Here is a 576,716-nt window from a genome sequence, read left to right on the forward strand (position 1 = left end):
GCTAAGATAGTCAGGGAGGTGAATTGAGAGGAGATACATTTACACCCTGGGCTTCAAAAGAGAAAATTTTGATATAATCCATGGGAAGATAGATCAGATCCAGTGGCATGAAATGCTGAAGGAGAAAATGACCCAGGAAGGATGGGGAATCCTGTAAAATAACAGAATAACAGAGTTGGAAGGGCCCTTGGAGGTCTTCTAATCCAACTCCTGCTTAGGCAGGAAACCCTATACCATTTCAAGCAAAAGGTTGTCCAGTCTCTTCTTTAAAACCTCCAGTGTTGGAGAATTCACAACTTTTTTGAAGCTGTTCTACAGATTATTTGTTTTTTTCTGTCAGGAAATTCCTCCTTCGTTCTTCAGTTGCTCCTTCCTTGATTAGTTTTCATCCATTGCTTCTTGTCCTGCCTTCAGGTATATTGGAAAATAGCTTGACCCCTTCCTCTCTGTGGCAGACCCTCAAATATTGGAACACTGCTATCATGACACCCCCAGTCCTTCTTTTCATTAAACTAGACATACCCAATTCCTGCAACGGTTCTTTATATGTTTTATCCTCCAGTCCCCTAATCATCTTTGTTGCTCTTCTCTGCACTGTTCATCCCAAGAAGCAAACTTTTTTTTAAAAAAAATTCATGGCTGCATTGTCGTCATTAGTGATATCGGAGCCCAAGAAAATAAAATCTGTCACGGCTTCCATTTCTTCTCCATTTGCCAGGAAGTGATGGGACTGGATGCCATGATTGTAACTCTTTTAATGTTGAGTCTCTATCATAGCACCTGCCTATAGAATAACATCCTTATTCCCACAGTATTCACTTGGTCTTAACCTTGCTGATCTTTAAAAAGGTTCTGAAGATCTGGCAACTTCAAGACCTGTGGACTTCAACTCCCAGAATTCCCTAGTCAGCCATATTGGAGAATTCTGGGAGTTGAAGTCCACAGGTATTAAAGATGCCAAGGTTGGATACCCCTGTTTTAAAACATCACTAAGAAAGAGCAGGTCGAGGTTTCAGCGGGAGACTTTTTTTGGAAAAGTGCAGTTCATCCTTCAATTTTTCAGTCTCGAAAAACAAGGTTTAACACACACCCTCACATTAATGAATTCACTCATAAATTGGGGTGAGAGTTTTATTCTGCCAGTTTCCAAGGTTCTGTACCCTAATTCCTTATTTACTCTCATTTAATGCGATTAAACTTTGTGTGACTCTTGTTGTCTTGATCAGGCTTAGCTGTTAGAGGTTTTAGGATAGGTTGATTCTATAATGCATTTTACATTGATATGTTTTTTTATGTTGGGTGTATACAGTCTATAGGGATCTAAAATCACATTCTCTTCAAAATTTCCATGGCCAAAACATTAATTTGGAAAGGTTTCTGAACAATTGTTTTATGTTTTGGGGTCTATTGCAAAATTTGGGGAAGTGCAAAATAAACAAACATGCATATACGCCTCCATCTGCACTTGAGTGATTGATTGATTTCAGCCCTCAAGTTGGTGTTGATTCTTTGCTTTGAAGCTTTGCTTTGGTGGTGCTTTGTAGAAGGGGTCCACCTGTTCTCCAAAGCACCTGAAGGCAGGACCAGAAGCAATGGATGGAAACTAATCAAGGAGAGAAGCAACCTAGAACTAAGGAGGAATTTTCTGACAGTTAGAAAAATTAACCAGTGGAACAACTTGCCTCCAAAAGTTGTGGGTGCTCCAACACTGGAGGCTTTTAAGAAGACGTTGGGTAACCATTTGTCTAAAGTGGTGTAACATTTCCTGCTTAAGTAGGAAGATTGATTGATTGATTGATTATTTGATTTATATTTCCGCCTATTCGCCTATGGTGACTCAGGTTGATCTAGAAGACCTCCAAGGTACCTTCCAACTCTATTATTCTGTGTTCTGATTTTTTGCAATCACACAGATAGATTTAATAACCTAGTTTTCATGTCCTCTAATGGTGCTCCGATCACCACTTTAACTGCTGGCCATTCTCTTGGTCATTCATTCCACCCTTTCCGACATGGGAGCCTTTTCCAGAGTTGTGTCTTTGCATAATGTATCCAGAGTAGGATAATTTGAGCCTGGTCATTTGTGCCTCGAGTGAGAACTTTGAGCTCATTTGTTCGATGATACACTTGCTTTGAGGGGGGGATTGTTTGTTCGTTTGTTTTGGCTGTCCACAATATTCTCAGGAATCTCTCTGATCAGTACTCTTCCTATTCTAGAAAATGTTTGTATGAAATATTGGCAGTCTACTGCGTTTTCACAGCGGATGGAAAGTTTAACGTTTTTATATTTTGACTCTTAGGAAAGCAGTTTTTTTAATCGTGGAGGAGTGGTTTGTGAAGATGGCAGAGCATGCAGAAATGGCTAGATGGACTTGTTTGATTAAGGAGAGAACAACAATTAATTTTATAAAAGACAGAATAACAGAGTTGTTATTATTATTATTACTATTTTAATTATTTTAATTTTTAAATACTCTGTAGCATGATTGTGATGTGGTGTTTGGGGCACTGTGCTGGAGTAGCTTTCAAATTTCATTGTATTCCACGGATATAATAAAGGTATTCTATTCTATTCTAGAGTTAGAAGGGACCCTGGAGGTCTTCTATACTATTTCAGACAAAAATGCCTGTCCAATCTCTTCTTGAAAACCTTCAGCGATCAAGCATCCAAAATGAATGAATGAATGAATGAATGAATGAATGAATGAATGAATGAATGAATGAATGAATTCTTTATTAGCCAAGTGTGATTAGGCACACAAGGAATTTGTCTTGGTGCTCTCAATGTACATAAAAAGCAAAGATACATTCGTCAAGAATCATAAGTGACTATCATCACTTAATGATAGTCATAGGGTACAAATTAGCAATCAGATCATACTAGGAAACAGTCAATATAAATCGTAAGGATACAAATGGCAAAGTTACAGTCATACAGTCACAAGTGGGAGAGGAGGGGCAATAAGGAGTGATGTGAAGATTAATAGTAATAGTAGTGCAGACTTAGTAAATAGTTGGACAGTGTTGAGGGAATTATTTGTTTAACAGAGTGATGGCGTTCGGGGAAAAATTCCTTGTGTGCAGTGCTCTATGGTGTCATTTTGAGGGAAGGAGTTGAAACAATTTATGTCCGGGATGTAAGGGATCTGTAAATATTTTCACAGCCCTCTTTGTGATTCGTGCAATATACAGGTCCTTGATTGAAGGCAGGTTGGTAGTATTTGTTTTCTCTGCAGTCCTAATTACTCTCTGAAGTCTGTGTCTGTCCTGTTGGGTTATATATAACCAGAGAGCTATAGAGGTGCAGATGACAGATCTTTTGGAGGAAAGCCATTCCACCAGTTAATTATTCTCACTGTTAGGAAGTTTATCCTTGCTTCTAAGTTGGATCTCTCTTTAATGATCTTACATCCATTCCTTCTTTGGAGAATAGATTGACCCCCTCTTCATGGACTTTTTTGCTGAAAATTGATAAAATGACCTGGTGATTGATTCAAACAGCATGTATATTCCAACAGAATGGAATTAGTTTATGTAATTTGAAAGCATGCAAACAGGGTTTATTTATGTTTATAACAGGTACAAAGCTGATATGTCTTCCTTTTTTCTTCTTCCATGTTCACCTTTTCTATTCTATTGTTTTCTATTTTTCTCCATACCTTCTTTCACCTTTACTGTGTTTGTTTTTTTATTTTTCTGTAGCTTCCAACTTTGTAAAACCTCATTCGTCAATAAAAATTACACACACACACACACACACACACACACACCAGTGTATTTTTAAAAAGGGACGAAGAATACTGGAAATAATATCATTTATGTTAGTGGCAGCCCCAGTGGGTTCCCCCCCCCTCCCCCGGACATATTATATAGTAGAAAGTTCCTAAATCCTCGTTAATGCCAAGAAGACTCTAACTACAGTAATTTTGATCATACAAATTTTATTTATGATACATCTTTCATTTTTAATCTCCTTTGTTGAGGGGGCAGGATGGAAAATGAAGGATTTATTCTGCTTTCAATTCTGTGGCTGGTTATTACTTTCTCTTCCTTTTTTTTTAAAGGATCATAGCATAAAAATATCCCAGGAATATATAATCAAATATGAATTTGGCCAATATAATCCCATATATGTAGTCTTGGCTCAGTATTGGCACATGCAGGCAAAACAATAATCACTCCCATTATTATTTTTTACTCTGAATGCAAGATAAGGGTGGTCGAAAAAAATCAAGATTGCAGCGGTGGCTATATAGTACCGCGCCTTTTTACACGCAGGGGTGGAGCTTCAGTTACATAGTTATGGCTGCTATCTTCTTTTTTTTAATTTTTTCCACAGATATTCTTGGGTGTAAATACTGTATCCAGATAATATTTGGAAGGGAAAGCTTTTTTAAATTCTCATCTGCCACCATTTCTATGCTTAAGTAGAATTAGCTTTCGTAATTTTCATGTCCCCAAAGCATCAATAAATAAACTCATGTCCAGAACAGCTATTTTCATTTCCATCCACAATGGGTAAAATTCTTAGACAGAATGATTGTGAATAAGTTCTGGGTTGTTGTTTTTTCCTCTTAGGTACAGGTAGACTTCATCTTAAAACAGTTTGTTTAATGACCATTCAAATTTACAGTAGCACTGAACTTAGGATGTAAGGCAAGAATCTGACCGACAGGTGAATGTAGATTTGTGATGAATTCTTCCACTATTTTGTCAATACTTGAACTGTACAGGTAGTCCTCAATTTACAACCGTTCACTTAGTGACCCATTCAAATTTACAATGGCACTGAAAAAAATGACAGATGTCCGTTTTTCACACTTATGACCATTGCAGCATCCCCATGGTCGCGTGGTCAAAATCCAGACGCTTGGCAACTGACATGTTTACGACTGTTGCTGTGACCCAAGGTCACGTGATTCCTTTTTGTGATCTTCTGACAAGCAAAGTCAATGGGGAAGCCAGATTCACTTAGCAACAGTGTTAGTAACTTATCAACTGCAGTGAATCACTTAACAACCGTGGCAAGAAATGTCATAAAGTTGTCATGCCCCTGTTGGAATTTGATTCCGAGGGAGAGGTGGAACAGCTGACAGAGTGTGGTTCCAGTGGCTGTGGAGGAAACTGGGGAAGAGCACAGTCAGGCTGGGTATTCAGAGGAAGACCCAAGCCCACCCCTTCTTCATCCTACAGCACAGAGGGAGGAACGGATAAGGGAGCAACGTGGGTTACGGGGGAGAAAAAGGCCCTGATTCCCTTCATTAGCTACAGCTGGGAAAACAGGATTTAAAAGGGGTGTTTGCACACAGCACCTTGCTGGAAGCAAAGCGTGCATTATCTTTCTTTGTCAAGTCTTATCCCGGTTCTGGCATTCTCCCAACTGTGTGTGTTTCATTAATGTTTGAAGTCTGCAATTCCTTATCCTGCCGTATCTCGTCAATTGCTGCAGCATGGTTTGTGTTGGTTTTTCTTTATAATTTATATGTACTTTGAGTTTGGACAGAATTTCTTCCCTTTAAAAACTGTTCTTGGGAGAGTTTTTTCTCCAGCCGATGATAACTGAACATTGGGGGCCAAGTTGGAGGTCTTAAAGGGACTTTACCTATTTTTGTGATTTTGTTACTTTTGTGCCATGCCCTGGGTCATCACAAAAGTGGGCCAAAACTCACCTAGCAAGCATCTCACTTAGCAACATAAATTTTGGGCTCAATTGTGGTCGTAAGTCGATTCAGTGGTATGTTTTAGTACATTTAAAATCTCATCCATTCACCTTCTATTTTTTGGCTACTTTTGGGTGGCTTGCTAATATTTTATTAAGACACAACTTTAAAAAAAACATGCAAATACAAGTAAAATCAGTCATTAAGTGCCCACAATTCTCTAACATTCTTATTATTCTCTTCTTAAATCCCTGTAGAGGTTTTCCTCTGTTTACATGATATTTCCAATACTCTTCTACATTTTGTTCTAGAAATTCTTATCACCCTGGCAAATTGACTCCGGAGAACAAATTTAAGAATTTTAAAACACCCCCTTCCCCCCAAAAAAAAGGGATGTAAGCAGTTGGGAAATCCTATAGTTGCTGAGTTGTACCAAAAGTGATTCTTTGGGAAATAAATAAGGCTGGTTCTCTGGGGACTTGTGATGCCGACAATCCTTTTCGCCCGAAGTACATGAAAGAAAATGTGGCTGGGAGGAACTGCATCATCTGTGTGTGTGTGTGTGTGTGTGTGTGTGTGTGTTTTATCCTCCAAGCCCACTTTTGTCTAAAATAATGAGGCCATAGTCAATTGCTTCCCCCAGAGCGTCATGATTTAGTGTGACGTACAGCCAGGCTCCGCAGCTTTGTTCGTCCTGTCCGCATTATTTTAATGAGATACTGGTAAATCAGGGTTTTTCCTTCGCTGCAAACTGTTAACATGCAAAGCAGAATGCGAAAGGTTTGCTGATGGCCACAAGGCAGCTGACAGGTTCGATTTTGATCGCCACCATTATCTGGCATAACCACATTTGCCACATCCAGAGAGAATGCTCCTTTCCCTTCCCCAGATTTTTTTTTTTTTTTTTTGTGACAACAAAATTGTGTAAATCCGAAAAAGCATATTTTAAACTTCCAGGGTGGCGTGGGTGAGGAGGGGGTTACAATTTCCATGCTGTTAATGTATTCACAAAGGAGGAAGGAAGGACGGAAGGGGGAGTAACGCTTAACCCGGATCCCGGCACCAAAAAAGGTCATACTTGGGCAATATTACTGGGGGTGGTGGTGGTGTTGGAGATGGCCTGGCCTCCTTTTGACATGGTATCAAAAATGACAGTGAGGCAGACATATCCCCAAAGAGAAGCTAATCATGATAATAGGGTTCTGGAAGTCTCGAGACGTGAACTTTTGCAAAGCATACGGAATAGCATCTCACTTGTTAAGAATAACCAGCTAAGAGAAAAAAGAGGTTTGTGCATTTTCCTTCCAGCAATTGATTCCATGGTGTTCTGACCTAGGCTTCACAAAATCCCTTTTTATTAGGCTAATGTGAATTCCTATCATTCACATCCAGCAAAGTCCCAGCAAACAGTCTTTCAAGGTGAATTACAACCACAGACCTTATCAGGCTTGGAGAGTTGCCGGGCTGGTAGCTTCCAAGCGCAACACTGTACCAGAAAATACTTGGCAAGGAGTCTCTGAGAGTCACGAGCAAATCTTCACACTAATTAAACGAACTAATTGTCTCCTGCAAACACCACTCCTCTTTCATTCCTCTTTATTCCTATGGGAGGGGCCATTCACCGTCCACCTGTGCCCTTACTCCAGAGTTGACCCTTGTTCCTTAACTGTTCCCTTCTCCTGGCAGCTCTGTGCACGTGCACATTGGAAACAGGCTCCAGCTGTTCTTCTGCCCCACTGATCTCCAACTTTGAAGTTATCAGCTGATAACTGTTGCCCTCGCTCCATCTCTGCCTCCGACACAGAGCACTCGTCACAGTCTTCCCCAGACTCCAGGACTGGCCCATGTTCCTCCCCAACCTCCTCACTGTCCGAGTCTGCCGCCAGCTCTGATGGCCATTGGCAGGCTACAACAAATAGTGAGCACAGAAATGTAAATGATTGTGGGAAGTTTTATATGAAAATATATTTTATTCGTTCTGTTGTCTCTCCTTAAACATTAACAGAATCCACAATGGATTGAGAATTAGCATCTCCGCTAGTTAATTGACTGTCCAGCTAGTTAATGAAGTAAAAAATAGCAAACCGAGGGGGGGGATGTTTCAGTCACAATTCCTTAAACACCCAAATAAGTTACCCAGGATTAATCCACACAGCAAAGAAGAAGGTCTGTAAACATAAATAGAATTAATTCTCTCTTACAGGTAGTCCTTGATTTACTACCACAATTGAGCCCAAAATTTCTGTTGCTAAATGAAACATTTGTTAAGTGAATTTTGTCCCATTTTATGACCTTTCAAGCCACCGTTGTTAAGTGAATCACTGCAGTCATTAAATAAGTATCCCGGTTGTGAAGTGAAGCTGGCTTCTCCATTGACATTGCCTGTCAGAGGATCGAGACATAGCAATGGTCCTAAATATGAACTCGTTGCCCAAAGTCTGAATTTTGGTCACATGACTGTAGGGATGTTGCAAAGGTGGTGACTGTGAAAATTGGTCATGTCACTTTTTTCACTGCCATTGCAATTGAGTGGTCACTAAATGAACTATTGTAAGTCGAAGACTACCTGTATTCCATTAGGTAACACCATCAGTGACATTGTCTTTCCACTAGTATTTTCTTCTATTGGTGCAACAATGCGCCGGGCTAAAACACCTCATGCCATCCATCCCCTTAGCTTAGAGCAGGGGTCCCCAACCACCGGTCCGCGGACCAGTACCGGTCCGCGGAACAACTCCTACCGGGCCGCGGCTTGCTGGGCGCCGCCATCTTTTTTTTCATGAAAAAGTGCTTCCGGTGAGCTTTTCAGGGTAGAACTCACCGGAAGCACGCTTCATCAAAAAGATGGCGGCGTAGCGCTCGATGAGCTTTTCCGGTAGAAAGCCATTTCTACCGGAAAAGCTCATCGAGCGCTGGCGCCGCCATCTTTTGATGAAACGTGCTTCCGGTGAGGTCACCGGAAGCACTTTTTCATCAAAAAGATGGCGGCGCCCAGCTGATGCTGGTACCGGGCCGCGGCGTCAAAAAGGTTGGGGATCACTGGCTTAGAGAACAGAAAACTAACAGAGTAGACCAGTAGACCCTCAACTTACAATCATAACACAGCCTGCTCATCAGGGTCATAAGTCATGCCAGTTTTCAAAATGGTCTGGTCACATGACTGGCCTGATTTTACAACCTTTTTTTTGTAATGATTGATAAGCAAATGCCATGGTCATAAAAGCAGCCCCTGACGTTGTTAAACAAATGCTGCAGTCATTGAGTGAACACATGGTTCACCAGCAGTAAAGAAGGGCATGCTAGAAAGAGAGGGGAGGGAAATATAAGGAGGAGAAGGTACAAAAATCTTGCAGACACTGTAGAGATTCTCAGTCATCCAGGTCATGGTGGTCCCAAAGGTGCTTTTTTTTTCAAGAGGCAATTGGACTTTCCGGTTTTTCTTTGAAGATGTTTCACTTCTCATCCAAGAAGCTTCTTCAGCTCTGACTGGGTGGTAAGGAATTTATAAATCCTTCCATTCCCCATCAATCCAGTCAATGCACAGAAGAATGCACTTTTTCTCTGGTAATATCACACTACTAACCAGAGCATACAAAACATTTGCTAGACCAATACTCGAATACAGTTCATCAGTCTGGAACCCACATTACATATCTGATATTAGCACAATTGAGAAAGTCCAGAAATATTTCACAAGAAGAGTTCTCCACTCCTCTACTCGCTGTAGAATACCTTATGCCACCAGACTTGAAATTCTAGAACTAGAAAACCTTGAATTACGCCGTCTTCGGTCTGACTTAAGCATGGTATACAAAATCATACATTGCAATGTCCTACCTGTCAATGAATACTTCAGCTTCAACCATAACAACACAAGAGCACACAATAGATACAAACTCAAAGTAAACCGCACCAAACTTGATTGCAGGAAATACGACTTCAGCAATAGAGTGGTCAATGTCTGGAATACTCTACCCGACTCTGTAGTTTCTTCCCCAAACCCCAAAAACTTTAACCTTAGACTGTCTACTATTGACCTCACCCCTTTCCTAAGAGGTCTGTAGGGGGCGTGCATAAAGCGCACCAACGTGCCTACCGTCCCTGTCCTATTGTTTCTCTTATTCTTTTATTTTTCTTATATGTAACCATTTCATGTATTCACAACTATGTATACATTTATACTTATTATCTTGTAAACAATTGGCAAATCAAATAAATAAATAAAATAAATAAGCTTCTTGGATGATGTGATGACCCAGGGCATGGCACAAAAGCAACAAAGTCACAAAAATAGGTAAAAGACCCTTTAATTCCTCCAACTTGGCCTCCAATGTCCAGTTATCATCGGCTGGAGAAAAAACTCTCCCAAGAACAGTTTTTAAAGGGAAGAAATCCCGTCCAAACTCAAAGTACATATAAATTATAAATAAAAACCAACACAAACCACACTGTAGCAATTAACGAGATAAGGCAGGATAAGGGTTGAAGACGTCAAAAGATAATGAAATACACACACTTGGGAGGATGCCAGAACTCAAATAAGACTTGACAAACCAGAATAATTTCATGCTTTGCTTCCAGCAACTTTGCCATGCACAGTTTGCCCTTTTAAACAGTCTTCCCAGCTGCAGGCTATGAAGGGGATCAGGGCCCTTTCCTCCCCCGTAAACACACAACTCATGTTGCTCTCTTATCCGTTCCTCCCTGCGTGCCCTAGGATGAAGAGGGTGTGGGCCTAGATCTTCCTCTGAATGCCCAGCCGGCCTGTGCCCTTCCCCAGTTTCCTCCACAGCCACCAGAGCCATACTCCCACTCCCTGTCAGCTGTTCCACCTCTCCCTTGGATTCAGATTCCAACAGGGACATGACAGATGAGAAGCAAAACATCTTCAAAGAAAAACCAGAAAGTCCAGTTGCCTATTGAAAAAAGCACCTTTGGGACATCTTGCAAGAGACTGTTAATTACAAAATCTGCAGCTCACATCTTGCATTTCCAGGGTCTAAAATGTGCAGAGAAAATAATACAAATATTATTTTTAGAAATTCTATTACAATTCTTGCCATCTTCGCCTCAATCCCTTTCTCAAAGATTCGAGAAAAGAAAACCAGAGGAGGGTGTTTTTTGTACCAGAAGCTCTGTTTCTCTTAAAATGCTCTTTTGTGATTCAGTGTGGCAGCACGACAAATAACACAGTGCCAAAAGAATAGTTTGAGCCAGCCAGGAGAGCAGAAATCTGCAACACTGAACATCAAGAGGCAGGCCAAAGAGATCCAGCATTGCTCGCAGCATTAACTGGTACATTATGTTAATATTTTTGCTGCTTCTTTTCGTTTCCTGGAGGAGCATCTTGGCTGAAAATAGACTTCCACCTCGCATGGCCCAAAAGAGAATGAAATTGCGATTCAGGGCAAATCATGCTTGTTCTGTGAACAGGAAGATAGTCAAGAAGAGGCAGTTTTGTATTGGTGTGTAGTTGTCTTTTCACGGTGTTGTCTACACCTGGGCTTTGAGCCAAATCAAAGACAATAAAGGAGAATATTTGTAGTTCAGGATTGAACTGTGGGGTCCTGAGCTACAAATATCCTCCTTTATTGTCTGGTAACTCTCGGAACTTGGTTGTTTTCTTGCAGATGTTTCATTGCAAACTAGGTAACATCACTGATTATGTTACCTAGCTTAGATAGTGAAATATCTGCAAGAAAGCAACCAAACTCAGAGAACACTAAGAACCCCAACAGCCTTCTTCCCCCTCCTCCTCCTCTTCCTCCTCCCCCTCGGAGACCTAACTCCCTCCTAGCACTGATGATGCTACTTAGTTGGGTAATGAGATGTCTGCAAGAAATCAACCAAGCTCGGACAGCACCAAGGACCCCTAATAATAGCTTTCCAATTTCCAGACCATGATACAAGTGAAGGTAGCTTTTTAACCACGAAGTCAGCCATTGGTTAGAGCTCCAATGAAGCCACCTTTGGAAGACATGAAAGACCAGGTTAAGGGCCAGTTCATTGGGGAGAAAAACATCTGTGTGGTAATTAGGAGTTGACAGGTATTAATGGTATTTCTAATTTACTAAGAATATTTATATGGCTGCCCAACTCACTCCTGATAAGTCTTGATGGCTTACAGAAATAAAATCCCAACACAAACCCCAATGAACTCCCCCCGCTCCTGGCGACAACAATCAAACCAAGCTCTTGAGGGACTCCATATCACGGTGGGGTTCCCAGGCCCACTGGACAAACCATGTTTTCAAGGCCTTTTGAAAGCGACGGCCAAATTTATTTCCACAGAGATAATATTCCATAGGGAGGGAGCCAGTGGTGGTGGTATTCTACCAATTCGGCTCAGTTAGGCCGAATCGGTAGCTCTGACGATCAGCTTCATACTTCATATTTCCTGGTTTTGAAGCTCAACTGCTTAGTGTGGCACAGCGGATTGACGTGTGTCAGCTGTTGAACGCACAGGGAGAGTGCAGGATTGGAGGAGGAGGTCAGTACTCAAACTCTCCGCCTGCACCCACCAAGCTGCACCCACCGAACCGGTGGTCAAAAGATTTGAACCCCACCATTGGGGGGAGCCCCCATGGAGAAGTCCCTTCGTCTTGGTCCCGCCAGAAAGACCTCCTTAAGAAAAGGTTCCTGTACAATGTCTCCCTGCTCTGGCTGGGTAGATGTCATCGGGAGAGGATGGTCCTTCGAATAACCGGATTCCAGGTCGTGTGTAGAGCTTCAACGGTAACATCCAGCATCTTGAACTGGAACCAGAAACAAATCGGAAGCTAATGCAGCTGCCCCAGGAGAGGGGATGTGTGCTGCTAATCTTGGTACATAATTAAGTCAAGCCAACCACACTCACTTCCTTAAAATCTCCCGACACGGAGTCTACCTTTGTTTGCACATCACACTGACCCACGAAAACAAACCTCCGGCGTTTTAATCCAGCACACCGTCCTAACTCTGCAGGATCCAATCTGGGTCGGTCACCGGGACCAGAGGTTTAGCCTTCTGAGCTTTCGGAGTCGCGTTCGAGCCAGGGGTGGGATTCACATTTTGTAACAACCGGTTCTGTGGGCGTGGCTAGGTGGGCGTAACCATGTGACTGGGTGGGTGTGGCTTTTTTTTGCAGCCAAACCACCACCCCCAGCCCCATTTTTTGGGGCCTCAGGGAAGCCTCTTGGGGGGGCATTTTTGCTCCCAGAATGCTTCTTTGGGGCTCAGGAAGGGGAAAAAAACTGAGCGGGGGGTGGGTCACACAGCAACCCCCTGTGCTCCATTTTGGAGCTTCCTGGGCCTTGGGAGCCTCTGGAGCTTCCCTGGGGCCCAGAAAGGCAAAACATGGAGGGGGGAGGGGGGGCTGTGACCCCCCCCTCCATTTTTTTGCTTTCTTGGGCCTCAAGGAAGCCTCCTGAGCAAAGCAATAAGTGAGGGGAATCCCAGCACAGCTGATCAAAGGAACAGCTGATCGTTGGCAGCGGGAAAAACAGAAATACCTTAAGGAATGACTGGGCGAGGAAGGACACAGTCAGTGATGTCGGGCATGCGCACGATGTTGCTTATGCGCTATAAGGGCTGACTGGGCGGGGAGGGGAGGGAATGGGATTTCTCAGTAGCCTTCCCCCAGGAGTGGGGACAGAATGGAGATTTTACAGTATCCTCCTGCCACACCCACCAAGCCATACCCATAGAATCAACAGTAAAAAAAAAATTCAATCCCACCACTGGTACAGAAGTGGTATCCAGCAGGTTCTGACCAATTCTGGAGAACCAGTAGTAGACATTTTGAGGAGAACCGGCAAATACCATCTCTGACTAGCCCCGCCCCATCTATTCTCCTCCCATTGAGTCCCAGTTGATCGGCTGGGTCTTCTTTGGTTGCTCTGCGCAGGAGAACGGAGCTGGAAAGGAGGTTAGTGGGGTGGGGAGGGAATGGGGATTTTGCAGTATTCTTCTCCTGCCACGGCCACCAAGCCACGCCCACAGAACCAGTAGTAAAAATAATTTAATCCCACCACTGGGAGAGAGGGAGAGAGAGGGAGGGAGGGAGAGAGAGGGAGGGAGAGAGGGGGAGGGAGGGAGAGAGGGAGAGAGAGGGAGGGAGAGAGAGAGGGAGGGAGAGAGAGGGAGGGAGGGAGAGGGGAAGGGGGAGAGGGAGGGAGAGAGAGGGAGGGAGGGAGAGAGGAGGGAGGGAGGGGAGGGAGGGAGGGAGAGGGAGGGAGGGAGGGAGGGAGGGAGAGAGGGGGGGAGGGAGGAGAGAGAGAGAGAGAGAGAGGATAAGATGAATGGCATTTATCATGTCACAGAGACTCTCAGTTTGCTAATTAAAGATGTTAGAACACGGAAGCGGCCAAGGATCAATGGCTTTTAATGAGCGTGGTGTAGATGATTTAGCTCTAATTTTCTGCTTAATAAGGCTGGTTTAAAAAGTAATTTTGTTGGGATGTGATTCTCCTAAACCTGTTCATTACCAACGTTGGGGTTTCACTTCGGCACTTCGGGAAATGTTGTGTTTAATTAATATTGCGTCGCGGAGTAGGCCCGCTGACAGATGAGGGGCAAAATTGATGAAGAACTTTCAAGGACATCGGCTTCATTAAGCGGCTTCATTACAGCCCTGAATAAGTAGCTAAATACGTCTTTGGGAGGGATAATGTGTCCCTTTTCAAGTCGAAGAGGGTTGTATTGTTGTTGATAAAGAAAATTGAGAGCCAGTTTGGTCTAGTGCTTAAGGCTCCAGGCTAGAAAGCAGGAGGCAGTGAGTTCAAGTCCCACCTTAACCATGAAAGCCGGCTGGGTGAGTTTGGGCCAATCAGCAGGAGACTGTGAGTTCTAGTCCCGCCTTAGGCATGAAAGGGGGCTGGGTGACTTTGGGCCAATCACCAAAAGACATTGAGTTCTAGTCCCACCTTAGGCATTAAAGCCACAGTCCAACCCACCTCACAAGGTTGTTGTGCAAAAAATAGGAGGAGGAAGGTGTATTGGATATGTTCACACTGAGAAATGTATAAAAATAATAAAGGTGGGGTGTAAATAAATAAAATCATTTACTAAGCTAATTATTAATGCAAATAAAACAGATATATGGGTCTTTCAGGTGTCTCCCCCCCACCCATTTTTCAGGATTACATAACCCACGTTGAGGGTTGTCCCGCTCAACTTTGGAGGAGTTGGGCAAAGATCATAAATGGTTCAAAAGAAGAGGCACCATCAACAGGGTTAAGAATGGGCAATGTGTGCATGGGTGTGCACGCATACTCTTATTTCTTGAATTTTGGAAAGAACCTGAACTTCTCTTCTTAATCAAACAAAAACAACTTTAATTAGGATTGTTTTGTTTATGTCCAGAATTTGGGAAAGAGTTTTAAGGTAGTTTTGGTTTATTTCCTGAATTTGGGGGAGAGTTTAGATCTTTGGCTTTTTTTTAAACTATTTTTCTTATGTTTCCTGAATTTGGGAAAGGTTTGGAGTCTTTCTCTTAAACTAGTTTTATTTTTAATTTCCTGGATTTTGGAGAGAGCTAGGAACTCCTTTTTTCAAACTAGTTTAAATCATTATTAGGAACTTCCATCACGTGTTGATGTTCTATCTATCTATCTATCTATCTATCTATCTATCTATCTATCTATCTATCTATCTATCCATCCATCCATCCATCCATCCATCCATCCATCCATCCATCCATCCATCCTGTCTGTCTATCTATCTATCATCTATATCTTTCTATCATTATCTATCTATCTGTCTGTCTGTCTGTCTGTCTGTCTGTCCATCCATCCATCCATCCATCCATCCATCCATCCATCCATCCATCCATCCATCCATCCATCCATCCATCCATCCATCTATCTATCTATCTATCTATCTATCTATCTATCTATCTATCTATCTATCTGCCTATCTGCTATCTATCTGCCTATCTGCCTACATACATACACTTATTAAAACTGTTCTAACCAGAATGTCAATGCAAGTGATCAAATACCAGAATCGGTCTAAAAGACTTTAAACTAAATTATTAAACCAATAGAATAATAGGCTTGGACCTTGGATGTCTTCTAGTCAAGCAGGAGACCTTATACCATTCTGGACAAATTCTTGCCCAATCTCTTGTTAAACACCTCCAGGGGTGGAGCCCTCACAACCTCCAGAGGCAAGCTATTCCCTTGATTAATTGTTCTTACTGTCAGGGAATTTCTCCTAAGTTCTAGGTTGGATTTCTGTTTAATGTTCTTCCATCTGCTTGTCCTGCCCTTAAATGCTTTGGAGAATAGGTCAATTCCCTCTTCTCTGTGACAGCCACTCAAGTAATGGAAGACTCTTATTGGGTCGCTCCAATCCTTTTCTTTCATTAGTTAGCTACTAAAACTGCACAGTATTATAATATTGGAGGGGTTAAATATTTCCATTTGCTCTTCTGCCTCTGATGTTTTAGAGGTCCTTGGAACCATATTTTTACCATCAACTGTTCTTTTCCATTCCTCCCACCAAGCAGGGATAGAATAAATTCTCGCCAGAGGTGTAAACTGTCTGCAGACACATTTAAAATTAAGCCAATGGAAGGATTAGCAAGCAGTTGTGAATCAGCCACACATTATGGCTGTGCCATATATTTTGCAATTAAATCTTCTTATCTGAAGCCTTTGAGCCATTTCATTACTTTTGTTTATTTAAAGACTCTGTATGGACACTGTGTCTCCAAGGTGCATATAATGGACCAGCCCAAAAAATAAAACAACACAGGATAAACAATCTCAGTTAAAATCCAAACAGACATTAATATGGGATCAGAAATTAATAGCGTACCGTCAGTAGGGGAGTTTAAAGATAAGAAGTACTCTAGTTATATGTATAATTATAAAATTATAACTAAAAACAGTATTTTAGCCTCAGCGGCTTAGAAATTGAAATTCTACAGGTAGTCCTCAATTGCATCTCAATTTCCTTTGCTAAGCAAGGCAATAGGTAAATGAGTCACACCCAATTTTGCAACCTTTTTTTGCCACTGTTGTTAAGTGAAAAAGTAGAACGACTTGCCTTCAGAAATTGGGGGTGCTCCATCATTGGAGGTTTTTGAAAAGAGATTGGACAACAATTTGTCAGGAATGGTATAGGGTCTCCTGCTTGAGCAGGGGGTGGACTAGAAGACCTCCAAGGTCCCTTCCAGCTCTGTTATTCTGTTACTCTGAATCATCGCAAGTAAATCACATAGTCTTTAATTGAATCCAGCTTCCTCCTTTGACGCTGCTTGTTGGAAGCTGGCCGGGAAGGACACATATGGTGATCAAGTGACCTGGGACAGTGCAACACTCATAAATATATATCAGCTACCAAGGGCTCTAATTCTGATTACGTGACTGTGAGGATACTACCAGAGGTGGTATTTAGCAGGTTCTGACCAGTTCTGGAGAACCGGTAGCGGAAATTTTGAGTAGTTCGGAGAACCGGCAAATCCCACCTCTGACTGGCACCGCCCCTATCTATTCTCCGCCTCTCATTGAGTCCCAGCTGATCAGCTGGGTCTCCTTTGGTTGCCCTGCACAGGAGAACGGAACTGGAAAGCAGGTTAGTGGGATGGGGAGGGAATGGGGATTTTGCAGTATCCTTCCCCTGCCATGCCCACAGAACTGATAGTAAAACATTTTGAATCCCACCACTGGATGCTATCATGGTTGTACATGTGAGGACCAGTCATAAGTAGCTGTTTTCAGTGCTGTTGTAACTTTGAACAATCAGTAAAGGAATGGTTGTAATTCAAGACCAACTGTTCACTTAGCAATCCATCAATTAAGTAATTCTGTTTAGGTATTTTAGAGTTACTCTCACATTTGAGCATCTGCAGTTACATTCTGGTTTAGTTTGAGCTACCTCAGGGGTGTCAAACTCGCATCGTCACGGCATCATCACGTGACGTATTGGGACTTTTTCCCCCTTCGCTAAACTGGGTGTGGGCATGGCCAGCACATGATGCATCTGGCCCACGGGCCGTGCGTTTGACAGCCCTGAGCTACATTAAGATGTATAGCTGAATAAGAATATTTCCTCTCAACTTTTTATGGACTTGGCAATCTTACTGTGTAGAAAAAGAAAGAAAAAGAAGAGAAAAGAAAGAATGAAAGAAAGAGGGAGGGAGGGAGAGAAAGAGGGAGGGAGAGAGAAAGAAGAAAGGGAGGGAGGGAGAGAAAGAAAGAAAGTAAAGAAAAGAAAGAAAGAAAGAAAGAAAGAAAGAAAGAAAGAAAGAAAGAAAGAAAGAAAGAAAGAAAGAAAGAAAGAAAGAAAAGAAAGAAAGGAAGAAAAAGAAAGAAAGGAAGAAAGAAAGAAAGAAAGAAAGAAAGAAAGAAAGAAAGAAAGAAAGAAAGAAAGAAAGAAAGAAAGAAAGAAAGAAAGAAAGAAAGAAAGAAAAGAAAGAAAGAAAGAAAGAAAGAGAAAGAAAGAGAGAGAGAAAGGAAAAGGAGGGGCAGAGAGAAAGGAGGGAGGGAGGGAGGAAAGAAAGAAAAAGAAAGAAAGAAAGAATTGAATCAGGCAGGGTCAAGGAGGGAGGGAGGGAGGAGAGAGGGAGGAAGAAAGGGCAGACCACAGTCTGATCACTTCTCTTTTAGAAAATTCATTCCACAGTATTATTTTGGTAGTTCTCAATATTAAGAACAGTTCCTTTGAAGGAATTCAACTCAAAACAACCACCAAGGGTCTAAACCTTATTCCCCAATCTGTTGTCCTATAATTCTCCACGTTTAGCTGGAAAAATCTCAACCATTCACCAATACACCTGGAAGGCCCCAGGCTGAGAACGGTTCATTCATTTTATTTATTTATTTAATCGAATTCCTATACCGCCAATCATATTTGCGGGACTCTGGGCGGTTTAACAAAGAATTTAAATCTAAAAGGAAATAGCTGAATGTCTTTATTTAGACTGAATAGAAAAGGCCATTATTTTCTTTTGTGGTGGGTTCTACTTTTTTCTCATTTTGGGGTATTCCCGAGCAGACAAATATCATGCATGTATACAAATCCCATTACTATCAAGGAAAAAGCTACTGGATATTCCCCTCTACCGCCCTTCCCTGCAGAAGTTCCCATATGGAGTTTCTCAGAAGCAAATACTGTATATTATTAAAAATCATATTTTATGTTACCCACTGGACATAAAGATAATCAGAAAGCTATATCCATAAACAGAGGGTTATTCATAATCCCTTACATGGCATTTCAATTATCAGTTGATGATGATGGGACATTATGGATGGAGTTGTGATTAAATTTTCTTGTGTAATGACCCTAAGTAAATCTTTTGCTATTTTCATTTTGTAGAGATTTAATATAGATCACTGGCCTGTTATTTGCAGTGGAGGAGGCCCTGTTTAATCCAAAACCACTCATTAAATTAGGCCCAGCAGAAAAGGAGGAAAAAAACAACCCAACTCTGATTGCACAGCCTGGCCTTGAGCGATGAACTTAACATAATAAATCTGTATTCCAGATGGATGTAAACATCTGTTTTCATTATGGTTATTGGTGTTAATCTCAAAACCTGACCTGCTTCTATTAAACATTATGCATATTAAATTTGGTACCCAAAGAAGGGGGCTAGGATGAGTGGAAAGATAGAATAACATCAGGATATTACGACTCTATATTAGAGTTTAACCTGTTCTTGGGACCTTCCAAAATTTCATGGAAAGCATTCCACATATCAGCACAGCCATTATTATTTCTTTTATTCTTATGGAACTAAAAAAAGACAGAGGAGATGTAAAAAAAATACACCAGGGAAGCAAGTTCAATTTCCAATTAGATTAGGGATCCTGGTATTACAGGTATTCGTCAACTTACAACCATTAGTTTAGTGACCGTTTGAAGTTACAATGACCCTGTAAAAAGTGACTTAGGGCTGGGGGTTTTTTTCACACAACAACCATTGCAGCATCTCTATGGTCACATGATCAAAATTCAGAGGCTTGCCAACTGGCTCATATTTATGACAGAATAGAATGGAATGGAATGGAATAGAATAGAATAGAATAGAATAGAATAGAATAGAATAGAATAGAATAGAATAGAATGGAATGGAATGGAATGGAATGGAATGGAATGGAATGGAATGGAATGGAATGGAATGGAATGGAATGGAATGGAATGGAAATTCTTTATTGGCCAAGTGTGGTTGGACACACAAGGAATTTGTCTTGGTGCAAATGCTCTCAGTGTACATAAAAGAAAAGATACATTCATCAAGACCCGTAAGGTCCAACACTTAATAATCGTCATAGGGTACAATAAGCAATCAAATCATACTAGGAAACAGTCAATATAAATCGAGTACAAGCGACAAAGTTACAGTCGTACAGTCACAGGTGGAAGGGGATGGGTGATGAGTGATGAGAAGATTAATAGTAATAGTAGTGCAGACTTTGTAAAGAGTTGGACAGTGTTGAGGGAATTGATCAGTTGCCATGATGTCCAGGGGTCATTGGATCCTTTTTTGCAACCTTCTGACAAGCAAAGCCAATGGGGAAGCCAGATTCACTTAACAACTGAGTTATTAACTTCACAACTGCAGTGAGTCACTTAAGAGCTGTGGCAATAAAGGTTGTAAAATGAGGGGAAAACTCACTGAACAGACGTCTCGTTTAACAATGGAAATTTTGGGCTCAGTTGTAGCCGTAAGTCGAGGACTACCTGTATAGCCGCCTCCTCGCTCACAGCGACTCCAGTCAGCTTACAAGCAATAAAACCACAATATAGAAAATAATAAATAAACAAATAAACAATAAAAATAATAAAAAACAAAAAACAATAACCCCACTTCACCCCGGCGACAGCACACAATCAAAGGAGCCATTTGATGGGCTCCATCCAGGGGTGGGCTTCAAAATTTTTAGCAACGGGTTCTCTGCCTGGTTGCTGGGTGGGCGTGGCCATGGTGGGCGTGGCCTAGTCGGCCTCCTGCACCATGGCGGGGGGAGCGTTTTTGCCCACCCTGGGCTCCGGAGGCTCTCTGGAAGCTGGAAATGGGGCCATTTCCAACCTTCCCGAACTTCCGGGAGTCCCGTGTTTGGCCCTCCCCGAGCCTCCATGTGGGCCCTGCACTTGCCTGCATCCAAAACGGGCCGCGTGGGGACTCCTGTGGGGGGAGGGGCACTGTGGGCGGGGTCAGCCAGGAGTGGGATTTGGGGGTTCTCCGAACTGCACAGAATCTTAGCTTAGGGGCTCTCCTGAACTGCTTCATATTTATGACGGTTGCAGTATCCCCAGATTATGGCAACCTTCTGACCAGCAAAGTCAATGGGGAATCCAGATTCACTGAACAATCGTGTTGCTAAGTTGTCAACTGCAGTGATTCACTTAACAACGGTGGCAAGAAAGGTCATAAAATGGGGCAAAACCCACTTAACATATGTCTCGCTTAGCAAGAGAAATGTTATGTTCAATTGTGGTTGTAAATCGAGGACTACCTGTATACCTTTCAATACCAACGGAGTTGAGGGTCTTTCTTTTCCTAAAGAACCAAGTCGGGGTCAGGTGTGCCACCACCTCTCACAAGCTGATGCTGGGACAGTGCCCATTTTACAGACAGGAATGTGACCAACTGACCAACAGCCATTGTGCCCAGAGGTACTTCCCAGTTACACAGAGCTTGTAAGCAGTGGTGGGATTCAATTTTTTTTACTTCCGGTTCTGTGGGTGTGGCTTGGTGGGTGTGGCATGGCTTGGTGGGCGTGGCTTGGTGGCATAGCAGGGGAGGAAAAATGCAAAATCCCCATTCCCTCCCCACCCCACTAACCTGCTTTCCAGCTCCGTTCTCCTGTGCAGGGCAACCAAAGAAGACCCAGCCAATCAGCTGGGACTTGAGAGGCAGAGAATAGATGGGGGCGGGGCCAGTCAGAGGTGTTATTTGCCAGTTCTCCAAACTACTCAAAAATTCCGCTACTGGTTCTCCAGAACTGGTCAGAACCTGCTGAATACCACCTCTGCTTAAAAGGGCTTTTAAAAGAGAAACGGGAGAGAAATACTCGGGTGAGTAATTAAGATGGCAGTCCCTGCAAGAGAGGCAGCTCCCTGCAATTATAGAGGGAAGCTAATTAACATCTGAGTGCCATCAGGTTGTTTAAAAACTTTTCAATGCCCAGATCAGCACAACGGTTCCACCGCACACCTGGGCCTGCATCTGCTTAGGTGAGAACAGTGTGACAGCACACTCTGATTTGCAGGAGGCCGTTGCAGCCGTCAGCATCATCCACCGTTTCTGATGCACAAACAAGTTGAGAGAGTTGGAAAAACAAAGGGGGAAGATTGGTGACAGCCACTACATAAGAGCTGGTCCCATCGTTTCTGTGGATTGACGGTCCCTGTAGTAGTCCAGTTGGAAAGCCAATGAAATTTTAACCACGCATAAAACAAACTCACTCTGTTGCGATTACATTCGATTCCCCCAGCAAGGAGCAAAGAATTGTTAATAGGTCAGTGATGGCTAACCTTTTTGTTGTCATGCATGCATGCCTGCACCCATAATGCAATGCGCGTGTGATTCCCCCGCACTCCCCTGGCCCCCTGCGCATGCGTGCGGGAACCCCCCCGTGCTCCCTTGCCCCCTGTGTATGCGCGCAGAACCTCCTGTACTTCCCCCACCCCGATGTATGCACACACGTCTCCCGCATGCAACCCGCCCCCAATGCATGCACAGCAGATACCTATCTGGCGGGAGATGCGCGCACATGTGCAGTGGAACTGAGCTGGGGCAACAGCTCGTGTGCCCGCAGAGATGGCTCTGCACGCCACTTCCGGCATGCGTGCCATAGGTTCGCCATCACGGTTACAGGTAATCCTCGGTTGGCGAACACAGTTGAGCCCAAAATTTCCGCCGCTGAGCAAGGTGGCTCTTAAGTGACTTTGCAACCAATCTTGCCACAGTTTTCTTTCTTGCCACCGTTGTTAAGTGAATCACTGCTGTTGTTAAGGTAGTAACAGGGCAGTTAAGGGAATCCGGATTCTCTGCGGACGTTGCTTGTCAGAAGGTCGCCAAAAGGGGATCACATGACCTCGGGCTGCAACCGACAGAAGTACATGTCAGTTGCCGATCGTCTGGATTTTGATCACGTGACCGTGGGGATGCTGCAATGGTTGTAAGTGTGGAAAACCAACATAAATCCCAGGTTTTTTTTTTCAGTACTGTATGATTGTAAGTCAAGGACTATGTGTCCAGCCTTGAATCAGCAAGAGATTTGCAGAGTGAGAAAAACATAAATTATGCTTTGGGGGCCAATCCAGGAGAGAAGGTCATCTAGCAGGACCCAGGAGGAGAGCCTTTTCTGTTATGGTGCTCACCCTGTTGAACATCATCCTCTTTGAGATCAGATTGGGCCCATCACTACTGGTTTTCCATAATGCTTTAAAGGTGTGGTTGAACCGCCAGACACGAGGACCTGGAAGTATATGGGTAGTCCTCAACATACAACCATAATTGATTTTATGGCCTGTTTTGTCCCGGTTGCTAAGCTAATCACTGCAGTTGTTAAGTGAATCATGTGGTCATTAAGAAAATCCAACTTCCCATAACATTTTTATTCCACCTGGTTTAACTCTGTGCCACCCAGACATTACCCAGCTTCCTAGATAATTTTATTAAATAAGATTCTATCAATTTTGCTTGTACAGTACATCCTCTTCCCCGTATGGGGACAAACTGCTGCCAAATTGATTTTTAAACATTTTTTTTAAAAAAAATCAGCTGGCAGAAAGGGAGCTATGGACAACTGGATACTAGGAGCCTTACGAATGTTTCTTTCACCTCCACCAACATTCAGATTCGTGCATGAATTTTCATGAGCTTCTACAGGGACCTCTTAGCACATACAAAGCATACACAAAGAGCCAGTTTGGACTAGTGATTGAGAAACCAAGCTAGAAAGCGGGAGACTGTGGATTCTAATTGTGTCTTAACCATGAAAAATGGCTGGGTGACCGTGGACCAATCACCAAGCCTCCTTAGGCATGAAAACCGGTGGGATGACTTTGGGCCAACCAAGAGGGGACAGTGGGTTCTAATTCCACCTTAGGCAGGGAAGTTGGCTGGGTGACTTTGGGCCAACCCACCTCATAGGGCTGTTGTGATGGGGAAAATAGGAGGAAGAAGGAGCATTAGTTATGTACACACACCTCCGAGTTACTTATAAAGGTGGGATTTTTAAAAAATGAATAAGGAAGTAGGTGTCCCATTTTCAACTTCAAGCCGTCAAAGCACAGTAGTTAGAATGCAGTGTTGCAGGCTAACTCTGCCCACAGTCAAGAGTTCGATCCTGATTGTCTCAGCATTCCATCCCACTGAGGTTGATAAAATAAGGACCCAGATTGTTGGGGGCAATGCACAAATAGCGCATCTACATTGTAAAACTGCTCAGAGACTTCTTTAAAGCACCGTGGAGTAATATATATAGAAGTCTAAGTCAGGGCTGGGCTGCTGGGGGTTCGCAGGGGTTCGGGAGAGCCCCTAGCTAAGATTCTGCACAGCTTGGAGAACCCCCAAATCCCACTCCTGGCTGGTCCCGCCCACCCTGCCCCGCCTCTCCCAGGAGTCCCCACGCAGCCCATTTTGGATGCAGGTAAGTGCACAGAGGCTCAGGGAGGGTGAAAACGGGCCTCCTGGACGTTCAGGAAGACCGGAAATGGGCCTGTTTCCGGCTTCCAGAGAGCCTCCGGAGCCTGGGAGACCGTTTTCGCCCTCCCAGAGGCGCGAGGATAGCCTCTGGAGCCCGGGGAGAACAAAAACGCCCCTCACCCCACCATGGTGCAGGAGACCAACTAGGCCACGGCCACCATGACCACACCTACCCAGTAACCAGGCAGAGAACCCATTGCTAAAATTTTTGAAGCCCTGGTCTAAGTGCTATTCCTGTTGGATTCAGATAATCTCATTAGCCAAACTCTAAACATTGCCTTCTTAACAGTCAATATATTAACCAGTAACAAGTGCTGATCAAATTGCTGGCTGCTCTTCAGTATTGATGGCCCGAGAGACTCTTTGCGCACAGAATGTTTTTGACCGGTGGGAAGCCATGTTTGTTGTGCCTGAAAAAGTGCAAGGATTGAATTGATCTTTGTCTGGAAAAGCGACAGAGAGGAAGCTGTCACTCCTAAGTGTCTGTCTAAAGATGCCATTGTTACTACCCTGCCGGCAAAAAAAATGGATTGGAAAAGGTTTTAATTGGATGTTAACCACTTGTGTGGTTCCAGAGTTTGCAAACTTGAAGTTGTCAGGTGTAAATCAAATGCCTCTGGCTGATGTATCATCCCTGGCTGTGACATTTGGAGAGTTAGCATCCCGAGCCAGTGGATGAGATGGCACCATCAAGCCGATGCCACGTCCATCCTTCCAGCAAAGGCACTTGGTATTCTACTAATGTCTTTCATTATTGTGATGGATAGAGTCTCCCGTATCATGCTTTGCAGTAGCTGATGTTCGTGGAAACTGCAGTAAATTACCTTGCCTTTCCAGATCCCAAAGGTGATTTTTTTACTGGCGGCAACTGGACTTTCTTGTTTTTTTTATTTTGTTTATTTGATTTGATTTGTCAATTGCTTACAAGATAATAGGTATAAGTATAAACATAGTTATGAATACATGGATGCATATAAGAAAAATAAAAGAAACAATAGGACAGGGATGGTAGGCATGTTGGTGCGCTTATGCACGCCCCCTACAGACCTCTTAGGAAAGGGGTGAGGTCAATAGTAGACAGTCTTCTGAAGCTTCTTGGATGAGAAGCAAAACATCTTCAAAGAAATAAAAAAACAAGGACGTCCAGCTACCTCCTTCAAAAAAAGCCCCTTTGGGACAACCATGACTTGGATGACTGAGAAAACTCTACAGACTTTTAGCTATACAATTTGGGATGAACCCCCTTTGAATGGTGTGGGAGTGGGAATGGATTTCCAGAGGGAAATTGCAGACTACAAGAACCAGGAGCACCACTCAGGTGACTCTGAGGACACAGATAAACCTCCAAGTGCTTCAACGACCCTCTAAAAGGATGCAGATTATCAGCGGTCTGCAAGGAATATAAATCCTTCCATTCCCCCACCATCCAGTCCAGTGGTGGTATTCTACCAGTTCAGCCTGGTTTGGGCGAACCGGTACTAAAAAGCTTTACCATTTGGCCGAATCGATAGTAAAAAAGCAGCTAACAGTTCAGCCAAAGCAGCATTTATTTCTTTCTTTTTTTTCCTCCCAACGATCAGCTGTTCCAACGATCAGCTGAGCTGGGATCCCCCTCACTGTCTTACTGCTTCGCCCAGGAGGCTTCCCTGAGGCCCAGGAAGCAAAAATACGGGGCGTGGGGGGGGCTGGAAAAAGAAGAAGCCCCGCCCACTTAGTCACATAGCCACGCCCATCTAGCCATGCCCACAGAACCAGTAGTAAAAATATTTGCATCCCACCCCTGATCCAGTCAGAGCTGAAGTAGCTTCTTGGATGAGAAGTGAAACGTCTTCAAAGAAGAAAAAACCAGAAAGTCCAGTGGACTCTTGGAAAAAGTACCTTTGGGACAACCATGAACAGGATGACTGAGAATCTCTGCAGGCTGCCTTCCAGATGTTGTCTACAATCACAGGCGCAAAACAGCCGAGAATCCACAGCTGGGGGACCCTCAGCTGGGCCCCCATTTTATGACCTTGCTTGCCTCAGTTGTTAAGTGAATCATCACAGTTGGTAAGTTAGTAACCCGGTTGTTCAGTGAATCTGGCTTCCCCCATTGACTTTGCCTGTCAGAAGGTCACAAAAGGGGATCCCGTGACCTTGGGACATAGCAACGGTCGTAAACATGAACCAGTTGTTGCCAAGCATCTGAATTTTGATCCCATGATCATAGGGATGTTGGAAAGGTCGTAACGGTGAAAAACGGTCATAAGTCACTTTTTTCAGTGCCATTGTAACATTGAACGGTCACTAAATGAACTAAGTAAGTCGAGGACTTCCTGTATTCTCTTCCTAGCAATAAACTTGCTGTTCAAACCTTGTGTCAGGATTCTGGCAGTAACTCCCATTTAAATCATGAGTCTCGAGCCAAACTTCCAAAACTTAAAAAGGATTTATTGGGAGTTAACATGCCGGCACTGCCTGGGTGTAGCCGACACATAATTCATTGTCACCCTTGACCCTGGTTTTCCCCCACCACCTGGGTGTATCGTAATTCATATTCTCCAATGGGACACATCCATAGTCAAGAGTCATCAAACATAATCTCCAGTTAGAATTTTGCGCGGCAGGAACTTCGGTCACCGAGTTACTATCTTTGAAAACATTTATGGAATGCAGTTTCGGTTTTGCAAGCTGTTGCACTGCTCCCCCCTTCCTTTCTGTTGGCAACTCTAAAAAGACTATAGAAATATTTTATGAGTTGACACCTTTCTTCCTTCTTAGTACCTCCTAAAAGAAATGATGTCTGAGATCACATGGTTTTGGCCGCCATCTTGACGTCTTTGACTTGGGCAGAAATTCCTGATTCTGGCTCTGGACACAATGCTTTTCAACCAGCCCCTTCTAAGTAATTCTTCTCTCTTTTTTTTTCTCCCAGGGGCTTGTAAGAGTGTGCCAAACTATACAGATATACCGATTTTATAAATCCTCCATTATTATCTTTTACTGGTGATAATAAATGTCCGTATTAATTAACTTAACGGTTTTAACTGCAGTAATGACTTCGTATTAAACAAGTCCACGTTCCAGGCTCCTCATAAAACCTCTAACAATAAAAAATTGGGCTGCGGTATTCTTTTCTTTTCTTTTTTTTTAAACTTCCATCCCACAGAAGCAAAGCAAAGTGTCAGCTTCACATTTCCACAGGCTTTGATCAAACAATTAATTGGACGCCAACAAGAATGTGTGTCATTCCAAAAACTGTAAAAGCAAGTGTCTGTTTCCAGAAACTTCCATCGGTTTTGCCAAAGAGCAGCGCCATCTCTCTCTCTCTCGCTGCTCCAAGTTGTTTAAGCCAAAAATATTTCCACCCCAGGCTGAATTTCTTTTTCTCCTTGCAAAACATCGTGAAGAACAATGACGAAGTATGTGTTTAAATGGATTGGCTGAAATTAAAGCTGAGGAAAGCTAATTATACGGGATGCTTCTACAAAACAGTTACTTTTATGGTGGATGTATCTATTAAATGGTGCGATAATGTAACAGCTTTCTGGTTGATTTTGGTTTTTTCTAAAATTTGAGGTGTGATAGGAACATTCACAAAGGATGTCAAAAAGGCAAGATGGTGGCCATGACCACACAATAGAAGCCCCGCCCCCTTTTAACATGCATCATGCTGTATGTAAAAAAGATGCAGGGCATCAATTTCCCAGTGGCAGCTGCCATCTTGAATTTTTTGGGGGAGACTCGCTCCCTTCCTGCAGGCATTCCTAGTTCTTCACCTATGTGACTGAAATCTTTCTTTGGGAACTTGCCAAAAATCTGTTCTGATTTTTTTCTCAGAGATTGATATTCTGTTAAATGACAGCTGGAAAACATGGAATTCTCTTGTTATCTAGCATGGGTGGAAAAAAAGGGGGGGGTAAATAATGCCTATATCCTTTTTTTTTTTTTTTTGTCAGAACAGAATTCACTTAGCGGAGATTACGGTGGTTTTCCTATTAGAGTAGGTCTATCTTCTCCTCACTATGAAAGCTCCCATGGTCACAAGATGGTTGGGAGGATAAGATGAACCAATAGTCTCGGAAACCCAGATGGAGAAATGGTAGGATAGAGCCTGGGTCATTTGGGGCCAATCACCAGGAGATTGTGGGTTCTAGTTTCGCCATAGGAATAGCAATAGCACTTAGACTTATATACCACTTCACAGTGCTTTACAGCCCTCTCTAAGCAGTTTACAGAGTCAGCCTATTGCCCCCAACAATCTGGGTCCTCATTTTACCCACCTCAGAAGGATGCAAGTCTGAGTCGACCTTGAGCCTAGTGAGATTTGAACTGTAAAATTGCAGTCAGCCAGCAGTCAGCAGAAGTAGCCTGCAGTACTGCACTCTAACCACTGCATCACCGTGGCTCACCGTGGAATGAAAGTCAATGGAAATTGTCAGTCATCCAGGTCATGGTTGTCCCAAAGGTGTTTTTTCAAGGGGCAACTGGACTTTCCGGTTTTTCCTTAAAGATGTTTCACTTCTCATCTAAGAAGCTTCTTCATCTCTCAGCTCAGGGGTGTGCTTCAAAAAATTTAGCAACCGATTCTCTGCACGGCTGCTGGGTGAGCGTGGCCATGGTGGGCGTGGCCTAGTCGGCCTCCTGCACCATGGCTTGGGGGGGGCATTTTCATATTCCCCAGGCTCCGGAGGCTTTCCGATTTCAGACTTCTGGGAGGCCTGTTTTTCATGTTCCCGAGGCTCCGGAGGCTTTCCTCGAGCCTCTGGGAGGGTGAAAATGGCCTCCCTCAGGCTCCAGAGGTCCTCCGGAGGCCAGAAACAGGCCTGTTTTGGGACTTCTGGGAGGCCTGTTTTTCATGTTCTCCAGGCTCCGGAGGCTTTCCTCGAGCCTCCGGGAGGCGAAAATGGCCTCCCTCAGGCTCCAGAGGCCCTCCGGAGGCCAGAAACAGGCCTGTTTTCGGACTTCTGGGAGGCCTGTTTTCATGTTCTCCAGGCTCCGGAGGCTTTCCTCGAGCCTCCGGGAGGGCGAAAATGGCCTCCCTCAGGCTCCAGAGGCCCTCCGGAGGCCAGAAACAGGCCTGTTTTCGGACTTCTGGGAGGCCTGTTTTTCATGTTCTCCAGGCTCCGGAGGCTTTCCTCGAGCCTCCGGGAGGGCGAAAATGGCCTCCCTCAGGCTCCAGAGGCCCTCCGGAGGCCAGAAACAGGCCTGTTTTCGGACTTCTGGGAGGCCTGTTTTTCATGTTCTCCAGGCTCCGGAGGCTTTCCTCGAGCCTCCGGGAGGGCGAAAATGGCCTCCCTCAGGCTCCGGAGGCTGGAAATGGGCCTATTTTTGGACTTCCAGAACTTTTGGGGGAGCCTTTTTTCACCCTCGCCAAGCCTCCACAACTGGCTATGCACTTACCTTGTATCCAAAATAGGCTGCATGGAGACTGTTGGGAGGGGAAGGACGGGGTGGGAAGGTTGGGGGGGGGCAGGGTGGGAGGGGCCAGCCAGGGGTGAGATTTGGCAGTTCGCCGAACAGGCCATAACATTAGCTACGGGTTCACCCGAATTCGGGCGAACCCATAACAGCCCACCCCCTGTCTGAGCTGAAGAAGCTTCTTGGATGAGAAGCAAAACATCTTCAAAGGAAAACCAGAAATTCCAGTTGCCTCCTGAAAAAGCACCTTTGGGACATAGGCATGAAAGATGGCTGGGTGACTTTGGGCCAATCACCAGGAGACTGTGAGTTCTAGTCCCACCTTAGGCATGAAAGCCCGTTGAATTACTTTAGGCCAGTCACTCACTTTCAGCTCAACCCACCTCTCAGGTTGGCTTTTGTGGGGAAAATAGAAGAAGCAAGGAGTATTAGGTATATATATTTGGCAACTTTGAGTTATTTATAAAAATAATAAAGACGGGAAATATATAAGCTGTTTGTTTAGATCACATGTATATCTTTCTCAAAACTCCCCAGTGACTCTTTGATCATGTAATTTACTTTTTTTTTTTACTCCATCTTTCCTGTACTGATTCTATTTCATGCTCTGCTACATTAAAGAGACACGGTAATCTGTAGGGCTCTAATAGGATCAGATCCTGTCAAACGGAAAGGATCCAGCGATGTTGCACCAAACAAAGGATGTTGCACATTTGGAAAGGAAGACTATAATGAACATTATTGCGTGAAGAGAATATTGTTATTATACCTAAAATCCAGAAGGGATACTTAGAGCAGGAGGAGAGATTCCCCCGCCTTAGACTGAGATGTCTAGCAAGAACCTGATTAATTTTTCAGCTCCTTTTGAAACAGAGCTGAAAAGCAAGTGTATTTTGCTAGGCAGTCTGACTCTTCCAAGGATGTTTTATTTTCTGATAGCTGCAAGCCAGGTATTTTGTCTGGCAAGTTTTTAATGTAAATATTTTTTAAGAGGCGCATCTGCCTGAGTTATTACCAAGCACTTTTGGATTGCTAATTGTTTAATCTGGGGGTAGCGCTCAGCTTGTGTAAATCAAGGAGCTGCAACCCAGCAAGCTTGCAAGTCTTGAGGTAAACCAACACTTTGGCAAAAGAGACAAGAGACCGGGACCCCGGGTTTTTTTTCATTGTCCTTTTCTTGATCTCTTCTAGATTTTCCACATTCCTGATGCCCTGCAGATACTGCAGAATTTTCTTCCCTGAAAATCTTCATTAGGTTTTCTAGCATTTCCCCCCCCATCCCAGAATTACTAAACCCTCAGATTTTCCAGGCACTCCAGAAAATCTTCCCTGGATTTTCTAGACCCTGGATGCCCTGCAGACACCCCAGAATTGTTGTCTTTGATAATCCTTGCTAGATTTTCTAGACACCCCAACATTTCTGGACCCTCAGGTTTCTTCCCAGAAAAGTATCCTTGGATTTTCCCTGCAGGCACCTTAAAATTTTATTCCCCTCCCCCCAAAAAAAATTCTTTAGATCTTCTAGAACCCCAGAATTTTTAAACCCTCAGCTGTCTAGACACCCCCAGAAAATGTTATTTAGAATTTCTAGATGCCTGATGCCCAGGAGACAGTCTAGAAGCTTCTTCCCTGAAAACCTCATCCAACCTCATCAATATTTAACTTTCTAGACCCCAGAATTTCTAGGCCTTCAATTCTCTAGATAAGCCCCAGAAAAGCTTCTACAAATTATCTGGACACCTCAGAATTTCTAGATCCTTCATTTTCCTAAATACCTTCCCCCCTGGAAATGTTCTACTTTTCTGATACTGCAAACACCATAATGCTTTTTCCCCTGGAGAAAATCTTTAGATTTTTCTATATCCCCCGAATCTCTAAACCCTGGGCACCAGGAGTCTAGAAAACTGACAGAAGGTTTTCTAGATAAACCCCCCTCCTAGATTTTCTAGACTCTTTGTGTCCAGCAGACAACCCAGAATTTACATCCCTGGTTGCCCCACAACCTCCCCCCATGCTCTTCTGGAGGTCACTTTTGCCAGACAGCTGGTGGTTAAGCCACGTTTCCTAGGGGTGCGTTGTCCTTCCCGAATTTTAGCATGCCCTCCAACCTCATCAATATTTAACAGCCCTTCCCAAGAAGATCAGAGCTTTCCTTTCAAGGCTCAAAAGTGCAGATTTCCCAACTGAAACAATATTATATTCCAGGGCTCCTGCTGCCCACTGAAATCGGGGTCCATGGCAGACAGCATTGATCAACGCTGGGGTAGAATTGAAGAATGCACAGTGACAGATGGGCATTGCCTTGAAAACTTCGGCGTAATGCAAATCTCCATACAAAAGAGCCCGGGATGTTTTTAATTTTGCACTCTTGCCTCGGGATATGTTTTGAAAATCCCCGTTTACCCAAAGTCCTTGGCTTTTTATCAGTCAAACGCCTTGAGCGCTATGCCAGCGTGGACATCTGGCCTCATACGGAGGTGGGAGGAGAGAAAAATCTTCATTTGCTAAAATATTTAGTGATGTGGCGTAGGTGTTTGCTGGGGGAAGGATATTGCCAGTGGAATATGTTGCAGCCTCAGCAACGGCGACATCCATCTCTAAATACTGGCCACAGTTTAGGATCAGAAACACAGGGAGTCCTCGACTTACAACAGTTCATTCAGTGATGGTTCGAAGATGCCACGGCACTGAAAAAAGTGACTTATGGCCATTTTTCGCATTTACAACCGTTGCAGCATCCCCATGATTATCTGATCAAAATTAAGACACTTGGCAACTGACTCACACTTATGACGGTTGCAGGGTCCCCTTTTGTGACCTTCCAACAAGCAAAGTCACTGGGGTGAATCCAGATTCACTTAACAACCGTGATGCTAACTCAACAACTACAGTGATTCACTTAACAACTGTGACAAGAAAGGTTGTAACATGGGGCAAAATTCACTTAATAACTGTCTCACTTAGCAACAGAAATTTTGGGCTTGATTGTGGTCATAAGTTGAGGACTACCTGTATCATAAGTTCACTAATGGGCAAAGGTGATCTATCTTCATTTTCTTTTAAAACAGATCTCTAAACTTTTCTTTTTTAAAAAAATTGGATAACAGATAATCAGAGTTGGAAGGGACCTTGTAGGTCATCTAGTCCAACCCCCCATACAAGCAGGAGACCCTACACCATTTCTGACAAATGGCAGTCCAATCTCTTCTTGAAAGTCTCAAGTGATGGCGCTCCCACAACTTCCGAGGGCAACTTCTGTTCCATTGGTTGATTGTTCTCACTGTCAGAAAGTTTCTCCTTATTTCCAGGTTAAATCTCTCCTTCTTCAGTTTTCATCAATTATTCCTTGTCTGGCCTTCAGGTGCTTTGGAAAATAGCTTGACCTCCTTCCTCCCTGTGGCAGCCCCTCAAATATTGGAAGTCTGCTATCATGTCTCCCCTGGTCCTTCTCTTCACTAGACTAGCCAAGCCCAGTTCCTGCAACCGTTCTTCATGTTTTAGCCTCCAGTCCCCTAATCATCCTGGTTGTTCTTCTCTGTACTTTTTCTAGAGTCTCAACATCTTTTTTATAATGTGACCAAAACTGGATGCAGTACTCTAGCTGTGTGGTCTTACTAAAGCTTTATAGAGTGGTATTAGTACTTCCCTTGATCTTGATTGTATCCCTCTGTTAATACAACTTAGGATTGCATTAGCTTTTTGGCTGCTGCTGCACACGCTGGCTCCTATTTAGCTGGTTGTCCACTAAGACTCCAAGATCCGTCCCACAGTTACCAGCCATTGAGCCTGGATTCTGCATCATCCAGGTCATGGTTGTCCCAAAGTTTGTCCTTAGTGTGAATCTTGAGAGGTGCGGATACTCATTTTAATGTGACATGAGGGGCATGAGCGTATGAACATAACAGATTAACAGAGTTAGAAGGGACCTTGTAGGTCATCTAGTCCAACCCCTGCCCAAGCAGGAGACCCTACACCATTTCTGACAAATGGCAGTCCAATCTTCTTGAAAGTCTCAAGTGATGGCGCTCCCACAACTTCCGAGGGCAACTTCTGTTCCATGGGTTGATTGTTCTCCCTGTCAGAAAGTTTGGATGGATTGGACTAAAGCCAGAATGAAATTTGCTTGTTATGATTGGAGACCCAACTGGGGTGGTTAATAAAACCACGATTTGTCTTAGTGTGACGTTGTGGCTGAGATTTCTTCAACTAATTGTGACAAAGGATAAAATAATCTTCCTGTTTCTTCAAAGTCCAACTTTGGCTTCCAAGAGTGTCACGGAGAAGACCATGGCTTGCCAATTCTGATCTTTGTAGGCACAGAGACATCACACAAACTGAATGTTTTTTCAAAGGCCTCCACGGCTGATCTACCCAGTGCTACTCTATGGCATCTTTTTGACAGCTGTTTCCTTTAGTGTTGATAATTGATCCTAAGAGGCTGAAGCGATCCATATAAGGACAAACAAACTTTAATTTAGTTTTCTGTACATGGCCCTTTCCCTTGAAAGTGCAGGTAGTCCTTGACTTATGAACGGTCACTTAACAACCTTCAAAGTTACGATGGATTCTCCAAAAGATACAGGTACTTACAACCATTCATTTAATGACCATTCAAAGTTGGAATGCCACTGAACAAGAAGCAACAGGTGGAAACTAATCAAGGAGAGAAGCAATCTAGGAAATAAGGAAATTTCCTGACATTCAGAACCATTAATCAGTGGAACAACTTGCCACCAGAAGTTGTGGGTGCTTCATCACTGGAGGTTGTGAAGAAGAGACTGGACAGACATTCATCTGAAATGATATAGGGCCGTGATGGTGAACCAGAAGTGGCACGCAGAGCCATCTCTCCAGGCACGCCAGCCATCGTCTGTTGCTTTTCGGGTTCCAGCTGGTCTTAGTGCATGTGGGAGCGCCAGAAACTGGAAGAGCATCTCCCCAGAGCACATGCGCACGCTGGCCAGCTGGTCTTCACGCGCACATGCGCGTTAGAAACCAGAAGACCACATGCGTACGCCAGGAAGCTAAGTCTCTGGTTTCTGGCGCTCCCGCATGCACACGTTGGGGAGCTGCTCTTCTAGTTTCCGGTACGCACACGCACAGATGCATGCTCCTGTTTCGGCACTCGGTGCCAAAGAGGTTAGCCACCACTATATAGGGTTTCCTCAGTGGTGGGATTAAAATTTTTTTACTACTGGTTCTGTTTACTACTGGCGTGGCTTAGTAGGCATGGCATGACTCGGTGGGCGTGGCTTGGTGGGCGTGGCAGGGGAAGGGTACTGCAAAATCCCCATTCTCTCCCCACCCCACTAACCTGCTTTCCAGCTCCGTTCTCCTGTGCAGGGCAACCAAAGAAGACCCAGCCAATCAGCTGGGACTCAGGAGGCAGAGAATAGATGGGGGCGGGGCCAGTCAGAGGTGGGATTTGCCGGTTCTCCAAACTACTCAAAATTTCCGCTACCGGTTCTCCAGAACTGATCAGAACCAGCTGAATACCACCTCTGGGCAGGGAGTTGGACTAGATGACCTACAAGGTCCCTTCTAAATCTGTTCTTCCGTTATCCTGAGAAAGGTGACTCACGACTATTTTTCACACTTATAACCGTTGCATCGTCCCCACGGTTCACATGATCAAAATTTGGACACTTGCCAATTGATGGCTGCAGAAAATTATTTGCTTGAATTATTGAGTTGTCATATTTCATTTATTTTATTTTATTTATTTATTTGTATCCTGCCTTTATCATTTTTGCAAGTAACATAAAGGTAGCAAATACATCCAACATCCTCCTCTTATTTTTTTCCCACAACAACCACCCTCGTGAGGGGGCATGGGCTGAGAGAAAGGGACTGGCTCAAAATCACCCAACCCAACTTCCATGCTTAAGGCAGGACTAGAACTCACCCTCTCCTGGTGATTGGCCCAAAGTAACCCATCCAGCTTTCATGGCTAAGGCAGGACTAGAACGCATGCCCTCTTTCCTAATGCTTTAATTCTTTCTGGATCTGAACTTGTTGGTATATATTATATACTCCCCTGGCATGATCAGAATCTGAAATGGCAGAATCGAAAGCAGAATAATAAAGGTCTATAACAGACGTAAATTGCAGTTATGTCACCACGAGATGCTGCAAATGGCCATAAATGCAGGCCACTTGGTGAGCATCGTGTGACCAGGAGAGGAAGGGTCTGGTGGTCAGAACTTCAGAATCAGGTTGAAAGTATAGGAAGTCCTCAACGTACAACCACAACTGAGCCTAAAAATTTATGTTGCTAAGCGAGACATCTGTCCAGTGAGTTTTGCCTGGATGATTCTTAAGTCACTACCTAGGAGCAGTAGGTGCAGCGGTGATATTCGGCTGGTGGTCTAGAGGTGGAGCTCTTGCCTCATAATCAGGAGGCTGTGAGTTTGATCCTAGGTAGCGGCAGATATTTCTCTGAGAGCAAAGAGAAAATGTCTGTTGCAAACCCTGCATAGATGTCAGGAAGGGCATCCGGCCAGTAAACACTGAGCTCCATTCAGTTGCTATCAGGTAACATGATAGCAGTGTTCCAATATTTGAGGGGTTCCTACGAAGGTGAGTAGTTCAAACTGTTTTCCAAAGCACCAAAAGCCAAGACAAGAAACAATGGATGGAAATTAACCAAGAAGAGAAACAAGATAGAACGAAGGAGAAATTTCCTAATGGTGAGAGCAATCAACCAGTCTCCAGGCTTGCCTCCAAAAGTTTTGGTTGCTTCATCACTGGAGGCTTTCAAAAAGAGACAGTCATTTACCTGAAATGGAATAGGGTCTCCTGCTTGAGCAGGGGGTTGGACTAGAAGACCTCCAAAGGTCCCTTCCAACTCTATTATTCTGTGTTCTCTGGATACCTTATTATTATTTATTAAATACACAGGCCCATCTCACGGTCCCCAGGTATTCCACCGATAGCAACAATTTTAGCGATACCAGGAAGACAAGATTTCTAATCTATTTACATGTTTGCATGATTAATATGTTAGTATTTGTTATGTTTTGTTCATAACAACAGATCCTTCCAGCGTCTGACCTTGCTCATTCCGTCTGTTATGAAATTCAAGGAAGGGATGGGCCGTTCTCCACTTGGCACTTTGTTATGGGCTACGATGTGCCATCAAAACGTTTTCGCTTTATGCTTCCAAAAGTTTGGGAAAAAAATGTGGTAGGTCGCTTTGTTTTGAAGCTCAAGATTAAAAGTTGTTTGAAGACAAATGTTTTCCTAAGTTTTTGCTGACATTCAATTTTAATGGCTTTTTGAAAACAAAGTAAGTATTAACTGTGCGTTGTTTTATAGTTTCCTGATGTCTGACAGGTGTTTTTGCCCATGTGGGAAACAGATGCTAATAACATTTCCCCTAATAGCTCATAAATAATAATTATTTAGCATTTTCCTTTTATATTGCTCTGTCAATAGCCAATTTACTTTTCAGAAGCTGCTACATTTTGCTGTCAATCATTTCATGCCTCCGGCTCTTTTTGGTGATTATAAGCCCCTTGGAGAGGAAAACTCCAAATTAGTTTTAAATAAAAAATAAGAGTATTCATGCTGTTGAACATCTAAAGGTAAAAATAAAAAAAAACCAATCTGGATACATAAATATCACTGGTAGCGTATTAATACTTTATAAAAAATATAGTGACCAGCTGTCTTCTGGAGAAACAGAATACACAAACAAAAATGACATGAAAAGGATGGGGGAAAGTGAAAAAAAATAAACAAGTTTAGAAAAAGGAAAGAGAATGGAAGGGAAGGGAAAGGAAGGGCAGGACAGGACAGGAGAAAGGAAAGGAAAGGAAAGGAAAGGAAAGGACAGGAAAGGACAGGAAAGGAAAGGACAGGAAAGGAAAGGAAAGAAAGGAAAGGACAGGACAGGAGAGGAAAGGAAAGGAAAGGAAAGGAAAGGAAAGGAAAGGAAAGGAAAGGAAAGGAAAGGAAAGGAAAGGAAAGAAGGAAAGGAAAGGAAAGGAAAGGAAAGGAAAGGACAGGAGAGGAGAAAGGAAAGGAAAGGAAAGGAAAGGAAAGGAAAGGAAAGGAAAGGAAAGGAAAGGAAAGGAAAAGTATGATTATGTTGGGTGATTTATTTTCAACTGCTTAGTTCCCCTTGAAATACGTAGATCTAAAACAGTTCTACATGTAAGGGGAACTGGAGACAGTATCTCTGTGAGCCATTCTTTGAAGAGTCATATCCATCTGCCAGCTAGTTCATCTTTCCAACGCAGTGACCATGCAGCCCGACTGCACACCCACCCAACCACCTAGGTATCAGTCACTTGGCCACTTGCAATTGTGTACCTGGCCAAGTAGGGGTCCCTCAGATGGTCTGTCAACTTGAGGTACCATATAAGGCAAAGAATATACAATGAGATTTTTTAACCAGGCTATTTCCTTATTATTTTTTTCAAGGAGAGAAGCAACCTAGAACTAAATTTCCTGACAGTTAGAACAACTAATGACTGGAACAACTTGCTTCGAGAAGTTGTGAATGCTCCAACACTGGCAGTTTTTTTTTTAATATATTGGATAACCATTTGTCTGAAGTGGTGTAGGGTTTCCTGCCTAAGTAGGGGGTTGGACTAGAAGACCTCCAAGGTCCCTTCCAACTCTTGTTACTCTGTTCTATTCTGTTCTGTTCTATTCCATTCCATTCTGTTCTATTCTGTTCTTGCTTTGAACTGTAAAAGATAAAGGTAAAGGTCCCCATCGCACATACATGCTAGTCATTTCCGGATCTAGGGGGCAGTGCTCATCTCTGTTACAAAGCCAAAGAGCCAGCACTCTCCGAAGACGTCTCCGTGGTCATGTGGCTGGCATGACTAAACACCGAAGGCGCACAGAACGCTGCTACCTTCACACCAAAGGGGTCCCTATTTTTCTACTTGCATTATTACATGCTTTCAAACTGCTAGGTTGGCAGAAGCTGGGACAAGTAACGGGAGCTCACTCAGTTACAAGGCACTAGGGATTCGAACCGTTGAACTTCCGAACTTCCTGATCGACAAACTCAGCGACTTAGCCACTGAGCCACCGCGTCTCTTTTGAACTGTATGAAAGTATCTAAATATCATTGCTTAGGGGGTCTCTTGGCTCCTTTGAAGCCGGGACCCGCGAGGTGGTGTTCAGCAGGTTCTGACCAGTTCTGAAGAACCAGTAGCTGAAATTCTGAGTAGTTCAGAGAACCAGCAAATGCCACCTCTGACTGGCCCCGCCCCCTCTATTCTCTGCCTCCTGAGTCCCAGCTGATCGACTGGGTCTTCTTTTGTTGCCCTGCACAGGAGAACGGAGCTGGAAAGCAGGTTAGTGGGGTGGGGAGGGAATGGGGATTTTGCACTTTCCTTCCCCTGCCATGCCCACCAAGCCACACCCACAGAACCAGTAGTAAAAAAAAATTGAATCCCACCACTGCAGGACCCCTTTTCTCTAATAAGAGATGCTAAAAAGCCATTCCTCACGCCTGGGGAACTTATTGGCTTCAGCCCCAGGCTAAGAGTCAGGAACAACAATACCAGCACAGGAAATTCTTATCTCGTCCAAGCCGAATTGTGCTACTCCAACTTTTTTTCTTCTTCTTTTCTTTTCTTTCCTTTTCTTCTTTTCTTTTTTTGCAATAAATATCACTCCTTGCATCTGAACGACTCTTTTATAGGAGGAAACACCTACCGCTGCCCGGTTAAAAATGCCAAGGAAATATAATGTAAAATACTGCCTGTCGGCTTAAATTACTTAATATTATTAGCATGAATTGCGGGGCCCTGATTCATTTTCCTCCCTCCCACAGCTTCGGCAGGCAAAGTTGAACTTTAAATGAAATGCTGTTCCCTTCCCTTTCCCTGGAAAAGGAAAATGCAGGTGGGTACAACCTCTTTTTTTATTTTTTTAAACCCAGGCTCTCAGGTGAATGATAAAGCGAATGCCATGGGCCACACCACCAAAGGTTAGTAGGAACGAGATCTATTTTAACGTGAGGTATGTTTCGTTTACGGTAAAGTTTTATACTCTGGCCCATTCATCCAGCGTTTCATTGCAGTTTGCTTAAAATCCTTCCATAGTTTGCCACTGAGGCCAGACATTCCTCTTGTAGTGGAGGGAGAGAAGCATTTGGAGATTAAGGAAGTTCTTGATACCCTGATTCGTGGTACAATATTTGGTATTATGGAAGGGAGGGGGTATCATCAGAATAGGAACCAGAATAGAGCTGGAAGGGACCTTGGAGGTCTTCTAGTCCAACCCCCTGCTCAAGCAGGAGATCCTACACCATTTCAGACAAGTGACTGTCCGGCCTCTTCTTAAAAACCTCCAGTGATGAAGCACCTACAACATCTGAAGGCAATCCTGTTCCACTGGTTGATTGTCCTCACTGTTAGAAAATTTCTCCTCAATTCCAGGTTGCTTCTCTCCTTGATTAGTTTCCATCCATTGTTTCTTGTCCTGCCCTTCTGGTGCTTTGCAAAATAAATCAACCCTCTCTTCTTTGTGGCAGCCCCTCAAATATTGGAAGACTGCTATCACGTCCCCCCCCACCACAGTCCTTCTTTTCTCTAGACTAGCCAAACCCAAATCCTCCAACCGTTCTTCATATGTTTTAGTCTCCAGGCCTTTAATCATTTTAGTTGCTTTTCTTTGTGCTTTTTCCAGAGTCTCGACATCTTTTTTTGTAATGTGATGACCAAAACTCGATGCAGTATCCCAGGTGGGCTCTTACCAAGGCTTTATAAAGTGGTAGTAATACTTCATGTGGTTTTGATTCTATTTGGTTTATACAACCAAGGATTGTATTAGCTTTTTTGGCTGCTGCCGCACACTGCTGGCTCATGTTAAAGTGATCGTCCACTAGGACACCAAGGTCCCTCTCGCAGTTACTGTTTTTCAGCCAAGTTTCGCCTAATCTATATTTGTACCTTTGGATTTTCTTGCCTAGGTGTAAAACTTTGCTTTTCTCCACATTAGAGAATGTTAGGCTGGGCAGATTTGGTACAGATGGCCCAGGGGAGAAAAGGGGGATTTTATCTATGCTATTTTTTGCGTGAACACATCAGAACTTGCTTTTCTTCTGGAATTATCAGTAAAGTTATACTTTTGGTAAAGTAATGTCCCAGGAGTTTCTGTTGCTGTATATGCCAATGGGGGCAGTTAGCAGGAACACAATCTGATTTAATCTGAGATATGATTCATTTACAGAATGCAGACTAAACAGAGCTGAAAATGACTTTGGAGGTCTACTATCCAAAACCCTGCTCAAGCAGGAGGTCTTACACCATTTCAGAAGAGTTACTTATAAAGGAATAGATAAAGGTAAAGGTTCCCCTCGCACATACATGCTAGTCGTTTCCAGCTCTAGGGGGCAGTGCTCATCTCCGTTACAAAGCCGAAAAGCCAGCGCTGTCCAAATCTCTGTGGTCATTTGGCCGGCATGACTAAACACAGAAGCAGAGGTGGTATTCAGCAGGTTCTGACTAGTTCTGGAGAACCGGTAGCAGAAATCTTGAGTGGTTCGGAGAACCGGCAAATACCGCCTCCGACTGGAGGTTTTACAGTATCCTTCCCCTGCCAGGCCCACCAAGCCACGCTCACAGAACCGATAGTTAAAAAAAAATTGAATCCCACCACTGCACCGAAGGCACACCGAATGCTGTTACCTTCCCACCAAAGGGGTCCCTATTTTTCTACTTGCATTTTTACATGCTTTCGAACTGCTAGGTTGGCAGAAGGTGGGACAAGTAAAGGGAGCTCACTCCATTACGCGGCGCTAGGGATTCGAACCGTCAAACTGCTGGACCTTTCTGATCGACAAGCTCAGCGTCTTAGCCACGGAGCCACCTTATAAAGTAATAAAGGTGGGATAAAAATCTAATCCTAAATAAACAAGAAGAGGCATGGCAGAATAAATGAACTTATCCCAAAGGTGCTTTTTCAAACGGCAACTAGACTTTGTTTTTCCTTGAAGGTATTTTGCTTTTTCCTCATCCAAGAAGCTTCTTCAGAACTGATGAGAAGCAAAACCTCTTTCAACAAAAGTCTGGTTCCCTTTTGAAAAACCACCTTTGGGACAACCATGACCTGGATGACCGAGAATCTCCACAGACATTTGTAAACCATAATTTATGGCTTGGCATTACACCTGAACCCAGCGTCTGCTGGTCAACAAACTCTGATTAAAATAAACCCTACTCTGGTACAAAACTAAACAAACATTCTTGCCACCTCCTGTCTCTGTGTTTGCGTAATCATAGCTGGTGGCATTTCAGCAGCAACTGCTTTCGTTCTTCTTTTATAATCCTCCTCAACCTTTCCTTTTTGGCTTTTGTTCCAGAAAGTTAGATCCCTCTTTTGTAGTCTAAAAGGCCAAAGGGCCAAAGTTTGCCTTTTAATTAAAATGCATATTCTGTAATTAAACGCCCCATAACACATGAAGGGCATTCATTGAAATATGATGGGTGACATAGTCATTACCCCACTGTTAATTACTAATTAATGAAGCTATTTCAATTAATAGCCTCCCCACTGTCACTCTCGCTTTGACAGGGCTGCGTGCTGCTACAAAATCAGAGACCCTCATAATTCTGGCACATCACCAAAAGGCCTCCACTAAATATTCATGTCGGAGGACTTTAACACTTTTCAATTAAACATAATAAAGGAAAATCTCTGTCAAAAGTGTATATCAAACATGTGTCAGGGGCTTTGTTCCCCCCTCTCACAAACTGCGTCCAGCTTTCTCTCTTGTACTTTCTCCAGACTTTTCAAAAATTACTAGATTTTGGGGGTAAGAAGAAGGAGTTTGTTGCATCTCTCTTCTCCATTTTGGGCATTGATGGTGAAATCAAATCTGTGGTTTAAAAGATTTAACAGATTAACAGAGTTGGAAGGGACCTTGTAGGTCATAGTCCAACCACCCACCCAAGCAGGAGATCCTACACCATTTCTGACACATGGCAGTCCAGTCTCTTCTTGAAAATCTCAAGTGATGAAGCTCCCACAATTTCTGAAGGCAACTTCTGTTCCATTGGTTGATTGTTCTCCCTGTCAGAAAATTTCTCCTTATTTCTAGGTTGAATCTCTCCTTGATCAGTTTCCATCCATTGTTCCTTGTCTGGCCTTCAGGTGCCTTGGAAAATAGCTTGACTCCTTCCATTCTTTGGTAGCCCCTGAAGTATTGGAATCCTGCTATCATGTCTCTCCTGGTCCTTCTCTTCCCTAGACTAGCCAAGCCCAGTTCTTGTAACTGTTCTTCATATGTTTTAGTCTCCAGTCCCCTCATCATCCTGGTTGCTCTTCTCTGCACTTTTTCTAGAGTCTCAACATCATGGTTTAGCCATGTTATGCCAGAATTGGGGGGAGAAGGGAGATAACACTTTGTAAAGTAGGGTTCATAGGCTTATCTTCTTTGATGTACTATGTTGGACCACATCTCCCATCCTCCACAGCACACTTGGAAGCCAAATTGGAGAACAGCAGGTTCTAGTTTGACTGTATCACTTGAGATTCTTTTAGCAAAATAGATTATTAACAGCCCTGCTTTCTTTCTCACCTATCTGATTTCACATATGCAGATCCACAAACACACACACACACACACACACACTCTTCTGTCACACACACACACACACACACACACACACACGTACGTTTCCTTCCTAATCCCTCCCCTTTCCTTTTCCGAAGCCAATCCATCTGGAATTGATTCCTTTTCAAGACACACACTTTCCCCAAATCCTCTGATTGAATGACAAGAAGAAGAAGAAAAAGAATCCCATGGAAATGTTGAAGTTGACAAATGTGATCAACAACACCGTTAACACAGCACCTTAACAAAGATGTGCACCTTCTGATGTCTGGAAGCAGGTTGAGAGACTCTTAGAAGGAAACTGCTAGTGTGTTTGACTTTTTTTCCTGTTTTTCAGTCTCGCCAGATTTGTTTCACTACTTAGGCAGATAAAGAGCAATCTTAACAAGATTTCTCTGACTGATAAGGAGAAAGGAAGGGACATTTTTATTCAGGTATTTGTTCCTTCAAGGGATGACACACACACAGGGCTGCCTACTTCTTAGAGGTGCCTGCAGGGCAACTGCAGGGTATGGTCAAAAAAATCAAGATGGCAGCCTCAATGGTGTGTTTGATGCTCTAAACCAGGGGTGTCCACCCTTGGCAACTTTAAGACTTGTGGACTTCAACTCCCAGAATTCCTCAGCCAGCTTTTAGGAATTCTGGGAGTTGAAGTCCACAAGTCTTAAAGTTGCCAAGGTTGGACACCCCTGCTCTAAACAGTTTACCTGTGCAGCCAATTATCAGCTTTCTTAGTTTTTATTTTGGGCATCTCCCCCAACACACAAGTCTTACATGACATGATGAAAACTCCTTAATTGCACAATATATGCACAAAGAATCGTGGTGGCGCAGTGTTTCGAATGCAGTATCACAGGCAAACTCTGCCCACAGCCAGGAGTTCAATCCTGACTGGCTCAAGGTCGGCTCAGCCTTTCACCCTTCTGGGTCAGTAAAATGAGAACCCAGATTGTTGGAGGCAAAAGGCTGACTCTGTAAACTGCTCAGAGAGGGCTATAAAGCACTACGAAGTGATATACTTTATAAGTCTAAGTGCCATTGCTATATATAGCCAGACTTCTCCATAGTTTCAACTAGGAAACTGTTAGCATCCTAGACTGATTAAGTCCAAAAATGCTAGAGAATTCCTGACAGCCTGGCAGTCAGACATGTCAACCATCAACAGGCACACACAGATAAACAATATCTACATACCATTCAAAAGAGACAATCAAAAAGCTAAAAAGGAAATAAAAAGAGCAAAACATCTCCTGACCAGCAATCAAGCAGAGCAAAAATTAACACCAAGGCTAATACTTGTAGGAGCGGAGAGGCACAAAGAGGAATCAACCTAGAATTGTTACATAGCCACAGATGAATTAAGTCCAACTTTCCTTCATTGCCATTATCCTTATCTAACTATAAACCAGATACTGAGCATTAGTTGAGAAGATTCCTGTGCATAGGCTTTTAGCAATAAATTAGTTAAATATAACCTTCATGTGTGGACCTGGTCTTTCTTGCTGACCATAATTTTACAAACACAATGTGGTTTGGAGTCTTACAAACACAACAGTGTTATGAGATCCTTGGTGCTCTCTGAGCTTGATGGTTTTCTTCTAGACAGGGTCCCCCCCCCGGGCCAACCCCAAGAAATCCTGTGGCCCCCACCGCGAAAAAAAAAAAATGGAAAAAAGAGAGGGCCAGCCTCACCCAGCGCCCCGGCCCCATATGTTTGAGACCCTTTTCATTACCAAACTAGGTAACATCATCAAGGCTAGAAGGGGGTGGGGTTTTCTCTTATATGTATATACTAATAGCTTCCTGTCAGTGGTGGGAATGTCCTTGCAGTTCCTTGATTTGGTTGTTGTTTACAATTTGATTGTCTGCACTGATAGTTCCTTGATTAAGATTGTTTGCTTCTTGAGATCGTTTGCTTCTTGATTGTTAATCTAGAGTTAATCTTGGTATTAATCTCTTCTCATATGGGTGTTGATTGATTGCTAGTGAGAAGATGTTCTGGGCTTTTTATTCCCTTTGGGCTTTTTAATTGTCTCTTTTGAATAGTGTGTAGATTTATCTGCATGTGCCAGTTGATGGCCGATTTGTCTGAATGCCAGCCTTCTAGGAATTCTCTTTTAAATATACTCCCTTGAGAGAATCACAAGGTAATGCCAAGTTATAGCTTTAAGGTGACCAACAGGGGAACATTAGTAAAATATCAAAAGTAACCGCAATTCGGTAAGTGTATCTGATTAATTTAATTGAATGTTCATTCACTTGATTTAAATTAAATTAATTCATATTTCATTTTGTCTGGAGACCGACTCCCTTCCGAGAGAAAACTCCATCTGCCATTCAGATACCCATACAGCCCTTAATCTCAGAAGTGGTTGTACACGCCTGATTTAAATGATACTAATTATTTTAAATTTGCACCAATTGCTTTGCAATAGCGCGTGCAAAGGCTGTGTAACCCTGAGATTTTTATTCTTCATCTTGTTTTTAGCAGTAGTGCCTGCCTGTCTCTTTTTCATTCACACAGAACTTAAAGAGAATGCGCATGTAAATTATAAGGAGTTCCACAGAAAGAAAGCCATAACCATTAACCTAACCTTGTCCTGTCTTCATTATTCTAAAATTACTCCTTGGTTGGAATGAGGGCAAGGTCTGGGTTGAACTGAGCTCTCAGTTCCTATTGAGTGTGGGGTGGTGTTTTCTAGGTGTAAACCCAAACGTGATTTGGAGAAACAACAGGAGTAGAGTGGAATGGAGTGGAGTGGAGTGGAGTGGCGTGGAGTGGAGTGGAATGGAATGGAATGGAATGGAATGGAATGGAATAGAAAGGAAAGGAAAGGAAAGGAATGGAATAGATAGAATAGAATAGAATAGAATAGAATAGAATAGAATAGAATAGAATAGAATAGAATAGAATAGATAAGGAAAGGAAAGGAATGGAATGGAATGGAATGGAATGGAATAGAATAGAATAGAATAGAATAGAATGGAATAGAATAGAATAGAATAGAATAGAATGTTTCAATTTCTTACTCTTCTAACCATTCATAAAATATATTTTTGAAAGGTAATAATTAATGATAATATAATAATTGACCAATGCAAGATAAAATATTGATTAGAATGGTTTTATATATATAAACAAGTAATATTATTATGTTAATATTATGATGTGCACAGGATATATGTATGCAACAGGCATACTGTTGAACTAAAAGATGGTTTTATATGTTTGTTTTGTTGTAAAAATAAAAAAACTTTAAAAAAAAAAAAAAAAAAAAAAGAGGGCAGGACAAGAAGGAATGGGTGGGAGCTTCTCAAAGAGCAAGCCAACCTAGGAGAAATTTTGTGACAGTGAGAAACAACTAATCAATCAAATAGCTTGTCTCCAGGAATAGAGGGTGGAGATTTTCCAAAATAGACATGGCAACCATTTGTCTGGGTCTCTGCCTTAAACAGGGAGCTGGACTAGAAGACCTCCAAGGTCCCTTCCAATGCTATGATTCCATGTTCTTCTTCTATCTCACAGAACGCAAAAATAACTGAATTTCAGTGCTCCCAACCGGCTAGATCAAACTCATGGTGTCATGTTGTCGTCACGTAACATATTGTGACTTTTTTCCCCTTCACTAAAATGGGGGTGGGCGTGGCCAGCGTGTGACACATCCAGCCCACGGGACTACCCCTTGGCTAGATACTTTAGAAAGAGTGCAGAGAAGAGCAGCCAAGATGATTAGGGGGCTGAAGGCTAAAACATATGAAGAACGGTTACAGGAACTGGGCCTGGCTAGTCTAGTGAAGAGAAGGACCAGGGGAGACAGGATAGCAGTCTTCCAATATTGGAGGGGCTGTCAGAGAGAGGAGGGGGTCATGCTCTTTTCCAAAGCCCCTGAAGGCCAGACAAGGAATAATGGATGGAAAATGAACAAGGAGAGATTTAACCTGGAAATAAGGAGAAACTTTCTGACAGGGAGAACAATCAATCCATGGAACAGAAGTTGCCTTCAGAAGTTGTGGGAGCTTCATCACTGAAGGCTTTCAAGAAGAGACTGGACTGCCATGTGTCAGAAATGGTGTAGGGTCTCCTGCTTGAGCAGGGGGGTTCGACTAGATGACCTACAAGGTCCCTTCCAACTCTGTTATTCTAAACTCCTTCTACTTGGAGAAGTTAATGTAAAAGCTATTTCACCTTAAAGTTTGCTGACAATCGCTTCAATATTTCTGCATGAATACATTTTCAGGGGAAACATTTAACTCCAAACAATGAAAGCACATTATTTGTTTTGAAAGCCCTCGTAGACTCTTTCCATGACAGAGTTCTTGTCCACCTACCTTCTGATACAAGCTATACACTGGAGAGTTGATAAATTAACATTTTGAAAGGGAGGTAGGATGTCAGAGAAGAGTGGAAATGAAAGGAAGTTAACAGCTGCGATGAGCCTAAAAGGTAACCATGAAAAATCCCCCATCAATTCTTTCTTGTTTTCTGTTAATTAATGCAAGACAGGCTCTTAGTAGCTTTATAAATATCTAGTATATAAAAAGCCATAACATGGTTAATTGTTACACATGTATTTTGCCACCGTTTTGAGTGGGTTTTTTTTTAAAATATTCTTCTCCACTGGCTTTCTATCAGACTTCAGAGCTGTGGATGACAAAAGGTGAGCAACACCTTAAATTGACCATGCAATTCCTGTTAAAAACATTCTCATTAGTGCGTCATGGACATTTATATGTATCCTGCCTTTATTATTTTAAAAAATAACTCAAGGCGGCAAACAAATTCAACACATTTTCTTCCTCCTGTTTTCCTCACAACAACCCTGTGAGGTGGGCTGTGTGAGAGAGTGACAGGCCCAAAGTCACCCAATCAGCTTTCATGCCTAAGGCGGGACTAGAACTCACAGTCTCCTGATGATTGGCCCAAGTGACTCAGCCAACTTTTATGCTTAAGGTGGAACTCAGTGGAGGGATTCAAATTTTTTTACTACCGGCTCTGTGGGTGTGGCTTGGTGGGCGTGGCAGCAGGATACTGTAAAATTGACCTCACCCCTTTCCTAAGAGGTCTGTAGCGCACCAACATGCCTACTGTCCCTGTCCTATTGTTTCTTTTTATTTTTCTTATATGTATCCATGTATTCATAACTATGTTTTTACTTATACCTATTATCTTGTAAGCAATTGACAAACCAAATAAAATAAATAAATAAAATAAATAAAATCTCCAGTCAGAGGTGGGATTTGCCGGTTCTCCGAACTACTCAAAATTTCCGCTACCGGTTCTCCAGAACTGATCAGAACCTGCTGAATACCACCACTGGCGGAACTAGAATTCACTGTCTCCCACTTTCTAGCTTGGTGCTTTGACTATTAGACCAAACTGACTCTCAGTTATGACTTCTTCAGCTTTAATCACAATAATACATGGGCAAACAACCAATACAAACTCAAGGTAAACTGCTCCAAACTCAATTGCAGAAAATATGACTTCAGCAAAAGTGGTCAACGCCTGGAATGCCCTACCAGACTCCGCTGTTACAGCCTCAACCCCTCACAGCTTCAACCTCAAACTGTCTACCGTGGACCTCACTCCATTCCTAAGAGGTCCTTAAAGGGGGCGTGCATAAGTCCCTAGTCTTACTGTCCCCGCTTATCTGGATTTACTTCCTTTGTTTTTGTTTATGTTCATACTTCTACTTGTTTGTCTTGTACATGTTTGACAAACAAACAAACAAATAAAAAATAAAATAACATTATTATGTATTATTATGTTAATACGAAGAATGTCTCTTATGTCTTCTTGGTGTCTTAACACTGTGGGAGAGGAGTGTTCAAATTTTCCAGACCGCAAAACCTTTCAGTTAAAAGAAATTCTTGGAAAGGCCTACTGATAGAAGAGCCGTGCTCAAGTGAAGCATCCTGTCTTAATGGTCTTGGACAGGTATCTCTGAAGGCAACCCTTGTTAACTCATCTGAGCATCCTTAAAATAGCATAAGGTGTGTCTGCGTAGAAATGTGTATACTTGTGTGTATTTAGGGTAAGAAACTGAACACAATTTGTCCGTGAAATAATCGAAGTAAGGAACCATGATCTCAGTTCTGAAATGATCCAAATTATGCATGTTTAGAGCACCTATGAATTGATATATTAAAGCTTTTAATGTACTGGTAATGCTAATGCTAAATAAATAAATGATATCATTTTCCTTCCTTCTTTCCTTTTTCTTTCTTCTTTCTCTTTATTATCCTTCCTTAATATGATCACAGAGGTCATTTATGTAGACTATGAAGAGGGTTGGTCCTAGAATACTGCCTTGGAGGACACCTCTGTTGACAGGTACAGAATTTGATAGGACGCTCCCAATGTTGACCATTTGTTGTCTGTTTGACAGGAATGCTTCTATCCAGTTATGCAGGTAGATTTTAGTTTTAGGAGTAGTTTGTCGTGTACCACTGAATCAAAGGCTTTACAGAAGTCTATGTAGATTGCGTCTATTGCTTTGCCCTGACCGAGTTGTGTAGTCCATATGTTTTTGCAGTGTAAGAGTTGCAGATTGCAGGATAGTTTTTTTCTGAAACCAAATTGTTTATTTGAGAGTAGGTTGTTTGTTTCCAAGTGGAGGATGATGGATTGGTTAATAATTGATTCCATGACTTTACAGGTGACGCAACATAAAGAGATTGGTCTGTAATTTTCAAATAGGCTGGGCTCTCCCTTTTTGAAGATGGGGATGACCGTGGCTTGTGACCATAGTTTTGGCAAGAAGCTGGTCCTGAAAGATTTTTCAAAGATTATGCTTAAAGGTTCAGCTATGGCAGTGGATAGCTTTTTTAAGAAGTAGGCACATATTCCGTCCGGTCCAATAGATAGAGATGGTTTTAGATTGCGTAGTGCTTTTTCAACATTGTCTTCTGTAAAATCGATATGTATTAGATCATTGTAGTTGTCTGTGGTTCGACTAGGAAATACTGGGCATGATCCATTGCTGTGTACAAATACTGAGCCAAAGAATGTGTTAAAGAGGTTGCCATTAATAGTGGTAAATTATATCTCATATAATGGTATGTTATATCTCATCTGCAGGTAGTCCTTGATTTATAATCATCATTGAGCTTGGAATTTTGCTATGGTTGATAAGCCATGGTTGCCTAGCAAATACAGGGCCATTTGTCGTCATTAAGTGAACCTATTTTAGCCAATAACCAGTTTTACCAGAAATTGAAAGTAAATGCCAGTATCTGGCAAAATAAAAGTTGTCAATTGTGGTCATGTAGCCACATGACATGGCAAATGGCATAAATGCAGGCTGGTTGCCAAGTACCCAAAATGCAATCACATGACAACAGGAAGAGGTGGTCCTTTGAGCTTGAAAGCCAATAGGGGAAGAAGTCATGGAACTTGGGGGTGAAGTTAAAAGAAAGATCAATCTAGAATTCCTACGGACTGACGCTTGTGGCTACATAGGGATTCTAGGCTGCTCCCTCTTTTAACTCCACCCCTAGGTTTTGCCATTTCTTCTCCTTAATGTCAGGCTTCCAAGTGATGAAATCCATTTAAAAAGAAAAGAACCAAATCCATCTTCCAAGGCAATTTCTTTTATTTAGGAAAGCATCACATTGGCAAAGTCCATGGTAATTCCGAATCTTGACACAACCCGGAATTACCCCACAATATTAGAAGTTAGAAACAACCCCCAAAAGTCACATACTCCAATAGAAGTAAGATGTAAGAAGAAGACAGCTCGTTTTCCCACGGGAAGAAGAATCACCTCGCCTAAACAACTCTCTCTATCTCCACTCCTCCCCCCCTTAGAAAAGTGGCAAGCCCGAAACCCTTCTCCCATAACTGCCAAAGAGAAAGTAAGAAAAAGAATATAAACTAAGCCTAACTAAAATGGCTACACATAGGTCAATGTCAGGCTTGATACTTAGGTTGTAAATACCATTTTTTTTGGAGGGGGGGGGGAGTCTGTGTAACTTTGAACTACAGGGTCCAAAAACGAACAAGCATATTGCTACCATCATCACTGTCCCTAACCAAAACAGATGGGCAGTGATGGGATTCTACCAGTTCGGGCTGGTTCGGGTGAACTGGTAGTAAAAAATGTTACTGTTCAGCCAAACCGGTAGTAAAAAAAAAATAGCTGATATTTCTTTTTGTTCTTTTTCTCACCCGACAATCAGCTGTTCCAATGATCAGCTGTGCTGAGATCCCCCTCGCTGTCTTACTGCTTCGCCCAGAAAGCTTCCCTGAGGCCCAGGAGGCAAAAAGAGACACGTGGGTGTGTGTGTGCTGTATGGCCACCCTCCGCCCTCCGTTTTTTGCCTTCCTGGGCCTCAGGGAAGCCTCCTGGGAGCAAAAACGCCCCCAAGGAGGTTTCCCTGAGGCCCAGGAGGCAAAAAAAACACCACAATGGAGAGGGAGAGGGCGGTGTTGCACAAAAAAGAAGAAGCCACGCCCACCCAGTCACATGGCCATGCCCACCTGGCCACTCCCGCCTAGCCACGCCCACAGAACCAGTAGTAAAAATATTTGCATCCCACTCCTGCAGATGGGTAATAAGTGTGGCCATCTGTTCATTGATTACTGTGATCCCAGATCAGAACAAGAATGAAAAATAATAAGAAAAAGGAGAAAGAAAGAAATAACAACAAAGGAAAGGCACACAAAGGAGCTAAGACGCAACCCATACTCAAAATAAGAGCTTATTTTTCTTTTCCGAGTTTAAAAAGAAAGCCTGGCCAAAGCCCATTGGACTGCTAACAGTTGGACTCAAAATCTGCGAAAAGATAGTTCAACTGATCCACAGAAGCCTGTGAATTTTTACGTTTGTACTTGGCAACTGATGAATGTTTGCAAATCTTCGCTTTTAACAAAATGCGCAACAACCCAACCCATCCGAGACAATTAAAAGAACATCAGTTAACCCAAGCAGCTCTAACTCGCAGCAGCGTTATTAGAGCCCACCTAAAATATTATAAAGGAAGGACCTTTGCAATTCTGAGTAGGATTTAAAATTGAAGAAGTGTAAATGACCCTGAATGTTGTCAGTGGCTGCTTTTTTTAAACAGCCTTTTCACCATAAAGACAGGCATCTTCAGACAATTCAGATCTTACAGCTCCCTCTGCTGGCATTTGCAAACAGATTTGCTTTTACTCATTTCCACTTAAACGCATCATAACTGACCCACTGACACCCAGATATAATTCTGTTTGAAATCTACAAATGATCGTTGTTTTGCATTCAAAGCAAAATTAATTTATGATAATGGGAGGAGTTATTTTAGAAAGAAACCACAATTTAACGGATCCCTATTTAGCAGACTTCCAAAGCAAGCTAAACATCTGTCTTGACATTACCTCAAAGTAACAAACAAATCTGTTGCATTTGAAGTAATATAGAATACTACAAGACCTCCAAGGTCCCTTCCAACCAGAGGTGGGATTCAGCAGGATTCTGACCAGTTCTGGAGAACCGGTAGGGGAAACTGTGAGTAGTTCGGAGAACCGGCAAATCCCACCTCTGACTGGCCCCGCCCCCACCTATTCTCTGCCTCCTGAGTCCCAGCTGATCGGCTGGGTCTTCTTTGGTTGCCCTGCACAGAAGAACGGAGCTGGAAAGCAGGTTAGTGGGGTTGGGAAAGGAATGGGGATTTTGCAGTATCCTTCCCCCCAGACTGGGGTGGGAATGGACATTTTTCAATATCCTTCACCTGCTATGCCCACCAAGCCACGCTCACCTAGCCACACCAGACCACGCCCACCAAGCCACGCCCACAGAACTGGTAGTAAAAAAGCTTGAGTTCCGCCACTGCTTCCAACTCTGTTATTCTGTGATTCTGTTAACTTTAAGGCAGATTGAGTGATCATATCAAGTCAGAATCAACTCTTAGTGACTACATAGATTTTCTCTAGGATGCTCTGTTCCCAACCTGTTATTCAGATCTTCCCATGGGACACCTAAACATCAATCAATCGATCAATCACCAATCAATCTGAAGCTGCCTTCCTGAACCACATTTTTCCACCCAGATTCTTCCATTCTTTGAGCAAAAGAGAAGCCAGAAAGATTTGTTGCGTTTAGCTGTTTAGCAGCTTATTAATAAAAAGATTCTTAATAATTAATTTATTATTTATTAATAATTTATTAATAATGTGACAACAAATCAAGACATTAATATTAATTTATTAATAAATAAATTAATTGTAATAATAATCCATTAATAATATTAATAAGAGACTGGACAACAATTTGTCTGAAATAGTAAGGGGGGTCTCCAACCTTGGCAGCTTTAAGACTTGTGGACTTCAACTCCCAGAATTCCTCAGCCAGCTTTGCTGGCTGAGAATTCTGGGAGTTGAATCCACAAGTCTTAAAGCTGCCAAGGTTGGAAGACCCCTGGTATAGGATCGCGTGCTCAAGCAGGGGGTTGGACTAGAAGACCTCCAAGATCCCTTTCAGCTCTATTACTCTGTGTTCTATGTTCTCTGAAAAGATTCCAGCAACATAAATAGTAATTACAACCCACAATATTTCACGTATGATGGCGGGGTGGGCGGGGGAGGAAACATCTCAACTTTTTATTTAAATAATACTGGGCTGGCTTTGCTTGGATTTGCCTCCATTCTTTCGGCAGAGGAAATTCAGCAAGAACCGAAAAGAGGCTCCATTTTCCTGGCATTCCAACCTACCATTTTCATAAGCCACAACCTCGGTGAAATCCATGCGGTCCACAGGGGACATTAAATGAGGTCATGATTCAATAGCTGCAAATGGCACAACTGAGGCAGAAGTGGGAAACCTGTGTTCTTAAAACAGCATGGATGAGGGATGCTGGGAAACGTAGTCTGGTGATATCTACAGGCCCATCGGCTGCCCAGCCCTGCTGGAATGGATCGTGAGAACAGTTCAATTATGAAAAGACTGTTCAGGATTAAAAAGACACTGGATGCAATATATCTTTCCTCTTTATAGCAATACAACATAACTCTCGTCAAGTCACATTTTTCCCCCCCACTGACTGCAGCATCACTGACCACTGCTGTTAAGAGTCAGCTGGAGAAATACAGAATGGTGTTGAAATCAGGAACCACAGATAGAACAAGATGTTTTGGAACCAAATATGATAGAGCTTGCTTTCAAGTACAGAGAGATCGGAAGACGCAATATTCTTTTGACCTGGGACCATCATTACGGTAGAATCTCTCACTGTTTAGCAATCTGAGAAACTCAAACTCATCCCCACTCATTGAACCTAGGCTCCATATCTGTCAGCTTGGTTTCTCTTATTCCAACAATTGATAAAAACACAAGAGGGTGAATTTTTAACACCCTGCTAATTTTTCATCCTGAATGAAAAAGCCGTCGTTGTGACTGTCCTAGGCTTTAAAATGTTTTATCATTTTAAGAAACCGAAGTCCCGTGAGAATGAACATCTTAAGCTAAAGGAGCTTTGTAGATGTATCGGATAACACCTGCCCATACTTCAAATCCAATAGACCAACAGTTGCAGAAGGTTGACCCTGGAGATGCAACTCACAAAACCAAGGTTCTCATCTCTTGATGTCTTCCAACCTTCTCTTTCATATGAACTTTGAATCTCGATGAAATTGTTCTTCCAGCAATCAGAAAGACAATTCTGGTGGGCACAGTCTGGACTTTTTATGCTGTCCAGATCGATCTAGACCTCCCAGAAAGCTCAAGATAGCTGCTTCTGTCTCACTCATGGTGTCAGAGGAAGATGAGAACATGGAACTGCCTTATCGGATATGATATGGATTACAGTCCTATAACCGTAGGACTTTGTATAATCGGCTCACTCACTCTCCAGTAGGTCGTATTTTTTTCTGAGTCAAGGTCTTTTAGACCTGCTGGTCTAGGGTCGCCATTGTGGACAATGGGTTTGGCCCTTGGGGTGACAAGGCCTCAAGGGAAGGAGGAGATTTTGCTGATCTCAATGGAAATCTGATGAGTTCCATGCCATTCTTTGGTTCATTGTGGGAGGATTCTACAACCAGAACTTTGCCAAACTTTGATGTATATACATCACCTGAGAAGCACAGCTAAATAATTATGTGATCTACCTATACATCCAAAGAAAACAAAAGCAAGAAAAGCCAACATCAAGGTGTTTTAAAATGATAAAACATTTTAAAGCCTAGGACAGTCACAATGACGGCTTTCAAAACTCCTCAAAAGAGGATCAAAACATACATTAGAATTCTATATGTTTTTGCTGTAGTCCAGGTGATCATCATGAATGTTGGAAAAAATAATTTTTATATGAGTGGCGGGGGAGAGTATGGGAAAATCGTTGCATTTCCTATCATACAGGAAGGTAATCAGGAGCAAGCTCTACCACCTGGTTGCATATTTTGGGAGTGTGCCTGTGATGTAATGACATTGTTGCATTACATTACTTGTTGCAAAGGACATTGGAGTCAAAGTTAGCATATTTAAACTTCTCCTCAGGTCATCTCACACAATTGATCCTGGTCTCTCCAGATCTACTGGATTTCTATAATTCCCAACTAGGACAGCCAACATGGGTCTAACGTTGGCTAGAATACCAAAACATGGGGCGAACCCTCTTTGGGATAATGGAGGAATAGCACCTGATCAAAGAGGTGAAACACACGCCAAACATCTGGGAGGAAAAGATTAGCAGATGGCTAGTAAAACTGGAGCTAACCGGTTAACACTTGGACTTTCATCATTTCATGGCTAGTATGTATTTTCCTGGAATTCTGTTTTACATTCTCCATCCCAAAATCTTGACACTTCCCTCTAAGTCTGCGGGTGGGTTTATAAATCGGTGTAGGCTGGATCCAGGTCCATCCTGTGAGCTTTTCCAAAGATGAGGAATGTGGAAAGTCCAACGGCATTCACGATGGCCACGAGATTGAAAACGGAGACCCAGGAGCCAGTGTTTTCGATGAGGTGTCCAGCTAGGTACACACAAATGACACCTGTGTGCAGGGAGAAAACACAAAAGTGATTCTCTCTCTCTCTCTCTCTCCCTCCCTCTCTCTCTTTTAACAATCTTGTTTCAACACAGAGATTCTTACTTTGAGCTATTCCATTGACAACAAACAAGTTTAGATTGCTACAACTCACTCCAACTGGGGCTGTCCTTGGAGACTACCCAGAAACTGCAATCTGGGCAGAATATAGTTGCTCACCCATCAATGGGAGCAGTCTAACATTGTCTCATTGTCACAGCAGTACCACAAGAGTTGCAGGAATTGGTGGTTTGTTTCTGGGTATAATTGAGGGTGCTGGCTCAAGAACAGTTACTCCACCTAGAACAGGGTTTCCCAACTGTGGCCATTTTAAGACCTGTGGACTTCATCTCCCAGAATCCCCCAGCCTGCATATTAATAATGTGCACAGCTAATAAAAGGGGAGGGATTAAAGAGAGTTAATAATAATATTGCAGCTATACCCTATGGGTTAATATACATACACATTTAGAGGGGGAAATTCCCTTAGTAGTCCAATTGTTATTTCCTAGCAGTGGACTGGAAGCGAATTAATAGTCCATCCAGTTGGTCCTATGGATACAAGTAGAGCTGAGAAACAATTAGGAGAATGATTAATTGTTTGAAACACCATAACATACCTAGTAAAGCTCCACCTGTATTTGCCACACCTAAGGAAAGATAAAGAAAGAAGGTAAGGTATAAATTCAAAAAGTATTTTATATCCTTCCAGTCTGATCTCTGTTCTGTCATCTCTGCCTCCATCTCTTTGAATAGTTTCTTCCTGTCAAATCAGTCAAAAGGAAAATTTATCATTCTACTTGTTCTTACTTCTTTTCCTCTTCTTTATGAGGGTGTTACCATAATTCCTCTCCTTTTGACCCTACAAATAATCCTGAATCCTTTTGCAACTCTCAAGCCATTATTGATAATCTATGTACTGTTAAAGTGAAGACTGAAGAGAATGTGATTAGAAAAATATTAGACTGGGCAGAAATGAATAGGTTAACACTAGCAATCCAAGAGAAGGAAGAAATTGAATATTATATGATATGGGGTTTATTTTATCAATGGTTGGAAAATAAATATGGAAGTTAGAAATTAAAGAAGAGTAGCACAAAATAGTAAACATGTGGTAAGAATTAAAAATGTTAAGATGGGGAATGTTTGTTAGGTTTAGATGTATTATTAGATTATCATCATCATCATCATCACTATTATTATTATATGTATAATGCAGATTAGTATTCAGTAAGAACAGAGTATTAAAGTGAAACAATGAATATGTATAAATTATAATGGTTATTGCACAAGATATTTATACCCAGGTGACACACTGTTCAAATGAAAGATGGAATGTTTGTATAAATAAAATAAAAAAATTATATTAAAAAGAGATAATCTGTATACTGTTAAAACTCTCTTATTGTGGTAACCTTCAATTGAGAAATAAGGTGTATCACAGGGGCAACAATTTTTGAATCCATTGTTTGGCCAAGACAAAGAGAATTGAGGCTTGTCCTTTTCCCCAGCTATCTTCCCTCAAATCCCTCTGATTAAAATCATCAGAAGGAGAAAGGATGTTTCTCTACAATTTCATTGTTTCTATCCATCCATTCATTCGTTCAGTGACGTTCATTCACACCCTGTGAAATGTGTGTCATTCAGATCTTAAGGCATGATACAAGGAAAGCAGGTGGGTATGACTTTGGTGGCTTAACAAAGATTAGTTAACTTATTCATGCTCTCTAATTATTCTTGACCCATGATAATTACCGGCCAGGATGTCTAAAAGATTGTTTTAATGGTTCCAATAATCTGTGTTAATCCAGATTTTTACAGAAAGCCAGAATCTTTGTAATTACAAAAAAAAAAAAAAAAATGGGTATAAGGCTACATGTTGATCCCTTTCTGGCAACTTTGCCTTGATATTTTGTGGTGATATAATTAGGGTGATTTTTCCTGACTGACTACAAAACAAGGATCTCAGAAGTAGCTCATTGAATATGACGATCTCAAAAGCTAAGAAGGATTAAGCCAGGTTAGCATTTGGATGGGAGCCTAATCAGGGATCCCAGGGCATAATCTTTACTGGCAAAATGGAAAAGCATCCCGGAAATGGAAAGTGTGTGTGTGTGTGTGTGTGTGTATTAGAAAAAAGTAATTTTTGCTCACCGAACAATAAACCAGCACATGAAGGAGCCAGATCCTGGATATTGACTGAGATGCCACTGTAGAAAAAAAAAATAAAGATGACTTACAACCAAAGCTCAATTAGCAGTTAAATTGGCAGCATTTGAAATGAGTTTAAAATTTGATTGTTTCCTTTATTAGAAGCGCCAGCAACACTAGCAAAAAGTTTCTCTCTCAACGCAGGCTAACGAGTCCGTCTGTCCGGAAGATGAATAGGGCTCTGCCATTCATCTCCGCCTCCTGCCTTTTATCCCCAGAGCCAGGGTGGGGCTTCGCTAGCAGTGGTGGCTCTTCCGTCTCAAGGACCGGCCCATAGATTTCCACTGCTCTCCTCTCCTCTGCCTTCTGTGCATCTGTGTGCCAGGCACTGGACCCAGCTGTTCCTCTTCTTCCTCAACAGCCACCTCCAGACCTGGGGCCTGTTGACTCTCCATCTGAGGGCTGACGGACAGCCCAGGCTCCACCTCTGTCTCTCTGCCAGCAACATTCCTGCTTCTCCCTCGGAGCTCTGTTTGACTTGATGCTGTCCCTGATTCCCACGCCACCTCCTCATCTGATTTGGCTGCTGGATGGGCCAGCGGACGATAGGCCACAACGATATACCTGTGTTTTTCATGCCTAATAACTTTAACATGCATGGACTTCAACTCCCAGAATTCCTCAGCTAGCATGCTTTACATTAAGAAGTTGTGTTGTTTACCTGTGGTTGAAAGTTTGAAGTCCGATACTGGCTGAGGCGAAGGCTACTGCTTGGCAAAAGCTGGTGGAGTAACCTATCCCTAAGGCAAAAAGACTGGATACCCCAGAGCCAATGACCTCAAAGGAAATCAAAAGGCAGAATTTTGGTTAATGTATTGGTTATTATTTACAGTATGTATTTCCTCTAAGCTTATCTACGCCGTTTCACTGATGTCCGATTATAAACAAGCCTCTGGAACTGGAATAAGCTTAAAGACCGAACATAAGACAAATCTAACAATCCAATACTGGTAAATAACTCCCCAAGCACCTAAGCATCCAGCACAGTATAATAATGCAGCAGAGATTACAATATAGGTAGCGATAGTTGAGCCCAAAATTTCTGTTGTAAAGTGGGACAGTTGTTAAGTAAATTTTACCCCATTTTACCGACCTTTCTTGGCACAAGAGTTACATAAGTAAGGATACCAAAATCTCACAAGGGGTCCCTATCATTGGCGCCCATGGAGATATAGCCTTTTGTTCTTTCTCTGTAACAATGTTAGAATATTACCTGCATAAACTTACGAGCAGTGATTGGTTTGCACCCTGAAAACAGAAAGACAAACAATCAGCTAATTTCATTACTGGAAGGGAGAGGGGTGGGTTGCCAGCTATTTTGGTTAAAAATCCACCACACAATATTGCAACAGGCATTTTATTTTTTATAAAAAGAATAAAGCACATACTTTTAAAGTTGGGTTAAAAACTTTAATCAGGAGTATTTGTATTCCGTTTTTTTTTGGGGTGGGGGAGAAATAATGGATTGATCATGTGCCATTAAATAAGTGTCGATTCTTAGCTACCACATCAATAGATTTTCTCTGACCTGATTTAAAAACAAAAAGGAATATAATTCTGGCAGGTGCACAAACCAAGGATGTGTATCCTTTTCGGAGATGTGGTTGCTTTAAAGAACCCTTGAGGTTTGCCAGATTTATACCACCTGCACATTTTGATGTACTAATGTGGAACTGCATCGGAAATGTTGCAAAACTTTATTGAAAACCATTAGTTCTCCTTTGCCTTTGCTATTCGTCGCATCCTATCTTTAATTTCCCCCCCTTCCTCACCCCAGTTAGAAGCAACACTTTTCACCTTTGAATTTCCCAAGAAGTAAATACCGTATTTCCCCGAAAATAAGTGTCTTATAATTTTTCTGCCACCAAAAAAGGCACCAGGTCTTATTTTGGGGGGATGTCATCCACTGACCAACCTCACTTGTGCGCATCGCCTCCTTTTCACTGTCAGAGGCCTTCAGGGACATTTTTTTGTGGCCAGCAAGGCTTTCCTGAAGGCCTCTGACAGTGAAGTATCGACAGGATCGATCCGGAGCTTTGTTATCAGCTACAGAGGCTTTCAGGAAAGCCTTGCCAGCCTCGTAGAAGAAATGGGCCGGCAAGGGAGGTGTCAGGATATGTGAGGTCTGGGGTACAATTGTCCAAAGGTAAGTAGTAGGGAAGCTCCACCACCCTCTATCACCACCATAGCTTAATTTTTACCCGTCCACTCTGGAGTGGGTGGGATCTTAATTAGGGCTTATTTTGGGATAGGGCTTATATTGGGCACACGTGTAAAAATCAAGCGAGGACTACCTGTCAGGATAGGTCGTATTTTCGGGGAAACGGTATTAAGGAGAGAAACTTTAAATCACTGCAAATCAACCATACTGTTTTCCCAACCCTGAACAGTAGCAGCAGCATGTCACTGTTGGGTTCTGAATGGACAACTCAGAAATTAAAGGAACAAAGAACAAAATACCTTGACTGACACATTGATCGGAGAGGAATCCAGCAAACAAACTGAATGGAATTGCCACCAGCCAAGGAATTACATTAAAAATCCAGCCCTGGAAAAAAAAAAAAAAAGGATACTGCAGAAATAAGTATCTGTAGAGCTTCCATGCTAAGAAATTCCAAGAAAAGAATCACTAAGTGGCAGCTATAAAGGTTTAAAGCAGGGATGCCCAGTCTTGCCAAATTTTAAGACTTGTGGGTTTCAATTCCCCAATTCTGGGAGTTGAAGTCCACAAATCTTAAAGTTGCCAAGGTTGGACACTCCTCCTTGAAAGGATTAACTAAGTTGACTAAGTACCATCAAATCATTTCCATTTCCTACTGATCATGGTTTCTCTTCCTGGCCACCTATCCCTAACCTGGTTAAGGTCTTCTAATGGTGCACTCATCACACACACACCCAGTGGAATCTTTGCTGTTGGTTGTCCTCTTCTCTTTTCTTCTACCTTTCTCAGTATCAAAACCTTCTCCAGAGAGTTGGGTCTTCACATAATGCATCCAAAGCAGTGGTGGGATTCTAGCAGTTCAGACCGGTTCTGGTGAACTGGTAGTTCTGGTGAGGATTTGGCCCTGCCCACCTGCCCCTGCTCTTTCCTGTGCTTTATTTCCTGTTTTTTTTTTAGCACAGCTGATTCACGCGGATTGCTCTGCCGTGCCTCCGCTGTTTTAGTCCCAGGGTTTGCAGTAGAAGGTAAGTAATTGAGTTGAAAATGGGCTGTTCCCTGATACCACTAGATGACCTCGCTAGGGCTCGCTGCCTTAGAAGAGTGAGGAAAATTCTCAGGGACAGCTCACACCCTGGTCAGCACTTCTTCACTCTCCTACCATCGGGTAGGACATATAAAGGCATAGCCAGCTGTGCTGTCCAGCCAGTTATAGTCAGTGGGAATTGGATAGTTTGTTAGGAATTGGGAGCTGTCTCCTTAAGGAAATGCATCATGGTAAATGTAGTTAAGGTATCCTGGAAAATGTAGTTCATGTCATGTGGCCATATCTGTAATCCTGATTGGTCACTGAATTGACCCTTGGTGGGTTGGGGGAGGTTTCTTCACTCTTGCTTGAACACATGGTAGCATCTCTACCCCCCTGCTTCTACAATATGGGATGAAAGGGATAAGAGATAACCAAATGATTGGACATTAAGAAGAATCTCATCATAACTGTGAGTTATTGAGGATGCCTGATGAACCAATAAAAAAGTATGGATGCTTTGTGGAGTTTACCTATCTGCCTTTGTACAGGACACAATAGCAGCCACACCAACAGGCTGAAGAACAGTTTCAACCCGTGGGCTGTCAGACTCCTGAACGGAAAATAACTTCATGTCAACATAGTATGATAGACTTGTGGGGCCGGCGCAATGTGTAACAAGGTCACGTAGTGTAATAAGATTGGGACTGAGTTAGGGACTTCTGTCTTCACTGTGAATTGTGTTGGGGGGTGCACGAAGGGAGGCTCAGCCAATCTCATTGTACACATGTTGTACTCCGACAATAAAGGTTGATTGATTGATGTAGTGCATGTGTGTGAAGCACGTGCTCACCAAACCGGTTGTTGGTGGGATTCAAATTTTTTTACTACCTGTTCTGTGGGCGTGGCTTGGTGGTAATGGCAGGGGAAGGATACTGTCAAATCTCCAGTCAGAGGTGGCATTTGCCAGTTCTCCGAACTACTCAAAATTTCCACTACCGGTTCTCCAGAACCGGTTGGAACCTGCTGAATACCACCTCTGGGTTGTTATACCAGTTGAATTGCGCCATTGGTCCAAAGTAGGACAGTTTGATGTTGGTCATTTGTGCCTTGAATGTGAACCCTGGGTTGATTTATTCGATGATCAATTTGTTTAAGTGAATCTGGCTTCCTTCTTGATTTTGCTTGTCAGAAATTCAAAACGGGAATCACATGACCCAGGGACATTACAACCGTCATAAATAGGAGTCAGTTGCCAAGTGCCTGAATTTTCATCCCACGACCATGCGGGGTGCTGCAATGGTCGTAAATGTGAAAAATGGTCATAAGTCACTTTTTTCAATGCCGTTGTAACTTTGAATGGTCACTAAATGAACTGTTAGTAAGTCAAGGACTTGTGAATGAAATAATTAAAATACATGCACAAATCAGTGACACAGGGGAAAATGGGATAGCTTTTTTGACCAGGAGCACTAAAAATCATTATTCTAATCTAGAAGAACCTGAGAGGCAAAAAAGTGACATTCTTCACACTGTATGACAAACAGGGATTATTTTGTCATTTGCAGGTCTGACCACTAGGGGGTGCTACTCAACCACAACAAGGCTTGCTATCCAAATTTCAATTTGCAGCCACTGTGGTCACCCTTTACTAACCTTAAGTAAATGCAAAGTGGAGGCAAACTCCTGACAATTATTTGTTTACTTTTCACCACTGGCATTTATGCCTGATTTCCTCGGAGCACCTCGGGTGCCATAAAAAGGAAGACAACTGAGAACACAAGATGCTTTTCCAAAAGGCATCGAGATTTTCTTGATTATTATTTTTTTAGCAGAATAACAGAATTGGAAGGGACCTTGTAGGTCATCTAGTCCAACCCCCTGCCGAAGCAGGAAACCCTACACCATTTCTGACCAGAGGGCAGTCCAGTCTCTTCTTGAAAGCCTCCAGGGATGAAGTTCACACAACTTCTGAAGGCAAGTGGTTTGATTGGTTGATTGTTTTCACTGAAAATGCTTCACTTCTCGTCCAAGACACTTCTTCATATCTGACTGAATAGTGGGGAATGGAAAGATTCGCAGTCATCTCGTTTTTAGTGGGAAAAACGGTCATAAGTCCATTTTTTAATAACTTCGAACAGTCACTAAATAAATGGCTGTTAATCTATGACGACTGTTGGAAGAAAAATCCACTTCCAGTTCCAAGCCAGGAATAAAATGGAGGCTGACTGGAAAGAAAGCTGGTTTATTGATGAAGCAGAACCACCAGCAGCATGTAGTTCTGGGACAGCTGACAAAATGGAGTTGAGAATGAGGGTTTTTATACCTTCTGGATTCCTATGAGGTCATTTAGGGGTCATGGCTGGCTCTATAGGTAAAAGGGGAAATGCAAATCTTAAGTGTTTGTCTGAGCTAATCTTGTCAACCTTTAGCTTGTTGCTTATCTGGAGTTTCTGTCTGACCCAGTCTTTCTGAATGGATTATCAAATCTGCATTTCTAAAAGCTGGCCTCCTCAGTTTCTGCTTGGGGCAGGGAAACTGGGGGCTGGTTTCTGCCTCCCTTAACATCTCCCCCCATTTCTCCTTCAGGGGAAATATTCTGTCCTGCCTTTTTAATATCCCCAAAAATATTTCATTCTCTAGGAGGGTGGGTGGGTGCTGACTTTCTACACTACCTATATTAAAATCCCATCAAACAATCATGAGAAGCAATAGCGGAGGTGAATGAGTCCATTTTAATTTTTAATACAGTCAACATTGATAAGCGTAAGCCATACAAAGAAAAGCTCCGTCATTTTTAAAAGTGGGAAAGAGACAAAAATGGAAGAAAAGTTGTAGGTGCTTCATCATTGGAGGTTTTTAAGAAGAGACTGGACAGTCACTTGTCTGAAATAATATAGGGTCTCCTGCTTGAGCTGGACTAGAAGATCTCCAAGGTCCCTTCCAGCTCTATTCTGATTCTAAAAAAAGATATTGAGGCTCTAGAAAGAGTACAAGAAGAACAACAAAGATGGAGGCTAAAACATACAAAGAACGGTTATAGGAATTGGCACAGTGGTTATAATGTAGTACTGCAGGCTACTTCTGCTGACTTCTGGCTGCCTGCAATTTGGCAGTTCAAATCCCACCCAGCTCAAGACTGACTCCGCCTTCCATCCTTCCGAGGTGGGTAAAATGAGGATCCAGATTGTTGGGGGCAATAGGCTGACTCTGTAAACCGCTTAGGGCTGTAAAAGCACTATGAAGCAGTATATAAGTCTAAGTGCTATTGCTATCCTGATTGATAGATTGACTCTCTTGAAGAATGCAAAGTTTACTCCAGGGTCGAACAAAACCTCTGTTCTGACCAAGGCTTCCTGAGATCACACACTGTTCCCAAAAAACCCCTTTTTTAACAAATTTCAACGGCTGTGAATTATATGCATTCACAGCCCGTAACGAGTCCCAAACAGTTTGTGAATAGTCCAACAGAAGTCTGCCACAGTCTTTTGAGATAAGGCTGATAAGCACCCACCTTTATCTTCCTTGAAATGCTGCCAACAACTAAATTGCCAATTAGCTGTACAAGAGCACAAAGTCAACACGGAGCTTCAGATTTTAAATCAACCAGAACGAACAAAGTTGCTTCCTGCAAAGGCTCATGTCCTTTTGCTTGTCCTTTATGTCTTATGGGAGGAGCCAATCATCTCCAAGCCTTACTTTCGAGTTGCCCCTTTCGTCTTAACTGTTCTTGCCTTCTGGCAGCTCTGCACAAGCGCGCACTGGGAACAGGCTCTCTGATGTCAGATTCTGGAGGCTCTGGAGTCAGCACATAACTCCCAGGTGGCCCTGGCCCCATCTCTGTGTCGGACGCAGATCCCTCATCCAAGCCCTCCCCAGACTCCAGAACTGGCCCATGTTCCTCTCCAGTGTCCGACTCTGCTGTCAGCTCTGCAGGCTGCCGGCAGACCACAACAACTTTTTCCCCCCTTTCACATGAAGGATATGCACTTACCTTTGAATCGGGAAACGTTTCACTGAAGAACGTTGGTAGCCAGGAGAGCAGGGTGAAGAAAGTGCTAGCCGCGCACAACTGAGCAATGATCACCGCCCTGGGGAAATCCATCACCAGGTTCAGGGGAATTTCACAAGTGCATACATGCAACATTTTCTCAAAGACTTTGAAAGGGTCACAGCTCCCAGGAAGAGCATACAGGTGGCCCTTGATTTATAACCACCAATGGGGACAAAATATCTATTGCTAACAAGGAGGTTAAGCGAGTGGTGCTGAATTTTATGGCCTTTCCTGCTCTGGTTGTTAAGCAAATCGCTGCATCGATTAAGTGAATCGTGCAGGCGTTGCTGCAATGGTGGTAAGCATGCAAACTGGTTGGGAGTCACTTTTTATAGTGTTGTAACTTTGAACAGTTGCTAAATGAATGGTTGTAAGCCAAGGACTACCTGTATATGGTTTTTCCTCTTTCCCTCCTTTCCTCTCTCCTTCTCTCTTTTCTTCCTTCCTTCCTTCCTTCTTCTCTTCCTCCCTACCTCCTGTCCTTCCTTCCTCCTTCCTTGCTTCCATCTTCCTTCCTTTTTCCTATCCCCTCCCTTCTTTCCTTCCTTCATTCTTCCCTTCCTTCCTCCCTCCCCTGTCCTGCCTTGCTTCCTTCCGTCTTCCTTCCTTTTTCCTATCCCCTTCCTTCCTTCCTACTCCACTTTCACCCTCTTTCCCTCTTTTTTCCTTCCTTCCTTCTTCCTTTTTCCTACCCCCCTCCTTCCTTCTTCCCTTCCTCCCTTCCTGCCTTCTGTCCTTCCTTCCTTTTTCCTATCCCCTTCCTTCCTTCCTACTCCACTTTCACCCTTTCCCTCTTTTTCCTTCCTTCCTTCTTCCTTTTTCCTACCCCCCTCCTTCCTTCTTCCCTTCCTCCCTTCCTGCCTTCTGTCCTTCCTTCCATCTTCCTTCCTTTTTCCTATCCCCTTCCTTCCTTCCTACTCCACTTTCACCCTCTTTCCCTCTTTTTTCCTTCCTTCCTTCTTCCTTTTTCCTACCCCCCTCCTTCCTTCTTCCTTCCTCCCTTCCTGCCTTCTGTCCTTCCTTCCGTCTTCCTTCCTTTTTCCTATCCCCTTCCTTCCTTCCTACTCCACTTTCACCCTCTTTCCCTCTTTTTCCTTCCTTCCTTCTTCCTTTTTCCTACCTCCCTCCTTCCTTCTTCCCTTCCTCCCTTCCTGCCTTCTGTCCTTCCTTCCTTTTTCCTACCCCCCTCCTTCCTTCCTTCCTTCCTTCTTTCCTTCCTTCCTTTCTCCTTCATACCTTCCCTCCCTTCCTTCTCCAGAAAGGATGAATAAGCAGGGGAATGCAGCAATGAAGACCCTCATTCTCATATCACCACAGCCCTCACAAAAAGAGGACTCAAACTTTCGGTTAGGAATTTCTTAAGCCGTCTTCATTTTTCAAGGGAGACAAGCGGTTTAAGGAATCAGATTAGAAAACCCCAAAACTGTGACAATTGAACAAACTGTAAATGCTAACAGGACAGAAACCTACCAGACAGGAGGCTTTCTAAATATTTTTCTCCAAGGCACTTTGGTCGGTTTGGATGATAAGGAAAGACCCTTTGCCAAGTCATGTAGTGAGACTATTATTTCTGCAAAATATAAACAGGTATGTGGTTATCAATAGGAAAATGCAAAACCCAGTGATTTGGGAGGAGAGATTTTGGCACATCCTGTGTTCGTAGTATTGAGCAGAATCCTGCCCTCCCCAGAACTGCAATCGTAAATGGCTCTCTAGAGCCACATTAACCACAAGAACTAGTTTGCTGCAAAGGATAAATGAAACAATACTAGTGCAATTGGTTCTAAATCAATTGCAAAGCAAGAAATCTGCAAAGTAAGCTATCCATGAGTCAAAAAGGTACAAGAGGGATCCAGGCAAAATCCTATAGGTCAGTGGTGGGAGTCAAAAATTTTTTTACTACCGGTTCTGTGGGCGTGGCTTGGTGGACGTGGCTTGGTGGGCGTGGCAGGGGAAGGATACTGCAAAATCTCCATTCCCTCCCCATCCCACTAACCTGCTTTCCAGCTCCGTTCTCCTGTGCAGGGCAAGGAAAGAAGACCCAGCCAATCAGCTGGGACTCGGGAGGCAGAGAACAGATGGGGGTGGGGCCAGTCAGAGGTGGGAATTTCTCCGAACTACTCAAAATTTCCGCTACCGGCTCTCCAGAACTGGTCAGAATCTGGACAGTCTCTTAAAATGGTATAGGGTCTCCTGCTTGAACAGGGGGTTGGACTAGAAGACCTTCAAGGTCCCTTCCAGCTCTGTTCTGATCGAGAGATGTCCTATAGATAGGTAAAAAAAGATGTTACTTACCTTTTTGTGGCAGGATGAATTTACACATGCAGTACACCCAGAGCAAGGTGAGCAGGCCTGAAAGATAAAAGACGCTTTCCCATCCATACCAGTCAAGCAGGAGGGAGCCAGCCGCCCCCATCACCAATGTCCTAAAAAGGGGGAGAGAGAAGTAGGACGGTACACAGAATTGGTAGACCAGAATCTATGTGGGAGGTGGCCAGGATGAGCCTGAGGGAGGGGTGAAATGCGTCATGAGTCTCGAATCCCTTTGTGCCCACAAGAGAACTAAGTCCAGCCAACCTTGAATTTCAATGACTTATTGACTTTATTTTTTATTTCATTTATTTATTTTGTCAAACATGCATTTGATAATATATATAAGTGTAAACAGGATTATGAATACATGAAATGGAATCAAATAAAAAGAGAACATTAGGACAGGGACGGTAGGCACATTGGTGCACTTATGCATGCCCCTTACAGATCTCTTAGGAATGGGGTGAGGTCAACAGTAGACAGTCTGAGGTTAAAGTGTTTGGGGTTAGGGGAAGAAACCAGAGAGTCAGGTAGAGTATTCCAGGCATTGACCACTCTGTTGCTGAAGTCTCATTTCCTGCAATTGAATTTGGAGCAGTTTATCTTGAGTTTGTGTCTACTTTGTATCTACGGTGTGCTCTTGTATTGTTGTCATTGAAGCTGAAGTAGTCATTGATGGGTAGGACATTGTAATGGATAATTTTATGCACTATGCTTAGGTCAGACCAAAGGAGGCGTAGTTCTAAGTTATCTAAGCCTAAAATTTCAAGTCTGGTGGCATAAGGAATTCTATTGCGAGTGGAGGAGTGGAGTATTCTTCTCGTGAAATATCTCTGGACTCTCTCGATTATATTAATGTGCGATATGCAATGCAGATTCCAGACAGATGAGCTGTATTCGAGAACTGGTCTAGCAAATGTTTTGTATGTTCTAGTTAGTAGTATAATATTACCGGAGAAAAAGCTTCGCAGGATTAGGTTAACAACTCTTAATGCCTTTTTGGGAAATGTTGTTACAGTGGGCTCTAGCACTTAGATCATTAGAGATGAGAACTCCAAGGTCCTTGACAGAGTGAGAGTCGTCTACAAGGTCTTGTCCTTCCAACAATGTATTTTATTTTTTGATTTTTCTTGCCAATATGTAAGACAATTTGTTGAGATTTGAAGTTGCCACTTGTTTGACCATTATGACTAATCTGCTGCCAATTTGTTTTGACTGTTATCAACAGCCGTGATGGTGCCGTGATTAGTAGGCACTACTGCAAGCTACTTCTGCTGACTGCCGGTTGACTGTGCTTCAGCAGTTCAATCCTGACCGGCTCAAGGTTGACTCAGCCTTCCATCCCTCTGAGGTCGGTAAAATGAGGACCCAAATTGTTGGGGGCAATAGGCTGACTCTGTAAACCGCTTAGAGAAGGCTGTAAACACACTGTGAAGCGGTATATAAGTCTAAGTGCTACTGCTATTGCCCTTCCTTCCTTCCTTCCTTCCTTACTTACTTACTTACTTACTTACTTGTGGTTAGAATGCAGTATTACAGGCTAACTCTGCCCACAGCCATGAGTTCGAACCAGACCTGATAGCTCAAAGTTGACTCATCCTTCCATCCCTCTGAGGTCGGTAAAATGAGGACCCAAATTGTTGGGGGCAAGAGGCTGACTCTGTAAACTGCTTAGAGAAGGCTGTAAACGCACTGTGAGCGGTATATAAGTCTAAGTGCTACTGCTATTGCCCTTCCTTCCTTCCTTCCTTCCTTCCTTACTTGTGGTTAGAATGCAGTATTACAGGCTAACTCTGCCCACAGCCATGAGTTCGAACCAGACCTGATAGCTCAAAGTTGACTCATCCTTCCATTCCTCCGAGGTGGGTAAAATGAGGACCCATATTGTCAGGGGCAATAGGCTGACTGTGATGACCCAGGGTGTGGCACAAAAGCAACAAAATCACAAAAGTGGGTAAAGTCCCTGTAATTCCTCCAACTTGGCTTCCAATGTCCAGTTATCATCGGCTGGAGAAAAAACTCTCCCAAGAACAGTTTTTAAAGGGAAGAAATTTAGTCCAAACCCAAAGTACATCTAAATTATAAATAAAAACCAACACAAACCACGCTGCAGCAATTAACGAGACAGGGCAGGATAAGGAATTGCAGAACTCAAAAGATAATGAAACACACACAGTTGGGAGGACGCCGGAACCCAGATAAGACTTGACAAACCAAAATAATTCACACTTTGCTTCCAGCAAGGTTCTGTGCGCAAACACCCCTTTTAAATCCTGTTTTCCCAGCTGCAGGTAATGAAGGAAATCAGGGCCTTTTTCTCCCCCGTAACCCACGTTGCTCCCTTATCCATTCCTCCCTGCGTGCTCTAGGATGAAAAGGGGGTGGGCCTGGGTCTTCCTCTGAATGCCCAGCCGGACTGTGCCCTTCCCCAGTTTCCTCCTCAGCCACCAGAACCACACTTCCACTCCCTGTCAACTGCTTGACCTCCCCCTTGGAATCAGATTCCAGCAGGGGCATGACACTGACTCTGTAAACCGCTTAGAGAGGGCTGTAAAAGCACTTTACCACTGTAAAGTGGTATTGCTACTGCTATTAATATAGGTAGTTCAAAGTTACAGCGGCATTGAAAAAAGGGACTTATGACTGTTTTTCACACGTATGACCATTGCAGCACCCCCATGATCAGATGCCTGGCAACTGACTTCCATTTATGAGGGTTGCAGCGTCCCAGGGTTATCTGATTCCCTTTTACGGCCTACCAACAAGCAAAGTTGATGGGGAAGCCAGATTCACTTAACAACCGTTGTTAGGGATAACATTGTTTACCCTAACTGGTTTGGGTAAAAATAATAAATATGGTATCATGGTTTGTTAGTTAAAGTGTGTGTAACTTTAACTGCAAGAATGTAATTAAGGGTGTGGTTGTAAAAGCACTATATAAGAAGCGAGGCAAATGCAGCTCGCTCTCTCTGGCTCGAAGATACCTAATTACTGGATGGATTGATGACTGCGTTCTTGCTGGAACGGGGAGAGATAAAGGAGTGTTGATAATTTCTCAACGGAGAGAAGATAAAGATTGGACTGATTTATTGTAAATGAACTGACATTGGCTATTCAACACGGACTTTGCAAATAGAGTATCCCCGACAAGACTTGACTGAAATTGATATATGACTAATGGACCGTTACATTTGACTATGCTATAATTCTTAAATGGAATAAACAATATTTTTGATAGCACAAGCGTATCTGTATTTTTACTGCGTGTTAACTAGAAAACTTATCTCACACATTTACCTGTCTTCCTATCTGACTTCGCTGCACATTCTGTTTAGTTTGTTTTCCTTAACACCCATTGGGAAATCCAGGCTTAACAACCGTGTCACTAACTTATCAACTGCAGTGTGATTTGCTTAACAACTGTAGCAAGAAAGTCGTAAAATGGGGCAAAGGTCACTTAACGAATGTTTCACTTCACAACATAAATTTTGGGCTCAGTTGTGGTCATAAGTCGATGACTGCCTGTATCCTTTTTTCAATCTCTTTTCCTTTATTGCCCTGTTCTCTGCTTGAAGATACAGATTCACAGATTAACAGAGTTGGAAGGGACCTTGGAGGTCATCTAGTCCAACCCTCCCACCCAAGCGGGAGACCCTACACTATTTCTGACAAATGGCCGTCCAGTCTCTTCTTGAAAGCCTCCAGTGATGGCGCTACCACAACTTCCGAAGGCAATTTCTGTACCATCGGTTGATTGCTCTCACTGTCAGAAAATTCTTCCTTATTTCCAGGTTGAATCTCTCCTTGTTCAGTTTCCATCCATTGTTCCTTGTCTGGCCTTCGGGTGCCTTGGAAAATAGCTTGACCCCCTTCCTCCCTGTGGCAGCCCCTCAAATATTGGACCACTGCTATCCTGTCTCCCCTGGTCCTTCTTTTCATCAAACTAGACATTCCCAATTCCTGCAACGGTTCTTCATATGTTGAAGCCTCCAGTCCCCCCCCCCACCCCCCCCCCCCCCCCCCCCCCCCCCCCCCCCCCCCCCCCCCCCCCCCCCCCCCCCCCCCCCCCCCCCCCCCCCCCCCCCCCCCCCCCCCCCCCCCCCCCCCCCCCCCCCCCCCCCCCCCCCCCCCCCCCCCCCCCCCCCCCCCCCCCCCCCCCCCCCCCCCCCCCCCCCCCCCCCCCCCCCCCCCCCCCCCCCCCCCCCCCCCCCCCCCCCCCCCCCCCCCCCCCCCCCCCCCCCCCCCCCCCCCCCCCCCCCCCCCCCCCCCCCCCCCCCCCCCCCCCCCCTAAATCATCCTGGTTGCTCTTCCCTGCACTTTTTCTAGAGTCTCAACGTCTTTTTTATAGTGTGTGAAAAACTCACCCAAACTGAGATCCAGTTCCAACCGTGCTGTATGTCAATGCTCGTTCGCTCTCCTGTACCTTCTGGGAAAGCAGACTAGCCAAGGCAGGGAAATAAACCCCTAATAAAGCGGACAGAGGAAGAGGAAACAGAAAGAATTCCTGTTACAGGTATTTCTTGACTTACAACCATTGATTTAGTGACCATTCAAAGTTATAACGGTACCGGGGAAAGTGGTTCATGACACGTACAAAGCATTGCAGTCTCCCCACAGTCGCACAATCAAAATTCAGATACTTGGCAACGGGCTCATATTTATGATGGTTGCTGTGTTCCAAGGTCCCATGATCAGCGTGGTGGTGCAGTAGTTAGAATGCAATATTGCAGGCTGACTCTGCCCGCTGCCAGCAGTTCAATCCAGATGGGACTCAAGGTTGACTCAGCCTTCCATCCTTCCGAGGTAGATAAAATGAGGACCCAGATTGTTGGGGGCAAGAGGCTGACTCTGTAAACCGCTTATAGAGGGGTCTGTAAAAGCACTGTGAAGCAGGTTGATAAGTCTAAGTGCTTATTCTATTCTATTCTGTTCTATTTTCTATTCTATTCTATTGTTATTCTATTTTATTGTTATTCCATATTATTCCATTCCATTCTATTCCATGCAGTATTGCAGGCTAACTCTACCTCCTGACCAGCTCAAGGTTGACTCAGCCTTCCATCCTTCCGAGGTGCATAAAATGAGGACTCAGATTGTTTGGTGCAAGAGGCTGACTCTGTAAACCCCTTAGAGAGGGCTGTAAAGCACTGTGAAGCGGTATATAAGTCTAAGTGCTATGGCTATTATTGCTCTGAAATGAAAGGCTCCATTCAAATATAGGAACTAAAATAATCATAAGAAACCTTTTTCTTTATAAGTAATTATTTTTTATAAGTGCATTTGCTATGGCTATCACTTTTTGCGACTTTCTGACAAGCAAAGTCAGTGGGGAAGTCAGATTCCCCATCATTAAGCTTAAGCTATTAAGCTTAACAACCGTGGTGATCCACTTAACAACTACGGCAGGAAAGGTCGTAAAATGGGACAAAACTCACTTAACAACTGTCTCGCTTAGAAATGAAAATTATGGGCTCAGTTGTGGTTGTCCGTCCAGAGACTACCTATATCCTTTTCCTTGCCAATGCAGCAGCTTAAAAATGTTGTGTTATCCTTATGAGTGTGAAATAGCAATAGCACTTAGACTTATATACCACTTCACAGTGCTTTACAGGCACTGCCCCCTTACCTGCGCTGTGCCTCACAGCTGATTTTAGGCCGGTTTGAGGCCTTTTTCGGCCTCCCAGAGGCTTCAGGAAGGCTTCTGCAGGCTTTTCAGACCAAAAACTAGGCCCATTTCATCATTTCCAGTATTTCCAGAAAAACAGGAAGTGACAAAACGGTCCTAGTTTTCGGCCTGAAAAGCCTACAGAAGCCTTCCTGAAGCCTCTGGGGGGCTGAAAAAGGCCTCAAACTGGCCGAAAATCAGCTCTGAGGCGTGTGCATGTGCAGTGAGGTAAGTTTGCCTGCAGCTCGCATGCTGGCACAAATGGCTCTGCATGCCACCTGTGGTACATGTGCCATAGGTTCGCCATCACGGCCCTAACTCTTACCCACTAGAGCACAGCTGATGAGTAAAACAACTGAGGCGCCGCAATCCACTGTGCCATGTGAAGCAGCTGAGCTGAAAAACACAGAAATATAGGACAGGAGAGAGCAGGGGCGGGTGGGCGGGGCCAGTTGATCACCAGAACTACTGGTTCCCCAGGACCGGTCCGAACCAGCAGGATCCAGCCACTGTTTACAGGCCTCTCTAAGTGGTTTACAGAATCAGCCTCTTGCCCTCAACAATCTGGGTACCTATAATGTCAGAGGGTATTCATAAACTGGAATAGAGCATGGTAACAAGGTGAGCCAATGAATAGGCATAGCAACTAAGTCAGCCAATGAGGACTGTTTGGAAACTGAAACTAGAAGTAGCCCAGGAATGGCTCTATATTAAGCTCTGCAGCTCTGAAGCTATGTTAAGCTCTGAGTCTGTCGCAAATGAAACTGCTTCACTCCGCTGTGTGTCTTGCTTGCCTGCTCAACTAAAGTGAAACTGATGTCTGTTTCTGAGCACTTGAGTTGTTGTTCTGCTCTGAACCTTTGAGTTTCCTCCATGTTGGAGAAATCTACAACATTTCCTTGGTATTGTAAAATTCACTTTATATGTTTATAAAGAAGTTAAAGGAAGCCTCAGTCATCTGTGTTTACTTTTCTAGCGCTGAATTTACACTGCAATACTCTGAACACATAATAATAATAATAATAATAATAATAATAATAATAATAATAATAATAATAATAATAATAATAGTCCCCATTATTCCAATTTACTCATCTGAGTCAAGCTTTTGGAAACAGATTGTCTCACCTTGCAATAGTCCCATAAGAAAGCGCGTGAAGGTCATCAGAGTCAGGTGGGCAGAGCTTGAGGAAATGAGGAGGGGCGTGATGGCGGTGATGGATCCCCAGGCCGAGGCAGAGAGGAGAAGGACTTTCTCCCCTCCTATCCTGAAAGACAATGAGGACATCGATCAGCAAGAGCATTTTCTGCACACCAAAATTCCTTGCTGACCCTTCCTTCAGGACAGGAGTCTCCTAAACCTGGCCACTTTAAGACTTGTGGACTTCAACTCCCAGAATTCTATGGATGGCTAGGGAGTAGAATTCTGGGAGCTGAAGTCCAGCAGTCTCAAAGTTGCCAGGTTTGGAGACCCCCTGGTTGAATGCAAGAAGCGGAGGTTGAAAACAGGAACTACTGGGCCTGACGCAAAGTGCGCGAAGCTTCTTGGATGAGAAGTGAAACGTTTTCAAACAAAAAACAGAAACTCTTGAAAAAAAAGCACCTTTGGAATAAGCATGGCCCGGAGGGCTGAGAATCTCCACAGACAAGGTGCATGTACCAAAATCCTTGCAGAAGGAATCAATGTTTCCTATGCCTGCAGTGGTTTAAGCACGGGATCAATCCTTCCAAAAGGAAAAATTGCTTTTATTTTATATGCCATTCCACCTTCAGGGTTATTCTTTTTTAAAGAAACAAGGTTTATCTCTTCAAGAGACAGTTGTGATGCACGGATATTATACAGAATATTTGGTGTCTGGCCTGCAGTGGAACTGCATGTCTGAAAAGCATTCAAAAGTTGACTTCAATAAACCAAAGGTGCTTTTTCCAAAAGGCAATTGAACTTTCTTGGTAGCTGTTTTCCCCCCCTTTGAAAACATTTTGCTTCTTGCCTAAGAAGCTTCTTCGCTTCAGAACTTTTTCAAAGGAGAAAAAAAAACCCAAGAAGTCCAGTTGCCTTTTGGGACCTGGTTGATTGAGATTCTCCACAGACGTTTGGCTTCAGTGAGATAAATATGTCATTGCTGATAATCTATGAGGTTTTGTAATGGGCTGCTTTGAACGCTCCACGGATGGAAAAGAAGGATCGATCAAATAAATAAGATGATGGCCCCAAAGATGATAAAGAAACAATGAAAGAGAATCTGAATTCTTATCAAAAATGCAAATCCATCCACGTTTCATTGAAAGGCGAGTGGTACATCCTTATTCCTGGTCATTAATGAATGACAGAGTATTATTTTTTATCGATTGTTGAATAATGATAAATAAATAAATAATAAGTTTCTTTGGTGCCAAAGCATTGCTAAGACCATTGAATGCAGGGGTGTCAAACTCACAGGGTGCTTAGATCTGGCCTGTGGGGCTGCCCTGGAAACAGAGAAGGACCGGTCGGTGGTGCCTCTGCCAGCAAAAATGGAGCTTGGGAGGGCCACGCCCTGGGGTGGGATGCTACCGGTTCATGCACGTGCAAAACGTAGTCACCGAACCAGTAGTAACACTGGTTGAATCCCACCCCTGGCAGTGCCTTCCTGAGCTCCTTTTTTGCTGGCAGAAGATTGCAGGAGGCTGTTGCAGCCAGGGGTGGGTTTCAAAAATCCCAGCAACCGGTTCTCCGCCTGGTTGCTGGGTGGGTGGTGGCCATGGTGGGCGTGGCCTACTGGAATGTCTGGGAGGGTCATTTTTTGCCTCCCCCAGAGTCCGGAGGCTTCCCTTGGGCCTCTGGGAGGGCGAAAACGGGCTCCCCCGGGCTCCGGAGGCTCTCCAGAAGCCGGAAAGAGGCCTGTTTCCAGACTTCCAGAACTTCTGGTTCAGCCTGGTTTTCGCCCTCCCAGAACTTCCGCGCAGACCCTGCATTTACCTGCATCCAAAACGAGCCATGTGGAGACTCCGGGGAGGGGTGGGTGAGGCCAGCCAATCGGTTCAACTACCAGTTCGGTGAACCAGATGTAAATTTAACATCTGGCCTGAACCGGCAGAATCCCACCCCTGGTTGCAGCCGAAAACAGAGCTCAGGAGCCCATTTTCACTGACAAAGCACTCTGGCCATCACAGGCACCACCGACATGAGTGACATCAAGGTGGCTATGCCGACATGTCCCCTTCCCCCCACCTGAGGTCAAACCCAATCTTGATGCGGCCCTCAATGAATTCGTGTTTGATACCCCTGGTTTAATGTAATATTGTCCATACCGGTCACTCAAGTGGCCTCCAACAATTTGAGTAAGGCAATAACCCCAAAAGAAGCTGCTCAACACAATTCCGGACTGTTTCTTGTCCCAGTCAAAGTGGGAGCTCATGGTGACCACACAGATGGGCATTAGGACCCTGGCGCAGTAAAGCAGGCAGGTTCCCAGCAGGAGCATCGTGGTCCATAATCGGGATTCAGGCCTGTAAATATCAGAAGACAGAGAATATTAGCATGTTATTTATTTAGGTACCTCAGTAAAATAGTCCAGTCCTTTAAAAAACCCTACATCCTATAAAACGGGTGACAAACTCAAGGCCTGTGGGCCAGATCTGGCCTGTGGGGTGCTTAGATCTGGTCCGGGACGGGGAGCTCTGGAAAGAGCGGACCAGCCTGCGGTCCACCCATTAAGACATGATCCTTCAGGACATAATAGGATTAGCCCACTAAGACACAGAGCTCACTACATTGTACAATCTCCTAAGGACATTGCATCACCCTCAGAAACTTCAACCAAACTTAGCTCAGACAAGCTATAGAGCAGGGGTGGCTAACCTTTTTGGGCTCCGGTGCCCAAAATTGTGCATGCACTTGCACACTCGTACTCGCGTGCCAGCACCCAGCAATGCGCCTCTATCCCACGTCCCCTACATATGCGTGCGCAATCCTCACCCCCACTCTGCCACCCCCTTACCTGTACTGCGCCTCACAGCTGATTTTCGGCCAGTTTGAGGCCTTTTTCGGCCTCCCAGAGGCTTCAGGAAGACTTCTGCAGTCTTTTCAGACCAAAAACTAGGCCCGTTTCATCACTTCTGGTATCTCTGGAAAAAAAGGAAGTGATGAAACGGGCCTAGTTGAAAAGCCTGCAGAAGCCTTCCTGAAGCTTCTGGGGGGCCGAAAAAGGCCTCAAACCAGCCGAAAATCAGCTGTGAGGTGCAGGCATGTGCAGTGAGGTAAGTCTGCCTGCAGCTTGCATGCCGGCACAAATGGCTCTGTGTGCCACCTGTGGCACGTGTGCCATAGGTTCGCCATCATGGCTATAGAACCAGCTATGACCCCTACATAACCCCTATATGGCCCCCATGGGAGTCTGACAACAATACATTTTCTTGCATAGGAACAGGAAGCTTAAGTGCAAAGCCCAAGAGAAGTATAAAAACCGCTCTCAACTCCATGTGGTCAGCTGCACCAGAACCAGGAGTGAGCTGCTACCGGTTCTCCTCAGTTTGGGCAAACCGGTATCTAATTTTATGGCCGGTTCGGTGAACCGGCAAATCCCACCCCTGGCTGGCCCCACCCACCCTGCCCTGTCCCTTCCAGGAGTCAACACGCAGCCCTTTTTTGATGCCAGGTAGGTGCAGGGCCCACGCAGAGAGTTGGGAAAGGCAAAAAATGGGCCTCCTGGAAGCTCTGGAAGGCCGGAAACAAGCCCATTTCCGGCCTGCAGAGGGCCTCAGGAGCCCAAGGGAGGCCATTTTCACTTTCCCGGAAGCTCAAGGAAAGCCTCCGGAGCCCGGGGAGGGTGAAAATGCCCTCCCCCACCGTGGTGCAGGAGGCAGACTAGACCATGCCCACCATAGCCATGCCTACCCAGCAACTGGGCAGAGAACCGGTTGCTAAATTTTTTGGAGACCACCCCTGACCAGAACCATGTGCTTGGTGGTTCTGCTTCATCATTAAACCATCTTTCCAATCAGCCTCCATGTTTCCAGTGTCTTTCTCTCAGCTTGGAACGGAACCAGATGAGATATTTCTTCCCACACATCTTTTTTAGGGACCACCACCAACTATCTCTGAACATCACTTCCAAAAGTCATTGTCATGGCTATCTTCCGTTTTAAAGAGAAAAATAGAAAACTCTCCTACAAGTGGTAAAAAAGACTTATCATACTTTGTTTTTGTTTTTTAAATAATGGTGTGTTTGTGTGTGTGAGAGGTCCTTCTTTTTCTAGAATAAAGAAATGACGAATACTGAAAGGCTGCCCATCCCTAGATTACAGCCAGTAAATCACATTTAATAAGGAAATAAAGAGTTCAGATAGTTATGAACTGTTTGCAAACAAGTGACTAATTTTACGACCCAAATTTTACAAGTGACTAATTTTACGACCAAGTGACAAGTGAACAAGTGACTAATTTTACGACCCACTCCTAAACTCCAACTTCCTTCTAAGTAGATGCATTTACTAATTGCACTTAATTGCCAACCTATAATTAAGTTAGTGTCACTATGAGGAACCATGAGGCCTGATCTGTAGGACTGATGGGCAGAGAAACAACCTAAATTTATAGTACTTTGACTTCAGAACTCACCTTTTTATTCCTTTTATTGGTTATTACATTTATTTTCATCACAATTACACAACTATTTTCCATTTTGGCTCTTGTCCTAACAAACCAAAAGGTACTCCACTGTTTAACAATAAAGATTTTGTTACAGTTCTACTCTAAATTCCAACTCTTAAAAAGAGGAAGTCTTCGAATTACGACCACAATTGAGCCCAATATTTATGTTGCTAAGCGAGACATTTGTGAGTTTTGCCTCATTTTACAACCTTTCTTGTGAGGATTATTAAGTGAAACACTTAAGTTGTTATGTGCAGAACATGGTCGTTAGGTGAATCTGGCTTCCTCATTGATTTTGTACATCAGAACATCACCACATAACCCTGGGACACTGCAACCGTCATAAATATGAACCACTTGCCAAGCATCTCCATTTTGATCAGGTGAACGTGGGAATGCTGCAACGGTTATAAGTGTGAAAATAAGTCACTTTTTTCAGTTATGTTGTAACTTTGAATGGTCATTAGACGAACTGTTGCCCCGCCCAATTTTTTTCCCTTCAGCTTTAAACAATGGCAATGAAACTCAGCCAATACGTTTTATAGGGTTAACTCTGCTTGCAATTCAAATATTTGCTTCCTGCTTGCAGTGTGGAAAGAAGGTGTAATCCACCACAAGGCACTTACCTAAGCCCTGCTTAGACAACCTTATATTTAGAATGGAATAGAATAACAGAGTTGGAAGAGACCTTGTAGATCTGTGATGGTGAACCTATGACACACGTGCCGGAAGAGGCACGCAGAGCCATTTCTGCCGGCACACAAGCCGTTGCCCAGATCAGGTTCACTGCGTATGTGCGCACGCACCTCCCGCCAGCCGGCTGATTGTCGGGTATCTGATGTGCATGCGTGGGGGGAGGGGCGCGCACGGGGGTTCACGTGTGCATGCGCAGGAGCGGGGGAAGTGTCGGGGGGTCACACGTGCATGCGTAGGGGGCTGGGAGGCATGCACACATTGCATTATGGGTGCAGGCACATTTGCATCCAAACCACCCCGCAAGTAGGAGACCCTACACCAGTGGTCCCCAACCTTTTTTGTACCACGGACCGGTACAAAATGATCCACGGACCGGTACCGGCATCAGCACGCATGAGCAAGGCAAGGCGAGCCGAGCGACCGGCCAGCCAGCCAGCCGTCCCCCGCTTCTCCCTGCCACCTTCAACTCCTCCTTTGTACCTTCTCACGGTCGATGAGCTTTTCAGGCTCTTTCTTAATCTCCTCCTGAGTAACGCGAGACTCCACCGCCATCGGGACGGCTCTTCGTTCGAAGCCGCCCCTCCCCTCGACGAAACTAAGGCGCGAGGATTCTTTCAGCACCCAAACGCCGCTTTCCAACCGACGACCGACAAGCTCACCCGGAAGCACTTTCTCAAGCGCCGTCGAAACAAGATGGTGGCGCCCAAGTACCGGCGGCCCGGTACAAAATGGTCTACGGACCGGTACCAGTCCGGGGCCCAGTGGTTGGGGACCACTGCCCTACACCATTTCTGACAAATGGCAGTCCAATCTCTTCTTGAAAGCCTCCAGTGATGAAGCTCCCACAACTTCCAAAGGCAACTTCTGTTCCATGGGTTGAATGTTCTCCCTGTCAAAAAATTTCTCCTTATTTCTAGGAACCTCTCCTTGTTCAGTTTCCATTATTCCTTGTCTGGCCTTCAGGTGCCTTGGAGAACAGCTTGATCCCCTCCTCTCTGTGGCAGCCCCTCAAATATTGGAATCCTGCTATCATGGTCCTTCTCTTCACTACACTAGCCATGCCCAGTTCCTGTCACCTTCCCTGCAACCTAGGGCAGTCCTGATGTCACTAATACTACAGGTAGTCCTTGACTTACAGAGCTTCTTTAAGTGATTGTTGAAAGTTACATACAACGGCACTGAAAAAAAATGACTTATGACCATTTTTCACACTTACGACTGTTGCAAAAAACCCACGGTCTCATGGTCAAAATTCAGATGCTTGGCAACTAATTTCATATTTGTGACGGTTACACTGTCCTGGGGTCACAAGATCCCCTCTTGCGACCTTCTGTTATGCCAGATCCACAGCCATCAGGTAACTAATTCACCAATTCACTTAACCACTGTGGCCAGAAAGGTCGTAAAATGGGGCTAAACTGACTTAATAACCGTCTCACTTAACCACGGAAACGTGGGACTCAGTCAGTTGCGGTCGTAAGCCGAGGACGAACCTGAACAGGAAAGACTTTGATTCAACTCTACTCTAAATTCCAACTCTTAAATAATAGAATGCAAAATTTACTGCCCTACATTTTTTTTCCTTGAATTTTGAACAACGGCACCAAAACTTGGCAAATATGTTTTATAGGATTAAACCTACTTGCAATTCAAATATTAGCTTCCTCCTTGCACTGTTGAAAGAATGCATAATCCATAACACAACCGTGTTTAACAACCTTGGCAGCTTTAAGCTGTGTGGACTTCAACTCCCAGAATTCCCCAGCCTTACTTACACAAGCTAGGGCAGTCTAGATGTCGCTATACTACAACTCTCATCATCCATCACCACTTGCCTTAGCTAAGGAAGATGGGATCTGGAGTTCAGAGGCTCCCATTCTATCCATTTCTAGCCTTTGGAGCTGAGGGGGGGGGAAGATTGCAGATTTCCCCAAGCTGATGCCTTCCAGCCATTTTGTGCATTCCAAGCCAAGATGGCTGCCACTGTGCAAGCAAGGAATTCTGGGAGATTGAGAACAAAACGTCTGGAAAGCACAGCTGGGAAGGCCTAGATAGTCATAAAAAGACCAAACCGGCCTGCAATCACCTCTCACAACCTTACACAGTGAACAACATGTCCACTTTTATTCTTTTCCCACTCCCTCTTTTGCTTAGAAACATCCAGGCCAAGGATTAAAAAAAAAAAAAAAAACAATTTGCCATTTGGTGCCATTTTGATGCACTTCTCAAACCCTCTGAGTTCCGTTCATTCTTCCCCAATTTGGGCACATGGGTGTGGTCTTAGCTCCCAGAATTCCCCAGCACTCCTGGATGACGCTAAGTATTCTGGGACTTGAAGTCCTGGAAAGCAACCTGGCCAGGAAAGGCTGGCTGATCTACTTAGACTACGAGGTCTTAAAGTAAATGTGATGTTTGTCTGCTATGATAGCAGCCATGTTGACACAACCCATGTAGCCCGCCTCTGAGTTAAACAGAATCAAACCTCTAACCATGAAAAGAGACACCGGTGAACACGGGAAGTCATGGCTGGCTGCAGTTTCCCAGGGTGTGTGTGTGTGTGTGTGTGTGTGTGTGTTGTCCCAGCATCCTTTGAGGCAGCTGGCTCTTCCTGCTCCTTGCCTGGAGGGCTGTTGGTTGCAGACAGGCAGAAATGGAATTCAAATGCCTTGGGGTAACCCAGTTAGGATGAAGCTCAGGAATTGCACCCGAGAAAAAAGGACAGGCCATCCTTTACTCCTTCCAGATGTGGAAGGAAGGAAGGAAGGAAGGAAGGAAGGAAGGAAGGAAGGAAGGAAGGAAGGAAGGAAGGAAGGAAGGAAGGAAGGAAGGAAACATAAGGCAAGATAAAGTAAGGAAAGGAAAAGAAAGAGGGAGGGAGGGAGGAAGGAAGGAAGGAGGGAGGGAAGGAAGGAAAGCAGAGATACCATCTCAGGAGAATAGTTTAGCTTGGTGGCCATTCCTGCCCAACACCTCCTGGTGTCATTTTCCCAGAGGACTAATCAATGTGTTATGTTACTGACTGCACTTCCAACCAGTATTCTCCTAGTTTAACTTCCCTGCCCACAACAACTCTGTGAGGTGGGTTGGGCTGAAAGATAGAGAATGGCATCCAAGTAGGGATTCATAACCAGCTTTCTGTAATGCTAACTAACGAAAGGAGTCACTATAGCACTCTGCCCTCCTCCTCAAAACAACAGCCATCAATGGCTGAACATCCACAGAGATTCTCAGTCATCCAGGTAATGGTTTTCCCAAAGTTTTTTTTTTTCAAAAGGCAACTGGACCTTTTTTGTTTTTCTTTGAAGACGTTTCACTTCTCATCCAAGAAGCAGCTTCAGTCAAAACTGAAGATGCTTCTTGGGTGAGAAGTGAAACGTATTTAAATGAAAAACAAAAGACAGAAAATCCAATTACCTTTTGAAAAAGCACTTTTGGATAGCCATTAAGCTGGACTGGACTGGTATGTTCTACAGCTGTTAATGCCAAACCAGGAACAGACCTTGGCTTCATCTGAGCCATGTTCTAGGCTGGGACAACACATGATTTATAACCTACCCCATAAATTAGGTCAGCAGGACTGCTAAAAACCACCCTGTTTCTTTGTGGCTACAGTTGTAGTTCTGGTATTTTTTTTTAAATGGATCAATGCACACAGACAAGTTCGTTTCTCTTTAAAATGAGGGATACGGTAACAAAACTGCTGCGTATAAATTCCTGCATCTTCTTCTTCCTTCTAGAACAAAAGCACCTATTCTTGTTTGTCTTGCCACCTTCAAAGCAAACACTTTAACACAGTTAATCTTCAACTAAACAGCAGAAAATCCCATAGGGGTGCAAATGATTAACCAAATCACAGATCCAGGTTAAATTCTGGTTTTATCCCGGCTGCCTTGGAGACAGGCAAAATAGAGGCACGAGAAAGACACTGAACTCTTATCAAACTGTGTTTTTTGTGTATGTGTAAAAGAGGAGAGAGAGAGAGAGAGAGATCCAGAAGAAAAATTCCTCCCTCTGTCTTTGATTTTGATTCATCATTGCAAAATCCAACTCAGATAATCTACAGGTCAATGAACTGCTTTTATTTAATGTCCACAAAACAGTTGGGAAACACATGTGAACCAACAAATGTGCATGTTTTCCAGCAGCTCAAGCAAGAATTCACGGCTGAGGCTAAGAAACACCTGCCAAATTGGTTTCTAGATACCGTAGTAAGGTAGGAAATAAACTTGAAGATAATCAACTGTCGCTCAATCGACGGCTAAGTAAGGCCTTTACGGTTGCACTAACACTAACGGATTTTCAGTTTGTCACTGATGTAACTGTTTTCGATAGGAAGTTTTATTTAGAGACTTCCACGTTTGCACTTAATTGTGATTAAAACCTGCCCTGACATTCTTTTTTTCTGTTGTGTTCTCATGATTGTTGCCTTTTTCTGATTCCCTAGCCAACCTCCCGAAGACGTCCTTAGCTGTACTGGGTTCAAGAAGTCTTTCCTCCTTTATTCCAACACAAATTTCCCCATGGATACAATCTGATGCAGTTCTTTGACTTAGACCAGTATTCTCTCAAGTTAGAGAACTTTAAGTTGTGTGGACTCCAATTCCCAGAATTCCTCAGCCAATAGCATTCGGATTCAATGGACATTTGCACTCTATTGATTTATAGGGCATCATATCTCAAAGCGTGAACCTTGAGATCTTTTCAGGGGGTCCAAGACGTTAAATAAATACATGTTTTTAAATTCCCTAGTTTTAATTTCTGATATAGTCTAGATTGATAGACAAGAAGCCACACCAACTTTGGGAGTCCTCAATCAATTTTTGAGGTTGAGATTGGACAACCGTTTGTCTGAAACGGTATAAGGTTTCCTGCCTGAGCAAGGGGTAGGACTAGAAGACCTCCAAAGTCCCTTTCAACTCTGTTATTCTGCTCTTGTTGTGGTTCGCCAGCAGCAGGTTGCAGACGGCTGAGGTCTCGGAGAGCGAGGACTCAGATGAGGGGCCTGCGTGTGATGCAGGGATGGGGCCAGGACCATCAGGGAGTGAAGTGCTGCCTTCAGAGATTGTGGGGGCTGGCAGCAGTGATGAAGAGGCCCCTGAGGAGCCCGTGCCCAGTGCGCGTATGCGCAGGGCTGCTCGTAGGAAAGAGCAGCTGCAGTAGCATGGGTGACTCGGGAGTAAGGCTGCAAGGTAATGGCCCCTCCCTTAAGAGATAAAAGCCAGCCTGAGAGGCAGGAAGCAAAGAAGTTCTTGCACTTCAAGCCTTATGGAAGTTCAGACTATCTTGGTTTGCGTTTGAAGACTTTTTGCTTGGAATATTTCTTGGCAACTTAATCTAGTGCTTTTGGCAGCCTTGCACAACCTTGGCAAGGCTCGTTCTTCTCAGAGACCATTAGTTTTAATAGCCTTTTAACCATGAATTAACGGAATTTGCAGAGAAGCATTAAAAGGTTTTGCTTTTATCTCTGTTTGGTGTTTGTTTACTTGGAACAAGGTTTGGGTCAGAACAGTTCTGTTCTTTGTGGCAGCCCCTCAAATATTGGAAGACTGCTATCCTGTCATCCCCAAGTCCTTCTTTTCATCAGACTAGATAAACCCAGTTCCAGCAACCGTTCTTTATAAGTTTTAGCCTCCAGTCCCCTCATCATCTTTGATGCTCTTCTCTCTCTGGCCATGCTAGTGACACCTGGTTGGCATCTGGAAAATTTTGGCTGTTTTGAAAAGCTAAGGAAGTTCGGATTTATTTGGAGATCTAGCCAGGAAACCCCCAGGCCATATGTTAAATTAGGAAGTTAAGAAGAATATTACTGGAAAAGAATAATAGCGAATCCTTTCCATATTATTGCTAACAAAACTGCATGGAAACTCCATTGAAATCAAGCTAAACTCTGGAACAATAATGTCCACAAGTCACATGCAGCCCTAATGCAGTCCTACCAGATCATAAATTTCTAACATTATTATGTGATTGATTTACATTAACCATATTATATATTTTAGATGTGCCCCAAAAACAATTGCTTTTCATTCAATGCGGCCCAGTCAAGCCAAAAGTTTGGACACCCAAGAAAGTTCATAATGCTATCCAAGTATCAGTTTCTATGTGGGTATACAGGTAGTCCTCGACTTACAACCACAACTGGGATTGGAATTTCTATTATAAATCGGGGCGGTCGTAAAGTGAGTTATTACATGACCGGACCTAATTTTACAACTTTTTTTTTTTTTACTGGGGTCGTAAAGCCAATCGCCACAGTCTTTTAAGCATGGACCATGATCGCATGGTCGTTTAGCAACTTCCGCTTCCCTGACTGAATTTTTTGTTGGAAAACTGGAAATCAGTTGGGAAAGTCCTAAATTATGACCCCATGACTGCAGGATGCCGCAACCAGTCATAAATGGGAGCCACTTGCAAACTGCCGAAATTGTGATCTTATAATTGTGGGTGCAGCATGTCTTTGGTGCATAAGCTCTCAGTGTACATAAAGAAAAAATAAAATACATTTTGGAGTCTTGGTCTCGATTTGATCACGAGGTTCTTCTTTGTCTAAACTAGGACACTGATAGTCCTTGACTTGTGACCATTCAAAGGTATGACACAGTGGTGAAATGCTACTGGTTCAGCCTGGTTCAACCGAACCAGTAGCAAAAATTTCTACCGGCTTGCGGAACCGGTAGTTGAAAAAAAAGCTCCGATGATCAACTGAGAAGAGAAAGAATAGAAAAGCGCAGGATCAGCCCTCCCACCTGCCCCTACGCTGTTTTTTGTTCTTTATCAGTTTTACAACCTCCCTTGCCGCAATTGTTAAGGGAATCACTGCTGTTGGTAAGTTAGTCACCCAGTTCTTAAGTGAATCTGGCTTCCCCCATTGACTTCGCTTGTTGGAAGATCGCAAAAGGGGATCGCATGACCTTTGAAACACAGCAGTGGTCATAAGTAAGAACCAGTTGCCAAGCGCCTGAATTTTGACCACATGATCAAAGGGAGGCTGCAAAGATCGTAACTGTGAAAAATGGTTGTATCACATTTGTCAGTGCCATTGTAACTTTGAACAGTCATTAAACCAATAGTCAAGGACTACCTGTAATCAATTTCAGCCAGGCTTACATTTTCTAGATCAGCTCAGCTAGGCAGCCCTTGACTTACAACCATTCATGTTGCTTTTAAACCAGCATTTCAAACCCAGCCAACATTCTCCACTCTTGGAATGGACAGACAGATAACAGATAATCAGAGTTGGAGGGGACCTTGTAGGTCATCTAGTCCAACCCCCTGACAAAGTGGGAAACCCTACACCATTTCTGACAAATGGCAGTCCAATCTCTTCTTGAAAGTCTCAAGTGATGAAGCTCCCACAACTTCTGAAGGCAAGCTGTGCCATTGGTTCTCACTGTCAGAAAATTTCTCCTTATTTCCAGGTTGAATCTCTCCTTATTCAGTTTCCATCCATTGTTCCTTGTCTGGCCTTCGGGTGCTTTGGAAAATAGCTTGACCCCCTTCCTCCCTGTGGCAGCCCTCAAATATTGGAAGACTGCTATCATGTCTCCCCGTTCTTCATATGTTTAGTCTCCAGTCCCCTAATCATCCTGGTTGCTCTTCTCTGTACTATTTCTAGAGTCTCAACATCTTTTTTATAATGTGGTGACCAAAACTGGATGCAGTACTCTAGGTGTGGTCTTACTAAAGCCTACTAAGCGCCTGTTTTTTAGAAAATAGCTTGACCCCTTCCTCTCAGTAGCAGCCCCTCAAATATTGGAAGACTGCTATCATGTCTCCCCTGGTCCTTCTCTTTACTAGACTAGCCAAGCCCAGTTCCTGCAACCGTTCTTCATATGTTTTGTCTACAGTCCCCTAATCCCAGGTGGGATTCCAGCAGTTCACACCTATTTGCTAGAACCAGTTGTTAACACTCTAAGCAGTTCAGAGAACCGGTTGTTAGAAGAAATTACTGGCCTAATCCTGTAAGGAAGGCAGGAAGGAAACATTCTCGTGTTGCTTACAGAAACTGCCTCTCCGTTAACCCTTATTACATTCTTAGCAGGACTAGACTTCGTGTCTCTGGAACTTCTCTAGAGTTTTCCCCCCTCCTTTGCTGGTACTTTGCTTGTTTGGAGTGACCATTCAAAGTTACAATGGCACTGAAAAAAGTGAGTTATGACCATTTTTCACACTTACAACTGTTGCAGCATCCCTACAGTCATGAGAGGCCAGGCGAGGAGATGCATGCCTCGATGTGAGTGATATTGAGTTGGCTACACATGACCACCAAGCCATGCCCACCACCTAAGGCACGCCCACAGAACCGGTTGTTAAAAATTTGAATCCCACCCCTGCCCTAATCATCCTGGTTACTCTTCTCTGCCTCTTTTTCTAGAGTCTCAACATCTTTTTTATAGTGTGGTGACCAAAACTGGATGCAATAATCTAGGTGTGATCTTATTAAGGCTTTATAGAGTGGTATTAGTACCTCACTTGATCTCGACTGTACCCCTCTGTTAATGCAATTTAGAATTGCATTGGCTTTTTTGGCGGCTGCTGCACACGGCTGGCTCCTATTTAGCTGGTTATCCACTAAGACTCCCGAGATCCCTTTCACAGTTACAGTTACAGATGGGCCACCTTGGAAAAGGTTCCCAAAGCTAAGAGAACCACCAATACTCACCTGGACCAAAAGACATCCCCGATTCCTCCATCTTTTTTCAGGTCTTCTTGCTGTTGGCCTCTGGGGGCTGGCAGTTGATGCTCCTTGTGATGTTGGGATGCCAGCTGGTTGGCCCCCAAATCCTGCCTTCCGTTGATGCCTGTGCTCAAGGCCATTCAAAGGCTTAAGTCAAACAAAGGCTGTGTGTGTGTGTGTGTGCGTGTAAATCCACAGATGGAACAAACCACACCAAATCCCCCCAAAAAGAGAGTCAGAAGCTCCCATCTAACTTTTCCCAAAGTTTTCTAACTCTTTCCAACCACTGAAGTCGTCACCAGCTACTCTTCTTCCGAGACAAGAGACCGGGCTTCAAAGTTGGAAGGCGTTGAAAAAGCAACAAGCGGAGGAAGAGAGGAGGTTGTCGGTTGATTTGGGAAAAGGAGCGGGGTCCTCCCTGAGGATAGTCCTCTGTCTCCACGACGCCTAATCCCAGGTTCGCACCGGAGACAAGCTACACTAAAGCATCACCTCGCCGGCCGCCCTCGATTTGGAAAGGAAAACAGACCGGGGGGAGTAAAAAAAAAAAGATCCACGTGTCAATTTTGTCTCTTCCTGCTCGGGCCCCCTTCCAGGAAGTCTCGTAACCCGGGCTGCGGCTGTAAAGGAAACGTCGAACTCGGGTTTGTTTGAAGAAAACTCACCCGGGGATTTCCCCGGTCGCTCCGGATCGGCCTCCAGAGAAGCGCAAGAACAAACGATCACGGCCGCGTCTCTCTTGGCAGCCGAAGGGGCAACGTCGGACTGGAGGCGTCATCGCTGTCCCGGAGCGGTTTCCTCGTTGTTCGCCGCGTGCGTGCGTGTGTGTGTGTGTGTGTGTAGGGGGGAGGCGATGCTGGAAGTGGGGGGGGGGGGCTCCCCTTCGCCGTTAGGGGCGGGTCGTTCGACAGCAGCGGCGCCCATTCATTCAGCCGCGGGAGGCTGCTGCGCGTTCCGTTCCTTCTCTCCGGCACCAGCCGCTCCGTTGTAGAGCTGGGGGCGCGCGGGGAATGTAACAGATTCACATAGTTGGAAGGGACCTTGTAGGTCATCTAGTCCAACCCCTCACCCAAGCAGGAGGCCCTACACCATTTCTGGCAGGTGGCCTTCCATTCTCTTCTTGAAAGGTTCCGGTCATGAAGCTCCCACAACTTCTGGAGGCAACTTCTGTTCCGTGGGTGGATTGTTCGGTCAGAAAATGTCTCCTTATTTCTAGGTTGAAATCTCTCTCCTTGTTCAGACCTTCCATTGTCCCTTGTCTGGCCTTTGGGTGCTTTGGAAAATAGGTTGAGTCCCTCCTCTTTGTGGCATCCCCTCAAATAGTGGAAAACCGGGCGAGGGGGGAAGAGGAGGAGGAAGAAATCATGACAGAGGTGCTGTGGGAAATTAGCAATGACCCGAGGACATTAGAATATAGAATAAGAGTTGGAAGGGACTTTGGAGGTCTTCTAGTCCAACCCCCTGCCCAAGCAGGAGACTCTATACCATTTCTGACAGGTGGCAGTCCAATCTCTTCTTGAAAGCTTTCAGGGATGAAGCTCCCATGACTTCCGAAGGCAACTTCTGTTCCACGGGTTGATTGTTCTGTCAGAAAATTTCTCCTTATTTCTAGGCTGAATCTCCTTGATCAGTTTCCATCCATTATTCCTTGTCTGGCCCTCAGGTGCTTTGGAAAATAGTTTGACCCCTTCCTCTGTGTGGCAGCCCCTCAGATTTTGGAAGACTGCTATCATGCTTCTCTTAGTGGACTTCTCTTTACTGGACTAGCCATGCCCAGTTCCTATAACCGTTCATGTTTTAGCCTCTGATCCCCTAATTGCCTATATTGCTCTTCTCTGCACTTTCTAAAGTCTCAACATCTTTTTTATAGTGTGACGACCCAACTTGGACACAGTATTCTGGTGTGATCTTACTAAGCCTTTGTAGAGTGGTATTAGTGCCTCACTTGATCTTATTTTTCAGATGCTGCAGGAAAGGAGTGTTGGATGTGGCGCAGGAGTTGTTCGTGTCCTAATGCGCAAATTCGGGTGGATTCTCAGCGACTCAAGAGGATGATCTTCCTGGGCTTTATGGAGATTCTTAGGATCCCAAGTGTGGTTTTTTTCCCCCCTCCCCAATAGACTGGACTTGGTGACATTTTGCTTCTCATCCCAGAAGCTTCTCTGGTTCTCTGGAGCACTCTGAAGAAATGAAGCTTTTGGATGAGAAGCAAAACAGCTTCAAAGCAAAAGCAAAAGCAAAGTCCAGTTGTCTTTTGAAAAAAGCACCTTTGGGATTCCTGGTTCTACTGCACACCAGCTGGATGTGCAATCCAGTGTGTGATTGAACCCCATCACCCAAAGGTGGACTGGCTGTGGGCTCGGATGACGTCCTGCTGGACCATTGGAGGATTTAAAATGGTGATCTGTTCCCAGAAAGTGGGGTGGAAAGAGGTGAGCCTTCACTTCATCAGTTGGTGTACCTTGCTAATAAAATATTTGTCACTCAGAATTGACATGAGGGGTCCTTGCTGCTCTCTGAGCTTGTTTTCCTGCAGACGCTTCATTACCCAACTAGTTAACATCATCAGTGCTAGTCAGAATCAGGATCAGAATCGAACTGGAAGGGACCTTGGAGATCTTCTAGTCCAACCTCCTGCTCAAGCAGGAGATCCTATAGCATTTCAGTCAAATGTTCAGTCTCTTCTTAAAAACCTCCAGTGATGAAGCACCGACAATGTCTGAATGCAATCTGTTCCCATTGGTTAATTGTTCTGTTTGGAAGTTTCTCCTTAATTCCAGGTTGCTTCTCTCCTTGATTAGTTTCCACCCGTTGTTTCTTCTCCTGCCTTCTGGTGCACCATTGGAAGGACCAGATTGGGGCTAGAGGTGTGTGTGGAATCTATGTAATTCTTAGGAACTGGCAACCACTTGATAACACAATCAGTGACGGAGTCTATCAAAGGTTTGACACAAAATTATTACCTATAGTTTTCAAATCGGGATGAACTTAAAATGCAAGCATGACAAGTGAATAAACGTGGAAAGTATTCTTCTGTCCCGATGCCATCTAAATGTCCCTGTCAGGCTCTAGTACAGAAAATACAATAAATACAATGGCTGAAATGGAGCCAAGCCACCAATATGTTGCCAACGTAATCAACTAGTGACTTTCTAATTGCGGCCACAGTGTTTTTTGTTAATCAAAAACTTGATTCCATTGCAAAAAACAATATTTTTTTTTTCAAATGCTAATCTTGAAGGTCACAAAAGTTAAAATCCCTGTAATTACAAGATAGTAATAATTTAAATAAAAGTTTGTTTTTCCTGTGGAAAAAAAACCCCACCAAACTTTATTGAACTGCTTTAAGATAATTGCATTAATCTAGGAATACAGCAGGTGGCTGAGCTCACAGCAGTAAGGTCCCTGTCCATTTCCTCAGGTCCAGCAGGTTCAAATTGTTCCCAGGGTAACAGAGGTAACTCCTCCTTAGACATCTCCACCAGACGTGCCACGAGGCTGGGATCCACCTGAAAACAAATCTGAATAGCTTTGTCCAACAGATCAAATTCCCTTACGTGCTCCCCTTACTGCATTACCTTTAAGATGATCTTTGTCTCCTTTTCATTCATTCCAACAATGCTCTTACAAAACATAGCACCTTCTCCAAAAACTGCACGAACCAGCATCATTTTTATGTTACAGGTAGTCCACGACTTACAACAGTTCGTTTAGGGACCAAAGTTACAGCGACACTGAAAAAAATTGACGATTTTTCACGCTTACAACAGTTGCAGCATCCCCAGTGGTCACGTGATCAAAATTCAGATGCTTGGCAATTGATTCATATTTATGACAGTTGCTGTGTCATGTGATCCCCTTTGGAGATGGGGAAGCCAGTCAATGGGGAAGCCAGATTCACTTTACAACCATGCTACTAATTTGCCAACTGCAGTGATTCACTTAAGAACGGTGACAATAAAAGTTGTAAAATGGGGCAAAACTCACTTAACAAATGTTTCACTTAGCAACAGAAATTCTGGGCTCAATTGTGGTCGTAAGTTGAGGGCTACCTATATTTATATATGTTGCTGTGAAGGTTGAACCTACCTTTCAAGCTTGGATCCCTTGTGGAGTAGGCAGAGCCGCCCGTTGTGAATCTAAGATGTTTTGCACACACCCCTCAAAAATACACACGATGTACATATACAACACAGTCTTCGCTACATGGATTGTAAAACTTACAGACTGATGGGAGTGATTAGCACCATTATATTCTCTGAAACATTATTTCTACAAAGAGGTTCGTTAAAAAAAAAAAACTAGAAGAAAAACGTATTGATCAAAGTTGTATTTAATGCTAAGCAGTTAAGAGTGGAGATCTAACATTATGGAGATAAATTGCAACCATTTTTCACAGCCACTAAGTAAGACATTTCTCGTGTGTATGACAAAAATTCATTTATGTAGTGAGGGCTGTGGGGTTTTATTTTTGTGAATAATATTTTCATAAGTTATATTTTACACCCTCCCCATCTGAGAATAATTCAAATTGATTATATTATAATTTGTATATGCAAACTATTTTATATACATGTGAATATAAAGATCCCTAAAAGTACCACGGGGACTACACCTTTGCACGCTCTGTAAAATGCATAGCTTTTCTTTCATACCATTTTAAATATTTTTCTCTAAAGTTACCCCCAAGAAACCTTTATAGATTAAAGCTGCTTCAGTGTGAGATGTTTTAACAAAAACCAAATTAAGTAAACCGTCATAGTTATATCACATATTTGGCTCTTAAAACACTATATTCCAGTTATTATGCAACCATGGCTTCAACAGAATGCTTGAACATAAAAGAGACCTCTTAAACATGGCTGCAACACAGGATATCTGGTAGAGAAACATGGTCAAGACAACACTGAAAGCTGATGTTTTAAACCAGGGTCTCCAACCGTGGCCGTTTTAAGACTTGTAGACTTCCAGAATTCCTCAGCCAGCCATTCTGGCTGGGGAATTCTGGGAGCTGAAGTCCACAAGTCTTAAAAGTGGCCAAATTTAGAAACCATTGCTTTATACTTTCTACATTTCCAGAAGAGGGAAGATAAATTGGTCATATCTAAAGAAAGCCTGGACATTTTGACTTTCAGCGTAGCTGTGCTTAGTCAAATAAAAGAACTTATCAGTCCCAGTTGAGTTGTTAGGAAACATTCCTGAAGAATATAAAATAACCCAGAACACTAAAACCCCGTGTTGAGTGGTCTCCCAAAACATTAAGTAATTTTCAGTCAGAGCTCTCTCTGATAGGCTGTACAAGCATCAGTGCAAAATACAAGTGCCATCTTATCTTCGGACCAGTTTTCACACTAGTCTACCAGTGGGCCTTAATCCAGAATGCAGCTGCACACAAATACATATCCCTCCGCTATGTCATTCTCAATTGTTTCTATGAGGAATATAGAGAAGCTTCTGGCAGTCTGTTACACCAAGCAATGACTGTAGCAAAACCTTGCTGAAAACCAAACCTTTGCGTTCTATAGCTTGCTCATTTATTCACCAAGAGCACTGGTACTACTGGGCTACACCTAAATGGACTATTCTATTTTTTTCTCTCTCCTAAGTCCTTTCAGCAGAAAATGTGTAAAATGAGCACTGAGAGGCAGATTTATCCTAGCTGGCAATAAGATTAGTTAACAACTTGGCAACTGGAGATACCTTGGCTTCAGCAACCTTGGAGATAACTGAATTAGTTGCAGGATGGTAATCTTGAAACTGGCCAGGCTATCACTTATCACTACCAGACAAATAGGGGAACAATGTTTTTAAACCAGCCTTGCATTGCCATTAACTATCCATAAAGAAAACTGCAATGCAGCAACTGAGTAAGAAATAACTCATGGAATTACAAGGGCTTTAACAAGGGCAGAAATAAATCCTAACCATGATAACAACATCCCCACCATAAAGAGGGGAGCTCCAGGGAGGAGAGTTGTAAAATCGAAGTACTAATTATCCAAGATAAGAAACTTGTTAAAGTAATTCCATCATTTAAAAATTATGGCCCCCTAAAATTTATACTATTCCACTGGGTTTTTACATTAAGCTATTTCTTCTTATTGGGAATGGCTAACATTATTTCCATTTCCATATTGTCCGTCAATATATTACAGGCTTTAAGACTGTAATTGTCACCCCAAGCAGTATAAGGACTGCAACTGGCATTAAGAAATAGAACCACAAAGAAACTCTGGGGAAAGGACGCCTACCTATAATGTGATTATGTCTGTCTTCAGAGGCTATTTTGGTCATTCTTGAAAACTACAAAAGAAAATGCTTTTATTTTTAGCAACGCTTCTGAGAGAACTAGGCCCATCATGAACATAACATTCAGCCCCATATAAATAAGTCACCAAGGTATGAAAAGCAAGGGCAGTTATCTTCAATTACAGCTTACAAGCTTTCTATACTATAGTCTATGCAGTAAACAACACTGGCAGGAGGCTTACAAAATGATCACTTTAACCAATCGCTAGCTTATAAATAGGGAATGCATATTTGGCTATAAATTAACACAGAAATAAGTCCACGTTTCAAGTGAAAAACAGGTGAAGTTTAACTGGAGAGTTGCCAAGAGCTTTAACATCAATTCGTTGGCTACCAAAATATGCTTCAGTGGTCAGATGTTGCAAACCTTCAGCACAGTATTTAAAAAAGAACCTTGGTATTTGGCTAAAAAAAGTACAACAGTGCATAGCCTAAGTCAGATGGACAAAGTGATGTAATGCTTTTCCAATGCCAATTTGGTGCACTTTAAAAGGGACCCCTTCCCTTTACGTATGCTTGCCAAGGAAAGAAACAAAACAAAACACACAACCAAATTGCAAAAGTCCTGAACTGTAGTAAAAATATTTCAGTCACAGACTGATTAAAAATGTATAATCACTGTGCAGATGTGAGATTTAGTGTCCATCTGCACATTTTACTTGGGTTCCTCAATTGTCCCCTTGCTGAGATCTGTCATTTTGGGATATTTTACTTTCTTCTGGTCCAGCTCATTTTGAGCCCACAGTAGTAGCTTCAATAATTTAGCCAGCTTGGGGGTTGACTCACGATTTTCATAATCTAACACAGCTTGGTTTACTTCGCTCCACACCTAGAGAAAGAGACAAATAACATGGATTAGCAATGTATTTCTATGAAACAAGAGATTAAGTTTTGCCCCATTTTACAAGTCTGTAGAGATTCTCAGTCATCCAGGTCATAATTGTCCCAAAGTGCTTTTTCAGAAGGCAACTGGACTTTCTTTTTTCTTTTGAAGACATTTCGCTTCTCATCCAGGAAGCTTCTTCAGCTCTGGCAGGATAGTGGGTTATCCTTCCATTCCCCACTATCCTGTCAGGACTGAAGAAGCTTCTTGAATGAGCAGCAAAACGTCTTAAAAAGAAACAAGAAAGCCCAGTTGCCTCCTGAAAAAGCACCTTTGGGACTCATTTTACAAGCTTTCTTGCCAGATTTGCTAAGCGAATCACTGCAGCTGTTAAGTTTAGTAACACGGCTGTTAAGTGAATCTGGCTTCGTCATTGACTTTGCTCGTCAGATCACATTTTTCCCCACAACTACTACTCTGCGAGGTGGGTTGGGTTGGGAATGTATGACTGTCCCAAAGTCACCCAGCTGGCATTCATACCTAAGGCAGAACTAGAACTCAGTTTCCAGGTTTCTAATCTGGTGCCTTAACCACTAGACTACACTAAAAGACACTATTTCACAATTGTATTCTGTTCCATTTGGGGCAGACACCATGAAACATGATGGCAAGATTATTATTATGAGGGGTTCTTGGTGTGGGGTTCTTCCATTAGCTTGCTTGCTTTCCTGCAGACATTTCATTACCCTAACTAGGTAACATTATCAGTGCTTGACTAGCATTGATGTTACCTAGTTGGGTAATGAAATGTCTGCAAGAAAATGAGAAGCTCAGAGAGCACCAAGGACCCCTTATGTCATCCTTGAGCTACAAATATTCTCCTTTATTAGAATCTCCTTATTGTTATAGTTATCTGTTAGAAAAGTAGGCAGTAATTTTCTTCTTTATATTCACCACTCCTGGGCATGTTTATTTCACCACTCAAGTTGAATCCTCACAACTGATTAGTTAAAATAACAGTTAACTAAGCAATTTAGCTGACTGAGCAAGCTCTTGAAAGAAAACCTTAATCAACTAAAAAGACATAAAGCCACCTCTACGCCACAACACACTAAGCCAGGGGTGTCCAACCTTGGCAACTTTAAGACTTGTGGACTTCAACTCCCAGAATTCCTCAGCCAGCTTTGCTGGCTGAGGAATTCTGGGAGTTGAAGTCCACAAGTCTTAAAGTTGCCAAGGTTGGACACCCCTGCACTAAGCGATAAATGTAAATGAACAAGCAGTTAAGAGTTCTGCCATCTTTAATTTTAATTTCCATAACTAGGACTTACTTTCTGTCGCTGCATCATGTTGAGCAAATCTCCAAAGGGGGATTCCTCCGGATTATCAAAAGCAAGGAGAGCCAGCGTGCGCTCCATCTCCGTCAGACATTCCCGGCTCTCTTCTCCTTGTTCTGCTAACTGAGTCTGAGCAAACTCCAGAGCGGCTTCAGTTTCCCGCTGCCGAATCAGTTCAATTAAATGTTGCTGCTGCACAGGTCAAAGTGGGGGGGGGGGGAATAGAAAGTTAAACACAGTTTATCTCCTGTATTACAAGCACCATTTGAATATTCGGCTTTGATCAAACATCTTCAAATTTATTTTTTAAAAGATCTAACGGTCAGAAGCGAAGCTATCGCGACTTAGCTTTTCAAGCGTTTCTTGTGTCAATAAAAGGATGTGGACACTTCATGTCCTAGACCTCTCTAATGTGATTCTACCATTCAAAGATTGCCCTTTCAGGATTGAGATATTTGGAGTGTTAATGCTCAGCTAAAGAACTGCACAGGACAGTACATTTAAATGGGCCAGATGGGCCATGTGCAGGCAACGCCCATCCTGTTCCACAAATGGAAAAAACGTTACAAAAGTCACATGATGGCAACGTGATGTGGCGAGTTTGATGCCAGCGATCTAGACAATTCCACTGTTCACATTTTCACATTTTATCTATCACAATTCTCATAAGGCCAAAGGGCATACAAAATGTCTATCTTACAAATTAAAATAAATTATGAATTCAATTATAGTTCTTAAATAATCAATAAATGTATTATTTAGATACATTAACTATAACCCCTGCATCTTTAAATCTGTTAGCTTACCTGCAAATGGAAGTAAAGGTACCGGTTTGTGTCCAATAACTCTGGATGAAGGCTATTGATCAGTGCAATGGCTTCCTGAATCTGACCTTTGAGGATCATCTCCCGAATTTTTATTCTTTCATCCAGGGTCTCTAAATCAACACTAGGTTCAATTCCAGATTCCATCCGAAACTTCTCAGCAGCCTCTTTAAATCCTTCTGAAATGAAATGGAAGAAGAAACTGGTCATGAAGTCATCTACAAGGCTTTCGGCATTGAATGACATTTGGTGTTTTTGTTTTTACAATAAAGAGGGAGTTGAAGTTTCAGACTGCAAAAGAGGGCAAAAAAGATTAGAAGATGTAATTTTCTTATTAAACCCTTTCTCAAAACTAACTTCCTTGGTGGTCAGTTCTTGAAGTTAATAAAAACTTTCTGAAAAAATTAGTAGCTATGTAGGATTTCTTCTTTGTTTCTTCCTTTTCCTCTTTTTTCTACTTGTCCTTTTGCCTGTAAGCTTGTAGGAAGAGACTATATTATTAAAACTTAAGAAACTTTTCAGTGTTTATATAATATGGCACATAATTACAGATCATGGAGTGGGTAGCAGCTGTGCTTTTGGTCTTCATAAGACTCTTCTAGCATAGTGCTATCACTGAATATAAACACGTGCTGGAAAAGCTGCTCTAAATACCATTCTTAAATTAAGAGGCAATTGTAAATCTAGTGATTGTTACCTGTAACAAGATAGTTCATAATTAAGCGATTCATGTCAGCTCTTTGGATGTGTAAATTATTGAGTTTTTCCATCCACTCATCTTTTGTAATTTCATCGGGTTTTTCTGCATAACTCATTTTTGTCCTTCACTAGAAAAGAGGATAAGAGATTTTTATCCATCCGAGCGCTGAGACACAATTGTGGTTAGATGAAACAAAAAACAATTTAAAAATATATTGAACTCTGAATTTACCAGATCTCAGTACAAGAGACTTTTCATGTAATAGTCCATATTTCCACGAAACAATGTTATTTTGCAGATGATATGCTTTGCAATATTTGCACAGCCATACTACTTCATTACTCAGGTGATGTAAATCACTGTGCTGACATACTTTTTGAATGATGGACACACAACCCCAAATGGTCAGTTAGAATGAGATTTCATTGTAGTTAACCATTTAGCATCAGTAAAAAAAAAGTGGTATCAAAAAATAAAGTTTAATTTGCAGTCATAAGATTAAATGCAGCTAACTCTGATGAAAGACTTGTATTTTCTAATGGATCTCTCTGCTGTCAAATGGAAATTCAATAAGCATGCTAGATGACATGAATCTATCATTTTGACTTTGATTAACTTCTTCAAATTCTTCTTTATTTTCGGCTAACAAGCTGCTGTCACGTGCCACTCTCAAGATGGCTATGCCTATCTGGACTTGAGCTGTCATTTATCCAATCTTTGCATTCTTCTATTCCTTGAATAAGCTGAACAGATGATATGGAAACAATATGCATCCTTGACTTACTCTCTTTCCTATTTTGTACCTCTTTGTTTTTCCAGTCAGTCCTTACAATAGGCTTCTTGCTCATGATAAAGAGAAGAATATGTGAGTGTTCTGGTATATACCCATTAACCTAGATTCTGGTACGTTTAACACAAAAGCCTTGCTGTAGTCAATAATGCAAAAGAAAATCCCATTTGCTGTCTTTGTATTCCATGTTAGGTTACCGATCTGACCTTATAGCCTACTGCCTTTTCTAAAAGTTGCTTCTCCTTATGGCTCTGCTCTGTAAGATTTTAAGTAATATTTTGACTTGTGTGAAGAATTAGCCTGGTTTGACATATTGCTTTATACATCTTTTGTTTGGTATAGGAATATATTCCAACCTCTCGGCCAAGGGTGTAAAATTGGTAGCCCACAGGCCAGATATATCACGTGTAGGCCACGCCCACCCTAGCTCTGCAAATGGGGAAACTGTTGCAAAATGTCACGATGGCAACGTGACATGGCTACACCTGTGCTCTTGGCCATATAACCTTGTTCCATATTTGTTGACATAGAACTGTTATAGCACTTTTACCTGTCTTTCACCCTCAACTTTAAACAATAGGCATTTCAGGAGCACCTAGTATTTAACAGCTGGTTCAGTGCATTTTGCACTTTGTTTTCTATTGCAGTCAGCTGTTGTGTACAGCCTCTCTTAAGTGTTTTTGTTTTTCTATAAGCTACAAGGAACTGTCTCTTTCCCCAGGCACAGGGTTATGGTATGAATGCCTAGCAAATACAGAATGAAACTGTTTTGTGGAAGCACTGTTATGCAGGATATCACAGACATTGTCATTTTATATTGCTTTTTAAATCTTATTTTGTTTTACTGATCTTGTTCACGGGCCACCCTGGATTATTGTATATAAGATGCATGGCCATACTTTTTTTTTTTCAATGAGTAAATCATGTATATATAATGTATCTTCCCATTTTCTTTAAATATCCTTTGCTTGTATTCCAGGCTTACTCAACTATTCATGCCTTAGCTGTAACATTTCCTGCAATTTCTCTGTTCTTAAAACTATCTCTCACTTTTGCACTATATTCCCCTACTTGTTAACAATCTTGACTGAGGTATATAGAGCCTTGTTCAGACATGATTGCTTGATACTGAAAATGCTACATTTATATAATTTATCTGTGGGACCAAGCTTCCTTTTTTTCTTGTCTGTTATAATTTCTTCTGAAAGCCACTTGGATCTTTTGTTGTTACAAAATTTGAGAATTATTTTCCCCCTTCAATTTTCATAAACATCTCTTATCTCTCCACATCGCTTATCTCTCTCCACTGTTCAAATTTTCTTTCATACAAGGTAAGCATATTGGAGTAATATTCTCACTGTGTCTTTTCCAGAACAAATCTTGCAACTATACCTACTCTCTTTAATTTACTAATGTTCTATCAATTATACAGATAAAATTTGGCATTTTACTGTTTTAGTCTGTTTCTGGAAATGTCTGTCTTATTCCATTGCACTTCCTCCTCCTGTGTTTGTTACCTATGTGATCAAGCCAATTAAAGTCATAGGTACTAAATTGCATATTTTAGGCATATATGACCGTAGCTTTATGGAATGGGCCACTTTAAATCAGATGAGTATGTGAGATTATGCAAAGGAATAGATAGCAATGTTACTCAAAAAACATTGCTTAAGTATATGGCTGGTTATAACTTAACAGCAGATCAATCAGAATAGAGTTAGAAGGGATCTTGGAGTTGTTCTAGAATCTTCTAGTCCAATCCCCTGCTTAAACTATACCATTTTAGACAGTGACTGTCCATATACAGAATTTGTGGTTTTACAGTGAATATCATGATTTCCAAATTCCTATGGAGTGGAAAACATTGAGGAATTATTTGGCAAATAGAGCTAAAAACTGCACAGACTTAATAATACAGTACAATATTTTTATTGGCTGAATGGAATGCAGGTATTGAAAAAATAAAGGTTCATGAAAATACTGGAATATTTGCATTGAATAAATGCAATAATGCAGAAGATAGGTTAATAAGAGTTTTATAAAGAAAATTATTTATTGCTGACACTTGCTTCAAGTTTGAAAAATGCAGATTGTGTGCATGAATGGCACTGAGTACCATACAATTCTGATGCAACAATTTTAAGTTCTCTCATTCCATACTTCAATCATCTACATACTTGTAAAACAAGAAATTCCTCTTTCAATACTGATTCTACCAATGGGCAAGCTTCCCTTATAGCTTAGGTCCACTTCAGAATTACTACCATTCTTGACCAGACACTAAGATGTCTTCTGATCTGGGGTTTATCAAATAGTTATCTAAAGCTATCTTCAGATTTCAGACATGTCCAGAAAGTTTTCTTTGTAACAAGTCCCAAAAGGAGTACAGAAATGGACATCAGGGTTGAACTGTGGAATTCTTGGTTTTTGACACCCTACATAGATTGTACTTCAGTACTTTAAACCACTAGAATGGTCGGTTGGCCCTAAAATAATCACAGTAGTACGTAAGGTTGAACCCTGCAAAAAACTTCCCAGCCCTAGTTGCCACTCACTTTTCCATCAGGAGCCATGAATCCGAAAGGATTCCCAAATTGTGTGCTAGTTCGGTCTGGGGAAATAGAACTCAATTGAGAACTAAAGATGAGGTGTCCAATTCCTGAATCAAAGGCACTTTATCTTGCTAGGATCTCATCAGCTAGACACTAAAAATCTCCAGGTACTAGGTTTGCACCTCAGCAGCATCACATGGATTCCGATGATAACTACCAACTACCTCCATAACACCAGAACATCCATAAGCCATTATGGATGTTCATATAGATTGTGTATACTCATGTTAAGTTTCCTGATGTAGAAACTGTTGAGCCCTAAGGAATTCTAGAAAGCAGGGGCCACGGGTTTGACCTGCCTTTCCCTATCCACACCGACTGGATGCAGAGAAAGAAGAATTACTGCAAAACAGAGCTTTCCATACTCAAATACTAAACTGGTCCAAAGAATGATGATCAGTGGTGCAGGAAGTCACCAAGAGATTAACATCCAGAACTGCACCACCCTTATTCTACCAGAAATCATCCACAAATGTAATCAATGCTGCCTCAATAGAATATCCCTGCCAAAAAGGGTGACTCAAAATGGTCCAGATAATCTGTTTCTTCTATACTCCTCTTAAGTTGCAGCCCAACTATCTTCTCCATATTCTTCCTTCCCCCACCCCCAAACAGAAGCTGGGGACTGGGCAGAAATTGTGCAGTACTATTGTATCCAGTGAACTTTTTTTTTAAGATGGGTGTACCATCACCTCTTTCACTATGTCTTTGCTCAAGGATGAATTTGTTATTACTAAATCCAACTACAGATGCCCTTGCCAGCCAGAAGGGTTATGAATTTTATATACAGGAGGCAATGCTAATAGCACTAAGAACCTGTCCACTTCCTTAAGATTCAAAGGATCTAACAGTATAATTGATTTAATCAGGGAGTCATATTGTTCATTCCCCCAAAACATATGGACTAATAGAAGTGACAAAATGGGGACTTCATAATTTTTCAGGATAATTTTAAGACAGCAATTCTCTAACATAGGAATGTCGAAGACAGATAAAAAATGCGGAATGACCATTCACCATAATATGTAATTCTACCTGCAATTATTTAAATATGAATAAAGGCAAAAGTAGAAGCTCTGGGGTGTTTACTTGGGTAATTTTTATACCATACAGCATAATAATAATCATCTGTCTTGTTGGAGTCTTATCTTTGAGCTGCAGTTGAAAAATTAGGAAATGCTGACTATCTTAAAGACATGTACTGAGGTGAAATAGCAGAGTACAATTTTGACTTTCTGGTTCACAGCTCATCTCTTAACAATCTATAAACGCACAGTAATCAAACAAATTGTCATGACGTAAATATGCCCCACATTTATCTGCATACTCAGAACTTTTTGTTCTCCTCTCTTTAAAAGAGATACATATTGCTATAATTTAAAACCACTTTTCAAACTGCCCCAGCTTGAAAAAAATGACTTGAAGAATGGCAAAGGAAGCCTAAGTGAAAAAGGATATTTTATGTGAGAAAGTGAAGCTCAAGAACTTACTAGAATTGCAAACAATGTTAGCTCTAGAACTTTAGTTTATCTAACTTTTTCTCAAATTGTACATATAGCTGATAAAATTCACCAACATGAGCATTTCTGTAGTTTTTCTAGCAGCAATAAGAAAGTGATTTATAATTGCTTTTTTTCACAATTGTTTCTTACTTTCACATTCAGCCTACAACCCTGGCATTATTTGATGGTCTCCCATCCCTCACTCAGGCCCAGCTCTGCTTTTCTTCTTTGCTGAGGCAAGATCAGTCAGGTGCTGCCACCTGCTGAGTCGTGATAATCATGATTTATACTTAAATAGCCCTCCAAAAAGAATATTCATGAGTTAGTGGAAATGGCCCTATCAATAACCTGCAAGCGTAATAAAAGTTGAGTGGTTGACATCCAATTGGAACCAAAGAAATGGGACATCTTAGAAACATAATGTGCCACCCCAGTCATCCTGTAAGGGAATGGGTGGGATAAAAATTTAATATATAAAACACCCACCAGCACCATCTTTACAAGACTACCATTATTTATGGCACAAATTTGTTTGCAATTTTAATTGTTAGATTGAGAGTTTGGCGTCTCACATAAAACCTCCACAAGCCATTTAAAATCCATTTACTTCCAGGAAGTTCCAAAATGACTTATTATATTCTGTGAATGATCAGGCAACACCCAGCCAACATCTTTCAGAAAGGGAAGAACCTCTCAATCCAGTTACAGCTTAATCAACTCACAGCCACAATTGAGTCCAAAATGAATGTTAAGTGAGTTTTACCCAGCTTCACAACTTTTCTTGCCACAGTTCTTAAGTGAATCACCGCAGCTGTTAAATTTGTAACACAGCCGTTAAGTGAATCTGGTTTCCCTGATGATTTTGCTTGTCGGAAGGTCGCAGAAGGGGTGATCACACGACCCCAAGACACTGCAACCGTCATAACTGTGAGTCGGTTGCCAAGCATCTGAATGTAAATCAGGGGGCCACGGCGGATGTTGTGACGGTTGTTAAGTGTGAAAAATGGTCATAAATCATTTTTCAGCACCGTTAACTTTAAACTGTCACTAAATGAGCTGTTAGACCACCCATACCTCTTGAAGGACCTAGTATTTGGGGGGAAGGAATACAGGATAACAGAGATGGAAGGGACTTTGGAGGTCTTCTAGTCCAACCCCCTGTGCTCAAGTGGATCCTCTACCCTGAACGGCCACTAAGCGAACTCTTGTAAGTCGAGGCACGGCCTGTATAAGGCCGGAAACTAGCACCCGCCAAGCCATTTTCTACGTTATGTGCCAGAAATATCCGTCTTCCTAAGTTCGGCGAAGTTTAGCTAAGACAGGCAGTCCCTGTTGGGTTCAAAGAGGCGGGCGCCTCAATTTGACGCGCTCGGTCCTCGAGGCTTAAGGCCTAAGCACTCTTTCCTCGGGACGCCCTTCTATGCACTCCTCCCGGGGGCAGCTTTAAAGGCGAGAACCGGAGCGGGAAGAAGAGCAGGAGAGGCTCCCCGGGAAGCACCGTCGCTCGAGGGGTCGGGGGGAAGGACGTGTGGAGAAGGCAGGCCGGCAAACGCTCTGGGCCTCCGAGCGCCTCAGGTTGGGGCTTCCTGTCTCTCCGCGCTCGCGGCAGGCCCAGGAGGGGGCGGGCCCCTCCGCGCGGCCAAGCGAGCCTCTCACAGGCGCCGAGCGGGCCCAAGATGGCTCCTTCCCCTCAGCCGCCGTCATCCCTCGCCAGAACTGTATCTTTCCGGGCCACCCTTTCCTGCCACTCACCCACCGAAGCGAGCGAGCCAGTCAGCCGCCTCGTCCTCCTCCGTCGCCACCGGGACCTCGACGTTAGCCAGGCCCCTTCACCCGCTCCGCCCCCCCTCCCTCTATTTTTTTTTCCCTCGCCCGCGCGCTCTCACCCCGTCGGGCCGCACCTCTCGCGAGAACACCGCACCAATCGCGCCGCGCCGAGCCTCGGAAAAGTCGCGGGGAATGGGGGGGTGGGGCATAGAGACGAGAATGAAGGAAGGGGACCGGAAGTGCGAGGTTGGATGCACCGGAGAGGGAAGGAGAAAATGGTTGCCTGGAGAAACGCGAAGAAGAAGCGAGTGGTTTGGAATCGATGAGAGTGGCGTCTTACGTAGCCTCGGCCCGGAGGAAGAACTCTAAATTCGTACTTTATTCCCTCTGGGCGACCTTTCATGTGGTTGGTGTCAGGTTCCTGAGGTTGACACACGCTGTAATCACAGTTTGTTTAATAGTGGTTGACACTCTGGATCACAGTTTATTTACTGATGGTTGACACACTGAATTGCAGTTTGTTTAATGGTTGAGACACTGAATCAGTTTGTGTAATGATGGTTGACACTGAATCATTGTTTAATAGTGGTTGACATACTCTGAATCACAGTTTGTTTAATGGTTGACACATGGAATCACTGATTGTTATTGACACTTAATCTGTTTAATGATGGTTGACACTGAATCACAGTTTGTTTAATGGTGGTTTACTGCATGAACTACAGTGGGATAGCTACAGCTATTTATTTATTAAAAAGATGTTTACAGCTATCCAACTCACAGTGATATGAAACATTCAAAACATTGAAATGTGAAAGTCGCCTGGGTGACTTTGGCCCAATCACCAGGGGACAAGTGAGTTCTAGTCCCACCTTAAACAGGAAAGATGCTAGGTGATCCTGGGGCAGATCCATTCTCGGCCCAAACTCACCTCACAGGGTTGTTGTTGGGAAAATAGGGGAATAGGAGGTACGATATGTTTGCTGCCTTGAGTTATGAAGTAATAAAGGTAAGATAAAAATCTAGTGAGTAAAATAAATACAAATCCACAGTTTAAAATCCCCTTGCCTTGTTGTATGCCAAGCCACAAACAGGCAAACTGTATTTTACTTCTGGGGCTAATCCATCCTACTGTACTAAAACAGTTTTTCCTCATCTGATGACTGTTTTTGATTACCTCTCCATTATTCCAAACACCACAATACAAATGTACTTGCGGCAACTGTTTTTTCCTCAGGATGTATAGTATTTTAGAGATTCTGATATCTTTCAGTTGTTTGTTTAGGCACCCTGTACTAAACCTTTTGTTTAAACATTTAATAATTGTCCAAACCATACATTTTAGGGTTCATAAACACACAAAACTATAAATTCTACTTTACAACTATGCCAGCTGAGTTTATCAAATTCAGTAAGCTCCAAGCAAACCGAATCTTTGTTATAGCAAAATGACTGAATCCAACCCATGATGGTGAGATTTTAGTTGTGGCCATTTGAAATAGCATTATATTGTGAATAGATATCCCTTGATTTAAAAGAAACTTCTTTTTTAACATCTACCTGCTGAGGGAAGGGAGCATACTGTGCTTCTCTTAAGTAAATCGACTGCCGCTTCCAATCTCTAAATTATTCTAGCTTCATCCATTCTGAATTTCTTACCATTTAAATTCCAGTAATACATGCAGCTCCAATGGTCTTTGCAAGTAAAACAAATAATTTCCCCTTGGGGTTTGTTGCATATGAGGAACTTCAACCAGAATAGAAAAATATTTCTCAGATAAACGAAACCACCCAGGGGGACCCTTGAAAATAATACAGCTCCTAGATGCATGGTAGCCTATGGTAATAGCAATAGCACTTAGACTTATATACTACTTTACAGTGTTTTACAGCCCTCTCTAAGCGGTTTACAGAGTCAGCATATTGCACCCAACAATCTGGGTCCTCATTTTACCCACCTCAGAAGGATGGAAGGCTGAGTCAACCTTGAGCCTGGTGAGATTTGAACTGCCAAATTGCAGGCAGCAGCAGAAGTAGGCTGTAGTACTATACTCTAACCACTATGCCACCATGCTAAAGTCTTGGGTACCAGATAGTGTAATAGAATTTCCACCTATGTAGCATCTTTCAGAGAGATGAAGGAAGTTGAATAAATAGTCATATTCCATATGTATTAGGTTTGGTCGGTCATTGAGAATGACTGTCCAACCTACTTCATCATTCAAATTCCAGTCAGCTGGAAAACCCTGCTCACCTAATGTTTTGCAGAGGATTCTAGTGGCTGCAACAGCATTATGTTAGAGGTATTTAATTGGGGGGAGGCTGATCCAAATTTTTAAAATAGTAATCCTTTTACATATTGCTTTTTGGGTTAGGATAAGGACGCTCAACCTTTGGAATCTATCAGTCTTAAGTCTGCCCTAGACGTATCTAGAATTTAATTCCAAATTGTAGTTTTAATATATTATTGAATATGCAAGGAAATACTAGGGACATCACTAGGGAGGGATCAGTTAGCTATTAAATGCCATTGTGTTGTTGTGACTTTTCATAACTATGTATCCTTCATTTCAACCCATCCCTGGTGCCAATGCACAGCTTTTAAAAGGGCATTCTAATGATCTTCATACTAGACATGGTTTTGCCAACCTCTTTTTTCCTGTGTCATCATGACCAAAGCAAATGAGTTTGTTGATTGTTCTTCAATGCCTCCAGAAATTTTATTTAATCTAGGAGTAATCAATTTTTTTCCCCTGAAGTCCAGTTAGTCACCATCTTCAAATCCATAATTCAGAGACAGTTCTTTCTCTTTGCCCTTGTTCATTGTCCAACTTGGTTTTAATTTTATTACATGTAAATGAAATATAAAACATTTTTAAAAATAATCTGGCATTATCTACTAATTCTGAAATTCAATAGTTGCATATCCCTCAAGGGCCAAAAGTAGCTCTCACCTAGGGTAGCTCTCACCTTGGATTAGGAGATGGTGCTAGAAAACATTGAGTAAAATAGGTTTTGCCTATTTGGAGCAAATGTCTATGGAGATTCTCTGCCATCTAAGTCATGGTTATATCCAGGGGTAGGCTTCAAAAATTTCAGCAACCGGTTCTCTGCCTGGTTGCTGGGTGGACATGGTCATGGTGGGCGTGCCCTAGTTGGCCTCCTGCACCATGGTGGGGTGGGTGCCCTCCCCGGACCCTGGAGGCTTTCCTTGAGCCTCCGGGAGGGCGAAAACAGCCTTCCCCGGGCTCCAGAGGAACTTCTGGGAGGCCCATTTTTCGTTCATCCCGAGCCTCCACGTGGACCCTGCACTTACCTTGCATCCAAAATGGGCTGCATGGAGACTCCTGGGAGGGTAGGACAGGGTCAGCCCGGGGTGGGATTTGGCAGTTCGCCAAACCGGCCATAACATAAGCTATGAACCCAGGCAAACCCAAAGCAGCCCACCCCTGGTTATATCCTTAAGGTGCTTTTTCCCAAAGGCAACTGGACTTTCTGTGGGTTTTTTTTTTCTCTTGAAGATGTTTCACTTCTCATCCAAGTAGCTTCTTCATATTCTAGCTGAAAGTGCTTCTTCAACGCGAAGTAAAATGTCTTCAAGACAAAAAAAAAAATCTCACAGAAAGTCCAGTTGCCTTTGGGAAAAAGCGTTTTTGGGGTTACCTTGAGCAAATTTGGTTAAGTTTCCCATACCTGAATCGCAAAACACTGGACCACTAGATGGCAGCAAAGAGATATAAAAATACTGTTATTTGCTGCCTTCTAGTGTGTGTTGGAAAGTCTGCAGGCCAAGTGTGATAGAAGGTGTGTGGGAATGTGTATATATGTACACTTTAAATCAATATTGACTTCTGGTGACTACCTGGACAAGTCCTTGCATTTCTTGGCAAGATTTAAGCAGTGGTTTGTGGTTGCATTGTAACCAGGGCTGAGAGAGAGGGATTGGCTCAAGGTTACCCAGCTGCTGGTTTTGTGCCTAAGGTGGAACTAGAACTCACAATCTCCGGGTTTCCTGATCTGATTTATAGGATCTGAAGGGAAGCTAGACAATGTTTATTTTGCATGGTCCAGTTTGTAGCTCTAGTTTGTAGTTTTATTTAGTCAGTTTTATTTAGTCTGGGTTGCTGACCTTTAATGATTTTGATTTTGAATGATTTGAAAGCAGTGGGAAAGACACAACAAATTCATTTCATAATCCATAAGATGTATTCCAAGTTGATCAGTGATGTTTAATGTTTTTTGTTGACTTTTAACAGTATTGGGCAAACCAGCATTGTAGTGTCTAAACAAATAAAATCCATCTCTCTAATCCCAAAGTTAACAAAGGAGACGACAACTGAATAGTAATCATAGTACTCTTTGTCACATGTGGCAGAGAACGGAATTATAGCAAAGAAATACAGGTAGTCCTTGACTTGCTACAGTTCATTTAGTGACTATTCAAAGTTACATCACTGAAAAAAGTGATTCATGACTGTTTCTCATACCACTGACCACTGCAGCCATCCCCATGGTAATGTGATCAAAATTCAGACAGTTGGTAACTGGCTCATATTTATGATGGTTGCAGTTGTAGGAAGTTAGCACCCACTCCTCTCCTAGAAAAATGAAATAGCCTAGGAAATATTAAAAAAGCAGAATATTTCCCCTAAAAAGAGTAGAAACTCAGAAGCAGAAACTCACCTCAGAAGCAGAAGCTCATCCCCACCTTTGTTAATGGGTGGGCCATTAAGGCCTGGGCCAGAATACTTTACATAACAAAGATCTCCAGGTAAAACTATAGCAATTGCCCAAAGCCCTTTCAGTGCATCATTATCCAGCAAGGCTCAACCAAGTCTGGAACTCAGGACAGCCTACAGAGTTGCCCCTGCATGGCCCCATGGGAGTCTGACAACCAACCAGAATACAAGCTCCAATTCAAATCCCAACAAAGGTTATAAAACCCAGGCATTCTCAGCACTTCAGCCCTTTCTTGATCTCTTCCCTCACCTTGAAGCATGTGATCATCCTTCCCTTTCACTCTGGGGCTCCAGGCCACGTGGTCCTGTCCACCATTAAACCTTCCGAACAGCCTCCATGTTTCCAGTGTCTTTTTCCTCACTTGGAACTGAACCCAGAAGGATAATTCTTCCAGCACAGTGTCCCAGGGCCATGTGATCCCCTTTTGTGAAGTCAATGGGGGAGCCAGATTCACTTTACAACTGTGTTAGTAACGTAACAACTGCGATGATTCACTTAACAACTGTGGCAAGTAAGGTCATAAAATGGGGCAAAACTCACTTAACAAATGTCTCACTTAGCAACAGAAATTTGGGGTGCAACTGTGGTTCTAAATCAAGGATTACTTGTATCTGGTGCTTGAAAACTGTCATCAGAGTGTTGAAAGAAATGTCCATCTGGGTTCAGTTCCAAGTGGGAAAAAAAGACACTGGAAACATGGAGACTGCTTGGGAGGATGGTTTAATGGTGGACTGGACCACATGGGGTTTGAAATTCTGGGCAAAATGGAGCACATGGGTGAGAGAGGGAGAGAGATTTATACCCTCTGTTGGGCTTTGAACTTGCTTCCTGTTTCTGTGGCAAGAAATGTATCCTTTTTTTAAAAAAAAAACAAGTTTTATTAATTTCAACAACAAACAAATCATTACATATTTAAATCTTTTCCTGTCTTTCTACAGAAATTTCCCCAATATTCTCATAAAACACAAACAAACACAAACAAACATATAAAAAATCTTTTAGTAAAGTACCTTGGCCCCAGTTACCTCTCTTTGTATGGGCAGCGCATTTCACTCTTCACAATTCTATCTTATTTAATCCATCTTAATTAAATCATTATATTTATATCTTTTGCCCATTCATTATCCTTCTATCTCTTCTTATAATAAAAAGAATTTCTCCTGGAATCACTAATCAGAGTATGATGCCTTTCTATCCTCCCCCTAAGTTAGTAAAATTAACATTCAACATAACAAATACCCAATTCGGTTCTGCTTGGTACATTCTATCCACCAAAAATGTTTAAATACATTGTATCCTCCTTTCCTTCAATATTTTATTACATTTTAAAAATCAATCATTATTAAAGACTTCAACATTTTAATTTCTTATTAAATCTTAAACCATTCTAATTTACTATTTCAAATATAAATGTTACAATACCATCTTCTGTACCTAGCAGAATCTTTCTTACAGAAGTTTATATTTCATCCTTTGTCCCTGAAAAAAATTCCTCTTCTCCCATCCAATTTTAAAACTTTGAGGCTTTTCTCCGCCTTTCCCCTTTCTTTCTTCCCCCACCAAATCTTCCTACCCTCCCTTCTTCTTCTTCTAATCTCTGCCTTGCTGGGATCCCTTCTCTGTTGTGTTCCCTTTTTCTCTTGTTTGCTATCATTATATTTACTTTGCATCATATTTTTCTCTTTCTCAAATGTTTTTTTAGATCTTAAGTCCTTCATTTTCCTTGCTCTCTTCCTTCCTTCTTTCTTAGATAAGTTTTGAGATTCAATAAAGATGGCGTCTTCGTCTTTTTCTTGTTGTTGTTCTTCTGTTTCCATCTGTTTCATTGTCTGTTGGTAATTAACCAGTGCCATTTCTAGAAATAGAAAAGCTTTTTCCATACCATCTTTGCAAGCTGCTTTTGTTTGCTCATATTCATCCCTCAGGTCCTCAGAAGGAAAAGCCATTATAAATAAATCTTTTCTTTTCTTTATTCCTCTTCTTACACCAACCAAATATTCAGAGAGAAAGGTAAAACAATCCCAAAGTCCACAATCCTCAATAAATCCAAGCAAGCCAAATTTCCCCTTCCTCTTCCAGGGGTGGTATCAAACCAAAAAAAAAGAGAGTCCAGATCTATATTTTAAAGCCTTATTAAAATTATGTTTCTGTCCTCAAATCTTCAAGGCATCTCCTCCAACAAGATCCAGATTTATATATTTTCTTTGTCCTCTCCCTTCCGGCTTAATTCCGTCGGGAGGGAGAGTAAACTTTCCTTTCAGCACCTCAAAATTGCCGCTTTTTTTCTCTTGTGGAAAAAATCATCAAAAAACCATCTTTTCCAGGAATTAAATTAGATAAATCTCAAAGCCCTGGGTCGACCAAGAATAACTTTCACTTTTAATAACTTTCTCTTCTTCCTCCTGCGCATACTTGCCCGGCTGCCGACTTCTTTGTGGCGGCCATTACGGACCGCCGCTGCACGGTCCTGGTAAAAGGGGGTTCTGCCGGCCAGGGAGGGGGTCTGCAACACCCCCAGACCCTTCCTCCGGATCCCCCTTACCTTCAGCTACCCCTGCAGGGCAGCCTTGCTCCGCACCCGTCCGGATCGGAGCCCCAAAACGGCTAGCGCGGCAGGGATCGCGCAGCTTCGCGAATCCCTACCACTCGCGAAGCCGACAAACCGGAAACTCGCAAGAAATGTATCCTGAGTGGTTGTCAGACTCCCATGGGGCCATGCAGGGGTAACTTTGTAGGTTGTCTTGAATCCCAGGCTTGGTTGAGTCTTGCTGGGTGATATAATGAAGGGGCTTTGGGCAATTTCTAACACCCTAGAGCTGAACGTCTTTTGTGTTGTAGATGTCTTTTGACTTGTACATAAGATGGCTCAGTTTCTCTGGGGCTATTAACAAAGATGGGAGCTGCTTTCCAAGAGCATGTTTCTCCTTTTCTCATCTAGGGAGGTATAATATTCTGCCTTTTTAATATTTCCTAGAATATTCCATTCTTCTAGGAGAGGGGTGGGTGCTAATTTTCTACAGTGGCTTAATGGCTTTGTCCTGGTTAGTGATTGCTCTGAGTTTTTCCTTCCTGCCCTGATGCTTGTCAGGGGGCAGGAAAAAGGGAGTTTCTGCTTATCTTGGAGAGTTTATTTTTAGGCTGATTCCCCTTATCTTAATGGCTCTATTTAAGTATTTCTGTGATCAGCTTTTGTTACCTTTGTAACAGCCTTTAACATGTTACTCTGAGTTTTTTCCTTCAGCTGGTGATTCTTGGTTTTCTTAAAGGGGGAAAGGCTGACCTGAGTTTTCTTGGCACTGATTTCTGAGATTTCTGGTGCTGTGAGGTTTCTGGCACTGTCCTTTTGGGGTATACTTCCCACAAGAGCTATTTGTAACATCTTTTTAACTACCAGAATGAAAAATGCTCATTGAATTTAAAATGTTAGAAAATAATATGACTAAGGTGGTTGCCAGAATCAAATGAAACAAAGCAAATGTTAAAAAGTAATATTTATGTAATTAAATTATGTACATTATATTAAAGCAACTAAGATATCTTTACAGTCCCCAAGGCATGTCACTCCTAATGTTTGGAAATTGAAAGTTGAAAAATTTGACACACCCCAGATGGTACTGAATCTCTGCTTTTACCAGTATCGTTAAAGCATCTTCAACAGTAGGCTGCGAATATAAGCGGAATTATTTAGTTTAACATTCCTTCCTAAATCAGAAACCTATATTAAATGATCCTTAACACCAAATGGTTGATGACTATTAATCAGCCTACTTCTAAGTCCATGTGGCTTGGATTCCTCCTGTAATGGCAATGTAGAAGATCATTCTTATTACAAGGAGTTTAGTGACATACCGTATTTGCCGGCGTATAAGACGACTTTTTTGCCCTGAAAACATGCCTCCAAGTGGGGGGTCGTCTTATACGCCGGCAAACACGGGTATATTCTCCGCCTTGTTGGTGAGGAGGCTCGATTCTCCCTCTCCTTGAGGTCATAGCAGGCGCTGGCGAATTGCAAAGGGTTCCTCGTAAATTAGCTGCAGATCTCAGAGCGGGACTTTGCATTCAGTTGTAGCCTTGAGCGTCGGGTTACCCGTAGCTCTGCCAGGGAGGGATTACGCCCGCAATCCGGCCGGCCCCTCTCGCTGAGGTGGGGCGGAGGTGGGATGTGGGTCCCTACTACCGCTAAGGCTCAGCTAGAGGTAGCGCAGCTCTTGACCCGGCTTGCTCGGTTTCTTCCTTCCGTTTGTTTTGCTTCGCTGGCGATTTCACCTTTTGTGGAGCTGGGCGAAGGGACTGATTGGACCCCGCCTCTGGGGCTTAGACGCTACCCAGAATCAACCTGGTTTTCAGGCGCGTCCTGGATGGACTCGGGAAAGGCAGGTGGAGAGGCTAGAAAGAAAAAGGATCTGGAACTCCTTCTTTCCTGCCAGATCCCTGGCAAGCAGCGTTGGGTAAGACCAGGCAGGGCCTGGCGTTTTCCGAAAGGACTTGCCTGTTGAGTGACATCAGCTTCTGAACTAAAGCCCACTATGTCAGATACAATAAAGCAGAATGGGTGTCTTTTTCTCTTTAAAGACGAAACAGAGGTTGGGGGTGGGAAGAGAAGAAGGGGAGCGATCATGTTAAAATGACAACTTTCTAGATCCAGTCCCGAAGGGGGAAAGGAAAAAAACACAAACGCCTAATTTCCTTAATTTCACTGCGATTTCTCCTCTTTCTCACATCCCACATTGTCTTCTCTTGCTGCGGGAGCAATGTCACCTTTTTACTCTGGTATCGATGGAAAAGCAGGTTTGGCAGCGGTATCAAGTAAAAGACAAGTGAAAGGCTGAGGAGGATTGACATCAAGATCAATTTATCTTCATTATGGGCAGCTTTGCAGGGTAGTTCATATTTCAGTTCATATTTCAGTTCATATTTCAGTTCATATTTTAGCAAGCATAATTTAATGATAGTGGCTGGCAAGTCAAATCTTAGATGCATTGCTAAAATGGGATCTGCAAATGTGGGGTTTTCAGAAAGCTAAAGGAAGGGGAGTGTGGGTGTGAAAATTTGGATATAATTAATCATGGCTAGTTTAAAATGCAACATTGCCACAATTAATATCAGAGTGAAAATTATGCTTCTGCAGGCCATATTTGTGTCTTTCCGGCTTAGCTGAAATAGAATTCTTTTAATAAAGTTGCCTGTCCATGACAAGTCATGGTAAATGGGTAATTTGAAATTTAGGCACACACACACATTTTATAAAACTATGAACTATAACCTGCTCTGAATCGGAAAATTACTTATGTTCTATTATTTGGCATACTTTCACAGCCTTGTGAGTTTTCCTGCATGTCATAAGCATTTGAATATAAATTAACATGTTGAAATCAAATCTGATGTTCTTTTACCTTTTATTTGGTATGTGGAAGGTGTGCGGAAGAGGGGGTAGTCTTATACGGCGAGTATATAACAAACTCTATATTTTGAGTGGAAATGTTGGGGGTCGCCTTATACGCCCAGTCGTCTTATACGCCGGCAAATACGGTATTTTGATTTTCCCTTCATATTAAGAAAAAGTCTAACATTCAGAGCTAATTCTGTGGCGGTCTGCTTGGTTTTTTTTTAACTGCTGTTTATTGAATTTCTTTTTTAAAGAGGAGGGGAGGAATCTCCATGTAGCTTCAACCTTTTCTTACTGTGTGACTCTCAAACTCCCATCCCAGAGTCACCCAATGAAGGTCAGATCTTGCAGTCTCCTGACTATAGCAACTGCAGTGATTCACTTAAAAGCTGCATTTGATTCAGTTAATCATCATGGCAAAAAAGGCCATAATATTAGGTGCAACTTAACAACCATCTTGCATGACAACAGAAATTCTGGGTCCCAATTAAGGATTGCCTCTACGGATAGTCCTCAACTTACAACAGTTCATTTAATGACCATTCAAAGTTACAACAGCGCTGAAAAAAGGGACTTCTGGCCGTTTTTCACACTTATGACCGTTGCAGCATCTCTGGGGTGTGTGTCACATGATCAGAATTCAATGCTTGGGCAACTGGTTCATATTTATGACGGTTGCAGTGTCCTGGGGTCATGTGATCCCCTTTTGCGACCTGACAAGCTAAGTCAATGGGAAAGCACAGATTCACTTAACAACCGTGTTACCAGCTTAAGAAATGCAATGATTCACTGAACAATCGTGGCAAGAAAAGTTGTAAAATGGGGCAATGAACTCACTTAATCAATGTTTAACTTCACAACCTAAATGTTGGGCTCAATTGTCATAATTCGAGGGCTACCTATATTAAATCCAATAAACCATGTGCAGAAAGTGCTCCAAAATGTTAGAAACGGATATAAATTGCTGTCTTTTCATTGAGTTCCACCCTGCGCTAAATCTGTCTGTCTCTCTCTCTCTCTAGGAATGCAAAGACATGCTAGTGAGTTCAGGTGTTGCTTTGGCTTAGTTTCAGAAGCTCTTCAAAGAAAAAAGGTCAGTTATTGCAAAATCAAGAATCAAGCTACAGAATGTTAAACCCTGTGTGAGGGTTCCAAGTAATAAATCCATAGCAACCAAGATTCTGAGGCAACTGAATCCCTCAAAGATTTACTTTTATTGGAAATACCATATTGGCACATATCTGGTGAAAACCAACTCTGAAAACTCCCGTGGTTTTCATCTTATTAAAAGTAAAAGATTTTCTACTTTCTCAAAACAGTCAGTCACATGGTCCAATCATGCTGCTGTCTGGTTGCCTGTTGACATCACACCGCCTTCCTCTGCCCAGGTGTGAGAATATCCTTGGTTCTCTAGAGAAAGTATTTTGTTTTGGCTACAAAGTCCTCTCTATCTCAAATCCCCCCCCCCACCCGACCCTCAGCTCCAGCGTGACAACACTGAAGCGGACAAAATGGCTTCGGTCAGGCCAACTTCAGGGTTGACAACCTGATTGATTGATTCTCCAGCCCTGACGTGATAAAAAGTATATTTTGCTGCCCATTTCTTAGCCTTGGATATTCAGAGTATCGACCAGGTGTTTTGATAACTTGTCTGGCCTTACTCTCTTTTATATTTTGTGGGCTTCAGCCTTACGGATGGCACTTTTTCCTTTGGAAATGTTGAAAGGCACAGATAAATACAGGAAGTCCTCAACTTACAGCAATTACATTCAGTGAGCGTTCAAAGTTACTGAAAAAAGTAACTTACGACCGTTTCTCACACTTGCGACCGTTGCAGCATCATCATGGTCACATGATCAAAATTCAGACACTTGGCAACTGGTTCATATTTATGACGGTTGCAGTGTCATTGCATTTGTTAAATTAGTAGCATGGTCGCTAAGTCAGTCTGGATTTCTCCACTGAGTTTGCTCGTCAGAGTTTCGCAAAGGCTGCTCACGTTTCACCTCTGCAAAACTCTGAGAAGCAAAGTCAATGGGGAAATCCAGATTAACTTAATGACCGTGCTACTAATTTAACCAACGCAATGATTCGTTTAACAAGGAATGCGCCAAGGAAAGTCATAAAATGGGCAAAACCCACGTAACAAATGTGTCACTGAGCAACCTAAATTTTGGGCGCAATGGTGACTGTAACTCAATGACTACCTCCACAGACTCTGTTGCAACCACTTCCACATTCTCTTCCCCTGCGAGGAGGCATTTTTACATTCTTTCCAAAGACATGAGGAGCAGAACTTGATCGCATGAGATACTGACTTGCATTTAGATACAAAGCATATAGTTTTATCCCAAAGGTGCTTCTCCCCCCCCACCCTCTGCACCCAGAGGCAGCTGGACTTTCTTGTTTTTCTTTGAAGACATTTCGCTTCTCATCCAAGAAGCTTCTTCAGCTCTAAGTTGGGATGAGAAGCGAAACGTCTTCAAAGAAAAACAAGAAAGTCCAGTTGCCTTTTGGAAAAAAGAAAAAGAAAAAAGCACTTTTGGGACAACCATTTATTTATTTTGTCAAACAATTATTAGATAACAGGTATAAGTATAAACATGGTTATAAATACATGAAATGGATACGAATAAGAAAAGAAACAATAGGACAGAGGCGGTAGGCATGTTTTGGTGCGCTTATGCACGCCCCCTACAGACCTCTTAGGAAAGGGGTGAGGTCAATAGTAGACAGTCTAATGTTGAAGATTTGGGGGTTTGGGGAAGAAACCACAGAGTCAGGCGGAGTATTCCAGACATTGACCACTCTGTTGCTGAAGTCGTATTTCCTGCAATCAAGCTTGGTGCGGTTTATCTTTAGTTTGTATCTATTTTGTGCTCTTGTATTGTTTTGGTTGAAGCTGAAGTATTCACTGATAGGTAGGACATTGCAATATATAATTTTATGTACTATACTTAGATCGAACCGAATCGGCGTAGTTCTAGGTTGTCTAGGTCTAAAAGTTAAAGTCTGGTGGCATAACCATGACCTGGATGACTGAGAATCTCCAGAGTTTTTATGTTTTAGATTTAGAGGAAGGATTTGATTTGCGGATTCAAGCACACGGCTCTTCTTACAGTGCGCATCTAAAGGAGCCGGTAAGCGCTTCCTTCTCCAACCACAAGGGGCGCCTCGCCACTCGGCGGAGCACGCGTTCTTTTTTTAAAATCATCTCGGCCGCGCCTTCCCTTTTCCCCTAAAGAAAGAAGCGCGTCTCTATGGTTCGCGGCGAGCCAGTCCTCCCAAGTGCCAGTGTGTTCGAGGGAGAGAGTGGCCACCTTTTTCGGCGGCGCCTGCGAGCGCTGGCCGCCTCATCGGACGGCGGCCATTTTGGCGACGGGTTCAGCAGTCGCCTCAGCGCGGGCGGAGCAACAAGTCTCCCCGCCCGGCGCTGCCGAGAGCGAGCCCCGAGGAGGAGGAGAGGAGGAGGAAATGGCGGCGATGGCCGCCGCTCTCAGCTGAGGCGGCGAGGCCGAGGAGAGGCAGCGACCCCCGATTCTCCCTTCAGCGTCTCTTTGTGGCCCATTTCCCTCCTCCGGTGAGTGAGGCACGCGGGCGAGCCCGGGGCGTCGGGGCCTGCTTGGAAAACGGAAGAAGGGGCGGCTCACCCGCTCCCTCGTTCCCGCGGGGCTGACGGGAAGCGGCCTTTCTGCGCTCCCCGGCGGTGACCCCACAATCGCTTAACGTCAAAGGGGCTTCGTGACGTGACGGCGGCGCCACCTCAGTCGTCGTCGTCCTCAGAGAGGCCCGGGCGAGTGAGGCGGAGGAGCGCTCTCGGCCTCGCTTCTCCTGGATGGGACGAGAAGGGCGACTTTCCAGGCCTGGCGGGGAGGTGAGCGCGAAGGGAGGCCCCGCCTCGCCCCAGCCGACCGTCCTAGGCTCCGGCCTGGTTTTTTTTCCCCCCTCTCAACCCCATTTTTTGGGCCGGTGGTGGGTGGGGATTTGGGACTCACGTTTTTCTCCTCACACCATTGGAAGCGGGGCGGGGTGGGGTGGGGTAATTGCGGAAACGTTTAAATAAACATTTTAAACGCGGGGGGAGGTTTAAAATTGGCTCTTAAGTATTCTCCCCTCAGGGATCGATGGGACTGTCCAAGGGATCGTGGTCGGGTTGTTTGGTGTGGTTTTTTTTTGTTATCATTCGTAGTACTGGTTAGTTCAAGTAGTATTGGATTATTTGGGGTTTTCGGTAGATAAATTCAAATTTCACGGAAGGCTTGATGAGCTCAATTGGGGGGAGGCCTGGCTTTAAAAGACAAGGGACGTAACCGCCACTTTCGCTTGTGGAGGCCTGGTGGGGGTTTTGCAGGTGGGGGGGCTCTAGGTATTTTTGGACGTGCTTTCACATCGCAATCGGGTAACAACACCTCTGCTCAGAACCCCTGTTGACTTCGGTTTGGAGGAAGCCCTGCAAACGAAGAGAGTTTTTCATCTTTGTAGGCCCTTTGAGGTACCATCCGTGAGCTGCAAACATGCAGACAGCCACCAGATGGCAGCAGAGAGCCCCGCGGGCAGTTCTGGAATAGAATAGAACTGCCCTCATCAAATCAACCCCAAAGATAGATAGATGGCTTTAAGAAATTGTGTATGGTTCAGATAAGCTTTGTTGGCAGCTACAGATTTTATGAGGTTTATACAGTCTAACTGGCAATGCATGTATAGGATTGTGCTATCAAGAAACTAGCTGACTCTATTTTTTTTGATGTTTCATGTAATTCTGAGACATGCTAGACATCAGTAGTTCCCTCCCAGTAACACCTGCTTTGTTTGATTTTGCTAGCTGCTAGCTGAAACCTATTTTTTACTACCCTGTTTCTCCAACAATACGGCCTCCCCCAATAGGAAGTCCCAGCATGTTTTATAGGCATGAAATGAAATTAAGCCCCTCCCCCCAAATTAAGGCCTATATTAAAACATGCGAAATGGGGGAATGGTGGGGGGCTTGCCATTAGGAAGTACTTTTGTTGCACACCCGGATATGGTGCTGCCTGCGTTGACCCTGATACGGTGCCCCACCAACGCCGAGGTCAACATCCAAGCCGTCGCCGCCCGCCCGAAGATGCAAGGGGGGGAATTAAGTCACCCCTGAAAAGACGGCCTAGCCATTTTTTCAGGGCTCAAAAAAAAATAAGACCCGGCCTTATTATATGAGAAACACGGTAGCTAAACTTTGTTTTCCATTTTCTCACCCAGTAATTACTTTTTGAGGAGGGAGATTGAAAACGAACAGTATTTCTCCTTCGTATTTCTTTTCTGTGTATTTAGGGATTGATGAATTAAAACTTCTTAATTGGGTACAAATTATAATATTAAAAAGAACTTCATAAAGGATGTGGAAATCTATATTCAATGTGTAGAAAAATGAGGAAAAGAAAATTTGCAATATCAAAATCCTTTATTGATCCACTCCTTCCAAGCACAAATAATTTATAAATAATAATACCATATTAGTAATATTTAGTACAGTTTAATTCCTGTTCTATGTTTCCTAATATGTTTATGGATAAATTTCTCAAGAATTTCATAGATTAATTGAAGATTAAATTATTTAATTTGTGGTTCCTATTATTTTGCAAAGATAAAATAGACATTAACTGTAATATGTGGATAGTAAAATGTTCACCGGGACTGGATGTAGTTCAATATTAGACATATAAGAAAAACATGGCATTTATATTCTATTTATCTAATAAAATCTTGTGATATAGTTTGACAGTTACAGAAACATTGAACACTGACATCTTCTTTGTCTCAGTTTGAAAGATCACAAGCAATGTTATCTCTTAGTAAAATTTAGGAAAGATTGTTAGTCATTATTTATTTTGCAATAATTGTAAACCAAAATGACTATGAGGGAAGACAAAATAACCCACTCCATAATAACATTAATTGTTAAATAATTAACAATATTCCACTCAGATGGCTGCCTATAAGTTTGCTGAAATAAAACAATTTTAAGGACCTTCCAGAATGAAAGGAGTGTTGGAGCCAGGCATGTTTATAAGGATAGTATATGTCAGTATGTAATTTAAGAATGTCATCCCTTTCTTGATGTTTGAACTGGATGGAAGAATCATGCTTAGCAAGGTATTCTCTCCCCCCCCCCCTTTTTTTTTTCTCTCAAACATATAGACATAGGTAGGTGGCATGATATATAGAGCTTTCTAGGTGATCACTAGCACTTTTAATTTGTCTTAGAGCTTGGAAGCTAATCAGCTGCTCATGAAATAATCCTAAATATAGCTGCATAGGATAGACTGCAGTAGCCAGTTCTGAGGTGATTTGGGGAGCTAAGGGGGAAATAGAATGCCTTGGATTTCCCCTTGTTGCTAGTGAAAGTTTGGATAGAAAGCTTTTGAATCAGCCACAATATTGTGTTGTAGGGATCAACAGTGGTCTGAGATTATGTCGGGAATCTGAACTTTGTAATATCACACCAGTCAACCTTCATTGACATTGAAAATTAGGTAGGGTTCGGCCTAATTGATAGACCACCAGCAGTTTTGATTTCAAATTTCATATCAATGAAATCACCAGAGCTGAACTTATCTTGAAGGAAACTGTATTTTACTTTCCCTGACATTTTCCTAGAAGGTCCCTAGAATGTGATTGGAGCTTATTAGCTATTAGCTTTCTCTCGGGTTGGAAACAATGAAGTCCATGAATCGCATATAACAACCCAGGGTCCTTTCAAAGGAGTCTTTGCACAGTTTGAAATCATTTCCAGGCCTGCCAATTCTCACTATATTTGCAGAGTATGGGAATTGCACCTTTTTCTTCTTCTTAAAGTTACCCTGAAGAGTGAAGCGACATCAAATTTAGTCTTTTCTAAGATGCTGCATCTCTTCGATATTTTGGAAGAGACCATTCCCACTTTGGCAGTAACTTTTCTCTCAGCTGTCTGTCCCAAATATCCGAAAGGTGCTTTTCCAAAAGGCACTGGAATTTCTTTGAAAAGGTTTCGCTTCTCATCCAAAAGGTTTCTTCAGTTCTAGCCTTGAAGCTTTTTGGGGATGAGAAGCAAAATGGTTTGAAGGAAAAAAACCAGGAAAGTCCAGTTGTCTTTTGGACCTCAGTGATTGGTAATCTCCATATACATCTCTCCTAAATATGTTATTCACATTTCAAGATTGCTGGTCATGAAGATAGCTGAGATAGCTTCACGCTATTATTTGAGGGATTGTGGAAGGTCACTTGGTACTGTAAAGCTGTACTTTACATTGAAATAATTGTAAATATGTGAGTAAATGTTTTACATACAGTGTTTTCAGAATTGCACCCTTTTAACTTAGGCAACAATACATATCTATTTTAATAATATATGAAACTGATCATATGTTATTTAATAGTGATAAATATATTTGATTCTGTTGGTCTAGTCTAGTATAATGCATTGTCCCCATTCATACCTATTTCCTATATTCTTACTCATGTTTATACTTATACCTATTATTTTGTAAGCGATTGACAAATCAAATAAATAAATTTTCCTCTGAAATAGCAGTACAGATAATTGTTTGAGTTACTGCTCTGCTACTATGAGGAACTATTCTTACTATTCTTACCGAGACATTAAAAATCTAAATTTACTTGCTTAACTCTTCCTTAAAGCATAATATACTAATATAGGATTTAGGAAAATGGTAAGTTTATTGAAGGTTTATGAATTCCAAAATGTTATCACTTGCATAAAATCTCATCTGCCTTTGGCTTCTGCTTTTGTAACATACTTGCTTCCATTTCACAATTGCTGTCCTTGGCACCATGGTAGGGTATGATGGGTTAGTATGAAAATAGAATTTCATGATGGGTCAGCATGAAAATAGATTTTCATAACACAGCAAAATTTACATATCTTGAAACATTAACTTATAAATTGTTCCAAAGTGTTGCAGAAGGCATTTAATGGAGTCATTGATGCTCTAATAAATAGCAGGGGTATATAATCTTAACTTTTATGTTTCATATATAGTTTTGAAATTAATCATTTTTAAATAAACCATTTAATATCTACTGATTTCTTTCCCTTCACCCAAAGTCTTGTCATCCGTTTAGCTAACACTGTCGCAATAATAAACATTAGTAATATGAGTATTAGAATTAGCTATATTTATATACTAATGTTGACTTTTTATAGTTTGAATTGTTAGTTCTCAGGCAGTTTTGTTGATAAACTGTAGTTCTGAACACAATTGTACAGTGTAGTTCTGCACTGTAGCAAAAAGCATGATAAAGTATTCTCAGAAAAATGATGAAAATATGAAGATGGGTACAGTTTAATAGAACAGAAACAAATATTGTGTGCACAGACTGACTTAACATTGTGCTGAATGAATTAATTAACAAGCATGTATTTGACATTGTATAATTGAAATTAGTCCTATGAAAACATTTCTAAATAGGTATAAACTTTTTTTACTCAAATTCCTAAACAATTATTATTCTTTCTGCAGACTATGTACAGATTTCACATAATCTCTTACTTTAATTGATAAAATTAAAGAGTTATATGTGATAGATTAATAAAACTTTTATAATATTAAAAACAATATTGTGTTTTGTTGTTGTTTAAGCTTCAGGACAGTAATTGGACCATGGGTAAGCTGCAACAGAATATGAAAATAAGAAATCTGTTGGGCTCCTCTATAGAAGTGCTTTACTGTTCCTACATTGCTAAATATATACACATAGACTTGGTCCAGTCTCTTGATTTGACATGAGAAATCGTCTCTGGCTCTTGATTTGACATGAGAAATCGTCTCTGGTAGTACATATTGTGAATAAGAACTACATGACCTATATATTATCTCAAAGAAAAAACTATATTAAGGAGTACTAGGACTGACTGAATCTTTAAAAACAACAACAACACATACCCACATACCCTTCAGGCCCTGTTATGTAATTGAATTGAATTATTGAAGGTAATTGCCAGGGTAGGATATATAGTGTATTTTAAGAATCGTAAATCTGCAATTTGACAAGTATAGAGTAGCCTGTTGTAAAACATTTAACTCCAGAATTATCAAAGTTTTAGCAGATTATTCATTGCGTGGTTCTTGGTGCTCTTCTAAGCTTGGTTGTCTTGCAGACATTTCATTACTCAAATCAGGTAACATCATCAGTCCTAATAATTCATTATGCATTGCACTACAAATGCAACAATTTAGTAACATTGCAAATAAATGATCTAGCTATTTAGACTAGATGCTTCAATTGTAGAAAGCCTTAATCTGGAAATTAGTACTGCATATGTCTCATCTATAACTAATGCCAAGATTTGTGCCCCTCATATTTTTCAATGGACATTTTTTCCATGAAAGCCTGTTTCAAGGTAGCTAAAAAAATAAAGCCAAAACGTTTTGTTTTTCATGTTTTAATATTTCTCCTTTGTTAGTCGTCTTAAATATAAAAACAGTATGAAAAAGACTAGTGTTAACCAACTCTTTTATCAGATTATTTAGAATCAGATGATAATTAAGCTGCTGCTTAAAAATGTAGTATACCAATTTTCCTGATTCACCTACTGACCAGGAATAGATTGAAATTAATTCATTAACGTGCGGGGAAGGGTGAGAGTGAGCAAAATCTAGATCTGTGTTGTCAAGTAAGAGGTATTTTGACTGTATTCATTATATGCTTATAGGTTTTCAAGTGATCCTTGGTTCATGTAATGAGTTATAAATTTACCAACTATGTTCAGGCAGTACATGTTGTATGAATCCAGCTTTTTTTAAAAAAAAACAACACCTAGCTAAAGTAAGTTATTCAGTGGATTAGGAAGCTAAATTCCATATTAGGAGATCTACTTTAAAATTTTATAATAATATGGTCTAGATCTTGGCTTTTAACAATTGTCGATCGTTAAGTCCAATGGACTACCCTTCTATATATTTTCTTCCCTCAGTTTCCATTTTGCATTATGATTACTTGATATTGATCATATTGGTTTGGGCGCCTATTGGGTATATACTCTGTTGAGACTTTGCTTGTTTGTACACTTTACTGGAGAATTAGTTTGGTCTAGTGGTTAAAGCATCAGGGTAGAAACCAGGAAACTATGTCCTGCCTTAGGCATGAAAGTCAGCTGGGTGATTTTGGACCAATCCCCCTCTCAGTCCAATCCACCTCACAGGTGGGGAAAATAGGAGGAGGAAGGGGTATTGGATATATTCATAGCCTCATGTTAGTTATAAAAAATAAAGTCAGGATAGAAAGTAAATAAGTAAAAATTATAAATAAATCAGACTAGAACCAAATCCTCCTGCCTAGGGCACAAAACTAGCTCATGACCTTGGATTAATTTATTTCAGCCAAGGAAATAGGCAGTGGCAAACCACTTGTGAAATATCTTGCCAAGAAAACTGCAAGCAGGCTCCAGGAATCAGACATGGTGGAACGGAAGGGGGGTGGGAAACCCCGACTACTGAAAGAACCCTATTGAATTAGCAGTTCCCATGTTATATGTTTGGGTGTCTCTTGCTGTCCCTCTACAATGTATGCAAGTTTCTCATACACTATTGTTCGTTTTTTAAAACACTCTGAAAAGACTACCGTATTTGCCGGCGTATAAGACGACTTTTTTCCCCGAAAAACATGCCTCCAAGTGGGGGGCTCTTATACGCCGGTATATCCACTGCCGGCTTTCGGATGCTTGTTGGACACAGCGAAGGCGCCTCTGGCTTCCTGGATCCCCTGCGTCGCTTCCGCTTCATCCCGCTCGCCTCGCTCCGCCCGAGGCTGCAGCCTTACTGCTCTTCCCACGGCCCCTGGCACTCTGCCCTGCCGCTGCAGCCCCAGGGATTTCTGGAGGGCGTTTCCGGTGGTGGTGGGGGTCGCCTTATACGCCGGGTCGTCTTATACGCCGGCAAATACGGTAATCCTCCTCCATTACGAATCCTATCCTGGTTAACTGTACTAGTGTATATATTCTCATTCGCTTTAGAATTGCAATGATTCACTAAACAACTAGAGAAAAAAGGTCATAAAATGGGGCACAACTCACTTAACAACTGTCTTGCTTAGCAATGGAAATCTTGGACTCAGTTGTTGTAAGTCAAGGACTGAATATAGCAGAAAATGATCTGTGAGACCAATCATCAATTGCTTAATTTGATCTTTCTTGATCTATTTACTTTCTAATAAAAATGAAGCAGTGGTCATTTTTATATATATAATAGAGAGAAATTGCCGATGGTCAACTCTTGAAAGAGACTCTAAGTCTAGCCTGGAAGTTGAGGCAACTGGATTTCTTTTCTTGTTGGTTTGAAACATTTCGCTGCTTACCTGAGTAACTTCTTTAGTTTGAGCAACTTTTTTTTCCTTTTAAATGAAAGTAGACTGCTCATTTCTGATCTGTTTCTTCTCTGGGGCCAACAACAGTGATGTAGCTTTCATTACTTAATATGTGGGTAATCCTGTTGCGTGGCAGAGAGTTTGTGTGGTAAGTTTTTTGTTTGATCCAACTTTGCTTAATCCACAGAATCTGATCTCTGTCAGTGTTCATGTAATGAGATTGGTTAAACTGTACTTGAAGCTTGAGACCTATCTGTTGTAATTTTCTACTAGGCAGGTTTAATAATTCTGGAATAGTGATGTAACTTAACTGGTGGGGAAAAGGACATTTGTGCCTTATTTTGGATTAGTTCCAGGAAGCATTGCCAATTACTGGGAACTGTGGGACTTCAAAACAGGTAGCTCACTTAGTTGGAGATCCTTAGAAGCGCCCCCCCCTCCCCTTTTAAGTCTATTTTGAAATAGAGGCTTGACTGGACTTTTCTTCAATTATGCCTGTACTTGTAAACAGCCAGTTGAAATATACTGAGAAGTAAAATTTTGAAATAGTCTTCCTTCTAACGATCCTTGCGGAAAGAATGAGGCAGAAAAATATTGTAAGCATATCCAAATTAATGTTTCTCCCAGTAAATGGGAGTGAGGTACTTACACATTCTTATACACATTTATTTGTACCAGTATAAACTCACACTAACTAGAGGTTGGACTCCCTTCCAAAAAACAGCCATCACAAAAGGTTAGTACTGGTATTTCAGTAAATAATAATGTAAATAAGAATTGCTTGTAAACTAAGACTGGGGCTGGCTTTTTATATAGTAGCAGACCTCTATGACCTCAGAGGGAGGAGTCATACCCATCCTGGACTCTCTTGCAGTGTAGATAGATAGGGCGTTCTCAGGTAATTATACCAATGCCCATTTTCACACAATTCTCCTTCCTTCTTTTTAGTAGAAACTTTAAAACAAGGAAGGGAAGGGAAGGGAAGGGAAGGGAAGGAAGGAGACAGGTAGATAAACAGAGGAGCATGAAAATGATGTTAGAAAAGAAGTTAGTTATGCCAAGAGGGTGGGGGAGAGGAAGGAAGGAAGGAAGGAAGGAGTGGAAAGCTCAACAATTACGTTGGACTCCATAAGCATGAAGCTGTGTATCCCTTACATGCATGCTTACTATATTACCTAACCATAGCTACATGGTTAATCAGTAAAAAGTTCCTTTAAATATCATGTCTCTTATTTTCCAAGTATGAATTAATTATGTTTAGGTACAGAATCCTGCAGTGGGAACTGGACTTTAGAAACATACTGAAATTCAAAGATAGAAAAGTTTCATAGCCTTCCATTCTTTCCAGATAAACTAATTATCTGAAATAGTTAATTTTTATTATGTTTTTATTATATGGTAGAAATGGTTTATGGAACTTCCATTTTGCATCTATAAATAAACATGGCTGCTAGAAGTTTTTGGTCGCAATTTCTGATATCCCCTCCTTCTTTTTAGGTTTAATAAATTTGTCACTTGTTCCAATAGTATCTATTTTCCCCTGGATTTTGGAGACAGCATTCAGGCTCCTTTAAGTCACATTTGACTCCTAGGGACTATATGGACACCATCACAGTTTTCTTGACAACTGTGTAAATCTGGTTAGCCACCATCTGCTTTTTTATTTCTTTGTTTATTCCATGATGGTCTTTCCTCCAAATTCTGATTTGGCCTAATTAGGTTTAGCTTCTGAGCCCAGATCATTTCACCTAAGTGCCACCTTTTGTTAGGGCATACTATGCCGGAAGAACAAGGAATTGTCCGGAAAGAGGGTCTGGATATATGTATAAAAAGAAGTTTGGATTGTAGGTATTATTGTACTTACTGGCTTGCTCTTGGCAGGAAGTACTATGTAGAACAAAGTAGACAAGAAAAGTCAAAACCAATTACAGTGCATTTTGTTCAGAAGTGGCCTATTTTTTTTTAGGATTCTAAAGACCAGTGTAGATCAAGGAAGCTTTATTAAAAGGCTTATTACTTAGCAAGTTTTGGTTCCAGGTTTGTTTGTTTGTTCTCAGATTGATTTCATTTCTTTGAGACTTTAGAAAGCAGTGACCTATATATATATATGGTAATTATGCTATATTCTACTCTCTCTCTCCTCTCCTTCCCTCCCAGATTTAAGAAGAACTCAAATGTTCACACTATGACCATTTTGGTTGAAAAAGGTGTTAATTTTAAATGTTTTTCATGGACCCATATGGCTGTCTTTTTATTCTTATTGTGATGCTTTCCTGCATTATTTTACATCACTTCTAGTTTTGATATAACTTGATTCCAATTTTCAAGTTTTTTTCTGGTCAATCATATATTGCCTTATTTCTTAATATTTAAATATAAATATATTATAGAGAGCTAAACTACAATGGTTATATTATCCAGCTGATTCTGCATGGTATTTGTGTTAGTTGCATTGGTGCTCAGGAGCATTGCTAATATTCTCACTTGTTCTTGCCAGTGTTAAAGAATACTTGGTACAGAGACAAAATATTGCCGTAATGCTATACAGACCATGTACTTTCAGAATAACTTGTGTTAAGAGATAATTTATGTAACCACTTTTTAATGCCCAAACCTCCATCCTTTCTTAGCCACCAATAAAAGAGGCATGTTGTATCTGCACAATCCAGTCCATCAAGCAAGATTTAGGTACAATCTCGATCCTGCTGAGTCCCTGGGCAACCTCAACAGACTCTCCATTTCTTTATCAAATACTGTGGTTTGTACTGATAATAGCAGTAAAAAAATCTTCTAATTCATGTGCATGAGAAAGAACCTGGAATCTGAAAAGTCTCCGTCATTTTAGTTGCTTCTGATAAAAGTGTTTTTCCCATCTATGAGTTTGGAGGCATTTCCCCTCATGTTTCCATATGGTCATTTTTGAAGGATGCTTCTTACAATAGTTTCTCATGTCAGGTGTTGTGGCACTGTATTAATTTTTAAGAGAGGACTTTATTCAATTCTATTTACTTCTTTATTAAATCAGTCTATATCCATCTTGCACTTTTACTTGTTTAATTCTGGATTTGTGTATTACACTCAGTTACATTAGTCTTGGTAACATTTCATTTTGGTGCAAGGTTATTGATTTGAATTGCCTGTATAACAAGCGTCCATTCCTTTGCATTTGATACCTATGCATTTAATCCCTTATTCCTAGCCTTACATTTTTTTAAATGGCTCCTTCATTTCTACATGACACATTCCAATAATCAGATTAACTATTTTTTTATATCTGCATACTTTGTACATTTGTTGAATAAAGGCTGCCAAATTTTCTTTCTGCTTTCCCAGTTGGAGAAGAAAATACTTTTTTGAAATTTTGAGGGGAGGGGAGAGAGATGTAAAAAAGCAGCCTAGCCATACCTCTCTTTGGCTACCCAAAAGATTGATCTTTCTAGGTTTATTGTTAATGTTACTGTGGGGAAAAAATAGCACAGCAATAGCACTTAGACTTCTATACCACCCTATAGAGCTTTACAACATTCTCTGAGCTGTTTACAATGATAGCATATTGACCCCTACCAGAATAAGTAAGAAAAGATAGGCAAAGGCTTTGTCTGACTTGTTCAATCTTGTTTGAATTAATATATTGGATTCTTCGCTTAGAAATTTGAAAACCAATCTTTTTCATTGGTCACTGTGTTCTCCTTATATGAACCTCAGAGTCCCCATTAATTTCAACTGCAGTATTTATGTTGAAACGGTTATATGACAAGTATTCTAATATTTGCAAATCCAGGAAAACCAATTGTTTTGAAAGACTTATGCCATGTTGCTTAATATAATATAGGTAGACAACATTAAAATGCTATTGGTATTTACAATTAAAAGTAGAGTATTATAGGTGGTAGGTTTAATGAAAACCTTTAATATAGTGACTTCTTTTTATGATTAAAGTAGTTTTTAGTACTTCTGTTATATTAGTCTATTATTTACATCTTCCTTGTATTGGATTGTTTCTGGATATCAATTATGGTTCTTGTGGTTCAGCATTTCAGGAAGTCGTTCTTTTTATTTTGATAATTTAACCATTGATAATCTTTCCATTGGGATCAGGATGAATTAGTGTGCTGTGCACACCTTCCATTAAAATTCTACATATCAGGATCCAGGCAGCATATTGTCTCTATTGCGATACCTTGGAATAGCATCACCCCAGAAATCTGTGGTCTTCCCTAATAATGCTCCGGAAATATTTAAAAACCTGACTCTTTCCAGGCCTGGTAAAGCGGGGAAGGGCTGTTGAGCTGACCAGTATATTTTGTGTAGTATTTGGAGTTCGTTTGTTTCAACTTGAATGGTTTCTTCTGCCTATTATTACTCTTTTATAGTATAAGCCACCAAGAATCATTCTGGAGTCACTCTGAAGTAAATCTAATGAATAAATAGATAAATAAATGATACATTCATGTTGAACAGTGTAATGTTGCTATTTTGATACTTTCAAAATAATAGTTTTCATATTAAAAAAAGACATAAATAATTGTACCCTAGGCCAGGGGTCGCCAACCTTTTGGACCTCAGGGACCACCAAACACATAATTTTAAATCCCGCGGACTAGAGATCCTGGGAAACCCCCCCCCAAAAGTGCAGGAAAATTTCCCACCCCATTTTCCTATCAATCGATAATTCTTTATTTGGGATCTCAGGATACCGTCTCCAGCTCCGTTTTCAGGGGGAGAGGGATACATATTTTGGGGTTCATGCAAAGAAAGTAGTAGAAGTCTTTCTTTCTCTCCCCCAAACTCTACCAGAAATGAGCCTTTGCTGGCGCAGCCTCTTGAAGCAGGATGCCTTGCAGGGTCCCAAAGACTCATTTCTTGTGGGGGAGAGAAAGAAAGACTTTTGCTGCTTTCCTTGTGTTCAGCCAAAAGCAGAAGAAGAAAGAAGCAGCCCGGTGCCAGGCCAGGCACGTGGGACACATGGGGCAAGTTCCCCCCTCTGCCCTTTCCCCGCTCCCCTCACTAACTTGTGTTGTTCGCAGTGCAAGTGACGCAAGCCTTATGTTCCCATGGGCCATGTGAGCAGCACAGCCTTCTGTTCCCGCGCAGCCTTATGTTCATACACAGCCTGGATAATTGCTTTGGGGGGAGTGCTTTGGGGGTGACATTTCTCTGCGGACCACCAAAATTTTCTTGGTTGGTGACCACTGCCTTAGATTGTGCCTTAAACATTATATTTTAGCCCATTCTCCAATGCTAAAAAGAATTATCAAAACTGAGACATGCTTTAAAATGAGACTGTGATACAGTATAAGAAAGACGGTCTCTTTGGCTGGAAAAAGCTGTTAACATTTTGTTATGTACAGATGGTCTTCAACTTAAGACCACAGTTGAGCCCGAAATTTCTGAGGCTAAGTGAGATAATTGTTAAGTGAGATTTGTCCCATTTGAAGACATTTTCTTGCCACAGTTGTTAAGAGAAACACCGCAGTTGTTAATAGTAACATGGTTGTAAAGTAAATCTGGCTTCCCCGTTGATTTTTCCTGTCAGAAGTTCGCAAAAGGAATGCCATGACCCTGAGACACTGCAACCTTCATAAACATGAGTCAGTTGCCAAGTGTCTGAGTTTTGATCACATGACCATGGGGATGCTACAACGGTTGTAAGTGTGGAAAAACTGTCAAATCACTTTGTCCAATGCCTTTGTAACTTTGAAGGATCACTAAATGAACTTATGTAAGTTGAGGACTAACTACCCATATATGCAATCTTTGTGCTTAACTCAATACAGTTTTCAAACCAACCAGATTTTAAATATGTTTACGTATGACCATCTTGAAATTACATTTGATGAAAACATTGTTAATAGAAATACAATAACAGGTATAATTTTAATCTATGGCTGTGTAGAAAACACAGAGAAATCATGCTCTCCCTAGCATTTTATTACTTGTCAACTGCAAATTGGAAGAGAAATGGAGGAGGCAGGTCAGCCAAGGCTGCTGTCTTCTTTCAGAGGCTCCGTATAAAACACTCATGTCCTCATTTCTTAAAGCTGAAGATGCAGTACTTACCCTTCATAACATATTATGCTAGTAGTAGTTTTAAAAATCTTCTAGGGCATTCTGGTCGATGACGGATCAGAGACTGCGATTGTGCGCGGCTTTCATCCGTGCTTACCCTGTTGGAGGGGTCCTTAAAGGACCGGATCCATCTGACCCACCTTGTAGGGGTGGGTGGAAGAGGGGGAGACTGCCAGCTCGGTCGAGGGTAGCCACATCTCCCCTCCCTGGTTGGCAAACTCCCCTAGAAGACAGGGAGAAGCGGCAGTCTTTTAGTGGCTGCTCTGAAGATGGGAAGCTGCTGGGACACAAGTTTTGTGCTGGACAGTGAAAGTGGTGAGCAGCGTGTAACTGGATAAAAGACTTTGAATATTCTTTTTGATAACCCCGAAAAGCGGAAAGAAAGAGCCCTCATTTGGAAGAGTGGTAGCGGCGAACGAGAAATAAGAGGAAAATATAAGGTAAAGAAAAAACTAGAAATAAAAGAATTATGTGATTAGTGACTAAATTTGGAATAACATACAGAATTGGACATTAATCAGGCATTGGATAAAATGCTGGATTTATTTGGAATTGGTTAAATCTAATATTAATATTATGGAAAAGTGAATTCAAAATAAAAATTCTAAGAAGAAAGTGATATAGAGCACCACCTAAGGGTTAAAGATTTCTTTCTTTTATGTTTCTATGGAAAATTACTGGTTGTATGTAACAAGTTCCCCGGAAGCTTTATAAAAAAAGAAGAAGGGGTTACAGTTAAAATGGAGACTTTTGACAAGGACTAAAACAAAAAAATTACTTTTAATAAAATAAAGAATAACTTAATAGACCAAAGAAATGGAAGAAATGAGCAAAGAACTTAAGTTGGAGCTCCAAAGTGTGAGAGAGATGTTTAAAGAAAGAATGAGATTGGTGGAGTTAATGCTGAGTAAAGTAATGGCATTACAGCTTGCGGAAGAACAAAGGAACCTCAGAGAGGACGAATTAAAAGAAGGAAATAACAGCCTCGACGAGCATGAAGATCAAGGATCATTGTCAAAGGACATAAAAGGACTTAAAGACATCGATATTAGAGACAATAAATAAAAGAAAGACACTCAAGACTAAGAAGGAAAAAATAACATTTTATATCTTGACTTGCCCATTTCAGGGGCTGCTGACGTCTTGGTTTGAAATTTTTGTTATCTGGACTCAGCATGGCCCAGGGATATTGGAAATTGTAAGTCCAACAGGCTTTTCAACAATCTACAAAATTTAGAAATGGCAGTTGAATGCAGGAAATTTTCTGAATGCACTGTTGGGTGCATAACTCTTAAGAACCTGACTAATTTTAGGAAAAATATTTATAGATATAAATAATAGCAATTAAATGGTCAGAGTGCAGTACTGCAGGCTATTTCTGCTGACAGCTGGCTGCCTGCAATTTGGCAGATCGAATCTCACCAGGCTCAAGGTTGACTCAGCTTTCCATCCTTCTGAGGTTGGTAAAATGAGGACCCAGTTTGTTGGGGGCAAGAGGGTGATTCTAAACCGCTTAGAGAGGGGCTACAAAGCACTATAAAGCAGTACATAAGTCTAAGTGCTATTGCTGTTTCAAGTTGGTTGAACATTTCTAGCATTTGAAGCAAATTAGATTTATGATAATGTGACAGGATAGCTTTTGTGTTAGTACCATTAAATTAGCAAAATTTGGTGGCAAATATGATTGGTTCAGTTCAAACCACAGTCATTTATGAGATCAAACTATAAGTTAAGGGTGAATATACAGAACAATTCCTTCCATGGCTTCCCACCATTTCGAGGCAGGTGATATTAAAAAACTGTAGCATATACTTCAGTATAGGCTCAGGGTAAGGAAAAATAAAGAAACTCCAGCAAAAAATCCTGGCTATGTACATGTACCGTAGCTGATACCCCCACCCCAGTCTAGTCCTCCAAAATATTAAATATTTAAGTAAATATCAAAATATTAAATGTTTCATTATAAAAATATTTGTCTGCCATAAGCTACAATTCTGTAAGAGTAGGAGTGGCTTTTTTTAAAAAAAGAATTGGCTAGTATGACAAATTCAAAAGCAGGTTCACATAGAATGAGATTTGGCTGAAATAACTTTGACATTTCAAAGCAGCAGTGCCATTCAAACATTACTGCATTGTATCATGTATTTCTATGGAGATAGAAATTTAAATACATGAGTGAAATACTTTGCTAGAAAAAGATGAGCGCACGTTTATTTTTGCAACACCTTAATTAAGTTCAACTGAAGTAACTTTGCCACATTCTGCTATTTTAAAGGCAGCCAACAATACTCTTCTTTCAGATCTACTTTTTCAGCTACTGAAGTGTGATTTTAAAAATCAGTTTCTTACAATACTAATCAAAACAGAAGTCCACGAGGTTGCCATGCCACCTGAATTAATTAGATTCAAACATGGGTGTAGTCCTTACCCTCCAAGGAATTCATAGTCCTGTTTTTCTAACAACACAAGCAGAAGCAGTTGCAGAAGGAAAGGGTTATCAGGATCTGCCTCCCATTACTCCATCCAGAGTTAATTGTTTTCTCTTTTAATACATGTTTCAGGAATGAATTACTAGATGGGAAATGGGGAGGCTTTTGTGTGCTGGAGTTTTTAGCCTATTTTCTTGCATTCCAGTTTTGATGGGAGAGATGGAGGCGGAATCTTTTTTTCTCCATTGCTCCAAAAAGGAGTCAAATGTACTGTTTGCTAGCTGTTCTGGATGCTAGTTTTTATTAAGACTGAGGCGTGTTAGGGATAGAAGTACAATAATGGGGAAGGTTTCTCAGCATAAATAGCTTTAAATTCCATCGATTCTTTCCGGATTGCATATAATGTTTAAGTTGCTTCTTTGTGGAAACATGAATAGACTTTTATAACTAAAGGTTTGTCTGTGTATGCATGTAAGTGAATTGAACAAGAAATGATTAGCCAATTTTTCCCTCTTCTTCTGGCAGATCTTTTAAAATTGCATGATGTCTGATGAGTTGGAGATTCTTAACAGGGAGATTGAGAGGTTATTACAGAGCAGCATCGTGGAAAGAAGCTCTTTAAACTCAGAATCTCTTCAGACATCAACCTCTGATTCCTGGGATGTAGTTACTGCTTCAAGCAGTGGACCGCAAGGCAGTTTAGCGAAGGTATTTAGTGAAGGTATCCAGTACCTCAATGTTGTTTCAGGATTCACAAGAGCATCCTGTCTTTTTTCTATTGACTTAATTAACCGTCATAATATCTAGAAAGCCTTCCGTGATTAGCCTTCCATGATATGTGTTAATCTGGATGTATCCATAATGCAGCATGTTTTTAATGTGAAAATTTTTTTTACATGAATAGGGGGAAATTTCTGTTTTAACTTACAAAAGACATGTCGCGTGTCCCTACAAATTACTGGATAATAAGCCAGCTGTGGAATATAATTGGGCTAATTTTACAGACTGTTCAATTTTTTTGCATCCAGGTGGCAACTAAGATATTACAAATAAAAGAGAAACATGATTTCAGAGACAGGACATAAGTAGTTGTTTGAGGGGTTTGCATGTAATAACTAGGGGTGTTGTTCAATAGCCATTGTAGCAAGATAAAGTCAGGGTATTCTTTAAAATGTGGTTAGTTTTCTGTGAATATTGAAAGTCAATAGCAGAATGTTTCCTGTGCTGTCCCTTTAAGGGAGATGGGTTAGAATGTTCAGACTTTCGATTTTGTGGTAGCTGGGATTTGTCAGTTGGGAAATACCACATTTACTTTAATAATAGCTGAGGGGAGCAGAGAGGTAGATAGCTGGTGCCCTATAAACAAAATATTTTATACATTTATTGAATAAAAAACCCAACAGTAAAGAACTTACAAATCTTCAGGAACACAGATTATTCTGAGAATCATTTACTGAACAGAATGAACATGAATTTTATGTGTATTACTTGCTTTGGTTCTGTAAATTTTGCCTGTATTGTTTTTAATAGCGAAAACCTATTTGAGGTCATAGTGGTTGCTTTTCTATAAATTAGTGATCAAAGTATAAAGACTTGGTATTCTTACAGCCTAATAAAATGCTTAATATGTATTAGATCCCACGTTGCTTTGTAATGTAATTAAATTAACTTTTAAACTTATTGGTGAAAGTTTTAATACCTAGTTTTCCAACTTAAACAGTAATTTAGGTGAAGAAAACTATAAATAAATTTTCCTATAACAGGCAGCTGTATCGAGTGGAGCATTGCTGGTTTCAGAGTCTTCAGGATGGCATCCAGATGACCATTACTCTTCTGGCTTCCCCAGATTAGCGTCTGTTGTTGGGATTATGCTGAATGACTCTGATTTACTTCTGCCCTCCTGTGATTCCTCCCTTGGCTTAAGTGGACAGGAAGAACTAATTCCAGCAACCTCTAATGCTGTGTCAGGTAAAAAGCATTTAGAGGATAGTGAAGACTCTTCTATTTCTCTTGCTTATTCTGGAGACGGGATTCGTCTGTACTGTTAACCTTTCTTCGCCTTCAAAGGTAAACCCTTCCATTAAAATGTCAATTGCATGTTGTGATATATTATACCACACCCTTCTTTTTCTTCAGAAATTGCGGTGTGACATTAAATAAAATTGGAGATTTTAAATTTCACCAAGGGCTACCTGAGGACAAACAATTGACATATTGGGAGAGAAAGAGGTAGCATGCTGCTTTGTTGATGTGATAGCAATGTTACAAGCTGAAAGAAAAGCTGTTTTCTGAGATGGCATTGGTAAAAGCTGTAGAAAAGTTGGGTGTGAACTCTATCATGAACAAGACAAATTATATCCCATTCTGGTCCCAGTATTTGGTGCTTCCAGCATCAAGGGCTATTGAACTTAGGGCAAAAACCATTCTCCAAAATCTTGGGTAGGACTGATGCATTGCTACTCTAGATCAGCTAATGCAAGATTAGGCACTGTGATATTATCAAACTACTGTTAGCATAATGATTTCCATCTGCTTCCAAAGGCAATCCATACCTTTCATTATGACTTGGTCACAGGATAAAGGACTAGAGTTCAGTGGTGCAAAGTGTACTGCAGGGATCAGTTTCCTTCTTGTCTGTAGGCCAGAAACCAGGCTGCCACCACCCCAGTTCCAGGGGACTTACTGCTCTGCCTGTGCCAAGGTCAGCCTGTCATCCAAATGGTCACATGGGGTGGCGCTCCCTTGCAGGGCAGAAGAGTATATTTCTTTTTGCAACTATGAGTCAGATAATCATGAGTGATGGACCACATTCATCCCGCAAACCATAGGTCGCCAGTCCCTGGTGTTCTGGATAAGGGGAGCTCTGTAGATAAGGGGACACAACAGAACTGTGTCACAAGTGAAAAAAATCTGATTGGGTGGTATCATGATTTTGGAGAGGTTTTTCTGTTAGGAGCAATTATTATGCCCGTATCAGACAAAGAGATGATGGTAAAATAAAAAAAAATACATTGCTAAATATTTACTAGGAAATGAGAGTGAAGCCAGAACCTTTGAGGGTAGGGATGACTGGAAGCTGTAGGTTATCAAGTATGATTAAATCATCTTCAGTATTTCTGATAATTTTGTGAGAGGAGAGAGAATGCAGATGTAAGATGATGTTTTTCAATGAATATGTTTTTGTTATCTGTATTTCTTTCACAGTATATTTACTGTAACCTACCTCCTGTTCATGCAGATCTTGTTGCCTTGAAAGACAAGCTGTAAATATTTCAGATCATTTGATAATAGTGCTTTCAAAAAGCTCTAATAATAGACCGATTATTTAAGAATTGGCTCTTTCTCCCTCGAGCCGCTCGGAGCATCCAGAGACTGGGATGTGCTTCTGAGTCCTCTTCTTGCAGGCTGAGCTTTAGATGAGGAAACGCTCCGCCCTCACGTGGTATCGCGCAGCGTCTCCCCAGTCTTTTGCTCAGCCTCGAAGAGTCAGGCTGTGTTTTCAGAGAGCTCCTTGGCTGATCGTTCATTTCTTGCCTATTTCTTGCCTATTCCAACTTCGTCTTCATAAGGTTTGCCTTTCCTTCCTCCTCCTGCGCAAAGGGTCTGGACTTAAGGGAAAAATTTCCCGTCCCTGGGGCGAAGCTGTGGGCTGCAGCGCGAAGCGCGACCCCCCACCCTTATCAGATCGCGTCGCTGCCTCCGCGTTGCCTCGTGGCACGCATTTCTTTTATTGCTGGATTCCCCCACCCTAAACGCCGATCGGGAGGGTCATCGCCCCTAGGGCCCTAGGAGCTGAGCTGACCAGCAAGCCCTCCTTTTCCGTCCCGGGCGTCCCGACGGTTCAGCTTGCGGCCGCCATTTTGGCTCCGCATCGTGGTCGGGCGCCATTTTTAAATACTTTAACTGCGGTGAATTGGAGCTCCAGGCCTTGGGTTAAAGCTTAGCTGCCCATCTCTTCCACCTGGCCCGCTCCTTTATTACTTGTTGGCCTCCGCAGCCCGTTTCAGGCGGTTGCAGCCCCCTCCGGTTTTATTTTTCTTGTCTGGAGGCCTGCTGCCAGAGGCCCTCTCTTCAACTCTAGGCCTCAGGCGTTTATTTGACTGATTGGCCTGTACTGAGATACAGTTCTCCCTGTTACAGTTACTGTTTCTATAGATTTCAAAAAAAAAAAAAACAAAACACCAGAGTTCAATTCCTGACAGAGGGTTTTAATCCCATTGGAAAAATCTGTGGCTACAATGCATATTATCCTTGATTTGCAGCAGCTTGTTTAGTGACTGTTCAAAGTTACAATGACATTAAACAATAATAATAATAATAATAATAATAATAATAATAATAATAATAATAATAATAATAATAATAATAATAATATATATGATATTTTTAAAACCAGGGGCTGTTTAGCTCCTGAAGCTAATGTATTGCATATTGTCACCTAATGTGAAATACAAATACAAAAAAAAAAAAAAAAAAAAAAATTCTTTTTGTACACCAATATTTCTCATAGATATATAGAGGTATACGTAGAACCTGTTTATTCACCTGGTATAAAACATAAAAATAAATAAAGGGAGAAGAAAAATTACAAATTAGAGTATATATATTTCTGTTATCTCCGTACATAACAAATTCCAAAAGGGGGAGCGGGCCAGCTTCATCGTCACCCGGCCTCATCCAGGCCTGATCTGGGCGAGCCAACCGCCCTTGCTAGTATTTATTATCTAACATGGCAGACGACAATCCTCTAAACGTCCTTCCTTGAAGGCTAAGGCAAAGTCCCACTACTTGCGCAGGCAGGACAAGGAACCTAAGGGCTCTAGACAGGACAAGGAACCTTCCAAGGCCTCCCAACGTGACGCCTCAAGGCGCCACAAGCGTTGGAAAAAGAGTCTGACAGGCGTTCAGGAGTCCCCGCCGAGTCGTCAATACTTCCTCCTCCAACCACTTTAACACCCACTGCTGCTGGTCTGCGCCAGGGCGAACCCTCTACCTCCGAGGTTCCGCCTCACATCAGGGCTTGGATGGAATCAGCCATCCGCCAGAGCATTGCAGAGGGACTACAACACATGACCAGATCAGTCTTCTCTCCATGAGCCTCAAAGCACGACTCTTTCTCCATCAGATCCCTTCCACAACCGGTCCCCCGGTTGATCAGGTACTCTCTCAGAGGGACAGCCCTCCTCCGGTTGGGGCCCAGGTGGAGGAGGAAGGGGACTTTGGGGATTTCAGGGAAGAGGAAGAGGACTCCCAGATGGGATCCTCCGCTACAGTGAAACCCTCTTAGAGGCTGACATCATGGAGGGGAGATGTCGGAGGACGAGGGCACTTCCCCCGACCAACCCACTTTTGGGGAGCTGTTCAAGCCGCACATGTTCAAGTCCCTCCTCCTTAAGGCCAAGTATGTCTCTGGCCTTCTTCCCCAGTCCCTGCAACCTTCCCCCCGTCCCAGAGGGCCCGGAGGACTCCATTTTCACCCAACCAGTGGTGGAAGCTGAGGTCATCCCTTCCCCTTCCATCTTCGTGGATCCGGTGCGAAGCAACTCACCTCCACAGGGACCCCTCCTACACCCTCTAGCCAAGACAAGAGATTCCTTAATCTCGATTCGGCACTATCTAGCCTTCTGAACATTCCGGAACTTGATGACCCCATTGTGGGTCTGGTTTTCTCCTCTACCCCTTGTGAGGCCCTAGAGACCTTGAAACCTGATGACATGCGGGCGGAGTTGCCGCTGCGCAGGGCCCACCTATATGACGCCTGGGCCATTAAATCAGCTATGGCCGCTTCTTTTTCACAAGGTCCTCTATCCGCTGGCTACGTCAGCTCAAGGAACACGTCCCGCTTCCAATCTCAGAGCTCACCAGGACATAGCGAAGTCAGTGGCTGCAGCCGAGTTCTCGGCTGACGCCACTTACCAGTCGGTAAAATTCTCTTCCAGGGCCATCACATCGCACGTCACGGCTCGTCGCATGCTGGCTCAAACACTGGCAGACGGACGTAAAGAATAAGGTCAAGCTGGCCACTGCTCCCACTAAGGGAGATAAACTGTTTGGCCCAGCTTGGAACCACTGTTGGTCGAGGACCGCAGTAAGAGAAAGTATCTACCCCCTTCCCGTCCAGATACCCTAGACCCCCTTCCTTCCGATCCCAGGACCGCACGGTCCGGACGACAGGACCAGACGCGGTGGCAGCTACAAGAGACCCTTTCGGGGATCGGGAGGAAGGCCCTACCGCAGAAGGTGGAGCCTCTTCCTCCCTCCCCATTGGCGGCCGCCTCAGCCACTTCGCTGCCCAATGGGACATATCCACATCCGATGCATGGGTTAGGGACACAATCAGGTTTGGTCTCGCCCTGGAGTTCAGGTCCGCCCCCTGATTATTTCATCCCATCCCCCCTCCTCAAGGGATCCCTCCAAACGTGCACCAAGGGATGCAGCCATCCATCATCTTCTTGACATCCAGGCCATGCAACCTGTCCCTCCGAATCAGGGAGAAAAGGGCTTTTACTCCCATCTCTTTGGGGTGCCCAAGCACTCTGGGGGTTGGAGAGTCATCCTGGACTTGAAACGGCTCAACCGTCACCTTATCCAACGTAGGTTCTATATGCACTCCTTGCAATCTATTCTTTTAGGCTCCAGGCGGGAGAGACTGGTTATCTCCCATAGATCTTTCGGAGGCATTCCTCTATATTCCAATCAGGGCCCTCCCATTACAAATTCCCCAGGTTCTGTCATAATAGCCTTCACTATCAATACGTGGCCCTACCCTTTGGACTGGCATCGGCCCCCGGACCTTCACCAAGGTCCCGGCGGCCCTGGCGGCTCATCTCAGGAGCGTTCCCGTCCGCCTCCACTGCTACTTGGACGTTATCCTTATTCTATCCCGTCCAAATCCCAGGCAGTCAGGGATACCAGGGTCTCCCTCTCGCCTTATGGGCACACGGGTTTCTAGTCAATTGGCAAAGAGCCAACTTACCCCTTCCACCCGAATCAACCTCTTGGGTGCCATAATTTATTCCGTTTCTCAAAGAGTTTTCCTCTCTCCGGAGAGGTTCCTTAGCATTCAAGCACTGGTCAAACAGAGCAGGCGTTCAAGGAGGAGTGGCCTTGATGGACTTCTCTGAATTGTTGGGCAAAATGGTGTCACCCATCTCTATTATTCCCTGGGCCCGTCTACACAGTAGATCCCTCCAGTGGCTCCTGCTCCCGTTCCAACGATCCGGAAGAAGCAACTCGAAGGCCAGAATCAGGGTCCCTCCAAGGGTCCTCACGTTTCTTCTCTGGTGGACCAATTCCGCCATCAACAGAGGCCACCTCTTCGAGGAACCTCAATGACTCTCCGTCACTACGGACGCTAGCCTGTCCGGTTGAGGCGCTCATCTCAACTCGCTCTCGGCACAGGGCAAATGGTCGCCGACCGAGCAGAGGTGCAGTATCAATTGGCTAGAGCTTCACGCTGTCCATCTGGCCCTGTGCAGTTTTTCCTCAGGTCCGCAAACATCACGTTCTCGTTCTCACGGACAACGTCACGGCCAATGCCCATATCAACAGGCAAGGGGGCACCCAGTCCATCCAGCTAATGAGGGAAGCCGGCGCCTTTGCCGCTGGACAGAATCCAACCTCCTATCTCTAAAAGCCGTACACATCTCCGGAGTAGACAATACTCAGGCGGACTGGCTGAGCAGGGCCACGGTGGACCAGGCAGAATGGAGTCTCCATCCATCCCTACTCGAGGAAGCGTCCAGAATATTCGGCCTTCCGGTGGTGGACCCTTTCGCCTCTCCGTCCAACACTCAGCTTCCACGGTTCTTCTCCCGGTATCCGTCTCACCGGTCGGAGAATCTCAACGCCATGCTTTGCCCATGGCCCCCAGGGCTCCTATATGCCTCCCCTCCGCTCCCGTTAGTTCCCAGAGTAATACAGAAACGCATTCAGGAGAGGGCAGTCCTTCTCCTGGTGGCTCCCTATTGGCCCAGGCGACCGTGGTTTGCGGACCTCCGCTTTTTATCGGTAACGCCTCCATGGAGGATCCCCCGGACTGGGTCTCCCTCTCTCAGGGGCCCCTTCTGCATCCGGAGCATCAATGGCTCCAGTTAGCCGTCTGGAGGTTGAGCGGATCCGCCTGACTAGTGAAAAGCCCTCAGTCAAGTCATTGACACTATTTTGCCGCCAGGCGACCTTCCACTACACGAATTTATGATGCCACTTGGAAGGGGTTCTGCAAGTGGTGTAGCGGGTCTCAGATTGATCCCCTCTCTCCCTCTGTGGCTCAGATCCTAGAATTCTTCAGGAAGGCCTTCGCAAGGGGCTCGCACTCTAACACCCTGAGACTACAATTTTCTGCCCTCTCGACCGTGGTCTCCTGTGATAACTACGATTCCCTTTCTCATCACCCCGAATTAGATCTTTCCTTAGGGCGCCACCAACCTGTGCCCTCTCACTGTTCACAGGTTCCCCACATGGGACCTCATCAAGGTCCTCATTTATCTTACTCGTTCCCGTTCGAGTCTTTGAGGGACTCATCCCTTCAGTTTCTCACCTTTATGGTAGTTTTTTCTAGTAGTTATTACTTCTCCTCGTCGAGTTTCGAATTAGCAGCTCTGTCAGTCAGGAGCGATCTATGCGTGTTCCATGCAGACCGAGTGGTCCTTCGTCCCGACCCCACCTTCCTACCAAAAGTCAACTCTCCCTTCCATAGGTCTCAGGATCTGGTTCTACCAAACTTTTGCCCTAGGCCCTCCAGGGGCAGGGGGTCCTCTGGCACTCCTAGATGTTAGAAGGGCCTCGCGTATACATATTAAGCGCACTCAATCCATGAGAAAGTCGGAATCCCTCTTCCTATCCTTTCAACCCAGGTCACTGGGGCTTAGGGTTTCTCCCTCCACCATCAGTCGCTGCATCAGGGCCACCATTGCGAGGTGCTACCTTTCCCATTCCCTGCCCGCTCCGGGTGGAATAACCGCCCATTCCACCAGAAGTGCAGCCACCTCGGCGGCCTGGGCCACGCAAGCCCCCATCGCTGACATTTGTCGGGTAGCCACCTGGACCTCTCCGTCCCGTTTATCAGACATTATAAAATAGATACGTACGCCTCAGCGGAGGCCTCTTTTGGCCGACGGGTCTTACAGAGGATCATCAGTGATCCGGAGGGGCCTTCGGGCCAGACGGAGTCCCACCCGTGGACAGCCCAGCTTTGGTATGTCCCAGTCTCTGGATGCTCCGAGCGGCTCGAGGAGAATGGGCGTTGGTTCTTACCTGATACGCCCCTTCTCGGCGAGCCGCAGAGCATCCAGCCCCACCTAATTTCTCCGTCTGGTGGGGACTCTTGATTCAGCCAAGGAGCCAATAGTAGATTAAAAAGAATTAATCACCTCTCTTCTCGTTATCGCAAAAAACTGGGGAGGCTGCGCGATACCACGTGAGGGGCGGAGCGTTTCCTCATCTAAAGCTCAGCCTGCAAGAAGAGGACTCAGAAGCACATCCCAGTCTCTGGATGCTCCTCGCGCTCGCCGAGAAGGGCGTATCAGGTAAGAACCAACGCCCATTCTAATGACATGATGAATGAGACACTAAAATGCTCGCATAGTTAATCTGTTTAAAATGAAATTTAGTAAGGGAGGCTATATCAGAATTACGTTTATGTCAGCTGGGTGACATTGGGCCAGTCCCATTTTTTCAGGCCTAGCAAGGAAATCTTGCCAAGAAAACTACAGGAGCTTCTCCAGGCAGTTGCTTGGAGTCACCAGTGACTTGAGGGCATGTTCTCACACACAAACATCCATACATGCTTATCATTACTTTTTATCTGTTTTCAGAGGTGACTTTTTCGAACAGTAATATCAGTACTATGGAAGAAGACAGTTTGGAATCTATGACACTGGAGTCTCAGTCTAACATGGAAAATTCTTCTATTGGTAAATTATTTTATTTAGGGAAGTAAATTTAATAGAAGCTAAGCATGGTTCCCATTATTTTGCTTAGGCTGCAAAGGTCCAAATTGCACCACTGCATTGGCAGCTTTTGATGAACTTGGGGTTGGATTCTAGTATTTTGGAGTAGCTATTCTTTCTAGGGAAACACACGAGTTTAGCTCTACCTCTGAATTTATAATTCAGAAGCTGACTTGGACATAGTCAGATGAGAATGCATCAGGCATTCTCCCTTCATATTTTCTTGATCATTATTGCCAGGACAGTCAACTGCTGTAATATTGTGACTATGCTCATGGTAATGTGACTGCACTTTCCCTGCTGACAAGGATGATGAGGCTTCAGGTTGTGTACACAGGCATCAAGAATCAGACGTAACCACTTCCCTTACCAATAATCAAATTTTGTCCTTTATAAAGAAAGAATGGGAACAGGTAGCTGATATTTTCAAAGATGTATAGGTAGTCCTCGACTTAATGACCACAAATTGAGCCCAAAATTTATGTTGCTAAGTGGGAAATATGGTAAGTCGGTTTTGCCCATATTTATGACTTTTCTTGCTATATTTGTTAAGTGAATCGCTGCAGTTGTTAAGTGAATCTGGCTCCCTCATCTTTGGGGTAGCATGTGATCACATGACATCGCAATCATCATAAATATGAACCAATTGCCAAACATCCAAGGGTAAATCATGTGACCATGGGGATGTTGCAAAGATAAGTATGGAAAATGGCCATAAGCCACTTTTTTCAGTGCCATTGTAACTTCAGACGGTCACTAAATGTACTGTTCTAAGTTGAGGACTACCTGTATTTCTGTTGATGGGATGAGAAGTTATGTTTAGCTTCATAGACTACAAGTAAAGTGAGGCTATGTATTGTGTCCCTAAAATCATTTTGACAAAGAATACTTGGCAGTATTTCATATTTTTACCAGGGTGCTGTTGTTTATGGAAGTGATACTATATTTCAGAATTTGGATCTTTATAAAAGACATAATTCTTTCCCCTTTGTTAGCTGTGGATGAGAAAGATGAACAAAGCAACGAGGATGAACAAAAAACTCTGAAACCCACTAGCAAGGAGTTCAAGAAAACGTGGGGGTTTCGTAGGACTACTATTGCAAAGCGTGAAGGCTTAGGAGATGCCGACATGGACATTGCTGAACAAGCATCTCCTCAGCAGCAAAGCCTGGCTCTTCGGCGTAGCGGACGACAGCCCAAGCGTACCGAACGGGTGGAAGAATTTCTTACGACTGTGAGGCGCAGAGGACGGAAAAATCTTCCTACAGCTCTTGATGACTTCAACGAGCCAGCTTCTTGCCATGTTACCGATGTTGAAACTGCTTCTGAAGGCAGTGTAGATAGCATTCCCGATATTAAAAATGTAACTCAAAAGAACCGTTCTAATGAAAGCAAAGGCCAGCCGGCTCGAAGAGGCAGAAGTGCTAAAGAGCACGATGAGGAAGAGGATGAGGAAGATACATCTGACAGCGATAGTGATGGCTTAACATTGAAAGAGTTGCAGAACCGTCTGCGAAAGAAACGGGTGGAAGATAAACCCTCAGAGCTAACGCTGAAAGATATACAGAATCAAATCAGGAAGAAACATCCAGAACAAATTCCTGCTGAGACAGCTGATGTCCAGACCAGCAGCCAAATTAAGCATGAAATAACTGTAAAGCAAGAAACAGGAACTACAGATAATGCTGAGACTGGAGAACAAGGATCTGTCTCCAAGGAAACCAGCGAAGCAGGTCAGATTAAGAAAGAAATAAAATGTGCTTCGCAGATCACCGAAGAAGTTGAAGTACGCACAAAGGGCAAATCAGAAGCAGAAGTATACGACCCCAGTACACTTTATTGTATCTGTCAACAGCCTCACAACAACAGGTATTCTTTCATAAATAATGTCAAAAGTATTCCATAAAATGGGTCCAGCAAATCTTTGAGAAGCTACTCTAAATGTATGCTTTTATTACAGATCAAAAAACAATTTTCCTATTAGTGCTTTCAGCAACAAATACTATAGACAGTGTTGATAGAAAGGAGAGAATGGAGAATTAAATGATGATGGAAACAACTGTTTATTAATTTAAATGTATGAGAACAATAGCGTGTTTTAAAGTGCACTGCCACTACAAGGCAGTTTTGAAACAATTTGATTTCTCATTGTATTGTAGCAAAAAAAATCAAAAATGTTGAATGCAGAAAGGGCTATATAGGCAAAACTGGCAGAGGAAAATAGCTTCAAAAATGGAAATAAAGGCTATCGGAATACTTGTTCCTATGGGGGTATACATTGGTGGCATACAAAGAGAATAAAACTATGAGTGGGTGGACACAACAGTAGAAATCATATATAAGGCAAAACTTGATATCATCTTTTCTAAGATAAAACTATAAAATTCTGTAAAAAACAGATGATATCAAGTTCTACATCTTTGAGGGTCAAAAAATTTTCTATGACTTGGTTAAATTAACGTAACTTCATAAGATATATACAATAGGGCCGTGATGGTGAACCTAGGGCACAGGTGGCACGCAGAGCCATTTGTGCCGGCATGCGAGCTACAGGCAGACTTACCTCACTGCGCATGCACGTGCCTCACAGCTGATTTTCGGCTGATTTGAGGCCTTTTTCAAGCCTCTGGGAGGCCGAAAAAGGCCTCAAACCAGCCGAAAATCAGCTGTGAGACCTGGTTCGAGGCCTTTTTCGGTCTCCCAGAGGCTTGAAAAAAGCCTCTGCAGGCCGAATAGGCCCGTTTTGTCACTAATGGGCCTATTTGGCCTGCAGAGGCTTTTTTGAAGCCTCTGGGAGACTGAAAAAGGCCTCAAACCAGCCAAAAATCAGCTGTGAGGTGCAGTGCAGGTAAGGGGGGGCGCGGGGGGATTGCGCCCACATGCGCAGGGGACATTGCTTTCTGGGTGCTGGCACTCGAGCACGTGAGCGCCAAGCGTGCACACAGTTTTTGGCACTGGAGCCCAAAAAGGTTAGCCACCACTGCAATAGGGCATGCTACATATTACAAAACCTGATTGATATACGTTACTGATACTTTGTTAATGCTTTGTTTTTTAAAGGTTTATGATTTGTTGTGATAGATGCGAGGAATGGTTTCATGGGGATTGTGTAGGTATTTCAGAGGCCCGTGGGCGCCTGCTGGAAAGAAATGCAGAAGACTATATCTGCCCAAACTGCACCATTCTGCAGGTGCAAGATGAAATAGCTATGGAAACAGACCAACAGAAAACTCTGCTGGGACAGGTTACAGGTGATGGCACAGAGTTCACAAGCATAGGAACTATTGAACAAAAGTCCATTGAGGATCAAGGCATCAAAGGTCGTATTGAGAAAGCTGCAAATCCAAGTGGAAAGAAAAAACTCAAAATATTTCAGCCTGTGAGTGTTCAAATGATTCAATTTAATTTTACTGAATGATTGGTAAACTTCTGGTGGAAACATTCTGAGTTACCTGCCGAGTATATGTGTGTGTGTTAATATCATACGAAACATTAAAATTCTGACACCCTAGAAAAGAGCAAGGAACATCTTGTAAAGTAAGACTTTTTTAAGTATATTTTTTTATTTAACCAAAACATCAAATACAAGTAAAAATATAAAAAGTGGGACGTAGAGAAGGGAGAGAAGAAAAAAATAAACTTTTTTATTAATAATTAATTAATTAATTAATTACTGCAATTATTAATTGCAGTAAAATAAAAGTGGTAACATTACAGGCTCAACTTTTTACTTTTACATATTAAGGTATGCTAGCTATTTCTCTAACAACAAACCTATCTAATCAGAAAATCCAAAAGTCAAGAGTTTCACTTATTGCACAAAATCTAGAAACTCTTTCTAAGTAGAAATAAAATTTGATGTATTCTTTTCTTTAATTGAAGAGAGTTTTTCTGGCCATTTTTCCATTGTGGGAAATAATTCTTAGCACACTTGTATCTTTGTAACTTGTTAGGGGTTCAGTTTCTTTTTCTGTGGATTTACTTATTTTTTTTCATCATATGCAACCCAAGAATCTAAGTCCCTCTTGAAACGCAGTTGCTGAAAATCAATAGCCTATTATCCTTTTTAAAAGTAATACAATGGAAATAATAATGTAAAATCCACATGGAAAAAATGTCTCTATGGCAAGTGGCCTCCAGCCCTATGGATTATTATTTTGTCATAGTTTTTTCCTGAGACAAATAATTCCACCATTTTATATGCTTAGCATAATGTATTACCCTAAGAAAGGACAAGAATAGGGGAAAACAGCCATGGAAAACTGTATTTCTTGCCGTTTATCTTGTTCATGTTGCATGCTAGAAGCAATTATAGCCAGAAATTTATAATTACAGACATGCCTATAATTGGCAAACATTACTTACAAACACCTTTAATAAAGATAGAAATGGATCTATTTGGAAGGAAACCAAATGGTTTCAAGAGGACTATAAATAGAAGTATTAGTAAGCTAATAAAATTCTGCATTACAACGGATTGTTATGTAGCTAAGAAAAATGTATTATAAACACGTACAGTATTAATGGCAATTAATTTTCTGCTGCTACATTTCAGGTGGTTGAAGATCCCGAAGCAGCCAATTGCATTGGCCCAGGATGCTTCAAGGTGGCTCAACCAGGTTCAGTATACTGCGGGAATGAGTGCATCCTTAAACATGCTGCTGCTACCATGAAATTCCTCAGTGAAGGCAAAGAACAAAAACCCAAAGAGAAAACCAGACCCAAGCCTCCTCTGATAAAACCTCAGACTCTGGTAAGTCTGGATTTGTATTAAATCGCATAAAAGTAGTCCTTGACTTACCACCATTCATTTAGCAACTGTTCGAGGTTGCAGTGGCAATTGAAGAAAGTAACTTACAGCCCATCTTTGCGCTTATGGCCGTCACAGAGTCCCCAAAGTCAAATGGTCCAAATGTGGTTACTCTCCAATCGGCATATATTTATGATTGTTACAGCATCTCAGGATCATGTGATCATCATATGCAACCTTTCCAGCTGGCTTCTGGCAGTCATTTAAGGACAGCTAGATCACTTAATTGACCCCATGATTCACTTAAAAACTGCAAGGATTTGCTTAACAGTTGTGGCAAAAAAGGTGATAAAATGAGGCATAACTCAATAACTGCCCAGCTTAGCGGCAGATATCCTGGTCCCCACTGTAGTTATAAGTCAAGGACTACCTGCAGTCCCTTGGTGATCCATACAGGAGACAAATGCCCCTGTATGGTAAAATATTTTTATTATATACCCAATCTCTCTGCAAATTACTTTTGCCTTTTAGTATGCACTTAAGCACAGTTTTTCCTACATTCATATAAACCTGGATATATCACTCTGTTCTTGATTTCTGCTATTGTAAAAGCATTAGTGTGAGAAAGGTATATCTTACAAACACAGAAAAAGAGTTTCCCAACTGCTTAAGGAAGTTATATACTGTGGCCACTGGTCACAGAAAGGTCACTTGTCCTTTAAAACCATATTCAAATAGAGAAAATATAAAAAAAATGCACTCAGTATGACATTGAGCTTTTAGTACCCTGTTTAAAAGCCCTCTGAAATCTGTATAATTCTACCAGAATGCCTCCAAAACCCTTCTCTGGCATAACAGATTCCTATTCCAATATGATTCCATGATCAGTTATGTAACACTAGCTGTATCTTTGATGATCCAGGAATTCTGTAAGGTATGTCCATCCTGGTGTTGCACTGAAATAGCCAGCTCAGTTTTTCTCAACCTTGGCAACTTTAAGATGTGTGGACTTAAAACACCCAGAATTCCCCACCAGGACCACTGAATCACGAGGCACATAGTGCAGTGTTTCTCAACTTTGGCAATATTAAGATATGTGGACTTCAACTCCCAGAATTTCCCAGCCAGCCTTGCTGGCGAATTCTATCATGTTTAGTTGTATTTTAAAAAAGGAGAGTATTAATATATAAAAATGCAAATGAAATCCATTTTTCAGTATTATATTAATATTAACATATCAAACACATTATGAATATTACAAACATTTTATAAAATTTTCATTTTAAAGTAAATGTAAATATAAATATTCATTTTATTGGATACGACCTAAAGAGCAATATAAATCCATTACTGCACTATTTTATAAAAAGAGTATGTATTTCTTAAAAGGAAAATACCCGGCATCAAACTGCTTAAGAGAAAAGGCACAAAAGAAAATAAATTATAGAAAATAACAAAACAAGTATAAATAACAAAAAGAAAAGTAAACAAAATCCAATCTATATTATGTTTCATTCAAAATATATAAAGGAGGTAAAGATTAAGAAAAGAAATTATATTATCTGTAATTATATTATCTGTAATTATATTACAGATAATGTTTTATTGGGAGTTTTGATCATAAAGGATCATATTGCCCAATATTTCCTCTTCATCTAGATGTAACATATTTAACATTTAATAGTTTTGCACACACAAAAATCAGTATACTGTGCATTATCTCATTATTTCTTACCCTGTTTACCATGCTTTCAGAGCAGCTAACCAGCTAACTAAGCCATTCTTGTAATATGTATTCCTCTTCTCTCTCCCCTCCCCCCCCCCCGGCCAATTTTTTTGAGTTAAAGTTTTACAACTCTGTAATGAATTCTAAAAAATTGAGAATATTCGTGAATGGGGTAATACTGACGCTTATTGTATCGTTGTAGATTTGGGTCAAGAAATTTTGGGTCACTTCACATCTTTCTTAGTAATGAAGATATAATTAGGTCTTCATTGCCATCAGAATAGCAGCATCAAAGGTTTCGCTAAGCCGAATACTTAGTGAAATGTTTTTGTCTTCACTTAAGGGTAATGTGTTTCAGAAGTGATTTCAAATTGATAGGTAAAGATTTTTGGATAAGTGTGCAATATTTGGATTAGTGTACTAGAAAGTCAAACACTTGTCAGCAGGAAATAATTTTAAGGTCATGTAAGCATTCATTGTGCAGAATGAGAGATTGGGCCCAGGATGTGATTTCTGCTTGAAAAAGTATAGGCGTATCTTTTTGCATAACAATATTTCCTGTGTCATAATGATTTTATCCTTACATATCCTTGCAAATAGAGTGATTAGGGTTCTGCTGGTTATACAGGCAGGTACCAAACCTTTGTCCATGCAGAAGAGGCCAGTTGCTGAGAAGAAAGAGATGATCGTGAAGAAAACGCCAGTGGCCACTATTAAGACAGAAGCAAATGCTCAGACAGTTGGTAAAGAGCCAAACCCAGAGAGCAGCACACCATCCTGGGCCAGCGATCATAATTATAATGCAGTAAAGCCAGAACAGACTCCTGCCATTTCACCAGCACTGTTATTCAAATGTATGTATTTTCCAGGGATATTCTTCTGCAGTCGTTTATTCTTCCTATCAATACATTTTCCATTTTGGGGCCGGCAAAAAAACAGAAAGGGATTTTAATGGCTCCCTTGCTCTATCTTCAAAGATTGACACATATGTCTCAGGGGAAAAAATTCAAGGTTCATGCATAGTGTTATTAACAACTCGGGTGTTCTTGTTTAGTTGTACATAATTGGAATTTAATCTGCAAAGGTAGGCATAGTTTTCTTATGTGCTCCATAGAGGGTAGCTATAATCTTAACAGAAGGTAGGTAAAATCATTTATAATATTAATATTATGTAATGTATAGTGTAATTGTATCTACTGTTAAGATTGGCCCCTTGTTATTCCTTTGCATTTTGACTTAGAAATGCCAGAATTTGTAAGCTTTTAAGGGATTTGAACCATTAATTTTACCTCTTTACACAAACATGCCTTTTTATCAGTTTTGAGGACAAAACTCCTACCAAGAAAATGAATCTCCTGAAGTGATTCCAGAAGCCCAGCGTAAAATCCAGATGCTTCCTTTGTTTTTGTTTTTTTGTTTTTTTTGGCTTTTTTTAAAAAAATACAAAAGCTGTGTGCTATATAAGCTCTCTTCAAAACAGGAAAGCAGACTGAGAATTCATGATAAGTATGATAAGTATACAGAATATCTTTAACATCTTGGTAGCTTATGAAGGTAAGTAAATGGATGCTTGATAATGTAAAACCATTCTTTTAGGAACTTTTTACCCTTCTGTTTAAATATGTTATAGTCTGCAGTCTGAATTTTTCATTTTTCATTTCTGATGTATTATTTGAGTCAGTGTGAACCTTGATAGGGTTTCAGGCATGCAAAAGAATTGACTTCATTTCCCCCCCCCATTAACCTCTGATGGCTGAGTTTGGCTACATCTTTATAACCATTGGAAGATGACTTTGATGAACCCCCTGGAGGAGTGGAGCTCCCAGGCTTGAGGAGAAACTATCCAGAACATCTTCCTGTTCCCCTTCACATGAGGGGTGTAGCCCTCCATGTTTACAGTTCTTGCTTGATAATCATATATGGAAGAAATATTTTGTTCCTTAGGCTTGTGAATCTTGAACCCTTCTTTTAAACTCTTTATAGGAGTGTCATAGAATTGTAGAGTTGGAAGGGACCTTGGAGGTCTTCCAGTGCAACCCCAAAGAGTTTTTCCTCAGTCTTTTCATTAATTCGGATGACCAGTTGAACATTTCCAAAAGGAATTAGTCATTTCTGTACGCATATTAGTAAATTTGTTAGCAGCAGCAGCCTGAAAGTAGCACTTGTTTTTCAGCATACATAGGTTTCCTTCCTGCTACTCTCAGAACTGTTTACTTGTTGGACAGTTCAGGTACTAACAATTTAATTTTTCATATAAGGAGTCTTTTTCTAAAACGCTTATAAGTTAAAAGGAGATCTATAGTTTGATCATGTTTTTACGGTTGCTGATGGATGCAGAAATGAATGCATTCAATTCAGTTTATGTTTAGTGAAGAACTTCCATCATCTTAAGAAGACTTTTTGGCTTGACTTTGAAGGTAAGTTAATTGCTATCTTGAAGTGCTTTATAAAGTCCCTTCCAGATATGAACTATAAATCCATACGTTAAATCAACTCCATTATCCTGCAGTGATTGCGGTTATCCAGGAAAAGGTTACTCCTTTCTCTTGGTATAGGAGAGTGATGTAATATTTGTAGATAGCAATTAATGGTTAATATTATGTAGAGTAAGTACAGTAAGAATTAACCATATACAGAAGTTAGGTGATCGTCATCTAATGAAATAAGATTGGATCTCCTAAGCATACACAGCAGTCTTTGTATTTATACGCTTTTCAGCCTTTGAAAGAGACATCAATATTATAGAAAAGGGTGTGTTCTGCAGCATTTGGTGTTAAGGCTGTGTCACCATACTTGAATAACAGAATTACTTGGCTTCAGTTGCTTTTGTATCTGTTTACTGTTCACAAATGTCTAAAATACCTTAAAATGTGTGTCGTCTGCTTGATTCCTAAGCTGTCCCCAGATTGTTGGAAATATCTCCACTATAATATCTGGATTTCAGGGTTGTTTTTATTTTACCTTGAGAGAGTGGAAAAAACTAATCATAATTATATGTTAGGTCTTAGAAATGTATTATCTAGCTGATCTAAATCTCAGGCAACCTAATGTTTAATTCTAAAAAATTACACACAGTTTGATGATTCCAGATTTTTGGTCAATGGTTTCAAGAAAACACCTAGTGCTTATATAAAGTGATATACAGTGCTTTTGAGAGGAAAAGCACCATATAAAGTATTGTTCTTCCTAGTAGATCAAGGAAAGTCAATAATGGTCTCAGGAGAGGAGGCAGAATAGTTTCAGCACAATAGTGTATCAACATGTTAGTAGGCCTGGAACACTAAATTCTACCTTAAATTCAGCTTGAAAGGGTTTCCTAATATTAAGTCATTAAGAAAGTTATGAAATTAGGATAACATTTATGATTTGAGGTTAATTTAGTCAGAGGGCATCTCATAATATCCTTTACAAAGATACAAGAGGCAGTGAGTCCTTTACTTAAATTAGACTGAATATAAGTTCCTTATATCTAAAATCAACTGCCAAGCTATTCCACAGTTCTGGAATTTATGTCAAACAAATGAATTTGCAGATTGGATGAGGGAGTGGAATTTCAAAACACTAGCACACCTGTACTATAAAAGCAAAGCCAATGAGTCACAACTTGCCCCTGCTGTAATGATATCTGTGGTTTATTTTGTATTAGTATTTCAGGTGCTGCGCTTTATTCTGCCATTCTGAAAGTGCATAGCTTCTTAGCCTTTGATACGGCCTTGGGATAAATGTCACAAAAATGATGGTTTTGAGAATCCAAATAATAGACAAAATCATAACATGGTAATATGCTTTAATTGGACATCCAGCCAATACATCCCAAGGATAAGACTTGTGCCCACCCACTGGGGAGGGGAAATGTCTTACATTCCACTTGTCTCGTTACTTTGATTCTGGCTGTCCACAATCAGAACATTTAATTTCACACCTCTTTTTCTCAGACAATGGGAAAAAAGAAAATCAATTCTAGAATCAGGAATCAGTAGCTACCTAGAGCAAGGGTGTCAAACTCGATTTCATGGAGGGCTGCATCAGGGTTGTGTTTGATCTCAGGGGGCCGAGGTGAGCGTGACCAGGGTGAGCATGGCCAGCGTGACATCACTGTTGGGGGGCACCTGTGATGGCATGAGCACTCTGCCAGTGAAAACAGGCTGCCAAGCTCCATTTCCGGCTGTGACGGCCTCCTGCAACCCTCTGCCAGCGAAAACGGAGCTCGGGAGGGCTGCGCATGGTCCTCCCAGCTCCGTTTTCACTGGCAGAGGCACCTTGGGCCAGTCCTTCACTGTTTCCAGGGTGGCCCTGCAGGCCAGATCTAAGCACCCTGTGGGCCGCATCCAGCCCCCGGGCCTTGAGTTTGATACCTCTGACCTAGAGTTAAAAAAAAAAAAGTCAGATGGGCAGGTATGGAAAGGAAAGATTTCAAGTGAATGCTTTTAAATAATTTGAAAGCTGTTTAAAAAGGATTTATGAGCAGCCAGATAAAGTAAAAACAGATATGCAATTAAGAGTAGGAAATAAACACTTCACGGGGGAAAAAGATAAATTAAAAATTATTTTAAACAAAAGGAGCAAATTATGCTATTGTCTTCATTGGAGAAACTAGCAGTAAAATTCTGGTCCTTTTAGCATCACTTTGCGTGCGTACATACACATGCACATACATACAGAGGAATATATATATACTAAAAGGTCTTGTGCGCTGGAGTTAGTGGACCAGGTTTGCTTTTCAAAAAAATTCTGAGGAGATAAACAGTACCTTGCTCTCTCTTACAGTTAGCATATCAAAATGTCCTGTATGGAGGGTTATAAGATAGCAATAGCACTTAGACTTATATACAGCTTCATAGTACTTTACAGCCCTCTTGAAGTAGTTTACAGAGTTGGCATATGGCCCCCAACAATCTTGGGTTCTGATTTTACCAACCTCAGGAGGATGGAAAACTGAGTTTACAGTTTGTCAGGATCAAACTTGGCAGTGGGCAGAGGGCATCATTCTATCCGCTGCAGCACCAGGGCTCTGTCATGTTATAAATGGAGATGGGATAGGATAGTAAGGATAATATTTAGGATAATAAGATATTATTACCTGACAGAGAATACTCTAGGCACTGAATGTGTCTTACATTAGGACATGCTTACAGTTGCTCTGAGTTACATAGTATTTAGGTACAAACACAATTCAGATAATCCTTGACTTAACAGTTCATTTAGTGACTGTTGAAAGTTACAATAGCATCAAAAAAGGAACCTACAACTAATCTACTTTGTGCATCAAAACCTAAGAATAACTTAATTTTTGTTTCTGAAAATAGTTTAGAAATAGTTAAGTTGCCTTTGTTAATTTGTACTAGAAAATCAGTGGTGACATCAGAATGCTACTTATACATTTACAATTGGAATTTATAGTGATTAATCGGTAGGAAAGTTCTTAATGTTTAGCTTGAATATTCAGATTAGAGGAAACAGTCCTATATCTTAACAGTAATGAGGCACCTTGAACACCTATGTTCAAGGACAGCAAATCATTGTTTTCCAGAGACATCAAATTCCTCACTTGAAATTTGTAAGACAATGTTGTTGAATCGGACTTTACAGCTTAATTCTTGGAAGAATTCTGTGACTTGGAGCACTACAGGCAGAATGCAAAGCTTCAGGCAAAGATTGATAAATAATTAAAAAGACAGTATTTTATGGAACTAAAATGAGTATTTTATGGAATTAAAAAGAATCAGGGTTAAAGTCTTACGTACATGAAGCCACGTGAGCACAAAGGGAATGGACAAGTTCCATTAAATTTTTCAGGAATGCTCAAATTATTTGAGGTTTGTGTTGTCCTTCCCAGCCTTTTCATAGCCAAATGCTGAATGTTATTACTATATATAATATGTTCTGTTTTTATCATTTTCTTAAGCTGGCTGAGTAAGTCATTAGAAATCTTTCACCTCTTCCTTCCCCCCAAGTAAAAGGGGTTCTCCATGCTGGTGTATCGTATATCCAGTATTAGAGACCAGGGATCAGATCCAGACTACTGTTGCGGCTTCTCTTGTGCCTGAAAACAGCGAATGGGAACTGAAGAGGCCATCCATGGAGCAACATCTTCAAGACCTACCTGAGAAGATTTAAGCGGTGGGCTGCACCAGATATTGGGGAATGGAGTGTACCAGCTGCAGAATCACACACAAATCTGCACTGGGGGTGGGCGGGAAAGAAAAGTGTGTAGATTTATTCTTATCCCACAGGCCAACAACTGAGGTTTTGAATACTCCAGGAAGCCATATAGTCTTTTACCCCAGGCCACCTTCAGCCCAAGATGCACCAATTGAGTGTTTTGTAATTGGTGTGGTCTTGAATGGTTCATTTGGAAAACCAGGCTTTCTTTCCTGCGTTTAGTAAGACACTGATGATACGTTCGGTAAAAGTCATTGCAAGTTCTTGCATTCTTCCAGTTGACGTGAAAACAGGTACTTCTGCTGTGGGAAATGTGGACATATTGTATAAGCAATAACTTGTATCTAATTTGATAGGCAAGTGCATCCACCTCTCTATAGCTCCCTGTTGGGGGAGAAGGCTGAGTCCCTTTGGGTGAAGCATAGAGAAGTTGATGCCTTTTGTTTTAGTAGCAATGCATTGATACCGAAACATGGAATCAACCCTGAATGTATGTAATGGCAAACATTTATTTCATTATTTAAGTTTTTAATGTTTGTAGCTGCCCAATTCAACCAAATGGTTCTATTTGTTCAAACTAGAGACCAAAAACAACCGAAGCTGACCTGAATCAAGAATGAACATGAGTGGTGTGGAACTAGGCAAATGCTCCTACATACATCTTTTTCATTGTGCTTTTTATAAAGAGATATGGGCATGAATCTGCTAATCTCTTGTCAAATATTGTGCCTGATAACTTGGGTTTCAAACAGATGTTTCAAGTTGGATCAGAGCTGGAGAGCGGATACAGTCAAATGCTACCTTAAAAGGCACAACCGTAGCAGTATCTTCCTCCAACCTCTGACATCTGCAGGTGTGAGTGACATCTGCAGAAACTCAATGTTAGGCTTGCAAGAGATATCCTTTTCAAGTATGCTGATATAGGAATTGGGCTCTGCAGTATGATGTGCATCTTCTAATACAGTGCCCATGCAGGTGCAGTATGAAAAGCTGTTCGGTAAGTAAATTTGTAGAGCGTCTACACTGTTTGTTTGACTAAGGTTGTTTTTCAGGTAAATAGAAGTGCATGGAACAGGCTTCCTGTTGTGAGTAAAATACCCCTTCGGCCAAAGTTCAAGCTGCTCATTTTGGGTGGGTTTTAAAGTCTCTTGGTCCCCAAGGTTTATTCACTCCTCTAGGAATCTATTTCATTCCATGTATGTACAGATCATCAAAAAATACTGTGTTAAATTAGAACAGTACAATTTTATAATTCTATAACTTGTCAGTACATAAATAAAAAAAAATTGTGGGAAGTCTACTGTTAACCACATTGAATTAAACACATTCATGCTCTTAGAGGCCAGAACAAAGGAGGAAAATTTCAACTTCAAATCATAGCAGCATGGCAAAAGAGCATTCTGTTCAGAATCGGCACTTGAAGGGGGCTATGCGTGCGTCTGTTTGTAGTTCATTAGCTTAGCCACCATTCCAGTATTTCTTCCCCAGAAGATAATGGTACAGTCTAAAACTGATGGCTTGGCTCACTTTTGACAGGAGAGTTGGGTCGGAATTCAGAATTCTCAGCACTGTGAGCTGTTTGCATGTAGCAGAATTGGTATAAGGCCTCTAGAGGTTTTAGTCTGCTGCATGTTTCTCCATATACTCCCAGCTTTACAGAATGGATACCTGGGGATTAAAAAATATTACATGAGATTCCCATGAACCAGCCAATATGGAAATCATTAGAACATTGAATATTATTTATTAAATGTATTTGCCGCCCATTTTGCCACCAGAACATTGCAGATCATTTCAGATGGATAAATAGCATACATCTTTCCCCAGAAACCAACCTAATAAATAAGTCAATTGTTGTGCAAAATCTCAGTCACCCTTTGTAAAGCTGACAACCAAAAACCCTGAAAATAGATGAGAAGCAATCTCAAGTCCTCTTTCCAATATTGCCAAATCCCTTTGTGGTTTCCTTTCAGAACTACTTTGGAAGGTTCGATGTTCTGAATTGTAGGATCTCATTGAACTTTCCCAGTGCAGTGTCTGTCCTACCATACTCTTGGTCCTTGCCTTTCATTTCACCTTTTCATTGTTGCTGGGTTTCATATTATGTACAAAGCCCTTGTAACAAAGCAGTTCTGTGTGCTGATCAATAAGATATCACCAGGTCTGCTGCTAATATATATTTTATTGAAGAGGACAAAATGGCAGAATTCAAATAGGCCCAACTTGTGTACAAACAATTCCTATATAGTTTAGATTAATGGCAGTCATTGTCAATGAGACACTTCCCCCCCTCGTTTTGTTGCCATGATTCCATCTGAAACAAAAAACTAAGGCTACACACACTGTACAGTAAATTGAAAGTTCCTTGCTGTGGCTTAGCTAACGTGTGAATCCAAGTAGTATGGTTTGTAAGGCATGGTTTTTGACAATAGTCTGTGGCTTATCCACTCCAAAAGTAGCTATTTTGATTTCCTTTTTCAGAATGGTAGCAGTGTCTGCTGCACTTATTTGGAAGTTTTTTTTTTTATTGTTTCAATATATATATAAAACCATGTTCAAATATAAGCTTAAAGATGATCACAATTCCATGTGAATCCGCAAAATGCTTAACCTCTGCTGTACCGATGATGCTTCACCTTGGATAGGTTAGGTGTGTTAAGTGCGAACTTTTTGAAATGGGAAAAGGTACAAAATTAGGAGCAATTTGTAGCAATAAGGAAGTACCATCTGCATTTTAGCACGTCACCAAGGGATAAAATCTTAAGGTAACTCACTGTGGGAGTGGTACCCAGATTCTGCCCTTTGTAAAAAAAAAAATACCAAAAATATTTAATTTTAACATTCACTCAGCCTTAAAAGTATTTTAACAGTATTTAAGAAATTTTTCTTCAGTAAATCTGGGAGTGATTTGGATGTAGCTTAGATACAAAGGCTGCCTTTATACTTCTCAAAATGGGCATAATTTGTTACAATACCGTCAGTTGTTGTTGTCACAGACCAATCATTAGCCATTTTATGCAGAGGTAGCCATTGTAACACCCACCCACAAACCAGGTCTGGGCTTTAATCCTTCACCATCTTGTGGACTGTCTCCATGGATTGTGCACAGATCTGCCTCAGCATGAGATACCATGTTACTCCTATGTCTTCAGCATGTAAATAAGAAGCCATGGTTTTCTGTCCATGGGATGAGATGAAACTTCTAGGATTCGGATTTGCCACTTCAGGAAAAGGGATCTCATGCAAGGAATCAAACCTAAGAATGAGCTGACGCATTCGTACCTCGCTCTGTATCCCCAAAAATCTGCAAATCCATGGGCCTGCTTATTAAGAAGGAAAGGAAGTTAAAAGGAAGGTATCTCCCCTTCAAAGGTCAATACTGGGTCTTCAAATATTTTCCAAGCATTCAATACTGTCAGGTTCAATGTAGCAGCCATACCGAGTGGAATTAATCACGGAATAGGATTGTTTTGCCCTGCTTTGCCGCTTAAAGCCAATTAGCTTGTCTGGGCCAAGCAAGAAGATGCTTTGAATTGGTGGTAGGCTGTCTGCCGTCCCTTTTGGTTATAACCTACGGTGATCACGCAGCCTCTTTCTGTGGCTGGAATACCGCACAAGGTGATGTCACAAAATGAGAATTATGAACAAATATCGGAAGTTCCAGAACTGAAGTGTCAGTTGAAGTTGATGATCTCTCTCCCCTCTTCTAAATCATTCTCAGCTTTGGGGCCACTTTCACGGTGTGTCAATTAGGACATGACAATTCTTGTGCTAATTATTCTGGCTGGGAAAAAAGCATATTTCTCTGTAAAGTGCAACTGGATGAATAAATCTCCCATCTGCCGAAGCTTAATTGTGCCCCAGAGTGATAACATAATCCACACATCCCCATGAAAGGGGTGGACACTTTCTGAAGTTGAAAAGCTTCATAGCTTGGGTTTTGTCAAGGCTGTTCAGAGGGATGCAATTGCATGCTTGTAAAAAAATGGACTGGCAGCTGAAACGGCAACTCCACCCCTCCTCCCAGCTTAAATAAGCAGTGTAGTCAATCTAATGGGATTTAAGAGGACTGTTTCACTATAAGCGAAGCCCAAGTAATGCTATAGACCTGATAATTGAAGTGATCTCCAAAGAAAAAGCATATCATTTATAGTTATCAAAAATTGAATTTAGCTCTAAGCATAAGAATGTTTGGCTACAGCACTCCTAAGTCTGCTGCTCAGCAGGTCTGCTAAGATGATCATGTTACGGAGAAATTTATTTAGAGAGCTCTGTCAGCTCCATTTTACTAGTCAGTTTGTACAGATCTTCAATTTCTCAGTGGAAAATGGCTTGTCTCTGAACTGACCATGATCGCCTGTGTCCCACCCAAGGATAAGCCACCTCTTTTGCATTTTGCACTTCAGAGACTTAAAACTTCACGTTGATCAGACCTCTCCCTTTATCATCACTGTGTATGGGATTTACCAATAGTAAATGCCAGAAGCAAATCTGCAGCTTTCCTTTCAGAGAAAAGCTCCTAAGAGCAAAGGCTCCAAGAACTAAATTTTGACTGGGGGAGGGCACGCAGGGAGCCCAAATACTTTAGATTCTGGGTAGCATAACAGTGGCATCTATTAGATTTTGAAAGTGCTCATTTTTATAAAAATTGAAACTCGCTACACTTTCCATCAAAGGGCAGGTTTCAGTTTCAGGATGTTAGCCAAGAAACATTTAGGCCCCTTTGGCCTATATACTTTAAATTTTATGGTATTAATTTACATTTGAAAAGACAAAGTAGTAATAGTGACTTAGTATGACTTGGGTTATTGTGGAATCACATTTCCTTTCTCTCCAACCCCCTCGGATTTTCAATTTTGTGCAGCAGCTGCTTCAATTCACCACAATTTTCCTATTGCATAAATGCAGGTGTGATTTAAGTTTCCTACGGTGAATAGTTCAAAATACACTACTTGCTTTTTTAAAAGTTGGGATGGCAGTTTTAGCTTGCTTTGTCTTTTGCCAAAAGAGCAGGAAAACAAGGGTGAGTTTTGGGGAGTCTTACCTAGGCCTTCAGAGCTGTAACCGTAGTTAGAAGGTGGATAACAAACTGGTTAATCCAAAGCAGTAATAACAAAACTTCCAAACTCCCAGAGAAAGGGCATGAGAGTGCAGAAAGAGGCAAGGCTGTTGCAGTTCATTGATTCCTAATTGTCCCTGGCATTGACAAACAGCAAGATGAACACAGCTACAAGTTTCCAGTTTATTCCTTTGCATTGTTCCTTTCCTGAATGTGCAAACCCTGGTCTTGGGGCAGCTGTGGCCTGCTTCCTGCAAGGAATGTCAGAAAAACAGTGATTCTCATCGGCTGCAATCCAGATGAAGCCAGCCCTCCTCCCCCTCAGTCCAGACTCAGGGAGGGCCCCTGGGCCTTAGTCTGGGACTTATTCAAACACGCTGGGAGGGTGGGTGCCATCAAGAGACAGGGCCAAGAGCAAAACTAGGTTCATGTTAGTGTTAGAATCCTTAATAGTTAAAAATAATTTTAGTTCCCCTTTCCCTGCTGTCACATTCAAAATTGCCCTTCACAGCCAATGTCTTTCCATGTTCTATCTGCAGAGAGATGCAGCTATGCCTTTCAGAGCTAAAAGGAATCTCCTGCACTAAATGTTAGTGGTGGAAAGGTTTCTTTTATCTCTTTTTAAAATCTACTCAGAGTTAATTTTCACTCATCCTGAAATGCAACTGACAAGACTTTCTGCATTGGGTGCCATAAATGAACAACACATTTTCTGTCGTTGCTGGCCAAAGACATTTGGCAGGTGTTTGGAGAAAACCTTGGCTGTTAGCCAACCCCCCAATACCAGCTTACTATAAGAGTGACGTTCTTTCATTCTTTGGATTTGTAGCATGTTTGCCTAAAATGCTAGCCACTACCATCCATGCCTGGACTTCTGAAGCCCTGAGCTTTAATGAGAGTCCATGCAACCTCATTTCTTTCAGTCAATGCAGTGTGACTCTCTCCTTTTCACAAGACTTTGGAAGAGCCCTTGAAAAGATTGCACTGTGGCTTTCAAACATCTTTCAAATGTGAAGAATTGAGATTTTGCTTCAAGAGTTCCTTCCAAAATGGAATTCCTCTCGGCAGGCAAATGGATGATATCCCTCTCTCTCTTGAATCCCTGAAAGATTCAATACAAGTTCCCAAGCTGCTGTTTCTCCTTAAAGAGAAAAGCATTTTTTTTAAAAAGCCATCTCTGGAAGTTGACCATCCACTCTGCCGTTTATTCTTAGGGTGGGGAGGGGAATGGCCTTTCGTTTTATTCCTAGCAACTGTAAATGTCGTAAATGTCACCACTTTCATAATTTATTATTGGTTCAAATGCCAGATTGCCAAGTAGCTTTAACTTGTCTTGCCCCACTTTTTTTGTTGCTTAGATAGATTGGTCTGAATTGAAACAATCACGTTCATTTATCCTGGTTGAAGTTTTCCCTTGTGCTATTCCTAGTCAGCTCCCCACCTGGCATCTTCTTGAGCCTTGGGAGGTACAATCACCATTGGACTTCTTCGTGAGCTGTTTCTATACATCCATCCACCTTCGAGCCTCAGCTTCCTTCTCCCAATTGCTGGGTCAAGGCTGAAGACTGCAGCTGCTGCTTGTGCTCACCTCTGGGCTACAACTCTGCTATTCAGCTGGTCTTTCAAGAGCTGATCCCCATTTCCTGAAATGGAAGCACACACACACACACACACACACAGGCTTGGATGCAATTTGAGATCTAATCTGCTCCTGGGTGGGAAGTTTTGTTTTTTGGGAAGGGGATGAGGGGTTTGCATATGAATACTGTTGCCTGGCTCTCTTTTTTTTTTTTTCTCCTCCTGGCCTGCTGTTATTTACAAGATGTTGACCACCGATCTGAATTCCTGAGGGGGAGGAAGGGGGATCCTTGCCCTAGGACCATTGTTTCTGAGAGGTCGCCTCTCCTTTGGGTGGTGTAGAATGATGAGCAGCAGCAGAACCACCAAGATGAGCCCACGGGAGGGGTCAATCCTCACCGAATTTCATTCCTCCTGCTGAGACCCCTCTCCCAGTAAGATTGGGGTCTTCCCTCCCGACATCGCATGCTTTTATTTACCTTAAAGTTCCTTGTTATTCTTAAAGCATTCTTGCCCAAACAGCATTTGCCACTCGAGGGACTCTGCGGGTTCACACCTGCTTAGTTGCAATACTCTTGTATCTGGCGATTTCAGCCTCAAACTTTAATACATGCGATACATGTATTTTGAGGAATTTCAAAGAAAACCGCCTTCCAACTTTTTTGCACATTAACGCTCCACAGAGTTCTTGGAATTTATCCTATATGCTGATTGGAGTCTGGGTTCATCTTTACAGGGGCAGCAACGGAACAATGGAAAGTTTCTGCTGAATGAATGAAAGCAACTGATGTTGACTTGCCAGGGTTAGTAAGGAGAAAGAATAATTCCCAAGGACAATTCTGGCAACTGCTAAGAAGGGGCCAACGCAAGTTCTGGGTGCCACTCCTGCCTGTTTTAAAACTAGATTTTAAAGAAGCCAAAATATGAATCCCTTTGATCAGTGTATTTAGAGTAAGGCAAAAATGTAAAATGACTTGCACTATATCTCTCATATGATGTCCCTATTGTTTTATAAGTAGCCTCAACTAATTAGTAACAACTGGGTTTTCATTGAGAAATAAAAAGAACCAAAATCCACCAACTTCACAATTTTAATGGTTTAGTCAGGTATGGTCAGTGCAATGCCAGGGTTTTTATTATTATTATTATTTAAACATCCAAGTAAAGAATAGATGCTAAACACAGCCTGGGTGCTAGAAATGTCCCCAGTATGACAATCTTTGGGCAGACTTTCTCAGAAAATAAAGGGCTGTGTTTCATTGGTGGCATAGCCACTTTGGAAAGCTTTTCCAGGGCTTGGTACTTGGTAAAGCATATTCAAAGGTGTTCTGCACCTCTGATCATCAGAAACAAAGGGTAAAGGACCAAAATAATTTGCTGCTACATATAAAGTAAAAATGCTAAGTGAGCTTAAACTTTTTAAGTTATTCCATGTGTGTAAAGTGCCAGTACTGCAAGCTACAATAATTAAGCATCTTGACCCTGTTTTCTTCAAAACAAAAAAGGGAGTGTAAAAAATGCTAAAATGAAACCACTCCAATACATACCGTAATTTACCAGTGAACTTTGGTAATCAGAACTGGATTTATAGTGCCTGGTTTTTCTTGAATCGCTGTCCTGACAGATTTCCTGATGGGAGGCAGTCACCAGAGTGCTCATGGGATCTCTCACCAAGCTGAACTTGGGGGCTTCAGTAGAATTGCACGGTGATGCTCTTGGCTGACTAAGCAGGGCTGATGCTATTCTGTAGCAGAATGGAGTGAACCCATCAGATCTCGGCCACATCCACAATGCTGTGAAGTGGCTGAGATGCATCAAGGGAGAGAAGACTTCATGTTTAACCATTGGCGATCACTACCATGCAGTATGCCCAAATCATTTGTTTCCATTAAAGACTGGAAAGAGCTGCTGAGCCATAGTGGTACAGTGGTTAGAGTGCAGTACTGCAGGCTACTTTCGCTACCTGCCGGCTGCCTGCAATTTGGCAGTTGAAATCTCACCAGGCTCAAGGTTGACTCAGCCTTCCAGCCTTCTGAAATGGGTAAAATGAGGACCCAGATTGTTGGGGGCAATATGCTGATTCTGTAAACTTGCTTAGAGAGGACTGTAAAGCGGTATATAAGTCTAAGTGCTATTGCTATCTATACTGGAGATAACTTTGAAGTGTCAGGGACCTGGAGAAGGTGGCAGTTAGGCATGCCTAACAGTGGCCAGCAAAATTTCAGAATGAAATTTCAACTGATAGCGTAGCTGGGTGAAGTTGGCTTGCATAGGCAAGCCTTTATATGAAGGCAATACAAAAGTTTGACATTCGATTTTACATACCTGCAATTAAAAGGGGGAAAACCATACGCTCCACCCTATCTTGATTCTTAAGCCATGGAAACTGGCATGATACAATGCAGATTCATGACTTTGTAGCTTATTTGTGTTTTATATTTGCCAGGAGAATTAGCACAAAGGAATGAACATCTTAATTTGCATTACAGGGTTTTGTTTATGCCTCACAAAATATCAGAAACAGCTGGGCATATATGGCTGGTGCATCACCCAATTCCAAACCAAACCATGAAAGCTTGTGCATTGTGTTAGGGAAAGGAAAAGACAAGCAACAATAACTGGCAGCTGGCTATAAAAATAAACCAGGATGAATTTGGCAGTTGGAAAACAAGTGTTTGATAATTTTGGGGAGTACAACTTCAGTGTCCTGTTTGCCCATCATGACTATGCATATTTATTAATAGCATGGTTTGGACATGTTTTATTATCCATGAACCAGTTAATTCATGACACAACACTTGTACCTCATTCAATTAAAAACAGTTGCCCAGTGGCTTATAAAGATTTGTAAGTCCACGCACAGATGATTTGACATGGGTGAACATTCATTAATGAGAATGTTCACTTTTAGGTCTAGTAGAGCACAACAGCCAAGGCATAGCATGCTACATCAATTCTAGCATTTTTCCTGGAGTTAAATGCGTGCCTGAAATACTAATGCTGGTTGAGAATAATTATTTCAATTAATATATTTGTCCATAGCTGTACCATCTTTGATTTCTACTAACAATGGTTTCCTGGAGAGGTAACTATCATAAACTTTCATTCATTTGGGTGGAGCAGTAAGATATGTGTAGGGCAGAAGTACATTGTATATAAATGCAGCAATTTCAACATGCCTAACTAATTTCTATTCCAAAGAGATCTAAGAGCTGATGACATTTTTTTTCTGAGTCAGGGTCTTATGTAGTATAATCTAGATGAAAATAACTCCCTGGACATTATATTTGGCAAAGTAGTAGTGTTTTTGTAAAGAGGATTTTATATGAACGGCTTTGAATTGAAGTCCCAGTGTTTCGGGCTTGGCGGTGTGAATGGAAAAAGGACTGGGTATCCTTTTGCTTAGTAAACTCAAACCATTATTAAAAGCATTTATGTGCTAGCATGTTATGAAAATGATTGCACGTTAAATAAGTACTGTATATATCTACTTGAAAGCCAATATAGCTAAGAAATACAATTGATAAATTATGAAACTACAGACCATTCATAATTATTTTCCAAGTGGAGATCAATCTGTGAAACAGCCTATTTTAATCAGATTCTAGAAATTGCAAACCAGGTTTGTGAATCCGGAAAAGTTTGAGCCTTCCTCGTTGCTCCCAACACACTGAATGAATTTGGTCCCATTCTTTGTTTTCATCCTCCTCAGCCAGACCTTTTCAAATTTAGTGGTTTTAATTGCTTTTCTAAGTTTATTATTATTTTATTGTTAACCCCATTCAGTCACATACAAAGAATGAAATATGAAAAAATCAAATGCATTTATTGGAATGGGATTGCTTGATCCTACATAGCAAAATATTTTCGAATCTGGAGAAAACTTCAGATTTTCGGTTGGCTCTTTGTTGAATTGTAGCATGAATAAACAACTGCTCAGAAAACCAAGCTAGGATTTAAAAAAAGTTTTTTTTAAAGTATCCGTATGAAGTCTTCCCCCCCCCCCCCCGCAAGTCACTGACAACAAATACTTTGAAGTAGACAAGAGATCATGTGACTATAATGGATTCATTGCAAAAGACTAAAGCAAGGATGTTCAAACTTGTTAAGTTTAAGACTTGTGGACTTCAACTCCCAGAATTCCTGAGTTAACATGAGGAGGAATTCTGGGAGTTGAAGTCCACAAGTCTTAAAGTTTGAAGACCCCTGATCTAAAGTTACACTCTTGTATCAGATAAGAACATGAACATGCAGTTTATCCATTGAGGGATTTTTGTAATCGTCTTGACATACTCGACTGTTATTTTACAAATTTTCTGTTGGTTAATGGAGCTTAAAGAGTTAACACTTTAAATAATTTTCAAGAAGACTTAACACAGATAATCAAAACTAATTTCACATTAGTTTGGTCAGGAATCCTTTGTCAATGAAGGTAGAAAAGCAGTTTTCTAATTTTGTACAGGCTCAGTCATGCCTTATAAAGCAAACGTAGTTTATGGAAAATATAAAACAAAGTGAATTCCCCTGATATGAGTATCTTTGGATTGAAACAGATTTTGAATACCCAGTTGTGCAAATTAATAGCATCATGAGCTTATCTCCTATTGTCCTTGTCACAGCTCGACAAATGATGCATGGTTCTACCTTGGATCTTGGTCAGCCTTTATAATAGTAAAGTTAAAGTTATGTATGTATCCCATCTCTCATTCAAGCAATTAGTCCATCAGATTTCTGCATTTTTAATCATTCTGTAATGTGTATTGTGGGCTGCGCATGATTGTAAATCTTCCAGTGAGCTGGGAATACAGCTGCTTTTTCATGCAGTGGGTTTCTACAGGGATCACATATAAACAGTCAACATAATAGTCTGTCTTTCCCTTTCTTCAGCTGATTGTGAGCAATTGATGGTGCTTGTAATTTTCCATGTCCTTGCAAGTTTTCTATTATGATAGTAAAATTAATCTTTAATTATTTCAAGGTGATTGTTTAAGCATTTCAATTACTTAGACAATTGAGAGGGTCTATGTTTTATTCCCTGTGAGATCAGCCTGCATGTCTGGATTATGATGGCCATATTAAACATTAATTAAAAATTAAACATTTTTTTAACTATGGAAAGGAAAGGAAAGAAGGCCTGGGGGAATATAAGATTATTTGTTTAACAACTTCCTTTGAATTTGAAGTCTTAATATCAAACTATGTGTGCAATCTTTGAAGATGGAGCCTCTTTTATGCTAAAATGAAAATATTTGTGATTGTATTTTGTCTGTTTTAATGTGGTCTTGCTATAAAATTATTCCCTTTCTGACTGATACATGATGTGGGTCATAATCCATTGTACCATGAAGTCAACCTCTATGTATTGAAGATCCCTTTACAGCCTAATAGATCTAAGTTTTCTTCCTTTTCCCTGAAATGCATGTGAGCTAAACAGCCAGATATTGTCACATTTTGCTTTCCAATCTGTTTGCAAATGAAAAATAACTGTTTTTTTTAAAAAAACCAACATATAATAGTACAGTTGGTGACCTGTTCTGCGCCCAATAGTTCCATTTATTGTTCCTTTCATGTAGAACATTTCTTCTGTTCAGTAAAGGTAGTTCTCGCCCTACAACCGTTCCTTTAGTGACGGTATAACAGAACAGAAAAAAAGTGACTTATGACTGTTTTTCACACTTATGACCATTGTAGCATCCCCGTGGTCACATGATCAAAATTTGGGGGCTTGGCAACAGGCACTGTCTTGGAATCATGTGATCACCATTTGTGACTTTCCCAACTGGCTCCCAACGAGCAAAATCAAAGAGGGAAGTTAGATTCACTTAACAACTGCAGTGAATCGCTTAACAACTGTGGCAAAAAGGTTGTAAAATGGGGCAAAATTCATTTTTACAACTGCCTTGCTTATCAGTGGAAATGTTGGGGGTCACTTGTGGCTGTAATTTAAGACCTACCTGTACAATCGGGAAAAGACAAACTTTTAATCATTGATTTAATGAAGTCTCCTTCTCTTAACAAAAATCAGTTTAAACCTTTCCTCAAGTTTACGGAATCATTTCTGTCATTAAATCCTTCTGCTACTTAATGCATAGTAGTTTGAGTGTCGGGCAGCATCGAAGTTTAATAAATTACTAATTGCTATAATTGAGCTAGCATTTTTTGATGTTAACAGCACATAAAGAAGAGCGGAAGGTTGAGGATAAACCAGAAGAGTCTTCTATGACATTGAAGAAAACTGTTGGACCAACATTGGTGGTTGAGAAGCACATTTCTTCTCAAACAAGAAGTGTGGCCCTGAAGAAGCCCTCACCATTTGCCAGTACTTCCCTTATGAAGACCCCAGTGAAACATTCAGTGGCAGACTTTAAAGGGGTCATACCTAAGAAGTCTTCGCTTGCTACAGGTTCTCCTGCTTCAAGTGGCCTTTCGTCCTCAAGGCCACCTTTGTCCTCCTATGGAGCCCATTCCATGCCTAAAAAACCAATCCCCACCTCTAGCACAGTGGCAGGCCTTAAGAAGCCGGTGATGTCTTCCACTGCTTCTTCAACCACCCCCTTGCCTCCGCAAGCCAAGCTACCTGCAAACGCCAGCCAGTCGCAGCCTAATTCTCAGATTCGACAAAACATACGGAGGTCTCTTAAAGAAATTTTGTGGAAAAGGTAGGAACACTGTATATACACACCACCCTCCCTGAGGTAATGGCACCTTAAAAGCCTAATGTGTGATTCTCATTTATTACAATTTCCTTTTTTGCAAAATTAACTTTCAAGTTAGCTTTACAAATTCCATTTATAGTATGCTCAATGATGGGCTCCTGTTGAGAAGGAAATACTTTAAAGGTTCATTTAAGGGTTTTTATTTCAGAACATTCTACAGAAAGGAAAGGCGATTTGGTTGATACTTAGCTGCTCTAAATTGTCCTATGTTACTAGCAGCACTTTCATCAAGTATAAATTTACAGAGATGTATACATTTATAAGTTTACAACTTTACTTTTAAATCAAGTGTTTCTCAATGGTGGCAGCTTAAAGATTGAAGTCCACATATCTTCAAGCTGCCAACTGAGAAATGCTGTTTTAACTGATTTTGAAATGTGCCAGTGATGAAGGATGGAAATCCCAATCAGGAAAGGGCCGTTTCTCTCTTTAATTCCGTGTTTTCTCCAGTTCTTGGTGCTCTCTAACCTTGTTGCTTGGTTGCTTGTTTTTTTTAGCAAGCCAAATCCATCAATAGAAGCTTAGCACCCAGACATCAGCCACTGATAAACACATAAGAGATAAAACTACATTTATATACCATTCAAAGACAATAAAAAACCTAGGAAAGAAATAGATTACAGCCCATCCTTTCCAGCAGTACAGTGGTACTGTGGTTAGAGTGCAGTACTGCAGGCTACTTCTGACTGCTGGCTGCCTGCAATTTGGCAGTTCAAATTTCACCAGGCTCAAAGTTGACTCAGCCTTCCATCCTTCCGAGGTGGGTAATAGGCTGACTCTGTAAACCACTTAGGGCTGGAAAGCACTGGAAAGCGGTATATAAGTCTGCTATTGCTCTTTGCAAGTAAACAAGTTGAGAGAGCATCAAGAACTCCGCAGTTGAACCCTGAACTACAGATATTCTCTTCTATTGGAGTTCTGTTAATGAGACTAATTACAAAGATTGTACAGACCCTTGCTGCCTTTAGATTAAACTAATGGTATTGTCTTTGTTTCCCCCCAGAGTAAATGACAGTGATGACTTGGTCATGACAGAAAACGAAGTGGGAAAGATTGCACTGAATATTGAAAAGGAGTTGTTCAATTTATTCCAGGCCACAGATAATCGATACAAGAGTAAATATCGCAGTATTATGTTCAATCTTAAGGACCCCAAAAATCAGGTTAGTTTCTATTGAAATGAAAGAGAAATTGTTTTTAACTGCTTTTATTTTCAACTCTAATTTAGTAATTAATATACATTATTGTATATTGCTCTGGAATATACAATACATCCCTACCTCACTCAGCGTATTAGGCTTTGAACAAATGATAAACTGGGTTGGTATTGTAGATTCACTGCAAACAAAAATATTTACTAATACACTGCTAATCTGAAATATTTTTCAGATTCTGGATGAAATATTCAGCCTCAATGTGGATAACTTTAAAGAGTGATTAATGACTTTAGGGATAATAGACTGCTAATCAAACCTAATTATCCTTAATTGAGTTATTATTTTTTATGTTGAAATCCAATATTTAACATTTCTTTTTAATGCACATAAAGTTAAATACAAGATTTTTCATAAAAGCACAAAGGTAATTCACCATATATAACATCATCAAATTGATCAATACTATATTTTTTAACAATCAATCTACATTTGGACGACTTAAATTGGATAATATTTGTCTAGAAGTCTGTGTTTTCTTATTACTGTAATACAATCTCTAGGGTCTTTTCCACCGTGTTCTTCGAGAAGATATTTCTTTGTCAAGGTTTGTAAGAATGAAGCCTGAAGAACTCTTATCTAAAGAGCTATCATCATGGAAAGAAAGACCAACCAAACCAGTACGAAATAATTTGTTTTCCATATATTAAGTAAAAATTGTGATGCATTTTGTATTAATGATGGTTAGGGGGATATGATTAATAAGAATCTACGGGTAGTACTTGACTTACAAATGGTCACTTAGCAATTGTTCAAAGTTAAGACAGACCCTCCAAAAGGTATTTATGACCCAATTTTGAAGTTACAATGGATGCCGTGATCACATTTTTAGGTAATTGGCAACTGGTCTGTATTTACATTGTTTGAAGTGTCCCTCAGTCACATAACCACAATTTACAATATTTTTTGCCGGAAAACAATGTTTATTTCCAATTTCACATAACCACAACCTCCCCTTGTGGACAGTGGCTTCACTTAAGAACCATGCTGATTTGGTTAACAATTGCTGCAAAAAACTTTTAAAATCAAGTTGGTCACATGCTGAACAGCATGACTTATGACCATCAATCCAGGCACAATTATAGCCATAAGCCAAGAATTACCTATTTTAGGGTGTTGCTCTTGTTTAACAAAGTAGCAATCACAGTGGATTTTGTAACTGTTACAATTTGTACAGTCATTCCCAGCCTGATGCTTTTTGATTATTATTGTTATATTTATTATTTTATTTGACGTTGACACTGTCTGACTCCAGCTTAATCCGGGCGGCTCACAAATTAAAATCAAACAGCAATGTACAATCCAGATTGTATGAGAAAATCCAGTCAACAGCACTATACATACACCACATAAGGGATTCCAACTAGCCTAATGTCTATGGAGCTTCTTAGTCATTCAGGTCATGGTTGTCCCAAAGGTGCTTTTTTCAAGAGCTGAAGAAGCTTCTTAGATAAGAAGCGAAACAACTTCAAAGAAAACCAAGAAAGTCCAGTTTCCTCTTGAAAGAAGCACCTTTGGAACAACTAGCCTAATCCAAGGTTTGGGAGTAGAACCAGGTCGTTTTAAAGTGCTCCAGAATGCCACTGGGAGAAATCCACCCAGAACTCAGAGGGGTATCTCATTCCAGAGGGGAAATGCTCAATGGACGGCCCTGCTTTGGTTTGAGGGTGTCAATCCTCACCAGGCAGAAACCACGGGAGGTAGGTCAAACATAAATGATATTGAGACTACAGCATGCACACCAACCTGAAATGTTGGGGATGATAGTTCCAAATGTAGAAAGTTTAGAGTACTGATTAAAAACTAACCGAATAATCTTTTCCCCTCCCCTTCAATAGATAATGGCAGCTAGGCGTAAAACCTTTGAAAATAAAAAAATGGCCGTGAAACAAGAACCTATCCCAGATGTTAACATGGAAGATTCTCCACCAGTGTCTGATTCTGATGTAAGTACACTGTATTTCAGATGACCTGATTTTATGCATTCTGTGTTCAGTAGCATTCCCCCAGTTTGCTCTTCTCAGATGGATTTCAGCTCTATAACCTCCAGGCAGCAAGAAATTATGAAACTGGAAATCTAGCCCTTCTGTTGGCCACCAGTTTGGCGATGATTCTTTGAAAAGACAGCTCTTAATTTTAAAAGGAGAAATGCCAGGCAATTTTTTTAAAAAAAAAACATAAGTTAAATGTCTTCAAGGAAAAACAAAGTCCCAGTTGACTTTTGAAAAAAAAAGAAAACAGAAAAGAAAAAAAGCACTTTTGGGACAACCATGATCTGGATGACTGAGAATCATCCCATAGGCATGTTTCCAAATCTTGCAGTGTCTCTTAATATCAGAAAAAGAGACAAGTGGAATTTACAAGACTTACTGTGGGTTGCAATTTTATAATGAAAGCCATGGCCTGCTATTTCTGATTTGGGCATTTATCAACAGAAGACACTAAAATATTATACTTTAAATTCACCAAGAATGTTCATTTTATCTCTGTTTAAGGACTCCAGGAAAGAATTCAACAAAACTGAGGATTATCCTTAAGTTATGGGTAGATGCCTATTGCCCTTTCTGCTTCTTAGTGATAAGGATGGCTGTTTTTTTTTTTAAGTTCTGTTCTTCAATAATTATTTTGTTTGCTTACATCTGGGAGTTGAAGTTCACAAGTTGTAAAGTTGCCAAGGTTGGAGACCCTCAATCTACATGGCAGAAGTGAATAAAACAAACAAAACCTCTGTATATTCTGTATATTGTTAGGAGCAGCAAGAATCAGATCGAGCAGCACCTGAGAAGAGCAGTACTCCTGTTTTGGATGTTTTCAGCAGTATGTTGCAGGACACCACAAGTCAGCATCGGGCCCATCTTTTTGATCTGAACTGCAAAATTTGTACAGGTGGGTATAAGGATTACGATGCTGCTCATTCATCCTCTGCCCCGTGTTCACGAAACCATATGTTGTAGCCCCAAATCCTGCTGGCAATGATACATGTTAATTTTGATTACAATGCAGGTCAGATTTCTGCCTCTGATGAAGAATCGACTTCAAAAAAACCCAAATCATCAGCTGCTAAGAAGGCAGAACCAAAGGCAGAAACTAAGTCTAAACTGGAAAGCTCAACCCCAGCAGATGACATGGAGGTGGTAAAAGGGGAAGATCTGGAGAGCGTCTCAGAAGCCATTGGTGAACCTGTGATTGAGACAGTAGCTCAGCCAAGCTTGGAAAGAACTTACATTCCTTTATCCCAAGTGCAAAGCAACTCAGAATCTTCTCTATCCATGGAGAACTCAACCTATCCCACATCCTACACCACCGGGGTCATCACGACAGTGACTGTTTCTGGCAAAGATCCACGAACAGCTGTGAGCAACTCTGCAGCTTCTGTTTCTGCTGGGATTTCTCCGTTGCACCCCGCTTCTGCTCCTGACAAAGGTTCTGCAGCAGAGAGCAAGCCAGAAATATTAAGACCTGTTTTATCAGCTCCAAAGTCCATTTTAACAAAACCATCTTCATCAGATCCAAGATACCTGGGAGGCCCATCATCTTTAAATGTCAGGTATGCTATGTCCTGGAATTAGGGGACGATCCTAGCCTATAACACAAAGGGTTGGCGTGTTTGCCTGCCTGCCTGCCTGCCTGCCTGCCTGCCTGCCTGCCTGCCTATCTATCTATCTATCTATCTATCTATCTATCTATCTATCTATCTATCTATCTATCTATCTATCTATCTATCTATCTATCTATCTATCTATCTATCTATCATCTGCCTATATATGTAGACATATTAAAACTGTTCTAACCAGAATGCCAATGCAAGTGATCAAATATCAGAAGAGGTCTAAAAGTCTTTAAACTAAATTATTCAACACATAGAATAATAGGGTTGGATGGGACCTTGGAGGTCTTCTAGTCAAGCAGGAGACCCTATACCATTCTGGACAAATGGTTGTCCAATCTCCTCTTAAACACCTCCAGGGATAGAGCCTCACAACTTCCAGAGGCAAGCTATTCCATTGATTAATTGCTCTTATTGTCAGGGAATTTCTTCTAGGTTGGATATCTATGCAAAATAATTAAGGGACTGTAGAACAAGCATATAAGTGTTGCCCCAGCCCAAAGGATCATATGTGTCCATCTCCTGTCATATCCAAAATACTTTCTTTGGTAGAAAAGCAATCTATGTGAACCAGCAAATTGTGGAAAGCTGGATTTAGTGCTGAGTAACTTGCAACTGAATTCTGATGCGTTGTTAGCATAAAACAGTGTTTCTTAACCTTGGCCACTTGAAAAGCAGAGTTCAACTCCCAGAATTCCAGGAGTTGAAGTTCACACTTCTTCAGACAGCCAGTGTTGAAAAAACACCAACTTAAAAATATATGGCTGCCTTACAATGGAAATATTGAAAATGTTTGGAATGGGGAAACTGTTACAGGGAAACAATTTGAGTTGCTTTTTTGTTTTTGTTTTTGCAGTATGTCAGCAATTTGGTCCCCTCCGGAAGGAGATACATCTTTGTTTCTTTCTCGTCTGAATACCATTTGGAAAGGTTTCATCAACATGCAAAGTGTGGCTAAATTTGTCACCAAAGCTTATCCAGTCTCCGGGTGCTTCGATTACCTTAGTGAGGTAGGATTTTGAAATGTTTACTGCTTTTTTGTGTGGATGCAACTAACTTTGTTTTATTACAGGTAGAATGTCCTTGACTTACAACTGTAATTGAGCTGGAATTAGGCTCATAAGTTGTGCCGGTCATTGTGGGTTGTCACGTGACTGACATGATTTCATGACACTTTTTGCAGCAGTTGTTAAGTGAATCCCCATAGTGGTTAGGCAAATCAGGTTAAGCAAACACTGTGGTCACTCCTCTGTCTGAAATGGGTGGTGTTTTTTTTTTACTGGAAACCTGAAGTCGGATACCATCAAAAACAACAACATTGTAAATCATGGTTATGTGACTGTGGGATGCTGCCAACAGCTGAAGATGTGGGCCACTTTCTGAGCCCCCATGTGACAGGGTGGATGGCTATTGGAACTTTGAATCTGGGTCGTATTTTTTTTAGTCCATCGTAAATTGAGGGCTGCTTCGAATTGTCTTTTAAGAAATAAAAATGCCATATGTAGCATCTTAATTATACATTATGTATATATTAGTCAGAGAACTGAGGAAATCAATCGTTTAAAAATGATTTAAATGATTTTGGTGCAAGCAGGAAATAGACAGTCAGACCTGGATGGTAAACTTAATAGTAAAGGAAACTGTAGTTACATATTTACAAGGGAATTTTAATGTTTCTACTTAGATGCAAGTAAGTTTTTTCTAGAGCGAGACAACTTTGCACCAACAGCCAGCCCAGAAAAGAGATTCGATTTCCAATATTTGATTATTGGTGGAAGCTCCACATTTTGCAGCTATTGTGACTGAAGCCCTTAATTTACTTGTTTGACCCAACTGCATATTGCTTTCTGTGTTCCAAACAGGTTACAGTGATTTGCAAACAGAATTTCTAAAAAAGCCATAATATGAAACTAACCATGAAACCACAATAATTAAAAACATTCATAATATGTAAAAGGAGCAGAAGAAAAATGATGCTGAACTTTATCTTGTGGAACTCCTGGTTGAAGACAGTTTTAAGTGAATAATAGTTGGGGGGAGAGGGAGTAGTCATGCTGAAAATGCTGTTAAATTTGGTTCTCGTAGGTGACAATTCGCTATTTATAACACATTACAGCAGGTCTTCCTCTGATTTTTAAGGATTTCTAAGATTGAAATACATTTAGTATTAGCTTCTATTTTATATATCTACAGATCTTTATTCTATGGTCAGAATTCCTCCCAATACTCCCAAATATGTTTTTCTCACTAAAGCAAACAAACAAAACAGTTGTTCTAAAAGATAAAATTAAGCACAAAGCATGTAATGGTAATAGGGAATTACTGAGGCAACTGCATTGCCTATAGCAGGGGTATCCAACCTTGGCAACTTTAATATGTGTGGACTTCAATTCCCAGAATTCCCCAGCCAGCCATGGTGGCATATAAAATTAAATCCCAAAGTTACCAAGGTGCATTTCCCCAGTCCTAGTTTAACTTCATGCTGGCATTTTCCCCTGATCATCTGTTCATATCTATGCTATATATTTTTAATCTAGCAAAAAATTAAAAGCAATTTTGATAATTTGGTAAGTTTAGTAACTTGGTATGGAGTAAGCTAGCAATATGATAGCATAACTTAAGGATTTTGGAATTTTTTTTTTCTGTACCATGCCAAGGTAATAATTGCATATATAAAAACTGCCTATTTATGTAGACAAAAGTAGATTATGCATTTTGATTCTTATGAAAGGAAAGCAGTGTCAGCTGGGGTTTTTTTTTCTATTAATGTTCTAGGTCAGAGCCCTTGGCCTTCAGGATGTCACCTAACAGCTGTCACCCTTAGTTATTCTTGCTGAGGGGGTTGGAGATTGCAAATTAACACCTTGAAGTCCTCAATTTTTTTAATGTTATGCCGAGTAGTTAGATACTAAAGAAATAATAATAGCCCTGATTATAAAAATAAATTTATAAAAATATTTGTAGCTCAGATTGAAATGTGGGTTCCTTGGTATTCTTTGAGCTTGGTTCTTTCTTGCAGAGGTTTTATTACCCAACTAGGTAATATTAATGATCACTGATAACATTACCTAGTTGGGTAATAAAACCTCTGCAAGAAGACAAGCAAGCTCAGAGAGGCCCCACAATATGACTCTCCTTTATAGTCTAGCTATTACAGTATGGACAGAAAACATTCCCTCAACTTATAGCTATTTCTCATGTTTTTACTTTAGGATTTACCAGACACAATTCATATCGGAGGGAGGATCTCACCAAAAACAGTGTGGGATTATATTGGCAAACTTAAATCCTCCGTATCAAAGGTAATCAAGTGTGGCAGGACTGTAATCCGTTTGAAATGGTGATGATGAGGCTGATGATATAATAACTATTTGGGGCCAAATACATCTTTGTAGTGATTCTTTTGCCCAAGGCTGGAGTTAAGCTCAGTCTGAATTTCTGGCACAAACAATTGCTAATTGCTAAATATTTTGAATAGCAGGAACTTTTAAAAGAATTGTGTCATGTAGTTGCTGTCATCCATATTTTCTAAACTAAGCTTTATTGGTGAGCTTTGTAAATAAGTATTATATGATTGTGGGTATTTTAAAAAGATAACAACAGATTATTACTGCTTTTTCCTTTGATTTTAAGATTAGCCATCCCAGTAAGAATTTTTTGCTGGCCTGTTATAGGGCTTTTATTTAAATATACCCTCAAATATTAACTTAGAAAAACATTACGTATCCTTGAGTTTAATAAATTGGTGGGGGCTTTTTTATTTAGAAAGGTTAGTTAAGACAACTTTTTAAAAACTTTACACCTCTTTTGAGTTTGCCACACATATTCTGGATGAATTATTTTAACATTTGTGTTCCCTTAGTGTATGTTGCTTTTACTTGCTCCTTTTTTGTTTTTCAAGAGTCAGTATTTTTCCTTTATATTTTTATATTCCAGGAATTGTGTTTAATCCGTTTTCATCCAGCAACAGAAGAGGAGGAAGCTGCCTACATCTCTCTCTACTCCTATTTTAGCAGCCGGTGCCGATTTGGAGTTGTAGCTAATAACAACAGGCATGTCAAGGACCTGTATTTGATTCCCCTCAGGGCTAAGGATCCCATTCCATCCAAACTTTTGCCTTTTGAGGGACCAGGTAAGCAATAAATGATAGGAAACACAACATACCTTCCATTCCCAACTTACAGCTACAAGTATTACACCAGACATGACACACTGCATTCATTTATTTAGCATATTCACCTATCCCGCAAAAAATATAACTCTAGGTGGCGTACAAACATAACTGTTAAAACTACGTAACAACATACTTTGTGTGTGTGTGTGTGTGTACAATTTGTTTCCCCAAAGTACAAGATTTTTCTTTCTCATTAAAACAGTTGTAGACATATAAGCCAAGTTTTACAACATTAATACACAACATAACATGCTTCAGATCTTTGAATAGTATCTTCCTAGCAGTTTATACAATGAAATTCAAGTTGAACAGTAGAATCTGGTTGCCCATTGTTGAATGGTGTTTTATATAAGCAGGTATGTTCTGACTAGACTTGATTTCTCACTCCCAAATCTTACAAGATCTCTAGATTTGGGTACAAAAGTTTCCAAGTGAAGTAAAGGAAGAGGAAAATCTAAAGTGTTAAAGTTGCAAATGAGACATAATACCAAGTGCCTAATTGCCCTGTGACATCAGTCAAGCCTTTGATACACGGGATGGAATATTCTAATAAAAACATCAGAATCGAAGCTCATCCCTTAGTTTTGAAGGTAGATTTTTTTTTTCAAGTATCCTGGAAAAAAACTGAATGTGGTTGCAAACAGTCAACACTATCATGATGGCACATCATCATCATCATTGCACATTCTTATGTACTTACAGAAATAAAAAAATAAGTATCTATAGTTCTACATTTCTGATCTCTGAGAGATCATATAGATTTCTGCCCATTCTGAAGAGAGAATGTCTGTATGCTACATGTATAAAGCAAAATAACTAAACATTTGCTCCAGCAAATGGATTGTTCCGAAATTCTCTGGATCCAGAAATGCAGGCAGACAAGAACTAAAGAAAACAAGAAATATTCTCATTTACCAAAGTCACTATCCTTACTTTGGATCTTCGAACCCCTTTCTGCTGTCTTTTTTATCACTGAAAATCTCTGTATAATCATAGTGCAGTGCTAAATTGGCCAACCCAAATATCACATGTGAATTTTTAGCATACATTCATAATCTTTCTACCAATAATCAATTTATAATTTTGCAAAGAGGTTCTTCTTCCAGCAGCTACTGGATAAATGAAAGAGAGTGAGAAGTACATATTGGTTCCAGGAATCACTGGCACGGAGCACTCGAATAGCAGCTTTCAATATTAAAATTCTGCTCCCCTGGTCCTGGTAGAATACTCAGTTTAAGACCTATTGGGCAAATCTTGAGGCTGGCAAGAATTGGGAATATTCCTTGAACATTGCAAAATTCTCTGTATTCTTGAGGAAAGATCCATAGTTATCAATATCTTGATGAACTCCAGATATTCTTCTGAAGATTGCATGCATCCATAGAAAACTAATCCCCAAAGAACCATTCTAAATCGGATCATTTGGTGGCCAAAACAACCAGGTCTAAAAATACAGTCCCTGCAATAGATTGTCTTGTTATAAATATTTCACTTAAATCTGTGATGCATTCTCTGACAGTTTGAAAATCAGGAAAGGCAGGTCTGGAATCACCTCTAATAATTATTGTTGCTCTGTCAAATGTACATAAGAAGTTGAAATATCTGTACCATGTCATCTTGGACATAACAATCTGGAAGAGCTGTGGAGAAATGATTCAAAATCCAATGAGTAGAAGAATCCAACAGGTAAAGAGAGAATTTTACTTAGTACCAGTTGTTGGATCTGTCCCAAGGAGCAGATCCCAGCATTAGGATGATTACAACATTGGGATGGTGCATTGTGCAACTCTCAACATTTCTCAGGAGTTTATTATGTTTTTGCCTTATATGATCAAACGTTATATTTTTTCGCACGTAAAAAGTCACTTTGTTCTCTGCAGAGTTTTTTTTTAATGCTGATTTGCTTTGCCATCCTAGAATATCCAAACTTTTATGGATAGTTCAATCAATACATATTTCAATGTACTTTTGAGAATGGAATGATTGTACTCTTTAAAATAAATTCTCAACTCCTATGCAAGTACATTGGTAATCACAACATCACACTTGTAGCTGTCATTTTAGTTAAAAGGCGGGAATTATAATACAGGCAGGGACCAGGAAATTCTCAAAAAACACTTTCTCAAAAGGAAACACTGAACAGTATTTGTGTACTAATAATTTTGATGAAGATTGTGATTAGTTAGAGTATTTTCACACAAGGAATTGTAGTATGGATGAATGTGTAGAAAGATGTAAAATCATAAATGTTCCCCAGCCCCAAAGATGAACTACTGCTTTCATTATATAATCTCAATAAAAGTATTTTATACGAAGTGGTAATTGTGTCTTTCAATCGAATGTTTTGTATGATTTGTATGAGTTGCCATGGGCAAATAGGCGGCAATATAAATCAAATAAATAAATAAATAAATGATAAATGATACCTCTTTTTGAAATAAAGCATCAGTTGTACGTGGCTAGCAATATGTAGTAGGATTATTTTACATTTACATTCAAGGAATATTCTACATCAATAGTCTCCATTTTAGAGTTCAAACTGTTGTTTACTTGAATTCCTTGGTACAGTTTAACAACAACAAAAAAGCTAAAATCAAAAAGTTATTTCAGAAGTAATAATTATCTCTTACTCTAATACATCCAAAGTGGAAACTACAAAAACTACAATTTTAAGTAGGCCTATCGTCTTCAATGTATTTACAACAGTTGCAGAGTCCTGGAATCATGATCACCATTTGCGGCCTTCCCAGCCAGTTTCCAACAAGCAAAGTCAATGGCGAAATTTGAATTTGCTTAGCGACTGCATGATTCATTCATTCAACTGTAGTGATTAGCTGAACACCCATGGCAAAAAGAAGGGTCATAAAATCAGGCGCGACTCACTTAACAACTGTATTGTTCCATAATGGACATTCTGGTCCGAATTGTGGTTGTAAGTCAAAGACTATCTGTCTCAGCAGTGCAGGGGAAGTAAAATATAATTAGAGTTGTCCACCAGGCACCACTGTTCCAAAGTATGCTCTTGCAAGGCTTTTACTTAACTAAAGCTATTCTAGCACTTTTAGCATTTAAATTACAAAGGATGTACCATAGAATGGCATTGTACTTGCTCTACCACAGACTATCATCACTTTTCAATAATAGCAATCTTTATCATTGTCCAGAAACTTAGTGTGCTTTCATACCAACCAATGAATTATCAGATTCTTACAAAAAACCCACCAATACATTTCTCAAGAGTAGCAACTTCCCAGCAATAAAGTTTAGGAATAGTTTTAAGAAGGAAAACTTCCAGGTGTACACAGTGGCATTCAGAGTTGTCTGAAGTTGTTGACCCGTATCAGCATGATACAATGAGAGTTGTATTTCATGCTGATGAAAGCTTTTCTATAGCTGGGGAATTTTTCCTTTTATGCTAATAATTCCCTCAAAAACATGAAATGTATTGCTTGTATCCCAGTTCAAACTTGTTTGACAGTCGGAGGGCAGCCATCTTGGGGGATGAGGCAAACCAAAGTTGACGTCTGTGTGAATACCAGCTAGGAATAAAAGATAAAGATTGGGGTTGAGGCGAAATGAGAAGCATCACAGTCCTTCAGGAGTTTCCATTTGTCCAGTACTAAGTTACAACCATCTCTTAGAAAGCTTGCAGAAGTGATCATCTATACGTCAAAAGTACAGTTTCTCTGTCTTCCCATCTGAACAGGAAATATACAGTATAACTCATCTTCTTTTCGCAAGCATCAGGAATTTGCTGGCAAAAATCATAATTCCATCAATGAGGGCAAGCTGACCTGGTCCAGATGCAGAAAAGCAGGCCCAAACCATGATACTGCCACCACCATGCTTCCCAATTGAGATAAGTTTCTTCTGGAACACATGGTTTGCCTTTTGAAAACACACCACGCTTCTCATTCAAGTCAAAAAGTTCTAACTTGGTCACGTCCATCCACAGAACATTCTTCCAATATGGTACTTTTCCGGTTCGTTCATGTGATCTTTCACAAACTAGAGAGCAACAGAGTTCTTCAGGAGGGTAGCAGCTTTCTCTTTGCAACCCTGTCAGGCTCGCCACCAGGATGGCCTCAAGAATATTGGCATTCTCCAGTGCTAGAGGCCTTCAGTCAGATATTACCCTGGGCTGCTCCTGCTGGAGTATCACATGCTTTGCTCTGTGTGATTATAGTTGGCAGATCACTCCTGGGAGATGAACAGTGGTGTTGAATTGCCCCTTTTTGTACATGATCTGCCCAAGAGCAGACTGGTAGATTCTTTGGAACTTAAAGCCTAGCACCAACAACTGCTTTTTTGGAAGTCCTGGAAAATTTTCTCAGTTCCAGGCATGACATATATCCACATAACCCATGTTGTGAAAATCAGGCTGTGATAGTGAATTCCCAGAATTCTGTTCTTTAAATAAGGCAGGACCTTCCACACTCATACCTGATGAGACATCCCATTGACTGCAACCCCTGACTCGAATTTCACTTTCAAATGAACCAACAGTTGGCTCATATACTCTTGCCACCCAATGCTTTTGACCCATTTGCTTAATTTTTTTTTCCAAATCAATTTTTAGCACGTATGGAGAATAGATCAGCTGTTAGGTCATACTGATGCAGAAATATTGAAAATTTAAAAGGGTTCACAAACTTTTAAATTCATTAATCTGTACTGCAAATTTTAGTTTTGCAAATGATCCATATACTGATAGTCCATATACTGATTGATCTGTTTCAGTTTGATAGCTTAGCTCAACTATAATGGGCCAAGGAATATGTTCACTGTAATCAATTATTGAATTTGAAAAGCTGAATTAAAAATAACCTCAAATGAAAAACATATTGTTATAATACTGGTAGTATGTTTAAAACTGAACCCCTCACTTATGGAATACAAACATAATGAATTGTTAAATATATTTTCATTTTCATAGCCATGATTTTCAGCAATTTATGGTTCTTTACAGACCATCATCTGGTTATCATTCTGTAACCATGTGCAAATAATAATTAACAGTTCTATTACATAAATATATCTTGTATTAATGGAGATAATACATCATTGCCATGGTGTGTTTGTTAATATTTTAGTATGATATATGTCACAACCTTCTTTTCTAATTTATTAAATGCTTACTTTTTAATCATATCAACATTCTTCATAACTGATTGTTTTAGTAGTAAACTTTTGACTATCTTCAAATAAATAGCAAATATACCAATGATTTATAATTAATAAAAATACTTGTCAGGGTTAGTAACACTCCCTAACCTTAAAATGTGAAATGGCTGTTTAAATTCTAAAATTCTTGTTTCTTCCATTTCTCCTTAGGTCTTGAATCAAACCGCCCAAATTTAATTCTTGGATTAGTGATTTGTCAAAAAACAAAGCGTCCTGCACCTGTATTGGAGTCAGAAAAGCCTGATGAGAAGAGGAGCCGAGTCCAGATACAAGAAGAAACAGAAGTATTAGGATACTCTAAGGGCAGCACACTTCCACCGCAAGAAAAGAAAAGTGCAAAATTTTCTTTGTATTCTGGAGAACCAACAGTCAGTACCACACCTCCTGATTCTCCTCCACCTCCACCTCCGCCTTCAGAGCCACCTTCAACCGTGGCACCTTCTGTATTAAAAATATTGTCATCTGTTAAAGCAGGAAGCTCAACCACTGTGGCACCATCTAATGCTTCAGGGTCAGGAGCTACCACTACTCCTGTGACCTCTGCTGGTTCCTCAACTTCAAAATCATCCACACCACTTGATCACATTTTGCAAACCCTTTTCGGGAAAAAGAAGTCTTTTGATCCTGTCGCCAATGAACCTGAAGCTACTGTTCATACCTCAAAGCCTGAAGCACAGACTGGGATTGACGAAGGGCCACTTGCTGCTCCTTTAATAGATCCCATTGTGCAACAGTTTGGACAGATGTCGAAAAATAAAGCTATCGAGGAGGAGGAAGATGATAGACCTTACGATCCCGAGGAAGAATATGCTCCGGAGAGAGATTTCGAAGTGCAGCCTGGCGAAAGCAGGCTTGAGAAGGGCTGTGAAACTTCAGAACAAGAGGATGAAGCCTACGATCCAGAAGACGAAACCATCTTAGAAGAAGCAAAAGTCGCCGTGGAGGATTTGCCTAATAAAATGTATTTAGACTCTAAAAACAGCTCCATAACCACGTCTGCCCCCTTTGTGCCTGATGCAGCTGCTGCGCCGTCCTTGGTTGAGCAACAGAAAATGCTTGAGGAGCTAAATAAACAAATAGAAGAGCAGAAAAGGCAACTCGAAGAACAAGAGGAAGCGCTCAGGCAACAAAGGGCAGCTGTTGGTGTATCCATGGCTCATTTTTCGGTATCCGACGCTTTAATGTCACCGCCTCCCAAACCATCCATAGCGAAAACTGAGTTATTCCAACATGAAAAACCCATTTCTGAAAAATCTGAAATGCCTCCTTCCTCCATTCAGCCTCAACTCTTTGGCCAAGGAACTGATCCCAGACAAAGCAGAGATCCCCGACAAGCTAGGAGAATCCTAACTGAGTGTAATGAAAGTGCTGACTTTAATATAAAACAACATGGGATACAGGGAGAACCCTCTGCTGGACAGATCCCTCCATCCAGCTATTCAGGTCCACTGCAAGCTGCATTTGACAAAGAAGAGAAATGTCTTAATGAAACATGGATGGCAAATGAAACAGCTCCTGCGGTCCCTGAGCAAAATGTGCCTATCAGTTATGAAAATGTTCCACAAATTCATCCAGAAATTATACATAAACCACCTCCTGTTGAATCGCCTACGAGTGCACCTATTCGTAAAGTATTGCTACCTACCCCTCCCACCCCATGTTTTTTGCCCATTTTCTCAGACTCTAATAATGCACAGACTGTAACTTGGTCAAATGCCTCTCAGGACAACAGCGTTCCAGGGGTCGTAAGAGATTCTTTTTCAAGTTCAACATTTGCATCTCAGGAGAAAATTCCTGGTCACTTTGAAGCAGAAAGAGGTCCGTTGAATTACGAAGGCGAAGTCAATCCTCAGTCGGGCCATTTTTACGAACAGAGGGAGTCTTCTACAATTCAAATTGAGGAAGTAAGGGGAGCTCCTCCTTTTTCTTCAGCTGGGCAAAAAGGTGCCCCCCCGATAGTCTGTGGTGCTCCTGAGTTCCATGGGCAAAGGGGTCCACCCCAACAATTTAATGAAGGACACAACGTTCCACCAAGTAACGATGGACAAAGAGGTCCACCACCAAACAGGTTTCCAGTGCCAAGAGCCCCTATTCCTTCGTTATTTTCTGCACCACATGGTCCACCTGTTTTTGTTGAAAATAAGGGTCCTTCTCCATCGTTTCCTGGTGGGCCAAGAGAAAAAGCACCCTCTCAATTTGAAGATCACAGAGAATCTCAAGCGGAACAGAGAGAATTCTCAGATTCTCAGTATCGTGAGGTGAGCGGTCCTCCTGGCCAGTTTGAAGGATCTGAGCCTCCACCGTTTGTAGGAAATAGAGGACCACCTCCATTTCCTTACGGGGGCCAAAGGAGGCCTCCACCCAATCAATTTAAAAATCAAAGAGGGGGCCCATCAACTCAGTTTGGAGGACCAAGAGGTCCATCGCCTAATCATTTTGGAGGTGCAAGAGGTCCTCCTCCAAATCAGTTTGAAGGACAAAGAGGACCTGCACCAGGTCACATGCCAGGACCAAGGGGACTTCTGCCTTCACCATTTGAAGAGAGGAGAGGAAGTCCACCCCCCCGATTTCCAAACCAGAGGGGCTCAGCCCCACATCAGTTTGGAGGACCAAGGGGACAGGCACCTACCTCGTTTTCGGAACAAAATGATTCTGCCCCTAACAGGCATAATTTTCCAGGACAGTCTCAACAAGGTATGAAACCATCCCCCAGACCTCTTTTGGATCTTCCAAGCCATCCTCCACAACACAGGAAAGAGATGTGGGATGAATCCGGACCGTCGTCTTCCCAATCTAATATTTCAGGGCAGGGTTCTTCATCAGAAGCACAGTGGCCAGCGTCTGATTTCCGAGAGGGTCGAAATAATGACTACAGAGGCCAGGGTTTTGAAGGGAGGCAGAGGGAAAGATTTGAGGGAGGCAATAAGGAAAAAGCCTTTGAGCAGCTGGAGAAACCAGACAATAGATCAAACCGTGGAAATGATGATAGACGGAGGGATCGCGAGCATAACTGGGCTTGGGAAAGGGATCGTGGCAGAAATTGGAATAGGGGCAGGGAAAGAGATTGGGAGAGACACAAAGAGAAAGAGTGGGATAAAAACAGAGATAGAAACTACAATAAAGACAGGGAAAGGGATTCAGACCGGGTCAAAGATTGGGAAAGGAACCGGGAAAGAACCAGGATCAGAGAAGGGGATTCTTATCGAAGACGGAACCGGTCCAGAAGCAGAGAACGTGATTATGATAGATTCAGGGATAGGGCCCGTAGCCGGGAGAGAGAGAAAGAGAGGGACCGAGATAGGGATCGCGACAAAGATAGAGGAAGGGACCGCAAGGAGCGGAGCAAAAGTACAGAATGTGATAGAGACTGTAAGCCAGAATCCCAGATGGGCAGCCAAAAGCTATCACATCCAGAAGCTGCTGCTAAGTAGACCGTTCAGCAAGGAGTCCCTTAGAAGTAAAGGGGAAATATTAAGAATCAACTGTGTACTACTTGTATATATTGTATATTCTGTTAGAAAATACTTTGGTAAAAACTTTCGTAAAATTTTGAATTGTAAATGCAATATATTAAGGTAGGAGGCGGAGAAAACCTGGACTTGATACATTTTGTTCATAAAAGTTTTCTTACAGAATACATGAGACAGTCCTTCCCTGACTGGCCCCAACACCTGTGTACAGATAAGAAATCAGTAGAAGCATAGGACCACTGCTCTTGTCTTTTTAGAGTAGGGGCCTGTAGGAATCCTACTTACTCCCAGAGAAAGATTGTGGTTGGGACTTAACCATTCTACAACATGGCTTTGTTTTCCTTATTATCTTGAATTTCCATTTGCAGACAAAAATGGGAACTGTCTTCAAAAAGCACATTGCTTTTAAAGGTTTCAAAGTTGTGTTTACCAATAACTTAATTGGTAATTTTATGAGAATTCAAGCAAGATTTTAGAAGCCATAACTTTACATCTCAAATACATAGTGTTGTTGTGTTTGGGGTTCCTACATAACAGCAAAAATACCAATATTTTTGTCCTGAGTTAATCTACTTATATGGCTTTTGTGTACTTAACAAATGATGACGGAAGAGCAGTGTTGCTACTTATTTGTAATTTGCAGAGTATTTGAATTAGAAACGTTAAATTTCTAAACTCACATTTTACATGAGGGCATTTTGAATGTAATTTCGACTGATTTATGTGCTCAGACAAGAAGTACATTTGTCTAGATAGATCACTACCTTTCTTATCAATAAACTCTTAAAATTCTGTATTTTTATGAAAGGTGAAATGAAAATGAATACCCTCTGTACTCAATATAACAGCTTTAAAAAAGGTGTTGATTTTTTCTAACCTAAATTGACTGAACAAAGTGGGAGGAAAGAGAGTTATCAAGATTAATATATCAAGCATTGAGTTAAAGCAATCTGACTTTTCTTATGGTTATCAGTCAAAAAGATGCATGAACTAAAGACAATTTAGCTGAGCCAAGATGAAGAACTTTTAAGTTCTAACTTAAGTGGGAGAGATTTCAGGATGCTGGTAATTACCCTGTTCATTGACAACAGCACTGAAATTCTTAATTTTGATAGGAATATGTCCTGTCCATATGAATTCATGGCTACTAAAATAAAATTGGAAGTAAATATTTCTGTAAAAATTGGAGAAATAAAGCCGTTACTGACAATTCTGTACTTTAAAAGGGAAGGCTTTTTTCTATGAAAAACAGTATTCTATTACTTTTTCTGTATTCTTCAAGTTCATAATATAATTCTAAACAGTACATAGAAAAACATTACCAGTTGAATTGGATTTATACATTTACAGATAAACAGTTACTTTGATATTTTTGTAAGCATTTGCAAATGTAATACTAAATTCGTAACATCTGCATTTTGAAAACTGCAATATAAATAGTACTACCCCATAAATAAATCACTACATAGTTATACTTTATATTGGTACATCTTAGTCTTTAAACATCATGGACATGCTAATATTTAAAAAAAAGGCCTGTTTGCAAAATATTTTGCAAAAAATTAAAAAAGGTGGTATAGAATGCAAATACCTATGATGTAATTTTTTTATTCAAGAAGTTTCTAACTTAAAACCATACATGTAAGTATACTAAATCAAGTGTTGTTTAGGTTTACTTGACAGAGTTTCTGTAAATTGTATTTTATATTTCAGAATATATCATTGTACATTAAATGTGGAACTTCATAGATTTTTGTTACTGTAAGTCAAATAAACATCTACAGAAAGCCTTGGCATGAATAGTTTTGAAGGTACTGATCAGAGCATTAATCTGGTAATGTGGCAGTATAATCTGGAAAACATGGCCAGATGAATTAGAATAGTACTCTTTATTGGCCAAGTGTAATTGGACACACAAGGAATTTGTCTTGGTGCAAATGCTCTCAGTGTACATAAAGGAAAAGATACATTTGTCAAGAATCATATGGTCCAACACTTAATGATAGTCATAAGGTACAATAAGCAATAAAATCATACTAGGAAACAGTCAATATAAATCGTGAGGATACAAGCGACAAAGTTAGAATTATACAGTTACAAGTTGGAGGGGATGGGTGATGAGATCTTGCAAAACAAAGGATACTTCATAGTTTTAAAATATTTTTGTTGTTTTCAATTAAGAAATGCCGAGAGGCTTCATTATGGATCGATTTTCAGTGTTAAGGTAGCATAGCAATCATCTGATCACAACACCCTGGATCCAGTTTTCAATTTTTGAAAAGGAGATGTATGTACATATATTTGTATATGTATATATGTATCTATACATATGTGTGTATATATATGTATATATGTATCTATATATATATGGGCCAGCAACTAAACTAAATCTTCAGGAATATTTCTGATCTTTTCCATTTATTTTTGAGCCAGAATTAGCTAACTAGCTTGTCACCAGAGATTGGCATTGTGGGCTGAGAGTGACTACCCTAAGTCACCCAGCCAACCTTTATGCCCAAGAAAGGACTAGAATTAATAGTCTCCTGGTTTCTGGCTTGGGGCCTTAATCACTAGATTGAACTGTACTGAAATTCAAATTTGCTATAACTATTTACTTCATTCTTCTGAATATGCATTCTGTTTTGTTTTGTTTTTTGCACTGAGATTTGCATTGCTTTTAATCCCACATGTATTAGGGAACTGTATGTCATTTAGAGTTGGTCAATTGGGGGGAGAAGGGAGGAGGGAAGGAAGGAAATTACATAGTTATTACAGCAGTTTAAAAGGGAAATTTCAGCATATATTCCACAATGATGAAAAGATATACATGCCACCAAGAGATATATAAACACCCTAAACAACTGATATTTCCAGCAAAAAACAAAACAGAAATTTTGAAACCCCCAAATTGGGGTAATTCTGCATCACCTACAGGTCTGAAATTTGACTTAATAACGTGGTCTCTGCTGGATGCATCTCTGCAGAAGTTAGTTAATCGGCTTGGGAAAAGAACAGCATCACAGATCTCTTTTTAAAATTACTGGTATTAGTGTAATGTGAAAAAATGAATATACACAGATCTGCATACTTCACTTTGAGATTTTATTTTGGTCTGGTCAGCCCTACAGCCTCCTTTTTCAGTCTAAGATGCATGAAGACCAGAAACAAAGAGAAAAATAGAGATGTGTATTCATTCATAAGGTGGAGTGGTAAGACAGGACAAAAGAACCCATAAAGCAATCACTGTATTTTTTGAAATGACATTTTGGAATACGTGCTCCATTTTCTTCAGTGAATGGATGGAAGTGAACATTTTTGCCCTTAAACAAGGGAGACACACCAGAACATTTTTTTCACAATTAAAATTTGGCATAAAAAGATAACGTAGTCTTGGCTGAAAATTTCCAGGCCATCTGCTGAGATGATCCATTTTTATTCTTCACATTCTTGGAACTGTAACCAACCAATCCTGAGAAGATACAATTAATAACCGAGTTGGAAAACGAGGTCCTCTAGTCCAGCCCCCCTGCTCAAGCAGGATACTTTATGCAGGGATCTCCAACCTTGGCGACTTTAAGCCTGGAGGACTTCAACTCCCAGAATTCCCCAGCCAGCTTTGCTGGCTGGGGAATTCTGGGAGTTGAAGTCCTCCAGGCTTAAAGTCGCCAAGGTTGGAGACCCCTGCTTTATAGCATTTCAAACCAATGGCTGTCCAGTTTCTTCTTAAAAGCCTCCAGTGAAGGAGCAATTACAACTTCTGAAGGAAAGCGGAACAGTTTGTGGAATTATTCATGACCATTTATTTCTCAGCACTATCACGGGGGTAATGCTTTCCGGCCTTCCCGGAGACCCTTACTAGTAAAAGTCTGAATCACGTTGCTTTTAGTCCAGAACTGCAAAAAGGAACCAATAAGACAGCACTCTTAATTCACACATATTGATCAAGCGAGTTAAAAACAAAAACAGGTTCCAAGTTTCTTCTTAAAATGATAATCCGAATGAGGGCAAGGTGCAGAAAGTTTGACTTTGGGGCGGCGGGGTGGGGAAGGAAACAGCCCCTCCAGAAGAGGCAATCCAAACGAGCGTCAGGGCATCCTGAAGAAAACACATTTGTCACATTTGTTCTACTTTATAGGAAAGCAACCGCAGTCCGAACAGCCGGGCCTAGGTGGGAATTAGGCCCTTTTCCCGCTTCTTCTCTTCTTCCAGAAAAGCCTTAGGGGGCGGGGGGGGGAGCTGAGGAAAGCCCCCAAATGCTTTTTGCTGGCCAAGATAGCTTCTTACGAGGAATGTGTGGGGAAAAAAAACCTGCACGACGACAGGTAAGAAACCGTAACTTGTCCGCTGAGGGGAAGCAAACGGAGACCGGCGAAAACGAAACGTTATTCCGAATGTTTTCGCTTCCATCAGGCAGCCGAGATAGATAATGGGCGGAGTTTAGCCACAAAAGCGTAGGGCGCATGCGCGCACAATTCCCCCACACACACACACCGCTTCCGCGGTTCTGACGTTTGTTGCGGTTTTGTCCGTTGGGCTGCGCCGGGAGGGAAAGGGGCGGGGAAGGAAGCGGGGGGCGTGTCCTCCGGCGCGCGCCGCAGGCCTCAGGGGCCGTTTGAGCGGCGGTCGCCCGGGCCAAGGTGGAGGGTGGGCGTGGCCTTCCTTGCCCGGCCGGCCTCCCGTTGGTTGGTTGCCATGGCGACGGCGGGGACTTACCTGTCCTGAGCGGCCGAGGTTGCTGGCCAGGTTGTCCTTCCTTGAAGTGTCCCCTCCTCGAAGCGGGCAGTTGGAGGGCCCTGAGTTCGTATTCTGCTGCCCTATTCTTCCCTCGAGATGTGACTATTAGATTCCCAGGAATGAGGGGCTGACGACCCTCCTCTCGTTCCCCTCTTACTAAATTTAAAAAGGAGTTCTAACCCATAGTCTGCATAGGGCATTTTCAAAGGGGTGTGCAATCCTTTTTTGGGGGGGATTTCCCCCCCCTGCCATTGCTAGGCTAGAAATTTTCTCTGCTTTTCCCAATTTCAAGAGGACCCCTTCCTCTGCCTTCCTTACCACCAGACCTTTCTGTTTGGGGGGCCAGCTTTTCATTTTTCGAAGAACGTGCCAGCAGTGTGGATGGCACCATTTGGGTTTGGATGGTGCAGCTGTTCCCACTAGTTCTCCGGAGCTGGGCATGTTTGTGCTGGGTTGGGAAGACTTGGCTCTTAATAGAAGGATCCAAAAGGTGTTTATTTTGGGGGGTTCAGCAATCGACTTCCTTTCATAGTGCTTGCTCTTGATTGCAACCATTGCTTAGTTTTTGGTGCATCGAACTGGTGGGTGTTCTTGGTTTTGGATATTTCATTGGTTCCCAAACGTGGTGGCATTGGTATTCTTCAGGATCATGTCAGACACAACCCTCAAGGCATCTGAAGCCTCCGGACCTCGGGCTGTAGTTACAGATCAAGCTTCTTCTGGTCCTGTTGTTGAAGGCCCCACCGATTCCTCTTTTGGTGAGCACAATCTTAGCTTCACCACCACAGACCTCAGCCTGGTGGAGATGACAGAAATAGAATACACACAACTTCAACATATACTCTATTCCCATATGGAAGCCCAGTCAAATGAAAACGAAGTGGAAAGTAGGTTAAACTTGAATTGCTTCTCAACCAACAATGCTGCGAATCAGTCCCATTACTTGTCATCATCTAGTAGCAGTCAAGGTGGCTTCTCATCAAACAGCTCTGGAAACCAGTCTCTCTACCCCATTATCTGCCAGTCTGGCTTGACTTCTGACAGCAGTTTCACAGGCCCTAATCAGTGTCTAGGGCATATTGACTTTCAAGAGCTAAGGATGATGTTGCTTAGTGAATCTAGCCTACCACCAGGCCAAGCTGAAAAAGCACCCAATGGGAACTCCATAGATATCAATGGGCAAAATTTAGTAAAATTAAAATGTAGTGAAACATCGGGCAGCGTTAATAAAGAAAATGTAGTTGCAGAAACTTTAGCAGCAGTTCCTGAATCCAGAACCAAATCTGCAGTCCGTGTTCGGTTAGAAGACAGATTCAACAGTCTCCAGACTGAAATTCCCAGGTGCCAAGAAACTCAAGAAACTGGAGTAGCCCTTAACAAGTGTGTTTCATTTTTATTTTCTGTTAACATATTATTCAATTTGCTGGTAATATTGATTCATCAATAAAACTAGGGAATTGCTGAAGTTTGGACACATATTTCCTATATGTTAATTATATATTATTTTTTCCCCAGAAAGTAATTATCAGTACTGTATTCAAGTTAATTATAATTGTATTTACCATCTGGTATACACATACAGCAAGGAACAGTCATTCCAAAATTCAGCTCCCTTGGTTTTAAAAGTAAGGTAGTTATATTTAATTAAGGATGATTTTAAACTTCCATATGAATCCTTATCCATATTAGTTGTGGTGCTCTGGTTTTTAGAATAATGCAGTCATTTAATTGAATCACTCCTAAGAGAGAGGAGCTTTGAATGCTCTTTGTGAATCTCTAATTCCCTGCACTCACAGGCATCTCTTAACAGAGAAGTCAAAATGATGACATGCATGATTTAATGTCTTTGTGCAAATATGTAATTATGTAAATGCATTAATGATGCAAGTACATGATTTGCACCATTTGTATGATAATGTCATGACAAGGGTATTGTGGTTTGCCTCCTCCCTATAGATGCCTATGCCTGCACTAAAAAGAGTTCTATGCCAATTTTGTCTGACCAGAAAACCAAGCAGATTTAGACTAGTTTGTACTTGGATCCTCTACCACAAAAGAAATCCCGAAATTCAGGTTAGAGTGAGGATTAAAACTACATGCTGGAAAAAAGGAATAACAAATGACTTCCATGTTGTTATCAAGACAACTGCATGGATGTGTCAAGGTCAACTCAAGATACAGTGACTTCTGATTTCCAAGCATATGTGCTTTCTTAAGATTTTATACTGAAAGTTTAGACTGATACTCAAAATTTCTCACAAGATTATTGGCTTCCATTCCATATGTGCTGAAATCAATAGTCCTATAAATAGACATACTGAAAATTGCCAATAAATAATTTCACTACCAATTTTTCCTCAAGAATATTGGACATACTTTTGATTCTACGTTGGCTTTATTTGTGGTTCTTGTAAAAGTTATTTTTTATTCATTTATTATGCATTTTGTTTGACATAAACCCACCATGTGCATTTCAAGTTATAAATTATTATTGCTATCATATCCCAGAAATTTTTTTCTGGGTTTGCTTAGTATTCATCACTCAGAGCCTAGTAATTTGGGCAGGATGCCAACAATATAAATTTTTTTTAAAATGAATTAAAAACCTACTCTTTGTCTTCCCAAGAATGTGACTACAAAGATAGCTTGTTCCTGGTTATCCGATCAACTGAATTGATTGAATTAGTTGGGGAAATATATTTTTTATACTGACATATTGCACATTGAATGACTTTATGAAATAAATGACACAAGGATTCAACTTTTTTTTAACTCCGATTCTATACATCATAATAGTTATATAAATTCTCAAAATGTAGTGACAAGAATGGGAAAAAACTTCAGAAAATCTGAAAAAGTGGGAACACTTAGAAACTAGCTTGGAACTATGAGCCACTTTGGTACAGTGGTTAGAGTACTATAGGCTACTTCTGCAGCCTGCCGGCTGCCTGCAATTTGGCAGATTGAATCCCACCAGGCTCAAGGTTGACTCAGCCTTCCATCCTTCCGAGGTGGGTAAAATGAGGACCCAGATTGTTGGGGACAAATAGGCTGAAACTGTAAACTGCTTAGGGCTGTAAAGCACTGTGAAGCGGTATATAAGTCTATGTGCTATTGCTATAAAATAGAATAGAATAAAAATAGAATGGAATAGAATTATTTATTGGCCAAGTGTGATTGGACACACAAGGAATTTGTCTTGGTGCAAATGCTCTCAGTGTAAATAGAAGAAAAGATACATTAGTCAGAGTCAAGAATCAAGGTACAAATATATAGGAAATATTACCCACTCAAGCATTGAAAAACTAAAGTATGTAGCCAAATGTTCATAAAAATGAATTATTACTGCACTGTGTTACTATTTCAAAAGGTTTAAAAAGCAAGCATGTTTCTTTGGATTTAAAAAGAAAGTTATTTGTTAAACACCTTGTCCGGATATATGGTTGGTGTATGTTTAAGTAGTATTCTGAAGTGACTATTAATATATAAAAAATAAGGATTCATTTCAAACAAGCTCCATTCTTTTATTGATCTCGTTCATAGTTTAGTAACCCTCATTCGCCATCCTTCAGAAGCGATGGGTGTTCCTCTCCACCAGCAGCAGAACAAATGTACTGCTTTAGTGAAAAATAGGACTGCTGCTACTGCTACCACCGCGTTGCAATTCACATGTCCGGTCTTTACACCAAACACTGCTTCTCTTGCAACAGGAAACACCAATGCTGCACAAGCGCAGGTTTGTTCGTTTATTTTGTTCCTCCTTTGATATTTCAGTTGACGCTTTACATTATTCATCCTTGACTTACAACCACAATTGAGCCCTAAATTTTTGTGAGAAATGTGTTAAGTGAATTTTGCTGCTTTTTACAACCTTTCTTGCCATTGCTGTTAAGTGAATCCTTTGCAGTTGATAAGCTAGTAACCTGGTTGTTGAGTGAATCTGGCTTCCCCGTTGACTTTGGTTGACAGAAGGGTCGCAAAAGGGGATCACGTGACCTCACAGGACACAGCAACAGTCCTAAATGTGAACCAGTTGCCCAGTGTCTGAATTTTGATCACATTATCATGGGGATGCTACAAAGGTCATAACTCTGAAAAACGGTCGTAAGTCACTTTTTTCAGTACCATTGTAACTTTGAACGGTCACTAAATGAACTGTTGTAAATTGAGGACAATCTCTAATAGGGATTTACAATCTTGAGTTTTGAATCATACAGATTTGTGTCACTTGTTGGATGTCATTTGATGGAAGCAATCAATCTGGACACGGTCCAAACCAAGTGGGAAAGATCTGAGGAAAAACAAAACCCAAAGTCTTCTCTTTTGCTTTGTATCCTATCCAATCTATTTTCTTGCTTTCAAACTAAATTTACAATACTTACAAATTTACGGTGTTTTCTCTCTCTCTTCCATATAGAGCTCTGGATCCAGTGTTGTAGAAACAGTCAAACATCAAGACCTTGCATTGCCTCGAGCTTTTTCTGTGTGTTACCAGCAAGAAATTGAAACTAGCAAACAAACAGTTGGTGCCAGAAATAAAGCTGTACCTGAGCATGTTTGGATTAAATTGGGAGGTATATGGTGATGTTTTTTTTCCTCATGCTTCTGTTAGCTTCTTAAGGATTTCAACTTAAAGAAAAATATTCTTTAACAGTACGTGTCATGAAAATTATGCCACAAATTAATTTTTTAAAATATATTTGGAAGATATGAAGTTATGGATGATCCTGGAGATGTTGTGGTATTAATGGATTTTACTGAATACAATGTTTCTTTTTTAGTGTTTTGTTTGTATAGTACAAGAAAAAGCAACAGAAAATGCTCAGAATTGAGCAAACTAAAAACTTTTCAGAATTGAGCAAACTAAAAAAAAAAAAAAAGAAATTTAGGTCAGTTCTCCAGACTCTACAGCGGTTTCTTCCATATATACAGTAGATAGGTGTATCTACTGCTGTTGAAGTCAGAAGCAACTGGAGTCATAAGGTTTAACTATTGTATGATTAATTATGGTTATAACTTGCCAGCCAGCGGATACATTTAAGAGGGTGTAATAATTTCAAATTAGCAGAGGAATTATAAGTTAAAGAATAAATTATCACCTTTGGTTTTCATGCTGATTTTTGTCCTGCAGTAAGGCATTTCAGTGGGAATATCAGAGTTGCAATTTCTCTTAAAAATGACTTAATGGTTTTATTAAATTGAAAATAATTTCTATATCTTAAGTAGATATTTCTGTTAACATCCTGCTAAGATACAACTGTATTTATGTTTCTAAGATGGAGAGTTTCTGCAGAAGAAACAAAGCTGTCAAGATAGTAGCCACAGCTGGGCGAATAAAACCCTACTACATTTTTATGGGTGTTACAATAGATGTAAAACAGCTGCACTTCCATTACATGGTTATGTTCACTCTTTTTAACATTTGACACACACACACACACCCGTGGACACCCCTGCTAAAATGCACTTAAATTTACATATTTTTATCAGTAAAAAATGAGATATTAGTGGATGGAACTATTTTTATACACTCTACTGGAAATAGGCAGTCCTTAGCCTACAACCATAGTGGAAGCTGCCGACTATGGTAGTAAATCATGATGGTCCTAAAATGGGTTGCCCACGTGACCAACCCAATTTTACGACCTTTTTTTTGCAGTGTTCCTTAAATGAACTCCTGTTGAGTTTGGGCAAAAATATAACTCGTGCAGCACGCTGAAGATGCCCGGTTTCCAAGCTCTCAAAATGCAGTCACATGACCATGTGTTGGGTGGCCATCAGAACTTTGGAATCAGGTCATAAGTACCTCCGGAAAGGTTTGTTGTAACTTTGAAGTACAGATAATCCTCGACTTACGACCACAATTGAGCCCAAAATTTCTGTTGTTAAGTGAGACATTTGTTTAGTGAGTTTTGCCCCATTTTACGACCTTTCTTGCCCCATTTGTTAAGTGAATCCCTGCATCTTATAAGCCAGTAACCCAGTTTTTAAGTGAATCTGGTTTCCCCATTGACTTTGCTCGTCAGAAGGTCACAAAAGGGGATCCCAATGATCTCATCTGAATTTTGATCAGGTGATCCTGGGGATGCTGCAAAGATTGTAACCGTGAAAAATGGCCCTAATTTACATATCTCAATGCCGTTGTAACTTTGAATGGTCACTAAATTGAACAGTTGTAAGTTGAGGACTACCTGCACTGGATTTAAATTGAGGATTGTCTGTAAACCAGAGAGGTTGCAGAGTGAAATTATTTGTCAACCGTCATTTTGATATACCCGAACAACGGCAAAATAGGACCCCCTTTCCCTTTTTTCTTTTGTACAAAGGAGAGACTTTGTGTAAGCAGTCGATAAACAGAAGAAGTCGTAGTCGTATCCATCCCTTGGATACCAACATACAGCGCAGGCCTCTTGGTGACATTCAGAATGTGTGTGAGAATCAAAATGCAGCTCCAGCTCAGAGTTCATGGCAGCCGGTCCAGCCAGCCCAAAATACACACAACGGAAGCCAAGGCAGCGTCTCCCAACGCCGGGAGAGGCACAACCGGATGGAAAGAGACAGAAGGTAATTGCTATTGGCAGCTTCTTGAGTTAGCCGTTCTCTGTGGAAGTATTTCAAATTCCTTTTTACAAGCCTTTTGAATTAAAAAGAATTCACAAACACACACACACCCCACACACAAATTAAAAGTACTGTATACACGTTCAAAATAATGCGCTTTATAATTGAATGCAGGGTTTGGTTTGGTCGTTCTATAAGTCATGCTGCCAAGGATCCTAGCTGGTTGTAATATCATGTACTGATTTTCCGAAACGATCTTTCTTTCCTTGTATCTATTTTAGCTTGCATTTCTTGAAAAAAAAAAAACATTTTTCTTTCCACATTCAAAATGAATCAACTTTACAACAGAAACAATATGATGGTGCAATTACAATATGAATTATAAAAATGCAATGGTTCCTTTTTTATTTTCTCAACAACACCTTTACACAAGGGCACAACAAGGCTAATGCTTTGTTAAGGCCTTAGACCTACCAATATGTGACAGTTGAATCAATGTTTGTCAGCACCCTCTTCCTCCTCCTCCTCCTCCTTCCCTACTCTTTGAGGTCTTCAGTGCCTCCCTCATTGCCACCATAACTGAGCCTGTCTAACTTAATGGTGATCACTCTTCTCTTTTTCCTTCCAACCTTTCTCAGCATCAGAGCCTTTTTCAGAGAGCTAGGTCGTAACCCATGGATTCAATGAAAACTCAAAGCAAAACTAAGTAAAACCAGTTTACTGCAAACATCAGGCAACAATACTAGACCAGCTTGGGAATTTTCCAAACTTCACAAGTTATGGTTATGGTGGATCGGGTGTTCCGAGGTGTCATTAATTCATCAGTCCTTCCTGCGCTCCCTTTGTTGAATTTCCCATGAAGAAAAGAATTAGGGAGATTAGCAGAGTGTCAGAAGAGGGAACCCAGTAATAATAATATTATTATTATTATTATTATTATTATTATTATTATTATTATTATTATTATTATTATTATTTTGTTCAGAGAGCAAAATCTGACCAAACTTAGAGTGGTTTTAGAATTACATAATTAAAGTACAGGTAGTCCTTGAACTACGACCACAATTGAGCATGAAATTTATGTTGCTAAGTGAAACACTTGTTAAGTGAGTTTTGCCCCATTTTACGAATTTTCCTGCCACCCTTCAGTGAATCACTGCAGTTCTTGGTAACATGGTTATTAAGTGAATCTGGCTTCCCCATTGGCTTTGCTTGTCAGAAGGTCGCAAAAGGGGATCACGTGACCCCAGGACACTGCAACCGTCATAAATATGAACCAGTTGCCAGGCATCTGAATTCCGATCATGTGGCCATGGGGGATGCTGCAACGGTGATAAATATGAAAAACAGTCATGTCACTTTTTCAGTGGTGTAACTTTGGACATCTCTAAATGAACTGTTGTAAGTCAAGGATTACCTGTATTACTTTTCATCTATCCAGCCCTTGCTAGTGATCTATTTTCCTAGCAGATGCTTTCCCTAATCTAATTCTTTTATTCAAGAAGAATCTTTTGCACCGTTCTATCAGCGTGTCATGTTTTGCACAACAACAAAATAAGATTTCCCGGGAATCAAGAGGAAGAGCAGATGAAGCAGTACGAGAAATGAATGAGACCAGACTGTGTATTATTTAGGTGTCAGGGGCAAGGGGGCAAGTTTAATTAAAAGGAGGATATTTAAATCTTTTTTTAAAAAAATGCTTCATATTGTGTAATAACCTTACAAACACATTTGACTAGTTATTTAATCTGGAGTTTGTACATTCAGGTAGTCCTCGACTTAATGACCAGAGTTGGGACCAGAATTTCCATTGGTAAACAAGGTGGATGTTAAGTGAGTCATGCCTGATTTTATGCCTTTTTTGCCACGGTTGTTAAGTGAGTCATTGCAGTGAATTGAACAGTTTTTTATGTGAATCCAGCTTCCCCTATTGACTTTGCTTGTTGGAAGCCAGCTAGGAAGGTTGGAAATGGTATTCACACAATCCTAGGATGCTGCAACCATCATAATTTTACGCCCATTATCAAGTGCACGAATTCTGATCACATGACTGTGGGGATGCTGCGATGGTCATAAGTGTGGGGGCTTTTTTTTTTCCAGTGGCATTTTGGTATTGAATGATGGCTAAACGGACAGTTGTAAATTGAGGACTACCTGTATAAAGTCTTTTTGGATTCAAGAATCGACCATGAGTATATATATATGCATTTCTAGGCGCAGAATCAGGATTTGCTGTGATGAGCTGAATCTTCTAGTTCCATTCTGCACTTCAGACACTGACAAGGCAACAACCTTACAATGGACAACGGCATTTCTAAAATATATTCAAGAGCGACATGGAGATTCTCTGAAAAAGGTCAGTAAGCTCCACATTAATATATAGAGCATTGTAATAAGAAAGCTACAGCAATACCTCAATGTTCCTTAGACAATATTTGATTATTTATAGGATCATTTTTTATTCTTTTCATAATCTGTACATCTTCAATTGCTCAGCCTATAAATTGTATAAGGTACAGTCTGTAAGCTAAACAGGTAGGCACTAATATATAGGACAGGTTTGGATAAATCTTTTGGTAGCTGGGGAGATCCCAAAGGTGCTTTCTCAAGAGGCAACTGGACTTTCTTCATCTCTGGAGTTGAAGAAGTTGGGAGTCCAGAGAGCTGAAGAAGCTTCTTGGATCAGAAGCGAAACGTCTTCAAAGAAAAACAAAGAAAGCCTCTTGAAAAAAAAGCACCTTTGGGACAACCATGACCTGGATGACTAAGAATCTCCATAGACATTTAGCTGGGGAGATGATGTTGTGTGTGTAGTGTGAGGGCTTTATTATTTTACCCCAGCTATTTGGGAGTAGGTACTGTTCTTTGCCTAATTTTTAGAGTTTGCACATCACATGCTTATTACATTAGAATGGGAGAAAACTGGCTGAAATTGCCAAAATGTTTGATTTGTGTTCCGTGCTAGTTCTGTAGGATGCCCAAAGCCCTTCAGTTTGAAATCTTTGTTATGATAAAACATTCCTGCCAAAGGCCATTAGCACCTCTGATAGTGTTGGGATCCAGCAGCTGTTTCCTTGTGCAGGAAATATTTTTAACTAAGTAAGGCATGTGGCTTAGCTGTTAGAGCACAAACTTTTTTCATGCCTTTAAAGGGAAAAAAAGAGATTTGATACAACTACATAAGTATCTGAACAACAACACTACTACTTACCTAAGTGCCTTGCTTTTCTAAAAAAAAGTACACAGTGAACAATATAAAAGATGACAGGAATGCTAGACAAAATATAATCTAAAGAAATATAAGCATATATTTAAAAGCAAGAAGTATATTTAAAAGCAATGCACCACAATAAACGCTTTCTTTTGCCGATCAGTGCTCACTATTATTGACTTCTTCAGTTCTTCAAGAACCAAAATCAAGGTTGTAGAGAGTTTCCAGAGATCAGAAGAAAACTTTGTTATGATAAAACAGACTGAATTCTGATAAAATGGAAAACGAGTGCAAGGGAGACAGGCAGGATATTCTTGTGAAGAAGGCAGACCAATTCTGTTACATTCTTGCTCTCTCATTTTAAGCAATTGGTATTATTGTACTTTATATCAACTTTTCTTGTTCATGCTGTAAACTGTTTAGTATCACAATAAATCATAATTTTTGGAAACGCATCATACATATCTCATATATATGCAATTGGCTGAGTCTGCACAAAATTCTCACCCGGAAAGGATAACAGATAACAGATAATCAGAGTTGGAAGGGACCTTGTAAGTCATCTAGTCCAACCCCCCACCCAAGCGGGAGACCCTACACCATTTCTGACAAATGGGAGTCCAATTTCTTCTTGAAAGTCTCAAGTGATGATGCTCCCACAACTTCCAAGGGCAACTTCTGTTCCATTGGTTGATTGTTCTCACTGTCAGAAAGTTTCTCCTTATTTCCAGGTTGAATATCTCCTTGTTAAGTTTCCAACCATTACTCCTTGTCTGGCCTTCGGGTATCTTGGAGAACAGTTTGCCCCCCCCCTCCTCCCTGTGGCAGCCCCTCAAATATTGGACGGCTATCATGTCTCCCCTGGTCCTTCTCTTTACTAGACTAGCCAAGCCCAGTTCCTGCAACCGTTCATTGTATGTTTTAGCCTACAGTCCCCTAATCATCCTGGTTGTTCTTCTCTGTACTTTTTCTAGAGTCTCAACATCTTTTTTATAATGTGGTGACAAAACTGGATGCAGTACTCTAGGTGTGGTCTTACTAAGGCTTTATAGAGTGGTACTAGTACTTCCCTTGATCTTGATATGGATGTCAGTGACTGAATTCATGCAACACACATGTTCACAATTAAACTAAAGCTTAGTTGAATTTAACTACATTTGTTTGGAGTAGATCATATTATACATAAAACAATATTGTGAAGCTACGATAGGTACCAAATATAAATTTTAGATTATAGACTAGAAGACATGTCAATCAAAGGTTTCACCCTAAAAATATCAAATCAGGTACCTAGTAAACAGTAAGATACAATCAAATAATTATGGGGAACCCAATCAATACTCATCTCGAAGGAAAAGTAATAAGATGTTCCTAAGGTGAACCAGGCAGATAAGATGCTAGGGAGCATGTGTTTCCTTTAGTTGTGGATTCATTCGTTTTTCAACTACATTAAATAAGGCAAAAGAACAGGCATAATTTTAGTCCAGAGTCTGTTTGGTATAGTGGTGAAGGCTTCAGGCTAGAAGCTGGAGATGGGAGAGGACTTGTGAGTTCTAGTCTCACCATAGGTACAAAACCAGTTGAGTGACCTTGGGCCAGTCATCCTCTGTCAGCCCTCGGAAAAAGGCAGTGGCAAATCACTGATAAGCTTCATGTTTTTCAGCTGCTCATTACATTCAGCGGTTCTATCAGACCTGAATTAAAGTAACTGGTTATCACTGTTATTAAAATAATTTGTATTGGCCAAGTACATTTGTATGAACTAGACTTGTTAAAAAATATATATCCTGCAAACACTTTTTGAGATATGCTGCATAAATTTAGATATCAATGTATTTACTGGCTTTAGGGATATCTTTGTGCATAGAGTTGTCGTAAACGTTATTTATTCATCTTGGAATTGTTTTTCTTTGGGATTTTAGGAATTTGAAACTGTATTCTGTGGTAAAACAGGCAGAAGGCTAAAATTAACAAGATCAGATCCCATAGCAACCTGTGCAGTCCAGGAGATCACACAGAATAGTACATCTACGGACATGAAATAATATGATCCTCATATTCAAGAACTGGTGAAAAATGATCCAGGATGTCTAAACCCAAATTCACCCACTGGATTTTTCTTATAATATAGTTGACAATATGTATATATATATAAAAACACTGAAGAAATGACAAGTTTATTCAAAACAAGGAAAAAAGGAACAAAACCAACAATGTTAATTTAGTAGACCTTTTCATTTGAGGCAGGGCAACAATATTGTTCAAAACTAGTAAATGCTACTCTCCATCCCATTTCTATTTTTGATTTTGTTTGATCAAATATATATAATAATTAAAATGCTACATGTGTAGCAACCTGTTCTTTTCTCTCTTAAGAGTGCTCATATTTATATAAATTAATAGATGTGCCATAAGAAACCAGTTTTGCTATTGGAAGAAAAAATGTAAGTAATTTATAAACTATATAAAAATGGTAATTGTATATATGTAGTAACTCAGATCTTTCCTTTTTCAAAGTTCATATCCTGTAAAACTAAAATCTGTTTGTTACAAATACACTACTATTTTAAATATGTTTTGCACTTTCTCTAAGAACTTCTCATTCAGGATAAAGAAAAAGATTCTATTTTGCACAAACATCCATTTAAATGGATAGAAGAAATGCAGCTGTAAGTTCTGATGAAAATCTCATCAACTTCTCTGGTGTTTTATGTGACAATTCCCATCCTTTTAGTGCAAAAGTATTTTGTAAAAATACATGAATTTTAAGTGCATTTTTTTTTCACTTTCATTTTTTAAAAGACAAGTACTAGCTATATTTGTTAGGAAAGCTGATGTATTTAGTATATTTAATTGACAGTGGCTTTATCAGAACAGATAATGCTAATAGGTATTCTTATAAAGAACTTATCACAAAATAAATACTGTTTAAATCACGGATATCCACACTTGTGTGGCCCCTTTATTTTCAATCACCAAATAAAAAAACAAAAACAAAGCAGAATTAGCCTATTATAAAATAGGCAGGCACAATATTACAATTTTTAAATTTATTTTTACAGTATACACTCATTTTCAATAGTGTTTGTTTTCTGTACTTCGGGTTTGTATCAATACATTGTAGAAAGGGTATAATGTGTTGTTACTGAATCTCCTTTATAATAATGGAGAAATGTTTAAATTTATCTCTTAAGAAACAGATGTGTGCACATTTTTTCCTCATAACCCGTGCATTAGAATTAGACATTAAGAGTTCACATCCTAGAGTGGGCTCTAAATATATCATGATATCACATTTGCAGAATCTGTTTCCGGTGCACTTGTGGTCAACTCACACCCACAAAAACTCAGATGGATGTCCAACATGGCTTTTGATCCAGTAGATTAAGCTGTTGTGGGCACAAAATGTTAGGGAAGGAATTTCAAGGGAATCTGCGAATTCTGCACATTTTATAAACGGTAGTTTTAATCATCCAGGTTGATTCAATTCACCCGTTTTACATTTGTGAACCCCAGTCAAAATAGGGAGCTCTGCAAAGTATCCCTCTTTAACAGGACTATGTCTGCATTTTGTCTGAATCACCTGCCCAGGTATCTACCATTGGATCATCTGCCAAATAATACAACATTTACATCTGTTATTTTACCAGTAGTAAAATGGGATTAATAAACATCAAACAGTGCCAAGTACAGTCATTGCAAAAACTGGTATAATCTTAGGAAGAGGGAAACTGTTAACTGGAAAATACTTCAGGAATAATGGTATATCTCTTCAAAGAACTTGTTCTGTTTATACATGGTATGAAATAGAAATTAATTACAGGGTCCATTATGTGTATATTGATCTCTGCCCCCGGCCGCCCCAATGGAAATATAGCATCCATTTTATTAACTTTCTTTCAATCAGGACAATGTTTCTTTTTTTAATGTGTATGAGCAATTCCACTCTGGGGTCCTTGGTCTTCTCTAAGGTTGGAAGTTTTCTTGCAGATGTTTCATTACCAAACAAGGTGACATCATCAATGCACTGATGATGTTGCCTAGTTGGGTAGCTAAACATCTGCAAGAAAACCATCAAGCTCAGAGAGCACCACTTCAACCCTGAGCTGCAAATTTTCTCTTTTGGTAACAATTCCATTGAATATTGTGTTCCTTTCCTCACTTCATTCATTCAACTTCATGCAGGTTTACGATTTCTTGAATTTCCCCCTAGCAGCAGCTCCCATACAGGCAGACGTGTCACAGAGTCCTGGAGTTCCTTGTGCTCCAGCTGAACCTGGTCTTCCAGGGTCCCCTGGTAACCCAGGATCACCGGGCGCACCATTCCGACCATCTTTCCTGATTCCAGGAACCCCTGGTGGTCCTTGGGAGGGGAAAAACAAAACAGTTCAGCATGTTATTCAGCATATTTTCAAGGACAAAGCCACCAGCTATAAAAACAACTACAGTTTTTGATTTGGTTTGGTTTTAAAGCTAAGTGTGTTGTCAGGGACATTTTTCTTCCTCCATATCTAAGTGTTGATCTAGACTTCTTGATCTAGAGCAGAGGTCTCCAAATTTGAAAACTTTAAAACTTACGGACTTCAACTCCAGAAGGCTGGCTGCAAAATTCTGGGAATTGAAGTTCACAAGTCTTAGGGAAACCTGGTTGAAGTCCATAAGTCTTAAAGTTGCCAAGTTTGGAGATCCCTGAACTAGATTGGTTGACATGGAGAAACCTGTCAATTTCAGCTGCGCTCAGTTTCTTACCTTTGCAAATTGCCACTTGGTTCCTTGAATTAGTTACATTTTCCCCTACAAGTCCCAACAAAATTTGAAGATAGCATGGTATGCTTTTTCCCAAACAAATACATATTCAGGTTCCAATTTTGCCCGGTGTATCTAATTGGCATGAGAAATGTTGTAAGTCATTTTTATGTCTTACGTTCATGCATCCTTCAATAGACATCAACCTCTCTGCATTTTAAAATAATCAGGTTTTCATTAGAAAACTCTGAATTTCAAATTACAGCTAAGTTTTGATTCATTTAAGGCACCCACGCCTATTAATGGCTCAAAAAGGTTTTTTTTTTAGATATTCATATGTACAGTAATAGAAAGTGATAAAGAAAAAAGCTAAAACACTCAAAAATATCCAGATAAAACACATTGAAAGCCCTTCTTAATTTATAACAAAAAGATAAAGCCTCCAGAGAAAGCCATGAACATCCAGTCTTGATGTTTAGGAAAGTAGGAACATTCACCAGCAGAAAGTCCCAAAGATGGTTTTCATACAGCAATGGGTTTCCAATTTTTTTCCTACTGCTTCAGAGAGAGTGCTTTGCGCATGCACGGCTCAAAGCCCGCCCTCTGTATCAACACTGGTGAGCTATGCTGTTTTTTACCTCAGCTGAGGCGCGGCAATCCGTTCTGCCGCGCGAATCAACGGAGCTAAAAACAAGGGAATGTAGGACAGGAAAGGGCGGGGGAGGGTGGCAGGGCCAACCAGAGGTAGTGTTTGTTGGTTCTCCAAACGTCAAAATTTCCGCTACTGGTACGCTAGAACTGGTCCGAACCGGCTGAATACGACCTGTTTTCATGGTTCCATACCCATTTGCATCAGTGGTGGGTTTCAAATTTTTTTACTACCGGTTCTGTGGGTGTGGCTTGATGGGCGTGGCAGGGGAAGGATACTGTAAAATCTCCAGTCAGAGGTGGGATTTGCTGGTTCTCCAAACTACTCAAAATTTCCGCTACCGGTTCTCCAGAACTGGTCAGAACCTGCTGAATACCACCTCCGATTTGCACTCTGATTCCAGTGACCCTGAGGTTATAGATAGATCCCCAGGTGACCTCAACACCTCTCAGAGAGCTAATGACTAACCTTCAGAGTGCTAATGAGGTCTGCAAAGAGGATAAATCCATCTATTTCCCACCATCCAGTTAGAACTGAAGAAGTTTCTTGCATATGAAGTGAAACATTTTCAAGGGGTGGGGGAAATGAAGAAACTCCAGTTGCCTTTTTAAAAGCACCTTTGGGGACAGCCATGACCTGGATGATTGAGAATCTCCGTAGACAATTCCCCTGCAGAATATTCTTTTCAACTTACCTTGCGGCCCTTGATCTCCAACAGGTCCATCAACGCCTTTGCCGGTGTCCCCTTTGTCTCCCTTCTCACCTGAGTCCCCTGCAAAATTTAAATAAATTCGATCCATCAGAAAGGATGGCCTTTGTGAACCGACTTAGGAAAGAAAGATCAATCTGGGATGATTGACTGTAGATCAATCTTTCGTAAGTTTTAATGCACTGCAGGTACTCCTCAACTTCTGATCACAAGCGGCCCCCGAAATTTCTCTTGTTCAGTGAATTTTGCCCCACTTTACAACCTTTCTTGCCACTGTTAAGTTAGTAACGTGGCTTGTTACGGGAAACGGGCTTTCCGATTGACTTTGCTTGTTTAGAAGGTGGCAAAAAATCCCAAAGGTGCTTTTTTTTTTTTTTCAAGAGGCACCTGGACTTTCTGGTTTTTCTTTGAAAATGTTTCGCTTCTCATCCAAGAAGCTTCTTCTTTTGCTGGGAAGCGAAACATCTTCAAAGAAAAAGCAGAAAGTTCAGTTGCCTCTTGAAAAAAGCACCTTTGGAACAACCATGACCTGGATGACAGAATCTCCACAGACAAGGCCTATGAATACATATGTCAACTCATAAAACATTCCTATGCCTGTTTTAGTAGTTGCCATAAAAAAGGAGGGAAATCTGAAAGGGCAGTGCAGCGGTTTGAAAGCAAAAGTACATTCCAACTCTTCTCTTTAAAAGATTGTAACTAAAATACCAGAGCTTTTGCCCGCAAATATATTTAATTGGAAAACATGAATGATGACACCCAGCCCGTGAACGTGCTCAATTGGAGAATCTGGTTTATGAGTGCCATGCCCTTGTTAGAGTCAGACTCTGATGGAAAGGAAGAACCGCTAACAGCGAGTGGAAGTGTGGCTTCGGAGTTGTGGAGGAGGCTGGGGAAGGGCAGAGGGCGGCTGGGCAGTCAGAGGAAGAACCAGGCCCATTCCCTCTTCATCCTAGGACACGCAGGGAGGAATAGAGAAGGGAACAACTTGGCTTACGAGAGAGGAAGTGGCCATGATCCCCCTCATTGGTTGCAGCTGGGGAGAGTAGTATATAAGAGAGACGGTTAAAACACAGCGTTGCCAGAAGCAAAGCGTGTGTTATTTTGGGCTGAAGTTGTTTTGGTTGGCGTCCTTCCAACAGACTGTGCCTTGTTATCTCCTTGAAGTTGGTAATTACTTATCCTGGTCCGTTGTGGAATTTCCTTCATTGTAGTTTTTTTGGTTTTTTATTTCACCTCTATCTGCTCATTAAGTTCAGGCTGTATTGCTTTCTTTTGAAGACTATTTTTGAATAAGTTTTATCTCCAACTGAGAATTATTGAACATTGGGCCAAGTTGGAGGCATTAAAGGACATTTACTTATGTTTTGGATTTTGTTACGTTTGTGTTACACTCCAGGCCATCACAATGAGACAGCCGGGGGGAAGGGGGGAAATAGGGTCACAGATGACTGTAAATCACATATGCGAGAGTTGGCTTCATACAGGACAGTGCCGGTATGTCGTCTCTAATGAATCCCTTGAAGTTTTTTGAAGGTTGGCTCGAGAATCATGATTTAATTAAGGGGATTGCTGGAATCCTGACAACATGAATACATGCCATTTTGTTCAGGTGACCATGGGGATGCTGCAATGGTCATAAAGTGTGAAAAATGGCCATAAGTCTCTTTATTCAGTGCCATTGTAACTTCAAACGGTCACTAAATAAATGATTGTAAGTTGAGGACTACCTGTAACCTCTTTGGGGCTTTACTCACCTCTGGGACCAGGAATTCCCAAATGCCCTGGGGGTCCCCTGTATCCAGGTGGGCCACGAGCCCCAGGATGTCCAATGCTCCCCATTGTCCCAGCAGGCCCCGGAGGTCCAACGGGCCCAGGCTTCCCCATGAGTCCAGGAGCCAACGGTTTCCTTAAATTAGCAGCTAACTGAGCAACGTGCTCTGGAATTAAAAAAACAAAACAAAAAACAAAGAAAGGTGGATTTTGACTTGTCAGTGGATACAGTGGAAGAATTCAAAGCATTCCCAGAGAAGCTTGCAAACATCTTGCTATAAAATAAAGCATCCCAAACCATTTTGGATAAAAAACGGTTTTAGCTCCTTTTAAAGATTGAATATAAGCCAACTGCTCCAAAATTGTTGCGGGCTTTAGGCTGTTTAAAAAAATGCAAAAAAAAAAAAAAAACACAGAAAAATTAGATAAAGATTATAGATGATAGATAGATAGATAGATAGATAGATAGATAGATAGATAGATAGATAGATAGATAGATAGATAGATGATAGATAGATAGATAGATAGACAGACAGACAGACAGACAGGCAGGTCTCTCCGAAGTCCATCTGATTTCAAGAAGCATCTCTTTCAAGAATTTGCTCAGGGTTGTAGGACTTGTCACCGACAATCCATTTAGCAAAATAAATATGATTTCCTTGCCCAAGGATTTGCAGCTATACTCACCACTGATCATTCCATGGCAGAGTTCTCGGATGCGTTCTTCACTAGCTTCTTTTCCCTGAAATTAAAGGTAAAGATTTCCACTCATGTTCAATTCTAGCCAAGGGAGCCAGCATGGTCCAAAGATGCTTCTGCGATGATGTCATCAGCATGACTATACACCAAGGAGCACGGGACGTTGTTACCTTCCCACCAAAGTGGTACGTATTTATCTACTCGCATCTGCATGCTTTCAAACTGCTAGAAGGGAGCAAGTAACGGGAATTCACCCCACCCTGCACCACTTGGGTCTTGAACCCCAAGCTTTCAACTTTCCAGCACACAAGCTCAGCATCTTTAACTGCTGAGCCATTACTCCCCTGTCCCTAATATTATGCAATGATATTTTGAAAACCTTTATAAGAGTTGTGGTCTCATTGGGAACTTCTACTGTACCCTCTGCTAACTTGGTCTGCACCAGAGATTTTTGTGACTTTCAATCGCAGAGTTGTCATTTATCTTCCAACGTCATGATATCTCACTAGGAAGCTCCCTAAGGAACTCTGCACCAGTCACAATCTCCCATTAATTCCTAGACTGAATGTTTTATAGGTAGTCCTTGACTTACGACTTCACATCTGTGGTAAGAAAGATCATAAAATGGAGCTAAACTCATTTAACAGATAACAGATAATCAGTGTTGGAAGGGACCTTGTAGGTCATCTAATCCAACCCTCTACGCCGTTTCTGACAAATGGCAGTCCAATCTCTTCTTGAAAGTCTCAAGTGATGATGTTCCTACAACTTCTGAAGGTAAGCTGTTCCATTGGTTGATTGTTCTCACTGTCAGAAAGTTTGCACCAAGACAAATTCCTTGTGTGTCCAATCACACTTGGCCAATAAAAGAATTCTAGTTCTAATTCTAATTTCCAGGTTGAATCTCTCCTTGTTCAGTTTCCATCCATTGTTCCTTGTCTGGCCTTCAGGTGCTTTAGAAAATAGCTTGACCCCTTCCTCCTCTCTGTCACAGCCCCTCAAATATTGGAAGACTGCTATCATGTCTCCCCTGGTCCTTCTAGATTAGCCATGCCCAGTTCCAGCAACTGTTCTTCATATGTTTTGGTCTCCAGTCCCCTAATCACCCTGGTTGCTCTTCTCTGCACTCTTTCTAGAGCCTCAACATCTTTTTTTATAGTGTGGTGACCAAAACTGGATGCAGTACTCTAGCTGTGTGGTCTTACTAAGGCTTTATAGAATGGTATTAGTACTTAACAAATGTTTCACTTTAACAACAGAAATTTTGGGCTCAATTGTGGCCCTTATAATACTATCTGTATTAGGAGTAGCACAGTGAAAATGAGTTTTAAATTGGAATAGGAATAGGAAGAAAAAAAAGATGGGCAGGTAAGGACCAACAAACATTTGCACAAGGGTTTGTCCAGAACCTCTTACCGGGGGGCCTGGTTTCCCCGCAATCCCAGGGATTCCCTGCTCTCCTTGTAAACCCATTTTGCCAGGATGGCCTGGAATTCCTGGGAGTCCAGCCGTTCCATTGGGGCCAAGGGCTCCTTTCGGGCCGGGCTCTCCTCTCTGTCCCGCCTGCAAAAGAAGAATGAAGAACATCCCAAATGGAGAAGCTGTGGCTTCCAAACTGGGCCTAAAAACACCTGAGGGACACAGCTGACTTGCAAAAGCAAAGCAAAACTCTATTCATGATCTGGATATATGGCTGATGGAAACCATCATGGGCACTACCTAAGCGAAGGACGGTGGGTTAAAACTGGCCCCAAGTTACCCAGTCAGCTTTCATGCCCAAGACGAGACTAGAATTCAATGTCTTCTAGCTTCTAGACAGCACCATATCCATATCACCAAACTGGGTCAATCAATCAATGAGAATAGAGCTGGAAGGGACCTTGGAGGTCTTCTAGTCCAACCCCCTGCTCAAGCAGGAGACCCTATACCATGTCAGATAGGTGGCTGTCCATTCTCTTCTTAAAAACCTCCAGTGATGAAGCGTCTACAACTTCTGGTGGCAAGCTGTTCCACTGGTTAATTGTCCTCATTGTTAGGAATTTCTCCTTAATTCCAGGTTGCTTCCCTCCTTGATTAGTTTCCAATCGTTGTTTCTTGTCTTGTCCTCAGGTGCTTTGGAGAATAAGTTGACCCCCTCCTCTTTGTGGCAGCTCCTCAAATACTGGAAGACTGCTCTCATGTCACCCCTAGTCTTTCTTTTCTTTAGACTGGCCATACCCAATTCTTGCAACCGTTCTTCCTATATGTTTGTCTCAAGGCTTTTAATCAAATTAGTAGCTCTTCTTTGCACATTTTGCAAAGTCTCAACCTCTATTTTGTAATGTGGGACCAAAACTGGATGCAATATTTCAGGTGTGCTCTCTCTCCTATATGTTTTGTTGGAATTGCCCTCCTGTCTTCCTCTGCCTACCATAACATGCAAATAGCACTGGCTGCTATATTGTTGGCCTTCTGTATTCTCTGCTTGTGAGGACTTTTAAATGAAATATAGGAATGGTGGGCAAGTGATCTGGAAGCCTTCTTTCTGTAGGGGACATTCACTTTCCTTTCCATAGCTTCCTCTGACAGCGACCTCGCAGATTTTTCAAAAATAAAAGCCACCAGACAAATGAGTACAAATCCATATAATGAAAAAGACCAGAGGTGATGGGTTTTATTTTATTTTTTTTCTCTAGAAAGCATAGGATACTCACTTCCCCTTTCTGTCCGGGAGCTCCAAAAGGGCCCTAGGAAAGAAGAAAAAAAATGAAATAAAGTTATTTGGAAACCAAAATGAAGCTGAAGAACCCGGATTGCTTTTCATTGCAGCTCACAAATATGCCACCCAAATTTATCATCTAAACCAGGGGTCTCCAACCTTGGCAACTTTAAGCCTGGCGGACTTCAACTCCCAGAATTCCAATGCTGGCTGGGGAATTCTGGGAGTTGAAGTCTGCCAGGCTTAAAGTTGCCAAGGTTGGAGACCCCGGATCTAAACAACTTACTCGGGGATGAAGTAGAATTAAAGAATGCTAGGGCTGGAAGGACCATAAGTTTCAACCTTTGTAGAGCGTGGGGAATACACTGTGCATTTCCATCACTGTGGGTGAATATAACTGGGGTCTTCCCTAGAGTAACCTTCATCAAGCTGATTCATTCTGTAACATAGCTTCAGTTCCGAGTCCTCTGCTCCAGAGGCTTACAGATGTGTTGAGGAGTTAGTTAAAAATAAAATTAAAAAGATCCCAGGACCACTGAATCACCATGCAAAGCTCTAATACAGTCTTGGCAACTTTAAGATGTGTGGACTTCAACTCCCAGAATTCCTCAGTCAGTCTTTCATGCTTAAGGCGGGACTAGAACTCTCTGTCTCCTGGTGATTGGCCCAAAGTCACCCAGCTGCTTTCATGCCTAAGGCGGGACTAGAACTCTCTGTCTCCTGGTGATTGGCCCAAAGTCACCCAGCTGCTTTCATGCCTAAAGTGGGACTATAACTCTCTCTCTCTCTCTCTCTCTCTCTCTCTCTCTCTCTCTCTTCTCTCTCTCTCTCTCTCTCTCTCTTCTCTTTCTCTTTCTCTTTCTCTCTCTCTCTCTCTCTCTCTCTCTCTTCTCTCTCTCTCTTCATCTGCCATCATCAGGCTTCTGTACTGTGTTCATCTGTGAGACAGACTTCACAGCCGTTTCAGTTTTAAATTTGGTGCTAGCCTACTGCTGTGCCAGAATGGTTTTTTCTTCATCTTGATTGGTTGGGAGTCTTGGTCTGTGTTTACTGGTCTTGGAGTTTGCTGTGTTCTGCTTGATTGGTGTTTCAAATATCTTCTGTCTGTTTTGTGGCTTTTTTTTGTCTTGATTGGCTGGCAACATTGTGTTTCCTGTATTGGAGGCTTTTAGTGCAGCTTGGCTCCGAGTAAATGGAGGCTATCATTTATTAGGAAGCTAGGTTTCATCTGGGTGCCTGGTTGGGGTGTGTTTGAGCTGGAGGTATCGAGGGGGGGTCTGTTTGTGACCAGGTGTTTGCCTGGCTTGTGGTGTGGAGCTTTGTTTGTTTGTGAGTGCAGGCTTCCAAATAATTGACAGTCTGGTGGAATCATCTCTTCTATTCATGCTTTCAGGTCTTTTTTCAATCTCTATGGCTTCTCTGATAATTCTGTGATTAGGGTTTTCTATAGTGGCTAGGCCTGACTCACAGACGAACACTATACAGAAGCCTGATGATGGCAGATGAGATTCTGCCGAAACATTACTACAACTTTAAAAGCACAATAATGACGTAGGAAAATACCAGAACAAAGCTGAATACCATATATATATATTAAGTATAGTATATAAAATCATACATTGCAATGTCCTACCTGTCAATGAATACTTCAGCTTCAACCATAACAACACAAGAGCAAACAATAGATACAAACTCAGGGTAAACTGCACCAAACTTGATTGCAGGAAATACGACTTCAGCAATAGTGTGGTCAATGTCTGGAATATTCTATCTGACTCTGTGGTTTCTTCCAAAACCCCCAAAACTTTAACCTTAGACTGTCTACTATTGACCTCACCCCTTTCCTAAGAGGTCTGTAGGGGGCGTGCATAAGCGCACCAACGTGCCTACCGTCCCTGTCCTATTGTTTCTTTTACTTTTTTTATTTTTCTTATATGTATTCATGTATTCATAACTATGTTTTTACTTATACCTATTATCTTGTAAGCAATTGACAAAAATAAATAAATAAATAAAATAAAATAAACTCTCTGTCTCCTGGTGATTGGCCCAAAGTCACCCAGCTGCTTTCATGCCTAAGGCGGGACTAGAACTCTCTGTCTCCTGGTGATTGGCCCAAAGTCACCCAGCTGCTTTCATGCCTAAGGCGGGACTAGAACTCTCTGTCTCCTGGTGATTGGCCCAAAGTCACCCAGCTGCTTTCATGCCTAAGCGGGACTAGAACTCTCTGTCTCCTGGTGATTGGCCCAAAGTCACCCAGCTGCTTTCATGCCTAAGGCGGGACTAGAACTCTCTGTCTCCTGGTGATTGGCCCAAAGTCACCCAGCTGCTTTCATGCCTAAGACGGGACTAGAACTCTCTGTCTCCTGGTGATTGGCCCAAAGTCACCCAGCTGCTTTCATGCCTAAGGCGGGACTAGAACTCTCTGTCTCCTGGTGATTGGCCCAAAGTCACCCAGCTGCTTTCATGCCTAAGACGGGACTAGAACTCTCTGTCTCCTGGTGATTGGCCCAAAGTCACCCAGCTGCTTTCATGCCTAAGGCGGGACTAGAACTCTCTGTCTCCTGGTGATTGGCCCAAATTCACCCAGTCTATTTTCATTACATACCAGTTCTCCTTTACTTCCAGGTGGTCCATCTGCTCCAGCAATGCCCTGCAGATGAAAATAGAAAGAATACATTTATATGTTAAAAAAAACCACAGTGAAGGACTGGCCCATAGTACCTCTGCCAGCAAAAATGGAGTCAGGACGGCCAGGTGCGGCCCTTGCAAGCTCCATTTTTGCTGTTAGAGGGTTGCAGGAGGCCATCGCAGTTGGAAATGGAGGTCATGAATCCATTTTTGCAAGCAGAGTGCTTGGGCCACCACATGTGTCCCCGGCACGAGTGATGTTGAGCTGGCCATGCCTACTCTGGTCATGCCGCCCCTCCCAGCCGCCCTGAGGTCAAACACAACCCTAACCGTCAATGAAGTCGAGTTTGATACCCCTTTTTAGAGCAACTCCAAAACATTGCTCAATCATATTCATGATCAACTCTTTTAGGTCGAAATTATTAGCGCAAATTGGGATTGTCCAGGTCTTAAATCAAATTATCCAGCCTTTTATAGCACAGCACAGCTCTGAATTCAAATATCTATGGAGATTCTCACTCGTTCAGGTCATGGTAAAGGCGCTTTTTCAAAAAGAAACTGGACTTACTTGTATTTTTTTTTCCCCTTGAATGTGTTTCGCTTCTCTTCCAAGAAGCTTCTTCGGTTCTCATCCAAGAAAGTTTTGGATGAGAAGTGAAATGTTTTCAAAGGAAAAAAAAAATACTACAAAGTCCAGTTGCCTTTTGAAAAAAAAAAAATCACCTTTGGGACTCTGAACTCAAAGCTTTGAGCTCTAAGAAATTGTTAGGGATATACACCCTAGCTGAACGTGCAACGGCAGTCTAGCAGGCAGGCAGATATGTGAGACAAAACGTTGTAGTAGCTTAAACTCAGTAAGACAGATACACTGTGCAAGTTAAATAGTTTTTATTCCAGCAAGAGTTATAGCATAGTCAAACAGTCCATATTTCATACACTAAGTTCAGTCAGTCCGGGGGTTATTCAGTTTGCAAAGTCCAGTGTCGAAAAAGAGTTCATTAAACTTACAATCAATCAGTCCAGTGATATATCTCTTTTGCAGTCAGAGATATGAAGAAAAATCAAACCCCTTTTCTTCTCTCATCAAACACGCAGTTATCACCATCAATCTATCATTGTCAGCAATCCAGTATAAGCCAGGGAAACAGTGAGCTCTCTTGCTCCCTCTTATGATGATTTTACAACCGCACCCAAAATACTTAGTTTACAGTTTAAACTCACTAACATAGTTTATATATTATTTTATCCAAACTTAGTTAGGTAACCAATGTTATCCCTAACAGAAATGACTTCAATTCAAAGCTAAACCTTCAATGAAGGGCATTTTTTAATGGGATGCTTGTCAATAATTTTATGAGTTACATCCAGTCAATAGGAAATACGACTTCAGCAACAGTGGTCAATGCTGGAATGCACTACCTTGAACTCTGTGGTTTCTTCCCCAAACCTCAAAAACTTCAAACTGTCTACTCACCCCATTCCTAAAAGGTCTATAAGGGGTGTGCATAAGCGCACCAGCATGCCTACCGTCCCTGTCCTAATGTCTCCCTTTTAATCGTACCCATTTCATGTATTAATAATCATGTTCTAATTATATTTGTTATCTAATACAGGTTTGACAAAATAAACAAATAAAATAAAATTTGCTGCTCTTGGTTAGAAGTAAACTTTCTCATTTAAAGCAGAAGAGGGCTTCCTTGTTCAAGTGTGTGGAAAATTACTGTCAAGGACAGGAATAAAATATGCTCAATTTGTATTACACAGTTCTACACAATTCACACTTTCTCACATTTATGGAGCAGGCAGCCACGCGTGGTTCTAAATCTGGTTTGCGAATAAGTAAAGAAAAACACGGGATCAACAAATGTGCTAAGGAAAAAGGATGCCAAAATACGTCTGTAACGTTAAACCGCCTCGAACTTAACTGAAGAAGGAACTACTCAAGTTGTAGCTACAAGTAGTCCTCAACTTACAACTCCACTTGGGATCAGAATTTCCCTTGCTTAGCAAGACCATTTTTAAGTGATTCGTATCCAATTTTACTACCTTTTTTTGCCGTAGTTGTTAAGTGAATCACTGCAGTTATTAAGTGAATCATGAGGTCATTCAGCGAATCTGGCATCTCTCATTGATTTTGCCAGTCAGAAGCCAGCTAGGACAGTGGCAAATGGCGATCACATGACCCAGGGATGTTGGAAAGACTGTGAATACATATGCTGGTTGCCAAGCACTCGGATTTTGACCACGTGACCTTGGGGATGCAGCGATAGTCATAAGTGCAAGGCCCCAGTCCTCAGTGACTTTTTCCAGTGCCGTTCTAACTCTGAACGGTCGCTAAACAAATGGCTGTAAGTCAAAGACTACCTCTACATTTTGTTAAAAGCCTATGATTTTAAAAATAGAATTACAGCACATTATTAGAGAAAAGGACTAGGGGTGACACGATAGCAGTCTGCCAGTATTTTGAGGGACTGCCACAAGAAGAGGGGGTCAAATTATTCTCCAAAGCACCAGAGAGCAGGAAAATAAACAATGGATGGAAACTAATCAATGAGAGAAGCAACTTGGAATTAAGGAGAAACTTCCTGAAAGTAAGGACAATTAACCAGTGGAACAGCTTGCCACCAGAAGTTGTGGGTATTTCATCACTGGAGGTTTTTAAGAAGAGACTAGATTGTCATTTGTGTGGAGTGGTATAGGACCATGTTGGTGAACCTATGGCATGCGTGCCCGAAGTGGCACACTGAGCCACCTCTGCTGGCACGTGAGAACTCGCCCGGAAGAGCCTCACTGCGCATGCACGCGCACCGCCGCCACCCAACAGCTGATTGTCGGGTATTTGGCGCGCATGCACAAGGGGGGCAGGGGGGCACAGGAGACACGCACGCATGTGTAGAGATACACAACGCGTGGGGATATGGATGTTGTGTGGTGGTGATCGTACGCACACACGCAGAGATGCATGGCGCGTGGTGGGGGGATCACGCGCGCATGTGCAGGGTGTGGGAGAGGCCCAGGACGTATTGCCTTCTGGGTGCTGGCACGCGAGCGCATGAGCACGCATGCAATTATAGGCATGGGAGCCGAAAAAGGTTAGCCACCACCGGTATAGGATCTCCTGCTGGAGCCGGGGACTGGACTAGAAGACCTCTAGGGTCCCTTCCAGCTCTATTCTGATTCTATCTTTTGGCTGTGGAAGAAATATGGAGAGGCAGAAATTTAATTAATACGCTGCCATCTAGTGGTAGTCAAGATATTTGCACCCCAATTATTTGTTTTAATTTTTATGCCGTCTTTCAATAGCAATAATAATAGTAATAGAATTTAAGCTTCTATACTGCCCCATAGCACTTTGCAGCACTCTCTAGGTCAGAGGTCTCATTCTCGCGGCCCGCAGGCCAATTGCGGCCCGCAGGACGATATCCTGTGGCCCCCACCGTGATATGAAAGTATAATATTAGTGTGTTCTCCATGCGTCGCTAGCTGGCTAAACACTTCTATGTGCGGCCCAGCCTCACCCAGATTCTGCCTCCAGCGGCCCCCAGGTAAATTGTGTTTGAGACCCCTGCTCTAGGTGGTTTACCATGTAAGTGTTATTTGCATCCTGCCTGCAACAATCTGGCTCCTCATTTTACCGACCTTGGAGGGATGGAAGGCTGAGTCCACTTTGAGTCCCGTCAGAATCGAACTTCAGGCTGTGGGCAAAGTTTGCCTGCAATACCGCAGTTTAACCACTGCACCACCAGGGCTCCATCAACCTATTTCACTGTTGAAATAACTCTACCAAATAGTAGCTTGTTTAAAGGAAATGAATCCAGACTTCACCCATTGCATCTCGCTCCTTGGTCAGATAGGCATGATTTGAAGCTTTGACCAAAGAACAAACGGCAGCCTCTTCTTTCTGCAACATCAGCTCTGCCCTTTTCATGCCACGGGTGCAGTGTTGCACAACACACTTACCAAAAGGATGGAACGTGTGTTGCTTTGGGTAATATTACACATGTGCTCAGTGGTGGGGCTGCAAATGTTTTAACAACGGGTTAAATTTTTGGGCCTGTTTTTGCACCATTTTCAAGCCATTTTTGGGCCGTTTTCAGGCTGGTTTTCGGGCTGTTTTCAGGCCATTTTTCAGGCTGTTTTCAGGCTGTTTTGGAGGACTTTTCCAGGCCGTTTTTCACCCCCAAAATGGCTGAAAACGGCCCTAAAAACAGGCGTGGCATGGCCAGCTGGTGGTCCGATTTGCTGGTTCTCCAAACCGTGCAGAATCGGAACAAAGGGTTTGGGTGAACCGATCCAAACCTGGATCAGCTGACCTCTGCATGAGCTGTTAGGGGCATGAACTAATTTTTCACACCATGATCAAACCATAATGTGATCTGTATGGCTAGCTTACTGGATGAGTCCAGCCACTGAGATTTATGCTATAAACCAGGATTAGACAAGCCATGGTTTAATATGATTTATGCATCCGAAAAATTGAGATCTTTATCTTACCTGGTTACCTTTGGGTCCCGAAACCCCAGTAGGACCCTGGAAACAAATAAAGAAGAAGCAAGAAAAAGAATTGCCAAAAATAATTGGCCAGCGAGTTTCTCAAGTTGCAAGAACATAATATAAATAAGTACCTTTTGGACTGGGTACGTCTGCATCTGAATGTTTTTAAAATTTCTTTATTTATTTATTAAATTTGTTTGCTGCTCCTCTCACCACAAAGTGATTTAAAATGTTTATTGCGTCTAAGTTTATTGCTTAAATTTAAGACCGTATTTGCAATAGATCATGTTTCTCACCCTTGGCAATTTGAAGCTAGGTGTGGATTTCAACTCCCAGAATTCCCCCAGCCAGGTCAATTCTGGGAGTTAAAATCCACAAAACTTAAAGTTACCAAGGGTGAGAAACACTGCAGGAAATGCATGAGCTACGGGTGGCAGGCTCCGCCCATTTCATGTTCTAAAGTGACATCACATGCAATGAATCCATACGTCACAGTGTGGGTGGAGCTGCCGCTAAGCTCCGCCTTCCACCCAACAGGTGTTTTGAAATAACTGGTCTTCAAAAAAATTTTTTTAATTTTCTATAACAGGGAAAACAATAGTAATTATTTTTTTAGGAAGGTTCTTAAAAAGAGCTTGGGCAGCCATTTGTCCTGAATGGTGTAGGATCTCCTGCTTGAGCAAGGGGTTGGGCTAGAAGACCTTCAAGGTCCCTTCCAACCCTGTTATACTAGTACTGATAATTTAAGGACAGTAACAACTAACATTTATGCAGTAAAAAAATAATAATCTTGCTTTGCAGCCCTCTTCCCTCAGCGGAATTATTATAAATTGATTCTGTAACTTAGATCAGTGGCCCCCAAATTTTCCAGCTTGGTGGCCTGGCCCGGTGCAGTGGTGGTGAGTGAGTGGCAGGTGTACATACACGCATGCCCAGCTCCATTTGTGCATGCAGGGGCCGCTCCATTTGTGTGATTATAGCTTCATGCATGGATGCTTTCCCATCTGTTGTGGTGTGTTGGCCGCCGGCCCCTCCAGCAGCCGAATCCGAGGAGGAAGAGGAGGAGGCGTGGGAACATCAAGGCAAACTGAGAGCTCCGAGTAGGAAGAGGGAATAGAGCTGGCAGAGAGAGAGAGAGAGAGGGAAGGAGGGAGGGAGAGAGAGAAAGAGAGGGAGAGGGAGAGGGGTGGTGGTGGTGGTGGTGTCCAGAGGTGGTATTCAGCAGGTTCTGACCAGTTCTGGAGAACTGGTAGCGGAAATTTTGAGTAGTTCAGAGAACCGGCAAATACCACCTCTGACTGGAGATTTTACAGTCTCCTTCCCTTGCCACACCCAGCAAGCCATGCACACAGAACTGGTAGTAAAAAAATTTGAATCCCACCACTGGAGGTGTCCCTCAGCCCTCAGATGGAGAGTCAACAGCCCCCAGGTTTGGAGGTGGCTGATGAGGAAGAGAAGGAGCAGCTGGGTCCAGTGCCTGACGTGTGGGGGTGCAGAAGGCAGAGGAGAGGAGAGCAGTGGAAATCTATGGGCCGGTCCTTGGGATGGAAGAGCCATTGCTGCTAGCGAAGCCCCACCCTAGCTCTGGGGATAAAAGGCAGGGGGCGGAGATGAATAAGTGTGGCAGACAACTATTTATCTTTCGAATGGATGGACTTGTTAACCTGTAGTGAGAGAGAAACTTTTAGCCGGGGCTGCTGGAGCTTCTAATAAAGGAATCGTTGATTGTTTACAGAGGGTTTGTCCTGTTTGGGGAGCTGGGTCAGGACACCATCTGTCCTGCGGCCTGGTTTTGAACAGGCCATAGCCCAGGGGACTGGGGACCCCTGACTCACATGACCAAATTGATTGAAGGAACACATTAAATATGGCAGCCCTACCCAGAAGAATATTGCATTCATCGAAGTTACATTCATCAGAGCCTCATCGGCTCATTCATTCACTTTTGCAGAGGATTTACCTGCTGGCCGGATTCACCCCGTAGCCCAGTGGCACCAGGACGGCCCGGTTCCCCACTTGGTCCTGCACGACCCTGGAAAGTTAAACGAAAAGAGAGAAATAAGAGAGAAAGCTGGGGGGAAAAAGGGAGAAAGGGATTTGATCTCATATTGGAATCAAACTGCCCAGTTATTTGAAATCAGCAACATTTCAGAAGGTGGATTAAAACAGCCTGAAAAGGAGAAAATATCTCAGCCAGCTTTGAACTCAAAAATTGATGGTTGGCAACCTGGCAAACCTCCATATTACAGATCCCTATGAGTCACTACTTTCAGTTATACCTGTTTTTCTTCAAACATAGCAATTTTAAGAATGTATGGACTTCAACTCCCAGAATTCCTCAGCCACACAGGAAAGAAGAGTGTTGGGAAGAGCAGACTGGATAATTGGATATACACGTATTCTACTTCAGTGTTTCTTGCCCTCTGCAACTTTAAGACGTATGGGCTGGGGAATTCTAGGCATTGAAGTCTGCACATCTTAAAGTTGCAGAGGGCAAGAAACCCCTACTTCATCTGTCCTATTGTCCCCATTTATTCGTGCCTATTTCCTGTATTCTTACTTATGTTTATACTTATACCTATTATCTTGTAAGCGATGGACAAATCAAATAAATAAATTTGTTGACATCATAAAATCCTTGGCAGTGCTCCTACAAGCTGGATACAGATACACATTGCAGCCCCTCACCTGGCCTGGGAACAGTTGCCCTTTCCATCCCAAAATTGTCTTCTGAATTTGATTTACCTGGAAACCTCTGACACCTGCTGCTCCTGGAGGTCCTTGTAGACCAGATTGTCCCTGCAGGGGAAAAAAAAGAAAAAAGAATGGGTCAATGAAGGAAGACAGTAAACTGTGACAAACACCGATGGCCCTGATAAAAAATGTAGTCCTTGGTCAGAAAGAAGATTATCTAATTCCGGACTAGTTTCAGTTCCATGAGATAGTCCAGGCCCAAAATCAAATCCAGAGGAAGGCTGAAATTATTTTATTGATATTGACTTGAATAAGAGATCTCCAAACTTGGCAACTGTCAAGGCTGACTGGTAATGCACGTCTACTCACAACGTTTCAAGAAGAAACTAAGGGAAGGGAGAGGGGAATGCTTGGAATGTATTGGGAACTGGGAGCTGGGTGAGGAATTTCCGTGAGCCTGTTGGCAGCCTGAGAAAATCCTGACACTTCAAGGCCGTGGGATGGGAACCTTCCGAAGGTGCTGACTTAAATAAAATAAAATAAAAAGAACATGTTGTTTTGGTGGACAATGGGCGGCCCAAATGGGGGAAAGGAGAAAATAACGGTCCTGTTTTTCATGCAAAAATTTCAGAGCTAGCTTTGCTTCTTCTGTGCCTGTATGGATCTATCAGTAAAGCTATATATATCCTTGGTAAAATAAACGCCCCAGGAATTTCTGTTGCTGCAATGGGACAGTTGACAGCAACTTTAAGACTTGTGGACTTCAACTCGCAGAATTCCCCAGCCAACATAAGAATTATGAGAGCTGAAGTCCACAAGTCTTAAAGTTGCCAAGTTTGGAGACCTCTGATCTAGGATAACAGAATCCTGCAAATCTGACTGTGTTTATACCTTCTTTCCTTGTATTTCATTGAATTAGAGGTTGAAATGTGTTTGGATATTAGTAACTCAGGTTGGTAGTTAGGAAGTTGGTTTGAGCTCTGAGCATGGCAATTCGGTTGCAAACATTTCGTCACCATTCAAGGAGACGTCGTCACTGCGTTTTAGTTGAGCTGACAACTCAAAACACACTGACGACGTCTCCTCAAATGGTGACGAAACATTTGCAGCCAAATTGCCAAACTCAGAGCTCAAATCAACAGCCTAATTTGGGAGGTGTCAGGATTGCTTCCATATGTTATCTGAATGTTATGTACTTAAAAATTCTTTCATCCCTTGTTGTCTTGGCAACAGAGCTTGCATATCACTATCAAGGCCATCTTCCTTAGTCTACAGTTACAGGCTCTAAACATCTCGGAGCAGAAATCTAAATTTGTTATGATCACCAGGCTCACAGATGGAGCTTCCAGAATTCTGGTTCAGTTTTTTGAGTGCCATAGTGGCGGGTTTGGGTCTTATGAATGGAATGATTAGAGTAGTAACTTACAGGAGGTCCTCTTTGGCCAGGTTCCCCTCTCTCACCAGAGATACCTTGATTTCCCTAAAAAGACAAATGCAAAATGGCTGATTCTGTGTTTTCCATGAGTCTAATCCAGGATAATCCAAATGCAACTGGTGATGTGACAGCATCTTAAGTGCCTCATTAGAGATCGAGAGAGAAACATGGAACAAATGTTGAGGAGATACTTACAGGTATACCTGGTTCTCCTGAAGGACCAGATTCTCCCATTTCTCCAGGGCTTCCCTTTGGGGAAAAAAGGAAGGGAAACAGTATGTAAGTATGAATGAATGAATTGAAGGAAAATGGAAAATGAAGGAAGGAAAACGAATGAATGAATGAATGAATGAATGAATGAATGAATTTAAGGAAAATGGAAAATGAAGGAAGGAAAATGAATGAATGAATAAATGAATGAATGAATGAATGAATTGAAGGAAAGTGGAAAATGAAGGAAGGAAAACGAATGAATGAATGAATGAATGAATGAATGAATGAATGAATTGAAGGAAAATGGAAAATGAAGGAAGGAAAACGAATGAATGAATAAATGAATGAATGAATGAATTGAAGGAAAATGGAAAATGAAGGAAGGAAAACGAATGAATGAATAAATGAATGAATGAATGAATGAATGAATGAATAAATCAGGGGTCTTCAAACTTGACAGCTTTAAGACTTATGGACTTCAACTCCCAGAATTCCTCGTCCAGTCATGTTAGCTCAGGAATTCTTGGAGTTGAAGTCCACAAGTCTTAAACTTGCCAAGTTTCAAGACCCTTGGATTGAATGAAGGAAAATGAAAAATAATAGATGAAAATGAATGAATGAATTGAGGGAAAACGATAAACGAAGGAAAATGAATGAACGAATAAATGAATTGAAGGAAAATGAATGCACGAATGAATTGATGGAGATGTTGAAATTGACTATATTATGCCACCCCTCCTCTTAAGGAGGCCACTCTAGTGGGACCAAGAAGAAGGACCTTCTCTGTGATGGCTCCCTCCCTGTGTTCATATCATGTGAACATAAGATTGGGCCCCCACTTTGGCACTCTTTCACAAGACCCTAAAGGCATGGTTCTGCCAATGGGCCTGCAGAACCCAGGGTAATAGGGACCCCATCAACTGGCTGGTTTGATTGTTGTCACCAGGGAGATGGGGGTTTGGGTTTTGCAATGGGGTTTTATTTTCGTAAACTACCCATGAATGAGTTGAATGGCCGTGTAAATTTTGTTCATATAATAATAATATAGCATGATTTACTTACAGGCTGGCCCTTTTCTCCTTTAGTGCCTGCGCTCCCAGGTAGTCCCTGATAGGGGAAAAAGAGTCACTAATAATGCAAAACAGAGTTGATAAACATATTTAGGATTTCTCCTTCCCAAGACCAAATATTCATAAAATAATAGTTTGTGCACTCAGGGAACCATAAATGTAAGCATCCAGATATGCACACAAGTAAATGCTAGAATAACTTCCAGTTTTATGGGCTACCAAGCTCAACAATTTCATCAAAGATGACCAACCTTCTCCATTTCCATCTCTTTTTAATGTCAGCCTTCCCTTATCCCTCAAATTCCTATATGTCTATGGAGATTCTCAATTATCCAGGTAATGGTTGTTCCAGAGGTGCTTTTCCAAAAGGCAACTGGACTGAGATAAGTTTGGTTGAAGTTTGGCTGATGCAATATCCTTAGGAGATTGTACAATGTAGTGAGCTCTGCTGCTAGATGGTAGTGGTTTAATCCTATTATGTCCTGGAAGGCCATGTCCTAATCCCATCATCCTGGAGCTGAAGGTTTTTTGTCTTGTAGATAGGCTGGCCTAGTCTTTCTTAATGGGCACCAAATATCTGCTGGGGGCAGGGAGCTGGTTTTTTCCTTGGGTTTTTTTGTTTCTCCCCCAAGAAAAAGAACTGAGGAAGCTTCTTGATTGAGAAGCGAAATGTTTTCACAGAAAAAAAAAAACTAAGGAATTCCAATTGTGTTTTGGAAAAGCACCTTTGGGACTTGAGTCCTCTAATTCCTCAACCAATACGGATTGTGAGGGATGATGGAAATCTAATATATTTGGTGGACACCAGGTTGGGTGAGCTTGTTCTATCCACTCCAGTTCTCCTTCCCTTCCTGCTTTTTATATGATTATGGGATGTTTTTTCTGGGATTCCTGCCTATCCTTTGCATGGCAGAAAGATGGAGTAGGAATCAAAGAAATAAGATAGTCGAAATGCTCTCTGAAATCAGGGGTGAATTCAAATTTTTTCCCCTCATGGCTCTGTGGGCGTGGCTTGGTGGGACTCAGTCTCTAAAAGGAAGAAGGTGGGTGGGCATGAGCGGGGCCAACCGATTCAAATCATCCCTACCACCCCTCCCGAAGTGGTGCGAGATGGTTGAATTTCACCCCTGCTCTGAATATAATAGTATGTTGTAGGATAGAGGCCTCTGCTCCTCCAACTGGGAGTCGAATCAAAAATAAAACGGAATGGGAAAGATTAAAAAAAAAAAAAAACACAGGCAATTGTCAAGTTTTTAGGTCCCTGGAAATCAGTAGAGCAGCGTTTCCTCATCCTTGGCAGCTTGAAAAGGTGTGGAGTTCAATTCCCAGAATGCTGGCTGGGGAATTCTAGGAATTGAAGTCTACACCTTTTTCCGGCTGCCAAAGGTGAGAAATACTGCAGTAGAGGATACCAATCTCTCTGCGGAATGGTTTCTTTGACCTCTAAGAAGTCGGAGAGGTATCAGGAGAAGGTGCAAATCACCCTGATATCTCTTTGATCTAAATTTTATGAAAGAAATCTTACAGGGAGTCCGTGAGGGCCTTTCTCTCCAGGAGCACCAGAACGACCAGCAGCGCCCTACGAATAAAGAAATAATGATGTGTAAATTCCATTACAGACAATATTAATAATTTGCTTTAATAGGATGACAATCCATTCTCCTATTTTTATTAAACCTTCCTCCCTTCCCCCTCCCTTCCTTACCCCACTCCTGTGCAAGAAAGAAAGATGCCCAGGTTGACTAACTCTCGTTGGAATTCATTATTGGAATGTATTTCTATTCCACAATTACAGTAGCATTCAGCCAGTAGATGGCAGTATTTACAAGTTTGGATCTGTGGTATATACACTCTATGCTCTTTTTTTCTAAGTAGAATTTCCTGTTACATTAAATAGTTGAGCAGTAAAGCACACGGTGACTGTACTGTTTGTTTACTTTGTGTGGTGCTTTATATAAGCAGAATTTTTAACAAGTCCTCAACTTACTATTACAATTGGGACCAAAATGTCCATTGCTAAGCAAAGCAGTTGTTAAGTGAGTCATGTCCAATTTAAAACATTTTTGCCATGGTTAAGTGATTCACAGCAGTTATTAAGCGAATCATGCAATTGTTAACTAAATCCAGCTTCTCACTTTGACTTTGCTTGTAGGAAGCCAGCTGGGGAGATCACAAATGTGATCACATGACTCCAGGATGCTGCAATCATTGTACACACATGGTGGTTGCCAAGCGCCTGAATTTTGATCACACACTGCAGGGGTATTGCATCAGCCATTAATGTGATGATTGGTTACAAGGTACTTTTTCCAGGGCCGTTGTTAAGTTTGAACCATTTCTAAACAAATGGTTGTAAGTCAAGGACTACCTGTACTTTTATAATATTTGAAACTATTTGTCAAATTGAGAGCTACTTTGAAACTTGGAACATTTGATGTTTGGTGTAAGGAAAATCCCTGAATGTTCCTGCCCCTAAGATTAGAAGAAGAAAAAAGCAATTATTGGATTTCTGCTCTCTTTTACACAAAAAACATTGTCATTGCACACGTAGGAAAGTCTTCTCAAATCCCTTATTGTTGGATTCCAAAACACAACATTTACAAGCTGTGGAAGATTGCTTGGGTTTTGTATACACATCAGCACAAACCAAATGGGAATTTAACAAATGAAAAATGAAACGAAACTTTGAAAAATGAGAAAAATGAAATGGGTTGTTGTTTTTTTGGGCTCATTAATGTCAGAGTAAAGTATTGCTGGTTCCAGTGAATTTTAAAGGTCTCATTTGTAAAAGTTACATCAACCACAGTGCACACTGTTTTGATCCATTTTATAAACAGGTTCACAAAGAACAGAATTCAGTGCATTTCGTAAATAAATAGTCTTGTGCATCTATGGGCAAGTGAACATGTAAAATTGCAGTCTTATTTATTTTAAGATGCCCCCATTTTCAATTACTTGCTCTGACAGTTTGTATTCATAGACAAGCATACAAGCATGGAGGTATAACCAAATCTTGGTTCAAGAATTAAGGCTTGCATTTTAAGCTCACTTGGGTAAGTGATGTCACACGTCCACACGTCCTTCATTTTATTTTTATTGTGGGCTTTTAACGAAAAGAAGGATGGGGGGAAATGACTAAATCTAAGACACAAACACAAAGTGGACGGATTGTTGGTTGGAACCAATAATGATAAATGAGAACTGAGGGATCCTTGATACTCTCTCTGAGCTTGGTTGTTTTCTTACAATGTTTCCTTACCCAACTAAGTGACATCATCAGTGCAGCAGGAGAAGGAGAAGAAGGAGAAGAGGCGGGAAGAGGAAGGTGGGGAAAGGATAGGAGGAGGAGGACTGGGGACTCCTTGATGGTCTCTGAGCTAATCAAGGAACTGAAAGAGCAAACCACGAATTGTTGTGGTTAGCTGGCAGCAGGTGCGGACGGTTGAGGAGAGTGAGGACTCAGATGAGGGGCCAAGACCATTAGGGAGTGGACTGCTGCCTTCAGAGATTGTGGGGCTGGCAGCAGTGATGAGGAGGTTCCCGAGGAGCCTGTGCTGAGTGCGCATGCGCGCAGGATTACTCGGAGGAAAGAGCAGCTACAACAGCATGGGTGACTCGGGAGTAAGGCTGCAAGGTAATGGCCCCTCCTTCAAGAAGATAAAAGCCAGCTGTGAAAGGAACATACTTTGCAGAAGGCAAAGACGTTTTGAAACTCCAGCCTCATGAGCATTCCAGTATCCTGAGTTTGTATCTGGAGATTCTTGTATTGCAAATTATTTCTTGTCTGTTATCTTTTGCCAAGTCTTGCACAGTTTGGCAAGGCTTGTGCTTATCACAGCTAATTATTTTGCAAAAGCATTACAGGTTTCTGTTCTATTTGGATTGTGTTTGATTTGTTGGAAAAGGGTGTGGGTCAGAACACTAGTATATAAACAGAGCAAACCTCACTCTGTTTATATACTAGTGGGGTTTGTTCTGTTATATACTAGTGCTTTTCTCTTTCAGTTCTTTGATTAACTCAGAGAATGTCAAGGATTCTCCAGTCATTGTACTCCCTCTCCCCTCCTCCTCCTCCTTCTCCCCCTCCTCCTCTCCTCCCCACTCCCCCTCCTCCTCCTGCAAATTTCACTCCCTTCCAGTCAGTGGTGGGATTCAGCCAGTTTGCACCAGTTTGGGAGAACCGGTTGTTAACTTTCTGAGCAGTTTGGTGAATTGGTTGTTGGAAGAAATCATTAGGGCAGAGAACCGGTTGTTAAATTATTTGAATCCCACCACTGCTTCTAGTCCTGATGATGCTACCTAATTAGGTAACGAAACATATAATAGAATAACAGCGTTGGAAGGGACCTTGGAGATCATCTAGTCCCGCCTGCTGCTCAAGCAGGAAACACTATACCATTTCAGACAAACCATTGTCCAAAAACAACCAAGCTCAAAGAGCATCCAGGACTCCTCATATAAACCCTGAGCTACAAATATTCTCCTTTATAAGTATGAACTTGAAGACTTTTAAATAGGACCACAATACAAACCTTCTCACCATCAAGTCCATGTGCTCCGTCTCTTCCGTTTTTTCCAGGTAGGCCCTGAAACAGCAAAACAGGATGAATTGGCAGAAAGAACAATTTATGGATGGAACATATGGGTTTATTATTTATTAGCTGGATACTCATGCTTTGCTACAAAACTATGTGATCGGGCTTAGTTTTTGGGGAGAAAAATAAGAGGGGGGGGGAATCTGTCTCTGCCTACCAGCATCCATTGGTATTCATCTGGCTAGCGTCCTGTCAGTGAGAGAGAGAGAGGGCTGTTTGAAAACTGAAGCAGTATTTACTGTGTGAGCAAGAAGGAGACAGCAAGGAGCCTGGGCATGGCTTAGCTCAACTGTTATATACTAAAGCTGCTTGGTGCTGTGAAACTGAAACTGAAACTGAAACTCCTCTCCTCTGCTTGTGTTTTGCATTTGGAACAGATTTCTTTTCAGGTGGGGAGTAGAATTCCTTAGCTTCAGAGCGTGTTAATAATAATACTATAGGAAATACTAATGCTCTGATGGTCATTTTGAAAAATCCTTTCTTAGTGAGCACCTAGAAGCCAAGAGGAACATATGTGCCAAATTTCAAGTTTGTAGGCCTTACAATTCCAGAGATTTTGTGATGATGCGTGAGAGGTATTTCACTTTCATATATATAAGATTTTTAAATACAGTTGAATAAAATTTATTTCTTCTTATAAAAAGATCCTGACATGCTGGAAAGTGTGCAGAGAAAATGTTAGGAATGTAAGTCACCTAACAGTTGGGTTGGAAATATATAAACCAGGATAGACATCTTAATACTGTCTCTTTAAGGGAATGCTAAAATTGTAATTGGGTGTGGTTCCTCAAACGGCCATAAAATGGAGCCAGAAACCTGGGTTGTTAGTTCTGTCCTGTTGTTGTTAGTCGCTAGTTGGTCGATGTTCTGTTGTTCGCTGTTTTTGGTTCCTGCATTTTTCCCTATTGACTGTTGCTGATCGTCGTTCTTCTTGGATTTGATGTGAGTCTATTTACTGAACTGTATATGATACTGGACTTTGATTTTGGATTATCCCTGGACTGAATACTGACTTTTTTAACCGTGTATGACTTGGACTGCTTGTTGGACTTTGCTTAACCGTTTACTGGAAGTAAAAACCTACATTTTACTATACAGTGTATCTGTGTGCTGGTTGTGGTTATTCCTCACCACTCTCACTATGTCTCCCTGTGTGCACTCATTCTCCTAACGGGGAATTACCACAACAGAAAAGCAACAAAGATGATCAGAGTTCTGGAAGCTAAACTGTATGACAAACAGTTGGGGAAGCAACAGATCACAGCTTGGATCCAGACATATATAGCTAGTCCTCAGATTACGATCACAGTTGAGCCCAGAATTTATGTTGCTAAGCAAGACTGTTGTTAAGTAGGCTTTATCCCATCTTACAACTATTCTTGCCACAGTCTTTAAGTGAATCACTGCAGTTGTTAAGTTGGTAACACTTCAAATGGCCTCTAAACAAGCAACCATTTGTTTAAGGACCATTGGAAGTTACACTGGCAGTGAAAAAAAGGGACTTATTACCATTTTTCACAGTTCTGACCATTGCACCCCATGGTCACATGATCAAAATTCAGATGCTTTGCAATTGACTCATATTTATGACCATTGCTGTGTCCCAGGGGGTCACGTGATCCCCTTTTGCGACCTTCTGACAAGTCAAAATCCATGGGGAAGCCAGATTCACTTAGCAACCGGGTTACTAACTTAACAACTGCAGCGATTCACTTAACAACCGTGGTAAGAAGGGTCATAAAACGGGGCAAAACTCGCTTAGCGATGAAAATTTTCAGCTCAATTATCGTCGTACATCAAGGAGTGCCATGGGATGGAGTCTCTGGAGTATTCACGGATAGACTAACAGCGGAAGATTTCCAAAATAGATCTTCCATATTCATTCCCCCAAATTGCCTTTCATTTCCTCAGATTTTTCAGAATCTTCTAAGGAAATTGTCTGAATTCATGACCAAGAGCCCTCTTTGTTGCATATAATGCTTTCCCCCTTTCATTACATAATTCAAAATCACTTGAACATCCTGATTTTGCCAGAGTGCTTCTTATTTAAAACACAGTAACTATAGAAACATAAAACCAGCCGCTCTTGATTCTTGATAGCAGACAAATGAGACTCTATTACAATTGAAAACACTCCGGGGAAGCTTTTAATCCAATATATCTAAGGCAAGGCTCTTCAAACTTGGCCAGTTTAAAACTTGTGGACTTCAACTCCCAGAATTCCTGAGCTAACATGACCAGAGGAGGAATTCTGGGAGTTGAAGTCCACAAGTCTTAAAGCTGTCAAGTTTGAAGACCCCCTGATCTAAAGGGTGAGGTTTCACGGTGATATATATTCTCTCTTTTATGAGAACCAGGTGGGCAGTTCTTAGTAAGCCAAACCATACAGCTTCAGTGGTGATTAAAATTATACCTTCTATATCTGCACATCTGATTTGCACTTTTCCCTCTGACATGTTAGCCATCAAGTCCACCAATTAGCCAAAATCATTTTTATTATGCCAAGAATATAAGGAAAGAATGTAATGTGCCTTAGAAACTTACTTATTTTTGGTGGGGTTTTTTTGTTTTTTGTTTTTAAATATTGCGTTAAATGTGTGTTTTTTGGAATTGTAAGCCATCTAGAATCACCAATTGAGCATACAAAACTTGCTAGACCAATACTCGAATACAGTTCATCAGTCTGGAACCCTCATTACGTATCTGATATTAGCACAATTGAGAAAGTCCAGAAATATTTCACAAGAAGAGCTCTCCACTCTTCTACTCGTTGTAGAATACCTTATGCCACCAGACTTGAAATTCTAGAACTAGAAAACCTTGAACTACGCCGTCTTCGGTCTGACTTAAGCATGGTATATAAAATCATACATTGCAATGTCCTACCTGTCAATGAATACTTCAACTTCAACCATAACAACACAAGAGCACACAATAGATACAAACTCAAAGTAAACCGCACCAAACTTGATTGCAGGAAATATGACTTCAGCAATAGAGTAGTCAATGTCTGGAATACTCTACCCGACTCTGTAGTCTCTTCCCCAAACCCCAAAAACTTTAACCTTAGACTGTCTACCATTGACCTCACCCCTTTCCTAAGAGGTCTGTAGGGGCGTGCATAAGCGCACCAACGTGCCTACCGTCCCTGTCCTATTGTTTCTCTATTCTTTTATTTTTCTTATATGTACCCATCTCATGTATTCACAACTATGTATACACTTATACTTATTATCTTGTAAACAATTGACAAATCAAATAAATAAATAAATAAAATAAAATAAATTGAGGTGGGCAACGATAGAAATTGAATGAATAAATCAGGGGTCTCCAAACTTGGCAACTTTAAGACTTGTGGACTTCAACTCCCAGAATTCCTCCTCCAGTCATGTTAGCTCAAGAATTCTGGGAGTTGAAGTCCACAAGTCTTAAACTTGCCAAGTTTGAAAGCCCTTGGTATAGGTGATAACATCAACTCATCATTTAGCTTAATTTTTTTGGGGGGTGGGGTTCAGCATCTTTTGTAGTCTCTTAATCAAGATGCAGGTTCTATATGTTGTGTGAACTCAACCCACATGTTGTTAAGTATGTGTGCGTCCCACATTTAACAAGGAATTTGACATAAAAATGGCTTACAGGTTCTCCGCGAGGCCCAGCGCTCCCAGTAGCTCCATTTGGACCTGGTGGACCCTGGGAAAAAAAAAACAAGAGAATTTTCTAGAAGACATCAATAACACCCAAGGGAGACTAATTAAGTCCTTTAGCAAGGCAGTAAACACAGATAATCCTTGACTTATGACCACAATTGAGCCCAAAACCTCTGTTGCTAAGCGGGACATTTGTTAAAGTGAATTTTGCCTCATTTTACAACCTTTCTTGCCACCATTGTTAAGTGAATCACAGCAGTTATTAAGTTAATTACACGGTTGGTAAGGGAATCTGGCTTCCCCACTGACTTTGCTTGTCAGAAAGTCTCAAAAGGGGACCACGTGACCCCGGGACACTGCAACCGTTATAAGTATGAGCCAGGTACCAACGGTCACTAAACAAACTGTTGTAAATCGAGGACTATCTTTAGGGTAAACTGAATCTTAAGATAAATTAAGTTGCATTATATCTCCTTTTATTTTTGTTGTGCCCCCCCAACACTAATTTCCTTCATTTCCTACTTTTTTTGCTTTTTTGCATAATACAGGTAGCCCTCGAGTTACGACCACAATGGAGCCCAAAAGGTTTGTTGCTAAATAAAACATTTGTTAAGCGAGTTTTGCCCCATTTTACGACTTTTCTCGCCACTCTTGTTAAGTGAATCATTACATTTGTTAAGTTAGTAACAGGACTGTGAAGTGAATTTGATGTTCCCGTTGACTTTGCTGGACCGAAGGTCGCAAAAACGGATCACGCGCCCCCTCCGGGACACTGTAACGGTCATAAGTATGAGCCAGTTGCCAAGCGTCTGAATTTTGATCATGTGAAGGTGCAACTGTAAGTGTAAAAAATGGTCATAAAAATGCTTTTTTCAATGCTGTTGTAACTTTGGACGGTCACTACATGAACTGTAGCAAGCCGAGGACTACCTGTACTGGATTTAAATTGAGGACTGCATGTAAAACCAGAGGGGTTGCAGAGTGAAATTATTTGTCAACCGTCATTTTGGAGGTCTATTATTATTTATCATTATTATTTATTTATTATTATTATATTATCATTATGGAGCCTGGGTGGCACAGTGGTTAGAGTGCAGTACTGCAAGCTACTCCCACTGCAATTTGGCAGATCGAAACCCATCAGGCTCAAGGTTGACTCAGCCTTCCGTCCTTCCGAGGTGGGTAAAATGAGGACCCAAATTTTTGGGGGCCATAGGCTGACTCTGTAAACAGCTTTGAGAGAGCTGTAAAGCACTGTGAAGCGGTATATAAGTCTAAGTGCTATTGCTATTGCTATAGATATACACGAACAATGTCAAACGACCTGTGCTGCTTATCCCTAAAACAAGTAACTTGACAGGTACAGAATACGGAATACTTTATAACAACAACAATAACACACATGGAAAGTGGGATTTACTTTGTCGCTTGTATCCTTACGATTTATATTGACTGTTTCCTAGTACGATTTGATTGCTTATTGTACCCTATGACTATCACTAAGTGTTGTACCTTATGATTCTTGACTCTTGATGAATGTATCTTTTCTTTTATGTACACTGAGAGCATTTGCAAATTCCTTGTGTGTCCAATCACACTTGGCCAATAAAGAATTCTTTATATTCTATATACAGTATATTTAACACTTACTGCATCACCCTTTGGGCCTCGAAAACCTTGATGGCCTCGGTCACCACGGGACCCCTGAAATGATGAAACAGAATCCATTACACATCACCTCTTTAGTACGGGCCGATCTCTTGATTTACCTCGAAGTAAAACAATATTTGTCCCTCTGAGAGCGCTGCAGCTTAATCAGTGCCCTCCCACTCAAAACAACATGGATGGGAAAATAGTTGTGTCTTTGGCATCTTCTTTGCAAGAGGAGGTTCTAAGAGAAGAGTAGTAGTAGAGTAGAATAGTAGTAGTAATAGTATATCTGTAGTTCAGGGTTGACATGAGGGGTCCTTGGTGCTCCCTGAGCTTGGTTGTTTTCTTCCAGATGTTTCATTACCCAAACTAGGTAACATCATCAGTGCGGGTGAGTGTAGGGTTTCCTCCTTGTTTATATATAGTGGATTGCCCTGCCAGTGTTGATGAGGATGGCTATGGAGATTCTCAATCAACTAGGTCATGGTTGTCTCTGTTGAAAGGCTGTCAAAATGCCTTTCTTCTGAGCATTCGATTTTCCTGCTGGGAGAGCTCCGGCGCAAGGATACGGACAACTGCTTGAAAGCTGGATCTTTTTATTTTTCAGGAAGGCGAGAGATAGCAAGAAGTCTGCGTTCCTGGGCTAGCTAGCTTTGTATAAGTCCCTGATTTTTTATACCTTTTCTCCTTTTTGTGTGAGTGCTTGTGTTTGTATTTCTTAATGTTTTAAATCCTGTCAGGGGTTGTCTTCATTTCCGCCGGAGGGTAAACTCCGCGGGGTGCGGAAGGCAAACTTTGCGGGGCGGTTTGATTGGATTATCGGTTTCGTCCTATTCTCTTTTAGTTTAATGGTTTCTTATATTTGTTTTGTGGCAATCTCCTGTCTGTCTCCTTTGCAATATATTTTGTGTCTTTTGTCTGTTTTGCTGATTTGGCATGTCTTGTGTTTGTAAGGGTTTTCTTTTCTTGTTTCCTTAGTTTTCTTAATTATTTGGGCAAGTTTGTTTTATGGCTGGCTTGATGTTCCCTTTGGGCTTTTCCTGCTTGGGTGACACCACTGTCCTCGTGAAGTTCCCTTTCCACATCCCAAAGGGGATTTTTTCAAAAGGCAACTGGAATTTCTGGGCTTTCTTTGAAGACATTTCACTTCTCATCCAAGAAGTTTCTTCAGCTCTGACTGGGTGGTGGGGAATGGAAAGCACTACTCAGGTGACCTGAAGATGGGATAAAACTCCAGGTGGCCTCAATGACCCTCTAAAAGGATGCAAATGACCAGCTGTCTGCAAGGAGTATCCCCACCATCCAGTCAGAGCTGAAGAAGCTTCTTGGATGAGAAGCAAAATGTCTTCAAAGAAAAACCAGAAAGTCCAGTTGCCTCTTGAAAAAAAAAGGATTCGCAGGAGGAAGTGCCAGAAGAAGAGGATATCTGTAGCTCAGGATTGAAAGGAGAGGACCTTGGTGCTCTCTGAGCTTGGTCGTTTTCTTCCAGACCTTTCATTACCAGAATAGGTAATGTCATCAGTGCAGATGAGTGTGGGGTTTGCTCCTTGTTTATATATAGTAGATTGCCCTGCCAGCGTTGTTAAGGATATCTATGGAGATTCTCAATCATCCAGGTCATGGTTGTCCCAGAGGTGCTTTTCAAAAGACAACTGGACTTTTGGGGTTTTTTTTTTTTTCTGGAAAACATTTCATTTCTCATCCAAGAAGTCTGATGTCGAGCCCAAAAGTTGACATATGTGTAGCCATTTTAGTTAGTGTAGTATTATAGTATTTGCTATCCTTTCTCTCCCCCCCCCCCCTGTAAACTGGGTTTCAGGCTTGTCACATTTCAAAGGATGGGAGGAAGGAGTAGATAGTGGAGGATGTTTTGGATAGGTAACATTCTTTCCCATGGGAACAGGGTGTGTCCCTGCAGGTGGCTGGAGGTGGAGTTTGGAGTCACCGGAGTCACCGGACTGAATGTTGATTGGGGGATGTGACTTTGGTGGGATGTTCCTAACTTTCAATATTATTGCGTGTAATTCCGGGTCAGGTTTCCAAGGGATAATCCCCTTTTCAAAAAGAAGCTTGCAAAGTCCATCTTCCAAAGCAAATTCCTTTTATTTAGTTATACAAACAGACTTTGCCAATTTGATGTATGCTTAAATAAGAGGAATTTGCTTTGGAAGATGGACTTTGCAAGCTTCTTTTTGAAAAGGGGATTATCGCTTGGGAACCTGACACCTGAACTGAAGAAGTTTCTTGGATGAGGATCTCATTGGCCTTCTCATGACCTATAACAGCTTCCAGAAGTGCTGCTAGCACTGGAGATATATTTGGTGCTTGCTGGATGAATCTTGTGCTCTCTTATAACAGAATAACAGACTTGAAGGTCTTCTAGTCCAACTCCCTATACAAGCCAGACCAGCCAGGTCCGGTACCATCCCAGACAAACAGTAACAGATAACAGATAATCAGAGTTGGAAGGGACCTTGTAGGTCATCTAGTCCACCCCCCTGCCCAAGCAGGAGACCTTACACCATTTCTGACACATGACAGTCCAATCTCTTTTTGAAAGTCTCAAGTGATGAAGCTCCCACAACTTCCGAGGGCAACTTCTGTTCCATTGGTTGATTGTTCTCACTGTCAGAAAATTTCTCCTTATTTCCAGGTTGAATCTCTCCTTGTTCAATTTCCATCCATTAATTCCTTGTCTGGCCTTCGGGTGCTTTGGAGAATAGCTTGACCCCTTCCTCTCTGTTGCAGCCCCTCAAATATTGGAAGACTGCTATCCTGTCTCCCCTGGTCCTTCTCTTCACTAGATCAGCCATGCCCAGTTCCTGCAACCATTCTTCATATGTTTTAGTCTCCAGTCTCCTAATCATCCTGGTTGCTCTTCTCTGCACTTTTTCTAGAGTCTCAACATCTTTTTTATAGTGTGGTGATTGTTTGTTGTCCAATCTCTTCTTTAAAACCTCCAGCTTCTGGAGACAACTTCTGGAGGCAAATCATTATACGGATTAATTTTTCTGTCAGGAAATTCCTCCTTAGTTCTAGGTTGCTTCTCTCCTTGATGAGTTTCCACCCATAGCTTCTTGTCCTGCCCTCAGTTGCTTAGCTTGGAGCATAGCTTGACCCCCCTCTTCTTTGTGGCAGCCGCTGAGATATTGGAACACGGCTATCAGGTCATGTTTGCATATAATGTGGGCTCTTGGATGTGTGTGTGTGAAAATGCAATATAAAAAGAAAACCTACCGCTTTCCCTGGAGGCCCTGGAATTCCAGGTTCTCCTCTGAATCCAATGTCTCCCTGAAACCCAAAAGACGGGACAATATAATTTTTGCCCAAGAGGGGAAAAAAAAAACCTTAATAAATCAACAAAGGATAGAAAGGGACTCGGAGAGATATTTCGTGTTTTTCCTATTGTTGGAAGTTAACACCCACCTCCTCTCCTAGGAAAATGAAATATTTTAGGATATACTAAAAAGGCAGAATATTTCCCCTAAAAGAGAAGTAGAAACTCAGACAGAAACTCAGCCCTCCTACCTTTGTTAATGAGCCATTAAGGCCTGGGCCAGTCTATGCTACATAACAAAGGTCTACCTCCTTCAAACAGACCCATAATAGGGATCGCCTGTGGTAATATAACCTATTGATCATTTTATCATTTTCTGTAAGGCCTTTGTATAACTAGCAGTAAGTCTAGGAAGATGTGGGCATTCTTGGTGGGGGTAGGAGTATCTTTGCTCAGAGTGCCTCATTCTGTTTTGATTCTGCCAGTTTAGAAGGAATAGGAAAATGGGTGAAAGTTCAAGGTACAAGATACACAGTTGTGCTTTCTCATGGGACTTTCCAAACTTTCCCATGAGACTTTCCGTGGCTGAATGATCTCACCCTAGCAAGGTAACATCTGGGACTTTCCAAGATTGTGTGTTCTCATGCTGGTGAAGTAATCTCCTGTTGAGGTCATTGTTTTCTGAATATGCATACTGTATTTTTGCTTGTGTTTGTTCTCAATAAATACTGCTACCTGAGTTCTCTCAGGGTTGGCATTTCTCAGAGACAGTTCCCTGTGTCTCATTTCAATGTCAAACCACCATAAATGGTGACCCGACGTGATAGCTTGGAAGGCTATACGTTTCCCGCATCCTATACTCATCGTCGCGGACGTCGACTGGGCCCTCATCTTCTTCGCTGGACGAAGATAGATTCTTTCGTGAGTATGGGGGAGATCTCTCGAAGGCTCAGAAAGAGCACATCAGGGAATTGAGAGGGATCATTGGGAATAGTTTTGGGTTTGGAATTGGCAGTAGGGGTTGTGCTGTAGGAAAGAAAGAAATTGAGGACTTACTACAGTATGTTTGGAAAAATATTAAGTCATATCCAGAGGGAGGTAGTATTAAAGTAGAGTCCTGGAAAAGATAGGGAAATTTTTGCACGAGGAACCTCGTGCCCCTTCTTCAATTTTGTTAACCTGGAGGGTGATAATGGATGCATTAGCTACTTATGAACAACCGCTCCTATCACCCCCGAAGAAGGTTTGCCGCTTTACCATGCGGTACGTTTGTTGCCGCCGACGGCACCTCCAGATAAATCTGGGGGACTGTCTGGCGCTAGAAATACTTTGTCAGAAGATAAGAGTTTACCTTTAAGGGTTCAGGTGGATGCAGTTACTGCAGCTATTCAAGAAGCAAAGAATAGAGGGAATTATCAGGAGATGATTTGGTGGAGTTTGGAGTGGAAGTTCAACTTAATCCAGTGGAAATTGTCATGGATGCTGCATTAAATCCGCAGCGGGAGTGGAAGCCTTTACAGCTCAGAATTTTGAGGGAAGTTAAGCAAGCAGCAAAAGAATATGGTGTTAGAACGCCATATACTCAGGCATTGTTAGAAGCAGTTGGTTATGGAAATAAAATGATTCCAGCTGACTGGAAAGCTCTGTTGAATATGATTTTAACTCCAGCTCAATATTTGGTGTTAGATCAGAAATGGAGACAGCTGGCAGTCCAGAGGGAACAGCAAATGTTACCCCAGATCAGCTTTATGGAGCTGGTAATTTTACAACAGTGGAACAACAGAGAGATGGTATGCCTGAGGAAGGGTTCATTCTTCTCCCACAAATAATTTTTCAAGCCATAGGGTCTCTCCCTGATGGCGAAGGTGGTGGAAGACCTTTACTAACATCAAACAAGGGAACAATGAACCCTATGAAAATTTCATTAGCAGACTGAAATTGGCTATTGAAAGACAAATTGATAATCAATTCGCCCAGAAAGAGTTGCTTTTAAGTTAGCAGTAGAACAAGCTAACACAGATTGCAAAAAGATTTTAAATCCACTTATAGCAAGTGGGGAGAGAGAAATCGCAGATTTGATTAATGCATGTAGGAAGGTTGGGAGTCAGTCTTTTAACATGGAAACTTTAGCTCTGGCTTTACAAACAGAACATGCTCAAAAGGGGATTGTTTCAATTGTGGGAAGCCTGGACATTTTAAAGCGCAATGTCGGGCTCCTGGAGGAGGTCAAAGTCAGCAAAATAAGAGATCAATGGGACAGGGTGTTCGTCCTAAATCAGTGTGCCCAAAATGTAAGAAAGGATACCATTGGGCATATCAGATGCTCCTACAGTTTTTACTGATGGAGGGAAAGTTTTTGGTGCTTGTGTTTGGAAAGATAAATCTGGAATTTGGCATACAAAAGTGACTTCAGAGCAGAAGTCTGCCCAGCAGGCAGAACTTGCTGCTGTAGTTTTAGCTTTTCAAAATTTTCACAATCAGGATTTTAATTTAATAGTGGATTCATTGTATGTGTATAATTTGTTACCCTTAGTAGCAGGTTCTTATTTGTCTCCTGGAATATCACCTGATATTTTAAGATTGCTTTTGCTGTTACAAGGATGTTTGGAGCAGCGTGTGAATGTGTGTTTTGTTGCTCAAATGCCACGCTCAAGACCATGTTGACTAAATTAAATAAAAAGGAGGGAAGCTCCTGGGGCTTCCGGCGATTCAAGATCAATTAAATCTAGCTTTGTATACTTTAAATTTTTTAAATTTGTCTGGTAACCCCCTGCGGCGCGGCCAGCAGGCATTTTTCTTCTCCTTCTACAGATGCAGTGAGACCTCGGGTGTTGGTGCGGTTCCTTCCGGATCCGGCATGGGTTCCTGCTGAGTTGATAACGTGGGGACGTGGTTATGCAGCAGTTGAACATCTTGGTCAAATTCGTTGGGTTCCTGGTCGGTGTGTTCGGCCTGATCATTCGCAGGCACCTGTGAAGGAAGTTTCGGAGGAGCAGGATGGCGCATCTGTGGTTCCTGATCCTGTTGATTCTGCCTAATCTGTCCTGGGCTGCTCGGGTGCGGAGAGAGCAGCGACAGCATGTTCAGCGTGCCGGAGATTTGGGCGATGATTTGTGGACAGATAATAATTACATTAAAGATTTGCGCACAACTGCCAAAAACTTGAACATCACCAATTGTTGGTTGTGTATGCACCTTCCTGGGAGAGTGGGAGAAGGACTAACATTGCATGGAGTGCCTTTTGAGGAAAAAGATTTAATAAAGAATGCAACCTGGAGAAAACAGTTGTCTTGTGCTACAACAGAGCAATTCCAGATCCTAACCATGGGAGGTAATCTGTGGACACAAATTTCTCGAGGTCTTATCCCGCCTTTGGGAATTGCTATGAACTATAGGGATATTCATATTTTAAATAATTTTACTGTTGCTATGTTTAATGATACTATAAAGAATATTAAGATGATTAATGTAGAAATGTCTGAAATTCGTACAGTTACTTTGCAAAATCGATATGCTTTAGATATTATGTTAGCTGCTCAAGGAGGAGTTTGTGCTTTAATTCATTCACATTGTTGTGTTTTTTATACATAATTATGAGCCAAACATTACAAAAACTGTTCAGGACATGGAAGATCGTATTGCTCAGCATCAATCTGGAGCCGATGGGTTTAATGCATCATTCTGGGACAGTCTGTGGTCCTGGCTTCCTGATGGATCATGGTTTCGTTCCTTATTGCAAGGGGTTGTTATTATTATTGCTATATGTATCTTATTATGTTGTTTTATTCAATGTATTCCTAATCTATTACAAATGTGTACCTCAGTCTTCCGGCGTGAGGGATCAGGTCATGAGGGAACTGTGTACTATGCCACTAAAACACCCCTATCTTTGAATAAATAAAAAAAGGGAATGTGGTAATATAACCTATTGATCATTTTATCATTTTCTGTAAGGCCTTTGTATAACTAGCAGTAAGTCTAGGAAGATGTGGGCATTCTTGGTGGGGGTAGGAGTATCTTTGCTCAGAGTGCCTCATTCTGTTTTGATTCTGCCAGTTTAGAAGGAATAGGAAAATGGGTGAAAGTTCAAGGTACAAGATACACAGTTGTGCTTTCTCATGGGACTTTCCAAACTTTCCCATGAGACTTTCCGTGGCTGAATGATCTCACCCTAGCAAGGTAACATCTGGGACTTTCCAAGATTGTGTGTTCTCATGCTGGTGAAGTAATCTCCTGTTGAGGTCATTGTTTTCTGAATATGCATACTGTATTTTTGCTTGTGTTTGTTCTCAATAAATACTGCTACCTGAGTTCTCTCAGGGTTGGCATTTTCTCAGAGACAGTTCCCTGTGTCTCATTTCAATGTCAAACCACCATAATCGCCCAAAGTCCTTTCATTACATCATCATCCAGCAAGGCTCAACCAAGCTTGGGACTCAGGACAGCCTACAGTGTTGCCCCTGCATGGCCCCATGGGAGTCTGACAACCAATCAGAATACAAGGTCAAATTCAAATCCCAACAGAGGGCATAAAACCAAGGGATTTTCAGCATTTCTTCCCTTTTTTTCTTCACCCAAGGCACGTGATCCTGTCCACCATTAAACCATTTTTCCAAGTAGTCACCATGTTTCCAGTGTCTTTCTTCCCCACTTGGAACTGAACCCAGAAGGATAATTCTTCCAACGCTATATAAGAGGCATCCTCCTCACAAACCAGCGAGATAGTTACATAACTAAATTTCTGAATGCATTAACTTTAGTTGTGGAGGTTTATTATTAAAAAAGCTCCATATGAAATGAGATTGTGACCCTGTGGACAAGGGGCGATGGAAACTATAGCTTTATATAATGTTAGATTGTTCCCTCTATGGGGACTCACGGACTTGTAACACCGTACCTGGTTAAATATCCTGGAAACTCTGATCATTTTTATATAAAACTACTACTGTTGGATCAGGGCGATCCAGTTTCTCTGAACAGAGTTAGATTTTATTACACTGTTTGTAAAATTAGGCCAACTTTGGTCACCCATTGATTTCGCCATCAATTGTAATATATTACTATGCCTTGTTCTATTCGGTTCTGTTCAGTTTTGTTTTATTCTAACGTTTAACTTTTTGCGCTGGTCCGTAACTGTAATGAAGATTGAACTTGAAATTATAAGAAGCTAATACTATTATTATTAAAGGTCAAGGTAAAGGTCCCCCTTGCACATACGTTCTAGTTCCCGACTCTAGGGGGCGGTGCTCATCTCCGTTACAAAGCCGAAGAGCCAGCGCTGTCCAAAGATGTCTCCATGGTCATGTCCCTGGCATGACTAAACGCCGAAGGCGCATGGAATGCTGTTACCTTCCCACCAAAGGGAAACTTGAATTTTTACATGCTTTCGAACTGCTAGGTTGGCAGAAGCTGGGACAAGTAACGGGAGCTCACTCCATTATTCTGTGCTAGGGATTCGAACTGCCGAACTGCCGACCTTTCAATAGACAAACTTAGCATCTTAGCCCACTGAGCCACCGCGTCCCTTATTATTATTATTATTACTATCCCCATAAAGCTGAAGGAAGAGTGCTAGACACAGGAATACCCCAGATCTTTAGACTGGTTAGTAACCAAGTTGAGGTCCGAACTTAAAAACTTTCCCGTTTTGTTCCTGGTAACCAAATTTCTTTTGCAAGCAAGATTGGCTAAGAAAACACAGAGAGTTTAAGGAGGGTGTCCAACTTACCCTGTCACCAATCAAACCAATTGGCCCAACTCCTCCGCTTAATCCTCGGGGACCCTAAAGATGAAGATCAGTTCAAGGCTTAGCATGGCGGGTTTATTAATTTATGAGATTTTGATCCTGCCTTTATTACTTTAAATACATGTTGTTTTTTTATTTATTTAAAAAATCAGCTTTTTCTACCTGCAGTCCGATGTTACCAGGAGGCCCTGCTGGGCCTGGGGGTCCTCGTGAGCCCTGAAAAATAATAATAATAATAATAAGAGTTTAAGATGAGAGTCGGTCAAGAGTCCTCCAAAAAGAAGCTGCCTTCAGAAGTTGTGGGTGCCCTATCACTGGAGTCTTTCTAGAAGAGATTGGACAGCCTGTTGTCAGAAATGGTGTAGGGTTGAGCAGGGGGTTGGTCTAGATCAGCGGTCACCAACCAGTGGGCCGGGGATCATAATTTTAAATTCTGCGGACTTCTAATATGAATTTTGACTCACGGTGGCTTGCTGATGTCGATGGGAAAGTCGATCCCATGTTCCAGAGCTGTAGTAGTCACAGGACTGGCCCTTTGGTCATCCTGGAGCAGCTCCTCCAGTCCATGGCAAGCCGGTGCACCCGGGTGGAGGAGCAGCCGCTCCAAGATGACCAAAGGGCCAGTCCTGTGACTATTACAGCTCTGGAATATGGGACTGACTTTCCCACCAACATCAGCAAGCCACCGTGAGTTGAAATTCATATTAATGGTCCGCAGGATTTAAAATTATGAGTTTGCTGGTCCCTGGGGTCCTAAAGGTTAGCAATCCCTTGCCCTAATCATCCTAGTTGCTCTTCTCTGCACTTTTTCTAGAGTCTCAACATCTTTTTCATAGTGTGGTGACCAAAACTGGGTGCAATATTCTAGGGGTGCCTTGACTAAGGCTTTATAGAGTGGTATTAGTACCTCACGTGATCTTGATTGTATCCTTCTGTTAATGCAAAAATTCAGTGAAGATCCTTACCTTCTCCCCATCTTTGCCAACTTCTCCAGGTTCTCCTTTGTCACCGGTGTGCCCCTAAAAAAAGAAAAGCAAGAGGGATCAGAATCCCATTTCTGAAAGCTCTGAAAGTGTTCAGAAACCCCTCCAAAAAAAAAAAAAAAAAAAAGGAGAGGTTATTATTACATCTACAGAATCACCGAAAAAGAAATGTCCTTTCTATTTCCGATGTGAACATTGAGAACTAGAGGACCGACAAGGCAGAAAATGCCATCAGCCTTTATGGCTATTGTAAATTATTTAGACCAGCTTTACAGGCAGGCCTCGACTTATGACTTACGACCACAGTTGGGGCCAGAATTTCTGTGACTAAGCAAAGCAGTTGTTAAGTGATGCGTACTTGTAAGTTCCAGGGTTCCGTTACTTCTCCATCGAGAAGGCAGAGTTTCATCTATTGAGCTCAGCATTTTGCTGCTGACTGAGGCCATTTAGATCTTCCGGATAGAAGCTCAAAGAGGCAGGAAGAAGCAAATAACACTATCAAAACTGCCACCTCACGCCTGCATTCTCCTGGGGGGAAGGGGGAAAGGGAGAGGGAATGCTTGGGGAAAGTGAAAGTAATGGACATGAGCATGGCTCTCAGAGAAAGCACCTCAAGGTCGTTTCCCTGGGAGAAGAATGCAGCTGCAAGACAGTCTACACCAGGGCATCAAACTCACATTGTGTTTTGACCTCGGCTTCCCCCAAAAAGCACTAAGCAGATTCTTTGTCCCAGCAAAAGCCCTTTTATTAAAAGAAGGTGAATTTCTTGCATTCACTTTCAGCCAAAGTCCTGGCAAACAGTCTCTCAAGGGTATAATTAGGAGCACAGACCTTATCTAGCTTGGAGAGCTGCCGAGTAAATATTTCCAAACGCAGTGCTGACAAGGAAGGACTCAGCACAGAGTCTCTGAGATGCACAGACAGATCTTCACACTGCTGCAACCAACGAATTCTTTCCTGCGAAAGCCCCCTCCCCTTTTGCTCCTCTTTTAATCCCTATGGGAGGGGCCATTCATCGTTCACCTGTGGCCTTACTCCCACATTGACTCTTAGTCATTGTTCTTTTGGCAGCTCTGCGCATGTGCAGGCTGGGGACTCCGAAGGCAGCTGATGACTGCCAGTCTGCCCTGGCCTCATCTTTGCCTCTGACGTAGAGCCCTCGTCCGAGCCTTCCTCTGTCTCCAGGACTGGCCCATGTTTCTCCCCAACCTCCTCACTGTCCGACTCTGCTGCCAGCTCCGCTAGCTGCCAGCGGGCCACAACACATTGTCACGGCTGCAACAAGTGACATATTGGGACTTTCGCCCCCTTCGCTAAACCGGGCATGGGCGTGGCCAGCACGTGATGCATCCAGCCTGTGGGCCGGGGGTTTGACAGCCCTGGTCTGCACTGAGAATGTCTGTTTCAAAAACATTTTCTTTGAAATTGATTGGACAATGAGGAGGACCAGCAATGAGATGTGACCAAGGGCGGGGAGGAAATTATACCGAGAGTTTTGGTGTGCAAACTTCAGTTCTGGCATTGCGTTATTGAATTCCACTTGACCTTCAGTAAATTATACCTTTCTCAACAAATGGAGTTAAGGATCGCTCTTGTTTAAAGGTTCAAGATGAGGCAGGACTGACACACAGACTCCTCCTAATGACCAACTATCATGTGATAAAGATTTCCCAAACAGAGAATATATCTCAAGAAGTCCTCAGTTCAATTAACAAGTATTCCGTACCTTGAATCCTGGTATTCCCGGTGGTCCTGGAAGGCCCGGTGGACAGAGCGATGGACACTATATTCCAAACAAACCAGAAATTAATACCAGAGTTATAAAACAATCCACAGGATGGTCACTTTTTATCAGTATGTGTTCTGACCCACGGCCTTTTCCAACAAATCAAAACACAATCCAAAAGGAACAGAAACCTTGTAATGCTTTGGCAAAATAATTAGCTGTGATAAGCACAAACCTTGCCAAACTGTGCAAGACTTGGCAAAAGATAACAGACAAGAAATAATTTGCGATACAAGAATCTCCAAATACAAACTCAGGATACTGGAATGTCCACGAGACTGGAGTTTCAAAACGTTTTTGCCTTCTGCAAAGTACCTTCGTTTCACAGCTGGCTTTTATCTTCTTGAAGGAGGGGCCATTACCTTGCAGCCTTACTCCCGAGTCACCCATGCTCTTGTAACTGTTCTTTCCTTTGAGCAGCCCTGTGCACATGCGCACTTGGCACAGGCTCCTCGGGAACCTCCTCATCACTGCTGCCAGCCCCCACAATATCTAAAGGCAGCAGTGCACTCCCTAATGGTCCTGGCACCTCATTTGAGTCCTCGCTCTCCTCAGCCGTCTGCACCTGCTGCCGGCTAACCACAACAGTATGTAGTGCTCATTTACTGTCCTCAATTGGGACTGGCAGCTCCATTGCTTAACAGCATGTTTGTTAAGTGAAACATCACGTGACCATGCTGACTTATTTCTGGCTGTGGCCATTAAGTGAATAATCTGTGATCATTAAGTGCAACATCACGTGACCAAAACTTGTGACTTCCTGCTGGCTTCCCCAGTGACTTTGCTAGTTGGAAGTCGGCTGTGAAAATCACAAATGTTGGATCTCGTGACCTTGCGAAGTTGAGTCCATTGTGATGGGGAGCCATTTGCCAAGCACCCAAATTGCGATCACGTGACTGAGGGTATGCTGCAATGGCTGTAAGTTTGAGGACCAGCTGCAAATCTCCTTTTTCAGCATTCTTGTGATTGTAAACAATCGCTGAATGAGCAGTTGGCAAGTGAGGACCATCTGTAGTAATTCAGTCACAAGGCAGTCAAGCTAGTTGGATTGCTGTAAATTTCATTTAGCTTGGTTCATGTTGGATTAAGAGTTTTAGGATTTTCCAAGAGCCAATCTACAACCTTCAGGGCTTTAAAATGAGAAGTATCTTTATTTCCTTATTGCTTTTTTTCTTAGTAATATTCCTTTCCAAAATTTATAGTATTTCTACTAATAATACCATATTCTAATATCAGGCAGAGAAGAGGAAAGAGGAAAATCACTGCTGTTTTCTGCTCAACTTCTGTAAAGACAATTTCAGTAAGGTGGTTGGAAAAAATTTTAACCTTCTCCTTGAGTAGCAATTAGGTAGCTGAAGAGTTTGTCAAAACAACAGGTGTGAAGTCTTGGAATGCTGTTTGCTACCTCCCATTAGTGTCATGTTTATTTCCACACAACAACAACCCTGTCAGGTGAGTTGGGCTGAGAGAGAGAGTGACTGGCCTAAAATAATCCAGCAGCTTTCATGCCTAAGGCAGACTAGAACTCACAGTCGCCTGGTGATTGGTCCAAAGTCACCCAGCTGGCTTTCATGCCTAAGGTGGGACTAGAACTCACAGTCCTCTGGTGACTGGCCCAGGTCATCCAGCTGGCTTTCGTGGCTAAGGTGGGACTTGAATCCACAACTTCTTGATTTCTAGCCTGGTGCCTTAATTACTACAATAAACTGATTCTTCCAGTTATCACTCAAATAGCCCAGAAAAAGGCAGTGGAAAATCTTTATACCAGATGGATGACTATGCCAATTAATCTCTAAGAGGTTCAAATTTAATTTGATCTGATCCAATTCATTCCAATTCAGACTTTGTGGGTATTCTATAAGCAAACACTGAAGACAAAGAAACACCATCAGTGATGATATGTTGTTGTTGTTGTTGTTAATGATGTTGATGATGACAATGACACACTGATGATGTTATCTAGTTTGGTAAAGAAATGTCTGCAAGCAAAATACCAAATTCACAGAGCACCAAGGATCCCACAGTTCAGCCCTGAGTTCTCTTCTGTCAATAGAGTTCAGTTTTGCATCACTAAATAAGATCATTTTCAAGAGGCCTAAATTAAATTAGGTCTTTACTTTACTTTATTGTCATCGCACCTTGTACAACAAAATTAAATACCATCTTCAGTGTACAATTTATATGAAAATAAACACAAACACACATCCTTCACATTCTATACATTGAATTGAAAACCCCTGATATTGCATTCATACTGCACTATTATACAGTAGACTTCAATAGTGTTACTGCCCTAATAGTCATTATTATTATTATTATTATTATTATTATTATTATTATTATTATTATTATTATTATTATTAATGATGTCTCATGCCTAAATTAGTGTTTCTCAACCGTGGCAGCTTGAAGGCGCATGGACTTCAATTCATGGCTGGCTGGGAATCTGGGAATTGAAGTCCACACCTTTTCAAGTTGCCATGGTTGAGAAACACTGGTCTAAACAAATAATCTTGGTGTTTACATCTGCAGCTCAATAAAATCTCACACAGAAACCTGAAAAGTGGAAAAATGCACACCTGAAGATCTCTAGTATGGTCAAACGCTCCAGGGAGACCCTGCAACAAGGAAAATGCAGCACGTTTCATGGGGAGCATAGCTTACAGACACCCAGTGTTGTTAAAGCACATATAACACACTTAACCCGAGTCAGGAAAAAGCATTCTCAAAATGCCAACCTTGATTAAATTAATTTTCTTCCTTTTTGAGTAAGTTGCATAAACCCAACCAATTTGCTTAACCGATGGCTTGATATACAGGTAGTCCTCAGCTTATGACCACCACCGAACCCAATTTTTTTGTCGCTTGGTGAAACTTTAATTAAATGAGTTTTACCCCATGTTATGACTGTTCTTGCCACTATCTTGAGTTCATGTCAAGAGGCAGGGGTGGGATTCTACCGGTTCGGACCGGTTCAACTGAACCGGATGCCAAATTTGCATCTGGTTCACCCACCCGGTATTTGAACCGATCGGCTGGCCCCTCCCACCCCTCCCCGCTCCTCCCATGAATCTCCACACGGCCCGTTTTCAATGTAGGGGTCCACACGGAGGCTCTGGGAGGGGGAAAACTGGGCCTTCCGGAAGTCCAGAAACGGGCCTGTTTTTGCCTTCCAGAGGGCCTTCAGAGCTTGGGAGAGGCCATTTTCACCTTCCCAGAGGCTCGAGGGAAGCCTCCGGACCTTGGGAAGGTGAAAAATGGCTCTACTGGAAGTACCGGAAGTCACAAAATGGGCCCGTTTCCAGCTTCCGGAGGGCCTCCAGAGCCCAGGGGAGGGCGCTTTCACCCTTCCAGAGGCCCGAGGGAAGCCTCTGGACCCTTGGGAAGGCGAAAAACGGCCCTCCCGGATGTACCAGTAGGCCACACCCACCATGGCCACGCCCACCCAGCAACTGGGCAGCAAATCGGTTGCTGGGATTTTTGAATCCAACCCCTGGTCAGAGGGTTTGTCGTGTTTGGGGAACTGGGTCAGAACACATCCCCTCTCTCCTCCACCCTGCTGGTCGACAAAGCCTGAAGTGTTGGGGAACTCTGATCTAAAACAAATCTTAACTTACGGGTGGTCCCGGAGGTCCTGGGGGTCCAGGAAACCCTGGAAGTCCAGATGGTCCCTAAAAAGAAGAAGAAATAAAATCAGTTCCAAAGCAGAGACCTTCAACTTACGTTATATTCAATAATTTATGGAAAGCATCTTTACCTACTTAACTGGCTGGCAGAATGGGAACTGTGTCTATTTATATTTTACTTATTATTATGTCTGAGCAAATTTGGCTTTCACACCTTCCAGTACAGCTTAGTAGTAAGGTAGCCTCAACTTATGACCTTAATTGGAACAGTAAAAAAAAAAATCATTGTGAAGTGAAGTGGTTGTTAAGTGAGGTGTTACATGGCCTGATTCAATTTTGTGACCTTTTTAGCCATGGTCATTAAGCGAGACATCACACAATAGCAATAGCACTTAGACTTATATACAACTTCACAGTGCTTTGCAGCCCTCTTTAAACAGTTTTACAGAGTCAGCCTCTTGCCCCCCAACAATCTGGGTCCTCATTTTACCAACCTCAGAAGGATGGAAGGCTGAGTCAACCTTGAGGCAGTCACGATCGAACTCCCAACTGTGGGCAGAGTTAGCCTGCAATGCTGCATTTTAACCACTGCACCACCACGGTTCATAATTTATGACCTTCCTTGCCAAATCCCATGCTTTGCTTGTCAGAAGTCAGCCAGCAAGGTTGCAAATAGCAATCATGTGACCCTGGGACACTGCATCTGTCTTAAATGCATGCCAATTGCCAAGCACCTGAATCGTAACCATATGGTCGTGGGGATGCAGCAATGGTCATAAGTGTGGTTGTAAGTCACTTTTTTCAGTGCCTTTGTAACATTTGACACTTGCTAAATGAATGGTCGTAAGTTGAGAACTATCTGTAGCAATTTCCAGAAGTGCAAATAAAATCTGAATAAATGTCTTCTTAGTCCAACAATTTTAAAGGACATCACAATCTACAAGCCAGGATACTAAATTATTATTATTATTTATTACATTTATAAGCCACTCATCTTGCGGTTCGAGGCAACTCTGAAATGTCTCAGCGTTAGCCCAAAGAACCAACTGCCACCCTCTATAATTTTTGGGAAGCAGCACTGTGAGCAAAACCCCACTGTCTTCTAGCACTGATGATGTTACCTAGTTGAATAATGAAACGTCTACAAGAAAAGAACCAACCCAGAGACTACCAAGGACCCCACAGTTCAGTCTTGAGCTACAGATATTCTCTTGTATCGAGATCATAAACAGGACTTGAAAGACCTTAAATCTCCATTTTGTATTGTTCAGTTACTCCCCAACTGGCAAGGGGGTGGGAAGAAATTGCATGGTAATAATACCCTAGAGCAGGGGTGTCCAACCTTGGCAACTTTAAGACTTGTGGACTTCAACTTCCAGAATTCCTCAGCCAGCTTTGCTGGCTGAGGAATTCTGGGAGTTGAAGTCCACAAGTCTTAAAGTTGCCAAGGTTGGACACCCCTGCCCTAGATGGAGGTTAATCCAGTGGCGGGATTTCAATAATTTAACAACCAGTTCTCCCAGGATCAGGTTGGCTGTCATGCGAGACGTGGCCCACCCCCATCCTTCAGCTCCACCACACATGCGGGACGATCCTCCCGCGATGTGGATCCTGGGCGCTGCACTGCAATGGAGAAACGGGAAATGGAGGCAGCTGGCACAAGGGAAGGAGGAGGAGCAGGGAGAAGAAAGAGGGAAAGCGGCTTTCTTCCCTTGTGCCAGCTGCTCCGTTTCCCATTTCTTCATTGCAGCGCAGTGCCCAGGATCCACTTTGATAGCGGGAGGTGGGTAACTTAACAACTGGTTCTGTTGAACCAGTGTGAACCAGCTGAATCCCACCACGGAGTTTATCCCGTTATGAAATTCTGTCCTGGATTCATCAGAACAAGGAAAAAGAAGGAAACTTACAGGTGAGCCTTTCTGTCCCCTTCCTCCCAGAAGACCACTGGTGCCTGGAGGTCCCTGTTAAAAGACAGAAGACAAATAAATGTTAATGTTTATTCTTTTATTTTTTTAAAAAAAGAGGCAAGGGCTTCAAATTTCTCTCCTTTGCCCCCACCCCAAGTTCTTCGTCTGGTCACTGCAGCCCTTTAAGGACAGCCGAGAATGGCTCTTCGGGACTCAATTGGAAGGACTTCAATTCAATCCACATTTATTCTTTTTCCTAATTTGGTTTTTTTTAAAAAAATGATTTACCGGTGGCCCTGCTGGTCCTTTGCCCTGAAAAATGAGAAGGAAAATGCATGGTTAAAATGGCACAAATCCAGATTAGCTGGTCATTTGGAAATCGGTTCCTTCCACCCATGCTTCTTCCCTTACAGGCAGTCCTTAACTTACAACCATTCACTTAGTGACTATTCAAAGTTCGAATGGCACTGAAAAAAAGTGAATTAGGACTATTTTTCTCACTTACAACCAAGGACCCCTCCTTTACAACCTTTGCACCATCTCAGTGGTCCCCTGATCAACATTTGGACGCTTGGCAACTGACTCATACTTATGAGGGTGGCAGTGTCCTGGGGTCATGTGATCCCTTTTTGCGACAATTCTGACAATCAAACTCAATGGGGAAGCCTGATTCACTTCATAACATTACTACCTTAACAACTGCACTGATTCAGTTAACAACTGTGGTAAGGAAGGACATAAAATGGGGCAAAACTCACTTAACAACTGTCTTGCTTGGAAATGGATTTTGGACTCAAATGTGGTTGTAAGTTGAGAATTACCCTTATAATGAATAGACAACTGGATACACACATTCCCTATTCCCAAAATATAAATACAGAGGTCTTTTAGCAGTGGGATAGAGAAATGCATGCATGGAAAACTGAGATGATTATGGGACTAGTTAGAGAACTGAAAGCTCTCCTTCCCGCCTTTTAATTAATTTGTGACATTACATTTTCATCATCCTAGCCTCTTTTTAAAATCTATACCCTGTTTTAATGTTTTAAATATTTGATTTGTTGATTGATAGAGCCAAAACATCTGTCTGATGTGGAGGACTAAACTTTCTTTCTCTGCAAAACCAAAGATTCATGATACATCTTTATCAAAGCTGGTAGGCCAATATCCAATACTAATAGAATAACAGAGTTGGAAGGGACCTTGGAGGTCTTCTAGTCCAACCCCTTGCTCAGGCAGGAAACCTTATACCATTTTAGAGAAATAGTGGTCCAATCTCTTCTTAAAAACTTCCAGTGTTGAAGCATTCACAATCTCTGGAGGCAAGTAGTTCCACTGGTTAATTGTTCTGTCAGGAAATTTCTTCTCAGTTCTAGGTTCTAAGAAGCAACAGATGGAAACTAATCAAGGAGAGAATCAACCTAGAACTAAGGAGAAATTTCCTGGCAGTTAGAACAATTGACCAGTGGAACAACTTGCCTCCAGAAGTTGTGGGTGCTCCAACAACTGGAAGTTTTTAAGAAGAGATTGGATAACCATTTGTCTGAAATGGTATAGGGTTTCCTGCCAGAGCAGGGGGTTGGACTAGAAGACCTCCAAGATCCCTTCCAACTCCTCTTCTCTTCTCTTCTCTTCTCTTCTCTTCTCTTCTCTTCTCTTCTCTTCTCTTCTCTCCTCTCTCTCCTCTCCTCTCCTCTCCTCTCCTCTCTCCTCTCCTCTCTTCTTAACCCTAAGTGGATTCTCACCCCAATGTGATTTTTCCTTTTTTTTTTTTTCTAGATTGCTTAATGGGAGAAATAGACATGGATCTTTTCACTTACTGCTGGCCCAACAGATCCCGCTGCTCCTATACTTCCCTAGGAGGGCAAAACACAAAAATTAGTTCTCTCCATCTTAAAAAGACCGCTGATACAAGAATAATCCTTCAATAGGATAGATTAAGGGAAAAAAATACACACAGAGAAATGGTTTGAGGTGCATGGAAGGAGATCTTATTTATACCAGTGAACATTGTTGTCAAACTACATGATGCGGCTTTATCAGATCAATATATATGCTGTGTCCACATTACAACTCCAAACCAGATGCAAACATATTTATCTGAAGAGAAATTTAAAACACAGAAAAGCCTTGGTTACAGAAATGTATTTTATTTGGAAAATCACTTGTCAAAATATTTATACTAGGAAAAGTATAGGGCAGGGGTGTCCAACCTTGGCAACTTTAAGCCTGGAGGACTTCAACTCCCAGCTTTGCTGGCTGGGGAATTCTGGGAGTTGAAGTCCTCCAGGCTTAAAGTTGCCAAGGTTGGACACCCCTTTTATAGGGTGTCTGTCACTAACCCAGACAGATCTGGACAACAATTTGGGGTTCTCCTGGACTTGCAGCTCCTGCTTGAGGAGCAGTCGGCAGTTGCAACTCGGAGAATCTTTTGCACAATTTCACATTGTGCACCAGGTATGTCCGTTCCTGAATTAGGAGTCTCTGCAGCTAGTCATTCAGGCTCTACTCATCTCAGGGTTGGACTACTGCAATGCACTCTCCATAGGGTTACCCTTGAAGACCATTCAGGAGCTACAGATGGTGTAGAGCAGTGGCCCCCAACCTTTTTTGTGCCGCGGCCCGGTACCGGCATCACAAAATGATCCGCGGCCCGGTACCAGCATCAGCACGCATGACAAAGAAAGGCGAGCCGAGCGAACGGCCAGCCAGCCGTCCCGCGCTTCTCCCCGCCACCTTCAACTCCTCCTTTGTACCTTTGTCGATGGGCTTCGCTTCGGGACGGCTTCGGGACAGTTGCTCGGCTCGCCTTGCCTTGGGTGCTGAAAGAATCCTCGCGCCTTAGTTTCGTTCGAAGCCCCCCCCTAAGGCGCGAGGATTCCTTCAGGACCCAAACGCCGCTTTCCAACCGGAAAAGCTCACCCGGAAGCACTTTCTCGTCAAACAAGATGGCGGCCCCAGCAAACCGGCGGCCCGGTAGGAAATGTTCCACGGCCCGGTACCGGTCCGCGACGGTGTTGGACCCCTGGTATAGAGGGCAGTGGTGAAGGCAGTTTTTCTTTGGGGGGCAGGGCATGAATGGCTCCTGTAACACCACTGCTCCATGAGCTGCATTGGTTTCTGGTTCGCTTCCGGGTGCAATTTAAGATGATCACCTTTAAAGTTCTTGTCTATGGAGATTCTCAGTCATCCAGGTCATGGTTGTCTCAAAGGTGCTTTTCCAAGAGGCAACTGGACTTTCTGGTTTTTCTTTGAAGACATTTCACTTCTCATCCAAGAAGCTTCTTCAGCTCTGACTGGATGATGGAGAACGGAAGGATTTATATTCCTTGCAGACAGCTGGTCATTTGCATTCTTTTTGAGGGTCATTGAAGCACTTGGAGGTTTATCTGTGTCCTCAAGTTTGCCTGAGCGGTGCTCCTGGTTCTTGTAGTCTGCAATTTTCCTCTGGAGATCCATTCCTACTCCCACGCCATTCCAAGGGGGTTCATCCCAAATTGTATAGCTAAAAGCATGTAGAGATTGTCAGCCATCCAGGTCATAGTTGTCTCAAAGGTGCTTTTTTTCTTGTTTTTTTTTTTTTTTTAAAGATGTTTTGCTTCTCATCTAAGAAGCTTCTTCAGCTCTGACTGGATGGTGCTTTTTTCAAGAGGCAATTGGGCTCCCTTCTTTTTTCTTTGAAGACGTTTCACTTCTGATCCTTCCATTCCCCACCATCCTGTCAGAGCTGAAGAAGCTTCTTGGATGAGAAGTGAAACATATTCAAAGAAAAAACAAGAAAGCCTTGAAAAAGCACCTCTGGGACTTAAAGCCCTTGGTTGCATAGGTCCAGTTTACATGAGAGACCATCTCATCCCACTGGGACTGGCCAGTCCCACTCGTGCTGGCAGAGGAGGTATGCTGTGGGTCCCATCAGCCCAATTATTCCAGCTGACAGGGTCCAGAAAGAGAGTCTTCTTCGCTGTTGCTCCTTCCCTTTGGAACATCTTGCCCCCCCGTACCCCCCATGTAAGGTTGGCCCCAACTAATTGGGATATTCTACCAGTTCGGCCCAGTTTGGGTGAACTGGTAGTAAAAAATGCTACCGTTTGGCTGAATCGGTAGTAAAAAAACAGCTACTGGTTCGGCCGAACTGGTATTTCTTTCTTTCTTTCTTTCTTTCTTTCTTTCTTTCTTTCTTTCTTTCTTTCTTTCTTTCTTTCTTTCTTTCTTTCTTTCTTTCTTTCTTTCTTCTTTCTTTCTTTCTTTCTCTCTTTTCCTCCTGACGATCAGCTGTTTTGATGATCAGCTGTGCTGGGATCCCCCTCGCTGTCTTACTGCTTCGCCCAGGCGGCTTCCCTGAGGCCCAGGAGGCAAAAAAAACGGATCACAGGTGTGGGGGGGTGGGGGCTGCAAAAAAAGCCACGCCCACCCAGTCACATGGCCATACCCACTTAGCCACTCCCACAGAACTGGTAGTAAAAATATTTGCATCCCATCCCTGTCCCTAACCTCTCTATCTTTCTGTCAGGGCCTAAAGACCTGGCTCTGCCAGTTGGCTTGGGGTTCCAATGGAAGGGCATTCCAGTGGAGGTCGATAGATTAACAACAGATTCCATGTTGCCCCCATCCTACTCCTGCCCTCCCCATTTTTTCATTGGGCTGCAGTGTTTGGCTTTTTGTATCAACTTCTTTATGTCTTTATGTCTTTTGGCATCATCATCATCATCATTTCAGCCATTGTCTATCCACTGCAGGACAAAGCTTCCTTCTGCATGTTTCCAACCCATACGGCCCTGAGCTTTCTTTTCCCAATTGGGCCATCCATACTTGCTGATGTCATCGATCCATCTTGTTTTAGATCTCTTTTTTGTGGACACTTTTGATCAAGTGGGATCCATTCTATGGCTGCCTTGCTCCACCTGCCACCCGTTCTTCTTCAGTGGTGGGAATCAAATAATTTAACAATTCTCTTGCCCTAATGCAGGGGTCCCCAATCGCCGGTCCGCGACCGGTACCGGGCAGCGGAACAACCCTTACCGGGCCGCTGGTTGCTGGGCGCCGCCATCTTTTTTTAAAAGCTGGTGAGCTTTTCCGGGTAGAAAGCCATTTCACCCGAAAAGCTCACCAGAGCTAGTTAGCCGCCATCTTTTATGACGAAACAGCGCCCGGTGACGCCACCGAAGCGCCTTCGTCATAAAAGATGGCGGCGCCCAGTTGACGCCGCCGGGCACGCGCGCCCAGCTGATGTCGGAACCGGGCAAGGCGCGAAAAGGTTGGGGATCCCTGCCCTAATGAGTTCTTCCAACAATCAGCTTGCCAAACTGCTCAGAAAGTTAACAACCGGTTCTCCCAAAGTGGTGCAAACCGACTGAATCCCATCACTGTTTTTCTTGCTCCATTTCCATTTCAATTCTTTTACTCTCTTGATGATCCCATTTACTTTTTGTTTGTTCTCTAGCCCATTTGGAGATCTTTCTATCTTGTCTTGTAATGCCGAGCATGTATCTTTCTATGGCTTTTTGCGTCATTTGTAGCTTTTGTATTGATTGTGAGGCTAGTGTCCTGGATTCACTGGCATATATGTAGTCTTTTGGCTTACATAGTTTTTATCTTTTAGTATTGTAAACTGCTCAGATTTACCCTGAAGATGGGCAGTCACTATATGTTAGAAAGAAAGGACAAAAGAATGAAAGAAAGAAAGAAAGAAAGAAAGAAAGAAAGAAAGAAAGAAAGAAAGAAGGAAGGAAGGAAGGAAGGAAGGAAGGAAAGAAGAAAAAGAAAGAAAGAAGCAAGGAATGAAAGAAAGAAAAAGAAAGAAAGAAGGAAGGAAAGAAGGGAGGAAGAAAAAAAGAAAGAGACAGAAGGAAAGAAAGAAAAAGAAAGAAAGAAAAAGAAAGAAAGAAGGAAGGAAGGAAAAAAAGAAGGAAGGAAGGAAAAAAAGAGGAAAGAAAGAAGGAAAGAAGGGAGGGAGGGAGGAAGAAAGAAAGAAAAGTAGGAAAGAAAGAAGGAAAAAAGAATGAAGGGAAGAAGGAAGGAAGGAAGGGAGGGAGGAAGGAAGGAAGGAAGGAAGGAAGGAAGGAAGGAAGGAAGGAAGGAAGGAAATACTACAAAATGGAGTCAAAAGAAGCTTGTGTTTGGGCACATGAGGAATGATCAAATTATAACTGACTGATTTCTCCAGTTCAGACTGAATTGGTAAAACTACTGGCTGCACCACTGAAGCCATCTTAGTTTTCTACCTCAAGTGATTTTTCATACTTCACATCTTCCCCTTCTTTCTGCTGTAAGGCCAGGTATTTTTCTTTCTTTCCTTTTCACCTGACCAAATTCTCAAAGTCTGAATTTCAACTTGGGAGAACAGGTTGGCATGCTTGCCCTTTAATTGTGCACTTGAATAGTTGTCACAATCCATTCAATTTTGCTAATTAAAGCCTTTAAGAGTGTGCTTAGGGCACAGAAGAGTGGAAGACTGTATTGAAACTTAGGGGCTGAACGACATAGGTGTGCTTTTGAAAAACAACTAAATAGCAACAAATTCCTTATTTGTGCAATCACACTTGACCAAGTATTCAATTCAATCACACTTGACCAAGTATTCAATTCAATTCATTCAATTTCATTCAATTTCATTCAATTTGGATAGCAAAAAGTTTGGCATTTATTTAGCCTTGAGTTCAAGATTAGCATTGTTTTTACTAGTCTTGTAATAGGAATAAAACTGCTGTTTTATTTGCACAGCAGTAGGCTGGTATTTATTTAGCATTTTGCTCAACACTAGCAATATTTTTATTGTCTATTAAAGGCGACCTTTTATGTAGAAATGCAATGTACAGCAGGCAAAAAATTGTAATTAGCTCCCATCTGCTTTCAAAAATCAGGCAGCAATTTTTTTGAAGTTCACATCCATTCACAAATGCCAGGTTAATTAAAAAAAAAACACTTTTTGCATTTTCCAGTCTATTTACCCCATGACCTTGGCTGGTTAGAAAATAATTGTTTGTGTTGCTCTCCTTTGTAACAGCTTCTGGAGGAGAACATTTGACTTTCTAACTGGAAAGTTGCCAAACACGGCTGTCAGTTCTCATAAGAAGTCATCCACCCAACTCTAACCTTTTCTGAGTTCAATCCCCCTAATTTGCAGAAATTTAATTAATGTTCAATCTTTCCCTATGAAAATCCTATTAGGGGATGTTGGGGGAACTGTCAATGAAATCAAAACTAGACAAGTTCCTCACACAAATATATTTTAAACTTGGAATCTTTAAGATGTGTGGACTTCAATTCCACAAATTACCCCAGAATTCCCCAGCCAGCCTGTGTGTACTTCAACTCCCATAATTCCCCAGCCAGCCTGCGTGAACTTCAACTCCCAGAATTCCCCAGCCAGCCTGTGTGAACTGCAACACCCAGCATTCCCTAACAAGCATGCTGATATAGGGAATGCTGGGAGTTGAAGTCCACACATGTCAAGTTTGAAAAAATCTTGTTTTGTATCTTAATAATAACAACAACAATGTGTTTGAAAAAGATCATACTGGACACAGCTTGAGTTAACTCATCCTTAGTTGAAGAGCTACACAATAGTGAGCTTCAGTACCAATAAAACAATTGCTTACTCGGTCTCCAGGGGATCCTATTGGTCCAGGTGGGCCATCCAAGCCTGTTAAACCCTGAGAATGAATGAGAAGATATTAGAGAGAATATTAAAATTTATTAGAGAGAATAGGAATTGGGAGGAAATTAGAAATAGAAGAACAATCCTCCTCCTCAACCAAAGTGTGACCACTTTTTTAATGTTTGGATGGAAGACCAACAAGAAACTCTTAATGGTCTAAGTTGGATAGAAAACTTGGAAAACTATTTGTTTGGCATTGATCAGGTGCCAAGGCACTTTTGGATCCAGAGACAATAAACACCCCAATGGATAAAGAAATTTATCTTGGGTGGGCGATGGGAAGAGGAGACAATGAAACACAGGAAGACTGAATACTTACATCTGCCCCGGGAAGGCCTGACAAACCAGCCTCTCCTTTCTTCCCAGGCTTTCCTTGGGATCCTTTAAGGCCCTGAAACCAGGTAAATAGTCGAGCACAATTAATATTAGTACCAGTTCATAAGGTGTAAGACCACACTTGGAATATTGTGTCCAGTTTTGGTCACCCTGATATAACAAAGGTGTTGAGACTCTAAAAAGAGCGTGTCAAGTAATGCACCCCTAGAAAACAAACTCCAAGGCTCTTGAGCGCCTAAAATAATAGTTTATTGGATACATCATATTGGCACAAACTGGTGAAAGCCGACTCTGAGATTTCCAGTGGCTTTCACCTAATTAAAAGTAAATATTTTCCCCTTCCCACCAAGTCACTGGTCATGCTGTCCAATCCAGGGGCTGGCTGGTTGCTCGGTTACTGGCTCCTCCTCTGGCCAGCCATCTGTGAGAATGTCCTTGGCTCCCACAGGAAAACTTTCTTGTTTTGGCTACAAAACCCCATCTAGCTATTTTCCCTCCTCCCACTGCTGTGTGGCAACCCTGAATCCTCCAAGAATGGCGTCAGCCAGGTTTTATTTCAGGGTTGACAGAGTGCAGAGGAGAGCAATGAAGGATCTAAAGGCTAAACCATAAGTTGAATGATTGAGGGAGCTAGGCCTGTCTCTTCTAACGAAGAGGGAGACTAGAGTTGGCATGACAGCAGACCTCCAATATTTGAGGGGCTGCCACAAAGAAGGGGGTGGGGGGTCAACCTATTTCCAGAGTACCTGAAAGCAGGACAAGAAGCAATGGATGGAAACTAATCAAGGAGAGAAGCAACCTAGAACTAAGGAGGAATTTCCTGACAGTTAGAACAATTAATCAGTGGATCGGTTTGCCTTCAGGAGTTGTGGGTGCTCCATCGTTGGAGGTTTTAAAAGAAGAGATTGGACAACCATTTGTCTGGATTTCCTGCTGGAGCAGGGGGTTGGACTAGAAGACCTCCAAGGTCTCTTCCAACTCTGTTATTCTGTCAATATAACAACCACAGACCTGTAACAACATGGATGAAAGGATACCCAGCTTTTATAAACGAATTACCAACTGGTGTGTGGGCTGCTGGCTCAAATGTCCAGTGGGCTTCTCACTCATTCCCATACCTCTCAAGCTTGAAGCTTCTCTAGGTTTATTTCTCTTTGTTCCTTCAAAAGGACCAATGACATAGTGGAAAATGGTCTGGAGATGTTCCCTCACCTCAAAAGCTGGCCAGATTTTTAGCAGTTTTTCTTGCAGGCCTTTTTGCTTCCATACTTGGGTCTCCTTCCTACCAAAATTCATTTCTACCTATGCGTTGAAGAAGATCGCCCCAACAAAATACTATTGTCACAACAAAATAATACTTACTGGTGGTCCTGGCAAACCTGGGGGCCCAGGTTCTCCCTAAACAGGTAAGAAAAAAGAGAGCAGTGTTAACAATGAACAGTTGCAGGAATGGGCCTGGTTAGTCTAGGGAAGAGAAGGACCACAGGAAAGATGATAGCAGTCTTCCAATATTTGAGGGACTGCCCCAGAGAGGAGGAAGGGGTCAAGCTATTTTCCAAAGCACCTGAAGGCCAGACAAGAAATAATGGATGAAAACTGACCGAGAGAGTCAACCTGGAAATAAGGAGAAATATTCTGACAGCGAGAGCAATCAACAAATGGAACAGAAGTTGCCTTCAGAAATTGAGGGAACTTCATCACCGGAAGCTTTCAAGAAGAGACTGGATTGCCATCTGTCAGAAATGATGTAGGGTCTGCTTGGACTAGATGACCTACAAGGTCCCTTTTCAACTCTGTTAATCTATATTTCTGTAATGCTGAAGTAGACCCATGTTAAAATAACAGAACCTAATTATTGTCTCCAAAGTGTGGTGTGGTATGTTGTTTTGCTGGAATAAATTATCCATGAAAATGTACTACCGTGATTTCCACCCCCACCTCCACAGGGTTATAAAAACTTGATGGATGCCAGATTTCCTAACATTTCATTAATTCACATTAATGTTGATCACAGGGCGAAGCAAGCCTTTTCCAGTGAAGCATGTATTTAAACATTCCTCTTAGTAATGTGTGATTAAGCTTTTGTTTTGCTTTAATTTAAGTGAATTAGGGCTTGAGTTTGCCCCAGAGAAGCCATTGTGGCTTTTCTTTTTCCTGAGGAAGAAGCTTTAATGGACTTTCCTTGGTGCCTCTTCAAGAAAGATAGACTGAGGTAATCTCATAAAGGGAGAAAGGAGGGTTCTAGTCTACGTAGAGCTACATCAAATCCACTGCAAATCATCCGGTTAAATCAGTAGGCGACCACTTCTAACCCTTTCTCCTTCTAGTCAGAACTTATTTATATTGATTGATTAGCCTATAAGCCCATGATGGCGAACCTGTGGCACAGGGGTAGGATGTGACAGGGTTAACGACCGGTTCGGGATTTACGAGCTTCCCTGCAGGTTGCGAGCCCTGTGCCTGTAAATCGTCATCAGCATGCTGGGTGCAGAGAAGCAGCCTTTGAAACAACCCTCTTTTCCTGTTTTTCTAACTGCAGCTGTGCCTCGTTCAGCAGCTGAAGTTGAAAAATCAGGAAATAAAGATCAGGTAAGAGCCCGGGTGGGCGGGTGGGCTAAAACATGAGCAAACATAGAACCGGTTCTATGTCTGCTGCTCTTCAGAGCTACCAGTTCTACAGAGGTGGACAGAACTGGTAGAAACCCACCACTGCTGTGGCATGCAGCGCCTTCTCTGTGGGCGTGTGAGCTGTCACCCTAGTTCAACTCCACTGCGCATGCACATGTGCCTCCTGCTGGCCAGGTGGTCGTCGGGTCTCTGCTGTGCATGAGTGGGGGGGCAGGGGCTGTGTGCGCATATGCGGGAAATGTGGCATGTGAAGAGGGTGCACACATGTGAGGGGACGGGGCATATGCTAAGAGGCTGCCTGCACATGCATGGGGAGAAAGGCACCTGTGTAGGGGCCATGCATGCATGCATGGGGGTTGGGGCGCATGCACAGGGGCAGCATGCACATTGCATTTTGGGGGTTCGGGCACATACACTGTGGGCACTCTGTCCAGAAAAGGTTAGCCATCACTGCTATAGACCAGGGGTCGCCAACCTTTTGGACCTCCGGGACCACCAAACTCATAATTTTAAATCCCGCGGACCAGACCCTGGGAAAATGCCCCAAAAAGTCTGCAGGAAAATTCCCCACCCCATTTTCCTACTGATAGATCATTCTTTATTTGGGATTGCAGATACTGTCTCCAGCTCTGATCTTGGGGGATTGGGAGAGACTTTTGGCTTCATGTAAGGAAAGCAGCAGAAGCTGCAGAAGTCTTTCCTTCTCTCCCCCAAACTCCACCAGAAACGAGTCTTTGTGAGACTTGTTGTGCCAGCGCAGCCTCTTGGAGCAGGATGCCTTGCAGGGTCCCAAAGACTCATTTCTGGCGGAGTTTGGGGGAGAGAAAGAAAGACTTTTGCTGCTTTCCTTGTGTGCAGCCAAAAGCAGAAAAAGAAAGAAGCGGAAAGAAGCAGCCTGGTGGCCAGGCAAGGCACGTGGGGTGAGTGGGGCAAGTTCCCCCACTCCACCCTTTCCCCTCTCCCCTCACTACCTCATGTTGTTGGCAATGCAAGCGACGCAAGCCTTGTGTTCCCAGGGGCCATGTGGGCGGTGCAGCCTCGTGTTCCCGCGCAGCCTGGATTAATTGCTTTGGGGGGTGACATTTCTCTGTGGACTACCAAAATTTTCTCGTGGACCACTAGTGGTCCCCGGTCCACTGGTTGGCGACCACTGCTATAGACCATATCAACATACAGGTTCAAACACATATTACCCATAAAATTCTAAACGAACAATTTAAAACGAGAGTAGGGTAAAATACAATCGTTATATAGGATAAAATGCAATCATTTAAGACATAAATATGTAAAATAGAAGCAAATGACCTAAAATTGTATTTCTGCATCACCCCTGCCGTCTACCCCATTCAGGTTCTAGTCTGAACTAACTCTGGCCTCCTTGACACTTACATCAATGCCATCCTTGCCAGGTGTCCCAGGAGGTCCTCGCGGTCCAGGCAAGCCTCGTGGTCCTGGCTTCTGGAGACAGGAAAATGGAAGCCTCAGATCAGAAGAAAGTTACCGTTTGAAACGAGTGCATGACAAGGCAAAATATTCAGACTCTTAAAATTCCAACAGGAACTGAAATTCATTGCGATCCCACTCTCCCTCCCTCTGGTGAATTGGGTTTTCTTCTTTGGGGCCGTCTCATTTTGGAAATAAACCTACTGCTTCAAACAGCAATAGTGCTTAGACTTATATGCTGCTTCACAGGGCTTTCCAGCCCTCTCTACGTGGTTTAGAGAGTCAGCATATTGCCCCCCCCAACAATACCCGAATACAGTTCATCAGTCTGGAACCCACATTACATATCTGATATTAGCACAATTGAGAAAGTCCAGAAATATTTCACAAGAAGAGTTCTCCACTCCTCTACTCGTTGTAGAATACCTTATGCCACCAGACTTGAAATTCTAGAACTAGAAAACCTTGAATTACGCCGTCTTCGGTCTGATTTAAGCATGGTATACAAAATCATACATTGCAATGTCCTACCTGTCAGTGAATACTTCAGCTTCAACCATAACAACACAAGAGCACACAATAGATACAAACTCAATGTCAACTGCACCAAACTTGATTGCAGGAAATATGACTTCAGCAATAGAGTGGTCAATGTCTGGAATACTCTACCCGACTCTGTAGTTTCTTCCCCAAACCCCAAAAACTTTAACCTTAGACTGTCTACTATTGACCTCACCCCTTTCCTAAGAGGTCTGTAGGGGGCGTGCATAAGCGCACCAACGTGCCTACCGTCCCTGTCCTATTGTTTCTCTTATTCTTCTTTTATTTTTCTTATATGTACCCATTTCATGTATTCACAACTATGTATACACTTATACTTATTATCTTGTAAACAATTGGCAAATCAAATAAATAAATAAATAAATAAATAAATAAATAAATAAATAAATAAATAAATAAATAAATAAATAAATAAATCTGGATCCTCATTTTACCGACCTTGGAAAGACAGAAGGCTGAGTGAACTTTGAGCCTGTCAGAATTGAACTGCTGGCAGCCAGCAGAATTAGCCTGCAATACTGTGCCACTAGGAAGGAGAATGAGGAAGGAAGGAAGGAAGGAAGGAAGGAAGGAAGGAAGGAAGGAAGGAAGGAAGGAAGGAAGGAAGGAAGGAATAGCACTTATATATACCGCTTCCCAGTGTTTACAGTCCTCTCTAAACAGTTTACAGAGTCAGCCAACAATCTGGGTCCGCATTTTACCCACCTCGGAGGGATGGAAGGCTGAGTTAACCTTGAACCAGTGAGAATCAAACTCCTGGCAGATGGCAGAATGACCCTGCAATACTGCATTCTAACCACTGTGCCACCTTTATACGCAGCCATTGGTATAAATAGGCCAGGAAAATTTACTTTTTAAGCCTACAACCAAACTAAGCCCTCAAGTTGGTTTGTTTCAACTTGCGTTAGATATTGGGTTTCATGGATGGCCATTTGATTCATTTATGACCTAGTTCTGTTGTGATAGCTCAGAAAACAGGTTAATTCAGGAACCAGGTTAAGCAAGCTACGACAGCCTTAGGGTTAGAATAATAGAATAACAACAGAATGACAGAGTTGGAAGGGATCTTGAAGGTCTTCTAATCCACCCTCTCCCTGCTCAAGCAGGAAACTCTATACCACAGGGGTCTCCAACCTTAGCAACTTTAAGCCTGGAGGACTTCAACTCCCAGAATTCCCCAGCCAGCAAAACTGTTATCCAATCTCTTCTTAAAACCCTCCAGTGTTTGAGCATCCACAACTTCTGGAGGCAAGAGTAGTTGAACAACTTTATAACAGGGTTGTGGGTACAGGCATATCTTTAATTCCCAACGAGTTTCACAGTTTAGTCTGACAGCATCACGTTCTAAATACCAGCAGTATTTTATTTTCAGCCTTAGGTATGCAGGGGGAAAAAGATGCTATAAAGGTTTCTTTATGTGGGGAAAAAAAAAAAAAACTTGGTCCCAGAAAGAAACTTTCAACCAATTTGGACCTACAAAGGTTTCATTGTATAGCAAGATTTGCTCACATCTGAGGAGAGATTCCTGATTCCTGAATTTGGCTGCAGAAAACACCCTTAAATTAAGGAAGAGATATTTTCTCCATTATTCAGCCACATTAACTTGTTTTAGGTTCTTTTTTTAAAATAGACTTTTTAACGGGAGAAATACCTTGACTTATATTTGCACTCCAAGTAGAGGACTAAACTAAATTGTGGATGAAGCTGAAAATACAGAACAGAAGACATTTTGTACCTTGTGAAACTTAATCCTTCCACCTGAAGCATTCTTTTTCCCCAAGCCTTTTTTTAAAAAATCCATATTTTTTCTTTACTAAAAAAGGAAAAAGGGAATTGAAAATATTTTATCCACGATGTGGCTGCTTGGTAATAGGGTTTGTGACTTAAAACGTTCTATTATCTGATCCTGATGTGATCTGGAAGCCCAGCTCAGTAAAACTAATCCAGTTTTTACTGTCAGTTATGAAATTGGATTAGAAAAACAGCTCTGTTTATACGTCCCTGCATGAAAAGTACATGGGGATGACAAAAATTAATTGCACATCAATGGAACTTTCCTTTGGTGTACTAAAAAAGTCCCAACATTATTTAAAAAATAATAATTCTCAGCTATTTTCTGCAAGTAGCTGGAAACCAACTTTTAGGATGATATTTCTTGCCTTATTTTGGTTGAAGTTGTCACCAGAAAATGGATCTTGAGTAAATCATTAGATGTCCCCAGGGCTGATTAGTTGTGTAACTAATTTTATGAGGGTTTCTTAGTGTTCTGCAAGCTTGGTTGTTGAAGTTTCATTACCAAACTAGATAATGTCATCAATTAATGCACTGATGATGTTACCTAGTTTGGTATTAAAACATCTTCAGGAAAACAACAAAGATCAGAGAGCACCAAGGACCCCTCATTTCAACCCTAAGCTACAAATATTCTCTTTATCAGATCTAATTTTATTTCTGTAAATCTGCCTGAAGTCACCATGAGTGAATTGGGTGACCATATAATTTTTATTAATGAATAAAAATAAAATAGGTGTTATAGGTTTATGGAACTTTAGACACACACACACACACACACACACATGAATAAAAGGAGTAGAGGTGACATGATAGCAATGTTCCAATATCTAAGGGGTTGCCACGAAGAAGAGGGGGGGTCAACCTATTCTCTAAAGAATCTGAAGGCAGAACAAGAAGTAATGGATGGAAACTAATCAAGGAGAGAATCAATCTAGAACTAAGGAGAAACTTCCTAACAGAACAATTAATCAGTGAACAGCTTGTCTCTGGAAGTTGTGGATCCTTCAACACTGGAGGCTTTTAAGAAGAGATTGGACAACCATTTGTCTGAAATGTTATAAGGTTTCCTACTTGATCAGGGGGTTGGACTAGAAGACCTCCAAGGTCCCTTCCAACTCTGTTATTCTGTTATATACAGCAAGACAGCATCCTCATTCATTATTTTATATTGGAACCTGAAGTATAACAATCTATTTAGCCCCCAGTGCTATAGGATTGAAGTTCTGGCCTTCCAAAAGGCAAAGAGACTCTTACCTGAGCAGAAGCGATGGCTAAAAGTTGAGATAAAAATATTCCAAGGAAAAATAAGCCAGCCATAGTTGTCTCTGTTTAATTCCTTCAAGTCCTAAGGCACACGAGTAGCTTTCTTCTTTCTTCCAACTTTAATTAACTCCTTCCCTGCTGATCCAACCCACCTTTTACTTCAGAACAAACCCACCTTCCTTCTAGATTTTTCAGAAGGACAAGGGAAGACAGATAGATGAACCAGGACCAACATTCAGTGAGAGGGGGGGAAAAACAAACAAACCAGGTTCTCCAGAAAGGTGGGGGAGAAAGGAGGAGGAGCAGAAGGGCCAGTCCAACTGTAAAGTTGGACATGAGGCATCGCATTCATAGCTCAAAATTTCTTAGAGCCTGCTGTGTGCCTTCAGCTACAGAGCGGCAGGAAAAGAGGCCCATTGTACACCCAAAAAGGGCTTGGTTGAGCTAATGTATCTCCTCTGTTTGCTCAAGAGAATCTATTTCCCCTTGCAAAATGTCCTGACCTTCTTTTAGGATTTTTGGGGGACAAATATTAAGCTACTGTCTGGAGTATCTCCTGAACACAGCAGCCCATCAGAGCAGTTAATGGTGGCCATAAATATCCATGGATATTCTCTAGTCCCATGTTGGCGAACCTATGGTACGCAGAGCCATTCCCCCCCGGCACGCAAGAGGTCGCCCGGAAGGGCCCTACTGCATAGGTGCATGCGCGCTCCCACCCAACAGCTGATTGTCGGGAACCCGGTGTGCATGCACAGGGGTGGAGGGGGTGCCTGAGAGATGCGTACGAATGCACAGAGATGCATGGTGTGCGAGGGGGGATTGTGTGCACATGCACAGAGATGCGCAGTGCATAAGGGGGTTGCGCACGCATGTGCACGGGGCATGGGGGGCCCCCGCAGCACGCATTGCCTTCTGGGTGCTGGCATGCGAGCGCGCACAATTATTGGCACGGGAGCTGAAAAAGGTTAGCCACCACTGCTTGTAGTCTGGAGTTTTGCAGGATGAGGCATAAATTGTCCAAATTGCTAGCAAAAGATAGTGGATATATCTCTTGGGGCGGCTGTTTGTGTGTGAGGATGACAATTTTTTGACAAATGGGATTCAGCACTCAACAGATTCTGCAAAAACCCAATGACCTTGTGGCTCCCTCCCACCCACCCCGTTTCATGCAAGTATGAGGGTGTGGTGGAAAGTGTGGTGCGATAGCCTAGAAGTAGAGCTCTCGCCTTATAATCAGGAGTCTGTGAGTTCGATCCTAGGTAGAGGCAGATACGTCTCTCTCTGGGAACACTGAGAATATATCTGCTGAACAAAGCTCCACACTGGCAACAGGAAGGGCACCCGGCCATTTAAACACTCTGCTAGCTCCATTCAGTTGCCCAGATTCCACCCCACTAGGGATTATTGGGTCGTTAAATGATGATGATGATTAGGGTGTGGTGGAAGCTCAAAGGAGTTTGTCAACTCAAAAGCTGACCGTCCAGATTCAAGACTTGGGTGCTGAGCAACAGTGTGAGCTCCTGTTCCTTACTCCTTTTCATGCAAACAGTTCAGAAACATCCAAATGCAAGTAGATAAATAGATACTGCTTTGGTGGGAAGGTAACAGCATTCCATGCTCCTTGGTTCATTGCCATGGTGGTCACATAATCATGGAAATGTCTTTGGACAATGCTGGCTCCCTTGGCTAAGAAACAGAGATGAAGACCACCCCCTACAGTCAGATCTGACTGGATAGGGGAAACCTTTACTTTTACGTCTGGTGGAATCTCCAGTTAGACTGGAAGGAGGTGTCAAAAGAGAGACAAGCTTAGAATCCTTGCATTGCAGAAAGCGGCAAAGGCCTCCCCTCCCCTCGAATCCTTATCTTGCTATTCCCAAGGGAATGCAGTCAGTCTGGTGAGATTCTTGTAAAATAGTCGAGCAATAAAACTACTGTTGAGACTTTCCAGGAGTGGTTCTGGTTGCTTACTCATGACAGTCAGCCAGTTCTTCCATCTTTGCTGAATGACTGCTAAAGGCAGGAAAGTTGGAGGCTGCATGAACCTCTTTGGGGTTGCTATACCAAACACAGCAACAGAGAAGGAGAAGATATCTCCTAAGGTGGCATTGTTTAATGATGGGACCTTGCCAGATGTTATTGGATGGGTGAAAACAACTGGAAAAAAGACAATCCTGTAAACACCCAGGTCTTGCACCATGAGAGGTTTTATAGATGACCACTGGACTTGTGCTCAGAAGTCTACTGGTAACCCTATCTTGCAAAGTTGCAGTGTTGGTGGGTGTACTGAAGTGTGCTTGTAAGTAACACATTCTGGATCAAGGGCAGCCCCATCTAAAATGCATTACAGTAATCCAGCTGTGATTAGGACTGCGAGAAGGGCTTCCACATCCAGAAATGGAAGCAAAGTCACAGCTGCCACTTGCTCTTCCAACAGGAGCCGCGGATTCAGAAGGACCACTAAATTGTGCTCTTGTTGTCTAATGAAATATCATCCTAACTAAATGTGAAGGAAACAGAGGATCTAGTTTCTATAGATCTAGATTCCTATGGCATGGCTGACTGGGGGATTCTGGGAGTTGAAGTCCATATATTTTCATATTTTCAGGCAGCCACGGTGGTGCAGTGGTTATAATGCAGTACTGCAGGCTACTTCTGCTGACTGCCGGCTGCCTGCAATTTGGCAGTCCAAATCTCACCAGGCTCAAGGTTGACTCAGCCTTCCATCCTTCTGAGGTGGGTAAAATGAGGACCCAGATTGTTGGGGGAACCGCTTAGAGAGGTCTGTAAAGCACTGGGAAGCAGTATATAAGTCTAAATGCTATTGCTACAGTATATATTTTAAAGTAGCCAAGGTTGACAAATACTGCTACAGCTATTCAGCCCTACATGCTTTCTTTCACACCCCTACAGTGTTGGTTGAGTTTCTTTGTTCATACAATTAACAACCTACACTGCTCAAAAAAAATAAAGGGAACACTTAAACAACACAATGTAACTCCAAGTCAATCACACTTCTGTGAAATTAAACTGTCCACTTAGGGAGCAACACTGATTGACAATCAATTTCACACGCTGTTGTGCAAATGGAATAGACAACAGGTGGAAAGCATAGGCAGTTAGCAAGACATCCCCAATAAAGGAATGGTTCTGCAGGTGATGACCACAGACCACTTCTCAGTTCCTATGCTTTCTGGCTGATGGTTTGGTCACTTTTGAATGCTGGCGGTGCCTTCACTCTAGTGGTAGCATGAGACGGAGTCTACAACCCACACAAGTGGCTCAGGTAGTGCAGCTCATCCAGGATGGCACATCAATGTGAGCTGTGGCAAGGTTTGCTGTGTCTGTCAGTGTAGTGTCCAGAGCATGGAGGCACTACCAGGAGACAGGCCAGTACATCAGGAGACGTGGAGGAGGCCGTAGGAGGGCAACAACCCAGCATCAGGATCACTGCCTCCACCTTTGTGCAAGGAGGGACAGGAGGAGCACTGCCAGAGCCCTGCAAAATGACCTCCAGTGGGCCACAAATGTGCATGTGGCTGTTCAAACGGTCAGAAACAGACTCCATGAGGGTGGTATGAGGGCCCGACGTCCACAGGTGGGGGTTGTGCTTACAGCCCAACACCGTGCAGGATGTTTGGCATTTGCCAGAGAACACCAAGATTGGCACATTCGCCACTGGCGCCCTGTGCTCTTCACAGATGAAAGCAGGTTCACACTGAGCACATGTGACAGACGTGACAGGGTCTGGAGACGCCATGGAGAACGTTGAAGTGACCATTTAAAGTTACAATAGCACTGAAAAAAGTGACTTAAGATCAGTTCCAACACTTAAGGAGCATCACTAATTCTTGGAGGGGGTGGGGTCATGAGATTGTGATTCAATGGTTCACAACCAGCATATATTTACAGGGGTTGTAACAACCCAGGACCTGTATTCATTGTCGGCAACCTTCCTAGCCAGCTTCCAACCAGCAAAGCCAATGGGGGAAGCCAGATTCACTTAGTGATTCGCTTAATGACCACAGCAAAAAAAAAAAAAGGTGATAAAATGAGGTGCAGTCACATGATGACTTACATAACGACCTCATGGCTTAGTGACAGGTCCGGTTCCAATTATGGTCACAAGTTGAGGACTACTAATAAATAACTAGCTTACACCAATGTCTTGCTTCTGTATAACCTTACGGTTTTGGCATAACTTTTTGTTGTAGCTGATTTTACTTTCTAGTTAGCAACCACCGGGGCTACCAGTTAAGATTCACAGACCTTATGACCAATGCCTCTATGGCAGTGATGGTGAACCTTTTCGGCACCGAGTGCCCAAACTGTAACGCGTGTGAATGCGTGCATGCTGGAGTGCGGAAAACTGAAGACCAGCTGACTGGTGCATGCATGCCTGTTTTTTGGCTGTTTCGGGCCATTTTTGGGACCATTTTCAGGCTGCTTTTGGCCTGAAAACAGCCCCAAAATGGCCTGTTTTTGGACTGTTTGGGGCACTGCTTTTGGCCATTTTTAGTCCATTTTCTGGGTCATTTTCCAGCCCGAAAACAGCCCAAAAAACAACCTGAAAAAGGCCTGATTTTTTTGGACCATTTTCTGATGCCTGTGAAGACCAGCTGGCTGGTGGACCAGAAACCAGAGCAGCTGGCGATGGCGTACATGCCCACTTAGAGGGCTCTGCATGCCACCTCTGCCATAGGTTCACCATCACGGTTCTATGGTCTTGGGGAAAAGGCTCAAAGCTTGAGCCCTTTTAGGCTGCAGGATGATGCCCAATTTAATGTCATTTCTTCCAATTGCCTTCTCAGCTCCATCTGGGTTATAATGAACAAAATTTGCTCTTCCCTTTTTACAACTCTGCAATCCCTTTATCCAGGGTATAGTCAGAACGACTGGATAGAGCTGAATATTTACTGTCTGGATGCCCTTCCTGACACCACACAGAGTTCACAGCATCTGCTACTACCTAGGTTTGAACTCTAAACCTACCTGGTGGGAGGCGAGCGTCTTCATCACTAGACCACCACACCGCCATTCTACTTCTGGTTTCTATCAGGAAGAGCTTTATAGTTCCTGCTGCCTTAAGAAAGTTCAAAACATTCTCAAAGATCCATCTCATCCTGGGCACCCTTTTTTTTTGAACTATTACCATCTGGCAGACGGTACAGAATAATAAAAACAAGGACAAACAGGCTGAAAAACAGCTTCTATCCCAGGGCAGTAGCTCTGTTGAATTCTGAATTCTGCTGTATTGGTGCAGTGTTGCGGGTTTTCGGTTCAATGTGTGGAGGGTGAAGGATGTGTGTTTGTGTTTATTTTCATGGTCATGATGTGCACTGAAGATGGTGTTTGATTTCGTTGTACGAGGTGCAATGACAATAAACTAAACTATCATGATGCATATTAACTTATAGTAATTTTCTCATTTCGTGTTACTTTCCGGAAAGCTTTTATGCTAACTTGCATCTTTAGAAAAAAATGCCTGGGCTTCTTCTAAAGTATTAACAGTGATCCAGGTGGGAAAGTAAACCTTCTTGGTGCTTTGGGTCAACGTGTCCCGTTCTTCTAAATCACAGGTTGATTTTTCCTTTATATGTACCAGGTTAATCATAAGCTCAGATGGCAAAGTCAAGGAAGCGAGAATTAAAATTCCAGAGATTTTAGCAATGCCAATCTTTGAGGTGGTGAAAAATACAGCAGCCCTAAACTTCCAGAACTTCTGTTACTTAAGCGATGCAGTTGTTAAGGGAATCACACCCAGTGTTACAAAACTTTTTGCGGTGAACAGCACCCAGCAGGACAGATACAGACTTCAGAGGATAATTAGGACTGCAGAAAAAATTATTACTACCCACCTGCCTTCAATCAAGGCCCTGTATTCTGCACGAGTCAAAAAGAGGGCTGTGAAAATATTTAGACCCCTCACATCCCGGACATAAACTGTTTCAACTCCTACCCTCAAAACGACGCTATAGAGCAGTGCACACCTAAACACAATTAGACACAAGGACAGTTTTTTCCCTGAACACCATCACTCTGCTAAACAAATAATTCCCTCAACACTGTTCAACTATTTACAAAGTCTGCAAAGTTTACTATCGCTATTAATCTTCTCATCGTTCCTTTCACCCATCTTCTCCCACTTATGACTGTATGACTGTAACCTTGTTGCTTCTATCCTTATGATTTATATTGACTGTTTCCTGGTATTTGATTGCTTATTGTACCCTATGACTATTATCGTTGGACCTTATGATTCTTGACTCTTGACGAATGTATCTTTTTTATATATATACTGAGAGCATTTGCACCAAGGCAAATTCCTTGTGTGTCCAATCACGCTTGGCCAATGAAGAATTCTATTCTATTAAGTGAATCACCATGGTCATTATGTGAATCACACAGTCCTTAAGCAAATCCTGCCTTCCCCATCGACTTTGCTTGTTGGAAGCTGCCTTGAGGTTGCAGGTAGCAATCCTGGTTACCCTGGGATACTGCAATCATTGTTAAATGGTTGCCAAGTGCAAGAATTGTGATCACATGACTATGGGAATGTTACAATGGCTTTAAGTGTGAGGAATGGTCGTAAGTCTTTTTTTTTTTTTTTTGCACCATTGCAACTTCGAAGGGTCAATAAATGAATGGTTGGAAGCCAAGGACGCCAACCTATATGTGTTGGAAGGTAGATCCTTGGGTGATTTAAAGCTTTTCCAGTTTTAAGGGACAGAGGAATACCAATAGATTTGGTTTCCATCTCTTGATTAAATCTCCTTCATTCCTTTCCTACCCATCAGGAGTGAAAGACCAGATCCATTTGTAAAGGTTCAATTAAACTGATTTATTGCTAAAAGCCTATGCATAGGAATCTTCTCAACTAACAGCCGGTACCTGCTTAGAGTATCTAATGACGCTCCTAAAGCTAATGCAATCCTAAGCTGCATTAACAGAGGGATACAATCGAGATCAAATGAGGTACTAATACCACTCTATAAAGCCTTAGTAAGACCACACCTAGAGTACTCCATTCAGTTTTGGTCACCATACGATAAAAAGATGTTGAGACTCTAGAAAAAGGACAGAAAAGAGCAACTAGGATGATTAGGGCAGGAATCATTACAGGAACTGGGCTTGGCTAGTCTAGGGAAGAGAAGGACCAGGGGAGACAGGATAGCAGTCTTCCAGTATTTGAGGGGCTGCCACAGAGAGGAAGGAGGTCAAACTATTTTCTAAAGCTCCTGAAGGCCAGACAAGGAATAATGGATGGAAACTGAACAAGGAGAGATTTAACCTGGAAATAAGGAGAAACTTTCTGACAGTGAGAACAATCAACCAATGGAACAGAAGTTGTCCTCGGAAGTTGTGGGAGCGCCATCACTTGAGACTTTCAAAGAGATTAGACTGCCATTTGTCAGAAATGGTCTCACACTTGGGGGGGGGGAGGTTGGACTAAATGACCTATAAGGTCCCTTCCAACTCTGATTATCTGTTATCTGTTACTCAAAGGGGGTTGGACTTCATTCTCTTGTGGCTATGTAAGGATTCTAGGCTGAGTCCCATTTTCACTCCACCTCCAGGTTCTAGCGTTCTTTTTCACTACATCACACCATTCTCATAGGAACTCCATAAAAATTTAATAGGAGGCTATCAATATAACAAGAGAAGAAACAAATTAAGTTCAGTTTTAGTCAGTAGTTATGAGCTTCTTGTCTATTTTCAGAAGTTTATGTCCCCAATCAAAAAGCACCACTGGGAATAATTAGATACAAGTATAGTATTCCTCAATTTACTTTTCATTTAGTGACTGTTTGAAGTTACAAAATCTTTGAAGAAGTGACTTATGACCCATTTTTACACATATGACCGTTGCAGCATCCACATGGTCATATGATCAAAATTCAGACATTTGGCAACTGACTCATATTTATGACGGTTGTAGTGTCCCAGGGTCACGTGATCCCCTTTTGCGACCTTCTGACAAGCAAAGGCAATGGGGAAGCCAGATTCACTTAACAACCGTGTTATTAACTTAATAACTGCTGTGATTCACTTAACAACAATGGCAAGAAAGGTTGCAAAATGAGGCAACATTCACAACAACTGTCCTGCTTAGTAACATAAGTTTTGGACTCAATTGTGCTTGCAATTCACCTGTATGTTATTTTCCTTCCTCGATGCTCTGTGTCCCTATTCCAGAGTGGTGACACATAGAACTGTTGTGGTCTGCCGGTAGCCTGCAGAAACAGCAGCAGAGTTGGACAGTAGGGAGGAACATGGGCCAGTCTGAGAGTCTGGGGAGGACTCTGGTGAGGGTCCTGCATCCGACACAGAGATGGGGCCAAGGCCATCTGGGACTTATGGAGCCTCCAGAATCTGACAGCAGCGAGGCAGAGGAACAAGGGGAGCCTGTTCCCAGTGCGTGCGTGCGCAGAGCTGCCAGAAGGCAAGAACAGTTAAGACAAAAGGGGCGATTCAGGAGTAAGGCTTGGAGGTGATTGGCCCTCCCATAGGACATAAAGGAGGAGCAACGGGACATGAGCCTTTGCAGGAAGCAACTTTGTTCGTACTGGTCAGTTTGAAACCTGAAGCTTTGTGTTGAATTTGTGTTCTGTTTGGCCTCGTATAACTAATTGGACATTTAGTCGTTGGCAGCATTTCAAGGAAGATAAAGGTGCGTGCTTATCAGACTTATACCGAAGGACTTTGGCAGACTTCCATGGGACTATTTGTTAACTGTTGGAGAATCATTACAAGCTGTGAATGACTACAATTCATAGCCGTTGAAATTTTAAAAAATGGGTTTTGGGACTAACATGTATTTGTTAGTGTCTCAATAAGCCTTGGTCAGAAAAGAACTATGGGAGAACGTTTAATTCATACTTTCTCCCTTCCTTATCAAGAAACCAGAAACGTCATCCCCCAAAGTTAAAGATCTTTATTTAACAAACACAAACTTAATTTAGCAAATAACATTCTGGGAGCTCATCTAGTAAACCCTGGAAAACACACCTGTAAAGTTGCATACCTTGAACTGAACAGGTGAGTGCTTTCTGTTAAAAAGAGAACACAGCACTCTGGCAATTAATTAAAAGATAAAAGACTTCTAGAAATGGGATAATCAGATGAGCAAGTTACCAACCAAGTGTGGTAACCTTTCATCCTGAAGATTTACCTTTAGGTGTCATGTTTATAAAACTCAGAGATACCAGACCACAAAGCAAAGGGTTATTTTGATCTGTTTCTGAAAAGATATGCCCCATTCTGACCGCTAGTATTTCTAGGACGGCTTCATCCAATCTGGGATAGGACTACTCTTCTTCTGGTCCAGCCGTGGTGTTTTCATATTCCTTTAATTTGGAGATTTCATTACTTTCTAGGGGACCATCAGAAGTTTCTTCAAACTCCTGTTCTTTCCATCCTGCATTGTTTCTTACGCCCCTTTCATGAGGTGTTATGGGTTCAGACAACCAAGGGACCTCACTTTCTGTTGAAGTGGTGGTAGCCTCTTGTTCATTCACTTTCTCCACCATAGAGCCATCACCAGGGAGGACATTCTTGTTGGAATCAACCAACGCATCCCCCCCTCCAGCTTTGTGTCCTGTCAGAGTGTCTGCAGAAGGATTAGCCGCCATTTTGGTTTCTTCTTGGCAGACAAGATCTTTCTCCTTATCATCATGAGTTCCACAGCTTTCTCCTTGGTCATCAGGTGGGATCACCTCACAGTCTGCTTCCGAAGGGCCACCTTTGGGTACGACGTCTACTTTCCGTCTCTTGATCACCATATCTAGCGATTCAATCTCCTTCCCATCTGGGATGTCCTCATGGCCACCTTTGGGGGCCAAGATGCTAACTTCCTCCTTTGTAATGACCACCTCGCCAAGATTATGGGAGATCCTCTCAATATCGCTTTTAAGGGCCGTGGGGATTTCTCCACTTAACCTGCTCAGCTCCAACTTCCTCTTCTTGGATTCCTTGAGGTTATCTCCCTCAGCTTCACCCACGCACTCATCAGCATGGCCCTGTCTCTCCAACGGACAATTAGAAGGTACTAGGACTTCTTTGCGGTCTTCCTTGGCTAGCGTTACCAATGCAAGTTGACATTGGTTTGCGTTTTTGGAACTCTTACAGTCATCCACAGTCTTCATCAGAGGTTCTACAACCTCCCCATCTTGTAAAAGCTCCCCATCTTCTACAGAGTTGGTTCTTCTCCTGACACCTTTGTCCTGCACAGAGTTACTGTCTGAAAGGCTCAACGTGGCACTAATGCTGGATACAGGCTGCTCCGTGTGGTTATGTTGTACTGTTGTACCTAAATCATGGCAAGCCACACAACTCTCTCCTGACAAGCCACATTTCTCTTTTTCTTGAGTTTCTCCAGCTTCCTCCTGCCCAGGTTTTTCCGCAAGTCTCTGAGGGATTGTTTCGGGGGACTCAACGCTGTCCTTCTCCACAACTTCTCCCTCTTCTTCCTTGGCGTGTGCTTGTTCTTCCGGGTTAGTCAGAAGCTTGAAGGACAGAGGTCTGAACCTCCGGAGTTTCTTGTGAGGGCCCCAGACAAATTCACGCTTTGGCTTGAAGTGTTGCCAGGCAAAATAGACCAACTCCCTCCGTTTGGGTTTGCTTCGGACGGTGAACATGAAGTAGTCCAAGACGCTTCTCAGCACCCGAGGTAGCCCCTGGTGGACGAGAGTCTCTGTCAGGAAGAACTTCACCAGCTGCACTTGGTAGTCCTCATAGCCCATCTCGCCCAAGCATTTCAGGATGCGAGTGATCCGTAAATTGTTATGGCTGTACCTGAACAACAACAACAACAAAAATAGTGTGACAAGAGGTGGAGGGGAAGAGAAGGACAATTAAATACCATTGAGACATTGTATTACAGGTAGGCCTCGTTTTACGACCAGTTGCTCAGCAACCATTCAAAGTTATGTGGGAGGGGAAAAAAAGAAGATAATTAAGTATGATGGAGACGTAAAAAACAGATTTTGAAATCTGTATTACAGGTAGGCCTCGTCTTATGATCAGTTGCTTAGCAACCAATTAAAGTTATGTTGGGGGGGGGGGAGGGGAAAGAGAAGGACCATTAGGTAAAATTGAGATATGAAAAAACAGAATTTAAAGGATTGTATTACAGGTAGTTCTCAACTTATGACCGGTTGTTTAGCAATCAGTCAAAGTTATGACAGACTTACCAGGGGAGGACAGCTACTTAGGATCTGGATTTGAAATTCCAATGGTCAGTTGTCGTCCTGTCCCCACCCCGGATGTCACACGACCAAACAACTCAGTTGAATTTAAGCATTTCAAATGCTTAATTTTATTAATTAAATTGTATATTACCTAGAGCCCTTCTCTGAGAAAGATGAGCAGTTAAGAAAATAATAATTAATTAATGGACATTTGCAGCATCCAGAATCGGAACAGGGTTGGAAGGGACCTTGGAGGTCTTCTATTCAAGCCCTCTGCTGAAGCAGGAGACCCCCATACCATTTCGGACAAGTGGCTGACTGTCCAGTCTCTGTTTAAAAACCTCCAGTGATGAAACACCCACAACGTCTGAAGGCAAGCTGTTCCTCTGGTTAACTGTCCTCATTGCAATGTCATTGTTGACATCACAATCCTGCAATGGCAAGATCTTGTAACTCACAGTTACAAGATCCCGCATTCTTGTAAACGTGGTTTCAGGACGGTTTTGCCAACGACCCCAAAAAGCCAACACAGTCCTAGGCTGCATGAAGAGAGGGCTAGATTCAAGATCACGTGAAATGCTAATACCACTTTATAATGTCTTAGTAAGACCACACTTGGAATATTGCATCACCCTATATTTTATGGGGTGATGCAATATTTTATTTTGTATTGGGTCACCACAATATAAAAAAAAGACTCTAGAAAGAGTGCAGAGAAAAGCAACAAAGAGGATTAGGGGACTGGAGGCTACAACATATAAAGAACGGTTGCAGGAATTGGGTATGCCTAGTTTATAATGAAAAAAAAAAGGACTAAGGGTGACATGATAGCAGTATTCCAATATCTCAGGGGCTACCACAAAGAAGAGGGAGTCAAGCTATTCTCCAAAGCACCTGAAGACAGGACAAGAAGCAATGGGTGGAAACTCATCAAGGAGAGAAGCAACCTAGAACTAAGGTGACATTTCCTGACAGTTAGAACAATTAATCAGTGGAACAGCTTTCCTTCACAAGTGTATATCAGTGGTGGTTTTTAAGTAGAGATTGAACAACCATTTGTCTGAAATTGTATAGGGTCTCCTGCTTGAGCAGGGGATTGGACTAGAAGACCTCCAAGGTCCCTTCCACCCTTATTACAGAAATGTGCCTTGATGTTGTCCTGACCTAACCTAACCAAACTCAGGATGGGGTGCTTTGAGCTAGACACTTATTCACACAAGAGCTACAACCTGAAGGTTTCACTAAGAACCACTCCCAAAGGATTGTCTATTACATCCAAAGGAGCTTATGCTTGTATGAAATGAGAATTTACTCAAGAGGTGATCCTTGTCTGATTGAACATAATTTTTGTAGCTCAGGGTTGAACAGCGGGGTCCTTGGTGCTCTTTGAGATGGTGATTTTCTTGCAGACACTGCATTACCCAACTAGGTAACATCATCAGTGCTAGAAGGGAGTGGAACTGATACTCAAAACAAATCAGCCCTCAATAGGCATATAAAACAACATCTACACGTCATTCAAAAGAGACAATCAAAAAGCCCCATAGGAAAAGAAAAAAGTCCAAAAAAACCTCCTTACCAGCAATCAATACCATGTGATCAGAGATTACCATTGAGACTAACACTGGACCAAAAATGAAGTAAGCAATATCCAAATCAAGCAAATATTAATGCAGAAAAATGATCCAATAGCAAATAACAGTCTAATCAAGGAACTGCCAAGGACACCCCCACCAACACTGATACAATATAAAAATAAGAGCAAAGCCCACTCCCTTCTAACACTGATGACATTACCTAGTTGGGTGATGAAACGTCTGCAACAAAACAACCAAGCTCAGAGAGCACCAAAGACCCCATAATCAAAGCCTATGCCGTCAGGATTCCAGTAGTTCCCCCAATTAAATCATGCACTTGAGCCCCAACTTCCAGAACTTCAAAAGGATTTATTGGGAGTTAACATGTCCAGCACTGCCTGTGTGTAGCCGACTCCGAGACACATAATTCATTGTCACCCTTGACCCTGGTTTTCCCCACCTCCTAGGTGTATCGTAATTCATATTCTCCAATGGGACACATTCATAGCTAAGTGTCATCAATCATGCTCTCCAGTTAGAAATTTGCATGGCAGAAACTTCAGTCACCTAGTTGCTATCTTTGGAAACTATTTATGGAATTCACTTTTGATTTCCAAGCTGCTGCACTGCTCCCCCTTCCCTTTCTGTTGGCAACTCTAAAAAGACCATGGAAATATTTTGAGTTGACATCATGATTCCTGGTAGTACTTGTTGCGTTCAGTTCATATACAGCAATTCTGATAAGGTGCCACCAACCAAGCACGCCAGTGACAGCAGGCCAAGAGATAATAATCTCAGAAGAAACTCACCGGTTGAGATTCCAAAATCGCTCACGCCAGTTTTCCGCTTTAGTCAATTCTCCCGTTTCCTCATTGATTAACTCGATGCCGTAAAATTTCAACATGAGTTTATAAGCCCGGACGAACCTCTCCATGACGTCTTTAGATTTCTTGAAGGCCTGAGATGTTAAAGAAGATATCAAACATCAAATCATCCCCTAGTACAGGGGTCCCCAACCACCGGTCCGCGGACCGGTACCGGTCCGTGGAACAAGTCCTACCGGGCCGCTGGCTTGCTGGACGCCGCCATCTTGTTTTGATGAAAAAGTGCTTCCGGTGAGCTTTTCCGGGTAGAAAGCTCACTGGAAGAACTTTTTCATCAAAACAAGATGGCGGTCCAGCGCTTAGTGAGCTTTTCCGGTAGAAAGCCATTTCTACCCGGAAAAGCTCACTGAACGCTGGCGCCGCCATCTTGTTTTGATGAAAGTGCTTCCGGTGAGCTCACCGGAAGCACTTTTTCATCAAAACAAGATGGCAGCGCCCAGCTGATGTCGGTACCGGGCTGCACCATAAAAAAGGTTGGGGATACCGGGCCGCGGCGTAAAAAAGGTTGGGGATCACTGCCCTAGTACATTTAGGCATATAAGAAAATACCATGTCAAACATCTAGCACTAGCATAGCAGTTAAGACATATATACCACTTTACAGCCCTCTCTAAGCAGTTTACAGAGTCAGCGTATTGCCTCCAACAATGTGGGTGTCAACTCATAAAATATTTTCATGGTCTTTTAAAAACGTATTAATGACTTCCAAAAGGTGACGCTTAGTAAAGCTGAGCTAAAAATACCGTGGAGGCAATCAGACGAAGCATCAAAACTTCAATTTCATGGATGAGATGGGATATTATAAAAAGGAGAAAAGATCTTCCTACCTCCATTTCTTGGTGCGTGAGCCGTTTGGCATGAAAATTCATCCCTTGTTCACGCAAAGGAAACAGCCTGGAAGGAACAAAAACATTTGCTGTTCAGAAAAGACGTTTAAAAAAAAAATATCAGAAAGAAACACTCGCTTTAAAGATGCTTGAGACTCTAGAAAGAGTGCAAAGAAGAGCAACAAAGATGATTAGGGGACTGGAGGCTAAAACATATAAAGAACGGTTGCTGGAATTGGGTATGTCTAGTCTAATGAAAAGAAGGACTAAGGGGAGACATGAGTAGCGGTATTCCGATATCTCAGGGGCTGCCACAAAGAAGAAGGAGTCAAGCTATTCTCCAAAGCACCAGAGGGACAGGGCAAGAAACAATGGATGGAAACTAATCAAGGAGAGAAGCAACTTAGAACTAAGGAGAAATTTCCTGACAGTTAGAACCAATGGTGGCATTCAGCCGGTTCTCACCGGATTGGGCGAACCGGTAGCAAGAATTTGGTAGGGGTCACCGAAGCGGTAGTAAGTTCTGGCTGGCCACGCCCCCCCCCGGTTGCCCCCCCCGATGCTCGCTCACCCCGCCCGCCTGCTTGATATTCGCATAAGGTATTTCTTTCTTTTTTTCCCCTCCCGAAAATCAGCTGCAGATAAGATCGGCTGTGCCAGGATTCCCCTTGCTGAGGCCCGGGAAGGCAAAAAATGGAGGGAGGAGCTCAGAGCCCCCTTCATTTTTTGCCTTCCAGAGCCCAGAGGAACCTTAGGGAGCAAAACGCCCCCGAGGCTCCTCTGAGGCTAGGAAGTTCCCAAAATGGAGCTTGGAGGGATGCTGCATGCCCCTCCCATGCGCTGTTCCTTTTCTTCCTGAGCCCCAGAGGAGCCTTAGGGGATCAAAAACGCCCCCGCCCGAGGCTTCTCTGAGGCTAAGAAGCTCCCAAAAAACGGGTGGGGGCTGCAAAAAAAAAAGCCACGCCCACCCAGTCACATGGCCATGCCCATCAAACCACGCCCACAGAACCGGTAGTAAAAGTTTTTGAATTCTACCACTGGTTAGAACAATTAATCAGTGGAACCATTTCTTGCCTCCAGAAGTTGTAAATGTTCCAATAGTGGAAGTTTTAAAGAAGAGATGTCCGGAATGGTATTTCCTGCCTACGTTTCCTGCCTAAGCAGGGGGTTGGACTAGAAGACCTCCCAGGTCCCTTCCAACTCTGTTATTCTATTGTATTCTAATTCCTTATTCTATTGTATTGTATTTTAATTCCTTATTCTATTCTATTCTATTCTAATTCCTTATTCTATTCTATTCTATTCTATTCTATTCTATTCTAATTCCTTATTCTATTCTATTCTATTCTATTCTAATTCCTTATTCTATTCTATTCTACTCTATTTTAATTCCTTATTCTATTCTATTTTAAAAAATGCACTGCGGCAAAACGGCAGCATTAAATGCTTCACTTGACTGATGCTTTGAGTTGAGCGAGCAGCAGCTATATAGAAGAGTTAAGGAAGTGCAAAATATCTTGAGCATAGAAACTTTGCAGATATCTAAAAGAAGCAATTAGACATTTTGCACCCATTGGGCTCAGCCTGCTGCTGGAATCCAAATTGCAAAAGTTGCTACATAGCACGTTAATCTGATTTGAGTCGGATTTATTCTACAACAGTAAATGTGCCAAAAAAAAAAAAAAAACCACAAAAAAACCTTGCGATAGCTCATTTAGTGACTATTCAAAGGTACAATGGCACTGAAAAAGGTGACATGACCATAACTTTTACTGGGGTAATTGCCAATGAATGTTTGCATTAAAACATTTTAAAATATTGCAACATAAAAAGCACCAATTGGAATGAGCTTTACAGGTTCTCGACTTCTAGCAAATTATTTAGTGACCGTTTGAAGTTACAAGTGCACTAAAAGGGGCCTTATGACTGTTTTTCACACTTACGACCTTTGCAGCATCCCTGGAGTCATGTGTTCAAAATTCACACTTGGCAACTGACTCACATTTATGATGGTTGCGGTGTCCCGGAGCTCACACTCTGGCAGAAGTAGAGTTGAAGGGGACCTTGGAGGTCTTCTAGTCCAACCCCGTTCAAGTAGGAGACCTTATACCACTTCAGACAAACCTAAGACTGAAATTCATACATTCTACTTGCATTTAGGCACAGAAGTGATTAATGATCGGGCACTTAACAGCCAGCATGTATTTAAAATGGTTGCAATATCCCAGAGTTTTGTTGATTGCCATTTGCAAGTTTTCTGTCTGGCCTCTGATACACAGAGTCAATAAGGGAAGCCAGATTCGTTTAACAACCATGCAAGTCACTTAAGGACTGTGGCCAAAAAGATCGTAAAATCAGTCTGAGCAACTGTCTTGCTTAGGAATGGAAATTCTGTTTGAAGCCCAAAAGTTTTGGCAGAAAATTCAGAAATGGTTAGAAGAGATGTGTAAGATTAAAATAGAATACAGACCTGAAATGTTCTTGTTAGGAATTAATGTGGGAAAATACGAAAGATATTATATACCTAATAATTCATGTAATGACTGCTGCAAGATTGGCCTATGCACAACAGTGGAAATGTAAAGAAAGTCTAAGTGAAATAGAAACAATTGAGAAAAATTTGGATGTGTGCAGAAATGGACAAACTGATAAAAGAATTCAAAAATAAGGATGAATCAGATTATTACAAAGTATGGGATAAGTTTTATTGTTGGTTAGAAAGGAGGAAGGATCAAGATAATAAGAAATGATTATATGTATATATTATATACTATGTATATAGAATGTAAATATGTACTATTTTTATATATGACTTAGCAATGTAAGACAACTATGTGGGTTAGGAAGATTGCACCATGTTCATTGTTTTTAATGTTCTTTTTTTCTTGTTTATGTTTGTCTAATAAAATAATTTTTTTTAAAAAAAGGAATGGAAATTCTGGTCATAAGTCGAGAAGTACCTGTAGCTGAGAAAAATTACATGCAATACAAGCTACGTGACAGCTTCCAGCAATTTTTATTTCTAAAGTCTTTTTTCTGGACCCCGTCATGTATTTAAATGAAAGTACATAATTTTACCATTGAATATATGAATGGTTTTCTTCCAAAACGCTGTAGTTATCTTGCCATGTCTCAAGGAGATCTTCGATGTACAGACCTTGAAAGAAACGGTAAAGAAAAAAAAAAAGCACGAATATGAAGATTATGGAGGAGGAAGGAGTAGAAATGTTAAGATGGGTTACAGAATGGGAAACACAGGGAGTCCTCAACTTACAACCGCAGTTGAACCTGCAAAGTGAGACAGTTGAGTTTTGCACTCTTTTTATGATCTTTCTTGCCACAGGTGTTAAGTAAATCATGTCAGAGTTTGCAGCAATTCAATCATCACACAAGTAAATAATTCAGCAGCATTCATTATAGAAGAAACTTCTTTATATACAATACAAAGTATGATGCATGTATACAATACCTGTGATGACACAGGATGGGATACAAAATAAACACAGTCACAAAAACAGGTGAAGCCCCTTGTATTCCTTCACTGTGCTTCAAAGCTCCAAATATCCTTGACTGGAGACAAAAAACTCCCCCACAAGCAGTTACAAAAAGGAGGAAAGGCCTATAAATTATAAAGAGTAAAAACAACACAAACCACACTGAAGCAATTAAGGCAACCAGGCAAGATAAGGGGGCTTGAAAACATCCACAGATATCGGAACACACACTGGGAAGGACACCAAACTCAGAGAGGAACAACAGACTAGAGATATTTCCACACTTTGTTTCCAGCACTGGCCCATACGCATGTCTGTCCTTTTAACCAGTTCTCACAGCTGCAGCCCATGAAGAGGATCAAGGCCCTTTCCTCCCCCGTAGACCAGGCCATTCACGTCTCTCCCTTATCCTCTCCTCCCTTCGTGCCCTAGGATGGGGAGGGGATGGGCCTGGGTCTTCCTCTGACTGCCCAGCCAGCCTCTACCCTTCCCCAGCCTCCTGAGCCACACTTCTACTCCCTGTCGGCTGTTCCTCCTCTCCCTTGGAGTCAGTCTCCAACAGGGGCATGAGAATACCCATGCAGCAGAAGTCAGAACCAGAACTCAGAATCCAGAAGTCATATTCACAGAAGCAAAAATTTGCACAGAATCACAGGAGCCTTATACAGACCAGTTAAGCTAAGCCACGCTCAGGCTCCTAGCTGTCGGACATGGCTCACAACTGATCCTGTTTCTTAGTCACCAAACAGTTCCCATTGGCTGACTTGTTGCCATTTCCATTTCAGTCATGAATCCTTTATGACAGTTGCAGCTTCCAGAGTCTTTTTGTGACTTTCTGACAAACCAAAGTCAATGGGTAAGCCAGATTCACTTTTACAACCACGTTACTAACTCAACAACTGCAGCGATTCACTGAACAGCGGTGGCAAGAAAATCGTAAAACTGGGCAAAACACACTTAACTGTCTGGCTTAGCAACAGAAATGTTGGGCTCAACTGTGATCGTAAGTCGAGGACCACTTGTATGCGAGAAATTCAAACGAGATCTTGGTTTTTACAACTCTTGGTATGGAATTTACCTCAGAAGCCCTGCCAGGCCTCATTTCTCCTTTAGAAGTTCAATGCTTCCTCTGAAGAAGGGCAAATTTAGCCTGGGAATTTGGCGTTACTGCAATTATTTTCCACTGCTTCCTGTGCTGACTTTAGGAGACCAAATGAAATTTTTTAAAAAAGTCCTTTTGCAAAACTCACTTGAGCCACAAACACTAGGAGAGAACACTGCCAGGTGCAATTATTTCTAATAATTTGGTTTCTAGTTACAGAAAAGAAAATTACGTACATGTATCTGCAGGCGTGAAAGAGGGAAAGAAAATTATGCTCTGAATTCTATTTCTGGGTCAAGTGGTTCTTAACTTACAGCCACAATTAGACCAAAATTTATTTTTCTAAGTGGGACAGTTTTGCCCCATTTTATTACCTTTCTGGTTATTGTTAAGTAAATCACTGCAATTATTAAGCTAATAACATGGTTGTTAAGACTTCCCCATTATCTTTTCTTCTCAGAACGTCATAAGTACATGCCAGTTGCCAAGCATCCAAATTTTGATCACATGACCATGGGGATGCTGTAATGGTTGTTAAGTATGAAAACGATTACGTCACTTTTTCCAGTGATGTTGTAGTCACTTCTTCCAGTGATGTTGTAACCTCGCACAGTCATTATACAAACTGTTGTAAGTCAAGAGGAGAGGAAGGAAAGAAGGGAGGCAAGCAAGAGAGAGAGAGAGAAAGAGAGAGAGGAAAGAAGGAACAGAGGGGAAAAGGAGAAGGAAGGGAAGGAATCAGAATAGAAAAAAAAGGAAGGGAGAGAGAGAGAGCAAGGAAGGAAGGAAGGAAGAGCACGCGAGGAAAAAAAAATGCAAGCATGCATTTTAACTAAATGCAATGTATTGCCATGTCAAAAGCCAACAGGAAAATCCAGTTATGATCCTCACCCTTCCCCTCAGAAAACCAAGCAGTTTCAAAAGCCTTACCCCGGGGCAAAAAATTAATCTCATTTTTGTAAAAGCTCAGATTCCACAAGTCTTCCTCACTGACCTCACTTTCTTCCAATCCCTGGAAGATAAAAGAGAGAGAGAGGGAGGGAGAGAGGGAAGGCAAATGATAAGCAAATAGGGGTATTATCAATCCATTCACAATTAAACCCAGGATCAGGAGTTCTGAAGGACCATTTCACCCATAAACCTTTGCTGTCCCATTCTTAACAACTTACTGTATATACTCGAGTATAAGCCTAGTTTTTCAGCCCATTTTTGTGCTGAAAAATCCCCTCAGCTTATACTCGAGTCAGATCCCTCTGAAAAAAATGGTGTGGAGTCGCGGCCTCCGGCAGCAGCGACTCCCAACAGCTAGCCGGGAAGGGAAAGGCAAAAGCGCTTTGCCTTTCCCTTCCCGAGCGGCGGGACTGGGGCGCGCCGGCGGTAGTGACTCCTGACTCAGGGGGCCTCCGAGGGAGGGGAAGAGAGTGACTCCTGCCTCCCGCTGTCATCATCATCTTCTTCTTTTGGGTTAGTGAATCAATTAAACCTTTCATGATAGTGAGATCGTTTCCCAAATTAATTATTTTTATTTTTGAAATTTACCAGTAGCTGCTGCATTTCCCACCCTCGGCTTATACTCGAGTCAATAAGTTTTCCCAGTTTTTTGTGTAAAATTAGGTGCCTCGGCTTATATTTGGGTCGACTTATACTCGAGTATATACGGTACTCCTTTTATGTACCCCAAATATCTTCACGGGGACTCTCTCTATTCTGGACAAGGACTCTCTCTATTCTGATACTCAAATTGTATCAGAAAAAGCAAACACAAGCTTTTTTAAAAAAAAGTTTATGACCCCCTAACTTGAATAATTGCAACTCAGGTGGTGAATAATCAGTAAGCAGGGAAAAAAATCAGGTCAAAACAACAAAAATCAACAGGCAATTTAACCCAAATTTCTATCACACCCCTCCAGATGGAAACTCAATCAATATAACCATAATGCACAGAAAGTCTTACCGGATAATGCCGCCTGTACTTCTGCATATCTCTGGCTGCGACCCAGTTACGCCTATTTATGCTCTAATTAAAAAGACAATAAAAGAGCTTTATTTTTAAAATCTAAATCTTAAACGTCTGCAAAAGGAAATGTGACTTATTTTAATTTCCTTTGATTAGTGACATGCCGTCATCTCACATTGCTCTAGATTCTAGAAGCTGAATAGGGTGAAATAATATTTCCCTTCTAATTATATTCTCACCAAAGCTGCTGAATTGAGACTCTTTTTATCCCAGTTTGAAGAGGGCACTCCAAATCTTGTATCTCAGATCATGTAGACACTGACCATTTTTATATATTTCTATTTCTCTCTCTTTCTCCCTCTCTCTCTCTCTCTCTCTCTCTCACAAGTTAACTAATTATATTTTTTTGTATTGCAATCCATACTTTTTTTTTTTTTTTTAGAACAGGAGTCTTCAACCTTGGCAATTTGAAGATTTGTGGACTTCAATTCCCAAGAATTCTCTAGCCCGTATGGAATTGAAGTCCACAAATCTTAAAAGTTGTCAAGTCTGGTGTAGAATGTGACTTATCCCCTAAGGCTAACCAACCAATCAGATGGCACCCCCTACCCCAGGGGGCCACCCCCCCCCCCCCGCCCCCCCCCCCCCCTGTTTTTTTTTTTCCCCCCCCCCGAATTCGGAAAAATTTTTGTTTTTTGGTGTATTGTGTTGTTTTTTTTTTTTTTGTTTTATGAAAAGTAATTTTGGCCCCCGCCCCGCCCCCCCCCCCCCCTTTTCCCAATTAATAACCCCCCCCCCCCCCCCCCCCCCCCCCCCCCCTCTAGACTTACTGGGCAAGCAATCAAACCTGGTTTAGATGCCACTTTAGTGATAAATCAGAAACCAGTCTAGTCTCCCTGCCAGGTGTGCCTAAACGCACACCTATACTTTTGCACACTCTTGATGCAGAACATCAGTGGGATGAATTGAGCCAACTGAACAACTGACGGGGAGTGGGACTCCGTTGGCTGTGGAAGAAATTGGGGAAGAGCAAAGTCCAGCTAGGCAGAGCAGGGGAGAGGTAGAACAAGGGAGGGGGAATTCAGAGGAAGACCCAGGCCCACCCCCTCTTCATCCTAGGGCACACAGGGAGGAATGGAGAAGAGAGCAACATGGGTTGCGTGGCTTACAGGGAGGAAAGGGCCCTGATTCCCTTCATTAGCTGCAGTTGGGAACAGAGTGTATAAAAAAGGTAAGCTGCGTGCAGCAAGCCATTGGGAACAAACGTGATTTTATGTTGCATCGTTGTGGCTTATTTGTGTTCCTGGCATCTTCCCAACCGTGTGAGTTTTGCTGTGCTTTCAAGTTTGAAATTCCTCCTCCTACCCTGCCAAACTACTTACTTCTGTTTGGTTTGTTTGGATTTTAAGTTACAGTTTGTGTGTACCTTCTTTTGGACTGAATTTTCTACTGTCAAAAGCTGTTCCTGGGAGAGTTTTTCTCCAGCCAGAAGGTAACCTGGACATTGAGGGCAAAGTTGGAGATAATAAAGGAACTCTTATTGCTTATCTGACTGTGTTGCCTTTGTGTCATGCCCCAGGTCATCACAAGCCATGTTGATTGGGCAGTTCAGTCCCAACAGAACTCTGGGCCATGCTAGATTACTGGACTAGCTGGATGAAGAGAGGACATTGAACACTGCAGGCATAGCAACTTCATCACTTTGGAGTCTTTTGCTCTTCAGCAGTGTTTTTCAACCTTGGCCATTTGAAGACGTGTGGACTTCAACTCCCAGAATTCCCCAGCCAGCCATGCATCTTCAAACTGCTAAGGTTGAAAAACACTACACCTATTGTCTATTCTTACATGCTTGATTGTGGGAGAAATATTTTGGATATTCAGAAACCAAGGGTGAATGTATTCAGAAAGCATTCATGTTTCATCAAAATATGACCGCTTTGCATGCATGACCAACGAATGACCTCTTTTAGTACTCACGATGGAATAATGGACTTCATGAACGATACAATGGATACTCAACCTAATGTCCTGTACATTGTTTTGCAAAAGCATTAAGAATTCCAGCTCAGCTGGTTTTCATCAATCTTTGCACAGAATATAGTTTCAAGTTTAGATAAACAATGCATTGAATTGACTTGAATTGTTTGAGGGAAGTTTTGGTAATAGAAGGTCTTGTCATAATTTTTGCCACTTTTATTCATGGGTCATAGTGTGATTCTTTTTTCTTCTTCTGGTTTTCAGCACATTGTTGTTTTAGTTCATCTTAGCTCAGTGTGGCATTTACACTTGCACTGTGTACTCAAAAACCGGTATGTCAGGAGTGCCAAACTGAATTTTTTTGAGGGGTGGATCAGCATTGTAGTCCTCCTCCGCGGGCCGACTGGGGGGTGGGGGAGAGAGGCGACAGAGGCCTCTTGTAGCACCCTGCCAACCAAAAAGAGGCGTGGGGAGGTGTGTGTTGTCCCCCCCACATCCCGTTTTGCCCGCACGACCCATTTTGGCTGCTAGAGGAAACACAGGCCAGTCCTTTCGCTATTTCCAGGCCGGCACCATGGGCCAGATTTAAGCATCCCACAGGCCTTGAGTTTGACACCCCTGATATATGTCATTAATTTGAATATTTATCATATGCTTCATTTAGCCCACTATCCATCATCTATCTTTATATTATTTTTTAATTTTATATGTGTGTGTGTGTGTGTGTGTGTGTGTTCCAGCATAACTCTAGAACGCCTCAAGCAATTTTAACCAAACTTGGTACACAGATTACTTACTCTCTGGAAACAAATACTGTGGGAGTAAAACATTCCTAACCCTTGTCGTGGTGTGTGTTTTGTTAAGATACAGCCTGTTGTGCCTTAAAATGGCTTCTACCGTACTGCCTTAAAATGGCTTCTACTGTACAGCGCTGTGGAGTTGCCATGGTAACAACTTTCACAGTACTCCACAAGGGGGCTCTCTCTGGTAATGGGGATAATCCAACATTAGAAATTACATTTGTTCCAGATCACCAAAATCAGGGCTTTCTGGCCTAATACAGGATTAGGATAAATAAATACCCAGGCAACGCCGGGTTATCGTCTAGTATGCTGTAAAAGAGTTCATTTTTGTTGGTCAAGGCTGCAAAGAGGTTATACAAGTAGTTTTGTTGGTCAAGGCTGCAAAGAGGTTATACAAGTAGTCCTTGACTTACCATTCCTTTAACAACCATTCAATGTTACGACAGTACTGGAAACAAAGACTTACAACTGGTCCTTACCCTTACGACCGTTGAAGCATCCCCATGGTCACGTGAGCAAACTTCAGGCACTTGGTAAATCCACCTGTAGAGGTAATCCTTGACGTACGACCACAATTGAGCCCAGAGTATCTGTTGTTAAGCGAGACATTTGTTAAGTGAGTTTTGCCCCATGTTACGACCTTTCTTGACACCATTCTTAAGTGAATCACTGCAGCTGTTAAGTTACTAGCAAGATTGCTTACTGAATCTGGCTTCCCCATTGACCTTGCTTGTCAGAAGGTCGTAAAAGGGGATTACATGACCCCAGGACACTGCAGCCATCATAAATATGAGCCAGTTGCTGAATTTTGATTATGTGGCCATCGGGATACTGCAATGCTCGTGTGAAAAACGGTTGTAAGGCACTTTTTTGCAGCGCCGCTGTAACTTTGAACGGTCACTAAACGAACTGCTGTTAAGTCGAGGACTACCTGTATTTACGACCATTACAGGGGTCATATGATCACCATTTACGACGTTCCCAGCCAGCTTCCGACAAGCAATCAATGAGGGAAACTGGATTTGCTTAAAGACCACACTTAACAACCAGAGTGATTAGTTTAATAACCATGGCAAAAGTGTTTTAAAATTAGGGTGTGACTCACTCAACAACCACCTGGCTTAACAATGGAAAATTCTGGGCCCAACTGTGGTCGTAAGACGAGGACTACCTGTATTCCAACAAACCATGTATTCTTTCTGATTTTGTCCACATCTTTGGTTTCTGAATATGAGAAGTAAACTTTCAGCGGTCAGCAGGAATGGTTAAAAATCATGCCTCTCTCATCCCGGACGAGAATTTTCCTACCTTCCATTTTTTAACTCCTCCTGTTGAACGGCCTGGTCTTTGCCACTCCTGAAGAGAAAACACACTTTTAAAAATAAACATAGAATAAGGTAAAGGGCAAAGGTTCCCCACGCACATACGTGCTAATCGTTTCTGGCTCTAGGAGGCGGTGCTCATCTCCGTTACAAAGCCGAAGAGCCAGCGCTGTCCGAAGACGTCTCCATGATCATGTGGCTGGCATGACTAAACGCCGAAGGTGCACGGAATGCTGTTCCCTTCCCACCAAAGGGGTCCCTATTTTTCTACTTGCATTTTTTTACATGCTTTCAAACTGTTAGGTTGGCAGAAGCTGGGACAAGGAATGGGAGCTCACTCCATTAACACGACGCTAGGGGATTCGAACCGGCGAACTGCTGACCTTTCTGATTGACAAACTCAGCGACTTAGCCACTGAGCCGTGTCCCTTAAACATAGAACAGAATAAATAGAATATAACAGAAATAGAACAGAATAAATAGAAGTAAGAAATAGAAGAATAGAACAGACAGAATAAATAGAATAGAAATAAGAAATAGAAGAATAGAAGAGACAGAATAGAATAGAAATAAGGAATAGAATAAGAATAGAATACATAGAACAGAACAGAATAAATAGAATAGAAATAAGGAATAGAGTAAGAATTAGAATAGAAATAGAACATATAGAATAGAAATAAGAAATAGAACAGAATAAATAAATAGAAATAAGGAATAGAATAAGAATAGAACAGAACAAATAGAATAGAAATAAGGAATAGAGTAAGAATAGAAATAGAATACATAGAATAGAAATAAGAAATAGAACAGAACAGAATAAATAGAAATAAGGACTAGAATAAGAATAGAAATAGAATAGGAATGGAATTGGAATAGAATAGAATTCTTTATTGGCCAAATGTGATTGGACATACAAGGTATTTGTCTTCGTTGCATAAGCTCTCGGTGTAGATAAAATCTATAAGTGATAAATCATGATCGTAGTCATCATAAAAAATGCATTCATCATAAGACAGAGCATCCCACAGAGGCCAAAAACGCAGAAGACCCTGTGATTTTTCTCAGCTTAGTTCTTACACAATGGCATTTCAAACCTTTTACTCAAGAGCCATTGACTTTTACTTTGTTTATTTTTACTTCCTAATTGTGGGGAAAATGAAGTCATCGCTTGCCATTTAGAACTAGCCTGAACTGGTTCAGATTACAGCTTCCTTGACTCTTAAAATATGCCGGAAGCTTATTCGGTTTCGTTTCTTCACTCATCTGGCAAAACTAAATCCTGTTTCTCCTTGGCTAGATTTTTCTTGCAAGTTTTACTTTCCATTTCCCTAAACTGGAGTAAACAGAACCTGGATTTTCTTCCTGAATCTTAGAATTTGCATGAAAAGGGACAAAATTGTCTGAAACGGAAAGGAAAAAAATAAAAATTTATCTGCCGAGGTTGTTGTTGTTATTATTTTGATTGAGTCCAAGTAGTTTTAGGACTATTTGCTGTTGTTTTGAATTATTTCTAAATGTGAGAAATGTTGTATATAGGCAGTCCTCAATTTATGGCCAGAACTGAGCCCCAAATTTCCATTGCTAAGTGAGTTTTGCCCCGTTTTGTTAAGTGAGACATTTATTGAATTTTGCCCCATTTTACAACTTTCCTTGCCACGGTTATTAAATGAATCACCCCAGGTGTTAAGTTAGTAACTTGGTTGTTGTGAATCTGCCATTTGTTAAATGAGATTTGCCCCATTCTATGACCTTTCTTGTCAGTTGTTAAGTGAATCCCTGCAGTAAGTAACATGGTTGTTAAGTGAATCTGGCTTCCCTGTTGATTTCGCTGGTCAGAAGATCACAAAAGGGAATCACTTGACCCCTGGGATGCTGCAACCGTCATAAATATGAGTCAGTTGCCAAGCGTCTGAATTTTAATCATGTGATCACAGGGATGCTGCATTGGTTGTAAGTGTGAAAAGCAGCCCTAAGTCATTTTGTAATGCTGTTATAACTCCGAACAGTCACTTAAAGGGACCGTTGTAAGTCGAGGACTACCTGTATACCTAACTGTCCCCATTGCTGCATTCTATACCAGCTGAAGCAGCCGGCTACTCTTCAAGGGCAGCCCCATGGACAAGTTACAGTACAGGCGGTCCTCGACTTACAACAGTTCGCTTAGGGACGGTTCGAAGTTACAACGGCGCCGAAAAACCTGACTTCTGACCCATTTTCACACTGACGACCACGGGAGCCTCCCCTGCGGCCACACGATCCAAACTCACGACGCTTGGCAACTGACTCATATTTATGACGGTGGCAGGGCCCCAGCTTCACGGGATCGATCCCCTTTGGCGACCTTCTGACAAGCAAAGTCAAACGGTGGGAGGGAGGGAAGCCAGATTCGCTTAACAACCGGCCGACTCACTTAAAAAACTGAAAAGGATTCCTCTTTAAACCACCGGGGAGAAAGGGGGAAGGAGGGGAAGAGTTAGAGAGGGGAAGAGGGAAGGAGGGGGAGGGAGAGACAGAGGGAGAGAGAGGTCGCAGGAGGCCAAATCCGCTGAACCACTGTCTCCCTTAGCAACAATCCAGCAATGGGCTGGATGGGGGGAGGTCATAAATCGAGGACTACCTGTCAGCCCAATCCCGAGGCGACGAAGGGGCCGGAAGAATGCCTGGCCGGCTGAGGATCCCAATTTAGGAAAGGGCGCAAGTGGAGCGCACGTAACGGCGATCGTCCCCTGCTGTTTCTTTTGTTCCCGAGAAATCCCTCACCTGGCTAGCGGAGGCCCACAAGGGGCTGGACGGCCAGCAGCTGTGCTTTTCCCGGGCTTTGGAGTCTTCTTGAGAAGCCGGTTCCCGTGTCTTCTTCTCCCGCCTCCCTTCCTCCTCCTCCTCTTCCCAAGTGGAATCGTACTCCCAAAGCCCACCCGCTCCGTCGTCGTCGTCTTCTTCCTCATCTTCTTCTTCCTCCTCCTCCTCTTCCTCCTCCTTCTCTTCTTCTTCTTCCTCCCTTTCGCCGGTTTGGTGTTTCTCCTTCCCCGCTCTCATCCAAGCTGCCATGACTCCGGAGCCGGACTTGGCCTCTCCCGATGGCAACGGAAGAAAGGAAAGCGAAAGAAACGAGAGGAAAAAAAAAAAGAAAGGGAAGAAAGAAAGAAAGAAAAAAAGCGAGCAGGAAGCGACGGCGAGATCAAAGTGAAAGGCACGTGGGGGGAAAACGAGGGGGAGGAGGAGGAGGTGGCCTCGAAACACCCCCCCGCCTCACAGACCGCAAGCCGAGTCGCTTTTCGTGCACGCTGATTGGCCGGCCGACGTTCCTTCCGAACGTTGGGAGATCCTCTGACGTTCCAGAATGGAATGCTCGGAGAAAGGAAAGGCGGGGGGAGGCGGGGGAGGCGAGCGGCTAATCTGCTCTGCTTCCCACTCGAGGCGTTGATTGACAGAGACCGCCTCCCCTCCCACCGCCCCCTGGAGGCGGCTCTCCTTCCTCGTTAACCCTTCGCCAAACTACGCCGAACACGCGAATGCTGTATTCACACACGACATCCGCCTCATCGGCTAAGGAAGGCATCGTCTTTTACTGTAACGAGTGGCGCCAGCTCGACTGGAGAGACTGGAAGGCTATCTGTCAGAAATGGTGTAGGCAGGCGGAGTGGGGGTTGGACTAGATGACCTACAAGGCCCTTCCAACTCTGTTAATCCCTCAGAAATGGTGTAGGCAGGGTCTCCTGCTTGGGTGGGGTGGGGGTTGGACTAGATGACCTACAAGGTCCCTTCTGTTAATCCCTCAGAGTGTAGGCAGGGTCTCCTGCTTGGGTTCGAAATGTGACTGGACTAGATGACCTACAAGGTCCCTTCCAACTCTATTAATCCCTCAGAAATGGTGTAGGCAGGGTCTCCTGCTTGGGCAGGGGAGGGGGGTTGGACTAGATGACCTACAAGGTCCCTTCCATCTCTGTTAATCTGTATTTGTATCTAATTCTGCCTGCATGGCCACTTTATCTGAGGTGTGTTGGGTAAAAAACTATTGTTACATTAAGCCGATGTGGCTATGGAGATTTACCCACAGATGAAGGTGGTCCTCAACTTGCAACAGTTCATTTAGTGACCGTGGCACTGAAAAAAGAGGGACTTGTGACTATTTTTTTTACACTTATGACCCGCTGCAGTATCCCCGTGGTTATGTGATTTACATTCGGATGCTTGGCAACTGACTCATATTTATGACGGCTGCAGTGTCCCTGGGGTCACGTGATCCCCTTTTGTGACCTTCCGATAAGCAAAGTCAATGGGGTGAAGCCAGATTCACTTAACAACCATGTTGCTAACTTAAAAAAAAATGCAATGATTCACTTAACCTCCATGGCAAGAAAATTTGTAAAATGGGGCAAACTCACTTAATGTTTCACTCAGCAAAACGTATTTTGGGCTCCACTGTGGTTGTAACTCGAGGACTATCTATATGCGAGGAGATTGCAACTACAGGTATATCTGTATTATTTCCCAGCTGAAGAATAAGAAAATTGCACAAAGCACAGATAAGTCGACTTACAACAGTTCGTTTAATGACCAAAGTTACGACACTGAAAAAAAAGTGACTTATGATAAAGTTGTTCACGCTTACAACCCTTGCAGTTATCCCCATGGCCACGCGATTGAAATTCAGCTGCCTGGCAACTGACTCGTATTTATGACAGTTGCAGTTGTCCCAGGGTCACGTGATCCCCTTTTGCAACCTTCTGACAAGCAAAGCCAATGGGGAAGCCAGATTCACTTAACAACCCTGTTACAAACTTAAAAACTGCAGTGATTCACTTAACAACTGTGGCAAAGTCATAAAATGGAGCAAAACTCACTTAATAACTCTCTCGATTAGCAAGAGGAATTTGGGGCTCAATTGTGGTCGTAGGTTAAGGACTACCTGTACACACACACTAGCCTATAGGCCACTGGTGGCTAACCTTTTTGTGCTCCTGTGCCAAAAATTGTGCGCGCGCTTGCATGTTTACACTCACGTGTCAGCACCCAGAAGGCAATGTGCGCGCCCTCCCAGGACCCCTACGCATGCTTACCTGTACTGCGCCTCACAGCTGATTTTTGGCCGGGTTGAGGCCTTTTTCGGCTTCCCAGAGGCTTCTGCAGGCCCATTTCGTCACTTCCAGTATTTCCCCCCACATGTGCATGCCCCCACGATGGCCCCCCCATGCCTGCGTGGTAGAGAGGTGAAGCTTGGCCGGCAGGAGGCGCGCGCACATGCGTGGCAGAGCTGAGCCAGGGCCATAGCTCACCTGCCCATAGAGAGGGCTCTGCATGCCATCTCTGGCACATGCGCCATAGGTTCACCACCACGGGCCTAAAGGATGGAGAAAAATCACTGGCTGCTTGCAAGAATTAAAGCTGACCATAAACTGAGCTTTTCTTAGAACTTGGTGAAACAAACCTGACTTCATGTAGGCTTGTAAAATGTAAAGGGTTCGAATGAAACACGAAAGGGACTGGAACCCATTTTATCGAACAGCAGAAATTTATTCAAACAGAATGTTGAATGTTACCGTAACTGTTACTGTTTTTCTTACAAAAGGTGTTTTCTAAATCCTCCCTAATTCAGAGAAGGAAATTTTACTACCGGATCATACAGAAACACTAAGAGAGTTCAACTTTTAACACCTGTGCGTATAAACTCAGCACATTTTCAAGTAAAAACCTAAACCTACTTCCAAAATAGCTTAAATAGCAAAGTTACCCGAACCTCTATTTAAGAATTTCTGCAAAAAAATACTTCTTTAAAAATGGTCAGTAAATTAAATAATGAATAAAAAAAAAAAAACCCACATACATATATACAAATATACAGAGAACTCTCTTCTGTTATACCAGGCAACACGCCTGACTGATCCCAGGGTGATTAAACTCAAGTTGTTTTTGGCAAGTTCCGATTCTGGTGATCAAGAATTGTGCTGCAGTCGCCAAGGGGAGCAGCTCCAGTTCAAAACACAGAAGCCTCTAAAAAATTAAATCAAAAACCGACGCTCCTTGGTTCCCACAGATCCAGTTAGGAGACTAAGTAGTAGTTTGCATCTGACAGCAAGAAGAAATGTCGGACTTGTTTGGCATCTGCTGTAAAGCCTCCCTCTAATTCCTAAAATCTGGAGGACAAAGCTACCACTTGCTTCCTTTTGGAGGGGGTGATGACCAGTTTATCTCACTTCGTCTCCCCCATTTGACACCGATGGGCTAACTATGACCTACAATTTTCCCCAGGATACGCCCAGGGTGGTTCCGCCATCTTTTATGTCCTGCGTCTTTTGGCTGCGCTGGGACTGGAGGGGTTGCTGTTTGCATTTAAGACCTTCTCTGTGACTCTGTTCCGCTTCCTCTTATCTCCTCCTTCTTTGGATCCAGACTCTGAGGAACTCCTCTCCTTCTCTTTGCTGCTGGGTTTTTCGGTGGCCTTTGTCAGGCTCCCCAGAGAAGCATATACTGAAACACAATGATGAAAACCATGATTTAAGTCACATCTTCGTTCCCCCAAAAAGAGCAAGGCTGCAATGGATTTACCGTATATGCCGGCGTATAAGACGACCCGGCGTATAAGACGACCCCCCAACATTTCCACTCAAAATATAGTTTGTTATATACTCACCCCTCTTCCGCACGCCTTCCACTTTTGCACTTTTTTTTTTGAGGCACTTTTGTCTACCGTGGAAGCGAATCCCATGAAGCTGAAAGGAGCAGCCAGCCTTCTCCCAGCTCCCAAGGAAGCAGGCTCGCATCGCCGGGCTCCGCTGAGGTATCCGGCTGGGCTGTCAGGAGTTATTACCGCTGGCGCGGCTCGCACGGCTCCAGTCCGCGTTGCCTCGGGAAGGGAAAGGCAAAAAGGAAGAGCCGCGGCGGCGCTTTGCAATGGCAGCAGCGGCTCCTGGTTTTGCCTTTCCCTTCCCGAGGCAACGCGGACTGGAGCCGCGCGAGCTGCGCCAGCGGTAACAACTCCTGACAGCCCCAGCCGGATACCTCAGCGGAGCTCGGGCGGTGCGAGCCTCGCTTTCCTTGGGAGCTGGGAGAAGGCTGGCTGCTCCTTTCGGCTTTACGGGATTCGCTTCCACGGTGCGCAAAAGTGCCTCAGCCGTGGGCAGCCGCAGTGCTTCCCAATTACTATTTGCCGACGTATAAGACGACCCGGCATATAAGACGACCCCCCCAATTGGAGGCATCTTTTTCAGGGCAAAAAAGTCGTCTTATACGCCGGCAAATACGGTAGATGCATTTCTTTCCACGTGCGATTGTACTTTTGATAAGAAATATACATTAACAAAATCTATCTGTGGCTTAAAAGTGGGCCATTCTATCCACCATTTCAACCAATCAATCAGAATACAGCTGGAAGGGACCCTGGGGGGGGGGGGGTCTTCTAGTCCAACCCTATAGCAGGAGACCCTATAACAGTGATGGCGAACCTTTTTGTTGTGGTGTGCTGGCACTCACAATGCAATGCGCCCCGCCCCCCCGCGCATGCACACGCAACACCCCCACCCGTCCCCTTACCTGCACTGCGCATGCGCGTGGCCTCCCAGCTGATTTCCGGGGGCCAGTTGAGGCCGTTTTCGCCCTCCCGGAGGCTTGAGGGAAGCCTCTGCAGTCTCGGGAGGCTGAAAAACGGGCCGTCTGGAAATACCAGAAATACCGTCTGGAAGTGCCTGTTTTCAGCCTCCGGAGGGCCTCTGGAGCCTGAAAACGGGCCCGTTTTTTCAGGCTGCCGAGCTTTCCTTGAGCCTCCAGGAGGGCGAAAACGGCTTCAAACGGGCCGAAAATCAGCTGGGAGGTGCGCACACGCACAGGTAAATTTTGATGGGGCTCCGCGTGTCCGCACAAATGGCTCTGGGTGCCACCTATGGCACGTTTGCCATAAGTTCACCATCACGGCCCTATATCATTTCAAACAGGTGGATGTCCAGTCTCTTCTTAAAAACCTCCAGTGATGAAGACTCTACAACGTCTGAAGGGAAGCTGTTCCTCCGGTTAATTGTCCTCACTGTCAGTTCAGTTTCTCCTTAATTCCAGGTTGTTTCTCTCCTTGATCAATTTCCACCCATCTGATTTTATCCGATTCTTCATGGACCTAAATGGTCAGTTTTCTACTTAATAACTAGAAGTGGACCTCAAGATACAAATATAATGGAGCTGGCCGATTACGGTCGTATCTGGAAATGATTCGGAGAATGGTTCGATCATGTGACTGACCCAGTTTCACCACTTTGGTGGCAGTTGTTAAGCAAATCATCGTGGTCGTTAAGCAAACCAATGATGTGCCATGGACATGGCTTTTGCTGAAAACAGGGAATGCTGGTTTTCAGCAAAACCGCCCTAAAATGTGGCCATGACTGCAGGACATTGTCATAAATGCAGCCCTGCTGTTGAGTGTCTGATGTTTGGTCACATGACTTCCGAAGAAGACTGACCATTGGAACGTGGACTCTATAATGAGATCTCATGAATAAGAGTTTTGAGGAATTCTGGGAGTTGAAGTCCACATATCTTAAGTTCAACAGAATTAACAGAGTTGGAAGGGACTTTGGAGTTCAACCCACTGCTCATGCAGGACACCCTATATCAGGGGTCCCCAAACTTGGCAACTTTAAGACTGGTGGACTTCAACTCCCAGAATTCTCCAGCCTGCTATGCTGCCAGCTATGCTGCTAGGAGAATTCTGGGAGTTGAAGTCTACAAGTCTTAAAGTTGCCAAGTTTGGGGACCTCTGCCCTGTATCATTGCAGACAAATGGTTGTCTAATCTCTTGTTATGTTGCCAAGGTTGAAATGCATTGCAACATGCAGTTTCCCACCTCTTAACAATGCACGATCTCTTTCAACTCTTCTAAAACAGTTTACCTTCTAAAACAATGTTTTCATGGCCTGCACATGTGAGATCTAATAAGGGCCAATCCTTTTCTTACTGAAGACTTGTCTTTTACATATCAAAATACCTTCTTCGGCGGCTGAGTGCGCTTCCATCTCTTCTTTTATTTCTTCCTTCACATCGTCTTCAATCATCACTTTACCTATGTGAAGAATTGAGAAGCAGATCAGTGGGCAAATAGGGAATTTCAAGGTCTTTCTTCCTTCAGCTGATCTTGAGAAGGTCACCCAAGTGAGTTTTGGGGCAAAAGGATTTTTCACTGCCAGCTCCTGCTGCCACCAAATCATCTAAAAGTAGGATTTTTATTTTTTTTTGGAAGTACGGGTTAGGGAAAAAACCAAACCAAACTGACAGCCTCCAAAACAAAGAAGCAGGAAATGAGCAATAATTTCAGGGCAGCAAATGGTACAAAACATTATGCATATTTTTTTCAGTTTACATTCAACTGATACGGTCCTAAAACCTCTTTTGTTTGGAGCAAAAGAGAGGACATTCCTATTCCATCTCTAAAATGGATGACATCATGACTTAAATCCAAATTTTTATCATTTTGGCAAATTTCTCCGTGCTCTTGAAGTTGTTGCCTTTCCCCATTTCAACAGCTTTCAAAATATATTTTTCTATCCAAAAAGCATTGAAGGGAACATAGGATTCATTGTAATCAGTCCATTTCCACCAAAAATGAATAGCATCCTCTAAGATAGAGATTTGCTTTCTTCCTTCATGAAAACGTGAGCTATGCTCCGCTTTCAGGAAAGAATTTAGTAGCATTCCTTATAACCCCGGCATGGCCACTGCTAAAAATTCTGGCAACTGAAGTCCATCCATCTGGAAGGCTCCTCCAAACCTAGATCAGGTTTCCAAATTTTCTGGAAACAACATAGGTTTAGGAAGCCACTTCATCTTGGTTTGGAAGCTTTACCTGTGCTATCATTGGGATGCCAATTTGGAGGATAGCAGAAAACAGCTTCCAAAAGCAAGCTGCGGTATCCTTGTAAACCGGTGCTATTTTTGGATAACTTTCAAAAAGACATCACAGCTTGCTTTAAAAATTATGGTTGTAAGTTGAGGACTACCTCATGCCGAATTCTGGCCGTTTGAGGACTATATCAATATATCGTCTAGTGTAATGGCTTAGGCTGCAATTTTATACAGACTTTTACTATAAGATTTTGTTTGCAAGAAATGTACCATACATCCAAATGTCTCACCTTCTTTTACTTCTTGAATAATTTCTTCAGGGAGGATGAAGTTTTTTTCTGAGTTGGGGAAAGGAAGAATCTCAGACTCATGCTTAAAAAGAAAAACAAAATTAATTAAACTGATTATGCCAACCTTGAGTTTTTTTTCCAAATAAACATACACAAAATTTTGCAATTAGGGCTTAATATTTTGAAAGAGCTCCTATTTTGTTTCTAGCTCTTCCTTTTTTATTTTGTTTTTTTTTTCTGACCTCTAAACTCGTTTAGTACATAAGATCAACACTTCTCAGTAGTTGGTTTTTAAAGCTTGTATGTGTTGATGTTTGATGCAGCATTTACATTATTCTCTTATGTATTCGTTTTTATTTTATGACTGCACTGTATGCTACCATAAATCATGCTGTACAAAATTGAATTATTCTGCATGGTATTATTGTTGCTTATGATACTGAACATCAACAAGTAAGATTTCCTTTAAAAATGAAAATATACAATAAACAGCAATCGTTCCAATTTGTATATCTTTCTCACACATATAATCCCTAAATGGGTGCTACAGATATATGGCATGTGGACAAGAAAAGTATTAACTAGAACGAAAAGCATTGCCTTCTCAGATTAATTTTAGATCTTGTGATGTCTTTTCAGTTCTCAATTTCCGCACTTTTTTATCTGATCACAATATTACAATACCTACGGAGCTTTCTGCAGGCATAATATGGTATTCCAGGAAAGATATTTAATAACGGAGGACAAGATGAAAGGATAAATGGGTGCATGATATAAAACTTAACATTATATATTGTATCAACCCAAATCAATTCACTGTAGGATAAAGGTCTCTTTATTGAAGGTTGAGGCCATAATCTACCCTCTTTGTCCAATAACGGTGGAAAGACAGATGTTTTCCCAATCTAGTGACTAGCCCCAAGTGATCCAAAGGGAGGACTGCAATCTGGCTCTCCCCATCTGGAGTTCAACCCCTGAACTGCACTGGTTCTTACACCTGTGTTTAACATCTAGCACAAAGATGGCGAATCTATCGCACGCACCTCAAAAGGTGACATGTTTTGGGTGACACACCAGCGTTTACCAACACCCCATTATTCTTGAAAGTACATCCAGTTCTCTAGTGACTTTTGGAGGCTGGGCAAGAATGGGATCTGAACTTATTCAGCCTTCGGAGCTTCTGAAAATGAGTTTGTTTTACTAGTATTTCATTTTTGTAATTATTTGACATTTATTTACATAATATATAGCACCACACATATTTGGGCTGTAATTTTTTTAAAAAAATAATTGTTTTTCTTTCCTTGGACGGGTTATCATGTCAACAGAGTCAAGTTTGGCATTCTCTGAATTTTTGACACCCTGAGCCCAAAAGGTTCACCGTTACTGATTTTAGCATGTTATTTCCAAGAGGGTGCTCTGCACCCAACATGATTTCTTTGATATTATGATCAGCCTCAGGAGTCAGGAGTTCCAAAGACTGAAAAATAGCCCATGTGGAATCTTTTTGTCTGCACGCAACTGCAGCTCTGATGCAAAATGGAGCATGGAGGATAGAAAGGACCACCCAGCCATGGTTTCCCCTCTGAAAGGACAAACAATCAACATTTCTCCACCTGGCTTGGGTTGCAGAGCAGGCACTTTCTATGGCCAGCCCTCACTGCTGTAAGTCAGCAGAGGCACCGACCTATGTTGTTCACCTGTCAACACTTACCAGTGCCTGCATGTCATACATCGTGCTCAAGTGATCCCAGATAACTTTGGAAGAAATTTGCCTCCCAATATTCTGACTAAATTTATCTCGGATACAGATCATATGAAAATGGCGATTCACACCTGAAGGGGAAAGAAAGAGTGAGAACGGTGGACAGGGGGGATAAAAAGAAAAGCTAACACAAAAAGAATGACTTCTTTGTATCACACTTGACTTCTGATGGCTTATGCAGTGTTTATGAACCTTGACAACATATAAGAGGTGTGGATTTCAACTCCAGAATTCCCTACCCAGCATGGGGGAATTCTGGGAATTCAACACACATCTTAAAGTTGTCATGATTGAGAAATACTGATTTATTGGGCACATCTATGATTCTCTTTGGAAATGATATAGAAGCAGTTTAATTTAAAAAACAACAACAACCAGTCTAGTCTGCATGTTTGGCATTCCTTGGAAGTCTCTAATTCAGGTAGTCCTCAAATTACGACCACAATCGAACCCAAAATTTCTGTTGCTAGGCAAGGCGATTAAGTGACTTTTGCCCCATTTTACAACATTTCTTGCCAGAGATAAGTTAATTGCTGCAGTAATTATATTAGTAATATGGTTATTAAGTGAATCTGACTTCCCCTTTGACTTTGCTTGTCAGAAAATGGCAAAAGGGATCACATGACACCAGAACATTGCAACCATAATAAATACAAGTCAGTTGCCAAGCATCTGAATTTTGATCACGTGACCATGGGGGGAGGGGGGGGAGAATGCTGCAAAAGTCATAAATATGAAAAATTATCATGTCAATGGTCACAAGCTGTTGTTAAGTTTAAATGGTCACTAAATGAACCAGTTGTATTTATAAAGTAACTTGTGGCCTCAGCAGGTTTAACTTCCAATTCCAGGCAAGGTGCCTGCTGAGGCCACAAGTTATTTCATAAATGCTGCAGTACAAACCCCCCCTCCCCCAAGATATCTAGTTTAAAAATTTACAACTCCACAGTGGATCTAGAATACAATTGGTCAAATAGATTACACCACATAGATTTGGCTGCAGGGAGTAAGAGGTGCACTGGGGAGAGTTAAGCTGGGAAACTTTTGCAAAAATGGCATGCTTTATCCATCAAGGACAAGTGGGTATGTTGGGCCAATGAGGGTTAACAAAATCCAACCATTTTTGCCTCTGTGAACTTATTCACAAAGTACCAGATCACACTACTTATGTCAAACTTAATATGGAGACAGAGAAAAAAATTCTCCAGGTTGTAATCAAGGAAAGCAAAACCTGATGGGAGAAAAAAAAACCATGCACAAATAATTTAGATTCCAAGGTCTTCTTGGCCAAAGTTCTACTCTCTTGTAAAGAGCCAATATACAATCAAGACAGAATAAAGGGCAACTACATCAAATGACCCAAATTCAACCTGATTCTGCTTGCAAGAATTAGCACTATTTTGCGGTTTGTGAATTTTTGAGGGAACAGGTCTAGTTTCAAATATATATATTTTTTACTATAAAAAGAAAGAGCAACAATTTCAATGTCTGGATAAACAGTGTGTTGTCAGGTTACAGTTAGTTTGAGCAATACTACTACTACTACTACTAATGTTCATTAGTAGTGATCATATAATAACAGTATTTTCTCAACATAATATTAATGGAACAGATCTAGTTTCAAGCTCCTGGTCTGTTTTCATAAAAATGAGGGCTCCAATCTCCAACACTTTCCATTATTATTGACTTTCCTCTCAATTTAATCTAAAAAAGAGAAGCTTCTTCTACCGGAGCTCCATTTTTGAGGGAGTCTCCTGAAGTGAGCTTGGGCCTGGGATCTCCTGGTGGTCTCCCATCCAACAATAACCAATAATAATCAGAACCAGCTCAGCTACTTCAGGTTTCAAAGACAGCTGGCACCCTGGAATTTATCCCGGAATGGGGCGTGCATAAGCGCACCAACGTGCCTACCGTCCCTGTCCTATTGTTTCTCCTATTCTTTTATTTTTCTTATATGTAACCATTTCATGTATTCACAACTATGTATACATTTATACTTATTATCTTGTAAACAATTGGCAAATCAAATAAATAAAATAAATAAATAAATACCCCTTTTTTCACCCCTACAGCCTGAGAAATTAAATCCTTCTGCGCTCCAGCCCTAAAAGGCCGCGATAACGGCAATCCAAGTGAAACTAAGCCAGTTTGGAAACGAAGTGCCGGGCGGAAAGTAGCCGGCCCAGACCCCGCGCTGCCGTTAAGAATCCCGCCCGCCTTCTCGCGCCTCGCCTCGGTTGGCGCCGCTACGCGAGGCCGAGGCTCGACCCGCGGCCTGCTTTTATCACTCCCCCCCAAAAAAAAAAAAAAAAAGCACTCACCGACGGGCTTGTGGCCCAGCATGGCGTGGAAGAGGCACACCTCCACTTCGGGGCTCCACACCACCGGCACGGGCAGCAGCGGCGGCGGAGGCGGCGGCGGAGGAGCCGCCGATGTGGCTGACATCGCGGCCGAAGCGATAGAGGCCGCCGCAGCCGCCGCGTCCTCCGACGACGCTTGAGACCCGGGCTCCATCGCGGGCGGAGCAGGCCCAGGGCCCAGGCCAGAGCAGGGGGGCTTCACCTCCGCTGCCCCAGCCGAGCTCTCCGCTTCGCCCATGGCCGCCGCCGAGGCCCGTGCGGACGCCCAGCGCCCCCTGGCGTCCGTGCGGGGCTCCAGTATCAATGGCTGAGGATCCGCTCTTAGCATCTCAGCTGCCCCTAAAGTGCTTTTTCCCCCCTCAAGAGGCAACAGGACTTTCTGGTGTGAGAAGCCAACACTCCCCCTCCAGTCCTAGAAGAAGTATTTTGAGGAATATTTAAAAAAGGCAGGACAAAATATTTTCCTTAAAAGGGAGATAAAAAATCTTAAGGGAGACAGAACTTCAGAGCTCCTGCTCCCAAGCAGATGCTGAGTTCTGGAGCTTTGAGTTTCTGTCTCCCTTAAGATTTTTTTTTTTTTTAATTTCTCTTTTAGGGGAAATATTTTATCCTGCCTTTTTTTAAAAAAAATATTCCTCAAAATATTTCATTCTTCAAGGAGGGGTGTATGGGTTGGCTTCCCACACTGTTTTTTTCTTTGAAGATGTTTTGCTTCTCATCCAAGAAGCTTCTTCAGCTCTGACTGGATGGTGGGGAATGGAAGGATTTGTATTCCTTGCAGACAGCTGGTCATTTGCATCTTTTTTAGAGAGCCATTGAGGCCACTTGGAGGCTTATCTGTGTCCTCAGGGTCACCTGAGTACAGGTAGTACTTGGGTTACGGCCACAACTGAGCCCAAAATGTATGTTGCTAAATGAAACATTTGTTTAGTGAATTTTACCTCACTTTACGACATTTCCATAGTTGTTAAGTGAATCATTGCAGTTGTTAAGTGAGTCTGGCTTCCCCATTGGCTTTGCCTGTCAAAAGGATGCAAAAAGGGATCACATGACCCTGGGACATTGCAACCGTTATAAGTATGAACCAGTTGCCAAGCATCTCAATTTTGATCATGTGATCATGGGGATGCTACCCTGGTGTGAAAAACTGTCATAAATCCTGTTTTTCAGTGCCGTTGTAAGTTCGAACAGTCACTAAATGAACTGTTATAAGTCGAGGACTACCTGTAGTGCAAATGGTGTGGAGCCTTCCTGGAACTGCTGAAAAGACCGTGTTTTAGACTGGAGATAGATGATGTATCCCTCCCCCTCTGTTGAGGTAGGGCTGTTCAGTTTTGAGATAGATGGCCTCTTTGACCCCTCTTTCAAACCAGTGGTCCTCTCTGTCCAAAATGTGGTCTTTGCTGTCTTCAAAAGAGTGGCCGTTGTCTTTTAAATGCAGGTGAACGTTGAAAATAAATTTAAAATAATTTATCTAAACAGAAACTATTACCATTATAGGGCAGGTTTTAAGGTTTAATTACTGGATTGGACAGCCATTTGTCCAGAACGGTATGTGAAGGAGTACTTGAGATGGGTGTGTGTGTGTGTGTTATTGCAGCAAACATTGTGAAGATGTCCTAATGGAAGGTGACAGTATTGGTTCATCACACAATCAGCCAGATGTTCAGACTGGATTTGGCATTTTTTATCCAGTTACTGAGTTCAAGGACCTGGGATAGGCAGATGTTGATGCTTGATGGTGTTAAAGGTATCATCCCAGGAAGTAAACTGTTCCAAGTGAGACTGCTTTTTTCAGTTGACTGAAGTATTGTTATTATTAATTCCAGAATAACAATAATGTTATCTTCCATTATGATTAGATGTGGGGTCAATTAGATTAGACAGATTTCCATAGCTGGAATATTTACAGTATTTATTTAATACAACATTTTTGTTAAATATGGATGGGAATAACTCTTGTTATACCTGAGAGGTAAGGCAAGGAAAACCTATTAGTTCTTTCTTTATTTGTCAGCATCCAACCGGGGTGGATTTTTATCTTTAAAGTTACTCCTATTTGATATTTTTTTCTTTTTCCATTTTTTGTACACAAGCCTTTTTTTCTTCCTTTCACTATTAGTGTTGGATGTTCGTTTTTCTCTTTTTTTCTGTTTTACATTTTATTTTTGTTGATTAAAAACAATACGTTAAAAACATTGCTATCTTCCACATTTATATGGAGGTATTCTGATACAGAAGCCTAAATTAATTCTTCATTTAGAATGTTGGAAGTTTGATTTGATTTGTTTTGCAAAGTTTATAAAACCACCCCAAGTTTTCTTTCCAGGCCAAAGTATGTACTATAAGTGTTTATAATGCAAGTTGAGTGGATCTAATCCATGAAACATCCCTATTATTTCATTTTGGTTTAGATTTATAACGGTGGAACAGCATCTATCTTATTGTGGAGATTAACTGTTCCTGTAGTTTGTTATAAATTCAAAATCTTAATCCCCCAGTTGACATTAAACTAAATAACAATACTTTATACACTATTACCAGAGATACCAAATTTCAGGGCAGTAAAATGAACTTATTAAGTAAAAAGGAAAAGGGAAAGAATATTGGCAAAACCATCCCTTTGTATCGGAAAGTGAATTAAACCTTAAAACCTGCCCTATTATGGTGACAGCTTCTGTTTAAATAAATTATTTTATTTATTGGAGCCTTGGATGAATTAGGAAAATGAAAGTAATTGCCAGGTAAAAGACACCTAAGCAAAAATCTTTTCCTTTCCATCTGCCATTCATCATCTTTTCGATGTTGAAAACTTTTGAAAGTTAAGAAAACATATTGGCTAAATAGAATAGAATAGGATTTTTATTGGCCAAGTGTGATTGGACACACAAGGAATTTGTCTTTGTGCAAATGCTTTCAGTGTACATAAAAGAAAAGATAAATTCGTCAAGAATCATAAGGTATGACATTTAATAGTCATAGGGTACAATAAGCAATCAAATCATACTAGAAAACAGTCAATATAAATCGTAAGGATACAAGCGACAAAGTTACAGTCATACAGTCACAAGTGGGAGAGGATGGGTGATAAGGAGTGATGAGAAGATTAATAGTAATAGTAGTGCAGACTTTGTAAATAGTTGGACAGTGTTGAGGGAATTATTTGTTTAGCAGAGTGATGACGTTTGAGGAAAAACTGTCCTTGTGTCTAGTTGTTCTGGTGTGCAGTGCTCTATAGCATCGTTTTGAGGGAAGGAGTTGAAACAGTTTATGTCCGGGATGTAAGGGGTCTGTAAATATTTTCACAGCCCTCTTTTTGACTCGTGCAGTATACAGGTCCTTGATTGAAGGCAGGTGGGTAGCAATTGTTTTTTCTGCAGTCCTAATTATCCTCTGAAGTCTGTGTCTGTCCTGTTGGGTTGCAGAGCCAAACCAGACAGTTATAGAGGTGCAGATGACAAACTCAATAATACCTCTGTAAAGCTGTATCAGCAGCTCCTTGGGCAGTTTGAGCTTTCTGAGTTGGTGCAGAAAGAACATTCTTTGTTGTGCTTTTTCGATGACGTTTTTGATGTTAGGTGTCCATTTTAGGTCATGTGATATAGTAGAACCTAGAAATTTGAAGGTCTCTACTGTTGATACTGTGTTGTCTAGTATTGTAAGAGGTGGTAGTATGGGAGGGTTTCTTCTAAAGTCTACCACCATTTCTATGGTTTTGAGTGTGTTCAGTTCCAGATTGTTCCGGTTACACCACGAGGCAAGTTATTTATTTATTTATTTATTTTATTTATTTATTTGATTTGCCAATTGTTTACAAGATAATAAGTATAAGTGTATACATAGTTGTGAATACATGAAATGGGTACATATAAGAAAAATAAAAGAATAAGAGAAACAATAGGACAGGGACGGTAGGCACGATGGTGCGCTTATGCACGCCCCTACAGACCTCTTAGGAAAGGGGTGAGGTCAATAGTAGACAGTCTAAGGTTAAAGTTTTTGGGGTTTGGGGAAGAAACTACAGAGTCGGGTAGAGTATTCCAGACATTGACCACTCTATTGCTGAAGTCGTATTTCCTGCAATCAAGTTTGGTGCGGTTTACTTTGAGTTTGTATCTATTGTGTGCTCTGTGTTGTTATGGTTGAAGCTGAAGTATTCATTGACAGGTAGGACATTGCAATGTATGATTTTATATACCATGCTTAAGTCAGACCGAAGACGGCGTAATTCAAGGTTTTCTAGTTTTAGAATTTCAAGTCTGGTGGCATAAGGTATTCTACAACGAGTAGAAGAGTGGAGAACTCTTCTTGTGAAATATTTCTGGACTTTCTCAATTGTGCTAATATCAGATACGTAATGAGGGTTCCAGACTGATGAACTGTATTCGAGTATTGGTCTAGCAAATGTTTTGTATGCTCTGGTTAGTAGTGTGATATTACCAGAGAAAAACTTCGTAGGATTAGGTTAACAACTCTTAATGCCTTTTTGGCTATGTAGTTGCAGTGGGCTCTAGCACTTAGATCATTAGAGGTGAGTATTCCAAGGTCCTTTACAGAGCTTGGGTCATCAACAATATACAACAATATACAACAATATACAACCTCCTGTCTATGTGCGGATTTGTCGTTTGTCTTGGATGAGACCAATCACTGTTGTGTCATCTGCAAACTTCAGTATTTTAACAGATGGATCCTTTGAGATGCAGTCATTGGTATATAGGGAGAAGAGAAGTGGAGAAAGCGCATAGCCTTGGGGGGCTCCTGTGCTAATTGTACAGGTATCAGGTGTGATTCTGCCTAGCTTTACCTGCTGCTTCCTGTCTGTTAGAAATAGCTACAGGTAGTCTTCAATTTACAACTATTCATTTAGTGACCGTTCAAAGTTACAATGGCACTGAAAAAAGTGACTTATGATATACCACCATTGCAGCACTTCTGTGGTCATGTGATCAAACTTCAGACCCTTGGCAAGTGGTTCATCGTTACGATCATTGCAGTGTCCTGGGGTACAATCCCCTTTTGCGACCTTCTGACAAGCAAAGTCAATGGGGAAGTCCAGATTCGCTTAACATCGTGTTCCTAACTTAACAACTACAGCGATTCACTTAACAACCGTGGCAAGCAAGGTCATAAAATGGAGCACGGTTCACGTAACAGTGTTGCTTAGCAATGGCTGCCTTGCTTCCCTATTGACTTTGCTTGTCAGATGGTCACAAAAGGGCAAGGGTCTTCAAACTTGGCAGCTTTAAGACTTGTGGACTTCAACTCCCAGAATTCCCGAGCTAACATGACTGGAGGAGCAATACTGGGAGTTGAAGTCCACAAGTCTTAAAGCTGTCAAGTTTGAAGACTCCCTGAAAAAGGGGATTGCATGACTCTGGGACACTGCAACGGAGAAATATTCTAGAGAATAGGTGCGAACCTGTAGAATCCCACCCCTGGCTGTCTTTCACCTTCCCCAGGGTCTGGAGGCTTCCCTTGGGCCTCTGGGAGGCCGAAAATGGCCTCCCCCAGGCTCCGGAGGGCCTCTGGAAGCCAGAAACAGTCCCATTTCTGGAACTTCCAGAACTTCCAGTTCAGCCCATTTTTCACCCTCCCCGAGCCTCTGCAGGGACCCTGCACTTAGCTGCATCCAAAACGGGCCCCGTGGAGACTCCTGGGAGGGGAGGGGCAGGGTGGATGGGGCCAGACGGTCAGTTCAAGATGTAAATGCAACATCCAATTCACCTGAACTGGTCCAAACTGGTAGAATCCCACCCCTGTGTAGGATTCTATATAGCAGGTGTTGGCAACTTTAAGAGTTGTAGATTCAACTCCCAGAATTCCTCAGCCAGCTTTGCTGGCTGAGGAATTCTGGGAGTTGAAGTCCACAACTCTTAAAGTTGCCAAGGTTGGACACCCCTGCTATATAGTATATCCTATATGTAGGATTAGCTTGGGTACACATAACTGTGACTTCGCATCAATGAACCTACTCTTTTTTTAACAACTGCATTAAGAAAAACATTAAACCAACCCATAAAAACCGATACTTTGATCAACAAACATGATTACATTGCATAATTTTATTCAATTGTTCTTTTTAACAAGGTAAGGCAATCAATAGTGAGGTCAGAAGCAGAAGTTAGAATAATGACAATCCCTGTTCAGACTCAGGCTGGTACAGCATCTTAAAAGCGTACGTAATAAAGAAGCAACATTGAAGTGGACATTTGAAAGCGAAAATCACAATATCTTAAATTTTCAGCCTTTATTGGATCAAAAGATGGGACTGTAATTCACACTTTCAGTAGAGACTTTTTTTTTTTAAGAAAGAAGAAATAGGAACAAAACGGAGTACACAACTCAACTCTACAGGGAGTTTATTATATTACTGTCAAGAAATGCAATCATCGAGAGAGTCCATAGCATGATATATATCCTGATTTAAATATGGCAAGGAACAAGCTGTCTGCTAATGAAAATGATGAGAACATTAAAAATGTTCTGGACTTTATTGTAGAGGGAAAAATGATAGACTAAGCAGCTTTTTTTTTAAAAAAACAAAAAGTATAATTCAATCTTTACAGTTCTTCTTTTTTTAAAAAAATACATCTCAAATAGAAGACTAGACCAGTCCATTTACTTAAGAACAGATTTATTGGTATCTTTAAAAGAATATATATTTTGAATTGTCAGAGCAATTTGGCAGTAAGTAATCGTCAAGGCAGGTAGCACTGATTAGAAATTCTGGAATACAGGCCAGCCAAGGGTCAGGGGAACCAGAAATAGGAAATGAGCAAGCGATTAAAGCAAGACTTATGTTTGTTTAATAAATATAGCAATGCTTCTCAACAATAGTAACGTGAAGATGTGTGGGCTTTGACTCCCAGAATTCCTCGGCCAGATAGTATAGGTTGGAGAATGACAGGCAAAACTGGGGTGGGCAGAATTAAGTATGTCATCAGCTTAGAGTCATTACATAGCCACAAGGGCTCTGAGTTCAACCCCTCCTGAATTTCATTGAGCCTTATCGAGTACCAATTTAGTGCTGAACTTTAACTGTCCAGATTAATGTCAGGCACAAAGAATTAGGACCATTTGTAAAGTTGCAGTATAGAAGATTTATTCAAGTTTGAATCTGATCAACTAAGTTCAACACTAAATAAACTAAAGTTCAACACTCTTCAACATCTTCATCAATGACTTGGACAAGGGGATAGATGGGGGAACACATCAAATTTGCAGATGACACCAAGCTGGCAGGAATAGCCAACACTCCAGAAGATGGGCTTAAGAAGGATCTTGATAGACTTGAACATTGGGCGCTATTTAACAAAATGAAATTCAGTGGTGAAAAAAGTAAGGTTCTACATTTAGGCAAGAAAAATCAAATGCACAGGTACAATATATGTAGTACCTTGCTCAATAGTAGTAACTGTGAGAGGGATCTTGGAATCCTAGTGGACAACCACACCCCCCACCCTCCCACTAAGCGTGCAGCATCTACCGGCACCATAAAGATCGTGGAGAAGCGAAAGATAAAGATCAAGCCAGCCCGGAGACAGCCCAGAGGCGCAAAGGAACAAAGCAAGAACAAAGGCAAGCGGGCGAAGGCCGGGAGTGGAGGGGGGGACGCCATTTTAACCGGGACAAGCCTCCCAGAACATTGTGTTACAACCTTTTTTCTGTTTACAGAGTAATAGCGATCTGCTATTACAAAGAGCAATAAATTCCTCTCATTCAGTCAACTACAGCTGCTAGTAAAACAATTAACCCTTTCCTTGCAGACTCTTAGACTCCTAATACTACCTCATTACCTCAAAACTTACAACTTTTCTACCTCATCACCTATATCAACGATTAGATAATCAATTTCTATAAAATATTTTATTAATGGTTTTATTAATTTATTGTTTTTAATTGATTAGTGTGATTAGAGTGTTTAGTGCAAACAGTGTGATTACTGACTAGATTAAAATATCAAAATTCATGTAATTTAATTGAATAGTAAAATCAATGATTTAGTGAATTTAAATGAACAGTGTGATTAATGATTAGTGTAATTAATTGATTAGTGATTAGAGTAATTAATTGATCAGGCTGATTGTTGCTCAGGAATATTATCTGACTTGAGAGATTACTACAATTGATTGTTTGATATTGTTTGATGTAATATTGGCTATATAGATTACCCAAAATTGTTCCTTTAATTAATTCAATCAACGTACTATTTTACCAATCCTACCATGCCAAAAAGTAAATCCTACGTCAAACCACAACCTAAAGAGAAGATAATCCCCACCAATGAACCACAAGACTCCTGCACATGCCTTAAATGCTACAAAAATCTAAAGGATAATAAATACTCCATCATATGTTCTCTGTGTAAAAAATACACTCATCATGACTGCTTGGGATTACCTGAGCAAATAATTAAATACCTAGAATCATCCAATGAGTATCCATATTTCTGCAAATCATGCATACCCAAACTGGATCTGTCTGAAAGAGATGATACCATCGAAACCATTGAAACATCCCCAATCATTGAAACCATTAAAACATCCCTCAACACCATAGTAGCATCCCTGGACGCCGTAAAAGAAAGAATAACCAACCTTGAAAAAAAAGACACAACGCAAAAACCTGAACATCAAATAGCTACAAACCACATCTCCACCCATCAACCACAATCCAATCCAAAACCCAATCCACAAATAAACACAACCCAGACAAATATTGATATCCCAATCCTCATCAGAGAAGCTGTTGAGCGTGAACGGAAACGTCCAAACACCATCTTATTTGGACTAGAAGACATCAATGTCAATGATGACATCACAACTGTCCAAACATCATCAGAGATTATCAAGCATCAACCATCTCCGCTGATGAAATACTTGACATTTCCGCATCGACCGAGAGCTCAAAAATAGAGACGGCTCTGTGGCCCCACGCTTGTGCAGGGTCATTTGCAAAAACGAATCAAGCAAACGTAAATTCATTTATACTATAAACTCACTCGCCAAAACCAACACCAACCACAAGAACCTCCGTTGCCGCCCTGACCTAACCATACAGCAACGTGCCCGCTCCCGTGTACTCCGCATCGAACTCAAAAACCGTCTAGACAATGGAGAGAAGGACCTGTACATTGACTACCATGCTGACTGTATCAAAAGTAAGCCACGCAACCCAATTCTCAACTTTTACCCTCAACCACAACCCTATCTCAACCCATCCACCATCACCCAAGACTAGGCACGCGCGCCCCCAACTACCTCAATTCTAACTACTGCCGGACTTAAATGCAAACTACTCAATACAAGAAGCCTCGTGAATAAAATACCTGAATTTCTCATCCTCCTTAATACGGCTAACTTCGACATTATATTTGTCTGTGAAACATGGCTCAATGCATCTCTCCCGACTCCATTACCACAGTAAGAGACTATCATGTTTACCGATCAGATCGTGAAAATCGTCGAGGAGGTGGTGTTGCTATATTCTATAAAAATCCTTACATCTAAAAATATCCAAGTTACCCAGGAGCTTGCCCTTCCTGAAACCATCATCTGTGAACTATCCTTAAATATCACAATTCGATTCTTACTATGTTACAGAGCACCTGATTATGACATCGAACATGTAAACAAGCTAAATACATTACTAACATGGGCTACATCCTGCCCATACCCTTTTATCTTTCTTGGAGATTTCAATCTACCTCATATTGACTGGACCCTAAATAATTGTACAACTGAAATCATACACACAACCTTCTACAATGCTATTACAAATCTGGGACTGGAACAACTAGTAACCAACAACACTAGACTAAACAACTGCCTCGATCTCATCTTCTGCAATAGTTTGAATTTAATTTACGGAATACAAACTAAAGAACCCTTTTCCAGCAGTGACCACAATATGATTGACTTTTGTCTCAACATACGTCCACACAAAAATCACCTCAATGATGTAATCCCCAATTATAACTTCAAAAAGGCAACTATGATCTTATAGACAACGACCTCTCATCCCTTGATTGGCAATCTCTATTCTCTGGATGCAATACCGTTGAAGACCATTACAACATATTCTTACTTGAAATCAAAAGAGTCATCATACTATATGTTCCAACAACAACTCCCAAAACAAAACAAAAAAAGAAGATTACCCATATCAATAAGGAAACTTCAATCCAAAAAGAGATCACTCTGGCGGAAAAACAAATCTGGTCACGTTGCCAATTTCAAAAACCGATACAAAAACTTATGCCACCAGATAAAGACCGAATGCACCAATTATCACATTAAACAAGAAGAAAACCTTCTAAGCACCAATTCCACCCGTGCTTTTTACAATTTTGTAAACAACAAACTAAAGACTCAAGGTCCATCCCTCCCTTGATAGGACCTGATGGTAAAGACTGCAACGACGACACCATTAAAGCCAACATCTTTAACACATTCTTCGGCTCAGTATTTGTAAACAGCAATGGATCTTGCCCAGTATTTCCTAACCGTACCACAGATAACAACAATGACCTAATACATATCGATTTCACAGAAGACAATGTTGAAAAATCATTACGCAATCTAAAACCATCCCTATCTATTGGACCGGATGGAATATGTGCCTACTTCTTAAGAAAGCTATCCACTGCCATAGCCAAACCTCTAAGCATAATCTTTGAAAAATCTTTCAGGACCAGCTCCTTGCCTAACCTATGGTCACAAGCCACAGTCATCCCCATCTTCAAAAAGGGAGACCCAAGCCTAGTTGAAAATTACAGACCAATCTCCTTATGCTGCGTCACCTGCAAAGTCATGGAATCAATTATTAACCAATCCATCATCCTCCACTTAGAGACAAACAACCTACTCTCCAATAAACAATTTGGTTTCAGAAAAAAACTATCCTGTAATCTGCAACTCTTACACTGCAAAAACATATGGATGACACAACTCGACCAGGGCAAAGCAATAGACGCAATCTACATAGACTTCTGTAAAGCCTTTGATTCAGTGGTACACGACAAACTACTCCTAAAAATAAAATCCTATGGTATATCTGGACAACTGAATAACTGGATAGAAGCATTCCTATCAAACAGACAACAAATGGTCAAAATCGGGAGAGTCCTATCAAATCCAGTACCTGTCAATAGTGGTGTCCCTCAGGGCAGTGTTCTAGGACCAACTCTCTTCATACTCTACATAAACGACCTCTGTGATCATATTAAGAGCAATTGCGTTCTCTTCGCTGATGATGTAAAGCTGTTCAATACTACAGACAATACTGCTACCCTACAAAAGATCTTGACTATGTATCCGAATGGTCAAACAAATGGCAACTTCAAATCTCAACAAATAAATGCTCTGTCTTACATATTGGCAAAAAAATCAGAAAATAAAATACAAGCTGAATAGTCAAGACCTTGTTGATGTCCCAAGCTCTGTAAAGGACCTTGGAATACTCACCTCTAATGATCTGAGTGCTAGAGCCCACTGCAACTACATAGCCAAAAGGCATTAAGAGTTGTTAACCTAATCCTACGTAGCTTTTTCTCTGGCAATATCACACTACTAACCAGAGCATACAAAACATTTGCTAGACCAATACTCGAATACAGTTCATCAGTCTGGAACCCTCATTACGTATCTGATATTAGCACAATTGAGAAAGTCCAGAAATATTTCACAAGAAGAGTTCTCCACTCTTCTACTCGTTGTAGAATACCTTATGCCACCAGACTTGAAATTCTAGAACTAGAAAACCTTGAATTACGCCGTCTTCGGTCTGACTTAAGCATGGTATATAAAATCATACATTGCAATGTCCTACCTGTCAATGAATACTTCAGCTTCAACCATAACAACACAAGAGCACACAATAGATACAAACTCAAAGTAAACCGCACCAAACTTGATTGCAGGAAATACGACTTCAGCAATAGAGTAGTCAATGTCTGGAATACTCTACCCGACTCTGTAGTCTCTTCCCCAAACCCCAAAAACTTTAACCTTAGACTGTCTACCATTGACCTCACCCCTTTCCTAAGAGGTCTGTAGGGGCGTGCATAAGCGCACCAACGTGCCTACCGTCCCTGTCCTATTGTTTCTCTATTCTTTTATTTTTCTTATATGTACCCATCTCATGTATTCACAACTATGTATACACTTATACTTATTATCTTGTAAACAATTGACAAATCAAATAAAATAAATAAATAAATAAATAAAATATATTATGAGCCAGCAGTGTGCAGCAGCCAAAAAAGCCAACACAATTCTAGACTGCATAAACAGAGGGATAGAATCAAGATCACATGAAGTGTTAATACCACTTTATAATGCCTTGGTAAGGCCACACTTGGAATACTACATGCAATTTTGGTCGCCACAGTGTAAAAAAGATGTTGAGACTCTAGAAAGAGTGCAGAGAAGAGAATTAAAGATGATTAGGGAGCTGGAGGCTAAAACATATAAGGAACGGTTGCAGGAATTGGGTATGTCTCGTTTAACGAAAAGAAGGACTAGGGGTGACATGATAGCAGTCTTCCAATATCTTAAGGGGCTGCCACAAAGAAGAGGGAGTCAAGCTATTCTCCAAAGCACCTGAGGGCAGGACAAGAAGCTTTGTGGGAATGTAACAACTCAAGTTGATGACAAGTTGATGTTTGTGGGAATGTAACAACTCAAGTTGATGACATGCTTAATTCCACCCAGCAGCGCTGTGCTCTTTTCTTAGGAATAGTGGATGCACATCCAATCAATCTATGTTTCTATATGTAATCAAATACTTACTGCCATATACAATTATAAGTACACTTTACTTTGCAAAATCATGCCCCTTTTAAGTTGCCTTTGTTGCCTCCCTTACAAGTAGTCTCTGACTTACAACTACAGCCAGCACAACCCCTACGTGCACATTAAACTCAAGAATACACAAAGATAGAAGCTTGTCCACCCCAAGGATAAAACACCCAGACATAAACGGAGCAGTGTGATATGTGCAGTAGAATGCAGTGAGACATGTGCAGACTTGTACATCAGGGAAACTAAACAACCACTTCCTAAATGCATGGCACAACATAGGAGAACAAACCCACCAGGACAAGATTCAGCAGTCCCATTTGCATTTACAAGACAAAATCTACATTTTGGACAGAGAGGACCGCTAGTTTGAAAGAGGGGTAAAGAGGCCATCTATATTAAAATTCAACAGTCCTCTTTCAATAGAGGGGAAAGGATACCACACATCCATCTCCTGAGGGATACAACCTAATCTATCTCCAGTCTATAACACAGTCCTTTCAAGCAGTTCCAAGGAGGCTCTACATCAGGGGTGTCCAACCTTGGCAACTTTAAGAGTTGTGGACTTCAACTCCCAAAGCTGGCTGAGGAATTCTGGGAGTTGAAGTCCACAAGTCTTAAAGTTGCCAAGGTTGGACACCCCTGCTCTACATCCATTTGCACAACTCAGGTGACCCTGAGGACACAGATAAAGTTCCATGAGGTCTCAAGGACTCTCTTAAAAGGATGCAAATGACCAGCTGTCTGCAAGGAGTATAACTCCTTCCATTCCCCACCATCCAGTCAGAGCTGAAGAAACTTCTTGGATGAGAAGCAAAACATCTTCAAAGAAAAACAAGGAAGTCCAGTTGCCTCTTGAAAAAGCTTCTTTGGGACAGCCATGATCTGCATGACTGAGAATCTCCATCGATAATTGAGCTCAGAATTTTGGTCGTAGATCTTTACAGATCTTTGATTTTACAACCATGAGTGAGCATGGCAGTTAAGGAAAAAATCAATGGTCCTAAGTTTAAATCCAGCTTATCCAATGGATGTTTTTTGCCTTTTTTTGTCAGAAAGAAAAAAAGTCACAAATCACATGACCGCCAGACACTGTATTTCGTTATAAATAGGAGCTGGCTGCCCTAAAATCTTCATTCCATTATAATACCCTTTCCCCTCTACTCTCATGTGCTAGTACAGTGTTTCTGAACCTTAGAAACTTTAAAGATATCTGGACTTCAACTCCCAGAATTCTCCAGCCAGCATGTAGACTTCCATGTTCTAGTCCAGCACTTTAATCACCCCATTAAACTGGTTCTTGGGAATTTGCCGGCCCAGACACAGTGCCCCACCAAAAGCCGAATTAATTTTTTTGTAAATTAAAATAAAAAAAAAAAAAAAAGAAAAATAAAAAAAAAAAAAAAAAAAAAAAAAAAAAAGAAAGGGGGGAGGGAAAGGAGGGCAAAAGCAACAAACCACAGAAAGAGAAGAAAGGGGGGGGGGAGAAGAAGGGAGAAACGGAAATAGGAAGGGAGGAAGGGAGGGGAGGGGGGAAAGGGGGGAGGGGCCCCCCTAAAAGGGAGAAACTAAAAGGCCGAAAAAAAAAAGAAAGAAGTAAAAAAAAAAAAAGACCAGAAAGGAGAGGGGGGAAGAGACAAACAGAAAGGGGGGGGGAAGGAGGAAAGAAAACAGAAAAAAAAAGGAACAAGACCCCCAAAAAAAAGGGGAAAAAGAAGGAAAAGACCAAAAGGAGAGAAGGAGCAACAAAAAACACAAAAAAGGAACGGCCTAGATAGCCTCCATTTCACACAGTCAAGTCTATCAAAAAAGACTTTCTTTCTTTCTCTCCCTCCCTTTCTTTTTCCCTTCCTTCCTTTTCCTTCTTTTCTTCCTTCCTTCTTTTCTGTCCTCCCTCCCTCCCTTCTCTTTCTTTTATTCTTTCTCTCTTCTCTCCTTCCCTCTTTCTTTCTTCTCTCCCTCTCTCCCTTCCCTTTCTTTCTTTCTTTTTTTTCTTTCTTTCTTTCTTTCTTTCTTTCTTTCTTTCTTTCTTTCTTTCTTTCTTTCTTTCTTTCTTTCTTTCTTTCTTTCTTTCTCTCTCTCTCCCTCCCTCCCTCCCTCCTCCCTCTCCTTTCTTTCTTTCTTTCTTTCTTTCTTTCTTTCTTTCTTTCTTTCTTTCTTTCTTTCTTTCTTTCTTTCTTTCTTTCTTTCTTTCTTCTCTCTCCCTCCCTCCCTCCCTCTCTCTCTCTCTCTCTGTCCTTCTCTCCCTTCCTCCCTTCCCTTTCTTTCTTTCATTCTTTCTCTCTCCTCTCTCCCTACCTTCTTTCTTTCTTTCTTTCTTTCTTTCTTTCTTTCTTTCTTTCTTTCTTTCTTTCTTTCTTTCTTTCTTTCTTTCTTTCTTTCTTTCTTTCTTTCTTTCTTTCTTTCTTTCTTTCTTTCTCATCTTTATTATTTTTATACCTAATGCACTTTCCTCCTCCTGTTTTCCCCACAACAACCCTGTGAGGTGAGTTGAACTGAGAGAAAGTGGCCCAAAGTCACCCAGCTGGCTTTCATGCCTAAGCTGACACTAAAACTCACTGTCTCCTAGTTTTGATATCCAAGGGGAAACCCATGCAGAGTTCACTGTTTCAGGAATTGGAGACCACACATCTTCAAGTAGCCAAGGTTCATAAATGCTTCTCTAAAAAGATTCAGAGAAGGGCTGCTCCATTTTAGATGCTTTAATCAAACTTTAGAAAGGTCCAGTCATCGATTTTTGTACCGGGTGTAGTTTGATATTCAGCAAGGCACTTTTTCCTTCCAAACAATGTTCTACATTTCAAAATGACCAACTTCATTGAACCTTTGTGGGCATTTGGCTAATCCTATAATATAAAGAATGATCAGAATTCCCTGTAGCATTATTTAATAGCTTCTAAATGCAGCACTTGGCAGATAGCATTCTGATATTCTGGGCATGCTGTGCCCTACTAGATTAATTTTAAGATACGTTATAGCCTGAGGCTTACAATTGTCTCCCAAAATATAATATTTTCAGGCCATCGATGCCTTCATTTGGAAGCTGCAAAGGCAGTTAGCAAAATTGCCAACATTTGGCAAATGCACGGTAACAACTTGCTATTTCTTTCTTCTCTTTGCAATCGGCGCTTTGTGTTTTAGTAATAAAAGTACTGCACGACACACATTATCCTCCCTCAACAACACATGGAAGCTGCAAATAAATGGAAAAGAAAATAATAGGTGCACAATATTCTCTTAGCAGCAGTTTCTGCTAGAGAGAGAGAGGAAAAACCGTCCGCAAAAACTCACAGACTCAAAAGTGAACATTCTCAAATCGACTTGGTGCAGGAGCTCAAATTAATGCATCCCACAGCAATGGCTGTCTAGCCCCACCCCCTTTGGGACCTTGGAGGTCTTCTAGTCCAACCCCCTGCTCAAGCAGGAGACCTAATATATACCATTTCCCAAAATTTTCCTGAAACAATGAGATGGATTGAGTTGACAGAAAGGGCCTTTTGTGACCGAGAAGGGACTGAAACCTGGGCTTTTTCTGCTCTTGATCCAAGATTTTGGCTACAGCATTAAGGCGGCCTTCAAATAGAAGCCCACAATTGGCCTAAATGACTTAACCAATGTCAACTGAAATCCTGCTTTGTCCAGAAATAGGACTGTTCAGTTATTGCTGTCAACTTTATGGGAAGCCGGCCCAGATCCTCTCTGGCTATCTCAGGGTGCTTCCATTAATCCTCTTCAGGCAGTTGAGTTCTGAGCAGGAACACAATTGCAACAATAATTCCGAATTAGCTAGAACAGAAGAAAGAGATTGGCAATAAACCAAGCTGATTAAACCAAGACCAACAATGGGAGTTGTAGCCTGTTGAAACCTTCTGGGAGAATTTTTCTCCGCTAAACAAACGAACAAACCACAACAAACCAGAAAAGGAGGCACGAAGCTTATTTGATTTTGTATTTTATGTCAAAATGTAAAAGAGGCAGAGGAAATGCTTGGCACAGGCATTCAATCCTTCCAAGCAGTAGGCTTGACAAGTGGCAGAGGAATGGATCCACCTTCCTCTTTTAAAATTATATACATATATACATCTATCTAGCTATATATATATCTATCTATAGGGACGCGGTGGCTCAGTGGCTAAGACGCTGAGCTTGTTGATCAGAAAGGTCGGCAGTTCGGCAGTTTGAATCCCTAGCGCTGCGTAACAGAGTGAGCTCCTGTTACTTGTCCCAGCTTCTGCCAACCTAGCAGTTCGAAAGCATGTAAAAATGCAAGGAGAAAAATGGGGACCAGTTTGGTGGGAAGGTAACAGTGTTCTGTGCACCTTTGGAATTTAGTCATGTCGGCCATGGAGACGTCCTCGGACAGTGACCACGGAGACGTCTCCAGACAGCTCTGGCTCTTCAGCTTTGTAACAGAGATGAGCACTGTCCCCAAGAGCTAGGAATGACTAGCACGTATGTGTGAGGGGAACCTTTATCTTCTATCTCTATCTCTATCTCTATCTCTATCTCTATCTCTATCTCTATCTCTATCTCTCTCTATCTCTCTCTCTCTCTATCTCTATCTATCTATCTATCTATCTCTATCTATCTATCTATCTATCTATCTATCTATCTATCTATCTATCTATCTATCTCTATCTCTATATCTCTATCTATCTCTATCTCTATCTCTATCTATCTATCTATCTATCTATCTATCTATCTATCTATCTATCTCTATCTCTATCTCTATCTCTATCTCTATCTCTATCTCTATCTCTATCTATCTATCCATCCATCCATCCATCCATCCATCCATCCATCCATCCACACACACACTGTACACACACGTAAAAGTGACTTATGAATGTTTTTCATACTTATAAGCAGGAGTCATATTATCCAGGATAAATGGTTATCCAATCTTTTCTTAAAAAACTTCCAGTGTTGGAGTATTTACAGCTTCTGTAGACAAGTCCTTCCACTGATTTAATTGTTCTAACTGTCAGGAAATTTCTCTTAGTTCTAGGTTGCTTCTCTCCTTGATTAGTTTCCACCCACTGCTTCTTGTCCTGCCCTCAGGTGTTTTGGAGAATAGCTTGACTCCCTCTTCTTTGTGGCAGCCCCTGAGATATTGAAATACTGCTATTATGTCACCTCTGGTCCTTATTTTCATCAAACAAGACATATCCACTTCCTGCAACCGTTCTTCATATGTTTTAGCTTCCAGTCCCCTAATCATCTTTGTTTGCTCTTCTCTGCATTCTTCATAGAGTCTCAACATCTTTTTTTCGTATTGTGGTGACCAGAACTGGACACTGTATTCTAAGTGTGGCTTTACAAATGCAACACAAATTGAAATTATCACTTCTCATGATCTTGATGTTCTCCTTCTGATATTGAGCTAATCCAAACTCTTGTCCATTCTACCACATTGGGATATTAAATGCTCTAAAGTTAAAGAAATTAACTGGGATCAGCTGTTTTCTTGGCTAAGCTGAGGAGAAAGGATTTACACCTAGTGATGACTTATCTTAACTCCAAGAAAACCTACTCTGGGTTCGGAGTTTAACATTGAAGGGATGAAATTTGCAGAGCCAAGTGGAAAAAAAAAGTGCTATCTGGATGGATCATCCTTCCACCCATCCCTCCTTCCATCTGCCTGTTTTGGACGTGATAGATAAACAGGTCCTACATCTCACTTGTTGAGTTGGCCTCCAGCAGCGACATGATGATTAGAGAGGTTGTACCAAGTTGTGTCTAATTGGAGAGTGCTGTATATCACACTTCCCAGCACAAGGGCACTTGCTCAAGCAATGAACATTATACTCAGACAGAAGCCAAAGAGCATCGGTGTGGAAAGATTTATGTTTGCATCCATCTTGTTGAGATATTGCGGCCCTTTGAAAAGATCTGTTCTGACCATGACTTCCTGAAACCATAATTAAGCACACGCTTAGTCCAAACAACTCTTGTTTTATTTCAATGCTGGGAATTATGTGCATTCCCAGCCTGTAAAGAGTCCCAAACAGTCCCTGGAGATAAGCACCCACCTTTATCTCCTTTGAATTGCTGCCAACAACTAAAATACCAAATTAACTGTAAAAAAAACCAAATGAAGTACAAAGTCCACACAGAGCTTCAAGGTTTAATCTGAACAGAGCAAACCAAATTGCTTCCTGCAAAGGTTCCTGTCCCTTTGCACTTCCTTTTTACCTTATGGGAGAGGCAATCACCTCTAAGCCTTACTCTTGAGTCACCCCTTTTGTCAGCTGCTCTTGCCTTCTAGCAGCTCTGCACATACGCACACTGGAAACAGGCTCCCCTTGTTCCTCTGCCTCGCTGCTATCAGATTCTGGAGGCTCTGGAATCAGCATACAGATGGTCCTGGCCCCATCTCTGCATCGGAAGCAGGATCCTCATCCGAGTCCTCTCCAGACTCCTGGACTGGTCCCCGTTCTTCCCCACTGTCCGATTCTGCCGCCATCTGCACAGGCTGCCTGCGAACCACAACAAAATCACCCAAGAAGAGAAAGGAGAGAGGAGGACAACAGGTTACAGATTGCAGGCAGAACTTTAGTACAGGTGGTCCTCAACTTATGACCTTTCATTGAAAGACTGTTCAAAGTTACGACGGTGCTGAAAAAAGGGACATACAACCCTGTCCTCATATTTATGACTGTTGCAGCATTCCCATAGACACGTGATTAAATTTCAGGTGCTTGGCAACTAGCTGGCATTTATGGCATTTCCCTTTTCACCAACAAATCACAGATGGATTTAGAAGTGGGAGGAGTCAGGAATTTGTACCGTTTTATAGAAGTTTCATTCAACTCAGTGAGTTTTTTTTAAATATACATTTTATTAAGTTTCACGATAAGATGAACATACAGGAAAAAAATAGAAAATGAAGAGAAAAGAAAGGGGAAAGGTAGGAGAGGAGAAAAAGTGGTGACTTCTGTTTTCACTACACTAAAACATAAATATACACATATACACAAACATACACACACACACACACACATACACATATACATACACAAACATACACAGGGCTTCAACCTTTTGCTTTACATCTCGTAATATTTCAAGCCATTTCTATAATAACAAAATCATTCTAACCAACACTTGAAATCAAAGCTTCATTTTTTTTCCAGCTTTGAGCAAAAAGTCCAGCACTTTTGGGACTATTGTACAGACGACAAACCAGAGGAGGTATTCAGCAGATTCTGACCAGTTCTGGAGAACTGGTAGCAGAAATTTTGAGTAGTTCAAAGAACCAGCAAATACCACCTCTGACTGGCCCCACCCCCATCTATTCTCTGCCTCCCAAGTACCAGCTGATCGACTGGGTCTCCTTTTGTTGCCCTGCACAGGAGAATGGAGCTGGAAAGCAGGTTAGTGGGGTGGGAAGGGAATGGGGATTTTACAGTATCTTTCCCCTGCCCTGCCCACTAAGCCACATCCACAGAACCAGTAGTAATTTTTTTTTAATCCCATCACTGCTACATATATTAGTGCAATGTAATGTGCCCATGTGATCTGCAGAGGGCAGTGTGCCTCAGGAAGATAACAGTGTAGAAATAGTGAATTTAAAAAAAAAATACTTTGCAGGGTAATCTTTGCTGTCAATCTTCCAAAATCTGACTAAGATTGGTGGCCATGGCACCCACCATATCTCTAGAGGATGCTGAACTGGAAATTGAAGCAGTGCCTTTTATAACCTAGTTGTACATCATTTACCAACGAGTTACGGAGGGATACCCTTAATTATGGACTGAAGGCTGGCAAAGCATTTTAATGTTTTTTTTCAAAGAAATAAATTCCTATTTTGCCACACTGCTCCATAGAGGCATTCCCAGCAAAGCAAAGCAGAGCAGAGCAGTGAAGCAAAATTCAGGTAGTCCCAGGTTTGCAACAGTTCATTTAGTGACCAAAGTTTACAAAGGGCACTGACAAAAGCCACTTATGACCATTTTCCCCACACTTATGACTGTCAACTGCCACGCATCCCCGAGGTCATGTGATCAAAATTTGGACACTGGGCAACTGATTCGTATTTATGACGGTTGTGGTGTTCCGGGGTCATGGAATCCCCTTTTGCGACCTTCTGACCAGCAAAGTCAATGGGGAAGCCAGATTCGCTTAACAACCATGTTACTCATTGAACAACCACAGTGATTCACTTAACAACTCTGGCAATGTCGTAAAAGGGGGAAAATCCACTTAACAAATGTCTCACTTAGAAACAGAACTTTTGGGCTCAATTGTGGTTGTAAGTCGAGGGCCACCTCTACCGTTTAAAGCAGTCGTAGCCTCGGTTGTATAACTTGCACCCTCCCAAAATGTCGAATGTGAATCAAGTTTGATTTTTCTTCACTTCACCTATTTCAACAAATTGCTTTGTGCATTGAACATCACTGCATCTCCATCTGGACTACAATAGAACAGAACAGAACAGAATAGAATAGAATAGAACAGAACAGAACAGAACAGAACAGAATAGAATAGAATAGAATAGAATAGAATAACAGACGTGGAAGGGACCTTGGAGGTCTTCTAGTCCAACCCACTGCTTAGGCAGGAAATCTTATACCATTTCAGACAAATGGTTATTCAACCTCAGATCTTGGACCTGTATATGCCCTCAGCTTGCAGCCAATCACACTGATGCTGTGCCCCATTAGAATAGAATAGGAATAGGAATAGGAATAGGAATAGGAATAGGAATAGAATAGAATAGAATAGAATAGAATAGAATAGAATAGAATAGAATAGAATAGAATAGAATAGAAAATATGGAGTGGAGTGGAATGGAATGGAATAGAGTAGAATAGAATAGCATAGAATAGAATAGAATAGAATAGAATAGAATAGAATAGAAAATATGGAGTGGAGTGGAATGGAATAGAGTAGAGCAGAGCAGAGCAGAGCAGAGCAGAGCAGAATAGAATAGAATAGAATAGAATAGAATAGAATAGAATAGAATAGAATAGAATAGAATAGAATAGAAAATATGGAGTGGAGTAGAATAGAATAGAATAGAATAGAAAATATGGTGTGGAGTGGAGTAGAATAGAATAGAATAGAATAGAAAATATGGAGTGGAGTGGAATGGAATAGAATATAATAGAATAGAATAAAATAGAATAGAATAGAAAATATGGAGTGGAGTGGAATGGAATAGAGTAGAATAGAATAGAATAGAATAGAATAGAATAGAATAGAATAGAATAGAATAGAATAGAATAGAATAGAATAGAATAGAAAACATGGAGTTGAGTGGAATGGAATGGAATGGAATAGAGTAGAGTAGAGTAGGGTAGGGTAGGGTAGGGTAGAGTAGAGTAGAGTAGAGTAGAGTAGAGTAGAGTAGAATAGAATAGAATAGAATAGAATAGAATAGAATAGAATAGAATAACAGAGTTGGAAGGGATCTTGGAGGACTTCTAGTCCAACCTCCTGCTTAGGCAGGGAACCCTATACTATTTCAGACAAATGACTGAGCAATCTCTTCTTAAAACCCTTCAGTGTTGGAGCATTCACAACTTCTGGAGGCAAGTTGTTCCATGGATTAATTGTTCTAACTGTCAGGAAATTTCTCCTTAGTTCTAAGTTGCCTCTCTCCTTGATCAGTTTCCATCCGTTGCTTCTTGTTCTGCCTTCTGGTGACTCCCTCTTCTTTGTGGCAGCCGCTGAGATATTGGGAGACTGCTATCATGTCACCCCATGTCCTTCTTTTCATTAAACTAGACATGCCCGATTCCCGCAACATTTCTTCATAATGTTTTAGCCTCCAGTCCCCTAAATCATCTTGGTTGCTCTTCTCTACACTTTATTTATTTATTTATTTATTTATTTGATTTGCCAATTGTTTACAAGATAATAAGTATAAGCGTATACATAGTTGTGAATACATGAAATGGGTACATATAAGAAAAATAAAAGAATAAGAGAAACAATAGGACAGGGACGGTAGGCACGTTGGTGCGCTTATGCACGCCCCACAGACCTCTTAGGAAGGGGGTGAGGTCAATAGTAGACAGTCTAAGGTTAAAGTTTTTGGGGTTTGGGGAAGAGACTACAGAGTCGGGTAGAGTATTCCAGACGTTGACCACTCTGTTGCTGAAGTCGTATTTCCTGCAATCAAGTTTGGTGCGGTTTACTTTGAGTTTGTATCTATTGTGTGCTCTTGTGTTGTTATGGTTGAAGCTGAAGTATTCATTGACAGGTAGGACATTGCAATGTATGATTTTATATACCATGCTTAAGTCAGACCGAAGACGGCGTAATTCAAGGTTTTCTAGTTCTAGAATTTCAAGTCTGGTGGCATAAGGTATTCTACAACGAGTAGAAGAGTGGAGAACTCTTCTTGTGAAATATTTCTGGACTTTCTCAATTGTGCTAATATCAGATACGTAATGAGGGTTCCAGACTGATGAACTGTATTCGAGTATTGGTCTAGCAAATGTTTTGTATGCTCTGGTTAGTAGTGTGATATTACCAGAGAAAAAGCTACGTAGGATTAGGTTAACAACTCTTAATGCCTTTTTGGCTATGTAGTTGCAGTGGGCTCTAGCACTTAGATCATTAGAGGTGAGTATTCCAAGGTCCTTTACAGAGCTTGGGTCATCAACAAGTTCTTGACTATTCAGCTTGTATTTTATTTTCTGATTTTTTTGCCAATATGTAAGACAGAGCATTTATTTGTTGAGATTTGAAGTTGCCATTTGTTTGACCATTCAGATACATAGTCGAGATCTTTTTGAAGGGTAGCAGTATTGTCTGTGGTATTGAACAGCTTTACATCATCAGCAAAAGAACGCAATTGCTCTTAATATGATCACAGAGGTCATTTATGTAGAGTATGAAGAGAGTTGGTCCTAGAACACTGCCTTGGGGGACACCACTATTGACAGGTACAGAATTTGATAGGACGCTCCCAATTTTGACCATTTGTTGTCTGTTTGCCAGGAATGCTTCTATCCAGTTATTCAGTTGTCCAGAGATACCATAGGATTTTATTTTTAGGAGTAGTTTGTCGTGTACCACTGAATCAAAGGCTTTACAGAAGTCTATGTAGATTGCGTCTATTGCTTTGCCCTGGTCGAGTTGTGTCGTCCATATGTTTTTGCAGTGTAAGAGTTGCAGATTACAGGATAGTTTTTTCTGAAACCAAATTGTTTATTGGAGAGTAGGTTGTTTGTCTCTAAGTGGAGGATGATGGATTGGTTAATAATTGATTCCATGACTTTACAGGTGATGCAGCATAAGGAGATTGGCCTGTAATTTTCAACTAGGCTTGGGTCTCCCTTTTTGAAGATGGGGATGACTGTGGCTTGTGACCATAGGTTAGGCAAGGAGCTGGTCCTGAAAGATTTTTCAAAGATTATGCTTAGAGGTTTGGCTATGGCAGTGGATAGCTTTCTTAAGAAGTAGGCACATATTCCATCCGGTCCAATAGATAGAGATGGTTTTAGATTGCGTAGTGCTTTTTCAACATTGTCTTCTGAAATCGATATGTATTAGATCATTATTGTTTTCTGTGGTACGGCTAGGAAATACTGGGCATGATCCATTGCTGTTTACAAATACTGAGCCGAAGAATGTGTTAAAGATGTTGGCTTTAATGGTGTCATGCGTTGCAGTCTTTACCATCAGGTCCTATCAAGGGAGGGATGGACCTTGAGTCTTTTAGTTTGTTGTTTACAAAATTGTAAAAAGCACGGGTGGAATTGGTGCTTAGAAGGTTTTCCTCTTGTTTAATGTGATAATTGGTGCATTCGGTCTTTATCTGGTGGCATAAATTTTTGTATCGGTTTTTGAAATTGGCACTCTTTCTAGAGTCTCAACATCTTGCCTGCCTGGCTAGTCCTTGGAGGATAGAGCATTTCAGAATCCCAAGGCTCTAGATTAGATGGAGAAATTGCAGGAAAAAAAATAGAAAAATCAATCTCAGGAAAAGAATATGGCTGTGTCATGAATTGAGTTCATTTTAATCATTACGTTCAGTAACTTAGCGACTGTTCAAAGTTTTGACAAACCTCCCTGGGAGGTCTTTAATCAAGGAACGACCAAAGAGAGAACCACATCCCCACCAAAACTGGCAGGGCAAGCCACTAGTATATAAAAAGAGATCTATTCCCACTCCTTTCTAGCAGTGATGACGTTACTTAGTTGGGTAATGAAATGTCTGCAGAAAACAGCTGAGCTCAGAGACCACCAAGGACCTCTCACAGTCCTCCTCCTCCTCCTCCTCCTCCTCCTCCTCCTCCTCCTCCCCCCTTAAAAATCCCACTCTCTTCTAGCACTGATGACATTACTTAGTTGGATAATGAAATATCTATAAGAAAACAACCAAGATCAGAGACCACCAAGAACTCCATACTCGTCCTCCTCTTCTTCCCCCTCCTCCCTGCAAACCCCACTCTCTTCCAGCACTGATGACATTACTTAGTTCGGTAATATGATGTCTGCAAGAAAACAGCCCAGTTCAGAGTGCACCAAAGATCCAAAACTTCAACCTTGAGCTACAAATATTCTCTTCTATAATAAGCCATAGGAGAAAAACCAAGAAAAGCTTGCTTTCGATGCTTAACTGACATCCGGGCATGACCCAAGATTAAGGTTATCATAAAATAACTTGATCTTGACACCACTTGCTCGATTTCTCTCTGTAGAATTTATGTCTGTGCCAAATCAAAGCATTAATGTGAAGGGGTGACTTCAATCCATCAGAGTGTCAGATAGAAATGTCTTTTATTTCTTACCTTTCTTTCTGATCTTAGTGACAGGGGAGATGTGTCTATTGTGCAACCATTACTTTGTTCCAATTTTTCATCTGAGTGAGATCCAACTTGTCTCTTGTAGCATAGCCCAAAGTTGAAACACCCTGCTTCCTTGTATAACTTACAGAAGGAAACCACTTAATGACAGTATGATGAGCAGGCTTAAACGAACAAAGCACACATATTTTTAAAAGGTGGCATTAAAGGAACATTACGCTCCTGTTGCAAACATGAAGAGGGCTGCTGACAACCATTCACATTGTCTCTGTTCCGCGGATCAGACAAAAGGCAGGGAGAGAAGCAACCTGGAATTAAGGAGAAACTTCCTAACAGAACAATTAATCAGTGGAACAACTTGTGAATGCTCCATCACTGGAGGTTTTTAGGAAGAGGCTGGACGGGCATTCTCTTCTCTTCTCTTCTCTTCTCTTCTCTTCTCGTCTCGTCTCGTCTCGTCTCTTCTCGTCTAGTCTATATTCCTATTCTATTGTATATGCCTATTCTGTTCTATTCTATTCTATTCTATTCTATTCTATTCTATTCTATTCTATTCTATTCTATTCTATTCTATTCTATTCTATTCTATTCTATTGTTTTAGTCTAATCCCCTGTTCAAACAGGAGACCCTAGACCATTTCAGACAAGTGGCTGTCCAGTCTCTTCTTAGAAACCTCCCATGAGGTTTTTAATCAATCAACAAATCAACGAGAATAATCAATAAACTTTAATTACTAATAATTAATTATTATTTCCTTATTATTATTACCTTTATTGTCAGAGTGCCACATGAGTACAATGAGATTGGCTGAGCCTCCCTTCATGCACTCCCCCCAAACACAACTCACAGTGAGGACAGAAGTCCCTAACCCAGTCCCAATCTTATTACACTATCTGACCTTGTTGCACTACACGCCGGCCCCGCAAGTCTATCATACTATGTTGACATGAAATTATTTTCTGTTCAGGAGTCCGACAGCCCACGGGTAGAAACTGTTCTTCAGCCTGTTGGTGCGTCTGGCTATGCCTCTATATCTCCTACCCGATGGTAGGAGAGTGAAGAAGTGCTGACCGGGGTGTGAGCCACCCCTTAGAATTTTCCTCGCTCTTCTAAGGCAACGAGCCCTAGCGAGGTCATCTAGTGGTATCAGGGAGCAGCCCATGATGTTTTGTGCTGTGCTCACCACCCTCTGTAATGTCTTTCTATCCGCGGCTGTCAAGCCAGCATACCACACCGTTATGCAATATGTGAGGATGCTTTCTATTGTGGACCGGTAAAAGGAGGCCATCCTTTTACTGGTCCACATAAATGCATAATATTATTTAATATTATATTATTTATTTAATAATAATCATTATTTATAATTAAGTATTAATAAGAATTAATAATAAGAATAATAATCAATGAGGATTATTCAATAAGTCAAGTGAGAATAATCACCTGGTTTGAAGCTCCATAATTAAATGTTTTAGACAAATGTCTGCACCTGGTATTAAAAAGAGTGTCTTTAGGAGAAAATGTTAATTTTGTTCCCTGTCATTGTCTTGTTCTATGCCTCCCCCCCCCCTCCCGCCATAGATTCTACTTTCTCTCTTATAATTAACAGAAGAACAGAACAGAAATTTTTGGCTCGATTGTAGTCATACGTCAAGGAATACCTGCGGTATCAGCTGAGGATAAATGAATAGCATCCCCTCTCTTCCAAATTATAAGTTTTGAATCCAGCTGTTGAATAAGTCAACAGATTTTCCTCATAAACCTTTAACAGGATTCATAGGGACCAATTAAAGATAAAAATAAGCTGAAAGAAAGGAGAAAAACCATCTAAGACAGACGTAGTCTTTGAGAGAGAATTTAGCCAGGTGTTAATTAAGTTTATTTTTAAATGATTCTTAGAGTTTTAGTTTGTCGTACGTTTTACTTTGTGATGAAGAATTTGGCACTAATGATTTCAGCTTTATATTTGCTAAGGCCACATGTTTAGCCTCCATTTTTTGAGAGAAAAATGCCACGGATTGACTGATTTTACTGTATTTGTATCCCACATTTGTTATTTCTGCATGTTTAACTCAAGGTGGCAACCATTTTGGGAAAAAAAAATTCTAATCAACAGGAGCTAATTATATGCAGTTGGTATGACTACCAATCAGTTGATGTAGTAGCAGAAATGTTCAAATCCTAAATAATCAAACCTAAAAATATATAATTTATATACTGTATAAAATAAATATATATAAAGGTTAAAAGGAGAACAATTGTAGAGTGGAAAACAGAATATTGTGTGTGTGTGTGTGTGTGTGTGTGTGTGTGTGTCTGTCTGTCTGTCTGTCTGTGTGGAAACAGTTTTAACATCTTTTGTAATGCTACAAAAATGGCTGGTGCACAGGCTGGAAAATATACTCAATGAAGAAATAAATTAATACATAAGAAAGAGGGAAGCTTGTTTTCAGAAGATCATGAAAATGATAAAATAGAAAATTGCATAGATTTAAAACTCCAGATGCAGAAACATCAGACGTTGAAAAAAATATTCCGTGTGTAAAATGTGTATCCCAAGTCTTATTAATTTATTCTTCTTCCTTGGCTGTTTCCCTTGAAAATTGGTGCTCTATGAATCATTCCGACACAATAAAAAACCTTTTCTAAAAAACTAAATAAATTGTAGTGTTGTTTTCTTCTGTGTTCAATCTCAACTTTCATTTCCTGTTTCTCCTTAAAAACTGTGCTCTTAAAAGTTAGTAGCTTTCTGATCCATTTGTAAGAAAACATTCAATTCACAATAAATCCAATTCATAATTCACTGGGGATAAAATATCTAAGAAGGAATCTGATGATCTTCCTTGTTTTTCCTTTCTCTCTGTACTGGAGGAGGGCGGGTTCTAGAATATTTGTGTAAAATAATGATCCAAATCCCTCCCCTTGTATAAAGAGGTGGACCTTCAGTCATGTGAGAACCATGGCGGCACAGTGGTTAGAGTGCAGTACTACAGGCTACTTCTGCTGCCTGCCAGCTGCCTGCAATTTGGCAGTTCGAACCTCACCAGGTTCCAGGTTGACTCAGCCTTCCATCCTTCCGAGGTGGGTAAAAGGAGGACCCAGATTGTTGGGTGTGGGGCGGGGAGCAATAGGCTGACTGTGTCAACTGCTCTGTAAACTGCTTAGAGAGGGTTATAAAGCACTGTAAAAGCGCTATATAAGTCGCTTTCAATTGTGCAATTGCTAAGCAATTGTGCAATTGCTAAGTCGCTTTCAATTGTGCAATTGCTATATGCAATTGCTATATAGTGCAATTGCTATATGGTGATGTTCCCATCTTGATTCTTGAGGTTCATTCTTGATTCCTGAGGTTCGCTCAACTCAAATAGCTTTATTAACGCCCTTGACCAGATTTTACAGCAGAGCTTCCCAAGCTTGATGACTTTAAGATGTGTGGACTTCAACTCCCAGAATTCCCCAGACAGTCCATTGGTAAGAATGGAGTTGGATGAGTATCTCTTCAATCTGAACCAGGGGTGGGATTCTACCAGTTCGCACCTATTTGCTAGAACCGGTTGTTAACATTCTAAGCAGTTCAGAGAACTGGTTGTTAGAAGAAATTACTGGCCTAATCCTGTAAGGAAGGCAGGAAGGAAACATTCTGGTGTTGCTTACAGAAACTGCCTCTCCGTTAACCCTTATTACATTCTTAGCAGGACTAGACTTCCTGTCTCAGGAACTTCTCTGGAGTTGTTTTCCCCTCCTTTGCTGGTACTTTGCTTGTGTGGAGCGACCATTCAAAGTTACAATGGCACTGAAAAAAGTGACTTATGACCTTTTTTCACACTTACGACTGTTGCAGCAGCCAATAACATGTCCACCCAGTCACATGACCACCAAGCCACATCCACCAACTAAGCCATGCCCACAGAACCAGTTATTAAAAAATTTGAATCCCACCCCTGATCTGAACACTACCCTAAAGCATATGAAAAATGGTTGCCGGAAGTGGGTATGTCTAGTTGAATGAAAAGAAGGACTAGGGGTGATATGACAGCAGTATTACAATATTTGAGGGGCTGCCCCAAAGAAGAGGGGGTCAACCTATTCCCCAAAGCACTCAAAGGCAGGACAAGAAGCAACGGATGGAAATTAATCAAGGAGAGAACCAACCTAGGATTAAGGAGAAGTTGCCTAACAATGAGAACCATTACTCAGTGGGATGGCTTGCCTCCAGAAGTTGTGGATGCTCCAACATTGGAGGTTTTTAAGAAGAAATTGCAGAGCCATTTGTCCAGAATAGTATCAGGCCGTGATAGTATAAGGCACGCAGAGCCATTTCCCTCAGCACGCGACAGCTCACCTGGAAGAGCCCCACTGCGCATATGCACATGCCACCACCGCCGCTCGACAGCTGATTGTTGGGTATCTGGTGCACATACGCGGGGGGGGTGCAGGGGTGCATGGGAGACACGCGCGCATGCGCAGATGGATGGCGCAAGGGGTGATCTCATGCACATGCGCAGACGCGCAGCAAGGAGATCACACGCGCATGTGCAGACGTACGGTGCATGGAGGGGTGATCGCGTGCACAGGTGCAGGGTGGGTGGGGCCAGCATGCATTGCCTTCTGGGTGCTGGCACATGAACGTGAGCGCATGAGTGCGCGTGCAATTATCAGCATGGGCGCCGAAAAAGGTTCGTCACCAATGGTATAAAGTCTCCTGCTTGAGCAGGGGGTTGGATTAGAAGACCTCCAAGATCCCTTCCAAGTCTGTTATCCCATTGTTAGAAGAAATATCCCATCTGATTCAGTTCTAAGCTGGGAGAAAGACATTGGAAACATGGAGGCTGATTGGAAAGAGGGTGAACAGAACCACCAAGCACATGGTCCTGGTGCAGCTGATCACATAGAGCTGAGAGTGATGGGTATTTATATCTTCTCTTGGGCTTTGAACCTGAGCTTCCTGTTCCTGTGCAAGAACATGTATTCTATTGGGTGTTGTTAGATTCCTATGGGGTCATGTTTGTCTGAGCTTCCAGGTTTGGTTGAAGCTTGCTGGGTGATGCAATGTCCTTAGGAGATTGCAATGCAGTGGGCTCTGTGTCTCTCTGTGCTAAATGGTCCTATTATGTCCTGAAGGGCCATGTCTTAATCCCATCATCCTGGAGCTGAAAGTCTTTTGTCTTGTTAGATAGGCTGGCTGTCAGGATTCTGGCAGTTACTCCGATTAAATCATGAGCCTTGAGCCACACTCCCAAACCTAAAAAAAAATTATTTGAAGGTAAGATTCTATGTCCGGCATTTACCTGGGCGTAGCCAACTCTGTGATACGTAATTCACTGTCACCCTTGATCCTGCTTTTCCTCCCCCACCCCACCCCTCTGGGTGCATCATCCAATGAAAAATGTCCATAGCCAAGAGTCATCAATCATGCTCTCCAATTAGATTTTTTTGGGCAGAAACTTCAGCCATCTAATCAGTCTTTGAAGAAAATATGAATGGAATGTACTTTCAATTCCACACTGCTGCCTGCTCTTTGAAACTCCCCCTTTCTTTGTATTATCAACTATAAAACGTGTATACAAAATGTTTTATGAGTTGACACTGGCCCAATCTTTCTCAATGGGCACAAACTATCTGCTGCAGGCAGGGAGTTGGGGCTGAATTTCTGTCTCCCTTAAGATTTTTATTTCTCTTTTAGTGGAAACATTTTATCCTGCCTTTTTAAAATATTCCTCAAAATATTTCATTTTTTCTAGGAGAGGAGTGGGTGCTAACTTTCTACTCCGTTATTAATTAAAAGGCTCATGTGAAAAGTGATAGAGGGAATTACTGCCTTGATCCTGGAGACATCTGTGTTTCCATTTACTAGCAACGTTGTATAGTATTGTTCAGTCCAGGTAGACCTCAACTTACAACCACAATTGAAACCCAAATTTCTGTACACATGGCTGGCTAGGGAATTCTGGAAGCTGAAGTCCATCCATTTTCAAGTAGCCAAAGCTTGAGAAATACTGTTTAGATGTAGTTCAACAAATCATGTCAGTATCCAATTTTTCATCGGAACCAGAAGAAGCAAGAGAACAGGAATTTGGAGCTGAAACAAGAACACCAGGTTTTCAAAATGCAACTTTTTGACACGGGTCTCATTGGAGTGTACCTAAGATTGCATACTGATTAATTGTGGCCACTTCAGTGTTTTAGTCCTCCTTCTCATCTCTACATATTTTTCCGCATGTGGTTTGTCAAAATTCGCATGCATGCTCAAGAGAGAGGGTGGAGAGATACTCTAAGCCATCAACCAATCCAGCAGAGGTTCAGATCATCCAGCCAATCACAGAACAGAAAAAGCAGAGGGGGGGGGGAAATGATATTTGCAAGTTGAGGCAGACAGCCAAGAGGAACCAGATGTTCACCCTGCAGAATCCATAAGTAAGATTAATTCTTTGCCGCTATTCCATGTCACAGGATGAGTCTCCTTCATCAGTCCCCCATAAATGACCTGATCAGAGACTTAGTTTATGAACACACAGTGTGCTAGTCCTTCCCTTCCCTTCCCTTCCCTTCCTTCTATGCCTTTGTTTCCCTTCCTTGTTTCCTTTCCTATTTCCTTTCCTTCTCCTTTCTCCCTTTTCCCCTTCTTTTATCTTTCTATCCTTCCTTTTTGTCCCTTTGTTTCTCTTTTTCCTTTCCTTTCCTGTCCTGTCCTTCCCTTCCCTTCCCTTCCCTTCCCTTCCCTATCCTTCCTTCTGTGCCTTTATTTCCCTTCCTTGTTTCCCTTCCTATTTCCTTTCCTTCTCCTTTCTTCCCTTTCCCTCCCCTCCCCCCTTCATTCCCCTTCCTTGTTTCCTTTCCTATTTCCTTTTCTTCCCTTGCCCTTCTCTTTCCTTCCTTTGTTTCCCTTTCCTATTTCTTTTCTTTCTCCTTCCTTTCCCTTCCATCCCTTTGTTTCTCTTTTTCCTTTCCTTTCCACTCCTCCCCTCCCCCCTTTTTTGTTAGATATTTTCCCCCTTGATGGGGTAGATTAGAACTCAGGTCCCTTCCAACAAGGAAGGGAAATGAAGGGGGGGAGGGAACAACACAACAGAATAACATTTGGTTATGTTGTTCCCTCCCCTTCATTTCCCTTCCTTGTTTCCTTTCCTATTTCCTTTTCTTCCCTTCTGGTTCTTTTTCCATCCTTTGTTTCCCTTCCTTGATCCTTTCCCTTTCCCCCTTTCCCTTCTAGTTTGTGTGTGTGTGTGTGTGTGCGCGCGCACACACACACACAGAGAGAAACTGCTGCTTATTTGCAGGTATTCATTTAGTTAAGTACATGTAAGGCTTTAGATTACACATCTCTCACAAAGCCATCATGACACCCGGCAAGGGGCTGATGACTAAACTCTCCTATTTAAAAAATTGATTTGAAGCTCTATGAATAGCAACCATCAATCAGGGGGAGTCATAAAGACATGATCGGCGCTGACGAGCTCAGGCTGCTTGAAAAGACAACTTGTGGAGGGAAAGAGCTGTCAATTGCTTAGGGCCAAGGTGTTCGCGTTAGCACTGATTGGTTCCACTGAAGCTCAGAATCACACAGTGCCAGCCAGCCTCATAGATAGGTAATAAACTATGAACTTTTTTCTTCCTTGCCTTGAACTGTAGCACAAACATTTACCCAGGTTGTTTTTGGGTTGCTGTCAGCCTCCTGTTTTGCTGCTTGATTCTTGTCGGCTGCCATATCAACCAGGGCGGGGGTGGGTGGGTGGGTGGGTGGGTAATTTGGTATTTGGGAGGAGAAGGTTGCTGGGGAGTGAAGCATTTGCTGTGTGAACTGAAACGGAGGGGATGCTTTCCTATCAGAGTGGTCAAACAAATGGCAACTTCAAATCTCAACAAATAAATGCTCTGTCTTACATATTGGCAAAAAAAATCAGAAAATAAAATACAAGCTGAATAGTCAAGATCTTGTTGATGACTCAAGCTCTGTAAAGGACCTTGGAATACTCACCTCTAATTTATCTAAGTGCTAGAGCCCACTGCAACTACATAGCCAAAAGGCATTAAGAGTTGTTAACCTAATCCTCACGTAGCTTTTCTCTGTTAATATCACACTACTAACCAGAGCATACAAAACATTTGCTAGACCAATACTCGAATACAGTTCATCAGTCTGGAACCCACACTACGTATCTGATATTAGCACAATTGAGAAAATCCAGAAATATTTCACAAGAAGAGTTCTCCACTCCTCTACTGTGTAGAATACCTTATGCCACCAGACTTGAAATTCTAGAACTAGAAAACCTTGAATTCGCCGTCTTCGGTCTGACTTAAGCATGGTATATAAAATCATACATTGCAATGCCCTACCTGTCAGTGAATACTTCAGCTTCAACCATAACAACACAAGAGCACACAATAGATACAAACTCAAAGTAAACACCAAACTTGATTGCAGGAAATACGACTTCAGCAATAGAGTGGTCAATGTCTGGAATACTCTACCCGACTCTGTAGTTTCTTCCCCAAACCCCAAAAACTTTAACCTTAGACTGTCTACTCTTGACCTCACCCCTTTCCTAAGAGGCCTGTAGGGCGTGCATAAGCGCACCAACGTGCCTACCGTCCCTGTCCTATTGTTTCTCTTATTCTTTTATTTTTCTTATATGTACCCATTTCATGTATTCACAACTATGTATACATTTATACTTATTATCTTGTAAACAATTGGCAAATCAAATAAATAAATAAATAAATAAAAAAATAAAAATAAATAAATAAAAAAATACTTACTTTTATTTTTATGTATTTATTTATTTTGTCAATTGCTTACAAGATAATAGGTATAAGAAAAACATAGTTATGAATACATGGATACATATAAGAAAATATAAGAAAATGAAAGAAACAATAGGACAGGGACGGTAGGCACGTTGGTGCGCTTATGCACGCCCCTACAGACCTCTTAGGAAAGGGTGAGGTCAATAGTAGACAGTCTAAGGTTAAAGTTTTTGGGGTTTGGGGAAGAAACCACAGAGTCAGGTAGAGTATTCCAGACATTGACCACTCTGTTGCTGAAGTCGTATTTCCTGCAATCAAGTTTGGTGCGATTAACCTTGAGTTTGTATCTATTGTTTGCTCTAGTGTTGTTATGGTTGAAGCTGAAGTATTCATTGACAGGTAGGACATTGCAATGTATGATTTTATATACTATACTTAGATCGGACCGAAGGCAGCGTAGTTCTAGATTTTCTAGTTCTAGAATTTCAAGTCTGGTGGCATAAGGTATTCTGCAACGAGTAGAGGAGTGGAGAACTCTTCTTGTGAAATATTTCTGGACTTTTTCAACTGTATTAATATCAGATACATAATGTGGGTTCCAGACTGATGAACTGTATTCAGTATTGGTCTAGCAAATGTTTTGTATGCTCTAGTTAGTTAGTGTAATATTACCAGAGAAAAAGCTATGTAAGATTAGGTTAACAACTCTTAATGCCTTTTTGGCTATGTAGTTACAGTGGGCTCTAGCACTTAGATCATTTGAGAGGAGTACTTCAAGATCTTTGACAGAGTTTGGATCATCAACAAGGTCTTGACTATTCAGCCTGTATTTTATTTTCTGATTTTTTTTTGCCAATATGTAAGACAGAGCATTTATTTGTTGAGATTTGAAGTTGCCATTTGTTTGACCATTCTGATACATAGTCAAGGTCTTTTTGAAGGGTAGCAGTATTGTCTGTGGTGTTGAATAGCTTTACATCATCAGCGAAGAGAACGCAGTTGCTCTTAATATGATCACAGAGGTCATTTATGTAGAGTATGAAGAGAGTTGGTCCTAGAACACTGCCTTGGGGACACCACTGTTGACAGGTACAGAATTTGATAGGACGCTCCCAATTTTGACCATTTGTTGTCTGTTTGACAGGAATGCTTCTATCCAGTTATGCAGGTGTCCAGAGATACCGTAAGATTTTAGTTTTAGGAGTAGTTTGTCATGTACCACTGACTGAATCAAAGGCTTTACAGAAGTCTATGTAGATTGCGTTTATTGCTTTGCCCTGATCGAGTTGTGTAGTCCATATGTTTTGCAGTGTAAGAGTTGCAGATTACAGGATAGTTTTTTCCTGAAACCAAATTGTTTATTAGAGAGTAGGTTGTTTGTCTCTAAGTGGAGGATGATGGATTGGTTAATAATTGATTCCATGACTTTACAGGTGACACAGCATAAAGAGATTGGTCTGTAATTTTCAACTAGGCTGGGGTCTCCTTTTTGAAGATGGGGATGACCATGACTTGTGACCATAGTTTTGGCAAGGAGCTGGTCCTGAAAGATTTTTCAAAGATTATGCTTAGAGGTTCGACTATGGCAGTGGATAGCTTTTTAAGAAGTAGGCACATATTCTGTCTGGTCCAATAGATAGAGATGGTTTTAGATTGCGTAATGCTTTTTCAACATTATCTTCTGTAAAATCGATATGTATTAGATCATTGTAGTTGTCTGTGGTTCAACTAGGAAATACTGGGCATGATCCATTTCTGTTTACAAATACTAAGCCAAAGAATGTGTTAAAGAGGTTGGCTTTAATAGTGTTGTCATTGCACTCTTTACCATTAGGTCTTTTCAGGGGTGGGATGGACCTTGAGTCTTTTAGTTTGTTGTTTATAAAATTGTAGAAAGCACTGGTGGAATTGGTGTAGAAGGTTTTCTTCTTGTTTAATGTGATAATTGGTGCATTCAGTTTTATCTGGTGGCATAAATTTTTGTATCGGCTTTTGAAGTTGGCAACATGACCAGATTTGTTTTTCCGCCAAAGTGATTTCTTTTGGATTGAAGTTTCCTTATTGTTATGGGTAATCTGTTTTTTTGTTTTGGGAGTTGTTATTGGTACATATAGTTTGATGACTCTTTTGACTTCAAGTAAAAATATGTTGTAATGGTCTTCTACAGTATTGCATCCAGAGAATAGAAATTGCCAATCAAGGGATGACAGATTGTTGTCTATAAGATCATAGTTGCCTAAGTTATAATTGGGGATTCTTGATGATTTGTATCTATTGTTTGCTCTTTGTTAAGGGTCCAGTTAATATGAGGTAGATTGAAGTCACCAAGAAAGATAAAGTGTGTGGGCAGGATGTAGTGTATTTAGCTTGTTATGGTTGAAGCTGAAGTATTCATTGACAGGTAGGACATTGCAATGTATGATTTTATATACTATACTTAGATCGGACCGAAGGCGGAGTAGTTCTAGGTTTTCTAGGTCTAGAATTTCGAGTCTGGTGGCATAAGGTATTCTACAACGAGTAGAGGAGTGGAGAACTCTTCTTGTGAAATATTTCTGGACTTTCTCAACTGTGTTAATATCAGATACGTAATGTGGGTTCCAGACTGAAGAGCTGTATTCGAGTATTGGTCTAGCAAATGTTTTGTATGCTCTAGTTATTAGTATAATATTACCAGAGAAAAAGCTATGTAAGATTAGGTTAACAACCCTTAATGTCTTTTTGGCTATATAGTTACAGTGGGCTCTAGCACTTAGATCATTAGAGATGAGTACTCCAAGATCCTTGACAGAGTTTGGATCATCAACAAGGTCTTGACTATTCAGCCTGTATTTTATTTTTTGATATTTTTTTGCCAATATGTAGGAGAGAGCATTTATTTGTTGAGATTTGAAGTTGCCATTTGTTTGACCATTCTGATACATAGTCAAGGTCTTTTTGAATGGTAGCAGTATTGCCTGTGGTGTTGAATAGCTTTACATCATCAGCGAAGAGAACACAGTTGCTCTTGATATGATCACAGAGGTCATTTCTGTAGAGTATGAAGAGGGTTGGTCCAAGAACACTGCCTTGGGGGACACCACTGTTGACAGGTACAGAATTTGATAGGACGCTCCCAATTTTGACCATTTGTTGTCTGTTTTACAGTAATGCTTCTATCCAGTTATGCAGGTGTCCAGAGATACCGTAAGATTTTAGTTTTAGGAGTAGTTTGTCGTGTACCACTGACTGAATCAAAGGCTTTACAGAAGTCTATGTAGATTGCGTTTATTACTTTGCCCTGATCGAGTTGTGTAGTCCATATGTTTTTGCAGTGTAAGAGTTGCAGATTACAGGATAGTTTTTTCCTGAAACCAAATTGTTTATTAGAGAGTAGGTTGTTTGTCTCTAAGTGGAGGATGATGGATTGGTTAATAATTGATTCCATGACTTTACAGGTGACGCAGCATAAAGAGATTGGTCTGTAATTTTCAACTAGGCTGGGGTCTCCCTTTTTGAAGATGGGGATGACCATGACTTGTGACCATAGTTTTGGCAAGGAGCTGGTCCTGAAAGATTTTTCAAAGATTATGCTTAGAGGTTCGACTATGGCAGTGGATAGCTTTTTAAGAAGTAGGCACATATTCTGTCCGGTCCAATAGATAGAGATGGTTTTAGATTGCGTAGTGCTTTTTCAACATTATCTTCTGTAAAATCGATATGTATTAGATCATTGTAGTTGTCTGTGGTTCAACTAGGAAATACTGGGCATGATCCATTTCTGTTTACAAATACTGAGCCAAAGAATGTGTTAAAGAGGTTGGCTTTAATAGTGTTGTCATTGCACTCTTTACCATTAGGTCTTTTCAGGGGTGGGATGGACCTTAAGTCTTTTAGTTTGTTGTTTATAAAATTGTAGAAAGCACGGGTGGAATTGGTGTGTAGAAGGTTTTCTTCTTGTTTAATGTGATAATTGGTGCATTCAATTTTTATCTGGTGGCATACATTTTTGTATCGGCTTTTGAAGTTGGCAACGTGACCAGATTTGTTTTTCCGCCAAAGTGATTTCTTTTTGGATTGAAGTTTCCTTATTGTTATGGGTAATCTGTTTTTTTTGTTTTGGGAGTTGTTATTGGTACATATAGTTTGATGACTCTTTTGACTTCAAGTAAAAATATGTTGTAATGGTCTTCTACAGTATTGCATCCAGAGAATAGAAATTGCCAATCAAGGGATGACAGATTGTTGTTTATAAGATCATAATTGCCTTTTTTGAAGTTATAATTGGGGATTCCATCGTTGTGATAATTTTTGTGTGGACGTATGTTGAGACAAAAGTCAATCATGTTGTGGTCACTATTGGAAAAGGGTTCTTTAATTTGTATTCCATAAATTGAATTCAAACTATTGCAGAAGATGAGATCGAGGCAGTTGTTAAGTCTGGCGTTGTTGGTTACTAGTTGTTCTAGTCCCAGATTTGTTACTGCATTGTAGAACGTTGCATGTGTGGGTTCAGTTGTACATTTGTTAAGGGTCCAGTTAATATGAGGTAGATTGAAGTCACCAAGAAAGATAAAAGTGTGTGGGCAGGATGCTGCCCATGTTAGTAGTGTATTTAGCTTGTTTGCATGTTCAATGTCATAATCAGGGCCTCTGTAACATAGTAGGAACCGAAACATGATATTTAAGGACAGTTCACAGATGATGGTCTCAGGAATAGCAAGCTCCTGGGTTACTTGGATGTTTTTTAGATGTAGGGACTTTTTATAGAAGATAGCAACACCACCTCCTCTACAGATTTCACGATCTGATCGGTAAACATGATAATCTCTTACTGTGGTAATGGAATCATGGAGAGATGCGTTGAGCCATGTTTCACAGACAAATATAATGTCGAATTTAGCCATATTTAGTAAGAGGAGAAATTCAGGTATTTTATTTACAAGGTTTCTTGCATTGAGTAGCTTTCATTTAAGGCCAATTGTGGTTGGAATAGAGGTAGTTAGGGGTGCCTAGTTTTGAGTGATGTTGGATTGGATGGGGTGCAGTTACTGCGCAAGTGCATAGACTTAACTCTACTAAGCCAAGGTCAACCATCTTGGCATACCAGATGAGTGAGAAACCACCTGAAGATGTACCCTACATGACATTATACACACCTTAGATTGGATGACCAGTCTGGACTCCTGGGGGAGAGAACTTGGGATAACTTTCAATATGTAATTTCTGCACCTATTTGCCTCAGAATCTTGCTTTCTTTTGTTGCTATCACTTCCAACTCAGTAAAAGTACTTTTCTCTATTTTAATGGAGTTGGAGGATTTCTTTCTTGGGTTTTGAATGAGGCTCAGCTGACAGTTGCTTTGTTATTTTGCTGTTTGATTTATTTTTTCACCTCATCCTCAGCACAGATCTGAGGTAGTCTTAAGCAGTAATGGATGGAAACTGAACAAGGAGTGATTTAACCTGGAAATAAGGAGAAACTTTCTGACAGTGCGAACAATCAACCCATGGAACAGAAGTTGCCCTTGGAAGTTGTGGGAGCGTCATCACTTGAGACTTTCAAGAAGAGATTGGACTGCCATTTGTCAGAAATGCTGTAGGGTCTCCTGCTTGGGTGGGGGTTGGACTAGATGACCTACAAGGTCCCTTCCAACTCTGTTATTCTATTCTGTTCTCTCTTTCAGAAATATTCACACGCACGGAGAGAGATTGGAGAAAAAAAGGCTGGTTCAATGCAAGTTTTCCTTTTTAAAACTTACATTGATGAAATTTGCATTCAAGTTGCCTACTTGATGGAAATTTACATGTGAAAGGAGGAAAGATTTTAGAAATGGGTTTGTGACAATTTATGCTAACCATTATGCCAATTAGGAGAAGTTGGATGAAAAGCCCCTGTGAGGTGAGAAAGTTATGCCATTTTCTTCAAACTTCATTTTAAAAATGCTCAGGAGAATCCGGTGAACTAGGTTTATCTGTTGATTGGGTACATCTAATTTAATGAAAAGAAGGAGCAGGAGTGACATGATAGCAGTTTTCCAACCTTTGACAGGCTGTCACAGAGAGGAGAGGGTCAACTTATTCTCCAAAGCACCTGAAGGCAGGAGAAGAAGTAAAATCATTAAAGAGAGATCCAACTTAGAACTAAGGAGAAATTTTCTGACTGTGAGAATGATTAATCAGTCTTCAGAAGTTGTGGGTGCTCCCTCAGTGAAGGTTTTTAAGAAGAGATTAGACAACCATTTGACTGAAATGATATAGGATTTCCTGGCAGAATAGGAGGTTGGGCTAGAAGACTTCCAACTCTGTTTTTCTGTTAGTGTAGGCAATAAAATAAATAGGGATGTTTAGACATTCAGGTATCTGTAACTAGAGTACGCAACGGGAGAGATCAATCAAGAATGTGAACTTCTTGGTTATCAGGTTGATAATTGATGGAATTAGGGTTTAGTTTAAGCCTGCCTCTCTCTCTCTCTCTCTCTCTCTCTCTCTCCCCCTCCCTCCCTCCCTCCCTCCCTCTCTCTCTCCTCCCGCCCCCCCACAAGAAGAAGAAAAACAAACCGCTTCTAATAATGCTTGCCACACAAAGAAAACTCCATTCTTAATATCATCCACATTGCTACCTCTGGCCCTCTTCTTTTAAGATTGCAAACTTGGCTATGTTTGTGTGTATATCCCGAAGCATTCAACAATTCTCCTGCCTTTAGGGCTGTCTTAATGCATCCACTTTGTGTCAACCCAAGTAAACCATGGTGACATGAGAAGCCCTTAAGCTCCATTATCTCACTGTGAGTGTTATTGAAAATTGATACAGGCAGGAATGAAAAAAAAATGACATGTCCAGATAGACATTTTTGTAAAGGTCACGATCAACTCACTGACACAATTGGGCCATTTCAAAGAAGGCAGTGTCTTGTTAATCCAATCTGAATTTTTATTAAGCATCCCATGTAAAACCTCCTTTAGCGCAAGGTGGGGAAATCTGGGAGTTGAAGTCCACAGGTTTAGAAACAATGGATGGAAACTAATCAAAGAGAGAAGCAACCTGGAATTAAGGAGAAACTTCTTAACAGTATGGACAATTAGCCAGTGGAACAGCTTGCCACCGGAAGTTGTGGGTACTTCATCACTGGAGGTTTTTAAGAAGAGATTGAGCTGTCACATGTCTGAAATGGTATAGGATCTCCTGCTTGAGCAGGCGGGTGGACTAGAAGACCTCCAGAGTTCCTTCTGGCTCTATTCTGATGTCTCCAACATTGGTTAAGTGAATTAATATAATTGCTAACTTAGTAACATGGTTGTTAAGTGAATCTGGCTTCCCCATTGACTCTGCTATTGGGGATGTGGTGGCCCAGAGGATTAATGACACTGGATGTGCTGAGCAATTGGCAGCACTCCAATGTCTATGAAGATTCTCAGTCATCCAGGTTGTGGTTACCCCATAGATGCTTTTTTAAGAGGCAACTGGACTTTCTGGTTATTCTTTTAGCTTCTCATCATTGAAGCTTCTTCAGCTCTGACTGGATGGTGGGGAATGGAAGGGTTTATATTCCTTGCAGACAGCTGGTCATTTGCATTCTTTTAGAGGGTCATTGAGGCCACTTGGAGATTTATCTGTGTCCTTAAGGGTGCATAAAAGAAAGAGGGGTCAAAGAGGCCATCTATGTCAAAATTGAACAGCCCCCTCTCCACAGAGGGGGAAGGATATGACATCATTTATCTCCAGTCTACAACACAGTCCTTTCAAGCAGTTCCAAGAAGACTTCACACCTATTTGCACTACTCAGGTGACCCTGACGACACAGAGAAACCTCCAAGTGGCCTCAATGACTCTCTAAAAGAACGTAAATGACTATCTGTCTGCAAGGAAATATAATAGATAACAGATAATCAAAGTTGGAAGGGACCTTATAGGTCATCTAGTCAAACCCCCTGCCCAAGCAGGAGACCCTACACCATTTCTGACAAATGGCAGTCCAATCTCTTCTTGAAAGTCTCAAGTGATGGCGCTCCCACAACTTCCAAGGGCAAGCTGTTCCATTAGTTGATTGTTCTCACTGTCAGAAAGTTTCTCCTTATTTCCAGGTTAAATCTCTCCTTGTTCAGTTTCCATTCATTATTCCTTGTCTGGCCTTCAGGGGCTTTAGAAAATATCTTGACCCCCTTCTCTCTCTGGCAGCCCCTCAAATACTGGAAGACTGCTATCATGTCTCCCCTGGTCCTTCTCTTTACTAGACTAGCCAAGCCCAGTTCCTGCAACTGTTTGTTGTATGTTTTAGCCTCCAGTCCCCTAATCATCCTGGTTGCTCTTCTCTGTACTTTTTCTAGAGTCTCATCTTTTTTATAGTGTGGTGACCAAAACTGGATGCAGTACTCTAGGTGTGGTCTCACTAGGGCTTTATAGAGTGGTATTAGTACCTCACTTGATTTCGATTGTATCCCTCTGTTAATGCAACTTAGGATTGCATTGGCATTTTTGGCTGCTGCTGCACACGGCTGGCTCATATTTAGCCGGTTGTCCACTAAGACACCAAGATCCCTCTCACAGTTACTGCTATTGAGCCTGGTTTCACCCAATCTATATGTGTACTTTTGGTTTTTCTTGCCTAAGTGTAGGACTATAAATGTAGAAATATAAATCCTTCCATTCCCCACCATCCAATCAGAGCTGAAGAAGCTTCTTGGACGAGAAGCGAAATGTCTTCCACGAAAAAACAAAAGTCGTTTTGAAAAAGCGCCTTTGGGCCAACCATGACCTGGATGACTGAGAATCTCCGTAGACATTCACCCTTTCCTTCCTCACATTCGGATTCACATTTGAAAAGTTGCAGATACTTGCATTGTCATATATGTCTTAATTATGCTAAAAAAAAGCCTTTAACTGAACACTTCACTGTGTGAGATAAATAACACATATTTTGCAAATGACAGGGTACTTATAACTGGATGCTTTGTAGATGGATCGTGCTGTTTGGATAGCTGGTATTGAAATGGATCGACTCTTCTGCAGGGTTCCCAGCAAGCTGATTGGTATAATTCTTCTCTCCACTGTATCATTGCATCACACCAAAGTGTTAGCAACAAACAACTTGCATCTATATTTAGCTGCCAGTGGTTGAATGCAAGTAGTAGTCCTTGAATTACAACCATGACTGAACCTAAACTTTCCATTGCTAAGCAAAATAGTGGTTAATTGAGTTGTGTCCCATGTTATGAACTTACTTGTCTCAATTGTGGAGTGAATCACTGTGTCAATGTTGACTCAAAAAATATTTCTCTGGTCTTTTAGAGTTGCCAGCAGAAAGGGAGTGGGGGAAGTAGTACATTCCTTAAATGCTTCATAGATAATTTCTAGGAGACTGAAGCTTCTGGCATGCAAGATTATTACTGGAGAGCATGATTGATAACTCTTGGCTATGGATGTGTCCCATTGGAGAATATACATCCAGGGGGTGGGGGAAGACCAGGGTCAAGGGTGAAATGAATGATGTGTCTCAGAGTCGGCTACACCCAGGTAGCACCGGCATATTTCACTCCTAATAAATCTTCTTTAAACTCTGAGAGATGCGGCTAGAAACTCATGATTTAAATGGGGATGGATGCTGGAGCCCTGACAGTCAGCTTTGGAAGCTATATTAGTACCAGAAGCTTCCATGCTGCTACATTCCTATCCCTGGGAAAGTAGGAGGGGGGTGGGTTTTAGAGTGTTGGTAGTTAGACGTAATAGCATTCTTCTTTTTGGTCAAGGTCATGTTATTCCTGCACCTGGAAGAGGAGTGGTGGAAGGGATATCTCAAGTTGGGACGGTTGGTGATTGGACCATGTGATGGACTGATGGGTGCAGGGATTGGGTTTTGACTTTTGAACTATTAAGGAAAAACCCAGAACTCTCAGATTTGGGTTTTCCCAGATGTGCCAGTATAACTACTCTAATAAAAGGAAACTTTGAGACAATGCCTGTCTCGGAGTTATTCATTGGAGTTGGGTTTTCTGCAACCTTGACATACTGCAGTTGTTAATTGAATTTCTCCAGTTGAATTATGTGCACAAGCACATTGATAATAAGCAGGGGTGGGTTTCTACCGGTTCCGTCCACCTCTGTAGAACCGGTAGCTCTGAAGAGCAGCAGACATAGAACCGGTTCTATGTCTGCTGATGTTTTTGCCCACCCGCCCACCCAGGCTGTTACCTGATCTTTATTTCCTGATTTTTCAACTTCAGCTGCCGAACGAGGCGCAGATGCTGTTAGAAAAGCAAGAAAAGAGGGCTGTTTCAAAGGCTGCTTCTCTGCACCCAGCATGCTGATGACGATTTACAGGCGCCTGGCTCGCAGCCTGCAGGAAAGCTCGTAAATCCCGAACTGGTAGTTTACCCTGTCGTATCCCACCCCTGATAATAAGCCAATCTGGCTCCCTCCACTGACTTTGCTTGTTGGAAGCCAGATGGGAAGGTTACAAATGGTGATCACATGACCCCGGGACAGGGGTCATATGTAAACGCCAGTTTCCCAGCCAGGTTCACTTCAGAGTTGACAAGTATATTTAGATACTGGTTCTCAGTTAAAAGGATGCTAAGAACAATTTTGGAATTTATTTGGGCAGGATCGGTGTTGGACCTGGCTTAATTCTTTCCAAACGTCAGAAATATAATCTTGATGTGTTTGAAAACCTTTTTCTAGAATATTCCTATTTATTGTCCATCTGTGTGCATGTGTGTGTGTGCGCGCGCGTGTGTGTATAGCAATAGCAATAGCACTTAGATTTATATACCGCTTTATAGTGCTTTACAGCCCTCTCAAAGCGCTTTACAGAATCAGCATATTGCCCCCAACAATTTGGGTCCTCATTTTACCCACCTCGGAAGGATGGAAGGCTGAGTCAACCTTGAGCCTGGTGGGATTCGATCTGCCAAATTGCAGTAGGAGTAGCTTGCAGTACTGCACTAACCACTGCGTAACACACACATACACACACCGCTGTCTGGCCCAAATATTTCCTGATGTAATATTGGATATTGGCTGACACCATCCATTAGAGAGAAAAAAAAGGAAAGGAAAAATTAAACAAGAAAAGAACATGGATCAATTTAATTAATTTAAATTTGGGCTAAGCTACAGGGATACTTATCCACTTCCCCTTCTTAATTCTTGAATGGAAACTACTCATGCAAACAAATCAGAGACAGAATGAATACAAGTTAAGGGGAAAGTAACATCATGGGCCAGTGAGGTTATTCAAGCTAGAATCAAATCATGTTATTAAATTCTCAGCAGTCCACGGTTTTCCCACTGTAGTTCAGCAGAACATTGGATATGCCCGGAGAAATAAATAAATGTATAAATACATGGCATCAAGTATAATATTGTGTTTCTCGAAAAAGAAAAACAGGAACAGCTCTACCTAAGTGGAAAATTATTCAGATGGGGAAGAAAAGGTCCAATAATTAGGAAGTAAGTGTTTGAAATCTTATTCAACCAAATTAGGCAGACTAATTGTTATCCATAAAAAAATTGTAAGCCTTTAAAAAAAAAATAGACACAGTATGGAAGGGCTGGTGGAGAATAATCTGTAAGTAAGTAAGATCGTGTAACATTTATAATGTTGCCGAGTACAGATAATCCTCGACTTACAACCGCAATTGACCCCAAAATTTCCATTGCTAAGGGATGCTGTGGTGAAGTGAGTTTTGCCCCATTTTAGGGCCTTTCTTGCCACTGTTGTTAAGTGAATCACTGTGTCAGGGCTCTGGCAGTTACCCCCATTTAAACTATGAGTCTTGAACCGAACTTCCAAAACTTAAAGAAGATTTATTAGGAGTAAACATGCCAGCGCTGCCTGGGTGTAGCCGACTCTGAGACACATCATTCATTGTCACCCTTGGCCTTGGTTTCCCCCCACACCCTGGGTGTATCATAATTCATATTCTCCAATGGGACACATCCATAGCCAAGAGTCATCAATCATGTTCTCCAGTTAGCATTTTGCGCGGCAGAAACTTCGGTCGCCTAGAAACTATCTTTGAAAACATTTATGGAATGCAAGTTGCCCACTGCTTCCTCATCCCTTTCTGTTGGCAACTCTAAAAAGACCATAGAAATATTTTTACGAGTTGACACACTGCAGTTGTTTAGTTAGTTTTTAAGTGGATGTGGCTTCTCCATTGACTCTGCTTGTCAGATAGTTAAGTGAATTACTGCAATTCTTAAATTAGTAACACAAGTAGTTAAGGGAATCTGGCTTCTCCTTTGATTTTGCTTGTCGGATGGTCGCAAAAGGGGATTGCATGACCGCAGAACATTGCAACCGTCATAAATAGGAGCCAGTTGTTAAGATATTAAGTGAACCACTGTGTCAGGTCTCCAACAAATCTACCCTCATTCAAATCAAAAGTCTCCAACTGCCTCTCAGAAAAAGTAAATTGGTTTATTAGAAGTTGCCACTTTGGCACGTGGCTGGGTGCAGCCGGTACTAAATCACATCATACATTTCTCCCTTGACCCTGGTCTTTCCCCCACCCCCTGGATGTGACTTCTCCAATGGGACACATCCATCTCCAAGAGTCATCCATTACACTCTCCAATAACCTTCTTATGCTCTGACAACTTTAGACTACCGAGGTGATTATCTAGGCATTTCAAGAATGCCTTGTTTTCCCCCACTCCTTTTTTCTGGCAGCTAAAAAGACCAAAGGAGTATCTTTTTAGTTGACACACTGCAGTTGATAAGTTAGTAACAAGGTTGTTATGTGAACCTGGATTCCCCATTGATTTAGCTTGTGAAAATGTTGCAAAAAGTGATCACATGACCCTGGGGCATTGCAATCGTCATAAATATGAGCTAGCTGCCAAGCATCAGAATTTTAATCACATGACCATGGGGATGTTGCAAAGGTCAAGGTGTGAAAATTGGTCATAAGTCACTTTTTTTCAAGGCTGTTGTAACGCAAATGATCATTAAGTGAATGATTGTTAGTTGAGGATTATTTGTACACAAAAGTAGATTTACTTTTTTCAGAAAGTCTTTTCTGTACATTAATTATTCCTGAACTTTCAGGTGTGGAAAAGAAGGAAAGGAAATGGAAAAGAAGTAGGAAGTGTGAATTTTGAAAGTAATTTTAGTTTATTTAGGTATGAATGGTCCATTACTCCTAAAGAAGGACAGAATCCAAAAATAATATACAAGAAAAGGCTAACATTTAGCTTCATATATTTTTTTTTAAAACAACATCCGTCCATCAGAGATTAGATAGTGTAATAGGCATATATTTAAATAGCAGTTTGGTCTTCAAAGAGATTGAAAATGTTCACTTAAATAGAAAGGTTATCACTTACTGTCTAAAATTCTTAGGAAGTGTTTGGTAAATCTCTCATTATTATTAGTTTATTCAAAAAATCAATGTTGCATATCTAAAAATAGCCTGAAATAAAAAAAACCCACATATGTGCATCACTTAAAATTAGTCTAATCTGATCCATTGAATAAAGTTAATCTAATCTGTTAATGTTAGCCTAATCTGATTAATGGAAATTAATCTCAAAGGTGCTTTTTCAAGAGGCCACTGGACTTTTTGGTTTTTCTTTGAAGACGTTTTGCTTTTCATCCAAGAAGCTTCTTCAGCTCTGACTGTATGGAGGGGAAGCTGAAGAAGCTTTTTGGATGAGAAGCAAAATGTCTTTTAAAAAAACCCCAAAAGTCCAGTGGCCTTTTGAAAAAACACCTTTGGGACAACCTGGATGACTGAGAATCTCCATAGACAATGGAAATTAATATTATTATTATTTTTCCAGATAAACGTTGCTCCTGTTGTTTCAATGAAGCTCAACTGTTTGTTTTCTAGAAGTGATGGAATTAAATGTCTGGAACGAACGGGCAACTGATGAAGAAGCAGAAAATTATTAACTAACAGAATATTCATTGAAAAGAAAGGTTCTAAATGTCTCATGTGGCACATCCAAAGTGCCACCAAATAAGACAAAAAGAAACGTTTTTATTTCCCAATTTTCCCAAATTTTATTTGACAACGTGATTTAATATAGAGTATATTTATATCAGAGACAGCAAGAGATGACAGCAGATATGGAGGAGGGTGTGATCTGTGCTTTTATTTTCTTGGCATGTCCTTGTGTTTCTTAGATCTTAATTAATCATTTTATCTCTCTTTTTATGTGTGTATTTGCTATGATCTTTGTTTTTCAGTTGCAGCCCTCCAATTAATTTAGTGCAATTACTATTTATAAATATCACACAGAGTCACCCCAATATTAGATGGATATCAGTTCCTGCATTTCACCAAGTCAGTTGGAAACTTAACGGAGATATTCTCATAAATGCGGTGAATGCCAGCCATTGCCAATTTGTTCGCAGTTTAACATATTGGCTCGAATCAGCCCTGTTTCTTAATAGGAGGAGGGAGGGAGGGAGGGCAGGATAGATAGATAGATAGATAGATAGATAGATAGATAGATAGATAGATAGATAGATGGAAGGATGAGTGGGGGGATGGATGGAAGGCTGGATAGATAGATAGATAGATAGATAGATGGATGGATGGAGGGAGGGAGGGCTGAATAGATAGATTGATGGATGGATGGATGGATGGATGGATGAGTGAATGGATGGGTGGGTGGGTGGATGGATGGATGGAGGGCAGATAGATAGATAGATAGATAGATAGATAGATAGATAGATAGATAGATAGATAGATAGATGGAAGGATGAGTGGGGGGATGGATGGAAGGCTGGATAGATAGATGGATGGAGGGAGGGAGGGAGGGAGGGAGGGCTGAATAGTTAGATTGATATGATGCATGGATGGACGGACGGACAGATGGATGGATGGGTGGGGGGATGGATGGATGGATGGAGGGCTGGATAGATGGATGGATGGATGGATGGATGGAAGGATGGATGGAAGGATGGGTGGGGGGATGGATGGATGGATGGATGGAGAGCTGGATAGATAGATAGATGGATGGATGGCTAGCTGGCTGGCTGGCTGGCTGGCTGGATGGATGGATGGATGGTAGGCAGGATAGATGGATAGGTGGATAGATCGAGGGGCGGAGTGGTTGATGGATGGATGGAGAGAGGGAGAAAGAGAGATTATAGATATAGGTAGGTAAGTAGATATAGATAGATGATAGATAGATCTCTGCTGTTGCCCCCACCTTATGGAACATTCTCCCTCCAGAGGTGAGATGCCCCCCCCACGAGTTTCTCTAAAGATGTGAAGACTTGGTTCTGCTATCTTCTTGGGGTTCACAGAGGTGAACACAGCTGTGAGGCTGGTTAGCCCCCTGAAAGCTTTCCCCTGCCTTTTAATTAACTTCTAACATTCTAATCATCTTGGCCTCTTTTTAAATATCATATACTACTGTATTTTTCTGTTCTAATGCAGGTAGCTCTTGACTTACACAAGTTCATTTAGTGGCTGTTCAAGGTTACAACGGCCCTGAAAAAAAGTGACCTATGACCATTTTTCACACGTACGACTGTTCCAGTATCCCCATAATCACTTGATCAAAATTCAGATGCTTGGCAACTGGTTCATATTGATGACGATTGTAGTGTCCCAAGGTTTCCTGCTTAAGCACATAGGGTTTCCTGCCTAATCAGGGGTTGGACTAGAAGACCTCCAAGGTCCCTTCCAACTCTGTTTATTCTATTCTATTCTATTCTATTCTATTCTATTCTATTCTATTCTATTCCATTCCATTCCATTCCATTCTATTCTATTCCACTTCACTCCATTCTTTTTCTATTCTATTCTATTCTATTCTATTCTATTCTATTCTATTCTATTCTATTCCATTCCACTCCACTCCACTCCACTCCTCCACTCCACTCCACTCCACTCCATTCCATTCCATTCCATTCCATTCCATTCCATTCCATTCCATTCTATTCTATTCTATTCTATTCTATTCTATTCTATTCCATTCCATTCCATTCCATTCCATTCTATTCTATTCTATTCCACTTCACTCCATTCTTTTTCTATTCTATTCTATTCTATTCTATTCTATTCTATTCTATTCTATTCTATTCTATTCTATTCTATTCTATTCCATTCCACTCACTCCACTCCACTCCACTCCACTCCACTCTATTCTTTTTCTATTCTATTCTATTCTATTCTATTCTATTCTATTCTATTCTATTCTATTCTATTCTATTCTATTCTATTCTATTCCATTCCATTCCATTCCATTCCATTCCTATTCTATTCCATTCTATTCTATTCTATTCTATTCTATTCTATTCTATTCTATTCTATTCTATTCTATTCATCTCCCCCACTTCCACTCCATTCTTTTCTATTCTATTCTATTCTATTCTATTCTATTCTATTCTATTCTATTCTATTCTATTCTATTCCATTCATTCCATTCCACTCCACTCCACTCTATTCTTTTTCTATTCTATTCTATTCTATTCTATTCTATTCTATTCTATTCTATTCTATTCTATTCTATTCTATTCTATTCCATTCTATTCTACTTCCACTCCACTTCACTCCATTCTTTTTTTCTATTCTATTCTATTCTATTCTATTCTATTCTATTCTATTCTATTCTATTCTATTCTATTCTATTCTATTCTATTCTATTCTATTCTATTCTATTCTATTCCATTCCACTTTCGGCGGGGAACGTGATAGTGTCCATCCAATGGTTATTAGGGTGGTCCCTTCTCCCTTTTCAAGTTCACAAGTAAAATATCCTACCTTGACACTTTTTCCAAGGCCCCAAAGACCTGGTTTTGCCAGCCAGCCTGGGGACACCAAAGTCACATGGGAGCCATCAAGGGGTTGGTTTGATTGCTGTCATGTGGGGTGGGTGGGTGGGTTGGTGTTTTGACCCAAACCTGATTCCACCAGAGTAAACACGAGACAAGGTAACAGCACAACCTTTTACTGTTTCATTTACAAATCCTGTTTCTTCCTAGATAAAAGGCTACTTCCAACTAATTAGCTCTGATAGACAATAAAACATGGTAATCAAATATGTAGATTTTTAGAATATAAAAAATATATAAAGATGTATTATTTTTAGCATAATCATAATATAATTATAGGATAGATTTGGGATGATGATATGAATTGTCATCAAATAAATCAATTAAAATATGTATTATCTTGCAAAACATGAATGAATCATAGTATAGTCAAATGATTGAGTAATAATGATATCAATGTATTTAGGAATATTTGATAGATAATATGAGAACATATACAAGTAATTGTAAGTGATAACTATGAAGTGGATGCACAAAACAATTTGTAAACCAACCGACACACTGTATATACATATGTGGAAGATGGCTTGATGTTTTTATGTTGTGTTTGTTTATGTTTGTCTAAAAATATAATAAAACTTTAAAAAAAAGAAAAGAAAGAAAGAGCCTTGCCAAGTTTTTGCAAGGCTGCCAAGAACAACAGATAAAGTTCCTAAACAATAAATCAAAGAGTCTCCAAACACCAACTTGGATATTCCTAATGTCCACCAGGCTTGAGTATCAAACTTCTTTGCTTTCTGCAAAGAACTGTGGTTTCTCAGTTGGCTTTTATCTTCTCAGGGAAGGGCCATTACCTTGCAGCCTTATTCCTGAGTCGCCCATGCTGCTGCAGCTGTTCTTTCCTTCGAGCAGCCCTGTGTGCACACGCACTGGGCACGGGCTCCTCAGGGGCCTCTTCATCACTGCTGCCAGCCTCCACAATCTCCGAAGGCAGCACTCCACTCCCTGATGGTCCTGGCCCCATCCCTGCATCCCACGCAAACCCCTCATCTAAGTCCTTGCTCTCTGAGACCCCAGCCGTCTGCACCCGCTACTGGAGAACCACAACAGTTGGTGAGGATTCATCAGGTTTTGCATTGGGGTTCAAATCACCTAGCCAGCTTTCATGGCTAAGGTGAGACTAGAGCTCCCGGTGTCCTGGTGATTGGCTCAAACTCACTCATCCAGCTGTTATGGCTAAGGCGGGACTAGAACTCCCAATCTCCTGTTTTCTAGGTTAGCCCACCTTAACCACCAGGTCAGAATGGCTCTTCCACCTGATGTTTTCCAGATATAGGAACAATTGCTTTGATCCGTGGGGGGAAGATACTTTTTTTCTGCCATGCTAATTAGCCTTAATTATTGCAGCTATAGCTTAGCACATCCCACAGGCATCAGATCGAGCAAGACTTCAATTTTTATGGATTGGAGATAAATGTTAATCCTTGGGGCAATATGGATGAGGGATTATGGGAGACGTAGACTAGAATATCTGGAGGGTATGAAGAATGTTACAAAATGTTCCAAGCTTCAAACATTCCAAATGAGGAGGGTTGGTTGGTTGGATTCAGGCAGAAGCTACATTTAATTTATGCAGCCCTGATTATTTTGTACTTTATGTTAATTTTTTATAAATTGGTATCAGATGTGCATGATCAGAAAAAAAAAATCTGACAAAATTTGAGTCCGCTGAGAAGCTTATTTTGATACAGAATAGTCTTTTTAAGTTGCTTGCCATGCTCTGAAGAGGGGTAATGTGGAAATTAACTGGAAAACATTCATTTTCATATTTGCATTCAGAAGAATAGATCTATATAGACAATTATCCCACTCCAACCCTACTCTTCTCTCTCTGTCTCTCTCTGTCTCTGTCTCTGTCTCTGTCTCTCTCTCTCTCTCTGTATATATATATATACATATACGTGTGTGTGTGTGTGTGTGTGTGTGTGTGTGTGTGTGTATCTTTGGTTATTCGGGTTTTCTCCCGAGTAAAATTGGAAGTATCTTGGTGACGTTTCAATGAAATCTCATTCGTCATTTTCAGGCTTGTGTCTTTGGGTTTGTGCTTCTTGGAGTAATGTGAGCTTGCAGCTGCTTCTTCCTTTTAACTGCTAGTGGGGGTGTGACTTGATTGGGTCGGGGCTTGGCTGTGTTCTGATTGGTTGGGGGGTTGGTTGTGTTCTGATTGGCTGGGGGTGTGTTCTGTTCAGGTGGGGGCTTGGTTGTGCTCAGGTTAGTCTTAGTTGCCGGGGGATTTGAGCTGGTGAGCTGTGATCCTGTTGTTTGGCTTCACGTTCATGGTCGTGCCACATCTTCAGGTAGTGCAGCTCATCCAGGATGGCACATCAATGCGAGCTGTGGCAAGAAGGTTTGCTGTGTCTGTCCAGAGCATGGAGGCGCTACCAGGAGACAGGCCAGTACATCAGGAGATGTGGAGGAGGCTGTAGGAGGGCAACAACCCAGCATCAGGACTGCTACCTCTGCCTTTGTGCAAGGAGGGACAGGAGGAGAACTGCCAGAGCCCTGCAAAATGACCTCCAGCGGGCCACAAATGTGCATGTGGCTGTTCAAATGGTCAGAAACAGACTCCATGAGGGTGGTATGAGGGCTCGACATCCACAGGTGGGGGTTGTGCTTACAGCCCAACACCGTGCAGGACGTTGGCATTTGCCAGAGAACACCAAGATTGGCAAATTCGCCACTGGCGCCCTGTGCTCTTCACAGATGAAAGCAGGTTCACACTGAGCACATGTGACAGACATGACAGGGTCTGGAGACACTGTGGAGAACGTTCTGCTGCCTGCAACATCCTCCAGCATGACCAGTTGGGCAGTGGGTCAGTAATGGTGTGGGGTGGCATTTCTTTAGGGGGCCGCACAGCCCTCCATGTGCTCGCCAGAGGTAGCCTGACCGCCATTAGGTACCTAGATGAGATCCTCAGACCCCTTGTGAGACCATATGCTGGTGCGGTTGACCCTGGGTTCCTCCTAATGCACAACAATGCTAGACCTCATGTGGCTGCAGTGTGTCAGCAGTTCCTGCAAGACGAAGGCATTGATGCTATGGACTGGCCCGCCCGTTCCCCAGGCCTGAATCCAATTGAGCACATCTGGGACATCATGTCTCGCTCCATACACCAATGCCACGTTGCACCACAGACTTTCCAGGAGTTGGGGGATGCTTTAGTCCAGGTGTGGGAGGAGATCCCTCAGGAGACCATCCGCCACCTCATCAGGAGCATGCCCAGGCGTTGTAGGGAGGTCATACAGGCACGTGGAGGCCACACACACTACTGAGCCTCATTTTGACTTGTTTTAAGGACATTACATCAAAGTTGGATCAGCCTGTAGTGTTTTTTTTCCACTTTAATTTTGAGTGTAACTCCAATCCAGACCTCCATGGGTTGCTAAATTTGATTTCCATTGATAATTTTTGTGTGATTTTGTTGTCAGCACATTCAACCATGTAATGAACAAAGTATTTAATAAGAATATTTCATTCATTCAGATCAAGGATGTCTTATTTTTGTGTTCCCTTTATTTTTTTGAGCAGTGTATACATACATACATACATACACACACACACACACACACACACACATATGTATATGTATGTGTATATATATATATATATATATATATATATATATATATATATATATATATATATATATATATATATATATATATATATTCTCAAGTTTTAGGGTACTTACATGTATGGCATTCAGCTTTGTTTGGGTATTTTCCCACGTCATTGTAGTTGTGCTTTTAAAGTTGTAGCAATGTTTGGCAGAATCTCATCTGCCATCATCAGGCTTCTGTATGTACAGAAGCCTGATGATGGCAGATGAGATTCTGCCGAAACGTTGCTACAACTTTAAAAGCACAACTACAATGACATGGGAAAATACCCAAACAAAGCTGAATGCCATATATATATATGTGTGTGTGTGTGTGTGTGTGTGTTATCACTAGGAGGTGATGTCAACATGCCAGCTATTGCATCAACTCAACATCACCTCCTAGAGATAAACTTTCCAGGCTGGGTCGGCAGGGAAAAAACAAGAATAAGAGATCAGCCTCCTTTGACCAACATGATGGAGGTAAAAGCAGCAGAACTAATTACGGATGGGAGGCAGTTGAGAGGGCCTATCACCCGTGTCAGGGCTAAATTGGTTAATGTTATATAAAGGGAAACATCTCTGTAATGGTACCTTAAAACTCTGATGATGTCAGCAGAGGCTGACGAAAGCTCAGTAAGTACATTAAATGTAATTTTAAGTTCCACTCAGAATAAATTAATTGGGGATTGAGAGAATTTATTTTATTTTAGCAAACTAAGAATGAACCAGTATTTTTAAGTCTGGTATCAGAATTCTCATTTTTGGGTGTGGATCTATTTATTCATTTATTTGCATCTTGCCTTTATTGTTTTTTTATAAACAAGGCAGCGAACATATTCAACACATTTTCATCCTCCTATTTTCCTTGCAACAACAAACCTCTGAAGTGAATTGGGAGAGTGACTGGCTCAAAGTCACCCAGGCAGCTTTCATGCCTAAGACAATATTAGAACTTGGTGATCTCATCAACTGATGATTGGCCCAAAGTCACCCAACTGGTTTCATGCCTAAAGCGGCACTAGAACTTACTGTCTCCTGGTGATTAAGTCACCCAGCTGGTTTCATGCCTAAAGAGGCACTAGAACTCACTGTCTCCTGGTGATTGGTCTAGAGTCATCCAGCCAGCTTTTATGCTTACGGTGGGTCTAGAACTCATTGTCTCCTTGGTGCTTTAACCATTAGGCCCATGGCAGGCCCAGTATTGTAGAGTACAGGTAGTCCTCAACTTACAACAGTTCATTTAATGACCATTCAAAGTTACAGCGGCACTGAGAAAAGTGACTTATGACCGTGTTTCATACTTCAAACATTTGTAGGAACCCCACGATCACATGATCAAGACTCAGATGCTTGGCAACTGGTTCCTATTAATGACCATTACTGTGTCCCAAGGTCATTTGTGACTTTCTGACAAGCAAAGTCAATGGGGAAGCCAGGTTCACTTAACAACCAAATTATTAATTTATCAACTGCAGTGATTCACTAAACAGCTGTGGCAAAGGAAGTCATAAAATGGGGCAAAACTCACTTAACCAAAGTTTCATTTAACAACAGAAATTTTGGGCTCTATTGCAGTCGTACGTTCGAGGACTACATGTAGAGCAAACTGCCATTGGAATCAAAACAACTCTTCTCTTTTATTACAATTTAAGAAAGACCCTCAAGCAAATTGCTTACCCAAACCTCTCAATGATTTTACAATCGTTTGTATTGTCTTTCCACTTTAGTTGTCTTTCCAGCTTCCCAGTCAACGCAACTCTGTGGTATTTTACCAAGGTGGGAAGCCAAGTATCATCTCATGTGTATGTTGTATAGGTCACCTTCAAGAAGTGAGGGGAGCCGAATGTCAACTCATAAAACATTTTGTATACACATTTTATAGTTGACAACAGAAAGAAAGGGGGGAGGAGTTTCAAAGAGCAGGCAGCAGTGTGGAATTGAAAGTACATTCCATTCATATTTTCTTCAAAGACTGATTAGATGGCTGAAGCTTCTGCCCCAAAAAAATCTAATTGGAGAGCATGATTGATGACTCTTGGCTATGGATGTTTTTCATTGGATGATACAGCCAGAGGGGTGGGGGGGAGGAAAAGCAGGATCAAGGGTGACAGTGAATTACGTATCTCAGAGTTGGCTATGCCCAGGTTAATGCCAGAGGTAGAATGTTAACTTCAAATAAATATTTTTTAGTTTTGGGAGTGTGGCTCGATGCTCATGATTTAATTAGTGTAACTGCAGGAATCCTGACACCAAGGAAGAGAACGGCAAAAAGACACGTCTGTCAAACATAACAGCCTGTTTGAGAACAGTTTATTAAACAAGGACAATGTTGATTCTCATCGGCTTTTCAGTGTTCAGCTTTAATGTGCAACAGGTGTTATTCAAATATGTGTCACTGCCTCCCTCAAAGCTCTGAACAGAGAATAGAACTTGAGTGGAGACATAACACCTTCCATCTGAATGGCAGTCCTTGCTGCTAATGGATGTTTTTCAAGTCTCTGCATTGTTTCCCACAAAACTCCAAGGACAAGTCCATGTAATTATCACATATAATGTGTTGAATGCCTCTCCAGAGACTCTTTTTACATCATTTTATGACGCTTCCTAGGATCTCACCATAAAACAAATGAGGAAGTAGGAGATAAAAATCATTAGGATACAAAATTAAAATTGCAGTGCATTAAAATCTTCTACATATATATAAATGTGTGTGTGTGTGTGTGTGTGTGTGTGTGTGTGTGTGTGTGTGTTCCAGCATAACTCTGGAACGCCTCGAGCAATTTCAACCAAACTTAGTACACAGATTACTTACTCTCTGGAAACAAATACTGTGGGGGTAAGGCACCCTCGGGGTGTGTATTCTGTTAAGATACAGCCTGTTGTGCCTTAAAATGGCTTCTACCGTACTGCCTTAAAATGGATTCTACTGTACAGAGCTGTGGAGTTGCCATGATAATGGCTTCACAGTAGTACACAGGGGGGGCTCTCTTTGGTAACAGGGAAAATCCAACATTACAAATTACATTTGTTCCGGGTCACTGAAATCAGGGCTTTCCTGTCTAATACAGGATTATGATAAATAAATACCTGGGCAACGCTGGGTTATCGGCTGGTAGTTAATATAAAAAATAGGCCTTAAAAGCAGGGATTAATTGTTAAGAAGCTAAGCTTGTCAGCTGGAAATCTGACAGCTCTGGTTCGAGACCCAAACGCCGCATGAGGGGGCGAGCTCTCCTTGCTCCAGATCCTACCCACTTAGCAATTGGAAAGCATGCAAATGTGAGTAGATAAATAGGTACCACTTTGGCAGGAAGATAACAGCGTTCTATGTTTTGCCTGATGCTCTGCAGTCCTTGACTTACAACCATTCATTTAGTGACTGTTTGAAAGTCCAATGGCATTGAAAAAAAGTGACATATAACTGTTTTTCACACTCATGAGCATTGCAGCATCCCTAAGGTCACATGGTCAGATTCCAGATGCTTAGCAGCTGGCAGGTATTTATGACGGTTGCAGTGTCTTGGGGTGATGTGATCCCCTTTTGTGAACTTCTGACCAGAAAAATTGATGGGGAAGCCAGATTCACTTTACAATTGTCATGCCCCTGTTGGAATCTGATTCTGAGGGAGAGGTGAAACAGCTGACAGGGAGTGGGAGTGTGGCTCTGATGGCTGTGGAAGAAACTGGGGAAGGGCACAGTCTGGCTGAGCATTCAGAGGAAGAACCAGGCCCACCCCCTCTTCATCCTAGGGCATGCAGGGAGGACCGCATAAGGGAGCAATGTGGGTTACGGGGAAGAAAAGGGCCCTGATTCCCTTCATTAGCTGCAGCTGGGAAAGCATGATTTAGAAAGGGTGTTTGCGCAGAAACAAACAAAGTGTGAATTATTTTGGTTTGTCAAGTCTTATCTGGGTTCTGGCGTCCTTCCAACTATGTGTGCTTCATTATCTTTTGAAGTCTGCAATTCCTTATCCTGCCCTGTTTCATTAATTGCTGCAGCGTGGTTTGTGTTGGTTTTTATTTATAATTTTATATGTATTTGGGTCCAGACAGAATTTCTTCCCTTTAAAAACTGTTCTTGGGAGAGTTTTTTCACCAGCCGATGATAACTGGACATTGGGGGCCAAGTTTCAGGAATTAAAGGGATTTTACCTACTTCTGTGACTTTGTTGCTTTTGTGCCACGTTCTGGGTCATCACAGTACCTTTGTACGAAGAGATTAGGTGTTAAGTGTGGCTAGCTAGATTAATGTTTGTTTTGACTTTTTGGGCCCAGCAAAAGATCACTAAGGCAAGTGAAGTGCTCCACTTAACAAACGTGGTAAAAAAAAGGTTACAAAACGAGGCAAAAATTTACCTAACACCGGTCTAGATTAGCAACAAAACTTTTGGACTCAATTGTGGTCGTAAACCGAGGACTATCTATACACCTAGATCATTCCAATTGCCTCTGGTGATACTAACATAAACAAATGGAAAAACTAAAGAAAAGATGACTAACTAAGAGATATGCAACGGTATTTACCTCTTAAGACATAAACAGGAAATCTAGTTAACACTTCCCTGCCACCGTGAATATTTTCAAATATACTCAGTATCTTTTAGCAGTAGATGTTTATTATTATAAGTGGTTCATGCCTGTGAGTTTGAATGCAGGAAAATATTTGTTTTAATTGAATTTAATTCCGAGCAGCCCTTGCCTTCAGCGATATTGTTCACTTTCAGACTTCATTTTCTAACGGCAAGCTAACCAGAACTTGTGTTATAACTATTTCCCCCAAGAAATGTTCCCTTTGGAGTGGCAGCCTTCTTCCTTCGAGGTCTCTCCTTACATCTCTTAAAACTTGATTTGCAATTCATGGCTGGATTAACGAAGGCACAGGGTTAGGCAAGAAAACATATAAAGCGTTTCTCGTTAAGATGAATATTTATGAAGTCCTGAAATCAAAGCATCATTTTGCATAAATTGGAACCCTACCAGAATTTAAAAATCACAGAGAGTTTAAAGATGGAGCTTTGGAGACTGCAGCATCATTTTTTTTCCCCATTCTATCTGGAGCTAGTTTGGAAAACATGAAGAACTTTTTACATCCCAAAGTGAAAATATCCATACATTTTTAGATCTGATGGCTATTGCACCAGCCTTAATCTGCTACTCAGGTCTATAGCTATCATAAGGTTTCTGAAACCATCTCCACTATATCTGCACCAGAGGTGGTATTCAGCAGGTTCTGACCAGTTCTGGAGAACCGGTAGCGGACATTTTGAGTAGTTCAGAGAACCAGCAAATCCCACCTCTGACTGGGCCCGCCCCCATCTATTCTCTGCCTCCCGAGTCCCAGCTGATTGGCTGGGTCTTCTTTGATTGCCTGCCCTGCACAGGAGAACAGAGCTGGAAAGCAGGTTAGTGGGATGGGGAGGGAATGGGGATTTTGCAGTGTCCTTCCCCTGCCATGCCCACCATGCCACGCCATGTCATGCCACGCCACACCACCAAGCCACGCCCATAGAACCGGTAGTAAAAAATGTTTGAATCCCACCACTGATCTGCACAGACCTATTCAGCACCACTTCGTCAGATTAGTGAGATGCTGGCAATAAAAAAGCTTTATTTTTATTTTTTCTCCTCTAGGTGCTTTTTCTCTCCCCTTTATTTTCCAGAGATCTAGGGGAGGATCCCTTCTGAGATTCCTTCTTCCTTTCTTTCTCTTCTCTTCTCAGACAGACTAGATAGATAGATAGATGGTAGATGGTGAAAGGATAGATAGATGATAGATGGATCCTAGATGATAGATAGGTAGATAGATAGATAGATACAGACAGATATGATGGTGATATAGATAGGCAGACAAACAGAGACAGACAGACAGATAAATAATAGAGATAAGATATAGATAGATAGATAGATAGATAGATAGATAGATAGATAGATAGATAGATGATAGCTAGATAGATAAATAGATGATAGATTGATAGATACAGACTGATATGATTATGGTGATAGATAGACAGACAAACAGAGACAGACGGACAGACAGGCAGGCAGACAGACAGACAGATAATATATAAACAGACCTGAGGGTGCAGAATGGGGGGGATGGATGGATGGATGGACGGACAGAGTGAGACAGACAGATAGATAGAAAAGGTTTTCTTCAGCCTTTTCCCTTTGTATTCTCTGTATATTAAATTCACTTGAGTGTTTTTTTTTCTGTAATGGAAAAACATGGGCAGAAATGCAGATAGTCTTAAGGACTAGCTCCTATGCGACTGTTCAGACTAATGACAGACCCTCCAAAAGCTATGTATGACCCAGTTCTGAAGTTCCAATGGCTGTACCCCCCCCTGTGGACACATGCACTGCCCCAGATAGACCCCGTGCATAATATAGAAGTCCTCCTGGGCTGTCAGACCTGCCCCAGTTGGGCCCTCAGGATAGCAAGACTCTTGAATCCATTGACTTGAGTCAAAAGAACTTTTACTGAGAGAAATTGGATGAAGTAAAGTCCAGCAGAATCTGAAGTCCCTGCACTAAGCACAAAGTAATTCATTTGGTTTCCCAATCCCAACCCCGCTGACCAGTCCACCGGCAGCCAACGTGATGCCAGGAAGATATTTTGAGAACGCTGAGGTTCTAGGCAGATAATAGTTCACACTCAGGGCGTGATGGCCTTGAAACCTGGTGGAAACCCGCTGGGAAACAGTCCCCCTCCCTAATTCCCAAGCAAACAGCAGAAGCAGAAAAATCCCAATAATGTCCATCCCTCTTCCCCCTCAGCACAATGCCAGAACACCGGAGTACAATGGCGGACCTGACACCTGGGTTCATGACCTCTGTTCAAGGAGCAAATGGCTATCATGGCGAGGAGGGCCTTTGTTCACTCTTGTGTTGTACACCATTTAACTCCCTTTTCTGGATTGGGAGGCTTTTCTCTCAGGCACTCTTGCCCTGGTCATTTCCTGTCTGGACTACTGCAATGCACTCTCCATGGGGCTACCCTTGAAGACTATCCAGTAGCTTCAACTGGTGCAGAATATAGCTGAATGAACAATTTTGGGCACTCCAAGGATATAACCTTTTTGCTGTGAGAGCTGCCTTGGATGTCGGTTCGCTTCCTGGTCCAAGGGTTCGTTATGACCTTTAAAACCCTACATGGCATGGAACCAGGTTATTGAAGGAACTGCCTTATCAATCTATCCTGCCCACCCAGGCAGGGAAGATATGTTGCAGACCCTGTCAGTTAAAGAATTTAACATAAATCAGCACTTATTTATTGTTTTTCTTTTTAAATCACATTTTAAAACCATGCATGATTTGGGGATTGGAATTTATTTATTTATTTATTAGAGTTTTATATTGCTTTTATTACTTTAGAAGCAACTCAAGGCTGCAAACATAGAAAATACTCCTTCTATTTTCCCCACAACAGCCCTGTGAGGTGGATTGGGCTGAGAGAAAGTGACTGGCCCCATGTCACCCAGCTGGTTGTCATGCCTAAGGCAGGACTAGAATTCACCATCTCCTAGTGATGGTCTCAAAGTCACCCAGTTGGATTTCATGCCTAAGGTGGGACTAGAACTCACTGTCTCCTGGTGATTGTCCCAAAGTCACCCAGTCAGGTTTCATTCATAAGGTGGGACTAGAATTCACCGTCTCCTTATGATTGTCCCAAAGTCACCCAGTTGGCTTTCATGCCTAAGGTGGGACTAGAACTCACTGTCTCCTGGTGATTGTCCCAAAGTCACCCAGTCAGGTTTCATTCATAAGGTGGGACTAGAATTCACCGTCTCCTTATGATTGTCCCAAAGTCACCCAGTTGGCTTTCATGCCTAAGGTGGGACTAGAACTCACTGTCTCCTGGTTTCTAGGCCAGCACTTTAACCATTACACCAAAGTGGTTTGCCAGTTCATCAAGGATTACAACTGGCCACACGAACTTATGAAATTTATTCATTCCATTTAATTTCTTTTTCTCTAAACTCTCAAGAGAAGTGCTCACAACTGTCAAATTTTCCCCTCAACAAAAACTGTGTAAGGTACCTTCTTCCCTGGAGAGGTAATGATGAAAGTATTCTATCTTTAATCACGAAGGTATCATCTTTACCGGTTTATAATTCAGATAATGCATAGAAATAATAAATTGCATAAAACAGATTGGTTTGTAATATAATTGGGATTGTCTGTAATTGTGTCATTTATAAAGCAAGATAATAATGGAGGAGCTGTCTTCTTTACAATATAATATGGCGCCAATAAGACAAAATTAAGTTTAATGTAGATACTAAGAATTGGACCTATTTCAGTTTCTCCCTCTTTTCATTTTAAAATAGTCAAAGAGCCAGCTACATTATTTCTGATTTGACAAGCTTTGACTTTAGTTATCTCAGAATAAAAATCCATTTTTTGTTATTTTTACTTACAGAAAAAGGAGGCAAATTCTCCTTAAAAAAAGCACACTCTAATTTTGTAGAATTAATTCTGCCTTCCTTTTGCCTTATTTTCCTTAACATTTGGTAGGTTTTATAGACTAGTAATCAAACTATTTGATTTTTTTCATAATTTATTGCCATTTGAGAGTCCTATTTCCCAAAGATTATAACATTCTTCTTTTCTATTTTTCCTTCTAATTCAGCCACTGGGTAAATCGTTTTGGAGGGTTAATGTGTTCAGTTGAAAGTTTCAGAAAGACTTATTCATTTATTTATTTGATTTTTAATCTCACCTTTATTGCTTTGTAAGTAACCCAAGGTGGCAAATGTACCTAATACTCCCCCCTCCTCCTATTTTCTTCGCAACAACTGATCTGTGAGGTGGGTTGGGCTGAGAGAAACTGACTGGCCCAAAGTCACCCAGCTGGCTTTCACGCCTAAATTGGGACTACAACTCACAGTCTCAGAGTCTTCCACCTGTTTTTCATGCTTAAGGCAGATCTAGAACTCACACTCTCCTGGTTTCTAGTCCAGCCCCTTAACCACGACAGCAACCGACTAAGAATTTACTTTTAACTAAGCCAGATATATATATCCACATAAGTAGATTCTTTAGAAACGAAATATTTTTGGCTTAGCAGATATAAAAACTAAAGCATTCATGCCTAAGGCAGGACTAAATGTATATTTGAGAAATGACAAAAGTTAAAAATAAAACAATTGCATCTGATCTGAAGATAGATCTTCTGTATATAATGGTTGATCTGTACAGATGAATCAACTGTTTTTTGTGATTCTACTGTTAATTTTGTTTTGGCTCTGCTGTGACCATTTTTATTTCACTTTGTTTTGTGTCGGTCTGATGGCACTTAGAAAATTGCATTCTATTCCGAGCCTCCCTTTTTTTAGAAGGACATTCATAAATTGGCGCTTGTCCAAGGAAGAGCAGCTAAGATGAAAAAGGGCCTGAATGGAATTTTTTTTTTTAAAAAAAACCCACAATTGAAGCAGTTGTATAGATTTAGAGCCAGATAAAGAGAAAACTGCAGAAAGAGTGTTAGCTATCTATCGTTATCTTCTACATAAGATGGAGCGGAAGGTGTTCAGAAGTTATTCCAGGAGAAGAAAAACTGAACTAGAAAGATGTAGATTTTAGCCACTCATCAAGAAAATAAAAATTCTAATGGTGTTCAACCTCCTTTGAGACATGATGGACTATCCTTCACTTGGAGATGTTTAAACGGAATGGAAAACTATAAAAGATCCTGGATAATGGATTGTTATGCAGGTAGGAATTGCATGAGGAGATTTCCACAGTCCCTTCCAAATCTAACATTACACAATAATACAATTCAATGTCGAGTGTGCAGAATAATAGAATAACAGAGTTGGAAGGGAACTTGGAGGTCTTCTAGTCCAGACAGTCAGACAGGAAACCCTATACTATTTCAGACAAATGGTTGTCCAGTCTCTTCTTAAAAACCAGTGTTGGTGTACTCACAACTTCTGGATGCATTACCGATTAATTGTTCTCACTGTTGGGAAATTTCTCCATAGATCTAGGTTGGATCTCTCCTTGATTAGTTTCCATTCATTGCAAACCTATCCTGGTGTCCTTATTACAATCTCTCCACTGGAGACTTTTGCATATTTATACTGAATAGTTTGAATGTGGTTTCTAAAAATGTTTGTGGCTCTAATGAGCCTTGCTGAAAATAGAGACTGAGTAGCACAAGATTCCTGGCTGAAATGAGGGGTCTTGTGGAGCTGTTGATGCTCTCTAAATTTGATTCTTTTCTTGCAGACATTTCATTACCCGATTAGGTAACATCATGAGTGCTAGAGAGGAGTGGGGTTTGCTCTCATTTTATTTACAAGTAACTTGTCCTGACAGTTTTCTAGGTCAGGGGTCTCCAACCTTGGTCCCTTTAAGGCTTGTGGACTTCAACTTCCAGAATTCCTCAGCCAGCTTTGAAGAATTCTGGGAGTTGAAGTCCACAAGCCTTAAAGGGGTCAAGGTTGAAGATCCCTGTTCTAGGTGGTTCCTTGATTGGATTGTTGTTTACTGTTGGATTGTTTGTCTAAGTTAGGAATTCCTTAATTGGGGTATTCCTTGATTGGGGTATGGTTTACTTCTTGATTGTCTGGTTTGGCTCTGCAACCCAACAGGACAGCCACAGACTTCAGAGAGTAATTAGGACTACAGAAAAAACAACTACTGCCAACGCCTTCAATCGAGGACCTGTATACTGCATGAGTCAAAAAGAGGGCTGTGAAAATATTTACAGACCCCTCACATCCCGGACATAAACTGGTTCAACACCTTCCCTCAAACCGACACTATAGAGCACTGCACATCAGAACAACTAGACACAAAAACAAAAAGTTTTTTCCTGAACTCTGCTAAACAAATAATTTCCACAACACCATCCAACTATTTACAAAGTCTGCACTACTATTACTATTAATCTTCTCATCACTCCTTATCACCTATCCCCTCCCACTTGTGACTGTATGACTGTAACTTTGTCGCTTATATCCTTACGATTTATATTGACTGTTTCCTAGTATGATTTGATTGCTTATTGTACCCTATGACTATTATTTAGTGTTGTACCTTATGATTCTTGACTCTTGACGAATGTATCTTTTCTTTTATGTACACTGAGAGCATTTGCACCAAGACAAATCCCTTGTGTGTCCAATCACACTTGGCCAATAAAGAATTCTATTTTATTCTAGTATTAATCTCTGATTATCTGGGTGTTGATTGCTGGTGGGGAGGTTTTTGATCTTTCTGTTATCTTTTTATAGCTTTCTGATTGTCCCCTTTGAAGTGTATGCAAATGTTGTTTACCTCTATGTGCCTGTTGATGGATGGTTTGTCTCATTGCCACTCTTCCAGGAGTTCTCTAGAGTTTTTGGACTTCCTTGGTCTAGGGTGCTCACAGTTTCCCAGTTGTAACTATGGTGAAGTCTGTTCACATATTATGCCATTAAGTGGTTTTCATCATGTAGAACAGGGGTGTCAAACTCACCATGACATGTGACGTATAAACCAGGAGCGGTCATAGTCAGCATGTGAGGCACCTGGCCTGTGGACAGCGGGTTTGACACCCCTGATGTAGAACATAGAACACAGAACATAGAACAACAGAGGTGGAAGGGACCTTGGAGGTCTTCTAGTCCAACCCACTGCTCAAGCAGGAGACCCTATACCATTTCAGACAAGTGACTGTTCAGTCTCTTCTTAAAAATCTTAAAATGTCTTCTGACTGGTTAAGGCACCAGACTAAAAATTAAGAGACTGTGAGTTCTAGTCCTGTCTTAGATATAAAATTCATCTGTGTGACTTTGGGCCAATCATCAGGAGATGGTGAGTTCTGGTCCCACTTTAGGCACAGTGGGGTAACTTCGGGTGTCATGCCTATGTTGGAGTCTGACTCCGAGGGGGAGATTGAACAGCTGACAAGGAGTGGGAGTGTGGCTCTGGTGGCTGTGGAGGAAACTGGGGAAGGGCACAGTCCGGCTGGGTATTCAGAGAATACGTCTGCATCCTAGGGCATACAGGAAGGAACAGATAAGGGAGCAACGTGGGTTATGGGGGAGAAAAAGGCCCTGATTCCCTTCATTAGAGGCAGCTGGGGAAACAGGATAAAGAGGGTGTTTGTACACAGGACCTTGCTGGAAGCAAAGCGTGCATTATCTTTCTTTGTAAAGTCTTATCTGGCTTTATCTGGCATCCTCCCAACTGTATGTGTTTTGTTATCTTTTGAGTTCTGCAATTCCTTATCCTGCCCTGTCTCGTTAATTGCTGCGGCGTGGTTTATGTTGGTTTTTAGGTAGAATTTATATGTACTTTTGGTTCGGGCTAAATTTCTTCCCTTTAAAAACTGTTCTTGGGAGAGTTTTTTTCTCCAGCCAACGATAACTGGACACTGGAGGCCAAGTTGGAGGAATTAAAGGGACTTTACCCACTTTTGTGACTTTTGTGCCATGGCCCAGGTTATCACATAGGGCCAGTCACTCTCTCAAGGCCCAACTCACCTCACAGGGTTGTTGTTGTGGGGAAAATAAAAGGAGGAAAATGTATTCAACATGTTCACCTCCTTGAGGTCTAGTCCCATTTTAGGCAGAAAGGCCTGGATGACCTGGGGCCAGCCCTTCTCTCTCAGCCCTGGGAAGAAGGCAATGGCAAACCACTTCTCAAACCAAACTTGCCAATAAAACTCCAGGCAGTCTCCAAAAGTTGGACACAATTGAATAGAAGAAGAAAAAAAGACTACTGTATACAAAAATATAATTAAATAACAGAGCACAAATTGAATGGCAACATTCGTGTTATTCATATGATATCACATTGCTGGATGGGTGACAACAAAAATAATCTTACACAAACTTTCAATGTAATTTCAGCTTTTAGCAACTGGACACTGCTATTTTTTTTTTAAATGATGAAGTTAAGCCACAATCCCATAAAAATCAATGGCCATGACCAAAGATTAAAAACACAGGGCTGTTTTATTTTTGAATTTCAGTGAAAGAGCACACCATACTGTACAAAGGTTAGTAGCAGAAAAGGACCAATATTTAAACATGGAACAGTTATATTTGTAAGACCACTTCTTTTTCGATAAATGGGGCAGAGAATACCCCCTGCTTTGTTCCCCTTAAAACACAAACCATTAACAGGGAGATTGGAGTGCGTGTGATTATTTCATTTTATTTGACAATGGACATTTTAGACACAATAAAAAACAGTCTCCGCTGTTTCTTTAAATTACGCATTGCTGTATTTCTGCCACAAAAATAGAATGAGAGCCAAGCTGTTACATTGAGCAAGTATATGAATTGGCCAGCACACAGATGTTTTAGAAACAAAGATTGCTTCGTTAGTTGTAATTCCATCTTATTTTTTTTCCCCCGAAGTCCCAAGCAAGGTTCATATCACATTGTTACATGTCTATGGAGATTCTCAGTCATCCAGGTCAGGGGTCCCCAACCACCGGTCCGTGGAACAAGTCCTACCGGGCCGCTGGTTTGCTCCGCCATCTTTGATGAAAAGTCTTCGGTGAGCTTTCGAAGCTCACGCTCACAAATATTTTTTGATCGAAAAGTGCTTCCAGTGAGCTTTTCCGGATGAAAGCTCACCGGAAGCACTTTTTCATCAAAAAGATGGTGGCGCCCAGCTGATGCCGGTACCAGGCCGCGGCGCCCAGCTGATGCCGGTACCGGGCCGCGGCATAAAAAAGGTTGGGGATCACTGATCCAGGTCATGGTTGTCCCAAAGGGGCTTTTTTTTCAAAAGGCAACTGGACTTTTTTCTGTGTGTTTTTTTCCCCTTTTCTTTGAAAACATTTTGCTTTTCATCCGAGAAACTTCTTCAGTTCTTAACACAAATGCAATGAAGATTTGGTGCAATGGAGAAGGAGGTGCAATAGAGAAGGGGGTGCAATTGTTGTAGTTTACCGGCAGCCGGTGCAGGCGGCAGTGGAATTGGACAGAGGGGAAGAACGGGGACCAGTCAGGGAGTCTGGAGAGGACTCAGACGAGGGCCCTGCATCCGCTACAGAGATGGGGCCAGGACCATCTGGGAGTGGGATGCTGACTTTGGAGCCTTTGGAGTCTGGCAGCAGCGAGGCCGAGGAATAAGGGGAGCCTGTTCTCAGTGCATGTGTGCGCAGAGCTGCTAGAAGGCGAGAGCAGCTGAAACAAAGGGGTGACTCGAGAGTAAGGCTGGGAGGTGATTGCCACTCCCATAAGGGATAAAAGTCAGGCCAAGATGATGAAACCTTTGCAGGAAGCAAAGTAGTTTCATCGGTTCCGAGTCATCCTTGAAGCTCTTTTGTACTTCGGTTGGTTTCTTTTCTGGTTCATTTGATGCTTCTGTTTTTGGCAGCACTTCACAGAACTGAAAGGTGTATGCTTATCTTGGGGGACTGTTTGAAATTAATTCCGGCTGGGAATGAAAACAATTCCCAGCGTTGCAATAAAAGAGGTTTTGCTTTTAAAACAAGTTTGTGAATAATTATGGTTTACAAAAGCCTGGGTCAGAACAGCAATGGAGAAGGGGGTGTAATGGAGAAAGGGGAGCAATGGAGAAGGGGGTGCAATGGAGAAAGGGGGGCAATGGAGAAAGGGGTACAATGGAGACTAGCCATCTTGGGGTGCACCCAGGAAATGTGTCTAAAAAGACTACACTCACTGGCTGCTGGATCTCATAAGGATTGCCCATAAAAAAGCAGCAGCATGAATGCTGAAAAATATAATAGCTGAAATGACACATTATGGAATATGGGTAGTTCTTGCCTTGCAACCATTCATTTAGTGATGATTCGAAGTTACAACAGCACTGAAAAAAGTGACTTATGAGTTATAACCATTTTTTACATTTATGACCATTGCAGCACCCCTTTGGTCATGTGATAAAAATTTGGACGCTTGGCAACTGGCTCATATTTATGACGGCTGCACGGTCCCAGGGTCACGTGATCACCTTCTGACAAGCAAAGAGAGAAGCCAGGTTCACTTAACAACCGTGCTCCTAACTTAATAACGGCAGGAATTCATTTAACAATGGTGGCGAGAAATGTTGCAAAATGGAACAGAATTCACTCAGCAACTGTCTCACTTAGCAGCAGAAATGTTGGGCTCAAATGTGGTCGTACATCAAGGACTACCTATGCTAATAGAAGTGGTTGGCAAAGGATGAAAGAAGTTGTTGTAAAGGTCTCTTAACAGAAATGTAGTCAACGAACCGGTAGTAACACCAGTTGAATTCCACCCCTGCCCATGGCCACGTGCTCAAAATTCAGACCCTTGGCAACCGATTCCTATTTACGATGGTTGTGGTGTGCCTGGGTGTGTATGTGTCACACAATCCCCTTTTGTGACTTTCTGATGAGCAAAGTCAATGGGGAAGCCAGATTCCTTTGACAACGGTGTTATTCAGTTATCCTCTGCAGGGATTCACTTAATGACCGTGACAAGAAATGTAATAAAATGGGCCAAAACTCACTCAACAAATGTCTGGCTTTGCATTTTGGGCTCAATTGCGGTCATAACTCATGGACTACCTGTAATGACTATTAATAACTTGTTTTCACTGGTTTTTTTTTTTTTTTTGCTTTATTTTGGTGACTTAGGTCTTAAATATAATCCTCTGTTCTATGGAGGATCCAGAATATTGTCTCCCTGCCCCAGCGCTCGCTGTGATATCAGTTGTATCAGAAGCAATTATCATTAATTCACATTAACTAGATGCCTCTCCTCTAAGCTAGAGTCAATACTCTGGGAGCAAAATTTGCTTTATAGCAGACATCTGGATGCTTGTTCCTTAATTAAGCAATTAACTCATTCACTCTATACTTTATCTCTCTAGTCTAGCAAACATTCACAGTTCCCTTCCCTATGAAATTCCTGTTAACAGATAACAGATAATCAGAGTTGGAAGGGACCTTGTAGGTCATCTAGTCCAACCTCCTGCCCAAGCGGGAGACCCCACACCATTTCTGACCAATGGCAGTCCAATCTCTTCTTGAAAGTCTCAAGTGATGACGCTCCCACAACTTCCAAGGGCAACTTCTGTTCCATTGGTTGATTGTTCTCACTGTCAGAAAGTTTCTCCTTATTTCCAGGTTGAATCTCTCCTTGTTCAGTTTCCATCCATTGTTACGTCTGGCCTTCAGGTGCTTTAGAAAATAGCTTGACCCCTTCCTCCCTGTGGCAGCCCCTCAAATATTGGAGCACTGCTATCCTGTCTCCCCTGGTCCTTCTCTTCCCTAGACTAGCCATGCCCAGTTTCTGCAACCATTCTTCATATGTTTTAGCCTCCAGTCCCCTCATCATCCTGGTTGGTCTTCTTTTTAGGCATTGTATATTACATCTCCGTCAGGGAAGTTCGATCAGGAAACAGAGCCCTGGTGCAGAAAAATGAAACCTATACAGGTAGTCCTTGACTTACAACATTTCATTGAGTGACTGTTCAAAGTTACAACGGCAGTGGAAAAAAAATCGACCGATGACTGTTTTTCACACTTAGAAACGATTGCAGCATCTCCATGGTTACATGACCGGAATACCTGGCAACTGGCTCATATTGATGACTATTTTTCTCAGAGGTGGGATTCAGCAGGTTCTGACCAGTTCTGGAGAACCAATAGCAGAAATTTTAAGTAGTTCGGAGAATACCTCCTCTGACTGGCCCCGCCCCCATCTATTCTCTGCCTCCCAAGTCCCAGCTGATTGGCTGGCTCTTCTTTGGTTACCCTGCATAGGATGTCAACTCATAAAAACATTTCTATTCCTGTTTTAGGAGTTGCCATAAAAAAGGACGGGGAGGAGGGAAATCTGGAAGAGCAGTGCAGCAGTTTGGAGGGGAGAGTACATTCCAACTCTTATCTTTAAAAATTGTAACTGAAATACCAGAGTTTTTGCCCGGGAATATATTTAATTGGAGAACATGAATGATGACACCCAGCCTGTGAATGGTCTCAATTGGAGAATCTGATTTATGACACACCCAGGGGGAAGGGGGAAACAGGGTCACAGGTGACTGTAAATTACATATGTCAGAGTTGGCTTCATACAGGGCAGTGCCAGTATGTCGTGTCTAATAAATCCTTTGCACTTTTTTGAAGTTTGGCTCGAGAATCATGATTTAATTAGAGTGGTTGCTGGAATCCTGACACAGGCGAACAGAGCTGAACAGAGCAGGTTAGTGGGGTGGGGAGGGAATGGAGATTTTACAGTATCCTTCCCCTGCCATGCCCACCAAGCCACGCCCACAGAACTGCGGCCCTGAAAAGGTGACTTATGACCATTTTTCTCACCTACGACCGTTGCAGCATCCCCGTGGCCACATAGCCAAAATTCAGATACTTGGCAACGGATTCATATTTATGATGGTTGCCGTGTCCCAGGGGGCCTCACGCAATCCCCTTTTACGACCTTCTGACGAGCCAAGTCAATGGGGGAAGCCAGATTCACTTCACAAACCGGGTTACTAACTTCACATTGGCAGCGATTCGGTTAACCACGATGGCAGGAAAGGCCGTAAAATGGGTGAAAACTCACTTAAGAAATGTCTCCTTTTAGCAGCGGGAATTTTGGGCTCTACTGTGGTCGTAAGTCGAGGACTACCAAGAAAGAAGGTAAAATCCAAGTGCTGTTTTTCCAAGCTGGATCCATGAGGACACTGTGGCTTTATCAAAGCATTTCTCCTTCTGTAAAATAAATTTGAGGTGGGGAAGGGGGTCCAAGCTTAACTCCCTACATAGGATATGACGTATGCATGTGAAGGATCAGATGATGTCTTCATTTCTTTGCCTTAAGCAGCCTTGCCTTCCTGTCTTCTCTCTCGCTACAGAAGGAATTGGGGTCACAAGGAGTGAGGGGTGCTGCCTCAGAAAAAGATTTAAAACTGTTTTTACTTTTCTCTGTGGAAAGAGGGGGGTCGCGGGGAGTGGGGGAGCCACCTTGAGCTGCTCTGCGATAAGAAAGGGGTTGCAACCCTACTTTCTTAGCGAGGCAGAAGTAAAAAACCCCTAGCCAGGGTATTAGGGACAAGAATAGCTTGCTTATAAGAAAAACTCCAAAAACCACATAGCTGGCACATGAAACTAGGGCACTTTGCAAGATACCCATGACCTGGGGTGAAAGACAGGTGATGCAACATTTAGCTATGAAGGTGGGCTGAGATCCAAATAACCAATCAATATTATCTGTTATGCATGCATTATTAGGGGAAGGGCAAAGGGATGAATGCGACCACCCCTTGACTATAAAAATTGTTCTAAGATTGTAATCGAGGCCCTTGGTTAGCTTTTGAGCCAGGGTCCTTATATCTTGGTACCAAAATAAAAGCATAATTTTGTACCACAGCTTGCGTCTGGCTGACTTATTGGCTTCAACACCAAGGAAGAGCTCAGTGTGGGGGACAACACCTGCAGGCTGATTTCCAAAAAAGACAGCAACAACCTCATTTTCTGAGTATGGTTTGCTCTTTAGTAAAATTTACATTCCTCTTTCTGTGAAGACTTGGGGGTAATGTATGTAGCCTTTCCTGCGCCTTTAAAAAAATAAATAAATAAATACAGGTAGTCCTCGAATTACAACAGTTGATTGACTGACCCTTCAAAGTTACAATGGCACTGAAAAAAAGTGACCTATGGCCATTTTTTTTCACACTTACGACCATTGTAGCACCCCCCCCAGGGTCATGTGATTAAAATTCAGGCGCTTGGCAACTGACCCATATTTATGACGGTTGCAGTGTCCCTGGCAGTGGTGGGATTCAAATCATTTGACAACTGGTTTTCTGCCCTAATGATATCTTCCAACAACCAGTTCGCCAAACTGCTCAGAAAGTTAACAACCGGTTCTCGCGAACCAGTGCGAACTGGCTGAATACCACCTCTGCTCCTGGGGTCATGCAATCACTTATTGACAAGCAAAGTTAAAGGGGGAAACCAGATTTGTTTAACCACCGAGTCGCGAATTGAACAACTGCAGTGATTCACTTAACAATGGTGACAAAATAGGTCATAAAATGGGGCAAAATTCACTGCACAAATGTCTCTCTCGGCAACAGAAAATTTGGGCTCCATTGTGCTCATAAGTCAAGGATTACCTGTACCTAAAACCACAACCCTATTCTTTCCTCCAAAAATGAAATCTTGCTCATGCTTCGCCTCCTTCCTACATTGTCAAGATAACTAGGACAAGTGATCTTAATCTCCTTGCTACACTGGGAAACCCAATGAGAACAGTAAGAGAATTGTAGGAGATGAACAGGCTGAGACTGAGGGAGGAGTCAAGCGTGCCATAAGTCACAAGTCCCTGCGTGCCTGCAAGAGATCTAAGCCCAGCCCACCTCGAATGCCTTCTTATCTCCCACTCATTTCCCTTGACAGTCAGTTGTTCAGATTCTTGTAGACAGTTTAACTTTGCAATAAATATTTATACTTGTTTGAATTGCCTGAATCTCCTGATTGCCCTGGTGGTTGGCAAGAGGCATTCAAGCTTGGCCAACGTCGACTTCATAGATGGGAAAGCTTCCTGGAGAACCGCAACAGGCAACTTCTATGCTGGATCAAGATGACAAAACAAGGAGACATAACTCACAAAAAGCCAGAGGCCAAGGCAGGAACATCACCTCAATGTTAACCATGGACACATATTCATTCCAATGGACAGCAATCAGCTAAACATGTTCATGCGGCGGTGAAGTTGGAAGTCATGTCTGAAAGCAGGACAGACCCCTTTCACAAATTCTGTTTCCTGTCTTGCTGGAACCTTTTTTTTTTTCTTCCTTTCTTTTCTTCTTGAGAATCCCGATGTCTCAATAGGTGGTTTCTCTGGTGACCTGGCTAGAAAAAGTATGGTTACTAGAGATGCTGTTGGATTTTCTGTTGAACTTGGTTCTCTTCTTCTTCTTTTTCCATGGCAGGCATATGGAAACGAAAGTAGAAAAGAAGATCTGGCGGAAGTTGGTGGAGACCAAGTTGTAGAGGACCGGGTTAATGGCTGAGCTAACGTAGAAGAGGATGTTGGTCAGCATGTAGAAATAGTGATAGAAGTCGTAAAGGAAGCTGAGCGGAAAGAAAAAAGGGAAGATATTCTCAGTGGAGTACAAGTGAAAAATACACAAGTGGCTTGCCCTTATTGTAAAGTGTAAACACAGACCAGTTCCAAGAACCACCAAGAACACTCTAGCACTGATGAAGTTGCCGAGTTGGGTAATGAAACGGCTGCAAGAAAACCTCCAAGCTCAGAGAGCAGCAAGAACCTCATAGCTGTCCTCCTCCTCCTCCTCCTCCTCCTCCTCCTCCTCCTCCTCCTCCTCCTCCTCCTCCTCCTCCTCCTCCTCCTCCTCCTCCTCCTCCTCCTCCTCTGCAAATTGCACTCTCTTCTAGCCATGATGGATGATGCCAGCAAACATCAGTAAGAAAAACGCCAAGCTCAGAGAGCACCAAAGACCTCACAGTCCTCCTCCTCCTCTTCTCTGCAAATCCCACTCCCTTCTAGCACTGATGATGTTGCCTAGTTGGGTAATGAAATGTCTGCAAGAAAACCTCCAGCTCAGAGAGCACCAAGAACCTCACAGTCCTCTTCCTCCTCCTCCTCCTCCTCCTCCTCCTCCTTTTCTTTCTCCTCTTCCTCCTCCTCCTCCTCCTCCTCCTCTTCCTCCTCCTCCTCCTCCTCTTCCCCCTCCTCCTCCTCTCTGCAAATCCCACTCCCTTCTAGCACTGATGATGTTACCTAGCTGAGTAATGAAATGTCTGCAGAAAATAGCTGAGCTCAGAGAGCACCAAGAACCTCACAGTCCTCCTCCTCCTCCTCCTCCTCCTCCTCCTCCTCCTCCTCCTCCTCCTCCTCCTCCTCCTCCTCCTCCTCCTCCTCCTCCTCCTCCTCCTCCTCCTCCTCCTCCTCCTCCTCTTCTCCGCAAACCTCATTCTCTTCTAGCTCTGATAATGTCTGATAATAACTTGGGCAATGAAACATCTGTAAGAAAACATCCAAGCTCAGAGAATACCAAGGACTCCACAGATAGATCTTCAAATTGCACCAGAACTTTAAAAGGCCCATTGCCCACTGCTGTATGATTGAGTCAAAAGGATACTCATGGGTTAGGATCGGTTATGGTATTTAGGACTCACTAGCAAAAGAGGGAGAAAAGTCTAGACCATTCGCCTGCTCAGAACGATAATAGGAATCAAATTACTTACTCTGACCACTGATTTTCTGAGATGTAGCAATACATAAGCCGCCGCACATGGTACGGAAGCCAGCACACCACAAAGGCAATCACAACAGCACCTGAAATGGAGAGTGAAGGAATAATGAAGTTAGCTACTCATTCTGTAAGGTTAAAAAAAAAAAAGGCAAAAGTTTCCCTTGACCAATTCTGTCCAACTCTAGCTGGAACATGGTTGTTAAGTGAATCTGGCTTCCCCATTGACTTTGCTTGTCAGAAGGAGTGCGAGAAACAGTCATAAGTCACTGTTTTCAGTGTTGTCGTAACCTCGAATGGTCACTAAACAAACTAAGTAAGTTTGTAAGTCGAGGACTACCCGTCATTGCTTTTTCTACCACTGGTGTCATTTTATGACTGAAGGCTACCTGCTCAACAGGAGTTCAATCCATGCCAAGGAGAAAGCGGAAAACAATCGGAAGGCTCCCTGAGGCCCCTGTTGTGAAATGCAGCCGAAATTTTATTTTCCACGGGTGAACAATGCATCACTAATCTTTTAAATCACCCATATGTCAGGAGCAACTGTCTCATTTCAAGGCAGTGAGTCATTGGAACGATCTCTGTAATGGATCAGACTGCTTGGGTGCACATATTATTTATTAAGTGTACGATGGGAACATGACAGAAGAGAAGTAAACATATATACACAGCCTATGGAATAGAAGAATGGAATGGAATGGAATGGAGTGGAGTGGAGCGAAGTAATAGAATAGAATAGAATAGAATAGAATAGAATAGAATAGAATAGAATAGAATAGAATAGAATCGGGGATAGGATAGAATAGAATTAATTAGAATAGAAATAGAAATAAATACAAATACCGTGTTTCTCATATAATAAGGCCGGGTCTTATTTTTTTTAAGCCCGAAAAAAATGGCTAGGTCGTCTTTTCGGGTGACTTAATTCCCCTCCCTTGCATCTTCAGGCGGGCGGGCGGCGACAGCTTGGATGTTGACCTCGGCATTGGTGGGGCACTTCCGTATCGGGGTCAATGCAGGCAGCACCATATCCAGGTGTGCAACAAAAGTACTTTCTAATGGCAAGCGCCCCCAATTCCCCCCATTTCGCATGTTTTAATATAGGCCTTAATTTGGGGGAGGGGCTTAATTTCATTTCATGCCTATAAAACATGCTGGGACTTCCTATTGGGGGAGGCTGTATTGTTGGAGAAACAGGGTAGAATAGAATGCAGAATAGAATGCAGAATAGAATAGAATAGAATAGAATAGAATAGAATAGAATAGAATAGAATAGAATAGATCTGGAAGCAGGACTGGGATTCAAAATTCCCAACAACCGGTTCTCTGCCCGGTTACTGAGTGGGTGTGGCCTACTGGAACTTCCATTTTTCACCTTCCCCACAGTCCAGAGGCTTCCCTGAGGCCTCTGGGAGGGCAAAACGGTCTCCCCCAAGCTCCAGAGGCCCTCCCAAAACTGGAAACAGGCCTGTTTCCAGACTTCCAGAACTTCCGGGGGGCTTTTTGCCCTCCTAGAGCCTCCACACGGACCCTGCACTTACCTGCATCCAAAACAGGCCACGTGGAGACTCTTGGGAGGAGCAGGGCAAGGTGGGTGGGGTCAGCCAGTCGGTTCAACTTACTGGTTTGGCAAACCAGATATAAATTTAACATCCGGTTCACCTGAACCGGCCCGAACCGGCTGAATCCCACTCCTGGCTGGAAGGGACCTTGGAGGTCTTCTAGTCCAACCCCCTGCTCAAGCAGGAGACCTGCTACCACTTCAGACAATGGCTATCCACTCTCTTCTTAAAAGCCTCTAGTGATGGAACACCCACAACACCTTCTGTAGGCAAGCCATTCTACTGGTTGATTGTTCTAATTGTTAGGAAATGTCTTCTTAGTTGTCTGAGTGAAACTTCAATGGGGCTATCGTAGTGGCCTCATAACCGGATATCCAACTCAGCTATCCAGGTGAAAGATGGCCTTGCTTCGTGGAGATCTTCTAGGGAATCTGAGAACACATGTCACGGGCCATCTTTCACAACGTGTTTAATAGTTTGCACATCAGCACCACAAATCGCAATAAGGGGAATCTTCCCATCTCCTTTATCTTTCTCAAATTCACACACCTCTGTACTCTGACACCTCTTCCTATCTTTTTTTTTTTTCTGACACAGAATTTATCGGAATGAACTTGCAGCAAAGAAGGTTTTAGCTCTGTGGGCTTCCTATGGCTGAGCCTCCATTTCAAAATTTGCTTTTGCTATCAGTGCTCAGGTTCCTAGTGTTTCCCTGCCTCGACAATTTCGAGATGCATGGGCTTTGCCTGTAGAATTTTTAAGCCATGTAGTGGCCATGCAGAAAAATACAGGTAGTCCTCGACGTATGACCACAACTGAGTCCAACATTTCCACTGCTAAGCAAGGCTATTATTGTTCAGTGAGTTTTTCCCCAAGTGTGGCAAGAAAATTTGTAAAATGGGGCAAAACTCACTTGGCAACAGTCTTGCTTAACAACGGAAATTTGGGGGTCAATTGTAGTTGCAAGTCAAGGACTATTATTGAGTCTGTATTCTGCACCTCTATAACTGTCTGGTTTGGTTCTGCAACCCAGCAAGACAGACACAGACTTCAGAGAGTAATTAGGACTGCAGAAAAACAAATTACTACCAACCTGCCTTCAGTCAAGGACCTGTATACTGCACGAGTCAAAAGGAGGGCTGTGAAAATATCTACAGACCCCTCACATCCTGGTCATAAACGGTTTCAATTTCTACCCTCAAAATGATGCTATAGAGGGCTTCTGGTTTGAAGGGCTTCGGTGACAGACAGAAATCCGTGATCGTGCGTGGTTTCTGTCTGGGCTCGCCGCTGGAGCGCCCCGAGCCAGCTGGTTTCGGGACTAAGCCACCCCGTAGAGGTGGTGAAGAGGGGGGAGACCGCCAGCAGGGTCGAGGAGAGCCGCATCTCTTCTCCTCAGCTGGCCATTACTTCCTTTCCTGAAGGCGGTTGCAGCGGTGGTCAGAAATGGCCACCACAAAGATGAACTCGACCAGAAAAGAACGTGCAGGAGGAAGATAAGAAGTGAAAGTTTTGGCTGACTGGGTTAAATTGTAAAAGCAACAACCAAGGTACCCTGGAATTTAAACTTACAAAAAATAACATTGCTCCCAAAGAAGAGTCGGAAGCAGCGAAGGAAAGTGAAAAGGGAAAGGTTTGGCTTTTTCTTCTTCTTCTCTCTCCTTCCCTATACTGACAACTAAGAGACTTAAATAAGAAATCGGAAAAATCCGCTTTGGCATCAATAGGCAATTAAACTGAAAATAAAACAAAATGCCAAAGGGATAATAAAGATTTCTGGACATTAAAAACTTTCTTTTTCATAAGCAGGAAGGGAGAGAAAAAGAATAAGGGCAGGATCTGGAAGAGGGAGGAGACTGCCTGGAATTAAAAAGAATCTAAAGTAAAACTTCAACAAGACTTCTAAAAGATACATTTTAACTGAAACTTTGCAACTTAATAGTAACCCCAGGAAGAGAAAGTGAAAAAAAAAGAGCAAAAAAGAAACAGCTTGCGTGTATTTGGATTATTTGGTAATCTTTGGATTTTTGGTTATTATATTTGAATGACTAAAATCAATAGGGTGGTTGTTTAAAAATTTATACAATGGCACCTCTTCTGGATGAATTGAAAATGGAACTTAAAAAGTACAAAGAAGATGCACAAGAAGGGAAAGGTTTATTTGGCTTCATTTTTCAATTCTTAGAAATGGAGATTTGGAACTATGAGAAACAACAAGAAACGACTGCAAAACAAGAAGACTGGGACAAAGAAGACGCCATCTTTAATGAACAAGTAATTCTATGTGGGGAAGAAAAAGGAAAGGGGGGAAAGAGAATGGAGAATTTAAGACTTAAAAAAACAACCAAAGAAAAGAAAAATAATTCGAAAAATAAGTATAATACTGGAAAGCAACAGAAAAGGGGAATACAGAGGAGAGAAATAGAGGTAGAGAGACAAGGGGGTAAAAAGGGGAGAGAGAAGAAGAGAGGGAAGAAGGAAAGGAAAAGAAGTTACAAAGGACCGGAGCAAGATATAGAGAAACAGGACCTATTTAGAGATAATGGGTGAAAATCTAACTGAAAAAGGGATTCTGTAAAGGTACATAAGATTGTATTGTTATATTAGTAATAGAAATAACTTTAGAAAATTGGAAACAACATATGATTAAAATGAGGGATAAAATAGTTAGTGTAATTTAGTGAAATGTTTGTGAATAAAATAAGTGAAATAAAATAAATGAGAAAATTGAATTAGGAAGGAACGGGAACATTTTAATTAGTTAATGTTTTATAAAATATAAATGAAGGGGGGGGGGAATTAACTATGGAAAGCTTATAATTGTTCCCATAGAAGTATGATATTTAATTGAAAAGTAATGTTAAAGATGGTAAGACTTTAATGAATATTAATATTAATGATAGAATTGAATTGGAATGGAATGTTGTTTTAATTATATACATTTATATTTGTTTTCTTTTTTTAAGAATACAGTGTGTATTTTAAGAATGTACCAAGCAGAATCCGAATGGAAGTTATATATTATATTGAATGCTACAACTTTAGGGAAAAGATATAAAGGCGTCATACTCCAATCAGTAACTGCAGGAGAAATTTTGTTTAATGAGAAAAGATAATAGATAATTGAAACAGGACAGACAAAAAATATAAATACAATGATTTGAATTGAGATGAGATAATTAAAATAAAATTGAGAAAATTAAAAGAGGGGAGAAGCTATGCAGAAAATGTAAAATAGTAATAAGATATGGAATAGAATGTAAAAATGAGCATGAACCTGAATTTGTGTCTGTACGAAGAAATGTAACCCGGGATTATGCTGCTTTCAAAAAAGATGTTTTATTTGTATTTTTTTTCTCTTTGTGAAAACTCAAATAAAATTTACAAAACAAAAACCAAAAACCGACGCTATAGAGTTATAACATACCTAAACACAACTAGCACACCTAAACACAACTAGCACACCTAAACACAACTAGCACACCTAAACACAACTAGCACACCTAAACACAACTAGACACAAGGATATTTTTTTCCCGAACACCATCACTCTGCTAAAGAAATAATTCCCTCAACACTGTCTAACTATTTACAAAGTCTGCAAAGTCTACTATCACTATTAATCTTCTCATCATACCTTTCACCCCTCCCCTCCCACTTATGACTGTATGCTGTAACCTTGTTGCTTCTATCCTTACGATTTATATTGACTGTTTCCTAGTATGATTTGATTGCTTATTGTACCCTATGACTATTATTAAGTGTTGTACCTTATGATTCTTGACTCTTGACGAATGTATCTTTTCTTTTATGTACACTGAGAGCATTTGCACCAAGAGAAATTCCTTGTGTGCCCAATCACACTTGGCCAATAAAGAATTCTATTCTATTCTATTCTATTCTATTCTATTCTATTCTATTCTATTCTATTCTATTCTATTCTATTCTATTCTATTCTATTCTATTCTATTCTATTCTATTCTATTCTATTCTATTCTATTCTATTCTATTCTAGTCTATTCTATTCTGTTCTATTCTATTCTATTCGTAATCTTTTGAATCAGACTAACTGTAATTGTCAGGTTGCCGCCATCAGAGGCTAGAAGGGGAGGGGGAGGGAAGGATAGATTGTCAATAAAGCTGTGTGTGTATGTGAGGCAAAATAGGGAGCGGGGAATGACAGGTGATAAAGACTAGAGAATCTCCAATCCAGTTTGTACCAGCATCCAAGGCTGGGCACCCTGAGAAAGAATGTGGATAACCACAAAACACCTCAGCATTCTCAAAACACTTCGGTGAGTTCCGATTGGCTGAAGATGGACTAGTTACAGAGGGAGGGTTGTGATGAGTGGAAACCTTTTCTGTATCTCTTGAGTGCAGGATACCCAGAGCTCCCCTGACTTTATTGTACCCAAGATCTTTTTGTAAAAGAATCATTTGCTTCAACCAAATGGAGTCGAGGGCCTTTCTTTCTCAAGGGAACAGATTGGGGGGCAGGTCTGACAGTAGTCCTAAGTGAATTACTGCAGTTTTAAGTGAATCAAGCCATCATTCAATGAATCTGGCTTTCCCCCCATTGATTTTGATTGTCAGAAGCTGGCTGGGAAGGTCACAAATGGCAGTCATTTTTGCAACCATCACAAATAGACGCTGATCATCAATTACCTACATTTTTATTATGTGCACGGGGATGCTGCAATGGTTGTAAGTGCAAGGAACAGTCATCTCTTTTTCAGTATTGTTATAACTTCGAACAGTTGCTAAATGAATAGTCATAAGTTGAGGACTGAATAATCATTATAGTGATGACATTCTAGCCCTGTAATTTACCACTTCCCCGGGATGCTTGTTTGTTTGTGTTTAACTTCCGCATCTAGTCCAGAATCCTAGGATTTTCTGGCTGATTCCCATCCATGTCAGACTCTGATATAACTTTATTCAGTCTCTTATTCAATTCTTTATTAGACGCTGCCAATTGTGATGCTTTTTTTTGTTGGCAAGAATTGTTAGCACAAACCTCTTATTCTACCACTTGGAATACAAGCTGGTGACTTGTTTCTCTACTGAAGTGTGAAACTTGCCAGAATTGCAGCTCCTGATTTCAATTATTGAACTACAAATGGCACACTGCCACGAAAAACCCATCTCTCTATTTGAATTTTAACCAGCTTTTTTTTTTTGGCTCGGGGACATTGTCAATACTCTCAATCCTGCATTTTAATGAAAGGCCTTAGCCAGATTTTAAAAAAGAATGACTTTTGTTCCAATGACTTCATTATGGTTGATAGGTCTGGGCTGTAGCTCTTCAAATGACCACTCGGTGGCAGCAAAGAGATATAAAAAGTCTAACTCTTTGCTTCCATCTGGTGGTCACCTGGAATTGTGCAGCGGATCTGGTACAATTAGTCCTTGACAAATAGCCATTACGGTCATACATCATGATGACTGTGAAATGTTATGATATTTTTGTGGTGGTCATTAAGTGAATGTGGTATTCATTAAGTGAACTAATGGTTTGCAATAGACTCAGTTTGGACTTAAACTGGATATCATACCTACTCCAGTCGGCCCCTCAGGAAAGCAACACTCTTGAATCCATTGAGTTGAATCAAAAGAACTTTTACTGAGAGAAACTGGGTGCAGTAAAGTCAGGTGGAATCTGAAGGTCTCACACGAAGCATAAAGCAATTCCTTTGGTTTTCCAATCCCAACACCCCTGACCAGTCCACTGGTAGCCAATGTGATACCAATAACATTAGACTTACATATCACTTCACAGTGCTTCACAGCCCTCTCTAAGCAGTTTACAGAGTCAGCCTATTGCCCCCGACAATCTGGGTCCTCATTTTACCCACCGCGGAAGGATAGAAGGCTGAGTCAACCTTGAGCCTGGTGAGAATGCAGTCAGCTGGCAGTCAGCAGAAGTAGCCTGCCGTTCTTCATTCTAATCACTGTGCCACCAGAAGTTGTGGGTGCTTCACCACTGGAGGCTTTTAAGAAGAGACAGGACAGTCACGTGTCTGAAATGGTATTGGGTCTACTGCTTGAGCAAGGGGTTGGACTAGAAAACCTCCAAGGTCCCTTCCAGCTTCTATTCTATTTTCTATTTATTTTCTATTTTCTATTCATTACATAGGCTGTGTATATATGTTTACTTCTCTTCTGCATGTTTCCATCATACATTAAATAAATAATGTGTGCACCCAAGCAGTCTGATCCATTGCAGAAATCGTTCCAATGCCTCACCGCCTTAAAATGAGACCGTTGCTCATGACGTATGGATGATTTAAAGGATTAGCTTTGCAGTGTTCACCCAGTGAAAATAAAATTTCAGCTGCATTTTACAACACATAAGACCTCCAAGATCCTTTCCCACTCGATTCTGATTCTGATGCGGAGAAGATGTTTTGAGAACGCTGAGGTGCTAGACCAGGGGTGTCCAACCTTGGCAACTTTAAGACTTGTGGACTTCAACTCCCAGAATTCCTCAGCCAGCTTTGCTGGCTGAGGAATTCTGGGAGTTGAAGTCCACAAGTCTTAAAGTTGCCAAGGTTGGACACCCCTGTGCTAGACAGATAGTAGTTCACACTCAGGGCATGACAGCCTTGGAACCTGGCAACAACCCGCTGGGAAGAAGACGGTCTCATCTCTGAAGACAGTCCCCCTCCCTAATTCTCAAGTGAACAGCATAAACATTAAAATCCCAAGCATGGCATCCCCCACCCCGTGTAGCATAATGGCAGGACACTGTTGGAAGAATTATCCTTCTGGGTTCAGTTCCAAGTGGGGAAGAAAGACAGTGGAACCATGGAGGCTGTTTGGAAAGATGATTTAATGGTGGACCGGATCACATGGCTTGGAGCTCCAAAGAAGGAAGGGATGATCACATGCTTTAAGATGTTGGGTGAAGGAAAAGAAGGGAGGGCTGAGATGCTGAGAGTCCTCTGTTGGGATTTGAATTTGAGTCTTGGGTTCTGATTGGTTGTCAGACTCCCCTGGGGCCATGCAGGGGCAACTCCAGAAATATTTCACAAGAAGAGTTCTCCACTCCTCTACTCGTTGTAGAATACCTTATGCCACCAGACTTGAAATTCTAGAACTAGAAAACCTTGAACTACGCCCTTCTGTCTGACTTAAGCATGGTATATAAAATCATACATTGCAATGTCCTACCTGTCAATGAATACTTCAGCTTCAACCATAACAACACAAGAGCACACAATAGATACAAACTCAAAGTTAACCGCACCAAACTTGATTGCAGGAAATACGACTTCAGCAATAGAGTGGTCAATGTCTGGAATACTCTACCCGACTCTGTAGTTTCTTCCCCAAACCCCAAAAACTTTAACCTTAGACTGTCTACTATTGACCTCACCCCTTTCCTAAGAGGTCTGTAGGGGCGTGCATAAGCGCACCAACGTGCCTACCGTCCCTGTCCTATTGTTTCTCTTATTATTCTTTTATTTTTCTTATATGTACCCATTTCATGTATTCACAACTATGTATACACTTATACTTATTATCTTGTAAACAATTGGCAAATCAAATAAATAAAATAAATAAATAAATAAACTCTGTAGGCTGTCCTGAGTGCCAGGCTTGGTTGAGCCTTGCTGGATGATGATGATGTAATGAAAGGGCTTTGGGTAATTCCTATTATAGCTCGACCTGGAGATCTTTGTTATGTAGGCCTTAATGGCCTACCTGTTAACAAAGGTGGGGGTGAACTTCTGCTTCTGAGGTGAGTTTCTGCTTCTAGTTTCTACCAGTGGTGGAATTCAAATGTTTTTACTACAGGTTATGTGGGCGTGTTCTGGTGGGTGTGGCTTGGTGGGTGTGGCTTGGTGGGCATGGCAGAGGAAGAATATTGAAAAAACCCCATTCCCTCCTCACTCCAGGGGGAAGATTACTGCAAAATCCTCCCTCCCCACCCCAATAACCTGCTTTCCAGCTCCGTTCTCCTGGGCAGGGCAACAAAAGAAGACCCAGCCGATCAGCTGGGACTCGGGAGGCAGAGAATAGATGGGGGCAGGGCCAGTCAGAGGGGGTATTTGTCGGTTCTCCGAACTACTCAAAATTTCCACTACCAGTTCTCCAGAACTGATCAGAACCTGCTGAATACCACCTCTGGTTTCGACTCTTTTTAAGGGAAATGTTCTGCCTTTTTAATATTTCCTAGGATATTTTATTTTTCTAGGAGAGGGATTTTTGCTAACTTCCTACAACACAATAGAGCATGATGGTGGACCTGACACTGGATATAAGTGCCAAATTGGGGCAAAACGGTGGTCAAAAGCTGTCACGTGATTACAGGATGCTGCAAACAGCCGTAAACGTAGTCATGTTGGCTGAGAGCCCAAAATTTGATTATGTAAGTGCAGAGGGGACCCAACCATTGAAATTTCAATTCCAGGTTATAAATTCTCTTTCTTGGGGCCATTGTAACTTTGGTTGCTAAGCAAGCGATCATAAGCTGAGGACTACCTGTATAACAGAGGTTTAGTGTTTAGATCAGTGTTTGATTTCTGCATGCAATTCCAACATATATTATGATTTCCGTGACAGACAAAGGAGTAGCTCTCTCTGTAAAACCAACTGAATTTTATAACAATGGCTAAATTTTGGATCAGGATGGAGAAATGATGAAATGACGTTGTTCAACCTAATCTTGGTTTTTGCATTTGTTATTATGGTCTTTCATATTTTTCTTCTCTTCAGAACACAGAACAGGATGGCTTGGAAGAAGGCTTTTTTTCTGCTTATTTATGGCCACTGATATTATTAGGCACAATAATTTATATTTTATTCACTCATCTATCTAGCCATGTCTTGGTAAATGAGTAATCAATTAACAGGGTCTTTCTGTTAATTTGTAATATTCTATGCAATCCCTGCTATTAACACTTCGTAATTAGAGGAAGCCGGGCCATTGGCTGTATCTTAAATGAATTTGCAGATCAAGAAAGAGTGGTAGTTCAAAGGAGAGCAAGAATTCTTTGTCCTTGGATGCATTATTTGGACAATACTGTGCAGGCAGTACTGAAAATTATGTCATTGCCTTTTTCTTTTAGGTATCTTAACATAATTTCATTAATAAATTAATACGTGGTTAGATTCCATTTTTTAAAAATGAATCTGCATCTCTTTGAGTTTTATGATTATTTGCTTAGAAAATGTGTGTATACTCTATTGGAAAATGAATGCAAACGATGTATTTTTGGGAAAAATACATATACAGTTCATGATTGCAGTTTGTAGAAAAAAATCCATATGGATTGTTATGCCTTTTAAAAAACCAAATGGTGATCTATCTATTATCTATCTATCTATCTATCTATCTATCTATCTATCTATCTATCTATCTATCTATCTATCTATCTATCTAATCTCTATATCTCTATCTACCATCTATCATCTCTCTTTCTCCCTCTCTCCCCCTCCCCCTCTCTCTCTCTTACACATACACACACACACACACACACACACACACACACACACCTGTCTGTTTGTCTGTCTGTCTGTCTGTCTGTCTGATCTATCATTCTTTTCTTATGTGCTAATTCAAGATACAGCCAATGGCACAGCTTCCTCTAGTTACAAAATGTTGATGGCAGGGATTGCATGGAATATCACAAATGAACATACATATAAACACGCATACATATACATTGTATATTTATTTAAACGAGTATTTGTATATCAGTGATTGCATGACTTCTGTAGATGCCATATGCTAAATAACAACAACAATAACAATAACTGCCAAAAAACCTGCGCTAATTGGAACATCGTACATTTTAAGAAGATACTTGGTTGATAACTAGGATGCTGGCAGCAACCCGTATCAACCATCAGCGCCAGTCAGTGATATTTGTGATACATTTTTAAATGTTCAATTGATCAAACATTTAGTTTCATGTTTAATGAATAAAAGAGATAACAACAACAATAATAATTTTTAAATGTTCAGTTGACTTTTTCATGTTTAATGAATAAAAGAATAATACTAGTAATAATAATAAATAAATCCACCTCTGCCTATCACAGGTCCTTGGTGAGGACTCGATTGGTAGACAGAAATGCCAAACTCACTCTGAATATCTGGCTGACTGTGGGACGATAAATAATAATATAGTTTCCAGAACCCCTTATCATCTTTGTTGTTCTTTCTAGGGTTTTGACATCTTTTTTGTATCATGCTGACACAGTGGGATCCAAGGATGACCTCTTGAGAAGGAAGGGCTCAACACTGCCCCTTTCAGGACATTATGGATTGCCACAAACAGACATCAAGCACTACATGGACCCAACCCAACTGGTTCAAATATCTCCCAGGTAGTTGGGAGTATTAGACGTTCCTTCTCTGGAAGTAAAAATACTCTCAACTTATAAAACATTCCTATACTTGTTTCTAAGTTGCCATTAGAAAGAGGAGGGAGAGGGAAGACTGGAGAAGTATACAGAAAATGAACTTAGAAACACATTCCAACCTTATCTTTAAAAAGATTGTAGCTAAGCTACCGGAGCTTTTGCCAGCGAAAATCTTTAATTGGAGAATGTGATGGATGACCCCTAGCCCATATAGTGCTTAATTGGAGAAACTGATTTATGGCACACCTGGGGGTGAGGGGGATGGTGGTCACAGGTGACTGTAATTACATATGCCAGAATTGGCTTCATATAGGTCATGCCAGTATGTCGCTCCAAATGAATTCTTTAAAGTTTTTTGAAGTTTGGCTCGAGAATCATGCTTTCATTAGGGTGATTGCTGGAATCCTGACAAATACATCATTTCCAAGCCACAGGGGCAGGATGTCAGCCATATGGATAAACTGAATGTCAGAGAAGAGGAAGGTGGCCTCAAACCAGAGGGGTACGTACGTAGAACTCGGACTCCGTGCTTCAAGGTTTGAACACGGCCAGGTTCCATGGACATGCTAAGCATGGTCTGCTGTCCTCCAATTGTGCACACTTGGTGTTCTTGGGCCGCTTGCTTGAACATGATGATAAGTTGGTTGGCAATGATGGTGTTGAGGATGGAGATAACCGCCATTGGGAAAACGAAGGAGATGAAGACGTTGACCTGGATGGGACAGGAAGAGAGGAAATAGAGAAATCTTGTTAGCATCTAAAAGGGGAGAGAAGAGATTAGAGATTTGGGTGCTGGTGGGATCCATTCTTTCCAGTAAAAATGCGATCACAGGTGGTCTCGACTTACAATCATTTATTTATTTATGACCATTCAAAGATACAATGACGGTAGGAGATGACCAGGCTGAGCTTGAGGGAAGGAACTGGCCTTCGGTTCCTGAAAAAAGGGGGAGAGGGAACCTCTTAACAATATTTTTGTGTTACAGCAACCACCACCTGGTTTACCAGCTCCTTCCAAAGAAGGGGAGGTGAATTCCTTTGAGACGGCCTACCTTCTGCCTTTGCCAAGTTCCTATAAGGACTTAGACTTTGAAGACAGAAAGCAGGAAGGGGAAAGCAGCACAGAAGAACCCAAGGAAGAGGAAGGGGTCCAAGACGGAAGGAAGGGTGATCTAGAAGATGACCAGGCTGAGCTGGAGGATGGGGTCAAATGCATCACCAGTCTCCAATCCCTTTGCACCCACAAGAGATCTAAATCGGGCCCACCTATTGACTCTTATATACCTGCCAATTTGCTTGGACCATCCAGATTCTTTGTCATATTAGAACTGGAAGGGACCCTGCTTAGGCAGGAAACCCTATATCATTTCAGACCAAGCGTTGTCCAGTCTCTTTGTAAAAACTTCCAGTGTTGGAGCATTCACAACTTCTGGAGACAAGTTGTTCCATTGATTAATTGTTCTGACTGTCAGGAAATTTCTTCTTAGTTCTAGGTTGTTTATCTCCTTGATTAGTTCCCATCTGTTGCTTCTTATCCTGCCCTCAGGTGCTTTGACTCCCTCTTCTTTGTGGCAGCCCCTGAGATATTGGAAGATTGCTATCATTTCACTCCTAGTCCTTCTTTTCATCAAACTAGACATACCCAATTCCTGACACTGTTCTTTATATGTTTAAACCTCCAGTCCCCTAATAATCTTTGTTGCTTTTCTCTGCCCTCTTTCTAGAACAGGGGTCTCCAACCTTGGCAACTTTTAAGACTTGTAGACTTCAACTCCCAGATTTCCTCAGCCAGCAAAGTTGGAAGCACATTCCAACTTATCTTAGAAAAGATTGTAGCTGAGCTACTGGAGCTTTTGCTCATGAAAACCTTTAATTGGAGAACATGATGGATGACACCTAGCCCATGTAGTGCTTAATTGGAGAAACTGATTTATGGCACACCCAGGGGCGAGGGGGTGACTATAGTTACGTATGCCAGAATCAGCTTCATACAGGTCATGCCAGTATGTCGCTCCTAATGAATTCTTTGAAGTTTTTTGAAGTTTGGCTCAAGAATCATTATTTAATCAGAGCGATTGCTGGAACCCTGACACAGGAGAATGGAGCTGGAAAGCAGGTTAGTGGGAATTCTGGGAATTAAAGTCGACAAGTCTTAAAGTTGCCAATGTTGGAGACCCCTGTTCTAGAGTTTCAACATCTTTTTTACATCATGGCGACCAAAACTGGATGCAGTATTCCAAGTGTGGCCTTACCAAGGCATTATAAAGCGGTATGAACACTTCATGTGATCTTGATTCTATCCCTCTGTTCATGCAGAGGAATATGAACAGTCATAAGTCACTTTTTTCAGTGCCGTTGTAACTTCAAATGGTCACTAAATGAAATGTGGTAACTGGAGGACTACCTGTATTTTATTCCCAGGGTAGGATCACATAGTTTGGCTGATCTTCAAAAACTAAGCAGGCTTGGAATGTGCTAGAACACGAATGAGAGACCACTAGGTGATTTGTAGACTACAGATAGTTTAAGAAGTCAAAGAAACTCTGTGATGAAAACAGTGGCCCATCACTTCCATGTGGTTGCTCGGAAATGAGATGAATATGTCTATGAATTCACAGGGAAATGACAAAAATTCATTTCTGCTTTCTGTTAAAATGTTCTCCTCCCAAGTAGTTTCTAGAGCCCCAAATCTTTGTCAGAACTCACTGCATCGAACACATAAATAAATAAACAGACCACAGAAAAGCACAGCTATTAAATCAGTAAAACTTTACAATAAAACCCTGCAACATAATAAATGGCACCATAAAACTGTACAGTAGAATCATAAAATAATATATGATTGATTTGAAAGCCTAGGGAAACATAAATCTTTTCCACTTGCTGTCCTGCTTCTTGGGCAGCTGCTGAAATCTTGGAATGTCACCAATGCTCAATGTAAGGAAACTTACAATAAAACGATATAATTAAATCACTGAGATGCTACAGTAAAGCAGGACAACAAAATACCACAATAAAACTCTTCAAGAAGCAAGTGAAGTTGAAAGTCTTTTCCCCTTGCTGTCCAGTATCACAAGTGGGTATCACTGACTAGCTAATGGAGGCCCAAAAGATTATATCCCAGCTCTGTTGACATCTGTTGTGGGAATGAATTTATTTAATATTTAATTCATTTTTGTCCCACCTTTATTACTTTGTAAGGTGGTGAACATGCGTAATGATAACTAATATTTCTTCTTCCTCCTATTTTCCACACAACAATCCAACAATTTGGAATTGGGTATATCTAGTTTAATGAAAAGGACTAGGGGGGTGATATGATGTGTTCCAATATTTGACAGGCTGTCACAAAGAAGATGGGTTCAATCTATTCTCCAAAGCACCCAAAGGCAGGACAAGAAGCAATGGATGGAAACCAACCAGGAGAGAAGCAACCTGGAATTCAGGAGAAATTTCTTGATAGTTAGAACAATTAATCAGTGAAACGGCTTGTCTCTAGGAGTTGTGAATGCTCCAACATCAACACTGGAAATTTTTAGAAGAGACTGGACAATCATTTGTCTGAAATGCTATAGGGCTTCCTGCCTGAGCAGGGGGTTGGACTAGAAGACCTTCAAGGTCCCTTCCACCTCTGTTATTCTGTATTGTTATTCTGTGAGGTCAGTTCAGTTGAGGGAGATGGACTGACTCCCTTAGCTTTCATGCCTAAAGTGGAACTAGAACTCACCGTCTCCTGGTGATTGGCCCAAAGTCACCTGACTGGCTTTCAGGCCAGTCAGTTCTACACTTAAAGAGAGTGTAGAACTCACGGTTTCCCAGTTTCGAGCTTGGTGCCTTCAGTTGTCAGTCTGTCCCAAGCTTCTGGTTCTAACATGCCTAGTGTTGTGGTTAGCCGGCAGCAGATGCGGACAGCTGAGGAGAGTGAGGACTCAGATGAGGGGACAGGACCATTAGGGAATGGACTGCTGCCTTCAGAAATTGTGGGGGCTGGCAGTAGTGATGAGGAGGTTCCCGAGGAGCCTTTGCCAAGTGCGTGTGCACACAGGATTCCTTGGAGGAAAGAGCAGCTACAACAGCATGGGTGACTCAAGAGTAAGGCTGCAAGGTAATGGCCCCTCCTTCAAGAAGATAAAAGCCAGCTGTGAAAGGAACTTTGCAGAAGGCAAAGACGTTTTGAAACTCCAGCTTCGTGGACATTCCAGTATCCTGAGTTTGTATTTAAAGATTCTTGTATTGCAAATTATTACTTGTCTGTTATCTTTTGGCAAGTCTTGCACAGTTTGGCAAGGCTTGTGCTTATCACAGCTAATTATTTTGCAGAAACATTACAAGGTTTCTGTTCTATTTGGCTTGTGTTTGATTTGTTGGAAAAGGCCGTGGGTCAGAACACCTAGCGGTGCCAGTTTGATCCGGGTTAGGCCCTACCAGTAGCTGAAAAAAGTCACCAGGATCCATAGCTGACATATCTCAGGAGCCAGAGAGAGGGGAACTAAACTCAGGCAAAAATGAGGGAAGGTAATGACTTCATCATAAAAAATAGAAGAAGAAAAAATTAAGCTACATCCAAGCAATGATTTTGGTCTCTAAAACTCCTCCTCGCACTGAATGTTCTTGGAAGGTTCTTGAGTTGGACTAAATTCACAGTAAAATTAAATATTTCACTAGGCTTGCTCCTGTAGCAGAGGGAGGGTGAAGGATTCCTATTGCCACCCCAGACAAATTCATACAATAATGATAATGGAAATGTTCATTGCTAAATTGAATGTCGATCGGGGTGGAATTCAAAAGTTCTCTGCTTGGTTGCTGGGTGGGTGTGGCCATGGTAGGCGTGGCCTACAAGAACTTCCGGGAGGGTCGTTTTTCGCCTTCCCCAGAGTCTGGAGCAGAGGTGGTATTCAGCAGGTTCTGACCAGTTCTGGAGAACCGGTACCGGAAATTTTGAGTGGTTCAGAGAACCAGCAAATACCACCTCTGACTGGAGATTTTACAGTATCCTTCCCCTACCACGCCCACCAAGCCACACCCACAGAACCGGTAGTAAAAAAATTTGAAACCCACCACTAGTCCGGAGGCTTCCCTCGGGCCTCTGGGACAGTGAAAATGGCCTCTCCCGGGCTCTGGAGGCTCTCCAGAAGCTGGAAACATGCCCGTTTCCGGACTTCCAGAACTTCCAGGAAGGCCGTTTTCCACTCTCCCAGAGCCTCCGCACGGAACCTGCACTTACCTGCATCCAAAATGGGTTGTGTGGAGACTCCTGGGAGGGGAGGACCGGGGTGAGCGGGGCCAGCCGGTCGGTTCAACTATCAATTCGGTGAACCAGATGTAAATTTAACATCTGGTTTGCCCAAACCAGCCCAAACCGGCTGAATCCCACCCCTGATGTCAATGCATCTACCTGTTGTGATGTCTACCCCAATGAAAAACCTGGTTGTTGTCCCAAACTTTGGGAGACAGTTTGTAGAACCTTATAGGTTTTGTTAGTGTGGGTTCTTCAGATGCACAGCATTTTTTTTGTTATCTTGTTCTTGTTTTTCTTTCCTGTTTTGACTTAGCTTGCTGTAAGCCTCCCAGAATAATTTTGGAGTTGTGAGCTTCTATGTCTCAGCCATACATAAATAAATATACTTTATCTGGATAGGGAATTATTTATACCAAGTAACAAAGTATAGTTGAATCCAGGGATGGAGAAATCTTTTGACCACAGGGGTAACTTTGAGATGCTCTCATGGCATCTAACCGTGCCAAGGTAGAAATGCCCAGGTTCACAATGCTCATTTACCAAAGGAAAAATTGGTGAATGTTTCCACTCTCCAACATTCTCCTGGGATGCTTCCTATAACAAGTTCTAAGAATGTCCTGGAGCTAAGAGGCATTCTTGAAAATAAAATTAAAAAGCCAGAAACTCAGGCTTTATGGCATTTATATTTTTGTTGCTTTTTAGAACGAATAAATAAAGTTCATTTCAATTCAAGACAGCTGAGGATTTCATAGACACATCAGTTGAGGGTATATAGGCATCAAGATAAAATTATAAGAGCAAAATTAACAGAACAGAATAAAGGAGTTAGAAGGGACCTTGGAGGTCTTCTAATCCAACCTCCTGCTAGGGCAGGAAACCCTACAGCATTTCAGACAAATGGTTTTCCAATCTCTTCTTAAAAGCCCCCAGTGATGGAGAATTCACAACTTCTGGAGGCAAGCTATTCCATTAATTCAGGGGTCTTCAAACCTGACAGCTTTAAGACTTGTGGACTTCAACTCCCAGAATTCCTCCTCCAGTCATGTTGAGCTCAGGATTTGTGGGAGTTGAAGTCCACAAGTCTTAAACTTGCCAAGTTTGAAGACCCTTGCATTAATCAATTGTTCTCACTGTCAGGAAATTCCTCCTTAGTTCTAGGTTGGATCTCTCCTTGATTAGTTTCCATCCATTTCTTCTTGTCCTGCCTCCAGGTGCTTTGGAGAATAGCCTGATCCCCACTTCTTTGTGCAAATCCCTCAAATATTGGAAGACTGTTCTCATGTCACCCCAAGTCCTTCTTTTCCTTAAACTAGACATACCCAATTCCAGCAACTGTTCTTTATGTTTTAGCCTCCAATCCCCTAATCCCCTTTGTTGCCCTTCTCTGCATTTTAAAAATGTTTTAAAATGACTCAGATGTCACCAGTTTGATTTTTCCACCCCAAATCTTGAAGTTTTGGACTGCAGCAGGCCTCAAATCTAATTGGATTTGTGATCTCAGAAATTGCAGGTGTTTCTAATCCATTTCTTAAAAGTCTTTAATAAGGGCCTTAAAGATATCACTTAAAGGGGTCTTATAGATGTCATGGTGGGAGACTCTACATTGGCAACCCACCTGCTCTGAAAGTGATCTAGTGAAAATTTTAAAGGAAAAGATCTGATCTTATATTGGCCATCTTTAAAGATGCTTATTCTTCATTCTGCCTTGATTGCTTTTTAATCTTGTTCAGGAGTTACCGAAACAAAATAACAGAACAGAATAACAGCACTACAGAAAAACAGAGTTGACAGGGATCTTGGAGGTCAAATGTATTAGAAAAGAAACCAACCAAAGTACAAAAAACCCAACCAAAGTACAAAGAACTTCACAGATGACTCTGAACCAATCAAACTACTTTGCTTCCTGCAAAGGTTTCATCATCTTGGCCTGACTTTTATACCTTATGGGAGGGGCAATCACCTCACAGCCTTACTCCCGAGTTGCCCCTTTTGTTTCAGCTGCTCTCGCCTTCTAGCAGCTCTGCACACATGCACACTGGGAACAGGCTCTCCTGGGTCCTCTGCCTCGCTGCTGCCAGACTCCAAAGGCTCCAGAAGCAGCACCCCACTCCCAGAAGGTCCTGGCCCCATCTGTGCATCAGATGCAGGACCCCTGTCCGAGTCCTGTCCAGACTCCCGGACTGATCCCCATTCTTCCCCACTGTCCGATTCCGCTGCCGTCTGCACTGGCTGCCGGCGAACCACAACAAACCAGTTGTACAAGTAGTCCTTGACCTACAAGCACAGTTGAGCAGTGGTGGGATTCAGCCAGTTTGCACCACTTCGGGGAAACCAATTGTTAAGTTTCTGAGCAGTTTGGTGAACTGGTTTTGAAAGAAATCATTAGGGTAGAGAACGGGTTGTTAAATTATTTGAATCCCACTACTGCAGTTGAGCCCAACATTTTCATTGCTATACAACATAGTTGTTCAGTGAGTTTTGCTCCATTTTATTACCTTTCCTTACCACAGTTGTTAAGTGAATCTTTGCAGTTGTTACGCTAGTAACACAGCTGCAAAGTGAGTCTGGTTTTCCCATTGTCTTTGCTTGTCGGAAGGTGGTAAAAGTTGATCACATGAGCTCAGGACACTGCAATTGTCATAAGTATGAATCAGTTGCCATGTTTCCAAATTCTGATCACCATATCATGGGGGGTTGCTTCAATGGTTTTTGTCAGTGTTCCAACTAATCAACTCCAAACCAAGGAACTCCGAGACAAGCATTTCCTTGAAGTTCCATTTTATTAGAGTTGTCATATTGGCACATCTGGGAAAATCCGAATCTAAAAGTTCCAGGTTTTCCCTTCCCAAAAGAAAATCAAAGATCCATCCCTTGCATCCCTCAGTCCATCACATGGTCCAATCAAATCTTCATCCCCACTGGAGACATCCCTCCAGTCACTCCCCTCCAGGTGCAGGGCAACATGTCCTTGACTCTCTGAGAAAGAATGTTGTTGTGTCTAATCTTCTACCTCAACAATGAAATTCCCCCTCCCAAATTCCCAGGCACTGAAAGTGGCAGACTGGAAGCTTCCAAGTAAAAAAATGGCTTCCAAGGCTGACAAGTTGTAAGCGTGAAAAACTATGATCAGTCACTTTTTTCAGTGCTGTTGTAACTTTGCTTATCAAAAGGTCGCAAAAGGTCACCTAATCAGAGAAATGGTAATCTTTCTCACCCATATCATCCAAACACTGCAAAAATCAACCTACACATTTTTCCCCCGAGCAAGTAAATGAAGCCGTCTCACCAAGAACTTCATAAATTATTCTTCAGAACTTAACAACAGCTCTAGTTGCGGAAAAGAATGCAGTATATCCATCTTTAAAGGAGGAAAAAAATGATCAAAGCTGGGAGATTGACAAAAATGTCACAACTGTATTTTGTTTGCCTGAAAGATGACAGCCTCCAGTTTGAGAGTTCTTGCAGTAATAGTGTTCCTTATTGTCAGGAGGAGGAAAAAATCGTTTGAAGCTTGACCCATAGAAAAGTTTTATAAGACTTCGACATTTAAAAAGACTGTACTTTTTCTCCATTTTCCAAAGGTAGGGGAAGCAGGAAAAAAAGAAAGAAAAATAAGTAATTCTTGACAAGAGTACAAGCAGGCCTAGAAAAGCTTATCGATTGGTTGGTTGATTACGCGCCATCAACTTGGTGTCAGCTCTTGGAGGATGGATGGATAGAAAGCTAGCTAGGATAGATAGATAGATAGATTATAGATAGATGGAGAGGTAGACAGATTAATACACCAATACATAGACACATTTATTTATTTATTTATTTATTTATTTATTTATTTATTTATTTATTTATTTATTTATTTATTTGATTTGCCAATTGTTTACAAGATAATAAGTATAAGTGCATACATAGTTGTGAATACATGAAATGGGTATATATAAGAAAAATAAAAGAAACAATAGGACAGGGATGGTAGGCACGTTGGTGCGCTTATGCACGCCCCCTACAGACCTCTTAGGAAAGGGGTGAGGTCAATAGTAGACAGTCTAAGGTTAAAGTTTTTGGGGTTTGGGGAAGAAACTACAGAGTCGGGTAGAGTATTCCAGACATTGTCCACTCTATTGCTGAAGTCGTATTTCCTGCAATCAAGTTTGGTGCGGTTAACTTTGAGTTTGTATCTCTTGTGTGCTCTTGTGTTGTTATGGTTGAAGCTGAGGTATTCATTGACAGGTAGGACATTGCAATGTATGATTTTATATACCATGCTTAAATCAGACCGAAGACGGCGTAATTCAAGGTTTTCTAGTTCTAGAATTTCAAGTCTGATATGATAGATAGATAGATAGATCAAGTCTGACATGATAGATAGATAGATGATAGATAGATAGATAGATAGATAGATAGAAAGATGATAGACAGACAGATAGATAGAGCTAGATCAATAGATAGGTGGATAGAAAGACAGTGATAGATAGATCGATATAGCCAGACAGTCAGTTTTAGTCCTGCCATAGGTATGAAAACTGGCTGGGTGCTTGGAATCAATCACCAGGAGATGGGGAGTTCTAGTCCCGCCTTAGGCATGGAAGCTGGCTGGGTGACTTTGGGTCAATCCGTTGGGCCAATTACCAGGAGACAGTGAGTTCTAGTCCTGCCTTAGACATGAAAGCCAGTCCTTCCCTCTCAGTCCAACCTTCCTCACAGGGTTGTTGCTGTGGGAAAAATAGGAGGTTGAGGAGAAATAGGAGCATTATGAACAGTGGTGGGATTGGAATAACTTAACAACCAGTTCTCTGGCTGGATAGGCATGGCCAGTTGGTCATGTGACTGGGTGGATGACATCACTCATCACACCCAGCCCTGCCTCCTGACCACTCGCTTCAAAGGCAGAGGTAGGATTCAACTGGTTGTGGCTAATTCCACCTCTGGCTGGCCCCACCCCTACTGCTTTTTTGGCCTGATTTTTGGCCATCTTTGGGCGTTTTCAGGCTGTTTTTTGGGCTGTTTTCAGGCCATTTTGGGGGCCCTTTTTAGCCTGAAAAACAGTCCAAAATGGCCTGAAAAATGGCACAGAAAACAGGCCAAAAAGAAGCGGGGGGGTCAGCCAGTGGGCGGATTTACTGGTTTACCGAACTGTGCAGAATCTTAACTACTGGTTCGCTTGAACCGGTGCGAACTGGCAGCAGCCCACCTCTGATTATGATCTTGAGTTATTTATAAAAACAATAAAGTTGAGATTAAATTTTTTTACAAACAAACAAAAAGTAAGGCAGAATTTTACAATATTCGTAATTTCTGAGTCACAGCTACTGGTTCACTCTTCTTTTTTTATTTACTAATCTCAGCTACCTATAACTCAATTTATTGCACCTTGTCTAAAAAAGCTGCTTTAAAAAAAAAGATTTAATGACAGGTTTCAGGACTGAGTGATTTAATTACTTCATGCCCTGGAAGATTAGCATTGATCAAATTAGCGTAGTGGTTATAAAAATCTAGTGTTTATAAAATCCAACACATATTTTGGACAGGGAGGTAGGATGAGGTTTGGAACCCAAAGGGATGAAATTGGGATTAAATCTAATAGAACATACCTTGGCATCAAATACAGTCAAAATCTCTTCCATGCAGGCTCATTTGACTCATAAATCTGCAGTGCAATTTTAAACTGTTTTGAAACTAATTTAAATAACCTTAATCCAATTACTTTGGAATATAATTTAAACAGTTGCTAAAATCCATGTCACACAATCCTTCTAGAGATTGACTGCTAAAAATTATCAAAGTTTGAGACCAGTACCCAATAAAATATTTGGGATCTGCTTTTTGGTGTTTAACAATCAGTAAATATAAAAAAAAATCAATAAACTCTGCCTGTATATCCATTCAGACCCCTCCAGCAAAATTTCTCTTTGATCTTAGCACCTGAAATTTTGTCTCAGTGCATTAATGTTCTCCAAATTGCTCTGCTTTGCTTAAAAAAATTGTTCACCTCACAAATAGGTTTCTAAGGATTTGTTGCAATAGGACATATGAATTTGTGTGCATCACTTCCACTTACTTTTATTGGTTTTTGATCCCAAATTCTTTGTATCCCATTTCTTAAGAAATCCATGGATATAGATACATGCCCCAAAGCCTCACGTACCCCATCCAATGGAGAAACTACAGCAAGGAGGGAGACTTTGATGTGTCTTGTAAAAAAAAAAACCAACAACCTTAAGTTTCAACCCTGGACTTTTAAATGTTTTGCTTAGTAACAAAAAAAATTAGGCTCAATTGTGGTTGTATATTGAGGACTATCTGTACATTGCAGACTCAATATCAATTAAAAGATACTCCTTTGGTCCTTTTAGCTGCCAGCAGAAAGGGAGTGGAGGAAAACAGTGCATTCCTCAAGTGCCTCAGATAATCGCCTTGGCAGCCCAAAGTTGTGGTGGGAAAGACTATTACTGGAAAGCATCATTGATGACTCTTGGCTATGGATGTGTCCCATTAGAGAATTTACATCCATGGGATGGGGGAAAGACCAGGGTCAAAGAGGAAATGAATGATGTATTTTAGTGTCGGCTGCATCCAGCTAACACCAACATGGCCACTTCTAATAAATCAATTTTTTTTAAACTCTGATTTGAATGAGGGTGGATTTGTTGGACCCCTGGCACATATTTATTCTACCTTCATCTACTACTCCAAGATCTTTTCCACGGGCATCATGACCAACCCATTAACATAGTATTCCAGGACAGTGCATTTCTTCTAAGTTACTAAATGAAGAATTTTACATTGTCTGTATGAAATTAATACCATTTCTCCCACTTTTCAAGTTTGCTTCAATTTTTTATTTTTGCCTTCTAGGGTAGTAACCAACCTCCCTCCCTCTCTTCTTGCTTTCCTGCCTGGTTTCCTTCCTTCCTGCCTGCCTTCCTTCCTTTCTGCCTGCCCTGCCTAGTTGGATAATGAAACATATGGAAGAAAACAACCAAGGTCAGAGAACATCAAGGACCCCTCCTCCTCCTCCTCCTCCTCCTCCTCCTCCTCCTCCTCCTCCTCCTCCTCCTCCTCTCCTTGTTCCCCTTGTAAGAGCCAAAAGCATCTTTAAATTGCCATCCACCAAATCATCTGGTATTTCATTTATTATTTCACTTTTTTCATTTTCTGTTTAATGCAACCATTTCAAAACTGGTATTGTTATTTATGAAGAAATAATATTCAGCCAAATTAGTAACGAGAGTGCCACTGAAACCAGTGAAGAAATAATGAGCCACACTGGCAGATTTAAATACCATTAATTTCAGAATGGCTCTGCCAGAATAGCATCCCATGAATTCTAGAAACCAGAAAAGCTGCATACAACTCTATTAAATCAATCCCATCCACCTTATATTTTACAGCATAGTCCAATAAAGAACTGTTCATGTCTTGACAGGTGTAATAGGTTATTTTATTAAAACCTCACAATATTTCACGTTTTTTAGCTCTTTGGGCAGCTTAAATCTTATTGACAACTGCTTACTCCTCTGTGTTCTCTAAGCTTTAAAATACATCAGTGGTTAGATGAATAGCATTTTTCTCATGATGGAAAAGAATTAAGTAAGGGCTTCAGATATGCCGTAAACTGCAAGAGCAATTCCAGAATGTTTTATGGTCACGGCAGAGTCATGAAATGAACTGTAACATCACAGGAAAGAGGGCATTGAGGATGAATGACCACGGGACCTTCTGGAACATTTACAATATTGGGCCTCTTTATTGCATATCTCCCAAACTGTTAAACATGGGTAAACTATTTTAGAGGGCCCTTTTTCTGACCAAATCACCAAGGCCGCGCTGAAATATTTTCCTTCCGTGGCCTACTTTCAGGTTATAAACAACCAGACAATGAAAAACAGAACACATCAATTACCTCAGAATCAATCGGAAAACCCTTTGAAACATCCGTATGATATTAATCCATGGGCAAAAGGGGTGTGGCTTGCAGGAATCCCCTATTGAAACTTCTGTTAAAATTCATCAAACGGCATCTTTTTCTGCTACGAGTCTCCAGCCCTTGGCTTAAACAACTAGGTAGTTCCTTGTTTGGAGAAGTGAACAACGTGTTTGCTATTGGCAATCAGCCTACTGTGATATACACAGTACAATGCAGTGAGCCATGTGCAGATTTGTGCATTGGAGAAACAAAACAACCGTTTCACAAACGCATGGCACAGCATAGGGGAAACAAACACATCAAGACAAGATTTATCAGTCCATCTGCATCTGAAAGACTGAAGTCACACTTTTGAAGGCAGCAATAGTAGTGGTAACAGTAATATTACTGAATTACTACTAATACTAGTAGTAATACTCAATAGTGTATTAGTAAGAGTAATATTCAATTGTGTGAGAGGGAACTTGGAGTCCTAGGGGACAACCATTTATATATGAGCCAGCACTGTGCAGCAGCCAAAAAAGCCAACACAATTCTAGGCTACATAAACAGAGGTATAGAATCAAGATCACGAGAAGTGTTAACACCACTTTATAATGCCTTGGTAAGGCCACCCTTGGAATACTACATCCAGTTTTGGTTGCCACGATATAAACAAATATTGAAACTCTAGAAAGAGTGCAGAGAAGAGCAACAAAAATGATTAGGGGACTGGAGGCTAAAACAGCTGGGACTGGGTATGTCTAATCTGATGAAAAGAAGGACTAGGGATGACATGATAGCAGTCTTCTAATATCTTAAGGGCTGCCACAAAGAAGAGGGAGTCAAGCTATTCTCCAAAGCACTCGAGGGCAGGACAAGAAGCATCAGATGGAAATTAATCAAGGAGAGAAAGCAACCTAGAACCAAGGAGAAATTTCCTGACAAAACAATTAATCAGTGGAATGACTTGCCTCCAGAAGTTGTGAATGCTCCAACGAAGTTTTAAAAAGATGTTGGATAACCATATGTCTGAGGTGGTGTAGGGTTTCTGCCTAAGCAGAGGGTTGGACTAGAAGACCTCCAAGGTCCCTTCCAACTCTTCTATTCTATTCTATTCTATTCTATTCTATTCTATTCTATTCTATTCTATTCTATTCTATTCTATTCTAAACATTCTGGACAGAGAGAACTGCTGGTTTGAAAGAGAGGTCAAAGAGGCCATCTATATTAAAACTGAACAGCCCTCCCTCAACAGAAGGGGAGGAATATGACATCATCTATCTCCTTTCAACAGTTCTAAGAAGGCCCCACACTCATTTGCACCATTCAGGTGACCCCAAGGGCACAGATAAACCTCCAAGTGGCCTCAACAACTCTCAGAAAGAATGCTAACGACCAGATGACTGCTAGGAATATAAATCCTTCAATCGACCACCATTCAGTCACAACTGAAGAAGCTTCTTGGATGAGAAGCGGAATGTCTTCAAGGAAAAACCCAAGTCTGGCTGCCTTTTGAAAAACACTTTTGGGACAATCATGACCTGGATGACTGAGAATCTCCACAGACATTTAGGCCTACAGAGACCTGTGCAACAATCCCAGCATCTTATTGTTCGGAAATAATTGCCTATGTGGCCAAACATTTAGCCTGCTGAAACATTTAGTGGATGTGCTTAGCAGTCCACGGGGTGAATCCCAGTTGGGCTTTACTCATCGAAGTTAGGCGTACTAAATTTCCCTCCTCTCTTACGGTGGCTGCTAGCGAGCAAGACAAACTGTGCTACTATCTGATTCTTACCCTACGAGCGTGCTGAGGTTCACCGGAGCTGAAAAGCAATTCAGACACTTCGCTGCAAGTATGTGTGAGATGCAATTACTTCCCCGGGACACAAGTTATTGCTAGTCTTTATAAAATAACCAACCAGTAAACTTCCATTGCTTCTCCAGCCACCCACGTTCACCTATAACTCCGGTGCCAAGAAATTAGATAGCCTTTATTTTTACGGACAGAAAACCATTACTACTGCTTTTTTAATTCTGCAAACCAGAATTACATACCTTTTCCTCCCATTTCGTAAGAGCTATATAAATGAGACATGGTATTTGCCTACTGTTAAGAAAATTGAACAATACTATATTTCTCCCCCCCCCCCACTCCACGCACACTCCTTTTAGTTCAGTGGTTGGTTTTACTTTATTTTCTGAAATATCTTACTTTCCGGATCAGAGGGAACTAGCCCTTTATAATGCTCTTCTGGAAGATTGAAGGAAAATAACTACACGATTGCTTTTCATCAGAGTTAGTGTGCATCTAGCTCCCTCATTAAAAATAAATATTTTTCATCGATTCATAGAGCTGGAAAAGATCTCGAGGTCTTTTAGTCCAACCCTCTGCCCAAGGCAGGAATCCTTATACCATTCTGGAAAAATGGTTGCCTGTTTTTTCCCCCTTAAAAACATCTAATGATGGAGTCCCCAAAACTCCTGGATCACCTAAAGTATGAGATGGGCAGCCATATAAATTAGATATAGGATAGATAGATAGATAGATAGATAGATAGATAGATAGATAGATAGATAGATAGATAGATGATAGAGATAGATGGATAGATAGATACTGTCATGCCCTTGCTGGAGTCTGATTCTGAGGGGGAGATTGAGCAGCTGACAGGGAGTGGGAGTGTGGCTCTGGTGGCTGTGGAAGAAATGGGGGAAGGGCACAGTCCGGTTGGGCATTCAGAGGAAGACCCAGGGCCACCCCTTCTTCATCCTAGGGCATGCAGGGAGGAACGGATAAGGGAGCAACGTGGGTTATGGGGGAGAAAAAGGCCCTGATTCCCTTCATTAGCTGCAGCTGGGAAAACAGGATATAAAGGGTGTTTGCGCACATCACCTTGCTGGAAGCAAAGCGTGCATTATCTTTGTCGAGGCTTATCTGGGTTTTGGCATTCTCCCAACTGTGGGTGCTGCGTTATCCTTTGAATATGTGCTATTTATCATCCTGGCCTGCCATGTTAATTACTTCAGTGTGGATTGTGTTGGTTTTTTAATTTCTAATTATCTTTACTTTGGGTTCGGACTGCATTTCTGCCCTTCATGGATTGTTTTTTGGAGAGTTTGATATCTAGCCAAGGATAATTGGACGTTGGGCCAAGTTGGAAGCATTAAAGGTGACTTATAAAGGTGATTTAATGCATTATTCTACTTTGGTGACTTTGTAATTTTTGTGTCATGCCCTGGGTCATCACAGATACACCAATACATAGATATACAGACATGATAGATAGATAAATACACATAGATAAATATAGATCGATCGATCGAAGATAGATATGGATGGATGGATAGATAGATAGAGATAGGGATGGATGGATAGATAGGTAGATAGACAGATAGATGAATGGTAGATTAGAGACAGATGTAGTCTCATTTTCTGGTTTCTAAGTGCTAAACTCCAAGATTGGAGGAAGAGATAATTACTCACTCCAGGATGTAAAAAGGAGACATTGAGTTTTTTATAGTGGAAAATCCCATGTGTAAACTGTTTTTTGTAGTGTTTACAGCTTTCAAGGGGTGTTTAAAAGAAGCAAAAACAATGTCCTCAGAGAAGAATAACCATTTCACAGATGTAAAGGGTTCCCTTTGTACCAGCTGCGAAGGATTTTATTGGCAAGCAATCACAAAAAATGCACGAAAAAGGTATCAAAAATGATGTTGGTTTTTGGAGTGGGTTATTATTTGCTTTTTGTTCTTTCTGAAGTGAGGGATTTTTCACAGGACTGTAGAACTGGAGGTTATTTTCCTTTAGATGATCAAGTCCAACAAAAACCATATTAAACCATCACCGAGAGATGGTTCCAAGTCTCTCCTTTTATATCTACACTGAAGGGAAACCATCATTTTTTTAGGTCAGGTTTCTGCTGCTGGATTGTTCCTACAACTGAGATTTTTCCGCCCCTTCTAACATTCAATCAACATTTTCTTTATTGCACTTGAAATCCATAATTCCACTACATCATCCCCTGCATAGGCTTTAAGGTCGAATAACCATTGGGTTGCTGCAGCCATTATAATGTAGATATAGAATTGTATGTAATTTGGGGGCTTTGAAACATAGGAATGTGGTGGCTCAATGGCTAAGATGCTGAGCTTGTCGATCAGAAAAGTTGGCAGTGCGGCGCTTCAAATACCTAGTGCCGTGTAACGGAGTGAGCTCCCATTACTTGTCCCAGCTTCTGCCAACCTAGCAGTTCGAAAGCATGTAAAAAATGCAAGTAGAAAAATAGGGGCCCCTTTGGTGGGAAGATAACAGCGTTCCGTGTACCTTCGGAATTTAGTCATGCCGGCTACATGACCATGGAGACGTCTTTGGACAGCGCTGGCTCTTCTTTGGCTTTGTAATGGAGATGAGCGCCGCCTCCTAGAGCTGGAAACAATTCGCACGTATGTGCAAGGGGAACCTTTACCTTTATCTTTGAAACTTTGAACAGTCATTAAGTAATCCGTCATACCTTGAGGGCTACCTGTATGTAAGAATGTCAAGGGAAGGAAGAAATATCCTGAGCTGATCACTTTGTTTCAACATTCAAGAGGTTTTTTTAAAAAAAATCCCTGGGGGTAATTTTCCCGCTCTTTTGGTGGGACCAATTAAACTTCTTTTTAAACACATCCCTTTCCTGATCCTTGTCAAAGCATCTCAAGACTGTGTCAAAGCACTGTCTTTTTTGAGAAGCTAAGTAAACACTGACTGCAATTATTGAATCCTTTTGTTTAGAGAGGCAAGCTGATCGAAGCCCCCAAAGCAGACGGAATACAAAAACTCAGTTTAAGTTGTGGTGTCTTATGGATTCTTTCCTTTTGCAGCTTTTCTCCTTACTAATAAAAGAGAATATTTGGGGCTCAAGAGTTGAAACATGCATGCACAGTGATGATGTTACCTAGTGGGGTAATGAAATGTCTGCAAGAAAACAACCAATCTCAGAGAGCACCAAGGACCTCACAGTTACCCTCCTCCTCCTCCTCCTCCTCCTCCTCCTCCTCCTCCTCCTCCTCCTCCTCCTCCTCCTCCTCCTCCTCCTCCTCCTCCTCCCTCCTCCTCCTCCTCCTCCTCCTCCTCCTCCTCCTCCTCTTCTCTGCAAATCTCACTCCCTTCTAACACTGATGATGTTACCTAGTTTGGGTAATGAAACATCTGCAAGAAAACAATTAAGTTCAGAGAGCACCAAGGACCCCAAGGTCCTCCTTCCCCTCCCCCCTCCCCCTCCTCCTCTTCCTCCTCCTCTCTGCAAATCCCACTCCCTTCTAGCACTGATGATGTTACCTAGTGCAAGAAAACAACCAAGCCAAGGACCTCTCTTTCCCACTTAAGCAGTAGAACCTACTGAAGTATGGATTCGGTTACCATGGTGATGGAGGTGCCATTGGAGGACCTGAAAGATCAGGTTAGGGACAAATCAACAAGGAGAAAGTCTATTTATGAAGAGTTGGCAATGGCTCGATCTCCCATAATCAGTCAATCAAAATTATTGCCTGTCACCCTTCTGCAAATTTCCATAACAATTCCTTTTGGATATTTTGGGTAGCATTGTAAGCATATTTTATTACTGCAAGTCCTTTAAAAGTACTCTTTGTGGCATTGTTACTTTCTGTGACACATCTTCCCGTACCTCTGTAGCTTCCTTGCTGATCTACCCCTGCAAAAATCTCCTGCAAAGAATGCCTCCCATGTCCCTTAGTTTAGTGGAAAATTTCAGGAGAGTGATTCAGTCACTGCATCCAATTGAAGTAAGGCTAAAAGCAATGGTGAATATTGCCTCTATTGTCAGGGCCAGCTGTACTGTTTTACTCTGGCCACTTCTTTCAGACATACAGGAGCTGCCTGCCAGGAAGCTTAGTGGTCAGTCAAATGGAATCAACCATGTGTCAACCCTGCGGAACTAGCAGCAGAGTCGGACAACGGGGGGGAACAGGGGTCAATCATGGAAAACTCGGATGAGGGATCTGTGTCCGACACAGAGATGGGGCCAGGGTCATCTGAGAGTTATGTGCTGACTCAGAGCCTCCATAATCTGACATCAGCAAGGCAGAGGAACAGGGGAAGTCTGTTCCCAGTGTGCGCTTGTGCAGAGCTGCCAGAAGGCAAGAACAGTTAAGACAAAAGGGGCGTCTCAGGAGTAAGGCTTGGAGATGATTGGCCCCCTCCAATAAGCCACAAAGGAGGAGCAAAGGGACATGAGCCTTTGCAGGAAGCAACTTTGTTCGTTCTGGTCTGTTTAAACTCTGAAGCTCTGTGTTGACTTTGTGCTCCGTTTGGCCTTGTACAGCTAATTGGCAATTTAGTTGTTGGCAGCATTTCAAGGGTGATAAAGGTCAGTGCTTATCAGCCTTATCCCGAAAAAACTGTGGCAGACTTCTGTTGGACTATTCACGAACTCCTTGGGACTCATTACGGGCTGTGAATGAATATAATTCACAGCCTTTGAAATAAAAAGAGGGTTTTGGGGACTAAACGTGTGATTGTTACTGTCTCAAGAAGCCTTGGTCAGAACACCTCCTCCTTTTCTTTCTTCTAGCTGACATTCTCAGTTTACTGAAATGCTCTTTCTTCTCCTTTATTGCATCAAGCAAGCTGATTAATTTAGAGCTGGACTCTGCGGAGCTGTGGTTTAATATATTACAAGAAACCCAACTTAGTAAATCATGTAAATCAAGAGATGGTATTAAGTCAGAATAGGGTTGATTCATTTGAACATGACAAGGTGAGCCATCATTGGTTAGCCTCACATTGCAATAAACAAGGACATGCATTTGATTTTGCCACTACTACGGTTGTTGGCCGAGCAGGGACAAAAATAGCTAGAAAAATGAGACAAGCCCGGGGAATGAATCCCTTGCCAGTTAATAGGAGCACTGATTTAGGAGCTGAGGGCACAGCATAGCAGCACAAGGAAATAATTAACAACTTAATAGCCAGCCACCAACCCCCTAATTAAAAACTAAAAGTCACACACAACCAGGCACTGTATAAATGCAACATGTAGAACAGCCCACTGCACATATTTTGGAGATGATGGGCTCCAGCTTAAGCCCAAAAGCTTGGAAGAATAAGCCTGTGGTCCTGGTGACTGTCTCAGATTGGATGCTGCAACATTGTCCTGGGACATGTATATTTACCTTCATTCGTATAAGTGTCATAGTCCAGGATTCAGACTGACTTTGAAAAAACCCAGCTGAATCTGTAGAATGCCAGTCTCAGGAGATACCAAGCCAAGAGTCACTTGAGACTGCTCAAGTACAGGCACTGTCTGAGCAGCTGGAGCCGTCAGATGATGAGGCATGGGTTCAGTGAATAGAGCAGAAAGCAGAATAAAGACATTTGGTGAAGCTCCTTGCCAAGCAAGGGAGTGACTGACTCAAAGTTAATTGGCTGAAGCCTGATTCAAGAAGGAGCCCTCTAAATATAATTTAAGTGAATTAATAAATTAATTATAATTTAAGTTAAATATAATTATAAATATAATTTAAATCAAATATAATTTATGATTCAAGAAGGAGCTGATCTAAATATAGTACATAAAATCCTACGTTGCAATGTCCTACCTGCAAATGAATACTTCAGCGTCAACCACAACAATAGAAGAGCACACAATAGATACAAACTCAAGGTTAATTGCACCAAACTTGACTGCAGAAAATATGACTTCAGCAACAGAGTGGTCAATGTTTGGAATACTCTACCTGACTCTGTGGTTTCTTCCCCAAACCCCAAAAACTTTAACCTTAGACTGTCTACTATTGACCTCACCCCTTTCCTAAGAGGTCTGTAGGGGGGCGTGCATAAGCGCACCAATCGTGCCTACCGTTCCTGTCCTATTGTTTTTTTAATTTTTCTTATAAGTATCTATCTCATGTATTCAAAACTATATTTATTCTTGTACCTGTATCTTGTAAGCGATTGACAAATTAAATAAATACTAAAATACTAAAAAAATGTTCCTTTGCTGGAAGCAACCATCTGACCTCCTGCTCTGGTGTCTGGTTCCTGTGAATTCTGCTCATAAATCAGGAAACTCTGACATTTGGACTGTCTGACAAACCTGTGATGGCTCTCTGAACTTTGGACTGGATTTTGACTTCTCTCCTACGCATTTCTGTTGAAAGGAAAACTATGTAAACTTTTCTTTCTTGGAGACTCGGTTTTGATTTATATTCCTTTTCTTGTCTGCTGGTTATCTACTGCAGCTTTGAGTAAATTGCTATTCTCGCCTGGTAACCGTGTGGGTCTGAGTTTGAACAGTACAGGACATGTTAAAGACTGTCAAAATTACCCTTTCCTGACTGGATTATTTGTTAACTACCCCAACCTTCTAAGCTATGAAAAAAAAAAAAAAAATCTAACCAAGGAAGGATGCCAAGAAAGCTTTCTTTAGCATGCCAACGAGCCTGTTAGGTCTTTAATAGACTTGATTATCTATCTCTATCTAAGAGCAAAATCACGCATCATCACAAAATCTCCAGAACCGTAAAGGCTACAAACTTGAAATTTGGCAGGTATGTTCCTCTTGGCTTCTAGGTGCTCACTAAGAAAGGATTTTTTGAACTGACCATCAGACCATTAGTACTTTGTATATTATTATTAACACGCTGTGATGCTAAAGAGTTCTACTCCTCCTCCCCACCTGAAAAGAAATCTCTTCCAAAATGCAAAACACAAGCGGAGGAGAGGAGTTTCAGTTTCAGATTTAGTTTCACAGCACCAAGCAGCTTTAAGTACAGAACAGGTGAGCTAAACCATGCCCAGGCTCCTTGCTGGCTCCTTCTTGCTAACACAACAATACTGTTTCAGTTTCCAAACAGCCCTCAACTCTCTCACACACTGACAGGACGCTAGCCAGATGAATACCGATGGATGCTGGTAGGCAGAGGCAGAATCCCCCTCACTATTTTCCTCCCCAAAAACTAAGCCTGACCACATAGCGAAGCACGGGTATCGAGCTAGTATATTATATGAAGATAAACATCTGTGGCTAACCCACCTTAGTCTTGTGTGCATCAGGCTTGCCTCTCAATTTATTGGCCATGTTGTGTGGCAGTTGGGTTGGCTTTTTGATCATTATTTTTTTTTGCCTCAGAGTGAGGATCTATTTTTGTGTCCAGTTTCAAAAGCAGCACAATTCTCCTTAATAAGGAGATCTGTGTTGTCTAAAATTCTCAAGTAAAATTTCCACCGGCAGGAAGGATTGTTCTACAGTCATCACACATGCCATAAAAGTGTCTTTTGGTTGCCTTCAAAAGGCAAGCGGAAGTGTCGAAAAAGGCTTACAGTAGTCCTTGACTGTCATGCACTTGTTGGAGTCTGACTCTGAGGGGGAGATTGAGCAGCTGACAGGGAGTGGAAGTGTGGCTCTGGGGGCTGTGGAAGAAATGAGGGAAGGGCACAGTCCGGCTGGGCATTCAGAGGAAGACCCAGGGCCACCCCCTCTTCATCCTAGGGCACGCAGGGAGGAACGGATAAGGGAGCAACGTGGGCTATGGGGGAGAAAAAGGCCCTGATCCCTTTCATTACTTGCAGCTGAGGGAACAGGATATAAGAAGGATTTTTGCACACAGCTCCTTGCTAGAAGCAAAGCGTGCATTATCTTTGTCGAGGCTTATCTGGGTTTGGGTGTCCTCCCAACAGTGTGTGCTCTAGGAAAAGTACAGAGAAGAGCAACCAGGATGATTAGGGGACTGGAGGCTAAAACATACAATGAACGGTTGCAGGAACTGGGCTTGGCTAGTCTAGTAAAGAGAAGGACCAGGGGAGACAGGATAGCAGTCTTCCAATATCTGAGGGGCTGCCACAGAGAGGACGGAGTCAAGCTATTTTCTAAAGCACCTGTAGGCCAGACAAGGAATAATGGATGGAAACTGAACAAGGAGAGATTTAACCTAGAAATAAGGAGAAACTTTCTGACAGTGAGAACAATCAACCCATGGAACAGCTTGCCCTCGGAAGTTGTGGGAGTGCCATCACTTGAGATTTTCAAGAAGAGATTGGACTGCCATTTGTCAGAAATGGTGTAGGGCCTCCCGCTTGGGCTACAAGGTCCCTTCCAACTCTGATTATCTATTAAATCGGTTATTTTTTGGAAGTCTGCAATTTATTATCCTGGCCTGCCGTGTTAATTACTTCAGCATAGTTTGTGTTGGTTTTTTTTATTTCTAATTTATCTGTACTTTGAGTTCGGACTGCATTTCTTCCCTTTGTAGACCGTTTTTGGAAGAGTTTGATTTCCAGCTGAGGATAACTGGACAATGGGGGCCAAGTTGGAAGTATTAAAGGGAATTTATCTACTTTGGTGATTGTGTTATTTTTGTGCCACACCCCGGGTCATCACATTGACATGAAGCCTGGCCATTATGGTCAACTGTGGTGACAGTCATAAGACTGTTCAGTCACATGACCGTCCTGATTTCACAACCTTTTTAAAATGATGGTTATTTAACAAACATGTGGTTGGTAACTGGATGCCATTAAGTGGGCCCATTGACTGCTCTACCGTGATTTTGATTAATAGAGAAAAGCCCCAGTTTTCTGCAAAACAGTAGTACAACACAGTTATGTGACTGTGGGATTCTGCAAACAGCCATAAATGCAGCCATATTGCTGAGTGCTAAAGTTAGATCATGTGACCACAGAGAGGGCCTGACCGTTGGAACTTTGAGTCTGGATTGTAAGTCCCCTATTTTTGTTCTGTCAGAACTTTGGTTGGAAATGGATGACTACCATGTTGTAACAGAATAATAGAGTTGGAAGGGACCTTGGAGGTCTTCTAGCCCAACCCCCTGCTCAAGCAGGAGATCCTATACACCATTTCAAATGGTTGTCCAATCGGTTCTTAAAAACCTCTAGTGTTGGAGCACCCACAATTTCTGGAGGAAAGTTGTTCCACTTGTTAATTGTTCTAAATGTCAGGAAATTTCTTCTTACTTCTAGGTTGCTTCTCTCCTTGATTAGTTTCCACCCATTGCTTCTTGTCCTGCCCTCAGGTGCTTTGGAGAATAGCTTGACCCCTCCCTTGTCTTTGTGGCAGCCCTTCAAATATCAAAACACTGCTATCATGTCACCCCTAGTCCTTCTGTTCATTAAACCAGACAATTCCTGCGACCGTTCTTTGTGTGTTTTAGCATCCAGTCCCCTAATCTTGTCTCTTCTCTTCCAGAGGAGACAAGAGAAAATCCAATTTCTTTGTATCCTCGCTACCTTTACATGCATGTTCATAATATGTCACAAACGTCTTCTGGCTGTTGAATTCTTAGAGGCGATCTCAGAAAACAGAACTCTTAAATGTTAAGGTTGGAAAGGACTTTGAAGAACATCTAATCTAACCCCTACTCAGTGCTGGAGTTGTCCTTTATGATTGGTAGCTCTTGGCTATGGATGTGTCCCATTGGAGAATATGAATTATGACACACCCAGGGGGTGGGGGGAAAAGCAGGGTCAAGGGTGACAATGAATGATGTGTCTCAGAGTCGGCTACACCCAGGCAGTTGCGGACATGTTAACTCCCAATAAATTCTTTTGAAGTTTTGGAAGTTTGGCTCGAGACTCATGATTTAATTGGGGTAACTGCTGGAATCTTGACAGCTGCCTAGTTTGGTAATGAAACATCTGCAAGTAAACAACCAAGCTCAGAGAACATCAAGGAACCCCCAGTCCTCCTCCTCCTCCTCCTCCTCCTCCTCCTCCTCCTCCTCCTCCTCCTCCTCCTCCTCCTCCTCCTCCTCCTCCTCCTCCTCCTCCTCCTCCTCTTCCCTGCAAACCCCACTTTCTTGTAGCATTGATGATGTTACCTAATTGGGTAACGAAACATCTTCAAGAAAACCACCAAGCTCAAGAGAGCACCAAGGATGCCACAGTTTAACCATGAGCTACAAATATTCTGTTCTATCCATTCTCCATTTTAGCACCATTATATAATGCCTTGGTAAGATCACACTTGGAATATTGCATCCAGTTTTGCTCACCAAGACATAAAAAGATATCAAGACTCTAGAAAGAGCGTAGAGAAGAACAACAAAGATGATTAGAAGACTGGAGACTAAAACAGGAATTGGGGATGTCTAGTTTAATGAAAAGAAAGACTAGGGGAGTCATGATAGCAGTTTTCCAATATTTAAGAAGTTGCCACAGAGAAGAGGGAGTCAAGCTATTCTCCAAAGCACCTGAAGGAGGAACAAGAAGCAACAGATGGAAACTAATCAAGGAGAGGAGCAACCTAGAACTAAGAAAAAAAAAATCCTGACAGTTAGAACAATTAGTCAATGGAACGACTTGCTTCTAGTAGTTGTGGAACCTCCAACACTAGAGGTTTTAAAGAGGAAATTGGACAACTCTTTGTTTGAAATGGTTCAGGATTTCCTGCTTGAGCAGAGGGTTGGACTAGAAGACTTCCAAGGTCCCTTCCAACCAGGGGTGGGATTCTACCAGTTCGCACCTATTCGCTAGAACCGGTTGTTAACATTCTAAGCAGTTTGGAGAACCAGTTGTTAGAAGAAATGACTGGCCTAATCCTGTAAAGAAGGCAGGAAGGAAACATTCTGGTGTCGCTTACAGAAACTGTCTCTCCATTAACCCTTATTACATTCTTGGCAGGACTGGACTTCCTGTCTCAGGAACTTCTCTGGAGTTTTTTCCCCTCCTTTGCTGGCACTTTGCTTGTGTGGAGTGACCATTCAAAGTTACAATGGCACTGAAAAAAGTGACTTATGACCATTTTTCACACTTACGACTGTTGCAGCATCCCCACAGTCATGAGAGGCCAGGCGAGGAGATGCGTGCCTCGATGTGAGTGATATTGAGTTGGCCACGCCCAGCCAATAACATGACCACCAAGCCACGCCCATCAACTAAGCCACACCCACAGAACCGGTTGTTAAAAAATTTGAATCCCACCCCTGCTTCCAATGCTGCTATTCTGTTATTCTTATTCTGCACTAATAAACCAGAACAACTTGGGTAGCAAGGCATTTTGATTCATTTGGGGAAGGGCATGTCACTGACAAAGCAACTTTGAGATGGGGGATTCTTCATGGAGCCCTTTAATAGAGCCCTTTCAAAGATTTCTATGGCTTCTTGTGTGATAATTTTGTTTCTTGGAGTCACATTCTCCAAAGTTCAATGTAGTTTCCCGCCCACTTGGTTTTTGTCCCCTGCAGTGACAAGGGTAATTGTTGAAATATGGCAATAGGTGTAAGACTTAGGCTACACCTGACCCACAACATATGGCCCTACACACCTACTGTCCTCCATAGGATTCAAACCCTGGCTTGCCTTGTGTTTAACTGTCTTCTCCAAACATGATTATAGTCATTGAATATAGAATTGGATTCTGAATTTGCTTTTTTTTTTCTTTTTGCTGATTCTGATATCTCAGCATTTAGTGCACTTCTTGCAAAACAAAAAGGAAAAGTGACACATTTTCTAACTAAGTGCCAAACAGTTGAAGGAACCAAATGTTTCACATCACTGAGCCAACAATTGTGTGAAAAGGTCAGTTATGAATTATATGTGTATCTTTTGTAGCGGGACACAACCTAATATTGATTGTGGAAAGGAGAATGGCAATACAGTAAACAAATGCAGTGTTGTGGTAGAAATGAACACCTCCATTCTATTCGCAGTCCATTTTTCCATTCTTTTCTGCCTTTAATTTTTTAAAAGTATTTTTTAATAATGAACATTCAAGTGTCAAGTGCACACTTTTCTATAACTATTTTGTGTAAAAGATACTTCTGAAAACTTCTCATAGGTCTGTTGATTTCCCGTGTGCTTCAGTAGGATGGCTTGATTTATACTGGCTTCATTAAACATTACAGAGGAATATTAATTTGCCCAACTGAGAGCTGAAACATTGTAGGAGATGAGTAGGCTGAACCTGAGGAAGAAGTCAAGCATGTCATAAGTCACGAGTCCCTGTGCACTCACAAGAGATCTAAGTCCAGCGCACCTTGAATACCTTCTTATCTCCCGCTCATTTCCCTTGACCATTAGTTGGCCAGATTCTTGTAAAGAGTTTAAGCTTGAAATATATCTTTATATTCATTTGAGCTGCCTGAATCTCCTGTTTTCCCTGGCACTTGACAAACATATGAGGAAGAACAGTGGTGCTGAAGAATGATGTGTAGCATATTCAGGTAGATAAGAGACCCATCAGATCTTGGTGAATTCTTTGATAAAGGGGGCATATGCATTGTTAGCTCATCCCATTGAAGGTAGGACTGGAAACACCTGCAAATGAATCAGTGGTGGGATTCAAATTTTTTTACTACTGGTTCTGTGGGTGTGGCTTGGTGGGCATGGCAGGGGAAGATTACTGCAAAAACCCATTCCCTCCCCACCCCACTAACCTGCTTTCCAGCTCCGTTCTCCTGTGCAGGGCAACAAAAGAAGACCCAGCCAATCAGCTGGGACTCGGGAGGCAGAGAATAGATGGAGGTGGGGCCAATCAGAGGTGGTATTTGCCGGTTCTCCAAACTACTCAAAATTTCCACTACTGGTTCTCCAGAACCTGCTGAATACCACTTCTGAAATGAATCCTTGCAGATCCATTTGGCTGCTGATACTCATAACGGTTGATTGAATGAACCAATAGATGAACTCATTTTGTTGGGAAATTACCTGGCAAAAAAAGGAGATTGCAATCTACTTCGAAGAACATATGCTTGGAAATAGAACCAAGCCCATTAAGGGACATCTAGAGAGCTTCCTTCCTTAATAAATGCTACTTTCTTAATTGGCATTGTTGTCTTTTTTGGACTAAAAACATCTGTTAAGAGTACCTAGAGACAGATGTTCAAAGTTACAAAAGGAAAAAGATGGTTTATTAGAGAAGCGATGGACTTAAATAAAACACCTGTGTCTTTTCTGTTCTCATAATGAGGGAGCAGGAAGAATAGAATGCTACAGCATCTTTCTGTAGGAATAAGCAGATGGGAAGTTGCTAGAAGTTAAAGTGTTCTCTGTTGGCTTGTGAGCATCCCTGAGAGCAGGATTAATGGAGAAGTTTTTAAAACCATCACAAAAAGGAGATCTATTTACAGGAAATGCGTAATAAAAGTAATACAAGATGTTGAGGCTCTAGAAAGAGTGCGGCGAAGAGCAACAAAAATGATTAGGGGAGTGGAGATTGAAGCATGCAATGAATGTTTGTGGGAACTGGGTTTGTCTAATCCAAGGCTCTTCAAACTTGGCAAGTTTAAGACTTGTAGACTTCAACTCCCAGAATTCTTGAGCTAATATGACTGGAGGAGGAATTCTGGGAGTTGAAGTCCACAAGTATTAAAGCTGCCAAGTTTGAAGACCCCTGGTCTAGTCTAATGAAGAGAAGAACATCAAGGGGATGACATGATAGCACTTTTCCAAAATTTGTGGGACTGTCACAGACAAGAGGAGGTGGACCTATTCTCCCAAGCATCTGAGAACAGGACAAGAAGTAATTGATGGAAGCTTATCAAAGAGAGATCCAACCTAGAATTTAGGATAAATTTCCTATAAGTGAGAACAATTACTCAGTGGAACAGCTTGCCTCCAGATACTGTAGCTGCTCTATCAAAGCAGGTTCTTAAGAGGAGATTAGTTAGCTATTTGTCTGGAATAGTATAGTCTCCTGCGCATGGAGGGAGTTGGACTAGAAGACCTCTGGGGTCCCTTCCAACTCTGTTATTCTGTATTCTGTAAGCAAAGCTTAACATTGAGCTAGCTACAGAGAGACTTCATGCTTGTGTGCATGGGAAACACAACAGAAGCAAATGACCAAATTTGGCAACTTTAGGATTTGTGGACTTCAACTCCCACCATTCTGCCTGAGGAATTCTGAGAGCTGAAATCCACAAGTCTTAAAAGTTGCCACGTTTGGAGATTCCTGTCTTAGATTCAGTTTTTCATACTTGACAAACTTTAAGATGTGTGGATGTAAACAATAGCTCGGAGCTAAAGGTAGGAAACAGTGTCAAATCAATCATGAGCTAAGGCAAGTTGCAAATTGGGATGGATGGCCCTATGCAGCTTATGCAGGACAATGGCTGGCCTACTTCCTCTTCTAATTGAAATCTAATTTATTTCAAGAGTTTAAGGTCAGGTCCAGAGACAGAAATATTTGCAAGATCAATGGGTAGTGATAGTTATTGAAGTCTACTGTTCATTCTTCTATTTTAGATCCTTGTACATGTTCTATCAATGGATGGGAACTAACCAAACTAACCAAGGAGAGAACCAACCTAGAACTAAGGAGACAATTCAGATAAACAGAGTTGGAAGGGCCCTTGTAAGGTAGGTCATTTAGTCCAACACCCGCCCCCCCTCAAAGCAGGACACACTACACCATTTCTGACAAATGGCAGTCCAATCTCTTCAGAGGATAATTAGACAGGATAACACAGACTTCAGAGGATAACTAGGACTGCGGAAAAAAACAATTACTACCAACCTGCCTTGAGGACCTGTATACTGCACAAGTCAAAAAGAGGGCTGTGAAAATATTTACAGACCCCTCACATCCCAGACATAAACTGTTTCAACTCCTTCCCTCAAAACGACGCTATAGAGCACTGGCACACCAGAACAACTAAACACAAGAACAGTTTTCCCCCCGAAAGCCATCAATCTCTGCTAAACAAATAATTCCCTCAACACTGTTCAACTATTATAAAATCTGCACTACTATTACTGTTAATCTTCTCATCACTCCTTATCACCCATCCCCTCCCACTTGTGACTGCAGGACTGTAACTTTGTCGCTTGTATCCTTACAATTTATATTGGCTGTTTCCTAGTATGATTGATTGCTTATTGTACCCTATGACTATTAAGTGTTGTACCTTATGATTCTTGACTCTTGACGAATGTATCTTTTCTTTTATGTACACTGAGAGCATTTGCACCAAGACAAATTCCTTGTGTGTCCAATCACACTTGGCCAATAAAGAATTCTATCCTATCCTATCCTATCCTATCCTATCCCATCCTATCCCATCCCATCCCATCCCATCCCATCCCATCCCATTCCATTCTATTCTTGAAAGCTTCCAGGGATGAAGCACTTACAACTTCCGAGGGCAAAGCTGTTCCATTGGTTGATTGTTCTCACTGTCCGAAAGTTTCTCCTTATTTCCAGGTTAAATCTCTCCTTGTTCAGTTTCCATCCATTATTCCTTGTCTGGCCTACAGGCGCTTTGGAAAATAGCTTGACCCCTTCCTCCTCTCTGTGGCAGCCCCTCAAATATTGGAAGACTGCTATCATGTCTCCCCTGGTCCTTCTCTTCATTAGTCTAGCCATTTCCTAATGGTGAGAGCAATTAACCAGTGGAACAGCTTGCCTTCAGAAGCTATGGGATGCTCCATCACTGGAGGCTTTCAAAAAGAGACTGGACAATAATTTACTTAATGGCATAGGATCTCCTGCTCGAACATGAGGTTGGACTAGAAGATCTCCAAGGTCCCTTCCAACTCTATTGTTCTATTTTCTAGCACTGGGGACCAGAGACACACGTAACTCTAAGCAGTTTCTACATCTATTGTGAAAGCGAGAGTTTCATTCTACAGCCAAATTTCCCATTTCCTACATTTGCAATGTGCCCCCAGCCATACAAATCATCAAGGAAACCGCACTTGTCCTGGTGCAGGAAATATTCTCTTATTAAAAGAGGCACTCTTTTATTTTATGAGGCTGTAATTCAGATGCCACTAATCTCATACTGGAAAACCCTGTGGGCTTTCACTGAGATATTCATTTAATTAACTCCAAGCAGTTTGATTCTTAGAGTACTGGATTAAATTAATGTGATTAAGCCCAAACCAGAAAGGTCCCGAAAAAAAAAGCTCTCATCACACTCCTTAGCTAACTAGTCCTGTGCATTGCCTGCTTGGTTTATGGCCAGTGCTTCCGCATCAAAAACTTTTGAAATTGTTCAACTAAATTCACATTTCAAATGAAAATTGGTTCTCCAGTGTTGGGACACATCTGTATAGTTTTCTTAGTTACAGTACAGAAATGGCTTATCACTCAAGGGTGGGATTCAAAAATGGCCTACAGGAAGTCTGCTTTTCGCCTTCCTAAGGGTCTAGAGCAGGGGTGTCCAACCTTGGCAACTTGAAGCCTGGCGGACTTCAACTCCCAGAATTCCCCAGCCAGCTTTGCTGGCTGGGGAATTCTGGGAGTTGAAGTCCGCCAGGCTTCAAGTTGCCAAGGTTGGACACCCCTGGTCTAGAGGCTTCCCTCGGCAAAATGGCCTCCCCCGAGCTCTGCAGGCTCTCCAGAAGCCGGGAACAGGCCCGTTTCGTGACTTCTGGTTTCCGGTAGGGCCATTTTTCATCTTCCTAAGGGTCTAGAGGCTTCCCTCGGGCCTCTGGGAGGGTGAAAACAGCTTCCCCTGGATTTGCAGAGTCAACATACTGCCCCAGACAATCTGGGTCCTCATTTTACCGACCTCGGAAGGCTCATCTATCTAATTGTGATTTTGCCTAGATAGGTACCGATGAGAAGCAACACCATTCTGAAGAACTGCATTACCAACTTTTATGGATTCACATGTTAGGAACAATTGGAGTTGGGTAGCTAATAAATTTAACAATAACAACAACTATCTTGTTGGTTCCCTTGAAAAAGCCAGACTGCCACTGAGACAAAGAGGAACGTGGCCAAATATTCCATTTTTACTATACTCTAGGATGGTAACTATATTTGGCAGTTGACAGTGGGAAAGGTCATTCAGAATTTATACTCAGCTGATATAAATATTCCTTTGTGCTGGCAAAAGGTAAGGCTTGATTTCTGCTCATCTATCTCAAACCCTCAGTGTTTCATTGCTAACAAACGATTCTTTACATTCTCAGAATTCCTGCACTGCCAACTAGACAAGGAAAGAATTTCTGATCTCAGAGCCAATTTAGTGTAGTGGTTAAGGTACCATATAAGAAACTAGTCCTGCTTTGGCATGAAAGCCAGCTGGGTGACTTTGGGCCAATCACCAGAAGACTGTGAGTTCTAGTCCTGCCTTAGGCATGAAAGCCAGCTGACTTTGGGCCAATTATCAGAAGACTGTGAGTTCTAGTCTTAGACATGAAAGCCAGCTGACTTTGGGCCAATCACCAGAAGACTGTGAATTCTAGTCCCGCCTTAGGCATGAAAGCCAGCTGACTTTGGGCCAATCACCAGAAGACTGTGAATTCTAGTCCCGCCTTAGACATGAAAGCCAGCTGACTTTGGGCCAATCACCAGAAGACTGTGAGTTCTAGTCCCGCCAGCTGGGTGATCTTGGGCCAGTCACTTCTCTATGACCTAAAACATGATCTGCTCTTTAAACAAGTCTTAAAAAAAGACAAGGAGAACCCAACTAAACAGATGAATTGAAAAACATTACACTTGTTCATTTATAGTCCTCGACGTACGACCACAATTGAGCCTCAAATATTTGTTGCTAGGTGAAACATTTGTTAAGTGAATTTTGCCTCTGTTTCACGACCTTCCTTGCCACAGTTGTTAAGTGAATCACTGCAGCTGTTAAGTTAATAAGATGGTTGTTAGGTGAAACTGGTTTTCTCATTGACTATGCTTGTCAGAAGGTTGCAAAAGGGGATTATATAACCACGGGACACTGTGACTGTCATAAATATGACCCACTTGCCAAGCATCTGAATTTTGATCAGGTGACCATGGCGATGCTGCAATGGTTGTAAGTGTGAAAAACAGTCACAAGTCACATTTTTTTTACTGCTGTTGTAACTTCAAATGGTCACTAAATGAATTGTTGTAAGTTGAAGACTACCTGTATTGAGAAAAAAATAATTTGAGGCTTTCAGGAAGTGTTAGAACTACCCGACTCTATAGTCTCTTCCCCAAACCCCAAAAACTTTAACCTTAGACTGTCTACTATTGACCTCACCCCTTTCCTAAGAGGTCTGTAGGGGCGGCATAAGCGCACCATTGTGCCTACCGTCCCTGTCCTATTGTTTCTCTTATTCTTTTATTTTTCTTATATGTACCCATTTCATGTATTCACAACTATGTATACACTTATACTTATTATCTTGTAAACAATTGGCAAATCAAATAAATAAATAAATAAATAAATAAATAAATAAATAAATAAATAAATAAATAAATAAATAAATAAATAAATAAATAAATAAATAAATTCCCTGAGGCATTCTATGAATTGCAACCTTAACAGATTGCTATGAGCCAGCCGTGTGCAGCAGCCTCCAAACAAGCAAATGCAATCCTAAGCTGCATGAACAGAGGGATACAATTGAGATCAAGTGAGGTACTAATACCACTCTATAAAGCCTTAGTAAGACCACACCTAAAGTACTGCATCCCGTTTTGGTCACCACATTATAAAAAAGAAGTTGAGACTCTAGAAAAAGTGCTGGGAAGAGCAATCAGGATGATTAGGGGACTGGAGACTAAAACATATGATGAATGGTTGCAGGAATTGGTTATGTCTAGTTTAATGAAGAGAAGGACCAGGGGAGACATGATAGCAGTCTTGCAATATTTGAGGGGCTGCCACAGAAAGGAGGAAGAGGGTCAAGCTATTTTCCAAAGCACCTGAAGGCCAGACAAGGAACAATGGATGGAAACTGAACAAGGAGAGATTTAACCTGGAAATAAGGAGAAACTTTCTGACAGTGAGAACAATCAACCCATGGAACAGAAGTTGCCTTTGGAAGTTGTGGGAGCATCATCACTTGAGTCTTTCACGAAGAGTTTGCACTGCCATTTGTCAGAAATGGTTTAGGGTCTCTTGCTTGGGCAGGGGATTGGACTAGATCAGGGGTGGGCAAACTTTTTGTCTCGGGGCTGCATTGACTTTTAAAATTTGAAAAACGGGCCGGGTCAGCACAAGATTTTTGGGAATCGCCCCCTTCCCCCGCCTCTTCTCCTCCTTCCCCTCCTCGGAGGCTCCCTCCCCTCGGAGGCCCTCTGAGTCAGCAGTTGCTACCGCCGGCACGGCTCCGCGCAGCTCCAGTCCCGCATTGCCTCGGGAAGGGAAAGGCAAAAAGGAAGAGCCGCGGCGGTGGTTTGCAACGGAGCAGCGGCACCGAGGCTCAGGCTCACCGGCTCCTGGTTTTGCCTTTTCCTTCCCAAGGCAACGCGGGACTGGAGCCGCACGGAGCTGCGCCGGCGGTAGCAACTCCTGACAGCCCCAGCCGGACACCTGAGCGGAGCCCGGGCGAAACTGCCTCTTGCTGCTGCCGGAGCACCGCCAGGTCGCTCCTCCAAGCAGCCTGCCCGCCCACCGGGCTTCCCTCTGCCGCGCGGCTCGGGGCCAGGCGCAAGCGCCCATGAGTTAAAGGAAGCCGAAAGTTGCTGGGAAGTTGCTCGGGTGCTGGGAGCAGGCTTTTAAAGTGCCGCCTGAGCAGGACCGCCGAGCCGGGAACGGGCACCAAGGCAGGGCAAAGCTCCACCAGCAGCGGCCTAGCTTAAGGTGGCTCCAAGCAGCCCGTCCTGCCCGCCGGTGGAACCCTTCCCGCTCCTCGGCGGGAAGACGCCCAGCCTGCAAGCTTTGCCTTTGCAAAGTTTAAGCCTGGAAGCCCCGGAAAAAAAAGGGGATCGGGATTCACCTTCGGAGAGGTCGCACTCGAAGGTGATTTCGAACTCCCAGCTGAGGCCTTTGCAAATTTCTTTTCTTTCCTACCCCTAGATTGCTCCGCAGTGTTTTGCAGTTTTGGGGGCCACGCAGCACAGGCAATTACGCCACGCCCAGCGATTTTTTTCAGGGGCGGGCGGATTGGACAGACCAATGGCAGCGATTTTTTTCAGGGGCGGGCCGCATTGGACAGACCAATGGCAGCGATTTTTTTCAGGGCGGGCCACATTGGACAGACCAATGGCAGCGATTTTTTTTCAGGGCGGGCCGCATTGGACAGACCAATGGCAGCGATTTTTTTCAGGGGCGGGCCACATTGGACAGACCAATGGCAGCGATTTTTTTCAGGGGCGGGCCGCATTGGACAGACCAACGGGCCGGATGTGGCCCGCGGGCCGTAGTTTGCCCACCCCTGGACTAGATGACCTATAAGATCCCTTCCAACTCTGATTATCTGTTATCAAATGTTGAAGCTACCAGAACAGAAGTTTCTGAGTTCATGCTCTCTTTGTGATCTTTTGAAACCAACCAACCCAGCAGGCAAGATCACATCCTATGCCTAAGAAATCCATCCATTTACTACTAGTTTTTTTTAAAAAAAGAATTAGCTACAGTCAATTGGCTTTGGGGTCCTTTAGGAGGCAAACTTCCATTTGACCGCCTTTAGTTTTTCTCATTTACATTTAAAAGCAATAATATCCTTGCTGGTTATTGCAAAGATGGAAAACATTTAGCTGGGGCTGCTTTTGATGTCCTCTTATAAATTACCAGCGTGCCTCTCCAAACGAGGCTATAAATTCCAGCCATAATAAGTTTGATCTGCATGTAGATGGCAGGGAAATTACATTGGAAATCTGTTTTAGGAATGGTTTGATGAGGCTGTAAAAGGTTGGCTGGCCGTCAGTTCATCCTGGAAATTGTGGATGGAATTAAATTTAATACTGATGGAAAAGGCTGCTGTGTTCCTAAGCTGAAAAGGGTTTTTCCTCCCCTCCCTAACTGGTAGTACTGGTAGAAGAGTAGGACTGGTAGTCTGAATGATTGCTGGTTGGAGAGATCCCACGGGTGACTGTGGGATAGACATGGATCTCCAACAGACCTCCTGCTGCTCCTGAGATCTGTAACCCACCGAAGCTTGAGAAATTAGCTTGACAGAATGCCAGCTCAGCTCCATAAATATGTATGTCAGTGCTGGCTGGGAGACCATTTAACCCCGTTTCTCTGCATGAATCCCAACTCCCTGTCTAAAATGCTTTCTGGCCATTCATAAATAATTCCATAGTAGGTATGAAGTGCAGTCTGAATTAGACTGGAAGGGATCCATTTTGAGAAGCTATCACAGATGCATGATGAAATGGCTCAGGTATCTGTCATGTCCCTGTTGGAATCCAATTCTGAGGGAGAGGTAGAACAGCTGACAGGGAATGGGAGTGTGGCTCCTGTGGCTGTGAAGGAAACTGGGGAAGGGCACAGTCTGGCTGGGCATTCAGAGGAAGACCCAGGCCCACCCCCTCTTCATCTTAGAGAATGCAGGGAAGAACAGAGAAGGGAGCAACATGGATTACAGGGGAGAAAAAGGCCCTGATTCCCTTCCTTAGCTGCAGCTGGGAAAACAGGATTTAAAAAGGGTGTTTGCACACAGCTCCTTGCTGGAAGCAAAGCGTGAATTAGTTTGGTTTGTCAAGTCTTGTCTGAGTTCTGGCGTTCTCCCAACCGTGTGTGTTTCGTTATCTTTTGAAGTCTGCAATACCTTATCCTGCCCTGTCTTGCTAATTGCTGCAGCGTGGTTTGTGTTGGTTTTTATTTATAATTCATATGTACTTTGGGTTTGGATGGAATTTCTTCCCTTTAAAAACTGTTCTTGGGAGAGTTTTTTCTCCAGCCAATGATAACTCGACATTGGGGGCCAAGTTGGAGGTATTAAAGAGACTTTACCTATTTTTGTGACTTTGTTGCTTTTGTGCCATGCTCCGGTACCTTTATACGAAGAGGTTAGGTGTTAAGTGTGGCTAGCTAGATGACTGTTTGTTTTGATTTTTTGGGCCCAGCAAATGATCATTAAGGCAGGAATTTGAAACAAGAGGTCAACATAATTGGAAGCTTAGTGTGCGCACCCAACAAGCTTAGTTGTTGTTGTTGTACACTCACAAAGTTGTGTCCGAGACTTTGCAATTCTGGTCCCAATTTTGGTTGTACTTTCCAAAGCACGCAAAGGTCAAACAAGGAATAATGGATGGACACTGAACAAGGAGAGATTCAACCTGGAAACAAGGGGGAATTTTCTGACAGTGAGAACAGTCAACCAATGAAACAGAAGTTGTCTTCAGAAGTTGTAGGAGTTCATCATTGGAGGCTTTCAAGAAGAGATTGGACTCCCATCTGTCAGGAATGGTGTAGGGTCTCTTGCTTGGGCAGGGGGTTGGACTAGATGACTTACAAGGTCCCTTCTAACTCTGTTACTCTGTTAACGACAGCAATTACAACTTAGCTACTGTGCAATGCAGACTACAGATTTCTGGGGTCAAAATGCTTTATCTCAGCTCATTCAGTTGCTGAAATGACATTTTTTTACCACTCAGTCTGAACTCTGCTCTTTGAAATTTGTTCTTTATTTGAGTCTCAGATATCTCAAATCTCGGTTGCCACTTTGACAACCAATTGTCCTAAATGTCCTCAACATGTTACACATACTTGAATTCTTCACCTTAAATGAGGGCTTGATCACACCTTCTTGACTTTTTCATAAGTGATTCTTACTAGCACTGACCCAGAATTTTCTAACTATGCCTCTTGCAGTGTTGTCAACATTTCGACTGACAAACCCAACCAAAGCAAGCACAGTTGAGATGATCCAATCTCTGAATGCAAAACCAGATCTAGCTAATTCCCACACAAATCTACATAATTAAGGGATAGGATTCTCCCTCCCCTTATTAGTGCAGGTCACCTTGTCCAATTGAATGTCATTGTATTGGTATGAGAAAAGTCTTCGTTTTTGGCAAACACCTGCCAAAGTGTCCTTGGTTCTCACTGCTTGTCTTCTTGATGTCTGGAACCCACATTCCATCTCACCCTTCTCTCCCCCCGATTCGTTGGCAAGCTAAGAAGTGATAGTAGTTGCAACAGCAAAAGTGTGCTTCAAACCTGACAGTTGTGAGTGATCTAGAATGTGACTACTTTGCACAATTGTGGGCATAGTGATGGTGAGGAGGAGGAATGAAGCACCCTCTGGGAACTCCTAATCACAATCGCGCCATTTTTAATAAAAAGCAAACAATGCATTTTGGATTTGTTCTTTTATAAGCTTTTCAACCTCAGCCTTCTGTGCAGCTTTGGACCCTGCAAAGCCTTCTCACCCTGAATTACAATGTGTACTTTTCTATTAGCAGAAATTAAATCTTCTACCACCTCACACATTTGCTAAATTACTACCTTTCTTCATAAGACTTAATTGTCTGGAAGAGACAGATTAATATTTTCCTTTGTCAAAGGACATCTTAGACAACCCAGGAGTATTGATAACACCATAATCTCCATTACAATTGCTTTTACATTGTCAAGATGAAGTCTAAGAGAAGAGCGACAAAGATGATTAGGGAACTGGAGGCTAAAACATATAAAGAACAATTGCTGGAATTGGGTATGCCTAATTTAATGAAAAGAAGGACCAGGGGTGACAAAGAAGAGGGAGTCAAGCTATTCTCCAAAGCACCTGAAGGCAGGATAAGAAGCAATCAATGGAAACTAATCAAGGAGAGAAGCAACTTAGAATTAAGGAGGAATTTCCCGACAGTTAGAACAATTAATCAATAGAACAACTTGCCTCCAGAAGTTGTGAATCAGAGGTGGTATTCAGCAGGTTCTGACCAGTTCTGGAGAACTGGTAGCGGAAATGTTGAGTAGTTCAGAGAACCGGCCAATTCCACCTCTGACCGGCCCCGCCCCCATCTATTCTCTGCCTCCGTCCCACTGGCTGGGCTTCTTTTGCCCTGCAGAGAGCGGAGCTGAAGGTGTGGGGGGGGGATGGGATTGCGCCCCCTGCCCGCCCACCAAGGCCGCCTCCAAGCCACCCCCCCAAGCTGCCCACAGACCAGTGAATTATCCACCACTGTTAGCTCCAACACGGCCAAGGGACCATGACGGGACCTGCACCGAACGCCGTTGCCATCTCACGACAGCCATGGGGATGCCTGGGAGGAAAGGCATAGCACTTTTTCAGCGCGCTGACCGTAGCTGTCCTGTACCATCTGGGGCCGTTGTTGTAAAAAAAGCACACTACCTCTGCCACGACTATCATTAAGTCTTGTACGTTATGATTCTTGATTCTTAACTAATGTACCTTTTCTTTTATGTATACTGAGAGCATTTGCACCAAGACAAATTCTCTGTGTGTCCAATCACACTTGGCCAATAAAGTATTCTATTCTATTCTATTCTATTCTATTCTATTCTATTCTATTCTATTCTATTCTATTCTATTCTATTCTATTCTATTCTATTCTATTCTATTCTATTCTATTCTATTCTGTTCTGTTCTGTTCTGTTCTATTCTATTCTATAATATCCCTACACACACATTCTCCCTCCCTCCCACTACACACACAGACAGAGACACTCAGAATTCTATAATGATATAGATTCTGATTTATACCAACACGTAAATTTATTATAGAAAAGACTGAAGATGTCGATTGAATATTAATCAGGGTTTTTTTTTTTGCTCAAAGGTGGGCTGGATTTTACCAGGGATGTTTTACACCTGGATTTAAAATAAAAATAATTGGACATGCACATCTCCTGGTTTCCTGAGGAGCCAAAGTGGGGTTGGAAAATATGCAGGGAAGATCGTGAGGTATTTTTCCCCCTGTGTGTGTCTGTGATTTACTTAACAGCTGCAGTGTTCATCTTAACAACGGTGGTTAAAAAAAAGCTGTAAAATCCGGCCTGGCTCATTTAACAACCATCTTGCCTAGCAACGGAAATTCTAGTCAGAGTTGTTGTCATCGGTTGAAGGTTACCTGTATTTGTAGCAAATTAATAAATGTGAGACACATAACCAAGAAGAAGGGTTGCTGTTCACATTTGACCCACTATAGATTGGCAGAGAATGAATGACCCAGAAGCCCTACACTAAATGGATCTCATGGCAAAGGTTTTCCACATTTACAATAAAAACAATGTCTGGAAAAACAATGCGGTTCTTCTCAGATTCCACAAAAAAAATGTAGCTGTCTCAGATTCTGACTCAACACGCTGTTTTCTAATCCCTGAAGTGGGTTTGCCAATGTTCAAACAGGAAGGAAATAATTGTATAACATGGGCCACACTTGTAGCCCAAAGAAAGTGTAATGCTGAAGCTACCCAAAGTCTCATTTTTAATTGAGATCTGGTATGGGGAAAGCAAGATGAAACACTTGTAGGCAAAACGATAATCATGTTATAGCAAACCATCTGCTTCACGGTAGGAAAAAAGAAATGCGTCCTTGAATTTGTTTGGAAATTCTATCACATACCCACGTATATGCACACACGTATACACACACACACACACACAGAATGAGAATGAGAATTAGAAAGTGAATGAGAGTGAATGAGAGAGAGACAATGAATGAGAATGAGAGAGAGAAAGGATGAGAGAAGAGAGAATGGGAGAGTGAGTGAGAGAGATGAAAGAGAGAATGAGAATAGGAGAATGAGAATGCGGGAATGAGAGAGAGAATGAGAGAAGAATGAGAGAATGAAAGAAAGAGAGAATGAAAGAAATAGAGAATGAGAATGAGAAAGAGAGAAGGATGAGAGGGTGAATGTGAACAGAGAGAATGAGAGAGGGAATGAGAGAGAGAGATGAAAGAGAGAATAAGTGAATGATAATGAGAGAATGAGGAAAGAATGCAAGAGAATGAAAAAGAAAGAGAATGAAAGAATGAATGAAAGAGAGAATGAGAGTTTTGAGAAGCAAGAAATTTACCTATATTTGTCACCATAAAGAGAAATCAGACACCTACAACTCTCTCTCCAAGAGGCACATGGGAAAGAAGTAATGTACCTCTTTTCATTTCAAAATTCTGCATTGCATATCAAAGCAGCACTTAAAAAAAAACAACCCAGATACTATCCTAATATTTTGACCTTAACTTCTCAAACCCTAATGAGCGTAGGCATTGGCTAACAATTACTTTGGAGAATTCCTGATTGTGGAAGGCTTGTCAGTCAACAACAAAAAAATCTGGAAAAAAAACTTCCTGAAAAATGTTGGTTAAATTACCAAAAGCAAGTTTAGCAAAAGCGATTCAGGATTTGAATGGTCCTCACTTACTGGTGTTTCAAACTCTCTGCCCAGGTTGTGGTTGGGGGACAGAGTTGTTCCCATCCACTTTTGCCATTTTTGCCATCTTAACTTTTTATTTTTGTTGTTTTGTTTGATCGCTTAAAAGTTTTAATGACTTGAAGACCTCCAGGGTCCCTGCCAACTCTGTTATTCTATGTTCTATGAAACTGCTCAGAATTGCTGAGGGTCAGGTGAAATATACATTTAATATATTATGGTTCCTCGCACAGTCAACCAGACTTATAGACTAGATTCAGCACTTTTATCCATTATTGAGTCTTTCTTAAGGAGCTGAAAGGGACGCAATGGCTCAGTGCCTAAGACACTGAGCTTGTTGATCAGAAAGGCCGGCAGTTCGGCGGTTCGAATCCCTAGCATCGCGTAACGGAATGAGCTCTCGATACTTGTCCCAGCTTCTGCCAATCTAGCAGTTCGAAAGCATGTAAAAATGTGCTAGGGGAACCTTTACCTTTACCTTACAAGGAGCTGGTATATGCAGATATTGATACTGGATGGTGTTAGAGGGATAGAGGGATAGAATCAAGATCAAGGTTGACTCATCCATCCATCCTTCCGAGGTTGGTAAAATGAGGACCGAGATTGTTGGGGGCAATCGACTGACTCTGTAAACCACTTAGAGAGGGCTGTAAAGCATCGTGAAGTGGTACATAAGTGCTACTGCTATCACGTGAAGTGTTAATACCACTTTGTAATGCCTTGGTAAGACTACACTTGGAATACTGCACCTAGTTTTGGTCACCATGATGTAAAAAAAGATGTTGAGACTCAAGAAAGACTACAGATAAGAGCAACAAAGATGATTAGGGGACTGGAGGCTAAAATGTACAAAGAACGGTTGCAGGAAGTGGGTATGTCTAGCCTGGAAAAGAAGAACTAGGGGTGACATGATAGCAGTGTTCCGCTATCTCAGGGGCTGCCACAAAGAAGAGGGAGTCAAGCTATTCTTCAAAGCCCCTGAAGGCAGGACAAGAAGCAACGGATGGAAACTAATCAAGGAGAGAACCAACCTAGAAATAAGGAGAAATTTCCTGACAGTGAGAACAATTAACCTGTGGAACAACTTGTCTCCAGAAGTTGTGAATGCCCCAGAGAGATTGGATAACCATTTGTCTGTAATGGTACAGAACCTCCTGCATGAGCAAGAGATTGAACTAGAAGAGCTCCAAAGTCCCTTCTAACTTCTGTATTGTTACAGATGTCAGCTGTTCCAGGTAAAGCTACCATTTTCAATTGACTGATTGCTGTCAAGTTTGTCAATGTCGATGGTGTTCAAATGCTGCTCTGATTATTTTGGGATTGTAGTATCCAAGGTGCTTATTATTGTTTCAATTCCTAATGTTATTTTAGACTAAGGCAAAGAAGGACTAAATCTCTTGCATCTGGGAAGCTTGCCAAATTTTACTGAGATAAATGCATGGTATGAATGTTCAGATATGCTTAGTTATTCTGGGTTTCATTAGAGAGAGTCAACAGGGAGACTGTGTAGGAATTCATCCAGCGTGGAATTCTTCAGTCATTTACAAAACTCACTGGATGTATTTTGAAATTTTTACTGCCTTGCTTATATTACTGAACTGCCAGTGATGTATGACCTGCAGTATGTAATGCTGGACACCATTCTGTGTTGAAGTCTCCTCAGCAATTTATCAAAAGTTTTCTCAACCAATGAAAAAGGATTAATTTTTTTCCCCATCTTATTCAGTCACTGCTTGAGAATTTTTTTTTGAAACGTCTCCTGATCATGGGTCAAAAAAGTCAAGATGGCTGCCCTCCAAACTGTGGTAATATATTTTATTAATCATTTTATCATTTTCTGTAAGGCCTTTGTATAACTAGCAGTAAGTCTAGGAGATGTGGGCATTCTTGGTGGGGGTAGGAGTATCTTTGCTCAGAGTGCCTCATTCTGTTTTGATTCTGCCAGTTTAGAAGGAATAGGAAAATGGGTGAAAGTTCAAGGTACAAGGTACACAGTTGTGCTTTCTCATGGGACTTTCCAAACTTTCCCATGAGACTTTCTGTGGCTGTATGATCTCATCCTAGCAAGGTAACATCTGGGACTTTCCAAGATTGTGTGTTCTCATGCTGGTGAAGTAATCTCCTGTTGAGGTCATTGTTTTCTGAATATGCATACTGTATATTTTGCTTGTGTTTTTTCTCAATAAATACTGCTACCTGAGTTCTCTCAGGGTTGGCATTTTCTCAGAGACAGTTGTTCCCTGAGTCTCATTTCAAGTGTCAATCCACCATACAAACCCCATCTCTTTTTAATCTGATAACAAAAAAGATGGGTGTTTATGATATGGTTGCGGCTGCCATCTTTGACTCTGCCCCTGTCAGAAGAATAATTTGGGTTCCAACTCAGCCATGGTTGCAGAAGAACAAATCAAAATGAAATCCAGACAGCTGTGAGGAAAAGAGCTGCATTTATTCCCAAAAGCAAAGAGGTTCGCCTGTGGGGATAGCTACAGAAAAAATGGGATACCAAAGGGCTGTTTTATAGGGAAGTTTGTCCTTAGTGTGGGTCTTGAGAGGTCTGGATGCCCATTTTAATGTGACCTGAGGGGAATGAGCGTATGTACATAAAAGATTAACAGAGTTAGAAGGGACCTTGTAGGTCACCTAGTCCAACCCCCTGCCCAAGCAGGAGACCCTACATCATTTCTGACAAATGGCAGTCCAATCTCTTCTTGAAAGTCTCAAGTGATGGCGCTCACACAACTTGAGAGGGCAAAGCTGTTCCATGGGTTGATTGTTCTCCCTGTCAGAAAGTTTCTCCTTATTTCCAGGTTGAATCTCTCCTTGTTCAGTTTCCATCCATTATTCCTTGTCTGGCCTACAGGTGGTTTAGAATAAAATAGAATAGAATAGAATAGAATAGAATAGAATAGAATGGAATGGAATGGAATGGAATGGAATGGAATGGAATGGAATAGAATAGAATAGAATAGAATAGAATAGAATAGAATAGAATAGAATAGAATAGAATAGAATAGAATAGAATAGAATAGAATAGAATAGGATTCTTTATTGGCCAAGAGTGATTGTACACAGAAGGAATTTGTCTTGGTGCAAATGCTTTCAGTGTACATAAAAGAAAAGAGACATTCATCAAGAATCATCAGGTACAACACTTAATAATAGTCATAGAGTACAATAAGCAATCAAATCATACTAGGAAAATAGCTTGACCCTCTCCTCTCCATGGTAGCCCCTCAAATATTGGAAGACTGCTATCATGTCTCCCCTGATCCTTCTCTTCACTAGACTAGCCAAGCCCAGTTCCTGCAACCGTTCATTGTATGTTTTAGCCTCCAGTTTCAACATCTTTTTTATAATGTGGTGACCAAAACTGGATGCAGTACTCTAGGTGTGGTCTTACTAAGGCTTTATAGAATGGTATTAGTACCTCACTTGATCTCAATTGTATCCCTCTGTTAATGCAACTTAGGATTGCATTAGCTTTTTTGGCTGCTGCTGCTGCACACTGCTGGCTCCTATTTAGCTGGTTGTCCACTGAGACTCCACGATCCCTCTCACAGATATTGCCAATAGGTCTGGTGAGCAGTTGGCTCCTCCCACCCACCTCCGCCCTTTCCTGTCTTATATTTCCTTGTTTTTTTAGCTCAGCCGATTCGTGCAACAGAGTGGATTGCTGCACCTTGGCTGTTTTACTCACCAGCGCCAGAGATGCTATTCAACAGGTTCTGACCAGTTCTGGAGAACCGGTAGCGGAAATTTTGAGTAGTTCAGAGAACTGGCAAATACCACCTCTGACTGGAGAGTTTACAGTCTCCTTCCCCTGCCATGCCCACCAAGCCACACCCACAGAACCAGTAATAAATTTTTTTGAATCCCACCACTGTTTTAGAGGATATTTTGACTGCATTGTTTTCTGATGTTCTCACTCTCTGCTACCTCCTTCACCATCTGTAATTCCCAGCCTAAAAGGACTCAGATAGTTCTTTCCTCAATCCTCCCCTTAAGATTAATGCCACCCCGGGAAGATGAAAACTGTGGATGAATAAAGACAAGATGGTGCAAAAAAAGCCAGACATTCACAAATCATCTTGGCTTGTCGTGCAAATCAGTAACTTGCAACCCAAGCTATGAAGGTAGCCTTGCCACACATCAAAACCAGCTCAGAAATAACCAAGAGACGATTACAAATATGGGGCACACCATAGCACACAAAACAACTAAAAGCAAACCAAAATATGAGGGTGAAAGTTCATTTTCCAAGTTTGTGGGTTGGTTTCCAAACATCTCATTACCAGGCTGGATAATATCTTCAGCAGAGTTTAGCGGATGTCAATGTTCTTCTGCTTAGAAGGGCTTTGTGTGGTCAGTAGGTCTTGTGATGCATCATCTTGTGATTAGTCAAATGAGGGTCTTGTAATGGGTCTTGTGATGCATCAGATGTGAGCCATCACTGATAATTTTATGATGGAGAGGTTACATCAGATAATGGGAGGTGAACTGTTAGTGGGGAGGACTTGCGTGGGTTGGTTGAGGATCGGTGCTTTCTCTGGTTGGCTTTGCAGTTGATTTGGATTCTGAGGGGGTCCATAGGCTGATTGTAAGTCAATGTGTCTGTTGATGGGACCAGAACACCCAGTAGCTACAGAAGAAAAAAAAAACCCAGGAATCCTCTCTAGTGTAAGCTTGTAACAGAACTATATAGGACAGACAAGCAAAGCACATCCATGGACATCAATTAGCAGTCAGAAGACATGATGAAAATTCCTTAATTGCACAATACATGGACAAACCATTGTTTCAGCTGAGAAACTGTTCGCATCCTAGACTGATTAAGTCCAAAAATGGACTTAATTAGATAGATAATAGATAATTCCTGGAAGTCTGGCACTCAGACAAATCAGCCGTCAACAGGCACATAGAGGTAAACAGTGTCTACCCATCAGTCAAAGGGGGCAATCAAAAAGACAAAAAGAAAAAGAACAAAATACCTCCTCACCCAGAAGAGCAGAGATTAATACCAAAGTTAACATTAGATCAACAACCAAGTCATAGACAACACACTGATCAAGGAACTACCAACACAGACAATCAAAAAGTAAACAGTGGCCCAATCAAGGAACCACCGTGAACATTGACGGGGCAAATCATCCTATGACAGGTCATGGTAAGGTAGTCCTTGACCTACAACCACAATTGAGCCCAAATCTTTTGTTACTAAGTGAGACATTTGTTAAGTACATTTTGCTCCATTTTATGACCTTTCTTGTCACAGTTGTTAAGTAAATCATTGCAGCTGTTATGTTAGTAACACGGTTGTTAAGTGAATCTGGTTTCCCCATTAACTTTGCTTGTCCGAAGGTCGCAAAAGGGGATCCCATGATACTGGGACACTGCGACCATCATAACTATGAACCAGTTGCCAAGTGTCTGAATTTTGATCACATGACCATGGGGATGCTGCAATAGTAAGCATGAAAATCGGTCATACGTCACTTTCTTCAGTGCTGTTGTAACTTCGAACAGTCACTAAAGGAACTGTCGTAAGTTGAGGACTAATTGTATAACTGAGAGCCACAGATATGAGAGCCAGTTTGGCCTGGTGGGTAAGGCATCAGGCTAGAAACCAGGAGACTGTGAGTTCTAGTCTCTATTTAGGTATGAAAGCTGCTGGGTGACTTTGGATCAATCACCAGGAGTTCTAGTCCTGCCTTAGTCATCAAAACCAGATGGGTGGTATTCAGCAGGTTCTGACCAGTTCTGGAGAACCGGTAGCGGAAATTGTGAGTAGTTCGGAGAACTGGCAAATACCACCTCTGACTGGCCCAGACCCTGTCTATTCTCTGCCTCCCAAGTCCCAGCTGATTGGCTGGGTCTTCTTTGGTTGCCCTGCACAGGAGAACGGAGCTGGAAAGCAGGTTAGTGGGTGGGGGAGGAAATGGAGGTTTTATAGCATCCTTCCCTTGCCATGCCCACCAAGCCATGCCACGCCACGCACGGCCACCAAGCCACAGCTACAGAACTGGTAGTAAAGTTTTTTGAATCCCACCATTGAGCCAATCACCAGGAGACTGTGAGTTCTAGTCCCATCTTAATCATGAAAGCTGGCCAGTTACTCTCTCTCAGGAGAATCCACCTTATAGATTTGCTGGCAGTGGGGTGGGGGATAATAGGAGGAGTATTAGCTATGTTCGCCGCCTTGAGTTATTTATTTATTTTAAAGGTACAGGTAGGAGATAAGCAAATGGAACAAAATAATATGTAATAAACAACATGAATATGTTAACAGAAACCTCATCACTTTAATAAGAGATCTGCTGATTGCTCTTTTCTTCTTTTTGCTTTTCTTCAAAACCGACTTTGAAACGGGCATTTATACTGCAATCCAGTGAAAGTGACCTTCGCACAGTTAGATACCCTTTGGATACATCTCTCTCTAAATGCTCATTTTCAGCCTTGAAAAATTCAATACATGCAATCCAAACTGAAATTAATTTCCAGTGTTGAGGATAGTGATTGCAAGCCAAATGGACTATAATACGTAGGTAAGCTACCACATATATTTGAGATGTTTTCTGACCTTACAAATGGTCTCTGCCCAGAAAGAAAAAGATATTCAATTCTTTATTTTTATTATATACTCTTTAAATCAGTATAGTTAGTCTTCTACTTAGAAACATTTGTTTAGTGATGTCATAAAATAAGACAAGTAGCACAGGAAATACAATCATGCAACCTCATTTTTGTTTTGAGTCAAAAGTTTAAGTTTATTTCATGAGCAATTTGGAACATGAATGTCATCAAAGTACTAACAACAATTCAGTAAGTGTGCTGTCCAGACAGTTTAGAGTTAATGGGATTTGGGATAGTTAGTTAGGAATTGTGAGCTTGTCCCCTTAAGGGAATGCATCATGGTAAATGTAGTTAAGGTATCCTGGGAAATGTAGTTCATGTCATGTGGCCACATCTGTAATCCTGATTGGTCACTAAATTGACCCTTGTTGGGTTGGGGGAGGCTCCCTCACTCTTGCCTGAACACAGCCTCATGATAGCAGCTCTACCCCCCTGCCTCTACGATATGGGATGAAAGAGATAACCATCTTTCTACACCACAATTCAGATATGCAAAGGATTGGACATTAAGAAGAACCTCTTCATAAATGTGAGTTGATAGGATGCCTGATGAACTAATAAAAAAAACTTTGTATGGATGCTTTGTGGAGTTACTCTGTCTGCTTTATGCCATCCAGACATTAATAAGCAGAACAGTAAGATAATTCTTACATCAACAACCCATTGCAATGAGGTCCATGATAGTAGCTAAATCCAGCAAGGAGCAGCTACCATCTGTGGCCATGATCTGAAACAAAACCCCTTCTTATATAGTCTTTTCTACACATCTTTTCTGTTCCTCTGGGATAACTTCCTCATTCATTGTGCCATCCTGTAACTTGGCACTTATTTGAAAAGCTCTTGTCGTCTGCACTTTTTGGTTCGTATTCCAGTAATGTTCCAGACAGTTATATCAAAAATAGCCTCAAAACCAATTGAATTGCAACTCTTAGTTTTACACAATTGCAGATTACATTTTCCCCTTATTATGCATTTATAATCAAACTAATGCTGTAATATGCTATCCTATGAGAAGCAGTACAAGCCAGGTTCAGAGCCAGGAAGCATAGACACAGGTAGGGAATCAAGGGTCTTTTCTTACAGTGACTATTCAAAGTTAGAATGGCACTGCAAAAAGTGACTTAGGTGCAGTTTTCTCACTTAGGGCCGTTGCAGCATCTCCATGGTCACGTGATCAAAACCTTCTCAGTCTTTTGAGAAGCCAAAGTCAGGGGAACTTTGGGGGAAGCCAGATGCGCTGAATGAGCCATGCTTCACTTAACCACTGCAGGATTCGTTTAACCACAGTGGCAAAAAAGTTTGTAAAATGAGGAAAAACTCATTTAACAAGTGCCTTGCTTAACAATGGAAATTTTGGGCTGAAGGGTGGTTGTAAGTCAACCTTTATAGAATAATTGAGCTGGAAGGGACTTTGGAGGTCTTCTAGTCCAACTTGTAGGACACCATTCCAGAGAGGTGGCTGTCCAGTCCCTTCTTAAAAACATCCATTGTTGAAGGACCCACAACTTCTGGATGCAACTGATTCCACTGATTAATTGTTCTCACTGTCAAGACATTCCTCCTTAGTTCTAGGTTGCTTCTCTCCGTGATTAGTTTCCATCCGTTGCTCCTTGTCCTGCCTTCAGGTGCTTTGGAGAATAGCTTGACTCCCTCTTCTTTGGGGCAGCCCCTGAGATATTGGAAGACTGCTATCATGTCACCTTCTTTTCATTAAACTAGACAGACCCAGTTCCTGCAATCGTTCTTCATGTTGAAATTATGCCGGACAGTCCATTCTCTACATATAGGAAAGGCAGAACTGAAGCAACATCTACTCAGTATAAGGGTGGGCTGTTCGGGGTTCGCAGGGGGTCAGGAGAGCCCCTAGTTAAGATTCTGTGCAGTTCTGAGAACCCCCAAATCCCACTCCTGGCTGGCCCCACCCACCCCACCCCTCCCACGAGTCCCCTCATGGCCTGTTTTGGATGCAGGTAGGGGCAAGGCACGCATGGAGGCTCGGGGAGGCTGAAAAACGGGCCTCCTGGAAGTTTGGGAAGGCCGGAAATAGGCCTGTTTCTGGCTTCCAGAAAGGCTCTGGAGCCCGGGGAGCCCGTTTTTGCCCTCCTGGAGGCTCAACAAAAGCCTCCGGAGCCCGAGGAGGGGAGAAATGCCCTCCCTGTGCTGCAGGAGGCTGACTAGGCCACACCCACCATGGCCACACCCACCTATCAACCAGGCAGATAACTTTTTTGAAGCCCACCCCTGACTGAGTACAGTTTGAGCTGAGGGTTGGGCTAAAAGACCTCCAAGGTCCCTTCCAACTCTGTTATTCTGAAAAGAGATTTGCAACAGATCGTAGGATTATTCTTGTAGGAAGCAGGGCTAACTTTAGACCTTTGTTCAAAGATGAAGAAGTACGGGTGACAGTGAGGGCAGAGATGAAGCTGGTGGAAAATAGCTTTGTTTGAACACTGAGATGCAATCTTCTTTTAGTTTGAGGATTTGTCTTAGACACCACCTCCACCAAGAAAGAAAGCAAAACAAAGAAACAATCTTGGAGTGTTCTTGGCTGGGATAAAGAAAGGGATGGGGCTAGAACAGTGGTGGCTAACCTTTTCGGGCTCCTGTGCCAAAAATTGTGTGCGCATTGCACGCCGCACTCGCGTGCCAGCACCCAGAAGGCAATGCGCTCCCCTCATGCTTCACGCATGTGCGTGTAATACCCAAGCTTCTGCAGGCTTTGCAGGTTGAAAACTAGCCCTGTTTCGTCACTTCTGGTATTTCTGGAAAAACAGGAAGTGACAAAACGGGGCTAGTTTTCAGCCTGCAAAGCCTGCAGAAGCCTTGGGTATTACGCGCACATGCGTAGGCGGCATGGGGGGGGGGGGCTTTGCGAGGCCGAAAAAGGCCTCAAACCAGGCAAAAATCAGCTGTGAGGCGTGCTCATGCGCAGTGAGGTAAGTTTGCCTGCAGCTCGCGTGCCAGCACAAATGGCTCTGCATGCCACCTGTGGCACGTGTGCCATAGGTTTGCCATCACGGGGATAGAATAAAAAAAACAACAACTAAATAAAGTTCTTTTAATTGACATTTAACGAAATTAAATGGATGAAGTAACAAAGCTTAATAGTGCAGTGGAAGTTTCTGGAGGTACTTTAAAGCAGGGGTCCCCAACCTTGGCAACTTTAAGACTTCCACTCCCAGAATTCCCCAGATACAGCCATGTTTAAACCATTCACCATGGCTGGCTGGGGAATTCTGGGAGCTGAAGTCCACAAGTTTTAAAGGTTGCCAAGGTTGGGGATCCTTGCTTTAAAGGATGCTCCCAGGTGTAGGACAACACATAGTAGGGCCTCCTATGACATGGGAAGGTGACCTGCATTATGACATTGTGCATGGTCACCAGCAGCTTCCTGGATTGTCCTTGGTTTAAGACAGTGTTTCTCAACCTTGACAAATTGAAGATGTGAGGACTTCAACTCTCAGAATTCCCCAACCGGCCATGGTGAATGGTTTAAGCTCATGAAGTTTAATTAAAATGAATTAAGATGAATGAATTCATCTTTAGGTAAGACTGCTGATTGTGGTGGATCAATTTACGGATGAGTTAAAAAAATCTCTATCCCTCCCTGCCCACCCACCCTCATCCGTCTGTCTGTCTGTCTGTCTGTCTGTCTATCTATCTATCTATCTATCTATCTATCTATCTATCTATCTATCTATCTATCTATCTATCTATCATCTATTGTGTTCCATCCATCCACCCCTTCCCACTCTCTCCATCCATCCATCCATCCATCCATCCATCCATCCATCCATCCATCCATCCATCTATCCATCCCTGCCCACCCACCCTTGTCTGTCTGTCTGTCTGTCTGTCTGTCAGCCTGTCAGCCTGTCAGTCTGTCAGTCTGTCTGTCTGTCTGTCAGTCTCTCTATCTATCTATCTATCTATCTATCTATCTATCTATCTATCTATCTATCTATCTATCTATCTATCTATCTATCTATCTATCTATCTATCTATCATCACCAAGTTCCATCCATCCATCCATCCATCCATCCATCCATCCATCCATCCATCCATCCATCCATCCACCCCCTCCCACTCTCCCTCCCTCCATCATTTTCTTGGCAAGGTTCTTCAGAAATGGTTCGCCATGGCCTCCTTTCGAGAGCTGTGAGAGAGGGACCGTCCCAAGCTCACCCAGATGGGTTTGTAACTAAAGCAAGACTGGAAATCATGATCTGGTCTCTAGCCTGGTGCTTTAACCACTACACCACACTTGCTCTTTGTTAAGTAATAAGCCAACAATAAAGCCAGCTGGAAAAATTTGGATCCTCATGTGGTGCACCATGATTGAAGGACAGGGACTCGGAAGGGTCCAAGAAGGCTTTTTCTCTTAGTCTACTTGGAATCTAGGAAGACTTGCTTCTCTACTTGATGGAAACCAACAGTTTTAAGAAAGTCGAGGAGAGCGATAACATATTTTTACTTCCATTCACTCTCCAGTAACAATAATTGAATCTCCCCACGTGAGACATGACAGGCATCCATTTGCCATTTAGAAGTTGATTACATTCCTTCCATGGGTAGCTTCAATACCTGCCCAATCTGTTCATTCTTCGTTGCACACATTGCCATATTGTCTTCTTCTCGTAGTTTTTCTGTTTTTAAAAGAATAGTTAAGGTATTAACCAATTCCATGTAGGGTTAGCTCCATCTCTGAAGGAAATTAAAGCCGCAGCAGAGTCGTTATTTGCTGGAAAGTAAAAAAAACAACAACCCTATATTTCCCCATTTGTCCTATAATATAGGTGGCCCTCGACTTACAACCGTTCCTTTAGTGACTTTTCAAAGTTATAATGCCACTGCAAAAAGTGACTCGTGATCATTTTTCACACTTATGACCATTGCAGCCATCTCTATGGCCACTTAATTAAAATTTGGCCATTTTGCATCTAATTAATATTTATGACAGTTTAAATGTCCCGGGGTCATGTTGATCTTGTTTTGTGACCTTCTGACATGTAAAGTCAATGAGGAAGCCAGATTCACTTTACAACCATGTTACAAGATTACGATTAAGATCACCTTTATTGTCATTTTCCTGTATACACAGTGGCACACATTAAAATGATGCCTCACTCTCCAAAGAACTAACCAACCACCAAACAATGTCAGCATCCCAAGACTACAGTAATAATATTCATTCATTCATTTGTTTATTTTATTTTGTCAAGCGATTATAAGATAGCAGGTATAAGTATAAACATAGTTATGAATACATGAAATGGATTCATATAAGAAAAATAAATAAAAACAATAGGACAGCGACGGTAGGCATGTTGGTGCGCTTATGCACGCCCCGTACAGGCCTCTTGGGAAGGGGGTGAGGTCAATAGTAGACAGTCTAAGGTTAAAGTTTTTGGGGTTTGGGGAAGAAACCACAGAGTCAGGTAGAGTATTCCAGACATTGACCACTTTCTTGCTGAAGTCGTATTTTCTGCAATCAAGTTTGGTGCGATTAACCTTGAGTTATAATAACAGAAGTGGTGGGATTCAAAGATTTTTACCACCAGTTCGGTGAGCGTGGCTTGGTGGGTGTGCTTTGTGTGCATGCACACACTTTGTGTATGCGCACGCACCAACTGTGCACTTTGCGCAGGTACAGAGGCATTTGTGCAGGTGCAGAGGTGTTCCAACTCACCTCCTGCAAGCCTTCACTCTCCCGGTCACTTCAGCAGCTGCCGCGCAGCACTCTGCTGTGCCGTGCAAAGCAGCTGCACTTCAAAAGCAGAAGATAAAGGTGAGTATGGGAGCCCAGGTGGGCCCAACAGCAGAGCGGCAGAGAGAACCGGTTTGTTCTCCGCTGCTCATTGGCGCTACCGGCTCAGCAGAACCCGGCCGAACTGGTAGAATACCGCTACTGAATAACAGCAGCAGTCACCACCCCAAGGATAGCAACAGCAACAACAATAATAATTCTCATTTGGAACACAACATGCCAGATATCACAGTTGTCAAGAACTAAAGCATACAATTGATTGATATCGCTGTACCAGATGCCAGACTTAAAGAAAAAGAACAGGGGAAAAATCATGAAATATCGTGACCTGGTCATCAAAACTGCACGGTTATGGATGAAACATATAACAATGATACCCACTGTCATCAGGGGACTTGGTACCATGTCCAAGAATTTTATAAAATACATCAAGAAATTGCAGCTTCCTTCAATAACCCGCGCAGAACATTGTACATTTTAAGAAGATTGGTTGATACCTAGGATGCTGGCAGCAACCCGTATGAACCATCAGTGCCAGTCAATAATATTTGTGATACATTTCAAAATGTTCAGTTGACTGAGTTTCATGTTTAATGAATAAAAGAGATAATAATAATAACAATAACAATAACAATAACAACCTTACTGGGATCTGCTCGCATAATCCGCCGATACATCACGCAGTCCTAAACACTTGGGAAGTCTTCGACTAGTGATTTATGATATGAAACCCAGTATGGTTATCTCGTTTGCTGTGTATACTGTAATAATAATAATAATAATAATAATAATAATAATAATAATAATAATAATAGCAGTCACCACTGTTGAGGTAATTCCCCGTTAGGAGAATGAGCGCACACAGGGAGACGTAGTGAGAGTAGTGAAGAATAACACACACACAGCACACAGCCACACTGTATAGTAAAATGTAGGTTTTTACTTCCAGTAAAACGGTTAAGCAAAGTTCAACAAAACAGTCCAAGTCATTCATGGTTAAAGCAGTCAGTTTTCAGTCCAGGGATGATCCAATAACAAAGTCCAGTATCAAAGTTCAGTAACAGACTTACATCAAATCCAAGAAGAACTATGATCAGCAACAATCAATAGGGAAATGTAGAAACCGCAACACTCTCAGCAACAGGAGAGAACAACCCAGGTTTCTGGCTCCATCTTATGGCCGTTTGAGGAACCACACCCAATTACAATTTTAGCATTCCCTTCAAGAGACAGTATTAAAATGTCTATCCTGATTTATATATTTTCCAACCGAACTCTTAGGTGACTTACATCCCTAACAACCACCCCAAGGATAACAATAATAGTAATACAATAATAGCAGCAGCCTCCAAAAATGCCAAGTTATACAAAAATGACACCAAAACCTATATATAGGTCATTAATTAGTTCCAGGAGGTGTGACAAGTACTAAAAAGGACACGTTCCAAACAAACCACATGATTCTTTGTTTCAGCAATAACTTTCTGTCTGTCCCTTTTCCTATGTCAGTGACCTTCCCAGCATGGCAGTTTTCCTGTCCGGTACTAAACAAAGACCAAGTACTGGGACAACATTTTCATCTCAAAATGTGTCGAGTACCAAATTCGATGAGTTCTGAAGGAGTCGAGTACCAAGGTACCTGTGTGTGTGTGTGTGTGTGTGTGTGTGTGTGTGTGTGTGTGTGTGTGCGTGTATTAATCAGAATCCATTTCCAATACATACATACTAACTTAACAACTGCAGTGACTCACTTAGCAACTGTGACCAGAAAGGTCATAGAATGGGCAAAGCTCACTTAACGAATGTCTCATTTGGGCTCAACTGTGATAGTAAGTTGTGGACTACCTGTATCGGATTACTCTTTCTAGTCTGATTTCAAACAGACCTGTTTGGTTTGCATACACCTGCATGAATCTGATTTGGAAACGTGAGAAATGGATGTCTGAGAAGAAGTGATGCCCTTTCTAAATCTGTGGAAGAATCTCCTTCAAAAACTGGTAAAAGGAAGGCAAAGATTAGTATTCCAATAGGCATTTGACAACCTTCTCTTCCTTGCCTATGCACAAAATCAGAAATTAGATAGTACCCCCTCCGAGAGTATGATAATAGAGAAAGTAATGGATCGCGCAGAGATTGTCAAACTCACATTGGAATTGCAAGATAGAGAAGATATGGAATACTATATGATCTGAGAGAAGTGGTATAATTGGTTAGAAAGTAGAAACAAACATTAATGTAAATATGTATATTGACTGAAATGGAAATGTCAATGTCACAGTGCCGAGAAGATTGTCTATTTATTCTTTAAACGTTCAAAAGTACAATAAAAATTATTTTTAAAAAAGAAAGAAAATACAGGAGCTCTTCAAAAGAAGGAAGTCTTTTATTGCTCCTAAAACTGATAATTGAATCTTCTGTCTTTGGGAATCTTGTGTGTACAAGACGAGACAAAGCTTGCATTTTTATTAAGAGATGATTAATTTGGGCTCCTTATCATGTCTGATGTATCAGATCGGGCTTTTATAGAAGAAGAAAAAGCTTTTCTTTCTTCTGTATCCACAAAAGGTTTGGAAAGGTTTGGACAGCCAGAAAGACCATAGATCTGGAATTGTAATGGGTAGTAAGAATAACCTTGGGAGACAGAAGAAAGTCAGATAAGAGATATCTCAGCCCACAGAAGGAAACCTTCCTACTTCTGTGGAAAGCAAATAAAGACAGACAAATGGAAAAGAGCTTTCAAACCTGCAAGATTCTGTTACTGCAACTTTATAATAAATAGCTTGATACAAAACTATGTAGTTGGGCTTCGTTTTATGGGAGGAAAATAAGGCAGAAAAAAATCTGCCTCTGCCTACCAGCATCTATCGGGATTCCTAGCATCCTGTCAGTGTGTGAGAGAGTTGAGGGCTGTTTGGAAACCGAAAGAGTATTTGCTGTATGAGCAAGAAGGAGACAGCAAGGAGCCTGGGCGTGGCTTAGTTTAACTGTTCTGTAGTAAAGCTGCTTGGTGCTGTGAAACTGAAACTGAAACTGAAACAACTCCTCTCCTCTGCTTGTGTTTTGCATTTGGAACAGATTTCTTTTCAGGTGGGGAGGGGGAGTAGAATTCCTTAGCATTAGAGCGTGTTAATAATAATATACGCAAAACTAATGCTCTGATGGTCATTTCAAAAAATCCTTTCTTAGTGAGCACCTAGAAGCCAAGAGGAACTTACTGTATATGCCAAATTTCAAGTTTGTAGGCTTTACGGTTCTGGAGATTTTGTGATGTCGCATGAATGGTATTTCGATTGTAGTTAAGTAGTGATTGTTCAAAGTTACAAAGGCACTGAAGAAAGTGACTTGTGATCATTTTTCATACTTGCAACTGCTGCAGCATCCTTATGGTTATGTGTTCCAAATTTGGACACTTGGCAATTGTTTCATGTTTGTGACAGTTGCAGTGTCCTGGGGTCATGTGATCATTTTTTTGTGACCTTCTGCCACGCAAAGTCAATGGGAGAGACCAATTCACTTAGCAACCATGTTACTAGCTTCATAACTGAAGTGATTCACTTAGCAATTGTGGTGAGAAAGGTCATAAAATGGGGCCAAATTCACTTAGCAACTGTCTCGCTTAGCAGACAGTTGGAAATTTGGGGCTCATTTGTGGTCATATGTTGGGGACTACCTGTACTTAAGACATTTGGTTTCCTGTCTGGATATCTCCAAAGGCTGACCCGCATAGACCTTTTTGAGCTTTGGGAATAGTTTGGAAAGGGGAATATAGCTATAGCCCTTAGACTTATATACCACCTCACAGTGCTTTTACAGCCCTCCTTAAGAGTCCGCATATTGCCTATTGCCCCCAACAATCTGGGTTCTCATTGTACCGACCTCGGAAGGATGGAAGGCTGAGTCAATCTTGAGATGGTCAGGATCGAACTGCTGGCAATGAGCTGAGTCAGCCTACAATATCACATTCAAACCACTGTGCCACCATAGCAATAGAATAGAATAGTGTAGAAATAACACTTAAACTTATATACCGCTTCATCGTGCTTTACAGTCCTCTCTAAGTGGTTGTACAGAGTGAGCATATTGCTGGGTCCTCATTTCACCTCATTTCACTGCACTCTAACCATTGTGCCACCATGGATATTATCTGCGGTTCGTTGTAGCATTAGAATGGTTGCAGCATAATTATCCATACATAGCAATATATACATAAGCTTAAACTCACCAGATTCTGTCTCGGTGCTGTTATGCTTTCATTATTATTTTTATGATTTATGTTTTTTATTTTGGATTATAGTATTTATTTGTTTACTAGATGTAAAGGCTACCCAATTACATCTACCTCTGGGCACTTGGGTAATAAAAAAAGTCAGAACAATAAAAAAGAGAAATGGACTGTACAGTATATGCCCAGGAAAAATGTATAAAACAACATTAGAATTTTAAAAAATCTTTGAAAGGCTTATTGCCCCAAAACCTGGGAGAATATTCAGATTTTAAAGTCTCTTCCAAACAACATGAGGATTGGAGCTATTAAAGGGGAATTTTGTCCCATTTTAAAAGTCTCCCGCTTAAAACCCATGACTGGGCTGTCATGTAATGACGTACAGGCAGTCCTTTATTCAAGACTGCCTCGTTTAGCAACCCTGCCAATCACCAGGGGTCAAATTTCACTTGAAGCATCTTCATCTTCTGTACTGCTATAGATAGTCCTCTACTTATTTCCATAATTTCCATTGCTAAGCAAGGTGGTTGTTAAGTGAGTCATTTTTTTTTTTGCTTTTTACCATGGTTTTAAAGCAAATCATTGCAGTTGTGAAGTGAATCATGTGATCGCTAAGCAAATCCAGATTCCCCTTTGAGTTCGCTTGTCGGAAACCAGTGGGAAGGTCGCACATGTTGATCACATGACTGTGATACTGCAACGGTCATACATGCTGGTTGCCATCCAAATTTTGATCATGTAAGTGTGGGGATATTTCAATGGTCCCAAGTCTGTGGAGATTCTCAGTCATCCAGGTCATGGTTGTCCCAAAGGTGCTTTTTTTTTCAGGAGGCAACTGGACTTTCTTTGTTTTTCTTCTTTGAAGAAGCTTCTTCAGCTCAGACCGATCCTTCCATTCCCCACCATCCTGTTAGAGCTGAAGAAGCTTCTTGGATGAGAAGCAAAATGTCTTCAAAAGAAAAAAAAAAACAAGAACGTCCAGTTGCCTCCTGAAAAAAAGCACTTTTGGGACAATAGTCCTAAGTTTCTAATGGTTCTCATGCACCAGAAGGCAAGACAAGAAGCAATGGATGGAAACTAACCGAGGAGAGAAGCAATGTAAAAGTAAGGGAAAAAAATTCTTGACAGTGAGAACAATCGACTAGTGGAATCAAACACTCAATGAATGGAACAGCTTGCCTTCAAAACGTCTATGGAGATTCTCAGTCATCCAGGTCATAGTCGAAGAATGAGCTGAAGAAGCTTCTTGGATGAAAAGTGAAATGTCCTCAAGGAGAAGTGAAATGTCCAGTTCCCTCTCAAAAAAGCACCTTTGCTGGCTGGGGAATTCTGGGAGTTGAAGTCCGCCAGGCTTCAAGGGCCCAAGGTTGGAGACCCCTGGACTAGAAGACCACTAAAGTCCCTTCCAACTCTGATGTTCTAAGTCCAAGGACCAGTCATAAGCCACTTTTTTCAGTGCTACTGTAATTTTGAACGGTTGCTAAATGGATAATTGTAAGTCAAGGATTATCTGTACTTGCTTACCTGCACAGGTAAGCATTAACAAACCAGCATCAATCCTTATTCCTTTCACACTGCAAATAGATATTATCATTAAGTATACCGTTGCTTGTACGGTATGATTATTTATCATGTTACATGACAATAAAGCATATAATTAATTTCCCATTCTTAGCTGTGACTGCAGTGGACATGTGTTAACAGCAGAGTACATTATGATATTTACGTTCTGCCTAACACAAACCATCCCTCCACTAATCTAACATGGTCCAAAGCAGAGAATCTCAACCTCAACAACTTTAAGATAGGTGGATTTCAACTCCCAGAATTCGTCAGCCTGCGTAGTTGGCTGTGGAATTCTGGGAGTTGAAGTTGACCCATTTTAAATTTACTAAGTTTTAAACTGGGCATATATTATCACTTGTGGTGGACATGTCCAAAAGCAAAAAAAATGTTTGGGCGAAAATGCATATGTGTTTAGAAAAAAAATGTTAAGACAGCATATAGATTTTAAGCCAGAACTATTTTTGTTAGGTATAATACCAGAAAAATACGATAAAGGGAATGTATATTTGATACTAAATGTTTTAACAGCAGCAAGAATTGTATTTGCCCAACATTAAAAAAGCGAGGAAACACCTACAGAAGAAGATATAATCAAAAAAATATTGGACTGTTCAGAAATGGACAGATTAACACTGAATATAAAAGAAAAAGAAGACACATAATTTTTTTTTGAATTTGGAACTTGTTTTATCAATGGGGGTAGAAATTAGGAACGTAAGAAACATAACTATGTAAATGATTTGACTCAGCCAGTATACTGTTCTTAAAGCACATATTGTATGTAAAGAGAATATATACTGTATGTATGTATGTGTGTGTGTGTGTGGAATTAGCACGTACTGGAATAGTCTGGTGCGTAAAATTCTGTCAGTAAAATAAAATAAAAATTGTAAAGTTGCTAAGTTTGAAAAATGTTGTACTAAGACATTTGCCCCCAAGGGATGTTCCATCATTCTTATAGCATACAGGCCAAAACCATCAGAATGCAACCACATGCATTTTAAGGCAATGACATTTCATATCAATACTCCAAGAAACCCATCAAAAACCAGACAAAAATCAATTCAAGTTCCTAACAGGAAATGAATGCATTTAAACATTGCCCAATCAGCCAGTGGCATCTGTACCTTGGTAACATCTGTCTCAATAAAACACAAATTGACTTTGTAATGAAATGTTCCCACCCTCCTTTCCTTGACAAATGACTTTCTGAAAATTCGCATTATTGGATCATTTTCTAATTTAATTAATTTCCCTGATGCAGTATTGTTTGCAGAGACACTTTGCAGTGTTCGGAGTGGATTTATTTCTCTTGCTCTGCAATTGATGTTCTTTCATTAAGCAGATTAAGCAGGTGGGTAAATACATAAGGGTTTGTTCATTTCTTTCCCTTTCTAACTGGGCACATGGGGCCGAATGAAGAAAATGCTCTCTAGTGACTGCCCCAAGAGCGACAATCAAAGAACGGATAAGCCCAATCTACCACAGTCTTCAATGTATTTGCAATAATGCAATTGTGATGAGCAAAACCAATTTCCTTTTCTGCTTGCAACAGTTTGCAAATTGATTTTCTTAACTTGGAACAGAGCCAGACATAATTTTTATAGATTTGTCTGAAATGTTCTAGGAAACGTGCAGCCAGCAGGAAGTAGAGACAGTCCTTGCTTAAGGATCACAATTGGGACTGGCTGGCAATTCTGTGATGCAGTCATTAAGCAAGACTATGCATGACTATGATGGCCTCAAAACCTCACTTCTTTCGGTCTTCTAGTTCAACCCCCTCTTCAAGCAGGAGAGCCTATACCCTTCTGGAGAAAGCGTTGTCCACTCTCTTCTTGAAAGCCTATACTGATGGATCATCCACAACTTCCATTGATTGCTTGTTCTAACAGTCAGGAAATTTCTCCATAGTTCTAGACTGGATCTCTCTTTAATTGTGATGACCCGAGGCGTGGCACAAAGGCAACATAGCCACATAAGTAAAAAGAGTTCCTTTAGTACCTCCAATTTTGTTTCCAATGTCCAGGTTACCTTCGGCCGGAGAAAATACTCTCCCAAGAACACTCTTTAAGTGGACGAAATTCAGTCCAAAAACAAAGTACACACAAACTGTAAATAAAAATCCACACAAACTATGCTGCAGCAATGAACTTGACAGGGCAGGAGAAGGAATTGCAGGCTTGAAAGGCCAGCAAATCATACACAGTTGGGAAGACAGCAGGAACCCAGATAAGCCTCAACAATACCAGACAATTCACGATTTGCTCTCAACAGTTGGCTTTGTGCAACTCCCCCTTTTAAACACTGTGTTCCCAGCTGCAGCTAATAAAGGGAATCAGAGCCCTTTCCTCCCCCATAAGCCATGCAACTCACATTGCTCCCTTCTCTGTTCCTCCCTGCGTGCCCTAGGATGAAGAAGGGGTGGGCCTGGGTCTTCCTCCAAATTCCCTCTGCCTTGCTCTACTTCTCCCCTGTTCTGCCCAGACGGACTGTGCCCTTCCCCAATTTTTTCCACAGCCAATGGAGCCACACTCCCACTCCCTGTCAGCTGCTTGGTCTCCACCTCCGAATCAGATTCCAACAGGGGCATGATCATTAATGTCATTACTTCTTATTCTGCCCTCAGGTGCTTTGCTAATTACGTCAAATCTCTCTACACATGTATATGTACATACACATCATATGTATATGTGTATGTATATAATGACATATCATATAGATCCACATACACATTATATACATACACATAAAATATACATATACAAATATGCATATACATCACATGCCTGTGCATATACATATACATATAGCACCTAGCAATAGCACTTAGACTTATATACTGCTTCACAGTGTTTTACAGCCCTCTCTAAGCGGTTTACAGAGTCAGCCTATGGTCCCCAACAATGTGGTTCCTCATTTTACCAACCTGGGCAGCAGTGATGATAAGATTCAAAAATTTTTAACTACTGGTTCTGTGGGCGTGACTTAGTGGGCATGGCAGGAGAAGGATACTATAAAATCTCTAGTCAGAGGTGGTATTTGCCAGTTCTCCGAACTATTCAACATTTCCGCTACTGGTTCTCCAGAACTGGTCAGAACCTGCTATATGTCACCTCTGCTGGGAAGGATGGAAGGCTGAGTCAATCTTGAGCCGGGTGGGATTTGAACTGCCAAGTTGCAGTCAGCAGAAGTAGCCTGCAGTACTGCATTCTAACCACTGTGTCACCGTGGCTCATATACATACATACACATACACATGCACAAACAAATATACAAATACATGTGTATCCATATATATATTCTGTATATAGGAGGCGCTAAACTGTTTAGAGATGCATAAGTTATCCTATGATTCAATCAAAGAAAACCTGTCTATCCATGTGCAGCCTAAAGTTCCAATTTTTGATCTTAAAAAATAAAAAGCAATTCTATTCCATTGCTAGTCCTCATACATATTAATAACAATAATTGTTCCAGCTAATAGATAGTTCAGTAATTGCCGCATTTCAATTCAAGTTGTGAAGGAAAAGAAACTTTGTATTAACGCTTGCTCTGATATGCAGTAATGATTTTCAACAGGATATTAATATACACAGGTTTTGACTGACACAATCAGATTCCGGTACTTTTCAAGCTTGAAGTTCTGATGGTTTAGAACTCTTTCCACCCTCCTGTTCTAGCTCTGTTGATTGAAATGAAATAGCCCCTTTTTCTTGAAGAATGGAATGTTTATTCAATTATTTACACTTCCATGCGTTTAAAAACACTGAGCCCCATCTGATTTAGACTTCACCAGTACACAAGTGTGAAGTTATTTCCTTTCATAATGACCAGAGCTAGTCACTATCACATCAACTGGAACCAAATAATATCCTAGAGCAGTGGTTCCCAACCTTTTTTCGCCCCGCACCCCTAAAGAAATTTCACTCGAACCTCGCACCCCCTGAAATAAATAATAAATAAAAATGCCAACATATAGCCAATATCCTATTATTTACCTGGACTTTTCTCGCACCCCCTGGAATATTGTCTTGCACCCCAGGTTGGGAACCCCTGTCCTAGAGGTAGAAAGAAGGAGCTATTAGACTGGTGTTCAGAACTTAAGCTCTTTTTTTTAAAAAAAAAGTCATTTAAGTTTGAATGTGCTGACTAGGTACAGAATTGGAGTTTTGATTGAAACCATAGAGAAGAGAGGGAGAGACTGACTTTAAACAGCATGATCTGATTGGCAATACAGAACCCTATGCAGGACAAAGCCAATGCACCCCAATACAGTTGTACTTTCTATCCAGGATTGATCATGTCAACCACATGCTTTGAAAAAATAATACTATTCTAATAACAAATATTACTACATGCCCTCATTACCACTCAACAAGACTGCAATGCTCTATATATGGGGTTGCTTTCAATTACTATCTGGAAGTTTCAATTGAATCAGATAACAGACAATAACAGATAATCAGAGTTGGGAGGGACTTTGTAGGTCATCTAGTCCAGCCCCCTGCCTAAGCAGGAGGCCCTATACCATTTCTGACAGATGGCAGTCTAGTCTCTTCTTGAAAGTCTCAAGTGATGATGCTCCCACAACTTCTGAAGGCAACTTCTGTTCCACGGGTTGGTTGTTCTCACTGTGAGAAAGTTTCTCCTTATTTCCAGGTTAAATCTCTCCTTGTTCAGTTTCCATCCATTATTCCTTGTCTGGCCTACAGGTGCTTTGGAGAATAGCTTGACCCCTTCTTCCTCTCTGTGGCAGCCCCTCAAACATTGGAAGACTGCTTTCATGTCTCCCCTGGTCCTTCTCTTCACTAGACTAGCCATGACTCCAGTTCCTGTAACTGTTCATCATATTTTTTAGCCTCCAGTCCCCTAATCATCCTGGCTGCTCTTCTCTGTACTTTTTCTACAGTCTCTTTTGACCTGTTGCAAAACTCCCCACTTTATTGAGATAAGGGGATAGAGAAATGGAAATGTGGTTGTAAATCAAGGTCTACCACTATTAAGTTTCAAGAAATTATGAAAAACAGGATTGCTCTAGGAGAGCTTTGGCTGATGGAATGCAACCATCTGCTTATTTCTTGTTTATGTTCTTATGTTAGAAATTATATTTGGTGTTCTTTCCTAACATTTCTAATATTTTTCTAATGTATTTGTGTCATTTCGATGTTACTTTGTTAAGTTCATCTTTTGATCATTTCCTCTGAGTGATAGTCCTGAGGATCTTTCATTGCAAATTACCGATGGGAAACCTTTAAGAAGTGACTGATTGCTGCAGGATGAAACTGAACGAATGAATAAATATGTTGGTAATTACACGATAACACAAGCAGAGCTCTGCTAGATCAGGACAAGCAACCAGTTGTTCTTAATGGCCAAGCGGATGTTTAAGAGTTTGAGCCAGAATAACAGAATAACAGAGATGAAAGGGACCTTGGAGGTCTTCTAGTCCAACCCCTGCTCAAACAGAAAACTCTATACTATTCCAGACAAATATCTGTCCAATCTTTCTTAAAAATCTCCATTGTGGGAGCAGCCACAATTTCTGGAGGAAAGTTGTTCCACAGCTTAATTGTTCTAATTGACAGGAAGTTTCTCCTTAGTTCTAGGTTGCTTCTCTCCTTGATTAGTTTCCATCTGCTGCTTCTTGTCCTGCCTTCAGGGGCTTTGGAAATACGTTGACTCCCTCTTCTTTGGGGCAACCCCTCAGATATTGGAACACTGCTATCATATCTTTCCCATTTCCCGATGTTCCTGGTCACAAGCAATCTTATATTTTTCTTCCTTAAGAGCTTCTCATTAGCTACTGCCAGACAACACATTTTGTCTAATTAGCGAGATAAAGCATTTTCAAGATCCACACACAATTCATTAAAACAACTAACTGTCCATTTAATTAGCACTCACACAGCACACAAAAATTAGCCAAAGTTAAAACTAAGTCAAATTAATGAGCTAACCTAATAACTAATCAACTAATTTCACTTTGGTAATGAAACATCTGCAAGAAAACAACTCAGGGAGCACCAAAGATCCCTCATTTCAACCCTGAGGTATATTCTCCTTTATTGCTAACTTAGCTTTGTAGGTCATATAGATCAGGGGTCCCCAACCACCGGTCCGCGGACCGGTCCCGGTCCCGGAACAAGTCCTACCGGGCCGCTGGTTGCTGGGCGCCGCCATCTTTTTGATGAAAAAGTGCTTCCAGTGAGCTTTTCCGGGTAGAAAGCTCACCGGAAGCACTTGTTCATCAAAAAGATGGCGGCGCAGCGCTTCGGTGAGCTTTTCCGGGTAAAAAGCCATTTCTACCCGGAAAAGCTCACGAGTAGCGCCGCCATCTTTTTGATGAAAAAGTGCTTCCGTGAGGTCACCGGAAGCACTTTTCATCAAAAGATGGCGGCGCCCAGCTGATGCCGGTACCGGGCCGCGGCGCCCAGCTGATGCCGGTACCGGGCCACGGCATAAAAAAGGTTGGGGATCACTGATATAGATGACCACTATTTCCCCGGAGCAATAGACTAATAGACCACTTCATAGTATTTTACAACCCTCTCTGAGCAGTTTACAGAGTCAGCATATTTCCCTCAACAATCAGGGCTCCTCATTTTACCGACCTCAGAAGGGTAGAAGGCTGAGTCAACCTTGAGTTGGTCAGGATTGAACTGTGGGCAGAGTTTGCCTCAGGGGTGGGATTCCATTTTTTTTAACAACTGGTTCTCTGGGTGTGGCTAGGTGGGCACGGCCATGTGACTGGGTGGGCATGGCTGTTGCTTCTTTTTTTTGCAGCACCTCCCCTCCCATTTTTTTTGCCTCCTGGGCCTCAGGGAAACCTCCTGGAGGGGGTGTTTTTGCTCCAAGGAAACTTCTCTGGGGCCCAGGAAGGCAAAAAAATGGAATGCAGGGGGGGTGCACCCTCCACGCACCCCTTTTTGCCTCCTGGGCCTCAGGGAAGTCTCCTGGGCGAAGCAGTAAGACAGTGAGGGGGATCCCGGCACAGCTGATCATTGGAACAGCTGATTGCTGGAAGGGGGGAAAAAAGAAGAAGAAAAGAAATACCTTAAGGAGTGACTGGGTGTGGGAGAACTCAGTTTCCTTCCTTCCTTCCGTTGAAAGGCTTGGAAAATGCCTTTCTTCTGAGGATTCAATTTTCCCGCTGGGAGAACTCCAGTGCAAGGATACAGGCAACTGCTTGAAAGCTGGATCTTTTTATTTTTCAGGAAGGCGAGAGATAGCAAGAAGTCTGCGTTCCTGGGGCTAGCTAGCTTCGTATGATAAGCCCCTGATTTTTTATACCTTTTCTCCTTTTGCGTGTGTGTGCTTGTGTTTGTATTTCTTAATGTTTTAAATCCTGTCAGGGGTTGTTTTCATTTCCGCCGGAGGGTAAACTCCGCGGGGTGGTTTGATTGGATTATCAGTTTTGTCCTAATGTTTTCTTATATTTGTTTTGTGGCAATCTCCTGTCTGCTATGGAATTTATTTCGTGTCTTTTGTCTATTTGTTTTGCTGATTTGGCATGACCTGTTGTTTGTAAGGGATTTCTTTTTCTTGTTTCCCTAGCTTTCTTAATTACTTGGCTTTTGTCTAGGGGGCTTCTTTCAATACCTTTTATTAAACCTCTTTTCCTATGCAAGTTTGTTTTATGGCTGGCCTGATGTTCCCTTTGGGCTTTTCCTGCTTGGGTGTCACCACTGTCCTCATGAAGTTCCCTTTCCACACTTCCTTCCTTCCTTTTCTTTCTTGCTTCCTTGCTTGCTTATTTTCCTCATTGCTTTCTCCCTCCCTCCCTCCCTGCTTTCTTTCTTTCCATGCTTTGTGCAACCTTCAATGGTACTTTATCTTTTCAGATTTCTTTCTTTCTTCTTTGCCTTTTTCCTCCTTGCCGTCTTCTGAGGATGAAAACGCAAACAATAACCAGTGCCTTTATTCAGTGCCTCTTCTCTGCTCAAACATCTGAGAAAAGGGAGTGGGGGAATGAACCGAGCAAGCAAAAAAACTGAGAATAAAGACGAAGTATTGAAAATCACACCTGCGGCTCATTTCCTAAACATAAAATTAGTCTGAGGAAATCCACATTATAGAAGACGGCATCACTGGTGAAAGAAAGAAAGCAGTTTACTTTGTTCTTTTATTTTTTTCACATTTACATCAAAAACTATTTAAATCAGGAATGGCCACATCTTAAAGCATTGCTCTTTCAGAAAATTTATGAGCACACGTTGTTACGAATTTTTCCAGTGATGTTTTTCATCTCTAAAATAGCCTGTCAGACTGGAATAGTAATATGTACTTTAAAGTAGAATAGAATAGAGTTCAGCAGAGCAGAGCAGAGCATGACGCACCATAGAATAGAATGGGATGGGATGGGATGGAAAGGAATAGAATAGAACAGAACAGAACAGAACAGAATAGAATAGATCAGAGACTAGACTAGACTAGAATGGGATGGGATGGAATGGAAAGGAATAGAACAGAACAGAACAGAACAGAACAGAATAGAATAGAATAGAATAGAATAGAATAGAATAGAATAGAATAGAATAGAATAGAATAGAATAGAATAGAATAGATCAGAGACTAGACTAGAATAGAATGGGATGGAATGGAATGGAAAGGAATAGAACAGAACAGAACAGAACAGAACAGAACAGAACAGAATAGAATAGAATAGAATAGAATAGAATAGAATAGATCAGAGACTAGACTAGAATGGAATGGGGTGGAATGGGATGGAATTGGTTGGGTTGGGTTGGCTTGGGTTGGAGTGGAATGGATTGGATTGGGGTGGGTGGAGTGGAGTGGGATGGGATGGGTGGGATGGGTTGGATTAGTTTGGGGTGGGGTGGAATGGAATGGATTGGGGTGGGGTGGGGTGGAGTGGAATGGAATAGAATAGAAAATAGAACAGAACAGAACAGAATAGAACAGAGAATAGACTGGACTGGACTGGACTGGACTGGACTGGGATGGGATGGGATGGGATGGAATGGATTGGGTGGGTTGAGATGACTGAGAATCTCCATAGTCCCAACAGGAAAGAACTCCAACTTCATCCATGGATGATCTCCATCAATGGACCTAGATGGACGGACTGCTCTGCTCCATCATAGCTGTTGAATCTGTTAAGACAAGAACCCTAGAGGAAGCCATTCAGAGAAAGGTCTATAGGTAGTCCTAGACTTAGGACCCCAATTGAGCCCAAAATTTATGTTGCTAAGTGAGAAATGTGTTAAGTGAGTTTTGTCCCATTTCACAACTTCTCTTGCCATGTTTGTTAAATAAATCACTGCAGTTGTTAAATTAGTAACACGGTTGTTAAGTGAATCTGGCTTCCCTGTTGACTGTGCTTGCCAGGCTGTTGCAAAAGTCACACGACTCCTGCAACTGTCAAAACTATGAACCAGTTGTCAAGCATCTGAATGTAAATCATGTGACCATGGAGATGCAACAACGGTCATAAGTGTGAAAATGGTCATAACCAGAGGTGGTATTCAGCAGGTTCTGACCAGTTCTGGAGAACTGGTAGCAGACATTTTGAGTAGTTTGGAGAACTGGCAAATCCCACCTCTGACTGGCCCTGTCCTCATCTCTTCTCTCGAGTCCCAGCTGATCGTCTGGGTCTCCTTTTGTTGCCCTGCACAGGAGAACGGAGCTGGAAAGCAGGTTAGTGGGGTGGGGAAGGAATGGAGATTTTACAGTACCCTTCCCTTCCCACAGAACTGGTAGGAAAAAAAAATTGAATCCCATTACTGGTCATAACTCACTTTTTTCAGTGCCTTTGTTAACTTTGAACACTCACTAAGTGAATTGTTGTAAGTCAAGGACTACCTGCATATAACAAAATTGGAGAAAAACTGGCCACTCTCATAAATAAGGTGTGAGTTCAATGACAAATCTTCCCAATGCCCCTGTCATCTTTGACCATTGACCTTGGAAAAATGAAAAACGTAAAAGGGTGCTTATTACGGAAGAGCAATAGGAAAGTTAAAACGTTTGAGCTTAACCACCTAACCTTCTCAGGAATAGAGGTCACCACCCCAAACATCTTCTTCCCTCTGTGTTTTGACAGTTTTGTTCAGTTGTGACGTGGTGTGCTCTTCATCTGAACCAATTCACGTTGTGATTGATGAATTCTGTTTCTGCGTCCAGTTGTGGATACCACAAGTCAACAGAAACTTTTCTGGGGGATAATGGGAAGCTTTCGCTTGGATTCTTGTACCAAATGGGGAGTCGAGCGTAATGTCTCTCTATGATTCTGTAACTCACTTGAGTGAGATCTATATAAGGCTATGAATTTGAACGTGCCACTGAGGTCAAAATAGACATTTTTCTATTGTCTGCTGTCACCAGGGCTAGTAACTTTGGGGGAGTTCATTTAAAATCCAACATATACAAAGCTCATTGTTCCAAGAAAAACAGCTTGATTAATGTTTCTCATTTTCTTTGCCATTATTTCAGACAATTTTTTCTGTTACCATTTTTGGCTCTCCTCAAATCAACTCTTTTCTTGATTCCTGTTTTCTCTACTCTGACCTGAATCGATTAAATGATAATATTTTAATTAAAGGTAAAGGAAAGGAACTGAGAAAGGATCGCCAAAGTCCGTTTCCATTCCAGTGAACTACATACACTCCATAATGCAGATTTTAAAAAGTTTTCAAGACAGGAAGCCAGCTACCTTCTCATTTCCATCAGTTATGATATAAACTAATATTTTTGTCATGTATAACAGGGGTCCCCAACCGCCGGTCCGCGGACTGGTACCGGTCCGTGGAACAAGTCTTACCGGGCCGCTGGTTGCTGGGCGCCGCCATCTTTTTGATAAAAAGTGCTTCCGGTGAGCTTTTCCGGGTAGAAAGCTCACCGGAAGCACTTTTCATCAAAAGATGATGGCGCCAGCACTTCTCGGTGAGCTTTTCCGGGTAGAAAGCCATTTCTACCCGAAAAAGCTCACTGGAAGCGCTGGCACCGCCATCTTTTTTGATGAAAAAGTGCTTCCTAGAAAGCTCACCGGAAGCACTTTTTCGTCAAAAAAAGATGGCGGCGCCCAGTTGATGCCGGTACCGGGCCGCGGCGTCAAAAAGGTTGGGGATCACTGATGTATAAAGCAAGCTGCCTCCAAACTGGGGAAAGCATTGTGGGAAATCACTCACACTTCCTAGAAGAATGAAATATTTTGAGGAATATTTTTAAAAAGGCAGGATAAAATATTTCCCCTAAAAGAGAAATGAAAAAAACTTAAGGGAGATAGAAATTCAGAGCCCCAGCTCCCTGCCCCCCAGCAGATATTTTGTACCCATTAAGAAAGACTGGGTCAGCCTATCTACAAAACAAAAGATCTTCAGGGTGAAGGGATTCAGATATCACCCTTCAGGACATAATAGGATTAATCCACTAAGATACAGAGCTCAGTACATTGCACAATCTCCTAGGGGCAGTGCATCACCCTCAGAAACCTCAACCAAACTTAGCTCAGACAACCTATAGAACCAGCTATGACCCCTACATAACCCCAAAATGGTCCCATGGAAGTCTGACTACAGCCAACAGAATATGTGTTCTTCAGGGGTGGGATTCAAATTTTTTAACAACCGGTTCTGTGGCGTGGCTTAGGTGGTGGGCGTGGTTTGGTAGTCATGTGACTGGGTGGATGTGGCTTGGTGATCATGTTATTGGCTGGGCGTGGTCAACTCAATATCACTGACATCGAGGCACGCATCTCCTCGCCTGGCCTCTCATGAATGTGGGGATGCTGCAACAGTCGTAAATGTGAAAAATGGTCGTAAGTCACTTTTTTCAGTGCCATTGAAACTTTGAATGGTCACTCCACACAAGCGAAGTACCAGCAAAGGAGGGGGAAAAAAACCTCCAGAGAAGTTCCTGAGACAGGAAGTCTAGTCCTGCCAAGAATGTAATAAGGGTTAACGGAGAGGCAGTTTCTATAAGCAACACCAGAATGTTTCCTTCCTGCCTTCTTTACAGGATTAGGCCACTCATTTCTTCTAACAACCAGTTCTCTGAACTGCTTAGAATGTTAACAACCGGTTCTAGAATCCCACCCCTGATGTTCTTGCACAGGAACAGGAAGCTCAAATACAAAGCCCAAGAGAAGATATAAATACCCCCCTCTCAACTCCATGTGGTCAGCTGCCCAGAATCACATGTGCTTGGTGGTTCTGCTTCATCAATAAATGGACCCTCTTTTCAATCAGCCTCCAGCCTCCATTTTGTCTCCAATGCCTTTCTCCTGGCTCAGAACTGAACCAGATGGATATTTCTTCCAACAGCATGCCTCAAAATATCAATTGCAAAAGGACAATATTGGGAATTGCGTAGGACTTCCTCTCTTGTATGTGAGCATTATTTGGCTTAAAAATAAACATGAAAAAGAGCCAGTTTATGTTTAATAAATTCAGCAAAGAAACAAAATAAAAAGTATCTCTGGAGTAGATGTAGTAGACCACTAGATATACCTTGGCCAATGGATCTCAATGGAAGATGATACAATGAAAGAAAATTGAATGGCATGTTAAATGTGGCTGGCAGGCATTTGGCAAGCTAAGCCTAATTTTCAAGAACAACCTGCCTGAAGACAAAAATTTTCGATCAGTGTGTGCTAACCTATGCCAGTGAAACTAACCTCACAATCGATACGAAAGCTACAAGGAGCACAAAGACTCATGGAAAGATACATGCTCGGCATTACAATGCAAGATAGAAAGACCTGCACATGGATTAGAGCACAAACAAAAGTCTACGATGCCATCGAGAGAGTAAAAGAATTGAAATGGAAACGGGTTGGTCACATAGCCAGAAGTACTGTTGGCAGTCATAGAATGGATCCCACTTGATCAAAAGCGTCCATGAAAGAGACCTAAAACGAGATAGATCTACCATGTCAGCAAATATTGCAGGCCCAATTGGCAAAAGAAAGCTCAGGACCGCATTGGTGTCAAGCCCGACATTGACATATGCGTAGCCATTTTATTTAGCGTTATTATATATTCCTTTTCTTTCTTTCTCTTTGCTGGTTATGGGGGGGAAAGGTTTTGGGCTTGCCACATTCCTAAGGTGGGAGGGGTGGAGATAGAGAGAGTTGTTTAGGCTAGGTGGTTCTCCTTCCCATGGGAATGAGACCTGGAGGTGGAGATTGATGACACCAGGAAACATTGATTTACTTCTATTGGGGAATGTGACTTTGGGGGGGTTGTTTCTAATTTCCAATATTATGTGGTGTAATTCTGGGTTGTGTCAGATCCAGAATTACAACAGACTTTGCCAACTTGATGCTTTCCTAAATAAAAGAAATTGTTTTGGAAGATGGACTTTGCTCTTTTCTTTTTAAATGGATTTCATCCCTTGGAAACCTGACAATTGGTTGGAAATATGCAAAAGAGGTCTTCATCCTGCAGTAGACAGAAAATGGCTAAAATGATAATGATGATGGCGTGAGCATCAGGAGAACATCTGATCAACCACATGGAGGACTAATGTTGACTAGGTCAAGCAAGGCCATCATGACATTTACCAGAATAACAGAATAAGTTGGAAGGGAGTTGGAAGGGACCTTGGAGGTCTTCTAGTCCAACTCCTTGCTCAAGCATTCTGGAGAAGTGGCTGTCCAGACTCTTCTTAAAAGCACTCAGTGATGCAGCACCCACAAGTTCTACTGATTAATTATTCTCACTGTCAGGAAATCTCTCTGGGTTGGTTCCGTCCTCAATTATTTTCCATTCATTTTTTTCTTGCCTTGCCTCCTGATGCTTTGAAAAATAGGTTTCTAATAGGTTTCTTTGGAAAATAATTTCTAATGTAGCTTCCTATTTTTGGAAGATTTTTTTTTTTGTTGCCGAACTTACAAAAAAAGCTGTTCAAAGTATGGAAGAAATTCATAACAAGGAGCAACGGAATGGATTAGAGACAAAGATTGTTTGGTATAAAAAAAAGTAGAATACAAATTCAATTTCTTTGACCAGAGTTAAAACAGGCTGTGTTGTCATATTGGCTGATTCTTTTTGGGAAAAAATATGACATCAATTATTTAATAAGATGTTTAAACTCTTATAGCTACCGTACCATATGTTTCCTAATTTGATAGCATTGTCTGTCAGGATTCCAAGTAACATCCCCACAGCAGACAAAACTCCGAGGCAGGTAGATTTCTCAAAGATTAGTTTTATTGGATATGCCATATTGGCATGGGCTGAGGACAGTGGTGGGATTCAATTTTTTTTACTACCAGTTCTGTGGGCGTGGTTTGGTGGCCATGGTGTGGCTTGGTGGGCATGGCTTGGTGGGCGTGGCAGGGGAAGGATACTGCAAAATCCCATTCCTTCCCCAACCCACTAACCTGCTTTCCAGCTCCGTTTTCCTGGGCAGGGCAACAAAAGAAGACCCAGCCAATCAGCTGGGACTCGGGACGCAGAGAATAGATGGGAGTGGGGCCAGTCAGAGGTGGTATTTGCTGATTCTCCGAACTACTCAAAATTTCCACTACCGGTTCTCCAGAACTGGTCAGAACCTATTGAATACCACCTCTGGCTGGTGAAAACCAACTCTAAATGTTCCTGCAGTTTTCACCTTATTAAAAGTAAAAGTTTTTCACTTTCTCAAAACAATCAGTCACATGATCCAATCAGGATATGGTCTAGTTGCTAAGTGACCTCAGTCCCCTCCTTCTAAGCACCTGCTGAAATGTCCTTGGTTCCCAAGAGAAAGTATTTTGTTTTGGCTACAAACCCCAGCTATTTCTACTCCCCGCTCCCTATCCCTTATCTCCAGTTGTGGCAGCCCTGAAGCCTCATCATGGCCTCAGTCAGGTCAGCTTCAGGGTTGACATTGTCTCTGTTGTCTCTTTTGTTCATAGTAGCATACCGGCTGGGACTCGGGAGGCAGAGAATAGATGGGGTGTGGGCCAGTCAGAGGTGGTATTTGCTGATTCTCCGAACTACTCAGCTGACTTCGCTACCAGTTCTCCAGAACTGGTCAGAACCTGCTGAATACCACCTCTGGCTGGTGAAAACCAACTCTGCAGTTTTCACCTTATTAAAAGTAAAAGTTTTTCACTTTCTCAAAACAATCAGTCACATGATCCAATCAGGATATGGTCTAGTTGCTAAGTGACCTCAGTCCCCTCCTTCTAAGCACCTGTTGAAATGTCCTTGGTTCCCAAGAGAAAGTATTTTGTTTTGGCTACAACCCCAGCTATTTCTACTCCCGCCTCCCTATCCCTTATCTCCAGTTGTGGCAGCCCTGAAGCCTCATCATGGCCTCAGTCAGGTCAGCTTCAGGGTTGACATTGTCTCTGCTGTCTCTTTGTTCATAGTAGCATACCGGGATTGACGCTTTCATTTGCGAAATGTGGATTTCTTTATAGTTTAGAGGAGGCACCTAAATGTTTATTTGAATAAGATGCATTGTTATTGGGGGTAGTTTTCTTTGAAATTGTTGGCACCTGAACTGGAAAAAAAATGTTGCACATTGGAATTTGTATTTTTTAAAGGAGCGACAGTCCTTCTGTCATCTCATACGTAATAGTCTATTTTTGGTTACACTAGGATATCAGGACCATTTAATGCTTTTTAAATGGAGTTTTGCGTACAGCTTAGAGTGGAGATGTGGAATGTTGAGCTTTGTATAATGTCAATTAATGTCATTATTTTAGAACTCCGATTGGGCTTTTTGCTAAAAACTGATATTTGGCGAAGAGGTTTACATTTGATTTGTCCATTGTTAAGAGATGAGTTATGCACGAAGAGTTTTCTGCCTGTGAATTAAAAGGAGATTGTGAAATTGTTTATACTTTTGTGATTAGGGTAGGAAGTTTATTCATTTGGAGGTAGTCCTCAATTTATAACTATTCATTTAGTGACCATTCAAAGTTATAACAGTACTGAAAAAGGTGATTTATGACCAGTTTTTACACTTACGACTGTTGCAGCATCACCCTAGTCAAGTGATCAAAATTCAGTCACTTGGCGACTGACTCATATTTATGATGGTTGCTGCATCCCGAGGTCATGTGATCCCCTTTTGTGACCTTCTGACAAACCAAGTGAACCGGGTGATTCAGTGGTTGATACAGTGATTCATTTAACAACTGTGCAAGGAAGGTCATAAAATGGGGGCAAAACTCCCTGAACACCTGTCTTTCTTTCTTTCTTTCTTTCTTTCTTTCTTTCTTTCTTTCTTTCTTTCTTTCTTTCTTTCTTTCTTTCTTTCTTTCTTTCTTTCTTTCTTTCTTTCTTTCTTCTTCTCTTCTCTTCCTTCCTTCCTTCCTTCCTTCCCCCCTCCTCCTCCTCCTCCTCCTCCTCCTCCTCCTCCTCCTCTCCTCCTCCTCCTCTTCCTCTTCTTCTTCTTCTTCTTCTTCTTCTTCTTCTTCTTCTTCTTCTTCTTCTTCTTCTTCTTCTTCTTCTTCTTCTTCTTCTTCTTCTTCTTCTCCTCCTCCTCCTCCTCCTCCTCCTCCTCCTCCTCCCCTCTTCCTCCTCCTCCTCCTCCTCCTCCTTCTGCCATATCTTGGTGATCATGTTGGCGATCCTATTTTTATCAACAACCACATGAAAAAGTGCTGTTGAGTTTTTTTCCAAGCAAGTCCCTTAGATTTTGAAGCTACGATGTTCTTCTTCTACCTGGACCTCATTTGCCTTCATTCTTTCCCTGGAGGATTAAGTGAAGTAGGCCATATTTTTCTGGGTGTTCCATCAAATGTCAGAAATATTCTAACTTTCTCTTTTGAATGGTTTTGAACTGTCTTGCTTAACAGTGGAAATGTGGGGCTCAATTGCAGTCATAAGTCAAGGACCACCTGCGTTTATTCAATTTCTAGAGCCCCCAATCTCAATCAATGTCTCTGGACAGCTTACAATTCCAAAAGTATAAAACAATTAAAATAATAGAAATATTTTAACAACAAAAATAATAACAATAACAAGGTGCTCTCTTGGTGCAGGTGTGGAGGGGAGTCATCCCCCCCCTTTTTTTCCGTTCTTGCACTTTTATTTCTTTTCTAGTCTGCATTATCTTTTATTGTTGTCATTAAAACTTTTACTAAAATTATTACTGTATAGCTTAGCATCCAAATCTTAGGCTGTTGCAGACAGAGGCTATCACAACTTACAGTGGTGCATTTTCCCTGTGTTATTGATGTCATTCCAGATAAACCTTGTTTTCTTCACCTTCTGCGTGCGTCAAATGTGGAGCTCTTAAATAAACAGTGACTATGAAAAGAACAAAAGATTTTTTTAAAAATCCCGAAAGGAATGGGGCAGAGATCTGTTTCTGCTCATTTGCTTTCTATTTTTTGCTACAGGTCTCCCAACCTGATATCTTCCGCGCATACTGAATCATAGCATCCCAAAAAACTAAAAAGATAAAATTGTCGGCATCATTCAGATAAACCTCTATTTCAGTGGTTAAGAAGAGCCATGGTGATGCAGTGGTTAGAATGCAGTATTGGGGGCTAACTATGCTCAGACCCAGGAGTTTGATCCTGACCGGCTCAAGGTTGACTCGGCCTTCCACCCTTTTGAGGTGGGTAAAATGAGGACTCAGATTGTTGGGGGCAATATGCTAACTCTGTAAAATGCTTAGAGAGGGCTGTAAAGCACCGTGGAGCAGTATACAGTATATAGTAAGTGCTTTTGCTGTTGCTCCTTCTCAGACTTCAGTATGGGAGGAGCCCAGCTTTCCATCCATTTGCAGCGCTCATATTGCCTCTACATCCTGATATAAAAAAATACCCCAAGTGATTGTTTGAGTTTAAAACATATACTGAACAGTTGCAGGAACTGGGCTTGGCTAGTCTAGCGAAGAGAAGAACCAGGGGAGACATGATAGCAGTCTTTCAATATTTGAGGGGCTGTCACAGAGATGAAGGGATCAAGCTATTTTCTAAAGCATCTGAAGGCCAGACAAGGAGCAATGGATGGAAACTGAACAAGGAGAGATTTAACCTGGAAATAAGGAGAAACTTTCTGACAGTGAGAACAATCAACCAATGAAACAGCTTGTCCTAGGAAGTTGTGGGTGTGTCATCACTGGAGACTTTCAAAAAGAGATTGGACTGCCATTTGTCAGAAATGGTGTAGGGTCTCTCACTTGGGCAGGAGGTTGGACCAGATGACCTACAAGGTCCCTTCCAATTCTGATTATCTGTTACCTGAAATTTATTTGCACTCCATCTGTCTTCTCGCTCCTACTGTCAATCATTCTTCACTTCATTATTCTTATGCTAGCTTGCCACTTTCAATGCCATGATACCCTTGAAAAATCTTCCCCCGCTTTCATTTCTTTAAATGGAGCTTAAGTTTTTCTGATCTCAAAATGCTGAGAGCTACATCATTTAATATTTGGAATAGCTGAAAGCCAAACATCCATTAACTCACAGCAGGTTGTTTTCCTTTCCTTATTTTTTTCTCTTGTCGAGAGAGCTCATCCAATAATTTCTTTCTCATATCGTACATAGCAAAATAATACAGTAGGGGAAATAACATTCCTCACCAAGCCAAGCAAACTGCTGAAGAAAATGAACCTTAATATCATGCAGGATAAACTGATAGAAGTTTAAGATAATTTTTTAAAGCAGAAAACTGAGCAACGCCTTGCAGCACAAGGAGAAAATGTTATTTTCTGGGTAGCTAGAAAAAAGGACATAAAGATAGCAGGGAAGTTGACTGTATGTATCATGTGGGTTCACACAGCACCTTAATTAGGTTAGCTAGGAATTTAGCAATGACATTTGTACCACATGCTGAGAATAGAATAGAACAGAACAGAACAGAACAGAATAGAATAGAATAGAATAGAATAACAGAGATGGAAGGGACCTTGGAGGTCTTCTAGTCCAACCCCCTGCTTAGGCAGGAAACCCTACACCACTTCTGACAAATGGTTATCCAACCTCTTCTTTAAAACTTCCAGTGTTGGAATATCCACAACTTCTGGATTAATTAATTGGTCTCAGCATCAGGAAACTTCTCCTTAGTTCTAAGTTGCTTCTCTCCTTGATTAATTTCCACCTGTTGCTTCTTGTCCTGCCTTCAGGTGCTTTGTGGAATAGCTTGACTCCCTCTTCTTTGTGGCAGCCCCTGAGATATTGGAAGACAGCTATCATGTCACCCCTAGTCCTTCTTTTCATTAAACTAGACATATCCAATTCCTTCAATTGTCCCCTAATCATCTTTGTTGCTCTTCCCTGCACTCTTTCTAGAGTCTCAACATCTTTTTTTGCATCATGGCAAGCAAAACTTGATGCAGTATTCCAAGCGTGGCCTTACCAAGTCATAAAGTGGTATTAACACTTGACGTGATCTTTATTCTATTCCTCTCTTGATGCAGTTTGGGTTTGTGTGTGTGTCTTTCTCTCTGTGTTGATATATTGATTGAACTCAGAGCATTTGGGGTCTATTGTACACTGATGACATCACTGAGCTGAGTAATGAAATGTCTGCAAGCAAACAACCAAGCTCAGAAAGTGCCAAGAACCCCAGAGGATAGTGTGCATTATATTGTCAAACCCATACAACAGATTAATGTAAGAACCGGGTTAAATGTGTTCTGGGAACACCATCAGTTAATCTGAAAGATGGAAGATGGATCTCCTTGAGTGGCATCTCTATTTTATAAATATTGAGCTACGATACCAACAAATGTTGAGAGAGCTGGTTTGGTTGGTGGTTAAGACACCAAGCTAAATATTGGGAGACCATGATTTCTAGTCCTGCCTTAGCCATGATAGCCAGCTGGTCAGCAGGAGGTGGTGAGTTCTAAGTCCCGCCTTAGACATGAAAGCCAGTTGGGTGACTTTGGTCCAATCACCAGAAGACTCTAAGTCCCACCTTAGGCATGACAGCCAGATAATTGACTTTGAGCCAATCAACAAGAGACTGTGAGTTCTAGTCCCGCCTTAGGCATGAAAGCCAGCTGAGAGACTTGGGCAAGTCCCCCTCTCTCAGCCCAATTTACCTCACAGCATTGTTGTGGGGAAAATAAGAGGAAGAAGACACTATATAAAATTATTATAACATTTTATTATAAAATTATAACAAAATCATTATTGTAAAAATAATAAAAATGGGATATAAATAATATAGATGAACAAGTAAATAAATATGCTGAATTTTCATCACATTTGTTCCTGTGGTAAAACTGATATGTAAAGGGGATGAGATTTATTTTATTTTTATTTTTATTTTATTTTATTTATTTATTTATTTATTTGATTTGCCAATTGTTTACAAGATAATAAGTATAAGTGTATACATAGTTGTGAATACATGAAATGGGTACATATAAGAAAAATAAAAGAAGAATAAGAGAAACAATAGGACAGGGACGGTAGGCACGTTGGTGCGCTTATGCACGCCCCCTACAGACCTCTTAGGAAAGGGGTGAGGTAAATAGTAGACAATAGTAGACAATAGTAGAGATGGTGCAGACTGGATGAAGTTGTGATGAAATGCAAACTGCGGAGCCCACAATATGATAGGAACAACACAGGAACCTTGTTTATTTCCCTTCCCCTTAAGATTTCAGTGGAGAGCAGCAAATGAGAGAAACACATAGGAGAACAAACCCATTAGGACAAGGCTCAGCAGTCCATCTGCATTTAAAAGACAACGGCCACTCTTTTGGTGACAGCAAAGTCCACATTTTGGACAGAGAGGACCGCTGGTTTGAAAGAGGCCATCTATCTCAAAATTGAACAGCTGTCAGCGTTCCAGGGAACCTCCATTCCAATCAGTAACTCTGAGACAAGCTTAATCTCAAAAGTACCTTTATTAGAATAGCACCTGGCACATCTGTGGAATTTCGAAACTAAAAGTTTCCCGGCTTCCCCACAATGTCCCAAACTACAAACCATCCCCTTTTCTCTCATCATCACATCTCATGAACCAATCCCAAAGTGAGTTCCTTTTTGTTTCTGTGCCACACTCTATGACCTGTGCCACACACCATTCTATTTTGTCTACTTAGAGCTACTCAATAAAAATCACCCCTCCCACTTTCTCAAGCTATGTTGCAGCAATGAATAAGGAAAGCTGACAACAACAGACGGGGAGGGATATGATGCTATCTATCTCCAGTCTACAACCCAGTCCTTTCAGTGGTTCCAAGAAGGCTCCACACCCATTTGCACCACTCAGCTGACCCTGAAGGACACAGACAAACCTGTTGTGGCCTCAACAATTCTCTAAAACAAGGGTCTTCAAACTTGGCAAGTTTAAAGACTTGTGGACTTCAACTCCCAGAATTCCTGAGCTAACATGACTGGAGGAGGAATTCTGGGAGTTGAAGTCCACAAGTCTTAAAGCTGTCAAGTTTGAAGACCCCCTGCTCTAAAAGGATGCAAATCACCAGCTGTCTGCAAGGAGGGAAGGGAATCCTTCCATTCCCCCCAATCCAGTCAGAGCTGAAGAAGCTTCTTGGAGGAGAAGTAAAACGTCTTCAAAGAAAAAATCCAGAAAGTCCAGTTGCCTCTTGAAAAAGCACCTTTGGCAACAACCATGACCTGGATGACTGAGAATATCCATAGACATTTAGCAAATGAAGAAAGGTAAGGAATTCTGAAGAGAAGGAGAGGAAACAGAAGAGAGGAAAGAAAGGCAGGGCCAAGCTCTTCCACCTCATTCTTTCCCATCCTAAACAATCCCCGTGGTTTCACCGATAATCTGGTTTCCTAGCCTTTCATTGCCAAGCGATTTATTCATGTTACAGCTGAACAGCGACCCTGCTGGAGTTTTTCAAACATTAGCAACAATGCTGGGAGCAGGGCAAAGTTTGTGCCTGAGGCTCAGCTCTGTCAAGGCTTGGCTCAGCGTGACATTTTGCAGACAAACAATGATTCAGAATGGATGTTTCTTTTACAAAAGGAGAGAGGCTTCAGGAAAATTGTTGAGCTGCTTGCTAATTGTCTCAGTGTAAACTTCTCTGAGCCGTTAGCTTAGCGTTCTGCTAGCGTGTCAGTGTCTTCCAACATGCTAAAATGTCTAGAATAGTTGGAGGATTTGGGTTTGGCTAGTTTAGAGAAAAGAAGGACTAGCGGGGGACATGATAGCGGTATTTTGGTATTTGAGGGGCTGCCACGAAGAGGAGGGTATCAAATACAAAACATTTGCTAGACCAATACTTGAATACAGCTCATCAGTCTGGAACACGCACTATATATCGGATATTAATACAGTCGAGAAAGTCCAGAGATATTTCACGAGAAGAGTCCTCCACTCCTCTACTCGCTACAGAATACCTTATGCCACCAGATTTGAAATTGTAAGTTTAGACAACCTAAAACTATGCCGCCTTCAGTCCGACCTAAGTGTAGTACATAAAATTATCTATTGCAATGTCCTACCCGTCAATGACTGCTTCAGCTTCACCACAACAATACACGAGCACACAATAGATACAAACTCAAGGTAAATCACAGCAAACTCGATTGCAGGAAATACGACTTCATCAACAGAGTGGTCAATGCCTGGAATACTCTACCTGACTCTGTGGTTTCTTCCACTATCCCCAAAAACTTTAATCTCTCTAGTGTTGACCTCACCCCTTTCCTAAGTGATCTGAAGGGGGCATGCATAAGTGCGCCAACGTGTCTACTGTCCCTGTCCCAATGTCCCCTTTTATTCGTACCCATTTCATGTATCCATAATCATGTTTATACTTATACCTGTTATCGAATACTTGCTTGGCAAAATAAATAAATAAATAAAATAAATAAATTTATTTTTCAAAGCACCAGAGGACAGGACAAGAAACAGTGGATGGAAACTAATCAAGGAGAGAAGCAACCTGGAATTCAGGAGAAACTTCCTAACAGTGAGGACAATCAACCAGTGGAACAGCTTGCCACCAGAAATCATGGGTGCTCCATCTCTGGAGGTTTTAAAGAAGAGACTGGACAGTCACTTGTTTAAAATGGTATAGGATCTCCTGCTTGAGAAGGTGTTGGACTAGAAGACCTCTAAGGTCCCTTCCAGCTCTATTCTGATTCTGAATTCTGCTTAAACTATCATTTTGTGAAGAGATGTATGTTGAACAAAGGCTGAAGCTAGAGATTGTCTTTTCTTCATATTTCAAAACAAAACAAAGCACACATCCCATTTCCATCCTCCACAACCCTACAGGTAGTTCTCGATTTACAACAGTTCATTTAATGACCGTTCAAAATTACAACGGCACTGAAAAAAGTGACTTATGACTGGCTATGGAGATTCTCAGTCATCCAGGTCATGGTTGTCCCAAAAGTACTTTTTTTTCAAAAGGCAACTGGACTTTGTTTTTTCCTTGAAGACGTTTCGCTTCTCATCCAAGAAGTTTCAGAGGTGATCAGAAGCGAAAGGTTTTTCAAAGCTGAAAAAGCTTCATGGATGAGAACCGTCATACATATGAGTCCATTGCCAAGCAACAGCAATAGCACTTAGACTTATATACCACTTTATAGTGCTTTACAGCCCTCTCTAAGCAGATGACAGAGTCAGCCTATTGCCCCCAACAATCTGGGTCCTCATTTTAGCCGCCCCCGAAGGATAGAAGGATGAATCAACCTTGAGCCAGTCAGGTCAGGTTCAAACTCATGGCTGTGGGCAGAGTTAGCCTGCAATACTGCATTTTAATCACAAGTAAGGAAGTAAGTAAGCAAGCAAGCAAAGAAAGAAAGAAAGAAAAAGAAGGAAGGAAGGAAGGAAGGAAGGAAGGAAGGAAGGAAGGAAGGAAGGAAGGAAGGAAGGAAGGAAGGGCAATAGCAATAGCACTTAAGACTTATATACTGCTTCACAGTGCTTTACAGCCCTCTTTAAGTGGTTTACAGAGCCAGCCTATTGCCCCCAACAATCTGGGTCCTCATTTTACCCACCTCAGAAGGATGGAAGGCTGAGTCAACCTTGAGCCTGGTGAGATATAATCTGCCAAATTGCAGGCAGCTGGCTGCAGCAGAAGTAGCTTGCAGTACTGCACTCTAACCACTGCACCACAGAGACTCATATGCCACTGAAGAGTCTGAAAGTTGATCACGTGACCATGGGGAATGCTGCAATGGCCGTAAATGTGAAAAATGGTCATAAACCACTTTTCTGAGTGCCGTTGCAACTTTGAACAGTCGCCTAACAAACAGTTGTAAATTGAGAATGACCTATACTGTGTTAAGTAGGGATGTGACTTAGATGTGTACCGGATTTCCTTCCAACTCTATCATTTTATGCAAAGCAGTTGGGGATGCTTGAGTTATGAATTGCGATCTGGTTTATCATTCAGCAGCCTCCTTGAAGGTGCTTTTCATCTTATTGTGACCTTACTTAATTTTGACCTGATCATTTTTTTGACTTTTTAATTAAATTTTGAGAACGCTGGAGGCTATAGCCTGAAAACAGAACTGTATTAGGAAAAGTTGCACGTTAAATTTGAGAATCACCGGAGCCTGCAGACTGAAAACGCTATTATATTATGAAAAACTGAAAATTCGCATTAAGCAAGTACAAGAAGCTCCCCCCACCCCACAAAGCCTGCTTATGATCCTTTTGATCAAAATTTAATTTCCCTTTCAATGGATGTCAAAAAAAACAAAACACCACATTTTTTTTCCTCCTGAAATTGAAAAACATTGACAAAACAAAATGCAAAAGGGACATGATGTTACACTACCAAAAGGGTGCAAAGATTTGGCTACACCTGAAAAAGTCAAGAGGCAGAGACTTCAAGCAAAATCTGCATGCGTCTTTGGGTCATTGTGTATCATAATTTTGGAGTTCGTAGTAAGCTCCGTTTCCCAAAGGCTAAATAAATACAAGAGGACCACAAAGCGTTTTAATTGATGGCTGGCGGACAAGACAATTTGTGGGATTTCATAAGAGACAGCTACCTTATGCCCATAAAAAGGAATACAGCCACTCTGGCTGATTTGCAAAGTGCTTAATACTTTCCATGTCACCTTCCATTGAGTGGGATTCTTTCCCATGACAGCTTGTTTAACATCCAAATGACGCTCTGCATTTATAACTCCAAAATGGGAAAGTACATAAGGCAGCGGAGTGTGTTTTCTCTGCAACTAAGTGGGCGAACAAGGATGACAAAAGAACAACGCTGGAGTCCAGGGTCCTCCGCTGTTGACAGAGGGCGTGTAAGCACCATAGCACAATTTTCATCTCGCCGAAGGGAAAAGTGTTAAAGTCAGCATCACACTGATAGTGCAAAACAAGGGTGCTTCGGTGTTTGTCAGTGTTCAGAGAGAGCCAGTTAGGTGTAGTAATTTAGGGGCTGGCCTCAAAACCAGAAGAGTATGAGTTCTAGTTCTGCTGTAGGCATGAAAACTGTCTCGTGTCAACTCATAAAACATTCCTATGCCTGTTTTCGAGTTGCCATAAACATAGAAGGGGAGGGGAATCTGAAGGAGCATTTGACAGTTTAGAACCAGAAGTACATTCCACCCTTATCTACAAAGATTGTAGCTAGGCTACCAGATCTTCTGCCCATGAAAATCCTTCATTGGAGAATGTGATTCATGATACCCAGCCCGTGAATGTGCTTCATTGGAGAATCCGATTCATGATACACCCAGGGGGAGGGGGGAAGCAGGGTCACAGGTGACTGTAAATTATGTATGCCAGAGTTGGCTGCATTTAGGTTGCAATGTGTTAAGCCTGGATTCCCCAACGGGTGTTAAGGAAAACAAACTAAACAGAACGTGCAGCGAAATCAGATAGGAAGACAGGTAAATGTATGAGATAAGTTTTCTAGTTAACACGCAGTAAAAATACAGATACGCTTGTGCTATCAAAAATATAGTTTATTCCATTTAAGAATTATAGCATAGTCAAAATAAACGGTCCATTAGTCATATATCAATTTCAGTCAAGTCTTGTCGGGATACTCTATTTGCAAAGTCCGTGTTGAATAGCCAATGTCAGTTCACTTACAATAAATCAGTCCAATCTTTATCTTCTCTCCGTTGAGAAAAATCAACACTCCTTTTTCTCTCCCGTTCCAGCAAGAACGCAGTCATCAATCCATCCAGTTATTAGGGATCTTCAAGCCAGACAGAGCGAGCTGCAATTGCCTCGCTTCTTATATAGTGCTTTTACAACCACACCCTTAATTACATTCTTGCAGTTAAAGTTACACACACTTTAACTAACAAACCATGATACCATATTTATTATTTTTTACCCAAACCAGTTAGGGTAAACAATGTTATCCCTAACAAATGCCCACATGTTGCTCCTAATAAATCTTTTGAATTTTTTTGAAGCTTGGCTCGAGGCTCATGATTTAATTAGGGCAATTGCCAGAACGCTGACATCTTGGTGACTTTGGGCCAATCACCAGGAGACTGAGAATTCTAGTCATGCCTTAGCTATGAAAGCCAGTGGGGTAACTTTGGGTGAATCGCCAGGAGACCATGAGTTCTAGGCCTGCCTTAGGCAAAAAAGTTGGCTAGGTCCCTTTAGGCCAAACACTAGGAAACTGGGAGTTCTAGACCTGCTTTAGGCATAAAAGGCAGCTGGCTGACTTTGGGCCAATTACTAGGAGACTGTGAGTTCTAGTCCTACCTTAATTATGAAAGCTGGCTGGGTGACTTTGGGCCCATTGAATTCCTCTCTCTTTCAGCCCAACCCATCTCACAGGGCTGTTGTGGGGAAAATAGGAGGAGGAAGGGATATTATGTATATTCACCACTTTGAGTTACCTATAAACTAATAAAAGCAGTCTAAAAATTAAATAAACCCATTAAATAAATCAATTAATTCCATAGTTTGCATTCTGGGCTTTTTTCAACATTTTTCATTTTGTTTCAGCTCTCATCAATCCTGTTTCCATATAATCATATAGGCAAAAAGAAATTGCATGGTTTTTTTTAAATTCGGTCAACAAGATACTTCTAACATCATAACACTCCAGTTACTTGGATGTGAAATCAGCTTGTTACCAAGACCTATCAGATTTGCATGTGTGAATGAGGCTGGGGACCAAGAATATATCAGAAAAACTAAGTGAGCAGGACATCAAATTGCAGCCAGATAGAATCGGTCTGTTCTGAATAATATTAAAATAATTTAAATCTTGTAGTTAAGAATGTTTGTCCCTTCCTGCCTGCCTTCCTGCCTGCCTGCTTTCCTTCCTTCCTCCCTCCCTCCCTCCCTTCCTCCCTTTTCTTTCTCTCTCTCTCTTTCTCCTCCTCTCTCTCTTTCTCTCTGTTTCTTTCTTATCTCTTTCTCCCCCCTCTCTCCCTTCCTTCCCACACTGAATACATATAAAAAAAACCAGGTAGAACTAATAACACCACTATGAAATGTAGACATTTTGGCCATATCTTAGGAACGTTTCCTGCCTGTCTGCCTCCTACCTTGCTACCTTCCGATCCTGAAGTTACCATCCTGTCTCTTTCTCTTCTTTCCACAGCTGTAACGGCCAGGCAAAATTGCAAGGACTGCTCCATCAACGGTGACTGGATTACTGGGAAAGTCACATGAGCTCCGTTGTATTGGACAGAAGGTGAGAAGGAGATAGCCTGTCCAAGCTTATTCCTGGTTTTTTTAGGACATTATTTGTTTATTTATTTGATTTGTCAATCGCTTACAAGATAACAGGCGTAAGTATAAACATAATTTTGAATACATGAGATGGATACGTATAAGAAAAATAAAAAGAAACAATAGGACAGGGATGGTAGGCACGATTGGTGCGCTTATGCATGCCCCCTACAGAAAGGGGTGAGGTCAATAGTAGACAGTCTAAGGTTAAACTTTTTGGGGTTTGGGGAAGAAATCACAAAGTCAGGTAGAGTATTCCAGACATTGATCACTCTGTTGCTGAAGTCGTATTTCCTGCAATCAAGTTTGGTGCGGTTAACCTTGAGTTTGTATCTACTGTGTGCTCTTGTATTGTTATGGTTGAAGCTGAAGTATTCATTGACAGGTAGGACATTGCAATATACAGTATAATTTTATATACTATACTTAGATCGGACCAAAGGTGGCGTAGTTCTAGGTTTTCTAGGTCTAGAATATCAAGTCTGGTGGCATAAGGTATTCTGCAATGAGTAGAGGAGCGGAGAACTCTTCTTGTGAAATATTTCTGGACTTTTTCAATTGTGTTAATATCAGATACATGATATGGGTTCCAGACCGATGAGCTGTATTTGAGTATTGGTCTAGCAAATGTTTTGTATGCTCTAGCTAGTAGTGTGATATTACCAGATATTACATGAGAGACATAGCAGATTTAACTCCCCTAAACTTGTTTTGCTCAGGATGGCAAAAACATTTGGGCCATTAAGTAAAACCTATCATACACCCAGTGGTGGGATTCAAATAATTTAACAACTGGTTCTCCACCCTAATGATTTCTTCCAACAACCAGTTCACCAAACTGCTCAGAAAGTTAACAACCGGTTCTCTCAAAGGGGTGCAAACTGGCTGAATCGCATCATTGCACACACTTCATAATCAGTGCAAGTTTTATTTTGGTTAACTCTCCATTACAGTCTGAGTGATTGACATCCCCTTTGAGGCTTTCCAGCACAGTGAGATGAAACTAAATACAAAATTAAACAATGGTGAAAGGAGGAAAAATGTAGCATCTTTCATTAATGTATGAAAGGCAGCATGCTTCCTCTCCTTACTATTGAGAGTCCTGCTCTGTTAGCTATAATAACTGCTGGTCCAAGGCTGCCACTTCCATCAATTTCTCAATCCTTCCTTGCAGGCTGAGCTTTGAGACAGTCACTGAGGAGGGACCTGCACACACAGGTTGGAGGTACTTGTTGTGATTAGATTGCCTTTAAATGAAATAAAGATAAAGGTTCCCCTCGCACATACGTGCTAGTCATTTCTGGCTCTAGGAGGCGGTGCTCATCTTCATTACAAAGCCGAAGAGCCAGTGCTGTCTGAAGATGTCTCCATGGTCATGTGGCCGGCATGAATAATGCCGAAGGTGCAAGGAATGCTGTTACCTTCCCACCAAAGTGTCCCTATTTTTCTACTTGCATTTTTTACGTGCTTTCGAACTGCTAGGTTGGCAGAAGCTGGGACAAGTAATGGGAGCTCACTCCATTATGCAGCGCTAGGGATTCAAACCGCCGAACTGCCAACCTTTCTGACTTGACAAGCTCAGCGTCTTAGCCACTGAGCTGCCATGTCCCCTTTTAAATGAAATACCGGCATATTATTTGGATGGTCTGGGCTGTAAGTCATTTCTATTTTGACATCTCCCTGTCAAATGGCAAATGGCCAAGTTTAACAAATAAACAATGTTTTGATGACTACATGAAAAACATTTAGCTACATGAAAAATGAAACAAAAGATGGCAGAGAAAAGGTCAATCAAATAAAAGGAAAGCACTGGACAATTCATACTATAAAATAAAATAGCAAAGCCAGTGAAATACACACATTAAAAAGAATTTAAAAGCTTGTAAAGAAATGCCAAGCTTTTCTTCATATCCCCTCTGGTGATTCCATAGAACCACTGCTAGGTTCCCCTGGGATTTGTAATAGTTAGAGTTCATGGAAAGAAAGAAAGGAAGGAAGGAAGGAAGGAAGGGAAGGGAAGAGAAGGAAGGGAGGAGAGAGAGACAAGAAAAAACAGAGTGAGAGAGAGAGAGGAAGGGAAGAGGAAGAGGAAGGAAGGAAGAGAGAGAGAGAGAAAAAAAAGAAAGGGAAGGAAGGAAGGAAGGAGAGAAGAGAGAAAGAGAAATAAGAAAAGAAAAAAGGGGAAGAAGAGAAAGAGAGAAAGGAAGGAAAGAGAAAGAAAGAGGAAAGAAGGAGAGAAAGGGAGAGAGAAAGAAATAAGAAAAGAAAGAAAGAAAGAAAAGAAAAGAAAAAGAGAAAAAGGAAGGAAGGAAAGAAAGAAAGAAGAAAGAAAGAAGGAAGGAGGGAGAGAGAGCAGGAAGAGAAGGAAGGAAGAAAGAAAGAAAGAAAGAAAGAAAGAAAGAAAGAAAGAAAGAAAGAAAGAAAGAAAGAAAGAAAGAAAGAAAGAAAGAAAGAAAAGAAAAAGGGAAAAGGAAGGAAGGAAGGAAAAAGAAAGGAAAGAAGGAAGGAGGGAGAGAGAGCAGGGAGAGAAGGAAGGAAGAAAGAAAGAGAGAGAGAGAAAGAAAGAAAGAAAGAAAGAAAGAAAGAAAGAAAGAAAGAAAGAAAGAAAGAAAGAAAGAAAGAAAGAAAGAAAGAAAGAAAGGGAAGGGAAGGGAAGGGAAGGGAAGGGAAAGGAAAGGAAAGGAAAGGAAAGGAAAAACTTTCCTACACAAACAGCTGTGGACGGAACCATTTTCTTACATTCATCTATATTTATTTATTACACTAGTACCTTTCAGGTAAAAAACCTTAAGCAAATGCAAACAGGGAGTAAAAATATGAAGCAAGGTAAATTAAACACGAGATAAGAAGAAGAAGAGGAAATATAACTAGATCTAATTTATCCCCCAAGCCCTTTCCTCATAACTCTCTAATATTTTGGCAAACCATCCTGGCTTTCCCCCATGTCCATAGCCCGATTCACACAATGATTGTCTTTCCTTTCACAATTACTCATGGCATAAAAACTGTAAGACCAAGGAAGGCCCATTTTAATCCACCCATTTGATTTTTTTCCAGTAGCCCTCCAAATGTCTCCATAATGCTTGGAAGGAGATGATGGAGACAGCCCTCTTCCTGCTGTGGTCTCCTTGCAACTGGTATTTCCTGCCATCTCAATAGCAATAGCAGTAATATTTTAGGTTTATATACCACTCCGTAAACCACTCCCTGTGTGGTTTACAATGTAAGCATTATTAGCATATTGACCCCCCCAAAATCTGGGTCCTCATTGTACTGACCTCAAAAGGATGAAAGGCTGAGTCAATCTTGGGCCGGTCAGGATCGAACTCAAGGCTGTGGGCAGAGTTTGCCTGCATTTCAGGTGGTTCTCGACTTACAACAGTTCATTTAGTGACTGTTCAAAGTTACAACGGCACTGAAAAAAGTGACTTATAACCATTATTCACAGTGGTGAGATTCAAATTATTTTTACTACTGGTTCTGTGGGCATGGCTGGGTGGGCATGGCAGGGGAAGGATACTGTAAAATCCCCATTCCCTCCCCATCCCACTAATTGCTTTCCAGCTACGTTCTCCTGGGCAGGGCAACCAAAGAAGACCCAGCCAATCAGCTGGGACTTGGGAGGCAGAGAATAGATGGGGACGGGGCCAGTCAGAGGTGGGATTTGCCGGTTCTCCGAACTACTCAAAATTTCCACTACCGGTTCTCTAGAACTGGTCACAACCTGCTGAATACCACCTCTGGTTATATGACCTTTGTAGCCTCCCCATGATCACGTGATCAAAATTCAGATGCTTGACAGCTGTTTCATACTTATGACTGTTGCAGTGTCCCAGGGTCATGGGATCCCCTTTTGCGACCTTCTGACAAACAAAATCAATGAGGAAGCCAGATTCACTATACAGCCGGGTTACTGCCTTATCAACTGTAGTGATTCACTTAACAATGGAGGCAAGAAAAGTAATAAAATGGGGCAACTTAGCAAATGTCTCACTTAACAACAGAAATTTTGGGCTCAGTTGTGACTGTAAGTCAAGGACCACCTGTCCCTGCACCACTCGGGATCTGCTCAATCCTAGAGGAACATCAATTCTTCAAGAAGATAAAGTTTTGACCAACTTGTTCTTGATGAATCTGTTGGAAATCAATTTAATAGATTAAAGGGAAAGGACCTTGTAGGTCATCTAATCCAACCCCCCACCCAAGCAGGAGACCCTACACCATTTCTGTCAGATGGCCGTCCAGTCTCTTCTTGAAAGCTTTCAGTGATGAAACTCCCACAACTTCCGAAGGCAACTTCTGTTCCATGGGTTGATTGTTCTCCCTGTCAGAAAATTTCTCCTTATTTCCAGGTTGAATATCTCTCCTTGATCAGTTTCTATCCATTATTCCTTGTCTGGCCTTCAGGTGCTTCAGAAAATAACTTGACCCCCTCCTCCTCTCTGTGGCAGCCCCTCAAGTATTGGAAGACTGTTATCATGTCCCCCCTGGTCCTTCTAGCCATGCCCAATTCCTGCAACCATTCATCGTATGTTTTAGAATATGTTTTTTTCATATTCTGCAGGTTCATGACAGCGTGACTATAGGGTGGGCCTTCTAAGCCATCCTTTTATGGTTACCAGTTTCAATTTTGGGGTTCTTCCTTAAAGAAAAGCATGTCAACAGACCAAGCCTGCCACAGCATCCCTTCCAAGACCGACATGTTGGCCCAGCCATAAAATTAATAAATGTCTCGTTCAAAGGATTGGCTTCTCAGTCCTGGAGACAGATTGTTCTAAATGAAAGCATTGCCAGATGAGATACAGCTTCATGTCGGTTCTCACAGCTGCACTTCTGAGAAATGTGTAATTTTTTTTCCAAGATGAGCCAAAAGCACAGCAGGATACTTTTCTTGAAGACATTGAAGGGAGTGGGGGAGGGAATCTTAACACAACTGTATTGCTTTAGCCTCATGGATTGTGGTTCTTAGGGTCGATGGGTCAGAAGGGGGATCCATGCAAAGGAAGGACAAAGAAGAGGGAGTTAAGCTATTCTTCAAAGCACTTGAAAGCAGGACAAGAAGCAACAGATGGAAACTAATCAAGGAGAGAAGCAACTTAGAACTAAAGCGGAATTTCCTGACAGTGAGAACAATTAATCAGTGGAACAACTTGCCTCCAGAAGGTTTTTAAGAACAGATTGGACAGCCACTTATCTGACATTGTATAGGGTCTCCTGCTTGAGCCGAGAGTTGGACTAGAAAACTTCCAAGATCCCTTTCTACTCTGTTATTCTGTTATCCAACTATGAGCCAAACCTGACCTACTATAATCAATAGTAGTAACTGTGAGAGGGATCTCGAAGTCCTAGTGGACCACCATTTAAATATGAGCCAGCAGTGTGCAGCAGCTGCCAAAACAGCCAACACAGTTCTAGGCTGCATAAACAGAATGGATAGAATCAAATCACGTGAAGCGTTACTACCACTTTATAATGCTTTGGTAAGGCCACACTTGGAATACTGCATTAAGTTTTGGTCACCACGATGTAGAAAAGATGTTGAGACTCTAGAAAGAATGCAGAGAAGAGCAACAAAGATGATTAGGGGACTGGAGGCTAAAACGTATGAAGAACGGTTTTAGCACATATTATATAATATAATATGTGATGTGATGTGGGGGGGGGGGGGAATAACTATGGAAAATAGGGCTCCCACAAAAGTATGTGATTTAATTGAAAAGTAATGTGTTAAATGTTTAAGATATAAATGAATATCAATACTAATGAATAGATTTGTATCATTTTTGATAACATAGTATAATTTTAGAATGTACCAGACAGAATACCAATGTAAGTTATGTGTTTTATATTAAGTATTATAAATATAGGGGAGAGAGATAAAGGCATCATACTCCATATAGTGTACAGGAGAAGTTTTTGTTCTTTTTTAAAGAAGAAAAATAAATGGATGGATGGAAATAGAACAGACAAAGAATAATAAATATTATGATCTGAATTGAGAGGAGATAAATAAAATTAAATTGAGAAAATTTAAAAGAGAGGAGAAGTTATATAGAAAATTGAAAATGTTAATAAGATATGAAATGGTATATAAAAGGAATATGAATTTGAATTTGTGTCTGTACCAAGAGTTATAACCCGGGACTAAGCAACTTTCAGAAAAGAGATTTTTTATGCTTTTATGTTTTGTGTTTGTGTGTATTTATGTATTGTATGTCTTGAAGAATTAATAAAACTTGTTTTTTTGTTTTTTTTAAAAGAACGGTTTCAGGAATTGGGTTAGTCTAGTGAAAAGAAGGACTAGGGGAGACATGATAGCAGTGTTCTGAGATCTCAAGGGCTGCCACAAAGAAGAGGGAGTCAAGCTATTCTCCAAAGCACCTGAAGGCAGGACAAGAAGCAACAGGTGGAAACTAATCAAGGAGAGAAGCAACTTAGAACTAAGGAGGAATTTCCTGACAGTGAGAACAATTAATCAGTGGAACAACTTGCCTCCAGAGGTTGTGGATGCTCCAACACTGGACGTTTTTAAGAAGAGATTGGATAAGCCTTCAGGTGCTTTGGAGAATAGGTTGACCTCCTCTTCTTTATGGCAACACCTTAGATATTGGAACATTGCCATCACGTCACCCCTAGTCCTTCTTTTCATTAAACCAGACATACCAAATTCCTACAATCATCCCCTAATCATTTTTGTTGCTTTTCTCTGCACTGCTTCTAGAGTCTCAACATCTTTTTTGCATTGTGGCAAGCAAAACTGGATGCAGCATTCCAAGGGTGGCCTTACCAAGGCATTATAAAGTGGTATTAGCACTTCACGTGATCTTGATTCTGTCCCTCCGTTAATGCAGCCTAGAGCTATGTTGGCTTATGATCACAACTGAGCCTAAAATATCCATTCCTAAGAAATGGTTAATTGTTAAGTGAACTGCACCCTTTTTCTCACAATTGTTGAATGAATCACTGCCGTTATTAAACAAATCATGCAGTTGTTAAGCGAACCTGGCTTACTCTCCCCCTTTTATTTGGTTTGTTGGAAGCCTGGTGGGAAGATTACAAGTTGTGATTCCATGACCCTGGGACAGTGCAATTGTCATAAATACATGCCAGTTGTCAAGTGCCCAAATTCTGATCACATGTGGATGCTGAAACAATTGTAAGTGTGAAAAACATCCATAAATCACCTTTTTTAAACTGCCGTTGTAACTTCAAGTGCCGTTGTCACTAAGGGAACGGTTGTAAGTTGAGGACTTCTTCCAGTAAATATCAGTCCATAAATGAGATTTTCGTTGGCCTCTCTCCTCAAACAAAATATTTACAGATGGAGGCATTAGTAGACTTTTCAACTGAGTTCCAGTGAGCTGCTTTGAAACAGATGTTTCTTTCTTCACTCCAGTGATTTTCATGAATTTGTCATTAAAGTGAAGAAAGCAAATAACTTGAATGACTGCTCTTACTGGGGAGAGAGCTTTAATCTTCTCCTTTGGAGCTTTCCATCAAATGGCAGATAATTTCAGGTTCAAAGCACTAGCCGTGAAGGGTTCAATTACAGGGTTCAATTACATCAGATTAAATTTACTCTCCCATGAAACTTTTGATGGAGTGACTTCTTGTTCTCCAGTTTTCTCTGTGTTCAGATTATAGAATAGAATAGAATAACAGAGTTGGAAGGGACCTTGGAGGTCTTCTAGTCCAGGGGTTGCCAATCTTTTTGGACCTCAGGGACCACCAAACTCATAATTTGAAATCCTGCGAACCAGAGACCCTGGGAAAATCCCCAAAAAAGTCTCCCCATTTTCCTACTGATTGATCATTCTTTGAGAGAGAGAGAGAGAGAGAGAGAGAGAGAGAGAGAGAGAGAGAGAGAGACTTTTGGCTTCATGCAAGGAGAGCAGGAGAAGCAGCAGAAGTCTCTCTGTCTCTCTCCCCCAAACTCTGTGATGACCCAGGGTGGGATACAAAAGAAACACAGCCACAAAAACAGGTGAAGCCCCTTTTATTCCTTCAACTTGACTTCAAAGCTCCAAATATCCTTTACTGGAAACAAAAAACTCCCCCACAAACAGTTACGAAAAGGAGGAAATGCCGTTTAAACTAAAATGCTTATAAATTATAAAGAACAAAAACAACACAAACCACACTGAAGCAATTAAGGGAACCAGGCAAGATAAGGGCTTGAAGACATCCACAGATATCGGGATACACACTGGGAAGGATGCCAAACTCAGATAGGACTGGACAGGCTAGCCATATTTTCACGCTTTGTTTCCAGCACTGGCCCATATGCATGTCCATCCTTTTAAACAGTTCTCACAGCTGCAGCCCATGAAGAGGATCAAGGCCCTTTCCTCCCCCGTACACACCATGCCATTCACGTCTCTTCCTCATCCTCTCCTCCCTGCGTGCCCTAGGATGGAGAGGGGATGGGCCTGGGTCTTCCTCTGACTGCCCAGCCGGCCTCTGCCCTTCCCTAGCTTCCTCCACAACCTCTGGAGCCACACTTCCACTCCCTGTTGGCTCCTCCTCCTCTCCCTTGGAGTCAGACTCCACCAGGGGCGTGACACTCTGCCAAGAAATTAGGCTTTGCCGGCGCAGCCTCTTGGAGCAGGATACCTTGCAGGGTCCAAAGACTCATTTCTGGTGGAGTTTGGAGGGAGAGAAGGAAAGACTTTTGCTTTCTTTGCATGCAGCCAAAAGCAGAATGTTAGATCTGGAAGAGTGGGCGCAAAGAACGGAGACGAGGCATTGAGATAGTGACTCAACTCTTTAATAGTGACTTCAGAACAGGGCAAAATACTTGGGCAGCAGCAGCTCTTTTATAGAGCTGGCTGCTGTCACAACAACCAATGAATTTGAGTTAACCGCTCTAAAAGCGTCCAATCAGAGACGGCCCACTGTCAGCCAATCAGGTCAGCCAGAGGCGCCCAATCACGATTCGCTTATCCGCGGGCCAATCAGAAGTGCAGGCTTACGAGCCTGCTGCTGAAGTACAACTAGTAGGGTTATTGATGAACGAGTTTGCTTAGTTCGTAACACAGAAGAAGAAAGAAATGGAAAGAAGCAGCCCGGTGGCCAGGTGAGGCGTGTGGGGCAAGTTCCCCCCCTGCCCTTTCTCCCCTCCCCTCACTACCTCGTGTTGTTTGCAATGCAAGCGACGCAAGCCTTGTGTTCCCAGGGGCCATGTGGGTGTCACAGCCTTGTGTTCCTACGCAGCCTGGATTAATTGCATTGGGGGGGACGACATTTCTCTGCAGACCACCAAAATTTTCTCACAGATCACCAGTGGTCCCCAGCCCATTGATTGGCAGCCACTGTTCTAGTCCAACCCTCTGCTTAGGCAGGAAAACCCTATGCCATTTCAGGCAAATGATTGTTCAATCTCTTCTTAAAAACTTCCAGTATTGAAGCATTTACAACTTCTGGAGGCAAGAAGTTGTTCCACTGATTAATTGTTCTCACTGTCAGGAAATTCCTCCTTAGTTCTAGGTTGCTTCTCTCCTTGATTAGTTTCCATTCATAACTTCTTGTCATTATGGCAGGGATGTCTTCAGGATAAAGTCAGAAAGGCCAAGATAGCAACTAGGAGAGGGTGATGAAAACTCCATCCTGATTTTTGTATGTGTGACCCACAAAAACAAGACAAGACACAGTTTTGATCAATTGCTGTGGCCATCACTGGGAAGCACCACATTGGGGACGGACTGCCAGGGAGAAAAACAATGATCTTTGTGGACACTGGGATTTGACACCAAGTTAATGGCACATGATCCCTTGATCACACATAAGAACCTGTGACCAAATTCCTGGGTGGGACCTTATTTGTTTATTAACTAGATCTTTGTCACTAATACCACTCTATAAAGCCTTAGTAAGACCGCACCTAGAGTACTGCATCCAGTTTTGGTCACCACATTATAAAAAAGAGGTTGAGACTCTAGAAAAAGTTCAGAGAAGAGCAACCAGGATGATTAGGGGACTGGAGACTAAAATGTGTGAAGAACAGGAACTGGGCTTGACTAGTCTAGGGAAGAGAAGGACCAGGGGAGAGACAGGATAGCAGTCTTCCAATATTTGAGGGGCTGCCACGGAGAGGAGGGGATCAAACTATTTTCTAAAGCACCTGAAGGCCAGACAAGGAACAATAGATGGAAACTGAACAAGGAGAGATTCCACCTGGAAATAAGGAGAAACTTTCTGACAGTGAGAACAATCAACCAATGGAACAGAAGTTGCCTTTGGAAGTTGTGGGAGCGTCATCACTTGAGATTTTCAAGAAGAGACTAGACTGCCATCTGTAAGAAATGATGTAGGGTCTCCCACTTGGGCAGGGGGTTGGATTAGATAACCTATAAGGTCCCTTCCAACTCTGATTATCTGTTATCTGTTTATCTCAACTTTATTATTTTATAAGGAACTCAAGCTGGAGAACATACATCATACTCCTCCCTCCTCCTGTTTTCCCCATGACAACAACCCAGTAAGGTGGGCTGGGCTGAGAGACAGTGATTGGTTCAAGTCAGTCACGACTTTTATGTCTAAAGTGGGACTAGAATTCACAGTCTTCTGGTGATTGGTCCAAAGTCAGCCAGCTGACTTTCATGTCTAAGGTGGGACTAGAACTCACAGCCTCGTGGTGATTGGCGCAAAGTCAGCCAGCTGACTTTCATGCCTAAGGCGGAACTAGAACTCACTGTCTCCTGGTTTTTAGGCCATCATCTTAACCACTACACCAAACTGGACTGTGGGACCGAACAAACAAATGTGTGACTGGATAAACATTGATAGCAATGAAAAATTCCTTGTTTGTCCAGTCACACTTGTTCAATAAAGAATATTCTACTCTATATTCCATAATGTTGCCAAGAAAATAATAATGTCATATTATGCCTGAATTCAGCTCAGCACAAGATGGAATTTATCTTTAGAAAGAAAGAGTAGTCCATTATTTTATAGATGTGGATTGTTTCTTAATCATTTCTTCCTGGATGTCCTTGTTGTACTATGGATATCCCAGCAAATGTCTATGGAGATTCTCAGTCATCCAGGTCATGGTTGTCCCAAAAGTGCTTTTTCAAGAGGCAACTGGACTTTCTGGTTTTTCCTTGAACACATTTCAGAACTGAAGAAGCTTCTTGGATGAGAAGCAAAATGTCTTCAAAGAAAAACAAGAAAGTCCAGTTGCCTCTCGAAAAAGCATCTTTGGGGTATCCCAACATGTGCTCCAGAAGGAAATATCCCAAACCCACACTGTATGTTGTAATTTTTTTAAAAAACACAGTAAAAAAAAAACACACCCCAGATTCTTCAGGCCCACTGAACCATTTTTTAAAAGCCATTTGTCTTAAAAATCCACTGACAATCTGTGGATGCAGAACCAAATTGTAAGCGAAAATAAAAGCAATTTTAAACTTTTTTTTTTTTTTGGCCTACGATTTGTTTATTTCATCACAGATTGCCAGTGGATTTTTAAGATTAAAATTCTATTGGAAGAAATAGATGGATTGAAATGCTCATCAGATACAGTGGAGAGCAAAGTAATGGAATTTTTTTTTTTAACCGATTTACAACTCCCTCCACTACTAGAATATTAAGCGGATATGGGAGCTGCAAAAGATGTTGGAAAGCTCTGTTTAGAGATCGGGATCAGTTGAGCCGAAGCAGAGAAGATTAACGGTAGCCGACAATTTGAAGGTCTGTTACAGAAAAGCAAGAACAGGTTTCTTCTCTGTGGCTCTAGCAAAACAGGTTGAAAACTGAACTGTGGAAATGATGGCAGGCCTTTCCTAATAAGCACTGAAATAAACGTTCTCTCAGACAGGCTGTTTGATGGATTATCTGTGTCTTTAATGTCATCTTCTGCAGGGTTCTTGCTTCTCTTAGAAATTCTCTAAAACAGGGCTCTCCAAACTTGGCAACTTTAAGACTTGTGGATTTCAACTCCCAGAGTTCTTCAGCCAGTTGGCTGAGAAATTCTGGGAGTTGAAGTCCACAAGTCTTAAAGTTGCCAAGTTTGGAGACCTCTGCTCTAAAATCCCATGTTTCTATGACTGACTGGCATAACGCCTGCGAACAATCACTTCAAGCTTAATGTAAACTCTGTTGGAAGTTAAAACCCACTCCTCTTCTAGAAAATTGAAATATTTTAGGAAATAGTAAAAAGGCAGAATATTTCCCCTAAATGAGAAGTAGAAACTCAGAGAGGCAGAAACTCACTCCTCCCTTTGTTAATGGGCCATTGAGGCCTGGGCCAGTCTATTCGACATAACAAAGATCTACCTCCTTCAGGTGGAGCCATTCAATTGCCCACCAAGTTTCAACCAAACTTAGCACACAGACAACCTACAAAGCTAGCTATGACCTCTGATAGCAACCAATCAGGATACTCTTCCTGTGCCCCAGGAAGTTCAAAGCCAGAGAGGGTATAAAACCCGGGGACTCTCAGTATCTCTTCCCATTTCTTTGCCCGAAAGCTCCAAAGCATGTGATTCTGTCCACCATTAAACCATCTTTCCAAGCAACTTCCATGTTTCCAGTGTCATTTTCCCCACTTGGAACCGAACCCAGAAGGACATTTCCTCCAATAACCGCTTTAAACTTTATTGTCAAATACTCAATTTTTGTAACCGAGTTGTCAAAAATCTGGAATATCTTATCCGATTCAGCTGTTTCGGCTACTAATGGTCACAGATTTAATTCCAACTTAATTTCTCATCCCATATTTATAGAGTTCTTAAGGAGGTGTGCGTAAGTGCACTAATGTTCCTATCATCCCTGCCCCATTTTAGTTTTTTTCATTTTGTTGGTTCGAACTGGTAATTTTTGTTGGGTGAATAAATAAATAAATAAATAAATGGGGGAAATGAAATAAAATAAATAAATCTCTGCTTTTTCTCTGATTCATTTCGGGCATGTGGTACAAACGTGTGAATGGGGAGTTAAACCAGTGACGAACAGGTTTTCTCAACATTGGCATCTTTCAGATGCCTGGACTTCAACTCCCAGAATTCCTCAGCCAGGGAAATTCTGGGAGTTGAAGTCCAGGTATCTGAAAGCTGCCAACGTTGAGAAAGGATGGGCAAGAGAGTTGGGCAGGGTGTCTAAAAGTCCCTTCTGGACTGCCCATGGTGGCAGAGTTTGAAAAAGTCAAGGTGGGATGTGTAACTATATAATTGAAGCCACCCTCTTTTTTTAAATATGTGTCACAGGCTGTGGTCATGGGGTTGTGGAGGCCATCTTGACATTTTTGAACCTCCTAGAGATGCTCTGATTTGGTCATTCGGGCTTTTCACTCAATGTTCTCTTTTGGTAACATTAAATTTTGGCCACATTTGACAGCGCTTAGCTAACCATTATTCAGATTTCATTAATATTTGGGATACTGATTGCTGTATTTAACCATAAGGAGGGAAGCAGTTTTGCTTAATGAAGATCAAATATTTGAAGTAAACATGGGATGCCCTGCTGAGAGAAGTAGCGCCTAGGAATTTTGATGTTTGTGAAAGCATTTCATTAGCTCTGTGAAAAGGCTGAAAAGTGGGAGGCAGATGGGGAGGGAAGTGCATCGTTTACAAGTCACCACAGTTAATCTAATCTCCTGTGTTTTATAAAGCTGTTTGCAATCTGTTGGGGAGAGATAATATTAGTGCCGTATTTGTATTTTTCTAATAAAGAGAGAGGGGCAAAGATACCTCTCTGAAAGCCAGGATGCTTATCAGCACATCCTTTAGCATCTATCACAAACTTTTGTCTCACTTAATTTTAATGTCTTCAGACTCTAGAAGTAGAAGCAGGAGAAATAGGAGATGGTGAAGGAGGAGGAAAAGGATGAGCAGGAGGAGGGAGGAGAAGGAGAAAGAGAAGGAAAATGAAGGAGTGGAGGAGGATAAGGAGGAGGAGGGAGGGCAGGAGGAGGAGGAGGAAGAGAAGGAGAAGAAAGCAAAATAGGAACAGGAGGAGAAGGAAAAGAAGGTAAAGGAGGAAGAGGAGGAGGAAGAGGAGGAAGGAGAAGAAAGCAAAGGAGGATCAGGAGGAGGAGAAGGAAAATAAGGTAAAGGAGGAAGAGGAGGAGGAAGAGACAGAAAGAGAAGAGGAGGAGGAGGAAGAGGAGGAGGAGGGAGGGGAGGAGAAGGAGGGAGGGGAGGAGAAGGAGAAGAAAGCAAAGCAGGAAGAGGCGGAAGGGAAGGAGGAGAAGGAGGGGAGAAGGAGGGAGGTGGAGGAGAAGGAAATGGAGGAGAAAAATAAAGGAGGGGAGAAGGAGGAGAAGGAGGAAGAGGAGGAGGACCGCAGGACACTTCAGTTTAGTGTTCTATTGGAAAAACTGCCCACATATCCTGAAAAAAAGGTTTCTTTTAAGCTGGAGTGATAGAGATGGAGTATGGCACACTCAAGTCTCATCAGTTTACTTTCTGACAAATAGGAGGAGATGCTTTGGGTTGTTGTTGTTTTTTTCATTAGCCGCACTCCCACTTTGCAACAGACAGCCCCAACATGGGTTGTTCTGTCAGCAAGCATATTGATTTAATCATTCACTCATTCCATTCCATTTCCATCTATGGTAATCAGAACAGACACCTAGCAATGGACAAAATGCTCTAAGCTGAACGAAAACCTCCCCGCCAGACATTAAAACAAAACAGAAAAGCAATTAAAACAACATTAAAACACCTAAATCCGTTTCATGTCTGCAAAATAAGGAAAAAGATAACCAAATCTAACTGGAATTCTCCGTGGAATAGCTCTAAAGAATTTGTCTGAAAAGCAGCACCTCTTGGTCACCGTTCCCTTGATTCCTCAGGGGTGGGATTCAGAAATCCCAGCAACCGGTTCGCTGCCCAGTTGCTGGGTGGGCGTAGCCATGGTGGGCGTGGCCTACCAGAACTTCCGGGAGAGCCGTTTTTCGCCCTCCCAAGGGTCTGGAGGCTTCCCTCTGGCCTCTGGGAGGACGAAAATGGCCTCCCCTGGGCTTCAGAGGCCCTCCGGAAACCAGAAACAGGCCCATTTCATGACTTCCAGGACTTCTGGTAGGGCTGCTTTTTTGCCTTCCCAAGAGTCTGGAAGCTTCCCTTGGGCCTCTGGGAGGGCGAACCCAGAGTCCAGTTTCTGGATTTCTGGAAGGCCCATTTTTCTCCCTCCTAGAGCCTCTGTGCGAACCCTGCGCTTACTTGCATTGAAAATGGGCCACATAGAGATTCCTGGGAGGGGTGAAGTGGAGTGGGCGGTTCAAATACTGGTTCGACGAACTAGATGTAAATTTAACATCCGGTTCATCTGAACCGGTCTGAACCAGTAGAATTCCACCCCTGGGCCACCTAATGGGCCAGAAAACTCACAGAATAGCATAATAATAGAGTTGTAAGGGGCCTTGGAGGTCTTCTAGTCCAACCCTGGCTCAAGCAGGATATCCTATACCATTTCAGACAAGTGGCTGTCCAGTCTCTTCCTAAAAACCTCCAGCGATGGAACATCCGCAACTTCTGAAGGCAAGCTGATTTATTATCCTCACTGTTAGGAAGTTTCTCCTTAGTTCTAGGTTGCTTCTTTCCATCCATTGTTTCTTGTCCTGCCTTCTGGTACTTTGGAAGCATCAGTCCTCACATGCCTTCAAAATGTCAAGGAAGGGATCACGCACTCCCCCCAATTTTTCAGTTGCTTAAATTTGCCTGATAAGTGGAAGGCTTGTCTGAAGGATAGATCGCAACACTGTTGGGAAATGATGGTGACTAATTTCTAGTTTAGTTTGCCCCAAGCACACTCTTCCTAGTCTGTTCCGAGATGCAGATCAGAATGAGCACACTTGTCAGTCAATCCAGCTAGCGAAAACATAGCTTGAGGTTCCTTTTACTGATTGTCAGCTATCATCAAAATAGTTTATTGGCAAAGAGAGAGAGTGAGGACAGAGAGGGAGAGAAGAAGGAGAGAAGAAGAAGAAGAAGAAGAAGAAGAAGAAGAAGAAGAAGAAGAAGAAGAAGAAGAAGAAGAAGAAGAAGAAGAAGAAGAAGAAGAAGAAGAAGAAGAAAAGACAGCTCACAGTGGGAAAAGATAGACACATGAAGAATAGACAAGAATGAAAGACAGCTCACGTGGGAAAGATATGAAGAATATATTACAATCTATCTATTTAACAAGATAGATAACAAGATAGAAAGCCCTCTCTAACAATATACAATTCAGTGGTGAAAAAACTAAGGCCCTGTACTTAGGCAGCAAAAACCAAATGCACAGATACAAAATTGATGGCACTTGGTTCAATAATAGTCACAGTATCACCCCAATTAAAGTGGTAACTGTGAGAGGGATCTTGTAGTCCTAGTGGACATCCACTTAAATAAGCCAAAGAAGCCAAGAGAGTCCCAGTGTCAACTCGCAAAGCTTCCCTGACTTGCTCCTGAGTTACCACAGGTGGGGGTGGGCGGTGAGGGGGAAACCACGCCTCACAGCTGCACCACGGAATTTATTCCTCAGTCATAACACGATGCAGTCTGGCTGAGCATGTTAAGTCCGTCTCCGCGGATACCAGGAATGGCTGGAGGGAGGGACTTCTACAACCCACAAAATTACCTCACTGGGGAATGTGATGGGTGACACACATTTTTGGGGGAGGAGGGGGAAACAGGGTCAGAGGCAAGGCACAAAGGAGGTGAAGTCAGAGTTGGCTTCACCACCTAGGTCAGTGGTGGCGAATCTTTTTTGGCACCGAGTGCTGAAACCGGAAAAGCAGCTCTCCAGTGTGCTGTGCAGGAGTACCAAGAAACCAGAAACTCAGCTTCCTGGGCGCGCACACACATGCTGGCCACCTGGTCTTCCAGTTTCTAATGCGCATGTGCATGTGAAGACCAGCTGGCCGGTGCATGCATGTGCTCCTGGGAGCCGCTCTTCCAGTTTCCGGCACTCCCGTGCACAAAAAGACCAGCTGGCCAGCACGCATGCACATACCAGAACCCAGAAGAGCAACAGGTGATGGCTGGCATGCCCAGAGAGATGGCTCTGCGTGCCACTTCCGGCACACATGCCGTAGGTTCACCATCATGGACCTAGGTAATGCTGACATGGTGCTCCTAATAAAAGACTGGATTTTTATTGCCAGATGGCTGGAGGCTCTCCATTGCGTTAGGGCACTGATCAGAACCCTGATACCCAGGTTGCATCAACAGAAGCATAGCATCAAGATCACAAGAAGTGATAATACAGCTTTATACCACACTAGTAAGGCTACACTTGAAATACTGAATCCAGTTCTGTTTAGTTTAGTTTATTGTCATTGCACCTCGTACAACGAAATTAAATACCATCTTCAGTGTATAATTTATGACTATGAAAATAAACACAAACACACATCCTTCACATTCTATACATTGAATTGAAAACCCCTGATATTGCATTCATATTGCACCATAGAGTGGAATTCAACGGAGCTACTGCCTTGGGAGAGAAGCTGTTTTTCAGCCTATTTGTCCTTGTTTTTATTATCATGTACCGTCCGCCAGATGCTAATAGTTCAAAAAAAGGGGTGTCCAGGATGAGATGAGAATGTTTTGAACGTTCTTAAGGCAGCGGGAGCTATAAAGCTCTTCCAAAGAGGGGAGAGGGCAACCAATGATCTTCTGGGCAATGACGTTAACCCTTTGGAGTGCTTTCCTATCTTCCCCTGTACAATTGGCAAACCATACAGAGGTGCAGTAAGTTAAGATACTCTCTATGGTGCAGCGGTAGAAGGTCATCAGCAGTTTGTCATTCAGTGGTTATTTTCTGAGAAGTCTCAGGTAGTATAATCTCTGCTGGGCCGTTTTGACCAGGGCTGCAATGTGAACATCCCAGGTCTGGTCACCACAATAGGAAGAAAAAGATGTTGAGACCATGGAAATCATGCAGAGAAGAACAACAAGGGCAATAGAGTCTGGAGGCTCAATTGTATGAGGAAAGGCTGAGGGAGCTAGGTATGTCTAGCCTATTGTGGAGAAGGATTGGGGTGAGCAACATGGTAACTGTCTTCTGGTACTTGGGGGACTACCACAGAGAAGAGGGAATTGGATGGGTAGAAATGACTGAAGAAAGATGGTTTCTTAGGTAACCTGGCTGCAAGCCACGAAGCCTTGAACAGCATTCAAGGTGATAACCAAGATCTTGAATTGCACCCAGAAACACACTGCAATTTGGTGCTGTCCTAGGGAAGGATAGAGGCAGGGTGTCAGATGACAGAATATTTGTGTGTCTCTGTGCTTAGGTATGTATGTGTATCTGTGGGTTTATATTTCAACTTGGATGTTCATATAAATCAGCTTAGTTTGTTAGAGGTCTTGACTTGAGCATAAAACTCTAAAATGCAGTTCAGGCTAGATGGAGCATCTTGGCTCAGTTTCAGGAGAAGGATTGGAATATCCTTGAAAAGGGCAAGATAGGCTAAATGAATGTTTCTCAACCTCAGCAACTTTAAGTAGACTTCAGTTTCCAGAATTCCCCAGTGGGGAGGCCAAGTTGCTAGGTTTCAGAAACCCTAAATGAACAGCCTGCTGTATTTTATACAGAGAGGTGGCATGGTGGCTAAGTGGTTAAGATACTGGACTTGTTGGGTGGAAAGCTGGCAGCCTTGGTTCGAGACCTGAGACCACATGATGGGGTGAGCTCCCGTCCTCATCTCAGCTCCTGCCAACCTAGCAGTTCGAAAGCATGCAAATGTGAGTAGATAAATAGTACCATTTCAATGGGAAGGTAATAGTGCTCTGTGATGTCATGCTGGCCACATGACCGCAGAAACACCTTTGGGCAATGCCAGCTCAATGGCCTTGAAACAGAGATGAACACAACTTCCTAAAGTCAGCTAACAACTAGTGGAGTAAAATCCGCATGGACTCCTTTACCTTATTTTTATTTTATAAGGGACCGTTTCACACAACAACATGTAGCAGCATGCTTCCCTTATGTTAACAATACTAATCTTCCCTGTTTGTTGAAAAAGTTAAAAAGACTGTCATGATCAGTGGTGATATTCAGCAGGTTCTGTTGTGGTTAGCCGGCAGCAGGTGTGGACGGCTGAGGAGAGTGAGGATTCAGATGAGGGGCCAGGACCATTAGGGAATGGACTGCTGCCTTCAGAAATTGTGGGGATGAGGAGGAGGTGATGAGGAGGTTCCCGAGGAGCCTGTGCCAAGTGCACGTGCACACAGGATTGCTCATACAAAAGAGCAGTTACAAAAAGCATGGGTGACTCGGGAGTAAGGTTGCAAGGTAATGGCCCCTCCTTCAGGAAGATAAAAGCCAGCTGTGAAACTAATCTTCTTTGCAGAAGGCAAAGACGTTTTGAAACTCCAGCCTCGTGGACATTCCAGTATCCTGAGTTTGTATTTGAAGATTCTTATTTTGCAAATTATTTCTTGTCTGTTATCTTTTGGCAAGTCTTGCACAATTTGGCAAGGCTTGTGCTTATCACAGCTAATTATTTTGTAAAAGCATTACAAGGTTTCTGTTCTTTTTGAATTGTGTTTGATTTGTCAGAAAAGGGCGTGGGTCAGAACAGGTTCTGACCAGTTCTGGAGAACCAGTAGAAATTTTGAGTAGTTCAGAGAACCGCAAATATCACCTCTGACTGGAGATTTTACAGTATCCATCCCCTGCCACGCCCACCAAGTCGGTAGTAAAAAAAAATGAATCCCACCACTGGTGATGACGCCTTTTGTGACTAACATGTTGTGTTAAAAAGTACAACTTTTGTGAGCTGCAGTTTGAGCTCACATTGCTTATGCCTTTTAATGAATTATGTTTGTTGAAAAAGGTGCTACTAGATTCTTTCTCATTTTTTTTTTTTTTGGTCATCAAACTCAGCTCTCCTCTGAATCAGGTTGAAAACTTGAATGAATTAATGTCACAGAGTCTGTTCCGATTTATCATATCAACTGTCTAGGGAAATGCTTGCCGTATTGATCTCCCAGCTCCTAATTCTTCTAAAGAGATTCAAGTAGTCTCTTTAATTGTAACCCACCCACCTTATCTGCTGTTTTACATTTCACTTTGCCACTTGTATTTTTTTAGGAGTAATTTGATTAAAAAATACAATTATAAATTTGGAAATACAAACCAAAATATTTTAAAAAGAAAAAGAAAATACAGAAAATACAGAAAAGAAAAATAGAAAAAGAATAGGGGCAGAATGTTGTAGAAAAAGAAAAGAAATATGACTTCCCTCTTCACCACAAAAATATAAACAATTTTAATAACTTGTAGCCTTCTCTTAAAATAACAAATGATCTTTTTCCTGTATCCCATCTCTTATGTATAAGCTAGTTTTAAAGCTTCATTGTTTCAGTCCTGATCAGCAAAAGTCCATTAATGATTGCCAGAGATAACGTTTCTATTTTAACCTTGATCAAATAAACTAACTTTATAGTCCTTCCTTTTACTTTTAACAATCTTGATCTTTAGTCTCTTCAGATAATGTCCTGTAACTTGGTTTGTTTTCATTTTTAATTTGCCCCTTCCAACAAAATCCTTCACAGCTTTCAGAAGCCTTTTTTGTAAATACAATATAGGATAATTATCCAAGCTACTTTCTTGAATTGTTATGTGTATATCCCTTTCAATTATTAAGACATTAGCCAGGTTCGGTTGTAAGTTCAGTGTAGCATCCTTTTTTTTTCCATACCATTCTTGTAGTCTGTCATTTTCAGCCTAATTTCAGACCAGTCTCAATCTTTGTCTGGTAAACCCTTTTTTCCTTTCTTAACATCTTATAAACACAATCTCTCTATAAAAGCTGCCACTCTTAAAATTGATTTCTGAGTTCATTGTTCAGAAATATCCTTCATTATGGCCAATGTTGAAATATTTTGCTTCATTCTATATTGGTGAATCAAATTGAAGTATTTTTCTCCTTAATTATGTAGTTCCTTCTGGTTTCCTGTAGTGTCCAATCCTATCATGTTTCCTTTTTAAAAATTCAGAACAAAAGCATTTCCCCTTGGAAATATTTTTGTAATTAATTCCAAAATTTTGTTTCAAGTCAATTTGTAACTTTCCAAAACCAAACTTTAAAACATCCTTTTGCTGTTAATTAAAAAAAAAAAAGTCCTTAAACTTGTATTTAAAACTTATTTCCCTAAAGAATGAAAGAAACTCATCCAGTGTGGTTAAATCTGTCAATCCAAAGGTTTCCAATAGCTGAAAATTAGCTAACAAGCAATTTCCAAAACTGTAATTAATTTATTGTACTGAATTCCACAATTTTATTTCAAGTCCATCTGGACTTTTAGTCCATTTTGTAACCATCCAAATCTCATCATCCTTTTGCTGTTGATTCCAAAAGATCTTTTTAAAAGTCCTTAAACTTGTATAGTATTTACAACTTCTTTCCCTAAATAATGAACAAAAACTGACCCATTGTGGTCAAACCTGTCCACCCAAAGTTTTCTCATAGCTGAAAAGAATTTACAAGCAATTTCCAAAACTATAATTAATTAATTCATCATAATTAATTCCAAATTTTTATTTCAAATCCAGCTGGATCCTTAGTCCGTTTGTAACCTTCTAAAACCAAAGTTCTCATTGTCCTTTTTCTGTCAATTCCAAAATATTGTTTTAAGTTCTTAAACTTGTATTTAAAACTTCTGCCCCTAAAGATTGAAGGAAACTCACCCAGTGTGGTCAAACAGGTCAATCAAAAGCAGAGGTGGTATTCAGCAGGTTTTGACCAGTTCTGAACAACTGGTAGCAGAAATTTTAAGTAGTTCGGAGAACCAGCAAATACCACCTCTGACTGGAGATTTTATAGTATCCTTCCCCTGCCACCAAGCCACGCCCGCAGAACCGGTAGTAAAATTTTTTGAATCCCACCACTGATCCAAAGATCTGTAATTGTTTAAAAGCAATTAACAAGCAATTTCCAAAAATGATGGAGAAAAGAAAGTACACAAACCCCATATACTTTTGAAAGTACCCACTGTGGTTTGAGCAAGATAACTATTCCCTCAGCTGCCAGATCACTAAACCTGACAAAGATCACAGCCTTGTGGTCTTTTTGCAAGAAGCAACTGCCTGGAGTAATTGGTGGGAGATCTCAAACCCACTCCTTGTCCAGAGAGGAATTATAAGCCATCTCCATTTCTTTATTTCTTCCTCAGAACTCCAATCTCACCACTTTGCTTATCTGGTTTTGGGTAGGATGCACTTTGATTTGTCTGAGACATGAGAATAATTTTACAGTGTGGTCAGATCAGCCATGATCTGCCTTGACAAGGTACCAGCACCTCCCAGAAGTGAGTCATGAAGTAGGCATCTGACTTTTGCTCTCTCCAGAGCAGCAAATTGTGATGGGCCATCCCTGTGCAGAAGTCATCCGGAATTAAGGCTAAGTTGATCGTTATGCTGTTTGTGGACTCTTTTTTTTAATGTTAAAAGTTGAATGCAATATTTTTTTTCTGATAGCAAAAATTACATAAACATCAAGACCTTATTCCTACATGACCTGCATGAAATGCAAGCAATGATACAAGTTGACATGACAGCTGTTTTTCTTCCCTGACCTCAGCTCCATGTTGTATTGCCCAGCAAGCACCACACTTTGACTTGATGCAACATCGAATGGGGACATGTACAGTTAGGGATGTCTTGGGAGACCTTTAAATTTTGGGGTGGTGTCAAGCCAGGCCCAAGAATGACAGAGAACAATCCACTGAAAATTCATTTCTGTATTTGCCTCTATCGTATAAATAGACTAAACCTTTACTGTGAGGTCCTTGGAACTTCAAAGCATGGTAGTTTTCTTACAGACGTTTCATTATCCAATTAAGTAACATCATCAGTGCTAGAAGGTGCAAACCAAGCTCAGAAAGCACCAAGGACTTCTCAGTTCAACCCTGAGCTACAAAAATTCTCTTTTATTGATAGCTATAAATTACAGATTAACTTTCTGAACAGTTCTTCTCTGAGGTTAACTAGTCCAAGTATTAAAACCAGGCTTTCTGTTTCTCTTTAGCTCTGAAAATAATCTTCCTTCCATATCCAGTGACCAGTTGTTTCCCTCATGTTTCTACCCATTCCCCAAAGTCCTAAAGAAGTTGACATTGACTGGGTCCCAGTGATTAAACAGTATCACCTGGTGGGATCCAGGAATTACACTTTCTCTGGGTTTCTTGATGCTCTCTAAACTTTGGTTGTTGACTTGCAAATGTTTCATTACCTAACTAGGTAACATCATCAGGGTTAGAAGGTGATGATGTTACTTAGTTGGGGTAATGAAACGTCTACAAGAAAACTACCAAGCTCAGAAAGCACCAAGCACCACACAGTTCAACCTTGAGCTACAAATAATCTCTTCTGTTGATGAACTCTTACTGCCTAACGGAAAGCCTCGTGAATAAAATACCTGAATTTCTCATCCTCCTAAATATGGCTAACTTCGACATTATATTTATCTGTGAAACATGGCTCAATGCATCTCTCCCTGACTCCATTACCACAGCAAGAGACTATCATGTTTACCGATCAGATCGTGAAAATCGTCGAGGAGGTGGTGTTGCTATATTCTATAAAAAATCCTTACATCTAAAAAATATTCCAAGTTACCCAGGAGCTTGCCCTTCCTGAAACCATCATCTGTGAACTATCTTAAATATCACAATTCGATTCTTACTATGTTACAGAGCACCTGATTATGACATCGAACATGTAAACAAGCTAAATACATTACTAACATGGGCTGCATCCTGCCCATACCCTTTTATCCTTCTTGGTGATTTCAATCTACCTCATATTGACTGGACCCTTCTGTACAACTGAAATCATACACAAACCTTCTAAATGCTACTACAAATCTGGGACTGGAACAACTAGTTACCAACAACACTAGACTAAACAAGGCCTCGATCTCATCTTCTGCAACAGTTTGAATTTAACATTGGCAAGGTTCTGCAAAAAGAGAAAAGCCAGAATGTCAAAAAGCCAAAGAAAGCATTTGAACTAGCCACGTTTAGCAACTCTGATGTGAAGAATAATTTATGGGTGGTTGACAGTGGCGCATCCACTGCATCACAAGAGATAAGACAACATTTATAAAAATGTCTACAAGTTCTCAACATATATCTCTTGCTAACGGCTGGAACCTGAAAGCGAAAAGTCAAGGTTTTGCACGTTGTCCGTACATAAACCAGGATATAAAAATGTTGTATGTACCGCAACTAAAGTTTAATTTGCTTTCAGTAAGGGTATTAGATAAATTAGGTTATGTAATTACTTTTAAGGATAATAATTGCATAATTGAAAAAGATAACAAAAGGGTAACTGCAGCTTTAAATGGAACATTATATGTATTAGATAATAGTAAGAAAGGGGAGGCTCAAACTGTATTTAATAATATAAAGCCTCATGATGAATGTATCCATTTATTGCATAGGCGTTTGGGGCATGTAAATTTTAAAATGCTAAAACGTACAGTTGAGTTATCTGAAGGAATAAGGTTAAAACCTTGTGATAAATATTTGCGTTGTAATGTTTGCTGTGAAGATAAGAGTAAGGTATTGCCTGCAAATAGGCTAAATGGTTTCAAAACAAAAGAACCTTTAGAAGTAGTATTTGCAGACATAATAGGTCCAAAGAAACCCAGTATGGGGGTGCTAGATATATACTGAGCATTATGGACCATTATTCTAGATATGGGTTTTGCTATTTAATGAAAAGCAAAACTGAAACATATCAACATTTTTCAATTGGCTTAGGTTTGCTGAAAGAAAGTCTAAGCGTCAACTGATAACCCTGGTGACAGATAATGGTGCGGAATTTATTAATAACAAATTCCAGAACAGACTAAAGGTAGCTGGAATAGAGCATAAAAGTCTGCTCCATACAGGCCAGAACATAACGCTTTTATTGAAAGAAGAGGCCAAACACTACAGGCAATGGTTAGAACAATGTTAAATGATTCTGGGTTACCTGATTCTTTGTGGGGGAGGCTACAATGTGTGCTAATAACATATTGAACAACGTTGTTAATACAACAACAGGTGAAATTCCATTCACCAGATGGCATGGCAGGAAACCTGACCTAAGTTACCTGCACACATTTTGGTGCACCAGCATGGGTGCATATTCCTGCACAACTCAGGAAAAAGGGCAACATAGAGCTAAAGATTTTCTTCGTTGGTTATCAGGCAAACCATAGGGCATATAGATTTTGGGAGAAAGGCACATCTAAAGTGTTATGTAGTGCTAGTGCCCAATTTCTAGAACATGAAGGATGGGAGAAATTAGAACAGGATGCCAATAAAGATGTAATTATTGAATCCTATAGAAATCCCATTGGTTATCCCTGTAACTTTAAAAATAAAGTAAAGAGACAAATACAGGATGAAATAGTGCCCATAAAGGAAGAAACAGATTCAATAGCTGAACAGGATGAGGAAGATGAACAGGTAGTAGTTCAACAAAGTCCTCCTGTAAGCCCTGTAATTCCCAGAAGAACTACACGTATATCTAGACCGCCTGATAGGTACCAGGCTAACACAGTGTGCCAGATTAATCAAGTTCCTAATTCTGTTGAAGAAATTAAAAAGTATCCTAATAAGGAAAAAGAAAAATGGTATGCAGCAATGAATAAGGAACTGAATTCATTAAGAGATATGAAGGTGTATGAAAATGCCAAATTACCTGTAGGAAAGAAATCCATTGGCTGCAAATGGATATTTAAGGTAAAAATAGATAAGGATGGTAATTTAATCCATAAGGCAAGGTTAGTAGCCCAAGGTTTTAGGCAGAATGCTAATGACTATGATGAGGTGTTTGCACCTAGTCTTAAGGCAGCAACCTTGAGGGCAGCTTTAGTGTGGGCAGCTAGTAAAAACTATATAGTTAACCATCTAGATGTGGAAACTGCTTACTTGCACGCTCCATTAAAACATATTATTTATATGAAAAAACCTGTTGGTATTAAAAGTGAAAATAAGGATAATAATGATTGTTGGTTGTTAAAGAAAAGTCTCTATGGTCTTAAACAATCAGGCTATGAATGGAACCAGTATATTGTAAAGGAACTAGACAATATAGGATTTAAAGCTGGTTTAGCCGATCCATGTCTGTTTAAGAGGGAGACAAATGGGAAAGTATCATTATTATTACTATTCACAGATGACATTGCTTTGATAACTGAAACTAATGATGAAGCAAATAAAATAATAGCATCATTAGGAAAGAGAATAAAGATCAAGCAATTAGGGGAGATAAAGAAGTATCTCGGTTTGAATATAAAGAAAACAAGGAAAGGTTATAAGATATCTCAGGAAGATAAGATAAGCAAATTGCTAAAAGATTACAAGATGGAGCTTTGTAAGCCTGCTAAGACTCCAATGAGTCAGGAGTTTAGCAACACTGATGTACAAAGCCCTGAGTTTGATAAGGTGATTTATCAATCTTTAATTGGTAGTTTGAGTTATATTAGTAATTGGTCTAGACCAGATATTTCGTACTGCGTGAATCAGTTGGCTAGATTCAATTCTGCACCATGTGAAAGACACTGGATTGCAGCTAAGAGGATATTAAGATATCTTAAAAAGACAATGAATTATTCATTGTATTTAGAACCAAAGGGTGATTTAATTCTAAGTGCATATGCAGATGCTAGCTTTGCATCAGAAAGAGACACTAGAAAGTCGACTTCAGGAACAGCCATAATGCTGGGTAAGACATTAATAGGCTGGAAGTCAATAAGACAACAGCATATAAGTTTGTCTACTATGGAGGCAGAATTCTCCTGTTTATCTTTGTTATGTACAGAGTTAATAATGTATAAACAAATGTTAATTGATATAGGTATAACTGTAGATTATCCTATAATTATACATGAAGATAATCAGGAAGCAATTCAAATGGCCACAAATATTGGAGTAAAAACAAGGAGCAAGCATACAGATCTAAGATACCTAAACGTGAGACAATCTGTAAGAAGTAAGATGATTCAGCTAGAGTACTGTATGTCGGAGGACAATTTAGCTGATAATTTTACTAAAGCCCAAGGTGCCAGTAAGCACCAGGAGAGTTGTGAAAAATATGGGATAAGATTGTAAAGGAATTATATATTTATTTCACCCAAAAGGGGAGTATGTTAGGTATAACATTGATACCAAATATGGTTTGGGTGAATAAACAGGCCAATCAAAAGCAGAGGTGGTATTCAGCAGGTTTTGACCAGTTCTGAAGAACTGGTAGCAGAAATTTTAAGTAATTCGGAGAACCAGCAAATACCACCTCTGACTGGAGATTTTATAGTATCCTTCCCCTGCCACCAAGCCACGCCCGCAGAACCGGTAGTAAATTTTTTTGAATCCCAGCACGGATCCAAAGATCTGTAATTGTTCAAAGGCAATTAACAAGCAATTTCCAAAAATGATGGAGAAAAGAAAGTACACAAACCCCATATACTTTTGAAAGTACCCACTGTGGTTTGAGCAAGATAGCTATTCCCTCAGCTGCCAGATCACTAAACCTGACAAAGATCACAGCCTTGTAGTCTTTTTGCAAGAATCAACTGTCTGGAGTAATTGGTGGGAGATCTCAAACCCACTCCTTGTCCAGAGAGGAATTATAAGCCATCTCCATTTCTTTATTTCTTCCTCAGAACTCCAATCTCACCACTTTGCTTATCTGGTTTTGGGTAGGATGCACTTTGATTTGTCTGAGACATGAGAATAATTTTACAGTGTGGACAGATCAGCCATGATCTGCCTTGACAAGGTACCAGCACCTCCCAGAAGTGAGTCATGAAATAGGCATCTGATTTTTGCTCTCTCCAGAGCAGCAAATTGTGATGGGCCATCCCTGTGCAGAAGTCATCCGGAATTAAGGCTAAGTTGATCGTTATGCTGTTTGTGGACTCTTTTTTTTTTAATGTTAAAAGTTGAATGCAATATTTTTTTTCCTGATAGCAAAAATTACATAAACATCAAGACCTTATTCCTACATGACCCGCATGAAATGCAAGCAATGATACAAGTTGACATGAGAGCTGTTTTTCTTCCCTGACCTCAGCTCCATGTTGTATTGCCCAGCAAGCACCACACTTTGACTTGATGCAACATCGAATGGGGACATGTACAGTTAGGGATGTTTTGGGAGACCTTTAAATCTTGGGGTGGTGTCAAGCCCAGCCCAAGAATGACAGAGAACAATCCACTGAAAATTCATTTCTGTATTTGCCTCTATCGTATAAATAGACTAAACCTTTACTGTGAGGTCCTTGGAACTTCAAAGCATGGTAGTTTTCTTACAGACGTTTCATTATCCAATTAAGTAACATCATCAGTGCTAGAAGGTGCAAACCAAGCTCAGAAAGCACCAAGGACTTCTCAGTTCAACCCTGAGCTACAAAAATTCTCTTTTATTGATAGCTATAAATTACAGATTAACTTTCTGAATAGTTCTTCTCTGAGGTTAACTAGTCCAAGTATTAAAATCAGGCTTTCTGTTTCTCTTTAACTCTGAAAATAATCTTCCTTCCATATCCAGTGACCAGTTGTTTCCCTCACGTTTCTACCCATTCCCCAAAGTCCTAAAGAAGTTGACATTGACTGGGTCCCAGTGATTAAACAGTATCACCTGGTGGGATCCAGGAATTACACTTTCTCTGGGTTTCTTGATGCTCTCTAAACTTGGTTGTTGACTTGCAAATGTTTCATTACCTAACTAGGTAATATCATCAGGGTTAGAAGGTGATGATGTTACTTAGTTGGGGTAATGAAACGTCTACAAGAAAACTACCAAGCTCAGAAAGCACCAAGCACCACACAGTTCAACCTTGAGCTACAAATAATCTCTTCTGTTGATAAACTCTTACTGCCTAATGGATATTCTCTGGGAGATTCTAGGAAGTGACTATCTTAATTCTCAGTCTCCTAGCCAGCTCCGGGCTGTGCTGCCTCTTGTCTCATCCCTCTCTCAACATGTGCTTTTTTCTTGACATGTGCTCCTTCCGATCACACCATCTCCATCCTCTGTAGACACCATCCCTCAAAGGTTGCCATATGCCCAGGGAGTCAAGATGGCAAAGCGAAAGCCACTTTAATCAATGCTCCCTGGAAAGTTTTTTTAAACAACAACAGCAACAACAACAACAACAATAATAATAATAATAATAATAATAATAATAATAATAATAATAATAATAATAATAATAATAATAATAATAATAATACTTATATTCAAATACATTCCAAGAAAAAACTTCTCACTCAGTTTGTTTATTTTGTTCTTTTACTTACAGATACAGAAATCAACAATGTGGCTGAAACCAAGGGTAGGGTTAAACACACAATTATTTTGGAGTCTCTATGCCCCCATAAGAGTTCATCCCCTTTCCCCTTGAAGTCCATTGTGTCAACTTTGAACCGAACCTGGCAGCAGCCATTTTTCCATTCCTCGGTTGCCACACAGAGGGGGAAGGGGGGAAGGAGGTCGGAATGTCCTACTAGACACAACAGAGAGCTTTCTCCTGAGAACCAAGGTCATCTCCACTGGTAATGTATAAGGTTGGGGAAAGAGTACCTGGAGAGCCCACCAATTAATCCAATTGGCCAATGTGACCTGTGACACTTGGGGATGGGGTTATTTCCTATTTTATTTACACTGAAACCATAGGAAAGATTTAGAGTTGGTTTCCCTTTGAAGCTGTGTCAATATGATGTATTCAATAAAGAAGATGTTGTGACCTACTCTTCCCAAAAGCACGAAGCTGACTCCTCATTCTGATAAAACTCCTTTTATTTTGTTTAAAGTGAATTCCTCTCCAGCAAAGTCCTGGTCAACAGTCTTTAAAGAGATTTCACAATTACAACAAGCTTGGAGAGCTGCCAGGCCAATATCTTCCAAACGCCATTCTGTAGCAGACAATATTTGGCAAGAAGTCAGGAACAGGTCTTCACTCTAATGAATTGAACTAATTGCCTCCTGCAAACACCCCTCCCCTTTTGCTCCTCTTTATTCCCTAGGGCCACCACCCACCTGTGACTTTACTCCCAAGTTGACCCTTGTTCCTTAGCTGTTCCCTTCTCCTGGCAGCTCTGCACATGTGCACACTGGGAACAGGCTCCAGCTGTTCTTCTTCCCCACTGATGTGTTCTGACCCAGGCTTCGTCAAACTTAATAAAACTGATTTTAAAAATAAAATCTATTTTAATGTGACACTGGGAATTACTTGAATTCCCAGACAGAACTAATTATACACAGTTCCTCCAGATAAGAGCATCTTCTCAGTGCTGTAGAATCAGTGATGGGATTCAAATATTGTTGCTACCAGTTCAGTGGGTGTGGCTTGGTAGGCACACTTTGCACGTGTGCACACACTTTGCGTGCACATGTGCGCCAAACACTCACTTTGCGCAGGCGCAGAGGCATTTGCAACAGGCACAGAGGCATTCTAACTTGCCTCCTGCAAGCCTGCATGATCCCGGTCGCTTCAGCAGCTGTCGTGCAGCACTATTCTGTGTCGTGCAAAGCGGCTGCGCTTCAAATTCAGCAGATAAAAGTGAGTATGGGAGCCCAGGCGGGCAGGTGGGCCCAACAGCAGAGCAGTGGGGAGAACCGGTTCAGTCTCTGCTGCTCATTTCTCCTACTGGCTTGCCAGAACCGGGCCGAACTGGTCGAATACCACCATTGTGTAGAATGCTTGCCAACAAACAGACATCCAATTAACCCAAAAACCCAGAAAAAAACGACTAGAGTACAGAGCTTCAAGATCGACTCGGAAATTACTGAACTGCTTTGCTTCCTGCAAAGCTCTTCGTTATTGAGGTCTGACTTTTATCCCTTATGGGAGGGGCAATCACCTCCCAGCCTTACTCCCGAGTCGCCCCTTCTGCTTCAGCTGCTCTCGCCTTCTAGCAGCTCTGTGCAAATGCTCACTAGGAACAGGAACCCCGCAGAGGCTCCGGAGGCAGCACCCCACTCCCAGATGGACTGGCCCCATCCCTGCATTGGATGCAGGACCTTCATCTAAGTCCTCGCTAGACTCCCTGACTGGTTCCTTTTCGTCCTCACTGTCCAATACCTCTGCCATCCACACTGGCTGCCGGCGAACCACAACATGATGTCCGACTCCGAAGGCAGCTGATAACTCTCAGGTGGCTCTGGCCCCATCTCTGCCTCCGATGCAGAGCCCTCGTCAAAGCCTTCCCCAGACTCCAGGACCGGCCCATGTTCCTCCCCAACCTCCTCATTGTCTGAGTCCACTGGCCACTGGTGGGCTGCAACAGAAGATCTTTGAGAAGGATCCTAGCCTCAGAGTTCTGATTTGCTTGGGTTCATTAGTTGGAACCTTGACACATTCTCTTATCTGGCATCAATTTGCCTTGACTATTAGTAGTTCAGATTCTCATGAATAGACAGCATGAAAAAAAACTTGTAATACTTTCAAACCTGGCCCAAACTATGTAGGACTAGATAGCAGGACATTGAAAGACAAGAGAGTTTCACTGCCCTTTTAACAGGAAAAAATCAGATCTTTTTTTTTTTTTTAAAGCCTGGAAGCCTTTTTGCAGACTTTTTGCTGAACGAAGACAGAATTGATGATTTAATGATCTGGGGATTAAAAAGAGTTCAAATGGAAGAGAAAGAATAAGATAGCAAAGAGCAGAGATAACCCTCCCTTCATTTTATTTATTTATTTTTGTCGCGTCTTTCTTCTTAATAATTTAATGTATTTTACAATTCTAATTTTTTTTTTAATGACAGTCGCATTCCCCTAAGTAAGGATGAGAAATTCACACTGCAGTAAGGTTTCACCCCAAACTTGCAATCTCTCTTACAAAACAAATCCCCCTTATATTGTCTGTATTGATTTACCTTATTTATGGGCAAGGCAATAACGAAATTCTCAGCAATGGCAGTAGATGAAAAGGCAAGCAAGTTCTTGCATTGCAAAGCAGAAACCCCGGGATAGATTCTAGCAAACTTCATGCTTGAAAAGGAAGCATGGCTGATCTCTCTGGGGTGGATGCTAAAGATAATAAGGCAACGTGGTTCAAATAGGGAGAGGCAGGCATGGGGATGCTGCCGCTATAACAGCCGGTTCGTTGACTGTGCGGACATGAACAGCAATGCAAAAAATCCTTACCTGCTATGTTACTTTGGAGGAGTAACACAGCTGAGGAGCGGCAATCTGCTCTTCCACGCTGATCAGCTGGGACGATAAAGGTCATTAGAGCACAGGGGAAGGCAGCCTCCCACACATGATCGTGGGATTGAACTGGTTCTCTCCCAGCTGATCTTCGGAGCTAGGGGCTCACCTGAACCAACCTGAACCGGGAGAATACCACCCCTGGGGAGAGGTACGTTGCAGTGAAAATGTATTACATTTGAAAGGGGTAACAGCCTAGGTATAGTCAGGTGTAGAATTCAGGTAGTCTTTAACTTACAACAGTTCATTTAGTGACCGCTCAAAGTTACAATAACACGGAAAAAAGTGACCTACGACCATTTTTTTTCACATTTATGACCATTACAGCCTCTCCATGGTCACGTGATTTACATTCAGAGGCCTGACCACTGACTCATATTTATGACGTTTGCAGTGTCCCAGAGTCATGTGATCCCCTTTTGCGACCTTCTGACAAGCAAAGTCAATCGGGAAGCCAGATTCATTTAACATCTGTTTTTACTACTCCCCACTATCCTGTCGAAGCTGAAGAAGCTTCTTGGATGAGAAGCAAAACGCCTTCAAAATAAAAAACAAAGAAGTCCAGTTGCCTCCTGAAAAAACACCTTTGAGACAACCATGACCTGGATCACAGATGGTATTCAGCCGGTTCTGATTAGTTCTGGAGAACCGGTAGTGGAAATTTTGAGTAGTTTGGAGAACCGGCCAATTCCACCTCTGACTGGCCCTGCCCCCATCTATTCTCTGCCTCCCGAGTCCCAGCTGATTGGCTGGGTCTTCTTTGGTTGCCCTGCACAGGAGAACGGAGTTGGAAAGCAGGTTAGTGGGGTGGGGAGGGAATGGGATCTTGCAGTAACCTTCCCCTACCACGCCCACCAAGCCACGCCCACGGTACCGGTAGTAAAAATTTTTGAATCCTACCACTGACCTTGATGACTAAGAATCTCCACAGATGTGTATGAGCAACGGTTGAGGGAACTAGGTGGCAGCTTTGAAATCTTTATTCATCGCTGCCACATAGCTTGAGAAAGTGGGAGGTGGGTGATTTTAATTGAGTAGCTCTTAGTAGACAAAATAGAATTTTTTTTGTTAGTTCAAGGTCGAAGAATGTGGCACAGGAGAAAAGGAACTTACTTTGGGATTGGTTCCCGTGATGTGATGGTGAGAGAAAAGGGGATGGTTTGTAATTTGGGATATTGTGGGAAGTCCGGGAAACTTTTAGTTTTGGAATAACGTCAGCGTTCCAGGGAACCTCCATTCTAATAAAGGTACTTTTGAGATTATGCTTGTCTCAGAGTTACTGATTGGAATGGAAGTTAGCTGGAATGCTGACACTAGGTATGTCTAGTCTAATGAAGAGAAGGAGTAGGGGTGACATGGTAACTGTCTTCCAGTACTTGAGAGGCTGTCACAGGAAAGAAGGGATTGACCTGTTCTTCAAAGCACGTGAAGGTAGGACAAAAAGTACCTGGTGGAAGCTCATTGAAGAGAAATCTAATCTAGAACTAAGGATGAATTTTTGACTCATGCAGTATACAGGTCCTCGACTGAAGGCAGGTGGGTAGTAATTGTATTAATCAACATTCAGCTAGAAAGGACATTATACGAGGGCTATCCACAAAATAGATTACGTTTTCGTCTGTAGCAAGAAGGGGCGGAGCTAGCGTGGCCATCTTTGGTCTGTGCGTCCGCCGCTCAGTCTGCATCTAGTCGTGCTAGTGGGAGGTTCGTATCATTGCCCATTATTTCACACCAAATGTTTGAAATGTGTGCTGCAATTGAAAATCCCGCAAGTTGTGAGGTGCGATCAGTGATAAGGTTTTTGTTGGCAAAAAACCATAAACCGATTGAAATTTCTCGGCAACTGTGTGAAGTGTACGGGGACAACATCATCACTGAAGGTGGAGTGCGCCAATGGTGCATTAAGTTTAAAAATGGCCGAACTATGGCACTCGAGAAGTCCTGAATGCTTTCAAGTGGGAGATTTTTCCTTATCCGCCCTACAGCCCCGATCTTGCACCAAGCGACTACCGCTTGTTTCTGAGGATGAAGATCTGGCTTGGAACACAGCACTTTGACGATGACGCGGAACTGCGGGCAGGCGTGACTGACTGGCTCAAATCTCAGGTGGCTGAGATTTCAATCAGTTTATGGTTTTTTGCCAACAAAAACCTTATCACTGATCGCACCTCACAACTCACGGGATTTTCAATTGCAGCACACATTTCAAACGTTTGCTATGAAATAACAGGCAACGATACGAACCTCCCACTAGCACAACTAGATGCAGACTGAGCGGCGGACGCACAGACCAAAGATGGCCGCGCTAGTTCCGCCCCTTCTTGCTACAGACAAAAACGTAATCTATTTTGTGGGTAGCCCTATTTTGTGGTTAGTCTATTTTTAAAAACACATTTTTTTAAAATCTTATTTATTGTATTTTTTTTTCTTTTGTCCTTTTTTAAATATTATGGTGTTTTGTACTTTAACTTTCTTGGAATAAACCAAATATTATTGTCAAAAGTTCCAACTAACAAGCCCAAGCAAATCCAAATGCCGAGACGTAGATCTCTCTCAAATAACTTCTTTATTGGGCACATCATAGCAGCATGGTTAAATGTAAAACCAACTCTGAATATTTCCCAAGGTTTAGTTAAAATAGTAAATGATCCCCTCCCCAAGTGTCATAGTTCACATTGTCCAATTAGGTTCATTGGTGGGCTCCTTAGGCACTCCTCTCTGTCTTCACCCAACACTTGTGGAGATGACCTTGGTTTTCACGAGATAGATCGGTGTTTTGTCTGGCAGTGCATTCCAGCCAGCCTACTTCTCCCTCCCCACAATACTGTGTGGCAACTGAGAATCAACAAAATGACTTCTGCCAGGTTCGGTTTGAAATTGACAATTATTTAAAAGTGGGGTAGGGGTTAAAAATTGAGGAATTTCCTGACAATGAACGCAATTAATCAGTGGAATGGCTTGTCTTCAGAAGCTGAGGGTGCTCCACAGGGGTGGGATACGACAGGGTTAACAACCAGTTTGGGATTTACCAGCTTCCCTGCCCACTGTGAGCTGCAAGCCTGTCAATCGTCATTAGCACATCATTAGCATGCTGCTGCCACCGCTGAAGCAGCCTTTGAAACAGCCCTCTTTTCTTGTTTTTTTAACTGCAGCTGTGCCTCGTTCAGCAGCTGAAGTTGAAAAATCAGGAAATAAAGATCAGGTAACAGCCCGGGTCGGCGGGTGGGGCAAAAACATCAGCAGAGATAAAACCGGTTCTATGTCTGCTGCTCTTCAGAGCTACCGGTTCTACAGAGGTGGACAGAACCGGTAGAAACCCACCCCTGGTGCTCCATCACTGGAGGTTTTCAAGAAGAGACTGGACAGTCATTTGTCCGGAATGAGCAGGGATTGGACTAAAAGACCTCCAAGTTCTTTTCCAACCCTATTATTCTATATTCTATGACCTAGGGATCCTATATCAAGTCAAACAATAAAATTTGTACCTTTTCTAATTAAAGGAAGATCACATCAGCTAACTAGGAGGAGTGAAATGAGAATCAAAGTGAAATGCACAACTTGGAATAAAGAAATTTTACTAATACCACTCTGTGAAGCCTTAGTAAGACTATACCTAGAATATTGCATCCAGTTTTGGTCACCACAGTCTAAAAAAAGATGTTGAGACTCTAGAAAAGAGAAGAGCAACCAGGATGATTAGGGGACTGGAGGCTGAAATATTCTAATGAATGGTTGCAGGAACTGGGCATGGCTAGTCTAGTGAAGAGAAGGACCAGGGGAGACACGATAGCAGTCTTCCAATGTTTGAGTGGCTGCCATAGAGAGTAGAGGGGGGTAAAGCTATTTTCCAAAGCACCAGAAGGCCAGCCAAGGAATAATGGATGGAAACTGATCAAGGAGAGATTCAACCTGGAAATAAGGAGAAACTTTCTGACAGTGAGAACAATCAACCAATGGAACAGAAGTTGACCTTGGAAGTTGTGGGAGCGCCATCACTTGAGACCTTCAAGAAGAGATTGGACTGCCATTTGTTAGAAGTGGTGTAGGGTCTCCCGCTTGGGTGGGGGGTTGGACTAGATGACCTACAAGATCCCTTCCAACTCTGTTGTTCTGTATTCTATAATCTGTAAGTGTAATAACATTGCTATAGCCATGGAACAGCTAATGGACTTGAAGTCTGGAATGCAAACTAATCTCTTCCCCCCACCTCTCTCTCCCCACTCTTTCTCCTCTTCTCAATCACCAATCTTCCCTGGAAAGGAAGAGCAAATGAATTCGAAATTCTTTCACAGTTAGGGTAGATTACAGATGCCCTTGAACTGAGCTCAGCCAGCTGAACACATCCGTGCAGTTTCCTTGGCAGCACCGGGGAAGTGATTTAACATGGCTTTGTGGGAATTTGTTGTTTGCAATCCGCTAGGGTTGGCTTGGTGCTGTCAGCTAAAAGGGCACCATTTATACCTGAAGGCACGAACAAACAAGCCATCTATTGTGCTTCGAAAACTTGACCATAAAAGTTAAAACAAGCAAACACAATCTGAACATCCCACCTAAAAGTATAGCAAAATCTCATTCATGAAATGAATAACCTCCTTCTGGTTCATTTTGGAGCAAATAGCACCAGGAATACAACATCACAAAGTGGAATGTCAAAAGAGACTATGTGCCAATGATGAATGTGGGATTGACAATATATACACTTTTGCAGATTTGAAAACAGAAGAAGTTAAGGCATGCATGATGAAATGGCCTTAGAATTTTGGTTATAATATTCCAACAGATCAATGGGAAAATATAGTTAAAAGGTTTGAAATTCACACTGTCTTACAATTTAAAACAGAACTTTTATAAAATGATTTACTGTTGATGTATTTGTGTGCTGCAGCTGCCAAAAAAGCCAACACAGTTCTAGGCTATAATAACAGAGGGACGGAATCAAGGTCATGTGAAGTGTTAATACCACTTTATAATGCCTTGGTAAGGCCACACTTGGAATACTGCATCCAGTTTTGGTCACCACGATATACAAAAGATGTGGAGACTCTAAAAAGAGTGCAAAGAAGAGCAACAAAGATGATTAGGGGACTGGAGGCTAAAATATATAAAGAACGGTTGCTGGAATTGGGTATGTCTAGTTTGATGAAAAGAAGGACTAGGGGTGACATGATAACAGTGATCCAATATCTCAGGGGCTGCCACAAAGAAGAGGGAGTCAAGCTATTTCCCAAAGCACCTGAAGGCAGGACAAGAAGCAATGGATGGAAACTAAACACGGAGAGAAGCAACGTAGAACTAAGGAGAAATTTCCTGACAGAACAATTAATCAGTGGAACAACTTGTCTCCAGAAGTTGTGGGTACTCCAATACTGGAAGTTTTTAAAAAGTTGTTGGATAACCATTTGCCTGAAGTGGTGTAGGGTTTCCTTCCTAAGCAGGGGGTTGAAATCTCCAAGGTCCCTTCCAACTATGTTATTCTATTTTTAACCCCTACCCCATTTTTAAATAATTGTCAACTTCAAACTGAACCTGGCAGAAGCCATTTTGTTGATTCTCAGTTGCCACACAGTATTGTGGGGAGGGAGAAGTACGCTGGCTGGAATGCACTGCCAGACAAAACACTGATCTATCTCGTGAAAACCAAGGTCATCTCCACAAGTGTTGGGTGAAGGCAGAGAGGAGTGCCTAAGGAGCCCACCAATGAACCTAATTGGACAATGTGAACTATGACACTTGGGGAGGGGATCATTTACTATTTTAACTAAACCTCGGGAAATATTCAGAGTTGGTTTTACATTTAACCGTGCTGCTATGATGTGCCCAATAAAGAAGTTATTTGAGAGAGATCTACGTCTCAGCGTTTGGATTTGCTTGGGCTTGTTAATTGGAACTTTTGACAATAATATTTGGTTTATTCCAAGAAAGTTAAAGTACAAAACACCATAATATTTAAAAAAGGATAAAAGAAAAAACCCCACAACAAATAAGATTAAAAAGAAAAATGTGTTTTTATACATATAATGTCCTTTCTAGCTGAATGTTGATTAATACAATTACTACCCACCTGCCTTCAGTCGAGGACCTGTATACTGCATGAGTCAAAAAGAGGGCTTTGAAAATATTTACAGACCCCTCACATCCTGGACATAAACTGTTTCAACTCCTTCCCTCAAAACAACGCTATAGAGCACTGCACACCAGGACAACTAGACATAAGAACAGTTTTTCCCCGAAAGCCATAACTCTGCTAAACAAATAATTCCCTCAACACCGTTCAACTATTACAAAGTCTGCACTACTATTACTGTTCTCATCTCTCCTTATCGCCCCTCCGCTCCCACCTGTGACTGTATGACTGTAACTTTGTCGCTTGTATCCTTACGATTTATATTGATTGTTTCCTAGTATGATTTCATTGCTGATTTTACCCTATGACTATCATTAAGTGTTGTACATTATGATTCTTGATTCTTAACAAATATATCTTTTCTTTTATGTATACTTGTGTGTCCAATCACACTTGGCCAATAAAGTATTCTATTCTATTCTATTCTATTCTATTCTATTCTATTCTATTCTATTCTATTCTATTCTATTCTATCCTAATACAGTACAACAATATTAGTTTCCTCCCCCACTTGTGAAACAGGCCAAAAGAATTTTAAGCTACCAGACTACTAAATCTGTTTACAGATTGTTAGCCTGTCATCTTTATACTATATTAAGAATAAAACAATTAACAGGAAAAACAACAACAATAAAAGTATTCAATAAAAATAATAAAAATATTAATAATAATTTTACAAAGATAAGATTGAAATTCAGAAACTTTCTGTTAACAAACTGTTATTGTAATCAACTTGTAGAAAATTTATCATGGCTTCTTAACAATCCAAAATCATCCCCAAAATTAAAAATCCATGTTCATTTCTTCATACCATCTCTTATCAATTGTCAATTCATTGAATACAATAAATCCAATCTCCAAAGACACACTATCTCCCCCCCCTCAAAAAATCAGATGAGATTGTTCCTCAATTACACGTGATAAGTACTGTTGGCATACTGACATCAGAGAAACTGTGTTAGATGTAAAAAAAAATGCTTCTAATCCCTGTTGGAAATATGGAAAACCAGAAAGAACACTTTACCAAAGACAGTGGACTTGTGAAAAAAAAAAGATAAAAAATTGAACCCAAATACATATGATGATGCAGAGAACTTCAAAAATTAACACTGATGAAACCCCATTTTTTAAAGCTAGGATTTATGCATAATCAGGAAAAAAACCTCATACATGACTGGTTTTATATATGGTAACTGCCGTGAGGTTATTTTGCTGTAATTTGGGAGAATATAAAAATACCTATAAAGGATTGTGTGAAGGTAGCATAGCTTGCAGAAAGGGCTAAATTGTCTTGTTTGATTAAAGAAGGAACAATAATCCCTTTTAGAAAGGATTGGAAACCCTTTTTACTGAAAATGGGGTGGGGGAAGGAGCTGATTTCAGGATTTTACTGATTAAAAAGAGATGTATAGAGGGAAACAGGAATTATATAATGTGGGAAAGTAGAAATAGAGCTAATTTCTGTTTGTAATTGCTGCAAAGATCAGAAACCACTCCAATATTTTTCTTTTATTTTCTTTCCTCACTTTCTCTTTTCCCCCTCACACTTCTCATCTATCTCTATCTATCTATCTATCTATCTATCTATCTATCTATCTATCTATCTATCTATCTATCTATCTATCTATCTATCTATCTCTATCTATCTATCTATCTATCTATCCATCTATCTATCTATATCTATCTATCTATCTATCTATCTCTATCTGTCTGTCCTATCATCTATCTATCTATCTATCTATCCTATCTATCTATCCTATCTATCTATCTATCTATCTATCATCTATCTATCTAATCTATTTATCTATCCATCCATCCATCATCCTATCCTATCCATCCTATCTATCTATCTGTCTATCTATCTATCCATCCTATCTATCTCTATCCTTTTATCCATCCATCTATCTATCTATCTATTTATGTATCTTCTGTCTGTGTATCTATCCATTATCTATCTCTATCTATCTACTGGTATCTTTCTTTCTTTCTTTCTTTCTTTCTTTCTTTCTTTCTTTCTTTCTTTCTTTCTTTCTTTCTTTCTTTCCATCTTTTTGTCTGTCTTTCTGTCCCTCCCTCCCTAGCCTCTCTTTCTCCCTCTACCTCCATCCCTATTTGTCTGTCTATCTGTCTAGCTAGCTAGCTATCTCTTTCTATCCACCTATCTCTATCTGTCTATCTATCTATCTATCTATCTATCTATCTATCTATCTATCTATCTATCTATCTATCTATTAATTATCTATCTCTATCATCTATCTATATTGACTTTATTTGCCACCCATCAAGGTGACTCTGAGCAGCCTCTTAGATGATCCTCCGTCCGCCTCATCCGATTCTTTATGTGCCCTTTTTAAAAACTAGCATTTTAAGGAAAAGACAGAACAGCCACTCTGGAAGCAAAATAGAAACACAGAAAAGACTGTTGGGAACAAAACATGCTAAAAGCTCAATTCTGCCTGAGAAACCATCTGTACAGCACTCCGAGGAAATGCTTTTCCAAAACAGATCGTCTGATCCACCACAATCGCTTGATTCACATTGGACACCCCCTTCTCAAATGTCCATCGGGGGCAATTCAGTTGGGGCTTTTAAAACTTCAAACAAAGACTGAGAAGGCGAGAGATGATCCAGATCTCTAAAAGCACATTTAAGGTAGCTAATGCCGAGTCAGCATTTTTCTTTCCCCCCCTTTTTTTTCACACTGTTGGAACTCAAGGTCAACCACACAGGCATAAATCCAGGAAGAACCAGTTCAGGAAGCATGGAGTTCAACCATGGAATTCACCGCCACTAGTTGAGGTCACGAGAGTTAATATGAATGGCTTGAAAAATCCCATCTTTATGAGCTACAGAGTTCTATAAAATGATGGGGTGCTTTAAAATTTGAATTGCTGAAAATAGAATACAATAGAATAACAGTTGGAAGAAACCTTGGAGGTCTTCTAGACCAACTCCCTGCTCAGGCAGGAAATCCTATAACCCAGGGGTGCTATTCAACAGGTGTAACAACCGGTTTGGAGAGTGCATGCTTTGTGCATGCACCAAACACGCACTTCGCGTGTGTTCTACATTTTAAAAAGTCCATTTCCAACTCAATTACTTATAGTACCGTCGGCTGCATCCCCCGTGAGTAAAACAGCTGATGCGCGGCAAATTGCTCTGCCGTGTGAATCAGCTGTGCTAAAAAACCAGTAAATAAAGTACAGGAAAGAGCATGGGTGGGTGGACAGGGCCAAATGCTCAATGGAACAACCAGTTCACCCAAACCGTTCCAAACCGGTAGAATCCCATCCCTGCCTATCCCATTTCAGACAAATGGTTGTCCAATCTCTTTTTAAAAACCTCCAGCGATGGAGCACCCGCAGGCAGTCCTTGACTTACAACAGTTCATTTAGTGACCGCTCAAAGGTACAACATCATGGGGGGAAAAGTGACTTATGACCATTTTTCACACTTACAACCATTGCAGGGTCCCCCTAGTCACATGATTTACATTCAGATACTTGAAAATTGGCTCATATTTATGACGGTTGCAGTGTCCCGGGTCATGTGATCAACCCTTGCAATCTTTCGACATGCCAAGTCAATGGGGAAGCCAGAGTCACTGTGTTACTAACCCAACAATTGCGGCAATTCACTTAACAAACATGGCAAGAAAGGTCGTAAAATGGGGAAAAGCGCACTTAACACATTTCTCACTTAGTGTTCTGACCCAGCTGAATTCCTTGAGGGCAAAAACAAAGATAAACTCAAAAACTGAAACGTTGGCTTCCGGTTTGGGTTTCTTCAGCGATAGACCGAAATCCGCAATCGTGCGCGGTTTCAATCTGTGCTCACCGCTGGAGCGCCCTGATCCTTTGGATTCAGGGCTGAAGTCACCCCGTAGAGGTGGTGAAGAGGGGGGAGATTGCTAGCCGAGTGTAGGGGAGCCACATCTCTCCTCCTTGACTGGTCTAAACTCCCTTTCCCGAAGGCAGTTGCAGCGGTGGTCAGAAATGGCCACCTCAAAGAAGAACCTGACTGGATAAGATTGTGCAGGAGGAAGACAAAGAGGAAAGCAGGACAGACCGGGCTAAACAACAGAGAACATCTAAGCAAGGTAACCTGAATCTATAAGTACTCCGAGGGATACTTCTGAAAGAAGACTTTTAAGCAGCGAAGGAGAGAGAAAAGGAAGTTAAAAACCCTTTTTTAAAACCTTTATATTTACAATTACAAATGATATGGAAATAAATCTATATTAATTTACTTTGGCACTAATAGGCAACCTTAAGCTGAAATCTAAATGTCAGAAGGAGAATAAAGATTTTTTCTTGGTCATTTTAAAGCCCTAAAAAGGAGAAGAGTGGAGGCAAAAGGGTGGAACTTGGAATAATGGAAAAATAGAGTGCCACCTGGAAAAATAAAGAGGATTAACAACAAAACTTTGAAAAGACTCCCAAGGATACATTGTAACTGAAACCTTATTAAAAGATACAGTAACCCACAGAAAGGAAAAGTAAAGGAAAGAAACAAGAAGGAACAATCTGGGATCATTTGGTGATATTAAAAAAAAAGTTTTTGGCATTGGTCTTTTCTTTCTTCTTCTGTTTTTACTTAAAATCAATCGGATGGTTGTTCAAAAGTGTTTAAAATGGCATCACTCCTGGAGGAATTGAAGATGAGTCTTAAAAAACAGAAAGAAGATGCAGAAAGGGGAGGAAGATCCTTTGGCTTCATATTTGAATTTCTTGAAATGGAGATCCTGAACTATGAAAAGCAAAAGGAAAAGCTTCAAGAGCAAGAAGAAGGGTGGGACAAAGAAGAAGCCATTTTCAATGATCAAATAATGCAAAGTGTGGTAATAAGGGGAAAAAGGGGGAAAGGAGTTAACAGTTTGAGATTAAAGGGAACAGCCAAAAAGAAAAATAGTCTGAAAAGGAAGTATAACAGCAAGGAGAAGCAGAAAAGAAAACCACAGAAGGGAAAATTAGAGAGAGAAGGGTATAAAAAAAGGGATGAGAAAAAAAGGGGGGGAGATAGAAAGGGAAAGAACTCATGAGGGACAAAAGCAGGAAATAAAGAAAAAGGGGAAATGTACTAGGATTAAAGGTATTTGCTCAGCTAGAAAACACGGAGACAATGGTTAAATTAAGTTAAAAGTGAGGATTCTGCAAAGGTACAAAAGATAGTGTTGTGATAGTAGAATACTGTAATGAGTTAGAAATGAAATAAGTAAATAATCTATGAGATAAAACTGTATTGTTATATAATGGTATGTTTATTTATAATTAATGCAATAATAAAGAAGACAGGGAAACATTGTAATTGTTTCTAAAGATTGATAAAATATTGAAAAGAAATGTGAAAGATTTATAAGGAAATTTATACCAGTTACTAGAATGAATTTGAATAATTATTTTGCTTATTAATAGTAAATAACTTATAAGATAAAACTATGATTATCCAATGGTATGCTTATTAACAGTTAAGTAATCATGAAGAAGGGAAGGAAATATTTCAGCTGTTCTCAAAGATTGATAAATATTGAAAAGAAATGTGAAAGATTTACAAGGCTCATACCAGTACTAGAATGAATTTGAATAACTATTTTGTTCACTAATGTTTATATATATATATATAGAATTTTTCTTTTTACATTTTTAAGGGGAAGTACCAAGCAGTCTGAATGATGAGATTTACATGATATAAAATAGATATAAGAAATTTGAATGTTATAATTTTAGAATGCACAAATTTAATGTTTAATGAAATTTCATATGATAATAACAATAAGACTTAAAGGTGTTGCACTCCAATTGGAAATCATAGAGGGAATTTTGCTTTTTAAGAATGTTGGAAGAGAACATAATGAAATTGTAAACAAGACAGACAAAAGTATAAGTATAATGAATAAAAAGATATAGAAATTTAGGTAAAAGTAATACAATTAAATAAGAAGAAAATGAGATAATCATAAAAGAAAATTAAGAGAAGTAAAGGGACAAATAGTGAGAAGTTGGAAAAAGAGTAATAAGATATAAAGTTGAATATATAAGATGAATATGCATATGAAATTGTGTCTGTATGGAAATGTGATAACCCGGAACCATGCTGTACTCAAATAAGATGTTTTATTTGTTTTGTTAAAACTCAATAAAACTTTATTTAAAAAAAACCCTGAAATGTTCACAGATTTATTCTACAAATACCTCTTTGTAGTTACCAGATGGTTTGCAGCTAAGTAATCCAATTAGGAAAAACCTTCAAATAAATCAAAGTCTTTTATCATCACATTTAACCCTTCGAACACTTTTTGCTTTCTGCAAAGGCAAAAACCATTTGCAACCAGGCTTATATTCCCTAGAGGGAGGGGCCATTACATTGCCTCCTTCCTCCTGAGTCGTCTATGCAGCTTCAGCTGTTTCCTCCTATGAAGCATCCTGCGCTCATGTGCACTAAGCCCAGGTGCTTCTGAAACTCCTTGTCACTGCTGCCAGCCCCCACCATCTCCGAAGGCAGCAGTCCACTCCCTGATGCTCCCGGCCCCTCCTCCGAGTCCTTGCTCTCCTCCACCGTCTAACCACAACACTTAGCAACATAAATTTTGGGCTCAATTATGGTCGTAAGTACAGCTGTAGTTCAGCTTTCCTTAAGCTTCTGATTTTCAGATGTTCGAAGGTACCAGGTTAAAGCTAAGCATGTTAGAGTACAGGTAATCCTCAAGTTATACCTGAGCCCAAAATTTACCTGGCCATGTGATGACCTGGGACAAGGCATGAAGGTCACACAGCCAGCTGAGAGTTCAAACTCCCCTTTAATGCTCCAACTTTTCCTAAATGCTCCCACCTTATGCAAATCCCGGAGCAATGCTCTCTCTCTCTCTCTCTCTGTCTCTCTCTCTCTCTCTCTCTCTCTTTCTCTCTCACACACACACACACACACACACACACACACACAGAGCAGCCCCTGGCTGTGAATAGCCCAGCAAAATGCTGTTAGCACAACGGCTTCAAAGCAAGAAGTCCAGCGAGGCTAAGAAACAAGGAAAGGAATCCACAAAGCAAAGAATAAGCAGTGAATCCACAAAGCCAGAAAGAAGGCATGCAGTCCTGCAAATGCCAGACATCAGCCACGGCACACAAAACTCCACAAATTCAGTGTTTGTTCTTGACAAACACCCCTCCCCACAGCATCTCCTTAAGTCTCAGCCCCCAGGTGTGCCTTGTGAAGAGGGGCAGGGACAGTGTGGGATTCAAATTCTTTTACTACCAGTTCTGTGGATGTGGCTTGGTGGGTGTAGTGTGGCTTGGTGGGCGTGGCAGGGGAAGGTTACTGCAAAATCTCCATTCCCTCAACGCCCCACTAACCTGCTTTCCAGCTCTGTTCTCCTGTGCAGGGCAACCAAAGAATACCCAGCCAATCAGCTGGGACTCGGGAGGCAGGGAATAGATGGGGGCGGGGCCAGTCAGAGGTGGGATTTGCTGGTTCTCCAAACTACTCAAAATTTCCACTTACCGGTTCTCCAGAACCAGTCAGAACTTGCTGAATACCACCTCTGGGTGGAGCGCTCTCCTCCCTAATTGTCAGGTTGGCTTGCACTGTTCCCACCTCCTCTCCACTCTCCGTGCTCATGGATCAGGAGAGGGTGGTCCTTGTTCATCATCTGAGCTCCGTCGCTTTCTCTCCGTTGTCCTGCTCCTGTTTTTCCCTGCTGGCAAGCTGTCCCAAGCCAGAGGGGCCCGGGTCTGCCTCGTCCTGCTCCTCCCCACATTCCTCTGAAGCCAGCAAGGCCTCCCTCTTGACCTCCATCAGCCCCAGATTCTGCTTGTCCTCCTCCAGAGCAGATTCAGGCTCCGATGGGGGCATGACAGGCCATCTCATGGGTGCAAATTCCATTGGAGAATTTTCTGACAATCAAAATCAGTGGGTAAGCCAGATTCACTTAACAAGCAGGTTACTAATTTAATAACTGCAGGGATTCCGTTAACAACGGTGGCAAGAAAGGTCATAAAATGGGGCAAAACTCACTTAACAAGTGTCTCACTTAACAACAGAAATGTTGGGCTCAATTGTGGTCATAAGTCGAGGACTACATGTATAAAGCAGCAAACATAGGAGACATATGAAACTTTGATCTGGCCCTTAGATTGGCATCTGGTGCAAAATGGCCCAGATTAGTTATTCCTGATGCTAATTAGGGAGTTTATTTGTAGCTCAGGGTTGACACGTGGGGGCTTTGGTGGTCTTTGAGATTGCTTCATTTCTTATAGACATTTCATTACCCAACTAGGTAACATCATCAAGGCTAGAAAGGAAGAGAGGTTTTCAGAGACGGGGAGGGGAAGGGGCAAGAGGAGTGAAGAGAAGGACCAGGGGAGACATGAAAGCAGTCTTCCAATATTTGAAGGGCTGCCACAGAGAGGAGGAAGGGGGGTCAAGCTATTTTCCAATGCAACCCAAGTCCAGACAAGGAATAATGGATGGAAACTGAACAAGGAGAGATTCAACCTAGAAATAAGGAGAAATTTTCTGACAGGGAGAACAATCAACCAATGGAGCAGAAATTGCCTTCGGAAGTTGTGGGAGCTTCATCCCCGGAAGCTTTCAAGAAGAGATTGGAATATTTGCATCTGTCAGAAATGGTGCAGGGTCTTCTGCTTGTGTGGGGGGTTGGACTAGATGACCTACAAGGTCCCTTCCAACTCTGTTAATCTAATAGTAAAAAAAGGTTAGATTCTAACCATAAGAGGAGGATCCTGGGGTCTTTGGTGTTCTCTGAGTTTGGTGGTTTTCTTGCAGACATTTCATTACCCAACTAGTTAACATCATCAGTGCTAGCAGGTAACACGGATGCTGTCACCTAGTTTGGGTAATGCAAGGAAACAAGCAAACTCAGAGAGCACCAAGGACCCCTCAGTTATTCCTGAGTAATGCTGAAAATAAAGATCAAGGTGAGTTTCCTTTCTTCTCTGCCATGGCATGACGTGATCTTGCCTTTAATGAAAGATTTATGCTACCCAAATAAAGAATTCAGATCTACATGCCTGAATCCTTCTCGCCTTCCTAACTTTTCTGATGTTTGCAAACATTTGCATCAGGCTTAACCTGAGAAGCATCAGCTCGTGGAAAAGATTGGCTTTAAGGTTCAGTCAAAAACTCAAATAGGTTTGGCACGGGGGGAATATGCCAGGTATTTGGGGAGAATGGAAAGATCACCGTAGCTGGAGAAATAATGTGGTCTTGTACAGATGGGGTTTTGGTTTTATTTCCTGGGAACTATGTCAGGGGTATGAAACTCGATTTCATTGAGGGCCACATCAGGGTTGCGTTTGACCTTGGGGAGCTGGAGCGGGCATGGCCAGGGTCAGCATGGCCAGATCGACATAACTCGTGTTATGTGGAAGCCCGAGCACTCTGCCAGTGAAAACGGGCTCCCAAATTCTTTCCTCACCTGAAAACCCAAATCAAATCATTCCCCCACAAGGTCCTTATGTGTCATCTCTCCTGCAGCTACTTCTGAGACCGCTGTGGTGCACGTGTGTTTGATGTTCCCGTGGAGTGAAGAACATTTAAGAATGTGGGTCAAACAAAAAAGAGAAGTAGCTAAATCTCAGGAGCTGGGTGGAAACTTCTCTCTCTCCCCCCCTCTCTCTGTCTCCCTCCCTCCCTCCCCACTCTCTCTCTAGTCTCCGTGCAAAACTGCTCTGGACCAGGCCTGCATTCTGAGTCAAGAGAATAGGAAGCCATGCATAGACCTCCCAAATCTGCTGATTACTGAGCTGATGTAACAATGAATATTTCTTGAGCCAAACTGAACCAGAATAATCCCCCTCCACATTTCTTCAGTTTATATGCCAAAACATGAACTATATTTTTCATTTATTAGTCTATATTATCTAAGTCCAGTCTCTCCCTCTCTCTCTATCTCTCTCATGTGTTTCCACAGTTTTTATCTAGTGTCTCTTTTATTATCATATACATATACATACACACACACACACACACACACATACATACATACATGTATGTGTGTGTGTGTGTGTGTGTGTGTGTGTGTGTTATATATATATATATATATATATATATATATATATATATATATATATATATATATATATATATATATTCTTAAGTTTTCGTCCGTATTACTGGTCTTCAGCTTTGTTCGTATTTTCTCACGCCATAGTAACAAAAGCACCACTACTATGACGTGGGAAAATACCAACAAAGCTGAAGGCCATATCTATATATATATATATATCCTGTCTGTCCGTCCATCTGTCCGTCCATCCTATCCATCCATCCTATCTATCTATCTATCTATCTATCTATCTATCTATCTATCTATCTATCTATCTGTCTGTCTGTCTGTCTGTCTGTCTGTCTGTCTGTCTGTCTATCTATCTATCTATCTATCTATCTATCTATCTATCTATCTATCTATCTATCTATCCATTCATCCATCCATCCATCCCTCCATCCATCTTCTACCATGTATGTATGTATGTATGTACATGTATATATGTGTATATATATGTCTCTCTCTGGATTTTGTCTACGATCTCTCTCTCTCTCTCTCTCTCTCTCCTTCTCTCTCCCTCTCTCCTTCTCCCTCTCCCTCTCTTTCCAGTTTCTGCATCTCTCATCTATTCACGGTGCATTATCTTTGCATCTTTCTATACATCTATCATCAGTCTCTCTACCTGATTGCATATTGGAGAAAAGAGTGTGAGACGGATTGCAGTGGTGCTTGTAATTAATTGATCCCAGTGCAAGCCTGCTACCATGCAGTTGGGAAGGATCCCCTCAAAGCACGGAAAAGCATTTATTAGTGCTCATTTGTGGGGGAGGCATGAGAATCACAGTGGTGGGATAATAATGCAGACTGATTGGACAGTATCCTGCTTGTGGGCAAAACCAAAATTAATCGCCTTAAAAAAAACAACACATTACTTTGTGGGGGAGAGGGGAGTGATTTATTTGTAAATTTAGTCAAGCCTATGATTTAAAATGGAGCGCTAATTTGCCAGTACTTCAGCGACAATATTTCTTTATTCACCTGTCCAGCTATAGACTTCCCACTTGAGCAAAGGGCTCAAAGTGATTAATAGTCGAAAGGAACACACTAATTACATACTTAGAGCTGATCTAATTAACCCAGGCAGCCTTAGCAGCATTTGAACATTCTGCAGAACAGTCAAAGTTGGCAACGTTCTTAATATCTGTTGTTAGGGCATTGCAAAGGTTGAGTGATGCCACCCAGAAAACATGGTACAGTGTTTCCTGCTTGAGCAGGGGATTGGACTAGATGATCTCCAAGGTCCAACTCTGTTATTCTATATCCATGTCTATGTCTAAATATCTACCCATTGGATTGGATTGTTTCTCACAACAATACAAGTGGTGGACCATCCATAACTCCTTGGAAACATAGTCGTTTCAGGAATTCCCAAAAGGTTCCACACCTATTGATACTATTTAGGTGACCCTGAGGGCACAGATAAAGCCTCAGCAACTCTCAAAAAGAGTGGCTAATGATCAGATGACTGCAAGGAATATAAATCCTTACACCCGCCCTCCATTCAGTCAGAACTGAAGAAGCTTCTTGGATGAGAAGCAAAACGTCTTCAAGAAAAAAACAAAGAATGTCCAGCTGCCTCTTGAAAAAGCACCTTTTGAGACAACCATCAGCTGGATGACTGAGAATCTCTTTAGACCACCAGAAAAACTGGTGCTTAATAGCTTAAGTAGCTCTCATAGGCAGGAAATTCCTCCTTATTTTGAGCTGGATCTCTCTGTGATACAATTCTTGTCATACCCTCAGGCGCTACAGAGGATAAATTCACACACTTTTTCCCCGAGACAAACCTTCCTTAATTGGAAGTCTGCCTCCCCTTAATCTTTTCTTCTGCAGGCTAAATGTACCAAGTCATTTTAATCAACCGTCATCAGATTTAGCCTTCAAGACTCTCGCCCCCATTTTCGACTTCTCTGCGTCCTTTACAGTTCCTCAGTATTCTTCTTACGTTGTGGTGACCAAAACTGGACACAAGATTCAAGCTCTGAAGTCTGGCCAATGTAACCTTATAGGGAGCTTATAAGTTCTGCATCATACAGGTGGTCCTTGACTTATGACCACAAATGAGCCCAAACTTTCCATGGGTAAACAAGACAGTTGTTAAGTGAGTTTTGCCCCATTTTACGACCTTTCTTGCCACCGTTGTTAAGTGAATCACTGCAGTTGGTAAGTTAATAACATGACTGTTAAGTGAATCTTGCTTCCTCATTGACCTTCCTTGTTAGAAGGTTACAAAAGGTGATCACATGGCCCCGGGACATTGCAACTGTCATAAGTACATGCCAGTTGCTAAGTGTCTGAGTTTGGATTGGAGGACAAATGGAGATGCTGCAACAGTCATAAGTGTGAAAAATGGTCACTAGTCACTTTTTTCAGGGCCCTTGTAACTTCCAACAGTCACTAAATGAATGGTTGTAAGTCTGTATAATCAGCTTAAACGTGTTTTCATAGCTCTGCTTTTGAAATCAAATCGAGCTGATATTGCAAGCTTAAAATACTCTATATTGAACATCAAAACCATGGATATTTATAATTAATGGCATAAACAACTGGAATATCCAGTAAGAGCACATCAATGGAGGCATGCTTTTCTTTGAACTTGAGTTTGAAATTAATTCATTAAATGTGTTCAGTTTATTGCAGGGGTCACCAACCTTTTGGACCTCAGGGACCAACAAACTCATAATTTTAAATCCCACGGACCAGTGACCCTGGGAAAATCCCAAAAAAAATCTGCAGGAAAATTTCCCACCCCGTTTTCCTACCATTGATTATTCTTTATTTGGGATCGCAGGATACCGTCTCCAGCTCCGTTCTCAGGGGGAGAGAGCGACCTTTGGCATCATGCAAGGAAAGCAGCAGAAGTCTTTCTTTCTCTCCCCCGAACTCCTCCAGAAATGAGTCTTTGCCGGTGCAAAGGCATCCTGCTCCAAGAGACTGTGCCGGCAAAGACTCATTTCTGGAGGAGTTTGGGGGAGAGAAAGGAAAACGTTTGCTGCTTTCCTTGCGTGCAGCCAAAAGCAGAAGAAGAAAGAAGCGGAAAGAAGCAGCCTGGTGGCCAGGCCAGGCAAGGCACGTGGGGTGAGTGGGGCAAGTTCCCCCCCTCCGCCCTTTTTTGTCTCACTACGTCGTGTTGTTTGCAATACAAGCGACACAAGCCTTGTGTTTCCGCGGGCCATGTGGGCGGCGCAGCCTTGTGTTCCCGCGCAGTCTGGATTAATTGCTTTGGGGGCGGGGTGCTTTGGGGGTGACATTTCTCTGCAGATCACCAAAAAATTTTCATGGACCACCAGTGGTCCCTGGCCCACTTGGTGTGTGACCACTGGGTGGACCACCTAAAGAATGCCTATGAACATTTAGATTTCAGATTTTCTATGTTCGCCCTACAAAGAAATTTGAGGGCACTGTATATCAAGTAATGTGATTTGATCTTGTTACTGGATTCTTCTACAGATAATCCTCGACTTACGAACACAATTGGGATTGAAATCCTCTCCCTAAGTCATTGCAGTCATAACTGAATACAGGCAGATCTCAACTTACGAACACAATTGAACCCAAAATTTATTTTGCGAAGTGAGGCATTTGTTCAGTGAGTTTTACGACTTTTCCTGCCACAGATGTTAAGTGAATCTTTTGCGGTTGTTAAGTTAGTAACCCAGTTGTTAATTGCATCTGGCTTCCCCACTGACTTTGCTTGTCAGAAGGTTGCAGAGGCTGACCACATGACCCCGGGGCACTGCAGCTGTCATAAATGCGAATCAGTTGTCAAGCATTCGAATGTAAATCACGTGACCATCGGGATGCTGAAACATGCGTAACTGTGAAAAATGGTTGCAAGTCACTTTTTTCAGTGCTTTTTTTCAGGACTGGTGTGCGAGGGGGAACAGTTCCATGGGGGGGGGGGGAGAGACTAGCAAGCATGCTGGTGCACACGCACCTCCATTTGTACCACTGGTGGGCATGTGCATCCACAACCCATGCAAATGGAACATGCATGCCTGCATGCTCGCCTCCTGCTTATGTGGAACCATCTCACCCCACACCTGCTGGTCCGCAAAGCAAATGCGTACATCAGGGGTGGGATTCTACCGGTTTGGACCGGTTTGTGCAAACCAGTTGTTAAAGTTACATCTGGTTTGCCGAACCTGTATTTCAACCAACTGGCTGGCCCCACCCATTCCTCCCCTCCCCTCTGCTCCCTGGAGTCTCCACCTGGCCCATTTTCAATGGAGGCACCTGCAGGGTCCCTGTGGAGGCTCTGGGAGGGGGGAAAAATGGGCCTTCCAGAAGTCCGGAAATGGGCCTGTTTCTGGCTTCCTCCAGAGTCTGGGGAATGCTGTTTTTGCCCTCCTGAGGGTCTGGAGACCTTCCCTGGACCTCTGGGAGGGCAAAATTGGCCTCCCCGGGCTCTGGAGGCCCACCGGAAGCCAGAAACAGATAGTTCCAGTAGTCCACGCCCACCATGGACACACCCACCCAGCAACCAGGCAGCAAACTGGTTGCTGGGATTTTGGAATCCCGCCCCTGATGTAAGTGGCCCAGTTTCGAACAGCTCATGGGCCAGTAATAGGCTGCAGCCCAGGGCCCTATTGTAAAGAACAGTCAGAGTTGATTTCCTTTGCAGAGGAATATTTAGCAGCAAGTCTTTATATTTGGATGCCCCTTCCAGATTTTGCATTCAAAAAAACTTTCCCCCTCGTTTGGCTATGCTTTTTGTGAACCAATCCCTTAAAGCACGTATAAAAACACTGGCCTGTTGTCTTAGAGAGAGAGAGACAGAATCTGACCATCTAAGTAAAGAAATGTAATTCTGAGATGGGGAGAAACGTTAGTTCAACTTGACATCGCTGGGTGTTTTCCAAATGATAGAAAGAACAACTTGAAGGAAAGCTAAAGGGGTTGCACCAAGGAAAGGCCTGAAGTTTTATCTCACTTCTAAATTGCTACTTGAGGGGGAGAGGATGCGGGCCATGTGAGATCAGATGAAAGGATCAGAAGTAACGGCTTCTCACCTATCAGAACATGTTATTCGTGGAAGCAGGTTAGGAAGACCATCTGTGGGGTCACTAAGAGCTGACACCAACCTGATAGCACATGAATCAATTTACCAGAAGGTGGAAAGTTTACACTTTTTAATAAAATGGGCTAGTTCAGGGTGTCCAACCTTGGCAACTTTAAGACTTGTGGACTTCAACTCCCAGAATTCCTCAGCCAGCTTTGCTGGCTGAGGAATTCTGGGAGTTGAAGTCCACAAGTCTTAAAGTTGCCATGGTTGGACACCCTGGGCTAGTTGGAAGAGGCGTTACCAGACACTGGCTTTTCCCATTGTAGGCTAATACAGCTCTCTTCCTACAATGTTACCTAGGACCAATTATTTTATTTATTCATTTATCCGTTTGTTAATCTCTCTCTCTCTCTCTCTCTCTCTCTCATCAAGGGTGGGCTTCAAAATGTTAGCAACCAGTTCTCTGGCCGGTTGCTAGGTGGGCATGGCCTAGTCAGTCTCCTGCACCACGGCGGCAGGTGGCGGTGGTGGCATTTTCGCCTTCCCCGGGCTCTGGAGGCTTTCCTCAAGCCTCCGAGAGGTGAAAATGGTTTCCCCAGGCTCCGGAGGCTCTCTGGAGTCTGGAAACAGGCCTGTTTATGGTCTTTAGGAGCCTCCGGGACAGAGGTGGTATTCAGCAGGTTCTGACCAGTTCTGGAGAACCGGTAGCGGAAATTTTGAGTAGTCCCGAGAACCGGCAAATACCGCCTCTGACTGGAGATTTTATAGTATCCTTCCCCTGCCACGCCCACCAAGCCACGCCCACAGAAGTGGTAGTAAAACAATTTGAATCCCACCACTGCTGCGGGAGGCTCATTTTTCGTCCTCCCTGAGGCTCCATGTGGACCCTGAACTTACTTGAGATCCAAAATGGGCTGCATGGGGGCTCCTGGGAGGGGCAGCGTGGACAGGGCCAGACAGGGTGGGATTTGCCAATTCACCAAACCAGCCATAAAATTAGCTACCGGTTGGTTGGTCTGTCTTCTGTCTAGCTATCTAACTATCTAGCTATCTAGCTTGCTGTCTATCTGTCTATCGGTCTATCGGTCTATCTGCCTGCCTGCCTGCCTGCCTGCCTGCCTGCCTGCCTGCCTGCCTGCCGTCCTATCAATCCGTCTATCTATCTATCTATCTATCTATCTATCTATCTATCTATCTATCTATCTATCTATCTATCTATCTATCTATCTATCCTATCTAGTTATCTAGCTATAGTTATCTAGCTATGTAGCTATGTAGCTATCTAGCTAGCTATTTCCTGCCTTTATTTGTATAAATAATTCAAGGTGTGTTCCATCATAAATTGCTTTGCCCATGACTTGGGAGGAGGAAGAGGTAGGTCTGTTTTAAATCAACAGAGCAGACCTTAGCTGCTCTTAATCAGTGGACATATAATTAATATAATATAATATTATACATTATACATTATAATTAATTTAGACTGCACTTGTCCTAAATGGCCTGAGATTATATTTATTGGGGTGGGGCTAATTGGAGCATTTGAAAGAAGGATGCTGCAGCTTCCTGTTTTGCTGGTTCATTCAAAGGCCAGACTAAAGACACTTAACTGCAGGAAATACATCGACAATATCCTTCTTGAAATAACTCTGTTCCGATTGTTTATACTGATCAAGGCTAAAAGCTAACCTGTTTTCTTTCTGAGTCTTAGTACAAAAGTCCTGAACTTACAGCCACAATCGAGCCCAAATTTTCCACTGCTAAGCGAGACAATGGTGGAGTGAGTTTTCCCCCATTGTACGGCCCTCCTTCCTTGCCACAGCTGTTAAGTGAATCACTGCAGTTGTTAAGTTAGTAGCACGGTTGTTAAGTGAATCTGGCTTCCCTATGGTCAGAAGGGTACACAAGTTGATCCATGAACCCAGAACAACCAACCTGTCAGCTTTGGAAGCCATATTAAAATCTCCTCCTTCCTCACTGCCACATTCTTGAGCCTGGGAAAACGGGAGGGGGAAAGTTCTTGGTGTGTATGTGATTAGAGATAATAGCATTCTTCTTCTAAGTCAAGGTCATGTTATTTCTGCACCTGGGTGAGGGCATGTCTCAAGATGGATCGGATGGTGATTGGGCCACGTGATGTGATGATGGATGCAGGGGATGGATTTGTAGTTTTTACTTATTGCAAGGAAGCCCGGAACTTTCAGATTTGGGATTCCCTAGATGTGCTAGTTTATTTTCCAAATAAATCAGAACTTTTGAGAAGATGTCTCTCGGAATTATTTGTTGGAGTGGAGGTTTTCTGGAATGCTGACACAACCATCACAATGGTGAGTCGGTTTCCAAGCACCTAAATTCTGATCACGTGACCATGGGGATGCTTCAATGGCCTTAAATGTGAAAAAAAAATGGTCATAAGATACCTTTTTTCAGTGACTTTGTAACTTTGAACAGTCCCTAAACAACAGTTGAAGACTACCTGAAGTTGGTTTGCAGAGGATTTTTGAAAGTTTTCCAGCAGTTGGTGTAATTGTAAAGGAACAGGCTGCCACCTCTATCCCAGATGGAGTCCAGTATACTTCAGGACCCATTTGAAGGTCCAAAAAGCACCCGAAGGCAGGACAAGACACAATGGATACAAACTAATCAAGGAGAGAAGCAACTTAGAAAGAAGGAGAAATTTCCTGACAGCAAGAACAATTAGGTGGAATGATTTGACTCCAAAAGTTGTGGATGATCCAACACTGGAGGTTTTGAAAAAAAAAAAAAAAAAAGACTGGAAAGCCAGTCTGAATTTGTCTGAAATTGTATGGGTCTCCTGCTTGAGCAAGGGGTTGGACTAGAAGATCTCCAAGGTTCTATTCTATTCTATTCTATTCTATTCTATTCTATTCTATTCTATTCTATTCTATTCTATTCTATTCTATTCTATTCTATTCTATTCCATTCCATTCCATTCCATTCCATTCCTATTCCTATTCCTATTTCTATTCTATTCTAATGGGGCACAGTGTGATTGGCTGCAAGCTGAGGGCATATACAGGTCCAAGATCTGAGATTGAATAACCATTTGTCTGAAATGGTATAAGATTTCCTGCCTAAGCAGGGGGTTGGACTAGAAGACCTCCAAGATCCCTTCCAACTCTGTTATTCTATTCTATTCTATTCTATTCTATTCTATTCTATTCTATTCTATTCTATTCTATTCTATTCTATTCTATTCCATTCCATTCCATTCCATTCCATTCCATATTTTCTATTCTATTCTATTCTATTCTATTCTATTCTATTCTATTCTATTCTATTCTATTCTATTCTATTCCACTCCATTCCATATTTTCTATTCTATTCTATTCTATTCTATTCTATTCTATTCTATTCTATTCTATTCTATTCTATTCTATTCCATTCCATTCCATTCCATCCCATATTTTCTATTCTATTCTATTCTATTCTATTCTATTCTATTCTATTCTATTCTATTCTATTCTATTCTATTCTATTCCATTCCATTCCATTCCATTCCATTCCATATATTCTATTCTATTCTATTCTATTCTATTCTATTCTATTCTATTCTATTCTATTCCACTCCATTCCATATTTTCTATTCTATTCTATTCTATTCTGTTCTCTTCTCTTCTCTTCTGTTCTATTTTATTCTATTCTATTCTATTCTATTCTATTCTATTCTATTCTATTCTATTCCATTCCATTCCATTCCATCCCATATTTTCTATTCTATTCTATTCTATTCTATTCTATTCTATTCTATTCTATTCTATTCTATTCCATTCCATTCCATTCCATTCCATTCCATATATTCTATTCTATTCTATTCTATTCTATTCTATTCTATTCTATTCTATTCTATTCTATTCTATTCTATTCTATTCTATTCTATTCTATTCTATTCTATTCCACTCCATTCCATATTTTCTATTCTATTCTATTCTATTCTGTTCTCTTCTCTTCTCTTCTGTTCTATTCTATTCTATTCTATTCTATTCTATTCTATTCTATTCTATTCTATTCTATTCCATTCCATTCCAATTCTATTCCTATTCCTATTCCTATTCCTATTCCTATTCTATTCTATTCTATTCTATTCTATCCTATCCTATCCTATCCTATCCTATCCTATCCTATCCTATTCTATTCTACCCTACCCTACCCTACCCTACCCTACCCAATGCCATTTGTATGACCCAAGAGATATGCCTTTTCTTTCAGACAATTGCCCTATGGAATAGCATCCTTCAAAAATCCTAACAGCTCCAACTCTACTCTGTTTTAAATGAGCCTTGCAATCTGGTTATATCCCCAGGTATGATGTGAGCCTACTATGTGGGTGGTGTTGTTGTGTTTGTTGTCCCTTTGATGGATCTCCTTGTTCCTATTTATAATTCTTATAGAAAATATTTGTAGCTCAGGACTGAACTGTGGGGTCCTTGGTGGTCTCTGAGCTTGGTGGTTTTCTTGCAGACGTTTAATGACCCAACTGGGTAACACCGTCAGTGCTAGTAGGGAGCGGGGTTTCTCCTTGTTTATATATAAGTGACCTGCCCTTACTGTAAACACAGTCTAATGAAGGAACCATGAAGATATAAACACAGTCTAATGAAGAAGCCACTTGTATATAAACAGAAAGCAAACCCCGCTTGCTTCTAGCACTGATGATGTAACCTAGTTGGGTAATGAAATGTCCCCAGGAAAAGAACCAGGTTTAGAGAGCACCAAGGATCTCACATCTGATCTTTGTACTGTATGTGTCTAATCCGGATACCACCCCAAAATATTTGAATGCTTTTTAAATGGGATAAAGAAATAATATCCACCATTGATGATCTTGGAATTGGAAAATTGGCTTTGATGGGTTTTAACCCCAATCTTCATTAAAAGAGAGGGGGCTCCTAAATTTAATCCCCATCATTTAAGACAGTGGACCCCAACCTTTTGGGCACCAGGGATCAGTTCCATGAAGAGAGGTTTTTCCACGGACTGGAGGGGGTGTAGTTTCGCATGTTGCCTGCATTCTGCGCAGAGGTGATATTCAGTAGGTTCTGACCAGTTCTGGAGAACCAGTAGTGGAAATTTTGAGTAGTTCGGAGAACCGGCAAATACCACCTCTGACAGGTCCCACCCCCATCTATTATCTGCCCCCCCCCCCCGAGTCCTAGCTGATCAGCTGGGTCTTCTTTTGTTGCCCTGCACAGGAGAACAGAGCTGGAAAGCAGGTTAGTGGAGTGGGGAGGGAATGGGATTTTGCAGTATCCTTCCCCTGCCGTGCCCACCAACCACACCCACAGAACCGGTAGTAAAAAAAAATGTATTCCACCACATGTTTTTCTGTGGATGGGACATTGTTTGTTTGCTCAGCCCAGTTTCTGGCAAGCTGGGGCCTGGTGCTGGTCCACAGATTGGAGGTTGGAGACTCCTGATTTAAGAAAATAACAAATAACGAATATTTGCTGTGAACTCCACATGGTGTCAGGAAGGGCATCTGGCCAATAAATGCTCAGCTCCATCAAGTCATCCCAACTCTGCCTCGAATTCAGGGGAGCTTTTTTATATTTAAGAAGATAACAGAAAGTCGAATCTATGCTTTGAACAAAGACTGTTCCCCCATGAAATGCTGTGAATTATCTCTATCTCTCTGAGATAATCTCCTGATTTCTGCAACTGAATCAGTACCGAATTATTTCAACCAATAATCCGGTTTCATTAAAGATCACTTTCCATGCACCTGGATAACAAGGCTATTATGCCGCTCATCGTCTAGGCTGGCCAATTTGCCTTACGAGATGATAGAAAATTGATCCAAGCATTTCATCTCTCTGCAGCTTTCTTCGGGAAAGGGTGAAACTACCTGTTTTTTTTTTGCAAAACTCATACCTGAAATTATCTTCCTTTGAAGTGTCATAAAAATAAAGAAACAACAGACAGTAATACAATAAAACAATTCTTACTTTAAGAATCAGAGGTTTTTTTTCATGAGCAATTTGAAACATGAATAGCCATCGTAACATTACTTACATCCATAACCCATTGCAATGAGGTCCAGAGACAATAGCTAGGTCCAGCAAGGAATAGCTATGGCCAGTAGCCCTGATCTGAAACCCATCTCCTTCTTTTATACCTTTCTTCTGACAGTCCTTCAGTAAATGGAATTTTATTGCAGCTGCTTCTTTCTTCTCTCATAAGGTAAAGGTTTCCCTCGCACATATGTGCAAGTCATTTCCAGCTCTAGGAAGCGGTGCTGTCTGTCTGTCATGCCCCTGTTGGAATCTGATTCGGAGCGGGAGGCCGAACAGCTGACAGGGAGCGGGAGTGTGGCTTCATTGGCTGTGGAAAAAACTGGGGAAGGGCAAAGTCCGGCTGGGCAGAGCAGGGAAGAGATAAAGCAAGGAAGAGGGAGTTCATAGGAAGACCCAGGCCCACCCCTTCCTCATCCTCGGGTATGCAGGGAGGAACGGAGAAGGGAACAATGTGGGTTGCATGGCTTATGGGGGAGGAAAGGGCTCTGATTCCCTTCATTAGCTGCAGCTGGGAACAGTGTTTAAAAAGGGAAGCTGTGCGCAGCAAGCTGTTGGGAGGAAATCGTAAGTTTATCTGGTCTCTTCGTGGCTTATCTGGGTTCCTGGCATCTTCCCAACTATGTGTGTTTTGCTGGGCTTTCAAGCCTGCAATTCTTTATCCTGCCCTGTCAAGTTAATTACTGCAGCGTGGTTTGTTTGGATTTTTAGTTACAGTTTGTATGTACTTTGTTTTCGGACTGAATTTTCTCCACTTAAAGGCTGTTCCTGGGAGAGTTTTTCTCCAGCCAAAGGTAACTTGGACATTGGGAGCCAAATTGGAGATAATAAAGGGGTTCTTCTTGCTTATTTGACTGTGTTGTCTTTGTGCCATCACAATATCTGTATCAATTGGTGAATATTTATTTATTTGGCTTTTATCCCATCCTTATTACTTTATAAGAAACTCAAGGCAATGGGCGTACCTAATGCCCCTTGCTCTTCCTCTGTTTCCCCACAACAACCCTATAAGCTAGACCAAGAAAGAGTGATTGGTTTAAAGTCATCTAGAAGGTGACTTTCATGCCTAAGGCAGGACTAGAACTCACAGTCTCCTGGTGATCGGCCCAAAGTCTCCCTGTCAGTTTTCATGTCTAAGATAGCACTAGAACTGATGGTGTTCTGGGGATGGCCCAGAGTCACCCAGCTGGCCTTCACACCTAAGGCAGTACTATAATTCACGGTATCCTGTTGACTGGTCCAATATCACCCAGCTACCTTTTGTGCCTAAGGTGGGAATAAAACTCACAGTCACCTAGTGATTGGCACAAAGTTTCCCAGTCAGCTTTCATACCTCAGGTAGGACTAGAGCTCACAGCCTCCTGATGATTGGTCCAAAGTCACCCAATCGGCTTTCATACCTAAGACGGGACTACTGTGGCCCTCAATGAAATCAAATTTGACACCCCTGGTTTAGACTAAAACATACCAAGACAGAGTTGCTGCCGGTGAACCATAAACATGGCTTTTCAATCAGATTGATCCCAGCCTTTTTAAGGTTACACAGGTCCTCGGCTTACAACAGCTTGTTTAGTGACCATTTGAAGTTACAATGACTTATAACCATTGTTCACACTTATGACTATTGCAGTATCCCCGTGGTCATGTGACCTTCATTTGGATGCTTGACAACTGACTCATATTTACAATGGTTGCAATGTCCCTGGGGTTGTGTGACCTTGTTTTGTGACCTTCTCAGAAGCAAACTCAATGGGGAAACCAGATTCACTTAACAACCAACCATGTTACTAATTTAACAAATGTAGCAAGAAACATTTTAAAACGGGGGCAATTTAATAACTGTCTTACTAATTTAACAACTGCAGGGATCCATATAAGAAACATGGCAAAAAAAAGTCATAAAATGGGACCAAACTCACTTAACAAATTGCTCACTTAACAACATACATTTGAAGCTTAATTGTGGTCGTAAGTTAAGAACTACCTGCATTTCTGCTGAAAAAGTTGAGATTTGGGGATCCTTCTGGATTCACAACTCCTGCCAGAACAACAGGTGAAAATATGGCCAAGCTGTAACTGGGGCACCAATCAGCAACCTACAGTTTTTCCTGCAATTGTGTCTCATATCTTGATTGCCTCCTATTAGGACTCTTACTACCAGCTCCATGGAGAGTGGCTTTAGCAGAATGCTGAGAAGGTACTGCTGGTGCAGAATGCAACAACATGACTATTATCCCAAAGGTGCTTTTTAAAAGAGGCAATTGGACTTCTGTTTTTTCTTTGAAGACAGTTCACTTCTCATCCAAGAAGCTTCTTCAGCTCATGGATGAGAAGCAAAACGTCTTCAAAGAAAAACAAAGAAAGTCCAGTTGCCTCTTGGAAAAAGCACCTTTGGGACAACCATGTCCTGGATGACTGAGAATCTCCAACAGACAACATGACTATTAGTTTGGACAATCAGTTTATGTAGAACAACAGTTTTTGAGGACACCACACTGGTCACTGTCCGGTTTCCAAGTTAGGCTCAAAATATTCACTTGTAAAGCTCCATGAAACAAGGCACCGGGATATAAATTTCCTGACAATTAACCAGTGGAATAATTTGCCTTTGGAAGTTGTGAGTGCTCCATTGCTGGAGATTTTTAAGAAGGAGAAGAAGAAGGGGGAAAGGAGGAGGAGGAGATGAAGAAGGAGGAGGAGGAGGTGGTGGAGGTGGAGGAGGTGGAAGAGAAGGAGGAGGAGGAGAAGAAGAGGAGGAGGGGAGGGAGGAGGAGGGAGGAGAAGAAGAAGAAGAAGAAGAAGAAGAAGAAGAAGAAGAAGAAGAAGAAGAAGAAGAAGAAGAAGAAGAAGAAGAAGAAGAAGAAGAAGAAGAAGAAGAAGAAGAAGAAGAGGAGGAGGAGGAGGAGGAGGAGGAGGAGGAGGGAGGGAGGAGGAGGAGGAGGAGGAGGAGAAGGAGAAGAAGAAGAAGAAGAAGAAGAAGAAGAAGGAGAAGGAGAAGGAGAAGGAGGAGGAGGAGGAGGAGGAAGAAGAGGAAGGAGAAGAAGAAGAAGAAGAAGAAGAAGAAGAAGAAGAAGAAGAAGAAGAAGAAGAAGAAGAAGAAGAAGAAGAAGAAGAAGAAGAAGAAGAAGAAGCTTGGATGAGAGAGGCAAAATGTCTTCACAGAATGGATGACTGAGAATCTCCATAGACTTTTAAGAAGAGATTGGACAACTATTCGTCTGAAATGGTATAGAATTTCCTGCTTGAGCAAGGGGCTGGACTAGAAGACCTCCAAGGTCCCTTCCAACTCTGCCATTCCACTAAGAGTTCTCTTTTAGGATGAGCTTCCTCAACAGAGATCCTCGTCTTGAAGAATGTAGGATCTCAGAAGCATATCTGCTTCCAACACTGCGTGCATTCCAGAAAGCTATGTAATTTTAGCCAGCCTTTAACTCATGGAATTTGTGTGTGGCTATCTGATAATAGTATATTGTTAACTTTTTCTATTTCTGCTATTATAAGGTAAGCATTCTGGTTTGGAGGTCTCCGTTCAGAGCATTTATTGATTAGGGAGGTTGATAAATATTTAACAATGGATACTCGCTGCTCAGCATCATTTCAAAACCATCACACTCACATTGAAGCATTCTATTTAGCAACTTTTTCTAGGGAGGAGGGTAAAATAACAGAGTGTTGCAACCTCCAGAAAATGCTATATTTGGGATTATGTGGAAGAAAGGGGAAATTGGAGATAAACAACATCATGCATTCATGACTTCTCAGAAGTTCTACTGGATTCAACTGGATTCTTCCATATGAAGAATGAGTAGAGTAGTGAAACAAATTTAGGGGAGAGAATCTGTCTTTCAAATTTATTGCATGGATTTGTGGTGGAAACACTTTCTAGTTCTTAATGTCATGAATTACATGCTAAGAGGGCTATAAAGCAAAATGCTTAGGCTTCTCGATTCTGCCCTAGCAAATGAAAATCCTTTCACCCTCTTTGGATTTTTTTCAAAAAGCAATTGCAACATGCAATTCTAAATTTGGAGCAGCAAATGTTGTGAATTTTTTTTGGATCCCATCGCTAGAGAGTTGGTTTAATGAACGGGGTAAAACGTTTTGTACTGAAGTCAGCAGTCAGTCCTTGTAGAGTACAGTCCTTTCTTTCTTTCTTTCTTTCTTTCTTTCTTTCTTTCTTTCTTTCTTTCTTTCTTTCTTTCTTTCTTTCTTTCTTTCTTTCTTTCTTTCTTTCTCTCTCTCTCTCTTTCTCTCTCTCTCTCTCTCTCTTTTTCTCTCTCCTTCCTCCCTCCGCCGCTCCTTCCCTCATGTCTTTCTTTCTTTCTCTCTCTCCTCCCTCTGTCCCTTTTTTTCTTTCTTTCTTTCTTTCTTTCTTTCTTTCTTTCTTTCTTTCTTTCTTTCTTTCTTTCTTTCTTTCTTTCTTTCTTTCTCTCCTTCCTCCCTCTGTCCCTCCTTTTCTTTCTTTCTTTCTTTCTTTCTTTCTTTCTTTCTTTCTTTCTTTCTTTCTTTCTTTCTTTCTTTCTTTCTTTCTTTCTTTCTTTCTTTCTTTCTTTCTTCCTTCCTTCCTTCCTTCCTTTCTTTTCTCTCCTCTTTCTTTCTCTCTCTCCTCCTCTCTCTCTTCTCCCTCCCTTTCTTCTCTGTTGCTCTTCTTCCTCTCTCTCTCTCTCTCTCTCTCTCTCTCTCTCCCTCCTCCATCTCCTCTTTCTTTTTTCTTTCTTTCTTTCCTTTCTTTCTTTCTTTCTTTCTTTCTTTCTTTCTTTCTTCCTTCCTTTCTTCCTTCCTTCCTTCCTTCCTTCCTTCCTTCCTTCCTTCCTTCCTTCCTTCCTTCCTTCCTTTGTTCTCTTTCCATGTTGTTGTGAAAAATCCAACCACTTTCAAAGATCAGAGATGTACAAAATTATATGGCAAAGTTCCCAAAACGAGTGACGCAAAAACAAGAGAAATCAGTGCAATTCGGTTGGTTTGTACAATGTAGGCGGTTGCCCAGTTTGTGCAGCTCCCAGTTCTGATTTCACCAAAGCAGCTCATCTCCTACCCTGTTTGCATCCTCCAGTATTTCTGACAACACAGAGCAGCAAAGCTGGTTTTGCAAATCATGTACACACCGAATGACACTCTTAGACTTTGGCACTTCGTTCTTGTTCCCGTAGGACTGACCCGTTTGGAAGTAAGTGTTGTCAGCGCACATACCTTCCATCCCTCCCTCCCTCTGCATGTTCTTCTAAAAGAATGCACCACTGTGTGAAACCGTCTTGACACAAATGGAAGAGGGTTGTTTTGCAAAGTTTAGTGAACTGGCGCAAGTCTTCGGGGACCAGCTGCACACACGAATTCCAAACTGTCAAACAACATAGGGCACTATGTGTATTTAAGCATCTGCTGCCATCTGTTCTGACCAGGGAGAGCTTATGGATTTATAGAAAAAAAAAACCCCACTCTCTGCCTGTATTCTTTCTCTTTTTAAAGCTGTTAACTAATCTCCAAACCGTAGGCATTAAATATAGCCAGACCCCGGCACAACGGAGACAAGCTACTCACCCTAAGCTCAAAGAAAAGCAGGCAAAGAGAGACTCACCTGGATGGCAACCTTCAGCGTGGAATCATCTACAATCTGGGTGCAGAGCAGCGAGTCAGGATCTTGGGGTATCCTGTAGATCTCGCCCATGATTAAGATCATCGGGATGGCCAGCAGGAAGGAGGCCACCCAAATGCAACTGATGAATTTTTTGGTCCGGCTCCTGGACATGATGCTCTTGGCTTTGAAAGGGTGACAGATGGCCATGTACCTCTCCACGCTGAGGCTGGCGATGTTGAGAGACGTAGCGTAGGTGCAGGCATCCCTCAGAAAGTAGTAGCACTTGCAGACATCGTTGCCGAAAGCCCAGGGGTGGTGCACCCAGATGAAGTTGTAGAGTTCGATAGGCATGCAGAGGAGGAAGATGAGCAGGTCAGAGAATGCCAAGCTGGCCAGGTGATAGTGCACCGTGCTTTGGAGATTCTGCAGGGACTTCTTCCTCACCAGGGTGTAAGCAGTGATGGAGTTGCCCACCGTCCCCAGCAGGAACAGCACCAAGTAGACGATGGTCACCATCACCTTGGAGTAGATGTCTGTGTTGACATCCAGATCCTCCTCGTTGGGTGGGATGGACGTAAGTCCCGAACTGTTGGACAGGTTCTCTGCTGTAGCGGGCAGGACAGAATTGGAGGACGGCAGGTGAAACTCGCTCATCGGGTATCCCAGCTGGTAGAGGGAAGAAGTTGCGTTGAGATGCATGGTTTGGCTCTCCAGCTCCTGCACTCCAAGGAGAGATGCTGTGGCTCTTTGGGGTATCCAACCCAAGCTTGTTTTTCCAAGCAAGAGATGGTGTGGGAGATGCAACTGCCACCTTCCTGCCTGTCAGAGCGAAGCAAAAAAACAAACAAAACACCACCTCCCACTATGCACCCTAAGAGGAAACTTGACTCGCTTTAATAGGAGAGAGAGGAGGAGCTTGCAGACCAGTCTCTCCGTGCCTGTGCAAGGGAGGGGAGGAAGAGATTTAAGCAGCCCTCGTGTGGAGACGAGGGCCAGAAAGCTGCAAGCAGCCGCTTCTCAGAGTGAGTGCATCTTCGCTGTGCAAACAGCGGCTGTGTCTTTCCCTCGACCCTCCTCTCTCTCCCTTTGCTCTCTGTGCAAGCCATGAATTCCCATTCCTTCCAGATGGGAATTGCAGTAATGTGCTTTAACAGGTCAGGCGCTTCCTGTCCTCTTTCCAAAGGACGAACATAAAGGAGACCCATCCGATTTGCAAAACAGGGCATACATAATTCTTCCCTAAATATGGTCCTTATTTACCCCTATTTCTCCATCCCATCTCCACCCAGTTTAAATGTTTGGCCTTTTGCACCCACCTCCTCTTCCTAATACGGTGGTGTTCATTTTACACCTATTCACGTTTTAAACCTACCATTTTTTTAAAAAAAATGTTTTAATTTTCTAATTGTTTTACACTGCGGATTTCGATATTGTAAGCCATCCACAGTCACTCGATGGTGAGATGGGGAGCATATTTACTTATTCTATGTGTTCGTTTGTAAAATATTGGAGGGGCTGCCCCAAAGAACAGGGGGTCAAGCTATTCTCCAAAGCACCTGAAGGCAGGACAAGAAGCAACGGATGGAAACTAATCAAGGAGAGAAGCAACCTAGAACTAAGAAGAGATTTCCTGACGGTTAGAACAATTAATCAGTGGAATTGCTTGCCTTTAGATGTTAAGGGTGCTCAAACCCTGGAGGCTTTTAAGAAGACACTGGACAATCATCTGTCTAAAATGGTATGGGTCCCCTGCAAAGGGGGTTGGACTACAAGACCTCCGGTGTCTCTTCCAACTCTGTTATTCTGTATTCTATATATTGTTTGCCAGCCATCTTTCTACCAAAGGCATTGTGTGGGCATGGATGTCTCAGGGTCTTTGGACTCTGTTTATTAGATAGATGATAGATAGATACAGGGGTGGGCTTCAAAATTTTTAGCAAAGGGTTCTTTGCCCAGTTGCTGGGTGGGCATGGCCATGGTGCGTGTGGCCTACTCAGCCTCCTGCACCACGGCGGGATGTGTGTGCTTTTGCTCTCCCCAGGCTCCAGAGGCTTCCCTCGAGCCTCTGGGAGGGTGACAACAGCCCTCCCAGCCTCCGGAGGCTCTCTGGAAGCCAGAAATGGACCCATTTCCGGCCTTCCTGAACTTCCAGGAGTCCCATTTTTTGCCCTTCCTGAGACTCCACACGCGCCATCTGCACTTATCTGCACCCAAAACGGGCTCCGTGGGGAGTCCTGAAAGGGCCAGGGCAGGGTGGGGTTTGGGGGTTCTCTGAACGGCACAGAACTGTGCAGAATCTTAGCTAGGGGCTCTCCTGAACCCCTGCGAATCCCCAGCGGCCCACCCCTGGATGGATAGGTACAGGGGTGGGATTCAAATTTTTTAACAACTGGTTCTGTGGGCGTGGCTTAGTTGGTGGGCATGGCTTGGTGGTCATGTGATTGGCTGGGCGCTGCCAACTCAATATCACTCACATCGAGGCACGCATCTCCTCGCCTGGCCTCTCATGACTGTGGGGATGCTGCAACAGTCATAAGTGTGGAAAAACGGTCATAAGTCACTTTTTTCAGTGCCATTGTAACTTTGAATGGTCACTCCACACAAGCAAAGTACCAGCAAAGGAGGGGAAAAAAAACTCCAGAGAAGTTCCTGAGACAGGAAGTCCAGTCCTGCCAAGAATGTAATAAGGGTTAACGGAGAGGCAGTTTCTGTAAGCAACACCAGAATGTTTCCTTCCTGCCTTCCTTACAGGATTAGGCCAGTCATTTCCTCTAACAACCGGTTCTCCGAACTGCTTACAATGTTAACAACCGGTTCTAGTGAATAGGTGCAAACTGGTAGAATCCCACCCCTGGATAGGTAGGCAGGCAGGCAGGCAGATAGACGTGGATTCCTTACCATGCTAGAAAAGGTATATGTTTAGATAAAAAGGTTCCATAAATTGTCACATGTGTGCATAGGTTTGTATATGTATACATGTGAATTGAGAAGGAGAGCATTACACACACACACAGGCGAGCATTACACACACACACACACACACATACACACACACACACAAATGCATACAGAAAGATAATAGGCCTGGAGCTTCCCTTTCCTTTAGAAGATGGAAGCAGATTTAGAAAGTCAGTGGATTAATGTTACAGACTCACTCTCTAGGTGATTACGCTGTTTCATGGCAGAAAGAAAATAGACTGAATTGTGAATCAACAAGTCCTTGGCCGAAATGTTGGATCTGCCATAAACTTGCAATTAATTTCTTTATCACACTTCCAAGCTGCCCACAGTCATTGTTCTCTAGAGAATGTACTAAACAATACAATATAAATCGAAAAATAAAAACCAGCAGCTTTACAGAGACCTAAAAACAGTCCGTTGCTGGCATACAAGACTCCTTGCTGCAGAACTCTGTTTAAAACATATTTTAAACATTTAAAATGAGATATCTCCTGTCTCTAGGATAACCTCTTTCATGCAGTAACCATGCTACATGACTTTTGATTTTTTTTTTAATACTTCCAACTGTTCCCCCCTTTCCATTTCATTCTTGTGTGGGATGTATTTGCAGACTTAATTTTAGCAGGAGAGCTAGTTTGGTATAGTGGTTTAGGTATCAGATTGGAAGACTGGGAGTTCTAGTCCTGCCTTAGCCATGAAAGCCAGCAGGATGACTTTGGGCCAGTGACCATGAGACCATGACTTCTAGACTAGTCCTGTCTTAGATAGGAAAGCTGGCTGGGTGGCTTTGGGCCAGTCACCAGGAGACTGTGAGTTCTAGTCCTGCCTTAGCCATGAAAGCCAGCTGGGTGGCTTTGGGCCAGTGACTAGGAGACTGTGAGTTCTAGTCCTTCCATGAAAGCCAGCTGGGTGATGACTATGGGCCAGTCACCAGGAGATAGTCACTAAACAATCAGCTGTAAGTTAAGGACTACCTGTATTAGAACAACAGGTGTTTTTCACCTTGAAGAAGCTAAACTGGATATATAATATACACATAGGTCGGGAGGTGGCCACAACTGGTCCAATTTAAAGGTTTAGAAGCTAAGCAATGTTAGGGTTGGTAAGGATATGGGTGGTAGACCACCATCGTCTGTTGAAGTTGTAGGCTAGACTAGGAAATTGAAAAAAATAGCTTGGAGGAAGGAGACAAGTTGCCACAATGTTTGCTATGTGTACACACTGCGAAATGTGGGAGCTGTGCAAACGCACAACCATTGCAGCACAATCAGCATAAACTATGAAAAGAAAAAAAGGTGGAAATTAATCCAGGAGAGAAGCAAGCTAGAATTAAGGAAAAATTTCCTGACAATGAGAAAAAATAATCAGTGGAACAGCTTGCCTCCAGAAGCTGTGGGAGCTCCAACACTGGAAATTTTAAAGAAGAGACTGGAATGATATAGGATCTCATGCTCGAGCAGGGGTTGGACTAGAACAGGGGTCACCAACCTTTTGGATGTCATAATTTTAAATCCCGGGGACCAGAGACCCTGGGAAAATCCCCCAAAAAATCTGCAGGAAAATTCTCCCACCCCGTTTTCCTACCGATCAATCGTTCTTTATTTGGGATCGCAGGATACCATCTCCAGCTCTATTCTCAGAGAGAGAGAGAGAGAGAGAGAGAGAGAGAGAGAGAGAGAGAGAGAGAGAGAGAGAGAGAGAGAGAGAGAGAGAGACTTTTGGCTTCATGCAAGGAAAGCAGCAGAAGCAGCAGAAGCCTTTCTTTCTCTCCTCCAAACTCTGCCAGAAATAAGTGTTTGCCGGCACAGCCTCTTGGAGCAGGATACCTTGCAGGGTCCCAAAGACTCATTTCTGGTGAAATTTGGAGGAAGAGAAAGAAAGACTTTTGCTGCTTTCTTTGCATGCAGCCAAAAGCAGAAGAAGAAAGAAGCGGAAAGAAGCAGCCTGGTGGCCAAGCCAGGAACGTGGGGTGAATGGGACAAATTCTCACCCTCTGCCCTTTCTCCCCTGCTCTCACTACCTCGTGCTGTTTGCAATACAAGCGACACAAGCCTTGTGTTCCCACAGGCCGTGTGGGCAGCACAGCCTTGTGTTCCCATGCAGCCTGGATTAATTGCTTTGGAGAGTGCTTTGGGGGTGACAGTTCTCTGCGGACCACCAAAATTTTCTCACCGACTACCAGTAGTCCCTGGCCAACTTGGTTGGTGACCACTGCACTAGAAGACCTCCAAGGTCCCTTCCAGCTCTGTTACTCTGTTACTCTGTTACTCTATTATTCTTTACTATTATAAGGAGTCTCGGTGGTGCAATGGTTAGAGTGCAGTACTGCAAGCTACTCCTACTGCAATTTGGCTGATCGAATCCCACCAGGTTCAAGGTTGACTCAGCCTTGGGTAAAATGAGGACCCAGATTGTTGGGGTCAAGAGGCTGACTCTGTAAACCATTTAGAGAGGGCTGTAAAAGCACTGTGAAGTGGTATATAAGTCTAAGTGCTATTGCTATTCTGTAAATCTGGACTGCCACCCATTACAAAAAAGCTTTTTCAGAATCAAAGCCAAACAATGTCATGCTTTTTCCAAAGATATTCATTTAGTCTAAGGGATGATCAATAATGCTGGATTTTTCAATGCTTTCAATCAAGTAACCATTTTTAAATTTAAAAATAACTTTAAAGGTAATTACAGTCCCAAGTGTTCTGTTTAATCTGCATATGTTTATCCATCACTTAATCTTAACAGCATTGCCTTCAACGTTTCTTTGGAAATGTTTTAAAGGTGAATTGTAAATTGAATCCAACTTCTTTCTATTTTTTTTTCTAATAATAATCTGATCTAGGTAGAGATCATTAATGTTGAGATGTGTAGACCAGAAGTGGTAATGATCTGACTCTTGACCTAATTTTGTGCCATCAGCTCCTCTGCTGGCAATCAGGTAGGGCAGCTGTGATCTGTCCATCTTCCAACAATCCATTAGGAAAACTGAAGAGAGAAAGAGAGTTTAAGGACCTGCCAATTTTTTTTTCACTGGATCTATTAACCATCAGATTTGGCTCCATCACTGCCAACAGGCAACATCTGATCTGTTTTCTTTCAGCAGATGTGCCCATCAATAAACAAAATCAATAGACAAAATAGATCAAATTCTCAAGTGAATTCTATTTCTTGCTTCTTATGTGACCTTTTGTGAGTAGAAAGTCACAAGAGTGATTAATTATCCTTCCTTCTCTCCTTCCCCCCACATAGAATTTTACTTCTGATTTATTTGTTTACAGATTATATATATACATATACATATACATATACATATACATATACATATATATATGTGTGTGTGTGTGTGTGTGATATATATATATATATATATATATATATATATATATATATTTTCTTAAGTTTTGCGTACTTACATGTATGGTGTTGGCTTGGTTGGGTATTTTCCCACGTCATTGTAGTTCTTTTAAAGTTGTAGCAACGTTTCAGCAGAATCTCATCTGCCAGAAGCCTGATGATGGCAGATGAGATTCTGCTGAAAAAACCGACTACATATATATATATATATATATATATATATATATATATATATATATATATATATATATATATATATATATATATATATATATATATATATAATCTATATATAGATTTTCACGGGTACAGGTATGCAGGTCTTGGCATGTTCAGGTCTTTTCCCATGTAAGATTGAGAGCATCTTGGCAACGTTTCGACAAGGTCCCACTCGCCATCTTCAGGCTGGTGCTTTCAGCTTCATGCCGTTGTCTTGTTCTGTGTCTTGGTTTTTGGGGGGCATCTCTTTTCGGATTAGGTTGGTGATTGTGTTTCTTTGGAATCCATTGGAAATTAATACGTTTGTGAGGGTGTGTAATTCTGTTCTCAGGTGGTCTTTGTCAGCTAGGCGTTTGGTTCTGGAGATGAGGGACTTGGCTACGGAGTTGATCTGTGCAGGGTGGTGATGGGATTGTGTGTTTAAGTAGCGGTTGGTGTGTGTTTTCTTCTGGTGGATGGTGTGTCCTAGGGAGCCATTGGATTTTTTTGTAAATTAGGACATCCAGGAAGTTTTAGAATTGAATAGAAAATTGCTACAGTGGTTGTACAGAAATAGGAAATGAAAGCCAGTTTGGTCTCATGATTAAGCATCAGGCTAGAAACCAGGAAATTGGGAATTCTAATCCCACCCTAGGCATGAAAGCCGGCTGGGTGACTTTGGGCCAATCACCAACAGACTGGGAATTCTAGCCCTGCCTGAGGCATGAAAGCCTGCTGGGTGACTTTGGGCCAATCACCAATAGACTGAGAGTTCTAGTCCTGCTTTAGCCATGAAAGCTGGCTGGTTGACTTTGGGCCAATTACTAGGAGACTGGGAATTCTAGCCCTGCTTGATGCATGAAAGCCAGCTGGGTAACTTTGGGCCAATCACTAGGAGACTGGGAATTCTAGCCCTGTCAAGGCATGAAAGCCGGCTGGGTGACTATGGACCAATCCCTCTCTCTCAGCCCAACCCACCTCAGAGGGTTGTTGTTGTGGGAAACATAGGAGAAGAAGGGAGTATTAGGTACGTTTAGCACCTTGAGTTATTTATAAATGCAATAAAGGTGGAATAGGAATAAAATAAATAAATAAAATAAATGACGAACAAGTCAGAGTACGTCCAAGAAAACCGTAGCTGGTACCTCGTGGACAGCCTTGCTTGGGTTGTAATAAAAGGCCACATTTCACATCTGTTTGAAATCAAAGGCTGTAGTAGGGGGTGTGTAAACAGTCAGCTTGATGACTTGGCCCATTGCAAACTGTCTGGCAGAAGATTCCGTGCAGAGATGATGCCAAAGAGAGAAGGATTGGCACGACCACAGGGCACTGTATACGTATCTCAATAGTGCTGGCAGTGAAGCTGCATCACAACCAATTAATTAATCACCCTCGTTTTCCCTTTGGCTGCTTTTCAGCCCAGTCCTTTGCTTTTCTCCAGCTCTGCTCCAAACTTGCAGAGAAGCTGGAAGGGTACAAAAAAAAATACGTACCCAAACCAGCTGAGATTCTTTGTGGGATGAAATTTTATGGAGGAGAGAGTGGGGTTTATTAGCATTGATGTTCCCCTCCACCCCAACCCCAGAGACAAGAATGGAAGGGAAAGTAAAGAGCTGATTCTCAGTGGACTTCCTTTTGTTTTGTTTTGTTGACATGGTGTGTTGATGTAAACAGGAAGTCAGTTCAACACATGATGAAAAGCAGAGATGGTGTAATTCAATTCTTGGATCATGTCTTTCAATGTTAAGCTACAGCTTGGAACCTGGCAATGTAGAATCTCTCTCTCTCTCTCTCTCTCTCTCTCTCTCTCACTATTAACATAACTGGTTTAATCAGGTCAGGTAGAGATTAATGGTTGCCTTTATTCAACATGCTTTAAGCTTGTTTAACTTTAGCCTTGGTAAGCTTTTCATAGTTTATTTATTAGACAAATAGCTTGTCTGCCTGCTTGCCTGCCTGCTTGCCTGTCTATCTATCTATCAATTGATCGATCATCTCTCTCTCTCCCCTCCCTCCACTCTATCATTTATCATATGTATCTATCATTATCTATCTATCTATCTATCTATCTATCTATCTATCTATCTATCTATCTATCTATCATCTATCTATCTTCTATCTGTCTGTCTGTCTATCTATCTCCATCCATCCATCCATCCCTCTCTTATCTATCTATCTATCTATCTATCTATCTATCTATCTATCTATCTATCTATCTATCTATCTATCTATCTATCTATCTATCTATCTATCTATCTATCTATCTATCTATCTATCTATCTATCTATCTATCTATCTATCTATCTATCTATCTATCTATCTATCTATCTATCTATCTATCTATCTATCTATCTATCTATCTACCTAACTACCTACCTACCTACCTACCTACCTACAGTATCTATCTACATCTGAAGGACTTGCTGTCAAGATAAGACCTAGCTGTCACTGGGAATTGGGTATGCCTATTCTAGTGAAAAGAAGGACTGGAGGGGACATGATAGCAGTCTTCCAATATTTGAGGTGCTGCCCCAAAGAAGAGGGAGTCGAGCTATTCTCCAAAGCACCAGAAGGCAAGATAAGAAAGCAATGCTGGAAACTAATCAAAGAAAGAAGTAACCTAAAACTAAGGAGAAATTTCCTGACAATGAGAACAATTATTCAGTGGAACAACTTGCCTCCAGAAGTTGTGAATGCTCCAACACTGGAAGTTTTTAAGAAGAGACTGAACAGCCACTTATCTGAAACGGTATAGGGCCGTGATGGCGAATCTATGGCACATGTGCCGGAAGTGGCTGCTCTTCTGGTTTCCAGTGCTCCCCTGCACACATGCGCGCTTCCATTTCAACACTCAGTGCCGAAAAGTTTCGCCAAGTCTGGTATAGAGTCTCCTATTTGAGCAGGGGGGTTGGACTAGAAGACCTCCAAAGTCCCTTCCAACTCTGGTATTCTGTGTTAGATAGCCACACAGAAATGCACACAGTTGAAACTAGCAAGGAAAAAAATCTCTTTAAAAAGCCTGCATTGATCAATCAAAAACCTTTTTATGGAAAATTTCCATTTAAAAAGCTATGCCTGGGAAAGGTACATTAAAATCTGCCTGCAAAAGCTCCATAAATTAGAGAAAACTGCAAAGGTATACAGATTTTGGTGGGGGTTTTTTTTACGTGGAACTTCAAAAAACAAATCCATTAAAAGAGACGCAACATGATATTGTTTAACTAACAAAGACAGGCTGTAATTTATATTGTTCTAGATGAGCCCAGTTCTGTGCATTGCTTCTAAAAATGTGAATTGGGGAAAAGTATACATTTAGATTGAAATGCGTACGATGAACCTTCCTACCAAGTGGTTGGCTGTTTACATTGAAACCTGTACAAAGAATGTGTTTGCCTCTGGGTTTATGAGAAAGGACAGAGAAAAAGACAGGGATGAACCACTTAATCTTTACCAAGGACTGCAGAATAGAGGGAAAAGGAGGAGGAGTCCTTGCAGATTTTTACTCCATTGTTGTTGCCACCTCTAGGGGGCACTACCGCTCATCTCCATTTCAAGGCCATTGAACCAGTGTTGTCATTTATGTGGTCATGATGTCACAGAGCACTGCTACCTTCCCGCCATGGTGGTACCTATTTATCTATTCACATTTGCATACTTTCGATCTGCTAGGTTGGCCGGAGCTGAGGCAAGGACGGGAGCTCACCCATTTGTGTGATAGCAATAGCAATCGCACTTAGACTTATATACCGCTTTATAATGCTTTACAGCCCTCTCAAAGCGGTGGCCAGCTTTCCAGCTGACAGGCCCAGTGTCCTAACTGCTGAACCACCACATCAGAGTAAACAAAGGTGCTTTTAAATTTTTCCCTTCTTTTTTTTTAAACAAACTTTATTAATTTTATCAGTTAAAACAAAGCAAACAACATAAAACAGATTAAAAGGTCTTCGACAACGACAAATTGTGATTTCTCATTTGTAACATTATATTGGGCTATATTTACAACTACTATATTATGTGTATATATATTTACTACAACCAGTGCTCATTTTCTTTTATTATTTACTTTGCAATCTGTCTTCGCTCAATCCATTCATACCAATATTCCCAAATCATATAGTACTCTGATAATTCTTTATCCTTTAAAGCTAGGGTTAATTTATCCATTTCTGAATTTTTTCCCTTCTTAATTGTATCCATACACTGGAAAGACATAGTGAATTCATGGTGGTCTTTCTGGGGAGGTATACCATCAATGGAGAATTTCTGGTCTTTGACCATAAGTCAGATCCTCCTCCTCCTCCTCCTCCTCCTCCTCCTCCTCCTCCTCCTCCTCCTCCTCCTCCTCCTCCTCCTCCTCCTCCTCCTCCTCCTCCATTGAGAAAGGGTTATTCAATTTTGACATAGATGACTTCTTCTTTGACCAGTGGTGGGATTCAAATTGTTTTACCACCGGTTCGGTGAGCGTGGCTTGGTGGACATGCTTTGCCTAATGCCAGCTCAGACCCGCAGCACCAACCAGCTGACAGGATAAAGAAGAGAAAAAGCATGGGGCAGGTGGAAGGGCTGATCCTGCGCTTTTCTCTTAGTTTTCCTCTCAGCTGATTGTCCAGGATTTTTTCCTTCCTCTCAGCTGATCGTTGGCTTTTTTCTTTTTTTTTTAAACTACTAGTTCAGTTGAACCAGTCCGAACCGGTAGCATACCATCACTGTCTTTGACTGCCTCTTTCAAACCAATAGTCTGCTCTGTCCAAAATGTGGACTTTGCTGTGTTCAAAAGTATGGCCTTTGTCCTTTAAATGCAGATGGGCTGTTGAATCAAAATTGAACAGCCCTCTCTCAACAGAGGGGGTGGGGGAAGGATACGTCATCATCTATCTCCAGTCTACAACACAGTCCTTTCAGCAGCTCCAAACAGACTCCACACCCATTTATACCACTCAGCTGACCTTGAGGACACAGACAAACCTCCAGGTGACCTTAACAGCCTGCTAAAAGGATGCAAATCACCAGCTGTCTGCAAAGACTATAAATCCTTCCATTCCCCACCATTCAGTCAGAACTGAAGAAGCTTCCTGGGCGAGAAGCGAAATGTCTTCAAAGAAAAACCAGAAAGCCCAGTTGCCTCTTGAAAAAAGCACTTTGGGGACAACCATGACCCAGGTGATTTAGAATCTCCACAGACAAAGGACTTCTGTTTCACACTTCTTCAGCTCTTACTCTTTAACCTCCACTACATTCACTCCTCTTCCCTGTCAGAGGAGTACAAATCATCCTATTTCCATTGTCAGTTGAATTCCACACATTGATTTAAGGTTGATCCAAAGTGAAAACACAATCCACTGAGTCACTAAATCAGTTTGAAGGGCTCAGGGTTGATGCGCTGAAGTGATTCAGTGATTCAATTGTAGATGCGATGCATGGGGTAAATTGACTGAATTGCCATCAATTTTTAGATGGAAGGCTCTCACAGCCCTAAGAAGGTGAGATAACACAATAAAGGGGAAATTTCTTTTGATAGTAGAGGAGGACAAAAAGGTTAACTGAAAATAAAATAAAAAGTTTAATTTAGAAAGAAGAAAGAAAATCAGTTTGGTCTAGTGGTTAAGGAACATAGCTAGAGAACAGGAGTCCATGAGTTCTAGTCCTGCCTTAGGTACAAAAGCCAGCTAGATGACTTTGGGTCAATAGCCAGGAGGCTGTGAGTTCTAGACCTGCCTTAGGCATGAAAGCCAGCTGGGTAACTTTGGGTCAATAGCCAGGAGACTGTGAGTTCTAGTTCTGCCTAAACCATGAAAGCCAGCTGGATGACCTTGGGCCAGTTACTCTTTCTCAGCTCAATCCACCTCTTAGGGTTGTTGTTGTGTGGAAAAAAGGAGGAAGGTATGTTGCATACGTTTGCCACCTTGAGTTATTTGTGAAAATAATAAAAGTGGGGAATAAATAGATAAAATAAAGACCAGAATAGACATTATAGGAAGAGAACCATGATGGTCTATAGTAGCAAACAACAACAGTAACAACACCCAAGCCTTAAATAAAAATTAAAAACTCTGACTCTGATACCATGAACAGTGATACCTTTTCTGTTGAGGTATTGAAGATTGAATAGCTGACCAGCTGTTGTAAGGTTGCTAAAAATGCTGATGCAATGAGAATGAGTCAGCAGGGTATTGCCGCTTTAAGATTGAGGTTGGGTCAGCAAGGTTATTGCCACTTTAAGAAGCTGTTTATAGAAGTGAGGCCATGAAAGGGCATATCTCTCTCTCCTCATGTTCTATCTCCATTGTAGTTCTCTGTGCAGAGTAATGAAGATTGATTGCTTGCCTGGTATGTGAATGTATATAGCAGTCTTGTATATTAAACCACTGTTAAAAGACAAAACCTCTGTGTTCTGTGTTTTGCTCCTGGGTTGTGTCACAATAGTAGTCACGCTGCAAACACAGTGAGATTTTCATAAAATTAGTTACCTGGAAAAGGTGCCATCAGGTTCTTGAATGTTTGCCAGAAGTCTTCCAATAATGAGACCTACATTATTCTCCAGCAGATGTTAACTCTGCACCTTTTACTTCCTTAATTAATGTGATTTATTTTGAATGTTAGAAATAAATGCTCTCCACTTGACTTTTGTGTCTCTGGAGCTTATGGAACAAGCCTGGGACATCTGGAGCTTAAAGAACGAGCTATCTCAAATGTTACCTTGACTCAGAATCTTAGGAAAATATCACCCGGAAATTGTAATCTGATTTATTAACATTACTGGGATTTTAAGTGGAGATTTGTTTGAGAGCTAAGGGAAAAGCTTACTGTATGTCGATGAAATTTACTTTGGGGATGTTGAAATGCGTTATGCTCTGGAACATTTTATCCCCTGTGAATGAAACTCTACATTTTTATTTCCTTTCCAGGAAAATATTGAAGCATTCTGTAGCCTTAAAGCATCAAATATGGGTAGTACTCATCTTATGACCACAATTGAACCCAACATTTGGGTTGTTAAGCAAGACAGTTGTTAAGTGAGTTTGGCCCCATTTTACCACCTTTCTTGCCACAGTTGTTGAGTCAATCACTGCAGTTCTTAAGTTAGTAACATGGTTGTTAAGTGAATTTGGCTTGCCCATTGATGTGCCTCGTCACAAGGTCGCAAAAGGGGATCATAAAACTCCAGGACACTGTGACCATTCATAAATATCACTCAATTGCCAAGGGTCTCAATTTTGACCAGGTGATTGTGGACATGCCGCGATGGTCATAAGTGTAAAAAAAATGTCCCTAAGTCACTTTTTCAGTTTTAACTTCAAAGGGTCACTAGATTAAGATAAAATAATTGTCAGCATTCCAAGTAACGCACCCAAAGAAAGCAGAACTCTGAGGCAGGTAGATTCGTCAAGGAATGATTTATTAGATACTTCATATTGGCACAACTGGTAAAAACCAACTCTGAAGGTTCCTGAGGTTTTCCCCTAATTAAAAAGTAAAAGTTCCCCCTTCCCCCAAGCCCTCAGTCACATTGTCCAATCGAGGTGCTGGCCGGTTGCTTGGTTACTTCACCCCTCCTTTCTCCAGCCACCTGTTGGAATGTCCTTGGTTCCCACAGGAAAATTTTGTGTTTTGACTACCCCGCACCGGCTAGCTATTTCCCCCCTCCCTGTCCCTTCTTCTTCCTTGTGGCAACGCTGAAGCCTCCAAGATGGCCTCAACCAGGTTCCCTTCAGGGTTGACAATAATTTTTATTGTCATTTTTTTTCTATAGGCACACTGGCATAGATTAAAAATGAAATCTTATTGCCTACTCTCAAAAGTGTATACATATATAACACACATATTGATGTCAGGGTTCCAGTAAACACACCCTACGGAATCAAAGCGCTGTCAATTGCCATGCTATATACATGCCTATGTATATACCTATACCCTTACATATAAATATTAATCCCTATCTTAAATACATAGGAGAAAGAGGAAGCTTGAGAGTTCACAAGTGTGATGACCTGGGGCGTGACACAAAAATAACAAAGTCACAAAAGTAGAATAAATTCCTTTAATGCTTCCAACTTGGCCCTAATGTCTAATTATCTTTGGCTGGATAACAAACTCTTCAAAAAAACAGTCTACGAAGGGCAGAAATGCAGTCCGAACCCAAAGTAAAGATAATTAGAAATAAAAAAAACCAACACGAGCCACATTGAAGTAATTAATATGGCAGGCCAGGAGTTGGGAGGATACCAAAACTCAGATAAGGCCCGACCAAGATGCTTTGCTTCCAGCAAGGAGCCATGTGCAAACACCCCGCTTATATCCTGTTCTCCCAGCTGCAACCAATGAAAGGGATCAGGGCCTTCTTCTCTCCTGTAAGCCACATTGCTCCCTTCTCTGTTCCTCCCTGCGTGCTCTAGGATGAAGAGGGGATGGCCCTGGGTCTTCCTCTGAATGCCCAGCCGGACTGTGCCCTTCCCCCATTTCTTCCACAGCCACCGAAGCCACACTCCCACTCCCTGTCAGCTGCTCAATCTCCCCCTCAGAATCAGACTCCAACAAGGGCATGACAACAAGGTTGATACTGGTATGGAACAAAATCTGAATCTGGATGTTCTGCTTTGGATACCATGAAGCCCCCTCGCAGAAGCTAACAAGAAAAACAGATTGTGAAGAGGATGTATGGTGTCCCAGTCAATCATCAAGCATCACTTAAATGCTAAGTCCTGGATAAAAGGAAGTGAATTACCAATAATCTTTTCTGCCGTCCTCACCACTCTGCACCACCATCCTGGCTGAAGTAGTAATGCTTCCAAACCAGACAGTAATGCAATATGACAGGATACTCTCGATCATCTCTCTATAGAAAGTGATAAGGTGGAAGGAAGATGTACTTTTCTCACGCGATGCATAAAATGCAGGTGCTGCTTTGCCCGCTTCACTGGGATCTCGCTGTTGAGCAACCAAGCCAGCCTACTCGTTAGCTGCACACCCAGGAATTTGATACTGCTAACCACCTCCACAGCCATAGAGATGTGTGCAGAGGTGGTATTCAACAGGTCCTGACCAGTTTTGGAGAACCGGTAGTGGAAAGTTTGAGTAGTTCAGAGAACCGGCAATACCCCCTCTGACTGGCCCTGCCCCCATCTATTCTCTGCCTCCCATTGAGTCCCAGCTGATTGGCTGGATCTCCTTTTGTTGCCCTGCACAGGAGAATGGAGCTGGAAAGCAGGTTAGTGGGGTGGGGAGGGAATGGGGATTTTGCAGTAACCTTCCCCCAGGAATGGGCACAGAATGAGGATTTTACAGTATCCTTCCCCTGCCATGCCCACCAAGCCACGGCCACAGGTAGTAAAAAATTTTGAATCCCACCACTGGGTGTGTGGCTGTGCCTGCCTTTTCTGAAATCGACTAAACAAATGGTTGTAAATCAAAGAAGCGGGAGTCAAGCTATTCTCCAAAGCACCTGAGGGTAGGACAAGAAGCAATGGGTGGAAACTAATCAAGGAGAGAAGCAACCTAGAACTAAGGAGACATTTCCTGACAGTTAGAACAATTAACCAGTGGAAAGCTTGCCTCCAGAAGTTGTGAATTCTCCAACACTGGAAGTTTTTAAGAAGAGATTTTTATTTATTTATTTGATTTGATTTGTCAATCACTTACAAGATACAGGTACAAGAATAAACATAGTTTTGAGTACATGGGATGGATACTTATAAGAAAAATTATAAGATTGGATAACCTTGTGTTGGAAATGTTATCGGGTTTCCTCCCTACAAGACCTACAAGGCCCCTTCCAACTCCGTTAGTCTATTTTGCAACTCTTGGCAGAGACTTAATTTTCCTTGGAAGACTGCCCATTAGCTGGAAGCAAATTCCCGATGTACTTCTTAAAATTGTCTTAGCTTCAGCTGATCTATAGCTACAGAAGCCAAATTGTTAATACATCCCCAACTTGTTCTTACTTCCTTACTGCTGGTATAGATCTACTAGTCTTGAGTTGGAAATCAAGTCAACAAACTGCCTTACTTTCTGATAAACACCCCACAAACATCCCATAAAGCACCGATGTTGTAATTGCATTCTTGACTACACATAATTTCTCCTTCTTATTTCCTCTCGCTTCTCTATCATCTGTGTGCTAAGGGACTGGTGCAAAATTTCAGGGTAGTGATTTGCAACATTGATTTATGCTCTTAATCATGCATGCCCTCATAAAACAGACACGTCTTTGCAGCAAGTGCAATATGAATAGAAACGGGATGGTTGCTCCTAAGACTTGCAAGAGGTAGTTTAATCGTTCCTAAAACCCTCTAGCCATTCATGGAAGGACAGGTGCTTCAAATCTAAATGTTCTATCGATGACACCTTCCACCAGCCAGACTGGCCAAGATGTTCAAAAAGCCAGTCCCCAAATTGCTGGAAATGTTCAATAGAACGGGGGAACATATTACCATGCGTGGTGGTGCTGCAAAAAAGCGCAGGAGTATTGGCTTAGGATGGGGAAGCGGCTGGAGGAAATGTTGGGTTTTAAAGTAGATCACCTACCAGGATGCTTTCTATTAGGAATTACATCAAAAAATATAAGAAAGATGAGTTGTATTTGATTATGCACATTATTACTGCAGCACGGATAACATTTGCCCAGAACTGGAAAGACACAGTTATATCGAGTGAAGAAGAAGTAATAAACACAATCTTACTATGAGCTGAAATGGACAAGTTAACTCTGGAAATGAAAAACAAAGATTGAATAGGCATGCGACACAATTTGGAATAAAATCTATCATTGGTGGGAGCAGAGAGGAAGGTCTTAAGTTGGGAAAGGAGTTGTTGAAAGGGTATATGATTGGATGAGATGAAAAGAAGGCAAATGATGTTAATAGAATAGAATAGAATAGAATAGAATAGAATAGAATAGAATAGAATAGAAGAGAATAGAATAGAAGAGAATAGAAGAGAATAGAATAGAATAGAAGAGAATAGAATACTTTATTGGCCAAGTGTGATTCGACACACAAGGAATTTGTCTTGGTGTAAATACTCTCAGTGTACATAAAAGAAAAGATATATTCGTCAAGAGTCAAGTATCATGAGGTTGAACACTTAATGATAGTCATAGGGTACAATAAGCAATCAAATCATACTAGGAAACAGTCAATATAAATTGTAAGGATACAAGCGACAAAGTTACAGTCCTGCAGCCGCAAGTGGGAGGGGATGGGTGATAAGGAGGGATGAGAAGATTAATAGTGATAGTAATGCAGGCTTTGTAAATAGTTGGACAGTGTTGAGGGAATTATTTGTTTAGCAGAGAAAAATGTATTATATGAACAAACAAATGTATATATGTATATAATTGAATAATTGTTTATAGGAATATATATATATATATATATATATATATATATATATATATATATATATATATATATATATATATATATATATATATATATATATATTGACCCAGAATCACGTCAAACCAACTTCACCATGTTCAATGTTTTAAATTGTTTTGTTTAATAAAATGTTTTTTTTTAAAAAAAACAATGCTTCAAATCATGCCCACTTGCGGTTTTGCAAAGCAACATAAAGGAAAAATGTGAAGTAAGGCAGGGGGTTGGACTGGATGACTTCCAGGGTCCCCTCCCACTCTGTTATTCTGTTCTGCTGCTCTGTTATTCTTTCTATGACCATCTGTGTCCATCCCATCAAGCTCAAAGAAAATCCAAATGGTATAGGATCTCCTGCCATGGGCAGGGAGTTGGACTAGAAGACCTCCAAGATCCCTTCCAACCCTGTTATTCCATGTTCTAAGTAGTCACATTGATTTGCTTAGCATTGTTCTGATGATCTCCTATATTATTTCCAGCAGATAAGGCACGGGTGTCAAACTCCAGGCCTGCGAGCCGAATCTGGCTCGCAAGGTGTGCAGATCTGGCCCATGGGACTGGCCTGGAAACAGCAAAGGACCAGCCTCTGCCAGCTATCAAAACAAACTAAAAACAAAACAAAAAGAGAAATGTTTCCTCTTTTGCATTTGAGCATGCAAGAAGGGAAAGGAGAAAGGGAAAGAGGAAAGACAAAGAAAAAGAAGGGAAAATGGGAAGAGAGCAAATAAGGAAAGAGGAAAAGGAAAAAGAAAGGAGAATGAAGCGAGAAGGAAAAAGAAGAGAAGGAAAAAGAAGAGAAGGAAGGAAGGAAGGAAGGAAGGAAGGAAGGAAGGAAGGAAGGAAGGAAGGAAGGAAGATTATAATGAAAGAGACGGAGGGTTAGGGTTAGATGGAGGGTCTCAGGGAATTTCTACCTTAGCACTTGGCCACCACAGTTGCCCCCACAGTTGCCCTAAGTCCTGTGTCACATCTACCATGGCTACGTCCACTCCCGGCCATGCCTCACCTCACCCCCACCCTCCAAGGTCAAACACAACTCTGACGTGGCCCTCAATGAAATTGAGTTTGACACCCCTGAGCTAAGGGGAGCATTTTGCCCACTACACCTATAGTAAATTTGCAGAAGCCTCCTCTGGCACTTCTAGCAAGTGCACCAAGACAAATTGTCAGCTTTGGAAGCCATATTGAGATCCGATGCTCCCACGCTGCCACAATTGAGCCTGGGCAAATGAGACAGGGGAATGTATTGGAATATATCTAGTTAGACATAATAACATTCTTTTTCTGATCCAAGGTCAGGTCGTGTTGTACATAACTGAGAGGAAGTCTTAACTGGGGATGGATGGAGATTGGGCCATGTGATGTGATGATAGGTGCAGGGGATGGATGTTGTAGTTTTTACTTATTGTAAGAAAGCCTGGAACTTTCAGATTCGGGATTCCACAGTTGTGCAAGTTTACTATCCAGATAAAGAGGAACTTTTGAGAAGATGTCTGTCTCGGAGTTATTGAGCGGAGTGGAGGGTTGCTGGGATGCTGACACAAATTCCTTGTGTGTCCATGGGTGCGCGACAAAGAGCAACAGAACCGGTAGTTATACCAGTCGGATCCCATCTCTGGAGAGGTGGTAGGTTAGACTAAACAACATTCTTCTTATAAAGTCAAGGACATGTTACCCTGCACCTGGAGAGGAGCACCTGGAGGAATGTCTCCAGTTGGGACGATGGTTTGATTGGACCATGTGATGGACTGGTGGGTGCAGGGGATGGATCTTTGAATTTCTCTTTGGAAGGGAAAACCTGGAACTCTCAGATTCAAGTTTTTCCCGGATGTGCCAATATGACTTCTTTAATAAATTCTTACTTGGATGAACTTTGTTGCTGAGAGCCGAATGAGAATGAGTGGTTTCATTGGAACGCTGACCCCTCTCATGTTGTGAGGTTCTTCTCTTGATGAAAGACCAAAGAATACTGAGAAAAGTTAAGAAAAAACAAACAAACCAAGATTATTGGCCAGTTTGCATGTCCCTAACTGTGCAAACACTAATTCAAGTTGTTAGATTCAGCAGCATGTCTCCTCTGATTCACTGTAAAAAATTGTTTGCCAAACTAATCTAAAAACTCTTGCCTGCTTCCTAAACAGATAGAGATTTTGAAATGTTTCATTTGTCTTGATATTAAACTCTACATTATTTTTTTCTTGAGCATTAAAAAGAGGATGCCATTTCTTTGAATAAATTCCCAAGCCTTTTTAAATTTGGAGAATTCCTTCATCACTTTTCAGACTGAAGGCTACATTTGGCTCTTGAGTAGCATATTGATAATTAAGCTTCAGGCACAGGAAAGCAAAACATTTTTAAAAAGTATTTTCCTTTTATTAATATATTTCGATTTAGTTGTATTTTGATGTAGAGGATGTCCAAATACAAACAAAACTGGGCAGCTTACCCAATAAAAGTCACAAACAATGAATGAAAAACAGAACAAACAGATTAGGGAGACCCAGACACAACAGCTATAAATGAAACAAAACAACACATCCATTTATATACTTGCAATTGTAATTACAGTTTTAATTCTATTAAATGGATATAGTCAATATGATTACCCCAGAGGGATTTAATACTTTTCTTTTCTCACTCTAAAAAATGTGCAATTGGGGTGTGCTGCCATGGCACCCCAAGTTTTGGAGAAGGACATGTGACTGTCATTTACACTATAATTTATGGAATACAAACTAAAGAACCCTTTTCCAGCAGTGCCCACAATATGATTGACTTTTGTCTCAACATACGCCCACACAAAAATAATCACAATGACGTAATCCCCAATTATAACTTCAAAAGAGGCAACTATGATCTTATAGACAACAATCTCTCATCCCTTGATTGGCAATTTCTATTCACTGGAGGCAATACCGTTGAAGACCATTACAACATATTTTTACTTGAAGTCAAAAGAGTCATCAAACTATATGTACCAACAACAACTCCCAAAACAAAACAAAAAACAGATTACCCATAACAATAAGGAAACTTCAATCCAAAAAGAGATCACTCTGGCGGAAAAACAAATCTGGTCACGTTGCCAATTTCAAAAGCCGATACAAACATTTATGCCACCAGATAAAAACTGAATGTACCAATTATCACATTAAACAAGAGGAAAACCTTCTATGCACCAATTCCACCCAAGCTTTTTACAATTTTGTAAACAACAAACTAAAAGACTCAAGGTCCATCCCACCCCTAATAGGACCTAATGGTAAAGACTGCAACGATGACACCATTAAAGCCAACATCTTTAACACATTCTTCAGCTCAGTATTTGTAAACAGCAATGGATCATGCCCAGTATTTCCTAGCCGAACCACAGACAACTACAATGATCTAATACATATTGATTTTACAGAAGACAATGTTGAAAAAACACTACACAATCTAAAACCATCTCTATCTATTGGACCGGACAGAATATGTGTCTACTTCTTTAAAAAGCTATCCACTGCCATTACCGAACCTCTAAGCATAATCTTTGAAAAATCTTTCAGGACCAGCTCCTTGCCTAACCTATGGTCACAAGCCACGGTCATCCCCATCTTCAAAAAGGGAGACCCCAGCCTAGTTGAAAATTACAGACCAATCTCCTTATGCTGCATCACCTGTAAAGTCATGGAATCAATTATTAACCAATCCATTATCCTCCACTTAGAGACAAACAATCTACTCTCCAATAAACAATTTGGTTTCAGGAAAAAACTATCCTGTACTCTGTAACTCTTACACTGCAAAAACATATGGACTACACAACTCGATCAGGGCAAAGCAATAGACACAATCTACATAGACTTCTGTAAAGCCTTTGATTCAGTGGTACATGACAAACTACTCCTAAAACTAAAATCTTATGGTATCTCTGGAGAACTGCATAACTGGATAGAAGCATTCCTGTCAAACAGACAACAAATGGTCAAAATTGGGAGCGTCCTATCAAATTCTGTGCCTGTCAACAGTGGTGTCCCCCAAGGCAGTGTTCTAGGACCAACTCTCTTCATACTCTACATATATGACCTCTGTGGTCATATTAAGAGCAACTGCGTTCTTCTCGCTGATGATGTAAAGCTGTTCAATACCACAGACAACACTGCTACCCTTCAAAAAGATCTTGAGTATGTATGAGAATGGTCAAATAAATGGCAACTTCAAATCTCAACAGATAAATGCTCTGTCTTACATATTGGCAAAAAAAAAAAAAAAAACAGAAAATAAAATACAAGCTGAATAGTTAAGATCTTGTTGTTGATCCAAGCTCTGTAAAGGACCTTGGAATACTCATCTCTAATGATCAAAGTGCTAGAGCCCACTGTAACTACATAGCCAAAAAGACATTAAGAGTTGTTAACCTAATCTTACATAGCTTTTTCTCTGGTAATATCACACTACTAACTTGAGCATACAAAACATTTGCTAGACCAATACTCGAATACAGCTCATCAGTCTGGAACCCACATTACGTATCTGATATTAGCACAGTTGAGGAAGTCCAGAAATATTTCACAAGAAGAGTTCTCCACTCTTCTACTCGTTGTAGAATACCTTATGCCACCAGACTTGAAATTCTAGACCTAGAAAACCTTGAATTACGCCGTCTTCGGTCTGATCTAAGTACGGTATATAAAATCATACATTGCAATGTCCTACCTGTCAATGAATACTTCAGCTTCAACCATAACAACACAAGAGCAAACAATAGATACAAACTCAAGGTTAATTGCACCAAACTTGATTGCAGGAAATACGACTTCAGCAACAGAGTGGTCAATGTTTGGAATACTCTTCCTGACTCTGTGGTTTCTTCCCCAAACCCCAAAAACTTTAACCTTAGACTGTCTACTATTGACCTCACTCCTTTCCTAAGAGGTCTGTAGGGGGCGTGCATAATCGCACCAACGTGACTACCGTCCCTGTCCTATTGTTTCTTTTATTTTTCTTATATGTACCCATTTCATGTATTCATAACTATGAATATACTTATACCTATTATCTTGTAAGCAATTGACAAATCAAATAAATAAACGAATAAATACTGTGGTTTCAGACTGGGTACTCCTGGATTAAGGATCTTAAAGTGCCTCAATGTCATTTAGATACCTATTAATGTAAATGTACCCATAAAACAATATGTAGACTTTAGGAGAAACCCTCCCATACTACCACCTCTTACAATACTATACAACATAGTATTAACAGAAGAGACCTTCACATTTCTGGGTTCTATCATATCACAAGATTTAAAATGGAGACCTAACATCAAAAAGGTCATCAAAAAAGCACAACAAAGAATGTTCTTTTTGCGCCAACTCAGAAAGCTCAAACTCCCATGGAGCTGCTGATACAGTTCTACAGAGGAATTATTGAGTCTGTCCTCTGCACCTCTATCAATGTCTGGTTTGGTTCTGCAACCCAACAAGACAGACACAGACTCCAGAGGATAATTAGGACTGCAGAAAAAACAATTACTAGCAACCTGCCTTCAATCGAGGACCTGTATACTGCACGAGTCAAAAAGAGGGCAGACCCCCTATTTACAGACCCCTCACATCCAGGGCATAAACCGTTTCAACTCCTATCCTCAAAATGAAGCTATAGAGCACTGCACACCAAAACAACTAGACATGCCATCACTGCTAAACAAATAATTCCCTCAACACTGTCCAACTATTTACAAAGTCTGCACTACTATCACTATTAATCTTCTCATCACTCCTTATCACCCATCCCCTCCCACTTGTGACTGTATGACTGTAACTTTGTCACTTGTATCCTTATGATTTATATTGACAGTTTCCTAGTATGATTTGATTGCTTATTATATCCTATGACTATCATTAAGTGTTGTACCTTATGATTCTTGATGAATGTATCTTTTCTTTTATGTATACTGTGAGCATTTGCACCAAGACAAATTCCTTGTGTGTCTAATCACACTTGGCCAATAAAGAATTCTATCTATCTATCTATCTATCTATCTATCTATCTATCTATCTATCTATCTATCTATCTATCTATCTATCTATCAATACAGAATGATGTATTTTCCTCCTACTAGGGCAAAACTGAAAGTTTAAAATATTTTTTTACTTCTGTATAGGGCTAAAGAAAATATTATTTACATAACTTTATGGACATGTCCAGATCCATGAAGTTTTCTAGGAAGCAAGTTTTCCCTTTTTGTGACCCTCTTATTCTTTAATTTGGAGTTCTAGATTGAATATCTCTTTAATGACCTTCCAACTGTTCCTTCTTGTCCTTTCCTCTGGTGCTTTGGAAAATAGATCAATCACCTTTTCTCTGTGACAGCCCCTCAAGTACTGGAAGACTGCTACCATGTCATCCCTAGCCCTTCTCTTCATTAGACTATACATACCTAATTCTCTTGATCTAGTTCCTACTGAGAGCCAACCTTGTTTAGCTTTGTAGATATGCCCAGGTTGGCAAGGGCACATACTTTGTAAAGTATAACTGTGGACCAGACAGAGAAAGATAACATATTCCCCTGCTTGAAATTAAAGATTTATTTATTTGATTTGTCAATTGTTTACAAGATAATAAGTACAAGTGTATACATAGTTGTGAATATATGAAATGGGTACATATAAGAAAAATAAAAGAATAAGAGAAACAATAGGACAGGGACGGTAGGCACGTTGGTGCGCTTATGCACGCCCCTACAGACCTCTTAGGAAAGGGGTGAGGTCAATAGTAGACAGTCTAAGGTTAAAGTTTTTGGGGTTTGGGGAAGAGACTACAGAGTCGGGTAGAGTATTCCAGACATTGACCACTCTATTGCTGAAGTCGTATTTCCTGCAATCAAGTTTGGTGCGGTTTACTTTGAGTTTGTATCTGTTGTGTGCTCTTGTGTTGTTATGGTTAAAGCTGAAGTATTCATTGACAGGTAGGACATTGCAATGTATGATTTCCAAGTGATATCTGCCAACATGAATGAGCCAGGTTTGAACTAAGTTTATAACAAAGGCATTCAGGTGTGTGGGGCTGCATTTTATCATTTGCAGCAGCCAGTATATTCCCAATGGTGCTATTTCCTATTCCTCTCTCAAAATGTCACTTTTCCTTCCCATCAGTTTTATTTATGAGAAGCGCAGATGTGACTGAAGATTGCCTGTAGCACCACTTAGTGGCCAGCTGCTGATGTCTCCCTTCTCATTTAATCCCATTTCCAAATTTTAGCCATAATGAAATTGGAAGGGGATCTTCTTGAGAGCACCCCACAATTCTGGACCATTAAAAATAACCTGAACCCACCCGTCCTCCTAAATTGCTCCTTTTTAATGGTTTAACTCTCAAAATATTCTGGATGTACTGAGTTGTGGGGGTCTATGCACACTTTCCAGTTGAAAGGACAGGGAAAGACGCAAGTTGCAACTGGAGCATCTATCTTCTGAATATTCTGATAGTGTAGTACATGGATCTCCAAACTTGACAACTTTAAGACTTGTGGACTTCAACTCCCAGAATTCCTCAGCCAGGCATGCTGAGGAATTATGGGGAACTCTGGGAGTTGAAGTCCACAAGTCTTAAAGTTGCCAACTTTGGAAACCCTTGGTGTAGTAAAATGTAGTCTGGAGTCCAAGGAGGAAGGGGATCCTTCCCAAAGGGCAAAGAGGCAGTGGAGCTTGGAATGTCTGATGGGCCCTTCTTAGAAGTTGACTGAGAATAGCAATAGCACTTATTTATATACTGCTTTGCAGTGCTTTACAGCCCTCTCTAAGTGGTTTACAGAGTCAGCCTATTGCCCCCAACAATCTGGGTCCTCATTTTACCCACCTCGGAAGGATGGAAGGCTGAGTCAACCTTGAGCCTGGTGAGAATCGAACTGCCAAACTGCTGGCAGCTGGCATTCAGAAGAAGAAGCCTGCAGTACTGCATTCTAACCACTGCACCACCCCGACTCTTTACCTATACCTATAATTATGGACCAGTGCTGATTAGAAGGTAAGTTTTGAAGCTTAAAATTGGCTGTTTTTGAATGCGAAGCGCTCTCTCATAGAACCGGTAGTAAAAAAGTTTGAATCCCACCACTGGGATCAACCTATTCTTCAAAACACCTGAAGGCAGGACAAGAAGCAATGGATAGAAACTAATCAAGGAGAGAACCAACCTAGAAATAAAGGGATATTTCCTTTGACCAATTAACTAGTAGAGTGGCTTACCTCCAGAAATTGTGGGTGCTGCATCACTGTGGGGTCTCCTGCTTGAGCCGGGGATTAGACTAGAAGACCTCCAAGGTCCCTTCCAACTCCATTTTATAAGGGCATGCTCTGAACACAAAGAAAGTAAATATAATGGCATCCCTTTTTTTAAAAAAGGATGATGACCCAGCCTCCTTGAGCTCCATTGTTCCTCCTCCACCCCATGATTTTAATAGACAGTTGCCACTTTCAAACTGCTACACAACAGGCAAAAGTTCCAATGCTGCAGCTCATAACAGTTTTGGGATAAAAAGAGGAGAAAAAAACCCCACACAGAAAACAAAGTGGTCCTTAGAAAATGTTTTCTGAAACAGGAAAACAAGTTGTGGTCAAATTAGTTTGCAGAGGGCAAGTTGCATTACTCAGAGATAAGCTTTTCATTGTGGAATCAAGGATTTTCACAGATAGTTTCTGAGAAATGCCAGAGAAAATGTTTAGTGTCATAGGAGAGAAAGGAAAAGGAAACAAATAGAATGAGAAGAAATGTTCCCAATTAAGGAACCAAGAAGCAAGAATTATTGATCCGATATTTTCTCTCCAATGACATCCAGACATGTTTAAATCAGCTTCTGCAATGTTAAATAGAACATGAGAAAGTTTAGTTCTTCAGGGAAGAAAAAGTTTGGCACCATGAAGAAAGAATATCAATTATTTATGGTCCTTCCTGATCCGATGGACATCATGCTACATACAAGGAGTATGTTTATGGAGATTGTCAATCATTCAGGTCATGGTTGTCTCAAAGGTGCATTTTCAAAAGGCAACTGGACTTTCTTTCTTTGTTTTTCTGGTGAAGAACCGATGAAGCTTCTTGGATGATAAGTGAAACGTCTTCAAAGAAACCAGCCAACCAACCAAAGTCTAGTTGCCTTTTGAAGAAGCACATTTGAGAATACCAGGAGTCTTATGATTGTATTGGCTGTTCCTTGGCGTTCTTGTCTCTTCAAGCTTGTGTCATCAGTGTTAGCTATTACTGTAGAAAGCTTTTAAAAAACATTCAGTGCTAATAAGTGTGGAGTTTGCTGCCTGTTTATATATATATATAGAAGCTTGTCCTACCAGTTTGGGTAGAAGTGAAATTTCCTTCTTGGTGGTTCCTTGATTAAAATATTATTTTCTGCCGGACTGTTTGTCTGGTGCTAATCCCTGCTTATCTGTAGGTGAGCAACTGGAAAGAATGTGTTCTAATCTTTTTGTTTCCTCCTAGGTTTGTTATTGTCTCTTTTGAATGGTGTATAAATGTGGTTTATCTCTATGTGTCTAGTGTTGATTGATTTGACTGAATGCTAAGTTTCCAGGATTCCTTAGAGTTTTTTGGAGTTGGCCTGATCTAAGATGCTACTGTGGTTGCGTCTGGCCTTGAGTTTTGAAACTGTGGTTGCGTCTGGCCTTGAGTTTTGAGATTTTGAGGCTGAAACTTTTCCTTTGTATGGTCTGTGGACATATTCTGTCATCCAGGTCATAGTTGATTCAAAGGTGATTTTTCAAAAGGCACTGTTTTTTTTCCTC

At 41.7% G+C, this 576,716-nt stretch overlaps 8 protein-coding genes across 22 annotated transcripts; 2 read left to right on the plus strand and 6 right to left on the minus strand.

Annotated features, from left to right (window-relative positions):
- Nucleotides 1-55,582: 55,582 nt before the first annotated feature.
- Nucleotides 55,583-89,765, minus strand: SLC17A9 (solute carrier family 17 member 9). Of its 2 annotated transcripts, none has more exons than XM_026683421.2 (13): nucleotides 88,713-89,765; nucleotides 77,014-77,211; nucleotides 74,851-74,990; nucleotides 72,422-72,521; nucleotides 68,040-68,170; nucleotides 67,215-67,314; nucleotides 65,685-65,781; nucleotides 60,966-61,053; nucleotides 59,719-59,753; nucleotides 59,167-59,282; nucleotides 58,449-58,504; nucleotides 56,915-56,944; nucleotides 55,583-56,261 (listed from the first exon to the last, which is right to left on the minus strand). In XM_026683421.2, exons 1-13 carry the CDS (start codon nucleotides 88,865-88,867, stop codon nucleotides 56,098-56,100), a joined length of 1,410 nt encoding a protein of 469 aa, XP_026539206.2. In that variant the 5' UTR covers nucleotides 88,868-89,765; the 3' UTR covers nucleotides 55,583-56,097. The 2 variants fall into 2 exon arrangements, with proteins under 2 accessions (XP_026539206.2, XP_087815310.1); XM_087959184.1 differs by having other exon boundaries at nucleotides 59,733-59,753; nucleotides 88,713-89,695.
- Nucleotides 89,766-93,044: 3,279 nt separating this feature from the next.
- Nucleotides 93,045-105,582, minus strand: GID8 (GID complex subunit 8 homolog). 3 transcript variants are annotated; one of them, XM_087959188.1, is made up of 5 exons: nucleotides 105,511-105,582; nucleotides 98,718-98,847; nucleotides 98,003-98,199; nucleotides 97,191-97,388; nucleotides 93,045-95,865 (listed from the first exon to the last, which is right to left on the minus strand). In XM_087959188.1, the coding sequence occupies exons 2-5, from the start codon at nucleotides 98,833-98,835 to the stop codon at nucleotides 95,692-95,694; spliced, it is 687 nt and encodes a 228-aa protein (XP_087815314.1). In that variant the 5' UTR covers nucleotides 98,836-98,847; nucleotides 105,511-105,582; the 3' UTR covers nucleotides 93,045-95,691. The 3 variants fall into 3 exon arrangements, with proteins under 3 accessions (XP_087815314.1, XP_026539207.1, XP_026539208.1); XM_026683422.2 differs by having other exon boundaries at nucleotides 105,381-105,532; XM_026683423.2 differs by having other exon boundaries at nucleotides 105,377-105,523.
- Nucleotides 105,583-105,640: 58 nt separating this feature from the next.
- DIDO1 (death inducer-obliterator 1) lies at nucleotides 105,641-190,730 on the plus strand. Of its 9 annotated transcripts, none has more exons than XM_026683419.2 (18): nucleotides 105,641-105,797; nucleotides 116,540-116,610; nucleotides 137,116-137,419; nucleotides 145,168-145,266; nucleotides 146,298-147,171; nucleotides 148,363-148,681; nucleotides 149,858-150,055; nucleotides 152,407-152,632; nucleotides 170,750-171,236; nucleotides 172,297-172,456; nucleotides 173,011-173,127; nucleotides 174,346-174,453; nucleotides 175,258-175,393; nucleotides 175,511-176,054; nucleotides 176,971-177,124; nucleotides 179,327-179,416; nucleotides 180,051-180,246; nucleotides 185,623-190,730. In XM_026683419.2, exons 4-18 carry the CDS (start codon nucleotides 145,200-145,202, stop codon nucleotides 188,901-188,903), a joined length of 6,957 nt encoding a protein of 2,318 aa, XP_026539204.2. In that variant the 5' UTR covers nucleotides 105,641-105,797; nucleotides 116,540-116,610; nucleotides 137,116-137,419; nucleotides 145,168-145,199; the 3' UTR covers nucleotides 188,904-190,730. The 9 variants fall into 9 exon arrangements, with proteins under 9 accessions (XP_026539204.2, XP_026539200.2, XP_087815312.1 ...); XM_026683415.2 differs by having other exon boundaries at nucleotides 105,661-105,797; nucleotides 137,116-137,320; XM_087959186.1 differs by lacking the exons at nucleotides 105,641-105,797; nucleotides 116,540-116,610 and adding an exon at nucleotides 118,969-119,391.
- A 2,770-nt stretch (nucleotides 190,731-193,500) lies between these two features.
- TCFL5 (transcription factor like 5) lies at nucleotides 193,501-206,387 on the plus strand. The gene is made up of 6 exons (XM_026683427.2): nucleotides 193,501-195,056; nucleotides 197,220-197,412; nucleotides 198,094-198,250; nucleotides 200,003-200,240; nucleotides 202,452-202,593; nucleotides 205,371-206,387. Exons 1-6 carry the CDS (start codon nucleotides 194,326-194,328, stop codon nucleotides 205,491-205,493), a joined length of 1,584 nt encoding a protein of 527 aa, XP_026539212.1. The 5' UTR covers nucleotides 193,501-194,325; the 3' UTR covers nucleotides 205,494-206,387.
- Nucleotides 206,388-206,392: 5 nt separating this feature from the next.
- COL9A3 (collagen type IX alpha 3 chain) lies at nucleotides 206,393-270,402 on the minus strand. The gene is made up of 32 exons (XM_087959190.1): nucleotides 270,150-270,402; nucleotides 266,487-266,555; nucleotides 263,832-263,867; nucleotides 262,453-262,524; nucleotides 262,075-262,128; nucleotides 256,297-256,332; nucleotides 254,765-254,788; nucleotides 254,477-254,530; nucleotides 252,561-252,614; nucleotides 251,523-251,561; nucleotides 248,884-248,940; nucleotides 247,140-247,193; nucleotides 246,337-246,390; nucleotides 246,157-246,210; nucleotides 240,389-240,442; nucleotides 237,152-237,205; nucleotides 235,491-235,544; nucleotides 231,792-231,845; nucleotides 228,785-228,838; nucleotides 227,252-227,296; nucleotides 226,172-226,225; nucleotides 225,968-226,021; nucleotides 224,593-224,646; nucleotides 223,808-223,879; nucleotides 221,848-221,883; nucleotides 217,331-217,375; nucleotides 214,718-214,750; nucleotides 213,441-213,587; nucleotides 212,013-212,067; nucleotides 211,310-211,492; nucleotides 209,538-209,615; nucleotides 206,393-207,811 (listed from the first exon to the last, which is right to left on the minus strand). The coding sequence occupies exons 1-32, from the start codon at nucleotides 270,210-270,212 to the stop codon at nucleotides 207,636-207,638; spliced, it is 2,022 nt and encodes a 673-aa protein (XP_087815316.1). The 5' UTR covers nucleotides 270,213-270,402; the 3' UTR covers nucleotides 206,393-207,635.
- Nucleotides 270,403-279,081: 8,679 nt separating this feature from the next.
- On the minus strand, nucleotides 279,082-298,715 carry OGFR (opioid growth factor receptor). 4 transcript variants are annotated; one of them, XM_087959191.1, is made up of 9 exons: nucleotides 298,054-298,701; nucleotides 295,280-295,327; nucleotides 294,451-294,561; nucleotides 291,189-291,251; nucleotides 290,165-290,246; nucleotides 287,717-287,795; nucleotides 284,639-284,705; nucleotides 283,737-283,885; nucleotides 279,082-280,955 (listed from the first exon to the last, which is right to left on the minus strand). In XM_087959191.1, exons 1-9 carry the CDS (start codon nucleotides 298,339-298,341, stop codon nucleotides 279,470-279,472), a joined length of 2,373 nt encoding a protein of 790 aa, XP_087815317.1. In that variant the 5' UTR covers nucleotides 298,342-298,701; the 3' UTR covers nucleotides 279,082-279,469. The 4 variants fall into 4 exon arrangements, with proteins under 4 accessions (XP_087815317.1, XP_087815318.1, XP_087815319.1 ...); XM_087959192.1 differs by lacking the exon at nucleotides 295,280-295,327 and having other exon boundaries at nucleotides 298,054-298,715; XM_087959193.1 differs by lacking the exon at nucleotides 294,451-294,561 and having other exon boundaries at nucleotides 298,054-298,712.
- A 2,071-nt stretch (nucleotides 298,716-300,786) lies between these two features.
- On the minus strand, nucleotides 300,787-309,911 carry MRGBP (MRG domain binding protein). The gene is made up of 5 exons (XM_087959195.1): nucleotides 309,492-309,911; nucleotides 307,120-307,241; nucleotides 305,406-305,487; nucleotides 304,262-304,336; nucleotides 300,787-301,761 (listed from the first exon to the last, which is right to left on the minus strand). Exons 1-5 carry the CDS (start codon nucleotides 309,856-309,858, stop codon nucleotides 301,571-301,573), a joined length of 837 nt encoding a protein of 278 aa, XP_087815321.1. The 5' UTR covers nucleotides 309,859-309,911; the 3' UTR covers nucleotides 300,787-301,570.
- Nucleotides 309,912-382,022: 72,111 nt separating this feature from the next.
- Nucleotides 382,023-549,969, minus strand: NTSR1 (neurotensin receptor 1). Its single transcript, XM_087959214.1, has 4 exons — nucleotides 549,065-549,969; nucleotides 397,830-398,031; nucleotides 385,379-385,469; nucleotides 382,023-384,241 (listed from the first exon to the last, which is right to left on the minus strand). The coding sequence occupies exons 1-4, from the start codon at nucleotides 549,761-549,763 to the stop codon at nucleotides 383,992-383,994; spliced, it is 1,242 nt and encodes a 413-aa protein (XP_087815340.1). The 5' UTR covers nucleotides 549,764-549,969; the 3' UTR covers nucleotides 382,023-383,991.
- Nucleotides 549,970-576,716: the final 26,747 nt, after the last annotated feature.

The sequence above is a fragment of the Notechis scutatus genome, chromosome 3, assembly GCF_049901735.1.
Source record: "Notechis scutatus isolate UNSWTSFEM ecotype Mainland chromosome 3, rNotScu1.2, whole genome shotgun sequence".
Taxonomy (NCBI): Eukaryota; Metazoa; Chordata; class Lepidosauria; order Squamata; family Elapidae; genus Notechis; species Notechis scutatus.

Excerpts from the sequence above, each read along its gene's own strand:
- GID8 (XM_087959188.1), bottom strand. The coding sequence starts at position 98,835 with ATGAGTTATGCAGAAAAACCCGATGAAATTACAAAAGATGAGTGGATG. Across the intron at positions 97,389-98,002 it reads ACCTTTACTTCCATTTGCAG|CAGCAACATTTAATTGAACT; the intron begins GTAAGCTAACAG and ends TGACCTGTGCAG. Across the intron at positions 95,866-97,190 it reads ACATGATGCAGCGACAGAAA|GTGTGGAGCGAAGTAAACCA; the intron begins GTAAGTCCTAGT and ends CTCTTTCTCTAG.
- MRGBP (XM_087959195.1), bottom strand. The coding sequence starts at position 309,858 with ATGCTAAGAGCGGATCCTCAGCCATTGATACTGGAGCCCCGCACGGAC. Across the intron at positions 304,337-305,405 it reads TATTCAAGAAGTAAAAGAAG|GTAAAGTGATGATTGAAGAC; the intron begins GTGAGACATTTG and ends TTCTTCACATAG. Across the intron at positions 301,762-304,261 it reads GCACTCAGCCGCCGAAGAAG|TATATGCTTCTCTGGGGAGC; the intron begins GTATTTTGATAT and ends ATTGTGTTTCAG.
- DIDO1 (XM_026683414.2), top strand. The coding sequence starts at position 135,893 with ATGATGTCTGATGAGTTGGAGATTCTTAACAGGGAGATTGAGAGGTTA. Across the intron at positions 136,061-137,115 it reads CGCAAGGCAGTTTAGCGAAG|GCAGCTGTATCGAGTGGAGC; the intron begins GTATTTAGTGAA and ends TTCCTATAACAG. Across the intron at positions 150,056-152,406 it reads TGATAAAACCTCAGACTCTG|GCAGGTACCAAACCTTTGTC; the intron begins GTAAGTCTGGAT and ends CTGGTTATACAG.
- SLC17A9 (XM_087959184.1), bottom strand. The coding sequence starts at position 88,867 with ATGGCCTTGAGCACAGGCATCAACGGAAGGCAGGATTTGGGGGCCAAC. Across the intron at positions 58,505-59,166 it reads CTTCAAACTTTCAACCACAG|TGGCATCTCAGTCAATATCC; the intron begins GTAAACAACACA and ends TTTTTTCTACAG. Across the intron at positions 56,945-58,448 it reads ATGTGCTGGTTTATTGTTCG|GTGTGGCAAATACAGGTGGA; the intron begins GTGAGCAAAAAT and ends ATCTTTCCTTAG.
- NTSR1 (XM_087959214.1), bottom strand. The coding sequence starts at position 549,763 with ATGCATCTCAACGCAACTTCTTCCCTCTACCAGCTGGGATACCCGATG. Across the intron at positions 398,032-549,064 it reads CGCTGAAGGTTGCCATCCAG|GTCAACGTCTTCATCTCCTT; the intron begins GTGAGTCTCTCT and ends TGTCCCATCCAG. Across the intron at positions 385,470-397,829 it reads GCACGGAGTCCGAGTTCTAC|GTGCTGTTGTGATTGCCTTT; the intron begins GTACGTACCCCT and ends TCTCCATTTCAG.
- COL9A3 (XM_087959190.1), bottom strand. The coding sequence starts at position 270,212 with ATGGCTGGCTTATTTTTCCTTGGAATATTTTTATCTCAACTTTTAGCC. Across the intron at positions 252,615-254,476 it reads GGGGACAGAAAGGCTCACCT|GGACCATCTGGACTTCCAGG; the intron begins GTAAGTTTCCTT and ends TCTTCTTTTTAG. Across the intron at positions 226,226-227,251 it reads AAGGAGAAAAGGGCCAGCCT|GGAAGCCCTGGAGAAATGGG; the intron begins GTAAGTAAATCA and ends TTTTCCCCAAAG.
- TCFL5 (XM_026683427.2), top strand. The coding sequence starts at position 194,326 with ATGTCAGACACAACCCTCAAGGCATCTGAAGCCTCCGGACCTCGGGCT. Across the intron at positions 198,251-200,002 it reads TGTTTGGATTAAATTGGGAG|GAGAGACTTTGTGTAAGCAG; the intron begins GTATATGGTGAT and ends TTTTGTACAAAG. Across the intron at positions 200,241-202,451 it reads CGGATGGAAAGAGACAGAAG|GCGCAGAATCAGGATTTGCT; the intron begins GTAATTGCTATT and ends ATGCATTTCTAG.
- OGFR (XM_087959191.1), bottom strand. The coding sequence starts at position 298,341 with ATGGCAGCTTGGATGAGAGCGGGGAAGGAGAAACACCAAACCGGCGAA. Across the intron at positions 287,796-290,164 it reads GATTAATTTTTTGCCCCGGG|GTCTGTACATCGAAGATCTC; the intron begins GTAAGGCTTTTG and ends GTTTCTTTCAAG. Across the intron at positions 283,886-284,638 it reads TCACGCACCAAGAAATGGAG|GCCTTCAAGAAATCTAAAGA; the intron begins GTAGGAAGATCT and ends TTAACATCTCAG.